This window comes from Haemaphysalis longicornis, unplaced genomic scaffold (assembly GCF_048455015.1).
Source record: "Haemaphysalis longicornis isolate Haplotype H1 unplaced genomic scaffold, Haemaphysalis longicornis Haplotype H1 scaffold_3, whole genome shotgun sequence".
Taxonomy (NCBI): Eukaryota; Metazoa; Arthropoda; class Arachnida; order Ixodida; family Ixodidae; genus Haemaphysalis; species Haemaphysalis longicornis.
Window position 1 is genome coordinate 231281485 of NW_027526335.1, and position 576716 is coordinate 231858200.

At 48.7% G+C, this 576716-nt stretch overlaps 5 protein-coding genes and 2 pseudogenes across 5 annotated transcripts; 3 read left to right on the forward strand and 4 right to left on the reverse strand.

The window, feature by feature from the left end:
• Nucleotides 1-56469: 56469 nt before the first annotated feature.
• LOC144175758 (uncharacterized) lies at nt 56470-57576 on the forward strand (annotated as a pseudogene).
• Nucleotides 57577-125015: 67439 nt separating this feature from the next.
• Nucleotides 125016-126338, reverse strand: LOC144175759 (uncharacterized; annotated as a pseudogene).
• Nucleotides 126339-129988: 3650 nt separating this feature from the next.
• On the reverse strand, nt 129989-388946 carry LOC144176045 (venom metalloproteinase antarease-like TtrivMP_A). Its single transcript, XM_077705165.1, has 14 exons — nt 388758-388946; nt 376616-376788; nt 356477-356566; nt 351937-352060; nt 310124-310180; nt 309932-310050; nt 281220-281291; nt 280820-280956; nt 280691-280737; nt 221092-221200; nt 203530-203682; nt 170955-171105; nt 151638-151757; nt 129989-130152 (listed from the first exon to the last, which is right to left on the reverse strand). The coding sequence occupies exons 1-14, from the start codon at nt 388903-388905 to the stop codon at nt 130081-130083; spliced, it is 1572 nt and encodes a 523-aa protein (XP_077561291.1). The 5' UTR covers nt 388906-388946; the 3' UTR covers nt 129989-130080.
• Nucleotides 180592-198141, reverse strand: LOC144173780 (uncharacterized). The gene is made up of 4 exons (XM_077702045.1): nt 198001-198141; nt 197174-197658; nt 180834-180970; nt 180592-180737 (listed from the first exon to the last, which is right to left on the reverse strand). The coding sequence occupies exons 1-4, from the start codon at nt 198139-198141 to the stop codon at nt 180592-180594; spliced, it is 909 nt and encodes a 302-aa protein (XP_077558171.1).
• Nucleotides 270266-273393, reverse strand: LOC144176043 (uncharacterized). Its single transcript, XM_077705164.1, has 3 exons — nt 273179-273393; nt 272790-272915; nt 270266-272006 (listed from the first exon to the last, which is right to left on the reverse strand). Exons 1-3 carry the CDS (start codon nt 273329-273331, stop codon nt 270270-270272), a joined length of 2016 nt encoding a protein of 671 aa, XP_077561290.1. The 5' UTR covers nt 273332-273393; the 3' UTR covers nt 270266-270269.
• LOC144173781 (uncharacterized) lies at nt 382248-382997 on the forward strand. The gene has a single exon (XM_077702046.1). The coding sequence runs from the start codon at nt 382248-382250 to the stop codon at nt 382995-382997; it is 750 nt and encodes a 249-aa protein (XP_077558172.1).
• Nucleotides 388947-440582: 51636 nt separating the features above from the next.
• On the forward strand, nt 440583-460483 carry LOC144175760 (uncharacterized). The gene is made up of 2 exons (XM_077704776.1): nt 440583-441265; nt 460324-460483. Exons 1-2 carry the CDS (start codon nt 440583-440585, stop codon nt 460481-460483), a joined length of 843 nt encoding a protein of 280 aa, XP_077560902.1.
• Nucleotides 460484-576716: the final 116233 nt, after the last annotated feature.

The following is a 576716-nucleotide window of genomic DNA, read 5'->3' on the forward strand; positions in this document are numbered from 1 at the left end:
CTAGAAGCCTCTGTTCTATCTCTTCTATGCGTGTACTGCTCTGTTTCAAACGATGTTGAGCGAACACTAGATATTGTTGAGCCAGCAGAAATGTAGCGCAATGGTGAATGCTCCCTATCTTTGATTGCGAAGGAGCTGGCCTCCTTGTGAGGGCGGGTGTGGCAGGGCGCGTGTTGGTGCACTGCGCAATTGTGGGTGGCCCCTTTATGTTTATGCTAGTGTGTTCCCTTTATATTTATATGAGGCGGTTTTTTTCGAAATGACTCAGATCCACCTAACGCGAATTTGTGAAAAGAGACTAAGTTTGTCACGGGACCTAAATGGAACGCCGTCAAAGCTATAAAATGATGTATTTTACATGTCAGCTAGAGGAAGTTTATGGCAACAAACAATTAAAAATTATGCCATTAATATCAGCACCATGACCTCGGATTTAGCTCATATTGAATTCATATAAAACTCAATTGAAATAATTGAATTCAATTCATATTGAATTCATACGAATTCAAGCTGATGCAGAACTTTTATAAAAACTTTGTTTAAATTGACTTTTAAGCATGGTGCGATTGAGATTTGTCGGAAAAGGCGTAAAAATTTGCAACAGAGCTTCAACAATAGTAGAAATATACATGGCGAGCCGGTGAGTCCTCTTGTCATCATTACAGCACTTTTCGTATTCTTCCCTAGGATAATTTTCTTGGGCACACCTTAACGCACTCACGAAGTCGGGAAGCCCTTCATTACTTTGTCATAAATTTCCAAAAAGCACCACAAAAAGGTTGCTCATATCTTGTTCGTCACCTTAATGAATTGGTTCGTACTCTCAAAATGGGGAGGGGAGGGATCTGTTAGGGCTAGTAAGCGGCGGCTATTTATTTAAGTACTAGAATGGTAAATATGGGAGTAAAAAAAATAAATATAACCGGAGTTACTTGTAGGGTTGGGTAAGATGAAATGAAATCATTGTATCACATCTCTCAGTTTCATCTGTTTTACTTCTTCTCTTCACCTATTGTTGACAACTGGGGACACTTATCTCCGCGTCAACGCTTATCTCCTAATTGCCATCTGAATTCATAATAAGCCAGCTCCAAAAAGCACAAGAAAAAATTCCGGAAGCACTCACGAAACAGTCTGAAGAGTCAATTCAAAAGAAAACTCCCGTTGGGCTAATGAATTTGGCTCATTTTAATCCGTGAAACAGCAGGATCTGGCTCATTTTTCGTACGAACTACGATCTGCGTACGCGTTTTCACGTCGTTATCTCAACTATTTTCTCGCCACCTCTTTTCTAGGGGAAATTTGCCGATCTTTTCTTATCACTGCAGTTTTATCCGACTTAGTTTTGGTTTCTGGGTATGGCTCATTTAGAAAAAAAATCGCCTGAATATGTCCCTTCGCGATAATAAAATTCGGTTGAGCCGGTCCTTGTTTGCCACCTCCTTCGTCTTTTTTGCGTCGCATAACAGTGATCCAAAGATAAAATTGCACTCTCACAATCCCTATTGTCGCGCCCATAACCATATACATATACCTACATCAAAATGTATATGTATAGACACGTAGATTAAAGGAGAGAGAGTGTGTGTGTATCCCTGTGTGCGTGAGTGCATGTGTGTGCGTGTGCGCGTGCGAGCGTGTTTAAACGCGCCAGTTGCAAGCATGGCACTCTTACGGTGTAAAGGCCGTCTTTATGCGCTTGCTATGTGTTATAACGATCATCGAATGATCCATTAAATGATTCATTGATTCTGTATGACCATTTTGACCCTTAAGTTGTCGCTGAGTTTTCAAGTAAAACATTTGATTTGTCATTTATGACACCTGCTACACGTAGTATGCTTGGACTAGATACTTTGCAATATAAATAGGAGAGCTGTCTATCGAGATTGCAAGTTTGGCAGAAAAGGGCGTTGTACAATAAAGCGCGCCAAACATTTGCATTAGGAGGGTTAGGTTTGGGAAGGTCAGGACAATACTGTTCTCGCGGCTAATTATTAGAACGTAACCGCTGTATTAGGGGTTTCTAATGTTCCCGAAGAAAACAGATTTATTACCAAACAAATTTTTAAGCGAGTGCTACTGCGTAAGCTTGGTCATGTCATCTGGCCATCCAAGCAGAAATAGCATGTGATGGTTGAACATAAAACAATTGCAGTTGTGGTCAGTTAGTCATTGAGCATGGACACCAGTTACTGGGATGTAGCACCAATCGAAACACCATGAAATGAAGAAGTATAGAATAATGTTTTTGCTGCTCTTACATAGGTGTGTTGCATGACATGTCCTTGGTAAGTCCGCAGCAAAAACTCTTCCCCTACAACCGAACTTTTTTCCAAGTTCAGGGTTAAGTCCTGGTTTATTTTAAGAATTTTTCCGCCGTTCTCACTGCGGCGTTCAACAATTTCCGGAAAGACAACTGTCTGCCCTGTAAAGACTACAAACAAACAAACACGTGTTTAAAAGTTTGAACAGCTGAATGTATAACAGTGTTTATTGACTTCATAGTTGGTTGGCCTCGTAAGCAGAAATTGATTTGCTTATGCGTTTTTCTTCCAGTGTGAATATCCCATTCAGGCATTTCAGCGACGTATCTTATTATCAAAGAATCTGTATTCGGTCAGTCTTGTATTTAGAGCGAATACGTGAGGATTAAGAAGCTAAAATCCGGGAACCAGCTCTAAAAACATCAAAAAGACGCCTGCAAAGCACTTTACGTCAGCCTTCGGGGAGTTCAAGTAACCGACCACTGGGTACAGCGCATCTGCTCTTGTAGTTACAAATTCAGAATCGTTCGGTGAAACCGGAGAGAGAATAAACGTTTATTTAAATCAACAGGGGGGGATTGTGCTGAAGCTTGAAAGAGGCGTCCTCAGTCGAGGATGCTTCGAGCGCGGGCAGCATCGACAGCCTTTTGAGCCAGCCGAAGCTGGTCGTCTAGGCTGGTGCTCGCCAAGGCGCTCTCCCAAAGCTCGACAGTGGAAAGTTGCAGGTTGGGAGGAATCAGTGGAGATTGGTCACATCCTCCGACCATATGGCGTAGCGTTCCGGGCTCTCCGAAAAATCGGCTAAGCGGAGAGTTCTGTCCGTCGAAAAGGTGATGCCGGATAGGCTGGGGGAATGTATTAGTCTGGAGAGCACGTAAAGGACGTTCGTGCTCTCGGGGTAGAGATTTGGGGGGGGGGGGGGGGGGGGGAGCGAGTGTCTGGCGCGACAGCCTGTAGTGCTGCGTGAATATCGGCCTAAGAGGTCAAGGGTTGCATGCGCTCGGGTTCGGCAACGCTGCTATCGGCGCCCGCTCGGTGGGCCAATTCTCGAGCGGTGGCGTCCGCCGCCTCGTTTTCAGTGATACCGTGATGTGCCGGAGCCCATGCAATCCAGATTAGCCTCTTCAGGGGCTGCTGCTGGATGATGCGTAGAGTTGTGTGAACGTCCCCTAGCGAAATTCCGACAAGCGTGCTGTGAGTCGGTGACAATGACCGCTGCATTACTTTGTACGACGGCGAGGGCGATTGCTACTTCCTCTGCTTGTATAGTATTGTCGCCGGCAAGCGAGAGGCTGCAACGGTGCTTGTTTTCGACGACTACAGTGGAAACCGCCGCGGACCTACCCGGATAAGACGCAGCGTCCGTATACGCTGTTGTTGGTTGATTGCCACAGATCTTGTATATGGCTTTTGCTCTGGCTTCCCTCCTGTCAACGTGGTACACCGGTTGCATATTACGGGGCAGGGGGTTTGCCATGATGTTTTTACGGACGTCGTGCGGTACGTTTCCCGTGAGTGCAGGTGGGTGGTCGAGTGGAGCCGAGAGCCTCAGGCGTGAGAGGATCGCCCTCCCCGTTTGCGTAACCCCCAGCCTCGCTCTTTGGTTGGTTAGATGAGCCTCAATTAGCTCCTCGGCAGTTTTGTGAATGCCGAGCCGAAGAAGTCTTTCGGTGGAGGTGGAGACCGGAAGTCCGAGTGCTTGTTTATAGGTCTTGCGGATCATCGTGTTGACCTTCTGTGTCTCGGTGATGTTGAGCAGAGTGTATGGCAACACGTATATAATCCTCGACACGACAAAAGCCTGGACGAGCCGAAGCAGGTCCACCTCTCCCATGCCACGGGTTTTCGTGGTGATCCGGCGTATCATGTGAGTCACCGATCGGTCATTGTCTTGAGTTTGGCAATGAGTTGTGAGTTGGTCTTGTTTGCTTGAAAGGTCATTCCGATAACATTTATTTATTCATTTATTTATTTATCTATTTATTTAACATAATTTCAAGGCCCGAAGGCATTACAGAAAGGATTGGGTGAACAAAAATATTTAAAAAATGTGCAAGGTACAAAGAAATCTTTCAACACGGCGTTTCATGAATGATGGTTTTGAATGTGTTGGTATCCAGGATGGCGGCGACGGTGGCGGGAAGGTGGTTCCATTCTTTGCTTGTGCTTGGGATGAATAAATTGCTACAAAGTTTAGTACGCGAAGACGGCACACCAACTTTGAAATGGTGGTCAACGCGAGATGAAATGTATGATGGTGGGTGATTGGTATTGGATGGTGGTATATTTTATGAAAAAGTGAAAGGCGGAAGTATCTACGACAGAAAGAAAGTTCTGGCAGGTTAAGTGTTGTTTTCATTGAAGTCACGCTAGCATATCGGGAGTAGTTGGATAAGATAAAACATGTTGCTCGATTTTGGATCGCTTCAAGGATGTTAACGAGGGTGATGTTAGACGGGTCCCAAATGGCGCATGCATATTCTAGTTTGGAGCGAACTAATCTTTTGTAGAGTTTTAGCTTCAGAGATGATGACGCAGATGAGAAATTCCGAAGTAGCCCAACATGCGGTTAGCATTGCTGCATATAATATCGAGATGCACGTGCCAGGATAGGTTACTGGTGATGTTTGGTCCAAGATATTTGTAAGATGAGACAACTGAGAGATGGCTATCATTGAGTAGGTATGAATTCAGAGTAGTAACATTAGTACGCTGCGATACATGCATGCATTTACATTTGTTTAAGTTTCATAGACCACATGTTACACCAGGATAGAACGTTATCCATGTCTTGTTGAAGTTTGTTAGAATCACTAAGGTCAGTAATTTTGCGATATGGAACGCAGTCATCAGCGAAAAGTCGAATAGTTGAAAATTTCCCACAGGAAGCAAGATCATTAATGCAGACAAGAAAAAGTAGAGGACCGAGAACCGACCCTTGAGGCACGCCTGAGGTTACCGCAACGGGTGCAGAAGACGAGTTGTTAGCAATTACGTATTGGGTTCTATTAGCGAGAAAGTTTTTATTCCAGCCTAGTACTAGCGGGTCAATCTTAAGAGAACTAAGTTTATGGATCAGTAAGTTACGGGAAACGGTATAAAAGGCCTTAGCGAAGTCGATAAAGATGCAATCAATGTCAAATCCTAGGTCAGTGTTAGAAAACAGGTCGTTAGTAAAGCAACCTAGTTGTGTTTCACAGGAGAAATATTTCCTAAAGCCGTGCTGACTGTTGTTAAAAAAAGAGTTGATCTCGAAAAAATATATTAGGTGGGAATATATTATATGCTCAAGAATCTTACAGGGAATGCGGGTTAGAGATATGGGACGGTAATTTTCCGGAGAATGTGTTACCTGACTTGCGAACCGGAACCACCTTCCCCACCTTCCAGTCGCTTGGCAGAAATGAGCAGTGTAATGATTGTGGAAATATCCCACAAAGAATAATTGATGGATACAGTTCAGTACATTTCAGAATTTTAGAATTGAATTTATCCGAACCCGCAGACGAGGATGTTTTCAAATTACCAATTAGTTTCCCAATGCCAACCCAGTCTATAATATTCGGATCCATTTGAGAGCGGGAACTGTCGTAGTAGGTCGAAAATGCACTGGTGCAGCGTTATGAAAAAATGAAGCGAAGACTTCATTAAAACGGTGCAACTCTGGTCACTTTGAACAGGGGTGTTAAATTGAGGCAACTCTATTGTTCCTGGTGTATTGCCTCGAACGACATTCCAAAATTTACGTGGATCAACTTGTAAGTATGATGGCAAAGTAACATTTGCTTAGCCTGTGAAATGGCGCGACAGTATTCCTTATTGATGCGGTGATAGTAGAACCAACGATTAAAATTGTTCGATTATTTTGCCGAACGATATAACCGTTTTTTCTTGTTACAAAGACGGCGCAAGGCCGCCGTAAACCAAGGTGACTGGGGATTTCATCGTACTTGTCGTTGGGGAACATAATTTTGAATTAGGAATAACAGTTTGCACTTAAAGAGAGACCAGTTTTGCTCCTGTGTTCGTTCATCAAAATCAGGCATCATTTCATCCATAAAACGTTCCATTTGTTCGGTAAGTGCCGCAAGATCAGCTTTGGAATAATCGCGAATTGTTTTAGCCTTTTTCGAGTACGAAAAGCGGGCTTTTAAATCAAACTGCAGCGAAGAATGGTCACTCATTCCAGGATGATACGTTTTGGGGAAACTAGGTCGGGGGTAGTGGACAGCACTAAGTGAAGTGTGTTAGAACACGCTGGAGTGACTCGGGTTGGTTTGTGGACAAGCTGGGTTAGGCTTAAGTCCAAGCACAAATTAAAAAATTCAGTAGTCTCGGTTGAAGTACGCTTAAAATTAACCCAGTCTGTCTGCCATATTATATCTGGGAAATCAAAGTCCCCCAAAACAAACAGTGGAGAGTTATGAAACCTTAGAATCAATTTGTTAAGGACATCATGAAGATCTGTGGGGGAAGAATTTGGTGGCCTATATCATGCGCAGAATATGAAGTGATGGTCTGAAATGGTCACACGCACACAGACGATTTCTAGGGGTGAAGAAATAGCGATAAAAAGAAAGAAATAATAGATGAATTTAGGTTAACCTAGACAGCAATCAAAACCCCACCCCCAGAACGGATATCGCGGTCATACCTATAGATGTTGTAAGCCCTTTCACAGTCAAATATTTCATTGTTTGTTATTTTTGCAGAGAGCCAAGTTTCGGTTGAGATGACGATGTCAGCGGAGCAAGAATCGATGGCTAAAGATAATAGTGTGCGCTTGTTCAAAACAGTGCGCACATTAGTGTAAAGAATAGACACGTTACTTTGACGTTGTTGCGTTAAAGATAGCTATGCATCAAGGAGAGGAAGGATTGTTAAGAACTGACGCATCGTTCCTTGGTTCAGCAGCAGAATTGGAAGAATGGAGTTCGCAGATGGCATCGGTGGCAGAAGAATATGCATGTTTTCTTGTTCAGGACCAACTCGTTAGACCGCAAAGAATACTGCTGTCCACTGCCTTTTGCAAACTCGAGACGTTTTTAACGAGATTGCCGTGTCGACCCACAAAAATCTTTGCGCAACGAAACGTTAGCGGCCTTTAGCAGGCCTTTCAGTGACAGAATCTTTTCTCTTGTTTTGAACGATGAAAATTTGATGATAATGGGCCGAGACTTGCCTACCACACATCAACCAAGTCGATGTGACCTGGCAATCGCTTTTTCGGATATGTCAAGCTTCAAATGGTTTGTAATGAAGTCAAGAACAAGGTTTTCAGTTTCTGCTCATGTTTCGAAAGCATTATCGACAACACCATAGAATAAAAGGTTGTCCCTCCTAGATCGATGCTCCAAGTCGTCCAGCCTTGACCTTAGCTCAGAATGTTCGGCACTAACTGCTGTTGCAACTATTTCCGGTATGTCTGTGGGAGACGCTGGAGATTGAAGTGTTTCGACAACTGTTTCAAGAGTTGCCAATCTAGTTGACAGGTCCGAAGCGGGGTCAGCGATTGATTCTTGGATTGCTTTCAGTTCCGAAAAGGAGCGCATTACGTCCTGATGACGGGACTGAGCTTTCGCGGACAAAGTAGCAATTGCAGACAGAAGTGCGCAGTTTTTATAATCAGACGGCCCAGAAGTCACCTCTACGTCCCCACAGACCAGCAATTTTTTTTAAACATGCACGTAGTCACAAAGAATGTCACATAACACACTTGGGCACGGCAGGAGAAGCCAGCAGACGTTATTTGAACGCTTGCAATGCAGTGACGGACTGCCACTAACCTGCACATAGACGAAGGAGACATTGAGCGGTGAAAGAATCTTTGCCGCTCCTCCGTGCCCACTGAAGGCGGCCAGGCCATGCCAGTCCTTTAAGTAGTGAACACGTTGGGACGTGCCGTGTGACGTGATGAAGAGGGATACGTAGCTGTTCTCCTGGTGGTGACAATGGCAGAAGCCACTGTTCGGCTGATACGGCAGTTCAGCTGATGCGGAAGATAGAAGCAGTCGTCCAGCCGATATCTTGTAATTAGCAGCCTGGGGTACCGGGCACATAGACGAAGGAGACATTGACCAGCGAACGCATCTTTGCCGCTCCTCCCTGCCCACATATCAGCATATATTTATATGCTGAGATGGAGTTATGGTGTGGCCATCCAACTTGAGGCAGATGGTGGGTGTGCGTGGGACATGTTTCTGGCGTGACGAAACGACTAGCAACTTTGATTTTTGCGGAGCGCAGCAGATGCCGCATGACTTCGCATATTCGCTTACCACATCCGCTGCTTCTTGCAAGCGATCCTGCATTTCCCCAATTAACCCCGTGGACGTCCAGATGATAATGTCATCCGCAAATAGGCCATGCCTGATCTTCGGGATGTTGTTGAGGAAAGGCAGAAGCCCAACGAGGGCAACGTTAAACAGCAGGGGAGAGTGCACTGCTCCCTGAGGCGTACCGTGACCTCCCAGGAGGAATGGTTATGTGGAGGTATCAGCCATTTTTATGATAGCTTTCCTGCCGGAAAGGAAGACTCTCACGTATGTTGTGAAGCAGGTTGTTTTTTCAAACGGGGAGGTGTTAATCTGACCTCGCGGAGAAGGACGAGGCCATTGGCTGCTGACAGGGACAATGTGTATTTACGGGACAAATAAGTAAAAAAATAGATAAATCAGCATTAACCTAATCAAGTCTAATGAGCTGGACGAAACAGTAAATGTCCTAAGAACAAAATTCCTCCCTCAAAAGAGTTCGCTCTCACGTGTGGGTCTCTTTCGGTGAGTGGCTCGGTGCGCTGGGCTCGGTGCGCTGTGCTCGATGCCCTTGTCGATCCCGGTGCTGCGGCCTATAAACGACACGTCGGATTGAGCCCGTGTTCTCGGCGGCCGGTCTCGGTTGAAATTTGTCTCACCGTCAACGGGGAAGGTGCGGCTCGAAGCGCAGTTTCACCGAACGTTTGCGTCCGCGTTCCTCCCACTGGGAGGAACCGCGGACGCAAACGCGGTTCCTCCCAGTGGGAGGAACGCGGAACGCGGACGCGGACGCGGAGAGTGGGAGGAACCGCGTTCCTCCCACTCTCCGTGCCAAGCCGGTTTTCTTTCTCTTCACCTCCAAATAATGACATGGCGCTGTTGCCCGTGCGCTCGCAGTTACCGGAAGAAGGTTGCTGTGAGAACAGCGCAGAGACGGCGTTGCCAGTCTACGAGGTCAGAAGGGCAATGTGGCTCTGCCTTGAGGTCTCCAGGGCGTTCGCGTCCAGCAGAGAACTCGCCGATAGCCGTGTTCTTCCTGCCTTCAGCTTGTCACCTCCGTTCCGCCTCCTCTTCTTCTTCCTTCTGCTTCATCCCGGCGTGCTCTTTTTTCCTTACGCCGCCAGCACGAGCGCTTTGTTGTCTTCACTTCTTAAACCGGCTGCTGGCTATTAAACGCGCCTGCTCACAATTTCCCCCATCAGAAGAAGTGTTTTCGGGGAAAACCACTTCCGGTGAGAAGGTTTCCGGCAGTCACACTAAAGTTTCCAGTCATTGAACACGCACTGCACCACCTATCACTAAGATCACCAACACAGGATCAATTAAGGAGCACATACCAGCAGTCTTACGAAGCACACAAGCACAAACTAAACATGCAGCTGCTTTAGAATACAAAAACTTGCTGACACGTTCAAACCGCGTCTTACACAAAAACTCATCTAAGCATTTCCAGAACCAAGATTGTGCTAAACAAACCAACCAACACACCTTTTAACTGTACCAAGCAAGAAAATGAACACTCCGTGGAAACATTCCCCACTCTAGACGATTGGCTTTGGTTCAAGGCGGCTCAGGCTGCCCGCACACATTTGACAGAGTACAAACCTTGACAATATTACACAAGAATATACCACTTTTCTTTCCTAAAATAAATTATTTTGAAATCTGTCCTTTTCCCTTAGGCTTCCGATTTTTAGCTAAGGTGATGCCGTGAGTTCATACCGGTTCGTTGATGGTCGGGTTCATTTTCACTTTTTTGCGGCGCTTCCATTCAGCACCTTTCCCTGCGTTCTCCGCATGGCTCTGAACAACGGCGGTGTTCACGCCGCATATGCGTCTGATGCACGAAAGCGGGTCAATTTGTTTCGCTCGAAACCATTCTTCACGAATTTCCAGGATACCTTGCCCTTGCGAGCGATTCTTCGGGCCCATTTGTGGGCTCGCAAGCGGCGGGACACATCAGGTAGTACTTCTCCAGCCTGCACTTTTTCCGGACGATAAGTATTGGTTCCGTCCATCTCGAACCATCTTCTGCACGTCTCTTTCTTTCGTTGTGTTACTTTCTCGAGTTGTTCATTCGGCGTGTATCCAAATTCAGGTCACTCTCACCAGTGTAAACAACACTAGGCTTTGCCCATTTGGACTCCCTTTTATTCGCAGGTTTTCTAGAGGGTGCACGCTTTCGCTCAAAATTGCCAGTTAAAAATTGGCTGCCCTGGCCAGGGAAAACTTTTTGCCTGGGAACATGAACTCCTGCAGGTCATGTCTGCCCGATTCTATTACTCGCTCTTCGTGGTAGACATAGAAGCGCTCTGTATGAGAGCGCATTCCAAACAGCTCAGACATCTCGGCACACGGCTGCACAACGCTGACCTCACTCGGTCCATTCGCAGTATGCATGCCAGCACGCGTCTCGTCTGCCTGTGCGCTAAACTCACCACGCGAAACTCTTCGCGTTTGGAACACGCGTTTCGCCTCAGCGGCAGGCCGTTCAAATTCCTTTTCTTTGTTTTCTTTACGCGTGGCCTAACGCAGGCTGCGACGCGCGTTACCTTTCCCTCATGAGCCTGGAGGTCGCTGCCCTCTCGTCTGCATACGTTTCTGCCAGACGACTATCTGTGCCTAATATTTCAAGGTCTAACTGAGCAATCGAGAGTTGCGATTCATTCTTCACAAGCTTAATCTTGCGTTCTATTGCGGCCAGTTCAAATTGAAGCCTTCGCACGTCTGCGTCTCTCGCGTGTGCCCTTCTTTCTCGAGCAGCGTTTGCCTCTCTGTCCAACCATTTCCTTAGGCCAGCGCCCGCCAGTCCTTACCCTTTTCCGATCTTCAACAAACATTCTAATTCCATGTCGGCTGCCAAATACTCTCCTCTCCGCCAAAATTACATCCACCTCAACTCCCTGTAAAATATTTAGAGAGTCCTGTCGCGGACGCCAATTTTGTGAAGCAGGTTGTTTTTTCCAACGGGGAGGTGTTAATCTGACCTTGCGGAGAAGGACGAGGCCGTTGGCTGCTGACAGGGACAACGTGTATTTACTGGACAAATAACTGACAAAATAGATAAATCAGCATTACCCTAATCAAGTCCAATGAGCTAGTCGAAAGAGTAAATGTCCTAAGAACAAAATTCCTCCCTCAAAAGAGTTCGCTCTCACGTGTGTGTCTCTTTCGGTGAGTGGCTCGGTGCGCTGGGCTCGGTGCGCCGGGCTCGATGCCCTTGCCGATCCCGGTGCTGCGGCCTATAAACGACACGTCGGATTGAGCCCGTGTTCTCGGCGGCCGATCTTGGTTGAAATTTGTCTCACCGTCAACGGGGAAGGTGCGGCTCGAAGCGCAGTTTCACCGAACGTTTGCGTCCGGCAGGTCACTCCCCGAACCGCGTTCCTCCCACTCTCCGTGCCAACCCAGTTTTCTTTCTCTTCACCTCTAGATGATGACACGGCGCTGTTGCCCGTGCGCTCGCAGTTACCGGAAGAAGGTTGCTGTGATAAGCATAAGATAAGATAAAAAGATAAGATAAAAATGCATAAGATAAGCGTCCCAGGACGGCTTGGAATCGTAGCATTCACTATCTGAGACCTACGCAGTCCATGAACGCCATCCGCGGCCCCGCAGACGCTCAAATGCATGCGCTTTTCCCCCATATTTGGAGCTTGCCTCGCTCATGCCTGTATCGTAAAAAGCGTGTTCGCGCACCTGCAGAGTTCTATCATTGATGCCGCGCCTGGCAGCTGGGGATTGCGCTCTGACTGGTGTACTGCTTCGCGAGGTCGAACTCCGACGCCTGGATCCAGACTGGATTCTGGAACTTCTCCAGCCTCTGGACAAGCTTCTCTTCCTCTCCGACGACCGTGATTGGTGGCCATCTGAGTGCTGTCCACGTGAACCGGAAAGTTGGGACGTGGCTTTCCCAGTCGAATCAGCAGTTAGTGACTGCTTGCGTCGTTTGACAGACGGCAGAAATCTCTTCGGTGCTCGCCAGCGCAGAGCGCGCAGCGTGGCGTGTATTCATGCTCTTCCGATGTTAGAGAAACGCTGCATGCCCGGCATTTGGCTGTGTCTGGAGGTTGGGGACATACACCCTCCCTGTGTCCCGTCTGGTTACACTTTCGGCAGTGTGATACGGTACGTTTTGTAGCATCGAAGAGTCTACCCGTATGCATTGACGAAGAATGGGACACGCTTGCCGCAAAAGGTGATCACCATTGCTTGTGATGCTCCAAGGCGCCTTCAAGCTAAGACTTCGTAGCCCGGTGCTTCAATTTCATTCATAACGACGTATTGAAGCGCAGCAAAGACGATGACAGGAACACAGACGACGACACACAGGGCGCTAACTTCCAACTTTAAGGACACAAATAACCCAACCACCACACATATAGTGCTCATTACCAGCCAACATGCCTTATTTGAACCAACCAGGATGTAGTCAATATCACAACAACACAAATAAAACTGCGGAGCAGTTTAACATTGTCAAAAGACGATAAAAGTATACAACGCAAGTACACCGATAAAAACCGATAAAAAAGAACGAAAGAACTTTACAAATGGGAAGTTGCCAAATTCACGCAAGGGCAACCAGAAGACGCATAGGCGAAAGAGAAACGCTTTGCACAAGCATTCACGGGTTTGACCTTAACAATTGTAACTCTTTTGCCCCGAGAGTTACCGACGGCTTCGAAATGCAATTATCCCCCAAATCAGCGATGGTTTTCGCCTCCAACGTTGGAGGAAGATCACTTTTTCCGGCTTTTCAGCATAAATCGGCACTTTGTAATATTTAGCTCCATGTTCCAAGTTGGACACCAAGATGATGAAGTGTTCAAATTTGTATGAGGTGTGCAACTTCCGAGTTCTTAAAATTATACGTAGACAACTCAGTCGTCAGCCAGTGAGTAAACATATTTTTCCGCCAAATTATATATCCGCCCGTAGAGACGATATTTATAACGCTCGTTAGATAGGTTTGAAATTTCCAGGTAAGCCAGCCAAAGCACTAACGTTAAATCGTTTTTCCCTAAAAGTATTCGCCAGTGTAACCGATTACTTACTACAGTGTTTGTACGCCCTTCCATAACACATTTTTGTCTTGCGTTCCGTCACGCGAGGAATTAAAATAGCAATAGAAAATTTCAGCATAGCGCGTACCGTCCGTTAACGCTACGGCGGCGGGTGGGGGGGCCCGACTGGGCAGGTGCACACTCGTTCTGGTAGGGTGGATTAGTTCCACGGGCCCGCCTTCGCCATGCCCGCGCATTCGCTCCGCTGAGGGGCAACCTCCTCGCCCTCTTCGCGCGTGCTTGCGCAGTCGGGTCCCGGATGCCCGCCTGCGTAGCGTGAGCCTCAGGAAGCCGCTATGCTCAAACTCTCCATTTTCATGTTGCTGCTGTAGCGCGAGTTTTCTTGTTTCTCTCAAATCCCCTGTCAAGTAATCTCAATATTGTGTCTCGTATTTGAAGACTGGAATTTTTTTTACGGACTGCCAGCGTGCACCTTTTTTATGCTACCAATGCCGTGCCTTGGCGTTGCATATGTTTCCGAGCTATTAGGAAGGTATACATGCTTTTTTGTTCGCTTTGTCATTACTTATACTTTCCATTACGGCTTGTTTATGAGTACGTCTTGTGAGTAACTCTTTTCGTTTTTCTTTCCTGTGTGTGCATCCCCCTCCCTGTAATGCCGCAAGGCGCTGTGGGTACCAAAATAAATAGATATGAGCTGTTTGTGGACAGGTCATTTACACCAACAAAAAAGAGCAGAGATCCAAAATATATTGTTCGCATACCCCTCATGAAACGAGGGCTGTGGGTTACTTCGAATCATTGATGTCGGAAAATTGTACACGTGACGGTAAAAAGTCACGAATCGATCCAAGTTTAAAGGGGTCAATATTGAAGTTGCTAACTTTATATACTAGGTGTAAATGCGTTAACTTGTCAAAGGCTTTTGCAAAACCTCCCAAAATAGAGCCAGTTACATAACTATTGTCAAAATGTTCGTGTTGGGAACGCTAAACGAAAGAAGATCTGTGTCGCGCAATAATTTTTTGAAACTCGTGCTGAGCGACCACGAAGAAGTTGTAACTCTCAACGAAATGGGTAAGTTGGGAATAAACTACTGTTCCATTATTTTTAAATGCATAGGAGAAAGTGAAATATATCTACAATTGCTCTGATCATGCGTGGCTGCGGTAGGGTGTACTAAGACAATTGTTTTGCAACCATGGGTAAGTTGAGAATAAATTACAAGTTCCATTATTTCACCATGCATAGGATTGACTGAAATAGATTTATAATTCGTATGATCATGCGCTGCTCTGCGCTTGTGTATAAAATAATTTTGTTTTGCAACCATGTGGAAGCACGCTTTGGTTATACAGTAGACTCTTGATAAACGGAACTTCAAGGGACCGAAAAATATAGTTCCGTTTAACAACAGTTCCGTTTACTGAGACAGATGTGGGAAAGTGCAAATTTATGTGCGTTCACACTCTTAATACCATTTCATGGAGCTCTAAGCACAAGAAGGTGAATGTATCTGATAGTTTTTTCAGTAAGCAAGAAGACTACAAGAGGTTTAGGCACAGCATTCACATTTGGCAACATCAGTCGCTGTGCAGTACATAATGCGTCCATTATTTTTGTTTGAGTCCTTGCAACTGCATCTTCACGGAGTCTAGAGGCTTCAACTTCGCGAGTACTTACGAGCCACCGAATGTAGAAGACGGCAACGCACCAATGAAGCGCGAATAGCACCACGATGGCACGATCGAGGTGGCAGGAGCTGAGCCCTGTAACCGCGGCGTCTTGAATCGAGATCGAACGACTGAAACAAGACATTCGTTGCGCTCGTTGCGCTAACACGGCTGACCACTAACGAGACGAGGCTTACGAGGCCAACAAGGCTAAAAAACCGCGGAAGAAAAAAAAAAAAAACAGCCGGAACCGTAAAAAGCTGATTCTCATGCAAATGGGTTTCAGAAGAAGTTCCATTTCTCGTTCCGTTTACACGGTGACGCTGAATTTTTAGTTCCAATTACCGAGAGTTTTTTTACGTTATCTGAATACACAACCGACAAATTTACGGGCTACTGTTCTGTTTAAGCGATTTCCATTTATCGAGATTTTATTGTATGAGTACAAGAATATACATTGCACGTTGCCGAATGTGCCATTACGAATAAACATGTACATGCAGGCGGGAAGTACTCGCTTATGCTTCGCGAGATCTCGAACACGTCAGCAATCACAATCAAACTGATCTCAAAATACAGCTTGTGTACACCCTGCAACTGTATCTGAAATGTCTGTTATAAAAGTCCCCCTAAAATGTCGCATTCGCACTGTTGGGCTCATCTTCCCGCCGCTTCATTTACGCCCGCGGCCTCCGTCTTCGTAAACGGCATTGGTTTTCCCTGAGGTAGCCGATCGCGTCGACGGGCCGAGTGGCTCACGTTCACCGGCTCTTACGCTTTTCTGGCACCCGATCCCTGGCCCGCGCTCTCTGAATCACACAAATTCCGCTTTGTTTGGATCACCGATTTTGGGAATGTGAACCCCACAATGTGCGTGCTTGCGACACCGGCAGTTAAGTCTTTAAAACAGGACCAGTTACAGGACCAGTTAAACTTCCACCGCTGTAGATCACTGTGTTTTTAAAGAGTACATGAGTAAGCAACACTGTGCACTGCCAATTACCAAAGGGATTGGATCTAGCGCTTAAAAGACCCCCTGCAATGAAAAAAATTAAGAGCTGTAACTTTGCCAGGAGATATGAGCCGCGAATAACGTATTTCCAAGCCGTAGAAGTAAACTAAGTCTCTTGCAGCGCAGTAGCTATCGTAGCAACTAACACACACAGCTTACGCAGCAATCTCATGTTGTGCGTGACATGTGCTTGGGGAAACTATTTTAAGAAAATAAGTCGGCGTCTCTACGCATCATTTAAGCAACGGTGTAAATGGTTGCCTGCACGGCTATACTAATTTCCTGAACAGGAAACACCTGAGAATCCGCACTGATTTTAATGCAGAATCCTTCAAATATTGTGCCACAGTGGTCTGTTGTTTTTAGTTAGATGCACGGGCTTGATTCTCTTTGTAGCCTGAAAGCCAATGGGATGACACGGCGCCTGCAGTTTTGCACTTTACTATTAATCATGGTCAAACTAGTCATGTGAGCATCAACCTAAGCCTTCAGCATGAACAGGATCCAATAAAACAAGACTCCTGAGCCCCTACTCAAACATATAAAAAACGTGCCCCTGCCGCTCCTCCCCGAAGTCTACTCTGTTGGCCAACGCTATAATAAATGCAATTCATGGCTATAAAGAAGAAAACGCACTATAGAAACCCCCGTTTGGTTTTAATTTCTTATATTAGGTTGAGCTGTAAATTTAGTAATACAAATAAAGAACATACAAAGCACTTCTACCGTAAACTTCAGCATATTCAATCGAGATGCTAGTATCGGGAATATCAAATCAAGTCAAATCAAATCAAGAAAAATAAAATCCTCACGTGCGGTGCCGCAGCCGACGCATAAAAATTGAAGAACAAGAAACAAATAGTTTGGATTATTCCTAACACCTAATGAAAATGCAAGAGACATAACTGTTTCTATGGCCAGGTGGCTATGCCTTTCATTAATAAAACACAAAAGCTCCACAAAATACTTCAAACAATAACGACCCTTATGGAAACTCTAATTGAATTTTGCTAGCTGCTACCAAGAGCAGCGTTCTGCTTTAAAATGATCTATGCAGGGTACCTTGTGCACTTCTGTCTTAAATGCAACGATTTTTATTCCTTTTTGTTCATTCTCACTTCCCCAGTGTGTTTGTGCTTAGAGCAGTGTGCCATAGAGGTTTGGCGCTCTTACATGAAGGGCACAAGTTCTAGAAATATGGAAACTGGGACTTTTGCGTAGACGTAACATTTCTGGCAGCAGTTTTTTTTCAACAGGCACTTCTGTTTTAATTTATTTACGGTCGCTAGTATTTTTATAGGTTATCTCGTCTTTTTATTTTAGTCTTTAGCTTGAAAGCCGCTTTCGCGGTTTGAGAAAGCGATGAACCGTCGGGGAGCACATGCATGTTAGTATTATAACGGCAACTTACATTTTAGAAGAACCCGGAGTTTTTTTGGGAGAACTTCTGAATAAGGAGGCCGTTGCGACAGTCCCGGCTCAATTTCCATTCCAGCATCGTGTGCTGCTAACAAAGAGGCTGGAAAGATATGTCTATTTCATGTGAATAAACCAACAATCTTCTGTAAAAGAGGGCACCTTCAAAGAAAAAATTCTGCCGCCTTAGAAAACTGTGGCTTCTCAGGCGAGAGTAAAAAGCGTCATCTCTGTGAAAAAGCCCTAAGAAGCGCAGGCACATTTGTTACATCTTTAATTTAATTTTTCTTGTATTGGTTTCAGGGTCACATTAGTAATTCCACGGGGCTGACGGGAAGATTATTTTGTTTGAACAAAAGAATATGAAAAAAAGGCCTGATCGCGCAGCCATCCACAAACACGCTCCACTTATATTGAGGGGTAGGTCGTGATTGGCGCCTGCTTGCAGCACCGTTAGTTCCGAAGAATCGACAAATGGACTAGTTGGTAGTGGTTTTTGAACATCCCGAGCTAGCGCAAACTCGCCACGGACAAACCGGCTGGTATGCGTACATCCTTTTTTCTCCGCGCCGAGTGTAAGTGGAATTTCTGAGCACAGGATCTCAATTTAGACAGATACAAGGAACACAGGGGACAATTGTTTTGCGATCCGCTCTCGTGAAGTTTACATGCCCAGGTCTTTTTTAAACCGAAGCTTTCTTGGTCTCACTGATGGCGGTGTCGTAACCAAAAATCACTGCAGTAAAGTCAACTCTACGCAATGGCAGGACACATGATGCTAAGGATGATCATGAAACAAAAGCAAGATTTGTCCCATGTTTCGAATAGAACCTGGGTGCCTCGCGTGATGAAGCGAACGTCTCTCCGATTGCGCCATTCCGTTGCAGTCGAAGCAGTTCCCATTTTCGACTGAGTATTTGCCCCAGCTACTCGAACTTCTAAATAAATCGAATTCACAGAAATTAATCGCGAACGCCCACTTACTGAATTTCGCGCTATAAAAGCTTCGCGTTTCAAGCATTTTTCTTTTTAGATGAAAGGACGTGATTTTTTTTCTCTCGAAAGCACGACTGCTAAGAAGAGGTAAAGTTTTCTCGCAGTCCTTTTTAACATGTCTACTGCGTCACTCCTACGGTGAGACATATTTTATTTGCAGTATTGATGGCGTCGCATGGCATTTTCTGTAGGTGGATGCAAGGACGACTACTAATTTCTGCTGATGCCTGTGTTCTGGCCATTCTTTTCATGCAAACATAGAGAATAATCCGTTCAACGCAAAGTAATTGTAATTTTTCCTGTCATTTGGATCCCCACTTTTGAAAATTACGGAAACTTTGGCAATTTTCAAAACATCAGGAAAATCACGACAATTTAGTATCAGGTTGCATATATGTGAAAGTGGCTGACATATATATTGCGTGACTGCTTTTATCGGCGGTATTTTAAATTCATCAACCCGACATGCCCGGCTGTTGTTTATTTTTTTATTTAAGCTCAGATTTTCTGATTCAGTAACGGGAAACAAAAATATTGAGCCTGCAGTACTACATGGAATACAATGTTTTTTACTAGGATTAGGTGTGTGTGGGACCGTAGCAGCACCCGATTGTAAAACATAATTGTTAAACTTATCGGCAAGAAAACTTCCCGTGCACTGTTCTCCGTCAATAATAATCTCGGAAATAACTCGTCTCTCGCCTTTCGCCATGAGGTTATTAATATTGTTCCAGATTTTCTTGGGGTCGTTATAAATAGCTGCAAATTTATTTTCAAAGTATGCATTACCCGCGTTTTTAATATCGGAGTTTAATTTTTTCCTCACTTTTGTAAACTTTGTTCCTCACTTTTATGATGTTTTTACATTATGATTTCTAGTCTTCATAAACGAAGCAAACAATTTATTTTTTTTCTTCTCTTAAGGAGACTACAGTCAATCCATGGTTTCCTAGATGTTTTTGTTTCTCCTTAACTGTACATTAGAAAATGCTAAATTATAATTGTAACAAATTTTGTCTGCGAACATGTAAGCATTTTCAGGATTGGTTGCAAGCATAATTGGGTCCCATTTGGTCACGGCTGAACCTCTGAAATGTCGTAATATTATTATCATTTAAAATTCTTTGTATAGTGGGGGTATTCGTTGCAGTTTGTTTGTGTAGACTTGAAAATGGTGTGAAAAAACGAAAGATTGGCTTATTATCACTAACGTCTGAAATTATGTAGCCCTTATGTAGCCTTATGTATCAAAAGTTTGTTATATCCTGTATACCAACCCCTTATGTGGTAAATGTTTTTGATACTCTGTATATCCACCCCTTATGTAATACCCCCTTGTGGGGTCTTTAAGGAAATAAAATATGATGATGATGATGATGATATTACACCTGCTTGTAAACTGTTTGTTTCGTAATTCGGGAAACATAAATCAATCAATGTCTGAGACACCGCCGTCACTCACGTCGGGATATCAATCAAGTTTTCATACCCATGGGGAAGAAAGATGTCAAGAAGATTTTGTGAAGAGGAGTCTCGGGATAATAAATCGACATTAAAATATCCAGTTACGATTACCGGTGTATGGAGAGATTCACAGTATTGCAAAACATTTTCTAAAAATTCCAAGAACACAGTCAATATACCAGAAGGGGGTCTGTACACAACCAAAAATATAGTGTTCAAACATTTGATCATCAAAGATTCGTAGTGAGGATTAACAGTAGAAAATTCTCTGACAACAGTAAAATGTACATTTTCTTTGACGTAAATCCCCTCCCCTCATATAGCTCCGACACATTGATACACATCTGCGCCCGGTAAAGTGCACAGTATCCCAGTCACCTAAAAACCAAGTCTCAGCAAAAGCTGACAAATAAAAATTATGATTAAGCTCTGGAAGGAGCATATCAACAGAATCCTTTTTATTTTTTAGGGTTTGAGCATTCAAGTGAACAAGGAAGACTGCTGTTTGTGACGTATCGCGTAACAGCGATTGCAAGAATCGGGATCAAGATAACTGTTTTGCGTCGGATAACTAGACATTAGAAAGTTTTCTCCACTGTCTGAAAACCGATACCGAATTACGTGCTCATGTTATTTTTGGAAGATCCGCCAGCTCTCTTATTCTGATTATCCAGTCCCGAGGGCCGCGACGGACAAACATTTTTCCGCTTCTGTGGCAGGCAAATTGGTATTCGTTTTCCTCAGCCTTTGCTTTCATCTTCCAAAACAGCTCCTTATCAGAACAGCTTCAGAACATCTGTTGAGAACATCTGAACATCTGTTCAGAACATCTGTCAGAACATCTTCAGAACAGCTTAATCTCCCAGAACAGCTTCAACAGGAGACAAATGTGTGGGGACCACGTCATCGACCTGGCAAATGTCAGGAATCGGTGTGAGTCCACAAAGGGTATGGGGACCCCTCCCGCTGAACGATGATAGCGGGAGATATCACGCCTGGTGAAGGCTATTGCCGCACATTTCGTAGCCGAGATTTCGAGGCCACGTCTTGACAAAAAGTCTGCTATTGAATTGAAGTCTTTTTGAAGGGGAGCTCCCAAAACACGCAGGCGTGTTGAGGCCAGAGTTCCAGATGCAGATATCATCGGCGTAGAGCGATATTTCAACAGTGTGGGGCACGTACTTCTGAATTCCTAGGACGTTGATATTAAATAGGGTTGGGATTAAAATAGCGCCCTGGGCCACACCTCCCGTGACATTGTGAGAAGCTGTTTCGCCGTCATTCTAGGACATAAAGACAGATCTGTCGGAGAGGCAATCGGATATCCATGTAAACATATGACCTCCGATGGCTACCGATTCCATTCCAGACCATATCGCCTTATGTGCCACGCAGTCAAACACTACTTTATAGTAAATAAACACTGCTATAGTGATGTGACGCTGGGCTTTCGCACTCTTTATGTCATTGAAAAGGGAAAGCACGTTGTCGATGCTGCTGTGAGACTGTTTGAGTTCAGTCATCTGTGGGGTATACACGTTCCGGTTTGTCAAGTCAAAGTGTAAGCTAACGAAGACCATTTGTTCCATCAGCTTCCCCACACAGCTCAGGAGTGCAATGGGCCGGTAAGACTCAATTTGTAGGGCTTTTGTCGGGTTTGAGTACAGGAACAAGGCGACCGCGCTTCCAGCCCGGTTCGAGGCGGCCCATTTCTCAGCTGTGGTTATGTGTGCCGAGAAGGAAGCTCTTAGCTTTGTCTCCAAGGTGCGACAAAGCTACATATCTGATACCATCTGCACCTGGGACAGAAGCATTGTTTACGGAGGACAAGGCAGCAACAAATTGAGTGGGCGCGCCAGCTGGCCTCGTGTCAGCACGATGTCAAATGCCCTGGCCTTTTTCGTGCGAATATTTTCTGCGCGGCGACGAGTGCCAGCTTACAAGATACCGCAAGACTCGACCCGGCAAGCTTCGTCACCCATGGGCCACTGCGCACATGGACCAGTGCTTTACGATGACCTCTGGGTGTCAGCGCGTCTAGCTTCGATGACGTCAGCGATACAGCGTATAAAATACCAGCCACCCTCCAGCATCTTCAGTGGGCGCGCCGACTGCCCTCGGGTCAGGGCGATGTCAAATGCCCTGGTCTTTTTCGTGCAGGTTAGTTCTAATGTTTCTAGAGTGAGAACAAGCGATCGTTGTTTCGTCCAGCTGGCGTGCCCAAAGTCTTTGTACAGCATGCATGACATTGTGGAATTGCTTGTTGTCTTTGCTGATGCTTTGTGACGACATTGAGTGCAATACAGGGCCCACCACTGAGCAGTTTCTAGCGCAATTACACGAAGGCCAAAATAAAATTCAAGAAAGGTTTGATGGTATTGAATAAAAAATTAAGACTATTGAAGCATCAGCACTGCCTCTGAAAGATGTTTGCAAAAAATGTCTGATCTTGAAAAAAGTGTGCAAAGTTTACGGGATGGTTTTGTCGACCTGGAGGATCGGAGAGGAAGGAATAGCCTTCTAGTATTTGGTACTCCTGAAAACGATAAAGAAACAGTTGACAATCTTAATTAAGGAAAGAGTAATTCAGGATGTGTTTACAAAAAAATGGGCGTAAGGGATCCAGGCGCCAGCGACGCGGAATATGTCGGACGTAGGGAGAGCGGCTGTTCCTGGAATGCGGAATGAATGGCTGTATGGCAGCCAGCTTTTTAAGAGCAAACGGCCTCTGGGTCACGACGCTAGCTTGAGGAAACATTGTCTCGGGCCGCAACCCCGTCGTCGCGTTGTTTTGGTCGGATTGCATGGCGCAGCTGTTGGAAAACATTGGCGGTACGGCGGCTTGAAGGGCACTCACGGAGCTTGGCAGTAGCTGGCTCTGGGCCCACTGCGTTTTCATTTAGCTGATTGTAAAATCATTCGGTCCGTCACGCCGCCGGAGACGGGGAAGCTTGGAGCTGTCAACTGGGGTTCGACGGCGGTCTATTATTGGGAAAGTGGTGGCTCGTGCGCGCGCGGAGTAAAGGCGTGCGAGGGTGTTCGTGTGGCGTCCCGGGATGAGAGATGCGACACCTGCGCCGTCCGCCGTGTCGGCCGACACCTACCCTCTGGGTAGGTGTAGGGCGGTGTAGGGTAGGTGTAGGACAGAGGGTAGGGCGGCCTACACCTGCGGCGGCCGCCCTACCCTCTGATTCTGGCGCACGGTCCAATTAATCTGGCATCGCCTGTCAAGTGCGGACACTCCCGGAGGCACGCCGACTTTCCTTAAGATGGACGGTTATGCGTCCCTGCTGGCGTTGGTGGCTGTCCAGTTTTGGGTGAGCATCATGGGAACAGGCGACGCGGGTCGCGTTCGTAGAAGCTTTCCCTGGCGCTTGCACGTGCTTCCGCGGGTTTCTGAATGCTTGTTGTAGTGTTTTACTTTTGATATTTTCCTTCTTTCTGTTGTTAGAGAGGGTGACCGATGTTTCAAGGTTACGGGGGGCGTTGCCCACTGCAGTTTAAACCCGGATGTGGTAACCCGAGCAATCAGATCGCAAGGGGATGTTGATTGGCCTGTGTATCGGGGTGGAGACTAAGCGACCCATTTAAGCAAGGAGACACGAGGTCTCGCGGTCGAATCCTCAGGGTTTTAATGTGCTATGCACGGCCGGCGTATTGCCTGGCTAGCCAGGTGAGGCTAGGGAGGATCTCACCACTTGGGTAGTCTTAGGTCCGGGTCAGTTGCTAACGGGGCTGCCGCGTACACAAAGTTCAGCTGACCAAGACGCCCACTTTATTTCCTACTCTGTCTACTTCAGTCTTTAAATATCCTGTATATGTCTTTCGCTTAAATATACAGTTTAAAAACCCTCATCAACTCTCATCGTCGTGTCATCAGTGCCGCAACCATCAGGCACCAAACGAAGACCATCGGAAGTCTTCTACACGCCACAATATAGACGCATCGAAGCAAGAAACAACGAACTTAGACCTTTACTGGTGCAGTCGGCAAGGATCTGCGAGGCGCGACGACAAGGAGGGCGACGACTGAAGTAAGGGGCGCATCTGTAACCGGGGGAAGACATCGTCTACCGGAAGCCCGTGCAGACAGCGGGACGGCGAGTTGTCGGCTTTCCGGAGGCCAGCGTGAAACGAAGGCATCGACAAAAAGTCGGCGTCGGAGCAACTACTGGGGAAGCAGCGCATCAGGTGTGAGACTGCGGACACTGACTGAACGCCGTGATCGTGCGGTGAGGAGCAGCAGCGAAGAGAGGCTACCGGGAAGACGGCGGCGTCTGTCACAGCGCGTCGTGGGGTGAGTCCCTTTTACCTTCACCCGTGCGCGATCACTGCCGTTAAGTCAGGGCATGTATTAGAGTAAACTATAATTCAGTTCGTATAGCTAATAGGCAAGCAAGAATCGCTCAGTCGAAGCGATGGAAGCAGAGGGCTGTTCGGGAGAATACTAGAGATTTAGAGCGGGAGCCGGAGCTAATGGAACAGCGCGAAAGAGCCCGGCAGTGGCCGCGGGGGTGTGCGGCGGAACAAAATCTGTGTGAGTCGACGCCGCATTGTCGGCCGAGCACCGATGGGGCGGCCGTTTCAGAAGCGGGGGGACGTGAGTGCGTCGCACCCGATACGGCTGCCGCGGGGGTTCAGGAGCCGTCGCCCGCTGCCACCTCGTTGTGGCCAGTTTATTCAGACCGCGAAAAGGCTAGAGAGCCCGCACGCGAGTGTCTTGTCTCACGCCGGTGCGGGAATAAGATCGCGTTAGCGGAGCCTTCAGGGCAGTCGACGAATGCTCAGGAGACTGGGCCGGCCGACGAGGCAGTAAATGAGAAGGGCGAGGCGACGCAGCATTGTCTGCAGGGTATCAACAGAGCAGCGGCTGTTTTTTTTCCCAGCGGCAGAGGTGGGATGCCAATGCGTCACAATTGGTTAAGTACCACTGCGGCTTCAGGAGCCGCTGCCCGATACTGGCTCGGAGAGTACAGTAGCTTAGATTCGGACCGCGGGCAAACAGGGGAGAACATCCCGGTAATCGAGCTGAAGCGGCAAACGAACTACGCGGTCGAAGTCTCTGAGGACGCGGGGCGTAGTGAGCGCGATCAATGCTCCCAGAGCGACGCAGTGGGCAAGCAGGGTGCTTCGGCGGCGCTCGACCCGCTAGGTGATCTCGACGACACGGATTGTCGGGAGACGCCAGCTGTCGCGGTTCCGCGAGAGAAGCAGAGCGACACCGCCGAGTAGGACGCGCTAGTATGGCTAACAGGCTCCTCGGGCATTGTTCTGGAGCAGGCAGACGAGAGACTCGCAAATGTCTCGGCGAAGCAAGGGCACACGCTGGTCGAAGTTGAGCGTCCTTTCGCGCAGGAAAGATCGCGTGAAGGGGCAAGCGAGCTCAGGTGTTCTTGCAATGAAGGAGAGACCGACATAATGTGTGTAGGCAAGTGTTTGTTCGCTTGCAAGGGACTTCCAGGCAAGGTTTCTCATTGCCAGTTCAGGAGTAGCTTCATTTGAAGGCAGCAACGAGGACCTCATTGAATCATTAAAGGACAAACGCAAAGGCAAACAGATCCCAGAGCCCTACAATGAAGTGTACAGGGGAAAACCAAACCAACTTCTGGACATCACCAAGGAGGAGGTTTACAGCGCCATTATGGCTGCCAAAAAGAACAGCGCCCCAGGATTCGATGGTATCACAAATGCTATGATCAGGAACCTCGGTGACTGACAAGTAGAAGAACGTATAGAATATATTAACAATAATCTGTGGATCAAGGGCGAAGTCCCTCCCGATTGGACCACTCAGATGTCATACAAATACCGAAACGAGAAAAAAAGCCAGGAATCGACGCACTGAGACCGTTGACATCATGTGTGGGGAAAATATTCGAAAGAGTCGTTATGAACAGACTGTCAAACTTCATCGACGACAACAACCTTGTACCACACACCATTTTGGGCTTCAGAAAGGGCATCTCCACGCAGGATGCATTTCTAAACCTCAAAGAAGAAGTGCTACCGAACATCCCAAGAGGAGGGGAGCACCTTATCTTGGCTTTAGATTTAAAGGGAGGCTTTGATCATGTGTCCCACAGGGCCATTCTACAAGCACTTAAGAATTGCATTGCGGAGTGAGGACATACAACTAGGTCAAAGCCTTCTTATCAGACCGCACAGCATCCATTGAGATTGGAGGCGTTCGCTCCGATGTCTTCAAAATGCCAAACAAAAGAACGCCACATGAATCTATTATCTCCCCCTTGCTTTTCAATATTACAATGGTTAACATAGCAAAGAAACTCCAAAACATCCCCGACATAGGTTTCATATTGTACGCCGACGACATAACCATCTCGGCCACTAAAGGCTCCCTGGCTCAAAAGGAACAGGCACTCCAAGAAGCCACGAACTGGGTGGAAAAGTTGGCAAGGGATAACGGCCTTGAGTGCGCACCAGAAAAATCTGAAGTTATCCAAGTCCACGACGCCATATATAGGAGCCCAGGGGAGATGAAAATCAAGCTTGGGGACCACGAAGTAGCGGAGACAGATAAAGTAAGAATCCTTGGGATGATTTTTCAAAGCAATGGCAGAGCAAAGTTTACAATTGCCAAAATTAAAACATCAACGCTGCAAATTGCAAAGATAGTTAGGAGGATAACCAAAAAGAGAGCAGGGCTGAAGGAAGAAGAAACCTTGCGTATCATGCAGGCCTTAGTAGTAAGCAGAGTTGCTTACAGTCTGCCTTTTCACTCTCTAAACAGGCAGGAAAAGGAACAGGCCAACATTATATTGCGTACTGCATACAAAGCGGCTCTCGGTTTTCCCAACTACACGGCAAATAAAAAACTCATGAATCTCGGCGTGTCTAACACTTTTAAAGAAATTTGTGAAGCTACTCTTGTTTCACAAAAGGACAGGCTGCAAAAGACAAGAACTGGCACGGTTAATTTGCAAAGAGTAGGCTGCAGGTTAGATGTCCAATCAATTACCGACAAAGAAGACCTAAGCAACGCCGCCAGAGAGAAATTGAAAGCGCTCCCCATTCCAAGAAACATAGCCACCCCTTACATGAAGACAGAAGGAAAGCCAGGGTCAATTTCCTACGCAGAAAGTTGGAAAAAACCCACACGTTGTATATACAGACGCTGCCTTTTACGACAAGACCAATGCTTCCCTAGTTATCGTCGACTAAGAAGGAATATACAGGGACTGCCTCACATTAACGAACACCAGCACAGAGGAGGCCGAAACTGGCGCCCTTCTATTGGCCGTAAGGTATGGAATATTCCAAGGAAAAAGCCTCCAAATAATTACGGACTCTAAGAAAGCCGTACAAAACATTAAAAATGGTCGAATCCACAAAAGGCTCACAAAAACTTTACATATCACAAGTTCCAAAATATCATTTGGACACCAGGACATGAGCTTGAGGGTAATGAGAGAGCAGACCAAGCTCCGCAAAAACTTACTAACCGCTCAGCCAGTAGTCCTAGCTTACTCACCCCTCTTCCCAATACCTTCGGTGAGCGACTCAACATTCAAAGAAAAGCCAGAGCTATCTTTCCTCCACCAGACCAAAGCTTAACAGCTGCAGAGCATCCGTCTCTCAGGCAAATACAGACGAACACCTATCCGAACATCCTCAGGCTATCAAAGATGTTCCTCGAGAGATTCTCAAACGCATGTAATAAGTGCGGTGAAATATCCACCCTATTCCACGCATCCTGGGGTTGTCGTAATATATGGCCCTCAGTAAACACCAACACCAAGTTATATATATATATTATAAGGCAGCTCTGGCCAGCTCTGACCCTGGGGTTCACAAGTATCTGATCTGTAGGGCCAAGACTGGGGCAGAGGAAACAGGAGCCCTGGAAGGAGGGAACCTACCCTAGTTCAATGAAGACCTTTTATTTCAAATGAACGTTTCATCTCTCTCTTTCATCTTCACGCACAGGCGCGGGAGTTTTCTCCGGCGCAGCTTGAACACCCAGCTACGGTTAGGCGATCATTTTGGGCGGCCTGGGGCTATTTCGGTCAGGTGTGGCTTTTCGGTGGCCAGATTGAGCTCGAGGTAGAATTGGTAGAGCTGGGCTAAGGGGCAGCTCTATTCGAGGACGGAAGGGTGTCCATTTTTCTGCGGTGTTCCTAAGGGAACGGCAATGTTCGCGTGCGGGTGCATGGCGGGGGAACTCTACTGTGAAATCGAGAACTTGGTGTCGCAACAATGACCAGTCGTGCTGCCGAAGAAGACAGTGATACTAGACGTTGCGAGCTGGCACCGAGGGTCTGTATGCGTATTGTTAGTGGAGCACAGATGACTGTGCGCTGTGTGACAGGCGTGGTGCTAAACTGGACATATTTGCCTTTGTTTGGAACTCAAATAATTTTGGGGGTGTCCTTGTTTGAACGGTTTGTGTGCATGCGAGCTCGTGTTAGCGTGTTTTCGGTACCAAAGTATGTAAATTGTTTTCACTGTCGCTTTACACGCCTGGGTTTTGTTTGTGTTATTCCCGTAGGGACCAGTGGGCCCCTACATGAATCTTGTGACGGGCGTGTAAGAATCTAGGTGCCAGCTACGCGGAATGTGTCGGACGCAGGTGGAGCGGCTGTTATGGGAATGCGGAATGAATGGCTGTATGGCAGCCAGGGGCTGAATTCTCTAAAACGACGGGTTAGCGCCATGCAAATGCATGTTATCTGGGGTCGGGGCCGTCGCTTTGAGGAGCTCCGCACGGAGTGCGAGCCTGAGAAAAGCACTGTGGCAAGCGCGAAGCGACATCGGTGAGCAATGTGGCGAGGGCACGAAGCGACCAGTGAAACGACGGGGGGCAGTGGGCAGTGGGAGCAACCTCGCCTTGCAGAGTCCACCCAAAAGCAGTGTCCACTGCCATGAGGTTAGTGGCCAGTCACCTGACCGATCCCGTGACCACTGCCCAGTAGAAGTCAGTCAACAGACCGATCTCCTCGTCGCTGTGATCACCGTGTGAAACGTCTGCGACATTCATACCTTCCTCTACCATTCGCAAAACATCTGGGGCCGATGGAGCAGGCATGAGATCTGCACATATGCAGGGCACCTCGAGAGCTTCAACCCGCACCTCTGTTCGGTCACGCTGGCTTCGAAGCCAGAGCTCCACTCGATGTGACATGGTATGCTTTGCAGCTTCCGCGCCTCCGAACGTAAAAATATCCAGCTCCTCTTCGCCTAGGACCTTCAACTGCGGATTTTCGGACAGGTCGCTTCGTATGAATGTACGTTGGCTACCACCTTCAAGGAGAAGTCTCACCAGTGTACGCTTTTGTTGGCCCTCAGCCCAAGCCTTTGCTGTCTGAAGAAACACCTGTGATTCGTGATCACGAGCACCCAGTGGCGACTGCAACACTGTCTTTGGCTCTGTCGCTGTCGTTATGGTTGTATTCTCTTTTGCCGTGTTGTCAGCGCCCGACATGTTGGGATCACACAACGTGGTGCGATGTTTCCCTCCGCAACTTGCGCACTTCAACCAGCTGGCTGTTCGGCATTCTTTAGACCTGTGTCCTTTCCTTGTGCAGGGAAAGCAACGATTGTCGCGCTTTAGAAGTTCCTGCTTTTCCGAAACCGACATCCAAGAAACGCAGCTCCCAGCGTCGTGGTTGGAAGAGTGGCAGAACACGCATCCTCTAATTTCTTTGCCCGTTACAGCGTTCAGCAAAGCAGTAGAAGGTGCATGCGATCCTTTGTAGCCACTCTTGTGTCTGTTGGGAGCACCGGGAGAGCCGCGGTGTTTGGAGTCGGCTGCTTGCATCTTTTCGCGCGTTTCTACCTCTTTTCTTAGGAACGCCAAGAATGTTTCCACCTCGCTGCCCTCTTTTGTTTCATCATGCTTTCAGTAGTATTTGAGGCAAAGTTCATCTTGCACAGCGTTCTTGAGTACAGTCAGCAATAGCCCGCCGTATGTGCCAGCACTCACTCCCAATGCGTCTAACTTCCGCCTGCACTTCGTGGACTAGGCAACGCAGTTTCTCCAGGTTTCGTGCATCCTCAACTGGCTTCACACGACGCAAAAGCGACATCTGGTCCTCGATTATCATTTCCTTTCGGCCGAATCTTTCCTGAAGGACTGTAAGGGCTACATCATATTTTGACTCTGATAGGTCAAGCCCTGCTATGGCCGCCGCTGCCTTTGCTGTCATATGGCTGTTCAAATACTTAAACTTGTCAATTTTTGACAAAGTACTGTGTGGTTGCTGTTGACAGTAAAGTTTAATTGACTCCAGATTCCCTGCCACTTTCTCAGTTCTCCTTCAAATTTAGAAATTTGCAACTTTGGGAGCCTCACGACTTGAAGGGGGGGGGGGGGCAGGAACCGGAGTTATGCTTGTTTCTGCCTACTGCCTGGTATCTGTCTGCCGCGTTGCTGCAGTAGCCGCTGCCTTTTTGTTGGCGGACTTCAGATATTTTGTTCAGCTTTTTACTTCCCTCTTGGCTACAATGATTTTCTCAGCGTAGGAATCAGAGCTTGTTACATCTTCTTCTAGCTCTTCCACTTCAATGATTTTATGGATTTCTTCATCCAGTTCTTTCAGAGATCTTTCTTTAAAAGAGAGGAGGTTGGAGTCTTTGTCGGCGATGTCGTTGATTAGCTTTGTAGTGGACCATGGCACTACTTTCCGCTTGCGTTTGAGGCGGCTGACGTCCATGTTTTTGAAGTGCCTCCGCCCGCGTTTCGGCACCAGAAAATTGGTTGTTGTTCCTTTCTTTCTTACAGGGTTGCTGATAACATGCTTAGAGGCACAATCTATTGGAAAACAAGTTACCACTCTACTGCACGTATCGTTACGGGGTGGCGAGGCCACGCGTGCAGGAGCCTAAATCAGAAGATGCGTCCACTTTAGGTTCCGTTTCCAGACTGAGTTTATTGGGGAAATCTCGTGAGAAGGAAAAAGAAGTATACAGAGAAAAGAATGGGGAGGGTTGCTGCAGGCATCCACTGCAACGCAAGCGTCCTTTTCGGAGCGGGCAGCGTGGGAACGTCGTGTTCAATTTCTAGCGTTCACTTACTGTTCGTGCGCACGCACGCACGCACGCACACACACACACACACACACACACACACACACACACACACACACACACAGACACACACACACGCACACGCACACGCACACGCACGCACGCACATGCACGCGCACACGCACACGCACATTCATCGCAGGTCACAGCACAGACATAACACTCGTGCGCCGGCGTCCTCGAGCAACAGACTCTCTTCGATGGGCCTCTCCGAAACCCGGAGGCCGTTTCGAAGGCGCCCACGGCAATTGCAATAGGTGTCAGGTGACGGGACCCAGGCTCTTTACGTGATTCACTAGAGGCAGGCAAGCTATTTAAACTTCGTCTGCGTGTGGCGCCGACGCTTCTTCTGTCTTGTCTCTCGCGTTGGCTGCAGCTCCTCACAACAAAATACAACATACGTGTTATATCTCTTCCGATTTGAAGTGGAACCAGCATTTTGCCTACATTCAAAAGAAAGCCATGCGCAGCCTTGGGTACTTGAGGGGAACTTTACGAAAATCCACCCCAAAAATAAAATTGTTAGCCTACAAAACTTACGTTAGACCCATACTTGAGTACGCGTCTAGAGTTTGGCACCCTTATACTAAGTGGAACATTACTAAATAAGAAAACATTCAGAGGAAAGCTATTCGCTTCGTGTATAATAGCCACAGTTGGCATATTTCACCTAGTTTACTTTTGGAAAATGCACAGTTAACCAAATTGGAACTAAGAAGATATTACGAGAGACGAAAATATATCTATTTGCTGTATCACGACAAGCTAGGGATTAGTAGGGATGGTTATATTTACCCAGTTACTAGGCGTTCCACTAGTTCGCTACATTCAAAGCAGCTAAATGGATTTTCATGCAAAACCGGCCAAACCGACAGCTTTAAGAATAATCCTTTCCCCGTAGCGTACGCGAGTGGAGTCGGCTTAAAGCTGACGTTGTAGAATGGGGGACGGTAGAATCATTTATGACTGCTTGGAAAAAATAACATCTTGTGTACATTTCCCTTGTCCAACAACATTCCCGTTCCATGTCTTGTAGTGTTCGCCTCGAGTGTTCGCTTGATGAGCATTCTGTGCAGTTGTGCTTTCTAGCTCTCTTGTAGGATCTCCTGGTTTCCTCCTACAGACACTCACACGTGCGTTCTTCATTTCTTTTCATTTTAGTAAATTTGTTACGTTCTTGTAGAATACACCTTTAGCTCACTTCGTCGCGTTCTGTTGGGATGAAATCGCTGCAGAAAAGATTCCTAATATCTTGTTGATTTTACTGGGTTGCTACTTCTGTGCAAAGTCATCTTTTTGCGCATGCGGGCGCTATGTCGCATTAACTCTTCTACCTTCTTTTGGGTGCTTTTTTGTGTCTTTTTATATTGTGCCTACAGTGATGCCACTACACATAAACCTTTCTCAGGGAGGCATATTGCCGCATACTTGCTGCGTTCACTTGTTCATATCGCGTCTTTTTTTGTTTGTTTTGTTCTTACCGCCCCCCTCCGGCTATGGACCTTGTACTAAAGGTCGGCAGTACCATGTAAGTAATAATAATAAAAAAGTAGTTCTGCCATTATGGCAATCAAATTTTCAGAGGGCAAAAAGACAGCTGTCAGAGTGGCAGGAAAAACTAGAGCCGACAAGGCTGCGACTTTGACGCAGAAATATTCAACGACGCCTAGATCACAGCGGTTCTGGCGCACAGCAATGTAGTAGAAAGGGCTCAGCGCAGTAGGCGGTGCCAGTAAGCTACGTACTAAGGTCCAAATCCTGATGAGAGGCTTTCGAGAGTGTAATTTTGAGCAGAACGATTGCCATTCCCGCTGGGCCAATTTCCGCATGTGTAGCTGTACGTGCCTTTGTGCGCGTCTAGCGACTGGTATATCTTCGGATGTTCGCGTTCTACGAGCGCACCTTTCAGCGCTGCAACGCACCGCATGGAGCCTTTGGTACTCCGCATGGGCCACAGAGATCCTCGAGGGTATCGGAAAACCTTCGTACACGAATCCCTCGCCCGTGTCATAACGTCGATTAGGTCGCTGTACGACGCAAAATTCCCATCGAGCTCCTCAATACGAGCACAGTATAGTGACCAATCCTGACAAAGAATTTCTCGGTTCAATGGCCCTCCCCATAGACCATCTAGCAGGATATATGCAGGCAGGTGATTGCTTCCCTGTGACTCGATGTCGACGCAGTATAAAAGACAGGAGAACTTAACCTTCTGTGTACATACACTCCAAAGGGTAACCTAATCTAAAATGAACAATTAATAAAGGAAGCAAATGCATATGAAAACATTAGGGATAACAGACACAAACTAAAAACAGATAAAAAGGTCCTAATCACAGCAAAATAATATCTCGAAGATTTATTTTCCGCCTATATTGCCGTCGACCATTCCGTCGATATTGCCGCGAAGCGTTCATTTTGATTCTTTCAGTTATCTTTTAACAGAACATGTCTGGTTAACATGTGTGTTTTAAGCAAAGCGCGGGTCTCCTCCTTTCGAATGTCGCACTGGTAATTTTGCTTGATAGATAATTGATGTTGCTTGCGGGTTATAGCGCAGGCTGTTGCTTTTATTTTAAAATGTCTAAATCTAAACAAATGCTTCCATAAATGAGAACTCGTTGGATAAATACGTAAAGAGCATGTCACATTGCTAACTGCTTCTTCGAGGTTTGCGTGTCCTTCTTGCTTCTTGGGGCACACGATTTGGCTTCCACAAACGTAAATTTCCACAAGAACCTTGGTTCGTTCGTCATTATATTACATGCTATTGTGGTGCTGGGCAAATGAGCTCTTAGTACCCGGCAAGTCTCTAAACAAACATAGCTCGTCCCAGCCAGCATTCAACCTGAGTTTTGACTACTCTGGAATAAACTTATGCGCAAAGGCGTCATTACCCGCACCATAAACGGGGCATCAAAACAGCCAGCATTTAAGACCTTCATGCTCTCTAGGCTGCTTTCCTAATTTATTGATTAAGCGCCGTGACTCTCGGCGCTGCACGTTGTGCGAAAGCACATGAATGAACTCGGGATGGTTGCGCACTTGCGATCGCGGTAGCCACGGGATTGTCCTGTCGCTGGTATTTTGCGCTCTGCGCGTTGCGCGATCAATTCTGTGGTGAACATTGAGCACAGATTGTTTACGCTCAAACAAACGCTTAGGAGGCTGATAAGTGAGGGCCGCTTGAATCTTGTGGCTGTCGCGGCGCCGATCACCAACTGGTGGCGCCACCGGGTCTTGAAGGAACAAAAGGAGTGCTCACCAAATCACGGTGGCTTGGGGTTCCGACAGGCCCATGTCCGGAGAGAAGGCCAGGGTCCCCGTTTTATGGTGGCCAGGGCACGGAGCCTAGCTGAAATGTAGAGGGACCACTCCCAACATAGAATGTCAAAATCAGCACGGCACTTGCACGTGGAGCAGGAGCCAGTTACGGGTGGTGGTGGGTCAAGCTTCTGAAAAAGGTTCAGCAAAAAAGGATAAGGAGTGTTGCGGTCTGGATTCTACGAAGCAGGGCAGACTCTCGCTGTAGGAATACCCTACCCTTTCCCTCTGCTATAACACCGTCTTCATTTCCAGCGCAGTGCCTTCGGCACATTATAATATGGAATAAACATGGTTCTATTCAATCATTCTCAAACAAACGTGCGCCGCCAACAGGGAGGCTTTTTAGGTGCATCTAAAAAGGTGCCCGGAGCGGACACAACTTTTGTAGAGCACGAGCTACGCGGAGCCTTGCCGATGTCGGCCCTTCTGGAGGAACCTCCGGGTCTTAGAAGACCGTCAGTGGTTCTGGTTTGTTGTCACTCTCGCTGCAGTGTGTGAGCCACTGTGAACAATTCCTGCCCCCTGACCAGGATACTACTACCGCAGTAGAGAAAAGCTAGTTCCCGCCGTTAAAAAACCGGTAACACTATTTCTGGTAGGACCACCCAGTCTGGAATGATCGGCTTGGTAGCGGTCTAACTCCGACCCACCTGTCCTCCACCGTGTGAGAAGCGACTCAAGCGCTGCTTCTATGAACCACTGCTCCCGCGTACGCTCTTTACCCAAAGCAGAGAGGTAAAACTGCTTCAAGGCGTACTACCTACACAGGTCACACTAATGCAGCCAGTGTAGCGTCATGTGCATTAACCCCGCCATAACTAGCCTGCACTAAGTGCAAGAAAGCAATGGAATTGTTACCATACATTGAGGAGGAGAATGACGTAACATCAGGTGTTCGCAGCGATACGAATGAGCTGCAAGACGAATTATTTCAGGGAAGGTTCAGTGTAGTATGAAACGTACGCAATCAAGGTTTACTCCAAAGAAACGTGCTCCTAAAATTCAGGCAGTTCAGTTCAGTTCAGTTCAGTTTATTCACCAAAGGTAGCTTCGGTGTATCTTGGAGAACAGCGCGAACTAACAGGGACACAAAAAGAAAGAAGTGGACAGGACTAGCGCTGACTTTCAACTCGATTTATTGGAAAAGACGTAACTACTTATACATAAACAGAATCCTCCTCCCCCACCACGCCACGTGCCCACACCAGCCAATGACATACTATCAAGACCAAAACACTCCACTGTTGACAACGCACATTTCTTAACACAGGAATACATTATCGCGACGACCGCTCCAAATAACCAAATTCTTTTTCGTGCAGGACAATTGATGTTTCACTGACACAATCTCTCCCCCACTTTCTGATGTAGTATGATTCCATCAACTCTATAGTACGCCTGTCTTTATGCTTAAACAGGATATCAGTCTCGCGGAAAAGCGGATAGCATCGGTGCTCACACGTGCGGCAATGTTCGGCCAGACGTGCGTAATCATCTTTTTTAAGCTTTTTGCGATGCTCCAATAATCGAACGTTTAAGCAGCGACCTGTTTGACCAACATACACTTTTTGGCAAGATAAAAGAATCTTGTAAACAACAGCCACAGAGCACGGTACAAAGGGTGATACATGATTTACTACACACGCACTTTTCTTCTTTCCCAGCTCATCTTCAGCACGCCTCTGAACGGCCGGACAAACGCTATTTAATATAACCGGGGAAGAAAACACCACGTCCACCCCAAACCGTGCTGCTACCTTTTTCAGCCCGTGCGACATCCTATGTACGTAGGGCAAAACAGCAAACTTTTTGCTCCTTTACCTTGAGGACCCAGCCTCTCCAGCACCTCCCTGCTTTTTTAGCAGCCTTACCAGTTTATCTGCCGTCATCCTGAGTGTGGTACCAGGAAAACCTGCCTCTTTAAGCCTAGAAACCTGACCATGAAAAGCCTCACAGACTGAATCAGAAGAGGAACGTGTCAATGACGCCCGTAAGCAGGATAAGGCTATTCCGTTCTTTATGAGCTTCGAGTGTCCTGAATTGTAATTCAACAGTGGTTTCTTTGACCTTGGCTTATACAGGAAACACACATGATCTGACTTAAAGCGAAGCCGTAAGTCAAGAAACTGGAGTTCATCATTGCTAGGTAATTCCAGGGTGAACTGTAGACCTCCTCCTTTTTCAGTGAAAACCTTTACACATCCATACCACGTTGGCTAACCATGGTCCCCGGCAGAAACACCAAATAGTCATCAACAAAACGATAGACCACTTCAACCACCCCCCGCAAGGCACTTTGCATCTATCTGTCTACAGCGGCAAGAAAAATGTTACTTAAAGTAAGCTGAAGCGCTTTCCAAAAAAATTGAGTTAGATTAACAGTTATATAGTTTCTCGCGCGCTGATTCCGAATATCACATTGAAATTTATCGTACAATAGTCCAAGTGGCACATATCTTGCAAAAAGCGCGGCCCCGTTTGAAAGACGCGCGCTTTTCGTCTTTTGACGCCCCTGATTGGTTGCGCCCGTCATGACGTCAAAGGAGGACACCCTTCGGCCGCGCGGGTTGTCGGAAGCATTGCGAACGATCGCACGATTGCCTTTGCGGCAATTTAGCTTGCAGTTTAATTTTCGCACATGACTGGAAGTTTGTTTTATATTTTCCCGTGCTGTTGGTTCAATTATCTTGCAGCTTAAATTTGCTTTACACGACAGAGAACCCCAAAGCAGTGACTGTGACGTCGACTAGTGGGTTCCATCAAAATATTTTTGAAATGGGCAACCAGCATAGGGGGATTTTATACCTTATGTTAATATTAGGTACTGCCTTAACTGTTTCTTATTATACACCAAACCACTTATGCCGAAGATTAATGGGCGTTTTATAAACAATCTACCAGTGAAAAGCACGTACGTGCACTGCGCGAAAAACTAGCTTTCATGCGCTGTAAACGTATATGCGAGACACATCTTGCCGGTAAACGCATAAACCAACAAGCAGACTCTGCTTCCGCATTTCCTTTGTTCGTTGTCGCCCACCCCAGCCCCGTTACTCATCCCCGTACACAGACCCACACGCGCGCGCCATTTGGGCAGCGGCGCTACGGCGCCTGCGCGATTGCTAGCTGCACTTCGATAAGTGGCGTCTTACTGCTTCACATGCATTTATTCTGAAAACACTGCAGCATACTAGTGGCTGCTCAGCATTATTGGCTGTAGTAGACTTGATTTTCGCTTGTGCGTTGCGCATTCTGCTACAATATTACGGCCACCTCGTTATAATTAACAGACCAGTCGGGCAAATCAGTTACGTTGTAGTTACGTTACTTAAGGCAACAAAAAAAAAGATAAGAATTTTGTTCCAGTTTAAGAGAATGCGGTAAAAGTAAAGCAGAAGTCCTTGGCCCTGCTTGACAGCCTGAATTTAGTGTCGCTAGCTCGTCAAGTGAAGAAAGAAAAAAGGTTGCAACTTGAAGCTTTTTTTTTCCGCAAAAACCCACAAAATAGGAATACCGTTCCGCACTATTGTCTCCGAGGCTGGGGCGTGGCAGGGGGCTGTTGCCTCGTTACTTCAAAAGCACTTGTCGTCGCTGTGTTTCCACGACCTCTTTTTGGTGCGCAACTCTGAGGCAATTGCCCGGTTCCTGAAGGAACGAAGGATGGAAGGTTTCAAGGCTATTAGCCTGGACGTGGTCGATCTTTATTACTCCTTACCGCAGGCTAGGTTGCTTAAAGCAGTTAAGTCATGCATACAGGATGGCAATGATGAAATTCGGTTTAGGAATGACTGCGGGGTTTCTGTGGAATCCTTTTTAGAACTCCTGTCGATGTACTTGAAGGCCACTGTTGTAGCCTGGGGAGATAAACAACTAATCCAGCGTAACGGTGTTTGTATTGGTTCCAAGATAGCTCCTGTCTTAAGTAACATTTTTCTTGCCGCTGTAGACAGAGAGGTGCAAAGTGCCTCGCGAGGGGTGGTTGAAGTGGTCTTTCGTTTTGTTGATGACTATTTGGTGTTTCTGCCGGGGACCATGGTTAGCCAACGTGGTATGGATGTGTTAAAGGTTTCCACTGAAAAAGGAGGAGGTCTACAGTTCACCCTGGAATTACCTAGCAATGATGAACTCCAGTTTCTTGACTTGCGGCTTCGCTTTAAGTCAGATCGTGTGTGTTTCCTGTATAAGCCAAGGTCAAAGAAACCGCTGTTGAATTACAATTCAGGACACTTGAAGCTCATAAAGAACGGAATAGCCTTATCCTGCTTACGGGCATCATTGACACGTTCCTGTTCTGATTCATTCTGTGAGGCTTTTCATGGTCAGGTTTCTAGGCTTAAAGAGGCAGGTTTTCCTGGTACCACACTCAGGATGACGGCAGATAAACTGGTAAGGCTGCTAAAAAAGCAGGGAGGTGCTGGAGAGGCTGGGTCCTCAAGGTAAAGGAGCAAAAAGTTTGCTGTTTTTCCCTACGTACATAGGATGTCGCACGGGCTGAAAAAGGTAGCAGCACGGTTTGGGGTGGACGTAGTGTTTTCTTCCCCGGTTAAATTAAATAGCGTTTGTCCGGCCGTCCAGAGGCGTGCTGAAGATGAGCTGGGAAAGAAGAAAAGTGCGTGTGTAGTAAATCATGTATCACCCTTTGTACCGTGCTCTGTGGCTGTTGTTTACAAGATTCCTTTATCTTGCGGAAAAGTGTATGTTGGTCAAACAGGTCGCTGCTTAAACGTTCGATTATTGGAGCATCGCAACAAGCTTAAAAAAGATGATTACGCACGTCTGGCCGAACATTGCCGCACGTGTGAGCATCTATGCTATACGCTTTTCCGCGAGACTGATATCCTGTTTAAGCATAAAGACAGGCGTACTAGAAAGTTAATGGAATCATACTACATCAGAAAGTGGGGGGAATTTGTATCAGTGAAACACCAGTTGTCCTGCACGAAAAAGAATTTGGTTATTTGGAGCGGTCGTCGCGATAAGGTGTTCCTGTGTTAAGAAATGTGCGTTGTCAACAGTGGAGTGTTTTGGTCTTGATAGTATGTCATTGGCTGGTGTGGACACGTGGTGTCGTGGGGGAGGAGGATTCTGTGTATGTATAAGTAGTTACGTCTTTTCCAATAAATCGAGTTGAAAGTCAGCGCTAGTCCTGTCCACTTTTTTCTTTTTGTGTCCCTGTTAGTTCGCGCTGTTCCCCAAGATGCCAGTACACCAACTCGCCCAACTCGCTACCCTGCTACAGCTTCGGTGTAGATTTGAGGCAGCTTCGATGGAGGGATATATGCATGGCCAGAGAAACAAACTCTACTGTTGTGGGTACGTAACGTACATACTACTTATCCGCTATACGTAGCACGGGAGGTCCAAGGTACTTGTAACCCTGTAGAGAAGGAATGCAGTTATGCAAGCTACTTGGTATGGGTTATGCTGCGGTAGTTTAGGCTTCCAGTCGGTGAGGCTTCAATTCCGTGCTTCAACATAGACAGTGCGCATGACATGAAAGCTCCACTGATAACTTTTACCTTTGATGCCAAATAGTTTACGTGGTGTAGGCGTTTGCAGTTCATGTACAAACTTGAATGAAAATAAAGCAGTAGTTTGCGAACCTGTTTTATTAGGCATCGTACGGAAATTTCACGGTGATGATGTTTATCCTGATAGAATGTATTGTGGTAGCTTTGGCCCTCGACGTTTAGAGTCCTGTAAAGGGGAGTTCGGATTTCGTCTATGTTTTCGTGCATGCGGAGACGGCTCATGTTAGAAAACCTTTCTTTTGCAAAATACGTCCTGGCTGATGCTTGAGCACGCTACGGTTGCAATAACAAACTTATTTTTGTTCACTTTCAAGCAGAATGTCAGGAACCACACGAAAATATCGGCATTTAGTTTTGAAGGTTCAAAATGCAGTTCCATGTGTGATATTTGTGTTGACACCACGACACCATAGAGGCAACATGGAAATCCGAAAGTTCGCAATGACTAAGCAAGAATATTACTTATGCCTTTTTTTATCAACAACGACGGAAGCCATAGACATTCAGGCTGTGTCTCACTTCTGCTTTTAGTTTTAATGACCCGACTTCTCGGTATCCTTATGTTGGCTTTCGGTTCTAATGCCAGAAACGACACGATAGGCCACAAGTGGGCAGGAAGCAAAGCATGGAGTACAGTTATCTTCGTCGCCTACTGCAGGTTCGCACTCTCGGTGCGAGAAATTTCAGCGAACAGGAGCGGGCAGTTGGTTTGAATCGGCAAATTTAACTATTATCCGGTATACTAAAATGGAAGAAACAGCATGAAGCGCCGCTTTTGAACTTGCGTGTAAATGAAATTCCTTGAACACAAGTACTAATGAACAAGTGCTGTGTTGCGCGAGATGGGGGTACCCATCATATTTCGTATGAAACCCTCCACATTTGCGAATTTCAGCCAAACATAGTAGGGGAAGGAGAAAACCTTTAAGCCACTTTGATATATTCTCTAAGCCCGAATCATCAACATGCCGCGTTTTTGTACCTGAGCTGCATTAAATGTACCAGCCGGCGAAAAGCAAAAATGCCCGTGTGTACGAGATTTCGGCGAGATTTCGATCCCCAGGTGCTCAAAATTATTCCGGAGCCCTCCACTATGGCGCGCCTCATTGCCTGCGTTGCGTCGGCGCGTTAAACCCCACAATCAATCAATCAATCAATCAAATGTAGCAGCCCCAGGGCCTGAAAATCGATAACATATCCGTCGGTCGTTTTAAAAAGAGGTAGGGTTTTAAGTTACTTAAACATGAAAATTTGGTCTGTCTGTCCGTTTCTCTGTCCCTCCATTCAGCCACCCGTGCGAATGTGTAAAACAAGTCTTGAACAATCAGTATATATACACAAAACGTTCCAAAACTACGAAATCGGGGAGCATATAACAGCATAGCTTTCTGGGCAGGGCTTCGTCCGTTCATTGCCCCAAAAAAGAACCTCGAAGTCCCAAGAGGTTAGGAGTGTCTAGGGAATCGAACCCGGCAACCTAACCACTGGGCCACCCCGAAGGCCCCAGGAGTGCGGGGAAAGCAGCGGTGGGGAACAACGACATGGGCAGCCAATGGGAAAGAAAAAAGACGGTTCCCGTGGTCGGAATGGAACCTGGCTCCCTAGCATTACACACTCAACTTTTTTACACCCCTTTTTGGCCGAAAAGGGTGTAAAAATCTTGTCTCATGGCTAACACCCTTAAAAGGTGCTTTGGCAAAAAAAGGCCGTGCGGATGAAAAAAAGGGTTTTGATCTCAACACCCTTAAAAGGTGTTGAGGATGCTCAACACCCTAAGAAAGGGGTGTTGAGCATCCGGCATGCGCAGTGGTAATGTGAATCGGCGAAGCGCGAGCAATCAACACAAGCAGTTAATACGCACAAGTTACAGTTGGAACACAAATGAATTCAGCAAGAAAACCAACGGGATGCAAGCGGTACAGGGAGACCATACTTAGTAATATATGTGCTGTTCCTGGTTTATATCATGGAAAAAAAAGCCCCCCAATCGAGTCGGTGGGCTTGTCGCAAAAAACTGATATTTTAGCGCTAATTTTGGAAGTACTCATTTTACTATGAGAATACACAAATCAACACGCGGATTTGCAAAAATGTTTTAATTACAACGTAGGTTTTGTGTTCCATAACTTATGGAATTTTATTAAATACCAAACAAATTTTCCCCGTGACTTCATCACCCTTCAAAAAGGGTGTTCGTTATTTCAACACCCTTTTTCCCAGAAGGGCGTAAAGCTAGCTAGAAATTAGGGTGTTCGAAACTAAGAAAAAGGGCGTAAAGGAAAAGGTTGTAGAAAACGGGTGTAAGAAAAGACCGCCAACTAAGAAAAAAGGGGAAGAAACCTCCAACTTTGGAGGCTTTTTGTACCTGTTTACATGGGTGGACAGAACATTTTCTACAAGCTGTGGGTGTTTCGTACCTCACGATGTTTAGGGCAATATGAATTGGCATAATCTATTACCAGTGGAGCTCTTTAAGCTTGAGCTATTTCCGGTGGCGTTAGCAAAAAAATACAAAGAAAAAGAACTGCAGCACCTGTAAATGTTGCACCACCGCAGATACGGTATTGTAACAGTGAAGTCGGCTTTCGAGCTTGTTCCAGGAGCGTATCCGTATGCGCACCTCTTACCCTTGAAAGGTAAGATATGCGCACCCCTTTGTATTCGCACCCCTTTAAAGGTACTAGTTCTTTCTGGATTCTAAAAGGCAAAAAAAATTGGCGCAGCTTGCAGTAGTGGCGCAAGGCTGGAGAAACAGCATAGCTGGGGGCCGACCTAGCTTGTTTCCCCCATCGATCCCCTAGCAGTGGGGGGGAGGGGGGGGCACTCTGGAACAGCCCCTTGTAAAATCCGGTTAAACTTGGTCTCACCCCTCAGCGTTCATCCTAGCTTAGCAAGAACATTCCAAAGCTTAGCAAACGTAACAAACCTTAGCAACACCGGAAGAAACTAGGTCGACCCCCCGCTCCGGTGTTCTTTTTTTGCAAATGAACACCTATTTCACACCGTTTCAACAACCTACATTAAGCCAAGCGTGTTTCCGTCGGTAAACACCCTTTTCGCCACGCGAGTATAGCCTTTTTTTAATTTTGAAGGTTGAAATCGGTGTTCCACGTGCCAAAGCATGCACCTTTGGCATGCACCTTCGGGCATGCACCTTCGGGCATGCACCTCATATGGAAACGACTGATAATTGCGTACGAGCAATTATTTTATTTTGCGTTTGAAAATTTCTTGCGAGTAGATGAGTATATGAGGAGATGTCTTGTTCTTTACAGTGCTATTATGCATCCAAGCATAGCCTTATGAAATGAACAGCTGAACACCTTTTCCACACCCTTTCAACACCCTAAGAAAAACCAAGGGTGTTGAAGTTGATCAACACCCTTTTTTTCACACAAAAAGGTGTAGAGCTAGGAAAAGTGTGTTGAGATTCAAGAAAAAGAGTGTAAAGGTCTCCCAACACCCTTTTTCCACTTATGCTACGCCCTTTTTGGCTAAAAGGGTGTAAAAACGTTTAGTGAGTCCGGCGTCTAGAAAGAAACACACACAGCGCGCAAAAAAACCGGACGAAGAACGGAGGGATGTACAACACAAGCACTGACTCTCAACTAGTTTTTAAGTGCGAATGCACTTTATAAGCGACCCCAAACCATCCACCGCCGGCGGCGGCGGCGTCCGCAGTGCTCCTCTATATTTAAAAAAAATTCCCCCGCATTTCCCCGAGGGGGAGAATGTGAAAGTGCGAATGCACGGTTGTCGGCCCGCTTGCGGCGCTTGCGCTCGGCCCCCGCAGCCCACCGCCTCGCCGCCTTCTCTTCCATCTCTTCCATCGGGTTTGTAGTATCACGTGTACACCACGCAGTTATCAAGCCGCTATAACGCCGCTGAGTCGCCAACGCACGCCGCTGACGACGTAGTTTGAATGCGTTAAAGATGTAAGGTGCGTCACTAACACTGATATCAGCGTCGCGTCCGTGGCTTGGTCGGTAGAGCGTCGCGCTGCGGCCGCAAAGTCCTCGGATCGAAACCTGGCGCCGGATGCTGTTTCTTTTTTAAATATAGAGGAGCACTGCGGACGCCGCCGCCGCCGACGCCGCCGCCGCCGCCGGCGGTGGATGGTTTGGGGTCGCTTATAAAGTGCATTCGCACTTTATAAGCGCACTTTATAAGCGAATTTACGACGGGCAGGAGGAGGCAACCCATCGTCTGTCAATCGCGGTTCAGACTTGCAACGCATGTTATGACGTTGTGTTCGTTCGAAACGCATCTCTGGATTGTTTTGAAGTGAAAAAAAATGTATCCGTCAAACCCGGGCATTCGGCTCAGGGCGTTCTCTGCGATTGCACGAAAGAAGTGCCACGGGGCTTCAACGCTTTTTTTATGGAACGTACTCCGGTAAGAGAATATCCATGTCGTGTTATGGCCGTGTTGCATTCAATACGAACGGTTAAGCGTTTGTTTCGTTTGTCGTAAAATGTTCAAGCACTCCAACACTCCCCTGGCTGATCAGCCGGCGAGTCGACGCCGAGCAGACGACTCATCTCTTTGCCGGAAGTGCGTGAAAAAGCCTCCCAATAGCAGGATGTCTAGCTCATGACGAACATCTGGGAATCGATGATGTAGACATGTGAAGATGGCGGCGTCCAAAAACACGAAGGAAAGGGTGAGAAAAAGGCGACAAACTTTGCAACAAAAGTGTGAGCTTTCCGCTGCGCGTAAAATAGTAATACTTGGCCCAGATGACCTTGACGACCCAATCTAACGATTGCGCTACTTCATTTAGTGTGCTTAAAATGCCTTTCAGGGGCCCTTTAAGATTAAAGCCATTCTTGTCAGCCCAGCCGGCAAGTTTCTTGACGCCGAGCTGGACTTGACGTTCGCAGAAGGACAGGTTACACGATTTAAAGGATATCTGCACGTCATCTACATACATGGAATAAGAGATTGTAGGTGGCAGTGCCTTTCCAAGAGAGTTCATTTTTACTATGAAGAGAGTGCAGCTCAACACTCCACCTTGCGGCACACCATTTTCTTGCACGTGAACATTTGACAGTGCACGACCAACTCTGACGCGAAAGGTTCTCTCCGACATATAACTACAAAGGATGTTCAACATGTTGCCCGCAAGACCGATTGACTTGAGGTCACTGAGGATACCGTACCGCCAAGCGGTGTCATAGGCTTTCTCTATGTCGAAAAACACCGTCAGACAAAATTGTTTATGCACAAAGGCATCCTTTATATATGTTTCAAGAGCTACGAGTTGATCGTTCGTTGATCGCCCCGCCCAGAAGCCTGCCTGGCAGCTCTCGAGAAGACCGTTGTACTCAAGGAAGTACACGAGCCTGCGATTTATCATCTTCTCGAGAAGCTTGCACAGGCAGCTGGTCAGGGCAATGGGTCGATAGCTAGCAGGAGAGGAAGGGTCCTTCCCTTCTTTCAAGAATGCTACAACTATGGCCTCCCTTCAAGACTTTGGCATGTGCCCCGAAAGAAATATCTTGTTGTAAGGGTGAAGGAGTGTTACAAGAGTGTCTGCGTGTAAGTGCTGTATCATTGTATATGTAATGTTGTCTGGGCCTGGAGCTGAGGAATTACACGTGCTTAGAGCAGCCCTAAGCTCATGTAGTGAAAACAGGGAGTTGTAAGAAGTCTGTGATTTGTTGTTGTCGCGTAGGGACTTCTTTTCACAAGAGGCTTTATGTTTCAGGAAAGTGTTTGTGTAGTGTGCAGAGCTTGACACGTGTTGAAAGTGTTGTGCAAGTGTGTTAGCCTGATCTTCTAGTGTGTCCCCCGTCGTGCTGACCAAGGGCAGGCTATGTGTATGTTGTCCTTATAGTTTACGTATTCGTGTCCATACCTTGCGTGTGTCTGTGTATAAATTTACGGATGTTATGAAGGAGCGCCAACTATCCCGTTTTGCCTCACGGCGCACGCGCTTTCCCAAGGCCTTTGCTCTTTTAAAAGAAATTAAGTTAGCCGACGTGGGGTACCTGCGAAGGACACCCCACGCCTTGTTCTGGGCCTCTCGCGCCCGCCTACAGTCCTCGTTCCACCAGGGCCTCCTTGGGTTGCGGGACGCACTGGAGGCCTGCGGCATAGACTTTTCGGCGGCGTCGAGTATGTGTGCCGTGACGAGTTGGGCTGCTTCCTCCACGTGTAGGTGTTTTATGGTTGTGTGGTGTAGTTTAGATGTTTCTGTGAATGTGCTCCAGTTTGTTTTTGATTCATTAAACATGTTATGGGAAGATGGGCTGCATGGGCCTTTACCTATGTACGTTAGGGAAGTGGGGAAATGGTCACTACCATATCGGTCTGTGCCCACACCCCACTGAAGACATGGAAAGAGAACTGTGGAACCAATCGCCAAGTCAAGATGCGAGTATGCATTGTGTCCTAAGTTATGTTATGTAGGCTGTTTTTTGTTGAAAAGGCATGCTCCGGAGGATGCAAGAAACTTCTCTATCAGGCGACCTCGGGCATCCGTTCTGGAGGAGCCCCAAAGAGAGTTGTGCGCATTAAGGTCGCCTGTTAGTATGTATGGTTCGGGCAGCTGGTCAACCAGTGCCTCGAAATCAGAGCTCAGAAGTGCAAAATCAGGAGGAATGTAAATGGAGCATACCGTTATCAACCTATTAAATATTATCGTACGGATTGCTACAGCCTCGAGGACAGTGTTCAGAGTGACAGGGTGGCAGGCTAAGGATTTCCGGGCAATTATGGCCACACCGCCAGAAGAGTGTGTGCAGCCATCCCTGTCCTTTCTGAAGACCATGTAACTATTCAAGAAATTTGTGTGCTTGGAATTGAAATGTGTTTCCTGAACACACATTACACTTGGCTGATTAGCATGCAGTAGTTCGTATACATCGTCAAGATTTTTAAGAAGGCCTCTACAGTTCCATTGAATTATGTTTTCTCTTCCCATTATTTAGTGTGAGAGCTACTGGAGTGTGTGTGTTTGTTTATGTGTCGTCTTTCGGGACTGTGACTCTCGCCTTTTTTGGCTTGTCTGGAGGCTTTGGCGTCGGGACGCGTTCCTTGCACTGCGTTGCAGGCAGGAACGGCCCGACATCCATCTCGTCGTCGGATGTCCGAGGGGTGCCCGAAGGACCGGGCCCCCCGGACTTGGCCCCCCCTCGGGAGCCCTTCGTTTGAGCCGCCACCGCCGAGGGCGTCCGGGGCGCCAGAGGTGGCACGGGCGGTGCGGTGACGGTGGGAGCCGGTGCGGGGCCCGTGGTGTCTATCACCTCGGTACCCTCCAACGCACTGGAGGATGGGGAGACAGAGGCGGAAGCGGCACCGGTCCCGACGGAAGATGTTGCCACCACAACCGCTGCTGCCTCAGCAAGCGGCGTGGTGGCGGGTTGGGCTGCCAGAGGCAACCCAGGGGTGGGGGCGGAGAAGGGACCAGGTCAGACTCGCTGAACTGGGTCCCTGTGGAAACCAGACGTCGCTCCGCCCCCCGGCGAGCTGCGTCGGCGTACCTCCCCAGAGGGAAAGAGGCGAACCTCTTCCGCGCCTCTGGGAAAGTGATGTTTTCTGTTACCTTGAGATTGATTATTTTCTTTTCTATTTCGAACTTTTCGCATTCCCTGGAGTAGGCCGCATGTGGGCCCCTGCAGTTTGCACAAGTGAGGATGTCAGAATTACAGTTGTCGGTGGGGTGGTCCTGCGCGGCGCATTTCGCACACGTTGTTTTGCCGCGGCAAGAGGTTGTGCTGTGTCCGAACCGCTGGCACTTGAAGCAGCGGCGCGGGTTCGGAGTGTAAGGACGAATGGGGCATCGAATGAAGCCTGCGTTGATATGTTCAGGAAGTAAAGAACGGTTAAAGGTCAGGATAATATGTTTCGTGGGGATTATATTATCATCCCTGCGCATCGTGATGCGGCGCACAGCTGTGACGCCCTGATCCTTTAAACCTTCAAACAAGTCGGCATCTGTTTCCGTAAGAAGATCTGCCTCAGAAATCACACCCTGGGAGCTGTTGAGGCTCCGGTGGGGTGTGACCTTGATGTCCAGATCATGGATGCGGGTTTGTTCAAGAAGAGTGCGGGCTTGTTGTTCGGCCTGGAGTTCTACAAGGATTTCTCCCGTCCTAAGCTTTTTAGCTTGATACTTTCCACCTATTGCGTTTTGCAGGAATTTCGAAACCAGGAATACAGACAGGGATGCGACAGGTCTTGCTGAGTCAACTGACTCTATCACAAGGAAACGAGCATAGTTATTTACGGGTGTTGAAAAGACAGTCGTTGGAAAGGGTGGGAATGAGACTTCGGTGCGGCCCCTTTTCAGGGACCGATCACGTTTGGGGGGGGGGGGTTTGAAAACGCCATATAGCATAGTATAAAAGCAGGGAGACGGGGGTACTTTCTTCTTTGACCTTACCCTGGTAGTCAAAGAGGTCCCGGAGCTCCCTGCCTGGTAGACAGACAGGGAGCCCATCCGCCGGAGCTTGACCTGGGCTCCGACGGCCACCGTTCGTGATTTCTAACCCTCCACCTATAAACACATCGCCACGGTTGGATCCAGCTTATGTTTGGGGGCTCGGGGTCCACGGTATCGCCAGTACCGTCACCAAGATTGCTCAAGGTGCCCCGTGCGGGGCGAAGACGCAAAGTCTATGTCCCTCAGTCTCTTGTACTCAGTGCCAGAGCGATGTGCAGGAAGCCAAACATTTGTATTCTGCGTACATGTCTGCGACTCTCTGATACGCACTGCTGTCTCCATTGCAAAAAGTGTTGCACCGACGTGGGAGCAGGCTTCACCTGCACCGGCAATGCAGGTACAGTGCGCTGAACATATGCTTCCATCACTGTCAGCCAGAATCCAAGCTTTCAGTGGAGCTTCTCGCAGCCGCTGGGAGTGGCCCACCTGAAAAATGCACATATTCATGCTTAGGAATAATGAAATGCCACCATACAGTTGCGGTGTTTCTTAAAATGTTTACACAGCCAACATACCCACGTTTGTTTATTTAATTTTAGCCCATTGTCTGAGCAGTGAAACAATTTTCCCTTCAAGGTGTCTAGCTTTTTTTTTGTCTCCTGACCCTAGTGACTGTGGTTTTCTCTATGAAAATAGCAGCGAAATTATAACGCACTCGGCTCTATTTTCAATGCCTACATTTTACCAGAGACGCAAAATGCCTACATTTTACCAGAGACGCCGCCGCCGCCGACGCCGCCGCCGCCGCCGGCGGTGGATGGTTTGGGGTCGCAAAGAAACAGCATCCGGCGCCAGGTTTCGATCCGAGGATTTTGCGGCCGCAGCGCGACGCTCTACCGACCAAGCCACGGACGCGACGCTGATATCAGTGTTAGTGACGCGCCTTATATCTTTAACGCATTCAAACTACGTCGTCAGCGGCGTGCGTTGGCGACTCAGCGGCGTTATAGCGGCTTGATAACTGCGTGGTGTACACGTGATACTACAAACCCGATGGAAGAGATGGAAGAGAAGGCGGCGAGGCGGTGGGCTGCGGGGGCCGAGCGCAAGCGCCGCAAGCGGGCCGACAACCGTGCATTCGCACTTTCACATTCTCCCCCTCGGGGAAATGCGGGGGAATTTTTTTTATTAGAAACCCAAAGAATATATTGTCACGACGCCACAGACTACGCACTTGCCTTCGAGGAAAACACGTTTATTGGAGCGAACTTGTGCTCCCCTAGCAACTCAAAGAATACAGAGGCGGCGAAGCAGCAGTCAACAAAGTGACGTACGCATGCGAGCTACGGCGAGTCGAATACCCCGGCGTCTGCTCTGCAGGCTTTATATCTTTCGTCGGGCGTGGTTCTCGCACCGTCCATTCACATCTGGAACATTGTACATCCAAGAAGATTATTCTGGGCTGTTCACGGTAGATCGGAATGCTCTCCCTATCAGAACAGATAACACATGCGGCACAGAAAGAAAGAATGGAACATCCGCTTCCCTTGGCACAGAGATAACACAGACCAGCGCAGCCGGGCGGTAAAAGCAAAACACAAATAAACACAATACATGGTTCGCGGCATTACCCCCCCTCTAAGAGTGCATCGACCCAATGCTAACATAAGCGACAGTCCGAACAAATAAAAATAAAAGTTCGCCATCGTCCGTAGAAAGGTTTTAAGCGAACCACGTGGACGACTTCGGCCGCGTGTGTCGTCGCGATGTGCCGGTGACACCAGCGGGGATCACTTCGCAGGTAAGTTGGCCAACACGTCGTAGAATCTTGTAGGGTCCGAAATACCGTCGCAGAAGTTTCTCACTCAGTCCGTGTCGTCGGATGGAAGTCCAAACCCACACACGATCTCCTGGGTGGTACTCGGCGGCTCGGCGTCGGAGGTTGTAGCGGCCGGCATCGACCAGCTTCTGGTCCGTTATGCGAACTCTAGCGAGCTGGTGGGCCTCCTCCGCACGCTGAAGGCATCCTTGGACGTCGGCGGTCAGGTCGTCGTCTTCCGGGTTCGGCAGCATGGCGTCAAGCATTGTCGTCGGCCGTCTTCCGTAGACGAGCTCGAACGGTGTCATCTGCGTGGATTCTTGGATAGCCGTGTTGTACGCAAACGTGACATACGGGAGCACTTCGATGATGATGATGATGATGGTTTGATTTTATTGGCGCAAGGCCGACATGGGCAAAGAGCGCCAAACACAAAGTGATTTGATGAGGAGAGAACACGAAATAAAATCAGTTAAAAACTATGAGCACGGCTGGTGTAGAGGGCCAGGGTGAAGAACAAGAGTGATTAAAAGATAAATAAGGTGGCTGGGGTATAGGACCAGGGGTAAAGCTATGGGTGGTATGAGATGAGTTGTAAAAAGTGAACTTCTGATAGGAACTTAAAGGTGCGCTGAACAGAAAACATGGCATCATCTCCTAAGAAGTATTTTGGGTGTGGTGGAATATGTCGTGTGTGTAGTTGAGGAAAGTGTTTGCGTCGTGTAGTGTCGAGTGCCTTACATTGTATGAGGATGTGCATCACGGATAGGGCCTCTCCGCACCTGCTGCACAGAGGTCTTGGAGATCCAGTGAGAAGGTGCGAGTGTGTTGCATGAGTGTGCCCTATACGTAATCTAGCCAAGGCGACTTCAATGTATCTATTGCGTGTGTCGGTGGTGTATGGTCCCAAGTGTGGTTTTATTACGTGTAACTTGTTGTCTGTTTGTTCGCTCCAGTGTGTTTGCCATGTTTTGCGAAGTTGTTGTCTGATGTGTGGTTTCACGTCGGTGTAGGGTAATGTGGTTATGTCTACTGTATTCAAGAGTGTAGCAGCAGCAGCCCTTCGATCCGCTGCTTCGTTCCCGGCTATACCACAGTGGCCAGGGACCCAGCAACGGACTAGTTCAAATTTGTGGACATACACAGACATAATACCCTTGACTATTAGATTTACAACGTGATTTTTTGAAGACTTTGTTGACGACAACGCCCGCACGACACTGAGGGAGTCTGTGTATATAATGGATTGTGGGATGTGACTTTGAAGGATATGATTAACAACAAGAAGTACACCATAAGCCTCTGCCGTAAAGATACTGGTATTACTATTAAGAATTCTAGTGACATTAAGGCCGGGCCCATGCGCCGCGCAGGACACAGAGGTGGCAGTTTTAGAGGCGTCCGTATAAAATTCAGAAAATTGGTACTTCTGCTGCAAATACAAGAAATGCTGCAGAATTGCACATGTGGGAGCTCGGTTTTTAACTACATTTGTGAAAGATGTGTCGCATAAGACAGGGCGGAGATGCCATGGTGCTATAAAATCTGTTTGAGAACTTTGTATGGTGTCTAAAAAGGAGACAGAAAGCTCTGACGCTTCCTCTCTAACTCTGTAAGAGAAGGGCGCAGAGAACGATGGTCGGTTTAGGAGTAGTGCAGTCATAGACGTATCATAAAAAGCTGATTTAAAAGGATGGTCTGCCTTAGATGAAATTTTAAAAGCAAAAAGAAGATCTGTGTATGCTAGCTGACGTTGTAGGTTCAACTTATTACACTCCACATAGAGGCTTTCGACCGGGCTACTCCGGAAAGCGCCATATGCCAGCCGGAGCCCCAGATGAAGCACTGGGTCCAGCATTTTGAGGGATGTCTTACTTGCTGACCCATAAACAACACTTCCATAATCTAATCGTGAACCTATCAGGCTAGTAAAAACACGTAAAAGACGTTGCTTGTCAGCACCATATGAAGAGTGGGAGAGAACCTTGAGTATATTCATGGCCTTTAAGCATTTATGTTTAAGTTGTTTTATATGTGGAATGAACGAGAGCTTTTCGTCAAGTACTACACCTAAAAACTTGTGTTCATTTCTGACTGGAATTGAGACACCATTGAGTCTGATGTCTGGATCCGGCCGAATGCCACGCCTTTTAGAAAACAAAACACAAGTACACTTCACTGGATTAAATTTAAAACCGTTGCTATCTGCCCAGCCAGCTAGCTTGTTAACACCAAGCTGGACTTGGCGCTCGCAGATAGACAGGTTACAAGACTTAAAGGATAATTGCACCTCGTCTACATAGATTGAGCAGGAAATGGTTGGTGGCAGAGCCTGCCGAAGAGAGTTCATTTTTACAATAAACAAAGTGCAACTCAAAACTCCACCTTGCGGAACACCGTTTTCCTGCACATGAACTCTAGAGAGTGCAGTTCCAACTCGCACGCGAAACGTTCTTTCAGAGAGGTAACTGGCAAGCGTGTTCCACATGTTAGCCGACATACCAAAGGACTTCAAATCGCTGAGGAGGCCGTACCGCCAAGCAGTGTCGTACGCCTTTTCAAGATGAAAGAATACTGTCATACAGTACTGCTTATGGAGGAAAGCATCTTTAATATATGACTCTAACGCAACGAGTTGATCGTTCGTAGATCGCCCCGCCCTAAAGCCCGCCTTGCAGCTCTCGAGAAGACCGTTGTACTCTAAGAAGTACACGAGTCTCCTGTTTATCATCTTCTAGAAGAGCTTACACAGGCAGCTTGTCAGGGCAATAGGGCGATAACTGGCGGGAGAGGAAGGGTCCTTCCCTTCCTTTAGGAAAGCCACTACTATGGCCTCACTCCATGAGCGTGAGAAGTGCCCCGAAAGAAATATTTTATTGTAGAGGTGAAGAAGTGTTTCAAGCGTGTCTGCATGTAAGTGTTGTATCATTGTGTATGAAATCCTGTCTGCACCTGGAGTTGAAGGTTTACAAGTACCGAGTGCGACCTTCAGCTCATGAAGTGAAAAGGGGGTGTTATAGGATGAGTTCGACTTATTAGTGTCTCGCAAGGACTTCTTCTCACATGATGCTTTGTGTTTAATGAAAGTGTTGGTGTAGTGTGCTGAGCTGGACACGTGTTCGAAGTGTTGTGCAAGCGTGTTGGCCTGGTCTTCGATTGGCCTGGTCTTTGAGGAAAACACGTTATTGGAGCGAACTTGTGCTCCCCTAGCGACTCAAAGGATACAGAGGCGGCGAAGCAGCTGTCAACAAAGTGACTTACGCATGCGAGCTACGGCGAGTCGAATACCCTGGCGTCTGCTCTGTAGGCTTTTTATCTTTCGGTGCGCGTGGTTCTCGAACCGTCCATTCACATCTAGAACATTGTACACCCAAGAAGATTGTTCTGGGCTGTTCACGTTAGATCGGAATGCTCTCCCTATCAGAACAGATGACACATGCGGGTCAGAAAGAAAGAATGAAACACGCGCTTTCCTTGGCACAGAGATAACACAGACCGGCGCAGCCGGTCGGTAAAAGCAAAACACAAATAAACACAATGCATGGTTCGCGGCAATATACACACAAGTGTGTACATGCGCTGAAGAACCACATACGATTAAAGCGACACATCACACAGTAATACGCTAAAAGATTAAATAACAAGCACACAGTCCAACTTAAAAGAGGCACGTGCCGAGTCACTGAGAGTTCACGCAAGCCTATGGCCAACTATCTTTGCTTCCTTTTCGTGGAGCGTTATGGAAGTCTGGCTAACGCAGTCATCTTGATAGAGGTTAATGTAGAAGGCCTCATCTGTCTCCCGAACCTTCTGATTTCTGTGCTCGAAGAGCACTTCAGTATCAGCGAAAACAGGTTCACATCCACGCGTTTCACGCTTTTTGCAATGTGCTGGCAGATTTGCGTACGTGCAGTTTTTCATTGTCCCTGCGTGCTCTCCTAGTCTTATATTCAGGCACCGCCCCGTCTGCCCCACATACACTCTTTTGCAGGACAGCGGAATGCCGTACACAACACCTAATTTGCAAGACACATCGGCTCGCTTGTGATTGACACCGCACGTGTTCTGGCTGGTACCAAGTGGACGTGTCTTGTTCACCATGGAACAAAGCCTGCCTAATTTGTTCTTTGCCGAGAAGATAACCTCTACACCATATCTTGACCCGACTTTTTTTTTGAGCCCGTGTGCCAACTTCTGCATGTAAGGCATGACGACTCGTTTTTCCCCTTTCTTTTTCCTTCTGTACCTCGTTTCTTCCGTGCTTAATCTCTTGGACTAAGGTCTGACACACCGAAATTATAATATGGTTTGGGAATTCTGCTGCCTGAAGGCGGCTTATCTTATCACCAAAGATTTTTCCGCAGTATGGTGGCATGACTTTTTTAATGCTGATCCGAGGGTAGACATCGCGATGCCCCTTTTTACTATTTTTGAATACCCGGACGCATAATTAAGAAGCGGCTTAGCCGACCTAGGATTGTACTTCCAGCATGTGTGGTTCTCTGCAAAATGTATGGCTAGATCTAGAAACTGCAAGCTACCTTCTGCGGGAAGTTCTTTGGTGAACTTCAGTCCCATACCGTGGTGTTCGAACACCTTACAATACCATCACATTTCATTGATGCTTCATTCCGGTGCACAAAAACCCAATAATCGTCTATGTGTCCTGCGACATGGACCACGTTGGCTCCAAGCACCTTTTCCAGGTTAAAGGAGTACTGACACCAAATTTTGACGCCTACAAATTGATATAATTGGCTTCAGTAGTTTGTACAGATGCCTCACAGAAATTTTTGCAGCGATACGAGGCCGGAATCACAACTAAAATTGATTTTGATTGTCCCGGCCGCGAGCTTCCACAAATCGGCAGCACTAGCGAAATCGCTTTCGGCGGGACGAAACATCAGCCTGCGTGTCTGGCCGGTTCAGGGTGACGTCATATAGTCGTTTTCGGAACCGGAAACGATATCCTTCACTGCTGTTGTCGGTGGTATTCGTTTGGGCAGGAGACGTGGGCGTAGCTGTGTGAGCAATGCTTGTAAACTTTGCGTGTTCGACGTCTTTGCTCTTCAGTTCGTGGCCGGCGCATGGTGTTCCCTTGCACTGGTGCCGAAAATGTTGAGAAATGGCTTGTCACTTGAATTAGTCGAATTTACACCGTTTTGTTAGTCTTTCATCTGCAGGTGGCACCACTTTCTCGACATTGAGGCTTGTGGACTTGGAGGAAAGAAGAGAAAAGTATTGTTATTCTAGGCACTGTAGTATTGTTTCCGCCATGCTTGTGGCACTTGTGGGGTGGCCATAGAGGAAAGGCGGTAGCGCTTCTTGGTCTTTGTTGTTGCACGGATTTGTCGTCGGTGGAGGGGGTGGAGACGGGGGGGGGTGCCGGGGGAGGGTTGTGTGGGGTTGTTGACTAGCGGCGTTGAAGGAGAGGAAATTTCTTGGTTGGTGGCCGCCCTCAGTGCACCTCTCCCATCCTCTTGTCATGAATCACTTTCTCGATCGGTGAAAACGGCGTTTGACGCGGCAAATAAAGTTGCTGGTGTAGCCGTTTCTCTTCGGGTCCGCGATGACGGCTTTTTCTTCCTTTTTACGTTCGTCGAGAGCCGAAAATACAGATGACGTGTGAATTTAGGTGGTAAGAATCAAATTGTAGGTAGCTTCGGTATGGGTAGGTTTACCACTTTAAGGCTGAATTGATTTGCCTGTCTCTTCATCAAAACAAGGAGGAATTGTGTTTGTCTCTCTTTCCATGGTGAACTGAATTGCTGATTCAATCGAATTGAGGTGCAATAGGAAGTTGTCCGCTGTCTTTTTTTTTTTTTGATTATACAAAAACAGTCATCTCCGCAGCGGAGAAGCACCTTGGGTCTGTCGGGAAATATATTCAAAAATGTTTCCGCGCTGGCCCGCCGGCCCATATGTAAACACCGGCCTATATGCGGCGGCCCCGTGAGGTGGAGAGAGAAGGATTGAGGGAAAATGAAACCCACGCCCCCGCAGCGGCTCCGGGCAGCTAGGATCGCCGCATTAGAAAACGAAACTAGAAAATGTCGCCTCAGAGTGTTTACGCCTAAGGTCCCTAGTATACATAGTTTTCACGTGACGTCACACCATCGTCTGCAAGCAGCCGTCGCCATATTGGAGTACTGCAAGGCGGCGCACCATAGCGGTGCGAACGTCGTAGCGCAGTCTCTGCTGTCTGCCTGTGTTGATTTCGCCATTTACGAACTACCGCGCGTTGAATCATGGCAACGGCCAGGCGGAAGGGGTTCTGCCTGTCATATTTTGCTGGGCTGGTGGGTCCGACGCGTGCTCGCTATGAAGAAAAGGTCAACATGTGCGACGGGGTTGACCCGTACACATTGTGCGCCGGGACTGACACGACGGCGGACGTCGAGCTTCTGCCGGTTACGACGCATGCGGACATTGTTAACTATTTGGTGCTATCGACAAACTACGTGTCGCTTGCCGAAATGAAAGCCTACAAGGCTCTGGAAGCTCACAATTATTTCACGAGTGGCCGAGTGAGCGGCATGACGGCGATGCGGCTTCCCTCCAAGCGCGTCATCGTGTTGAGCGAGGTAAGGTTAAATTTTAAAATTATTTCACTCCGCGCCGCCGGATATAACAGGGTCAACACGGTACCCACTTGTGTGAACCCATCCGTTCTCTGTGCATAACGGCGCGGTGCACTGCTCACTGCTGCAAATGCTCGACTCTGCCGAGCATTGTTCACGATGCAAAATACCCTTCCTTTGCTCATTTACCTAAACCAGCATTTTGCGTCTCTGGTAAAATGTAGGCATTGAAAATAGAGCCGAGTGCGTTATAATTTCGCTGCTATTTTCATAGCGAAAACCACAGTCACTAGGGTCAGGAGACAAAAAAAAAAAGCTAGACACCTTGAAGGGAAAATTGTTTCACTGCTCAGACAATGGGCTAAAATTAAATAAACAAACGTGGGTATTTTGGCTGTGTAAACATTTTAAGAAACACCGCAACTGTATGGTTGCATTTCATTATTCCTAAGCATGAATATGTGCATTTTTCAGGTTGGCCACTCCCAGCGGCTGCGAGAAGCTCCACTGAAAGCTTGAATTCTGGCTGACAGTGATGGAAGCATATGTTCAGCGCACTGTACCTGCATGGCCGGTGCAGGTGAAGCCTGCTCCCACGTCGGTGCAACACTTTTTGCAATGGAGACAGCAGTGCATATCAGAGAGTCGCAGACATGTACGCAGAAGACAAATGTTTGGCTTCCTGCACATCGCTCTGGCACCGAGTACAAGAGACTTAGGGACATAGACTTTGCGTCTTCGCCCCGCACGGGGCACCTTGAGCAATCTTGGTGATGGTACTGGCGATACCGCGGACCCCCAAACATAAGCTGGATCCAACCGTGGCGATGTGTTTATAGGTGGAGGGTTAGAAACCACGAACGGTGGCCGTCGGAGCCCAGGTGAAGCTCCGGCGGCTGGGCTCCCTGTCTGTCTACCAGGCAGGGAGCTCCGGGACCTCTTTGACTACCAGGGTAAGGTCAAAGGAGAAAGTACCCCCGACTCCCTGCTTTTATACTATGCTATATGGCATTTTCAAACCCCCCCCCCCCCCCCCAAAACGTGATCGGTCCCTGAAAAGGGGCCGCACCGAAGTCTCATTCCCACCCCTGCCAACAACTGTCTTTTCAACACCCGTAAATAACTATGCTCGTTTCCTTGTGATAGAGTCAGTTGACTCAGCAAGACCTGTCGCATCCCAGTCTGTATTCCTGGTTTCGAAATTCCTGCAAAACGCAATAGGTGGAAAGTATCAAGCTAAAAAGCTTAGGACGGGAGAAATCCTTGTAGAACTCCAGGCCGAACAACAAGCCCGCACTCTTCTTGAACAAACCCGCATCCATGATCTGGACATCAAGGTCACACCCCACCGGAGCCTCAACAGCTCCCAGGGTGTGATTTCTGAGGCAGATCTTCTTACGGAAACAGATGCCGACTTGCTTGAAGGTTTAAAGGATCAGGGCGTCACAGCTGTGCGCCGCATCACGATGCGCAGGGATGATTACATAATCCCCAAGAAACATATTATCCTGACCTTTAACCGTTCTTTACTTCCTGAACATATCAATGCAGGCTTCATTCGATGCTCCATTCGTCCTTACACTCCAAACCCGCGCCGCTGCTTCAAGTGCCAGCGGTTCGGACACAGCACAACCTCTTGCCGCGGCAAAACAACGTGTGCGAAATGCGCCGCGCAGGACCACCCCACCGACAACTGTAATTCTGACATCCTCACTTGTGCAAACTGCAGGGGCCCACATGCGGCCTACTCCAGGAAATGCGAAAAGTTCCAAATAGAAAAGAAAATAATCAATCTCAAGGTAACAGAAAACATCACTTTCCCAGAGGCGCGGAACAGGTTCGCCTCTTTCCCTCTGGGGAGGTACGCCGACGCAGCTCGCCGGGGGGCGGAGCGGCGTCTGGTTTCCACAGGGACCCAGTTCAGCGAGTCTGACCTGGTCCCTTCTCCGCCTCCACCCCTGGGTTGCCTCTGGCAGCCCAACCCGCCACCACGCCGCTTGCTGAGGCAGCAGCGGTTGTGGTGGCAACATCTTCCGTCGGGACCGGTGCCGCTCCCGCCTCTGTCTCCCCATCCTCCAGTGTGTTGGAGGGTACCGAGGTGATGGACACCACGGGCCCCGCACCGGCTCCCACCGTCACCGCACCGCCCGTGCCACCTCTGGCGCCCCGGACGCCCTCGGCGGTGGCGGCTCAAACGAAGGGCTCCCGAGGGGGGGCCAAGTCCGGGGGGCCCGGTCCTTCGGGCACCCCTCGGACATCTGACGACGAGATGGATGTCGGGCCGTTCCTGCCTGCAACGCAGCGCAAGGAACGCGTCCCGACGCCAAAGCCTCCCGACAAGCCAAAAAAGGCGAGAGTCACAGCCCCGAAAGACGACACATAAACAAACACACACACTCCAGTAGCTCTCACACTAAATAATGGGAAGAGAAAACATAATTCAATGGAACTGTAGAGGCCTTCTTAAAAATCTTGACGATGTATACGAACTACTGCATGCTAATCAGCCAAGTGTAATGTGTGTTCAGGAAACACATTTGAATTCCAAGCACACAAATTTCTTGAATAGTTACATGGTCTTCAGAAAGGACAGGGATGGCTGCACACTCTCTTCTGGCGGTGTGGCCATAATTGCCCGGAAATCCTTAGCCTGCCACCCTGTCACTCTGAACACTGTCCTCGAGGCTGTAGCAATCCGTACGATAATATTTAATAGGTTGATAACGGTATGCTCCATTTACATTCCTCCTGATTTTGCACTTCTGAGCTCTGATTTCGAGGCACTGGTTGACCAGCTGCCCAAACCATACATACTAACAGGCGACCTTAATGCGCACAACTCTCTTTGGGGCTCATCCAGAACGGATGCCCGAGGTCGCCTGATAGAGAAGTTTCTTACATCCTCCGGAGCATGCCTTTTCAACAAAAAACAGCCTACATACCATAACGTAGGACACAATACATACTCGCATCTTGACTTGGCGATTGGCTCGCAGTTCTCTTTCCATGTCTTGAGTGGGGTGTGGGCACAGACCCATATGGTAGTGACCATTTCCCCACTTCCCTAACGTACATAGGTAAAGGCCCATGCAGTCCATCTTCCCATAACAGGTTTAATGAATCAAAAACAAACTGGAGCACATTCACAGAAACATCTAAACTACACCACACAACCATAAAACACCTACACGTGGAGGAAGCAGCCCAACTCGTCACGGCACACATACTCGACGCCGCCGAAAAGTCTATGCCGCAGGCCTCCAGTGCGTCCCGCAACCCAAGGAGGCCCTGGTGGAACGAGGACTGTAGGCGGGCGTGAGAGGCCCAGAACAAGGCGTGGGGTGTCCTTCGCAGGTACCCCACGTCGGCTAACTTAATTTCTTTTAAAAGAGCAAAGGCCTTGGGAAAGCGCGTGCGCCGTGAGGCAAAACGGGATAGTTGGCGCTCCTTCATAACATCCGTAAATTCATACACAGACACACGCAAGGTATGGACACAAATACGTAAACTTAAAGGACAACATACACATAGCCTGCCCTTGGTCAGCACGACTGGGGACACACTAGAAGATCAGGCTAACACACTTGCACAGAACTTTCAACACGTGTCAAGCTCTGCACACTACACAAACACTTTCCTGAAACATAAAGCATCTTGTGAAAAGAAGTCTCTACGCGACAACAACAGATCACAGACTTCTTACAACTCCTTGTTTTCACTACATGAGCTGAGGGCTGCTCTAAGCACGTGTAAATCCTCAGCTCCAGGCCCAGACAACATTACATAAACAATGATACAGCACTTACACGCAGACACTCTTGTAAACCTCCTTTACCTTTACAACAAGATATTTCTTTCGGGGCACATGCCAAAGTCTTGGAGGGAGGCCATATTTGTAGCATTCTTGAAAGAAGGGAAGGACCCTTCCTCTCCTGCTAGCTATCGACCCATTGCCCTGACCAGCTGCCTGTGCAAGCTTCTCGAGAAGATGATCAATCGCAGGCTCGTGTACTTCCTTGAGTACAACGGTCTTCTCGAGAGCTCCCAGGCAGGTTTCAGGGCGGGGCGATCAACGAACGATCAACTCGTAGCTCTTGAAACACATATAAAGGATGCCTTTGTGCATAAACAATTTTGTCTGACGGTGTTTTTCGACATAGAGAAAGCCTATGACACCGCTTGGCGGTACGGTATCCTCAGTGACCTAAAGTCAATCGGTGTTGCGGGCAACATGTTGAACATCCTTTGTAGTTATATGTCGGAGAGAACCTTTCGCGTCAGAGTTGGTCGTGCACGGTCAAATGTTCACGTGCAAGAAAATGGTGTGCCGCAAGGTGGAGTGTTGAGCTGTACTCTCTTCATAGTAAAAATGAACTCTCTTGGAAAGGCACTGCCACCTACAATCTCTTATTCCATGTATGTAGATGACGTGCAGATATCCTTTAAATCGTGTAACCTGTCCTTCTGCGAACGTCAAGTCCAGCTCGGCGTCAAGAAACTTGCCGGCTGGGCTGACAAGAATGGCTTTAATCTTAATCCCGCAAAGAGCTCTTGTGTTCTATTCCCCAGGAGGCGTGGCGTCCACCCGGACCCAGACATCACTCTTGCGAATGTGCCAATTCCTGTGAACAAGGAGCACAAGTTTTTAGGTATTTTATTTGACGAAAAACACACATTCATCCCACATATCAGACAGCTCAAATGCAAATGCTTAAAAACAATGAATATTCTTAAGGTCCTCTCACATCAATCTTATGGGGCCGACAAACAACTCCTGCTGCGCCTGTACACAGCGTTGGTGGGGCCTCGGCTCGACTACGGCAGTGTCGTGTATGGGTCGGCTACAAAGGCAGCACTCAAAATGCTTGACCCCGTGCTGCATCTTGGCCTTCGCCTCTCATGTGGCGCATTCCGCACTAGCCCTGTTGAAAGTCTTTATGTCGAGTGCGACAAATGGTGCCTAGGGCATCAGCGGAAGTATGTTGACCTGTTGTATGCATCCAAGATCGTGTCTCTGACCAACCATCCTTTTAATCCCATCATGAACGACGCATCAAATTTACAACTCTTTTTAAACAGGCCATCTATTCCCTTACCGTTCTCTCTCAGAGTTAGGGAGGAGGCTTCTGCAATCAATGTCCTCCTTTCAGACACGCACAAGACACCCATTCATAATCTCATCGCACCATGGCATCTTCGTCCTGTATCATGCGACCTGTCATTCACCCTTGTAGAAAAAATAGGGTACCCAGGAATGCAATTCTGCAGCACTTCCTGTTCCTGCAGGACAAGTACAGGTGCGCAGAATTCTATAGCGACGCGTCCAAAACTGGTTCTACTGTCTCTTGTGCAGCGCACGGACCAAATTTTAGAGTTATTAAAACAATGAATTTTCACAGCAGTATTTACACCGCAGAAGCGTATGGCATTTTACTCGTTTCAAATCACATCCTCGAACATAAGATTCCAAAGTCCATCGTCTACACAGATTCTCTAAGCGTTGTGCAGGCATTGTCATCAGGAAGGTCATCTAAAAACTATGTTATCAATGCTCTTTTCAAGGTACTAATGACTGCATATGCCTCAAATCTTGAAATAACTATATGCTGGGTACCAGGGCATTGTGGAATCCCTGGCAATGAGGCCGCCGACCAAATGGCTGGTGATGCTTCTCTCATTACTACAGTTGACATTACAACAGTACCTTACACCGACCTAAAGGCACACATCAGACGACAGCTTCGTAACACATGGCAACTACACTGGAGTCAACAAACAGACAACAAACTACACGTAATAAAACCACAACTGGGACGCTACATAACTGACTCACACAACAGATACACTGAAGTCGCTCTGGCTAGGCAGCGGATAGGTCACACACATGGGACGCACTCCCACCTGCTCACTGGAACTTCGGGACCCATGTGCAGCAGGTGTGGAAAGGGCCTATCCGTAGTACACATACTAATCACATACAGAGCACTTGACCAAACACGACACAAACATTTCCCTGAATTATACAGACGACACATTCCTTTGCACCCATCATATTTTTTAGCCGACGAACCAATGTTTTCTAGTCAGCGTGTTTTTAAGTTTTTAGCTGAGGTGAACTTTCTGCAGCTCTTGTCATATCACGTGTAATCATCCTGGCCCTATACACCAGCCATCTCCATTGTCGTTTGTCTTGCATCACTTTTACTTTTAGTCACATGTTTTAGTATTTACCGTCTCATCACAATTCAGTAACTTCTTCTTTGGCGCTCTTTGCCCATAGTCGGCCTTGTGCCAATAAAACCCAACTATCATCATCATCTTTGCGTCTTCGAAGAAAAAGAAAAGCCGTATGAATGCCCTTCCTGAAATGCCGTTCGACGACCAACATGAAGTCCGCACAGGAGCATCAGCTTTGCCACCGCCTACGGCAGAAGAACAGCACGTTCTATTCGAGTATCGACGATGGAAGACTCCCACCAGCAATATTTATGGTGCTACTAGAATACAGTGACAGATTTGTGCCACCCAGAAGGAGTGAGCCTCCCAACCTTCGACAGTTGCTGTGCCATGAAGCTCAGTCTGAGAACCTGCCACAACTCGTCTCTCGTGCTCAAGGCACGATTCCCCAACTAGCCATCACCGAAGAAATGGTGAGTCATGCTGAAGGGCTGACCCGGCAGCAGGCCAAGTGCCCGGCATGGTTCAAGTATCGTGCTGGACGGGTCACAGCTGCGATCATGAAGAGTGTTTGTAGCACGACTACAACTCAGCCCTCAGTCAGCCTTGTGAAGAAGATTTGTTATTCATAACAGCACCGGTTCTCAACGGCAGCCACACAGTGGGGCATCGACCATGAAGAAGATGCGATTGCAGAATACGTAGCTGTAATGAAAACATGCCACACCAACTTTGGTCACAACAAGACGGGGGTTTTTTTGAGCACGAAATACCCACACCTAGCAGCCAGCCCTGATGGCACAGCAACATGCACATGTTGTGGAAAGGGACTCATCGAAGTGAAGTGTCCCTACACAGCTGCTCATACCTCAGCAGAGCAAGCAGCTGTAAATAATGCAGATTTCTGCCTTGAAGAAGTCAATGGGAAGCTGCAGTTGAAGCATGGCCACGCTTACTATTATCAAATTCAAACACAGTTGGCAGTGTGCGATTTTCCCTACTGTGATTTTGTGGTGTGGACCCCACTGTCGCTACACATTGAGAGGGTACTGCAGGACAAGGCTTTTTTTGACACCATTAATGCAGCAGCATCCAATTTTTTTGTGAAAGTAATCTTGCCTGAGCTCCTATCGGGATATTTCACCAAGAGGAGCCTGGTATCATCAGCTAGTGCAGGCACATTCTGCTATTGTCAGGGGCCCGAACAAGGACGAATGCTCGCATGTGACGGCAAAAACTGCAAGTATGGATGGTTCCATTACAGCTGCATTGGGATTAAGCGGGTACCCAAACAAAAGCAGTGGTTTTGCGATGACTGCTCCAGCTTGGACAGCAGTCAACAGTGATTCGCTGCAGCCGAAATTCCAGCTAATTACGGCTGAAGGGCCTTATCAAAACCAATAAAAGGCAACTACATTTCAATCACTGTGCCAATCATTTGTGACTTTTAACATAAACACCTCCACAGATAAAATAGAATTTGGCGAGCGATCCAAGCAGAAAGCTGAGGACAAATTCAGTAAAAATGTCAGTGATTGAGGCAGCAGGAAAATAATTAAGGGAAGCTTTCACTCTAGAGCAAGGCTTGAATGGAGAAGCTGTTGTAGGTGAGCATTGCCGGACAGTTAAGTTTTAGTATCATTGCTTATGTGCATAGTTGCAGTGCTAGCTAGTAATCGTCATATGTATCAAAGAGGTCATCTTTGCGACAAATGTCGGCATGCATTTGTACGGGTTTGAAATTGTTTTACATGTTTCGTTGCAGTTTTGCACTGTAGTCAGTCAGTAGTCATCATCATATTAATCAATATTGTTGTGATCCTCATGCAAGCATTATATGTGCGGTAGCTCTTGATGATAGCACTGCAGGGCTTTTTTTTATGCTAAAGCCACTTCCGTCATCGCTTTGCACTCTGCAAGTAGTAATCATCATATTCACCGATGTCGTTGTGTTCCTCATGCAAGCATTACACGCGTAGTAGCTCCTGATGACGGTACTGGAGGGCTTTCTTTTTTTCTTTTTTTGTTGCTAAAGCAACTGCGTGAGCCGGGAACTTGGCGGTTGCTGTGAGGCACGTGCTCACAAGTGCTTGGCATTTTCTTGCTATTTTTGCCTCCAATGGCAAACTTGCGGCCAGTAACAGCAGCTCCGCCCTTAAAAAGGCTAAAAAGATATTGTAAAGGTAAGACCAAAATCCACGCAATAAAATAAAAGACAAGGCAATATTTTTAGCAATTTTGATGATACAGTAAATGCAGCAGAGGACTTCCACTCTGAATTGTACAGTTCATAGACAAGTCATTCAACCTTGAGTGAAATCAACGGCAAACAGCATTGTAGTTCCATGTGCCGCTATCAATGAAGGCAGAAAGGCCGTACTAGACATGCATCACAGAAAAAGGGATGGCGAAGACAGCATAACAGTTGAACTGATTAAAGATGGAGGGGACATCATACCTGGGAAACTCTCAGTACTCTATACACGTCTTAAGACCGTAATGTACTAATAAGCTAGAAAAATAATCACATGAAATTGATACAAAGAATGAAGACGTAGATCACTTGAATTGTAGACCCACCGGCTTACTTTCAGTACTTTACAAGGACCATGAAGGTTATCTGAAGCAGAAAAAAAAGCCTGATTTTCCTTAACCTAAAAAACAAGCTGGCTTCAGAAAAAGTGTACTCTACAATGAACTACTGCCATGTGATCAATGAGATGAGAAATCAGCTGAGTACAACACTCGTAATCAACCAGGCTGATCAACCATTATTTAGGACAGGAAAGTGTTCACACAGGTTCTTTCTGGTTCGGTGGAACCACAGATGGACGGGTGTTAACAAGATCAGTAGGACAGGGAAGTGTTTGCACAGGCTCTTTCTGGTTTGGCGGAACCACAGATGGACAGATGTTACAAAGAGAACAACAAACTGTCACTATTTTGTCTAGGGGTGGCACTGGGTCGTCCTGCCGACATGCAACAAAATCGATCGGTTGTACAGCCTTCATAATATCATACTTGTTCCTCACAAGACCAATCAATCGTTCCACATGGATGCGGACACTAGCAAGCTTTCTGGTGTTGTGCACCTCCAAGGCCGTAAGTTGATCTTTTCCTTTCGTGAAGGCAGGTACATGCAGCTGTACACAGTAGAGGCCAAGAGTGTCCGCAATGTCAAACCCCCGGTCTGCAAACACAAGATCGCCCTGCGTCAACATGTCTAGTACACCGCAGTTCTCTGTGATGTGTTTGTCACTGCATCTTCCCCCCCACCCCTCAGAAATAAACGTTATGACACCCTGAGGGCTGATTCCAATTAAGTACTTGGCCGTGTTACTGCTCTTATATTGCGACCAGGTCTCACTACGTGGCTCCAGGGAAGAGGGCCGCTCAATTTGTACCTCAAAACAGTCAATAATTACAGCAACCTTAGAACCAAACGAGTCTAGAAATGCTTGCGGCATGGTCTTCTGAATTGCATTCCTAGATGGCCAGGAAATCAGAGGTTTTAGCCTCCAGAAGGCAGCATTCAGCCACTTTTCGAAAATTCGGCTGACAGTTGAATCAGACACGCCGAACCTGTAGCCTAGGTCTTGCAGAGGGAAATTGCACTTCAATTTCATGAGGAACACCACAAACTCCTTAAATTTGCCAAGGCCGTTTTGCTGCGTATGTTTAACCACACACTCAACCATCTGAAAAACTGCAAACAGCCTAGTAAAACTGGACAGTCCTGTGTAGAATGCAACTTTGGCAGGGTCGTCTCGCAGTGAATCCGCTGTCACTTCAAGTTTCTTTTTCGCTTCCTCAGCTTCCCGCAGCTCCAATTCAAGTCTGGTCCTGTCCTCTTCTAAAGTGCTGATGTACTCCATGGTGACAACAGTTTGCACAGCAGCTTCTGTAATAACCAAACAACAGTTAGGGACATGAACATACAGCTTATAAGAAAGTGCAGCTGCTTTTACAAGAGATAAAGAGACTGTTAGTGAGAAAACATACCTTTAACTAAGTCGGTCTCGCTGGAACCTTGAGCACACATCTCCTGCTCGGCATTCTCATTCACTTCAGACATTTCTGGCGAAGGGGGGTCGTCCTCTGCCGGCTGGGTGCCCACACACTGCTGCGCCACTGCTTTGTTAGCCCGCCGATCCTTGGCACGCTCGTACCGACCCGTAGTCTTCATACCCGGTCCGGCACCGTTTGTGTACCCCAAGTGCTGACTCGGCACCCAGTCGGGGTTGGTGTCGTCCATTAGGCTCGCTGGCTTCCCTGGAAATTATGAATCATTAGCGCATCTGCCGCAAGCGAGCCGCAGTCTTTCGGGTAACCTGGCGCGCCGCTGCGTTTAAAATTGCAGCTTTACCGCATGAACAGCCTAGCTACATGCTGATATGAACAGCGCGAAGTTGCAGAAGGCACTCGCGATCCGTATGTAGCCCCTGGTCAGATTTTTCAACTGCGATTTAGTATGGCATTATCTACAGACTAAAAAACAGTGCGCTTCGAGTTGGTTAAACTAAGTACGATAGTACAGGATCGAACGGGCTCGAAAGTGGCCCGATGTTCGGGTTGAAGTGCCGTAACACACCGACGGCTGCGTAAGCGCTGTCTAATTTTTTTTTAGAGTTCGCTTAATCTTGTGAAGCTTACCTGAAATAAAATGGCGACCGCAGACACGGACGTAATCGAGGTTTTTCATGTCTTTACGGTTGATGCGAGCGAGCCAGAGACGCCGACGCTCCTCCGACAACGCTTTCGTGTGCCCGCATTGCCGAGTTATCACTTCCGGCAAGCAGCAGAGCCCGATTCCTGGCTCCATGTTCGTCTTCTGCGCGGCGGACTTGCTTCTCGCACTGCAGCCGATCATTGCGCACATCGGCATTGCGACGCCGTTCCGTTATTACGATTCGAAGCGAGAAAATATCGGTACCGGCACACACACACACACACACACTGAAGCCCAGCGCCAAGGCAGTGGCGGCAGCGGTTCAGTTCACCGTCATGGCGGCCACCTATCCCATACGCCCCGGTTGTGACGTCCGTGCAAACTATGTATAGCTACGCCACGAAATTTTCCGACCAACGAAAGGTATACTGCTTTCATTTTTCGCTGTAAAAAGGTAAAAAAGCCGGAAATACGTCATAGGAGCCATATTTTAGTGCTGGTGAAATCTGGTGAAATTTCGGCCAGGATTTGGTGCCGAAGCCCCTTTCCGATCTGGCAACGCTGCTGTCGGGTGGTAGCAGTCCGAGGTGACTTTTTACTAGTTCCTCTTTGATTTACGGCTCCAAGTCGCAGCGGCGCGGGGCAAGCAAAACACTCCTCCTTCTCTCACTGTTTTTCCCACTCCACCTCTCGCGTCGCGACTTTAGGCGCGCATGCGCGACAGCGGGGTAACGGTCGCCGCAGCTGCCGGAGCAACAGCGGCGCCGGTGCGCGAGAGAAGCCGCGGGGCTCGCGTGCGAGTCGTAGCATAGCGGAAATATCGTGACAGCATTCTGAAGACCACAGAAGAGCGGTTATATGCCCCATGCCCAGGGAGGAAGAGCAGCAAGAAGTGATTTTGCTTCGTGTTAGCAAAAGGTGAGACACTCGTTCGTAAAGCGTGAATTTAATCTGAACGATAGCGCCGGTGTCGTGAGCTGTACAACTACGTGTATCGTGTTCGATGTCAACTTATGCTATGCCGTGTCGAACATCAGTGCTTATCACGACACGTTGCCTTTGTGCTCGGTCGTATTTTCGTAACATGAATAAAGTGTTGAAGTGCGATTTCTGCTGCCGTCTTACTGTCCCAGCTGCGTACGTACGCCTGCATGGAGGCGCGCCGGTCTCGGCGAGGCCTAGCGGGCGGCGCGGGGCTAGCGGGGCCGGCAGCGGAGCGGCGGGAAGAAGTGGGGGGAGGAAAGCATCAGCCCCCCCCCCCCCTTCCCCCCCATTTTGCGCCTCCTCGCTGTGTTGCCATGACAATTAGTACGCCTCCAAGCTCAAGATGGCGGTGACGTTGCTATGGCAATTACAACTCACTTTTGCCCGCCCAGGCTCGCCAGGGGAGGATTTGGCGCTACGACCACAATTAGGCGGGACGCTGGGTTGAAGGCTAAGATGCCGCGGACTGGTGGTAGTCAGTCCGCCGCGCCGCGCCGCCGCCGAGGGAGGACGTGTTATGGGTGAGCTCTGCCCGGGATGGGCCGTTTTTCTGACACTTTTTTCTTAAGTGATATCTTAGCTTAGCTTCAGTGTACATTAACCAAACTTGTACCGGGTGTTCCCCGAGATCACCCGACGACGTTGAGGGTTTTTTTGTGCGAATCGGATAATTAGTTTTTAATTGGCAAACAAAAAAAAGTTGAAAAAAAGTTTTCACAGAAAACTCGCGTTTAATTATGTGCCGCTAAAATCTAACAACGCTAAAGTGACCGCAATGCGCTAGCGATTCCATAGACACCATTTTTGTGTAAATCGGCCCAAAAATAACGATTTTATAGCATTCTTTCTAAAAACTCCCCCTCACCCTCCCTGCCCAGATTGAACTTTCGCGCGTAACTTACGAACCAGGAAAGGTATAACAAAATAATTGGCATGACGGTGTAACGCTAGCCCACGCGATCATTTTGATACCAACCGCGGCTTAGTTGGTGCATTTTTCAGTGAGTTAGACAGCATGTAAACCTGTGACTTTTCTAGCAAACAAAGCAGCCACCCACGTGGTCGGCTAAGTCAAAAACTAGATTAGATAGGTAAACAGGAGTAACGCCAGCGTGTCCGACATCCCGTCACAAAAAAAAAGAGATCCGCACAGTCAAAATCCGTGGAAAAATGACGTAATTAGAGATTTTTAAGCGGAATTTGAAAATCAGAAGCATCCCCCAGGACCTGGTTTCGAGTTGACTCACCCCTGTAACTCCTCGCAGCTGCTAGCTAGAGCACCCAAATTTGCACCGGGTGTTCGCTAGGAACACCCGACGACAGTAACACCTTGGTTGCAAAGATCGGGTAATTAGTTTTTAATTAGGAGGCAAAAACTTAGAAAAAAATAACTTCTCTGAAAAAACACTTTTTCCAAATTCCCCGTGAAATCCAACCGCAGCACAGTTTCCGCATTGTAAGCCCGATCACAACCACACTAGAATCGCCAAAATCGGTTGGGAATTAACGAGTTTAGAGATGGCTTTCTAGACTGAGTTACAAAAACAAAGGGGTACAGCCACATGGAACTAAGGGCTGTAACTTAGGAAGTAAGCAAGGTAGAACCAAACTAATTACACGGTCGTGAAGCGCCCACCCACGCGATCAAATTGACACTAACCGCAAACTGTTAGGACAAAGTTTTACCTGTTTTTCCGCCATGTAAACTCTTGAAATCAGATCACCAAAGCGGCCACACACCTGGTTGGTAAGTCCAGAAACAGACGCGGCAGAGTAACAGGAGTACCACCGTCGTATTCGGCTGACCAGAACTAAGAAAAAGACACCTCCAATGTGAAAATCCAACCAAAAATGGGGTAAGTATCGATTTTTAACCGTATTTTCAGTTTGGCCGACTTAAAAATTTTCACCAGAACAACCTAACTCTCAGAAGGCCGGTTCTGCCTGTAAGTGAGGCTTCCCAGGGATGTTTGCATAGACTCATCAAGGGTGTGAGCCACGGCCGCAAACAGCGCCTGCGGCCCCTCCCCCCTGTTGTCCCCCCCCCCATCGTTTTTTTTTTTGTAAGCAATTTTGTTGCGGGGAGGCTGCCGCGTCGCCACAGACGAGCTAACGTATGGCAGGGAAGAAAAGGGGTGAGGCTGGGCGACTCAAGCCAGCAGAGCAGGCGATGGGCATACCGAAACGAGGGAAGCAGCAGCACAAGTCGGAGGAGTTCGTAGCTACCTCCGACAGCGAAAGTGATCATGAGGGACCGGTCAGTGAACGGCGGGGTTGGCGCGGCCCGCTCGGACGGTGCAGGCAGCAGGAGAGAGGAGGTGGGTGGCGGAGAGTCAGACAACCGCGACACGCAGCCAGAAGAGGAAATGGAGGATGCGAGCAGCAACAGCAGTACGCCGGCAATGGGTGCGTCCAGCCATAAAGCAGGGGTAGGGGAACGCACACAGTTCCCCAACCTAGAGGAAGGTACAGAGGAGGAGCTCCTGGTCAGGACAGACTCAGAGTTCCTCAAACAGCTGTTGCAGGCTCAAAATCATGGGCTTAAGAACGAGGCAGCAGGGGTGCTCTTGTCCGCGTTCCAACAAATGAAAGAACTTGCACTCAGGCAGGCTTTAAGGGCGGCCCGCCTGGAAGGGATGCTTCGCGGGGAAAGGCAACAGCAGCCCCAAACGCAGCTTCAGACGCAGACGGATGGGAGGGCAGTGACCTACTGTCAGGCAGCATCCACGGGAGCAGGACTAACACAGCGGGATACGGTTAACGGCGGAAAAAATGAGGCATCAAGTACCGCACCGCTTTTGGTAGAGTCGACTGACTCGCAAGCCATACAGCCGGAGAAGGTGGGGGAATTTCTTCGGAAAACGTTCCAGCCGGAGAAATTTGGGTTGAAAAGAGTGGGGCTACGACAGATTTCGAAGGGGGTGGCGGTACTGTCTCATGATGAGGCAGGTCTGGAGAGGCTGGCAGAGGCCATTCAAGAATCCTCGGCTGCCGGCGCGCTGTCAGTAAGAAAGGGAGGAGACAGGAAGGCGACCTACAAACTGGTGGGGTGGACCCGGGCGTGGGCGAAACAGACATCATTCCACAACTGTTTGCACAGAACGAATTGGAAGGCCAGGCGGAGGAGTGTGCCTTCCTGAAGGACTTCGGGGGCAGGGGGGAGCGCACACGGTCATAATCTCAGTGTCACAACAAGTGGGCCGGTAGCTGAGAGCTAGGCAAAAGGTGCATGTGGGGTGGGCGGTCTGTGCGGTGTATCTGAGCCCTAATCTGCCCAGGTGCAAGCTATGGGCACTTCAGAGTGGCATGTCCGGAACGGCAACCCACATGCATGCATTGCTCGGGTGTGCACGACTCACGCGAGTGTAGGGCGGAACGCCGCAACTGCCCTGCCTGCCGGCGCCAGGGTCACCAGGCTGATCGCGAGCACTCGATGTCGTCAGCCTGGTGCCCAGTGGCTAAGGCCACCAGGTTTTGGGCTTAAGAATGGAATCGCTGAGCCTTTTCCAAGCTAACCTAGCACGATCATATAAAGCCAATGAAAATCTAAGCATTTTTCAGCAAGAAAACGCAAACGAAATCACCCTTATTCAAGAACCATATCTATTGCACAACAACCTCATTGGATTCCCAATAACACACCGAATAATTGCAGCCTCGGCTGGAGCTAAAGTGGCCACCATAATTCACGATACTAACATAGAGGCACTTCCCATTCAGGTTCGACAAACCTTTATAGCTGTAGGCATAACATGGCGGAAACAGAAAATGTTAATTATTAACTGCTATGCACCACCCCGAGAGGATATAAACGACACTATACAGGAAATCGAAGAGGTGTTGGAATCAATCAGCTACGAAAGAATAGTAGTGTTAAGTGACTAACGCAAAAAGCACGGTTTGGGGGGTAAGTAAAACAGATGACAGAGGTAAAATCCTATCAGAATTTATAATCACAAAAAACTGGTACATCCAGAATGACTGCACTTCACTCTCCACCTTTCAGACAGTCAACGGCAAGAGCTGGATAGATCTTATTATAATCTCTCCAAACCTAATACGGGAGGTCCAGGAAATGAACGTCCTGGATCATCCGACGGCTAGTGATCACAGGTACATAAAAATCAGATTATTTCAAGCCCCGGAAGAGAAATCAAGGATACTTACAATGAAAGGGGAAGAAAATGTGCTTAATAGTCTAAAGGAAGATGGGTGGTTTACCTCAGCGGTGGCAGCAGAATTAAGAACAGCAAGGGAATTGGATAAGACTGTCGACGCATTGTACGAAAAAATCCACAAGGTGCGGGAGAAATACACTAAACTGGTGCAGAATAATAATGAGCAAGCGAAACCATGGTGGAACATGGAACTCGAAATAGAAAGGAAGCGCAAGATAGCTTTGCGTAAAAGATACCAAAAATCAACGGGACCGAAACGGGAGGTGCACAAAAAGAAATACTACGAGGCCCACAAGATTTATGTGGAGAACATATCAAAAGCAAAAAAAGCTAGCTGGAAGGAAATGTCCTCAGCGATGTCCAAGGGGAACCCCTTCAACCTGCCCTACAAGAGTGCTCGAAATAAACTCAGGAAACCTCTTGCTTTGGGAACAATCCAAAAGGAAAACTCCGAACGGACGGAGACAGAGGAAACAGTGAGATACCTAATTGAAAGCATGTACCCAACCGTGTCAGAGTTCCCGGGACCAGAACAGCAGGAGCCAATAGAACAGGAGAGGGACGGGGATATTGAGCATCCATTTAACTCTGGAAGTTGATATCTGCTTTCAGAATCTATGTAATAACGTAGCTCCGGGACCCGACGGCATACGGACACCTTTTTGGAAAAAATGATACAGTTACCACCCGGTTTTTTTTTCAAAATATCTTTAATACAGCACTAAGAATAGGATATTTTCTGAAGAAATGGAAAACATCGAAAATCATACTAATCCCAAAGTCAGGTAAGACCCCTGAAGCGGATGCTACGAAATGCACGCGACCCATTGCAATCAATTCAATTCCTGGAAGAGTTAATGAAAAATCGCCTGTACTATTTCATGAATCAAAAAGGGTTCTTGCACAAGCATCAATTTGGGTTTAGGCACCTCACGTCTACAACAAACGCATTAAGGAAAGTAACGCAAAGAGTGCGGGAAATAAAAGAAAGGGGAGAGAATGCCGTAATAATAGCACTGGATATCTCAAACGCATTTCACTCCATTAGCGCAGACCACATTGAAGAACGATTGCTAAGTTACAAATGTCCCGGTGACCTGCGTGCGTTGTGTACAGATGCTGTAAGGAACAGAAGGTTAATGTATCAGTGCGGGGACAGCAAGCTGGTGTTCAAAATTGGTAAGGGTTCCCCTGAGGGTTCCCCCCTAAGTCCATTGTTATGGAACATCACGGTGTCCTCATTATTAGATCGATCCTTTCCGGAGGGGGTGCACGTACAAGCGTTTGCTGACGACATCGTAATGGTAGTGGCCGCCCACTCAGGAGAGCACTGGAGCAGAGAGCAAATTCTAGCCTACAAATTGCAGCCGAATGGGCAAGAGACACGGGAGTAAAATTCAATACGGCAAAAAGCAAAATGGTCGTGATGGATGAGAAGTATGGGACCAAGCCACCAAAAGTGGTCATGGATGGCGAAAAATATAAAAAGGAGAATTTAATGAAAATCTTAGGGGTCGTTTTTGACCCAAAACTCACATTTTTGCCCCATTTAGAGTATGTACAAAAAACAGTACGTAGTCTCAATCACTATGCGCAGTCGCAGGCATAGACTGGGGTTTTGCAGGAAATAAATTAAAAGTGGTGTACAAAAAGGCCATTGAACGGATTATCGTATATGCCGCACCAGTATGGTATTCCAATCATCCACATAAACTACGTAAGCTGCGGGCCATCCAAAGACCTTCTTTAATTAAAATTACACAAGCATATCGTACGGCCCCCAACAACTCATTGTTGTCCTGGCGGGGGTCCTGCCAGTACACCTCACCATAGAAAAAGAAATGGCACTATATGGAATGTTACAGGAAGGACAGTCATTTTATTGGGAGGGGATCGATTTCCAGAAAGACAAAATAGCCACAAAATTCGATAAGTGGAAAAAACACCCGAGTGAAGTAATCGGCATACCTTTTGATGCGCAGTCTAACAGAGACACAGACGGGTCAGAAAAGGAGGAGGGAGTGGGGGCGGATTTTGTGGTTTTTAACGCGGCAGGAAGTCAAATAGAGGCCAGGAAAATAAAGTTACCAAAATATAGCAACAACTTTGAGGCAGAAGGAGTTGCAATTGTCAAGGCAATTGAATACATACAAACCCTCACAGAGGTCTAGTGCATACAAATTCTCACTGACAGCTTGTCATCATTAATGGCTCTGGCGAACCCAGGCAATCAAAACGAACTTATCAACCTGATAAAGGAAGCATACAGGACAGTTAAAGGAAGGGTCACAGTTTATTTTACATATGTGAAGGCACATAGCGGAATATACGGAAATGAAGTTGTGGATGAATTAGCAAAAGATGCAGTCACAACGGGGACGTATCTTGAAGTACCAATTTCGAAGAAATTCATCAATAAAGAATTAACAACGACAGCTTATGAAAAATGGAACAAAAAATGTGGTTGGCAGACAACAGGGAGGCATCACTGTATAAATGGGTAAGAAATGTAAAGCAAATTCCGGAGCACTTTCCGACAAACCACTTCACATCACAGGCATTAACAGGTCATGGAAAGTTTCCCTTGTACCTTCGGCGATTTGGGATACGGGAGGATATGAATTGTAAGTGCGGGAACACTGCAGAGGACATTGATCACTATTTAAAGGAATGTACCCTCACAAAACAGCTAAGGGAGCACCTAGCGAAGCGACATCGGGGAATAGTAGTAGAGGCGAAGCCTGAAATAGCAAAAGACAAAGGATCTTTACTGATAATAGAAGAGATGATCAAAATAGTGAATGCATTTGCAATGTAGAATGACTTCTGAAGGGCGGAAGTGCTCAAATGCCTTGGGGACGTGGGGCAGGGAAGGGAGTATAATTTCATGGGCACGCTTCTGCCTGCATTCTTGAGCATTGTTTTTTTTTTTTGCCTTTGCCTCTGGGGGGCCTGATTGGAAATCAGGCCTCCCGGAGGCAGTTCCCTCTCCATCACCAGTAGCATCCCGTGCACTCGTTTTGAGGGGCAAAGGGGGTTACAAGCAATCCTTGGGAAATTGGAATTTAGGTCGGCACCGAGCAGGTAGGGCGGGAGGGGCCATGCGGTCTCCAGGGGTAAAGATGGGCTGGCTGCCGGCTCATGGGTCTCGTGAGCAGTAACATGCTTTTCTGGGCTGCCCGCTTCAGCCCGGTGGGAGAGGTCTAGAGGGCGGGCCCCCCCGATCTGGTAGCTGCTTAGAAGTAAGCTGCCATCGGCCCAACGATGGCAGCTTCGTCAGGTGGCCGCCAAGGGCGCCATCTCACCGACTACGATGGTTCAGCCGCCGCGCTACTGGCGCGCAGGGTATGTGGGCTAGCCTGAGACCCCCCCCGTGGCGGGGCATCCACGGGGGGCAGCAAGACACTCCTGGGTGCATCTCTCGAAGCTCGGGAGTGGGGCTGGAGGGGAGAGAGTGGCAAGCACCACTCCTTGCCCCCCCCCGGCCTTAGAGCATGACCTTGAATAGGTTCTGCTCTTCGCTGGGGGGGGGGGGGTAGGTTGTGGTTCTCTTCGCTTTTGTTTTCTGTTTTGTTTTTGTGTCCCGCATGGTGCTTACTTCCATAAGGGTGGCTGCCATAAGGGTGGCAGTATTTTGGTATTTTTGTGGTGTTGGGTCATCACATATTCATGGGGTGGCATCTAGTTGTCTTTTCGTTCTTTCTTTGTTGACATCTTCGGCGGGTACTGTGGTAGCCCTGGTTGGACGCCACAGGGGGTCTTCAGTAACTGGGGTTGGGGCGGGGGGCGTGTAATCCCGTTTTTTTAAGGCAAGCCGCAGGTGCAGAGACGGCGGTGGAGGCTCTAGATCTTCTTTCATCCCTCAATATTCAACAACGCCGACCAACGAGCTGAATGTTACCTTTGGAGCCCTCTCAACAATAGCCAGGATTGGAGCAAGTTTTGAAGCCATCAGTGTCCCTTTTAAATTTTGGTCAGGAGAGGACGAGACCAGTCCCATCACCGTGGGGGGTGTTTTTTGGCCCAGCCAGGACAGGGAGGCATGGTTTTTCACCCCCCAGTGATGGGCTAGTACACCCCATACACTCGAGTGCAGTTAACTTAAATGACTCTAACCGACTCTGTCGACTTGCACCTGCACACCCCTATTGGCTTTTTAATAAATGCCGCTGTTTGTCTGGTGCCTCCCGAGGCTGTGGTCTGCAGTAGTAGACTAAATTCTTCGTTTTCAGTCTTCGGAGCGGAATGCTCTCTTCTCCTTTCTGTCCTTAGCGAAAATTAGTTTTTTCTGCTGCTTTTCTTCTTGGTTTTTTTATTACATAGTTCTTTTGTGTGTTTATTCCAAAATTTTTTTTTCTTTCTTTTTTTAGACCTTTCCTAACTTTCTTCCTTCTCTCTCGTTTTTTTTTACCGGTTATACCTAGGTGGTACTGGTTGGCAACTTTGCCATTCTTACTCAATGTCGGGTGGCAGTGACTCATCCGAGTCGGACGATTCAGACATGTCGTGCGCGGGCGAGTGCGGACCATGTGGAATTGTAGCGGACGATGCGGCGAACGTCCCTGACGTCACGGGTGGTACCGTGACGTAAGGCTGGCCCGCTTGCAGGCTGACCTTCGAACAGCCATTTTCCCGCGCGGCGACCAAGTTTGAAACTGGTTGCAATAAACGTGCTATAATTAATTCTGTGTTGGCGGCTGACAGCTTTCAGTTCGATTTTCGTAATTACTGGGCCAATAGGTATTCTTTACGACATAAAAACTGAAAGCGAGAAATTTCGTGTCAGTACTCCTTTAACATCAACTTTCCCCAGAAAAATGTTGCTAAGAACTGGTGCGACCCTCGAACCAATACAGACGCCTGCATTTTGAAGGGGCACCTTTTGCTCCCATTTGATAAACGTCGATTGCAAATAAAACAACAGCTCCAAAAATCCTTCTACGGTCAGACCACAGTCATTTTGGAACTTTAACTCATCGTTGCTGTCTTATACATTCTTCTACGCACTTCATTAACTCTTGTGGACGTTTTGGAAGTTCTGTGTGAACAGCACTTTTGTAGGGAATCGTTTTATGCGTATGCCTCAGAAGGCAATTATGTGTGCAGTCAGAGAGTGCATAGATGACTTCGGGCCGGTGGCCTTCCAGAATTCTGGAGGAGTGTCAGTTGACAATTTTTTAGAATTGCTCAGTTTTTATGTTTCTTAAACTGTGGTGCACTGTGGTGATGACTGCGTTGTTCAGAGGGAAGGAATATGTATAGGTTCCTGTATTGCACCGAATTTAAGTGACTTGGTTTTAACCTATTTTGACAAGCGTATTGCCCCGATCCTTGACTCAGCAATTGTTGCCACGGTTTGTAGATATGTTGACGACTATCTGGTTATTTTAAAAGGGGTCGAGCCTCTAGTAAGTGCCCCTGTTGTCGACAGTGTTCTAGATGTTTTTAGAGCAAATGCTGACGGACTTGGGTTCACGTACAAAATGCCAGAAAACGGGTGTCTGCAGTACCTTGACATATGCATTTGCATGAACCGTGAAAACGTATGCTAGAGGTACAATCCGCGATCTAAAAAAAATTTTGAGTTATGATTCTACCCATTCAAAAATTATAAAAAGGGGTACAACAAAGAACTGCCTGCGCCTTGCTCTAGGTTGGCACTAGCGTCACGACACAGGTAAAGTGCTTAAAAAGTGCAGGCTTCCCCCAAGAAACCATTGCCAGTGTGGCTGAGAGCCTTGTCACCGAAATAAAAGATGCCAGACATAATGTTGTGGGCGTTGATCCGTCCGAAAGAATGAGACCAGTGGTGGTACCTTACATCCACCAGCTCTCGCATCGCCTCAAAAAGGTGGCGGGAAAATGCGGAGTGCCCGTTGTGTTTTCGGCTCCCCACAAGTCGGCAAAAATGTGCCACAAGGTGAACAATGAAACGAAAAGACCTCAGTGCTCGAAGAAGCACGCCACGCGCTTTGTGCCATGCAGTAGTGGTGTAATTTATCGCATTCCGCTGGACTGCCGTAAATGTTACATTGGTCAGATGGGCGATGCCTGAGTGACAGGCTTAGAGCGCATCGCTCAGCAGTATTGGCTGTAATGGGAGAGGGGCACTTGGCCGACCGTTGTCGCAGGTGCAAATCTACTCCAGAATTCGAAAAAACACAGGTCCTGCGCAGCGTACGCTCCTAAAGTGAACTTGAAATCTATGAGGCATATTCTATCCATCAGGAAGGCGACGAGTGTATCAACACCCCTTCTGTGGCATTGTCCACTAAAGAACTCAGGTTGCTTCAGGAAAGATTAACCGGGCCACGTGTTGATTAATAAGTGTCACTTTGTCTCTTCCTCTCTTTTTTTCCCCTAGGCGTGCGCCGCTGTCATGGTGTGTATGTGCATTTTCTAACAAATCCAGTGGATGTGTAGCGTTCGTCCTGTGTTTTTCCTTCTCGTGTGGTCCGTCTTTTGCGCTAGTAGTCCGTCTTTTACGCTAGCACCTATTATCGTCTAACCAACTAGCCCGACTTTCCGCCCTCAACTCCAGAGCGCCTTTGACAAAGCGCGACACTCTGCGATTCTGGCACAAGTGTCCAAGTTGAACATGGGGAAACGAACGTGCGACTACATCCGTGACTTTCTCACGGGTCGCTACACGCAGATATGCGCCGGTGATCTACAACTACACGAGAAGCAGCTCGGCAGTGTGGCCACTCTACAAGGCTCCGTGATATCCCCACTGCTTTTCAACCTAGTCATGACTGGAGTCGCCAACCGCCTCGAACACGTGGAGGGCGTCCGGCATACCATCTACGCCGACAACGTTACCCTGTGGGTTACGGGCGGTAGCGACGGCCACATCGAAGATACACTCCAGGAAGCAGGGAATGTTATCGAGGACCAACTCGACGGAACGGGCCTCATCTGTTCCCCTTCTAAATCAGAACTTGTCATCATTCCACCTAAGGGTCGGCGGAAAGCACAGTCAACGACTACCAGCACAGTGTGCACGGCGGGAGGCCAAGTGATTTCCGCGGTAACCAAGATACGTGTCTTGGGTCTTCTGTTGGAGCGTAACCGCGTCAACGGGGCAACGGTCAACAAGTTAGCGACGAAAGCTGCTTCGATTGTACATATCAGCCGTCGTATTTCCACACGTCAAGCAGGAATGAAAGAGGCAAGCCTCGCCCGCCTTATACAGTCATTTGCCATCAGCCATGTCGCATACGTGGCTGCCTTCCATAACTGGCGGCAGTGCGAGCTGGTGAAAGTGGACGCCATCATCTGCAAGACCTACAAGATGGCTTTGGCACTTCTCTAGAGCACAAGTACTGAAAAACGCCTCGCCCTGGGTGTCCACAACACCTTGAACGACATTGCTGAAGCCCAAAGAATCGCCCATATGGAACGCCTATTCGGTACACCGACAGGTCGCCATATTCTCCAACACCTGGGTCTACCACACAAGACAAGCGGGCGCCCAAGGATCACATACCGGATGGTGTTCGCAACCGTCTGGTTGTCTGTCCCCTCTCCTGGAAAATAACCCCCAGAACAACCACGAACCGAGGTTGGCTAGAGCGAAAGCTCTGATCGATCTTCATGCGATCGACACCGGTGCCCTGTACGTAGACGCGGCCGAACATCAGGACGAACCCGGTACCTTCGTGGTTGCGGCTGCGACGGGCAATACCAAGTCTGCTGCGAGCTTCCGGGCCAGCAGAGCACATCAGGCAGAAGAGGTGGTCATCGCCCTGGCTATCGCGGACCCCAAGTGCACTACGCTGTGAAGTGACTCTCGGACCGCAGTGATGAACTATGCTCGGAACAATGTGTGCAGCGTTGCGGCGCGTGTCGTTCGCGGGGCGTGTGTGTACGTGATGGTGCAGTGTCTATCAAGTGGTTCCCGGCCCATATGGGGCCCAGTATTTCGTGTAAAGGGAACGCAAACCACAACGAGACGGCCAGCGCTGTCGCGCGAGGACTGGCGAACCGCGCGGCGGCTATGAGTGCCGGGCCCTCGGAGTGGCAGCCCTACGATATTAGACCCGCCGCGGTGGCTCAGTGGCTAAGGCGTTGCGCTGCTGAGCACGAGGTCGCGGGTTCGATTCCCGGCCGCGGCGGCCGCTTTTCTGATGGAGGCGAAAAGCAAAAAAACGCCCGTGTGTACGAGATTTCGGCGCACGATAAAGATCCCCAGGTGGTCAAAATTAATCCGGAGCCCTCCACTACGGCGCGCCTCATCGCCTGCGTTGCGTCGGCGCGTTAAACCCCACAATCAATCAATCTACGATATTAGCAAGGGTCCATGACCACCTACAACGACGTTGTTAAATGGTATCGTTTTCTCTGGAGGACTATGCCGCCCCCACACCCTGGTTTCACCCGGTCGGAGGCAGTGCTCTACCGACAATTACAGACCGGTTCGTTACTGACTCCAGTGCTTGGTAAGCATATATGCCCAGACGTGTATGAGAGTGACGTGTGCAGATTATGCGCGAATGAACGGGCCACTGCGGCCCACATCCTGTGGAACTGTGAACTTAATCCGTGTGAGACCAGCGCGATGACAACGATCCCGCCGCAGTTTGTAGCTGCAGCACGGAGTGGAGACTATGACACCTAACTTCAGGCCATCCAGCAGGTCGCGGTGGCCCTCGATGGACAGCGACCGAGGAACTCACCGTGGGAGGGCGCAAACCTTGCGCAACCCGCGGATAGTACCCGGATGCAGTCTTTAAGGTGCTGACGTGACGACGTCCAGGCCGCGTCACGGTTACTCGGCACCCATGTTAGGGTAGCCCTACCGTTTGCAGGCTTTCAATAAAGTTGTTTCTCTCTTTCTCTCTCTCTCTCTCTCTCTCTCTCTCTCTCTCTCTCTCTCTCTCTCTCCTTTACTCCCTTTCTATGCTCCGTTTCCTGCAATACGACGGGGACGCTGAACAAAACCCGTTGAAATGTGTAAAGATCGCCTCTGACAATAAGCACGCGCCGTTAATTGTATTGTAGCTATGATAATGAACAGATGCAACAGGCCATCAAGCTGTCGGGGTATGCACCGTATCAGCATCAACCAAGGGAAAAAAGAAGGTAGGCTTATGTCCTATCCAGACGCGAGAATATGCGCCAAAGACGTGTCAGGGGAAGAAGATGAACCCCATGAGGTGCATACGCGAGAAACGAGCTGGGTTATCTCAACGCTCCGATCTGCGTTCCTATCGGCTTCAACCCTGCGAATAAACGATTTCAACCGGCTATCGGTTCGTAGACTGTCTTCTTGACAGTATATGTAATACGTATAAGCTGTCCTGCCAGTCGCCTTTTGATAAAAAATGCGCGTCCCGCAGCCCCTCGAGCGAGTCTCTGCCGCGATGATGATAAACAAAACGCATACTCATGCAACGCTTCGTTCGAAACTTTTGCGAGCAGACGATGACTGAAGTGCACACTCCGGCTCCAGACGGATAATGCGCGGGAGATAACTGCGGAACCCACGTCCGCCAAACCACCTAAAAGAAAGGCTAGGTCCGCGACGTCTCCACTGATCGTATTGCGCACACACCGGCTGACGGTCGATTGGTGGCGGTCGATGGTTCGGTGGCCACCAACGCTTCTGTAGAACCTGCCCGTAGCGCCAAAACCGCAGAGCACACTACACTTGCTCCTCAACGGTAATGGAGCTAAAGCCGCCCCTAAGTCGTCGCAAACGGGGGTCTGTCGCCAGCCGACTGCACAACCAATGCACAGCACTTTACGAGAGCTAAAAACCAGCTCGAAATTCCTCCTTCGTTTAAAGGACCTGTCGGAGTAGAAATATGCCTGCTACGACGCCCATAAAAATAAACCACGCTGCAGCAGCGGCCACCACGGACGTCCCGAGTTAAACTCGGCCGTAAAAAACCATGCCCGAGTTTCCTCCGAGTTCTGTCAGTCACACACACCCAGCCCATTCGTGGGCGCGGCGTAAAAACCGAAGCCACGCCCACACGTGCCGTCCACTTTGTGTGGGCGTAGCGTAGTAGGCACGAAGTCGTCATTTGATGCGCGCTAGCAGCGACAATAACTTAGCACAAAGCAAAAATGAAGACCCCAGGCCACCGTCAGCCGATGGTACCACAGTCGCGGGGTTTTCCGGTCGAAACTGGAGTTGACTATTGTAGGAGCCGTTAGGCCAAGGCGACACGATTTTACCACGGGAGCCTTCTTCATACACCGTGAAAACACAGTCGATGACAAATAACACAACTTCAACGTCTTAAACACACTCGCCAATGCTCAAACATGCTTTTGACATGCTGAATTGGGACTATTTCTGATAATCGACCGCCGTGCGCATTTAAGGAAGCCGTAAACAAAAGACATATTTGATGGTCTGGTAGCAGGGCGCGTTCCGTTCACTACAGTGAACCTCTTTGATTACTTGGTTTGTGCTTGCGCTGAGATGCACTGTGACTAGCCTCAGGCGACGTAGCAAACCTAATTCAGAGGAAGAATGGTACGCTGAGTAAAACAGACTGCTCCCGCCGGGCGTGGCCAACAGCCAGGCTGATGATTTCAAAGTAGCAGTGGGGTTACCTAGTTTATGCTAGGGAATTAGTATTGCAGATGAATTTCAGATGGTTCTGCATGCGGAAGATAGCACAGACTGATGGCCGCGTCTTTGAGGGCTCTCTGTCTGGAACTTTCCTGTCTACGCAGGTGCGCGTGAGCAACCGCACTGGCCAACCCCAACCGATGCGTGCACGAACTGCTAGGAATAGCACGTCCCTCGTTCCCGCTGCTGTACGAGGGTTCCTCTCACTGCCGGCAAGCCAGCGCAAGCCTCTGCCCCGTGGCAGAGAGGAATCCCTAAAGTTGTGTCGCTCGTATGCACGCCTCCTTCTGACAAGTGCCCCCTAGTCTCCTCCACGCCCCGCCATAAGTCTATAATATTCTCTGTGTGTCCTTGCGTGTTCTCTTCCTGCGTTTCGTGTATGTCCCTACAATCTCTCTGCTGTCACTTTTTGTCTCTGTTGTCGTCTTCTTTTCGTTTGTTTGTTTTTCTTTCCAATCCTTGTCTATTTATTCAACGCGTTTTACGCTCCCTTTACCCACTCAGTGGCGGGCTAGCAGGCGCACCTGCGTAAGGGTCTCTACCTTTCTGCCTAGCCGTGCACGCCACTGGGTGGGCACACTGACTTTGCAAATAAAATTAATATTATTATTATTATTATTATTATTATTATTGCAAGCCGTACTTTATCAACGCAAGCAGCCCCAATACAGCGCGCTGAATATGCCAGGCGTCCGGCGCGCGATTCCGGCGGTTTCGCTCGAGGTGTATCGAAGGCTCCACTATCTCTACTTTCATAACCCAAGCAGCTAGAAACTATGGACTAGGCGGAACGCGGGCCTTATGGAATAGCGCCCCAGGGTCCCAAATGGCTCATGTGAACTCTAGTTTAGGGCGTATTAGTGTAATATATGCCAACTTTTGTAAATGCGCAAGAACATGCCTGATATTACGTTTGAGGAAACCAAGAGAACGGTGAGCGTACGTGAGGATATAGTTAATGTGATTATTCCATGCCAAGTCAATGGTTAGACGCACGCCAAGGTATTCATTGGTGGACGTACCCGCCCCCCTCCGCCGCCACCGAGACTGTTTTTTAAAGGAGTACTGACACGAAATTTCTAGGAAAGAATACCTATTGGCCCAGTAATTACGAAAATCTAACCGAAAGCCGTCAGCCGCCAACACATAATTAATTATAGCGCGTTTATTGCAACCAATTTCAAAATTTGTCGCCGCGCGGGAAAATGGCTGTTCGAAGGCCAGCCTACAAGCGGGCCAGCCTTACGTCAGGGACGTTTTTCTTTCCTCCATGCGTTCGCCGCATCGTCTGCTACGATTGCACATGGTCCGCACTCACCCGCGCAGTCGACATGTCGTCTGAATCGTCAGACTCGGATGAGTCGCTGCCACACGACAGACAGAACAACTTTATTTGGCCAGGCGATTAGGCCGGCAATGTCTTCGCCGTCGTCCGTTTTTTAATAACAGTGCGGCTCGAACCGGCGCAGACCGTGATAGCAACAGCTTGTCGCCACTCTTCTAATCAATCTTATCGCGAAAAAGAAGTGCCACATGCGAGAAAGTAGATATTAGTGTGTCGAAAAATTGTGCTGGGGGTTATCAGCGCTGAATTTAAAAGTGGCGTTCAGATATTTGCCGCGAACCTACGCTGACCTGCAGCGGAGGTTCGGCGCTCCGACCCAGCACTGCCGGCACCGCGGTGCGGCGAGCGGCCGAAAGATGGCGCCACCTGCGCGCTAGAATCGAAACAGGCCGCGGGCGATGTCTTGGTCACTGATCGCTGAAATGGAAATTATTGCCAAAATAAAGCTCCATATGCGAAAAATGGGATGATAGTGTGGTGAAATGTTGTGTAAGGGATGGTCATTTGCAGATGTACAGATACCAGCGATCAAATAGTCGCCACTGTACTAAGCCTAAAGTTCCCAACACCCAAGGTGACCCGTGCAACCCCGAGCCCGCTGGCTTGGGCGACAGTTCTCGCGGCCGCCGCCGCGCACGAACCCTCTATTGCAGCATATGTGGCTGCAAAGTGCTTTTTTAAAAATGCTTCATGATAGGAAAAGGCAAAAGGCGAAAAAAGTTTGCAGGTTGGTGCCCGAGTGTGTCACCACACCTCTATCGGGTTCTCAGAAAAGGAGTTAACATTCCTGAGGCTACCGATGGTATTCACCGAAAAAATTCCCCCGCATTTCCCCGAGGGGGAGAATGTGAAAGTGCGAATGCACGGTTGTCGGCCCGCTTGCGGCGCTTGCGCTCGGCCCCCGCAGCCCACCGCCTCGCCGCCTTCTCTTCCATCTCTTCCATCGGGTTTGTAGTATCACGTGTACACCACGCAGTTATCAAGCCGCTATAACGCCGCTGAGTCGCCAACGCACGCCGCTGACGACGTAGTTTGAATGCGTTAAAGATATAAGGCGCGTCACTAACACTGATATCAGCGTCGCGTCCGTGGCTTGGTCGGTAGAGCGTCGCGCTGTGGCCGCAAAGTCCTCGGATCGAAACCTGGCGCCGGATGCTGTTTCTTTTTTAAATATAGAGGAGCACTGCGGACGCCGCCGCCGCCGCCGGCGGTGGATGGTTTGGGGTCGCTTATAAAGTGCATTCGCACTTAAAATTTACTGGGCGATTTTTTCGCTTGGCAGCATAGGAAACCACCATGCCTGTGTCTGCTGTGCCTGCGCATGCGCACTGTGCCTGCACCTTGCAGAAAAAAAAAACATCCGCGTGCGTCGTCTGCCGCGTTTTAACGGTTTCAAGAGATATATCACGAAGTGCACTCAAATTATGTGGTGGCGCTCTCCTTGCCCTCGTGAACTTTGCGTAAACGGAGAATGAAACTGCGGCTGCGAACACATCCCCATTCGACGCTCTGTCGTACGGTACGTTGATGGTACGCCGACGCTGCAGTTTCCTGCGGCCATGGATGTCGACACAAGTTCCCTGTAATGTGTGGCTGAGTACAAAGACAAAATAATGGTTTTAAATAAATTCTTTGCACGTACACCGTTAGATACGATGGTAGCGTAGCAGCTAGTGCATGCGAGACCGTCTCCTGAGGCGCGCTGTGCTCGCATACTCCCCAGTTGGCCCAAGGGCTCCCGAATCACAAGCGTCCTGTGAACAATTCACTTCACTTTGGCTTCCGCATGGCACAATTGTCGGCAACAACAATGCGATTGTTGTCCTTGAACAGGTGACGGACCTCGAAGGGGCGATCCGCTTTCACTAGCATACGCACGCGACTGGGTCCATCACGACGCACTTGCACGCATATGTAGGCTCCAAAGTTTTAAATGCAGAGCATTTTTTTTAACTAACAATGTCACCCGTTCTAGGCGTCCGTAGTAGTCCGCATCGCTTGCAGGTGCGCCCTCTCGGCGCGATCGTGGCGTGGTAAAGGCGGGTGTCGGCGAGGCTGGAACGCACTCATCGCCGCGCTCTCTCGTCAGCCCCGCTCCTCCTCGCCTACTCTCCGCTCGCATCGCGCTCTCTCTCCGCGGTCGGTTCGCGCCCAACAGGTGGGCGCGCGCGCGTCGCGGGATCAACAACATCTGTGGCGTGATCGTGACGTCAGCATCGCGCGCGGGTGGCGCGATCGTGGCGTGATAAAGGCGGGTGTCGGCGAGGCTGGAACGCACTCATCGCCGCGCTCTCTCGTCAGCAGTTGCCACAAGTGCAACAACATTAACGTAACGCAAACTACTTAACGTCGTGCGCCCCCGGAAATGCTCTGCATTTGATCTCGCCCCTCGCGAGGGGGATGTTTCTTTAAACTTTTACCGCTCTACCTACTCTTGCGACGATTTCAACCGCATCTGGCGATGGGTCCTCCACAGAACAGTAATTGGCGTTGACGTATTACTTTGCGTTTGGCGGGGCACAGTTTGTAACATCAAACGGCTCTTGTTGTTGTCACGTGCTGTGCTTCAACGGGTGTAATTAGCATGGATAAGTACCGCCCTCTGAAGGAGCCCAACGTAACACAGAGGCTATGGACACATACTTGGCATTGCGCACGCAGGGTTGCCTGCATGCGACCGACGCCAGTGAATACAACCTATGAAGTGTTCCTGCGTAAAGTATGTTGCCTTTAAATAATTTCTTTGTGTTTTTCCACCGTTCAGGGGTATATATTTACACACTCTTCCAAATAAACTTTGTTAGAAGTTTGCACTCATCGTTCTTTTTCTTTTCCTGTGCCCATGCTTTGCAATCCTACCTGCTTGCACAGCCTGGCATCATCTGCAGTACATTTTTTATTTTGCTTCAGCGTGGTTCTGTTCTATCTCATCTTTTCCCGAGAAACGTGCTGCATTAATACAAAGCATTCCGGGCATCCTTAAACTGAGCACGGGCTTCATCTGTTATAAAGTGGGGCTTGTCCTTCAGTGGCTTCATCATACACCCTTGAAATTCCGTCTCAACATTGCCCCTGCCGCTATACGAACCGCAAATGAAAGGACTTACATCACAGTTGCTCGACGTAAAAGGCAGTTCTGTGGTTTAGTCGGTTCCGGTTCTGTGGTTTGGTCGGTCCCAGTAGTCAGATCCGGTTCCCTACTTGGCCTAGAACTTGTCGAAAATGGCCCCTACTGCTCCCTAGATTAGACCTGTGGCCTGGCTGGTCGCATTGGTGCAGAACCTGCAACAGAAGCGGCGGGAGCGTCAACAGGGCACAAATAACCACATGACAGCTTCGAAGCCACATGCCAGCCGCTGCGTCGTCGTGCTGCTAGACTTCTTAGCCTAAACTTTCTACCAGTGTCCTCAAATAATTGGTTAAACGAGCCGGTGTTCAAAAGAAGAGTTATCTTCAAGTAACGTACTGACTGTTGCTTCAAAGCATAAAGCTAAGTTCAACACTGCCTTATTACAGAGGGATTACACAGGTAGCATTTGTGGGTTGGAAGAAACCCAAGAAACAGCCACTTTCTTGGTGAAAAAAAAGTTTGTAGAACCACTCACCGCAAAACGAAAATCTCTGGAGCTTCAACTGGCCTTAAAAATTTGAGGCGAGTGAGTAATCATTCGACTAATTACTTTAAAAACCCGACTAATTATACTTCCAGCAGAAAGTACAAATACGTTTTGACACGCAGCTATGTCGCCAACAAATACTATAGGTTGTGGCTATTTTTTCAGTGTGCGACGTGAATAACGGTCTCATGACATGCTACCAGCTTGGGGAAGACCTATAAGCGCACAGAAGCATTAAAATTGCACCAGTACATGATAAGTGAATGGGTGCCACGCATCACGAGACTGGTTGACGGCCGTCGTGGCATTTTCGGCAAGGTCAGCTATGTACACTCTTCATGCAACCTTCACAGAGAAATTGTTCACGCCACAGGTGTTTTCTCAAACACTTCCCGATGAAAGCAGCGAGTGGATCTACCAACACACATAGACCAGTCACAACAGCGCCGCAGCAATTGCTTTGCTGCGGCAACTAACCTCATCCGCATAACATACTAAAGCTGGACGTTGGGCTAGTTTGGTGCACAATTCGTCTACTATAAAAAACAGCGCAGAGATGCGAAGATGTATCGAGTGAAATCTTGAGTGCTCTTGTTTGACAATTCTCTGTGCTGTTCTTGATTGAGTCAAACCGTGTTCCGTGATCTTGTTCTGCTTATAATTCCTCTTCGTCTACAATAACACCAACAACCAAAAAAACACTTGAAAATCACTGGTGGATGCTTTGTTGCCCCAGGTGAAATCAGTGTTGTCATCACTGCACATAGTTTCGTCACGTACATACCTTGCGATCGTTCCTGCCCTGACCCTTTGTGTAATTGCTCAGCTTTATTGAGACCTGAGGTGAAGGGTGATTATGCAATCAACGCATCAGACCACTGTCGCCAGAGCACTTTGCCTTCTCCCATACTTTTCGAGAATCGCATGGCAGGCCTGGGTGGCACAGTAAGTAAAACAATTGCCTCGTCTCGCACACTACTACCACATAAAATATTGTCGCCGCCTTGGGTGATGAAATTTTTCTTACTCGAGCCATGGTCGTAATAAGCAACACATGAAATAAGAAAATGAGTACACGGGTATTACACCGAGACGAAAAACGCGGAGCGCGTTATTCGTGCCGCTGTCCGCACTTGTCCAACGATTGAAACAGAGTCGGTGCCGCCGGGCGGCGAAGTAGCCAGTGCATACACCTTATTGAAGGTGATGAGGATTCAGCACTGAAGCTTCCATCTAGTGCCCCGTCGCATGCTTGAAGCGTTATGTAGTGCCTGAAATGTTCACTATTTAGGCCGGCCAGTACACTTTACAGTCGAGACAAACCCAACAATGTAGCCTCCGAAGTGCTGCACATAGCATGTGGAATGAGCTGTAGTTTCCATGACATTTTTGTCCTAGGCTCCCTTTTTTGTTGTATGGCTGCTGCACCCAAAAAACAACAGTTAATCATTTCTGATTGTGCTAGAAGCCACTGAGGTCAGCACCGTGCAGTCTTTGTCCATGCCAGTGGAGATGACTGCACGAATGGCACGTGAGGCACAATGATAGTTGCCCCACCTGGGGGTAAACAGCATTGCCAACCTCCAATGATGCATAGAAAAAAAAGTACCTACACATTTTTGTCTCAATAGTGGGCCTCTCAATGTGAACCATAATTCCCTTGTCCGTCTTCCACACAAGGCGAGGTCAGTCCACTGGAATGTGAATCGAACTTTGTAGCAAATAACAGACCGCTGGGCTATCAAACACGGCTGATAAACATGAAGGGCATAGTACATAAGAAAGCTTTATGACAGTAAACACGGGAGCACGTGCCGCTCAGTGCATGCAGAGCGGCCTAGCGAATGGATGACGAACTTTCGTAGTCCGTACATTCGGCGGATACACTCCCTGAGAACGTTTGATTGCACTGTTGTCTGCTGCGGTAGCTACACTTCTGCCGATGAGGGGCTTTTTAGCCAGCGCGAAACCCAGCGAACGCATTGAAACGTTCATTTTTCGCTCCCGATTGGGTGATAAAAAATGCGATATCCTCCGTGACGTAACTAATCCAGGAGGCAGCCGCGCGATAAAGCAGTTTCAGGAAGTGCGCCCATTAAGCGAACAAACTGCGAGAGCACGTTAGCCTCCAACAAAGCCCTCTGCAAGCATTGAGCGGCACTCGCTCCCGTGTTTACTGTAATAAAGCTTTCCCCTGTACCTCCGCCAAACTAGTGGCCCGCACTCAGTTTTTTAAAAAATAGATGAAGGAAAAGGCTGTAAAACCGGGACCCACTGAGTGTGCAGGTCAACAGCTCTGAAGAAAACTAAGCACGACCACCCTTGCAACTTTTGGAAACGGATTAGCTGCAACCTAAACACGCACGCGCACAAGAAATTACCGTGTAGAAGCCCTTACGTTAATACGATTTTCTTAGACGGAAAATGGGACGGAGAGGGTGAGCTGCAAAACAGCGCTTCTATGAAAAGAAGTAGGGTTGCCGCGGCAACTTTTCGAGAGAATTCGGAAGCGTAAAGCATTGAGTGATAGAACGCATCAGATGCGCCACCCCGGTTAAGCGAGTCTCAAACCATACGCCGGTCCCACTTGTTCTAGCGTGTTTATACCGATCGAGGCTTGGCCATCAGTTGTTTTGGTACACTTGTTGTAGCCGCGAAAGCGATGCCACGGCCCAGCCGCAACTCAAACCGCTAGCACCGCTAGGCTGTCGTAGCAAGCACATGCGGTTCATCCACACGTGAGATGGCGAGAAGATAATGGGTAAGAGCTATGAACATGCCCTGTTCTCGATTCTGAACTAACAGGCAACATGGGGATGTTGGTAAAAAGTATTTGTACTGTTTTTTTTTTGTACCGCGTGGTTGACTGCTCAATTGTTGAAGTTGTTGTATGGTGCTTGCTTTATTCCTCAACTCCTCTTTGTACATTCTTTTCCCTTTTTGTCCTTTATTTTAAATTTTCTGTGTTTTTTTTTCTTTAGAGACAACAATATTTGTATTCGCTGTGTCCGTAATGGGCAGCAACTGCCGGGCACAGCCCTACAAGGCTTTCTTGGCTGGGGTGGCCCGAATATGTATTCAGTGCAGGGAAATTAAGATTATTATTAGTTTTATTATTATTATTATTATTATTGTGCAGAAGAAGTTTTTATCTATATTTAAGCACCGTCATCACAATCACAGTTTTCATCCTGATTCTGACTTACCCATAGTCCCTTCTATCCCTTCCTTGAACTGCAGACGTATGCGTGCAGACCTTACATTGCTTCACAAAATTGTTCATGGTGACCATTCTTGCGCAGACCTGCTTAACTGTTTAGAGTTTCCCCGCACGGGGCACCTTGAGCAATCTTGGTGACGGTACTGGCGATACCGCGGACCCCGAGCCCCCAAACATACGCTGGATCCAACCGTGGCAATGTGTTTATAGGTGAAGGGTTAGAAACCACGAACGGTGGCCGTCGGAGCCCAGGTCAAGCTCCGGCGGATGGGCTCCCTGTCTGTTTACCAGACAGGGAGCTCCGGGACCTCCTCAGCTATCAGGGTAAGGTTGTGGAAGAAAGTACCCCCGTCCCCTGCTTCTATACTATGATATATGGCATTTTCTAAACCCCCCCCCCAGACGTGATCGGCCCCCGAAAAGGGGCCGCACCGAAGTTTCATTCCCACCTCTGTCAGCAACTGTCTCTTCAACAAACGGGGATAACTATTCTCGTTTTCTTGTCATCGAATCAGCTGACCCAACGAGACCCGTCGCTTCACTGTCGGTATTCCTTGTCTCGAAATTTCTGCAAAGCACATTAGGTGAAAAGTATGAGGCCAAAAAGCTCAGGACAGGAGAAATCCTTGTCGAACTCAACACGGAAAAACAATCCCGCACACTTCTTGCCCAAACTCGCATCCATGATCTGGACATCAGGGTCACGCCCCACAGGAGCCTAAACAGCTGCCAGGGTGTGATTTCTGAGACAGATCTCCTGACGGAAACAGATGGTGACCTTCTTGAAGGGTTAAAGGACCAGGGCGTCACAGCCGTGCGCCGCATCACGATGCGCAGGGACGATAAGATAATCCCCACCAAGCACATTATCCTGACCTTCGACCGAACGACACTTCCGCAGTACATAAATGCAGGCTACATCCGATGCTCTATTCGCCCGTACATACCGAACCCGCGCCGCTGCTTTAAGTGCCAGCGGTTCGGGCACAGCACAACCTCTTGCCGCGGCAAAACAACCTGTGCGAAATGTGCAGCGCAGGACCACCCCACCGACAATTGCAATTCTGATAACCTCACTTGCGCAAACTGCAGGGGCCCACATGCGGCCTACTCCAGGAAGTGCGAGAAATTTCATCTTGAAAAGAAAATAATCAACGTGAAAGTGACAGAGAACATCACCTACCCAGAGGCGCGGAAGAGGGTTGCCTCTTTCCCTCTGGGGAGGTACGCCGACGCAGCTCGCCGGGGGGCGGAGCGGCGTCTGGTTTCCACAGGGACCCAGTTCAGCGAGTCTGACCTGGTCCCTCCTCCGCCCCCCCCCTGGGTTGCCTCTGGCATCCCAACCCGCCACCACGCCGCTTGCTGAGGCAGCAGCGGTTGTGGTGGCAACATCTTCCGTCGGGACCGGTGCCGCTCCCACCTCTGTCTCCCAACCCTCCAGTGCGTTGGAGGGTACTGAGGTGATGGACACCACGGGCCCCGCACCGGCTCCCACTGCCACCGCACCGCCCGTGCCACCTCTGGCGCCCCGGACGCCCTCGGCGGTGGCGGCTCAAACGAAGGGCTCCCGAGGGGGGCCAAGTCCGGGGGGCCCGGTCCGTCGGCCACCCCTCGGACATCCGACGACGAGATGGATGTCGGGGCGTTCTTGCCGGCGGTGCACCGCAAGGAACGCGTCCCGACGCCAAAGCCTCCCGACAAGCCAAAAAAGGCGAGAGTCACAGCCCCGAAAGACGACACATAAACACACACACTCCAGTAGCTCTCACACTAAATAATGGGAAGAGAAAACATAATTCAATGGAACTGTAGAGGCCTTCTTAAAAATCTTGACGATGTATACGAAATACTGCATGCTAATCAGCCAAGTGTAATGTGTGTTCAGGAAACACATTTGAATTCTAAACACACAAATTTCTTGAATAGTTACATGGTCTTCAGAAAGGACAGGGTTGGCTGCACACACTCTTCTGGCGGTGTGGCCATAATCGCCCGCAAATCCTTAGCATGCCACCCTGTCACCTTGAACACCGTCCTTGAGGCTGTAGCAATACGCTTAATAATATTTAATAGGTTGATAACGGTATGCTCCATATACATTCCTCCTGATGTTACACTTTTGAGTTCTGACTTCGAGGCGCTGGTTGACCAGCTGCCCGAACCATACATCCTGACAGGCGACCTTAATGCTCACAACACTCTTTGGGGCTCTTCTCGCACGGATGCCCGAGGTCGCCTTATAGAAAAGTTCCTTACATCTTCAGGAGCATGCCTTTTCAACAATAAACAGCCTACATACCATAACATAGGACACAACAAATACTCATGTCTTGACTTGGCGATTGGCTCCGCAGTTCTCTTTCCTCTTCTCGAGTGGGGTGTGGGCACTGACCCATACGGTAGTGACCACTTCCCCACCTCACTCACATACATAGGTAAAGGCCCATGCAGTCCATCTTCCCATAATAGGTTCAATGAAGCACGAGCTAACTGGAATACATTTACAGAGACATCCAAACTACACCACACATCCATAGGACACCTACACGTCGAAGAAGCTACCCAACTCCTCACGGCGCACATCCTCGACGCCGCCGAAAGGTCCATTCCCCACGCCTCTGGTGCCCCGCGCAACCAGCGGAGGCCGTGGTGGAATGAGGACTGTAGGCGGGCGCGAGAGGCCCAGAACAAGGCGTGGGGTATCCTTCGTCGGTACCCCACGTCGGGAAACCTCCTCTTGTTCAAACGGGCCAAGGCGTTAGGAAAACGTGTGCGCCGTGAGGCAAAACGAGAGAGTTGGCGTACATTCATAACATCAATAAACTCCTACACAGACACAAGGAAAGTATGGACACGAATACGCAAACTAAAAGGACAACAGACACACAGCCTGCCCCTGGTCAGTACAACAGGGGACAAACTGGAAGACCAGGCTAACACACTCGCACAACACTTCCAACACGTGTCCAGTTCAGCACACTACACTAGCACTTTCATGAAACACAAACAATTGGCCGAAAAGAAGTCTTTACGTGATAATGATAAGTCAACCTCCTCTTATAACTCGGAGTTTTCACTTCATGAGCTGAGGACCGCTCTGAGCACTTGTAAACCCTCAGCTCCAGGCCCAGACAACATCACATATACAATGATACAGCACCTACACTCAGACACTCTTCTAACACTCCTCCACCTATATAACAAGATTTGGCTTTCGGGGCACATTCCTCGCTCTTGGAGGGAGGCCATAGTAGCGGCTATCCTAAAGGAAGGGAAGGACCCTTCCTCTCCATCCAGTTACCGGCCCATTGCTTTGACAAGCTGCCTGTGCAAGCTCCTCGAGAAGATGATAAACCGTAGGCTCGTGTACTTTCTTGAGTACAATGGTCTTCTCGAGGGCTGCCAGGCAGGCTTCCGGGCGGGGCGATGCACAAATGATCAACTGGTTTCTCTAGAGGCCTACATAAAGGATGCATTCATTCATAAGCAATACTGTATGACAGTATTTTTTGACATTGAAAAGGCATATGATACAGCATGGCGCTACGGCATTCTTAGAGACCTAAAAGCTTTTGGTATCTCGGGTAACATGCTGAACACTCTTTGTAGTTACATGTCTTCACGAACATTTCGTGTCAGGGTCGGTTCGGCACTTTCAAATGTTCACGTGCAGGAGAATGGCGTGCCTCAAGGTGGCGTATTGAGCTGCACCTTGTTTATAGCTAAGATGAACTCTCTCCGAAAGGCACTGCCGCCAACCATATCCTGCTTGATGTATGTAGATGACGTTCAAATATCTTTCAAATCATGTAACATATCCATTTGTGAACGTCAGGTCCAGCTTGGGGTAAATAAACTTTCTCGCTGGGCAGATGAAAATGGATTTAAACTTAATCCTTCTAAAAGTACCTGCGTTGTATTCTCAAAAAGGCGGGGCATCCTGCCCGATCCCGATGTAAAACTCTTTGGTGACTCGATTCCAGTAAAAAGAGAACACAAGTTTCTGGGTGTGGTGTTTGACGAGAAACTCTCATTCATACCCCACATAAAACGACTTAAACAAAAATGCCTAAAAACAATGAATATTCTAAAAGTCCTGTCTCACCAATCGTACGGTGCAGACAAACAACTCCTGCTTCGACTTTATGCCGCGTTGGTAGGGTCACGGTTGGACTACGGAAGCGTTGTGTATGGGTCAGCCACAAAAACAGCACTTAAAATGCTCGACCCAGTGCTTCACTTAGGGCTTCGCCTGTCTTGTGGCGCATTCCGTACGAGCCCTGTACAGTCTTTACGCAGAGTGTGACAAATGGTGCTTATCACACCAGCGAACCTATGTTGACTTGTTATATGCCTCTAAAATTTCATCAATGGACAACCATCCTTTTAAACCGGTTTTTAATGATACATCCACATCAAAACTCTTTTTAAATCGCCCGTCCATTCCTGTTCCCTTCTCGCTCAGAGTAAGGGACGAGGTCACAATTCATGAGGTCTCCTTTGTAGACACATTCAAGTCATCTATCACTGATCTTGTAGCACCATGGCATCTTCGTCCTGTTGCATGTGACTTGTCTTTCTTAAAATACAATAAGAACAGGACACCGAAAAGTGGGATTCTGCAGCATTTCATGTATGTGCAGGATAAATACAAGGCTGCAGAGTTTTTCAGCGATGCATCGAAAACGTTCACTGCAGTGTCTTGTGCGGCGCATGGGCCGAATTTTGAAGCATATAGAACCATGAATGTAAAGACAAGTATTTTTACGGCAGAAGCATATGGCATTTTTCTTGTTGTAAGTCACATAGTTGAACATCATATTCCTAAATCCATCATCTATACAGATTCACTGAGTGTCGTCCGTACATTGTCATCCGGAGAGTCCTCGAAAAATCATGTAGTTAACCTTGTCTTGAAATCAATTGTGCTGGCATATTCTTCAAACCTTGAGGTGACTGTGTGTTGGGTGCCAGGCCACTCTGGCATCGGCGGAAATGAACTGGCGGATGAAATGGCCGCCAATGCTGCACTCCGAAACACAGTAGACATAATAACACTACCTTACACAGACCTCAAGCCACACATAAGACAACACTTGCGCAGAACATGGCAAACACACTGGAATGAACAGACAGACAACAAACTACATGTAATAAAGCCACACTTGGGACGGTACACATCTGACTCGCACAACAGACACACGGAAGTCGCCTTGGGTAGGCTGCGGATAGGGCACACCCATGCAACGCACTCGTATCTGCTGACGGGATCTTCTAGACCCCAGTGCGGCAGGTGCGGAGAGGCCCTATCCGTAGTGCACATACTAATCACATGCAAGGCACTTCACACAACACGTCACAAACACTTCAGAGAACTTTACAGACAACATATTCCCCTACATCCATCTTTTTTCCTAGGTGACGATGCCATTGTTTCCGTCAAACGTGTGTTTGAGTATTTGTCAGAAGTCAAGTTTTTAAACCTCATTTCCTATCACGCATCATGAAATCTGGCCCTTTACACCAGCCATCCTCACTGTCTTTTATTGATTTTACTTTTGTTTTTGCTTATTGATTTCAGTGTCTAAGTTCTCACCTCTCATATTTAACCACTGTTTTGGCGCTCTTTGCCCTAGTTGGCCTTGCGCCATTAACATCCAACCATCATCATCAACTGTTTAGAGTTTAGTGTACCACAAAGGCCCACCAGGTCGCATCGCCCGTTCTTGACCGCTGCGCGTAACTCCAATCATTCTCCTGTGCGCGGAATACAGAATTGTTACAGCCGCTTCTTTGAACCTCTTGACATCTTTCAGAAATCCTTTACAATTTACCGTACAGCGCTGTTGAATACAGTATGCTAAACATCCATGAGATGTCTGTCGTTCTTTTTTTTTGGAATTTGGTTCCTCTGCGGTTGTGTCTATCCAACTGATAGTTGCCTATTTTTGAAACTGTTTACTGTCATTTGTTCGTCTTATCATTTGTCTGTCGTTGTTTTTGTTGTATTACTTTCAAACTTTGCTGCTCTGCCTGTCGTGTGGCCTTTACGACAGGCAGAGCAACGTAGGCATCTTCTTTTTTTATTTTTTACCTGTACCCAGGCTCCGCCTGTGCTTTATTTCTGTCATTTTCACTACTTCAATTTGTGTGTGTCTTGTCGCTTGTTTGTTTCTGGCTATATGTTTCTTGTATTTTGTTTTCATGTAACTATCCGTGCGCCAGCACTGAGGCCTCTGGCTGTTCCTGGGCACGTAAATAAACATGATTTATTTGTTTATTTATTATTATATTATTATTATTATTATTATATTATTATTATTATAAGTTCCTCTTTATCTTTAAGCACCGCTTCCGTCATGTGCTAGAAGACGCTAACGGCAGTGTGCCTTTTCTGAAAAGTCTTCCTTCCCTTCGGTGTCGACGAATGCGAGCTGATATTATCTTTCTTTATAAACTTCCTCATGGGGATATTTTGTGTGACGACTTGGTTACACTTATCAATGTCAACTTGCCGAACAAACTTTTTCGAACATTTCGAACTTTTAGAACAGATGCTTTAAGTAGAAGACGCTCGTCCATCTGCAGAATACAATGTGCATATAATGAATATTCTGATCGTCTTGATATATTTCAGAGCTCTTTTTCTTTGTTCTCAAACGACTTGAAAACTGTTGTAGCTTAAGTGCCTTTAGTCATTGCAAATTTATGTGCTGTATTTATTTTAGGCAAATCATGTTCTTGTTTGTTTGTTTTTCACATTTCCTGGTTTTGCGTTGCTTGAATTGCTGTAGGTTTGAGTGCCAGTGCTTGTAATGCTGAACTTCTTTCAAAGTTGAAACTTCCGAACATTTTGTTATAAAACCTTCGTGTTATGCGTATAACTTACCTCTGTCATGTTCAGTGAGTATTTCCTGTTTGTCACGTGCCTTGAACATTTCGCTTTCCGAGTGTCATGGCTTGCAACGCTAGGTCTCCTGTTTCTTTTCTTTTTTTTTTTTTGGTGTTTTGCTTTCTGAGATCACTGTAACTATCTTTACTTTATTGTTTCTTTCATGCATACGGTTTTGTGTGTTGTGTTGTCTTGATTTTAGTTTGTTTTTATGTACGATTTGTATATGATGTACCAGTACCAAGACCCTAGGGTTGTTCCTGGGCACCGAAAATAAAGGTTGATTGATTGATTGATTGATTGATTGATTGATTGATTGATTGATTGATTGATTGATTGATTATTATTGCTCAATTCTGATCATGAACCCGTTGAGGATGTTGCCACCAGCTTTGATCAGTACTTTCACTCTGTATTTCAATTGGCAGATGCTAACGACGAATGCCTATCATTCAATAGAATTTCTAATTTTAATACACCCAGGTTTGACCAAAAACTTGTCAATGATAGGCTTAAACGGATGAAACCATCATTTTTCTGTGGTACAGATGGAATTCCTGCAGCCCTCCTGAAGGCTTACGGCAACGTTTTTGTGCCTGTTTTAACTTCCATTTATAATAACTGTTTACTTTATGGCAAATTGCCTCGTGAATGGAAGATCCCTCGAATTTTTCCTATATTCAAGTCTTGTACCAAGTCAGCCGTTACTAACTATCGCCCCATCTCACTTCTTTGTGTTGCCTCGAAACTCTTTGAGTCAGCTCTGCACAAAGTTCTTGCGGCCTGCGTCCAGAAGGTTCTGATACGTAATCAGCACTGTTTTTGCTCGGGTCGATCGACGGTTACAAATCTTGCCAGGTTTATGATTCAGGCTTCGGCTGCAGTTTGCGAAAACGGCCAGTTGGACGTCATTTACTTTGACCACAGTAAGGCGTTTGATGTGGTTAACCATCAACTATTAGTTAACAAGCTCATTGCGTCCGGTGTACAGGAAACCCTTGTTGCCTTGTCCAACTATCTCCCCGACCATTCATTTTACGTTGATGTAAACAACCCAAAGTCTGTTATTTACACTGCGGCAAGTGGTGTACCTCAACGTTCCTTGCTGGGTCCACTGTTGTTTTCTATATTTATGAACGATGTGTCAACAGTCCTAACAAAATCTTAATTTCTTCTCTATGCTGATGTCAAACTATTTAGGCGCATTAGCGGTGTTCAGGACTGCTGTATTTGGAGCCATATATGGTTTGCATATATGGCTATACGTGGAGCCATATATGAGCTGACCACGACATATATGACCCTATTTGCCAACATATATAGCAAGTGATTGCCAAATGTGAACACATATATAATTCTATGTGGCTACATATAATGTATATTGTGAGCATTCGCGACCACACTCCCGGCGGTGGAGAACTCCAGAGGACAATTCCCGCACCTCGTCTTCATCTGTAGATACTCATCAGCACCAGCCATGCGGCACTGCTCCATCATCTTCTACGGACCTGATCATCATCATCGTGTGTTCTGCGGTGCTTGCGGCTCGAACGCCTCAGTAAACGCCGTTCCTAGCCCTTGTCTCTCAATATATGGGCCATATATGGCAGCTTCAAGGGGGTCGTGGTGTGCCGGGTTTTAGAATTCGGACTGTCAGAAATTCACCTGCACCGAGTCCCGGGTCATTCTGTAGGCTCTTTTTGAGGTGCTCCGGGAAGCCCGGTCGATCCCGTTCGTGATATCACGATGGTTTGTGGCGTAGGCCCGAGCGGAGACATGGGTCCGCGTTAAGCACCCTAGGCCTGACGTGGGGCGTGTGCAACACGACGAGCGCACCAGGCCCGCACATCGTCAAGTGACCCCAGTGCAACGTGCACGGGTCAGCGGTCACTCCTCGTGGTGTAGGCCCGATGTGACACAGCAAGCACAAGCGCCCTCCGCGAGTCCATTCAGATCCCGTCACTGACATGGGGGGACAGTGAAACTGATGGACTTTGGGCGTGGAGAGATGACCCATGCTTTGACTCACCTGTATACTATATAGCCGCGAACACTATTTGAGTCTCGCGTGGCTATGTACGCTCTCAACGTATCGTGTGTACCTTATACCCCATGTGTTCAGTATGCACCTATTCTAGTTTTCTTCCCCCTTTACTAAAAGATATGTCCTTCACATTCCGCAAGCGACGTTTTTCGTCCGTACGAAGGTCTTGCGCGAGGTGCTAGTTGGGTCCATTACAATCAACATCCTATATAGGTCTAATGCAGGACAAAACCTCTTTCCCTGACCTTCACCGCTTTCGTTGTGCGCGGCCTGAGTCCATTCTTTGCCTCCCAGTGGTAGTATTGCATTCCTGCATGGAGTAAATGGCCTTTAATTTCTTCTAGACCCGTCTGTGGCTGCACATTTTGTTACTCTAGTGGAACACCGCTTGTCAGTTAGTTCCACGGTCAACATTGAGAGGTTCAGGACTGGCTTATATGCTGTCCTGATTATTGTGTTTGTTTGATTGTATTCGTTGTGGTTTCTTTGTAATACGGTAGCCTCGGCAATATGCAACTCATAATTAGTGGCTGAATGAGTGTTACCATTTCTTATTCTTTCTTTGCTCCTCTTCACTTGGTTAGGTGTTTCATAATGTGGGCAATCGGGTTAAATATTTTCGGTTTTTTACCAATTGGGAGTTCGGCTGTGCCACGTGACTCTAGAGGCACACCGAGCATTCTTACGTGACTCTTCTTTGGGAGGGTATCCGTACCTATTTTGGGGATTTTAAGTTGGCCGCGTGACGCCCACCCTACTTTGCCACACGGAGCTTGCACGGAGACAGAAGCACGGGAATATTAAAAGTACGAAAATTAGTTTGATTAGACCCTGTACACTCTGTTTTACTTTCGTTCGTTTCTGCTCATAATCACTGCCTTCCTTGATTTCTGGGAGACTGGCATTAACTGTCGTCCCTCTTAGGTGACCCGCCGTTGGGGCTGGCATCAGTTTTCGTTGGAAAGCACACGAGGCTGGCTCAGTGGGTAAGGCGTTGCACTGCAGATCCCAAGGACGCCGGTACAATTCCAGGCTGCGCAGGCCATTTTGTTGATGTAAGCAGAAAACTGATATGCTCGTGTGTCGCCATGTCGGCACATAACAATGATCCCGACGTGGCGAAATTTATTCCGGAGTCTGCTACTACGGCGCGCCTCGCAGCTAAGGTGTAGCTTCGGCGCGCGAGTTACCGGAAATTTAAACGGAATTATCTTCTGTTGGAAAGACGCTTTGGTGTAATAGAGTCAGTTGCGGGCACAGCTGGCCACTGTGTTTGTGCGTTGGACGAACTTCCTTGCGCAGGCGTGACACTTGCTGAAAATGCGTGTCCTTTCTTTCGTCTCCGCCGCGGCATCGTTGTCCTTCTGTGCACACTTCAGTTGCGCCCGCGAAATATTCCAGATTGTTGCCAGCCCTCGAATCTTGCTGTCTTAGTCGTAGCTTCCGGCTGCCAGCAATGACGTTATTTCCGCGGACGTTTGATGCGCACGGCTGATAATGGACGGCTAGCAGCCACGGGGTATAAGATCGAAGTAAGCTATCTTGTGACATCTTAAGAGCTTGCGCAACGTTTGCCTTTTGGTGAAAGGGGGGAATTATGTGATCGGTTAAGACGTTGTGACCGGATAAACCATTTAAATACGGTATTTCAGAGCATATATCTGCTTCTTTTGTCACAACCGAGTCAACAATGTTTGAACAGAGTGTGGAACGTCGGGTTGGGCTTGTAACTAATTGGGTGAGGTTGAAATCAAGATAACATTGCAGAAACGCATTAGACTCGGACTGTTGAGTAGTGCGAGCTATGTCGAGGAAATTTAGTCACCAAAACTTGTTAGATTATTATGCGGAAGCCGACGACTAATTTCGGCCGGATTACGATAGAATTCTGCAGGGAAACCATGTGCAGAGTCGGGTGGGGGGAGCGATAAAATTATTCACTCACTCACTCACTCACTCACTCACTCACTCACTCACTCACTCATTCATTCATTCATTCAATCAATCAATCAATCAATCAATCAATCAATCAATCAATCAATCAATCAATCAATCAATCAATCAATCAATGACTGAATCAATCAACCAATCAACTTTATTTGCCTTACAGATGGGTACAGGGAAAGGAACAGCCACAAAAAGCTACGTGGAGCAGCTTCACGGGGCGGCTGCCCCTATGTGGTTGACAGCGACGGGGCCGAACAGATAAAAAAAACTCCCCCCACCTCCCCGAAGGGGATCGTACGGAAATGTGAATGCATTGGGTGCACCGATGAGTGCGCTGCGGCAAGCAGTAACGGAGAGAGGCGTGCGCTCCACTGCATTTATATACATTTTCCGAGCGCAGCCAGCGGAGAGAGGGTGCGTGGAGAGGAGAGAGAGACCCGCGACACACGCCCGCCCCGCGCGCCAGCTCTCTTTCCCGCCGAGCTCCGCGATGCGAGCGCTCTCACACGCCCGAGCCCGCTCCTCCTCTCCACTCACTCTCCGCTACTCCGCCCGAGCTCCGCGATGCGAGCGCCCTCACACGCCCGAGCGCGCTCATCCTCTCCCCTTGCCCTCCGCTACTCCCGCCCGAGCTACCACCTGCTCCGGTTGCTAGGCGCGCCACAGCTGTTGCTAGGGGCGAGGAGGAGCGCGGAGAGATAACACCTGCGGGCGCACGCCGACGGAGCACGACAACCGCCGACTAAGAAATGCATTCGCATTTAAAAGCACACCAGAGAGAGAGAGAGAGAAATACGTCAAACAGGTATCAAGTAAACGTAACAAAAAGTGCTAAACAGTCATGGTTAGCAGGGTAACAGAAGTAGCAAACGGAACAACATGCGCATGTCACCGGTATTTACAACAACAAAAATACTACAGATATATAACACGCGTTTAAAAATGGTGCCGATTTAGAAAGTTTACCGATCTCAGTTGAGTTACTTGAAAAGGTATTCAACAATTTCGGTAAAGTGATTGTTAAGGATTGACGGTCGTAGTTGTGTGGTGTAGGAGAATACGATGTGTCTGGTTTGCGTGTGTTGTATGCAGTAATATTTTTCTTTCATTTCGATGAGCCCTTGTAACACCGGGAGTTATTTTTACAGCTACAAGCTGTGACTGCGCCAATCGGTATTTTTTGTAATTGCTAACTTTAATTATTTTAAACTTGCTGAAACTTGAAGAGTTGGGACATGGGGAAATTATATGGCGCATTCGCTAATATCCTTGCAACTTGTTTTCGGACTAAAAATAGGTAGTTAAAGTTCCTGTTATTGTTAACACACGCTAATAATTATAATATTTGATTTGAGTTTCAAAGAAATTATTACACATGCCATAAAAGTGCTGATGATCACTGGCACAACCAAATACTGTCTGCAAGAAGAACTCCGGCTCCACAGCGGTTTTGCCTTTCGCAACGAACAATATGGAAGTCTGTTTCACAAGTGCATATTGTCGCGAAGTCCAAGACGACGCATTTGTCTTCAAGGAAAACAAGTTTAATGGAGCGAACCTGTGCTCCCCTAACAACTCAAAGAATACAGGGGCTGCGAAGCGGCAGTCAACAAAGTGACTTGTGCAGGCGAGCTCCGGCGATTCGAATGCCACGGCGTCTGCTCTGCAGGCTTTTATCTTTCGGCGCAAGTGTTTCTGGAACCGTCGATTCTCATCCAGAACATTGTAGATCACAGAAGATTATTCTGGGCTAGCGACGTTAGGGCGAAACAGTCTCCTTATCTGAATGTGATAGCCCGTGCGGCATAAAAATAAAGAATGGAAGCCGCGTTTAGCTTGGAACGCCGATAACACAGCCGGGCGTGGCCCGGCAGTGAAAACAAACAATAAATGAATAAACCCATACATGGTGTAGAGGACGCCACCTGTTGACTGGAGTAACTGGGAGGTGGCGCCCCCACTCTGTATAAAGGCATTGGTGGGGATTAAACGGTTTTTTTTTTTGCTGTTCGTGAACTGCGCGTGGTTGCGTCATTCTTCGCGGGCTTCACGCCCACATTCAGCCCGGCTAGGGGCGTCCGCGCCACCCGGGCGCGTCTCTACATGGTGTCAGAGGTGGGATCCTGCGACAACCGTGCAACATGCAGGATAACCCAACCGCCGCCTCCGCCGTGACCGCCAGCTTCACGTTGTGGACCCCGCCGCAGTTCACTTTCGACAACCCAGCCCAATGGACCGCGTGGCTTCAACAATTCGAGGATTACTCCTTCGCCTCAGGGCTGTTCTCCGCCCCCGAAGAAACCAAGGTAGGCACGCTCCTCTACTGTATGGGTCCCCAAGGTCGCGAGGTGCTTTCGTCTCTCATGTCAGACGCTGAGGCCTATTTTTCGTACTCCGGCGTGACAACGAGTCTTTCGGGATAGTTTGTACACCCCGTCAACGAGGTATATGAATCGAGCAGGTTCCACAAGCGCACGCAAAAGGTAGGCGAGTCAGTCGACGCGTTTTTCACAGCGCTCAGAAATCTCGTGAACAAATGCAACTACGCCTCTCGGGAAATTGACGACGGGCTGGTTCGGGACAGATTTATCGTAGGGTTGCTTGACTCTCGCTTGACCGACCAGCTCTGCCGCAATCCAAAGCTTACACTGGACGAGGCGCTCATCCAAGCTCGTCAGTACGAAGACGCTGAAAGTGAGAAAAGGCGGCGTCAGGGGACAGACTTCGCACCAGACGCACTAAACGTCGACGCCGTTGCGAATAAGCAGTACCGAATGGCCACCGCCCCAGCGCGCGAAACTGCACGAAGTAACGTCTGTCGGCCTCCCGAGTACCGCGCCGCCCCGAATTCGGCATGCGATTTTTGCCGCCACGCCCCTCATCCGCGATCTGAGTGCCCAGCAGGGTGGGCCACATGTAACCACTGTCGCAAGAACGGACACTTCGCGGCGGTTTGCCGCTCGAATAGTACTAGGCGCTTAGGCCAAATCCAGCTCTGCGCCGTGGATACAGCGCAAACAGAACGCCGGCACGTTGTTGTTCATGTCAACTGACGCCCCATTCAATTCAAGGTGGATACTGGGGCGGACGTTTCGGTCGTACCTCCGAGCTTCGCGGGGTGCCCAGTAGACCTAGACAAACCCAATAATGAACAGTTGATGGGGCCGGGCCGCTGCCGCCTAAAGTTGCTCGGGACGTTTCCTGCTACCCTGTCGTGGCGAGGCCGGACGGTATGCAAAAAATTGTACGTCGTAGCAGACATTGACTCTCCTCTGCTGGGGTACTCGGCGGTAGTGTGCCTGGGAGTTGTCCAGTTTGTTAACACCGTGGAAGACGCGGAAGCTCCGAACAGGCCCCCAACGTCCGACAAGGCCGCAGCTTCGCTGTTCTCAGGCCTTGGCGAGATGCCTGAAGAATACCACATTCGCATCAAGCCTGGAGCGGTTCCATTTTCTCTCAGCGTTCTTAGGCGCATCCCTATTCCCCTCGAAGGCGTAGTCAAGAAGGACTTAGACGCGATGGAAAGGGACGGAGTCGTCCGGCGACTCACTGTGCCAACCCTGTGGTGTGCTGGTATTGTGCTGGTACCCAAAGCGGATGGAGAGTACAGAATTTGTGTTGACCTCACGAAGTTGAACCAAGTAGTTCTCCGGGAGAGACACCTTATGCCCACGGTGGACCAGCTACTTCGGCGTCTTGGCAATACCGCAGTCTTCTCGAAACTTGATGCAAAATCGGGGTTTCATCAAGTAAGGCTATCTGAAAGCTGTCAGGAACTGACTACCTTCATAACCCCGTTTGGTCGCTACTGCTACCGCCGCCTGCCCTTCGGCATCACCTCCGCTCCCGAAGTGTTTAAGCGCCAAATGTCTCGGATTCTAGAGGGTCTGGAAGGATGTGTGAACATGGTAGATGACATTCTAGTATTCGGCAGGGACCGTTCCGACCCCGCAGGGGGCATCTGCGCAAGCAGATGTTTGGTGTATGTGCGACACCACGGACCCCGAGCACCCACGTCTAGCCGTGCGTGGCAGAGCCGTGTCCGGGGAAAAAGGGAACCTGGTGGTTGAGCCAATGCCGAGTGTTTGGACTTTTAAGGCCCCTCGGCAAAGGCAACACACCACTTTGGCCCACGCTTCACGTAGACGGCACCTCCGGCCTGACCCGACCGGAGGGAATCGGCAGTCGCCTCTTCCTGTCCTCCTCTACATCTTTTACTTTCCTATCCTCTTTCTAACAACTTTCCTGTCACCTTCTCTCTTCTTGGTTCTTCTCCTTTTCTTGGCGGCTAGGGTTAACCTGGTGTGGCTAACAACCCTGTGTTACGCCATATGTGGTTATAGCCGTGGTGTAAATCTGGCGCAGGCAGGCCTTGCTTGCAAGTACCTGTCGCGTCCCCTTGTTGGGCCCCGGGGTGGGCGGATGCACCACGGCCGAATAGAATTTATTAATTCATGGCTTCTTCAAAACCCCGCTCCAAACACGATCGGTCCCTGAAAAGGGGCCGCACCGAAGTTTCCTTCCCACTACTCCCTGCAATCGCTGCCCCTGAACCGCACAACTACCCCCGCTTCCTAATAATCGAATCAACAGAAAAAGAAAACCCCATCACTTCCAAGTCTGTATTTCTGATCTCGAAATTCCTTGAAAACATTGTGGGCAAATCTTATAAGGCTAAAAAACAAAGAACTGGTGTACTCCTAGTAGAACTCAATAATCAGCAACAGGCAACAAGTCTTCTCAATCAAACCCGCATGGCCGATCTAGATGTCAGGATCACACCCCACCGCAGCCTCAACACCTCGCAGGGTGTGACCCCTGAGACGGATCTCCTAAACGAGACAGACATCGACCTCCTCGAGGGCCTCAAAGATCAAGGTGTGACGGCAGTGAGGGGGGTCACCATCCGGAGAGACAACAAAGAAATAGCCACGAAGCACATCATCCTAACATTCGACCGATCCACACTTCCAGAACACATAAATGCAGGATTCATCCGTTGCCCAGTCCGTCCATACATTCCGAACCCGCGACGCTGCTTCATGTGCCAGCGGTTCGGTCACAGCACTAACGCTTGTCGCGGAAGACTAACCTGCGCCAAATGCGCCCAGAACGATCACCCCACTGATGATTGCAACACACAGGTCTTCACCTGTGCCAACTGCCAGGGACCCCACCCAGCATACTCCCGCACCTGCGAAAAATTGCAAGTAGAAAAGAAAATCATAAACATAAAAGTAACCGAGAACATTTCCTTCCCGGAGGCGCGAAAGAGGTTTGCCTCTTTCCCCCTGGGGAGGTACGCAGACGCAGCTCGCCGGGGGGCGGAGCGGCGTTCTGCTTCGGCAGGGGCACAGTACTGCGGCGCAGACTGTGCCCGGCCCGAGCCCCCCGCTGAGTTGCTGTTGGCAGCTCAATCCGTCACCGTGCCGCAGGGGGAACCTTCAGCGGTTGCGGTGGCAACCAACACGGTTGGGAGTGGTGCCGCTCCTTCCGGTTCCACTCCTCTGGCCCCCAGTTCACCTGATGGCACGGAGGAAATGGACGCGGAGGGACCGGCAGGTGCTTCCACCTCCGCCCCACCGCCTGTGCCACCCTTGGCACCCCTGGCGGTCGTGGCTCCAGAAAAGGGCCCCCGAAAGGGTCCACAGTCCAAGGAGCCCGACAAGTCGGCAACTCCGAGGACATCTGAAGAGAAAATAGATGTCAATCCGTTCGTCGCTGCTGAGCAGCGGAGGGGACGGGATCGGACGTCACAATCCCAAGAAAGAAAGAAGCCAGCCAGAGTAACCGCCCCGAACCACACATAACCACACATTCCAGTCGCTCCTAACATAAAATAATGGGAAAAGAAAATTTAATACAATGGAACTGTAGAGGCCTGTTCAAGAACCTGGATGATGTATGCGAGTTACTGCACTCCAATCAGCCAAGTGTCATGTGTCTCCAGGAAACACACTTGAATAAAAAACACACAAATTTCTTAAATAGTTACCTGGTGTTCCGAAAGGACAGAGGCGGCTGCACATACTCTTCTGGTGGTGTGGCCATCGTTGCCCGCAAATCCTTGGCATGTCACACCATCCAGCTGAACACTGTCCTAGAGGCTGTTGCAATCCGAGTAATAAGTTTTAATAGGCTAATCACGGTGTGCTCCCTCTACATCCCACCAGACTATCACTTGTTGAGCTCCGAGTTCGAGGCTCTTGTGGATCAGTTACCTGAACCCTTCATTTTAATGGGTGACCTCAATGCACACAATCCTCTGTGGGGCTCTTCTAGAACAGATGCCCGAGGTCGCCTCATCGAAAAGTTCTTAACATCATCGGGAGCATGCCTGTTTAACAAGCAACAGCCTACATACTATAATATAGCGCACAACACCTACTCACACCTTGACCTTGCTATTGGCTCTGCAGTACTCTTTCCATTTCTTGAATGGGGAGTGGACACAAACCCCTATGGTAGTGACCACTTCCCAACATCCTTAACATATATAGGTAAAGGGCCAAACAGTTCTCTTTCCCATAGTAGGTTCAACGAAGCTAGAGCGAATTGGAACACATTCACAGAAACATCTCAACTGCACTACACAGACATTAGACACCTACACGTAGAGGAGGCAACCGAGCTGGTCACGGCGCACATCCTCGACGCCGCCGAAAAGTCCATTCCCCAGTCCTCCGGAGCCGTGCGGCACCCAAGGAGGCCCTGGTGGAATGACGACTGTCGGCGGGCGCGAGAGGCCCAGAACAAAGCTTGGGGTATCCTTCGCCGGTACCCCACATCAGAAAACATGATTTCTTTTAAACTGGCAAAGGCTTTCGGGAAGCGTGCGCGCCGTGAGGCAAAACGAGAGAGTTGGCGCGCTTTTCTTACATCAATAAACTCCTACACAGACACACGTAAAGTATGGACAAGGATACGTAAACTGAAAGGACAAAATACACATAGCCTGCCCCTGGTCAGCACAACAGGGGACACACTAGAAGACCAGGCTAATGCACTTGCACAACACTTCGAACACGTCTCCAGTTCATCACACTACACAGACACTTTCATGAAACACAAAACATCTGCCGAAAAGAACTCTCTACGTGACAAGAACAGATCAACTACGTCTTACAACTCTGAGTTCTCACTTTTTGAGCTGAGGGCCGCTCTCAACACTTGTAAGCCTTCAGCTCCAGGCGCAGACAACATCACATACACTATGATACAACACTTACACCGAGACACTTTAGAAACACTTTTACACCTATACAATAGAATATGGATTTCGGGGCGGTTACCTAGGTCTTGGAGGGAGGCCATAGTAGTGGCCTTCCTCAAGGAGGGGAAGGATCCCACCTCCCCTGCAAGTTATCGTCCCATAGCCCTGACAAGCTGCCTCTGCAAGCTTCTCGAGAAGATGATAAACAAGAGACTTGTATATTTCCTGGAATACAACGGTCCTCTCGAGAGCTGCCAGGCAGGCTTCCGGGCAGGGCGATCTACAAATGATCAACTCGTTGGCTTAGAATCATATATAAAGGATGCATTCGTTCATAAGCAGTACTGCATTACACTGTTCTTTGATCTTGAAAAAGCCTACGACACCGCTTGGCGCTACGGCATCCTCAGCGATCTGAAGTCGTTAGGTTTGTCGGGCAACATGCTAAACACACTTGGCAGTTACATGTCCAAGCGAACCTTTCGTGTGAGAGTTGGGTCTGCACTCTCTAGGGTTCATGTCCAAGAAAATGGCGTGCCTCAAGGTGGAGTTTTGAGCTGCACATTGTTTATAGTGAAGATGAACTCGCTTGGAAAGGCATTGCCACCAACAATATCCTGTTTTATGTATGTAGATGATGTTCAAATATCTTTTAAATCATGTAACATGTCTATCTGTGAACGGCAAATTCAGGTTGGTGCCAATAAACTAGCTAGTTGGGCAGACCGAAATGGGTTTAAACTTAATCCAGCTAAAAGCACCTGTGTTGTGTTTTCTAAATTGCGCGCGATCCGGCCCAATCCTGAGATCAAGCTGAACGGCCTATCAATTCCTGTTAAAAAGGAACACAAGTTTTTAGGAGTAGTGTTTGACGAAAAACTAACATTTATATCTCACATTAAACAACTTAAACATAAATGCCTAAAAACAATGAACATTTTAAAGGTCCTCTCACACCAAGCATACGGTGAAGACAAACAACTCCTGCTGCGTGTATTTACCTGCTTAATAGGTTCAAGATTGGACTACGGGAGTGTGGTGTATGGGTCAGCAACAAAAACCACATTGAAAATGCTGGACCCATTGCTGCACTTGGGGCTTCGGCTCGCGTCAGGTGCGTTTCGCACTAGCCCGGTCCAGAGCCTGTACGCTGAGTGTGATAAATGGTGCCTAGAACATCAGCGAATCTACATAGACCTATTATATGCTTTTAAAATTTCATCAATTAGTAACCATCCTTTTAAACCAGTATTTAACGATACTTCCTCATTGCAACTGTTTTTAAATCGTCCATCTGTTTCTGTACCTTTCTCCCTTAGAGCGAGGAAGGAAGCTTCTGACTTTGACTTCTCGTTTTTAGACTTATACAATTCATCGTTTACGGACCTTTTACCACCGTGGCATCTCCGCCCAGTTTCTTGTGATACATCTTTTACACAAATCCAGAAGAACCGGGTTCCACAAAGTGCGATTCTGCAGCACTTTTTGTCCCTACAGCAAAAGTATCAGTGTTTAGAATTTTATAGCGATGCCTCAAAGACTGCTTCCGCTGTGTCCTCTGCGGCACACGGACCAAACTTAAGCATCTCTAAGACTATGAATTTACTTAGTAGTATCTTCACGGCAGAGGCGTATGGCGTGCTCCTCATTCTGAATCACATCCTTCAACATAAAATACCCAAATCTATCGTTTACACAGATTCTTTGAGTGTTGTGCGCGCGCTATCATCTGGAAAGTCGTCTAAAAATTATGTGATCAATCTTCTTTTTAACACCATTATGTCCGCGTACGCCTCAAATCTCGAAGTGATTGTGTGCTGGGTTCCGGGCCACTGTGGGATACGCGGAAATGAGCTGGCGGATGAAAGTGCCGCCGCTGCTGCACTGACGAACACAGTGGACATAACAACACTACCTTACACAGACCTCAAGCCACACATCAGAGAACAACTTCGTAAAACATGGCAAACACAGTGGAGCGAACTGACAGACAACAAACTACACCTAATAAAACCACACTTGGGACGATACACAACAGACACACACAACAGATTCAATGAAGCTACACTAGCCAGATTACGGATAGGCCACACACATGCTACACACTCCCACCTGCTCACTGGATCCCCAAGACCTCTGTGTAGCAGGTGTGGAGAACACCTATCCGTAATCCACATCCTAATTCAATGTAACGCACTCACCACAACTCGACGCAAACACTTTCCACAACTATACAGACAACACATCCCACTCCACCCCTCACATTTTTTAGCCGACAATGCTACAATTCCTTTTAAGTATGTTTCGAAGTTTTTAAAAGGGATTAATTTTTTACAGCTCATTTCATACTGCGCGTAATTACAACCTGGCCCTCTACACCAGCCATCTCATTTGTTTTTAAACAGCTTCTGCTTCACTTTAGTTTACAATTGTAATTTTAATTCTCATCGCTTTTATTAAATCACAATTGTTTCTGGCGCTCTTTGCCCTCGCCGGCCTTGCGCCATAAAAAGGCAATCATCATCATCATCAGGGACCGTTCCGAGCACGACAGCAGAGTCAAAGCAGTCCTTCGCAAGCTAGAACAAGCGGGCATCACGTTGAATTCCTCGAAATGCTCCTTCGGGGTATCTTCCGTCAAGGTCCTTGGTGTAGTGGTAAGCGCCACTGGCATCTTTGCTGACCCCGACAAGGTATCTGCTATTGTGAACATGAAGCCGCCGACAGATACGCAAGGCGTCCGTCGTTTCCTGGGCATGCTGAACCACATTGGAAGGTTTTTTCCGAACCTGTCTGCCGTCACTACACCGATTCGGCTCCTTTTGAACAAGAATGCGGTCTGGACCTGGGACCAAGTGCAAGCGACCTCTTTTGAGACATTGAAGAGAATGGTGGCATGTAATGCTTGTATGGCCAGCTGCAATCCGGAGCTACCCACCCTTGTGTCGGCAGATGCCAGTTCGTTCGGGCTAGGCACGGTTCTCTTGCAGGAGCAGCAGACGGGAGAGCGACGGGCTGTCGCGTTCGCGTCAAGACCACTGACTACCGCTGAGCAGCGGTACAGTCAGATTGAGAAGGAAGCGCTTGGTGTTTCTTGGGCCATCGAGAGGTTTGAGGAATTCCTGCGCGGACTCAGCTTTGTTGTTGAAACAGACCATCAGCCGCTCGTCAGGTTGCTTGGCTCCGCCGATCTTGACCTCATGCCCCCTCGCATCCAGAGATTTCGCATAAGGAGGAGGAGGATAAACTTCATTGGGAGCATCGTAAAAGGCTCATGCGATATCAGTTCACCGTCAAGTATGTTCCAGGGAAGTACCTGGCCACTGCAGACACCCTCTCTAGGGATCCTGAATGCTCTTTTACGTCCAAAGTGGACAGCACAGAAATTTTTGTGTCTATGGTCGTGGCAGCCGTTCCTTCAACCCTGGCCGTACGTCTTGAAGACTTCAGGTCTCACCAAACTTCAGACGGCGAGTGCTCAATGCTGAAAGCATACAGCATGAAGGGGTGGCCTCGACGAGACCGGCTGCCGCTCAACATGACACGTTACTGGGAGCACCGTGGGGACTTCACCATATGCGAGGACCTGCTGTTCATGGGCGGACGTCTAGTTGTGCCCGAAGCACTACGCAGAGACATCGTGAACCTGCTGCATCATGGTCATCAAGGCGTCAATCGATGCTTGGCGGTGGCCCGAGACTCTGTGTGGTGGCCCGGTCTCAACAGCCAGGTTAAAGCAGCCGTAGAGAACTGCCCAGCATGTGCCTCTACACGTGTCCAACGCTGTGAGCCCATGATTCCGACCGAGACACCATCAGCTCCGTGGGAGAGGGTGGCCATAGACTTGTTTCATTTTGCTAATCAAGATTTCCTTGTGGTTGTAGACTACCGTTCTCGCTACCCAGAGGTCATCACACTCCAGTCCACTTCTGCGGACGCCGTTATTTCTGCAATCAAGAGCACGTTTGCCCGACACGGCATCCCGGTGACTGTAGTCAGCGACAACGGGCCACAGTTCTCCTGTGAAGCTTTCGAGGACTTTGGGAAGACCTACGGTTTCACACATGCAGAGCAGAAGCATGCAGAAGCAGAGCGCATGCAGAAGCAGAGCGCATGGTTCGCACAATCAAGGAGTTGTTTCTGAAGGCCACAGACCCATTTCGGGCTCTGCTAGCATAACGTAACACTCCCGGTGTGTCTGGCTACAGCCCGGCTCAGTGCTCATGGGACGCTCTCTGCGAACTCGTGTGCCAGCCACGGCTCAAGACCTTGTTCCAGATTGGCCACAGGTGAAAGAATTCAATGACAGGGATGCCGCCCAGAGACGAAGACAACAGAGAGACTACAATAACCGACACGCAGCGCATGAACTTCGTGCTCTCGACGATGGGGAGGAAGTATGGGTACGCGACACGCGGTCAAGGGCGACGGTCCTAAGCCCAGCTCAGAGACCATGCTCGTACATCGTCCAGGCGCCCAGTGGCATACTAGTGAGAAACCGCAGACACCTCGTCCCCTGCAGCAATCCTCAGTCAGCCCCCTCAGATGACACAGGAAGCCCCAACCCTGCGGCCCCGACATCTGCGCCGTCTCCAGGACTACAGCGGGCAGTAACCGGTGACGCATCGGACACTCCAACTCCTGCACCTGCTTCAGGATCGCCAGGCCACCGGTGCACACGATACGGCCGGCGCGTGGTGCCACCTCGCAGACTGGATTTGTGAGACTGCTGCAAGGACTGTTTCTTGGTGGTGTTCTTTTATAGCACTTTTTGTGGCAGCGGCGGCGGTGGCGAGAAGACGCCCCCTAAATTTTCCTTCTTCGTTTCCCAGGACAAGAGATGCCTCACCAGCTGCCTCTGGACTTGTGCGAGTATTGAACTGGCAACGCTGTTTTCACGTCGTTTTATCAGGCTCCTGGTGGTGGAACAACTAACGAGGCACATTGGCAGCGGCGGCGGTGGCGAGAAGACGCCCCCTAAATTTTCCTTCTTTGTTTCCCAGGTTGATTCCGCCTGCTGTATCTTCGAGTATCCTGGCTTTGCTGTGGTTACTGGCCTCTTCGTCGCGTCACCAAACAAAGCTTTCCCGATTTTGTCTTCCTGCGTCAGGACAAGAGATGCCTCACCAGCTGCCTCTGGACTTGTGCGAGTATTGAACTGGCAACGCTGTCTTCACGTCGTTTTATCGGGCTCCTGGTGGTGGAACAACTAACGAGGCACATTGGCAGCGGCGGCGGTGGCGAGAAGAAGCCCCCTAAATTTTCTTTCTTCGTTTCCCAGGTTGGTAGCAATTCTTACGTTCCACGCTGACTGTTTGTCGTACTTGCTACCACCGTTGCTGCCAGTGTCGTTCTGCCTTGCTACGGTTATTTGCTGTTTTCCCCCCGTCCACTATCATGCTTTTTGTGCTTAATTGAACGACGTGTACCTCCACGTTATGGACGAGACGTGCCACTCCTGCGACGAGAAGCTACCGTCTGACGGTCGCCAAATCAAGTGCTCCGAATGTGAGTACGCTTACCATTTGGGAAACTGTTCGGGTTGGTCAGAATCCACGTTTAAAAGCAAAGGCGAAGCGGGGAGAAAGAGTTGGAGATGCCCTGCATGCCGCAATTCTAAGGGTAAAGCTGGAGGAAAGGGCGGTATGGAACCGGAACTTGTTGCTTGCCTCGCAGAAATAACGAAGAGGCTCGATGCACTCGCTGCCTTGCCTTCTCAGGTAGCCTAGATAAAGAAGTCAATCGAAATGATGTCTAAAAAATACGACGAAATACTGAGTAAGCAAGCCCATCACGATTAGGAAATATGTAGCTTAAAGAGGCGTGTTCTTGAACTGGAGACTAAACCATGTGACTCGGACGACATACAACAAATGAAAACTTCGCTTAATGACATCGAGTGGCGCAGCAGAAAGTACAACATCGAAGTTCATGTTATCGCTGCGTCCGAAGACGAGAACTTGTTGAATAAGCTAAACTGGGTGGGTACACCTATTGGTCTACCAGAATTGGTTGCTGATGACGTGGAGGCTATTCACCGGCTTCCTTACAAGGTTGGCAAAATACCAGGAATCATTGTCCGTTTCGCAAGGATGTCACTTCGTGACAAATGGCTTGAAGCACGGAAAGCCCTCGAAACTGCGAAATCGCCAGTATCGATCACTGAAAACATAACGAAACACAACAGGGACTTGCTCCGCCTCACTTGTGAATGGGCAATGGCAAACCGGTACAGCTTTTCTTGGCATGCAAATGGCAAGGTCTTTGTCCGAAGATCGGAGGGTGACCCTGCCATTGTAATTCGTCGTCAGGATGATCTCTTCCAATTGACTGACAGCTGAAAACGTTCTATGCTCTAGTTTTCCTTCTTGTTACTCTCTTTTCCATGGATTTATTTTTGTATGTGCGAACTGTTAAGATGGCGATAGCGAATTGTAACTGTCGTGTTTCCGGTTTTTTATTTTGCTCCTTGCATTCTTTCGTGCTATTTCCCCTCTGAATTTTTATTTGTGTGAGAAAGAAACGTTTACTTTCGCTGGGGCAATATTCTACCCATCACTTGCATCTTGATTTGATCTTTGTGTTGACAGTGGTTATCTATTTGTATACCGCATACACACTTGTGCGTGTACCATGTTCTAAGTCTTTAACGGCGCTCCACACAGCATCTGATAAGGTTCCAGCGATCTGTGCTCGTCACTGGTGTTCAACGCGTGACTTCACGCTGACTCTTACTAGGATGCTTTCGCGCTATCTATGCCCTGCGCTGCGCAACTGCGTTTTCGTTGTTTTGTCTAGGCAAGGTTTTTCGAACGAGTACCCACGTCTCGCTACCTTGCGTTTCATGCTGCACAAGAGACTCAACAAGCACACCAATCCGCAGATAATTTCTGATGCGTTAATGCACCCTAAAGAACTACACTTTGCTCACTCAACCAAAAGCAAATTTCTCTTGCGTGGGCAGGTTTTCATCTTTTTGAGAACAATGTGTAATAACACAGAGATGGTTAATATTCAATGTTTCCCTTGTGCCCCAAAACTGAAGGTTCTGCAATGTTTAGTTAAAGCTCGCAATTTTCCGAATTTCCTGCATCTGTAGAAAACATGGCATCTTATGATCTGATCTCCCCGGCTGAATGTTCCCGCTTCATAGGACCTGACCATGTCAGATCAACTAATATATGTCATTTAAACTGCCAGTCAATTAGAAATAAGGGTGACGACATTGATGCGTTCTTTAGCAGTTTTGACCGTGAGTTCCATTTAATCATGTTGTCGGAGACATGGTACGATACTAACTCAGTGCCTTGGTGTCCACCAAACTATCAATGTTTCACTGCATCACGTACCAGTTGTCGAGGTGGGGGAATATCAATCCTTCTTCAGCAGAATATCTTGGCTGATCGCATTGATCAATTTTGCTGCATAACTGATGATTTCGAAGTATTAACTGTACTTTGTACCCGAACAGTATATTCCGTTTTCTACCGGCCACCAAATGGCAGCCTAGTATCTTTCTCTTCCTTCCTTGAAAACCTATTTGGTTTTATATTAGATAATCGCTACAAGGCCATTTTTGGAGGTGACTTTAACATCGACATGTTTGCAACCACTTCTGTCACAAGGAATTTCAATCTCTTAATAAGCACGCACGGCTTTTCAAATGTTATTGCGACTCCAACGCGGATAGCGAGTTATACATCGACGTGCATTGATTTACTTCTTACGAACTTAAACCCTGCCTATATAAACAGTGGCGTTTTCGCCTGCGGAATAAGTGACCACATGCCTATGTTTCTTAGTCGAAATCTGAAAATCGATAAGGTAAACACACGTACCAGGACAGGTCAATGTATCACGGAAAACCGACTTGAGAATTTTCGTAATCAGTTATGTCAACTCGACTGGAGCGAAGTTTACTGCACTATAGATAGTAACACAGCCTACGAATCATTCTTGAAGATTTTTAAAGCAGCATATGACGCTAACTTTCCTTTGCTTACCACTCAAGCTCATCCGCGTAATATACGAAAGCCGTGGATCACGAGGGAATTACTGAATAAAATCAAAACCAAGTATAAATTGTATAGAAAATTTCTGAATTCACGCGAGCTGTCTGATTTTAAAGTATTTAAGTCTTTTCGTAACCAACTTACAAAAGATATACGTAAAGCCAGAACAAATTATTATAATGTCTCGTTTGACGCCTGCATGAATGATACGAAGAAAATTTGGAATAAACTTTACTCAATTTTGAATCGTAAAACTGGAGTACCACATACTGTGCAAATCCGTAAAGATGGACTTGAAATTCCCGAGCAATTAGTCCCTGATACGTTTAATGAGCATTTCACCAGCATAGGCAGCAGTAACTGCGATCTCAATGCTTGCCGTTTTATCACGACCAACTCTGTCGACACTATCTTTTTTTATCTTACCAGTGAATCAGAGGTAATTCGTATTTTCCAGGAGATTAACAATAGCACTACCTGTGATGCTGACAGCCTGCAAATTAAACCAGCCAAGTTTGTCATTAATGTTGGTGCTCCAGTATTAGTTTATGTTTATAATCTATGCCTGTCATCAGGAACCTTTCCTCAAAAAATGCAAGTGGCGAAGGTTCTTGCATTGTTTAAAAAAGGAAATAGAGCATCGGTATCTAACTACAGGCCGATTTCAATACTTCCTATCTTTTCTAAAGCTTTGGAAAAAATTATCTTTAATCGCCTATCCAACTTTCTGGAAAAGAACTCAATGTTATCGAATTGTCAGTATGCATTCAGAAAACGAAGGTCGACACATCTAGCGTTACTTGAGCAAAAAGAATTCATTCTGAAAAACATTGAAAAACGACAACTTACATTAGGTGTTTTAATCGACTACAGCAAAGCCTTCGATAGTATAAATCATAAACTACTGCTCGAAAAAATGCGTTACTATGGTATCCGCGGCATAGCTCTAGAACTTATAACGTCATACTTAGGTCACAGACGCCAATTTGTTCAGGTAAATATTCTTCGCTCTAAAATAAGACAATTGCACTTAGGCGTACTACAAGGCAGTATTTTAGGGCCCCTTCTCTTCAACATGTACATTAATGACATCGTGAACGTTGACACTAATACAAAATACATAATTTACGCTGATGATGTTACTGTCCTTGTTTCATCTTGTGATGTCATGCAGTTGGTACAAACCGTTAATGAAGTGCTTGAAAAAATACACAGATGGTCAGCGGACAACGGCTTAAGAATTAACGTAGATAAAACGAAAGCGATGCTTTTTCAATCCAAAAACAGAAATATCCTTTTACCGGCTGATATTATGTTAAACCACTCCAAAATTGAACTGGTGATGTCTGCAAAAACGCTAGGTGTTTTTTTCGACCAAGACATGTCTTGGAATACACACATTAATTTTCTCGCAGGGCAACTTTCGCGCATAGTTGGAATGGTATATTCTGCACGTGACCTTCCGTATAAAGTCAAGTTACTGTTGTACAATTCACTATTTTTAAGTAATTTTAACTATTGTTGTCTCGTGTGGAGCACAACTTCTGCAACTAATATAAATAGGTTATTTTTGCTACAGGAAAAAATTATTCGGCTTCTATGTAATGCACGTTACGATGCTCCTACTGCCCCTTTGTTTAGTAAACTTTGTCTGCCTAAGATTCAGGACCTGCTTAAGTACCGTTTTGCCTACACATATACTCTAGAACGCAAAACCGGAACTAAGAACATTTCGTTGATAGCTAACCTTCAAATTAATCATACGCCCTATCCGACTGACTGTCTGAACGTTGGAAAGTTCCTCGCCCACGTACAAACTACACTTTGCAGATGATTGGGTATACCCTTCCGAAGTTGTTGAATGGACTTGCATTTATTGACTTTGATATTGACTCGTGTACAAAATCTATGCTGTTTAACTTGTTTGTTCGGAAAGACGTTTGGGAATACCGTTCCTTGCTGTGTTTGTGCGGTTTTTTGCGTATATTTTTTTTGTCACTATGCCTTCACGTCCTTATATCCACTTATTGATTCGCTATCTATTGTAGTTTTGAACGTATTGTATTTTCCGTGCTAGTTTTGTTTGTCACCCACAAGTGGTGTCTATGTATCGCTTTTTTTCCCCCGCCGCTGTTGTTTCTGTTGTTTCTGTTGACCATGAAGGATGTAGGGCTCCGTCAAGTTGCTGAGTGCAGCTTTTTACCCTATCTTCCGCCATAACGGTGTACGTTTATGGAAATAAATTTCAACTTTCAACTTGTGTTTGAGAGCTCCGGAAGGAGGGATGTAGAGGACGCCACCTGTTGACTGGAGTAACTGGAAGGTGGCGCCCCCACTCTGTATAAAGGCTTTGGTGGGGATTCAACGGGTTTTTTTTTGCTGTTCGTGAACTGCGCGTGGTTGCGTCATTCATCGCGGGCTTCACGCCCACATTCGGCCCGGCTAGAGGCGCCCGCGCCACCGGGGCGCGTCTTACCCCCCCCCCCCCCTCTAAGAGTGAATCGACCCGATGCTAAAATAAAAGACAGTCCGAACAAACTGGGAAAAAAATCCGTCATCTTGCATAGTAAGGTTTCAAGCGAACCACGTGGACGACTTCGGGCAGCGTGCATCGTCGTGATGTTCCGGAATCGCCATCGGGCATGACCTCGTAGGTAAGTTGGCCGACACGTCGTATAATCTGGTAGGTTTGAAATACCGTCGCAAGAAGCTTTTCCGTGAGTCCGCGTCGTCAGATGGGAGTCCAAACCCAAACAGGGTCCCCTGGGTGGTACTCGACGTCTCGGCGTCGGAGGTTGTAGCGCTAGGCATCCACCAGCTGCTGGTCCGTTGTACAAACTCGAGCGAGCTGGCGGGCCTCCTCCGCGCGGTGAGGGTATCCTTGGACGTCGGGGTTGAGGTCGTCGTCTTCTACATGCGCAAGCATGGCGTCAGGCATCGTAGCCGGCAGTCTTCCGTAGACAAGCTCGAACGGCGTCATTTGCGTAGTTTCCTGGGTAGCCGTGTTGTACGCAAACGTGACATACGGGAGCACTTCGTCCTAAGTCTTATGTTCAAAGTCTACGTACATTGACAGCATATCTGCGATCGTCTTGTTCAGACGTTCCGTTAGTCTGTTCGTTTGGGGCTTGTACGCCGTCGTTCTTCGGTGGTTCGTGTTGCTGTAGCGTAAGATTTCTTGCATAAGCTCCGAAGTGAAGGCCGTTCTGCGGTCCGTGATTTGGACTTCCGGGGCTCTATGTCGTAGAACAACTTGGGTCATGAAGGACTTCTCGACTTCTTGTGCAGTCCCCCTCTGTAGAGCGGCGGTCTCCGCGTAGCGCGTCATGTAGTCTGTCGCTGCGACAATCCACTTGTTCCCAGATCGGGATGTAGGGAACGGGCCCAGAAGGTCCATTCCAATCTGTTGGAAGGGCCTCGACGGGATGGCGATCGGCTGCATAGTTCCGGCGGGTCTCGTCAATGGCGTTTTTCGTCGCTGGCAGACACGTCAGCTCCGGATGTGGGTGACCTCGGAGGTAAGGCGGGGCCAGTAGTACCTCAGCTTGATTTTTAGATGCGATTCATCTCTTTCACCCGCCTTGTCCCTCCGGCGTCGTCCGGCGGCGTCCGCTTCCCTCCCCCATTCTCCTAGCCGCGCCAGCTGCGCGCTAGCGCCGCTCTCACCGCAGCGCCATCTGCGTGTTAGCGCCCGGCTGCACTCGCTCCGTCGCCGTGCCAGCTGTGCGTAGGTGCGGGTTATCACATGCGCATGCGCTGCTCTGCGCTGCTCTCTCTCAGTCCCCTCACCGTACAGATAAACACGGTAACTGCGCCGCTCCGCTCAGTCGTTCCGCCGGCGCTCCTCCGATGACATCCTCCGGTGACCGCCGTTGATATGAAATGGACACTAACAGACCTGATATCGCGATGGTCGGCGCAAAACCCAGCTGTGAAACTCTGACTAACTCTCTTGAACGCGTTCAAAATAATGCCGCCCGTTTCATCTACCGTAATTATAGTCGTACATCGAGTGTCACTTCCATGAAAAACTCACTTTGTTTATCAGAACTAGCAACTCGTCGCCGGTACTTCCGTCTTTGTTTCTTCCACAAAATTTTTTACCATACTCCGGTTCTCCGCACATCCTTCATTCCTTCACCATCCTATGTCTCTTCACGCATTGATCATCAGCATAAGGTAGGAGTAATGCATTGTCACACTAAGACATGTTCGCAGTCATTTATACCCAGGACATCGCAGGACTGGAACCACCTTCCCGGGCCAACAGCTGCCATCACAGAGCCTCTACAGTTCCGAAGGAACTTAGTTGACACCGTTTTTGCCGGCACTATCTGATAATGTATACCATCACTCATGCTGCTTTTGTTGTACCTTTTGTTGTTTTCACCCACTCCCCTCTGTAAAGCCCCTGGCCTTGAGGGTAAAATAAATGAAATGAAATGAAATGAAACCGTAACAACCACCGGCCATCCCGATAAATATGGACACACAACAACAATGGACACGCTAACATAACGGAAACGCAACGGAAACCCCCGATGCGTCGCATCTACCCCATGGTTCCCCTCGCGGGAAGATGGTGTAAATTTTCCAAGTGTGCGAGCTTGGCCGAGATGTCCGGTACACGGGTCGGCGTGGCACGCTTGCAAAATTTCGTCACGAAGATTTGCAGGGATGACAAGAAGGTAATTCAATCTCGTTCCGGGGCTGAAATTTTTCTCCACGAGGACGGAGTTTTTGAGGCTGAATGCTGGTAATTTTCGTTTGAAGGCTTTAGGCACGGCGACACTGCGTCCTTCCAGGTAGTCGATCACGACGCGTAACTCGGGGTCGGCACGCTGTTGAACCGCTAGATAGCTCTCTGCCACGACTCCGAAGAACGCTCTGTCGGCATCGGAGTCTTGCGGTGGTGGATCGACGGGGGCACGGGACAGACAGTCGGCGTCGGAGTGTTTCCTGCCGGATTAATGGACAATTGTAACGTCGAATTCCTGCAGGCGGAAGCTCCATCGCCCAAGGCGGCCAGAGGGGTCCTTCAAATTGGCGAGCCAACACAGCACATGGTGGTCTGTCACAACCTTGAATGCTCTACCATACACGTATGGGCGGAATTTTTAAATGGCCCATATGATAGCCAGGCACTCTTTCTTCGAGGTAGAGTAGTTTTTCTCCTCCTTCGACAGTCCACGGCTGGCATAGGGGAGTTCATTTTCGCAGCCGCTTTGCTTTTGGACCAGGACGGTACCCAAACCTATATCACTGGCGTCCGTGTGCATTTCTGTTCCGGCGTTTTTGTCGAAATGAGCGAGCACGGGCGGGTTTTGCAGGCGTTTTTGCAGCTCGCAGAATGCCTTTTCTTGGTCGTTTTCCCAGCTAAAAGGCGTGTTATCTTTCGTCAACCGTGTGAGTGGCTCTGCAATGCGTGCGAAGTTTGCGACGATCCACCGGTAGTATGCGCACAGTCCGAGAAATCTTCGCACGCCCTTCTTGCCTTTCGGTCTTGGAAAGTTCGCAATGGCTGAAGTTTTTGCCGGGTCAGGTAGGACACCCGCGGCGTTACGACATGGCCCAAGAACTTCAGTTCCTCATACGCGAAACGACCCTTTTCAGGCTTCAGCGTTAACCCCGACGTACGAATGGCCTCGAGTACAGACTCCAACCTTGCGAGGTGTTCGTCGAAAGTCCGGGCGAATACCACAACGTCGTCGAGGTATACGAGGCAAGTGTGCAACTTCAGACCAGTTAGCACAGTGTCCATGACTCTTGAAACGTTGCTGGCGCCGTGCACAGCCCAAAAGTCTGTGCACGGCTGAACTCGTATACATCGTCCGGGGTTATAAATGCAGTCTTCTCTAGGTCTCTCTCGTCCACTTCAATTTGCCAGTAGCCGGTCTTGAGATCCATCGATGAGAAGTACTTGGCATGCCAGATGTTGTCGATGGCGTCGTCGATTCGTGGCAGGGGGTACACGTCCTTTTTGGTAATTTTGTTCAGTCGTCGGTAGTCAACGCAGAAACTTAATGTGCCGTCTTTTTTCTTTACGAGTACGACCGGCGCAGCCCAGGGGCTTTTCAAAGGCTGTATAATGTCGTCGCTGAGCATGTCGTCGACTTGAGTCCGGTCAACTTGAGTCTCTGCACACGAGCTTCCCGCTCGTGTGAAGAGACGCGGTACGGTGACTGTCGGGTAGGTCGGGCTCCATCTTCAGTTATAATACAGTGCTTCGCTAGGGGTGTCTGACGTAATTTTGAACTCTACGAAAAACACTTGCTGTAGCGACGCAGTAAAGCCAATAATTTGTTCCGTTGTTCTTGCGGTAGCGCCGGATTCACGTCGAAGGGCTACGGGAGCTTGAAGGTGTCTTCGGATGTGCGTTCAAAGTCGGCGACCGCGATCATGTCACTTGCTTCTTGCGTTTCATCGAGGAACGCAATTGCCGCTCTCTTGTTTAAATGCTGGTACTCTTCGGTGAAATTTGTGACCAAAACGTGAGATTGGCGTTGCTTAAAGTGCGCAATGCCTCTTGCGACGGAGACACCGCGGTCGAGAAGCAACCTTTGATCACTTTCTACGATAGCGTCGATGTCAGGAGCAGCATTCTCACAGTAGACGGCGATCATCAAGCTTGCGCGGAGTGGCAGGGTGACGTGATCGTCGGCGATCCTTACAGCAGCACGGTGATCGGGGTTGTGCTGCGGCGTCGTGGAGGGATCGGAGAAAATGGTTATCGACTTGGTCTGCAGATCAATTATTGCGCCGTTGTCCGTCAAAAAGTCCATTCCCAGAATTACGTCGCGGGAGCAGTTAGGCAAAATAACGAACTTAGCAGGGTACGTGTAGCCGCTTATGGTGACGCGTGATGTGCACGTTCCACTTGGCGTTACGACATGGCCTCCTGCTTTGCGTATATGCGGACCGTCCCATGTTGTCGTAACTTTCTTCAGCTTCGATGCGAATGAGCCGCTCATTACTGAGTTGTCGGCTCCCATGTCGACGAGGGCGACTACGTCAAAGCCGGCGATGGACAACTGGACGTCTGACGCCGCTTTCCTCGAGTTTCGGGTGCATCTGGGCGTTGTATCTCGGCTTGTGCGTGTTGACGGTCGGGCACTACGCGTCGTCATTGTCGTCGTCTTCTCAGCGGCAGGCTGTGTCATTTCGGGTACGCGTCGCGTCGTGTCGTCATCGGGTTCGGCAGTCACGTCCGCGTTAGATGGAGTCGTTGGGCTGCGGGTACGGTGTTCCGTGCGGCCATGCGTCATTGGAGGGTTTTCGTTTTTTCGCCGTTCTGCAACTTCACCTCCAGACGTTGCTGCTTTTACTTTCACCCGCGTGGCCTGGGGGACATTCCACATGAGAAGTCAGCGGTGCTACGGCGGTTTGGCGACTGGTACGGATAGGGCGACGGCGAACGGATGAAGCGGGCTGGTCCTCGGTTCGTGTTGGACAGGTATTCGTCGATCTCAGTAGGGCACTGGCCGGGTCGGGGGCGTGGTGCGTCTACGGAGAATCCTCGCAGACCGAGCCTCTTGTAAGGGCAGCGACGGTAGATGTGGTCGGCCTCTCCGCAGTGGTAGCACAGCGGGCGATTATAGGGCATTTGCCACACGTCGGTCTTCCTCGGCGTCTGGTATTGGACTACCGGGGGTCGGGCGGGCGACAGGGGACAGCGGTATGGCGGGGCCTCTTGACGACGGATTGGAGCAGGGCGGGGTCAACGAAGAGCTGCGGAGTAGGTCATCACTTGTGGATCACGGGGTGCTTCGGATGGCGTAGAAGCCCCCAGTGCCCGTTGAACCTCTTCTCGGATGACGTCAGTCAGGGAAGCGACTTGAGGTCGCTGCGTCGTTGGAAAAAGCTTCGGAAGCTCCTCCCTCACCAGGGCTCTGATGGTCTCGCGCAATGTATCGGAGCTTGCAGTTGCGGCATCGATTGTCTCCGCGAACAGGGCGTTGACAGGTCGGTGGTACTGCCTCGTTCGAATTTCGAGGGTCTTCTCCAATGTGGCAGCCTCAGACGTGAATTCAGCCACCGTTTTAGGGGGGTTGCGGAGAAGGCAGGCAAAGAGTTCTTGCTTCATTCCTCGCATTACAAACCTGAGCTTCTTTTCTTCAGTAATTTTGGTGTCCGCGCGGCGAAATAGTTGCTTCGTCCCTTCAACTAAGATCACGACCCCTTCGTTGGGGCGCTGCGTGCGCGTTTCCAACAAAAGTGCGGCTCGTTCTTTCCGCACGACGGTGGCAAATGTTTTAAGGAACTCGCTTTTAAAGAGAGTCCAGTTGGTTAGCGAGCTTTCATTGTTCTCGAACCACGTTCGGGCTGTATCTTCCAAATACAAGAAAACATGGCGGAAAGTTTCTTCGTCGGCCCACCTGTTAAAGTTATGGACGCGCTCCACTTTCTCCAACCACTCCTCGGGGTCCTCTCCGGGTGATCCGCAGAACGATGGTGGTTCCCAAGGCTGTCGCAGGACTAAATAAGGATTAGACGCGCTGGTCATGGGGCCTGCGTTGATCATGGTGGTTTTCACGTCGTCTTCTTTCTTCACCTTGTCCGGAAGCAGTCCAAACTCCGGTTGAAGACCTTGCTGCCGGCGGCTGACACGAGTTGGGCTTGCTTGTCGGCTTGACGATGGCTTAGGGTTCATGTACACAGCACCTCCACCAGATGTCACGAAGTCCAAGACGGCGCAGTTGTCTTCATGTAAAACAAGTTTATTGGAGCGAACCTGGGCTCCCCTAACAACTAAAAGAATACAGAGGCGGGGAAGCGGCAGTACAAAGTGACTTGTGCAGGCGAGCTCCGGCGATTCGAATGCCGCGGCGTCTGCTCTTCAGGCTTTTATCTTTCGGCGCAAGTGTTTCTAGAACCGTCGATTCATATCCAGAACATTGTTGATCACAGAACATTATTCTGGGCTAGCGACGTCAGGGCGAAATAGTCTGCTTATCTGAATGTGATAGCCCGTGCGGCATAAAAATAAACAATGAAAGGCGCGCTTAGCTTGGAACGCAGATAACACAGCCGGGCGTGGCACGGCAGTCAAAAACAAACAATAAATAAATAAGCCCATACATGGTTCGCGGCAATATGCTAGGAACAGAATGATTTACCGAAGTCTCTGTTAAAGCCATAACGGTTGCTGATGGTGAGTAACACTCCTAACGTTACTGTATAAAAAGGACAACCATCCTCAAGACTAACATTGCAATATCATTTGCTTGGGGAACCTTAGGTCGAGATGAAGATGGAGGATTGAGGTCGCGTCAATTTGGAGAAACCACAAGGGAAACAAGAGTCGCACAGTTCGCTATGGTATCGCCTATGTCGACATCCTTATTAATTTTTAGCCTTGTTAAAGACAAGGTTGACGCAGTCTTTGTGTTTATTTATAGTCTTTGAGAACTGCCATAATTTTCTTCTTTTTTCGCGAACTGCCTCGGCGTTCTTGAAATTCCGTATCTTTCACAATTCCGAAATTTCGCATCGTCTAACTTGTGGCCATTAGTTAGTACTGGTTCAATTTCGTTTTCGTAGAAACATTCATGATTATGAGTCGAGTTCGCTCGTTCAAAAATCGAACTAGGCGATGCGCACGCGCAATTATTGCTGCTGTTGCTCCCAGCTGGACTTCGGAGAATGTTTTTACCATTTTCCTGGATGTTTCCGAGCCTTATGATTCACCGGTGTCTTGAATAACGTAAAAAAACTGAACATGTTCTACTCAATGTGAAAGCTGTCGAAAGTGCAGAGCAGTGATTCGCAATGATGGGCTGTGGTGCCGTTATCCGCTCACGGCTACTGCCCAATGAAAGTCAAATTTCCCGCCTTCGCATTGCTCGCGCGCCCGCTGCCTGAAACTGGGACACCGGGAATTATGTTCTTTTCCTGCTTGCTTTTCCTCCCGCACATGCCTGCGTTGCACTGCCCCTTTTTTTGCTTATTTGTACATAGGGTTATTTGTCGAGTAGTGGACAGATTTTTTTAGTTGTAAATCACTTAGGTGAGACGATAGATTGTGTAGTTTTGCATTTTTGGGAGGAGTATATTTTGAGATGTGGTACAGAGGACATTGCACAAAGACGTTCCACTAGACCCTCACGGTATACGTTTCCCTTGCAATAGATAATGAGGATGGAGTGCCTTACAATTTAGTCATGGCACTGTGTCTCCGTAGTGTATGGCGCTCACGTAAAGCAAGGTTGTACAATGATGTTGATGCGCGACGTGCAAGAGTGTACTTCAAAGAGAGCATTGGACGATTTCTTGAAGCCGTTATTCCACCATTAACTACATGATTGGCGGGAACAAATGGAGAAACTAATTGATATGACCGCATTTTATTTGACAAAGTCAGCCCTTTATGGGCTGGAAACTACGCCTCTTGTGTGTGTCATTATTTGCAATGTTGAAATGTAATTTGCTGTAAATTGTCAAACACAGGCAATAAATACTGAAAAAAGAGCGAGCTGCGACGACAAGGCGAGCGCCTAAAGTGCCCTGCATTTAAAAGAAGATTAGAGCACGTGGAGCGGTTTTATAAATCATCTATATTGTCCTGAATCATAGCGTGGGTCGGCGTCGCGGACGCCGACCCACCCGTATTTCCGTCCCCTATGTTAAAGGAACGAGTGAAACATTATCCCGCATTCTTCGCAAGGAAGGCATTGTCGTCTCCCACAAGCCAGTGTCAACTCTTGGACGGCTCATACCTCGACCTAAAGAGCGGCCGCCAAAAGAAAAATCACAAGGGGTCGTCTACAAGATTGCTTGCGCACAATGCCCCGCTAGTTATGTTGGGGAGACCATGAACTTCCCGGAACGCCTCCGCCAACACAAAAACGACGTTCGCAAGTCCGACACTCAGCGCAGTGCATTGGCCGAGCACTGCGAAAAAGCTGATCACCGGATTAACTTTGACGGCGCGCAGGTGATTGGCACCGAAACGAATTACTCACAAAGATTACTGCTTGAGTCATGGCACATGCAAGATAACCGGCAGGGCCTGAACAGATCCCTCGGAGCCCTTCCCACCATCTACGCCCACGGCCTCCGACGCGCAAGGGAAATAATCCAGTAAGAAAAAAAGAAAAAGAAGAAGACACCTATATAACCGCTGCTTCTTGTCGTACATAGTCACCCCTGATGAAGGAGCCGAGTTGGCTCCGAAACGTTGGGACCGCTTTGAATAAACGCCCTTGGTTGGTGTATTTGCCTCTTAAGTATAACCCAACCAGACAGAGTTCTGTCGAAGATGTTCACATTCAACGCTAAGGACGAGTTCGCATCCTACACTCTGCGCGAAGAAGACGACCTCTTCGATGCATATTACAAGGATTACCGTTACCGCAACTGTGAAAATAAACAATAATGCTGAAACTATGTGTCCGAAGGAGAACCCCTACAACAAGCTTCGCCATTCAAGTCTTGCGCGTTAGGGCAAACTTCCCTGAATTCCTTTGTTTTTTTTTGTAAACTGAATGTTTCGCTGGCGAGAAACCTGGAAATAATGAAAAAAGTTACACCATCTTCTCGTGGGGAACCATGAGGAGGATGCGAGGCATCATAGGGGTTCCGTGTAGGTTCCATTGTGTTACCGTTATGTTGTTTCATTTATCGGAGCATGAATGGGAACGTAGTGTGAACCCCCATGTCGAGACACCGAAATGTAGAGAGATGTAGATACAGCGAAGAGACCGACACCGGCGTTACCTGATCGAAAACCTCCTGGTTCTCGTCTTTCTTTATTGCGTGTTCGGGCTCCTACCCCGCTGCCCACCCTCTTCATCCTCTTCTCTCGTTGAGCTGCAAGGCGCGTGGAGCTTCCCGCGACAGCTTTCCCACGGGAAATTAAACAGCTGCCTGTAAAGTTTTCAGTTCGTCGTTTCCGTTGACGTTCAGCTTCGCGTGCCTCCGTTGTATCAGTAGCTTCTTGACGTCGTTTGAATGAGTCAATGACATAAGGCGCCTTCGTAGCACTTGCTCCTGTCTCGGTTTTGTAGCGCAGTGGGAAGAGTGCCACGCACCTCCCGTTGCGGCCAGAGAGTCGTGGGATCGAAATCGGGTGCCGCCAACTATTATTTCCTTTTATAGTGTAGGGGGAGAGGTGCGGATGCACGGACGACGGACGACAGAGCCGACAGCGAGAGATGTTTCACATCTAATATCGTTTCAGTGTACTAATAAATTTAGTTAAAAGTGAATGCCGAATTCACCTGCCCTTTATTTAGATGAAAAGGTAAGGCACAGTGCAGTAGGATGGCAGCAAGAAAAATGGGGGCAATCGCAATCGCATGCAACAAACTGGTTTATTCGGGAAAGAAAGACTCGGCATTTCGAGGTCAGTACATGTGTAAAGCTCGAAATAGCTGTTCCCGCAAAGAATTCATTTATTTAAGCGTAGGCTCCACAGGATACTTTGATTGTCTCACTTTGCAGTCACCGTTGATGCAGACTTTCCCCTGGAGAAAAAAGGCAAGGTAGGTTTTTGTGACAATTTTCGAAATTGGCAACTACTCTGGATCACTACGCAATAAGAGGAGCATAAAGGTCAAAGGGGTTTGCTGAAGGCTTGTTTGTACATTTTAACTCGGTGGTAAACAGCGGAGGAGATGGGAGAAAGCAGGAGAAACAGACGTGTTTGTTTGTGTTTCGCTTGCTTCATCCTGTCGACTGCACTGTTTTCTCTTGGAGAATACAGCTACGAACAAAATTCTACCGTCAAACACTATGGGCAAGGACGGGTGTTATAACAGCGAGGCAGACGGTTTTCTTAAGGTATAGCTTCACTATATGCGACAGAAATAGGGGAAATGCTTCTGAGTATTGTGTTCTTACAAAACGTATTTTGCACGTCATTATTTTAAGCCTAATTTATCGCACGATTGATACGAATAAGCTCAAATTGTGGCCATGAATTCCCTACTGATGGCGACATTCTTATGTTAGCCTTATGGCAAGCCCATCCGGTCTCGAGCTGAGTAGAATAATCACCAATACCAAGCGGTAGGCCTGCACGACATAGTCACGAGTGGGATCCAAATTCTTCAGCTTACATAATGACTGTAACTTGGGGCACATAAAACGCTGCATAATGAGCTTTTAAAGAGAATGGTATTCCTTTCGCTACATCAACGCGAAATATTTGATTTCTCGGTCACTCGATTCAACCTTCAGGAGGAAAAAAAGCAACAGGGTAAGGAATGCTTGACCCTGAAGTACATCGTCGCGAAGCACTCGATCCTCTTGCGATTTTCCCCGTTTTGCTATTTCACCAGCTTCCCACAAAGACATGAAGTGTTAGCTTAAGAGTGTCGTGGAAAGAAGAGAGGCTGTTTTATTCAAGTACCGCAGTTAATTATTAAAAAAACCCAGAAGCTCGTTTGTTTTTGTTCCTTATGGTCATCCTTGTTGCTTCTTTGTTTTCATGCTGGTTGGGCCTACGCAGCGTACAAGAGGTGCGAAGTGGAGCCGCCGGAACGCTTTTTGCCTTTGATCGTATTGTTCGTAGTCGGAGTGGTTCCGGCTGAAGTGGCCTATAGGGATGATCGCAGCGACGAAATGCTGTCAAGCGTGTGTCCCGAACCTGGGTCACTACGGCTGTTGCTCTGCTGGGAGAAGAGGCGATTATTTGTGCAAGTACTCTGAAAGTTACAAGCGGGTTACAAGTTACAAAGGGACGATGGCTGGGAGGTCATTACAGAACGGGGAAACGCGCCACGCGAGGTTGTACTGGCCAAAGCTGTAAGTCGCTGCGTTGACTTCATCGCGCGTCAGGTTGGGTCGCCGCTCTGGCGGGGATTCGTCAGTAGCCAGGTTCCTGGGACGTAGCAAAGCGATAACAGAGCAGGGTTCAAGCGTGGTTTGTTTTTTCTTGGGCGACGTAAGTTCGCGGCTTGACTGTAAATTGTGAGTTTGTCAGTTCTGTTTATTTTGTTGGTTGTCTGTTATTGTGAGTTCGAGAAAAGTACTTGAGAGAGAGTGTGTTAGATCCCACGAGAATTTCTACACGTAACTACGACTGGTTTTAGCTGGGGCCAATACGCAGCGTAATTGCAGTAAGTTGACTAGTATTTCTCACTCTCTCTGTTGTGACGTACCTGTTGGAGGTGGGACTTTTGTAATACAACTGGGGGCTTGGTGTGTATGGGTTAGAGCGACAGTCTAGCGGACGAGAGCGGAAGTGAACGGCCGGAGACGCCGGTAGACCCTCGCCTGTCAGATATGTTTCAGTATGTGCTTTTGAGTATGCTTCTGTTTTGTTGTAAAGTGTGTAACATTTTAAATCCCATCCCTTGATTGTAGCGAATGTCGTTATCCGAAAACTAAACATTACCCAGGGCATCAAGAGCCCTCGATTACTTCATTGCCGGGACCAAGTGAGCCGGGATTGGGCACGGCGAAACGGTTGGATCCATGCCGCTCGCTATGATATTCTTCTCCGCTGCACAGGTTCTCCTGTAAGAGATCGCCGGATCACGAACCGCAAGTGACAGACTTGGGCATCCTGCTGCCATCAACGCCATGTTCGACGCCTGTCCGTCTGAACAACGCCGCCTGTATAATCATTGCCTAACGCGTGAGCGAAAAATGACCAAAGAGCCACTTTTCTCTAAGCCCTTGCGCTGCTGAGTTTGAGGTCTTGGGTTCGATTCCCGGCCGCGGCGGCCGCTTTTCTGATGGAGGTGAAAAGTAAAAAAAAAAATTCCCGCGCCTTCCCGCGAGGGGAACACGAGTAAATGCAGAGCATTGGGGGTCGTTAACGCCGCGTAAAGTCGCGTCAGGGTGGAGCGAGCGTCAACCAAGGAAGGAAGGAGCAACGCAGTGACAAGCACGAGCGACCGCTAGCCGCTTTATATTTGCAGCGCGCGCAGTAGAGGGAGAGCAGTACGGGGGGGAGAGCGCGCATGCGCAAGCAGCGCGTGCCCTTCCACGCCCCACCGCGCTGCTATCACGCACCTGTTACGCCGAGACCGCGACGGAGCGAACGGGCTGACTACGACGCATGCGCGCGCCAGCTGCTGTTGAGAGAGATGAGGGAAGGAGGAGAGGCGCACCTGCTGCGGACGCGGAGCTGTGGACGCCGTCCGACGCAGGAAGAGGCGAGGCTAAGAAATGCTCTGCATTTAAAACGGCTGTGTGTACTAGAGTTCAGCGCACGTTAAATATCCCCGGGTGGTCAAAATTAATGCGGAGCCCTCCACTTCGGCGCGCCTTATCGCCTGCGATGCGTCGGAGAGTTAAACCCTACACTCAAACAGTCGAGCGTTTTTACACCCATTCGCGCTGCTGTTGATTTTCCGCAATCATCTGATAACGGCGCTACGGCCGCTGTCAGCCGACTGCGTTACTTATGAAATAGCCATCGGTGGGCGAGGGGAATAACCGTTATGATAACCGTTGTGAAAGAGATGTCGGAGGTGGAGCCCTGGAGCGGCACTGACTAAATTAGTTTCTCCGGAATGAAAACTCGAGTGGTGAGACATATATTCCTTCACAGTAAAAAGGACACCGCCTCTTTGCAGACAACTATCGCCCCATCTTTTTGATGTATAGCATATGCAAACTTTTGGAACACTGTCACAAACTGCAGGCCACGTCTTCCATTTTTCATATTCGGGGCGGCCGACATGACGGCCTCCCGGACGGGGTTCGGCCATTTTGCGCCTCGCTGAGGAATCCGGGGGTCCCCTCGGCTTGGTGCTCACGCCCTTTGTTTCGCCCCGCCTGCTAAGAGGACAAAAGCGGGCTGCGACATTCTAGCGGACGTGCAGATGCGAGGGATGACGTCATGATTGCTATCTCGGACGCGCGCGTGCGATCGTGGTGAGCGGCCGGGGGTCCCCGGGAGGGGGGCACCGGAGGAACAATGGGGAAGACCCCGGAGCAGGTCTACGGGACGGCCGGCGGCCGGCGGAGATAATTTAAGCGAGCGCAAACGGTCGCTGGGGGCAGTCGGCTGGAGATTCGTGAACGTGCTACGCGGGGAAGGGTCCGGGGGTGACGCGCTTTAGCGGAAGTACGTCCGTAGCACGGTGTAAGAATATTCTTACACCGTGGTCCGTAGGCTCGCGAAAGAACAACCACAGCCTAACGCTCGAGTTCGCCCGACGCCGCGAGTCCCATGGCGAACCAGCTTCTGAACCCCGGTGCCCCGAAACACGTAAGCGGCTGCCCGGCGAGGTCGGCTCCACCTCGTCGTGACTTTCCGTCGGTGAACCGGCGGGTTCTCCTTGCCTCGTAGAGACTTCCTATTGCCGCGCCTCCCCCTCTTAATTGTTTGTTGCATCGGATTAAGATATCCGCCTCCTTCCGGGTTTTTTTTTCTAGGGTCACTCGTAGCTAACGAGCTGAGAGTCGGTTTTTTGTGTGTTGGGTGTCGTAATTGTCGTTCTCAATGGTGACGATGTTTGAGGGAATTTCACGTGTCGGGTACAGCTTGCAGAGCTACTAGATTTTTTTGTAGTAAGTGCTGTTGTCGGGGGGGGGGGATATTGTTTGTCCCCTAGAGTGTTTGGCGTGTGGCGTACGTGTTAGTATTCTTTTTTTACACAAGTGTTTGCCTCTAGAGTGTTTCGCGTGTCGCGTATAGCTGTCTCAGTTATAAGTTCGAGGTCGGAGGTTAAGGCGTAGGGCACGGCGGATCGAGTGTCGTCATAGTGCTACTTGGTTTTTTTGGTTTTCCTTTGTTGTGTTGCTATCTAGTTAGCGCGCGCGTGCGCTTGGTGTACAGATGATTAGCGCCTGCACGCACAAGGCCGATGGCAGTGTGAAGGCTCCTTTTTTTTTGTGTCGACCGTTGCCCTGTAGTCTTTTGTTCGTGTAGTAAACTTATATAGTAAAAACGCAGTCGAGCATCTCCGTTGTGATTTCATTCGCCCCAGCAATCTCGGCACACGTGAAAACTCACGGGCCGGCCACCCTGCTAAAATATAAATAACTGTTGCTTCGCGCCCTTCTTTATTGGTTTTTGCTCGCGGACGCAATTATCCAGCGGAGGGGTTTGTGACAAACACGTAGTATCCAATTTTGTTGTTTGATTTTTAGCAGCGAACAATATTGTGGCAGACCTTGGCTAGCATCTCCAGGAGCAGACGCTAATCACATGTGCACATCCAGCTACGTCCAATCTCTGATTGATTGATTGTGGGGTTTAACGCGCCGATGCAACGTAGGCGATGAGGCGCGCCGTAGTGGAGGGCTCCGGATTAATTTCGACCACCTAGGGATCTTTAACGTGCGCCGAAATCTCGTACACACGGGCGTTTTTGCTTTTTGCCTCCATCACAAAAGCGGCCTCCGCGGCCGGGAATCGAACCCGCGACCTCGTGCTCAGCAGCGCAACGCCTTAGCCACTGAGCCACCGCGGCGGGTTACGTCCAATCTCTCTTTATCTGGGTGTGTGCTGGTGCTGACACAGCTCAAGATGTCAAAGCAGCCCCCCCCCCCCCCCCCTCCCCAACCTTGCGACACCAGAGCAGTTTATGACAAGGATTTCTCGCGACCTTTCCGCTCGGCAAGCGCAACAGCTCCGAAGTCTTCTTGCCAGCCATCGGGCCATTTTGTACTCCGACAGCCGCCCCTTATGTCCGACGTCTGTTGTAACGCACCCCATAAACAGCGGCGTTGACAGCCCCATACGTCGATGCCCATATCGCGTGTCCCTGCCCGAACGGGGCGTCATTCAGCGGGAAGTCGATGAAATGCTCAGAAGAAATGTTATCGAACCCTCCTCTAGCACATGGGCGTCTGAGTGAAAAATAAGGACGGCTCATGGCGCTTTAGCGTCGACTACAGGCATTTTAACAAAATCATGATTACCCATTTCCTCGAATTGACGATGCCCTCTACTTTCTACATGGTACTTTTCATCAATTGACCCGCGGTCTGGATACTGGCAAATAGCTGTCGACGAAAAAGATCGCGAAAAAGCCGCTTCCGTAACACCAGACGGGTCGTACCAATTCAGTAATGCCATTCGGACTTTGTAACGCGCCTGGCACATTTGAAACGATGATGGACTCTCTTCTTCACGGCTTCAAGTGGACCACCTGCCTGTGTTAACTAGACGACGTCGTTGTCTATTCCCCCATATTTGAGACTCATCTTTAACGTCTCTCGGACATTCAGGGTGTCTTTCGCCAGGCAGGTCTGCAAGTAGACTCCAAGAAATGCCGTTTCGAGTACCGTCAATGCAAGATTCTTGGTCATCTAGCCGACACCACCGGTGTTCAGCCCGATCTCGAGAAGAATAGCGCCGTCAACGAATTCCCCGTCCCACGTTCGCTGCCCGACGTACGCAGCAATATAGGTCTGTGCTGTTACTTCCGCCGTTTTGTCAGATTCCGCTGCCATCGCTCGCCCTTTCGCTGATCTTCTGAAGAAAGAAGCAAAGTTCTCTTTGGGCAAAGTGCAAGCTTCCGCTTTTTCACGCTGATCGGACATTTACCGAACCCGCCAATCCTAGCTCACTTGACAGCTCTGCTCCGACGGAAGTCCGCACAGACGCCAGCGGCCATAGAATAGGAGCGGTGCTAGCACAAAAACAAGCAGGCCTAGACAGGGTGATAGTAGAGTCTTCTAGAAGAGTTGAGTGGGACGAGCCGCCGGCTCCGCGCCTGCTTCGCCGCGAAGCGCAGTTTGTGGAAAGTTGGCGGGGCGGCGCTGCGGTCGCAGTGGATTGGGTTGTGCCGGTGCGAACTGCAAGCGGCGGCACAGGGCGACCGCAGAACGGAGGTCCCGCAGTCGTTTTCAGTCATGTGTTTTAGAACTTTGCGCAACCGCTGCTGCTGCTTATCTTTCTCTGTGAAGTTTTGTAGAGTGATGAGCCTTTCGTGTTTAATTTCACCGTCCTCGGCATGCCTATAGCCCCCGCCACTTTTGTGCGCTGGGATGCCGCGCTAGCTACAAAACTGTGCTATCACACCTTTGCGTTCCGACACATGAAGCTCGCGGATCAACCTATGAAACAAAACTGCGTGGTGTGTGAGCTGCACTTCGAGTACTGCTACATACAGCGTGACTGCACGCACGTTATCGATGGTAAAGAAGTGAGAATCGCCCGTGGTGTGCCTACGCCCGACGTAGAAGTATTGAGCGAGGATCCGCCCCTCGCAGGGGTCATGACAGATTGCAATAGTTTCCACGAGGCATAGCATCAAATTGCCATGAACAAACATTTTGACCAGCTGGCGCTTGTTCTGCTGACGCGACGTGGTTCTGTATCACGGGATGCTGCTGTTGATGATCAAAATTGTTGGTCTCGTTCTAGTGCCAATGTTTGGGGAAAAAGGGCTTGCGTTTTTCGAATCTTGACATTTTCGACATTTGCTAGCAATCTCGTGCTTTCGACCTTTAATTCTGCCGAAGCAGTCCTCACAACAATTCGTTTTATCTGCAACCCCAACTATAATTAATTACGGCAGACTGCAGGAGTTTTATATTTATTCAAAGCCCGTGAATAAGAGCGGTAATTGCTCTAATAAAATACCAGGGCTGGTCTGAATGGCATATTCGCAGTATATCTGTAAAATAGCGCGTCTATTCGCGGTGTTCTGGGGAGAGCATGTAGTCAAATACACAAAAATCTGAAGTTTCGAGGAGTATGCGAAAAGCTGCGCATCGTTCACGGCCGTACAGTCAAATCGAAGAACGCAATTGATATGCTTAATAGAAATGGCAACCCTGCACAGGCCTCTTTTTAAGGCCCGGTACCGGTCTGAACCCGACCCGGGGCCCTCACACTTATTTCAGGCATCCATAAGTGAGCACAGCCCCGGCCCGTCGTCTTAATCCTAGGCCCGCGGCCGGTAATTTATTTTTGGGCCTAAGAATGGCCCGCATGGGTGTGACCTGGCCCGGCCTTAGACGCTGAATAAAATTTATTACAGTTGGTTTAGTGTCTTCGCAGCGGCAACCAGACGGAGCATCTAGTCTGTACAACACGTCATGGATTGAAGGCGAAAATCCGGAGTGAAATAGCGCACACATGTACTTTTTCTTCCACTGTCTTCAGTTCGTGTCACATCGGGTATAGCTAATATTCTTAATTAAATCAGATCTGACACCATCACATTTGATGACCAGATTCTTGGCAACGTAACATTATGGTTGTCTCGGACACACGTTGGTATGCTGAAAGTTTTGGCGCCGCGTTTTAATCCACGAGTAAGTGCAGTGAACTGTTTTGTCTATAGCGGTTGCTCAGCGGCTTTGTTTCCCTAGCCCGCGAGTTCGATTCGCGGCCCCGGCTGCCGCATTTCATCGGGTGCGGCATGTAAAAACCGTGCACAGTAGACGTAGATCGAGTTCCAGGTTGTCCGAATTAATCCCTTCCGTGCTACATGCATTCCCTTGTAGTCGTATCTTCGGTATGTTATGCCCCAACATGTAAAATGTTGATGCAGTACATGAACAGGAACTATCAGACCTACACGTTTTTAGAACAGTGCATACAACTAACGTCAAGAGGAGCGTTGAAATAAACTCATAACATTTCTTCTAATGCGTTTTTCTACAATTCACATCGGAAATATATATAGCCAGGCCCATAAATTCAAGCCCGGCCCAGGCCTGTGGCATTAAAGGAGCCATGAAGAGAAAATGCAAGTTGGTTTTATTCGAAAGATTTCGTGTTTTATAGTGCCCCCAGCGCTTGTCCGGATACAAATGGTGCTTTATTCACTGAGAAATTAAACAATTTAGGTTAAAATTTTGATTTTCCCGCTCAATCGTGCGTTTTCGTGGTCCCAAGTGACATCACTGAAACCGACCGCTCTGCAGCCTAGAGTATCTTCATTCACGCATCCGCCGTACAGGGTAGAGACACGTATACGCTGGCGCCGCCATTTTCGGTTGCTCGCTCGCCGCCGAAGCAAGTCATTGTGTCAAAACCGCGCTAAAATTATCGCCGCAACGCGGTTTACTGAAGAAGTTTGAATCATATTGTCTGTTTCGCGTTGCTAGGTCTCGTGGGAAACAAAAAGAATAACGCGTTGAGCCCGTTGGCCCAATTGCGGCGGCACGGGACCGTTCAAAGGTTTCTCCACCCTGTACAGCGGTGTTGGTTTGTTCCCGCGTTTCTTTACGTTCCGTAACCTAGATGGCGCCACCATACCGTGGCAAGCGTTTGGTTTGTTTTTGCCCGCATTTAAACCTGGCTTGTTTTTGTTCTGGGAGAAAATATTCGTTCCCTGAAACAGTGCTCGCTCGACAAATGGGGTCACGTAAGACACCGTTGCTTGCGTCAATCGGCCAGTGTCGTCTGAGACAACCCCAAGCCCCGTAGTGCTGTGCAGCGAAACCAAGCATGCTGTGCGCAGTACGAACAGCAGAACGCATCAGTACTTCTATGTTTACATGTGCTTTCGTAACTTCCACTGTTTGTCCCATCATTCTTATTGCTTTGTAAAGAATGTGCCCTAAATTTAAGCGCAAATCGCTCGTTCGTCTAGTTTGTAAGTTCTACCTAATTTGCGTCTGCTTCTGCCAGCCTCCGCCAATCGCAGAGCTTAGCTCATGTGACGACATAGGTTCTGTTGCGGGAAATGAGCTGGTGGGTCGCATGACCATTCCCGTTTTTCCTAATTATGTAGCTTATTTGAGCGAAGTTTACGTTAAAAGTGGTGTCAGTATGATTCTAACGAGACAATCTTTTGAATGAACCAAACTTGTGTTTTCTCTTCATGGCTCCTTTAAGCCCGGGCCCGCCGATAAACCGCTTTCGGGTCAGCCCGGGCCCTTCAGTGCTCACTGCAGCATGATGCCGCATCATGATGCGGCATTCCCGTCTGAATAACTGGCATGCACACTTCAGCAACATATATGGTTTTATTGAATTGGGTTAAGACCGAGAGATTTTAAAAATTATTATTTCGTAGAGAACATGTTGCAAAGCTTGTGTAAAATTAAAATAAGACCAGATTCCTCGATTTGCTTCATTGGCGCTGCAATGAAATGCCCGGTGTCATTAAACAGATGTAGCAAAAGTTTATGTAGCGCTGCCCATGTTTCTTCTATTTATTGCAACGTCGAGAGAGTTAAGGGTGAACACGGAAAAGACGTATTGGAAACTGGTACTTCAACGCTTGTCCCTATCACCTCCGTTCGTCTGTCGTTCTATTTTCCGCGTTGGAAGTACTTCGTTGAAAAAAAAACAGGGCACGCTTCTGCCGCAAAGCCTCTAAAACTTCCTTTTAATTTATTCTAACACGTTCTTTTTTTCTACCCCGCTGTTGCTTTGGAGTTGCTGTTAACATAAAAATTGGGCGAAACACGAAAAAGCGCCGCCCGCGCGATGCCGCGCTGCTTGGCGAGCGCAGTCGGCAAGAATCCACTTCACCCGCTGCGCCCTCTATTCAATCCACAGCCGCCGCTTCAGGTGAAGCGCTCCGTTCGTCCCACTCAACTCCTTCTAGTACACTCTAGTGATAGCTTACGCAAGCCGTCTCTTGTCCCCCGTCCGAGCGCAACTAATGGTGCACCAATGAGACACACATCGACGCACCCACCATGTGCCGTCGTGACATTGCATGTTCCGTCTCGGTGAAAACAAAGGAGCAGCATGAGTCTCGAGCAAGACGTCCTCAGCTGCAACAACGTTGTGGGCAGAACTGCTGTGCCTTGTATGATGATGATGATGACAGTTATTGTTTAATGGCGCCAGGCTAACATGGGCAAAGAATGCCAAAGAACGAGTTTAGTGAGCGATGTAGCCGTGAATACTAAACATGTAGTAAAAGTAAAAGTGAAACGCAACAAAAGACAATTCAGATGACTGGTGTGTATGGCCAGGATGATTACGCGTTATTTATTACGAATTAGTTTATTATTGCGGGCGAAATCCCCGAACGGCTAACGCGGCTGTATGAGAAGAGCTGCAGGGCTAAGGCGTTGTGGTGCTGAGCACGAGGACGAGGGTTGGATTCCCGGCCGCGGTGGCCGCTTTTCTAATGGAGACGAAAAGAAACAACGCCCGTGTGTTCGAGATTTCGGCGCACGTTAAAGACCCCCAGGTGGTCAAAATTAATCCGGAGCCCTCCACTACGGCGCCCCAGACTGCCTCCGTTGCGTCGGTGCGTTAAACACTACAACCAATCAATCAAACAAGAGCTGCAGATGTGTTGCCTCAGCTAAAAACGTAAGAGCACCTGGACTAGAAAACATTGGTTCGTGTGGTAAAAAGTATGAGGGGGCAGTGAGAGTTCAGGGAAATGCTTGTAGAGTTCACGGAAATGCTTGTCATCTTGTGTCAAGTGCCTTGCATATGATTGGGAAATGTACTACGGATAGGCCCTTCCCACACCCGCTACACAGGGGTCTTCAAGACTCTGTGAGATAGTATGAGTGCGTTACTTGTGTGTGGCCTATCCGTAGCCTAGCGGAGACCACTTCTGTGTGTCTATTGTGTGCGTCAGTTGTGTAGTGGCCTAAGTGTGGTTTTAGTAGATGTAGTTTCTTGCCTGTTTGTTGACTCCAGTGTGGTTGCCATGTGTTACGAAGCTCTTGTTTCTGATTTGTCTTGAGGTCGGTGGAAGGTACTGGTGGTATATCAATTGTATTCATCACAGCGGCCGCAGCGGCTGTTTGATGTGCAGCCTCATTACCAGGGATTCCACGGCGCCCTAGTACCCAGCATATAGTCATTTCAAGATATGAGGCATATGACGTCATTAAAACCTTTGAAAGAATGGTTTCTTGGGCGAGTTGGTCATTCATCGTGTAAGCGCGAAATGAACAAGGATGAACGAAATGAACGGGACCCGGCGGAAAAAAAGCGTCGTGTCCCGTTAAATTCGTTCGTCCTTGTTCATTTCGCGCTTACTTACACTTTGAAAGAAGATTGACGACATAGTTTTTAGAAGTCTTTTTAGATGGCAGTGCCCGCACAAGGCTCAAGAAATCTGTGTACACTGGGAATCTGTGTTCACTGTGTACTATGGACATGGGAAGTTTATGTTTAGTGAGGTGATATAAAACGAGTAAAATGCCATGCGCCTCTGCCGTGTAAATACTATAATGAAAATTCGTTGTTTTACTTACGCCAAAATTTGGTCTGTGCGCTGCACAAGAGGCAGTACAAGAAGTTTACGACTCGTCGCTGAAGGATTCGTCTTACCTGTACTTCTCGTGCAGAGACAGGAATGGCTGCAAAATCGCACTCCTGGGTGCCCTATTTTTTGTATTTGCATGAATTACAGGACCCATAATATGGGACGAAGATGCCACGGGGGAATGAATTTATTGATAGAAGTCTTGTGCAACTGTGAAAGGGAGACCTGGAGTTCAGCAGCTTTTTCCCTCACACTAAAAGAAAAAGGTAAAGAAATGGATGAATGACCTGCATAAAAGGAGTTGTAATTGTGATGTGTCGTTAATGATAGGATTAAAAGGGTGGTTGGTGATAGACGCGATTTTAGACGAATACAGCAAGTCAACATACTCCCGCTGATGCTCTAGGCACCCTTTGTCACACTCTACATACAGACTCTGGACAGGGCTGTGCGGAAAACGCCACATGAAAGGCGAAGCCCGAGGTGCAGCAGTAGGTAGAGTATTCTCAGGGCCGTTTCTGTCGCCGACCCATACACTACACGGCCGTTGTCAAGCCGAGACCCTAGCAATGCAGTATAGAGACGTAGCAGGAGTTTTTTGTAGGCCCCATAAGATTTGTCTGAGAGGACCGTCAGAAGATTCATTGTTTTTAAGCATTTGCATTTAAGTTGTGTGATATTTGGAATGAACGCCCGCTTTTCATTGAATAAGATACCTAACATTTGTGCTCCTTGTTCGCAGGAATCGGCACGCTGTTAAGAGTGATGTCTGGGTCTCGGTGGACCCCATCTTCTTGGAGCGGACAGCAAAAGTGCTTTTTCCAGAATTATGTTTAAAACCATTTTGCTGGCCATTCTTGTATGCCCAGCTGGCAAGTTTGTTGACACCAATGTGTACTTAGCTTATAAAAAGATATAAAAAGTATTAGAAGGCGTCTACATACATATTAAAATGAATTGCAGGTGGCCGCGCATTCCTATGGGACTACATCTTCAATATAGAGCGTGTTCTGCTAAAAACACCCCCTTAAGACACGCCGTTTTCTTTAACGTGAACCTTGAAGAGTGCATTACCAACTCTCACACGAAAGGTTCTCTCCGACATTTAAGCCACAAGTTGGTCGTTTGCGGATCGCCCTGTCCTGAAGCCAGTGTAGCAGCTCTCGAGAAGACCATTGTATTCAAGAAAGTACACGAGCTTCCTGTTGATCATCTTCTCGAGAAGCTTGCACGGGCAGCTTGTAAGGGCTATGGGTGGATAGCTGGCTGGAGAGGAAGGGTCCGTCCCCACCTTCAGGAAAGCTACTACAATGGCCTCCCTCCAAGGCGCTGGATTATGCACGAAGCTATACTTTTTGTATAGGTGTAGGAGTGTATCAAGCGTGTCTGTATGTGGATGTTGTATCATGGTGCAAGTAATCGTATCTGCGCCTGTACCTGGAGGTTTACATGCGCCCAGGGCAGCCTTCAGCTCATACAGTGTAAATTCAGAATCTTAACCGCATTTTAACTTGTTATAGTCATGAAGGGACTTCTTTTCACAAGCAGTTTTATGCTTCAGGAAAGTTTTCGTGTAGTTTCCAGATCTGAAAACGTGTTGGAAGTGTTGCGCAAGTGTGTTAGCCTGATCTTCGAGTGTGTCCCCGGTTGTGCTGACCAGGGGCAGGCTGTGTGTATGTTGTTCTTAAGTTAGCGTACTCTTGTCCATACCCCTTGTGCGTCTGTGTGTGCGTTAATGGATCTAAGGAAGCTGCGCTAATCTCTCGCTTCGCTTCACTGCGCACACGCTTAGCAACTGCCTTCGCCCTTTTGAGCTTTTAAGTGACACAAGGCTATTGGACGCGGCGTACTGACGAAGGCATCCCACGCCTTATTCAGAGTCTCTTGCGCCAGCATACAGTTCTCATTCCACCAGGGCCTCCTTCGGTTGAACGGGCAGCACTGGAGAATGGACTTTTCGGCGGCGTCGAGGATGTGCGCCGTGAGGAGTTGGGGGGCTTTTTCAACATATAGGTGTGTTATGGGTGGGGGGTGGAGTTTGGATGTTTCTGTAAATGTACTCCAGCTCGCTCTTGCTTCATTTAACCTTTTAGGTATAGCGGAACTGTTTGGCCCTTTACCTATGTATGATAGTGACGTAGGGAAGTGTTCACTGCCATATAGGTCTGTGGCCACGTCCCAATCAAGAGATGGAAAAAGAAAGAAAAAAGATCATACGGTTATCAACCTATTAAATATTATTGTGCGAATTGCTACTGCCTAAAGGACAGTATTCAAGTTGATAGGGTGGCATGCCAACGATTTCGGGGGGATTATGGCCACCCCGCCAAAAAGTGTGTGCAGCCATCCCTGTCCTTTCTGAATACCACAGACTTAAATGCATTTCTTGGACACACATTACACTTGGCTGATTAGAATGCAGTACCTCGTACATATCGTCAAGGTTACTAAGGCCTTGCAGTTTCATTAAAGAATGTTTTCTTTTCCCACTATTATGTGTTCCGAGCTACTGGAGTGTGATTATTAATGTAAAGCCTTTCGGGGCTCGGACTCTTGGAGCGTGTTTTTTTACCTTCCTTGGAGGTTTGGATGAAAGACCCCGCTACTTCTGCTGCGGAGGAGATAGGAAGGGTGCCACATACATCTCCTCATCCGTAGTCCCGGGGGGTGTCGATCGGACCAGGCCCCCTGGGCTTTCCCCCCTTTTGAGTGCCCTTCATTTCTGCCGTCACCGCCACGGGCGTTGGGAGCGCCACAAGCGGGGCAGACGGTGGGGCGAGGATGAAATCGCCGCACGCTCCCGGTTGTCCAATTGTTCAGTGCCCTCAGGTGCACTGTGGGCTGGCGGAGTGGCAGCGTGAGGAGCTGCATCGCTGCCAACGGTGTTTGTGGCAAACGCGAGCACTGCAGGCTCTGCAGGCAGTGCGGTGCCGGATTTGGCTGGCGGAGACAACCCGGCGGTGGGCAAGCGCAGGACAAGGTCAGTCTCGCTGACCTGGGTTGCCGCCGAAACCATACCCGCTCCGCCCCCGGGTGAGCGGCGCCGGGGGAAAGAGGCGAACCTCTTTCGCGCCTCTGGGAAGGAGCTGTTTTCAGTTACTTTAACGTTAATGAATTTCTTTTCCTTGTAATTTCTCGCAGTTCCGGTAGTATGCCGCGTGCGGTCCTCGGCAGTTCGGACAACTGGAGGTGGTGGAGTTACAGTTGTCGGTGGGGTTCTTTTGTCGTACAGGTTGTTTTGCCGCGGCAAGAAGTTATACCGTGCCCGAACCGCTGGCACTTGAGGCAGCGGTGCGGGTTAAGCATGGAGGCACGTACTCCACACCTAATGAAACCAGGATTAATACGTTCAGGAAGTTTTGATCTGTTGAAGGTCAAGATTATGTGTTTCGTTTGTATTTCTATGTTGTCCTTACGTATGGCGATCTCCTGACGGCTGTCACGCCTTCATCCTTCAGGTCTTCAAGAAGGTCGGTGTCTCTTTCGCTCACTAGGTATGCCTCAGAAATCACACTATCGGTGCTGCGGTGGGGTGTGACACTGATGTCCACATCTGCCCTGCGGGTTTGTGCCAGGAGAATTGTTGCTAGCTGCAGTGAGTTTACTTCACCTAACACTTCACCGGGTCTGAGTTTTTTTGCCTCGAAAGATTTTCTGAGGATTCTTTCAAGCCACTTGGAGACGAGAAATACCGACTAAGAGACAGGTTTTTATTTATGAACTGATTCAATGACCAAAAAATTTCACCATCTTCCTGTAGGGGAACCCTGAGTAGTATGCGAAGCAGCCATGGGGTTGACTGAAGTCGACTGCGTTTAGGTAGTCCGCAGACATGATGCTCACCTCGTCTATGATCACGCATTTCACGTTCTGGAAGGCCACACGGAAGGTGTTCGACTCGCTGGCGCTGATGCCTCCGTCCTTGTTGGGCGGTGGTCTTCCCAGAGAGCTTGAAAGCCGCGTTCACCGTGGTTCCTCCCACTGCCACAGCCGCCTTTCCGGTGCTCGCGCAGAGGGCGAACGCGTTGTAGGCGGTGTTGTTGACGGTGTTGCTGTACCGCCTGTTGAGGTCCATGGCAAGCCGGAGGACGAACGCCTTGCCGCAACCGGCCGGTCCGGTTAAGAAGACCCGTAACGGAAGAGCTGACGGTGTCGTCTGCCGGTGGATGATCTCGCGCAGTAGGTTATGTTGTTCCGCGTTTGTCATCCTCATCAGGTTGCAGTATTCGTCCCGGTTCATGATGTCCTAGCGCTTGCGCATTGCCGCGCACAGACTGGCGTGTTTGATCAGGCGCACCAAGTCTTGCCTCGGGATGAGGTCGGTGTCTTCGTGTTCCGTGTGGACGGTGATGATGATGATGATGTCCTCAAAGATTTTGGCACGTACCCACAAGGGGGGATTGGCAAGGGCTACATCGGTTGTTAAATACATGGGGACTTCAAAATACCAAATTATTTCCGGAAAGAGGCTGTAAAACGAAACTTACTTATGAATAAAACCCAAATTTACCATTAATTAGCACCCTTCAGCAATTCAAACGACCTGAAGCAGAAAGAAAATTTTGAATGCAATTATAATATCCCTTTTTGCAAACCCCAAATTTGATGCGCCAATAGATAATATAAGTGGAATCGAAGAAGTCAACCCCAAACGCTCAATTGGGCCCTTCAAAAGCAGTTGTCTAGCTGTTGAGAAACGGTGGCAGTCGAGAAAAAAAATGTTCGATTGTTTCAGGGACCTGGCACCGCACACATAGTTCGTAGGTGAAAGTCCTGATCTGAAAAGATAGAAATTACGCCTTGGAATCCTGCTGCGCAGCCTGGTGAAGGTCACTTCACATTGCCGAGAACCACAAAAATGAACATTCCACCCGACCTTTAAATGTTGGTACTTTTTAAATGATAAAATTGTGTTTGAACGAGTAGCTTCTAAATGCCAATATCGTCTTAATCTTGAAGATGCAAATAGATCCATATTAAGCATTCCGAATTGAATGGGAGCTGTGACAGCGAGATTAGCTCAATTGTCCGCTAGCTCGTTGCCCCTCATGTTCGTATGGCCAGTGACCCAAGACAAGCGTACCTCCTTCACGTGCCTAGGAACAAAAAATAATAGTGTGTGGTACAATGGAGAGTCGGAAGAGGAAGTTAATGCCGAAATAACTGCCATCAAATCAGATAATATGATGATTTGTGATACATGCTGCGGTACTTTGCATAGAGCGAGAGCTATTGCTAAACATTCGGCCATAAAAATGGGTGTGTAATCCGGGATTCGTAGCGAATAACTCCAATATATACATTGTGAAAAAACACCAATTCCAGCTTTCTCGCCATTTTGAGATGGATCAGTATAAATCACCGAACACGCAGGGCACTTGCATAAATATTCATTTAAAATAGCGGCTAATAGCGAACGGGGGAGAAGTTTTGGATTATCACGGCAGGAGTAGGTGGTGCTTCTTCTTCTTCTTGTTGTTGTGCCCTCTTCTCCGCGGTGCTGTCCGCGGCGCTGACACTGGCGTTGACGCTGGCGTTGCAGGGGGCGTTACCGGTGGCGTTGCCCGTGGTACTCATCCCGGCTTTGCGGGAGGAGGTTCCCATACGGAAAGATGACGACGGTGCTTGAACGCGAAGCTATCTCGTGACGAATTCTTTGGTTTGCCAGTCCCTAGGGGCATCCTGCCACAAGCATTATCAGCGGTGCCTGGCCAGGCATGCGCAGTGGGGTTGTGGACGCCGCACAACGGCGCCCACAGAATGGCGGCGGGAACAGGCTCGACCATAAGCTGCTTCGGACGGGGATAGCTGTCAGTTTTCAGAAGACTGATGTTTGGAAGAGAGGGAAATGGAACTTCGGTGTGAACCCTTCCAGGGACCGAACATGTTGGGGAGGGGGGGGGGGGCTGGAAATACCACACGGCATAGTATAAACGCGGAGGACGGGGTTACTATATTCTACACCCTTACCCATATTGGCGGTGAGCGCGACCACGGGCGGCGCGCCTGCGTGACGTAGGCTTATGGATTTTCGCATTCGTCGTCTGCTTCACTCGGGCTCGTTCTCCGTGCTGATTCTTTGCACTCGATTGACGTCTGATGCTTGTGCGCACCAGATTTTGCGTGTGCAGAGTTTTTTTATCCTAATATCAGAATTAAAATCGCATACGCTAGCTCAATGCGTCAGTTAAAATGTATTTTCGGATACCGCTACTGAAGAAACATTGCCGGCGTCGTCCCATTCCTTGCGAAGCTGAAGCTGGTCCTGTGCAGAGCGCGATGAGTCGAAGCTAGGCATTAGATTTTGTATCGAGCAATCTGTCGAACAAAGAAAACAGCCAGCTACAAGCGAATCTACAACAGCGAAAAGACAAGGCCAAAACAAATTTCAGGCCTTGGGGGCTGTCGGCTTTGGCAGAAGACATCAGGATTCCCAGTTATCATATTTAAAGTAAAACAGTTTTTGCAACCTTGCCGAACGATCGAGAGTATTGTATCACATCTGTTTGTGTTGTTAGGGTATGAAAGTATGCTGACATGCACTATGGGCTGCAAAAACTGTAGGTTGTGTTCCCAATAACCCACTGTGTGTACAGGCGCGTGCTGGTATTATACTAGGCTTCTAAACAGTATGGAGGTTTATTGAGCAAAACGAGACACGTCTACCGTAGAGATACAGTAACACTATGCTTGCTCAGTACATTTCCCACAGCCATATCTTCCCAATAATTAGAATTGCTTTATAGAAAAATTTCACCTAAGAGAAGGAGGAGATGGAGCAGGAGAAAACTTTATTTAACCGTAAAATCGAGTTAATTAGTAAGCCGGGGCGTCAGTCGAGGACCACAGAGCAAGAGTAATTTTCTTTAATTCATAGAACGCCATTCTGGGAAGTCCAGAATTTGTTCTTTATGCTTAAACAGGTTGGAAAACAATAAGGAGCTCCCAGGGAATCGTCATAGGTTTCTATTCTTGTAATATATGCACGTATATTATTTATTGCGTTCGGTACCGAGTATATCATGCCTTGAACACCGTACTAATTTCCGAATTGTTCGGGTTGAGAGTCAGTTCGCTATGACAACGTTGGTTACGATAGAAATTCGGAACACCAAAGCCGCCTTCGAGTACTCTAGATAACGTTGTCTGGGCAGAGGTCGCGGTGACGTAGCACAAACCTCCTCAATGTATTTGCATGTGAATAAACAACGCAAGGTGCGGATATGCACCTTCTTGCAGGCAGCCATACGGAAAGCCAATTTGTGGAGAAGGGAATGTATGCAATGCAGCCAGGAGAAAAAATCCACATGATCTCCATGAGCCTGCCAGACATCCCGAAGCCTACTAAGGCGACATTTGTAACGGCGTAAAAATATTAATGCGTCACGCACAGAAAAAAAAATATTCAGTTGTTACGAGTCAACGAAAACGAAAGAAATAGAAGACAGCCGCTTTATTTCCTGCTGTGCGATGCGCGTGTACGGCGCCGCTGCTTGGTACGTAGCATTAGACTGTTAGAGCATCTCAAGAGCATCTCAAAAGTACTGTAGAAGAGCCCACTCATTTTGAGTACTTATCGATGAGCTCTTAACGCTGAACCTCGCGAATAAGCTAGAAAGAACGAGTTACGAACGATCTTCTGACCGATGCTCTTACGAAAGTTGTTCTCTCTCTCCTATAGTGTTGCAAACTTGTTGGGGACACAGCTTGAAGTTGTTCAGAGGTGTGAGAAGCTGGCAAAAATAACTGAATTTCTAGAAGTGCGCTCTCCAATGCATTAAACCATCAAAGCGGGCGATTTCTAGCACAGGCACTGCTGCCCCTCACGGCCAGAGCGTAGCAGACGACAGCGGCGCGAGTCTCTAAGCCGACGTCAGAGCCAGGGGGCGCAACTCAAACATCTCATCGCCAACAGCTCAAGATGTCCTGGAGCTTCTTGCCTGGCAAACAAACAGGGCGCCCATCTGCCAGAGCCTGACCTCCTTACCCTCCACCTATAAACGCATCGTCACGGTAGGTTATAACTTATGTTAGGGAGCTCGGGGTCCGCGATGTCGCCAATACCGTCACGAATATTACTCAAGGTGTCCCGTGCGGGGTGCCGTGCCTTGGAACGACCTGCTTGACGATCAGGGCACACGCGGGATGGTAGCCCCTGAACTTGCGAAGATGGACATTCCTGAACTACGTGTCCCCGAAATTTTGATGAGTACCGTAATTCAGAGCCTGGAAGATGCCATTCATCCTCCTCCTCCCTATCCAGCTTATGCACTTTAACCTGAGCCTTCGCCAAAAGACACCGTGCCTTCTGGTCCGAGTCAGAGCAGCTACACGCGAACACACAAACACCGTGTACCTTCCGCACGACTCGTCGCTCCTCATCAAGCCAACCCTTCCGCCACAGTGCGGACGTCACAAGCTCTGCGACGGCGACGTTTAGCCCGTCCCCATCGAAAATGATTCGTTCAAGTTTGGAGGGCATTCACCACCCTGCTACGTGACTCGTGTGCCTTCACACAATAAAAGCAGCGTCAATTTAAGCCACCACGACGGTCAATGGCCCATCAGTCACCCATCCATAGACGAACGCGGCGGTGACTTCGCCACTTCAGCAGCACAAGTAGTCGTGCTCCGCGCAACGACAAAGCTTTCTACATGGCGAAGCCACCCAACACTCGTACGCCGTGTCCACCTGGTTCCTTGGCAAGTTTTGTGGCTCCGACAGTGCACTCAAGCTTTGTTGGACATCACTCTCGCGTCTGGCCGCTTCTAGGAGCGTTTGCCCGCAGGACGCTTGTTTCCGCCTGCGCTCGTTTCCGCCTCCCAGGTAAGGCCCCCCGCGGGAAATGCACTTACCGGACGCCCTCCATGGACCGACTAGGACACCATAAAGACAATCACCGTGGACAAATCTTAGTGATCACCGGTGTTGTACACCCCTGTCCATACATTTTTTTCGCGCAACATACGTCATCCATTCCTCATCGTAACGGGCTGAGTGAGGATGAGGTTCCGATTAGATGACCCCATCGTCATCGTAATCATTACGGTCATCATCATCATCATCAACGGTACCAGGAGACGACCGCCAGTACTTGCCAAACGCCTCACGTCGATGAAACGCGACTCAGCAGCTGGGCGGTCGCTCGTGTCCGGCGCTCGTCCAAGTTCTGGCCGGGCCAACGCTCAAATAAATGTGGGAAGCCGCATCTGCTCCACGCGTGCTTCCTTCAAAAGAATAGGACACGCGCTTCCCTTAGCACACAGATAATACAGCCGGGTGCAGCAGGGTGGTAAAAAACAAAACACATACATAAACAAACCCAATGCTTCGTTCGCGGCAATACGTTTGGTAACTTTTATAAACTTCTCGGTTTCGTGGCATCCAGAACAAAGCTGGAACCACTGTTTCGCTCGTAAGAGCATTTTAAGATCCTTCGCCTGATTATAGAGGCCGCAGACTGTCAGAAGCCTGTGCGAATCTGCACCGTTCCCGAACTTGGCGCGCTCAACTTTCTAATACAACCGACCACAGAAACAAGTTGTGCTAATCTACTCCGAAGGATTTATGTGGTTCTCTTGGGCCCGATGTAAAACAATTCCCAATAATTTGGTGGACCAACTTATGGGCATCCAAAAGGTAGCGGAGCAGGCCCCAAGGTTATATTTTTTAATGCGGGACATTTGCGTCTTTCAAGAAATTAGGAAGGATCAGAAACGCAAACAATATCAACTTTACGGGCGCATAGAGACACCTTTTCCGCCGACGCATCATGCATACATGCATACATGTTAACATACATGTTTGTGCTTATAATCATTGAATAAAAAGTGAATTCAGTAGGGCAGGGAAATGCGCACGAGCTTAGCCAGACGGCAAAATATCTGCAACGTACGCTGTTGGATCCATTGCAGGGAGAATAGTCCATCATAAATGTTTGCAGATAGGTATCATGACCGTAAACCTCCTTTGGCACGGAGCAATGACCACGGCAGTTCTCAATTCCGTAATAATCCTGAAAATAAATGCCGCAGTTATCTATTAGGACTTCAAGGACAAAAATAACCCGCTACTCGTACATTCCCGTATATATATATATATATATATATATATATATATATATATATATATATATATATATATATATATGTATGTATTTATATATATATATATATAGATATATATATATATATATATAGATATATATATATATATATATAGATATATATATATATACAGATATATATAAATCTAGAGAAAGATAAACTCACAAAGCGCGCAGAAATAGTATAAGTAAAGAGTCGGATACACAGCAAGAACAATAACAAACAAGGTTTACTTACGCAGCGGCGACGGGACTTGCCTTCATCAGAGTAAAGTTACATGATTTTGCTGTCGCAAACATTTCAAACACATTTCCTATATAGGTTTGCAGAAAACTGTGAGAAGGAGCGGAAAATGTTTCGGAAATGGAGAGTGTGCATACAGTGGGGCTACGCCTATGTTACAACAACAACAAACCAAAAAAAAAGGGGGGGGGGAGCGAGAGAGAGAAAAAGGGGTCGTGTTAACAAAGCAGCGTTCAAGGTTGCACCATGACGGGTCAACGTATGCCGCGCGGGCTGCAAGTTCAGACACTGCGGGAAACTGGACAACCCCGGTTTCAAAAGAAAGGGAAGAGTATACAGTAAGGTATTCAGTGGCTGGGGAGACTGGTTGGGGCGGAAGCGAAGATGGGTGTGCCCCCCGCGGATGAAGAGAATAGATAGGGGGCACAAAAGAGCATTTCACAGAAGCTAGCAACTGAACAGGAAATAGGTGGGGTCACAAAAGGTTAAACATGAATAGATCACAAAGAGTTAAACATTCTTAAGTGGTGGTGGGAACGAGGCCTCCCTCCCCAGGACAAATGGCATTGTTGATCCGCATTAGGCTCATGAAGCTGCTGTATTAGGAGAGTTTCGGCGAATTCTGATGGGAAACTCGAGGGTAGGAATAATGAACATAGATATAAAAATTATGAAGCCGCCAATTTTAATCGAGGGAGAAGCACGTTAGTTTGCCGTAACTTTCATTAATTCCAAGTGTGGCTGACCCAAACTTATAAATGAGATAAGATTCCCGAACCTCGCGGTCGTGGTGCGTTTTGAAGGCGGATTCTAAAATCGTTGCTTTAACATGTTCAAATGCATGCCCGGGACGGTTCACATGTCTTGACAGGGGCAAATAAGGGCAGGTTTTTGCATGAGAGCGGTGAATATTGAACCGTATTCGGAAGGGCGTTTCAGTTTGGCCGATATATTGTTGCCTACAAACAGTGCACTCTAGAAGATATACGAAATTAGCGGAGTCACAGTTAAAGTTACCTTTTATATATACGTAGTAGTCTGAAGCCGTGCTGGTGGCGCGCTGTGTAGTGGTCATGTGTGGGCATACTTTACATCGGGGTTTATTGCAGGGCATGCAGTCAGTAGTTGCCAGTCGGTTGATACGAGAGTTAGTAAGAAAGTCACCTAAATTCTTATTACGCCGGTAGACAACGCGTGGTGGTTCGGGGAATATCCTTTTTAAGCGGTCACTTAGCATTAGGATATTGTGATGTTTTTTTAGCACGGTTGACACTCTTGGAGAGGAGGATGAGTGGGTTAAAACTAAGTTAGTTTGCGGGTTCCCGTTCGGGGCTTTTTTTTTTACAGATTTCGTTACGGTCTAATTGGTTGGCTCGCACAATAGCGTCGTCGATAACTTTTTCCGGGTATTTTTTATTCAGGAGGGCGGTCTTGAGTTCTCGACAGTTTGAGTCAAAGTCGGCTTGGTTTGAGCAAATTCTCCTAAATCGGTGGGCTTGGCTGTAAGGTATCGCTGTCTTGCAGTGTCTGACATGGCTACTTCGGAAGTGCAAATACTGCCGCGTGTCTGTGGGTTTTCTATACAGTTTAGTTTGAAGCCGACCTCGGAAGGTAGTAACGATGACGTCCAGAAAGTTTACACTGTGTTCCGAATAGGAATGAGCAAGGGAAATACTAGGATGGGCTAGGTTAAATGCCTCAATGAAGGTGAGGAGCTCCGCCTCACCGTGTTGCCAGATCATGAATATGTCATCAATATACCTTTTATAGTACATTGGCTTTAAATTTTGGGTGTCAAGAAAGTTTTATTCGAGGTGAGCCATACAGATATTAGCGTAGTTAAGTCCGATTCGAGTTCCCATTGACGTTCCGCTGACTTGCACGTAATGAACTCCGTCGAACTCAAAATTGTTAAGTTCAAGAATAAGCCTAAGGAATGTTTGGAGAGCAGAAGAATCGATAGGTTTGTCGCACGATGATTGCTCATACGCAAGTGATACAGCGGCGATGCCATCTTCATGGGGGATGTTAGTATACAGTGACGCAACATCAAGGGTGACCAGAAGGCAGTTATCAGGAATTTCAATTTTTGAGATGTCTGAGAGAAAGTCATTGGTATCCTTATGAAGGAGGGAAAGCTGGGCGGAATGTCCTATGGCACCAAGACTGCCAGAACAGAGGTCCTCGCTATGCATGTAGCGAATCATAATAGGAAATGAGGGGCTCGTTGAAAATAAGACAGAAATAAAGTTTGGTAGTCAAGAAAACCTCGGAAAGCAAAGGGGAGGATATGGTAGGTCATTGAAACAGTGGAGAATACCTATATATATATATATATATATATATATATATATATATATATATATATATATATATATATATATATATTGTAAGCGCTGGATAGTGCCCCGACACCAGAGGAAAGTGCGTCCTGACAATCCCCCGGTAGTTGTACACAAACGGTATGTGCGAAGTACTAGCAGAAGGGTATGCGCCAGTGGACTCGTACTCTGGAGGCCTGTCTTCCACATGCAATCATGCTTCATCATCGTCATCAGTTGTCTATCATCATCAACGCCCTATCATCAAGGCATTTCACGACGATGCTGTCGCAGGTCATCTAGCCTTCCATAAGACATTCAACCGCATAAGAAGCCGATACTTCTGGCCCGGCCTATCCGCTAGCGTGGCGAAATATGTTGCGTCGTGTGCCGCGTGTCAGTATCGCAAGTGACCCACTTCCGGCCCCACAGGGACACTCCAACCCCTGCCTTGTCCCTCATCTCCATTTGAACTTGTAGGGATTGATCTCTATGGCCCTCTGCCCGTTACCTCGGCAGGACATCGGTGGATTGTTACCGCCGTAGACCACCTCACTCGCTACGCGGAAACGGCTTCTGTTCCCACAGGTTGCGGTACCGAGGTGGCTGAATTCTTTTTGACGAATATTTTCTTACGCCACGGACCTCCCCGAGTTCTTCTTAGCGACCGAGGTCGTGTATTTCTTTCTGCCGTGCTTGGAGAGGTTCTCCGCGCAGCCGAGACTGTTCACCGCACTACGTCCAGCTACCATCCTCAAACGAACGTCCTGACCGAACGGTTCCACCGCACCCTTTCCGACATGATTTCTTCTTACATTCAACCGGACCACAAAAACTGGGACATTATTCTTCCGTTCGTCACGTACGCATACAATACCGCCGTTCAAAGTACTACAGGAGTTTCGCCATTTTTCCTTGTTTATGGCCGCCAACCAGCTTCTGTTCTTGATACGTCTTTCTTGTCCGCACCTGTACTTCCAAGAGCCAACATTCCCGATGAGTTCATTTCTCGACTGGATCATACCCGTCATCTAGCTCGTCTGAGGACAAAAGCTACACAAGAAGAGCGCAAGGCCAATTATGACGCCATGCATCGCGTTGTCTCCTTCAAAGCTGGTGATCAAGTTCTGCTTTCTACTCCCCTTCGTGCCCCAGGACTTTGTGAGAAGTTCTTGCCCATCGGACCTTACACTATTGTAGAGCAGACTTCCCCTGTGAATTACCGAGTGACCCCCAACGCTAGTGTCACCGACCGTCGTTGTCGTGGACCCGAGATCGTGCACGTTTCCCGGCTCAAGCCATTTCTCTCTCGGTATACACACTCTTAGCGCCCGAGTCGGCCGCTCCACAAAGGGGGGGATATTGTAAGCGCTGGTTAGTGCCCCGACACCAGAGGAATGTGCGTCCGGACAATCCCCCGGTAGTTGTACACAAAGGGTATGTGCGAAGTACTAGCAGAAGGGTATGCGCCAGTGGACTCGTACTCTGGAGGCCTGTCTTCCACATGCAATCATGCTTCATCATCGTCATCAGTTGTCTATCATCATCAACGCCCGTCTTGGTTGTTCTCTGGGGCTCGCTCCCTGTCATGTAGGACAAGGCTCGCCTAATAAAGACGTTCCCCAAGACTACTGGTGCGCGCCTTACAATATATATATATATATATATATATATATATATATATATATATATACATATACACATATATATATTGTGACGAAGAGAAGTCGAAGAGGACGAAGTTGTGTGCGTGGCTTTGCTTGGCGCTGTGATGGACGTCATCATGTAAATACATCACTTCGCATTCAGCCATTGTTCCTGTCATTCGTCCTGCCGCCACGTAACATTTTGGTAGAGGTAGGGGGTAGATCCCCATACCGGCACTCAAGCATTGCCCGCCTCTGTTCCTGATGCGTTTTCCTGATGGTTCCTGGATTGCTTCGGCTTGCACCAGCCCCGGAGTTTCATGGAAACGTCCACGTTCATGGAAACGTTCATAGAAACGTTCATAGAAACCATGAAATCCTTTGTCTTTTTCGTCAGGCCAACCTGCAGCTCAATTCAGCGAAGTGCCGCTTCGCGAGGCGTGAACTAACCATTTTTCCGCGTTGGTTTAACCTGTTTGGTCCCTTTCCGCAGTCTGCGGCCGCAAATCGGTGGATTGCAGTGGCCACTGATTACGCGACCCTTTACGCAATAACACGGGCCCTTCCAACCAGCTGCGCTACTGATGTCGCGGATTTCCTCCTTTACGAGGTTATCCTCCATCATGGTGCTCGTCAGTTATTGACTGACCGCGGTCGAAACTTCCTGTCGCGAGTAGTCGACGACATCCTTCGCTCCTGCGCAACCACGCACAAATTTACTACTTCCTACCATCCGCAGACCAACGGTTTTACGGAGCGACATAAGAGAACCCTAACGGATATGCTCTCCATGTACGTTTCGGATGACCATCGTGACTGGGACATTGCTTTACCTTTCATTACATTCGCATACAACTCGTCCCGTCATGATACAGCCGGATTTTCTCCTTTTTACCTCCTCTACGGTCGAGAGCCGGTCTTGCCCCTAGACACCTTAATCGAACACTTCTGACTATGCCCAACATGCCATTGCCCTGGCTGACTTTGCCCGCAGCATAGGGCGCACCAAGCTTACGTCATCCCAGGATTCGCAAGTCTCGTTACGATCGACGCCACAACATCCGCCACTTTGAGCCAGGTTCCCTCGTGCTGCTCTGGTGTCCTGCGCGCCAAGTAGGGCGTTCTGAGAAACTGCTCGCCCGTTACTACGGCCCCTATCGTGTCCTGCGCCAAGTGACTGCTCTAAACTATGAAATCACCCCTGTCGTTCCGGCTGACTGTCGTTCCGGCGCTCTCCGAAGACTGACATCGTCCATGTCGTCCGTCTAAAGCCCTGCCGATCCCAGCCTAGAGTTATGCCCTGCGCAGCACCGAGACGGTGCTCCTACGGGAGGGGGGTTCTGTTACGAGACATCACCATCAAGTCAGAATCATCATCAAGGAGGGAAGAGAAAGAAGACGCTGAGAGGAACGCGCGTGGTCTTCGGCCCCTTGCTTGGACGGCGCTTAGTCGGTCTTACTGTGCCTTCTGTAAATACCGGACTACCGCGTATCAATATTGTGTGCGTAGTGCGTGGCTTTGCTTGGTGCTGTGATGACGTCATCATGTAAATATATCGCCTCGCATTCAGCCATTGCTCCTGCCATTCGTCCTGCCACCACGCAACATTTTGGTGGAGCGCGCGGGGTACATCCCCATACCGAAACTCAAGCCTTGCCCGCCTCTGCTCCTGATGCGTTTTGCTGAGGGCTCCTGGATTGCGTCGGCTTGCCCCAGCCCCGGAGCTTCATGGATACGTCTACGTCCCCAGCCCTGTGTCTCCAGCCGGTGAGGCGCCGCGACCAGCCGAGAAGAAATCCGCCGTGACCAGAACTGACGATGATGCCGCTCCCACGCCCAGTACACCGGCGCATCTCCAAGGGCCTTCGGCATTTCAGCTGCATTGACGGGCATCACTGTTCGTTGGTCGTGGTTCATCGAGCTCATCCCCGTCATCCGTGGCGGCATGGACTTCCTCACTGTTTATAATCATCTCAATTTCATTCCACGTGTTCGCCCATCCACTCCGACCTCGACCGGGACGGTCGACGCGTCGACGAGGGGCCATGTCACGAAGAGAAGTCGAAGAGGATGAAGTTGTGTGCGTGGTGCGTGGCTTTGCTTGGTGCTGTGATGGACGTCATCATGTAAATATATCGCCTCGCATTCAGCCATTGCTCCTGCCATTCGTCCTGCCACCACGCAACATTTTGGTGGAGCGCGCGGGGTACATCCCCATACCGAAACTCAAGCCTTGCCCGCCTCTGCTCCTGATGCGTTTTGCTGAGGGCTCCTGGATTGCGTCGGCTTGCCCCAGCCCCGGAGCTTCATGGATACGTCTACGTCCCCAGCCCTGTGTCCCCAGCCGGTGAGGCGCCGCGACCAGCCGAGAAGAAATCCGCCGTGACCAGAACTGACGATGATGCCGCTCCCACGCCCAGTACACCGGCGCATCTCCAAGGGCCTTCGGCATTTCAGCTGCATTGACGGGCATCACTGTTCGTTGGTCGTGGTTCATCGAGCTCATCCCCGTCATCCGTGGCGGCATGGACTTCCTCACTGTTTATAATCATCTCAATTTCATTCCACGTGTTCGCCCATCCACTCCGACCTCGACCGGGACGGTCGACGCGTCGACGAGGGGGCCATGTCACGAAGAGAAGTCGAAGAGGATGAAGTTGTGTGCGTGGTGCGTGGCTTTGCTTGGTGCTGTGATGGACGTCATCATGTAAATACATCGCTTCGCATTCAGCCATTCAGACAGCTTACCATCCCCAGACTAACGGACTTACCGAACGCTTAAATCGTACCATGACCGATATGCTTTCCTGCTACGTTTCCTAGGATCACCGCGACTTGGCCGTCTCCCTGCCGTACGTGACGTTTGTCTATAATTCGTCGCGGCATAATACGGCTGGGCATTCGCTGTTCTACCTCCTTTATGGCCGTGAGCCTACCCTACCAGTGGACACCCTTATGCCTATGTCGGCAGACCAACCCTCAGTGCGATCGCAGTACGCTTGAGACGCTCGCGCTTACCATGCTAGGCAGATTGCCCGAAACCGGCTTTGTTCCTCTCAAGCTGATAAAAAAAATCACGCCATATCCACGGAATGAATGATGATAAGTGGGGCGAAGCTCGAGAGGGGGAGATCATCGGTAACCACTGGAAACCTACCCGCCGTATCGGCCTTTCTGAAAACTTCTGCCCGGCTACTGTGGTCCCTTTCGCATCTTGCGCCAAGTTACCGACGTAACGTACGAGATCTCCCCGGTGGCGTCGACACCGTCGAGTCCCGCTGCTTCTACAGACATTGTACATGTACGATTGAAGCCATATGTTTCGCCGGACACTGTAACCCCGTAGCGCCGCGACGGCGCTCGTTCGGCCGGGGAATAATGGCACGAGGCACCGACAGGCGACTAGCAAACTATGTGGTTATGGGGGATTTGCCACAGGTGAAACGAACGGGGATTGTGCGACGAGTTCCCGAGGAAGAAGAGGACGAGGTGGAATCGTTGTGCTTCCCTGAGTGTGTACTAGCGGCACTCAGCCTCTGGCGTTTTGAATATTCCAAATACATTTTTCCACGGCATCCTCGCCACGCAACAATATATATACCCGCACGTCGGCTCTTTCCCTCCTCGTGACTCCCTCTCCCACTTCATGACCTAGGGAAGACGACGACGAAGTGTTTCTCTAGCGGACCGCTGTTCTGTCAGTCCTGAAGGTTTTTGAGTTTATTTTAGTGTTTTTCTCGTCGGGACGCCCTCCCTTGAAGCGGAGATGATGGAAGTAGAACCTGCGGACAGTCCGCCGGGTAACCCGCCGTCGGATAGTGCCACGCTAAGGGAACGAACCTGCCTCCCGAACGAGGCGGGCTCCGAAGACATCGAGCTGTATTCTACTCCCAGCGATGACAGCACGGATGACGACTTCGAGTTGGTGCTCGGGAAGAAGGCGAAGAGGAGGCTGTGGGCCGCGGCTTCTCGGTCGACTGGAGCGTCCTCAACGTCGTGCGCATCGACTGTAGCTGCCCCGAAAAGGCCCCATGTTCATACCGTCTTGTTCGTGCGGCGTCCTCGAATGACAACCTCACAATATTAAATGGGCAAGATATTTCTGTTTCCTTGGAAGCCATTCCGTCAGTGAAAATTAAGGAGGTCAGAGTTAACCGCCGGAAGAATATTATGGCTATTGACGTCGAGCAATGAGACGCTGTTCGTGCCTACGTATCTTCGTGCCTATCTTCGTGCCTAAGGTTCGTGCCTACGTATCTCCAGGCCAGGGCTCTTCCGCGGGGTCATCTATGATGTTGACGCCCCCATACCGGACGCCGACTTACCCATACTTATTAAACCGTCAACGGACTGTGCAAGCATCAAGCGGGTTAGTCGCCTGGGAAAGTCACGTTGCGTTAAGATCGTGTTTCAAGCTATTCCAGCACATCTGAAGGTGGGCCACTTTCGGCACGCCGTGCGACCTTTCGTGCCGAAACCGCTGCAGTGTCGGAAATGAATAAAGATCGGCCATGTTAGCAGCGTTTGCGGACGAGGTACTGTGTGCTCCAAATGTGCTGGGCCGCATGATGCCAAAGACTGCAACGAAAGTGTGCTAAAATGCGCCAACTGTCAAGGCACACATTAGGCCTCGTCGAAGGCCTGCCCTCGCCTCATACAGGAACGAAAGGTTCTGCAACAGATGGTCAAGGATCACTCGTCACACAAAGACGTTTCTGCAAAAGTGCGACGCCGCCGATGATCGTGACGGCGTAGATGATCGAATGCTATCGATATCAAAGACGGCCAGGACCACTCACGTGAGAATCCTACGTCTTCACAGGCACTACCTCTACCACCACCACCTGTACTACCAGCAGAGTCAACAAGCAGCGTGACCTCAATTTCACCTGTAAAGGTCAACGAAGTCTGAAAGTCATCGCCACGAGTGGACCCGTGGCCAAAGCTGCCGTGTCTCACTGCGGTGGAGCCCCGATGGGCGGATGCCAAGCCTAAATACACCCCGACTGCTTTCTCGAAGGATGACGTACAGATCGTCGCTGTTCTCAGGGCATTGATCAACGCCATACGTACGCTACTGGATACGTTGAAAACGCCCACCGCGTTTAGCGCCCTCGAAGTCCTGGATACTCTGGGTCCACTACTGGTCAGCCTCGCGTAATATCATGCCCATGTTACCGCTTCATTCGGCCACGAAGTCCGTAAAGCGTCTATTTTCCAGTAGAATGCAAGAGGTCTCATACCTCGAATGTCTGACATTCGCCAGTTTGTATTTAATAGTCCGTTCCTGGTTCTTGTGATCTGTGAAAAAAACCTACCTACTTCAATTACACTGTCCGGCTATGAAGGCATTGAGTCATATACTTGTGGGACAAGCCGCAACGTTATAGTATTTATTCGCCGGGAACTGAGCTATACTGTTCATTCGATACGCCCGCACGACACTAACCAATACGTATGCTTAAGCGTTAAATAACGAAAGCTCCCTTTCACGCTCTTCGGTGCCTACATATCCCCATCAGCTATCATTGACCGGCAGGGACTGAAGCATATCTCCCAAACAAGACCAGGCCCTTGTATCCTCACCAGAGATTTTAATGCCCACCACCCGCTGTGGGGAAGCTCCAAGATGAACCCTAGGGGTCGAAGTCTTAAATCATTCGCAAGTGAATATGGGCTTTGTGTACCAAATTATGGCAGTCCTACATTTCCTTTCGTTTCATTTCATTTCATTGCATTTATTTCCACCTTAAGGGCCCTGAGGGCATTACATAAGGGGGGGGGGGCGTGCAGAAAGGTGTGACACAGCGCTAAAAAAAGTACAAGGCAACAGAGAAAAAAAAGAACTAGTGACAAAGGTACAGCAATATTAGCAGCAAATACAAAATTACAGTACAAAAATACAGTTGAGAAGTACAAAAGATACGGCATTAACGAAAGGAAACACATAAGGCACATTTGATAGGCAGGTATCATGAAACATGGTTAAGCAATTTTTCGCGGAATAATTTGCGGTCTGCGCACGAGGCTATTGTATCGGGCAAATGGTTCCAGAGGGGTATTGCTTGAGGGAAGAATGAGTTGAGCATTGATGAAGTACGGCTGGGTAGTCGTGCTATGGCGTTGCTGTGGCTGATACGGTACGAGGTTCGGTGTGGCGGTTTTAAGAGAGAGGTGTCTGGATTTCGGGTGATAATAAAAGGCGTGAAGAAGGCAGAGGCGTGAAATGATCCGGCGTGACTCAAGTGAATGCAGGTTCAAAGACTGCTTTAGGGTGGTTACGCTTGTGTTAGTGGAGTACTGTGAGCAGATAAAGCGGGCGGCACGATTCTGTATGGCTTCTAATTTGTGGGTGAGGTATGCCTGTGAGGGATGCCAAATCGATGATGCATATTCCAGTTTTGGTCGTACGAACGTTAGGTAGGCTAGTGTTTTTATGTCCGGAGATGCAAGTTTTAGATTCTGGCGTAGGTAGCCGAGCGTGCGCGCGGCGTCTGAGCAAATGGTTTGTATGTGGAATGTCCATGATAGGGATGGTGAGAGATGAACTCCGAGGTATTTGTAGGATGTTACAGCGGCAATCGGGAACGAGTTAATTTTGTAGGAGAACTGTGATATGGTATTTTTACGGGTGAATGATACCAGTTTACATTTTTCTGTGTTTAGTGGCATTAATGATTGATCACACCATGCTGCGATATGGTTTAGATCTTGTTGAAGAGCAATACTGTCTCCAGGGTTGCGGATGGTAGTGTAAATGACGCAGTCATCGGCGAATAGTCTTAACTGGTTAACAATATTCGGTAGGTCGTTAATGTAAATTAGGAAAAAGCAGTGGTGAGAGGCACGCACCCTGTGGGACCCCGGACGTCACATCAGTGAGGGACGAATGATGGTCATTGACAGTTGTGAATTGCTTACGATTGGTGAGGAAATTTTTAAGCCAGGAAATTATGTTAGAAGGAATTCCAAGGTTAGAAAGTTTAGCGAGCAGTCGGTTGTGGGGAACCCGGTCAAATTCCTTCGAGAAGTCTAAGAAGACGGCATCAATCTGAAGGTTGGCGTCCATATATTGGCGTCCATTTCTCCGCGGCCCGACATATGGGAGCTGCCTGGATCTGACCTTGGCTTCAAGTCACTTCGCTGGACATCTCGAATGGTTTACTGACATCGAAACCCACGGCAGTGATCACATTCCAACATATATCAAAATTAAAGAATTCCAACACTCTTTTTCGCCCAATGTGACCAAACATACTGACTGGCCGAAATTTCAATCCCTTATGGAGGACGCCTGCTGTGCGCGTCTTTCCACAAGCCTAGAAACCGCGATCGGCAGTGCAACACAGGCTCGTATGCGTACTGTCACAATGCCGCCAGAAGTAACAGAATTTGATATCGAACTTGAACGCCCCCGGGCAATTCCATGGCGTGCGTAGCGATGGTAGAGGCGTACAAAAGCCGTACACGACCTCAGGGTAGCCAGAAGCATGCAGAAAAAAATACAGCGCCGCATTTCTCAGGTTCAGGCACGACGGTTGACATTCTGCAAGTCCCTCAACCCTCGGAAGCCATTGTCTTCTATATGGAGGGTAGTGCGTGACCTTTGGCAGCTGTGCAGCAGCGCTACCCATTCAAGGCTTTGGCACTTCGTGAAAACCGTTCAGAGGTGGAGGTCGCAGAAGATTTCTGCGCGAGGGTTGCTGCTGGATTCTTGCACGGGTCCTTGCATCAGATCTGCAAGGACCCGTGAAATCCCTACCCCACGCGATGAACGCATGGAGGTGTTCTTTTCCATGGAAGAGTTGGAGGCAACTCTGGCATCCTGCAGGCGTAGCTGATCACCAGGTCCCGATGGGGTCTCCTACTCCACACTATGCCACCTTGGCCCTCAAGCACGTCAAACGCTTTCGGACATCTTTAATAAAACGTGGACGCATGGGATCATTTCACCGGAGGGGAAAATAAACCACTTGGTCCCTTTACTCAAGCCTGGCAAATCTACGCTTGACCTGCCATCATAGCGTCCTTCGCCACCATACCGGCCTTGGCAAGCTGCCTTTGCAAGGTCATGGAAAGAAGGATACTCACACGGCTGCAGGGGTACCTTGAATACAACAACATATACCCTCAAGTTATGGCCGGTTTCCGACGTGGCCGTTCCTCCATAGACTGCGTGGTGGACCTGGGAACATTTGCACAGCAAGAAAAAAGTCGGAAACGCCTGTCCGCAGCCCTCTTCCTTGACGTTAAGGGCGCCTACGACAATGTCGTCCATGAGGAGAACTACGAACTTGGTGGGCGAATTTACTAATGGGTAGAGTTTCTTACCAGGAAGACCTTTTTGTGTTATGGCAGAGGACGGCCGAACGTCACAGCACTTATTCAACGTGCTGTTCCTCAAGGTGGGGTGCTAAACCCAACGCTTTTCAATCTAACGACCATTGGACCTGTGCCCGCTCTTCCCCAAAATGTATGCGTCTCCATTTATGCCGATGACATTTGCCTCTGGTCTTTGGGTGTCCAGACCACAGCTATGGGCATGAATTCCAAAGGCGGCCAATGTCACGGGATCTTACCTGCAAAGGCAAGGTCTGTGCATCTCTGGTGACAAGTGAGCGCTTTTCGCGTGTACCCGCAAGCCCTTGTCCCGATATTGCATCAAGATCAATGGGAGCTTGCTTCCCTACTCAAGGCATCATACATTGCTCGGCATTATCATCGACAGAGACATTTCATGGAGAGCACATCTGACTGTCCCTAAGAAACTCACCGCCATTGCCCAGATATTCAGATATCTTGCTGGAAACACTTGGGGAACATCGGTAATGAGAATGATGCAGCTGTACTCCGCACATTTTTAGGAGTCTTGCGTTACCGCTTGCTCGCAATTTCCAATACCTGCTCCGCTAACCTTCGGGTAATACAGAGCATCCAAGCACAGGTTCTGCGCATGTGTCTTCGTTTGCCGGGTGGCGCATTAACAGTGGGCACCATTTGCATCGCTCAGGAATACCCAATAGCAACGTATGTGGCTACTGAAACGCTACGCCTATGCATCAGGCTTCTCAAGGGGCTGCCATCTCACCATCTGGCGCAGCTCCCTTATAATCGACCACGATCTACGTTTTCAGCCATTGTCACAATCCACAGGGCTGAAATCCCCTCGAGGTACGTTCCTGTGGTTACGTCGCCCTCCCCGTTGTGGTGTCTGGCACAGCCTGAGATACGTCTCAGCGTTCCGGGAATCGGCGAAAAGGCCGCCTTGCCATCCTTGTCCCTTCAACAGCTTACAAGGCTGTTACTGCATGAACGGTACAACTACCGGAAACATTTATACACGGATGGCTCAATAACGTCATCCAGTTCGGCAGGTGCGGTCGTTGTTCCAGCAGATTTTGCCACAACTAGATTCCGTGTGGCCCATATTACGACCTCCACAGCCACAGAACTCGCAGCCATTCATGAGGCTCTTCATAGCGTTATCGGAACTACTCCTCAACACTGGGCTGTTTTCTAAGACTCTAAGGCTGCTTTACAAAGCCTACGCGAAGCCCTGCGCAACGGCCCCTTCCACCAATTAGTGACAGAGATTAGAGAAAAATACCATCAAGTCATCACAAACGGCCATGACATAATATTCCAATGGCTTCCAGGTCACTGCGGAATCATCGGCAACGTCTTGGCGGATGAAGCTGCTCGTACAGGCCACGACAGCGAACGCACCATCCTGCTTCCGCTTTCAAGGACGGATGCCGCGTGGTCGCTTCGCTCCTTTGCTCGCAGAATCACCATGAAGCAATGGAATACACCGGACATTTTTGAATGACCGTCTCTGTCTTCAAGATCCCCTTCTTCAGCGCCGTCTTTGTATGGGTTGTCTCGACCTCAATCAACTTTACTTTGTAGACTGGTTGGGTCACTTCCGCCTGTGGGGCGGAAGAGACTATAGAGCATGTGCTGTGTCGCTGCCCAGAATACTCTTAGGTGAGGAGCGTGCTTTGCACGGCGCTCAGAAAATTGGACAATATACCACTTACAGTAGAGACTATCCTAGGTCATCGGTCTCCACAATCAAGTTCACAGAAGGCGGCGAAAGCCCTTCTACGTTTTCTGAGCGAAACGAATTTGCAGGAAAGACTATAGTGTCCAGAACGGTACTAGACAGTACGCCTTCCCACTCCTATTCCTTCCTCTTCTCCCACCCTCTTCCTCTTTTATCCCCTTAACACCACTCCCTCAGGGCAGGGTAGCAAACTGGGCTGTACACCTGGTTAACCTCCCGGCCTTTCCGTCCTTCCTTTCTCTCTCTCTATCCCTCTCTCGGCGTAGCATTTTCCTCCTCTCAATTATCCTGCGCAGAGTTTTAGGTGCCGCCAGGGAACCGCCGCGTAACAAGCCTACAGGAAATGCTGAGCGCCCCGAATTCGATGATAGCGCAATTGGATAGATGCGCATTTCATAACGCAAGGGACCCTGGTTCGATTTGGACCTCTGGATGCATTTTCTTTAATTGAGGCCCGCTCTCCCTACTCCTGCTCGTCGGCTCCTTGCCCCCTTGCCCCGTGCCCTCACAGTTCTGGTTTAGCATTTTCCTTCTCTCCACTTCTCCGCGCCAAGTTTTGAACGACCCCAGGCACGAATGGAACTCAAGCTTTCAAGCTTAAGCAGCGTCGCTGTTAAAATCTGCCCCCAATTGCCTTGCAGCTCTGAAGAATTTGAAGTGTGCTTTGGCACCAGAAGCCACTTCTATTTTAATAAATCATATAATAATAATAATAATAATCAGAAAATCATATAAATCATATAATAATAAACCTGTAGGCATGCCAGAACTAAAAAACAAAACATCTTAAAGGGGCAACGACACAAAAATTTTGCATCTTGTTTTTTTTTGTTGCGATAAGTAGCTAGAGACCTACTTATAACCTGTAGAAACCTCATTTGCTTCAGCGTGCGACGGTTGTTTAATTAGAGGCATTTTCAATGCGGCCAGTCGCAGTTTCGGTTTCAGCGCGTGCCGCGAAACGATGGATTTTGTGGATTTTGTGTGAACAAAGCTGACCACGTGACTGTCGGAGGGATATCACTGAGAAGAGCCACCGTAGCTGGCCGTAGCACTGTCGAATCGGCATCGACGGCAGTTTCTGCGAATGCCCCCACGTACTGATCTTGTGAGGCGCCTAATTAAAAAGCGACCGTGGATGTGACGCAGGCGCTGCGAGTGCAAATGCTACCGCGGCTAAAGAACGACGCGCGACGCTCGAGACGGTGGGTGGCAAGACGCGCGCTGGGAGCAGCTGGCCGGTGTGCCTACAGGTCCGCCTACAGATGTGTTCGGCTTAGCACTGCGGCGGACATTCGAGTGCCGCTCTCGTAAGCGGTGCAGATGACAATTTTTAATGCAACCCGCCATCGCATCATTAACTCCTTTCTCATAAGCTCCCACTTGGGTACAATTTCGTGCAGCGGTAACAAGCTATCACTCGAGCTACCTGCGCCGGCCTGGGCCACTTCGCGGCCGTGGCCGCAGCCTGGACAGCGACCGTGCGGCTATAGCTCAGGCTTTTCGTGCCTCCGGCGCGTTTTCGCATCCAATGGTAATAAACAGTAATAGAAACAGAGTGCCTGGAATCGCTGTAGAGCTTTGGTCGCGACCAGCTGCCCGATGAGCTGACGAAATCACGGCGCCTCCGCCGCCAACGATCGGGTCGTTCGTTCTCGAGAGCAGAAGCTCCGCCCTCCGGCCCTCCGATTGGAGCGGCGAGCTGGGCGAGCCGGCGAAAAACGCCGGCAGTGCGGTAGCGGCAAACACAAACTCGTGACGTGTTTGGATGTTGTTTATTTACACAATATCCTCGGGATGTCAATTTGGCGTGGTCCTTTGCTGGCTGCTCGGTTGCGTTTCGCACACTTTAAAATTGATTTTAAATATGCTCTAGGCTGTATTCGCTGCTGATATTTTGCAGATTATGTATATGTGTTCCCACCAATCTATCTCCGAAGTTATCTTGCCTTCAAAATTTTGTGTCAGTGCCCCTTTAAGCGACAAGTATTACGCCAGAACATATAGCCCAAATGGGCCCTACTCTTTTTGTGGCGGCGTTTTTCTGCCCTGGAGTTTTAACATATCCGTTGTGGACAAATGGTAACATAAAATGTGATTTGTTTTTTCGTGTAAGGCGCTGTGCATGTGCCTTTTTCATCTGTATAGTTAGAGAATCATAAAGACTATTCCAGAGAACCACTTAGGAGTGACAACGAAGAAACATGCGTTTTTTGCGCTTTATAAATGTGTTTAGCTTCGTAACGGCTGCTCGGTTGCCCAATTACATCATAAGGGTTGCATGGTTATCACATATGGGAGATATTAAAAACTTACGCCCTTTATATTTACGCCATTTTTAGCATTTAACCTGAAGGTGCCTTACTACGCGCGGCCCCTTACTCCTGAGGCAAACAACTTGCACATACGAGCTATATACAAGATATATGCGTGTGTGTAGTATCTTATAGCGGTTTCCGGGAAATAAAGTTGGCTAAAACAAGGATGTCGCGAAAACCGATTTAGAGGGAGTGGGCGATGATGGTGGAGCAGACAGACATGCAAGGGCTGCGTGTTTTAAGGAGAGCCACGTACAATTGGTGGGGCGTCCTTTTCTCAACAGGCAAGGCAACATTATAAACTCCTCCTCCTACGCTATATCAAAGCTTGTTTCTGAGTGAGTTGAGACCTACTTAAGAAAAAAGAGGTTTGGAGAAAAACGGACGAGGACGAAGAAGACAAGATACAACAGGTACAGGGCCCAGAATCTGTCGTATCTTGTCTTCTTCGTCCTCGTCTGTTTAGCGCCGCACCTCTTTTTAGATGCGGAGCATCTCTTGCTCGGGGGGATTTCACGTGTCCGTGCCCCGTCCGCAGCGCCTCTGATGATGATTATGGTAGAATGCCCCTAGGGATTGGACAACCAAAAAATTCAGAGCCCTTCCACACCGTGAAGAGGGATGGCCAGAAAAGCTGCAGTGCCGAGCTTCAGCGTGAGGCTTGACAAGCCAAGGGATGCACGAAGCAAAACACGTTTGTTTGTAATTTGGGATTGAGCATTGTTCCTGGCTATTAACTGAAAGCGCAGTCCTGTCCAGTCACTGCTCCTCGCGCATGCTCAGCACGGCTCTTCCCGAGCCACGTGAAACGGCTATCAAGCGGCTGCGACGCAGCGTCAGACTTGGCTACTGCGCAATTGAGGCGCACACCTGGGCACGCGCCGGCGCCAGTGCGTCTGCCGCGGCAATCCAACACAATCCACTTTATTCCAATCCAAATCCAAGCCAAGCCAAGCCAATCCAATCTATCGAATCCAATCCAATTCAATGCCCCTCGCGCTTGCTCAGAACGGCCCTTCATGGCACGCGCGAAATTGCTCAACCTCGGCCAGTGTAGCTTACGCTACAAAACACACAGAAATCGTGGGTAGAAATTTGTTATAGCGTAGGTATGGTAATCACGGCGCATGCTTTATGAAGGCCTAAGGACCTGTTTAATTTTGTATGATTTTTTTCATGCCCCCGGGGGTGCGGCGCGCAGTTTTACGATTCCGGAGATTTGAGTGGGCTCCGCAACGTGGCGCTACGCTCGCTAGCGATTCCTGTCTACATCGCTCTAAGACCGGAGACGATCTGCTGGTTCCTAGCCATTTACAGCTTGGTTGTAAAAAGCTATCACGAGATAGCTTCGCGTTCAACCACCGTCGTCATGTTCCCGTAGGGGAACCGCTGAAGAAGAAGGAGAAGAAGACAAAGCTAAGAAGAGGAGGGCGTGTACGTTGGTCTCAGCCGGTGCACCAACGTCAACAACCTTTACATCACCAACGCTTAGATGCGAAGCATCTCTTGCTCGGGGGCATGTCACTTGTCCGTGCCCCGTCCGCAGCGCCTCTGATGATGATTGTGGCAGGATGCCCCTAGGGATTTGCCAACCAAAGAATCCATCACGAGATAGCTTCGCGTTCAACCACCGTCGTCATCTTCCTGTAGGGGAACCGCTGAAGAAGAAGAAGGAGAAGACAATGCTGCGAAGGGGAGGGCGTGTACGTTGCTCTGAGCCCGTGCACCAACGTCAACAACCTTTACCTCACCAACGCTGATGGAGACTACCGATTCTACCACAGAGACGACTACATCAACAAGAACATGATGGACGAGTTTCGGCGCCTCGAGAACCACCGCCTACTGACCGTCACACAGCACTACTTGCGTGCCTTTGCCACCGGTGTGGACCCGTACACGGAATTCCCTCTGGCGCTACTAAATACCGGATCACGCATCATAACGGCTACACAATGGAACCACACGGAACCCCCATGATGCTTCGCATCCTCAACAGGGTTCCCCGTGGGAAGATGGTGTAAGTTTTTTTCCATGCTAGCATTGTGCTGGACATTGCATTGACAAGTTTCTGAACTCAGAAAACTTTCCAGCTAATAATAAATCCTGGATACTGATGCAGCCACACAGCAAAGAATTTGTTGTATCAGATAATTTGCACAATGACAAAAGAATATGCCTTGGCTTACGAAGTTCGAGCAATTCGCAAAACAAGAAACTCAACCTCCTGTGCCTCTCCACAGCACACATTGACTACGCTAGGCAAACTAAAATGTGGCGCACTCGCCACTGGCATTACCAGTGCAACCAGGGCAGCACTGAGGAAAGCTGGAGGTAAAATAAAAATTCCTCAGCTTGCGTTAGTGGGTCAAGGATACACTTATACAAGGATACACTAATAAACAGATCGCTCAACTCGTCACAGAATTCTGAAGCTAGCGTTAATACACGAACAAGTGCATCTAACGCTTCCAAAGTACTCCTGCGAACGAGGGGGCAAACAATACTCACGGGGCTGAAGTGAGTTTCCCTAAGCGTCGGGAAAGCAAGTTTGCACTGGTAATCTCGTGTATAGATCATTCCGGGAAAATACTTGGTAAATCGTCTCCTCGATATTTTTCTTCGCGTGATAACTTCCAGAAGGCAAGCTCCATGTTGTGTACTGCGTAAAAAAGAATGCATTAAGCATTGCTATGAGTTGACCCTGTAAAAGCGGAACATGATACAGGCCAGCACATGCAACGTTTGCTGCGGCATTTGCAGTGATATCGTCAAAATAGTACAAGACATACCGTTGAACACATCAAGAAAAGAAATGGCTGTACTAAAGGCTGTACTAAAAATAAGGCTATACTAAAATAAATGACAAACGTGTCAAACATCACTCGGAAAGTGCAGTAAAGTCCAGAAACAGTCACCCTCGTGGTTGTAAATAGAAACGGTTGATGAAACTGCCCGGAAGTAATACCGTCACAACGCTATTTTTCTCAGCATTTTGAAATAATTACACTAGCACAACGTATCTATGTACTAGTACTAGTACAACATGCACAACGTGTCGCGTAATTACTGCGGCGTACGTCATACGAAACCTTTATGCCCCTTGCTAAAGTATGCAACTCGGTGGACTTAAAAGCAGTATAGCACGGGTTGTTTGAGTGGGTCCCTCTCCGAACGAACTCGCAAACCTGCACAAACTCTTGACTCTATTGCGATCCCTATTGCGATCACCATGAACAGGCCCATTTTTTGCAGGTTCCATGAACTGGCCCACTTATTGACTCTACTGAGAAGGACCAGCATTTGTTTGTTTGCTCTTACCCTCCCTCCCCGTTCCTTTCGTCCATCGTGCCCAGTGGTGATCCTTTTCTCATAAAGGTTCTCCGTTTCTTCTCTCTCACGTGCTGGAGCCTTTCCGCGCCATTTTAAACGCGTCGTTTGTTTCTTCCGCGGCCACTTTTCTTTTGCTTACTATCGTAAAAAACAAGCCAACGAGCATTCCTAACTTAATCAACGTGCCAGTTAAGTACATATATTTTGCCTCAAACGTACCGGCAGTTTTCTTTTTTTATGCGGTAAATAATGCGGACGTGTATGACCACATGCATGAGCACATGAATGAGGTCACGCCAGTGTTGCCAGGGGTTCTAAAGGATCTGCCCGTATAACCCTCTCTTTGAAGTATTCTCTCAACTCTTGTCCAGAAAGTTGATTCGAGGGGCAAAGAGTTATCTTTTCGAGCCCCCGTTTGGCCGCGTAACGACGCCTGACTGCGGTGGGTGGATACGGTGACTGCAAACTAGCTACGGCGACAAGCCGGGCCCATAAAGTTCTCTGCACTTGAAAAAATATCGAGCGCACGTGAGCTTGCGCCTCGTGAGGAGCGCCCTGCGTCATCCACGCGTACGGCACATGAGAAGCTCCCGCCTTCGTCGCCGTGTAGCTACCCGCACGCCGAAGACGACGACGACGAATCTGTCAAGCCATCATCACCAGCTGACGTGTCCCTTGCTCGAACGTCTCTGCAAGGCGTTCGCTTCCTACGCGGGGTTTTGGCCAGCTTTAGGTGATTTTGTCACCTCTTTCCTTTTGTGACCTGCTTTGTTTCAGGTTGTAGTGAGGGTGGGCGCTATTGCGCCGCATGGCGACTAACTCTCCTGGCCGGGGGCCTTCCCCCTGGTCGGCCAGTCTTATACCGCAGGAGCTCCCTTTGCAGGCTTTCCTCCGCAATGGGGTTACCGACATCCCTGTGGCTCTTGTGCCCACGAATGGGGGCGCAATACGGCACAACAATCCCGGGAAAATGCAAAGCGCCCTTCGTTCTGCTACGGAGCGTTTCCAGAAAATCACCAGCGTGCGTCCCTTCGGGAAAGGAGGCGTTGTGATCCGATCGCCTGACCAAGAGTGCGTGCAGGACTTGCTGCAGTGTTCAACCTTTGCCTCTTTCCCGGTGAGCCCATTTGTGCCTGCCCATCTTGCATGTTCGAAGGGCATCATTCGCGGAGTTGACCCAGAAATGTCAGTGTCAGATATGCTGGAGGAATTCGCTTCGGCTGGTGTCATTGCTGTGCATCGCTGTAGCCGAGTAGAGAACGATGTCCGCTATCCGACCGAGTCAGTCATCGCCACCTTCGCTGGTGTGTCTGTCCCTGGGGAGTTAAAAGCGTGGCCCGTAATCTTCAAGGTTGAGCCGCTTTCCCCTCGTCCACTACAGTGCCGAAAGTGTTGGCGATTCGGCCACAGTGTCGGGGGTTGTAAGTCGTCTGCTCGTTGTTGCACTTGTGGAGGCGATCACCCTCCTGCTCCATGCCAGACAGATGAAGAAACTTGCTGCCTATGTGGAAACTCACACCGTGCGGACTACTCCAACTGTCCAGTTCGAGCACAAGAGGTGAAGATCCTTGAGGTCATTGAAAAGCGCCGGTGCTCACGGAGTGAGGCGATGGCTGTAGTCAAAGATAGATCGTCAGGCTATGCCTCAGTTGTGGCACGTGGCTCCGCTACTGTGGACGCATCTCTTGTTGATGTGATCGCGTCAGCAATCGAAAAAAGTCAGTCAAAGATGATGGATCGCTACCTGCATGCTATGGCAGAACTCCTAACAGCTCACACGGCACACATCACAGAGTCTGTGTCCGCGTTGCGTGGCGTAGCTGTGCAAACAGATTCCGCTTGTGGTTTTAATACTAAGGCTGTTGGGTCACTCAATCAACTACCTTTGGATGAGACTGACCCCGCTCACTCTTCAAGCCGTTTCAGCCAACCGTCACCATCCACTTCTGCTTCTTCCAACCCTTCGTCTCAGTCCCAATGCGAAGGTACTTCTCTTCCCTCCAAAATGGTAGCTGGCCTGCCCCCCGGTCGTCCGGCCTCGATGGTTCGTCATGCATCCAAAGCCGCAACTAGCCCGCCTGTTCCTCGCATGGCATCGAACATTCGTCCTGCTAACGAGAATAACGTCGAGTCTGAGAACCACCCAGAAGACATGGAGTATCAATCAATTGTGTATAAAAGAACAGGATCGCCGATTTTGGGTTCACCTGAATCGTGCCCGAAACAAAAGTCTAAGAAAGGTCAAGCGAGTCAAAAAACAGGTTGTATTTTGGAGGCGGCTGTGGCGGCCATCACTTCCCCATAATGTCTCTACGGATACTTCAATGGAATTGTCGTTCAGTCTTTTCAGCGCTAACAGACCTTCACAATATTGTTTCTAAAACCCGACCAGATGTTATTGTACTGGAGGAAACTTGGCTGGCTCCTGGTCGGCCATTTAGATTCCACAACTACCGAACGTTCCGTTTAGACCGTCCAACTAAAGGAGGAGGATTGCTAACTTTAGTATCCCCTCGATTTTGCCATAAAGCCCATCTCTCATTTCAATTTATGTCTGTGGAATCGGAAATTCTGGCAGTGACATTCAATCTTCCAGGTTGCGTTGCATTTTCTATAGTGAATGCGTACTTTCCGAGTGGAGTAACTTCCACCTCTTCACTCGATGCTGCCGTGTCGGCGTGTGAAAAACGAGTTGTTCTTTGTGGGGATTTCAATTCGCACCACGTATCGTGGGGTTTCCGCACAGATTCCTGTGGCAGGCGTCTTTGCGACTGGATGCGGGACAACAATTTGTATTGTTTTAACTCTGGAACTGCGACATTTTTTCGATGGCAGACCAGTTCTGTTCTTGATTTGACATTCTCCACCCCGGGAAATATATCTTCATGGTCTACTTGGGACCAGGCTACAAGTAGTGACCACATCCCAATTGTATATGAGTTTTTATGCCTTCCTACGTCACCGCGAGCACATATAGTTCGGCATATAAATTTTCATCGCGTTCAAAAAGAACTAAAGACAGCACTTAGCTCTATTCCATCGAGAGACGAGGAACTCCGGGCAGCTCAAGTGTTATCAATCCTTTCTGAATCTGTTAAAAAATCCTGCTTTATTGTTTGTTCTCAAAAAGATGGCGGCTCCAGTCCATGGTGGAAGGAGGAATGTGCTCGTGCGTATAGTCAGAGAGAAGCGGCTTGGAAGAACGTTCTTAAAAACCAATGCCCATCCAATTGGACCAGTTACAAGTTTGCAGCTGCAATATTCAAGCGGGTTGTTTCTAAAGCAAAAGGAAATTATAACACCCAAAAGTTCGCCTCTCTATCAAAGTCCAAAAATAGACGCATGTTGCATAGATTCCTCCGTTCAAGAAAGGTTGTACAAGATCAGGATAACGGCAAGTCAATTGTTCAGTCGACGAGTGAGTCTATGGAAACTTTGGAACGTATTGCGCAGGAACTGGAATCTCGTTTTTCTTCTGGGTTGGCCTCTCCTTTTGTGTGCCAGGTTTCGAATGAGGGTTTCACTCCAGTGACAAGGGCGGAATTAGCTGATATTGTTTTGCAGCTGTCTGAGTGTGCTCCAGGATCAGACGGCATTACGGTGGCAACGTTAAAATTTCTGCTTGAGGTGTCTCCTGATGATTTACTAAACATTGTCAACATGTCGTTAAAAAACAGCTGGATACCTTCTGAATGGAAAATCGCTAAGGTAGCACCATTGTTGAAAAACGAAAGTTTGGGTTTCGTCAAAGACAATATTAGGCCGATTTCGTTGACTAGCAACGTGGTAAAGTTGGTTGAAAGGGTATTGCATGGCCGGCTTATGCGGTTTCTGAACAGTAATCGTATTCTAAGCACCGCCCAGATTGGCTTCAGACCTGGAAATTCTATTTGGAAGGACACGTCGACATCGAGAGCCGCATTAAATTAGCTCGCCGACTAAAACATGTAAGTGCGCTGGTAACCCTAGATATAGCAAAGGCTTACGACAGCGTAGAGTACAGCACGTTGATGTCACGCCTTGCATCTAGCGAGATTCCAGGGTACATCCGCTCCTGGATTGGTGAGTTTTTAAAGGGAAGGAAATTCTTTTGTTCCAAGGGCGGCTTATCGACATCCCAGTATCACCAATTTCGTGGAGTTCCTCAGGGATCAGTTCTTTCTCCAGTTATTTTTAACTTACTCCTTAGTTCTATCCCAATACAGAACGGCATATCTACCTATGTGTATGCCGATGATATCGCTTTTTTCTCGGCTGATAGGGACATCCAAGCGTTATATCAGCGACTGCAGGACTATGTGGTTGTCCTGGATATTTGGCTTAGCACGTTACACCTCTCGCTAAATGTCAGTAAATGTGCCGTTATGGTATTTCCCAGCAATAACCCTATATCATTACGTCTAACATACCGGTTGCAATCCATCCCTCAGGTCACGGAAATTAAATATTTGGGTATAATTTATGACGACCACCTCACATGGCGTCCGCATATTTCGCACATTGCTGCCAAAGGTGAAAAAGCTGCGGGAGTGCTGCGTAGGCTATGCAATCATAAATTCGGTATGCGTAGAGACGCCCTGCTAATGATTTATCGTTGCTATGTTCGCCCAGTATTGGAATTTGGTTGCGTGTTATTTTCTGGCTGCGCGACGTACAAACTCCATCCCCTATTTCTTATTGAGAGATTGGCGTTGCGTTTATGTTTAGGGTTGCCAAAGTATGTAGCTAACTCTGTATTGTACCTTGAGGCACGGTTGCCTTCACTTCTGGATCGATTTAAATTGTTAACTGTTGTAACATTTCTAAAACTGTTTGAATCTCCATTATACGAAGCTCAACCCATCTTCCTCTTGAGGCCTGACCTTTTTCGAGGATTTACGTGGCCCCGATTTCAGCGTCCTCAATTGGATTGCGTTCAGGCATGGCTGCAGCCTCTTCGTGCAGATCTTTTTCTACTCCAGTCCTATTCTGATAATTTGTCGCCTGTCGACATAAGCTTGGACAACATTTTTCCTTCGCATGCGAAATTATTGCCGGCCCGATTACTCAATCATTTACTTGAAGATCACTTGGCCACTCTTCATACTGATGTCGTAATTGCCACAGATGCCTCGCAAAGTGATGAGAAGGCTGGGGTAGGAATATATTCTCAGTCTCTAGATTGGTCCTTCTCAATCAGGCTGCCAGACTATACCCCGATCTTTCAGGCAGAATTATTGGCGATAATCTTAGCCCTTAATAAACTACAGCACAGATTTGCGGGGGTGGTTATCCTTTCGGATTCTCTCTCCGTGTGCACTGCTCTAACAAATGATAAAGATTCTTCCATTTTCAGGTCATTCCGTTCATTCATTCCTTACCAGCTGCGCGAGATCCGGTTAGTGTGGGTCCCTGGTCACGCAGGGATAATCTTCAATGAAATGGCAGACCAATTAGCCAATTTGGCTCTTGGGGGTCCTGCCGTCGTGAATTGCCCAATTGACAGTTTTCTTTTGGTGGCGAGGTTCAGGCGCCTTCAAGTTTTACAAAGTAATCGGCAAGATGCCCTTCGTTCATGCTCTGACTATATTCACCTCTCTCACTTATGGAAGCCTAAATTCTGCGAATCTCGTAAATGTGAGGTCGCAATCACAAAATTTCGTTGCAGAATCCCCCCTTTAAATTTTTATCTATACAAAGCTGGTCAGGCGTTATCTCCTCAATGCCCTTTCTGCAATGCCCCTGAAACAATAGAACACTTTCTTTTAAATTGCCGCAGCTTTTCCTCGATGCGACGCACGCACCTTGAATACACGTTTAATCGGCTGAATCTCCCTTTATCTTTAACCGTTATTCTTTCCCTGGGTGCTTCCGTCATAGGATATTGCCACAGAGATGTCGTGATCGCCTTTCATTCCTTTGTTGCGGCGACAGGCCGGATGCCCTGCTAGATAGCTATGCCTTCATTCGCAAGATTTTTTTTTCCTGACAATCCTGTTGAATCCAAAGATTTTTTTTTTCTACTCTCAATGTTTTTTCTCTTACTTCTTTTTTTTTCTCTAAAATAAACCGGGTCACAGCCTAATTATTACTGGCAGCTTCTTGGCCAATCCCCCGCGTGGGTACGCGCCATAACATAAGGAACCAACCAACCAACCAACCTTCCCAAAGCACACGTGGAGACGGCCACCGGGTCAGCTTACTATGACATGGCAGTCTATTTAGGCGAGGACACGCTGCAAGAGGATTGACCCTACCCGGCTGTGCCCTCGGATGACGACGACGAAAGGGATAAAGACGTTTTCTCTCTGTACATACTTTACACTTCCGACTTCCGCGCCGACTAGAAACTTTGTATCACCGATTACGACTCAATGCAGCGCTTACAAAAACTTACCTGTTTCGACTTGGCGCCACCTCGAATCCTTACTGCGATAACTGCGGATCGCCAGAAACCGTGGAACACGTACTGTTAGAGTGCCCCGCTTACATGCTCGCAAGGTGCCGTTTGGAGCAGAAGATCGAACACCTACGCCCAGGACCAATCAGCCTACAAGTGCTCCTTGGCCCCTGGCACACTCCTTCAGCACAACGCAAAGCACTAAAGGCGTTGTTTGAATACCTGGACGAGATCGGCGTCACTGAACTGATTTAAAATACTGAGAACATAACGTTCGTCGAACTGTTCACACAAACTACATGATGCCCTTTTTTTTTTACTTGTTCTCTTCTCTTTCTTCTGCCCTGTATCTATAGGGCCTTTTCTACCCTCCCCTACCCATTCCCCCGCCGAGTAGCATGTCGGTGGTACGATTCCGGCAAAACTCTCGGCTTTCTCCTCTAATAAAGAGCTCTCTCTCTCTCTCTCTTGATGGTCATTGTTTTACAGTGCCGTCATAAACGGCTTTGCACTGCTGGGGTCCGGCTGCTCCTCTCCTGGGAACCGCTGTCAGTTTGGGCAGAAGCTAGGTCGACCCTGTGGGCGCACAAACGGGGTGCGCACGCGCGTTGCCGGCACGCGCGTTCTCGGGGACGATGGCGGTCGCTATCAGCGACTCCCATATCTTTTAAATGCGAATGCATTTCTTAGTCGGGGGTTGTCGTGCGTTGGCCGGCGTGCGCCTAGCAACAGCTGTGGCGCGCCTAGCAACCGGAGCACATGGTAGCTCGGGCTGGAGTAGTGGAGGGCAAGGGGGGAGGAGGAGCGCGCTCGGCGTGTGAGGGCGCTCGCATCGCGGAGCTCGGGTGGAGTAGCGGAGAGTGAGTGGAGAGGAGGAGCGCGCTCGGGCGTGTGAGGGCGCTCGCATCGCGGAGCTCGGCGGAGAGAGCTAGCGCGCGGGGCGGGCGTGTCGATCTGGTCTTTAAGGCACATTCCCACTGGCGATTCACCTCGTCGTGCGACGAAAAGCGACCTCGCAAAGCGACGAGCCGGCCGTCGCTTTTCGTCGCTTTGCGACGGCGGAGCAGATCGCTCTCGGTCCGAATTCCCTCGTCGCGCGACGGCCCCGCAAAACCGGTAAGCCAATCATCAACGAAGCCAAACAAGTCGGGAAGCAGCTGCGCTGAACGTAGTCACATCATTGCTGATCGCAAGTGCGAACACCGCCTCATTGCCTCATCGCGCAATGCGCGTCGTCGCGCGACGAGGCGAATCGCCAGTGGGAATGTGCCTTTACGCGAAACTGTGCCGCGCGTATGCTTCTCAAAGACCCTTTGACCGTGCACTTCAGCGACCACAAGGCGGTGATTGTGGCCGTCAGGTACAACGATAACACAAACACGTGCTGATGAATGAATAAATGGTTACGTTCACACTCTCGTCTCTCTTCATTAAGTACGCCATTAATAATAATTACTCGCAGCGCACTCATCGCTGCACCCAATGCATTCGCATTTCCGCACGATCCCCTTCGGGGAGGTGAGGAGATTTTTTTTGTTCCTTGCCCTTTCGGGTGTCGTCTTGTGCACTGCCATGCATGCCAGCAAGGCACGAATTCCCATAGTGGCGCCCAGCGTGCTTTTGGCATGCATTGTGACAGTATCTGCACTTGATTCTCTTGAATTTTTGACGCCTTCCTTTTTTCTTTGTGTTTTTGTGCCCAGGAATGAAGCCTACTACAGACGGCAAGGAACTTCGGTTTGGAGCAGTCGTTGGTGCCACGACCCCCGAACGCGCCTTCAGTGAAGCTCTCGAACGTATGGCTGCCTTATGCGAGACTTTTATGCAACGAATGGGCACTCCACGAGACTCAGCGCTCCGGTTGCAACCTGACGCCCCAACCTCCGCGGCTATGATGACCTTCAATCCGTTACGGATTTTCTTGATAAGCTTGATGTCTACAGGGTCGACGTCGGAGCATCCGACGCGTACATGCTGCGTTGGGTACTGCCTTTGGCTTTCCAAGGGTCTGCAGCCTGCTGGTCGTGCCTGCAGTTGCCGTTTGAGTCGTGGGACACATCTAGGGTAAGAATTAAGGCCGAATTTCTTCCACCTGGATACGAGACTCGCGTTCTGCGAGAACTGGATCTCGGGAAGCAACACCCCAACGAAAGCCTGCTAGAGTACTTACGCGCTATGCAGGAATTATACGGGAGAGTAATCCTGAGACTACTGCAGCCGAACAAGTTGCCCGTGTCTTGCGACAGTGCCGACCTCGTTTTCAACCATATTTGTATGCCCAAACGTATGCGGATCTTAATGCGGTGGCGTCGAACGCGTGCGTAATTCGGGAGAGCCTGCTTGCCAAATGGCAGTATGCCCCCCCCCTCCCCCCCGCCAACACCGAGCCAGTCCTTGGAGCCCAGCTGCGCCTGGCATGGGCAGGGTGCCTTCCAGTCATGGTCGCCGCAGCCATAGATACACCGGGCTCTGGATCCGGGCGCGTATGCAGCAAGGATGTGGCCGCCGAATCCCTACCGAGGCCGCACCTCCGACAATGCTGGCTACGGGGCCATAGGCCACGCGGTCCCAGCCGACGCTGGCTACGGGGCCAGGGGCCACGCGGTCCCACACGAATATGAGTTATCGGGCAGACAAAACCGCTATGGACGCAACCAGGCCCGTCTGCAGAGGCTTGCCTGTGAGGACCAATTTCCGCGGCCGGGAAACTTCACGGGCCAGCACGCTGAAGCCAGACAGCGAGTCGCAGCCGGCCAAGACACCTGGCAAACCTGTTCTTGTCCCGTCCATTGATCGCATGCAGTATCCGCGAAAGCTGGGTTCACCAACAATTCGTGTCAAAGTGCTTGGCAAGATTGTAACTGCCCTACTAGATACCGGGTGTAGAGTTTCCCTGATCGGCGATATACTTTACGCGCACTGCAAAACAAAGCGGATAAAATTACGTCAGGCCAACGTTACGCTTAAGAGGGCATCAAGCGCTGCCGCGGAGAGCACTAACGCTGTCAGGTTACGCATAACTGTCAACTAACGAGAAAAGAGGCAAAGATTTTGTCAAAGACTTGTCGGTGGACATGATTTTGGGAACAGATTATATTGCAGATGTGGGAATGCGGCTTGACATCGCGGCTGGGGGTTATTACCTCATGGTAGATTCACGTTTTTCCCGTTTGAGGCCCGACGGAGCAGCTGCAGCCCCTCGAGTCGGCCGGTGCGCCGTCGCCAGACAACCTGCCCGGAGAATTCCTAGTCCAGCTGCATAATTTCAAGGGAACGATGGGGCAGCGCCAACAGCTCGAAAAGATTCTGTTCCAGTATGCGGATATGTTCACAAAAACACCGGGGAAAACCGACGTTTTGCAGCACCGCATCGACACTGGCGATGCCAAACCTTGGCGGTGCAACCCACGACCAACGAACGCCCCCAAGAAATCCCTTTTTGGCGATGCCCTGGATGAGATGCTCGACACTGGCGTAATTCGACCATCAAAGAGCCCATGGGCGTTCCACTTCGTTCCAGTCGGTAAGAAGGATGGTTCTATACGCATCTGCGTAGACTACCGAAAGTTAAATGCCGTGGCAGAAAGAGATGCCTATCCGTTCCCGTCGGTAAACGAAATAACGTATTCCGTAGCAAGTGCGAAGTATTTCACGGCCTTGGATTGGTCGCGGGGCTATTTGCAGGTTGAAATGCACCCAGAAGATGTACCAAAGAACGCATTTACCTGTTACAGAGGGTTATTTGAATTTGTGCGTATCCCATTCGGCTTGAGCAATAGCCCTAGTTCATATCAACGAATGATGAATATTGTGCTGGGAGATGCGAAACACAAATTCGCTTTGTGCTATCTCGACGACGTCACAGTCTTTTTAGGCTCGTTCGAGGAACATGTAGAACATTTGTAAGTAGTATTACAGCTGATGAAATCGGCCTGGTTGACCATCCGTCCCGGTAAAGTACACCTCTCCGAAGAAACAATAAATTTGCTCGGATTCGGTGAAGACAATGGCATTCTACGACCCAATCTCGCGAAACTGCAGGCAATTCTTCACTACCCGCCACCTCACGACGTCAAGAGCTTGCAAAGGTTTCTCGGCATGATCGCATTTTATCGGCAGTTCGTGCCTCACTGCACCACCACCTCGCAACCGCAACCTTCGTAAAGGCAGCAAGTGGTGTTGGGCGACGGAACAGCAGAACGTATTCCGAGCCTTGTTAACAGTATTATCAAAAAACGCGTCTCTACAGCTCCCTGAGCTAAAGAAGCCCTTAGTTGTACAAACAGATACCAGCGAATTTGGTTTGGGGGTGGTACTTCTCCAAGAGTGCGATCAAGTGCTTCAACCCCATACAAAAATATTGTATGGTCGGCTATAGAAAATCCTTTTTATGGTCGTTTAGCTACTTGGCCCAATAATCTTTAGACTTTTCTATTTTGAAATATTGAAATCATTTAGCCTGTAAAAAGGTTATTTAACCAGCCTTTGCAATATGTCTGTGCCCTATACATAGAGGCTGTTTCACATCACTGGCTAGGAGCTCGTAAAGCACATACTATTCAAGTTTCGCTCCGTCTTCTTATTAACTCAGAGGCAGTTTGGTCAAAACTAGGTTGGTCAAAAATGTGGCCCCGATGGCTCCCAAAAGTGCAAACGGATAGTGCCCAAAATAGGCAGTGGGCGGCTCACAAAACGGCCGGTTGCTCAGAGGATAATGAAGGGGAAGGGACGTTCGTAATGATGTCACATTTCCCAGGGAAGCGAATACAGACAAAGTAACTGGTTTATTTCAAACTAAACCATTTAAACTTTCGAACTAGGGTCATCCGCAATGCGAGAGCAGCCCAGTACCCGTGGACCACCACAACCCAATCTTTCTAGATGACGAAAGGTGTACTCAGGAAACGCGTTGGGACCATCGACTTTGAAAGGTGCGTTAGATACATGTACTCAGTAAGGTATAAACAATCCCCGCGTCATAATTAAACAAGTAGGAATAAATTGAAGAGCAGAGCACGTTCCTATTAATAGCGTATGCGTAGAGCCAACAAGGGAAAATGACCAAGTAATAAATGAAAGGGCGAGAAAATATTGCGGACGGAAAAACATGATAATTTTAGGACACCTGCACACCACATGAGATGCGCCGCTGTAGGCGTGTCTAGTGCTGCACATATGTCCTAACATGATCACTACCATCATCTTTTTTTTCCTTTGCGGTCGTTTTTTTTCTGATTGTAGGCGTCATGTCGTTACCTTTTAAAGAATAAACGCCATGCCTTCCACGCGCAAATTCTACATATCTCACCGGTTTCATTCATGTGTGTATGAACTCTGAACTATCTCGTACACCGCAGTTGTGAAAAACACAGACGCACACTCTACATGCATGCGCTTTCTCCAATTGAACACTAATGCTTTCGCACTCCCTACATTATAAGGAGTGCGCACATTGACTGCCCTTACTACTGAGGGGTGAGTACGTGCATATACAATATAAAAATTTAGAACTACGGGTCGAATAGTTACAAAGCTGCAGAAGCCAGGATATTGCAATGCCTATAAAGAGGGTAGATTTTTGGAGGACGCAGGGTCTATGAATGAAGGTAATACTTTAACGTCTGTTAGGCCGTGCGGAATTAGAGTAATTTTTACGAAATTTTAAGTCGTAAAGAGATCGCACCGAAGGGAAAAAAGGGTAAACAGATGAAGAGCTGACTTCAGGTTGCCTTCTCTTGTCTATATCGTTTAAAACATTTTCGGAGGCGATATTTACCTATTTCTACCTGTAGTTCTACTTTGGCTATTGTTCATTACTATTATAGAGTTTTGTGCTATACAGCTATACCTACTTGAAGAGCTGCTTTTACAACTACTTCATGGACTATTTTAGTTTATACCCCGGTCACAAAGGCACTTTCAATCCGGATGGAAGCGCAGCGGTACTGCCGGTACTGACTTTTCGAGAGTGCTACGCGCATCGCCTCAGCTGCACGGCACGTTTTAATCCTCACTTAAGAATTGAACTTTCTGTCAGGTGAAAAAAAATCCCCCCACCTCCCCGAAGGGGATCGTGCGGAAATGCGAATGCATTTAGTGCACCGATGAGTGCGCTGCGAATAATTATTATTAATGGCGTACTTAATGAAGAGAGACGAGAGTGTGAACGTAACCATTTATTCATTCATCAGCACGTGTTTGTGTTATCGTTGTACCTGACGGCCACAATCACCGCCTTGTGGTCGCTGAAGTGCACGGTCAAAGGGTCTTTGAGAAGCATACGCGCGGCACAGTTTCGCGTAAAGGCACATTCCCACTGGCGATTCGCCTCGTCGCGCGACGACGCGCATCGCGCGATGAGGCAATGAGGCGGTGTTCGCACTTGCGATCAGCAATGATGTGACTACGTTCAGCGGAGCTGCTTCCCGACTTGTTTGGCTTCGCTGATGATTGGCTTACCGGTTTTGCGGGGCCGTCGTGCGACGAGGGAATTCGGACCGAGAGCGATCTGCTCCGCCGTCGCAAAGCGACGAAAAGCGACGGCCGGCTCGTCGCTTTGCGAGGTCGCTTTTCGTCGCACGACGAGGCGAATCACCAGTGGGAATGTGCCTTAAAGACTAGATCAACACGCCCGCCCCGCGCGCTAGCTCTCTCCACCGAGCTCCGCGATGGGAGCGCCCTCACACACCTGAGCGCGCTCCTTTTAATTCCTTTTAAGATTCCGTGTTCCCCCCCTCCCCCCAAGAATAAAGAAAAATAAAGTGGGGAACAATACCCGCTCCAGCAAGGCTATGGCAGGTTTAAAGCCAATATAAAATAAATGAATGGGGCTAAAAGCCAAACTTTATCTTTTTTTAATGAAAGCCAATTTGCAGGGTTAAAAAAAAAAAAAAAAAAAAAAACTACTTTTTACGTTCCATATGCTCGGGCAGCAGGTACATAGAACGTGAGAAGAGAGTCGGCAATCAAGGATGTGAATGAAAGTAAACAAAGAAAACAGGTAGCAAAATGTCCTAATTGTGAAGTGCAGTTGAAAAATGTAGTAGCTAGCAGCGTGAAAAACAAAACCCGGAGAGGCAGCAGAGGAGAAAAAAAAATACAAATACATATGGTGTTTCACTTATAAAGTTCGCCACAAATGTCCGTCTAGAGGTAGCTGTTTTAAAATGAAAGTCCAGTTGGGGTATTCCCGTTCACGAGAATATCTAACTGCGACGCCCTGCTGAAACAGCGAACACATTATGCACAGTATCCAGAAAATACAAAACGAAGCACCGCCGAGGCACTGTAAAGGTAATAAATAGAAAGTCACTGGGTCCAGCGTAAACACTGCTGCCACTCACTGTCACATGGTACACGCGATAAAAAAAAACGATACCACGCTGAAGAAAGGCACGAATTGTCCCAGGGAACAGGACTCCAGAGAGAACACGTGTTTCCTGTCATGTGCACACAAAACACAACTTGAGGGAAAAAAAAAACACACGCACTAGAGAGCCGCACAGATCACACGTGACATGTTGGGCCGCAGGAATGCCCAGGCTTGTGGATGGTACGTCGCCGATGAAGGACCATTGGAGACACACCGGCATCACACGTCGGGTAAGGAACGGGAAATGAAGTCGACGAGCTCGATTAGGATCTGGATGGCTTCAGAATTATCCAATAGATGCCGAAGGTTTGGCGGTTCAAGTGGTGGCCGCACGATGCGAAGCAGTCGTTGAATGTATGATGACGTTTTTGAACACTGCGTCAGATAGTGAGAGACGGAAGTGGCGGCCGCACCGCAAAAGCACAGGCAGTCCGGCGTAAGTTCGAGACGGAAGAAATAGTGAGGGAATCGGCCATGTCCAGTTATAAGGTGAGTAAGTTTTTTAGACGGCGGAAAAGAAGCAGGCAGATTGAGAACACTCGGAGTCCAGCGGAATAATTCTGTGTCACTGTTGTTCGATGACCACGCCTCCTGCCACAATAGGCGACCTGCTTTCAATAGCGACGAGCGGACCATATGTTTGGATATTTTCCCGCACACATCCTGTCCTCGCGTAGCAGCACTTCGCGCGACTGCGTCGGCGATTTCGTTTCCCCACACGTTAGAGTGCGCTGGCACATGGTACAAGGCCAAGGAGACCGAGTTCGAGAGCAAGAGAATGTCCTGTTTCAATTGATGGATTGTGGAGGACTTATTGAAAGGATTGTTGAGTGCCAGAAGTACAGAAAGACTGTCAGAGTATATATTGACAGGAGAGGAAGGCCTATTGTCCAGGAGGAACTCGATGAGTTTTTGCAGGGCTATCACTTCAGCGTCAAAGGATGTAGTGGGAGAAACTAAACGGAACCTTCTTACGGCGTGCACGCGGTCAGGCCCGTTCAGAATGACAAAGGCTGCTCCAGCCGCAGTGGGTGTGTGGGAACCGTCTGTGAAAGCGTGGAGAGCGGAGAGATGAAGTCGCTGGTTCGCCTCCGCGCTCGTCAGGCGGCCACTTCGGACACGAAGACGTCGCGCAGGGTGAGTGGCGAGACCGATGGGAAGGTCTACGTCGGCAGGTCTGAAGGAAACCGAGTGGAATGTGATTGATTGTCGATGATGAAACAGTAAAAAGATGCGCACAGCGATGTCAAGGTGAATGTGTAACGGGAGCGCATTGGCGATAACCTCAAGGGCTGCTGTCCTCGTCGTGGTGTAAGCTCCCGTGATCGCGAACAATGATGACCTAAGCAATGAGTGAACTCGAGCTTTTAAACTATGGTGTTGATTTAAGTGCCACCAAGCGGGAGCGGCGTAGGAAATTGCAGGAAGGACGACCAGATGATGCAGTTGACGCAGATGAGAACGGTTGACGAGGGTGTGCATGCGTGCAAATCTAGTGAGTGAACCAGCCATTTTCTCAACAATTGATTTTAAATGATTGGTGTGGGCCACAAAGGTCAAGTGGTTGTCAAATACAACTCCTAGCAGTTTCATTTCGGTGACTTGCTTGAGGGTTACACCAAGAAGTCTGATGGTAGGCTTCCGTATCGCACCTCGGTCACCTCTTGAAACGAGGAGGCAAGAACATTTGGAAGGGTTTAGCCTTAGCTTCGCCTTCTCTGCCCAAGTAGTAATCTTGGAAAGCGTTTCATGGGCAGTGGCTTCTAGTTGACGGCGCGTGCGCGCGTGAATGACGATAACCGTGTCATCTGCGTAGGCCTGTAAATACGTGTCTTCCGGCATGGGAATGCAGAGCATGTCAAAAATATAGGCATTCCACAAAAGCGGGCTAATGGGAGAACCTTGAGGAGACCCCTTTGTTGTGAAGTGGGTAATGTTTCCTGAGAACGCCTCGTAACGAACAGTGCGCCCTTCAAGGAAAGATTTTAGCAGCTCATAGATGTTTCTAGGGCAATTGTGTGTGCGAAAAAAGTACAAAAGTCGGGGGTGCCAAATAGTGTCAAATGCCCCAGCGAAATCAAGGGATATAACAAGAGACAGACCACCATGGTCTCGATGGTGTTGCAGACGGCTACGCAAATCAAACAAAGCGGTTGTTGTGTTGTGTCCCAAGGTAAAGCCATACTGATGTGGATGAAGGAGCCCTGAACGGTGTAGAAAATAGTAAAATCGTGAATTTAGCATTCGTTCTAGCAGCTTCCCAATCATCGACGTAATGCATATTGTCCTGTATGAAGAAGGCTCCGTTGGCGGACGTCCAGGTTTCAATAAAAATTTAACGTGGGCTTGCTTCCAGTGAGGAGGAAAATAGCCAAGAAGAAGGCAAGAGTTGAACACGTGAAGCAGGAACGAAGAGATGTGGTGAACAAGAAGATGAACCATGGGAGTGGTGATGTTATCAGGTCCCGGAGCAGAACCCAAATTCAGTTTTCTGGAGGCCAATCGCAACTCATCCAGAGTAAAAAGCTCGTCGTGGACTTCCGCGTGGTATCTAGTTGTGGCAATGACGACCCTCAGTGCTTTGTGGGCCAGAGTGTCGTCTTCATGGCAATCAGAAGGGAAGTGAGTTTTCAGGAGGAGACCTGCCGACTCTAATGTGCTTGTTGTCGACGTATCATCCGGTAAGTGCAGAGGGGATAAAACAGAAGGTACTCGGTGCTTCCGAAACGCGGCTTTGAATGGTTGCCCGAACAAGCTCTTGCGGGACGCATCTGCACATGCCTGTCTTAGGGCCTTGTCCTTGGCGATCTGTATGTGCTCTCTGTAGGCGGCGAGACTCCTGTAATAAACAATACGATGATTTGCCCGCAAGAGTGGATCCCGGCACTTTTGGTGCCGCCTCCGCAATACTCGCACCGCCGATCTTTCCCTCGCCAGAGCGTCGCTCCACCACGCGTTTCCCCTGTGGTCCTTCAGGGGTCGTTCAAACTTATTTTTTAATCTGGCTAATTTGGAATAGAAAACGTCCAGAACTGTGTTGAGGGCGGACTTCGTACAGACATCTTGCGGGTTAAACTTTTTAATCCAATCATCCGCTGCCAATTCCTCAACCAAATATTGTAATGATGCCTTGGTAAGTCGTCTTTTCAAGGGCAGTGGAAACCGTTGCAGGCCGAATACTACGTACTTGTGATCTGATAAAGTTGGCGTGTCATGTACATTCCACAAACAATCACCTTCCCAAATGGGACCGGAAACAAGGGTAAGGTCGATCCAAGACTCCGAGTAGGCATTTTGAAAGGTTGCTACCGAATTTGGGTCATTCAGTATTTTGAGTCGGGTTGAGTGGATGAAGTGGGCGAGCTGGGCGCCGCGGGAGTTCAAAACATCGCCTCCCCAAATGGGATTCCGGGCGTTGAAATCTCCTGCCAATATCACATTCGTAGCACAGTATCGTTCGAGGACGTCATTAATCCGAGACAAAATAAAGTCCATCGGCACTGATGGCGCAGCATAAGTAGCGATCAGAAGCATGGTGGACTGCTGATTTTGAAGTCGCAGAGCTACAATATAAGGAGACACGGTGAGGGGAAAGACATCAAATTTACGCCGGGGTATGAGGACCATGCATCGGGGAGTGTCTTGATGCAGAAAACGAAGCCAATTGGGTGGCACTCCAAGCACGGTTGATCCGCTGGCATATGGATCACAAACAACAGCCACATCAATGTGCTCTGCCTCAACGAAATCAACAAGATGTGGAGTTGCCGCACGAGTGTGGTCTAGGTTTGTCTGAAGAAATTTTAAAGAATCCATGTGGAATTTTGAGCGGTCGGTTGGTTGGAGCTGGAGCTGTTGTGCTAGGCGGAAACGGTAGAGGGCGAGGTAGATGTCGGAGTGGTGTCATAAATAGTTTTTTGACGCATGCGGGCAACTCTCCATTCGATCGTAAAACAGCCCTGTGCGTTGAAGGTGTGGTTGAAACGTCGCCCTGCGGCGCGACACTCCCTGCACACAACGTTCTCTTTGTCGGCATGGGTGCAGTCTTCTGCGAGGTGATCACCCGCACAGTACAAGCAGCAGACACTCTCCGAGTTGCATCGTAGAGCGACGTGGCCGTATGTGCAACAACGACTGCACGCCGCCACGTAGAAATTTTCTTTAATGGGACAGGACGTCCATCCGATCAATAAGCGATCTTTCGCTTTCAGGATGTGGTAGACGGACGGCGAAACCTCCACAATATGGACGTTATTACCAGTACGGTCTTTAAAGTAGGTCCTGTGTTTAAACTCTTCATCGCGGATATTCAACCCATTGCGAGCATTGATGTTCGTGCGCAATATACCTGGAACGATGCTGGGGTCTACACCACTAATTTTAAACTGTGGCAAACGGCGTGGAGGACGGATGACTTTGATGGCTGTTCTAAGCTGAGTGTTTCCTTCGATGGCTTTTTCGAGGTTCTCAATCGAAGCTCGGTCCGCAGACACTACCGTCAGCCCGGTGCGGTTGGGAATGAGTTTAACTTGTTTCACTCCGATTCCGGATGGATCGTTGCCAAAAGTTGATTTGAGCAGGGTAATAGTTTCGGGGCCAGGATGAGCAGATGGAAGAAGAGGCCTAATGTGCAAAACGTGGTTTGGGTCAATTGCAAGAGGCCTAACTTCTTTGTCTGGGTGGTGCTGCACAGGCTGAAGGGGAGGATAGAGTGACGGTTCGGGGACGCGTGCATTGCACGCAGAGTCCCTGGGATTACGCAGAGCATTCGCGAAGGACTGCCGCGGGACAGGTGGTGGATTATGTGGGATGACTTCTTCATGGCGGCACTCAGCTAACTGCGATCGTAGCTCGTCGATCGTGCCTTCGGCGCGGGATAACTTCGTACGTAGGGACATGAACATTGTCTGCAAGTCGAAGAAGATGTCCATAATCCTTTCGCGCACTGGGTGCAATACTTTGTTTCTTCCATCACTGAGAACATTTAGGAGCTGCTTCCCTTTGTCGCAGAGGAGGGAGGTATCTTCTTCTCTTTCGACAGGCGATCCCTCAAAAGGGTGCGTCGGACGCGCCACAGGGCTGGAAGCACGGACACTGTCAGTGTGAGCATGATCCCGAGGGGGATTGCACCCCTCTGCATGATGATGACTACCTTGGGGATTGCCAGCTAGTAATGGCTCTTCATCTTGAATCTCTCGTTGAACATCACCGTTCGGACCGTTAGCGCCGTCTGCAAGTGACCCACGAGATGCTTGGCGGAGCACGACGGGTGGTTGATGTTCCATTGCGTCCCTGAAGTGAGATCGCCTTGGGCGCTTCAATGCAGGTTTCCCTGCGGCCTATACACGATGGCTTGCAACCCACACTAAGCCTAACCGGCAAACCGGGCTCCTACAGTCAAACCCATTGCCTTGGGAAAAACATGCAGGCTCACCGGCACCACCGGAGACGCTCAGACGAAGGAACGTGCCGCTGATTAATCACCTCGAGGTTCGTGGACTGGAAAATCACGCTGCGAACACAGAGCAGAAAAAATCGTGGCTTCGTCTTCCTCTGCCTCGGAAAAAAATCCGAGGCAGAGGAAGACGAAGCAGAGAGTGCTACGCGCATCGCCTCAGCTGCACGGCACGTTTTAATCCTCACTTAAGAATTGAACTTTCTGTCAGGTGAAAAAAAATCCCCCCACCTCCCCGAAGGGGATCGTGCGGAAATGCGAATGCATTTAGTGCACCGATGAGTGCGCTGCGAATAATTATTATTAATGGCGTACTTAATGAAGAGAGACGAGAGTGTGAACGTAACCATTTATTCATTCATCAGCACGTGTTTGTGTTATCGTTGTACCTGACGGCCACAATCACCGCCTTGTGGTCGCTGAAGTGCACGGTCAAAGGGTCTTTGAGAAGCATACGCGCGGCACAGTTTCGCGTAAAGGCACATTCCCACTGGCGATTCGCCTCGTCGCGCGACGACGCGCATCGCGCGATGAGGCAATGAGGCGGTGTTCGCACTTGCGATCAGCAATGATGTGACTACGTTCAGCGGAGCTGCTTCCCGACTTGTTTGGCTTCGCTGATGATTGGCTTACCGGTTTTGCGGGGCCGTCGTGCGACGAGGGAATTCGGACGGAGAGCGATCTGCTCCGCCCCTCACACACCTGAGCGCGCTCCTCCTCTCCACTCACTCTCCGCTACTCCGCCCAAGCTCCGCGATGCGAGCGCCCTCACACGCCGAACGCGCTCCTCCTCTCCCCTTGCCCTCCGCTACTCCCGCCCGAGCTACGACGTGCTCCGGTTGCTAGGCGCGGCACAGCTGTTGCTACGCGCACGCCGGCCAACGCACGACAACCCCCGACTAAGCAATGCATTCGCATTTAAAACTCGTTGCGACGATGACGACGACGACAGCGTGCCCGAAACTTGCCCACAGCCCCTTCACGTGCAGCAAGGGTCCGCCCTCAGCGCAAGCGTTTTCCACGCCACGTCAAGTTTCTGGCCAGGTTCTGGGCAGCTTAACCGAGAGTTCTTTCTTTTGAGAGTTGTTTCTTTGGTAACAAGAGATACGATCAGCCCGTGGTGGAACGAGGAGTGTACATGTGCACACCGACGTAGAAACGCTGCGTGGAAGAGACTGCTCCGCAATCAGTGCCCCGCGGACTGGAGTAGCTTCAAATTCATCCGCGCTATATTTAAGCGGACTATCAATAAGGCAACAGAGGAGTATAAGTCGCGCTGCTTTGGTTTACTCTCGGACCTACGGAAAAAGAGAACCTTGTTTTGATTTTTTCGCAGTTGGAATGTGGCTCCTCCCGAGCAAAACATTGACTCAATTATTAGCTCCACGGATGAAACCCAGGATTTTATTAATTAGATTGCGCAGCTAGGGCTTACATGCACGTTTCACTTCGGCATTACCGCCATTCCTTACGAGGTTCTGTCAAGACAACTTTGAGGAGGTGACCCTGCAGGAGATCGGTGAGGAACTGAGCCATGTTCCTGATGCGGCTCCTGGACCTGATGGTATTACAGCCCACATGCTAAAACTCTTTTTCAACGAGCCCCCCGACTCACTGCCGCAAGTGGTTAACCACTTCCTACAGCATTCTGAGTGGCGGCTGGCAAAGATTGTCCTCCTCATTAAAAACCAAGTTCGTGGATATGCGTTACATAATATCAGAGCCATAGCCCTCGCATCAAATTTCGTAAAACTAGTAGAAAGAATTTTGCTACATTGAATTGAAAAGGTATTAGAACGCGAGAACGTCTTGAACCCTAAACAGATAGGATTGAGGCCTGGCTGCTCAGTTTGGTTGGCCCACATAGATTTGGAGAGCCGCATTCAGCTGGCACGCCAACGTAAAGAAGTTGGCGTGTTCGTTACCCTGGATATTGCAAAAAAAGCTTATCATAGCGTTATATAGCAAATTCTTTTTGACACAATCCAGCGTTATTCTTTTCCAGTATCGTTTCGTAGATCGGTACTTTTTTTCGGATAGAAATTTTTTTCTGCCCTGTCCTCTCCTATGTACAGTCAAACTCGAGGTGTTCCCCAGGGCTCTGTTCTCTCTCCCGTGCTGTTTAATATCTTAACAAGTTCGGTTCTGGTGAATCCAGACATCCAGGTTATATTTACGCGGATGATATTGTTTTTTTCACTTCAGACAGAGATATACACTTGTTGTATCGGTGTATGCAGTCGTATTTAAGCGCCTTAGAGGCTTGGCTGGATGGCTTCCGCTTGAATTTAAATTTGAACAAATGTGCTCTGCTTTCATTGCAAGTGAACGGTCCAGTCTTCATCTCTCTTAGTTGCCGGGTACAGGACATTCCTCAGGTCAATTACTTAAAATATCAGGGAATTTTATACGAATATATCCTCAATTGGCGTCAACACATAGATTACATTACTACTAAAGGGGCTCGGCCCATGTCATTCTTGAGAGGGCTAAGTCACAAAAGATAGGGCATGCGTCGTGACACCCTTCTTATGATTTACCGAATGTACGTCTGGCCAATTATAGAATTTGGATGTGTGCTATTCTCCGGAAGTCCCCACTACAAACTTCGCCCGTTGATAATGCTCGAAAGACAAGCTCTACGGTTATGTCTGGATCTTCCCCGTTATGTACCACTTAAAATTTTATACATGGAAGCCCGTACTTCTCAATTAGTCTTACGCATGCATGCCTTCAGCGTAGATGCATTTTTACAAGTCATGGAATCGTCCATAGCCAGGCCCAAACAGCCTTCGTTACATGGCCTCCATTGTTTTTCGGTAGTCCATGGCCGCGGTTCAAACAACCACAGGCGGTCTTTGTTCAATCTATGCTGTGCCCATCAAATGTGGCCCTCTTGTTCGGCCCAAGTGCTTGACAGAGTGTCGCCCTTAGATATTTTTTTATAAGTTTTTTCCCTCTAACGCGACATTACTCCCCCTGAACCTTGTAACAGGCCTCCTACAGGATCATCTGAACGGTTTCCCTTTCCACGCCATTGTTGCAACCGATGCTTCTGTCCTGAAAGTGAAGGCAGGTGTGGGTATTTTTTCTCCCAGTCTAGATTGGGACTTTTTCCTCCGGCTGCCTAAATTGACTATGTCTTTCCAGACAGAATTTCTCGCAATAGTATCGGCTCTTCGTAAACTTGGTTCCTGGAAACGACAGGCAGTAATTCTCACGGAATCATTTTCTGTTTGTTCTGCCCTTACTTCTTCAACTTCATCACCCCTACGTCACGTCCTTGCTTCTTTATCGCCTTCCCCCCTTCGTGAACTTCGGTGTGGGTATTAGGACATTCAGGTATCGGGCTTAATGAATCGGTGGATGTTCTGGAGGGAATGGCATTGAGCGGTCCACTAGTGGAGGTACTGCCGCCCATTTTCCTCATAACTTCAGCTCGCTTCCGTAGGCTGTGCTTACTTCAAAGTATGCCTGATTCTGCTTATTTTTATTTACAAATACTGCAGGCAGCACTGCTGCCCTAGCAGGAGAGGGGTTATAGTAACTGTGTTAGAAGCAATTTTTCAAAACAGTTAACATTAGTACACTGGACAATACATTCAGGTAGCGCGTTCCATTGTTCAGTTGTGCGGGGGAAATACGACATTTGAAAGCACTTACTTCGGCTAAAGTAGGGGCGTACAACTTTAGAGTGATTTAATCTGGTTGATATTCGGGGTGCTGGATGTACATACATATCTCTGCATAAACCAGTTTTACTGTTATACAGCAGAAAAAAAATTTCAGCCTTGCAACCTGTCGACGCAGTTGAAGTGGTTCCAATTCCAGCTGCTGCAACATGTTTGTAACAGATGACGAGGATCGGTAGTCATGCATTATAAATCTTGCCGCCAATCGTTGTATCCTCTCGACCCTGGCAATATCTTTGGAATGGAAAGGGTCCCATACAATGGAGGCGTACTCTAGGACTGGTCTGATGAGAGTGCGATAGGCTTCAAGTTTTGCCTTTTTTGATGATGTTCTCAATTTCCGTTTCAAGAAGTATAGTTTCCTGAACGCTTTAGCGCAGATATTGTCGATGTGGGCATCCCATTTGAGATTGTTGCTAATCGTTAAACCTAAGTACTTCGTAGATGAGACATTCTGAATAATTTGTTCACCAATTTTGTACACATACGGTAGGGGATTTCGCTTTGTTGTTATTGTCATGCATACTGTTTTTGTAAAGTTGATCAGCATTTTGCTTCGATCGCACCAGTCCGCAAGTTTACAAATGCTCTCATTTAACACCATCTGGCCTGAGGTATCATTAACAACCGAATAAACAACACAGTCATCAGCGAACAGTTTCACAGTAACGGTATCAGCAATACCAGCAGCAATGTCATTTATAAATATCAAGAATAATCATGGTCCGAGCACAGATCCTTGAGGAACTCCGGACATGACACTGATATGGTTAGATCGAGCAGATTTACATTGAACAAACTGAGTACGATTCAGTAAACATGCTTCAATCCAGTAGACCAGCCTATCTGGAAGCCCAATTTCTTTTAATTTGTCAAGAAGCAACTTATGTGGCACACGGTCAAATGCTTTTGATAAGTCCAAGAACACTGCATCAATTTGAAGGTGGTTATCTACAGCTGATGTGAAGTCATGAATTACAGACACCAGTTGAGTTATAGTAGAAACATTCTTACGAAAACCGTGCTGATATTGAACAAAAAAATTTTTTGACTCGAGGTGCTAGATTATGTGGCTGGCTACTATGTGTTCGAATATTTTGCAACATGTACTTATTAGTGAGATTGGTCTGTAATTATTAAGATCTAATTTATCCCCGGATTTGAATACTGGTACAACCTTGGCTATTAGCCAGTCGCTGGGTAGCATACACTGATGAAGAGAGGCGTTAAAGAGTACACAGAGGTACTCGGAGACTAGTTCGGAGTACCGTTGCAGAAATGCCGTGGGTATATTGTCAGCCCCACTCCATTTTCTAACATTAATTTTTAATAGCAAGGAAAATATGCCTTCCTTGGTTATAGTAACATCATCCATCGGTGATATACCGAGAAAAGAAGCGGGTATCGAGTCTTGTGAGCTGTGTAAATCGGGCTCCGTAAAGGAAGTTTGAAAACATTTGTTTAATGCATTCGCTATACTCTGAAGATTATTGGTAACAGTACCATCAATTCTTAGTTGATCAACGGTATGTTTAGAATTAGAAAGAAAACGCCAAAACTTCTCAGCGGATTCTTTCAGGAAAGAAGGAAGTGTTTGTTCGTAAAATGTTGAGCGTGCGTTTTGTAACTTCAACGTCAGTTCATCCTTTAAACAGCGTAGTTCATGGCAATTCTCATTCTGAGTTGGTCGTTTTCGTCTCCAACGAATGCTCCGTTTTAAATGAATAATTTATCGCGTAATCCATGGGTTCTGGCGTTGTGTTTTCTTTCGGCGGATCGGTACATATCCATTTATGCAGTGCGTGACAATCTTTTTTAAATTAAGCAAAGTCGACTATCGATTGTGTGTTGTCAGCAACACGTGTAGGCGCCATGACTAGCTGTTTTAAGTTATGAAAGAAAATAATTTCCAGAAGAATTTGCGCGCTCGCACTATCCTGTGACGCAGATACAGATAGTGTATTCCAGTCTATTGTGGGAAGGTTGAAATCCCCTGTTAGAATAAATTAGAATAATAAAAACATAGCCAGAGAGCAATTCTATATACTAGACTGAGCTTTTTGGTGGCCTATACACGACACCGAACAGAAAAGAAACACTGCGGTAGCTAAGCTGACAAAAGACGCTTTCATGGTTGGGTATATCTTCGAGTAAGAAGCAATTAATGTCGTTTTTCAGTATCAGAGCCACACCTCCTCCCCGTCCTTCTCTATCCCGCCTGATTATTTTGTGAGAGGGGGAACAACTTTAGAATCACTGATCTGGCAATTCAGCCACGTTTCTGTAACAGCCAAAATGTGTGGATCGTAAAGAAGTAGCGTTTCCTCCAGTTTAGCCGATTTATTGACAAGACTTCGTGCGTTCATTAGAGTTATCCGCAGTTGCTTCCGCTCGGATCAACTGGTTGTTCTTACAGAAGTAGTAGCTGCAGTTTTCATGGCCTGCGATGTACCTGCACCCAAACTAGACGTTATCTCCTGGTTCTTTTCGTAGACGCACCTGGGTTGGCACAGGGTTTCATCCCACACGTATACATTGTCATCTACTCGCAGTCTGTCATAATCAAGCGCCACCTTGTGGCCTTGCTCCTTGAACTGTTTTCCATATTGCCACAACTTGGAACGTTTCGTTATTGTAGCCTTTGAGAAGTCGTGATTGACAGAAATCTTTGTGCCCTTTAGTTTCGAACAATTTTTGAGAACCTCCATTTTTTTATTATAGTCAAAAAAGTTCAATATAACTGGTCTAGGTTTACTGGCAGATTTTTTACCTATCCGATGAATTCTTTCAACAGTAGTAGCGGTTACGTTCAGTTTTTCTTGAAACACTTCGTGAAGAATTCTTTGTTTTAACGATCCAGTGTTTTCGTCATCCCTTTCAGAAATGCCAAAAATTATAAGATTACGTCGACGACTTCTATCTTCCAAGTCAATCAGCTTAGTTTGTTGTTCCGCAACCACCTTCTTCAGGGAAGCAATCTCAGTCTTTAGTTGAACTATTTCTTTTGTGTGTTGCGTTAAGGTTCTGAGTGTACTATTTTATTCAAGAAACCGATCGTTCATTGACGCTTCCAACTGTGGCTGGGATGTTGAAATGTTATCAATTGAAGATTGCAAGCTTATTTTTATGTCGTTCAAAAGTTCACGGAACTTATAAAAGTCAGTATCTTTGTCAAGAGGACCAGGGTTTGTTTCGACATCCCCAGCCAGTAGTATCAAGAGAACATGGCATGCTTCATCTAATAAAGAATAGCACACGGCCGGGCACGGCAGGACAACAATACATCTTTCATCACTGCGGAAACACTTTGCATATCTTGCACGAACCTGTACGAAGAAGAGCAGTACGTTCATGGGTCCATCCGATGTGGTCCCGCCGTGCCCTCTGAGCCTTCCTTCGATGTAGCTGGCTTTATGTTCCAGAGATGGTGGCGCCGCTATCGCACTCCAGTCCGGCTGTGTCCCCATGCCACGTGGCACAAGATTAGCCACGGGGCCACGCGCAGATCCAGGTACTACGGTTGTTGCGCCTGATGCATTGCCGGGCGGCTCACGATCGACGATAGTCAGCAGCGTGACCTGTACGAAGAAGAGCGTACGTTCATGGGTCCGTCCGATGTGGTCCCGCCGTGCCCTCTGAGCCTTCCTTCGATGTAGCTGGTTTTATTTTCTAGAGACGGTGGCGCCGCTATCGCACTCCAGTCCGGCTGTGTCCCCATGCCACGTGGCACAAGATTAGCCACGGGGCCACGCGCAGATCCAGGTACTACGGTTGTTGCGCCTGATGCATTGCCGGGCGGCTCACGATCGACGATAGTCAGCAGCGTGACCTGTACGAAGAAGAGCGTACGTTCATGGGTCCATACGATGTGGTCCCGCCGTGCCCTCTGAGCCTTCCTTCGATGTAGCTGGCTTTATGTTCCAGAGATGGTGGCGCCGCTATCGCACTCCAGTCCGGCTGTGTCCCCATGCCACGTGGCACAAGATTAGCCACGGGGCCACGCGCAGATCCAGGTACTACGGTTGTTGCGCCTGATGCATTGCCGGGCGGCTCACGATCGACGATAGTCAGCAGCGTGACCTGTACGAAGAAGAGCGTACGTTCATGGGTCCATCCGATGTGGTCCCGCCGTGCCCTCTGAGCCTTCCTTCGATGTAGCTGGCTTTATGTTCCAGAGATGGTGGCGCCGCTATCGCACTCCAGTCCGGCTGTGTCCCCATGCCACGTGGCACAAGATTAGCCACGGGGCCACGCGCAGATCCAGGTACTACGGTTGTTGCGCCTGATGCATTGCCGGGCGGCTCACGATCGACGATAGTCAGCAGCGTGACCTGTACGAAGAAGAGCGTACGTTCATGGGTCCGTCCGATGTGGTCCCGCCGTGCCCTCTGAGCCTTCCTTCGATGTAGCTGGTTTTATTTTCCAGAGACGGTGGCGCCGCTATCGCACTCCAGTCCGGCTGTGTCCCCATGCCACGTGGCACAAGATTAGCCACGGGGCCACGCGCAGATCCAGGTACTACGGTTGTTGCGCCTGATGCATTGCCGGGCGGCTCACGATCGACGATAGTCAGCAGCGTGACCTGTACGAAGAAGAGCGTACGTTCATGGGTCCGTCCGATGTGGTCCCGCCGTGCCCTCTGAGCCTTCCTTCGATGTAGCTGGTTTTATTTTCCAGAGACGGTGGCGCCGCTATCGCACTCCAGTCCGGCTGTGTCCCCATGCCACGTGGCACAAGATTAGCCACGGGGCCACGCGCAGATCCAGGTACTACGGTTGTTGCGCCTGATGCATTGCCGGGCGGCTCACGATCGACGATAGTCAGCAGCGTGACCTGTACGAAGAAGAGCGTACGTTCATGGGTCCGTCCGATGTGGTCCCGCCGTGCCCTCTGAGCCTTCCTTCGATGTAGCTGGTTTTATTTTCCAGAGACGGTGGCGCCGCTATCGCACTCCAGTCCGGCTGTGTCCCCATGCCACGTGGCACAAGATTAGCCACGGGGCCACGCGCAGATCCAGGTACTACGGTTGTTGCGCCTGATGCATTGCCGGGCGGCTCACGATCGACGATAGTCAGCAGCGTGACCTGTACGAAGAAGAGCGTACGTTCATGGGTCCGTCCGATGTGGTCCCGCCGTGCCCTCTGAGCCTTCCTTCGATGTAGCTGGTTTTATTTTCCAGAGACGGTGGCGCCGCTATCGCACTCCAGTCCGGCTGTGTCCCCATGCCACGTGGCACAAGATTAGCCACGGGGCCACGCGCAGATCCAGGTACTACGGTTGTTGCGCCTGATGCATTGCCGGGCGGCTCACGATCGACGATAGTCAGCAGCGTGACCTGTACGAAGAAGAGCGTACGTTCATGGGTCCGTCCGATGTGGTCCCGCCGTGCCCTCTGAGCCTTCCTTCGATGTAGCTGGTTTTATTTTCCAGAGACGGTGGCGCCGCTATCGCACTCCAGTCCGGCTGTGTCCCCATGCCACGTGGCACAAGATTAGCCACGGGGCCACGCGCAGATCCAGGTACTACGGTTGTTGCGCCTGATGCATTGCCGGGCGGCTCACGATCGACGATAGTCAGCAGCGTGACCTGTACGAAGAAGAGCGTACGTTCATGGGTCCATACGATGTGGTCCCGCCGTGCCCTCTGAGCCTTCCTTCGATGTAGCTGGCTTTATGTTCCAGAGATGGTGGCGCCGCTATCGCACTCCAGTCCGGCTGTGTCCCCATGCCACGTGGCACAAGATTAGCCACGGGGCCACGCGCAGATCCAGGTACTACGGTTGTTGCGCCTGATGCATTGCCGGGCGGCTCACGATCGACGATAGTCAGCAGCGTGACCTGTACGAAGAAGAGCGTACGTTCATGGGTCCATCCGATGTGGTCCCGCCGTGCCCTACGAAGACTAGGAGCTCGAGCACCTCCGGTACTCATGGAAGTGCAGCATAAGCCAGTGGCGAGCTTGCGAAATCACCCTCACTAGCTTTCGCTGTCGCGTGCCAAATTTAAATTATTACTTGCACCGCTCTAATCTGGCCTCGTCGCCGTTATGCGCTTTCTGCAAAGAACCAGAAACAATCGACCATTTCTTCTTCTCCTGCCGACGGTTCTCCTCTATAAGACGAACGTAGGTAGAAAGCACATGCAGCCAGCTAAACCTCCAGCTGTCTGCTACACATATTTTGTCATTCGGGGCGAAGGAACTGTGGTTCTGCCACGGGGATCTTTGCCGTGCGTTGCACTCATTCATCCTGGAATGATACCGTTTTCTGTTTTAGACATCATTTGGCACTGCTGGATTCCCCTGTCAAGTATATGCGCGCCTAGCTCACTCCTTCGTCTGTACCACTTTCTTTCTTCGTGTTTCTTACTCCACTTTTTATTAAATGGTGTTTGTTTTAACCTTTTTTTATTTATTTCTCTAATCGCCTTACATTTATTTCTCTAGTGGTCTACTGCTAACCCATTCTAATATTCAAATATTTTTCTGTCCCTACAAAAATTACATAAATTCTTTCGGTAAGGCGGCCATTTCCCGGTCAATTCCCCTGAGTGGGTACGCGTCATTTCACTGGAGCAACAACCACCACCACCCCCCATCCCATTGTGTTCTTGGCGCGAATGCAAGCTGCGAGGATTGCCCTTAGTGTGGGTGCGCCGAGAAAAAAGAAGTGGCAAACTACACAAGGGGCTGACGTGATCCAATGGGAAGTGGCCCCAAGCAAGAAGCTGGGGAAGCCTGGCTGGAACGGGAGGAGAACGCCGGGAAGGAGCGGACAAAGCAGGTTCGAGGAGCGCGGCGTCCAGGAAGAAGGCTCAAAGCTGCTGGGGTTTTCGGGACCCGAGCTCGAGAGGGGTCTACGCGGCGCCTTGGCATCGTGCGGCCGAGGCGCAAATCCTGAATCGAGGAGGCGTGCAACGTGGGCGTGCTCCGCCCTTGGACGACCCGCTGCCTGCTGCCCGTCGTCAGCTGACAGTGGTCTTAGGAGCACCGACAAGTGGGCAAGTTGGTAGGGAGACATGTTAAATAAAGCGCAAAAAAACGCGGGACAAAGAGAAGTTCCTCTCTTGTCGCGCGTTTTCCTGCGCTTTTAGTTAGCATGGCAGTGGTCGGTGGCCTCTAGCCGCTTATACACGGCGCCCGATCGTGAGCGGGTGCCGCGTAGACCACCGTTGTGTACGAGGACAACGGTGCGCGTTCCTCGTCGACGTTCCGGTGTGCGAGACGCCGTCATCGTAGCCCCGCGATGCCTCACCTCGCATCGTCGCCAGCAGCAACGACGTTCTGCGGACAACGCCTACTCGCCCTGAATCTTTGGTGGAGGCTCCTCTTTGCAGTTTCTTTATGTTTGGTGTGCTGGAAGGTTATGTATGTGTCAGTTAACTTTGAGATGTGATTTGCTTTCGGTTGTGATCGTTTGTATTCGGTGCGGAGTAACTTAGCGCCGCGCAATGTCCGTTCGCGTCCGTGGGCATAACATTTACAATCCCAAAAAATCACACAGGCACCGGCAGGAGTCAAGCCTCAGTCTGGTAGACCAGACAGAGTTAGTGTCACTCGTCTTACCCATTGGGCTGCGACCATGAGTACCCGAGAGTCAAACGGCTTACTCCCTCGCCAATAGTGGTGCGGAGTACCTTAGGACCTCCCAATGTCCGGCAGCGTCCATCCGTGCGCACACCACCATCAAGCGAAAATTAAGCGAAATTTGATTTGAGCCGTGAGTTGCAGTTACATTTAGGGAATAATCAAGGTGCAACTCACGGCTCAAATCGAATGACGGTCGGGGCGCAAATCGGAGATCACTCGCAGCACAACTTGGATGTCATTTCGAGTCTCCGTACTCCGCACCCTTGCCATCATTAACGTAATGGAGATGCTGCCATTTTTTTGTCTGCGCCGTGTTTTCTTAAGAATATGTCTGTTCCCTCCACAAGCACCCTCGTCTAGAGATCGGCGCTATGGCTTGTCTCAGTCACCCCTGAATACCTGAAAATGGAAACTGCAGGGGTGCGTCCCTCACACTCTCGTACGTCATAGAGCACCAAAACAAAGTATTTTGCTCCTGGTACCGGGTAACACTGCGGAGCCCTAGCCTGTAGCAGCCGAATCCGCAGCCGTACCGAGGCCAACCGCGGTTGTTTGTAGCATCGGGAGCGGCTCTTTGTATTGCTGTCTATGTATGTTCCTTTTGCGACGGCGGCTGTCTACCACCGTGCTTTTCTTCAGACTTGTCACAATGGCGAGAATACTGCAAGATGAACTTGCAGAAAATGCTGTACTCGATAAAGCCACCAGTAGTAGCCGGGGCGACGCCAATTTTTGTTTTCAGTTTTGATTGACCCTTGGTGTAAAAGTACAAATTCAGTTTTGTAAAAGTAGGTATACTTAACTACATTAATATTACCGCATGCTTGTTCGACCCAAGTTTTTGCATACAATTTGTGGCGTTATTTGAGGTTGTCCGCTTCTTCAGCATTACTCGGCAAGGATGAAGTATCAACGCGTCCGACCGCGCCTGGAAATATGAATCGCGCATGTTGAACCACGATTGAGTTTGTGCGGGATAGGGCTCGATTGCTATTGAAATTATCAGGGTACCAGCACCCGATTCCGATAGAGCTCGATCCGGATCGACTCATTCGCGACTGAATGTGCCCGTGTGACCGGGGCACATTTCTGCATTACGCAAAGAAAATGTCCCCAGCTGACTGGCCCAAAAAAATTCATGCGACGAGGGCACTAATAATTCGAAGGAAGGATTCATTGCCCTTCTTCTCACACAAACTCTAACTATAGTTCCAAACTTATGACAGTCGAGTTGAGTTCCACCTAACTATGGAGTGAAATCTACTCACCGCACAAACGCGGTCATTTCGCGATTGCAGCACCTGGAGAACTTCATGCTCTTGCTGTCCGCTTCTGTGTAGCTCATGATGTAGCCTGCAGTCCAGGGGCAGTCCATAGATGACCTGTATAAGGTGGACGTTCCATCGTGCGGGCAACCAAGTCTGCGTGGTAAGAATACAGTCGTCACCAGCAGATGTCGATAATTTTCTGCCGTATGGAACCCTTGATCAGGACTTACAAAATGTTGCGTTGTGCTACCAAACATTTTTGATATTTCTGCACAGTTATTATACCTATTACCGCAATTACGGCTGGGAAAATGAGCGACAAAAGACGTAACCAGAAAGGGTAGACAAAACGATACGCACGGTGGACTAGTACTTGACATTAAGGTTCAAAAAAGAAACCCAATTTGAAAACAACCCTTGCCAACGCAGTGCATCAAGAACTACACATGTTTCTGTAAAATGCTATCATGATGCTTACTTTCGTTTTTACATCTACTGAGAAATATTATAAGCCTAAACCCCCAGTTTTTATTCCAGTGAAGCCGTTTTACTCGCCGCCGCTCCAGGGATCTTCGGCGCCGCCTCCGGCCTCTATTTCAAAACTGTTATTTCACTCGCCAGGACAATGTCACAATATCAAAGAAACCAAAAATTATGGCGACGCAGGATAGACGGTACACAGAACGACGCGTATTAGCCACTGGAAAATTGAATACGAAAATGAAGTATATTGTCACCTAGCCAAGACGACACGAGTTTCTTTAAAGAACAAGGTTTATTGGAGCGAAGTTCGGCTCCGCTAAAATTCAGAGAAAATACAAGCGACGTAGAAACAGTCCACGAAGTGACCATCGCTGTGTCCCAGCGGCCAATCGAATGACGCGGCGTTTGGCCTGCGACATTTATCTTTCGGCATGATTGCTTCCCGAACCATGGAATTACATCGAGAACACTGGAGATCAAATAATATTGTTCCAGACCAATGACCTCAAGGTGAAGCACACTCGCTATCAAATGAGACATCCCGTGCGGCATACAGAAGAACGGAAAGCATACGCGCACTTCGCTTGAAACACAGGTAACACAACCAGCGTCGGCGGACAGTAAAAACAAAAGACATGCGTAAACAAACACAATTAATGGTTGGTGGCATTACCCCCCTGTAAGAGTGCATCGGCTCGATGCTAAAGCAAAACGGCTGCCGAAGCAAAAATAGGACTGCGATCTAGCATAGTAAGCTTGTGGCGAAGCACGTGGGCAACGCCGGGCCACGTGCGTCATCGTGATGGGCCGAAATGTTGACCACCGCGTCGTTGAACTGGGTAGGGTCCGAAATAACGTCGCATACGCTTTTCGCTAAATCCGCGACGCCGAATTGGAGTCCAAACCAACACAAGATCGCCTGTGCGATACTCGGCGTCTCGGCGTCGGAAGGGGTAGCGTGCGGCATCCACCAGCTGCTGGTTTGCAGTACGTACGCGAGCAGGCTGGCGCGAGCCTACTCCGCACGTTGTGGCATCCTTGGACGTCGCCGCTAAGCTCGTCGTCTACGTATGGCAGCATGGCGTCGAGCACTCTGGTCGGTTGCCGGCCGTAGACAACCTGGAATGGAGTCATCTGCCTAGTTTCCTGGATATCTGTATGGTACACAAACGTGACATGAGGGAGTATTTCATTCAATGTTTCGTGTTCAACGTTGACGTACACAGATAGTATATCGGTCATTGTCTCGCTCTGGCGTTCGCTTAGTCTGTTCGTCTACGGGTGTTACACCGTGGTCATACGGTGATCCGTGTCGCTGCGCTGTAGTGCAGGACACCTAGCATCAGCTCCGCAGCAATTGCCGTTCCACAGTCCGTAATCAGGAATTAAGGGGCTACATGTCACAGCGCAGTTGGAGGATGAAGAATTAGCGATTTCTTCAGCAGTCCCTTGGTAAGAGCGGCGGTCTCTGCGTCGCGCGTCATGTAGTCTGTGGCTACAGCAATTTACGTGTTCGTGGATTGTGACGAGGGAATAAGGCCCAATCCGATCTGCTTGAAAGGACACGATGACACGGCGATAGGTAGCAGAAGTCTGGTAGGTCTCGTCACTGGCGTTTTCAGCAGCTGGCATTCACGGCAGCTCCGAAACTAGCGGGTGTCGTCGGTCGTAAGGCGGGGCCAGTAGCATTTCGTTTCGATCTTCCCGAGAGTGCGCAGCGAGCAAAGGTGCCCTTATGATGGTTCGTAGGGGTACGCTTTCAAAGTTTTGTCCCGGAGGACAGCGGAGACAACGAGAAGATACATCGTTTTTGTTGTAGGGTCGACGTTTTCTTTGTCTAGCACCGAATTTTCCAGGGAGAACGCAGAGTAGTTGCGCTTATTAGTCGATTAGTCGAACGACGATGTTACATTATTCCAAGTAGTCGATCATGACTCGTAACTCGGAGTTGGCACGACGGTGGGCGGCTACGTCACTTTCCTTCACACTGCTGAGAAACGCGGTGTCTGGGGTGTCCTGTGCTGCGGGATGACAGGGGCGCGCGACAGGCAATCGCTGTCCGACTTCTTAGTGCCCGATTTGTAAACGACGGTCATGTCTACGTCGTGTAAGCGCAGGCTTTATGATTCTAAGCGGCCCGAGGTATCCTTCCAATTCACGGGCAAACACAGCGCATGGTGGGCTGCCGTTGACATACGGGAACAACATAAAAATGGCCCATATGATGACGAGGCAATTCTTTTTCAGAGGCGAAATAGCCCTTTCTTCTTTTGATAGACCACTACTGGTGTAACCTACTACTTTGTTGCGGCGGTTCTACTTTTGGACAACGACAGCACCCAAGCCTATGTCATTGGCGTCTGTGTGCATTTCTATTTCGGCGAACACGTGAAAACTTTCAAGCACAGGCGGAGGCTGTAGGTGATTTCACAGCTCGCAGGAAGCGTTATGATGCGCTTCCTCCAAGCAGAACTGAACACTGTCTTAAGTTGAGCTGGTAAGTGGTTTGGATAATTTTGCGAAGTTTCCCCAAAAAAGCGCCGGTAGTACGCGCTCAGTCTGAGGAATCCTCGCAGGTTTTTATTGTTCTTCGGCCTCGGAAAGTTGGTTATGGCTGATAATTTGGCCTGGTAAGGCAGGACTCTCTTGGCGTTGAGCGACGTGACCTAAAAAAATTCAGTTCCTTGTACGCTAGGCGGTTCTTTTTTGGTTTTAGCTATAATGCCGATGTTAGGATACGCCGTAAATACCACTTCCAACCTTATACAGGACTCGTCGAAGATCAGTGAATACGACAATGTCGTCGAGGGAGACGAGGCAGGTGTGCCACTTTAGGCCAGATAACACAGTGTCCATGACTCTTAGGAACGTTGCTGGTTCCGTGCACACACCAAACTGCAAAGCTTCAATTCGTACAGTCCACCCGGTTCCTCACGGACCCTCTCGTTCACTTCAATTTGTGAGTATAGTGTTTCCAGGTTCATCGAAAAGAAGTACTTCGTATGGCAAGGTCCAGGGCGTCATCGATTCGTGGGGGCGGGTATACGTTTTTTTCGTGATTTCATTCAGTCTTCGGTAGTCAACGAAGAACCTCCGTACACCGTCTTTTTTCTCCACGAGCACGGCTTAAGCCTCCGGGAAGATTCTGGATGGTTGTATTATGTTGTCGCCCAGCATGTCTTCAGCTTCCGTTCGCACTCATGTAAACACACGCGATACGGTGAACGCCGCGTCCGTCAGGCTCTATCTCCGCTGAAGTTTCGATGCTTTGCCAGGGGCGTCTGTCGTGTCTGGGAGATCGACGAAACTTCGCGCTCGTGTGAACACACGCCGCATACGTTGACCTCTGTTTCCGGTGATAATTTGGTACTTGCCAGGGGCGCCTGTCGTATCTAGGGGTTCGACGAAAGACAAACGCTATAGCGCTGCAGGGAGGCCCTCAATTTTTTTATTTTGCTGCGGTAGAGGTTCTGGACACCCCGTTCTTTGAATCTGAGATCTTGGGAGGTCTTCCTCGAGTTTAACGGACGCTGTGCCCCAGGGCCGGACGGTATCTCCAACAAGCTTTTGCGTAACCTGGATGGCATGTCCATCGGTAAGCTCACCGAGGAGATCAACAAAATCTCGAAAACGGTACTCATCCCCTAATCCTGGAACACCGCCTCGGTTGTGCTCATCGCAAAACCGACCAAGCTCCTTGCGCCAGAGAATTTGAGGCCGATTTCGCTGACGTCTTGCGTGGGCAACGTGGCCAAGCACGCTATTCACAATCGGGTGTCGCGGTACATCGACGGAAAATAACTGTTTCCCCACAACATGGTGGGCTTTAGGCCTGCATTGTGCACGCAGGATGTAATGCTCTAATCAAACATCAAATCATAGATGACTATACCAGGGACATTAGGGGTGTCCTAGCCCTGGATCTCGCAAAAGCGTTTCACAACATTTTACCCAAGTTCGCACTCTAGGCGAGCTCGGATGTGGGTCTTCCTTCCTGAAGGATTCTTCAGGAAGTGGGTCACCGATCCTTCATGAAGTGGGCTCCTTCCTGCAGGATTGCTGAGCTACAATTAAACTTGGTCAGATTAAATGGGGACACTTCACCTTGGACGCGAGGGGCACCCCACAAGGGGCTGTTATCTCTCCTCTCCTGTTTAATGTCGCCATGAAGGGCCTCTCGGAGCGTCTTGCCACAGTGCGGGGCACCAACCATGCGCTATACGCGGACTACATTACCGTGTGGTGTATGGGCGGGTCTGACGCCGGGGTGGAGCAGGCGCTCCAGAGCGCCTTGGACATCAGGGAAGACTGGATCGGGCCTCAGCCTTTCACCGGCCAAGTCTGAGCTTTCGCTTTACAGGCCAATTCGGAGGGGAGTTAGGGGCCTTACTCCTCTGGAGTGGGTCCCTATCACCTTGCACACACGGGACGGTCGAACAACACCTCGGGTCGATTCCACCAGGGTCCTCTGACTTCTGTTTGAATCCAAAGGTCGTAATACGCAGAATATAGCCCGCATCACCTCCAAGACGGAGAGCATGATCAGACTTATTCTCAGGGTCTCGAACCGCAAAGGACGGTTAAGCGAGAGCAATCTCATTCGGCTCTATCATGCGTTTCTCGTCAGCCACATCATTTATGTCGCCTCGGCGCTGCAGTGTCCAAATCTGAGGAGTCCAAATTCAACACACTCATGCGTAGGAGCATTAACCATGTGCTAGGTTTGCCTGTCAGCACCAGCACGGAAAAGCGGATGCAACTGGGCATTCACAACACCCTTTCGGAGGTAATAGAGGCTCAACAGACGGCCCAGGTGGTGCGCCTCTCATGGTCACGGGGCGCCAGGGACATCCTGGAATCAATTGGCTGTGGCCCAATGGCGGCAAATAAACGTAAAGTGTCGATTTCATCGTCCATAAGGGATACATGTAGGGTAGACCCCTTTCCAAAAATGTACATTCACAATAAAATGTAGGGCGCCGCAAGGCTCGGGCTCGATCTCTATTGAACTCTCTCGCGGGTAGTCCTGAGCTCGTGATTTTTGTAAACGCGGCTCAGTACGGCCGCCCGGATTGCTTTGTGGTGGTCGCTGTAGACCACCGGGGCGGGATGTTCAACTCTGCCTCCGTCAGGAAGGTCTCCGTGGCGGTGGCCGTGCAGGTCGCCATCGCCTTGGCCATGAAGGACCCATTGCATCCGAATATCTTTACGCACTCGCGGGCTGTGGTTAGAGCATTTGCCTCGGGGTCGACCTCGCGCGACGCTGCGGCAATCCTTAGTAGTGAGGGGGCCGCTGGACATCACACAATCAAATGGTTCCCGGCCCATATGGGGATTAACGTCCATCCCGACGTTCCCAACGCCAACGAGTTGGCCCATGACTGTGCGCGAGGATTATCTGACCGCGGCGGTCCCGGCAGATTTGCGAGGGGGGGGGGGGGGGTCGCCAAGAGGTTCAGGGATCCCCTTCTAACATTTGACGAGATCGTAACTCACTATCTTTTCTCTCGGAGGATATACCCATCCCCTCATCCAACGCTTAGTCGGTCTGAGTCGTCGGCCTTGAGAATGCTCTGGACGGGGTCCTTCAGTTCGCGGGGCAGGTTAAGTCATTTTGTGCCCAACATTGACCAGCACTGTCCGGACTGTGGAGAGGCGTATTGCTCATTAGATCACATGCTCTTGCAATGCCCTGCAATACGCTGCATGTGTTTACGTAGAAATAGGATTTCGAGGAAGCCCTCAAAAGCGGCGACCTCTCTGTCAACTCCTGGCCGTCCATAGGGCCTGCGAAAGGGCGGAGGGCCACGGCCTTCCTGTCCCTATGTGGGAGCGGCCCGCAAATACAACCCCAACGTAGTTTGTGTGTTTTATTTATTTATTTATTTATTTATTTATTTATTTATTTATTTATTTATTTATTTATTTATTTTTTTATTTATTTATTTATTTATTTATTCTTCTACAGCACCGACATGGCATTATTGTAGGGAGGTTCAAATCTTGATGCATAAAGCAAACACAAAAGTGCAACGACACTTAGAAATACAACGGCGGAGCATAATACACAACTGTTACATGTTACATCACAAAGTCATCGGTGACAGTGTGAAAATCAGATGCGGCAACTACTTCACTGGGAAGAGCATTCCAATCTTCAATCGTTGTAGGAAAAAAATGAGTATTTAAAGACATCAATGCGGCACTGATACGGTCTAATTTTTCTTGGGTCATCTCGTGTAGCAGTGATGTAATAAGTTTCCTTTATATAAATGTTTTTGTTGATTCCTGTCTTTTCACTGAATGTTAAATAAAAATTTCAACCTCAATACTTTTCTACGTGCTGCCAAACGTTTCCATCCAAGTCCGTCAACAATACTCGGCAGTGAAATCGTAATTGGCTGTGACAAAGCGTGCTGCTCGTTTTTGGACGTGCTCTAACTTATCATTATTCTTATTAGTAAATCTATCCCATGATTGGCAAGCGTATTCTAGCACAGGCCTAATGTTAGTGACGTACAGTGTTTCCACAGGTCCAAAAATAAAAGTTTTTTGTCTGTCTGTCTGTTTGTCTGTCTGTCTGTCTGCCTGTCTGTCTGTCTGTCTGTCTGTCTGTCTGTCTGTCTGTTTCTTGCAGTAGTGCCGGGTTCACGACGAGGAGACGAGCAAACGTGAAGGCGTCGTCCTGATATTCGGTGATGGTAATCACGTCACTTTCCCCCAGAAGAGCATCAATCAAGGAATTCAATAGTAGCAATCGTAGCGGTGAAATTATCAGAACGTGGGATATCCCTTGCTTCAAGCGCACAATACCTGCGATGAAGACACCACGCTTCAGAAGGCAGATCTCGTCGCTTTCTGCGATAACAGCAGTGTCAGGAGCAGCATCTTGAGAGTATACGATATCATCAGGCTTGCACGGGTAGCTAGGGTCGGCAAGCCTGAGAGCAGTTTGTTGTTTGGGGATTAGTAAAATTCCAATTAACCGCTATCAAAGCTCGGATATGATTGGACAAAGTTCTAAATTTTAATACAAACGCGATTGCTTGGGCCTACGTAAGTGGTGCGCTGGCGAGTAGTTGCGATGTATTAGTGTACCTGGTGCAGAAGTACTGGGACACTTAGCCGCCACCACAACACTCTAAATAAGTAATAAAAGCGCGCAAACTACGAGATCAGTTAGGATAGGACGAAAATCGCTGCTATATAAAAATATTGTTTCGTTCCCAAGAAGATTTTGTAGAATTAGGCAGAGAGTACCACTGCTAATGACCTTCAGGGCCAACGTTCAGCGCTATTGACGCACCACGTGGAGCAAAACAAAATGTGGATAGATGGCGCACATCTGTTTTCAGCTGCGAAATTACAACCGTTGTGCAATATGTTTGGTTTATCGATGCATACTTCAGTCAAAATCTGCATTCTTTAGAATCTAGAAGTTTTTCGACGCAAGATACCATTGGAGCAACTTTCGATACAGTGTAACCGAGGTCCGGCTAGGTTCTCCGCAAAAGTGAAACGACAACTACGATATGAGGTAATTGCAGACATTTTTTACAATACTTCACCTGGGAACTGCTTTAAGAAAGCGAAAAAATTGTTTTGATGGCGAAGCTTCATAGGTTGCTTGCAAACATGCGGCAGCGCTGGCTACAAAAACCCGTCGTACAAAGACAGACACCCATGGTTATAATTGTTTTTGTGTGCTGTAAAATAAATTACAGTAAAACCCCGCTGTTACGTTCCTCACTGTTGCGTTTTCCTGGCTGTTATGTTGTTGCCATCGATCCGGCATAGTTCCCATAGGATATAATGTATTGCGAATCCCGCTGTAACGTCACAACTGTGGGCCCGTTCTCGTATAATGCGTTGTAACCTGACACACCGAAGCGGCTTGAGCACCGCCATTTTAGCTTTTGATGAGTCTTGGCCTGGCTTTTTTTCTGAACTGGCTACAAGTAGCCGCAAGCGAATTGGAGACGCCGTCACTACACGGCCATTCGTTGAAGTGCTATCACGCTCATCACTGAGCTTACAACAGAAGTCTCACTTCAGAACGCCGCAAGTGCGCGATGTTAGCGCCGCACTGCATGGTTGTAATGGTGCCATGCAGCGTTTTTAGATTAGTTCAGTTATATTCTAGGCACTATAGTTCAGTTGGCCTTCCAGTACCGCAGCACGGACCGGTGCTGCCACCGACCAGGCGGTGGCGCTGCGGTAGCGTTGAGATTAAAGCCCGTTGAGGTCGGTCTCGGCGCGTCGTCTGCTGCTCCTTCCTTGCTACTCTCGGCGCTTTCTACACCATCATTCCGTCACTTGCGCCAGTCCGTCTACACCACCCTTATACACACTGCGCTTTCTACACCACCCATACAGACGCCCGATTTGGTTGGCCTTCACGAGTAGGGTGACGGCGAGCAAGTAGTACAGTGATTTTACGACGACTAACATGACTTGACGCCCGTCTTAACCGCTCTTGGCAACACTACATTAACACATAAAAATGCAAAAAATACCGCTACATTTGGCGGAACGGGCAGAAAACAAGTTGGCAACAATGAAGCTCTAGATTGGGGGTGATTTAATGACGCCAGTTAGACGCCAGCCCATTTCCGTGGCTTTCCTCACTGTTAAGTTTTCCCGGCTGTTACGATTTCTGTTCCCGGTCCGGTGAAAAACGTATTAACGGGGTTCCACTGTATATCCACTGTATACTTCTTACAAGTGATAGTATTCCTGATTTGGCATGTATTTTTCAATGCGGCCTATGCTCTTGCTGTAGAAAAAGCTGTAGACAAAACTATGCTCTTACCTGTAGACAAAAGCGCCGTTTCTATAACTCACGTCATTTGGCAACAACGAGGAAATGTCTGGTTTGTTCCGTCAATTCTTCTGCCATAATAATGCACAGCTAAAAAGGACTCTGCAACACTTTTTCCAACTTTTTCGAAAACCTAAATGCTACAACACACCCATTACCTAAATCAGCGAGTCGCAAAGTACCTCAGCCCCGAATTACTGCTCCATGCTCATCAGATAACCTGGAAACTCGCTCAAAATATTTTTCTTTCTTTCCCTCTCTTCGCCTTATTCGACAGCCCGAATGACGTCACTGAGGCCATGTAGCGGCTGTTGGCCGGTTTTCCTTCACTTGCAGCAATGAACACTTTTCCATAGCAACTTCTAAAATAAAGCCACAAAAACAAAGCAGAAACAGAAGGCGTATCTGGTGCGACGGGCAAATGACGCAGTGCGCCCCGTGCTGGCGATAACTTAGACGGGAAGGAAAGAGTGACAGCGTTTATCGAAAGTGTTGCAGGGTCTCTGTAATAAATTCCTTCGGCGATAAAGTGTGCATGCCTGTTACTACGACGAGGAAGTCCTTACAAATAAATTGGTCCTTGATTTTATGATTTGAAGGAAAAGAAGACTACAGTTTTAATGATTCATTATTAGTTTTGTCATGTGCGATTACATAGGAAACCGATAAACAGCTGTTTTCCGCAACTATACTCTTAATAACGAAAATCGGCATCTTTAATTGACTCCGAAATAAATTGGCTACAATCCACGCTGTGAAAGTGGTTGGAAAGCAAAGCTTCAAACTACATCCACAACAGTTGCCCATTCGACGTCACTTAAATTCACACACGTGGCTCTACAAGGAGTGAAACGAGAGATCCTGTCAACCGTTACTTGGAATTCTCGGGTGCGGATTCCAGAACGCAGCAGCGTCTGCTACGGCCGGGCTAGAGTGGTGGACGCCGCCGCCGTAGCCAGGCCGTGCGTCGGCAGAAAGAAAACGGAGAGGGGCGTCTTCCGAAGGGTGAGACAGCGGAACCTAGCCATCCTGATGTGCTGGCTCGGGGCACACCACCGCACAACGCAAGCGTAGACACCGAAACAATTCGGCATGTAAGCTTAGTGATTACCATTCACACCGATTTAAAATAGTGTAGTAAGCTTGAGAGTTGCGAGAAAGGTGAGGAAACTTTTATAATCGCTATTCATCAGTACCAGCTGCTCCTTCCGCCTTTTGTATTACCTCTTAAAAAATAACCGAATTGGTATTCATCAATTCAGAAAACGGAGTGCCATTCGTGGCAAGCAGTGCGCAAAAGCTCTAGCGGCCAGATATCTGTATGTGGTCTCTGCATTTTGTTTTGCTGCCCTTTAAACCAATCCCCAATCCTCCTAAGGAAACATATGTAGTGCTTGACCAGTTTACGAAATGGTATTTCTTTTTTACTTTTCAGTGACAGAGGTCTCAACGAGCATGTGAATGCACTACAACATTTGTGCTGGGCACCTCTGATATCTGTTATCTTCTTTGGCTGTGAAACTTGAAAATTTTAACCCTTACGTGGTTTCCTCGGTTGTTGATACGGGCGTCCACATAATCGTTTCTCAATTAAGATTTAACTGGTATGGGAAGTAACGTCAAGACCTCAATAGCTGTTGCGCTCATGCCCCTGGTGGTACGACCCATGCGACGTCCGCACAGTCTTCAACGGGACACCGCCAATAACAACAACTTTTGCATAGCTTCAGGGCGTTGTTTCCAGTTCTTTCTCCCATTAGGCACTGAAACTGTCACGCGGAAACGTTTCACAGGTACAAGTGTTTTGCCGCTGCGGCCGCTGCGCCATACACTAGGGAAGTGGCATCTCCAAATTTTGAGCAGTTTCGCTCAACATTAAATCGAGTTCAACACAACCATGGACTCTTTGTTTTTAATCCACCAACGCAGCGTTAACCTTCAGGTAGTATTTTACGCGCGGAGGGATGACTATATTGCCGCGAACCATACATTGGGTTTGTTTATTTGTGTTTTCTTTTACCGCCCGGCTGCGCCGGTGTGTGTTATCTCTGCGCCAAGGGAAGCGCGTGTTCCATTCTTTCTTTTTGTGCCGCATGTGTTATCTGTTGTGATAGGGAGAGCATTCCGATCTAACGTGAACAGCCCAGAATAATCTTCTTGGATCTACTATGTTCTCGATGCGAATCGACGTTTCGAGAACCACGCGCGCCAAAAGATAAAAAGCCTGCAGTGCGGACGCCGGGGCATTCGATTCGACGACACTCGCCTGTGCAAGTCACTTTGTTGACCACTGCTTCGCCGCCTCTGTATTCTTTTGAGTTGTTAGGGGAGCACAAGTTCGCTCCAATAAACGTGTTTCTCATTCAACACAACTGCATCGTCCTTGTCTTCGTTACATCTGGTGGAGGTGCTGGGTACGCACCCTTCATGCCCACTACAACCTCGAAAAGCCGCCAAGCCAGTCCAACAAGAGCCAGCCCCCGCCTGCAAGATTTACCGCCCGAGCTCGGTTTGATGCCAGAAGGGCCCAAGAAAAGGAACGCTGCAACCAACACCATGGTTCAAGAAACAACGTCGCCAATCGTCCTGCAGCAGCCCCGGGAACCGCCATCGTTCCGAGGAGCCCCCGCAGAAGACCCAGAAGAATGGTTGGAGAAACTGGAGCGCGTCCGGAAATTCAACAGGTGGGACGACGCAGAAACGTTCCGGCACGTTTTCTTTTACTTGGAAGATTCGGCTCGCACTTGGTTCGAGAACCACGAGAGGTCCTTGACAAACTGGGCTCAGTTCAAAAGCGAGTTTACTAAGACCTTCACTACCGTCGTGCGGAAAGAAAGAGCCGCCCTTTTGTTGGAACCGCGCACGCAAAACCCCAACGAAGGTGTCGTGATCGTCGTTGACGAGATGAAGCAGCTATTTCGCCGCGCGGACCCCGAAATGACGGAAGAAAAGAAGTTGCGCTTCTTAATGCGGGGAGTGAAGGAGGAACTGTTTGCTGGACTTGTCCGAAATCCGCCCAAAACCGTCGCCGAATTCGTGACCGAAGCCAGCACCATTGAGAAAGCCCTCGAAATGCGTGCTAAGCACTATGACCGCAACTTTGTTGGCGCGGCCAATGCGAACGACTTTGGCAGCACGCGGATCCCGGCCGAGAGCCTACGCGAGACTATCCGCGCAATAGTGAGAGAGGAGCTGCGGAAACTTCTCCCAACGCCGCCGCAGCCCCAAGTCGCTTCCCTCACCGACGTGATTAGAGAAGAAGTGCAACAAGCGTTGGGAACTTCTACGCCATCCGAGGTACCCCGAGAGCCACAAGCTATGACATACTCCGCGGCTGTTCGTCGACCCCGCCCTGCTCCAACACGCCGTCAAGAGGCCCCGCCGTACCGCCGCCCACTGTCACCCGCCCGACCCCCGGTAGCCCGAAAGCAGACGCCGAGGAAGACGGACGTATGGCGAACTCCCGATAACCGTCCTCTGTGCTACCACTGCGGAGAGGCCGACCACATTTACCGTCGCTGCCCATACAAGAGACTCGGACTGCGTGGCTTCTCCGTCGACGCACCTCGCCCTCTGCCTGGCCAACGACCACGTGAGATCAACGAGTATCTATCTGAAACCAGCCGTGGCCCAGCGCGTTTCAACCGTTCGCCGTCGCCCTACCCCTACCAATCGCCGAACCGCCGTAGCAACGCTGACTTCGCCCGTGGAAGGTCCCCCAGCCCACGCGGGGGAAACTAAAGGCGGCAACTTCTGAAGGTGAAGTTGCTCTACGGCGAAAAACTAGAAACCCTCCAACGACGCAAGGACGCGCTGAAGACAGTGATTCACGACATGCCCTCATCCCGACGACCCGACCAAACCCTGACGAGACTCCCGAACACGACGACAGCTACACGGCGCGACGCGTACCCGACCTGACCGAGACGTCCGTTGAGAAGACGACGACAACGACGATGCACAGTGCCCGACCATCAACACGTACAAGCAGAGATACGACGACCCGACGAACCCGGAACTCGAGGACGACTGCATCTGACGTCAAGGTGTCCATCGACGGCTTTGACGTAGTCGCCCTCGTAGACACGGGAGCTGACTATTCGGTAATGAGCGGACCATTTGCGTCTAAACTGAAGAAAGTTATGACCAGATGGGACGGTCCGCACATACGCACAGCAGGAGGCCATCTCGTGACGCCAAGTGGAACGTGCACATCGCGCGTCACCATAGACGGCACAACGTACCCTGCGGCGTTCGTCGTTCTGCCTAACCGCTCCCGCGACGTGATTCTCGGAATGGACTTTTTGACGGACAACGGCGCAATAATTGATCTGCAGACCAAGTCGATAACATTTTCCTCCAATCACTCCACGACGCCGCAGCCGAACCCCGATCACCGTGCTGCTGTCAGGATCGCCGACGATCACATCACCCTGCCACCCCGCGCAAGCTTGATGATCGCCGTCTACTGTGAGGATGCTGCTTCTGACATCGACGCTATCGTAGAGAGTGATCGAAGGTTGCTTCTGGACCGCGGTGTCTCCGTCGCAAGACGCATTGCGCACTTTAAGCAACGCCAATCTCACGTTTTGGTCACTAATTTCACCGAAGAGTACCAGCATTTAAACAAGGGAGCTGCAATTGCGTTCCTCGAAGAAACGCAAGAAGCAAGTGATGTGATCTCAGTCGCCGACTTTGAACGCACACCCGTAGAAACATTCAAGCTCCCGCAGCCATTCGACGTGAATCCGGCGCTACCGCAAGAACAACGGAAAAAATTATTGGCTTTGCTGCGTCGCTATAGCGAATGTTTTTCGTCGAGCGCAAAACTACGTCAGACCCCTCTAGCGAAGCACCGAATAATAACCGAAGATGGAGCCCGACCTACCCGACAGTCACCGTACCGCGTCTCTTCACACGAACGGGACACCATCCGGACTCAAGTCGACGACATGCTGAGCGATGACATTATACAGCCATCCAAAAGCCCCTGGGCTGCGCCCGTCGTACTCGTAAAGAAAAAAGACGGCACATTAAGGTTTTGCGTTGACTACCGGCGACTGAACAAAATCACGAAAAAGGACGTGTACCCCCTCCCCCGAATCGACGACGCCCTCGACCACGTCTGCCACGCGAAGTACTTCTCATCGATGGACCTGAAGACCGGCTACTGGCAAATTGAAGTGGACGAGAGAGACCGAGAGAAGACTGCATTTATAACCCCAGACGGCCTATACGAGTTCAAGGTGATGCCGTTTGGGCTGTGCACAGCACCAGCGACGTTTCAAAGAGTCATGGACACTGTGCTAGCTGGCCTTAAGTGGCACACCTGCCTCGTATACCTCGACGACGTAGTGGTATTTGCCCGGACTTTCGACGAACACCTTGCAAGGTTGGAGTCCGTACTCGAAGCCATTCGTACGTTGGGGTTGACGCTGAAGCCTGAAAAGTGCCGTTTCGCATATGGGGAACTCAAGTTCTTGGGCCACGTCGTCAACGCCGCGGGAGTCCTACCTGACCCGGCAAAAACTTCAGCCATTGCGAACTTCCCAAAGCCGAAAGACAAGAAGGGCGTGCGGAGATTTCTCGGGCTGTGCGCATACTACCGGCGCTTCGTCGCAAACTTCGCACGCATTGCAGAGCCACTCACGCGCTTGACGAAAGATAGCACCCCTTTCAGCTGGGAAAACGACAAAAGAAAAAGCATTCGGCGAGCTGCAAAAACGCCTGCAAAGCCCGCCCGTGCTCGCACATTTCGACGGAAATGCCGAAACGGAAATGCATACGGACGCCAGTGATATAGGCTTGGGTGCCGTCCTTGTCCAAAAGCAAAGCGGCTGCGAAAGGGTAATCGCCTATGCTAGCCGTGGTCTGTCGAAGGAGGAGAAAAACTATTCTGCCTCTGAGAAAGAGTGCCTGGCTATTACATGGGCGATTTCAAAATTTCGCCCATACGTGTATGGAAGGCCATTCAAGGTTGTAACAGACCACCATGCGCTGTGCTGGCTCGCCAATTTGAAGGACCCCTCTGGCCGTCTTGGGCGGTGGAGCTTGCGCCTGCAGGAGTTCGACGTTACAGTCGTTTATAAATCCGGCAGGAAACACTCCGACGCCGACTGCCTGTCCCGCGGCCCCGTCGACCCACCACCACAAGACTCTGATGAAGACAGCGTGTTCTTCGGGATCGTGACGGGGAGCGACCTAGCCGCCCAGCAGCGTGCCGACCCCGACTTACGCGTCATAATCGAGTACCTCGAGGGATGCAACGTTGCCGTTCCTAGGACCTTCAAACGCAGCTTACCAGCATTCAGCCTGAGAAACTCCGTCCTTGTGAAGAAGAATTTCAGCCCCGGAACAAGAGCGAATTACCTTCTCGTCATCCCCGCGGACCTTCGTGACGAAATTTTGGAAGCGTGCCACGACGACCCGTCTTCCGGACATCTGGGCACAGCCCGCACTATTGGAAAAATCAAGGCGAGGTACTACTGGCCCGGCCTTACCTCTGACGTCACCCACTACGTCCGGAGCTGCCGTGACTGCCAGCGACGAAAAACGCCGCCAACAAGACCCGCCGGACCTCTGCAACCGATCGCCGTCCCATCGAGACCATTTCAACAGATTGGAATGGACCTTTTAGGCCCGTTCCCTACGTCACGATCACAGAACAAGTGGATTGTCGTAGCGACAGACTACATGACGCGCTACGCAGAGACCGCCGCTCTTCCGAGGGGGACTGCACAAGAAGTGGCGAAGTTCTTTATAAGCCAAGTTGTGCTGAGACATGGAGCCCCGGAAGTCCTAATCACAGACCGCGGAACGGCATTTACTGCGGAGCTGATGCAAGGAGTATTACGCTACAGCAACACGGATCACCGAAGAGCGACGGCGTACCACCCCCAAACGAACGGACTAACAGAACGTCTGAACAAGACAATCGCAGATATGCTGTCGATGTACATTGACGTTGAACATAAGACTTGGGACGAAGTGCTCCCGTATGTCACGTTTGCGTACAACACGGCTATCCAGGAGACGACACAGCTGACGCCGTTCGAGCTTGTCTACGGTAGAAGGCCGACTACGATGCTCGACGCCATGCTTCCGCACGTAGAAGACGACGACCTCAACGCCGACGTCCACGGATGTCTTCAACGTGCGGAGGAGGCCCGCCAGCTCGCTCGAGTTCGTATAACGGACCAGCAGCTGGTGGATGCGGGCCGCTACAACCTCCGACGCCGAGACGCCGAGTACCAACCAGGGGATCGTGTGTGGGTTTGGACTCCCATCCGACGACGCGGACTTAGTGAGAAGCTCCAGCGACGGTATTTCGGACCCTACAAGATTCTACGACGTGTTGGCCAACTTACCTACGAAGTGATCCCCGATGGTGACTCCGGCACATCACGACGACGCACGCGGCCTGAAGTCGTCCACGTGGTTCGCTTAAAACCTTTCTACGGACGATGACAAACTTTTATTTTCATTTGTTCGGACTGTCCCTTATGTTAGCATCGGGTCGATGCACTCTTAGAGGGGGGGGGTAATGCCGCGAACCATACATTGGGTTTGTTTATTTGTGTTTTGCTTTTACCGCCCGGCTGCGCCGGTCTGTGTTATCTCTGCGCCAAGGAAGGCGCGTGTTCCATTCTTTCTTTTTGTGCCGCATGTGTTATCTGTTGTGATAGGGAGAGCATTCCGATCTAACGTGAACAGCCCAGAATAATCTTCGTGGATCTACTATGTTCTCGATGCGAATCGACGTTTCGAGAACCACGCGCGCCAAAAGATAAAAAGCCTGCAGTGCGGACGCCGGGGCATTCGATTCGACGACACTCGCCTGTGCAAGTCACTTTGTTGACCGCTGCTTCGCCGCCTCTGTATTCTTTTGAGTTGTTAGAGGAGCACAAGTTCGCTCCAATAAACGTGTTTCTCATTCAACACAACTGCATCGTCCTTGTCTTCGTGACAATATTTCTCATGAACACCGCACGTGATCGACTGCTCAAATCCGATACGTGAAACATGCTTAAGTAGCGCGGTATTGGCGGGACAAAAATAGGAGACCACACAGGACTTGCAGTAGTCCTTTGAGGGGTCTTCTATATTTGGTCCCTCTATATCACGCTACCTAATCATGTTTCACAGTTCTAACCAACTATGCCGCGGTTATGCGTTGATAACTCCGACAGTTTGTGTATTTACAGCTTTAAGATTGTTGTTTTGTAGGATGAAGCAAAAGTTCACCGAAGGGGTCTTACAAATGTCCAATTTCATGGGCCAAGATCCGCACCCCCTTGAATGTCCCGACGGCATCCTCACCGTATCCAACCTTCAGTGGGCCGCAGGCACCTCCCACGTATGCAAGACCTGACAATGGAAAACAAATGCACTAATGAGCGGCGGATAATGCCCTTGCGAACTTTTTCTATTTGTTAGGGTATTTAATGACAAAGACAGAGAGATACAGAGAGCGAGAAAGAGAGAGAGAGAGAGAGAGAACAAATATATTGTCAGAAAATTAAGCTCCGGGCCCGAGCTGTGGTGTTCAGTCTACCGGGTATGCGTTGTGTTCATATTTGCACGGATTCGGGGCATGGTTCGTATTGCGCTTCCTGGGCATACAGGGCGTTCACTGTCGTGAGGGGGGCAACCAGAGCCTTCAAGATGGGATCTAGGGAAGCAATAGGGCGAAAGAGCATAGGGTACATTTCCAATAGTAATGCGAGATGAGTGGGTGGGAAGAACATAAATGTTGTGCATAAATGGTCGCCAGGGCAGCGATGGATGCGGTGAAGAATCCGATGGCACGGAAGTGTAGATGTTTCTTTGCACCTGTCAAATTAGGCACGACATCTCACGACAGAGATAGGAACCAAAGGATGAGTACAGGTTTGTTAAATGCACTGTACGTGTAAGTAAGGGTAGTACAAAGCGCCGTGCTGACCGTGCTGAACTGGCGCGTGGTAAAGTTTGCCACGACATAGGCGGAACCGGGAAAGGCGCTAGCATCAGCCCGTTTGCGCAGGCATTAAGGCCCATGTTAGCGTAGCCGAGATTTCCTGCCAGTGTGAAATAGCAACTAGTCTTGCAAGCTAGTACAGAAGTAATCAAGTCAGTGGTAAACCACCACCTACTTCATTACTTGTTCTGTTGAGATTTTCTTTTCAAAGGGAACCAGCTGGCTTCACTTCAAATGTGAAGCCGGTGGTGTATGCGTGGATCGCATCGAGAACAAAGTGACGGTGTTGTTAGAGAGAGAGACAGAGAGAGAGAGAGGCAGAGAGAAGCTCTTTATAAAAAAAAACAGTGTTTAGCCGGCGCACAAAATTGTCTTCATGCTACTGTGTTAGGGAAAGGCAAAAAGAAGAAAGACCCAAATGAGAGGCGGGCAGAAAACAGACACAAAGTGAAAGAGGAATTAACGAAATTAGGTATAAAAAGGCAACAGCATAACTCTTAGACTAAAAATATCTCACTTTTTTTAAATTAAACCGATGTCGCTGAGGTATGAGAACGTTAGCACTAGGCGCTGCTGAGAACAAGGAGGCCAGAGGCCTAAAATGGTTTTTAAAGTCACTGGTCCTGGTCCGTGGACATAACCTACACGTGCAATGTTGCCGAGCAAGATTGACCTGAAGTCCTTGTAAGCAGGTCAGATGAGCAAACCTTGATCGATACTGTCTTCGACCGCACAGTTGTTGCACCTCGCATCTGAAGACAGTCTAATGTGGAAACGGTAACTGTTGGTGGCGGCGCTGCATCAGGTCGGAGCCGATGAAATATTGTTTCTAGGTGATGGGGGATCTGGTGAGGACGTTGACAGCTGAGGCTGAAGTGCGTAGAGAAAGGTGTGGTGGTGAGTATAGGATGTATCCAGTTCCTGTTTCTCTTCTGTATGGAGCACAGCGTGTGGCCAAGGGTCGTGTTTGATAAGAAATATCTCTTAAAAATGGGCAGGTGTGGTCTGCCGAGGCAGCGTCGTCAGCTTACTTGTTTCGTGTTATCATACATTGGCGAAGCACCCAGTGAAACACAATATTATGCCCAGCACCTACTGCAAGGTGGTCGAGGTAGTGTGTGTCTTTCTTGTGCGCCAAGTTCATATGTAGGCCCCTTGCCGCTGCTAAGCCGGCACTGAAGGGCAGGTTTGGAAAGATTCTATTGGTACATATGGTGAATATGGGAAATATGACTTAACAACGTGAGGGATCGAGCTAGTTGGTACGCCATAGTGCAAATTTAAAGCGCAACAAATTTAGACAAAAGACGATGACACAAGGACAAGCGCTACTTTCAAGTGGAAATTTTATTTCGAAACAACCTATATATACGAAAAGGTGAAAAAACACAAAAAAACCAGTGCAGAGCTTATATATAAGCGCCAAAATCAGTACGCTGATTGCACTGCGGGAGTGGTGTATAAGCTCCCATTGTCTAGCCATAGGGCCTACATTGGACAAAAAGGACGGTGCCTTAATCAACGCCTCCGTGAGCATGCCAATCGAGCGGAAAAAGGCACGGACGGGAACCTCGCCAGTCATTGCCAGAACTGCAAGTGTTCGCCTTGATTTGATGAATGTACAGTTGTCTTTCGCGATCCCGATGAGCGCACACGGGAGATTGTGGAGGCGGCTAAGCTACATCGTGGTGGCAAAGATTGTGTGAGCATGACCTCGGTATCGTTATCAGCAAAAGAACTGGCCTTCCTGGGTACGCCCATGGCATGAGGAGCGTGTGCGTGCCTGTACAGTGCGCACATACTCTAGTTTAGGACGATGTGCACATGCACTGGGTTTTTTGTATTTTTTCACCTTTTCGTATATATATATGTTTTTCGTAAATAAAATTTCCAGTTGAAAGTAGCGCTTGTCCTTGCGTCATCGTCTTTTGTCTAAATTTGTCGTGCTTTAAATTTGCACTGGGGAATATGGTGTATTAATTAGCTTATTGACGGAGAATGTAGCGGATTGCCTCTGAGTGCATGTAGCTCAGCTGATGTCGACGAAGTTGGTCTTCCTAAATGGTAGGGCTACAGTTTTCTCGTGGATGGGACATAGAACCCAGAGGACAACCACTGAGGCATCGAAGAATCGTTGGCGAAAATATGAGCCGTGGTGGAATGCGTTCTGTGCATGCAGTTCAGCGTTACTTGGAGCAGTTCAAGTTGGGGCGCTATCTTTATAGTTGTTATGCCAGAAATGATTAAACCTATACGAGTAGATGAAAGGGTCCAGGGCGCAAACTGAAATGACATTGCTCGCGCTGGTTGAGTTGTTTTGGAAAGGGCCGAAGTGCTGATAGCACCTCCAAGCCCAGAACTGCGGGCCGCGGTGATCCTGCTCAGACAGTAGGGCTTAGGTCGAAGGAGGCGCCTGTATTCGACACATAGCCACTCCTGTAGCTAGCGTCAGTACGTCCGGAGGCAAGCATCGAGCTTCAGCGATGGTGCCGGCACCCGAGTAACCTCTGGGTTGACTAAGATGAATGCGGGGGCTGTTCTGCCGCGCCGCTTCTAGCTTCATCTTGTTACTAGACGACGCACTATGCAGTACGGCAAAGTTATAGCGTATGAAGCCGTCGACGTAAGCTTTGTGAAGCTGTAGCATTGAGCCGCAATTACTGCCCCATCGTGAACCAGCAATGTTAACGAGAACCGGAGACGTCGCAGATATGAGGGCACATAGCCTTTTTATCTCAGGCAACCAGTAGGGATTTCGATATATGACCACGCCAAGGTACCTGTGAGTCCGGGCGTACGGGACCGCACAACCACCCAGCAGAATCGGGGAACCGATTCATGAGCTTCATTGTGAACGCCATTTGTACGCTTTTGTCGTGTGATAGGCAATGTCCACGAGCAGCAAACAATGCTGAAATAAAGAAAAGGGCCTTCCTAAGACGTTGCTGAGTAGTGCGTCGAGAAGGTGATGCATAACAGACGCAAATATCGTCTGTGTAAATTGCGACGTTGACTCCTCGCGGAAAACACCGCTTTAGGTGTGTAAGAGCCAAATTACACAGCAATTGACTTAATACGGCTCCTTGTGAAACGCCTTTTTCTAGGGGAAACGTGATGTGTCAGCGTCCTGAGCACGCATGGAAATCTGACGTCAAGGAATGTAATCCTGGGTCCACGCAGAACATTTTCCTCGAAAGCCATGTACTCGAACAGCAGTAAAACTGGTGTGTATGTGGCAGAGCCGTAGGCAGCTTTTATGTCTAAGGAAACTACGATTGGGAGGTGGCCAGAATCCACTTCCTCCTCAATTGACGACATAAGGGTAATTTAATTGTCAATGAACGAGTTGAGTATACGGAAGCCATTCACCTTTTTCAGGTAAATCCGTCTGCTTTCGAGAAACCAGGACATTCTTTTGTCTACCATCTTCTCTGACAATTTTCCCTGTTCAGCAAAACTACAGGCCGGAAAGAGTAGTAGCAAGTGGGGGGCCGGGTAGGCTTCAGAATGGGGTTAATTTCCCAAGCTTCCAGTCATGCGGGGGGGGGGGAATCAGCTTACCATTCAGCCAAGAAGAGGAATTGCAGATTCATCTTCACTAGGCGCCAAAAGACGCGGACAAAGGACTGAGGAAAACACAAACAGGGCGCCGCTCACAACTGAAGTTTATTTTGAAAAGAAAGAACATATGTACACACTCCGGCGCATGTTACACAATGATGCTATGGATTGCATCACATGTTATCTGCTAGATATGCTACTTCTCGCAGCGATATTCCTAGCAATGGCTTGCGGACATATTCGTCGCCTAGGTTTTTGATTACATAGGCTTCGTGCATCTCCCTGGTTGTTTGTACAAGAATCTGGTAGCGCCAAACTTTCCCGTGCATCCACCCGCATCACAATGGGTGGCCAACTGTGAGAGTTTGTCTTTGTTGTTTGGCGTCTTTGTGATTTTGGCCCCATATTTGGGCGATTTTTAAGAATTTTTCAATCTCTGGAATTTTGAATTGAAAATTCGCTGTGCTCACTAAACACGAATGCATTAAATCATTTGGGAGTATGCAATGCTTTTACATAAAAATATCTAGGAAAATAGCGGCAGCAGTTTTTATATTACAGTGTTAGAAGTTTCGAAAAAAAATCCTGCATTTTTTCAGCCGTCCCGTTCCGTAGGGACGATTTCCCGTACAAGCCGCATGAACTTCTCAAACGTTGCATGTAGTCCCACACAAGGGCCGAGCGCCAGGCGGTGGAGTCACTTGTACCTATTTCACCGGTAGGTACCCAGCGCCACCAAGGCAGATAAATGCACATGGTGACTTCCGCAGCCACGGTGGACGCTCAACTCGGAAACCGCCTGTGGCAGGACATGGCGCCAGACTCTTTCCCCCCAAGCAATGCGGGTACGCAGCATGACGGCTGGGAGACCCACTACTTGGGCAAGGGTCAGGGGATCCCTCACAAGGGTAAAGGCGGCTTTCCAGACGGCAATTCGCCTTTCAAGGGCTCGCGCTCGACCAGAGACACCTTTATTTATTAAAGAACCGGGTTGGTGCCCGTCAGTGCGCGGATCGGAACCTGGTACATCCCGCATTCTAGGCGAGTGCTGTACCTGAGCCATCATTGACCGCGGTTACGTCCCTGTCTTTCTCAGAAGCGAAATAAAGACTGGATTTGATTTGAAATCTTCGGTGAGCCACTCAACGCACCAGTATCCCAGGCCAACTTCGGGAGTTTTTTTATTAAATAAAATGTTTTCTTCACAAAGGAAATAGAGATTTTTCGCGTCGGCCCAGGGAGCGATATATAACATTTTTGTTAAAATTGGAGGCATCGACCGCAAAAGCATGTCCCATCTCTCCTTAAAACACCCAGCAGCAACTTGTGGAGGTGAAGTTGCAGTACGGCGAAAATTCGAAAGCTCTCCAACGACGTGATGACGCACCGAATGCCAAGACTTACGACACGACCACACCTTGACGCCCAGAACTAACTATGATGTCAACCTGCAACACGATGACAATCAAACGGAGCGACGCATACGTGAAGTCTCATTAGCAAGACCACAACAACGGCGAAGTGTACCCATCGAAAATCAACGCGAACCATTCGTGAGGTGACGCCCCGACGAACCACGAACTAGGAGACGACTACTTCTGACCTACAGCTATTCATCGACGGCCTAGATGTAGTCGCACTAATAGACACTATTCAGTGATGAGGGAATCACTCCTTTCGAAACTAAAAAACAATTGACGACCAGATGGTACGGTCCGCACATACGCATTGTAAGAGGGCATTTCTTCACGCCTAGTGGAACCTGTGCTTCAAGCGTCACCATAAACGGCGCTATGAACCATGCTACGTTCATAATGCTCCCTAATTGTCCCGGTGACTTGACTCTCGGAAGGGATTTTTACCGACAGCGGTGCGATTACTGACTTACATGCAAAATCCATAATTTTCTCCACCGATCACGCCATGACACTATCCCCCGAACGCCGTGCTGCTGTAAGAATCGCCGATGATCGCGTCACCCTGCAACACCACGAAAGATTGATTATCACCGTTTACTGCGAAGATGCTGTCCCTGAAGTCGATGCTAGCGTAGGGAGTGGCCAAAGTCTGCTTCTTGATGGCGGTATCTCGGTCGCTAAAGGCACTGTGCGCCAGGAGCGAAAAATACCACGTTCTGGTAATTGATTTCACTAAAAAATATTGCCATTTAAGTAATGGCGCTGCAATTGCGTTCCTCGAAGAAAAGAACAAAGCAAGTGACATGCTGGCCATCGCCGACTTAGAATGCGCACCAGAAGATGCCTTCAAGCTCCTGCATCTCCTCGACGTTAATCAGGCGCTACGGCATGAAGAACTGAATAAATAATTGTTTTCGCTGCGCCGATACAGCGATTGTTTTGCGCCAAACTCAAAAGTACGTCAGACGCTTCTACGGAAGAACCGAATATAACCGGGTATGGAGCCCGTCCTACCCGGCAGTAACCGTACCGGAAGCCATTCGGATCCCAGTCGAAGACATGCTAGGCGACATTATTCAGCCATCGAAAAGCCCCTCATCTGCCTCCGTCGCACTCAGGAAGAAAAAACACAGCAAATTAAGGTTCTGCGTTGACTACAGGTGACGGAACAATATCACCAAAGAGGACCTGTAGCCCCTGCCACGAATCGACGACTTCCTTGACGACTTCCGCAACGCGAAGTAGTTTCTCTTCGATGGATCTGAAGACCGGCCACTGGTAAATTGAAGTGTACTGCATTTGTATCTGAGGACAGTTTATAGGAGGTCCACGTGGGGACGGTTAGGCTGTGCACGGCACCATAAATGTTCGTGGAAGATCCTGGGGATTCTTCGGGGGCGACCTAGACAGTACTCCGACGTAGGCCACCACGCTAGCTTCAGGTGTGTCAACCACGGTAGCTCCCGCACCTACGGCAGCACAGCGATGTTCGCTGATACGAGAACACAGCCGTTTATTTGTCAAATCTCAGAGTATGCGACCACAATGCTCGACAGCGTTCACGAATCATGCGATCCTGGTCGTGAGTGGGAACGGGAGGCAGGCACTCACGGCGCGCGACAAACAACACTTCCCACCTGGATACATGGTCGCCGCTACCGACGCGAAATGCCCCAGTTACGTTGTGCCGCCGATGTCGCACAGTGTTGCCAACCAATTTTGACCGGATCGCCCCTCACCGCACCCAAAAAAGCCTTACATCGCCCTACACAATATTCGCGATAGCCCTACGCTCCGCCCTACGCCGAAAACTTGCAATTTTTTATCGTAGACGGTTTTATTTGTTCTGTTCTGACTTTTAAAATTTTTGTTTGTACTACTTTTAGTTATGTAGCTTTGGCTACCGAATCAATGCATATATATATATATATATATATATATATATATTGTAATGAAGATATCACGGCCACTTCCTTAAATGGGCATGTGCCGTGCACGCCTCGCGTCAGACGATGTATGTACTTGGATATGGGACAATCCACCACAAGTGGGTATGTGGTGGATTGTCCACCACATACCCAATCCACCACAATCTGGGCTAGACAGCCCCATCGAGAGCGCTGTGCGCGAGACTGGTGCCCCGACCCGAGAGCTCGCTTGGACGCGTTTGGACTCCGCGATAGTCAGGCCTTGCTATACCTTCCTGCCAATAAACCCCACTATATTTTGGTGGAGGTCGTACACCTTATAAGGTCGCCAACCTGGAATTACGCAGCAAGCAAGTGCTTACACCCGCAGCTGGAGGAATCGACCAGGAAATGGCGTCGCCGCAGCCCTCGCCCATCATGTGCTCCGGTGTTCTGCCCCAACGCGAACCTCCCCACTTCAGCGGCAAGGATGATACCGACGCAGAGGACTGGTTGTCCTCCTACGAAAGGGTGAGCGTTCATAATAAATGGGATGACACCATGAAGCTCAACCACGTCGACTTGTATCTGGACGAATTAACCCGAATGTGGTTCCGTAACCATACAACCGATGCGCGAACTTGGTGGGATTTCAAGGCCCGATTCTTGGCGGCGTTCGCTCGACCCGCTGTCCGCAAGCTTCACGCTGAGCAACGCCTACGCACGCAAACCCAGCACGAAAACGAGACATACACAAGCTATATAGAAGACGTCGTGGACCTGTGCAGGCGAGTGAATCTTGAGATGCCCGAGTGCGGTAAAATCAAGCACATTTTAAAGGGCATTGAGGACTATGCCTTCCAGATGCTGCTGGGAAAGAACCCGCAGACTGTGAGCGAGGTTACAAATTTGTGCCTCAGCTACGACGAACTGCAAAAGCAGCGCGTTTTCACACGCCAGCGTCCGTCGCCGAATGAGACTTATCTCGAGGGTCGCTATCGTCTTTAACCTTACCTCCTGACCTTTCGTGCCTTTTGCCCCACATTGAGCAGTTCGTCCGCGAAGAAGTTACGCGGCAGCTGTCCCTGCTCCCCAGTGCTTCTGAGCTTGTGTGTCCTTTGCCTGCGAATGTGCGCCGCCTAGTCCGAAAGCAGGCTGCCGAGACGCTTCCTTCAATCGGCCAACCCACGCCTGTGCCTGCACCTGTGACTTCCGCCGCAGCAGCCCCGTTTGCTTCGCCTTCCACGGTGTCCTTTGCGCCATCCGTAGCGGCATCTCTCGAACCCCAAGTGGCAGTGCCCCTTGCGCCACCGGTGGCCTCACCTCGTGCCTCTCTTGGGACGATACCGTTAAGTTATGCTGCAATCGTCCGACAGCTGCAACCAGGCGTTTTCCAGCCTTATACCACACGACAGATCTGCGGACGATGGCGTATAACCGACTGCCACCTCAAACACCGAACCCCTGGCGCACTCCCGACAACCGCCCCATTTGCTACGCCAGTTGCACTCCAGGACACGTGGCCCGGTTGTGCCGCCGGCGGCCATCGTTTTCTAACGACGTCCCACATCGAGCGCCCAACTATGGACCCCAGCAGTACTTCGCTTGAGTTTACACGGACGCGACACCGAGTTCATACCCTGCAGACCAACCGCCCTTTTCACGCCGCCGCTCCTCGTCCCCGCGTACCCGTTCCCTTTCCCCCATGCGCCCTCTCCAGAATCCATCCGCCGAGCGACACTGACGGCTGCAGTTTCCGAGGCAAGAACTGCAACGACGTCTAAATGCCGAAGTCCTCGTTCCTCACCCGCCAATGTTATTGAACTGACTGTTGAATGTGTAGCCGCATTAGCGCTTGTCGATACTGGTGCCGCTGTGTCCGTCTTAAGTGAACACCTCTGCCGCTCATTGCGAAAAGCGACGACGCCACTCTCCGACCTTACTCTCGGAACCGCAAGCGCGCAAGAGGTGAAACCATTAGCCATGTTTCACGACATCATCCTCGGATGGGACTTCTTATCACGTCATCACGCCATCATTGATTGTGCTCGTGCTCAGGTCGAACTATTTCCGTCATGCGAACCGCCATCAAATGACCTGTCCGTCAGGTTAATCGTGACGGACCACACGTCCCTTCCGCCCAATTCCTCCGTGCTTGTGCCTGTTTCTTGTGACGTCAAGCCTGATTCAACTGTTGTTTTCACGCCATCGAGTGTATTTTCGCCTCGGAAATGCCTGCCTTTACCCGCTGCTGTCCTCTACGTCCAATGTGGGTCCAGTGTGATGCTTGTCGGCAACCCGTCGTCGTGCCCTTCAACATTATATCGTGGGGAATGTCTCGGGTACGTGGAAGCTCTCGACCCCATTCTGGTCATGGCCGTCCCGGAGGAATCATCCGCGTTTTCGGTGAATTTCCTGAGCCCTCATCCCAGCAAGGGAACTCCCGATGTTTTTCAAAAATTCATCGATGGAGATCTCACCCCAGCACAACGCGACCAACTTCTTGCCGTTCTCGATCACTTCCGTGAATCTTTCGACAGTCATCAGACCGCCTTGGGCCGCACGTCGACTGTTGCCCACGAAATAGATACCGGATCCCACGCCCCTCTGCGGCAGCGACCTTATCGAGTGTCACCTTCCGAACGACGCGTGATTGACGAACACGTCGCTGACATGCTCACGCGCAACGTAATTAGGCCCTCTTGAAGACCCATGGCTTCGCCCGTTGTGCTTGTCACAAAGAAAGATGGGTCCATCCGGTTCTGCGTCGATTACAGGCGTCTGAACAAACTCACCCGCAAAGACGTCTACCCACTACCTCGTATCGACGACGCTCTTGATTGCTTGCAAGGCGCTGAATTTTTCTCGTCTCTCGATTTACGCTCAGGTTACTGGCAAGTCCCCATTGCCGAATCTGATCGCTCAAAAACTGCCTTCGTGACACCTGATGGACTTTACGAATTTAACGTGATGCGTTTCGGACTTTGCAACGCGCCCGCAACATTTGAGAGAATGATGGACGGTGTTCTACGAGGCCTCAAGTGGAAAACATGCCTTTATTACTTACACGACATTGTCGTGTTTTCGCCCAATTTGACCACTCACCTGGAGCGCCTAGAACAGGTCTTGACATGCCTCACGTCTGCTGGGTTACAGCTCAACTTGAAAAAGTGCCGCTTTGCTGCTCGCAAACTGACTATTTTGGGTCATGTCGTATCAAAAGATGGCATCCTTCCCGATTCGGAGAAGCTTCGCGCAGTCGCCCAATTTCCGAAACCAACCACGATTAAAGACCTCCGAAGTTTCGTCGGATTATGTTCCTATTTCCGGCGTTTCGTACGGAACTTTGCCACCATCATCGAAGCTTTGACGAAACTCCTCAGTGGATCCAGTAAAGAACCTGTCGACTGGTCGCCTGCCTGTGAAGAAGCTTTCGTATCTTTACGGCGTTTGCTTACGTCGCCCCCAATAATGTGACATTTCGACCCCCTCCTGCACACTGAGGTCCACACTGATGCCAGTGGTGTCGGTCTCGGCGCTGTGCTCGCACAACGCAGAGAAGGCGCCAGGAGTACGTAATTGCTTATGCCAGCCGTACTCTCACAAAGGAGGAGAGAAATTACTCAGTGACGGAAAAAGAATGTTTGGCGATCATTTGGGCGATTCACAAATTCCGCCCCTACCTTTATGGACGCCCGTTTAACATTGTCACGGACCATCACGCGCTGTGTTGGCTTTCGTCACTGAAAGACCCGTCTGGAAGACTTGGTCGTTGGGCTCTTCGCATCGAAGAGTACGACATTCGCGTTGTGTATCGGTCCGGCCGCAGAGACACGGACGCTGATGCCCTTTCTCGATGTCCCGTAGAGTCGGAAAATGACTGCATTTCCTCGACGGACTGCGCCTTGGCGTCACGTGACATACATGACATGGCCGCAGAGCAGCGAAAAGACCCCTGGATCGCGTCCATACTGCACTACCTGTCGAGTCCGTCCACCGTTTCGGCGTCCAGTGCATTGCATCGCCAGCCCTCACACTGTTGTTCGTGACGACCTCCTGTATCGCGCAACTATATCGCCAAGGGCCTCAAATGGCTGCTAGTTATTCCCCGTCATTTGCGTTCTGCCATCTGTTCGTCCTACCACGCTGATGCGCAATGCGCCCATGCTGGCGTCCTGAAAACATATCAGCGGCTGCGCATCCGTTACTATTGGCGCGAGTTGTACACGTTTGTTACGAAGTACATCCGCTCGTGTCCCAAACGCCAGCGCCGCAAGTCTCCGCCGCAACATCCTACAGGACCTCTGCAGCCACTACCAAGCCCCGAGCGCCCTTTCGATCGCGTTGGAATCAACATCTACGGGCCCCTCCCCACCACAACTGCAGGCAACCGTTGGATTATCGTTGCAGTGGATCACCTGACTAGGTATGCGGAAACAGCCGCACTCCCCACCGTTACAGCCCATGACGTGTCATAATTCCTCCTTCAGAGGTTTGTTTTACGCCACGGAGCGCCCAGGGAGCTTTTCAGCGACAGAGGACGCGTCTTTTGTCGAAAGTAATACAAGCCCTGGTGACACAGTGCCAAGTCGTTCGCAGAAAAACTGCAGCGTATCACCCGCAAACCAATGGGTTGACCGAAAGATTTAACCGCACGCTTGGCGACATGCTTTCAATGTATGTTTCTTCGGATCATTCAAAGTGAGACTTAGTTCTGCCATTTGTCACGTATGCGTATAATACGGCGACACAGACGACGACGGGCTTCTCGCCCTTCTTTCAACTTTATGGGCGTGAGACTTCCGGCACCCTAGACCCCATACTGCCCTACCGACCCGACGCTTCCGAGTGCAGGCCCATTTCCGATATAGCTAAGCATGCCGAAAAGTGCCGTCAACTGGCTCGTCCTTTACCGCTGCGGATCAAGCGCGCCAAAAATCTCGTCATGACCCTTCAGCCACCTCGCCTACCTATGCTACCGGATCTCTCGTGTGGCTGTGGATACCGTCCAAGACGCCCGGTCTTTCGCCGAAACTCCAAGCTAACTACCATGGACCCTACAGAGTTCTTGAGAAAACGTCCCCCGTCAATTACGTTGTTGAGCCGATCGGTGCCACGACCGATCTTCGTCGCCGAGGGCGCGAAACAGTGCACGTCCAGTGTATGAAGCCCTACTATGACCCCCTCGTCGTCGCATCGCCTTGAGTCGCCAGGATGGCTCCTCTCTTTGCCCGGGGGTGATTGTAATGAAGATATCACGGCCACTTCCTTAAATGGGTGTGTGCCGTGCACGTCTCGCGTCAGACGATGTATGTACTTGGATGTGGGACAATCCACCACAAGTGGGTATCTGCTTGAATCTGGGATAGACAGCCCCATCGAGAGCGCCGTGCGCGAGACTGGTGCCCCGACCCGAGAGCTCGCTTGGACGCGTTTGGCCACCGCGATAGTCAGGCCTTGCTATACCTTCCTGCCAATAAACCCCACTATAATATATATATATATATATATATATATATATATATATATATATATATGAGAAGAAAAACTTCGAACAAGGTAAAAGCACGATTGTGGCCTACGTTTCAGCAAAGAGAACTTGGTTTCCTCAGGGCCCTGAGGAGAGCAAGTTCTCTTTGCTGAAACGTAGGCCACAATCGTGCTTTTACCTTGTTCGAAGTTTTTCTTCTCTTGTGTTCTCTACCATCTTCAAAGTTCTACTACTCCCTATATATATATATGCATATATATATATATGTATATATATATATATATATATATATATATATATATATATATATATATATATATATATATATATATATATATATATATTAGAGGGTTTTCAGGCTTTATTCTTCAGCCGCACCAGAAGCAGCGGTAGCACCAAAGCACCAAGTCGCGCTGACCAGCAAGTCGAGACGGAGAGCCCACGAGACGAGACTTCTTCTTCGTCCCAGCGATGGCGATGGGACATCCACGAGTTGGTGCCTCTTCCATGTGTGGCTTCTGTGTCACATACCCACGTATTGCGACTGACCAGTGCTGTCCACGCTCCTACATTATTTAAACGAGCATGGTGTTGGCGATGGTCTTCCTTACAATTGCCCCCGGGAACGAAAGAGCCATCCTGGCGACTCAGGGAGATGAAACTACGACGGGGTCAATGTAAGGCTTGAGGCGCTGAACATGGACTATATCTTTGCCGCGGCAACGCTGATCGGGCGACGGAGTGAGAGGCTCAACCACATAATTTACTGGAGACGTCCGCTTGACGATGCGGTAGGGACCCTGGTAGCGCGAAAGCAGTTTACTGCTCAAGCCTGGCGTAGACACTGGAACCCACAGCCAGACAAGCGACCCTGGTGAGTAGGTAGGAGCGGGAGTCGTTTCGTCGTGGTGCGACTTCTGACGCTGCTGATCTTCCGTAGTTAACGATCGGGCCAACTGACGACACTCTTCGGCCTGCTTGGCAACGTCGGAGATGGGTGTGCACTCTGACTCATCGGGCCGATAGTGAAGTATGGTGTCCAGTGTGCATGAAGGCTCAAGGCCATACAAAAGAAAAAACGGAGAGAAGCCGGTCGTGGCCTGCGTGGCGGTGTTGTATGCGTAGGTCAGGAATGGTAGTACTGCGTCCCAGTCGGAATGGTCCGCCGCGACGTACATAGCAAGCATGTCACTCAGAGTGCGGTTGAAACGTTCGGTCAATCCATTGGTCTGAGGGTGATACGCCGTGGTGGTGCGATGGATCGTGCGGCAGGATTTAAGAAGGGCCTCTATAACTTCAGACAGAAAAACCCTTCCTCGATCACTGAGGAGTTCACGCGGCGCCCCATGCCGTAAAATGAAGTGCCGAAGTAGGAAGGAGGCTACTTCGCGTGCGGTAGCAGCAGGCAGGGCGGCAGTCTCGGCGTACCGGGTCAAGTAGTCGACAGCAACAACGACCCATCGGTTGCCATCTGCAGTGCAAGGAAGAGGTCCATAAAGGTCGATTCCTACACGGTCGAATGGTCTTGCTGGACACGGTAAGGGCTGCAAAGGCCCAGTTCCTTGGCGGGGAGGATATTTTCGGCGTTGGCATCGAACACACGAACGGACGTATTGACGAACGAAGCGGTACATGCCTCGCCAGTAGTACCGCAAGCGCAAACGCTGGTATGTTTTGGGGACACCAGCATGGGCGCAATGTGGCTCTTCGTGAAAATAGGCACACATTTCAGAGCGTAGGTGGCGCGAAATTACTAAGAGCCACTTGCGACCTTCGGGTTGGTAGTTGCGACGGAAAAGCAGTCCGTCGCGAAGGGCAAAGTGCGACGCTTGCCGGCGTAGTGTCCGAGAAGCAGCGTTCGTTGATGAGCCAGACAGAAAGTCCAACATGGAGGAAATCCAAGGGTCTTTCTTTTGCTCGGACGACATAGAGTGGATCTCCAATGGCGACACGTAGCAGTCGGAGCTCGAGACCCGGTCGCTGTCATGAGGGAGCGGGGAGCGCGAAAGGGCATCAGCATCATTGTGCCGCCGGCCTGAGCGATACGTGACGCGAATGTCATACTCCTGTAACCGCAAAGCCCAGCGCGCTAGCCGCCCAGAAGGATCTTTGAGCGAGGACAACCTACAAAGCGCGTGGTGATCTGTGACAACATGGACAGGGCGCCCGTAGAGGTACGGGCGGAACTTCGCAAGTGCCCAAATAACGGCCAGGCATTCTCTCTCGGTCACAGAATAATTTGTCTCGGCCTTTGTTAGCGTGCGACTTGCATAAGCAACGACATACTCGTCATATCCTGCCTTGCGCTGAGCGAGAACTGCCCCCAAACCAACTCCGCTCGCGTCCGTGTGAATTTCGGTAGGGGCCTCAGGATCGAAATGGCGCAGGATTGGCGGAGATGTGAGGAGATGGCGCAGTTTAATAAATGCGTCGTCGCAGGCCGTGGACCACTCACAGATGCCGCCTTCTTTGCTGAGGAGCTTTGTCAAAGGCGCGATTAGAGATGCGAAGTTGCGAACGAATCGGCGAAAGTATGAACACAGCCCAATGAAGCTGCGGAGGGCCTTCACAGTCGTCGGCTTGGGAAATTCCGCCACAGCACGTAACTTGGCAGGATCAGGCAGGACACCAGCTTTAGAGACAACGTGGCCAAGGATAGTAAGCTCTCGGGCGGCAAAACGGCACTTCTTCAGGTTGAGCTGAAGGCCTGCGGTCGTCAAGCACGTCAAAATCTGCTCAAGTCGAATCAGATGCGTCGAAAAATCGGGAGAGAAGATCACAATATCATCGAGGTAACAAAGGCACGTCTGCCATTTGAGTCCACGGGGAATATTATCCATCATCCGCTCGAAGGTTGCAGGCGCATTGCAGAGGCCAAACGGCATAACGTTAAACTCGTACAGGCCGTCAGGAGTAATAAAGGCCGTTTTTGCACGATCAGCCTCTGCCATGGGAACCTGCCAATAACCCGAGCGTAAATCAATGGAGGAAAAGAACTCTGCGCCTTGTAGACAGTCAAGGGCGTCATCAATTCGCGGCAACGGATATACGTCTTTGCAAGTTATCTTGTTGAGCCGGCGGTAATCGACGCAAAACCGAATAGAGCCGTCCTTCTTCTTGACACGTACTACCGGCGATGCCCATGGACTGGTGGAGGGTCGAATCACACCGCGTTGGAGCATGTCCTCGACTTGTTCATCGATTACGCGGCGTTCAGTGGGGGAGACACGGTAGGGACGTTGCCGTAAGGGTGCGTGACCACCGGTATCGATGGTGTGTTCGACTGTGGTGGTACGTCCCAGACCAGTCTGGACAGAATCAAAAGACGTCCGAAATCGGTTCAGCAGTGCGAGAAGCTGGTCTCGTTGGGACGGTGAAAGGTCGGCATCAATGGCGCGAAGGAAGACATCTGCAGATGGGGAGGATTTTGCTCCTGAAGGAGCACACAGCCCACTGATTTCAAGCGGGGTTGAATCGTCGGGCACAGCCACAGCGACAACAGAATGAACGGTCTCGACATGGCCGACGCACTCTCCGCGTTGCAAGGTGCACGGACACGACCCGTAGTTGGAAAGGAGAAGTGTAGTTTGGCAGTTACGAATGGGAAGCAGGGAGAAAGGAAGCCGAAGACAACGTCGCTGGTGAAACAGGTCAGAAGGCGTAAAGAGTACTGTCGCATTGGACAGAAGTGGGCAGGATAAAGAAGCTAGCACGGCAGAATGAGGAGGAATGGTAACTTCTTCCGTGAGGACCAGTTTGATGGCAGACGGAGCGGGCGGTTCACCGGTGGTATGATCCATGAACGGGAAGAGCTCTACTTCGGCACGGCCACAGTCGATGACAGCTCTATGTTCAGAAAGGAAGTCCCACCCCAGTATGACATCGTGGGAACAGGAAGGCAGGACAACGAACTGAACAGCATACATGACGTCCCGAATAACGACACGGGCAGTGCACACGCCAGTTGGATCAATGGGATGAGCCGTAGCAGTCCGTAATGAGAATCCAAGATGCGGCGTCCTAACCTTCTTCAAGCGGCGGCAAAGTTTGGCGTCCATGACAGAAACGGCGGCTCCAGTATCGACAAGGGCTAAGACTTCAGCGCCATCTATGGTAATACGAATGACGTTTGCGGGAGAGGGAGGAGGCCTTGGGCAGATCGACGACGGCGCAGTTCTTGCCTCCGGAACTGCGGCGCCTAGTTTTCCGCTTCCGTTGGAACAGGACGACGACGCATGGGAGATAGTGAGCGGCGTCGCGGAGATGAAGACCGACGGCTACCGAAGTCACGACTATCGGGCGGCATAGACGTCATCGGCGAATACTCCTGCATGAGTGGGGAATGGGCGTAAGAAGAAGCTGCGGCAGGGTTGCGTCCTGTCACCGTGGCGCGGCGGCAATAGCGGGCCACGTGTCCAGGAGCCCTACAGGCAAAGCAAATTGGGCGATTGTCCAGCGTCCTCCATGGGTTGGTGAGCGAGGGACCAGACAACACCGGCGGACGTAAAGGCCGGGTGGTGGGGAAAACGACGGGGCTCCGAGGCATGTACCTGGCAGCGACTTCAGCGTAAGGTCGTTGAGGGATAGAGTCAGCAAAGTGTATTGAACGGCCATCGTCATGGGGGGCATAGAGTCTGCATAAGGCAGGGTTGAAGTCGCTGGAGCTTGGGGTATGGTGGCGGCATAGGGCACAGGGGCAACAACGGGGCTTGACGGCAGTGCAGCTGGGAGGGAGTCAGCGACTTGCTGCTGGATAACGGTCCTGAGTTCAGGGCTGAGAGAAGATTTTTGCTCGGGCACATAGTTGATGATGGACAACTGCCGAGCCACTTCCTCTCGCACAAACTGCTGGATCCGTTGAAACAAGGTACCGTCGCCGTCATCAGCGGCCAAGCTGGAGACAAACTGATTTTCTGCGAGGGGTCGCCGAGTGAGAGCCCTTTGCTTCCGCAACTCGTCGTAACTCTGACAAATAGTAACGACCTCGGCCACAGTTTGGGGGTTTTTCGCCAACAGCATATGGAAGGCATCGTCATCTATGCCTTTCAGAATGTGTTTTATCCGTTCTGGTTCGGGCATGGCACTGTCAATCTTACGGCACAGGGCGACAACATCCTCAATGTAAGAAGTGAAGTTTTCACCCCTTTTCTGTGCCCGCTCACGCAAACGCTGCTCTGAGAGGAGTTTTCGAGCAGCGGGGCGACCGAATGATTTTATGAAGTCGTCTTTAAACTCAGGCCACGTGTTAAGACGTGCCGCGTTGTTCCAGAACCATTGCTCTGCGAGCCCAGTCAAGGAAAATTCGACATTATTCAGCTTGAGGCGGTCGTCCCAGTGGTTATGGGTACTCACTCTTTCAAAAGTAGCAAGCCAGTCCTCTGCGTCTTTCTCGTCGGTGCCGTTGAATGAGGGAGGGTCCCGCTCACGAATTGCACCCGCGCAGACGATGGGTGTTGGGGCAGGCCGGTTATCGTTGCGAGACATGCTGGGAGGGTCGAGTGTCCGGTTGCGGAGCTCCAGCGTAAGAGAACGAAGATCGTTGCACCTCCACCAAAACTATAAGAGGGTTTTCAGGCTTTATTCTTCAGCCGCACCAGCAGCAGCGGTAGCACCGAAGCACCAAGTCGCGCTGACCAGCAAGTCGAGACGGAGAGCCCATGAGACGAGACTTCTTCTTCGTCCCAGCGATGGCGATGGGACATCCACGAGTTGGTGCCTCTTCCATGTGTGGCTTCTGTGTCACATGCCCACGTATTGCGACTGACCAGTGCTGTCCACGCTCCTACATTATTTAAACGAGCATGGTGTTGGCGATGGTCTTCCTTACAATATATATATATATATACACGAGAGAGTAGACACAGGTATGAAAACGATGAGTGAGCTAACGTTTCGACTGGGGCCCGGTCTTCGTTCCACTTTTTTGTACTCCGACGAAGACCGTACCCCGGTCGAAACGTTAGTTCAATCATCGTTTTCATACGTGTGTCTACTCTCTCGTGTATTATTGAAACCAAACATATATATATATATATATATATATATATATATATATATATATATATATATATATATATATATATATATGTATATATATATATATATATATATATATATATATATATATATATATATAAATATATATATATATATGTATATATATACAGAAAGAAAGAAATGCCGGCAGTCTACAACGCCAAAGAAGGCATAGGGGTGTGGTTAGGCTCTTTTTTTTCACTACGGTTAATTAAGTAAATATTTTTTTAATATACAGAAGAAAGAAAGAAAGAAAAACACGCGCCCAGAGTGGGGACCGAACCCACGCCTTTCGATTATATGTCGAATGCCTTACCAATTCGGTAAGGCATTCGATAAGGCCGAATTGGTAAGGCATTCGATATGTAATCGATAAGACCGAATTGGTAAGGCATTCGACATGTAATCGAAAGGCGTCGGTTCGGTCCCCACTCTGAGCGCGTGTTTTTCTTTCTTTCTTTCTTCTGTATATTAAAAAAAATGTTTACTTCATTAACCGTAGTGAAAAAGAAAAGAGCCTAACCACACCCCTATGCCTCCTTTGGCGTTGTAGACTGCTGCCCTATCTTTCTGTATTTCCTCAACGAGCCCCTCATTTCCTTACTATATATATATATATATATATATATATATATACATATCAAGGTTGCAGTCGTCATTGCCAGTGCTATTCGGCTTTTTTTCGAAATATATAATAGGGCCGAATGACGTGTGCTTGTCACGTTTCTTTGATTCATTGATAAATAAGCGAAAATATAAGTCGAGAAAAAATCCGCCGTTTTCCGGGAGCGGGACTCGAACCCACATCTCCGCATAACCGGTGCGGTGCGTTAACCAATTACGCTATCCCCACAGCGGCTTCTCTCTCGACTTTAAAGCGGAGTTTATATTTACAAGAGCTCTGAGGCCGGTCAACTAGCGCCGCCCCTCGACTACCGCGGGAGACGTAGAACGTCTTCTTTCTATATATATTCTTTCTTTCTATATATATATATATATATATATATATATATATATATATAGTAAAAATGGGAATAGCTTCTAACAAAACTGTGTATTGGTCGACGTTTCGATCGGATGCCGATCTTTCTCAAGACAACATTTCGCATTTCTGTGCACGTATTTATAAGCTCGTCGTCCAACGACGCCGAAAAAATAGAGAGGGGGGATTTGGGGAGAAAGGTAGCAACAAACCCGCTCTCGGCGAGGTGAGGTGAAGGTTTGCAAAAAAGAGAGAGAGAGAAAAAAAAAGGAAAAGAAAGAAAACGCAAAACAAAGACAAACCTAAACATGCATAAAAGAGAGAGGAGTACACAACTCTTTCACAAACACTGTCCTCCGTCGTTCGTCAGCTTGTAGAACGAGTGACAGGTAGCGCCCGCTTCAAGGGTGGCCGCTCTGCTTAAGAAACGAAAGCGCAAAGCAGTAACAGGGACGCTCTCACACCATCACTGGGAGGCAAAGAATTCTAATGGTCACTGACCTTACGGGAAGAGTTTACAGGAAGCGGGCGCAGCCGCACACATATCTCAGTGACGCCAACCCCACAAAACAAACAGGCAGGCTCGTTAAGAGTGTAGGTACGATCTCCGCACTGTGGCTCAAAGCATGCACGATTCCGCCTACCGGCAGGACGGGCGAGCGCCATTCATCATTCTTAGCTCTATTCTTCTGCCCTGCCCGGGCAGCCGACAGGGTCTTCCCTGACCATGAACCAGGGAGAAGGAGCTTAACTAATCCTCTAACCGCACGCGGGAGTCGCGCGGGTCCTTTGTTGGAGTAAACGGCGGCGGGCGCCTCGATGTTGTTTGTGGCATATGCCGCCTGTGCAGACACCCCAGGAAGGGAATAAATAAAATAAGAATAGCTTGATTATTTGTTTAAACGACACAGAGACTTACAATTTAGATAGGGGATTATTCTGCAGCCAGATTATCAACAGCATGTATAGACGACATAATGCCCAGGCTAACATTCATTCCTGCCTTTACGGTGTTGAATTTGTAAATAATGTAAGATTCACGTAGTTCGCGTTCTCTTGTAGTAGAAAATCCACTCTGTAAAAGTGTGACCCTGATGGAGTCGAAAGGGTGGTTTTCGGAGTTAATATGGCGGGATAAGGGTAGATCCGGGAGTGAACGAACATGTGCGCGATGGTTGTTGAAGCGCATGCGGAATGCCGTGTCCGTCTGGCCAATGTATTGGATGCCACAAACACCGCACTCCAGAAGGTACACCACATTAGAAGAGTCGCAGTCGAGTGTCGCGTGAATTAGATGCTTGAAATTTGAGTTGGTGCTTTCTGCCACCGTGGTTGTCTGCATGTGTTTACATACGCGGCACCGTGCCTTTCCGCATGGTCGACACCCACCCTTGGGTGCCCTCTCAGTTTTGGCGTGTACAAGGTAATCTTTAATATTTTTGGGGCGCCTGTATACGACCCGAGGAGGGGTGGGGAAGATTTTCGAAAGCCGTTCACTCTGTTGTAGCATGTTGAAGTGCTTTTTCAAGATTTTGTTTATGTTTGGGGAGTTGCCCCCGAACGTCAAAACTAGGTTGCCTCTCCCCTTCTGGTTTAGTTCCTTTTCATGGTGCAGCAACTCTTGGCGATCAAGGTTGACCGCTTTGCAAAAAGCGTCGTTGACTATGGGTGGTGGGTATTGTTGCTTCGCGAGTACATTGCGCAAGTTTTCTGCGTTGGCCTCGAAGTTCTTGGTGCGGGAACAAATTCTCCTAAATCGGTGGGCTTGCGAGTATGGGATACTCGTTTTGCAGTGGCGCGGATGACAACTGTCGAAGTGCAGATACTGCTGCCTATCGGTAGGTTTTTTGTACACGGTAGTGATCAGTTCTCCTCTGTCTGTATTTATATGCACGTCAAGGAAATTGATTTCCGTGGCTGAATAGGTATAAGTGAATGTGATGCTTGGATGGGCCTTGTTGAAACACTCGATGAAGTCGATTAAGTCATCCTCCGTACCGGTCCAAACAAGGAATACATCGTCCAGAAAGCGTTTGTAAAAGAATGGCTTAATTTCACGGGTTGATAGAAATTTTCTTTCGAGATCGTTCATGAATATATTAGCGTAGTTGGGTGCCATTCGAGTACCCATCGCAGTGCCGTTTATTTGTAGGTAATACTGATTGTGGAATTCAAAGCTATTTAATTCCAGCACTAGCTTGGTCAAAGTTTCAATGACTTGTGGGCTTGGCGACTCATGGTCCCGATGTATGCTATAGGATTCAACCAGGGCTTCAATCCCATCTCGGTGAAGTATATTTGTGTACAGAGAAGTTACATCTAGAGTTACAAGGAAGGCGCCATCAGGTATTTTTATGTTGTCGATTTCCCGTAGGAAGTGGTTAGTGTCACGAAGATACGACGAATGGGTAGCGGGTATTTGCTTAATCAGGGAGTCTATGTAGCTTGATATTGGTTCGGTGAGAGTGCCTCTTCCCGATATTATTGGCCTACCAGGGTTCCCTACTTTATGAACTTTAGGCAGCATGTAAAACCTTCCTGGCGTTGCGTGTGCTGCTGTAAGTGCTTTACAGAGGCGTGGCTCTATTTCCCCAATTTTGACAAGATTATTTAGTGTTGTTGTTATTATTTCCTGATGTTCAACAGTTGGATCCGCGTCAAGTTTTTGGTAGAAAAATTCGTTATTTAACTGACGGTGGCCTTCTTGAATGTAGTCTGGTTTACTAAGTATTACAATACCTCCACCTTTATCGGCCGGTTTTATGACAATGTCTGTTCGATCACCCAGTGCCTTAAGTGCCTCGCGCTCATCTTTAGAAAGGTTCTGGGCCCCTGGTTCGCGAGCGTTATAAGCCCGCAGGACATCTCTTTGAACGGCCTCAATGTACGAGTCCAAGTGTTTTTCCCGCTCTGATTTCGGTGTCCACTGCCGCCCTACATTGACAGAGGTTGGGGCAGTGCGCTCTTTGTCCGGCTTATCGAAAAAATATTCTTCTAGGCGTAAATTTCGTGAAACATTGTCCAGATCTTTCAGCAAGCTAAACTCATTGTATCGGCCGGTACCTTGGCAAAATGTCAACCCGCGTGAGATTAACGACCGCTCATGAATAGTAAGCTGTACCCCGGAGAGGTTAATTATGTTTTCATCTATGTTCTTTTGAGTTTTTGACATTTCTTTCGACTTGCAGGGTGGAATTGGGGGCGTAATTTTGGAATTTCCAATGTCTGTGTGGTGCGGAGCTGAATTGATTTGAGAAAACTCGTTTGAGTACGGAACAGAAAATTCGTTTGATTATGGAACTTTATCCCTTGACAATTTTTTAATTTTGATTCTCATTATTTCATCTGTCTTCTTTTTCTCGAAAAGTTCCAGTTCGCTGGCCTCCAGCGCAGAAAGGACAATATTATTCCTAGCACGAAGCTCCTCCGCCCTCAGAGACGCGAGTGTATTATCACAATGACCCACTGCGATTTTAGTTAGCTGAAGTGATGCGGATTTAGGAGTTTCGTTCCAATTTTGTGTTTCACGTTTGTTAAACGTATGCATCGATGGTGTTAATGATAGAAGAAGGCCCCGAGGGGCGATCCCAGCCTTTAGGTATATTTTGAGTGTACGCACATGTAGATCATGGCGCACCCGCTTGTCAATTGTTTTCTTTATCTTAAAAAAATTAGGCGTCAGCAGCTGATCACGCGTGTCATCTGAGGGAGAGGAGGTCGGAACATTTGCGCGGCCAGGATGTCAATTCATGCAAATGCGACGTGCAGAGCCACAGTGTTTTCGGAGATCGTACCTTTTGATGGCGGGGGTGGCAGGGCTTTTCTCGTTTTCTGGACTGAATTCCAGAATCTCGCAGTCTCTCGCGCTCGGCTGGGGGTCAGAAGGTTGTGGGCTCGTTGAAGTCCGTGGGTTGAGTTCTGATTTCCCGGGATTGGGCTCGATCGTCTGCAGGTTTTCCGACGGAAATGCGCTTGTGGCTGAGAGCCCTGGGTCAGGGCCTTGGGGTTGTTCAGGTGGTGCGCTGTTTGATCTGGCGATGGGTTTGGCTCGCCCGTCCTGCCGGTAGGCGGGATCGTGCATGCTGTGAGCCACAGTGCGGAGATCGTACCTACACTCTTAACGAGCCTGCCTGTTTGTTTTGTGGGGTTGGCGTCACTGAGATATGTGTGCGGCTGAGCCCGCTTGCTGTAAACTCTTCCCGTAAGGTCAGTGACCATTAGAATTCTTTGCCTCCCAGTGATGGTGTGAGAGCGTCCCTGTTACTGCTTTGCGCTTTCGTTTCTTAAGCAGAGCGGCCACCCTTGAAGCGGGCGCTACCTGTCACTCGTTCTACAAGCTGACGAACGACGGAGGACAGTGTTTGTGAAAGAGTTGTGTACTCCTCTCTCTTTTCTGCATGTTTAGGTTTGTCTTTGTTTTGCGTTTTCTTTCTTTTCCTTTTTTTTCTCTCTCTCTTTTTTGCAAACTTTCACCTCACCTCGCCGAGAGCGGGTTTGTTGCTACCTTTCGCCCCAAATCCCCCCTCTCTCTTTTTTCGGCGTCGTTGGACGACGAGCTTATAAATACGTGCACAGAAATGCGAAATGTTGTCTTGAGAAAGATCGGCATCCGATCGAAACGTCGACCAATAAACAGTTTTGTTAGAAGCTTACTATTTGCTACGGCAACCAAAGACAGCCCTTCTCGCAATCAATCTATATATATATATATATATATATATATATATAGACTGAAAAGATAAAAACTCACACAGAGCGCGAAAAAAAATAAGGTTAGTAGAGACAGAGACAAACGAGAAAGACTTAGAAAATGAAAATAAGTGTACTGACGTTTCAGGGAGAAGACTCCCTTTCTCCCTTTCTTCTCTGAAGAAAGGGAGTCCTCTCCCTGAAACGTCAGTAAACTTATTTTTATTTTCTAAGTCTTTCCCGTTTGTCTCTGTTTCTACTAACCTTATATATAATATATATATATATATATATATATATATATATATATATATATATATATATATAGAGAGAGAGAGAGAGAGAGAGAGAGAGAGAGAGAGAGGGAACAAGAGGGGTTTGAAGATGGTCACCAGATAGAAATAATACTTTGGAGAAGGTAGCGGTCTCAGACCTCAGCCACGTTTCGAAGAGGACACTTGTATTTTTCAAGGCATCAGGGCAGGGTTCATCTCTGGCACACTGTTTTATAGATACAGATTGAGTTGGAGAGAAAGGAGGGAGGTGGTTAAAAGCGGGGCCGGAAGGAGGACAGCAGAGTGGGTCAACGGTCGGTTGAGAGGAGGGAAATTGTGAGAGAGAAAGGGAGGTGTGGTTCTTGAGACAGGACCCTGCAGTGTAGAAAGAGGGAAGACTACGCGAGAGTCGGAGAAAACAGGGGGGAACGGCTTAAGCTGGGCTGCGGTGGGGCCGAGCGACCTCAAAGGAGGCTTCCTTGAAGATCGGGGACGAGAGGGGCGTCTTGGGGGTACAATTACAAGGTTACTGAACTGCGTGCAAGAGAGAAAACTCGTAAACAGCAACAGCCCGTAAAGTTTGAAGAATTCCGACTGCGGAGGTCAATGTTCACAGAAGAATAGAAGGGGTATGCGCGGGTGCAACTCACGCGGAGGTTTGCGGTACATTCAAGGACTTCTTTTCTGTTTTCTTTCTTTTTTCTTTTTTTCGTTTTTCCTTTTTGCGTGTGTTTAAAGCAGATAGTAAGACGAAATGCCGAAGGTCGAGGGAGGCGCGTGCGCGTGGTATGTCGAAATTGACTTGGAGCAACACAGAAGAAAAAAAAGGGGGGTGACGGAGGAGAAAAGCACAGAAATTGTATTCAAGTATCAGCATTGAGGATGGGCAGGCCGTAATATTGCGAATGGAGATGCCCACTTTTTGTAAGAGCATTATTTTTCTGTTCGATTCAGATACCGTAAGGTTTCTAAGCTGCCTTTCGAAGCATTGATTCCAGCCGGCTCCAAGAAGTTGAATTATGGATTAAGTATGATTATCTGTATTTCCGGTCCCTTGGAGACTTAAAGTTTGACTGCAGAAATATAGAGCTTGAGATCATCGAAATTGTGGTTCGGCTGGTTGAAGTGTTGCGCGGCTGCTATGGAGGCACTGTTATGAGTGTCGGCCCGATGTCCATTCAGGCGTAAGTTCATAGCTTGACTCGTTTCTTCGATGTACTGCTTTTGACAGAATGAGCATTCTAGCATATACCCAATGCTAGAAGAATTGCAAGTGAAGCTTGAATTAATCTTGTGAACGTATTGGCTGGCAGTGTTATTGACAAAGCAATCCGTCTGCAGATGTTTGCAGGTCTTGCATCTAGGGCGGAGGCAAGGGCTGATGAGTGGTTCCTGGGAAGCGCTAAATTTGGCATGTACTAAAATGTCTTTAAGGTTCTTGTTTCTTCTGTAGGTAACACTTGGGGCTTCGGGAAACGTCTTTTTAAGTCGGTCATTACTGGCTAGAATGGGGTAGTATTTCCGCAGGATGTTGTTTATGTTAGGGAGCGCGTTTGAGAATTTGGTTATTAAGGCTGGTGGTCGGGCGCTTTCGTTTCTACGTTGTTGCTTGAGCACTTCGTCCCTTTCTAATTTAGATGCTCTGTCGTAAGCCATATCCAGCGAGCTGACCGGGTGATTCCTGCTTGCCAGGGTGGACTTTAGTTCATTAAGGTGTTTTATATAGTCTGTGTTATCACTGCATACTCTTCTTAGTCTGGTAGCCTGCCCTACAAAGATACCTTGTTTGTATATATATATATATATATATATATATATATATATATATATATATATATATATATATATATATATATATATATATATAACACACAAATAAGGGTTGGCAGCCTAGAAAACATCGGAAAGCAAAGGGGAGGTTGTGGTAGGTCATTGAAACAGACAAAGAAATTCGAAAGAAAGAAAGAAAGCGGAGAAAAAATGCCCGGCAGGTGGGATCCGAACCCACGACCTCCAGAATACCGGTCTGGTGCGATAAACACTACGCTACCGGCGGGGCGATTTTCCCCCCCGCTTTCTGGGGTATTTATGTCAATGTAATTTTTTTTTCCTGTGCTTGAGGGTGGTAGCCAGCGCCAATATGACTTCTCGGGGTGAAGGGGACCTTCTTATATATATATATACAGTGTGTTGCGACGATAACTGGAACACTTTAAAAATTTTTCCTGAGCGATCCGCCGCTCCGTTCACGCTCAAACTTCACACAAAAGTGAAAACGATTTTCGCCTATGGGAAAATGGCGGCGATTTGGACGTGCGAGCCCGAAAACCGGGTTTTCTGATCGTCTGTTAGCTCATTTCTAGGTGCATTTTCTGATCGTCTGCTGCACCATTTGGCTCCGTACGTGAATCCCACACATGCGTTTCACTCTGCAGGTGGTTCCGTCGTTCCAACATCAACTTGCGCTGGCTCGCACGTCCAAATCAGCGGCCATTTTCCCATTAGCGAAAATCGTTTTTATTTATTTTCAGAATAAAGAGGTAAGTACCGTTGTTGTTCCCGGTGTCAAACAAAATAGACCACAAAATGCGACCTTTGTGTGAAGTTTGAGCGCAAACAGAGCGGCGGATCGCTCAGGAAAAATTTTTAAACTGTTCCAGTTATCGTCGCAACACCCTGTATATATATATATATATATATATATATATATATATATATATATATATATATATATATATATATATATATATATATATATATATATATATATATATATTATGGGGAGGTTTATTGGCAGGACGGCAGCAAGGCGTTGAAACGCAGAGAGGCTCAGCTGAGTCCGAAGGGGTTCTGCCGTGCGCGCTCAGCTCTCGAGACAACAAACTGGTGATGATGATCTTGAGTCTTGCCATGATTATAATGCAGGTAGCATGAGGTAATACGCTCCGCTGGCTGTTCTTCCAACTTCACGGCTGTGTAGCTGCGCTGATAGCGTTACGTCGATTGTGGCAAGTCTTCCTCGTTACAATCACCCCCCGCGGCGAAAAGAGCCAACCTGGCGACTTAGGGACACGACAAAATAAGAGTATCGTAGTATGGCTTGAGGCGCTGAACGTGGACAATTTCGCGTCCACGGCGGCGAAGATCCGTCGAAGGCGTCAGTGGCTCCACGACATAGTTGACGGGAGAGGTACGCTCGACTACACGGTATGGGCCGTGGTACTTCGAAAGAAGCTTGCTGGATAGGCCGGCAGTAGTAGACGGTATATAAAGCAAGACAAGAGAGCCGGGAGGAAATTCAGCTGATGGCTTGGAGTCATCACGACGGTGTTTTTGTTGTGACTGCTCTTCCGTAGTGAATGCGCGGGCAAGCTGTCGGCACTCCTCGGCGTACGAAGTAGTCTCAGAAATTAGCCCGTATTCTGAGGCGTCTGGTCGATACGGAAGGATGGTATCCAGGAGACACGATGGTTCGCGTCCGTAAAGAAGAAAGAATGGGGAAAAGCCGGTAGTGGCCTGCTGAGCGGTGTTGTAGGCGTATGTTATAAATGGGAGGACCTGGTCCCAATTCGTGTGGTCCGAAGAGACATACATTGCTAGCATATCGCCCAAGGTACGGTTGAAACGCTCCGTAAGGCCATTGGTATGTGGGTGGTAGGCTGTAGCGGTCCTGTGGGTAACGCGGCATGCTGCGAGTAGGGCTTCAATGATCTCGGAGAGGAATACACGGCCCCTGTCGCTGAGCAGTTCACGAGGCGCACCGTGTCGGAGCACGAAACGATGTAAAAGGAACTTTGCGACGTCGCGTGCAGTGCCGGCTGGTAATGCGGCTGTTTCAGCGTATCGGGTGAGGTGGTCGACGGCGACTATAATCCAGCGGTTGCCAGTACCCGTTAACGGTAAAGGCCCGTACAAGTCAATACCAACGCGATCAAAAGGTCGGGCTGGGCATGGCAACGGCTGCAAAGCACCTGCCTGTGGGTCCGGTCGTAACTTTCGGCGCTGGCAGTCGGCACAAGAGCGAACGAACTTGCGGACAAACGTGTACATTCCGCGCCAGTAGAAGCGCAGCCGGAGGCGCTGGTATGTCTTGAGCACTCCGGAGTGGGCACACTGCGCATCTGCGTGGAAGGAGTTGCAGATTGTAGAGCGCAAGTGGCAAGGGATGACAAGCAGCCATTTTCGGCCTTCGGAGAGGTAGCTACGGCGGTAGAGAAGCTCATCACGAACGGCGAAGTGGCGTGCTTGACGGCGGAGGGCTCGGGGTGCTGATGTCGTCGCCGGGTGTGAAAGGACAGCCAAAATTGAAGAAATCCACGGGTCTTTGCGCTGCTCGGCTGGCATGTCAGCAAAAGGAAGGGGCTCGCCAACACCGTCTGCAGCGTCGAGAGATGCAGAAGCGAAAGTGACAGGTGAGCGAGATAGCGCATCGGCATCGGCATGCTTGCGGCCAGAGCGGTATATCACGCGGATATCGTATTCCTGGAGCCAAAGAGCCCAACGCCCAAGTCGTCCGGATGGGTCTTTCAACGAAGACAGCCAACAAAGAGCATGATGGTCCGTCACGACATCGAATTGGCGACCGTATAAGTAGGGGCGAAATTTGTCGATGGCCCATACGATGGCTAGGCACTCTTTCTTCGTGACGGAGTAGTTGGATTCCGGCTTAGTAAGAGTACGGCTTGCGTAAGCGACGACATACTCGTCAAATCCTGCTTTTCGCTGCGCAAGCACACCACCCAAGCCGACACCACTGGCATCGGTATGAATTTCCGTCGGCGCACGAGGGTCGAAGTGCCGGAGAATGGGTGGAGAGGTCAAGAGGCAGCGTAACGTGGAAAACGCCTCATCGCATGTCGATGACCAAGCAGAAATGTCTTTGACTCCGCTAAGAAGCTTGGTTAATGGTGATATGACGGCGGCAAAGTTAGGGACAAATCGACGAAAATAAGAACACAGTCCAATAAAACTTCGTAGTTCTTTCATGCTGGTCGGTTTGGGAAACGCAGCAACAGCTTGAAGTTTAGCTGGATCAGGGAGAACGCCATCCTTTGAGACTACATGACCCAAAATAGTGAGCTTCCGGGCAGCAAAATGACATTTCTTAAGATTGAGTTGAAGGCCGGCATCGGTCAGGCATTTCAATACTTGTTCGAGGCGCTCGAGGTGTGTGTCAAAGTCGGGGGAAAACACAACGATGTCGTCTAAGTAGCATAGACATATTTTCCATTTGAGTCCTCGCAGTATAGTGTCCATCATTCGCTCAAAGGTAGCGGGAGCATTGCAGAGTCCAAACGGCATCACGTTGAATTCGTACAACCCGTCAGGGGTGACGAAGGCGGTCTTGGGACGATCAGCGTCTGCCATAGGGACCTGCCAATACCCAGATCGCAAATCCAAAGAAGACAAAAACTCAGCACCTTGCAGGTAGTCGAGAGCGTCATCGATGCGGGCCAGAGGGTATACGTCTTTGCGAGTGATCTTGTTCAAACGACGGTAATCGACACAGAATCGGATGGAGCCATCTTTCTTCTTAACGAGGATAACGGGTGACGCCTATGGGCTGTTTGAAGGGCGTATAACACCTCGATGAAGCATGTCGTCGACTTGTTCTTCTATAACCCGACGTTCAGCGGCCGACACGCGGTATGGTCGTTGCCGTAACGGCGAGTGGGACCCCGTTTCAATGTTGTGGCTGACGGTGGAAGAGCGGCCCAAAGAAGTTTGCTCACAGTCGAAGGAGTTGCGGAACCGGTTAAGTAGACAAAGGAGGCGATCACGCTGCGGAGCTGAAAGTTCAGAGTCGACAGAAGAAAATAGAACGTGGGAACTGGACGCCGATGCGGAAGGTGTGAGGGCACTAACTGGTAGCGATGATGGATCGTCGGGGACTTTGGCTAGGAGGTTGGTGTCGAGGGGCTCGACACAACCAATGCACTCCCCACGAAGCACAGTGAACGCCGACGTGGATGGGTTAGGGATGTACATAGCAGAAAAGCCATTTTCAAGGGAGAGGACGGAGAAAGGCAGAGGGATGTTCTTGCGTCGGGAAAACAGTTGTGATGGGTTGAAGATTACGGTCGAATTGATGAGGGAAGCACAGGACACTGGTACTAAAACTGCGGAGTTTGGAGGAATCTCGGTATCTTCCTTAACAGCGAGCTTGTGCGAGGGTAAAGGCAAATCGTTGAACTGGGCATCACACACGGGCAGCAACGCAACCTCAGCGCGGGCGCAATCTATAATGGCTTGATGGCGTGACAGAAAGTCCCATCCTAAAATGATATCATGAGAGCATGAAGTAAGCACCAGGAATTCAATGATGTAAAGGGCGTCCTGTACAACGACCCGGGCTGTGCATGCTGCGAGAGGTTCAACTTGTTCGGCGTTAGCTGTGCGAAGGCGAAAACCGGAAACAGGGGTCGTCACTTTTCGAATCTTCCGGCATAGTTTTGCGTCCATGACTGAAACTGCGGCACCAGTGTCAACAAGCGCAAGGGTGGCGACTCCTTCAACAAAAACGTCAATCACATTCGTAGGATAAACATGAGGGCTTGCGTGTGTCGTGGTCGTCGCAGTTCTTGCCTCGGGAACTGCGCCGACTAGTTTTCCTGGGGAGTGGCGGGGCGACGTCGCATGGGGGACACTGAACGACGACGCGGGGACGGTGAACGGCGGTTGTTAACTGTCGGTGCCTCCGATGGAAGAGAGTAACGCGACGGCTCCATTGGTACGTGGTCGTTCGACAGATTCGGCGTGTAGACAGGGTGCGCAGGAGCTCGGTAGGCGTCAGTGAAGGGGGAAACTCGGCGGCGGCAGAAACGCGCAACGTGACCGGGAATACGACAGGCGAAGCAGATGGGCCGGTTGTCGGGCGTGCGCCATTGGTTGCTGTGGAGCGGTGCCAAGGAAGCCTGAGGAAGATAGGTCGGCGGCTGCGGGCGGCGTAAAGGCACGTAAGCGGTAGGAGTAGCCTGCCGTGTCGCAACCTCAGCGTATAGTGGCGACGCTACAGGCAACGGCTGGGGAGCAGCCGGTGTGGTCGGCAAGACTTCGGCGACTTCTTCCCTAATTATTCGACGTAGCGGCGACGACAAGCAAGGATCTGGTACCGATGACGATGGCAGGGATGTACAAGGCAGGAGAGAGATCTGCCGCGCCACCTCTTCCCGAACAAGCTCCTTGATGCGGTTCAGTAGCAAGGGGTTGTCGTCGACTGCCAGGCCGCAGAGCGGCTCCTCACGCTCCACAGGGCGGCGACGAGTGAGGCGACGTTGCCTCCGCAGCTCGTCATAGCTTTGTAGCAAGCTGATCACGTCTCTGACGCTTTGAGGGTTTTTTGCCAGCAGCATCTGGAACGCATCCTCATCTATTCCCTTCAGTATATGTTTGATGGTGTCTTGCTCAGGCATGGAGGGATCCACGCGCCTGCAAAGGTCGACCACATCCTCGATGTAGCTGGTAAAGTTCTCTCCGGCCTTTTGAGCTCGCTCTCTCAAACCCTGCTCCGCGCGAAGCTTGCGAACCGCTGGCCGGTCAAATACGGCCGAAAAGTTCGTTTTGAATTCGGTACAGGTTGCGCGATCCTCTGGGTGGCTGTGATACCATTTTTCGGCAAGTCCCCTCAAAGAAAAACTCACGTTATTTAGCTTCATAGCATCGTCCCACTTATTGTGCGCGCGTACCCTCTCGTAAGTCGAAAGCCAATCTTCAACGTCCAGGTCGTCTGCGCCTGTGAACATCGCCGGGTCACGCTCGCGGATCACCCCGGAGCAGATGACAGCCGATGGTGAAGGCGATGTCGTGTTTCGGGCGTCGCTAGGCATGGCTGACTCAGCGGTAGAAGGCAAGGTGCGACTCCGGAGTTCCAGGCTTGCGGGTACACGGGGTGCAGCTGAGGAGCGGGACGAGGATGGAATCCGCACACTCCACCAAAATTATGGGGAGGTTTATTGGCAGGACGGCAGCAAGGCGTTGAAACGCAGAGAGGCTCAGCTTAGTCCGAAGGGGTTCTGCCGTGCGCGCTCAGCTCTCGAGACAACAAACTGGTGATGATGATCTTGAGTCTTGCCATGATGATGATGCAGGTAGCATGAGGTAATACGCTCCGCTGGCTGTTCTTCCAACTTCACGGCTGTGTAGCTGCGCTGATAGCGTTACGTCGATGGTGGCAAGTCTTCCTCGTAACAATATATATATATATATAAATATATATATATATATATATATCCCACCTACCCGGCGGACATTTGTTCACCATTTTCTTTCTGACTCGAAAAATTATTCATCTGTTTCTGTGACCTACCGCATTCCCCCCTTTGCTTTCCGAGGTTTTCTTGACTGCCAACCCTGTATTATATATATATATATAGTATATATTTATACTAACACGTGACATGAGCGCCGCCATAGGAACTGGGAGCATTCCTCTCTCGTACTTGTCTTGGCTTGCCACATAAACTAACAAAAAAGCAACCCTTTCTAAAAACAGGCATTGCAAAAAGTAACAGTTACATTCTCGTTCGTCCTGCAAGAAGCTTCTAAAAATCTTTGCGAATTAAAAAATTTAATATAAAAATAAATAGGCAACACAACTGACAAGCCAAACGTCAAAGACTGTAATGCAGAAAAGAAACATCAGACACACGAAGGTAGATCACTACTACACAGAAATGGTGCTTTGCTAGGCAACAGTGCAGGAAAAACCGTAGACTGATTTGCTACACTAACCAAAATTTCAACTAACAAATGCATCGGCAGAACTACTAGTCTCCATGTGAAAGAGATGTTAAAGAAAATCACAGGAAGTAGATCAAGTGCAGTCCCTTTTAAATGAGCAAAAAATGCCTAGCTCTGCTTGCTGTGGAGCTTCAAGTGCCCGTGTTCCACGGTGATGTTAACACAAGTACATCCACTAGCTGCGAATGCCCACTTGAGGACCAGCATGGAATTGAGATTCTCATTGCCGAGCCCATTGTCCTGGCTGATCGCCGCCGGTGGGCGAGGAGTCCGGACGCATGCACACGTCGCTCCGACTTTGGACTGCGAATTCGGCGCTACTTTGAGCTAACGTGACAAGAATTCATCATCACAAGATTCGGGAAGGTCACCCGACCATGTGGAACTAAAAATACAAGACGGATGACCATTTTTAGAGTTTTTGTAAAGCTTTTTCGAAAATCTACGGGAGCCGCCACGCTAACCCTACCCTCGATTTCGGCCACGCCGAAGCGGGGACGGGCGCGGCACGACATCGGCGGGTCCCCTTATCGGAGCGGCGCTAGGACAACGCCCGCTCAGAAAGATGGCCACGGCCATGCATGTGGATGTAGACGGCGTGGAGATTGATCCACAGACATGGATCGAATGGATGGAGGACGGCAGGAGAAGGAATGAAGAAGACGGGCGGCATGCGTGGTAGGCCAACTGGCGGCGCGCGGCAACAGCAGCGAGCGCTCCAAGGGCAGGCCTTGCCGCCCGCCAATTAACAAAGGCAAGCTGTTGAAGAGAGCACGGATGCCGGATCTCCCGCGCGGCCATATGAGGATAATCGTGCGGCCACGTGGACGACTCAGGGTCAGCGACGTGGCTCGAGTAGAGCTCTGCAGGGCTGTGACGGCGGCGGCGCAGATCGCAGCAGAAGATTCAAGAGAAGACGTGGTGTGTCCGAACAGCCACCAGGACATCCTTGTAATCAGAACAAACAAATACGGGAGAATGCAGACCGCTACACATCGGTGGAGCGAATTGACGTCTGCGGAACCACGCACGAAGTCTGCGCCTACAAAGCCGCCCCCACGGCACAGTGAAGGGGATCATTCGGAACATACCACTAGAGGATAACACCCAACATATCCAAGAACAGGTTGTTCACGACTACAAACCGACGGCACTCCAGCCCAACCGCATCGGTAGATCTCGGTCTGTGGTTATCGCTTTTGCGGGGTGAAAGGTGCCAAGATACGTACGATATGGCAACCTCCTGGTGGAGTGCACAATATAACGCAAACAAATCGAGGCCGGCCATGCGTGCGGCAGACTGGGGCACCGGATGTGTAACCCAACCTCAACCACAAGATCTGTAGGGGATGTAGAGTAGCCGGGCCGCCGAAAGACCACACCTGCGAGCCCAAGTGCGGACTGTGCGGCGGAAACCATCTCAAAGCCGACCGAGTGTGTAAAGCTAAATACAAGACTTTGTACATCGTTCGCCAGAGAAGATGGCAACGAAGACATCATTACCAGTAGCAACCAGGACGCAGCCGGTACAGTAGAGGTCCTGCAGGCTGACCCCAACGCAGCGGAAGATCAAGATCCAAGACCCCCACTAGGAGCGCTGACGGTCGCCAGCGTAGCCGCTCCCGGTCAAAGTATCGGCTGCGGGCGGCGCAGGTGGCCGTCAAGGACACTCCCGGTGCAAGTCGACCAAGGGCGGCGGCCGCCGATGGGAGACGGCGGAACGAGCGGCGCCAACCACGGGGAGTGGCTCGAGTCGGCGAATCGGGCCCGGGAACGAGGAGATGCGGAGCAGGACGCAGCGGTCGAGATCCCGAAAAGGACCCGGAGACCAACGCGGACCAGCAGACACGAAGGTGGGCTAGACTAGCGGGTCTCCCAAAACTCGCACGCTCGATAATGAGTTTCCCCCCTCACTTCCCTACCATCCCTACCCAAACAAGCACCAGGAAAATGCAGAAATCGTAGAACTAAAGCAAATTATTACGCGCCAAAATTCCCAAATACAAGACCAGAACGCTCAAATCAGAACTCTTATGTACAAGATAGAGCAGCTGGTCGCCAAGTCAGGGCAGGCTGTAACAAATGGTCAGGAAGGGACAGCAGCTGCAGCTGAAGGACCGCGCAAAATACCGCGCAGGAGGTCTCCCCCTCCGACTAAGGACAAGACGCCAGAGCAGCCAGAACAGAAGCAGGAGGCAATGGAGGCCGAATAATCCCCAGCCAACAAGAAAATCGTACAACCGTCAAAAGTCGAAGCACAAAGTCAACTCACCCAAGGGGAGTCTGCGATCCTGATGGCGTTAGGACGGATAGAAGCTCGCCTTAACACATTAGAAGCGAAACAGCATCGCAAGTTTCCGCGATGGAAGTTAGGGTGAAATCCACTTCGCTGAAACGCTACCGGACGGAAAGGATTAAAGAGGCCATAGCAAAACGACGTGGCCGGCTCGATATGATCAACAAGGATGAAGCAGAAACAAACAACAGGAACGGTAATCGAGGGGGCACCAGGAAGCCCACAGCGATATTTCAGTGGAATTGCAGAGGCATCCGAAACCAAGATACGGAGATTATGTTATTCGTGAAAGCAGTAAAAGATCGACCTCCCATCTTAGCACTACAGGAAACAAAGGGAAGACCGAGAATTCCGAGGTATGTTACTACACCGAACGCACGGGAATAGGCACTGCAATACTCGTAGAGAATCACATGATGGAAATCCAACACATCACGGCTCAAGGAGTGGGCTGACAAACAGAAACAGGCACTCCAGAAGTTCACGCAAACACTCACGACGACAACGCAGACGCCTTTTGTCGACACCAGACTCATTCGCATGTGGGCAGCCCGACACTCATTAACCAAAAGTTGGACGCGGCAGAAGCGAAACAGAAAGCTAGCCCACCGCATAGCCCTACTAAACACGAAAATATCCTAGTATGCTGCCAAGCTTAGCGAGGAAGATTGGCTGAAACTATGGGAAAGTCTTGAAAGCCAACTATCAGTTGGGAAGACATGGAGGCTGTTACGATACCTCATCGACCCTACAGGTAGTAAAACAGCAACCAACCGCACGTTGACGAAGGTGCTAAACACGTACGACGGGGATGGCAGCAAACTACTCAAGGCATTAGCAGACAAATATCTCCAAACGGAAAAAGGACAGTACCCAACCCCGGAGGGATATGAAGGACCAGAAAATGAAGACCTGTACAGACCATTCCCCATCTCGGAGCCCTGGCTAGCTATCGACGAGAGCAATAAGAACAGCGCCCCAGGAAAGGATGCTATAACATGCAAACTCCTGACCAACATGAGTGGTAAGGTGCCGCAGACTCTCCTAGAACTGCTAGAGCATATTAACAACGCATGGGAGAGCTCGCAGCTACCGCCGGAATGGAAGGAGGCGGAAGTCCGCTTTATCCCCAAGCCCGGCAAGGCCCCTGCCATAGAAAACATGCGCCCCATCTCGCTAACCTCTTGCGTTGGAGACGTGTTGGAGAGGATAGTCCTGCGCAGACTACAAGCCCACTTGGAGGAAACGGGACAAACGCCTGGAATCATGTTCGGCTCTCAGAAGCACTTTTCCACGCAAGATACCATGCTCCAACTACGCGAATTGGTCATCAAGAATGCTACCCGAAACAGCCCAAGGGCTATCCTAGCCCTCGACATAAAGGAGGCATTCTACAACGTCACCCACGCCAGCATACTTACAAACCTGAACAAGACGAGGTGCGGACAACGGGCTTGCGGTTATATCAAGAACTTTCTCGCCGCAAGAACGGCTAGCATCGCGGTTGGCAGCGAAAGGTCGGACCCTATTAGGTTGGGGGGAGCGGGACACACCTCAGGGGGCAGTTCTACCACCCCTGCTTTGGCACTTCTACCCTTGACCCGCCTGCTCGAGCAGATAGAAGGCATATGACATAACGTTCATCTTAAGCGCAGAAAAAAAGAGGGACACAGTAGACAAGGGCAAGCACTTGTCCTTGTCTGTGTCCCTGTTTTTTTTCTGCGCTCAAGATGAACGTTACGAAATACCAACTAGCCAGAACGCAAGCCCTTCTGCATAGGACGTGCCTTCTACGCAGACAATATCACGATATTGACTGAGCAAGCAGGATCCGATGGGTGGATTGAAGAAACCCTCCAGCTGGCAGCGTCCACAGTCCACGAGTATGCCACGTCATGCGAACTGAGCTGTGCAACACAGAAGTCTGAGCTCCTGGTGGTCCTGCCAGGAAGACCCAAAAAGACCCTGCCACCAACGATTTCAATCAGAATAGATGGTATGGAGATCAATCCAACAGAGCAATGCCGGATCCTCAGCCTCCTCCTGCAAAGTAACGGCAAGGCGCATACTGCAGTAAGCAAAATCAAGAACAGCGCAGACAAGATTCTATCCATGCTCCGTCGGGTGGCTAACAAGAACAGAGGCCTGAAGGAGGACGACGCCATCCGACTGGTACAAGCCTTCATAATCTGAAGAATTACATATTCGGTCCCCTATCTCAGCCTCAACAGAACGCAGAAGAATACTATAGACACGATTATCCGCAAGCTAGCCAAACAGGCACTTGGCATGCCTATTTATTCGTCAACCAACCGGTTGCAAGCCATGGGCTTACATATCACCGTCGATGAGTTGACAGAAGCCCATCTCTCCAGTCAGCGCGTCAGACTAAGCCTAACGGCCCACGCACGCGTAATACTCACCAAAATAGGATGGCGCATACAGCCAATACCAACAATAACGCCCCTGACCGAGAAATGGAAAGAGGTCATGCACACAAAGCTCCTTACCCCGTAACATGACTCCGGGGAAGGATTATGGCAGGATAGAAGCAAGATCATTAACCATTTCCAAGCAACTACAGTCAAACCCGGCTATAACGAACCCGGATAGAGCGAATTATGCTATATATCGAACAAAAAAAATTCAGTTACGGAAATACATGGGAAACATATTCCTTACAACGAAGTTCACATCCGATATATCGAATTCCGCGCGCCTGGAACGGCCACCGAAATGCATGGTCTCGGCGCAGCGATTGAGACGTGGATGGGCAGCGACCACGGAGCAGTAGCCGCGACTGGGACATTGCACCTTGCACGGAGCGACGGGACGGCCGACACTTTCCGTAACTATTTCCGACTTGTGGGACTTACTACGGAACTCGCTCAGTCAGCGAGTCCGGACCAAGACAGCAGCATCGGTGAACTGTGGGAAGAGCTCCCCAACGTTGCCGATGATGTCGCGAGTGAAAGCCGTTCGATGCTTATAGTGAAGCGCTTTCGGCAGTCGATGTGCTCTGCCAATGCATCTTTGATTTTTGAGAACGCAGACACGTACCGCTACAAACAATGTTTCGTGTAGAGAATCCTATGCTAGTTGTAGCCGACAAAACGAAAGTGAAAACAAAAATCACCGCTTTTGTTTGCAAAGTAGGCAGTTAAGGCGGAAAGAAGCTTTATTAATTGCAATAAATGGATTATTTAGGGTATGGTTAATGGCTACTTTACTGTGTTCGTTTCCGCATGCGGGGATGGTGGAGTTGAGGAGGGGGGAGGGCTACCGCGCAATGCGAACTGGTTACAATAAGCTCGTTATAGGCGGGTTCGGCTATATCGAACTATTGGATATATCGAACAAATCGCGGTGCATATTGCAGTTCACTATAAACGGGTTTGACTGTAGACGGACACCCAGGAGTCCTCTATGTTACGCTAGGATCGTGCAGAACTCAGTGAGAGGACTGCCGGACGCACACACAGGAAGAAGTGTATTTACAACATATTCAGACACTGTAAGAAAATGGCGGTAACTCAAAATGAATGTTCAGAAAGCGGGTTCAGTTAGCTTTCCGCGGCACTGGCTTGCACTAGGCCCGCAAAACAGTTACGTGTAGCACGGCTCACAGGTATGTCTTGTTGGAGCGCAGTGGAAGTCGAGGGTGAGGGTCGCAGAACTTGGCCGACCGCTTCACGGGCAGGTCACCAGCGAGCTGGTGTGACACGCTCCGGAACCCTCCACGACCAAGCAGACCAGGCCCGGAAGTTGTGGCCAGGACTCAGCCAACCGGCGGTCCGAGCAGGAGCATGGGGCCGCTGACGCACCACGAACGTCGGTCTCACAGCAGCAGGAACCCTGGCTCGAGCCGGAATGGGACGACGCGGCAGTGCCTTGTGATCACTCGTGACCGAGCCACACCCAGACGGCAGCTCGCATTGGTGACCGATGGCGACGGTCTCGTAACGGACGGCACGTCGACCGGACGTCTGACGTGGGAATGCCCAATGCAACGGTGCCCTGTCTTGGTCGCCCTGCGCTCCCGGGTTCGCAGCTCTTGCTGTTGTTGTTGTTGTTCCTTGATACTATTGGCACATACCCAATCTGGGGATCGGCCAAACATCAGTCGTTAATTCGAATGAGATTCAAAGAGAATTAGAAAATTAGAATGATTCAAAGAAAATTAGAAAAATTTGGAAGCTTTTTTTTTAGTTGGAGGAATTGAGTTTGGAATTTGGTCAATATTGAAACAAAAAAGGGAAATAAATAAATACATAATTAAATAAAGAAAAATAAGAAGAGGAAGAAGAAGAAGAAGAAGAAGGAGGAGGAGGAGGAGGAGGAAGCAGAGGAGGAGGAGAATAATTAAAAAATATTGCTCGCACCACGTCTCGTCTTCTTCTCGGTGGTGTCTTTTTCCCAGCGGCCGCTTGGTGTCGCGCGCGAAGTGAATCTTCTTTAACTATCGTCACCATGCCCCCTCCAAGCCACTCATCACACCACCCCCACCTTAAGAAAGTTGTTGGGGAACAACTATTCTACCACAGTGAAGTGCGGAACCCGATGCGCTTGATATTGCAGTTCACTGTACATACATACAAAATGATAGGGTGTGGAAAAACAGTCCGGTAACCCTATAGTTTCAAAGGTAGTCGTACATTAGAAATCGCTGCCACATTAGAACAATTAAACTCTACTCATGTAGTCCGCTCCTACGTTGTCGGTTCTCTTGATGTACTCGACAGTGAAACTATATTTTTGTAGCGCCAAGCTCCAGCGCAGGACTCGGTTGTTTACGTGTTTAGCCGTCTGAAGGTAGCGCAAGGGCTGGGGGTCCGACTGGATTATGAATGGCTTGCCATACAAGTAAATGTGGAATTTTTGTAGTGCCCAGAGCAATGCGAGACACTCACGCTCGATTGTCGAATACCGTGTTTCTCGCGGCAACAGGTTGCGGCTGGCATAAGCTACCGGGTGCAGTACCTCATCACCACTTTGCAAATGCACGGCCCCGAGGCTCGTGTTCGAGGCATCAGTACGGAGGACAAAGGGTTTAGTGAGGTCAGGTGCGTGAAGTATGGGAGCGGAAGCGAGCCAGTGCTTCAAGGTGTTGAACGCTTCTTCTTGCATCGTACCCCAGGTGACGATGTTGCGTTGTCCCTTTCTCGTAAGATCCGTTAGGGGCTTAGCAATGGCAGCGTAATTAGGTATAAACTTCCGATAGTAATTAGCCAAACCAAGGGAGGACTGCACAGCTTTCTTGGTAGAAGGTCTCTTGGAACCAAGCATCTTCTCCGGGGTCTGGAGCATTGGCTTAACTTGGAAGCCACCAATCTGATGTCCCAGGAATGTTACGCTGTGTTCACGGATTTCGTACTTGCTAGGTTTGATGGTCAGGTTTGACTTCTGAATTCGCTCGAAGACTTGCCTGAGCGCATCAAGGTGCTCTGTTCATGTATCCGTGGTGATCACTACATCGTCAAAATAATGGTAGACATTCGCCAAGTCGCCCAGAACAACTCTCATGAGACGAGCAAAGACAGCCGGTGCAATCTTAATACCAAACGGCATATACCGGAAATGGTAGAGACCTGACGTACAGGAAAACGCGGTTTTTTGACGGCTGTACTTAGCCATTGGCGCTTGCAAATATCCTTCTGTTAGGTCAAACTTCTAAAAGAACCTTTGCACCCAACAAGCGCCAGAACAACGTCAATTCGGGGAATTGGTTCACAGTCCGGGAGGAGAACCTTGTTGAGCTCTCTGAAGTCAATGCACAGCCTGATGGTGCCGTTAGGCTTCCGAACAACCACAATGAGTGCATGATAAGATGAGTGCGACTTCTCGATGATGCCCATTCGCAGCATCTCCTGAACTTCACGTTCAATTGCTTCGAGTAAGGCCAGAGGTAGGGGGTATTGGGGAATGTGTCCGGTTTGTCTGACGTCAGACTCAACGAACATGTGACCAGGTTTAGTCTTGCCCGGCAAATCTGAAAATATCGTTGCGTACTCTTGGATCAAAGTTCGAACTTGAGTGATCTGGCTCTCGCCAAGAGAAGAAGAGAGCTTGACGTTTGCAGCTGTCTGGGTACTGTGGATTGGTACGGACAGAAGAACATTTTCTGTTTCGCAGTCATCCCCGTTCTCTGTATCAGATGAGACATCGTTGGCTGTGATTGCAGCTGATGCCTGGGGTAGAGGCGAAGGTTCTCGGTCTTCGTATAGGTTCAGCATATTCACGGGAATACCTTGCGCTTTCCACCCACATCGATCAAGTAGTCAACGTCGTTCTTGAGTTCGAGCACTTTGAACGGCCCTTTCAATTGCATCAATAGTTTGTTGAGATCGGTGGGTAGCAGAATAAGAACTTATCGCCGGGATGGAGCTTCCTGGAGCGACACTTGCGGTCGTAGTATCTTTTCTGCTTGATGCGCGCCTTCTGCAGCTCCTCATGCGCGAGTCGGCACGTCTCCTCTAGCCGGTCACGGAGGTCGACGTGGTAGCCATAGGTAGTGTGCACTTCGCCGTCAATGTTCTCGTTAGTCCAAACTTCTTTTAGAACAGTCAATGAACCACGCACGTGGCGTCCGTAGATTATTTCAAAAGGAGAAAAGCCCGTGCTGGCTTGCGGCACCTCACGGTACGCAAAGCGTAGTGGTGCAAGGTAGCGATACCATGTTCGTGGCTTTTATTGGCACATTTTCTTGACCATCGATTTAAGTGTGCCATTGAATTTTTCTACGAGGCCGTTAGCCATAGCATGGTAAGGAGTCGTGCGAAGAAGCTTGACGGACAGTAAGCGTCCTAGTTCTTTCATGAGGTCGGAAGCAAAATTGCCACCTTGGTCTGTGATCATCTCTTGAGGTATTCCAACTCTGGAAAAAAATTCCACGAGAGCTTCAGCGACATACACAGCGTCCATCGCAGGTAGTGCTACTGCGTCTGAATATCGGGTAGCGAAATCAATCAGGGTTAAGATGTAACGATTCCCTCGTTCCGACTTAGGGGACAGTGGTCCTATCAGGTCGACTGCGACGCGCTGAAACGGCGTCCGGATCAGGGGTGCCTTGACTAAAGGTGCTACGCCGACTTTCCCTTTGGGCGTGGTCCGCTGGCAGATGTCGCATGATCGCACAAAACGTTTGACATCCCCTTGTAAGTCCGGCCAGTAAAAGTCTTCCAAAATCCGATCGGCTGTTCTGTGTACACCCTGATGACCTGCCATGACGCTCTCGTGTGCGGTGAAAAGGATAGAATTTCTTAACGCTTTCGGCACTACGAGTTGCATGAATGTACTTCAAGTTGCGAGGTGGTATTTCCGGTATAAGAGGTCTTCATCTTCGAGGAAGGTATAGTAGTGTCCTCTACCGGAGCGAAACTCCTTCCCAACTTTCCGGTAACAACATTTCAAAGTTTGGTCTTTGCGTTGTTCCTGCCCGAATTTATCTCTGTGGATGTTGGCGTGCGCGCTCGGAGACACCTTTAAAGGCGATGCTTTCACCTCCTGAGTCCTCGCGACGGCAGAAATTAGGTTGAGAGGTTCAGAAGACAATGTTGGTCCCATGCCGTTCGTTTCCATTGCCTCGTCGCCAGGGCATTCATACGCCCAATCGGGGTCCGGTTGGTGAGGCTCCCTGACGCCTGGTATATTACCGAGCACCAGTTCATAAATGGGATGACTCATGCAGGCAGCAATCACCTCTCCCACAAAATATGGCGTGTGGACCTGGATTTTTGCCTCCGGTAGTTCTTTTATGCATCCATCAAGAAGAACAACTCGACATGTCTTCCCGGTCAAGCAATGATCGTCGACCATGTCACGGCGGACGATGGCGGTGTTGCTCGCGGTGTCTCTGAGGACTCTAGCGGCCTTACCTAGCACTTGTCCTGCAACAACTGGCATCCCCTCCACTAGAAAAGGTGAATTCCTGTCGGTTTTTTTGCAGTTGGGATCATCAGCAAATGTTGGACGGCTTGGCAATGCTGGACTTTACTTACGCGGCTTTTCTCGGGAGTTTGTTAAGTGCACACGCAGCGACTTGATCATTGCCTCCCGGTCTGCTCCGGCAATTATCTGCCCTGTGGCTGTGTCTGCCACATTTAGAGCAGGCTATATTGTATTTGGGCACATTCCGACAGACCTGCGCGCGGTGTCCGGAACGATGGCACAAGAAGCACTTCTGTGCCGGCGTTCTCGGTGCGTCGGCCGCACCCTTCGGACCTTCCGGCGCGTCACTTGGAAGCTTCCCTAGGTTTGAGAGGTTCTGTGCCTCCAGGAAGCGGTTCGCAACATCCGCTAACCCATCCAACCTGTTGCACTCGCGTTCTTTTAAAAACACCACGAGCTTTGAATGGCAACAACGATAAAATTGCTCCGAGATCGTTAGGTCGCGGGGGCCTTCAAAAAATTTAGAAATATTGGCCATCTCAACCCAATGATCAAAGTAGCTCGACAGCCTGGCTGCAAACTGCCGTCCCGTTTCGCCGTCTTCTGCCCGGGCTTTGCGGAACTTTTCCTGATACCCTTGGACAGTGAATTTGAATCGTTGGAGTAATGCTTTCCTGATTTTGCTGTCGTCCAGCGATTCCTCCGCAGTCATCCTCCCAATCACGGTGAGCGCTTCTCCGGACAAGAACATACTGAGTGCAACGGCCCATTTGTCCTGGGACCACCCCTGTCCAGCTGCCACGCGCTCGAAACGTTGAAGGTACGCGTAAAGATCATCGCGCCTTTCGTCAAATAGAGGTAGGAGCCTTTGAGGATTCACTACGGATACAGTGGCGCTAGTTTCACTTTCGGCAGTAACATTTGCGGCGTTTCGCGATCCTTCTTGAAGACGGATCTTCAGCTCGAGGATTCGCATTTCATTCTCAGCAGCCTCTTTTGCCCTCTCGGCGGCTTCCCTAGCTCTTTCCCCTTTTTCTCGTTCCGCAGCTTCCTTAAGCCTCTCTCTCTCAGCCGCCCTTTCAGCACGCTGCTCCGCACGTTGCGTGTCGATCCACTTCCAAAGTTCCGGCCCCATGAGTCCTAGCTGCGTCCCTATCTCCGATAACTTCTCCACATCCATGTTGTTAGTACACTCACGTCACGAACATGCGCTCGCCATCATACTCAGTTGTGCGGATGTTAATGGGCGGGTCTTGGCAGGCTCACCCCTTTTGTTACGCTAGGATCGTGGAGAACTCAGTGAGAGGAATGCCGGATGCACACACAGGACGAAGTGTCATCATCATAATCAGCCTATCTACGCCCACTGCAGGGTAAAGGCCTCTCCCATTATTCTCCAATTACCTCGGTCCTGTGCCAACTGTGACCAATTTATCCCCGCAACCTTCTTGATCTCATATGCCCATCTAACGTTCTGCCGCCCCCTGCAACGCTTGCCTTCTTTAGGTATCCACTCTGTTACCCTTAATGACCAGCAGTTATCTTGCCTTCGCATTACATGCCCTGCCCACTTCCATTTCTTCTTCCTAATCTCTACTAATATGTCCTTAACACGTGTTTGTTCCCTGACCCACTCCGCTCTATTCTTGTCCCTTAATGTTACACGTATCATTTTACGCTCCATTGCCCGCTGAGTCGTTCTCAATTTAAGTTGAACCCTCTTAGTGAGCCTCCAAGTTTTTGCCCCGTAGGTGAGTACCGGTAAGATGCAGCTGTCATACACTTTCTTCTTCAGCGACAATGGTAGGCTGCTATTCATTATCTGAGAATGCCTGCCATATGCACCCCACCCCATTCTGATCCTTCTAATTATCTCTGCCTCATGGTTGGGATCTGGGGTCACAACTTGGCATAAGTAGATATATTCGCTTACCACTTCCACTACCACTTCCCCGCCACGTATCTGTACCCTGTAACATTACATTAGTGTAACACTACTTTAGTTTTCTGCATATTGATTTTGTGGCCCAAGATTTTACTGTGCTTGTCCAGTGCGGCAATCATGCTTTGCCATTCGTCCCCAGAGTTACTTAGCAAGGCAACGACATCCGCAAATCTGAGGTCACTGAGGTATTCTCCATTAACCCTTAATCCCACCTGTTCCCAATCCAACGTTCTGAATACTTCTTGTAAACATGCTGTGAGTAACATGGGAGAGATTGTGTCTCCTTGTCTGACACCCTTCCTTATAGGTATTTTACTGCTCTCCTTATGGAGGATGATGGTAGCTGTGGACCCATTGTAGATATTCTCTAGTATTCTTACATAATGCTCATCTACCCCCTGGTCCCGTAATGCCTGAATGACTGCCAGGGTTTCGACCGAGTCAAATGCTTTCTCATAATCTATGAAGGCTATATATAGGGGTTCAGTAAACTCACCGCACTTCTCTATCACCTGATTGATCGTGTGAATATGGTTCATTGTTGAATAACCTTTACGGAACCCTGCTTGTTCTTTAGGTTGACTGAAATCTAAGGTTGCAGAAATTATGTTAGCGATTACCTTGGTAAGCACCTTGTAGACGACTGACAGTAAGCTCATCGGCCTGTAATTTTACATGTCCTTCATGTCACCTTTCTTATGGGTTAAGATGATGTTCGCGTTCTTCCAAGATTCCGGTACCATTGCGGTCATTAGACATTGCGTATACAAGTTTGCCAGTTTTTCAAGTACAATTTCTCCGCCATCCTTCAAGAGGTCTGCTGTTATCTGATCCTCAGGTGCTTTGCCCCCTTTCATTTCTTTCAAAGCCTTCTTTACTTCTTCGGTCGTTACTGGTGGGATGTCTATCTCCTCTGAGCTACTGTCTCGTTCGGCATTAACCTGGATGTCCCGGCTACTGCACAGATTCCTGTAGAACTCCTCGGGCACTGTGACTATTTTATCCCTATTTGTGATGACATTGCCTTGCTTATCTTTAAGCACATACATCTGATTTTTCCCCACGCCAAGACGCCTCTTCACAGCTTTCAGGTAACCTCCGTTCTTTACAGCGTATTCGACCCTCCCCGTATTATACTTCCGTATGTCAGCTGTCTTACTCTTATTGACGAAGTGTATTTACAACATATTCAGCCACTCAAACAAAATGGCGGTAACTCAAAATGAATGTTCAGAAAGCGGGTTCAGTTAGCTTTCCGCGGCACTGGCTGGCACTAGGCCCGCAAAACAGTTATGTATAGCACGGCTCACAGATATGTCTTGTTGGAGCGCAGTGGTCGTAGAGGGTGAGGGTCGCCGAACTTGGCCGACCGCTTCACGGGCAGGTCACCAGCGAGCTGGTGTGACACGCTCCGGAATCCTCTGCGACCAAGCAGACCAGGGCCGGGAGTTGTGGCCAGGACTCAGCCAACCAGCGGTCCGGGCAGGAGCATGGGGCCGCTGACGCACCACGAACGTTGGTCTCACAGCAGCAGGAACCCTGGCTCGAGCCGGAACGGGACGACGCGGCAGTGCCTAGTGATCACTCGTGCCCGAGCCGCAACCAGACGGCAGCTCGCCTTGGTGACCGATGGCGACGGTCTCGTAACGAACGGCACGTCGACCGGACGTCTGACGTGGGAATGCCCAATGCAACCATGCCCTGTCTCGGTCGCCCTGCGCTTCCCGGGTTCGCAGCTATTTGCTCGCACCACGTCTCGTCGTCTTCTTCTCGGTGGTGTCTTTTTCCGAGCGGCCGCTTGGTGTCTCGCGTGATGTGAATCTTCTTTAACTATCTTCACCATGCCCCCTCCGAGCCACTCATCACATTCTACACCGACGCCTCGCTACAGAAAGGCAGCGACCGCGCGGCAGCAGTCGTGACCGACAGGGACGGGCTTGTTACCAGCGCCGCAATTAAGACCAAAGACCCAACGACAGCGGAGGAAGTGGCCATAGCCCTAGCCCTCGTTCAACCGGGAGCAGAGGTAGTGGTCACCGACTCCAAAAGAGCATACGGCAACTACCGGAGCGGAACGATCTCCTCAGTGGTGGCTGCTATCATCTCCAAGAAACGAGAGCCGGGGAGAGCCATAGAGCTCACGTGGGTGCCCACCCACTCAAAGGTAGCCGGCACCACCATCGCCGACTACCACGCCCGAGCAATGACCCTCCGGGCAGGGCATGACGCAGACACCCCAACCCCAGTGCTCACGTACAGAGATATAACAAGATCATACCGTGAAGAGCGGTGCACCCTCCCTGAGCCACACCGCTCCCTGACTAGGGACCAGGAGACTACAGGCGGGGTCGCTCACGCATCCCGTCCTGTTACATAGAATGTACCCGGAGAAAGAAGAGGACACGTGTCCATCCTGCAAAAACAACACTGGCACTCTTGCACACATAATCGCAGAGTGCACTAAAACCTAGGCACCTCTACCGCCCACCCTCCGCCCCAACCCAACACCCTCTGGACTAGGCAAGGCCTCTCCGCTCCTCCGTGACGTCATCACACTACGACGGGGCGCCTGAGTTCGGGTTCTTCATGTAGGAAGGCTGCTGCGCGCTCGTTCGTTCTCGTGTATGTGCAGCGCCACGTGAAATCACTCTCTGAAGATTTTGGCCACGTGATTTAACGTTGACGTGAATGTATAATTCCGCCACACAGTCCGCGTTCGATAGGTTTTGAAAACTGAAAATTAGAGGTTTTCGGATCATGAATATATGTCGGCTATTCAGTATTTACTATCGACTAATATTGCCCGAAAGTCCGCACGGTAATTTTTTTTTGGTGGAAGTGGGTGGGGGGGGGGGTATTGATTCTACGCTTGTGCCTTCACATAAGTCTTTATTTTTAGTAATAACTCATTGCCTGGTGCGGACTCAGTAATTATTGCCAGGCAAAAATTTAACCCTGTGGTGTATCAGCGACCGGGGACTCGTTACCAGGAATCTGGCTAGTACTTGTATGCTCTTTCAACCAGGCTCTTACACTACCTCCACACAAGAAAAATCATTCCAGAAGTTATGGCTCTTATAATAGCTTACAGCTATTAATAGCGTAGCATCTAAATTGAGCAGTTGCCTTTCGATTTGATAATAATTAAGCAGGCTGTGTTACTTACAAAGAATGTTTATTACAGAGTACAAGTATTCAGAAAACATTTACAGGTGTTGCACACAAAAAGTCAAAACAATCAAGACAAAACATCACGATTTCAAAGTGCTAAGCTTCCGCTTTTGAGCAACTTTTACTTGTACAAGACTATCGTTCCTATTTTTGCAATAGTTTTTCAGGAGAATGTTTGCTGCTGTGCTAACAATGTGATGCATAACCAAATGAGGGCTATGGCCACTTTCACATTCTTCAAAACCGTCACCGTCTTTTATTAGGTTGGTGGCCAGTGTGAAAAGGGCTTGCCTTTGGTTTGGTAGAGAATGGAACTGCACAGCATACTTTTCACTTCGCAACTTGTCCAGGACAATTTCAGCAGTCATTACAGCATTCACAACTGGAGGCTGGGGGAACTTGAGCCCTCCGCGATTCATGTTTGCTATAATCTCTGCATTTTCAATTGTGATCTCTTCATCTTCCACCAAATTTGCTCGACACGCAGTGCATGCAAGTTTTTTAAGTGCCGCGTGGGCACAGTATCCGGCCACATATGTTATAGCTGGAAGATTCTCTGCTTTCATTTCAAAGTCCTTGTCATTTACTTCAATGCTGAAGTTCTGCAGGATGGCCTCATCGAAGCGGACTGCAGGTGCCCCTGAATCCATGTCCGGAAGCTCCAGGGCTCTTTGCAGCCGCAGCTTGCGTTCGGATTCAAACACTTGCCTGATAGAGACATGGTACTGCGACCCGGAAAGCTGCCTATACTTCCCAAATCTTTCCTCCAAGCAGTCCGTTTGGAATTTCCCAAGGAGAACGTAGTCGAATCTAAGGTCTTCAAGGCAATAGCTGATGATCTTGACCAATGCTTCTGTAGTGAGGCGCAAGGCACTGTGAGTCTCCCGAGTGAAAATGCAATTGTCAAACTTCAAACCTTCCCAGAGGTCAAGCCACTGCATGATGGTTTGAAGGAAATGAACTTGCGGACACAATTTTTCAGCGATGGGAGTCTGCAGATCATCACGAAGCCGGCGTCCTTTGCTGGGTGACTTCACATTATCGATCCTCCACCAGGTTTCGACAATCTTTAAAAATTCCGCTGTTCCAGCTGCATGCTGCAGTGCATATCGTTGACCGCATGTTTCTAGGGCAGCGATGGTTGATAGGTTGAACACCTTCAGCGCAAGCTTAACGTTCTGCCTCTCCATGTTGGATGGGTTGAGGGCCTTTACTGACAGTGTTGGAGCAGCCTTGATAAGTTGATTTTCTTCCTTTGAGTGGAGTTCACGGAGGGTCTTGAATGAAGCAGTGATAATTTTCGGGTCAGAGTTCCAATCCTTGAGTGAAGGAAAAAACATGCAGGTTCCATAGTTCTTTTGGTTGATCCAATTGTTCCGAATACATTTCAACAGGTGAACAGGGTCAATAACGAAAAAAAGCGGACGAGTGGGATCTGATGGGTGAGGATAGGAGCTGCTTAGTTTTGATGACGATCCAAACAGAGACATTGTTTTGCGGTTGATTGAGTTGTTATCTGTGATGACTGCAATGATGCGAAGTCCAGCCTTTTCAAGCTCATTTATGATGCTGCGGAGCACAGTGTTCAGCTGGTGGGCATTGATTTGTTCAACTGGCAAAATGTGAACAACACTTTTTTGCGATGAAAGGAGACTTTGAATCATAAAGACATGAGCTGTCTTTGCTGCATTAGAAGTGTTGCTGGCAGTGCCGACAATCGTGCCACCCTTATAATCAGAATATGCCTGTAGATGGATTTCATCCATCATGAGAACCACACACTTCTCATGGTCCTTCAGTGCACCCACGAGCTTCTTCGCATAGAGCAGGAAAGAAGCATCGTGCTGCTCAGCTGCTGGATTAACAACATGTGAATTGCAGACACGTCTGATCGTGGACTCATGCGGCAATGTGAGACCTCCATAGTTCCGCAAGTACCTATAGGCATGAGGAGAGATTGTAAATAAGAGGCTTGAAAAAACCAACAGCTCTGAAGAGTAGCGGGGTGACTTGCTCAAAAGGAGAAATACTTGTTCCTTTAAAAAGGTCAAGTTATCTTGCCGCTCCTCGTCTTGCACTTCTGGATTTGTTGCATCTTCGAGAAGAGATAGCACGAGTTTCAATATGCCACCTGCCTTGTCTTCGGGTTTGCGGAAGGCAAGAATCTTATCAAAGCTCTCAACAGCATCCAGGAAACGTGTCAGGCACCGAACGTCATTCACAGTTTTTGGAATGGCCATGCCATCCAGCTTGGTGACCTCGACATCTTGAAAATACAGCTTGAGAGAGAGGTCTTCGGTGACTTTAACTGACTTCCTGATTGCTGGGGCACCATCGACAGTTAGACTGAGGAAGAGTATACAGTCATGCCGTGAGATAACCGTCCAGAATGCGGAAACCTTGATACAGGGTAGGCACTGTAACAATGCTTGAAAGTTATCAATTTTGTTTTTGTCTTCTTCCGCCTGGTGTGTCTCAATAGACTTGCTGATGGCATCTTGTAACGCAGCTGCCTCTCGGCGCGTCCTCTTCTCATCTGGGGCCTCCCGAGACGTGTTTGCATTTGGGGCAGAAAGATACGCCGGGCAGTCGGGAAGTATGCTTAGAACTGCATCAGGCCGTAGCCGTACGAGCTTCAGTGGTACTTCAATTACTTTGCCCGTCGTTGTATCCGTGTAACTTGTTGTATTTACCATGTCGGATGGTTTAAAGTGGCGCTCGCAGACCTGCGATAAAAAAAACAAAGACAATAAAAGCTCAGGAACCTGTATTTTAAAAACGCGACATCAGCCGCGCGGCAGTACGAGGAGAATTTCGTATAAATTTCGCGCGAACTGAACGTCAGTAACAGCAAGACTATTTCGCTACGACTTAACATATGTAGGCGGTCCAAACGAGGCAGCATTTATCTCGCAACATGATGCCCGCAGCGTTTTCTATGCAAATGAGGAAGGCGTAACAACGACAGTTAAAGGAATGTTTTTCTTACCACCGACCGCTTTCCTGGAGTGAAGTCCGCACGGTGGATAGCTTTAATCCACTGAGCCCTTCTTGCTGGGTCCGAAGGGAAGGTGAATACACGTACACGTTCACCACCATCATAGTTCCCGCGACACCGCGGTACGCAACAATGACCAGGCATTATAACAGCCTGCAAACTTCACACGCACCTCCAGGCACCGGCGCACTCACGTTGTCATTACTGTACTGGCGCTCACTTCTGACACAGCGTTGACAGTTTTGCGACTCACGCTGCACGAAAAAGACACAGAGAACGGTGAAAACGTGCGACCGCACGCGATTTCAAAAAACGAAGGAACAACTGATGTTTATTGCGGTGCGAACGCATTTTCCAGGCGAGCACTGGGTAGGAAGATGAGAAGTGGAAAACAAAATCACGTACAAAAAGCAATATACCTTAAAAAACACGCTGTTCAACAAAAAGCATAAATTTTTACAAAATAATATTTTTCTTTTTGCTGTAAAAAAAGTGACAAAAATGTCAAAATATATTCCTAAATTCGATACTTCGGCTTGTACCTAACCGCGCATGCGCACAAGCGCCAAGGTCACAGAGATTCGTTGGAGCGGGTGCGGGCACGACGGCCGCTCCTCGAAAGCGCCGACAGCCGGTCCGTCGTAGTGTGATGACGTAGCTACGAAGGAGAGGAGGATGTGGAGAGGCCTTAGCTAGTCCAGAGGGTGTTGCCCAACCCCCCACCCCCACTCCACGAGTGATGGGAGACCTTGCTGGCCAGCCCCGCCCTGCAGACTCAACTTGTGCTAGCGGCCAGGTGCGAGGAGCTGCTGGCCACATACGGGTCCCGTGAACAGGGAACCGCCCCTTCAGGCACTTAGAGGTGCCGCCGTTTTTTCGGGCTCCAATAAAGTTTACTACTACTACTACTTCTACTACTACTAGTACTACTACTACTACTACTACTACTACTACCCATTGTTCTTTTTTGTTTTCACGTCGACCATGTGCGAAAATTTTTCTCAATAGCGGCATTAAAGTGGGGCAAAGGTAATACCAGCTGAGTCAATGTTTCGATGTTGAAGACTCTTGCTTGCCTCCGAACGTCCTCATTTGTTGGAGAGAGAGGGAGAGAGAGTAAACTTTATTTTGCGAAAAAAACGGTGGGGAGCACGTGGTCGTATTCCTCATTTCAGGATCCAGTTGGAGCTTGCTGCCTTCTCCGCACGTTCCACCAGCCGAAGCTGAGTTTCGCTGCTGGAGCTAGCCAGTTCTCTCTCCCACTGCTCATGGGAAGGGCTGGGGATTTGGCGGACATTCGGGTTTTTCTGGCAGGCCTACACCATGTGGTACAGGGTACAGATCTCACCGCAGTGTGAGCAGGTGGCGCTGTAGATAGTGGGTTGATTGATTGATTGTGGGGTTTAACGCGCCAACGCAACGCAGGCGATGAGGCGCGCCGTAGTGGAGGGCTCCGGAATAAGTTTGACCACTTGGGGATCTTTATCGTGCGTCTGTAGATAGTGGGGTTGATGGCGTAAAGTTTAGATAGGTAGGTGTGGGAACGTGCTTGTGTGCAAAAGCCTGAGTTGATTCTCCTGTTCCTTGGTGAGTGACGGGTGGGCAGGAGGATACTCTTGCTTACTGAGCTTGTACTGCTGTGTGATACCTTGGTATGTTACTAGGGGATGAGTCGCTTGAAGCCAGTCGTCTCGCGGTGCCCGGTAGGCTAATTCTCGGGCTGTCGTGTGGGCCTATGACACTCCCGCGAAGAGACGAGTGGGCAGGGGCTCAAACCAGACGTATCTTGCGTTGAGGGGGTCGCTGGAGATGGATCCTTGCAACTGGTCTTGATATTCTTCCGCGTAGGTAGCTTCGGCATGCTGCTTGAGAGTAAGTAATGATTTGGCGGCTGAGGTGTGGGCAATTGCAAGAGCGATGGCTGCTTCTGCTTGGGTAGTGTTGATACCAGTAAGCATGACACTGTCGACATGCAGAGATCGGCCCAGAGCAAAGCAGCTGGGATGCCATTCCAGAAGGCCCGAGATAGCTCGGTCCCGAGTTTCCAGCTGCTCGAGTTAACAAAGTAGTGATAGTGCAGCATCCGATAAACCTCAAGCGATGCCGGCGCAATCGCGCGGACCACGCTTAGCATTATCAGCGCGCCCAGTTGAGGCCGGTCACGTTGAAAACGCACAGCTTGTACGAACATCCGCGTGAAGCGCCGTCTAGAATGAAGTTGCAATATGCACTCCGTTACGCAAAGTACATAACCCAGCTATTCCTTTTAAAACTCCGGCCTGGCCCCAGCCTTCTTTTAAAACTCCGCCCCGTAAAGCGGCGCGGGGTGGCTCAAATTTTCTCGGTGTTCTGTTGTTCCACCGAAATCTGTTTGCTCAGTGTAGCTCAGCGCAAGCCCAAAACAAGTAAGCGAGGAAGTTCACTCTAGCGAAAGGAACGCACCCTTCTCCCGACTCAGACTGACCGGCTCTGTTTACGAGCGGACGGCGGGCGTAGTATCACACATCGCCCCTATTCAGCGTGTCATGAGTGTGTTTCACCATTTTACGAGTGCGTTTTAGACGTTGACGGTGTGTCATCAGTCGTCGATTGTGTTTTTGCTGTGTATGAATACGGCTGCCGTGGGAAAATCTTGTCGTCTTGGCCGCTCCTATTATCCGGACTAGACCGAGCACTTCGCTCGGACCGAACCCTTCCACCCCCCCCCCCCCCCCACCCCGCCCGCTTGTGACTGTGGCAGCATTTGACTGACGGTGGCCTGGGGCCGTCATTCGTTCATTGTTTTCTGCTATGCTTTGCTACCGCAGCATCTAATGCAAGCGACATCGTGGCTGCGACGCTACCCCATCGGCGATGTGGACGCCATGCATGGCAGCCATAGTTGGGTGGTGCTTCGGACGCTACGCCGCACCCACGAATGGGGTGGGTGTGTGTGATTGACACGAGAACTCGGAAGAAACTCGGGAGAGATATTGCGCGGCCGAGTTGAACACGTGACGCTCGTTTTGGCGGCTGCTGCGGCGTGGATTATTGTTCACGGTCGCCGAAGCAGGCATATATCTAGGCCGACGGAGTTTTTACTTTAGCGGAGGAGGAATTTCAAGCCATTTTTCGTGTCTCTCAAAAGTACTGTGCATTGGCTGTGCAGCCATCTGACACCCTACCGCCTTTGCGACGACTTTGAAGCGCTTTCGCTTCATAACTGCCGAGGAGCAAGTGTTGCGCGCGCTGCGGTTTTAAGGCTTAAGCGCTGGATACATGTACGATTGGTACACGCTATTCGCATGCGACTGATCATTACGACTGTCGCCACGAATAGCCGTACGCGTGAATTTCATACACATGGCCCGATGCGCGCATGCGATGCGTCGTCGGCGTCGCTCCGCCCACTGTTTTTGCTCCATGGTCAACTACGACAATCGCTGAGCTGAATTTGTAGATACCGCGCCTTTGTTCGCAAGAAACAGATAAAGCAGGCAATCGTGAAGCGTTTTCTGCCTTCAGAAACAGTGCGCGCACACACCGGCTGCGCCTGCCAGCTTGGTAAACTCAGCGGCTCGAACTATTGCAGGCCACGGTAGCAACCGCGCTTGTCGCTGCTCTTATGAATCAATCTGATCGCTAAAAAGAAGTTCCACATGCGAGAAAGTAGTTCTTAGTGTGGTGAAAAATTGTGCTAGGGATTGTTGTAAGGGCTTATTTTAAAAGCGGCGATGAGATATCTGCCGCGATGCAAGCCTACGCTGACCGGTCGCCGCTGCGCGCGGTGCGCCGAGCGGCTGAGAGATGGCAATACCTGCGCGGAAGCATCGAACCAGGCTACGCAAATGTGTTGGTCACCGATCGCTCAAACGGCAGTTATAGCTTAAATAAAGTTCCACATGCGAGAAAGGGGATGAGAGTGCGGTGAAAAGTTTTGTTACGGATGGTCATTCGCAGTACACAGATAGCGGCGATCAAATATCCGCTAGGATGCTAAGCCTAAAGTTCGCAACACCCAAGCCGACCTGAGCAACGCATGGCGGTTGCGGGCGGTTGGGGCTCAGCGGGCTCTCATTGGCTTTGGCCTCACGACGATCGCAACGATGTCACAACTACATCTGGCTTGCCAGTCAGACGTCGTAAGCCTCCTTCGACCAGCGAACAACGCCAAAACAAGTCCTAACGATCAATCGTAACGATCAGTCACATGCGAATCGCGTGTACCAGTCGTACAGTCGTACAAGCGTGGAAGACCAGTCCTGTAGACCTGTTTACTTATTAAAAGAATCCAACGCTTCTTCAGTTAGGTGCTGTACGCAAATGCTCTGACATTAACTATTACGGCGCCTCCCTCCCGAATAAAAAAAAATAAAAACATGGTGGTGGACGCTTATGTCTGACGTTATTGTACCAGCATCCGAAAGGACAGTGTCAACATTAGTAATGCATAAACAAAGATTAGAAGATACCAAAAGCGGTTGTGTAGTTGCAGTTTCTATGACATTTCTAAAACCAGAGGATTCAAGCATCGTAATGAAATTTCCAACGGTGGAGTTATATTCACCATTGTTAGTGTTGTAGTCCCCTCCGCAAACAAGGTGAAGCTCGTTCGGGGAAACATATTCTAGAAACCGCTCGAAAAAAGTAAGAAAGTGGGAAACATTACCGTTTCGGACCAACTGCAGCTACATCCTGCTTATTCCGTATTGCTAAAATTACGTAATCCCATGTAGTTTTCCAAAATTCTGGGATACGTTCACTTGAGCGTCTGGGCGAGTTGTTACTCCATTGAATGAATGCTTACTGCACGAACAATTAAACGAAGGACGAAAAAGAGAGGCTACACGAACAAGGGCGCTCCGTGTAGCCAATCTCTTACGTACTTCGTCTAATTGTTCGCGCTGTAAGCATTAAACCAGCTCACATTTTCGGCCTAGATTAGCGTAAATAGTGACACCGCCTCCCTTTTCTTCTGGGCGATTTATATAGAAACTATTGTAGCCATTAATATCGAGCATATTGTAATTGTAATGGTACTCCGTTTCTGTCAGCATTATTATGTCGAAGTTAAAGAAAAAATTCACCACATCTTTCCGCGGGGGGAAACCGTGGGGTGATGCGACGCATCTGGGCGGTGCTTGTTACGGTTGCGCCGACCATTGCGGTAGCAGACCTGTTAGTCTCCATTCAAATCATCGGCGGTCATCGGATGTCATCGGAGCGGCGGTGGTGGAGCGACTGAGCGGAGCGGCACAGTTACCGCGTTTATATGTACCGCGCGTTAACGATGAGGGTAATGAGATAGAGTAGCGCATGCGCATGTGTTAACCGAACGCTAACGCGCGCTGACGCATAGCTTGCATGCAAGGGGAGCGAGCGCTAACGCAAGATGGCGCTGTGGTGACAGCGGCGTTACCGCGCAGCTGGCGTGGCGAGGAGAATGAAGGAGAGGCGTGCGGATGGACGCCGGATGCATGCATGGAGGGACAAGGCAAGTTAAACAGATGCGTCGCATCTAAAAATTGATCGAGAAAGTTAGTAATAGACCCTTCTTTGTTTGTGCTGACCGTGCATTGATGTGCAATACTGTGTTTTGGAAGTGCTGTTTAGGTTTTTGTTCTGCGGAAAAGCGAATTCATGGTTGCGAGGTTTCGATAGATTTGGTGAGTCCAATTGGCTCTGACCGCCCTTGGGAGATTCTGACGAGATCGTTTTGATGACTTATGTGTACAGCGTCCATGCCCTCTGGCCGTATCGCGAAAATCTTGCCATTGTTGGACCACACAGACTTTCACTCATATTCCAGTTTTAGTTTGATGGCCATGCTGAGAAGACTTTTTTTCGGTGTGGGACAAAGGTGCTCGTTCACACATATATATAAGGTCTTTGTTATCGATTCCTGCATCTTTGTTGGTGAGCCGTAACTTTTTTTGCATTGTAAAGCGCCGCGTGTCGTTTTGCACGGTAGTTAAACGGCAGATTATGCTTGTCTTATCAGGAGGTCGGGCAGGTACACGATGGCATTTCTCAATGTCAGCTTCGGCAATTGGTTCTTCAATAACCCTCCAATGATGCCCAAAACATTTCCTTTCTCCTTCTGTGCAATGCCTTGAATCTCCACGTTCGTGTCGCGCGAGTACTGCTCCATATTTACCACGTGCTTCTCTAGTTCTAGCGACGTACTCTCCAAGGCTGTACACTTGGAACGGAGGAAGTCATTTTCTTGCGACAGCTTAGTGCTCTTAGCAGTTCCGTTGTCTAGACTGCATTTCAACTCCTTGATTGCCTTATTTGCAGACCCGTTTTAGATGCGAAGCGTCTTATGGTCGAGCCTTGTCCCGCGTTGTTGCGCCAGCGTCCACACCTCCACTGCGCATGCGCGCCTCTCCTCCGTTCTGAAGGCCGCACAGAGGAGGGCACGATCCACTGCCGCGAAACGGCCGCAGCGAGCAGCGCATCCCGAACGCCGCACACCTCCACTGCGTATGCGCGTTTCTCTTCCATTCTCAAGGCCGCACAGAGGAGGGCACGAGCGCATCGCGAAGAACTCCGTGCACGTGAAGAGGAACGTAAACGTCAGCGCAGAGAAGCGGTGTTGCGCCGGCGTCCACACCTCCACTGCGCATGCGCGTCTCTCCTCCATTCTCCTCCTCACAGCCATGTGAACAAGGTGTGCACACTACCACCCTACCCACACGTCTACTTACTCTAAAGCCATCCATCAACACTACTTACACCACCCTCCATGGCTGCTTCGCATTGTACTCATGGTTCCCCCGAGGGAACATGGTGTAAAGTTTTTTGGACTTCTGTGTTTGTTCGTTTCACACTTCACGGATTTCATTTCTGAGGGCTCCGCTCAATTGACACTTTCGATGACTTCATTTCATTCTCAGTTCATCTCTGAATTTCACAAGGTGAGCACGTATGTCCTCTTCTGTTTTTCCGAGGTCCTCAGCCATTTTTTTACAGAAACTGCCCCAAGGGAAATTTGCATACAACAGCAAACAATCCCAGCTTGGCGGTGGAGACGGCGCTGTGCAACACGCAAGGCAAACCGAAAATACTGTCCGTGCACTAAACTGAGCAAAGCCAGGGAGCGTAGTCAGGCGTTGCAGTTGAGAGTGGTTGCCCCCGCCAAGCTCCTTATTCTTCACCTACAGATGCCAGGTCTTCTCCCTTTACATAGGATGTTTTTTTATGTTTGAGGCTGATTTCTGCAGTGAAACGTGCCCCAGGTACGCGGTATTTTTTTCTGCCAAGTGTTCCTTTGAATATCTAGTTGGCATACGAGCACAAAACTTATTACTAAAATAGACCCCTTAGACTTGTGTTTAAAAGCCTCGGGAGACATACCCATGAGTAAAAGGAGGTAATCAGAAACATTGCCGCACAGGAATATATGGGGATCACGGATGATAAATGTCGTGGTATGTATTTTGGATACCTTTTGTTCGACCGTGGACGTAAATAAGAGCATACGAGATTGACAAATACGATAAGAAGTGTGCTGGTACTTACCTGCCAAGCTGAAGTCCCAATAGCCGAGGTACTGGATCATGTCGCGGCTGTAAATATAGAGGAACACTGCCATCAGGCAACAGGGCAGGTGGTAAGGAGAAAATGTAAGCGTGTAGCGCCAGGCCTCACCCTGTAATTAAGTATACGATGTCGTACTCCCCGTATTTACTTTTGTGGTCATACACGTGCATCTTGAAAGCTGTCAGTGATTCACTCCCGTAAATTAACCGACCACCAGCGACTTTTATAAACGGTTCGTGGGCCACCTGAAAGCGACAGAGAAGGCAGAACCTGATATCAGAAACTGAAACGCTAACAATGTGAAAACAGCTGCGGTAAGCCCTGCCAGTGCGTACTAGCTGGTGGCGGTGAATAGGCACGTGCGCGACACTTGTATGGTTAAAACATCAATAGAAGGTTAGGAAGGGTCGCTTATGCTTTGGCATAGTTAACATTCATGCAGATCTCAATTTTATGCCCTAAAGCATAAATAGTTTGAACTATGCAAAGAATAAACCCAAACACTTACACTGAGGATTTCCAAGGCCCGTACCTTGAGCTTGACAGCCGGGTTCGAAACGGTCAAGTACCTCAAGTTTGCCTGCCAAAAAAAGTGTTATTGGAAAAGTGTACTCATGGTAAATGGGGCCCTGAATTTTACGATTGTGTAAGGTTTGTGTCACTGTTATAAAAACTGCCGCTGAACAAGGGGTACTGTGTAATTATTTGCAACAGCAACCTGCGTAGTTTAACATGTGTGGTTTTTTCGGCCCTGTAAGTGGTGAAGTTTCACATATGAATGATTAATAAAAAAATAGTTTTAGTGTTTATTGAAAACAGGATCTATTGGTTTGCTGGATATGATGCGTTACAAAAAATCATGGAAAATGCAGCTGACACGTCTCCTACTTTATATATAATTTCGTCTAAATTCATGGAAATCCTTAGCTTCCCTAAGAATGCTCTTTTGAGCGAAAGCGATGCGCCGTAATTTTGTTGGCAAGTTTTTTTATTTGTTTGTCGGAACTCCAAGGTAAGATTTCTGGACTGGTTTTGCATTTTAGCTAAAACTTGCAATCGCTGTGAACCTAATTAGCAAGGCATTCAATGCACTCAAGCCCTTCTAAATTTGCCTTTATAAAAAGCAATCACTGACTTTGAGCGCTTCATAGCCTATGCGCTCACTTTGCTGTGAGCCACATCTTCAGCCACATCTGTGAGCCACATATTGGCCAAAGGTCCTTTGGCCAATAACCTATGCTTGATAAGCAGTAACTGAAGACAAAATACCCCTCGTAACCGAACGTGCAATGAATCTTCGACGTCTTAATACTTTCAAAGAAAAAACTTCTTAATTACAGTTCCTCTCATTCGAAGAATAATTCGGCTCTTTCACAACCGAGCTAGTGTTTTTATAGTTGTGCTTAAAAGGTATGTTGCCACCTTTGAAAATACGTTTTTTTTAAAGCAAAGCTTTTTACCTCTACCCCCCAGAGGTTCTTTCGCGACCGTTGGTGTCACCAGAAAACTCCAGCAAACAAATAAAAGAATTTGCTCGCGCCGCTGGGAATCGAACCTGGAACTAATGGACTAACAAAGCGAGAGCCCGTTGTCTTACTGATTTAGCTACGAGCCCACGCGAAGACTCGGAAGACAGGTGGTGTACTCACCAAGCACATCTGCGAGTTTACCCCCTACGTTCTCGCTGAATGCCACGTGAAAGCGTCACGCGACCACTCACGCCCGACTAGCGGCCCTCTCCGCACCTTGCTGATGTGCTAAGAGTTACAAAAATTAAAGGAAGCTCACACCAATGCATGGCATCTCACTTCTAGTACGCCAATGTGCTAAAGCCTGTGGCCTCCAGTGTTCACGTAATCAATCACAGCTCCTTGTCGTCCGCCCTTACGTCAAACCAAGGAATACAGACTCCTTGATGGCCAGGCCATCACTCCAAGGCCCAGCATCAAGATCCTGGGCCTACATCTCGAGGCTAACACCAAGAGTGAGGTCTCCTTGCAGCACCTCAAAAACAGCATTAATCAATCATACACATGATCAGGCGAGTTGCCACCAAGAAGCGAGGCCTAAAGGAATCCGGTACCTTTCGAATAATTGAAGCTTTTGTCCTCTCGAGAGTTACTTACGTCAACCCCCTGTCGTCTTCTCGACAAGGAAGACATAGAGATGCTTTATATATTGATTAGAAAGGCGGTCGAGCAGGCCATTGGTCTTCTCATGAGTGCGTCCACACACAGGCTGCTTAGCACGGGGCTCCACAACACGGTGGAATAGCTGATAGAAGGCCGCCTTTCTAACCAGAAGGTCCAACTCAGAACCGCGATGGGTAACCGCATGCTTCACCAAATTGGCTGGGCAGCCAGAATGTCACTCCGCTTGACGTCTCCCAGACTCTTGGCTACTAAAACTAAAGATGCTCCCTTTGCTTAGAAATATGAACCCCTCATATGACGACGGTCACCGAAAAGCACGGGCTCAAGCGCTAAACACCACCCTCAGTGGGGATCATGCAGTTATCTACACAGAAGCCTCCAAACATCGAGGGCAGCAATACACCATCATCGTGGCTACCTCCAGAACGAACCTCCTTGCGTGTACCTCGCTTAGGACCCAAGAAATGACGGCAGCAGAAGAGGCAGCCATCACCTTGGCTCTCGCTCAACCAGGGGTTCAGAGGGTAGTCATCGATTCCCAGCAAGCCTACTGGAATTACCAGTAGGGTTGGGTGTATTGACCTGCACTGCGAGTGCTAAAAAACCACTAGCTCATCTGGTCACCCCCTCACGCTTCAATGGAGGGCAACAAATACGTCCACCCAACAATCGTGCGCTTTTACCTCCCGTGCTATGGAGCTGCACGAGGACAGTCACCCTCTTGTCACGTTCAGGGAGGTAACCCAGCATCATCGCCTTCTGAGACAGACCGTACCTTCGCCTTACCCCGACCTTTCCGGAGAACAACAAACTACCGTACGGCTTATACAATCCGGGCTCCATCCCATAGCCTATGTGTCTTCACTTAATGCATCCGAATCGCTACGACGCTGAATGTGTATTTTGCTCAGAAGTAGGAACACTGCGCCCCGTAATCGGGGTGTGCGACTTTAGCCCTGAGCACCCTCCTCTCTTTCCGTCAACCACCCAACAAGAACAATGGGAGATGCTGCTGTCCAGGCCCTCTCTACCTACCCAACTTCAGCGGGTGGACAGAACACAGGCCGCGCGGACTGCATATGGGCCCCAAAGAAGAAGGAATAACTCCCCAGGGCTGCACTCTGGGCCGTTCAGAAATTTGAACTGAAGTATTTCTTCCTCCTCCTGCTCCTTCTCTGCCGCAAATCTCGTCGCCTCCGTCCGCGGCGCAGAGACGGAGAAGTCAGATCCTCTAACACCGGGTTGGAGCTTACTTTAATTATGTAAAAAAAGTTTCCACTCTTGTGCTACACCAATACAACTCAACCAAACACCGTTCATGCATCATGCATTGATTTACCCTTACCAAGAATATCTCTTTGAAGTATTAAATGGTGTGGTTATGTGCCTTTCACTTCTCTCTCGTTTTACTATTTGTAGAGCGCTGAGAGTGAATTTAGGTGACGTCGCACGGGTAATCGTTATGGGTGCCGTTTAGAGCTTTGCTTTCCAACCACATTCACATGGGTCGATTGGCGCGATTTTTTTATTTGTTTGCTGGAGTTTTCTGGTGACACCAACGGTCGCGAAAGAACCCTTGGGGGGTAGAGGTAAGAAGCTTTGCTTTAAAAGGCGTAGTCAAGTTGAGGCCAAGAAGGCGACAGAAGCGAAAGTTTCGTGAGAATCTGTACACAATGAATGCTCCAACCGAAGATCATGTAGAAGTGAAGGTATCGGAGGGGGCTTCTTGGGAAGTTGAAGAACAATTGTGAGGTGCAATTTCGAGAACCTTCGCTGCAAGTTAATATGATTATAGTTATGCGGATCCTATCGTCTGTTTTTGCACAAGTGACCTGAGTTGCCCAATACGTCCACACGAGCCTTCCCATCCTACGTTTGTAGCGTGAGCTATACTGGCCGAGGTTGAGCAGTTTCGCATGGCTCCTGGAGAGCCGTGCTGCACAAGCGCGGCATGTGGCGGCCCGGTCGATTTGATGATCATGCGAGGGGTGGCCGGGTGTGGAACCGATGGCTCGTGCGTCGCAGCACCACAGTGCTGCGCAAGCGCGGCATGTCGCGGCCGGGTCCGCTTGATGATCATGCCCGGTTCACTTGATGATCATGTTGATAGTGTGGGGACCTGGGTTCCGGCCGCAGGCTTGCTCGGCGTAACTCCGACACGGACCGCCGACCGGCGTAGCGGCAGAGAACAGCAAGGAACACACAAGACGCAACTAAACGGCCAAACTCGCGTTTATTGGCGCTCCACCAATAATGTAGTCGACTCCTCGCTCGTCCTGACCCAGCCGTCCGGCTAGGATAAGGAGGCAGGCGCAAAGGGGGCAGACAAAGGAAGGGGAAAGCCGGATCTCAGGTACTCACGTCTGTCTTCGTCGCTGGCTCGAACCCAAAAGACCACTCCTCCGTTCCGCGCACCAAAACCGGCCCACCCGGGGCCCCGAAGAGCCTGTCACGTGACGAGCGACAACCGCGCCCCCGTCGCGACGCGCCAGGACTTTGGGTTTCCCACAATAGTCAGCGCTCGGCCTGTATAGAGTTTTGCTCGTTATTTCGTCCTCCCGCGCTGTTTTTGTCGACGTACCAACTCGCCCAACTTTCCACCCTGCTGATAATGCGAGGTATTGCCGGGTGTGCAACCGATTGATCGTGCGTTGCAGCAACATCGGCGTGCGCCTGTAGAACCAGCTTAGCTCTGGGGTGATTGGTGACGCTGCGCCGGAGCCGCTTGATATATATACATGCGTCACATAATGCGTATACCATGTGTGCGTCATTTAGGCAGCAGTAAACATGATAGTCAAGCTAATCCTAGACAAACAAGAAAGCTGAGAATAACCAGCTGAACCTTAACTCACGCTACGTATATCCCCGAGCTAAGCCACTGCTAATGTTTTGTTATATACTATGATGTTTCACGCTTCAACGATACCAACAGAAGTACAACAGATATTTTGAAGGAAGCAGGCATCGAACCTGTCCATCACACTCCCGTAGCAGCTTATACCAGGGACCAACATCGAGTGAAGAAGGATAAGCGCCAATCAATGGATGACACACAAGTTCGCAAGAAAATACGGGCAGCACCAAAAGCCAAAAAGGTCTTGTGGCGGCTAAGAAGGGCCATAGCTTCGAACTTGGTGAATTTTAACTTTCCAGGGCAAGATTATTTGGTTATCTTGACGCCACGATGAGCCCACCATGCCGAAGGCGAAGTATGAGAATCCTAAAAAACATCCTCCGCCTTGATGAAGCTCGTACAAGCGCAACTTAGCCTAGCCACTCCGTTGCGGGTGAGAGATGCGCTGTCACACGAGAAGCAGTTCACCTTCCTTCGGCGGGCCCACATCCTTAATGTCGCTGGCGTCTCAGCTGAAGGCGAGACAGGCCCCACTGGCCCGCATTTCCTGGAATATGGAAACCCACCATCGGGCGGTGTTGGTTCCGGGAGCACATGGTCACGCCGTGGGTTTTGACAGACGGCCACTGCTCGTAACGGTGGCGAGGCATGCAGCAACACAGAGTTGACGTGAAGTACCCACCACTTCAGATGCATCCATAAGGTGTTCTAAAGCTTCGTCATCTGTAGTTGTAACCGTGCGCAGTCATACTCGCTTCCGTGTATCTTGTCATACGCCCCCTATCCGGCCGTGTATATATAAGCGCCCGTCTCTGTAAATAAACACCGCTTGCCAAACCAGCTTTCGTGCGCGCTACATGATGGTAGTGGCGGCCGATAACAGCGATGACGGCCGATAGCAAGAGCGGCAGCGGCGGCCGAGAGCAGCGGAGCTACGAGATAGCAAGCCAGGCGGCTTCCAGCTTCGCTTCAACTTCGCCATGACCGACCCACCACACCAGCAAGCAGCGCCGGTCACCACCCCCGAGAGCCCTGGATACCTCCGCGGACGTCTGGCAGAGCTGGACAACGTGGAAGCAAGAGTTCGAGCTGAGCCAGCAGTCTAAAGAGGTATAGGCCGCCACCTTTCTCATGATTACTGGAGAGGATTCTCGTAAAACCTACAGCACGTTTGTGTTTGAAGAAGGCGAAGAAAAGTCGGACATAGCAGTCCTGACGAAGTTTGAAGCATTTTACAAGCCGTTACTTAACCTAGCGTACCACGAGTATCGTTTTGGAATACGCGACCAGCGTGACGGAGAAAGCTTTAATCACTGGCTCGCCGAACTGAGAGTATTGGTACCCGCCGCGGTGGCTCAGTGGCTAAGGCGTTGCGCTGCTGAGCACGAGATCGCGGGTTCGATTCCCGACCGCGGCGGCCGCTTTTCTGATGGAGGCGAAAAGCAAAAACGCGTGTGTGTACGAGATTTCGGCGCACGTTAAAAGGGCCCTAAATAGGTTTCTGAAGGTCGCCATTTCAATCGCGCAATCGCTAGAGTGCCCCTTCACGACAATGTATACCAAATATTACACCTCTGCGTAAAGCAGGGGCAGCACAAACACGCAACAAAGATGCTTTCTTTCTTCCTTGCTCACCTACCGCTTCCTTGCCGCCACACTTGCGCGCTGTGACGTGCGACAGAGCGGTTGTGACGCACTCGTGTGACGCATGAAGCTCTCAACAGTACGGCTGCGCTATTGGTGGGCCCCGTTAAGTGCTGTAGCCAGTCAGCGTTCCCGGCTCTCGGAGAAACGCGGTTGTGCGCAGCGCTCCTGCACCGGCGGCACGGTGTATTCGTCCTGCACGGGTGGCACGGAAGAATGTTTATCGTCGCCATCCGTTACACGAGCGTAGCTGAGTTTGTTGTCGTTTACAAGGTATTAATACCGCTGAAAAACACGGAAAATCTCTGGGGGCACAAACGGCCGCTACACACGCGACCGCGTCAAGCATCTGCCTGCTCGGTCGGCAAACAGCCCACTGTGCGGTGTACGCACGATAACGAATACACCGCAGAAGCTAAAACTTGTCACCGCCCGCCAGTGCGGGACTATTGCTGAAAATCAGTTTGCAAATACAGTAATACCTCGTTAACTCGAAGTAGTAAAAACCACGAAAAATTTCGAGATAAGCGAATTTTCGAGATAAGAAAATTTTTGCGAATTCCATGAAATATCGAGTTTTTTGGAAAAATTGCCCTACTGCTTACAAGCTCTTCAACAGCAGCTTCCAATCTTGCTTTTTCAGAAAGGTTTGACACAGAAAAAAAAACATACAAGAGGCGTCCACCGACTGGGCTTTGGGGCACTGAAATTTTACTTAGCAGAAAAAAAACTGCGTAACACTGGTCTGCTTTGCGGTCACAGTCGTGCCTAAGGAGTCCTCTATCTGCTTGACGCATTGCATGAGCCGATCTTCACAACCTCTGCATTCAACCTTATTTCGCCTGCGCTCCACGCAATTTTTTTCATCGCAAAAGGGACCCGCACTCTTCATTGGGTTTTCCCCCGCACGACACACCTCTGTGTTCTAGTGCACTGTACCTAGTGCACTGTACTGTTCTAGTGCACTGTTCTAGTGCACTGAATGTTTATACCGTCACAAAACATGCCACAGGGTTGCTTGACGATGTTGATATGCCTCTAGGCTGAGACTTCAAGTTCGGGGAAAACATCGGTTTTGTAAAAGGCGCGGCTAAACGAGAAAAAAATTCAGGGACTTTGGTGGGGCAGCACCACGCAAATCTTGGGAAACGGTGCGCGGCGGCGAAATTTTCGTTCTACTCTCAGTCAAGATTTCGAGATATCCGCAGTTTAGCCCAAACATACTTTGAAATAAAGGGCAACAAATACATGGGACGTATAGGAAACGGTTCGGTGCCGCGGAAAATTTTGACTTAGCCGATTTTTCGAGATATGCGAGTTCGAGTTAACGAGGTATTACTGTACGCGAAAGGGGGTGATGGTGCAGTGAAAGATTGCGCGGGGGGTCGTCGTCGTCGCGGCCTCGCAAAGCAGTGTCTGGATAACTGCGGCGATGCTAAGCCTTTTCACCAACCTCGGTGGGACGAGTCACCGCGAAACGCTAACGCTAGCGAGCCGCTATACGCCTCGAGCGCGGCCTGTAGGGGCGCCACTGAAATCCCGCTAGCGGCCCGTTTCGAAAGCAGCCGCGGGAGCCCGCGCCCCGCTCCCCAGTGCCGCCGCTGCTTTTGCGGCACGTTCACGACTGAGATTTACCGTTTGCGGGCGTTTGAAATCCATGTTTATATCGAGCAGTCACTCTGTTCGCAAATGGGGTGTGTTTAGGAGAGTGTAAATGTTTCTGACGCGATCTTAGTGTGGTATATTCGGTCTGTATAAGCGCCAGGTGTGTGCCACAGGCCAGTGTCGCGGAACCGGCGTATGATGGAGCCGATTGTAGTTACACTGACCTGAATTTACTAGCCGTGTCTACGTAACCACCGGTTCCTCAGATGTTCATGCTACGGCGGTACACTACGATTTAAATCGGTTTTGTGCGCTTACATAATCAGCGCCCGGCACTCATACCTGACAGCACGCCAGTTACGTTTGCCAATATTATACCTCAGATATTGCTCACCACCATTTACAAGCCAGCCTGTGTTAATTTCGGGAATATTCAACAAAAGTACGATGGACAATGCATAATTATACTCAGGGATCAGCACACGAGAGAGTCGTCTTGTCGTGAGTAGTAGTAGTAGTAGTAACTTTATTTGAGCTCGAGGCGTTTTCAGACGCCAGACGGAGCGGTTCCCAGGTCGCGGGAACCGTATTGGGCCAGCAGCTCCTGGCCCCTGGCCGTCAGCGCGAGCTGGGTCGGCAGGGCGGGGCTGGACCGCAAGGTCTCCCATCGCTCGTGGAGTGGGGTAGGGGGGGTGGAGGGAGGGTTGGGGGGTATAGGGGCTTTGAGTTTAGTGCACTCCGCCAGTATGTGTGCGAGCGTGCCGCTGTTTGTTTTACAGAATGGGCAGCGGTCCCCCTCGTGTTCAGGGTAAAATGTATGCAACAGGACGGGGTGGGCTAGTGACCCCGCCTGGATGCGCCTGAGTATTGTCTGTTGCTCCCTGCTCAAGGTGCGGTGTGGCTCGGGGAGGGTACGCCGCTCGTCTTTGTATTCGTTCGTAATTTCTTTATATGTGAGTGCCGGAGTTGGGGTGTCCGTGTCCTGCCCTGCCCGGAGGGTCATTGCTCGGGCGTGGTAGTCAGCGATGACGTTGCCGGCTACCTTTGTATGGGCAGGCACCCATGTGAGCTCTATGGCTCGGCCCGGTGCCCTCTTTTTCGATAGTATTGTGGCTGCCTCTGAGGAGATCACCCCCTTTCTGAAACCGCTGTAGGCTCTCTTTGAGTCAGTGACCACCACCCCGACGCCCGGTTGAACGAGCGCCAGGGCTATGGCCACTTCCTCCGCTGTCGTGGGCTCCTTAGTCTTTACCGCCGCGCTGTTGATGAGTCGTTCTGCATCGGTGACCACCACCGCGGCGCGATTGCTTCCTTTCACAAGAGAGGCGTCTACGTAGAGCACTCCATTTTCTTGTTGTAGTTGCTGGGACACTGCTTTGGCTCGAGCCTGCCTCCTACCGTCGTCCTTGCCCGGGGCCATGTTCCGGGGTAGGGGCTTGGTCTTTAAGGTCCTAGTCCATTCTGTTGGTATGGTGGTCTTGATTGTCGCCTGTTCTTTGCGCCATCCTATCTTGTCCAGCACCGCGCGGCCGGGAATTGTCTGGCTCAGGCGGAGACGCTGGCTGGATAGGTGGGCCTCGATGAGCTCATCAACCGTGTTATGTACGCCCATGGCTTGTAAGCGCTGGGTTGACGAGTATATCGGTAAGCCGAGGGCCTGCTTAGTGGCCTTTCGGATGATGGTGTCGAGTGTAGTCTTCTGGGTCTTGTTGAGATTGAGATACGGTGCCGAATATGTAATTCTTGATATTATGAACGCTTGTACTAGCCTGAGGGCGTCGTCCTCCTTCAGGCCTCTGTTCCGGGTGGTGACTCTTCGCAGCATCGCAAGGATCTTCTCAGCACTGCTCTTAATTTTATCGACGGCAGCGTGTGCCTTTCCGTTATCTTGTAGGGTAAGCCCGAGGATTCGGCATTTGTCCGTCGGCGTGATCTTGATGCCTTCGATTTGGATAGCGATGTCAGGCGGGAGCTGTTGGCGGGGTTTGCCGGGTTGGACCACGAGGAGCTCCGATTTCTGTGGCGCGCAGCTGAGTCCGCAGGTCCTCGCGTACTCGTGCACGGTCAGTGCCGCCGCTTGGAGGGTCTCCTCTATCCAACCATCGGAACCCGCTTGTTTCGTCCATATTGTAATATCGTCAGCGTAGAGCGCGTGACCGATCCCTTCAATTTGATCCAACAGGCGTGGGAGGGGTAGCAGAGCCAGGTTGAAAAGGAGTGGCGACAGGACTGCTCCCTGAGGGGTGCCTCGTTCCCCAAGTTCGATGGGTTCCGATCGCTCGTTGCCCACCGAGATTTGCGCCGTACGGGAGGATAGGAAATTCTTGATATATCCGAAAGTGCGTGTGCCGCATCTCGTACCGTTGAGGTTCGTCAGAATGCTTGCGTGTGTAACGTTGTCGAAAGCCCCCTTTAGGTCTAGGGCCAGAATTGCCCTGGGGCTGTTTCTGGTAGCTTGCTTGATGACTAACTCGTGAAGTTGGAGCATCACATCTTGGGTGGATAGTTGTTTCCTAAATCCAAACATTGTCTTTGGCAGTTGATCGGTGTTTTCAAGGTGCACTTGGAGTCGACGGAGCACCATCCTCTCCATCACCTTTCCCACGCATGAGGTTAGCGAGATAGGCCTCATGTTCTCTATGGCTGGGGCTTTTCCGGGTTTAGGAATGAATCGCACTTCGGCTTCTGTCCATTCTGGGGGGAGCTGCGAGCTCTCCCAAGCCCTATTTATATGTTCGAGGAGGGACTGCGCTGCCCTGCTGCTCATGTTTGTAAGTAGTCTGTATGTAATAGCATCTTTGCCAGGGGCACTCTTCTTATTACTATCGTCAATTGCTGACCAGAGCTCCGAAAGCGAGAAGGGCCTGTCTAGGTCCTCGTTATGGGGACCTGTGTATTCTTGTGGGGCCGGGTGTTGCCCCCGCTCCGTTTGTAGATAGTGCTCTTTCAGTGCCTTGATCGTGAGGTGAGCGCCCGCAAACATTCATCTGCTATCCTCTGCGAGCAGCTCGGAGACGGGCTTAGAATATAATCCACGTCCGCTACTAAACACTTTTTCTAAATATCGTCATATGGCACAGGGAGCCTGCAGAATAAAGCAGAAACTGAAATCAGAGGGCCTTATCGCATACCACACTCTTCCAGAGACACCTTTCATCGCTTAATTATTGAACAGCCTATCCTGTATACTTCCAAAAATGCGTCCGCCGTACGATCAGCTCTTCGTTGAAGTAGAAAAACAAAAGGAAAGTGAACACGGGATTTGTGTGTGGGATTACTAAACCGTTCATTGCTTGATTCCGCTTCGCAATTGTACACAGCGTCCCCCTGCCCTCCCCCCCACCGATGTCTCGCGAAAAAGCAGTGCATTTCGCGTATAGTTCGTCTAGTGAACCCTACCTAGCTTAAGTTTCGACAAACCTCTTTAGCATGTCAGAAGCTGCACTGTTTTTTTTTACATTTCTGTTTCTTAATTCCGCACTTGCACCGCATTTCTTTTCCCGTGGGTTCAGTAACTTGCCTTGGTTCTTCCTATATGGCGTGTGTGGGCACATATTTAACGACGCAAATTTACTTAACAATTTCGCATGGTTTATATTCTTATAACAGGCAGTAGTTATTGTCCGGGATTGGGTAATCACATCCCCGAAACACATTTATCTGCCACGTATATATTCGAAACGAAGCCGCATTCGTTGTCCACGCTGCAAAATGAAGCCAACCTCTCATTGTGCCAGTATCAGGTCTAAACGAGTCAATTCATTCAATTCAGGTCAAACGAGTCAATTCATTTGTGCCCGATGTTTTGGAGGTGACATGGGTGATATGCTGCTGCCGTCGCCGACGCCTGGAAGAGCGGCGGCGAAGTGCGCAGAACCGCGTCCCCGGGTAGCTCTTGCAGGCGATCGCGTGCTCTTCGAATACGCAGCTGCTTTTCAAGTGACCTAAACGAACTCTTTGCCTACAGACGTCACCATAACAAGTTTTTTTAGGGCGCGCAAAGGCGAAAAGAAGCGAAACAGAACCCGAACACTCGCGAGCCCCTACCAGCCACGCAGCGCAAATCCCGTCAACGCCGCGGAGAAGCGGCGGCAGGCGGCGCAGCGATCGCGAAGCTTGAGGCGTATAGGGACCGGGCGGCCGTTGTATGGCACCACCGTCGTTTCAGCGAACAGCGCCGCCGGTGGCGAACCGCTCGTCAGTGGAATGCCGGTGGCGGTCAGCGCAACGTAGTTGTGCATGGCTTTCTGTCGTTTTTCTGCGGTGCGGCTTGCAAAGCGAACGTAACCCCAAGTGCATTTTTCAGATCGGTAAATCTTGAGTGTGCATGTGACGTTTACAAGGTATGCCATGTGTGTTATTTACGCCCATACTCGGTGTTTACAAATAGCAAACGACGCTCAATGCGCCAAGCTGGAAGTCAAGCTGGAAGTGAAAGTTCATTGCTTCATGCAATTTTTTCATGCCTGCATGCAGTTTTGCGAATCGAGGAGTATATTCCCGCTAAATGCTCCCACAAAGCCGGTGTGTGCAACCGATCTAGGAATGCTGCGGCGAAGGCCTTTGGCAGTTGATGACGAAACGGCGCCGACGTCGTGCACAAGCGAAAGACAAAGTTGGAGGGTGTCTTGGAAGATTTACCTCAAAACAGAAATTGTGACGGATGACGCTTCCGTATCTTCATTACCTACTGCTGAAACGTGTTTAATTTCACAGAAATGCTCTTACTACAGTCATCGGGAATCCTTGATAGAATAAATACCGCATGATAGTACGCATGATAGTAAAATGTTATTGCTTGTCGTGGAGAAGCATTGCTTTACAAGAACTGCAATGGTTTCTGGCTAGTTGGTAAACGGTTTTTCAAAAACCAATTCCTGCGTGACTGAAGGACGAAAGACAGGAGGGTGCCCGAAACCTGTACTCAGCTTCCCAACTGAATACTGCGGTCGGTTTACAAGCTGCCACCTACGCTTAAAAAATCATGCACACCTCCGTCTAACGACGATAATGGTTTATCGCAAAGCTCTTTCGTATGGGTTTCCTTGGTTGCCTTCTGGATTTAAACTTTGACTTGTTAAGCGTCGAATGTGACCAGCACGCAGTTTGGTCTTTTGGTCGCAGCGTCTTTGACTTTGACCATTTCCCATTCGATTTCTCACGAAGAAAGCTTTGTGTTCAACCATCATAATCATTAGATGATTTTGCTGTTTAATTTTGAACTTCCATGCCCCCTCTCCAAATCTAAACTTTTTCCAATGTGTCGGAAATGTGTCTGTGGTGGAGGACTCGGGCTCATGCATCCATATTTGAGGCAACTAATCGCGCGTTTTTGGTGTCTTCACCAGGCATTACACGATTTTTTAGGTACTCTGTAAAGAATACTTAAGCATTAAAAAACACCGGCTGACGTTAACACTGCCACATTTTTTAACTATCGGTGCCAGCCTTTATTCTACGCAGGGGGTAAAACGGGAAGGGGAGGAGGGATGGTTTTTAGCTTGGGCTGTTGAGTTGGTGAACAACTTTGGCTCTTGATAAAATGACCACCAGAAACGTGGGTTTTCCACTTCGGCTTTCAGGCTTTCATGCTGTCACAGTGTCGCTCACCAAAACCGAAGGTACAAAGCTCACGGTTACAGAAAGTGTAAACTATCGCAACATTTCTACGGCTACACGGTAATCCATCTCGTATGCAGGTGCCTTTCTATTTAAAGCACACGTATCGAGGTATCCCAGCGCTAAGGCTGGCGTGGAAACCGTAGCCATCGAAACCAGTGAAGATAATTTAAAGTGGTAGAAATGAATTCTAATATTGCTAATAGTTTGATTCCTACTCCGATCGCGCGGAGCCAGGCGCAGAGCGCTGCAAAAGCGCTCGTGTCAATGAGCCCTTCCCCAACCTTACAAGCATCCAATAAGCTTGCGTAGCCGTGAGTGCATTTAAGAAGAAAATAATACTAATAATAGTAGTTTTATTCGTAGTCAGAACGGGTGGAGCCAAGCGCAGATCGCTGCAAAAAGCGCTTATGCCATTGCAGCCGATACCCAACTTTAGACGCGTCCGACAAGTTTACGTAGTCATTACTGCATCTAAGAACCCAACACATCTGTTTAGACTTCGTTTAATCTCGCATGTCTGCTCACAACGCCACCAAAACATACACAGCACCGAAGCAAACACGACAAAAATAACGGGAGGCTGTGTAGTCCAATGCACCGGCTCATTCCACTGACGAGGGGAGCGCCGAGTGGTGGCGCCACCCATCCAGCTGCCCGGTCCCTATAGTCGTCGGTGGCAATCTTCAATTATTGTCGTTAGCGAGCATGTTGAGTTAGGAAGCCCCCTATCTTGCCTTAAAACGCTCGTTTGCGCTCGTTTCCGCCGACGCGAGCACGGCCGGCGCGAGGAGCCGTTCGATGCGGGCCGGCCACCGACCGACCCCGCTGAGCGGTAGTAGGCGGAGCTTGGCCGTCGTCTGCTACAAGCATGACGTACCGCCGAGCGGAGCCAATGGCTGCGCGCTTCTCGACGCAACCCTGTATCTCTTGGTGTCACCGATCAGGTCTTACGCCTGGTCGGTGGCGTCTCCGCTTCCACAGTGCTTTGGAGGAGCGGGTAAAGAGGGAATGCGCCAGGCCTTGTTGCGGGCCCTTTTTAATGAACGATAGCTCGGCTAATACTGGACGCTTTTAAATCATTTTTGCGACAGGGTGTTCTTTGGATAGTACTCCAATGATTGCGCACGTAAAATCTCAACATTTGAAACCCTGTTTAGGGCCCCTTTAAAGATCCCCAGGTGGTCAAAATTAATCCAGGCCCTCCACTACGGCGCGCCTCATCGCCTGCGTTGCGTCGGCGCGTTAAACCCTACAATCAATGAGAGTATTGGTCAAGAGTTGCGAATTTGGCGAAATGGAAGAACGCATGCTGCAGAGCAGAATTATCCTTCAGGCTTCAGGAAAGGCTTCAGGAAAGGCTTATTTCGGAGAAGGCGAATTTTCCCAGAACAGCGGAAATATGCCGCACCCGAAAACAGGGCAAAGCGCAGTGCGAGGCAATTCAAGCAGGCACGCATGGCAAATAGAACATCAATGCTGTCTCCGAGAGAGAAATGAGGCGTTGCGGCAGGTGTGCCAGAAAGCACGAGGCCAATTGCAGATGCGCGGCTAAAGGACGCACATGCAAAAAGTGCGGCCAAATCACTTCCCTGTCGCATGTAGAACGAAGAGTGATACGGCGCGCGTAAGCACAGACAGGCTTGCAGCAGTTGAAGACCAAGAACATTTATGCGTCCTCCCGGATCGTCCGCGGACTGCCAGAGACGCGATGCGGCGCTCGATTTTTTATGTATTCTTATGGGACTTCCGGTCCGAACGAAATTTTCAGACTGCCCGCGGACCGTCCACGACTGGTAAATCGAGGAGGCCCATGGATTGAAGCGTTATCACGAAACGCCAGGAAAGGCGATCGCTGGTCAGCGATAGTGAAAATAGAAGGAACGCTTGTCTTGTGCAAACTTGAAACGGGCGCCAATTGTTCGGTGATAGCGAAAAAGAAACTGCATGAAATAACCAAAAAAGAGACGAAACTTGCGACGTCGTGCTGAACGCGTATTTTTCGCCACCAGAAAAAGGCAACACGACGCGTACGCTTGGTTGTCGCCGGAACTGAGGCTAGCCTCGAAACTAACTTCGTCGTCGAAGACGACGTTTCCGTAACACTCGGTGGTTCTGTCGCAGAACAGCTTGGTTTACTGAGCAGAGTCGCGGCGGTGGAGCAACCTCAGCTTTACGTAGTGGCGAAACCTTACGAGGACGTATTCAACGGCCTAGGCATCCTCACAGGCGTTATTAAACCGGCAAGAGGGATCCAATAGCGCTACAGGAAAAAACAAAAGCAGCACTCGACCGCATGGATGAGGCGCAGGTGATCGAAGTAACAAAGCCAACGGAGTGGTCTAGCCCCATGGTGGTAGTCGAAAAGAACGACAAGACGCGAATTGGCGAGGACCCTACAGAACTAAACAAAGCTCTACTGAGGGAACACTACCCATGCCGACTTTGGAAGATATTGCGCCCTCCCTTGTGGGTGCTCGGTATTTTTCTACACTAGACGCTACGTCAGTGTTCTGGGAAATAAAGCTCGATGACGAGAGCTCTGGAATTTGCACCATGAGTACTCCTTACGGCCGTTACCGGTTTCTACGCGTGCCTTTCGGGATCTCATCTGCTCCGGATGTTTAACAGCGAGCAATGCACAAGGTCATGGAAGGCTTCGAAGGTGTCGCCGTCCTAATAGACGACATACTTGTTTGGGGCCGTACGAAAGAGGAACATGACCGAGAACACAGAACATGTGGGGCCATACCAAGAGGAACCTGGAAAAGGTCCTGCAGCGATTCCGACAGCACAACGTGAAGCTAAATCGCTCACAACAAGTGCCGCTTTTTGCAGGACACTGTCAGATACCTAGGGCACGTTCTGACACATGATGGACTGACCTTGGATGCGGACAGGCTGCACGACATCCTTCGAGTTCAAGCGCCAAGCAACAAGAAAGAGCTGCAGACCTTCTAGGGTATGGTCACTTTCGTCTCCCTGTTCGTTCCAAACATATCGCCGGTTACAGCTCCATTACGAGAGCTTCTGAAAAAGGATGTCGCATGGGTGTGGGAGGAACACCACCAACAGAGCTTCATGGATCTCCGAGATGCGCTTTGAAAGCCTCCAGGGGCGGTATTCTCGAGTTTTGTCCCTTTCAAAAGTGTCCCTTTCGGCGCGCCCTGATTGGCTAAAAGCAAACAACCGGAAGTGACGTAACGCAATCGCGGCAAACCTACTGCCAACTTTACTTCATGCAGCCAACGTCCATTCCTTAACCGGAAGTACGTCACGATGAAAGGGACGCAAAAGGGACGTTTTCAAAAGGGACAGTTACGAGAATACCGCCCCAGTTCTCACGTACTTCACAAAGGGCCAACCTATAACACTGTCAGTCGACGCAAGTCATAGCGGAGTTGGCACAGTGATAATTCAGAATGGCCACCACCTAGCGTATTCGTCTCGTTCTCTAATGGAAACTCAGCAGAGCTATGTTTGGGCAGTGACAGTTTGTAGTGGAATCGGATCACAAACCGCTAGAAGCGCTTTTTCACAAACTTGTATCAGTGCCCACTCTGACTGCAGCGCATGAGCCTGAACCTGCAAAAGTAGGCGATAGTTGTCAAGTAGACGCCGGGGAAAGATCTTTTTATTGCTGACGCGTTATCGCGCTTTCCAAATGCATCCGTTCTAAAGGAGCAGGTCGAATACTTTCACGTCAATGTCATCGCTAACCAGCTCATTTCAGACAGGCGCCTGATGCAAGTACGGGAAGATGCGGCAAAGTACCCAATAATGCTCCACCTTCACCACTACGCAAGCACAAATTGGCCAGACAACAAAAATGGCGCCATCCCGCAACTACGCACCTACTGGGCCTTCCGAGAGAAACTTCACGCGCAAGAAGATTTGGTTCCACGGAGTAACCGCCTTATCATCGCTCCTAAGATGCATGGTGAGATTATTTGTTGTTTGCGCGCTGCACACAATGGATCATAAAAGATGAAGGCACGCGCGCGAACTGCACTCTATTGGCCAAACATAAGCAGTGACATTGACAAAGCAGCGCGGCGTTGCCCGGTATGCCGGAAGCAGAGGCCTAGAAATGCTCAAATGCCTTTAATGAGCCACGAAATTCCACGTTTACCGTGGCAGGCCGTTGGCGCCGATTTTGTGTACCATAAGGGAAACGAGCACTTGGTTTTCGTTGATTTCTATCCTTGAACAGAGTAAGGCCAAGCCAAGGCTGCGAACGCACCCGTTTTGCATCGCTCTGCCTTGACGCCGTATGTTATATCATAGCAGGCATCCTGCCTGTTATGCGCTATTGCAAACAGTCAAGAACCACCCCTGGCGCCGACTCATAAGGTTCGTCGTCCCCTGCATCCTCCTGCTTCGTCGCCCGGCCGATCGTCTTCTTCGATCCAGCAAGTAAGCCTAGCCCGCCGGCAAGAACGGCGGCGGCAGCGCGTTGCCGCTGCGCTTCTACCCCGCACGTGGAGCCAGCGGAGCAGTCAAGGCAGCTCCATCGTCGCGCCGAGCGTCCCTTTACCACCGCGTCGCGAGCCCCGCCATGGCAACGACGTGAAAATGGACACATCTCAACGGCAAGTGAGTACTCCGATACCGCCGTTAAGTGCGGTTAAGAGTCCGTTCAGTCTACAGGCCCGGAACGAAACGCAACGCAGGACGAGTCAAAACGATCCCGCCCGTCTGCTATGTCAACATCAGCTTCGCTAGCACCTCAGGCCGCCTCGTATAAGGTTTTCATCAAACCCCGAACTAGCTTCGACATGTCCACAGTACCCAATCGGCTGATTCAAGAGGCAGTGGCCACCTGTCTCAACATCCCAGGCTTTCGTTGTTTTGCCGTGCACAAACCTACCAATACCGTATCGGTATGGGTGCCCTCTTTGGATCAAGCCACTGTGCTCCAGTCGTTAAACAGCATACAGGTCTCGCAGTCTGACTACATACAGGTTCAAGCATACCTGGCAGCTGGAACGGACTTGAGACGCTATGTGGTGTCTGGCGTAGTCTCCGGTGAGGCACCTGAACAGCTTCGCCAGGAGCTCTACTGCAGTACTCACGAAGTGGTCGCGGTCCGATACATGGGGAAAAGCCGCACCTGTCTCGTGACCCTGCGGGGCCCGCCTACTCCTCCGGACCGTATCATCTACTATGGGTGCATCTTGGCGCCCTGGGCCGTTTAAGCCATCAGTTGTGTACTGCTACGCATGTTACATATAAGGGCACATGAAATCTTTCTGCCCTTACCCGCCGAAGGAAGACCCTATGGAAGCCACGGCTCCACAGGTTTTCCGATGCGGCCTCTGTAAGTCAGATGACCATGATATTACTTCCCGGAAGTGCCCTACGAAGTTGGAGGCAAACAAGAAAGTTCGCGAGCGGCGTTCAAAGCGAAACTAAATTTGCCGTGAATCTCCACTGCCAGATTAGGTGCCGACATCTAATCGATACGCTGTTTTGGCTCCCTTAGAGGAAGACGCGGCCGCAGCTGAACCTCCAGCTACAGAGACGATAACCTATAGCGCAGCGGTTAAAACGCCCCGTGCAGGCCGTCGACGTTCATCACCCGCACAAGAATCACCTGCTTATGATATGGAGGAAGAATGAGCAATTGATAACACACTGGCTACGTTACAAAAGGAAATTCAGCATCTTGAGCAACGCCGTGCAATTCTTCAGCGCCAGCGCGTGAACAACCGCTCCACTGAAACCCAATCGGCGACCCTGCCACTGCCTCCAGTTATCGAGGGTTCCACGTCGACAACCATGTCACCTCAAGAACTGCTGTGTTTCGTGGCGAAACAACTCCAGACTCTCACCTCGGTATTGTTGGCTATCCTCCACCTGTTATGGTTCCTGTATCTGTGGGCTCGTCGCAAGGCGTTCTACAATGGAACTGCCGGGGTATATCGGGCAAGGTTGGAGAACTTAGGCAACGCATTCTGTACGGGAAGCTACATGTATGGGCACTACTACTCCCGGAAACAAATGGCCTCCCTTCCATTCCTGGATATGTGGCTTATTCATCTCCGTCCATTCTGGATCGCCGAACCACAATGCCTGATGTCCCTTCAGGAAAGGTAGCTGTGTATGCCCGGTCAATTTTTCCTCAAACCCGCATAGACTTGGGGCGATGATGCACACTGTGGCAGGAAGTCACCGTTGGGCTGATTCGCCTCCCCCGTGTGGACGTCATCATAGTGTCATACTATGCACTCCCCTACAGCGGCCGTACAGCTGAACTATGCCTCGGCTGGCTTTCCCATCTGCGTCGACGGCATCCCGACTGTCCAATTTTTGTGGCGGGGGATTTCAACGCTCCACACACTACGTGGGGCTACGTCACTTCCAGTGTGCGTGGTGTGTGTGTGTACGACACGTTTACGGACGCTCAGTTTGTTCTCCTAAATGACGTGTCAGTGTCTACATGACGCCGTGAACATCCACGTGCTTCTCCAAGCTCACCTGACTTATCGTGGTGGTTACGAAGTGCTTCAGTGTCCTGGATGTGTGAGCCAGACTGCTGTGGGAGTGACCACCATCCGATTTATCTCAACCTTTCTCCCGGCCGGGCGAATCGTCTTCGAAGACAGTGTCGGGTGGTAGACTGGGACGTCTTTCGATCGACAGCAGCTACGATCGTCTCCAGCAGCACCTTACCTGACCCGTGCCAGAGTCTCCGCGTGGCTTTGGAAGCAGCGACTCGTACGACGTGGGTTGAGGAATCGCGGCCTGCCCCTGACCTACACACACACACAGTCCTCCTGACCTACAACTTTGTCGTCTGTGGGCCGCGCGCCGTCAAGCTGAGCTAATGTCAATCCGGAATCCCGCATCAATTGAGGCACGTCTGAACCTTAACCGCCTCACAGCAGCAGCCCGACGACATGAACGACGACTGTCACGGGGCCGCTGGCTAGACTGGTGCGCCTCGCTTGGCCCTTCGTCGTCTAATGCCTCGGTTCGGCGAACATTCCAAGCAATGGAGCGTGGTCACCGCCCTCCCGATCCAGCAGCTAGTGCCCTTGTAGCATCTGGCCAGACATCATCCGCTTTTGCCTCTCTCGCTGCAAGTACCTTCTTTCCCGCCTTTGACACTCCACCAGCTGTCTTTACGATTCCAAACTGCCTACCGGCATTCGCCGGTTCATTGCCCACATGCAGTGACATTGAAGGGATTCAGGCCCCCTTTGCAATGGCAGAATGTTTGGCAACCATCGACCATGCCAGGCCCCGCACTGCACCGGGACCTGATGGCATCCCTTAGGAACTATTTAAGAACACGGAAGGCACTACACTTGACGTCATACTTGAAGCCACAAATGCAGCGTGGACTTCAGCCGCGATTCCTGATTCCTGGCCTTACGCGGAAATCGTTGCTATCCCGAAGCCCGGCAAAACACCAGACCGGATTTCTCACCTTCGGCCAATAGCTCTGACATCAACGATTTGTAAGCTGATGGAGCGCATGCTAGCTACACGTCTTACTTGGTGGCTTGAGCGATATTCCTGGTACCATCCCGCCCAAATTGGATTCCGACCCCAGTTGGGCGTCGAAGACTGACTGCAGCACTTTTCTGATATGATCCTGATCGGAGGATGCTCTCGCCGGATTCGAACCGTCCTTGCAATGGATGTTAAGAAGGCCTACGACAATGTCAGCCGCGAAGTCATTGTTCGGGTACTAGAGTGGATTACACTGCCCCGCCGTGTCTGCACATTTGTGAACGCCCTTCTTCTGGACCGCACCTTGACCCTTCGCATGGCCGGGAAGGCTACAGGATACTTCATATCGCACCGTGGTGTTCCACAGGGCTCTGTGTTGGCGCCGGTATTGTTCAATATCGCCTTCTTTCCCCTAGCTTGGCGGTTGGCGGAGATACCTGACGCGTATTACATCATGTATGCTGACGACATTACTGTGTGGTCCGTGCATCCTGACATCTCTGTCCAAAAAACGCGCTACAAACAAACGGCGTTAAATATGATTGATTCCTGGTGCGCCCAAGTAGGACTTGAACTATCGGAAGAAAAAACGTCATACATGTCAGTGACTAACAAACATGGGCGACGCCGAATTGAGAAACGGCCTGTCAAGTTGGTTATTCATCAACAACCTCTACGGGAGGTCCAAACTATTCGTGTGCTGGGCCTTGATGTTGCCTCGTCTCGGTCCGCGGCTTCATGGGTGAAGAGTGCGAAGGATCGTGCCGCACGGACAATACACTTGATACGTCGAACGGTGACGAAGGCTGGCGAGTCGCGCACCAGCGTTGCTCGCCTCCTTGTGCGGTCAGTGTTGCAACCCAGACTCGTGTACCAGGCTCAATTCCACCATCTCACTATGAGGGACTGGGATCGCGTCGAAGCCATCAACCGGGATGACATGCGGGCCATTACTCGACTACCCCGAATGACCCCAATACCGACTCTGCAGGGGGAGGCCCAACTCAATACGATTGATGAGCTGGTGCACCAACGCCGCTCTGCCCGGGCCTGTAAAATCTCGATGACCGCTGCCGCCGCTGCGCTAGCCAAGTACCAAGTACCAAGTACCACTCTGAAAAGTTCAAACATTCCTCCGTGGCAGCGAGTACAGTTAAAAGACAACAAATCAATCGGTCGCCTCCGTCACCCGGTACCTCGCCAGGCCACGGCCCAAGTCTCTCGCCTACATAGCCCAGACGCGGAAACGGCAATTGCATATGTAGACGCCAGCGTCAAAAACGCCATGGTGCACACTGCAATCATCTGCCCCCAGCTACCAGAGGTGGACCAATGTTGCTCTAATGAAGCTAACCCGATGCCACCAGCGTATCTTGCTGAACTCGCAGCGCTACACGATGGGATGGCCGCAATACTTCCTATTGTCCAGGCAGGGCCATACTGTGGACTAATAATACGCACAGACTCTACGCAAGCCATCCAGGACATACGCCGCATAACACAAGCTACAGCGTTCGCAGATGCCATTCATCACTTAGCACGAAGAACTCTACTGCAGATGCGCATAGAATGGGTACCCCGTTCAGCTGTACCCGGCAGTAGATAGATTGATTGATTTGTAGGGTTTACGCGCCGACGCAACGCAGACGATGAGGCGCGCCGTAGTGGAGGGCTCCGGATTAATTTTGACCACCTGGGGATCTTTATCGTGCGCCGAAATCTCGTGCACACGGGCGTTTTTGCTTTTCGCCTCCATCAGAAAAGCGGCCGCCGCGGCCGGGAATCGAAGCAGCGACCTCGTCCTCAGCAGCGCAACGCCTTAGCCACTGAGCCACCGCAGCGGGTATTAGATAGATAGATAGATAGATAGATAGTTTATTGCACATCATAGGGGTACAAGGGATTTCTTGCCTTCCTAAGCACGCAGTGCTTGTGGGAAGGCAGGCAGAACAGCAGCACCCGACCAGACGGGCAGTAGAGGTACTTTTTGTGGAAAGAGAACAGAGAAAAAAAAAGCGTAAAAAAGAAAGGATCGCGATGACAAGCAGCCATTGACGTATAAAAAGAGGTAAAGAACGTGAAAAAAAAGGACAAGCGGTATCATGAAGATAAGTAGGGAGGCAGACACGGCTAGTCGCCCGCATACCTTGATGCGACCACTGCCACTTTTCCCCGAAGATCCAAGTGGAAACCTGGCACAACAGTTCAGTGCTTGCAGTTCAGTTTTAGATCTGATATTTATCAATCGTGCGTTTAGCGAATATACCGTGTCTGTCGAGGCGGGATTATCTGATCACTATCTTTTGGGCCTTTCCGTCCCACTGCTGAAACGTGGTGATAACAAACGCTGTCAAGCGCGGTCTTTCAAAGACTACTCCCGTGCAGACGACGCGTCCATAATTGATTATCTGGAGACCGGTCTTGTTGATTTTTACAATCATTATGTATGCGCTCTCTGGGCACGGTTTAAGAAAAGGTGTGAATACTGTTTAGCTATATTTGCCCCAAGCGAAAATTTGTCCCAAAAGAAGACTCACAAACAGACCCCCTGGATAACGCGTAGTATTATTCACTTCGAGACTTCGAGACAGTGACGGAATCCCGTCTGGCCGGGAGAAAAAAAAATATTATTCACTGGAAACGTAAAATTAAACTTCTAAAAAAGACGCCTGTGGATTCGATTAAAATCGGACCATTGGAGGCTAGCCTCGCAAAAGCTGTGCGTTCTTTTAAGGATTATTATTTCGAAACAACTCTCCCAAATTTCATGAAAAATTACCCAGATAAATTTTGGTACCACTTGACTGATAAAACGCCTGTATCCGTAATGTTTGTAAATGACTCTATTGTTACGGTCAAAAATATTATAGCTGAGCATTTTAACATATACTTCCATTACGTGTTTTCTAGCCCAAGTGTATATCCATCTGATGTTACATTGTTTCACACAGAAGAGGCCAACTTTGTTTCATACCCTGGTGTTTTTCTATGCTCTTAAAACTGCAAACTAGGAAATCAAGTGGTCCTGATCATATTTCAAACACCTTTCTTTGCCGATATGCTGAAGTGATCGCGAAATATCCTGTGATTATATTCTGTGTATCTTTGATGTCTTCAAAGCTCCCTTGTGACTGGAAGGGTGGCCGAGTTGCACCGGTATTTAAAAAAGGTAACCGCTTGCTTTTTGAAAATTATCGTCCTCAACATCACCATGCTCTAAATTAATTGAGCATATAATCGGGAATCATATCACCGAATATCTTGAAAATAATGCTGTCCTGATTCTCAACATGGTTTCAGAAAGGGTTTTTCTACTGTGACTCAACTGCTCACTATAACTCATTCCTTTGCATCAAATCTAGATAAAAACGGTCAAATTGATGTGATATTCTTTGATTATAGCAAAGCGTTTGACAGGGTTCCTCATGACAGACTAATACTAAAATTAAACAATATTGGTCTTAATCGCATCTGGATTTCTGGGTTATTCATTACTTAAAAAAAAAACCAAATTCAGTACGTTGAAATCGGGGATCAACGATCGGGCTGCCTTCCTGTCGCCTCCGGAGTACCACAAGGGAGTGACTTGGGTCTTAAACAACAGCGCAAAAGACAAGGACTAACAAAGAAGCACAGACAAGCGCTGCACAGCGTTTGCAGCGCTTGTCTGCGCTCCTTTCTTAGTACTTGTCTTTGGCGCTGTTGTTCAAGATCAGAATGAACCAACTGGCCCCAGTCGTGACGCTAATTCAGTGTCTTGGGACCCCTGCTGTTCCTGCTGTGTATAAATGATATTGTAAGTGTGGTATGTTCATCTGTGCCAATTCGCCTGTTCGCAGACGATTGTGTTTTGTATAATGAAATTACTTGCCCTGAAACTCAATATGACCTTAATGACAGTTTGTTTAATGCTTTTCAATTATGCAATCGCTGGGGAATGGCTTTGAACTTCGATAAAACTGTATATATGCTGCAAGGAGGATTTATTCCAAGTCCGAAGGACTGTGAGACCGCAAAGTCAGCTCACGGAGTCAGGAGCACGAAGTCCGCTTTGTCGTGTTGACCGAGAGCAAAAACGAGAAGCAGCTTCTTCTTCCTTCCAAGCGTTCGCGATGCGGCTGCCGTGCCGCTTGACTGCGATGATGATGCTCTACTGTTTCCGCACGTACACTCTCATGGCGAGTGGACAGTGCTGCCTATACTCCGGTTGCTCCTTTGTGAATTGCGCTGGCGACGGAGATCCTTACATTGCGTATAGCCCGGAAGAAAAATCCACTTCAGTATACTTATACACTAAGTGAGAAACCTGTACATTAAGTTTCTGAGTTCAAATATTTAGGAGTAACACTCACAAGTAATTCATCTTGGAATCAACATATTGACAATATTTCCGTTTCCACCTTCCGTAAACTGTCTTTCTTACGAGACAAATTAAGAAACGAGACAAATTGAGGTTAAAGCGGAGAGTTGGGCGAGTTGGTTACTGACTAATGAACTCATACTTCTAGCGAACTTTAACTCAGGACAAAGAAAGCAAAGACGGAACACACGCTAGACTTCAACTTGGTTTATGCAAAAGGGGAACTGGAAAACAAGCATGTCTCGAAAAAACAAAAAGTATGACTAGAAAAAAAAACAAGCATGATTCCGCGGAAATGAAACGGCACAATGTTTGCTCCTTCAGATGTCAAACTCCTGGCCTACCGATCAATAATCCGACCAAAGTTAGAATATGCATGCGTAATACCGGACCCGTTCACACAGAAAAACGTCAATAAACTAGAACAAATCCAAAGAAAAGCTGTAAGATATATATATATATACTACGTGTCGTCACACCGATTCACCTTCTGATTTAATTAGAGCTAATAGCATTGAACTCCTTGAGTCACGACGGAAGACAGTTAGGCTTGATTTTCTTTCCCTCCCCTGTCGGAAAACCCCGCGTTTTCCATCATTAGGAGAGCGATGGAATACGCCGGAAAGAACGGAATACACTGGAAAACGCCGAGCCGGACGACAGTAACGCGGGGACCGCATTTTCCAGCGTAAGGATAGTGATGAACTACGCCGGAAAGAACGGAAAGCACCGGAAAACTTCGCGCTGGAAGACATCAACGCGGAGAGGTTGCTGGAAAGCGTCGAATAACACGGGAACGTTGCCTTTGGAGACTGGGATTCAGATAGGGCGAACGGGTCAGTACGTTCTCACGGCGCCGGTGGTTGGCTGGACACAGCAATACCTCGCGCCGGTTACGTAGTCGAATGGTTGTAATCCAGCGCCGCGATGGACGCAGATGCGCCGAAACTTGGCGTTTGCGGCCTTTGCGGTGCCACAAAATCCCACTTTTTTAGCCTGCGCTTCGCGGAAACAATGCTCCGTACGAGCGACGATCATGTCGTTCAATTGCATTGCAAGCGTCTGTCATAAAGAAAGTTTGTTGTATTGCTGCCATTAGGATTCCGTTCGTGTTTGAAAAGACCTTCGCTACAAATTTGCAGTTAACAACGCAACTTATCGTAGATAACGGTAAAGTTGAAACATCTAAGCGTAGCCCGCTAAACAAAATAATGGAGAAATAAAGCCCTTCGCAAATTCCTGGGGTTGTTTGAGTGAATTGCAATTGCATATATTGTACCGTGGACAACCTTTGATGAAAGAATCAGGCAATAAGGGTAGCCCGTTGGCAAAACGGACGCATAAAGGGCAAGCAAGACTTGCTTTTTGAGGACGTGGTGTAATTATTGCAGTTCACATTGTGACATGTATCTCTGGGCCTTTGAGAGCCCCATTGTCTCAATCTGCGTGCCGCTCTAATGTTTTTTTAGCGAGCAACCTGTTTATTTTAACGCGAACCATGTGTCCAATCAAGCTTAGTGAAAATAAGATTTTAAAACCAGCTAACCAGTTGCCGCTACCGGTGTTAAAAGAAAAAGAAATGGCTCCAGTGAACCCATTACAATACCAATATGTGATTAAAAAGAATAAATGTAGAAAGAAAGAAAATGCCCGCCTTCGCTCCAGCAGGGCCGCTCGGGAGAAAGCCCGGGGATGCACCGTCACTAACGAAAACCTGTCGCGCGACAGCACTCGCGGGGCGGGGGAGCCCAGAATACGCAGAATCGAGATGGGTGCGGAGGGGTCGCGGCGCAGAACAAGCTCTCGTGATCGACCTGGGAGCACTTCGTTCCTCCCTGCTTTTCGCCTTTCGGTCAAAATTCGTAGGTGGCTGCATGGCTGAGTGGCCCGTCCCCATTTCACATCGGCGCTGTGCCTAGTTGAAGTTACGCGTAACTTTTTTGTAAAAACGTGCATCTTATGTCACCGGGAAGTGTCAGCAGCAACATGTCAAGCTACGAAAGCTGTGGTAGAAGCAAGAACAGTGGTCCGGATTGCAAGCATCTCGAAGTGGCGACTCCACTAGCGACGACACACCGTGGTGCTTGGGATTATTGGCACTTTGATGCGAGTGGATACGACGACTCTCGGAGGCAGTGTGATTTGGAATACGTGCGATGTGCTTCCACGATCGACTGAAATTGCAAAGACCCCTGCATGACTTGGCCAGGTATCGTGCGCGTATACTCTTCGTGATAGTGCTGCACCACGGAGACGTGCGCTTTTCGTCACAAGATACCCTTCCAGGCCTTGCTGTACGAATGCATTGTCAACGGATCAAGGTTCACCAAGGCAAGGAATCCAGCTAAGAATTGACTTTCTATTTTAATTCTCACGCTTTGCTGTGAAAATAAAAGAGGTTCAAGAAATATGTGTTTACGTGTGTTTTAATGGCCCTGAATATATAAGGAACGAATTTTTGAACGGTTACTGTTGATGCTCGTTTAATATTTTTTTTATCCGGGAGAATAAATTTGCTTTTATGAACAGATTGAGCGCTACTGACGGAACGCGATGATTAAACAATGCATCTAGCAGAGCGAAATCAGCTGAAAAGTGGCCAAATGAGTCTAGCTAAGTTTTGTAGCGCTACTTAGATTTCCCCGTAGGAAGGAATTCTGCATTTCTTGTTAACAGCCATGCGGGTTTGTAATTACACGGCTATTAAAGGAAAAAGGCCTAGCGCGAGCTCCGGCCACGCTATACGCTGGAGACGGCGTGGTCTCCGGCGTGTTCCTGCGTCACGTTCCAGCGCGCCGGATCTACGCGTTTCCGCGTCCGGCGTGTTCCAGGGTCCGGTGCGCTCCAGCGTTTCCGCGTCCGGCGTATTTCAGCGTTAAGTAGTCCCATAATCAGGCATTCGCTGGAAGCGGAGCTTCGGCGCCGCTAGGTTTTCCGACAGGGACCTTCTTCAGAGAGAAACAGCTCTAGACTCGACACATTACCTGACACCCATATCGACAAGCCATACGAGACACCATCACCCCGGAACCCTAACACCTTATTTTGCACGGACAGATACATTTAAATTTTCTTTTTTTTCACGAACAGTGGAAGAATGGAAGTTCCTAAAAGACTCTGTATAAAGATTCACTTTGGCTGTTTTGCTACCTGTGTATTGTTTGGGTCTGTAACCCTGTACTTGTGTGTCGAATTCTTTCCTTTTTCCTTTTTCATTTCTACTTGACTTCAGTGCCTGTATATGTAATGTTTACTTGTACCGTGCCCACCTGCTTGGATATGCGAAGGTCTCCAGTATGAAATAAATAAAGTGAAATGAGATGAAAAATGCAAGTAATACATGATACGTCTAAGTGAGGTGGACGTACGAAGTGCAATATGAATGAATGCATGGTACGACAGTGATAATATTTTGAATATACTTTCTTCGTGCGTCTACACCTGTCTTTTCAAGTTGTATTGATAAACCCCCCAAAAAAAGCTGAATCCACAAGACAACGACAATGAGGGTACAAACTTACAGCATTCACGGTGACAAGGACGTATTTGAGCAACTTTTTTGATGAGGAGAATTGTGATCTGAAAGCGCTGTCAACCACAATCATCAGCTCTGGATATATTTTTTCTGGTACATAGGAACCTAAAAGGAAAGAAATGTGGGCACTTAAAAATATGTCGACATCAAACGTTTTTAAAAACGAATGACAACGTACCCTGTTCGGTGTACAGGCGTTCAGAAACATTTTGTGTCCTTGGGTCGATGGCCATTTCTGAAAATAAAAAAGGCATTGAAGGAAAAAACATTTGGTTTTTCCGTGTCCAAAGTTCAAATTACCAAGAAATTGCCAAGCATGCACACGTGAGCATGGGCCTCGCGGCGACAACCCGGCAGTTTAAAAAACAAGGAAATGCCTAACGTGCCTGAAGACGAGTGCCCAGCGTCCTCTGCGCACGTTTCTCAAGCCAAGCGTACCGAAGACTGCGGCGACCTTCGGGCAGTTAACAAAAAGTTGCACAGAAATCCCCGTGAGAATCCTAAGATGTAAGGCGCGATGGCGATACTTCGACTCCTACGGAGCGTTTTTGTACGCAGTTGCTGCATTACCGATCTATGCTTGCCCTGCACTAAAGGTCATCGAAAAGAGAAAGACTGGCAACCAGGGTTTTAAATAGACTTGGCTCAGGAGAGACAAAAGCTCTGGGCGCTCCTTCTGTGGCTTAAGATGTGAGGGGGAAAAATTGCAGATGCGAGGTGTTCTTAAGTTTCAGTGAGGAGACGTCAGTGTCAGTGTATCAATATGTTTATTCGATGATGCTAGGCCCGGCTGAACAATTTTGATTTTTTCGTAGAGAGAGAAAAAGAAAGAGAGAGATAAATTTTTGTTCAGTAAGAGAGAGAGAGAGATAAATAGAGAGAGATGAGAGAGGGAGAGAAAGAGAGATGAGAGAGGGAGAGAGAGAAATAAATAGTTGTAGGATATTGGGATAACAGGTGGCAGGGAGCTCAAAGATGGCACCTGAGTCTACGGCACCCGATGCAGCCCTCTCAATCAGTTCGCGCTGATTTCGTGTTAACGAGCTGGTCAAAGCTGCCTCCCATGTCTCGAAGAAGCGAAATATCTTGTTTGAGTTGTTCTCCCCTAATCATACCCTTGGACATGGCTAGGTTGCGTGCAAGAGGTGGATGTTTGCCTGATTTAGCACAGTTTTAAGATAATTTCTGCTGTTCCCTCGGAACAGCTTATCGCACATTGATTTTCACATTCTTCTGTTGGCTTTTCGTCCACAAAGATTGCGATTCTTCGGCATTGAGACCTCGTTGTTGCAAAGGGAAATATCGTGTTCCTAAGCATAGGATGAGGATTCATTCCTAAAGTTTTTCGAGGAGGGCAGAGTGGTAGTCGTGGTCGCAAGTAGCAACGTGTGTGAATTCATCTGCCTTTGGGGTCAGTGCGTCCTTCTCTTCCACGTCTGGGTGCCCAGGTGACGTTACCTTTTTCTCTTGTGAATGGGAATGTGTTACCGAAGGGCTTAGGCATTCTGCCGCCAGAAAACAGTATAATGTCCTTTGAGAGTCTGTATTGTTACGCTGCTATTTGTTACGCTGCTATTGTTACGCTGCTATTGTTACGCAGCTATTCGGATTGCCACGGTGATGGCTCCAACTTCAACTGGTTTGTTCGTGTATGTTCCAGGGTCATACAGTCAAAAAGATCGCCAGAGTAGTCAACTATAACAATTGGGGCCTCGTGGTTTGCTACATGCCACAGTCGGCGTATAGTGTGGTGTCATGATATTAGAACTTTCCCCAAACGAACATGATTTTGCCATATCGCCTCTTCATGTGTAGGATTGGATCATGTTTTTGGCAGCGGGTAGTTTTTATGCGCGGTCGCTGTATCGGTGCCATGTCTATCATCACCTGCAGTAGTTTCTTTTCAGAGGGGTGGGCGGTGCCGGTCTACTGTTCGGTGGCTCCTCTCGATTTTGTTTTTCCATCCACTTACGTGGTGCTAGGAGGGTGACCTTTCTTGGTTTTTTGAAATGCGTTAGAAAGACACAAGCTGAGGACGTATTCATCGTCATAATAACCAACATCCTTTTTAGGACGACTGCAGGGCGAATGACTCTCCCATTAACATTCACCCGCTCTTACTCTGCGCTTCCCGGGTCCATTCTTATTTTGTCCCTGCATCAACAGTATGGCCATCCCCTTATCCTAGACCCGTCTATACCTGTCATTCTGTTACCCCGGAGGTACACCCTTTTTAGTTCGTCTCACGGTCAAACGTGCGAGGTTGAGGGCTTCCTTACATGGTGTCCTGATGATGGTGTTCCTTGCATTTTCTTTGGTGCGGGTAAATTTGTTGTATGGTAGGTGGTGGTGGTAAAAAACAGTTTTTTTATTGAGCAGCCAAGGGAGCTGGAAAGGGACGTGGTCAGCCTCCTACGTCCAGGAGGCCGCGAGCCTGCGCCGAATCCAGGGCTCGTTGCACCAGCTATTTGATGCTCCGGCGCCGAGCTGGTCAGCGCAGACTCCCACTGCTCAAGGGAGGGGGAGTGAATGGGGTGGGGGTGGTGGGGACATGAATACACAAGGTGGTAGGTTGTGAGAAGAACGTCACATTGTGGGCAGTTGTGGGGGAAAATGGACGGAGATATGTGGGAGAGTATAGTGTGGTTGTAAAAGGTTTCTGTTTGTAGACGCCGATATATGTGAGCTTGGTGGTTGGAGAGACTGTGGTGTGGAGGAGGGTATCTTCTTCTGATGTGTGTGTAGTGCGCGAGGAGGGAGCTGTAGGTAGAGTCCAGCGGAGTTAGAATTTCATGATCAGATATGAGGCGCCCGGGTGTGTCGGTCCTTGCGGTTGGAAGTGCCCGGGTAAGGAGATCACGGGCTGCGGCATGAGCCGCCTCCTTGCCGGTAAAGCCAGCATGGCCTGGGGTCCAGACGATAGAAATTTCAATGTCCTCGGGAAGGTGTTGGAGCGCAGGGAGGGCCTCGGGTGGTAGCGCTGCAATATTTGCGTGATCATCAGTGGTTCGATGAGTCTTATCATTTTTTTCGGTTTTTCTTGCTCTGCCCTCGGTTGGGTGTTTTGTTTGTGGGCCATTGATTCTTGTTTTGTTTTTGGCGATTGTGAGTTTGTCACTACCGCTTGTCTCTAGAGCAATTCCGAGCCTTCTTACGCGACTGTTCTCTAGGAGGACATCCATACCTATTTTAGGGTGATTTTTAGCTTGGCAGCGAGGCACCATCTGTCGTTTGCCAAACCGAGCTGAAAAGTGTTTTGAAAAGTATTTTGATAATTATGTCATTATACGCTGTATAGTAGGCTTTATTTTAGTTCTTTTCTGCTTATAATCTATGCCATCCTTCATTTCTGAGAGACCGGCGTTAATCCTTTGCCCGACCCTATCGGAAAACCCAGCGGCGCTAGAGCTCCGCTTCTAGCGAATGCCTCATTATGGGACTACCTAACGCTGAAATACGCCGGACGCGGAAAACGCTGGAGCGCGCCGGACCCTGGGCGCTGGAACACGCCGGACGCGGAAATGCGTGGAACCGGCGCGCGCTGGCACGTGACGCAGGAACACGCCGGAGACCACGCCGTCTCCAGCGTATTGGCCTCGAGGACATACCGTGGCGCCACCTACGAGTGACGTCACTTGTAGGACGCCGAATCGTGTTGTCGTCTGCTACAGCAGATTTCCCGTGCGTATGCGGAAGCGTGTTTTTTTCTAGTGGCCACCGTCTCGCCCGCTCCTTGTGGGTTTGATGTAAATTACCAAAAAAAGTTGTCTGTCAACCAAATAATTCGGGCAAGAAATCAGCGACTCGCTTGTTCCCGGCGACACCGCCGCGTTTAAGTAGTTGCTACAATCGCGACCCACAGCTCTTACATACGCAGCCAGCTAACGCCAAGGACGATGGAACTGATGCCGAGAAAAGTACGCTGTAAATTCATTATAAAATACTTGTGACGGGACATGTGTGTGCAAGCAAACACCTTGTAACAGCGACGGAAACGCGTCGCTCACTTATGATCTCACCGCGCGAACTGCTCGTATTGCCTGGTAAATGAATGACGCGAGAACGCTGATCAGATTGCTTCGCCGCACATGCTTAAAAGTATTTTTATGGTCTGCAGTTTGGCTTGGTCAGAGCCTATTTCCCCTACGATGTTTTTATAGTCATGCCCGGATTTGATTAACGATCACTGCCGTAGCCTGTACTCTGCACTGCTGATGTTTACTTTTCGCGACTTGTCCGCAATGTATGAACGGTATGAACGCGAGTTTTTAACGCCTTCGAGCGGGTTCGGACAAGGCTATATTTAGTTTTCATTAGGTGCTCGGCGTGGTAATTTATAATTGCAGCGTGTTTTGTATGTTTACAGTAAGCCGGCACTTCTCAAGCATCAATTTCGAAACTCACGACTGCTCACAGAAGGCGAGGCTGCGTACGAGGAGAAACACGTCGTTAATGATTTCGGGTAATGGGGATATTTAGAATAGGAGAACCGAGCGTTGGGGGCCCCCAAGAAGTTAGAGGAACCCAAACGCAACACGCGCGTGCGCGACGGGAGGGCCTTCGCCAACAGCTCGCAGCCGGCTTCGGATGCACGTAATCGGATGTTGGGAACTTTAGGCTTGGCGTCGCAGCATGTATTTCATCGCCGTTAGAGTTGCGAATGACAGTCCGTAACAGAACGTTTCAACGCGCTGGGAACTCTGTAAGCGCGGTGATTTCCGTTGAAGCGATCGACGATCAAGATACCTGCACGGCCTCGGCCGATTCTTGCGCGCAAGCATAGCCATCCTTCGGCCGCTCGCCGCACCGTGCGTGAACGGGCCGGCGCTGCCGGGACCGACCTCCGCGGCCGGTCGGCGTAAATCGCGGCAGATATTTGAGCATCGCTTTGAAAACCACAGCTGATGACACTACCTATCAGAATTTTTCATTACACTAACATCCACTTTCACCAATCTGGAACTTCTTTTCCACGACTTGTGTGATTTTAAAAAGCGGCGACAAGTTGTTGCTGCCGCGACCTGCGTCGGTTCGAGCCGCACCGTCGGCTGTGCGGGCAGGCACGGCGGGTGCGTATGCTTCTGCGAGCAGTTAACGCTTCACGATTTCCTGCTTTATACATTTCTTGCAAACGAGGGAAATCTAGAAACTTCACTCAGCGATCGCCGTAGTCCGCATTGTTGATCGGGGAAACAAGCCGCTGCTTACGCTTCGGTCGCATGCGTAATACACCACCACGCTCATGGTGTTTGCGGATAATCTACCACAGTTTATACGGTTATACAGTCACCATTAGGTCGAACTGCGCTTGACTCACTGAGAATTAACTTCAAACGAAGGAAATTAACACGAAAATACTTTTAGAACACGCTTCCTAAGCCAAGTGTCACGCGCTGCAAGCCAACTACGCAGCAAGATAGGAACGGTGATCGTAGGAGTGACTACAAAACGATCGCAGCGCCGGCCTCTCCAGTGGTGGGCCTCGCGGCCAATAGCGTGGCTAGCCACTTTACCGGTGCTCGCGCTAGGCCTTTTTGTCAATAATAGCCGTGTAATTACAAACCCGCATGGCTGTTAACAAGAAATACAGAATTCCTTCCATCGGGGAAACCTAAGTAGCGCTACAAAATTTTGCTAGACTCATTTCGGCACTTGTCAGCTGATTTCGCACTGCTGAATGCATTGTTTCATCATCGCGTTCCGTCAGTAGCGCTCAATCTGTTCATAAAAGCAAATTTATTCTCCCGGATAAAAAAAAATATTAAGCGAGCATCGACAGTAACCGTTCGAAAATTCGTTCCTTATATTTTTATGGCCATTAAAACTCAAGTAAACACATATTTCGTGAACCTCTTTTATTTTAACAGAAAAACGTTAGAATTAAAATAGAAAGTGAATCCTTAGCTGGATTCCTTGTCTTGATCAACCTTGATCAGTTGACAATGCATTCGTACACCAAGGCCTGGTAGGGTATCCTGTGACGAAAAGCGCACGTCTCCGTGGTGCAGCACTATCACGAAGAGTACGCGCGCACGATACCTGCCCAAGTCATGCAGGGGTCTTTGCAATTTCAGTCGATCGTCGAAGCACATCGCACGTATACCAAATCACGCTGCCTCCGAGAGTCGCCGTATCCACTCGCATCAAAGTGCCAATAATCCCAAGCACCACGGTGTGTCGTCGCTAGTGGAGTCGTCACTTCGAGATGCTTGGAATCCGGACCACTGTTCTTGCTTCTACCACAGCTTTCGTAGCTTGACATGTTGCTGCTGACACTCCCCGGAGACATAAGATGCACGTTTTTACAAAAACGTTACGCATAACTTCAACTAGGCACATCGACGATGTGAAATGTGGACGGGCCACTCAGCCACGCAGCCACCTACGAATTTTGACCGAAAGACGAAAAGCAGGGAGGAACGAAGTGCTCCCCGGCCGATCACGAGAGCTGGTTTCGCGCCGTGACCCCTCCGCACCCCTCTCGATTCTCCGTATTGTGGGCTCCCCCGCCCCGCGAGTGCTGTCGCGTGACAGGTTTTCGTCAGTGACGGTGCATCCCCGGACTTTCTTCCGAGCGGCCCTGCTGGAGTGAAGGCGGGCGTTTTCTTTCTTTCTACATTTCTTCTTTTTTAACACATCTTGATATTGTAATGGGTTCACTGGCGCCATTTCTTTTTTTTAACACCGGTAGCGGCGACTGGTTAGCTGGTTTTAAAATCTTGTTTTCACTATTTAAGCTTGATTGGACACATGGTTCGCGTTAAAATAAACAGTTTGCGCGCTAAAACAAATAATACAACAGCACGCTGATCGAGACAATGGGGCTCTAAAAGGCCCAAAAATACAGGTCACAATGTGAACTGCAATAATTGCACCACGTCCTCAAAAAGCAAGTCTTGCTTGCGCTTTAGGCGTCCGTTTTGCCAACGGGCTAGCCTTATTGCCTGATTCTTTGATCAAAGGTTGTCCAAGGTACAATATATGCAATTGCGATTCACTCAAACAACCCCAGGAATTTGCGAAGGGCTTTATTTCTCCATTATTTTGGTTAGCGGGCTACGCTTAGATGTTTCAACTTTACCGTTATCTACGATAAGTTGCGTTGTTAACTGCAAATTTGTAGCGAAGGTCTTTTCAAACACGAACGGAATCCTAATGGCAGCAATACAACAATCTTTCTTTATGACAGACGCTTGCAATGCAATTGAACGACATGATCGTCGCTCGTACGGAGCATTGTTTCCGCGAAGCGCAGGCTAAAAAAGTGGGATTTTGTGTCACCGCACGGGCCGCAAACTTTACGTTTCGGAGCACCTGCGTCGATCGCGGCGCTGGATTACAACCAGTCGACCACGTAACCGGCGCGAGGCATTGCTGTGTCCAGCCAAGCAGCGGCGCCGTGAAACGTACTAACCCGTTCGCCCTATCTGAACCCTAGTCTCCAAATGCAACGTCAACGCGTTATTCGATGCTTTCCAGCATCCTCCCCGCTTTGATGAGTTCCAGCGCAGCGTTTTCCAGTGCTTTCCGTTCTTTCCGGCGTATTACATCGCTCTCCTAACGCTGGAAAATGCGGTCCCCGCGTTACTGTCGTCCGGCTCGACGTTTTCCAGTGTATTCCGTTCTTTCCGGCGTATTTCATCGCTCTCCTAATGCTGGAAAATGCGGGGTTTTCTGACAGGGGAGGCTTTAGTTAGGCTACGCTATGTTGCTGCAGGCATAAGTCTCGCTGGAAAACACACCGAGGTAGCTCAGTGGGTAAGGCGCTGAGCTACTAATCCCAAGGACGCAGGTCCAATTCCCGGCCACGGAGGCCGTTTTCCCGATGGAAGAAGAAAAAAAAACGCCAGTGTGTCGAGATTTCGCAACACGTTAAAGATCTTGAAGTGGTCCTAATTTGCCCTGAGATATCCGCTACGGCGTGCCTCGTAGCCCAAGTGTAGCTTGGGGGCATGAATTACCGGAAATTCATATTTTTTGATCTTATGGTGGAAACAGGCTTTAGCGTGATGGTGTAAGTGTAGGGCACGGCTGGCGACGGTGCCTGCCGGGCATGCTACCACCGACTGAGCATAGAACGAACTTTACCGAGCAGGCGCGGCACCTGCTAAAACCGCGTCTTTTCTTTCGTATACGACGTTGTATCATTGTCCTCCTATCCAAACTTCTGTTACCGTTGCGCCACATTACACATTCAGCGATGCCCTTGAATCTTGCTGCCTCAGTAGTAGCTTCCGGGCGGCAACAGTGACGTGTTTCCGCGGACGCCTGATGAGTACGGCTGATAGCGGACGTCTAGGAGCCACGGAGAAATCGAAAAATAAGCCTCATAACGCTATCGCGTTAAAATCCACGCCAATGTCGAGCGCTCGTGATGCGTGCCTCGCAGCTACCGCTCAGCGTCCCTGACGCACTTTTGTCAAGCCAAACATCTCCCCTTAGAAAGATAGGCCAAGATCGGCAAAAAAAAAAAACTCAAGCGTTCGCCGTAATCGTGGAACTACTTGCTCGAAACGAGAAAGCCGCGTCATAGCATGCGCCCCTCCAAGGTGATGTCCAAGGATTATCACTGAAAAAAATTAAGGAAACTTACACTTATGGCAAAAAAGATGTCGTTCTGGCAGTGAACAAGAAGCAAATCGGCTGCAATCGTGGACGCAACCTTCGTGATGGTCGCGAAGATTGCGTTCAGCTTCGCTACCTTCAGGTCTAACGCGTTAGTGGAGCTCCCTTCATTTTTACACTTCTCGCGGAGAAGCAGACAGCAAACCCTAGGAGATTGGAATGATCAGGGCGATGGTCATATTGGGCATTGATACAAGGTGTTTACCCAAAGTAACGCGACTGGGTGTACACTGGACAGTATGATAATGCTTGTAGTATTCTCGTAATATTGCCGGAGACTATAACCTCCGGTTTGTTAATTACTGTTATTTTTTTCAGCGTCTGGCCGCGTCCAACTATCCTATTTGCGTTAGTAGTGAAGCGCGCTTTTCCCTCTTTCTCTTCTCACGCGGCGCAGGCTGTCTGATTTCACAGGAAGGCTGTACCGCCTGACGTCGCTAGAATTTAACGTTCGTCTTCAATCGCCAACGTTCTAGATCTGATTGGATAGTTCTCGAAGGGTTAATGCTGAAGGCTAAATGCTCGCAAGGCAAACACCGCGGAATTCGATTCGCCTACGCCAATCTGCGCACGTGACTTCGTTGGCGGCTTTTACGCCGCTTGTATTTTAAGTTTTTGTGGAGCAGAGGCTCTCTTCAATAAGTATGTTCATTCAAGAACCCTGCATCGTACTTGGCTGCGTGACACCGGGTAGAGGTTCGGGGTACGCCCCCTAATGCTGTATATGCCCTCTGGAAGCCAATGAGCCAGCCCAAGTCGAGGAAGCCACCGAGTGCAAGGTTTACCGCCGGAGTTTTGTCTTGTGCCTGACAGGACAAAAAAGACCACAGAAACCGACAGCGTGGCGCAATACTCCACCCATCCCATCGGCCTGCAAGAGTCCCGGGAACCTCCATTGTTCCGCGGATCACCCGGTGAAGACTCTGACTCTTTATAACACCTAAGGCTAACCGCAGGCTTCGATACTTAAGGCGAAATTTTTCCTTAGCACCTTCTTCTCTCAAAAAACAGTTATATGTTACATATGTGCGCCCCATACTTGAGTATGCTTCGTAAACCTGGGATCCTGGATATACTAATCTCACTAACCAACTTGAAGCTGTACAAAACCGTTCTGCGAGATTCGTACTTTGTAACTATCATCGTACGGCCAGTGTAACTTTTGTGAAATCCAGCCTGAACCTAACTCCTCTCGCTACACGTAGAAAACTGTCCCGTCTGTGCATATTTCAGGAAGTGTATCATAACAACCATGTACTCAAATCACGCTGGATACAACCCGCACGTCTCATATCTGAACGTCTTGACCATCGTCACACAGTTCATATCCCGCACCAAAACACTGTCACCTACTCCCATTCTTTTTTACCGAAAACGTGCCGTGAGTGGAATCACCTGCCTGCTTCATTAGTAGAGACCGGAACTTTAGGCAAAATGCCTATTTTTTATTCCAGTCCGTATCGAGCCTATTTAACATATAAGCATGAACTAAAGGAAGGGGAACATTTTAAGCAATAGTTGATTGTGCCTATACGTGCCTATTTTGAGGTTCGTGCCTATACAAGCTTTTAAGCGCCTATAAATGCCTTTTTTGTGCTGTCGAGTACAGACTTTGCCTCAATCAGTCGTATATCTCGATGGAAAAAAAGGAAATCTATTGTTGGACTGATGGGAATGCATGAGCATCTTGTCTCTCTCCATTGCTAACTTGAGGCCTCGCCCGATGCTCATTCCTTTCTCTTCAGACATCCGCCACGCAGAGTTTCTTTCACCCCACTCAGTAAAGCGTATAACCACAAAAATATCATCATCTTCTTCCTACACTATGCCAACCATGCTTAGCGTTCTAATAATCTCAGCGGTCTCGTTTTCTCGCTCTAGCAGCGGCTTTGGCTGCCTGTCTTTCCTTTTGTAGTCTGCCAGTATCGCCATTAGCCGCAGTATTTTTCATTTCTTCCTCGTTTGCCACCCTAAACTGGCTGCGTGCTCGATAATTATACAACGCGGGCAATCAGTGGCAGGAGTCACAGAGACCCGCCGAGACTCCCCGTGACTGACGGGCACGTCTGCAGAGGCAGCTGCCGCTCAGTCGCACTCCTGTTAAAGTATTCTTAGCACCGTCGCTCTCGTCACTCACGCAGCCGGCGATCTCTAAGCGCTATCTCACTTTACCGTTTTTGGGTTTATGTCGCTGGCTGTTTGACAGAGTGACGCGTAGCGACGGAAATATTACCCGAAATGCCCTATATATTGTTCGCGCAATAATACAGTGCTAACAGTGGCATAAATTGTTTTGTCACAGACAGGAGAACACGTGTTTTGAGGAATGGTCTCGTCGAATTTAGTCTGCAAGGCATGCAAGGTGAAAATAAAGAGTACGCGTTGTCCCCCAACCAGTCGGCGTGCAGCGAGTATAGAAAACAGTATGTTTGTGAATGGGGGTATGAAGTAATGAAAATGACGAGGCGCGCTGGCGTTGGAAATGGGTTCGCACTGGCTTGTTTGGAAGAAAACAAGAGAGCAATTGAAAACGTTGTATTTAGCATTTTTAAGGGTTTTTATTGAATGCTAGCGGCATAAAAAGATTCTTGCGGGTTCCGTCGGCGCGTCGTCTGCTAGCGCCCCCAACGATAGTGCGCAAGCGCCAGCCTGCGAGGGAGCCGGCCAATGGAAGCCCTACCTCTCAAGGCCAGGACGGTACTGCGGGAAAGCACAGCTACTCTCTCGGCAAGATGCGCAACATTGACTTTCACGCCTTTCCTTCTGCTTAAAAAATTGCAAATAAATCTGAACCCTTTCCCACTTATTTACCTCGGACGGGATTTCGAAAAGCCTTTCTAAACAATGCAAAACAATTACAAATTGCTCGCGAATCCCTCCCCCCCCCCCAAAAAAAAGGTCGGATTTGTTTGGTGTCGAGAATATTGCAGCGCAGATTGCACGCGGGCGAGGCTAGAGCGTGCCCTAGAGAGGCAGCGCGAGGCTAGCTTGTGGCAAGATTAAGAGAAAACCTATTGACCCTATCACTACAGCCAGCACGTCAGCGTAGTTGGCGTTTCTGCTCTCTCCGTAATCCGTCCGAAGCCTGCCGACGAATGCCGAAGATTAAGACGCCGAAAAGTGTCCTTATCCGGCAATGGACCAGTGGATCGCAGTGCTACACCGTCGACGGAGAAACAGTATTCTGCCAACCCTGCGGAAAGCAGGAGAGAATACAATACTTTCCACTTGATCTTAATTAACGATATCATGCACTTGACGTGAACACTGGACCAACCGTAAACGTGACGCCTCCAACAGTGCTTACGCTAAATTTATTCTGAATGCTCAGAACTTGCCAATAATGTGCGTTTTAAGAACTTTTTACGGTAACTGCTATTCATTGTTGTGCAATGTTTGCAACCTAATTCGGGAACTGGCTTCCTTATTGAAAATTTCCGGCACAGTGTTGGTCGGATTGTTGTATAAGCATCATGATTTTAAAAACGGTTACCTGCTATTGCGCAGCTGGCCAACTTCGCCATTCCTTGAGCTATTGTCAGGTTTACAACTCTACATGACTAAAAGCAAAAGTACACTAGCAACGTTTCACGTGCCTTACGCAATATCTTAGTTTTCGTTACTGTTTTCTTCGCTCAGGTACCCTGTGAAAAAAAGTTCCACTTGCAGCAGCATGAAAGAACAGCACTGCATCAAGCCAATGCTCTGCGCAACCAGCCGTCGACATCAAGACAATCGTTCCTGGCTGAAAGTATTGCTCAAGGAAAAAAAAGTGAATTCAGCGCTGACCTGTGCGAAGCATTAGTCGCTGCTAACATCCCTTGGGCGAAAATCGAAAACAAGACTTTCAAGAATTTCTTGCAAAAGTACTGCAAACAAAAGGTACCATCAGAGTCGACTCTTCGCAAGGAGTACCTGCGACCACTGTACGAGAAGACGCTACAAGAAATTAGAAGAGAAATCGGTGAATTCCACATTTGGATTTCTGTGGACGAGACGACAGATGTCACCGGACGAGTACTCGGTCACTTTGTAGTCGGAAAGCTTGACGCAGAAGAGAAAACAACACCCTTCCTGGTTTGCTCAAAAGAGCTAGAAAAAACTAGCGGAGAGACCATCGCCCGCTTCGTGAACTCGTCATTGAAGCTTCTGTACCCCTCCGGAGCCCACGACGACCGAGTACTGCTGCTCTACACAGATGCAGCAGCTTATATGCTTAAGGCTGGTGCACTTCTCAAGGTTTTTTACCCAGAACTATTGCACGTCACTTGTCTTGCTCACGGGATTCATCGGGTGTGTGAAGAGCTACGAAAGTCGTTCAGTTCGGTCAACGAACTGATAGCTGTAGGGAAGGCGGTGTTCCTCAAGGCTCCTTCCCGCGTTCGTGCTTTCAGGGAGCAGCTGCCGGGTGTACCTCTTCCACCGGAGCCTGTTGTTACCCGCTGGGGAACTTGGCTGACGGCAGTGGAATACTACAACCAACACTTAAACGGTGTCAAGGCTGTTGTAAGCAGCTTTGCTGAAGATGAGAGTGTCGCCGTGAGAAGGGCCCAGAAGGTTCTACATGATGTTACACTTGCATGTGACTTGGCCTATTTGTGTGCCCATTTCACGTTCTTGGCAACAACAATACAGAAACTTGAAAGTTCGGGCACAACGCTGACTGAAAATATTCAGCTGATTTTGGACGCACAGGAAAGGTTCGCTAGTGCTCCCAGGGGACCGGTTGCTGACAGAGCTATAGAGAAGCTTAAGTCTGTGTTGGACAGAAATCCCGGATTTTCGACGCTGACGGAACTGTCTGAGGTTTTGAGAGGCGGACATACCGCGATTCCAGATGGAATCAAAACATCCAACGTGCCAAAGTACAAGTACGCTCCGCTAACCTCAGTGGATGTGGAGCGTTCTTTCTCTGCGTACAAGACGATATTGACTGACAGAAGGCACAACTTCAAGCCCGAAAACCTGGAGATGGTGCTTGTTTGCCACTGCTTCCACAGCCTTTCGCACAGTGTTGCGTCACCCTAGATATCTTGAAATCGTCACCCTTGAGTGTTTTATGAAGAAAATAAAATTGCATTTTCAAAATACCGATGTTTGTAGCCTGTGTTTACTCTAAACCGAAAAATTGCACTGAAATACGCCGCCTGAGTAAATATTATTCGAGCCTATATATGCCTATATGGTAGTACTTAGTGCCTATATATGCCTAAATTTCAATTTTGAGCGCCTTCAATAGGCGCCTAAAACCCGTTTTTTTAGTGCCTAAACTTCCGGTCTCTATTCATTAGCTTGCATTACTAACCCTGACCATTTCCGGGAAGCATTGTCAAATTCGAATTTGTTGTAAGTTTTTTTGTTTTTTTTTGTCATCTACTTCCTAGTAAGGAGTGCTTTTTCGTTTTCGTTGTGTATTGTTTCTTTCTTTATTATTTTATCGTATGCTTGTGTCGATCGGCCGTTTCTGTGTTCTCTTACGGCGAATGATGTACGTTTACCATTTGCTTTTGTTTTGCTCCAAAAGTGATTGCGTGCACGGCTGCGTTTAGTGCATTTGCTCTACTTTCTTTACTGTATTTTGTTGTGTGTACAATGGTTAAACACTTGGCACGTGCTTCTGACATCATTTTTGCTCTTTTATGTGAGCCCCTCCCCTCTACAATGCTTGTATGCCCTGAGGATAAAATAAATAAATAAATAAATAAAAGACTGGCTGGAGAAAGTGGGGCACGTCCGGATTTTCAGCAAGTGGTATGACGAAGAAACTCTCCGGCATGTATTCTTCTATATAGATAATGCGGCTCGTATCTGGTTCGAGAACCACGAAAGCTGTCTGACGACCTGGACTCTGTTGAAAGATGAGATTTTGCTCCAAGCGCGCAGCTAACACCCCGACGAAGGGGTTGAAGTCTTTGTAGAAGAGATGAAGGGATTGTTACCTCGCACTGACTGAGAGATAGCAAAGACAAGATACTACGGGTTCAGATTCACGGGTTTAAGCAAGAAAGTTTTGCTGGCCTCGTTTGCCAACCACCAAAGACTGTCGCCCAATTTGTGTCCGCGGCCACCACTGTGACAACGACTCTTGACATGCGCTCAGGACACTATAATCTTAACATGATTTTATTCTGAAACTCGGAACAACGGCTATACAAGTTTTTCCTGTGATAAAGAGCCTCAGTATACGTTTTGAAGACCACATGTCTCGGACTAATTATTCCGAGGCTGTTTCAAGTATGCTTGCTAAAATAGCGAGGATTTACCTCCACCACGCTTCTTGCTCCCACAAAACATAGAGCAGCTAATTTCAAAATCTCTTTTCTTGTAGAAACTTAGTTATTGTTACCTGTTGTGGGGAACAACAAAAACAAATGTAAACAAATTGCACATGGTGCAAAACAAAGCAGTGCGCATGATCACAAACGTTCCCTATCACGCCCACACAGCGCCAATTTTCTGGTTTTTAGACTTCCATCCTTCACATGAATTATATAACATCACCCTTTTAAAACGGTATCAGAAAGGTTTGAAATACAATGACGCATTTTCGGCCCAATCGTCTTAGCTTACAGCGAAGAAAGCGTGTGTGACTTACGAGTAAAGGAACAACGTAAAATTTGACGAACGACAACAAACATGGGTCGCCAGATGCCCTCACATCGGTTGCCTCGTCTACGGAACACTGTGGCGATTTGTAAATGCTCAAAGATGAGTTATGCATTTAGATGCTTAAAATGTGGCGTTTATGTTGTTTGGTACCTTACGCGTTTTTAGCGTCTCCACTGCCACTCAGATATCTGTACAGATCTGCGTGTTTTGCTGTACTGTGTTTATTTTTTGGAGAACGATTCATACAGCGGTATATTCCTGAATATTTTTGCGCGTGTACATTACACAATAATTGTGGCCGCGCTACTTACATTGATCTTATTAGATCAATGCAACATTGCTTGCAGACAGGTTCTTCATGCTGCAGAACTTGATCTTTTTACACATGTGGATATTCTTTCGAACGCAATGGCTGTATGCCACGTAACGGGGAAACAGTCCTTGACCTCAACAGTCCTCCAGCTATGACCTTCGCCGGAGCCATATGCGTACTGGTCCTGCCGTTCGTCCCCCGGAAATGCTGAAGGTTACCTCCCTCAACGCAGTTGAAATCGCCACTCGCAGGAAGACTGCCGTGTGGCGAACTCCACATTGTCGCCCGCTGTGTTATCACTGCGGAGAAGCCGGCCACATCTACTAGGGCTGCCCAATAAAAGCAATTCGGCTGCGGCGTCTTCGTCGATGCTCCGCGCTTTTTGTCCAGCCAGCGCCCGACTGAGATCTACGACAGCTTCTGGACGTGGCGATGCACTACGGCGAAAAATCGAAAAACCTTCAATGGCGCAACGACGCACGGAATACCAAGATTTGCGAAGCGAGCAAAACTTGACCTCTGACATAACCCTCACGTTACTGCGAAGCACGATGACCGCCACATGGCGCGGCACCTACCCGACGTGACCAAGCCCGTTATATAGCAAGGCAACGACAACGACGACGCGTAGAAATCTACAATCAACGCACACCAGATATCATACGACACCTCGACCAACCAGGAACTCGAAGACGACTACTTCTGCCATGCTGCTGTTCCAGCCGATGGCCTTAATGTAGTCGCACTAATAGACGTGGGAGCCGATAATTCTGTGATAAGCGGATAATTTGCATCGAAACAAAAAAAAAACTGTTAAAGGGTTCATTGGTGCTCAGGAACACCGAGGAAGCAGTCAGAAGACAAGGGGTGATGCCGAGCCAGCTGAACCTCTTCTTCACAAGCTCCTTCTGATGATGATAAATGAGGTGTGCCAAAAGCACGGCAGTGATGATGATCCACGATAATGCACGGCAATGGCGCTGCCAGAGAATGTCCCGTAGTCTTCGCTACAATTTCCCCCCGTGGAAGAAGACGCCATCCTGGCGGCGAATCACGGAGCAGACGAAACCAGATGCTGGTGATAGGGTTTTAGGCGCTGCACGTGGACAGTCTCACGCCCACGGCGGCGGAGGTCCGTAGAGAGGGTCACCTTTCGAAACGGAGTTTGACCATACCTTCTGTTTTGGGAATCAAAATCGTGTGGGAAGCCGGAAACGTTTCGATGGCGGAAGCGTTTCTAACATATAAGCTTCTTCGTGTTGGGTTTGGAAATGATGGGAGCACGACGAATCGGCAGCAATGGCTTACTGCTTTGTTCGACGCGGGGACTGGCGTCAGCACAAAGTACAAGTCAAGAAGAAGCACACACAGATACGGCTTCCGGCTTATGAAGCCGGCGCACACTACGTCACCGTCGCGCTCTGATCTCAAGAAGAGATAGCAAGAGCGCGCGCGCTACGCCGAGTTGTCAATAGCTTCCTTAACTTCCTCGACGATGATAGGGGATTCAATTAGTGTCTTTGCTTCATCATCAATGTTTGGCAGAAATGACACAAATTCACTTTCGAACTTTCCCAGTTCAATAGGGCTTTGAGAAAACAAGGTCCTATAGTGTTTAAAAAGCACGTTCAATATCTACTTTTTCACTGCTAATTGTGCCATTATATTCAATCTCCGTTATATCGTCACGACGAGCGCATCTTTTTTCCGTCCCCAGCGCTCTCTTGGTGGGCGTTACGCCCGGTATAATTTTTTCCGCTCTCGCTCTGACAAGCGCTGCGTGATAACGCTCCGCATCTATCGGCTCAAGTTTTGTTATGTAGCCCGTATCTGTTCTTAAACCCCCCCCCCCCTCCCCCCCCCCGGTGCTCGCCTGTCTTCAGCAATTATCGTCTGCAACATAGTGCGCAACAGGCTTTCTTGCTTTTGTTAATCCTTTTTAATGGCACATGCCCTTTCGATTGCTGCCATTTCTATTTCTTGTTTGAAGTGATCCCATTGAACGCCGTAGTTTTCACTGCTGCAATTTTCTATTTTTTCCAAAGAGTTTCTTACTTGTTCTATAAAAATATCATCTTCTAAGAATTTGTCATTTAATTACCACAAATCCAAAGTAAATTTCTTGGTACTTTCCTTTTTACTACCGAGGCAAAAGCAATTGACTAAGCAGTGGTCGGAGAAAGAAACAGGGGATATGCTATAGTCACAACACGAAGGCAGCTATTTGGTTGAAATGTATGCCCTATCCAAGCGGGTGTGGCTAGCCCCTTGGAAATGTGTAAACTGGACATCTCTTCCGCTGCCAAAACAATCTCCCATGTCTTCCATACAGAAATCATTGACAATTTCGCATAATAAAGCAGTGCTTACATCACGATAAGACGTATTGCTGGTTTTGACCCATTCCGAGCAAACACAATAAAGTCACCCAATAACACAGTATATCGTTCATCGCTGCAGTATTTTCCCATTTCTTCGAAAAAATTGCGCCTTTCTTGCACTCTACTTGGTGCATATACACAAATCACTCGCCACTGCTGTGATGATAATGAGAAATCACAAAATGCCAAGCGGCCGTTTTGGCATGCTGTTACGTTTTCTATCACCACATCGAACGACTTGCGTATCAGAAGAACACAGCCTGTCGACAGTCCAACGGCGTGGTTAACACATACATAGTAGTGCGTTGTAAAAGGCCGCACCATAACGTCGGTATGGACCTCACTTTCGACTTTCGTTTCCCAAATGGCGACGACGTCAAGGTCTTTCTCCGTTACAATGCGGTAAAGTTTATTTTGTCTCCTCTTAGTTGAGAGTCCCCGTACATATAGGGTAGCTAATCGAAATGGCTTATGCAGGGGCAACATTTAGAGGAACCAGACCGAGCGCATGGTGCTTACCTTAATCTCACGCCGTATGATGCGCGTTGGCCTAGACGTGGTCACGCAAACTTAGTGCCGCCTCTTCCAGGTGACAACCCTCCTGGCTTGGCTTCTGCTCGATTTTTCTTTTTTCCCCGTCCGGCCCTTTTTCTCGCTTGCGCTGGTTGGGTTCCTCCCCAGCCTCCGGGCCATCCTCATGACGGTGCCCGGGTCCTTTCCCAAAGCGGCCTTGCCCGTTGCCTTCTCAAGGTTAGAGTTCGAGGGTTCAGGCGTTGCGGAGCCGCTGCACCTTCTGCTTCTTCTTCGGGTTCGGGTCGCGCAGCATTTCCTTTGGGTTCGTAGCGCGGTGTTGGCTTTGAACCTTGGATGAGTTGAAGGGGACTTTGGCTTCAGACTTTGGTAGTTTAGATTTTGCACTTTAAGAGGGTGGATTGTGGACTTCGCTTTAACGTAGGATTTGATTTAACGTGGAGAAAGCTTCGTTTCTTAGGAACGGGAGTCCTAATTAAAGCCAAGTTAAAGCAAGTGGATACCAGCATTTGCGTGGTTTTCTGAGTCTTCTCGTCTAAATTGCGAAAGTGGATATTTTTGTTTGCTTTTCTTTGCCTTTCTGAGCATCTGCAAGATGCGCTCCAAGGAATAAAGAGTTGAGTTTGCGTCTCCCCGTTCGTGTTGTCTTTCCTCGTCCCCGCCTGTGCTTCGTACGGCCTTTGAAACGCTACTATTCTAGCTTGGCCCCGATCTTTTGCAACAGTAGTAACCATGTCGCTCGCTGCGCTGAGATCTGTTGGTCTGTCAAAAGCAAATAACTACCGCTGACCTCTTCGTGAAGGGGTTAAATGCTTTGTCTCACCCTAAAAATCGCTGCTTATGATGCCGCAGGTTGTTATAATACGTCTGCTTGCTCATGATAACCATGCTCTCGTTAGTTACATCCGCACCATGCTGCAGAGTACACACTGAATAACGATATCACGCCCTCTTCTTTTCCAAATGGAATTAGAACCAACGATGGTTTAGCCAAGACTCCCCTGGCACTTTAGCACTCTCCCATGGTGCCCGGTGGCAGCAACAAGCATCAGCACTGTTTGAGAAAAAAATATTTGCAGATTCTGGGGCGTTCAAAATTTTCAACAGTCATCTTCAACGCGAAACTGAACGTGTGAAGTGCAAATACGCTTTTATAAAAGCAGGTAAGCATGATTTGGCGTTTTACAACAGTCCTCTTATAAGGGCAGCATGAGCACTGGCCTTTAGCACCAATATATCATCATTTGTGAACGCCAACATTATCACTGAGGCATGGCCCCAAGATTGAGCCGATCCCCGTGCCAGACATTAAACATGACCGACTGTTTACGCAGTTATACGTAGTCGGCACTTCCATTTTCATCTCGACCTACACATATTTAATAAATATAGTTTGCTACACCAAACCTAAACTGCCAGTTCCACTATTTATCCCAACAATTGCCACAACGATATGGTTAGCTCGTCCCCACCGATTCCATATTTCTTGCCACGCTATCTCAAAGTAGGTCTCCTCCACCTGAGAGCGTCTGTTAGTTCCATACCGCCACAATACAGGCTTGCGTGCTCTCCATCCTTCTGGGAGATGCTCTCGCTTAAAGCTCCGCTGTGCCCTCGTCACGCCACCATGCAGCCCAACCACACCCCCCCCCCCCCCCCCCTGCACAACGTATGCAGTGTCTAGGTCGCGAAATAGAGGTTCAGAGACGGCCCTCTCCGCTTGCATCGCGGAAGCTCTCTACTCACACGTTTCGCCGCCTCACATGGATACCTATCGCTGCGCCATCAAACACGGTGTCGTTCCTGCCACATACGTCTATCACCTGTCCTCCATCTCTGGCCTATTAACCACAACTCCACCGACATATTTTGAAGTCGACCTTCTTCTGGAAGCCAACGGGCTACAAGCCGCTTCACCCACGGCTATCACCCCGTGAGATGGTTTCGGTGAGCAACTTTGCTCAGTGAATGCGACATCCTTTTTAGCCTAGTCGCCCGCTACCCCACTATCACACCTTTGCACCACAACGCTGACACAATGCTCTGCTTCACGGCCGCCGCTTCGTAACTTGCGCAACATTCACATCATGGCACCTTACGCCAACTGTGACACACTCTCATCTCGAATCCTGCTTCTACAGCTAACACCGCACCCGCATGCTCGAGGGTGGGAAATCCCCAACCAATTCGACTACACCCCAGCCTTCCAAATACTTCAGCAATACCACAAATCTGCGCTCAAGAGATCGTTGACAACTCACCCAAGGCTACTTCCCTGTCTTAAACACCACGAGAGCACTCTCTCGCCCGCAACTCGGGTACGCTTTCAACGCCCCTCACGCCACCTGCACACATCAGCTTTCTTAACGGCTCAATGTCGCAACCAGTTTAGCGCGCTTTTGGAATTTGGTGCCGATTTGGTGCCATTGACGTGGTAGGCACCCATCACAAAAGCGAGTATCATCGCTGGTTCTTCTTCTGCGGAGTACACCTACGCGCTGCCATTGCTGTCTCGCCTAACACCCACGGCCAGCACGCTGGCTACGGTTGTCGTTTGGTGCTCATACTCGCCGGCGTTGAAAGACGAGCATCTCGCTGGTGCCGCGGTCATCATATGCGCCGTACCGCCAGTACCGGTCAAACATGCGAAACGAGCCGCCTCGCGAAACCATGTTCACCGCGGCAGCAATTATTGTATAAGCCTTTTCGAATCAGCCGATCAGCACAACTATGCGATGCAGTTATACCGGTGTGGCCGGCCCGTCGTCTCCCGAACTTCTGCTTAAACAGAGCTCTTACGCTGTTCTGTACGATATTATCGCCCTGGCATGATGGACTCTACCGAAATCGTGTTTGCTGGTACATATGTGCCTGTAGACGTCGACTGCGATGGCAGCCCACGTAAGAGGGAGAGAGACAAAGAGTGATTGTAGTAATGAGGAGGCGGGTGTTCTTAGGGCCTCCACTCAATGAGAGGCATCCTTATTCCATAATGCCTTGGAGCTTGTCCTTAGGATTTCCACCCACTGAGAGGCATCCTTATTCCAAGACACCTGGGAGCTGGCTGGCCGTCCGGGCCCGTTCCACCAGTCGGCGCTGGTCCGAGAGCTCGGAGCTGGTCAACTGTAAGCGTACACCACAAAAACCACGCGCCCAATACGGCACTCAGTGCCTTAAGCTCATGCATTGAGAGGGCGTCTACATAATTTTTTTGTCCTGTTTGAGCTAAATGCGGATCAACAACGAAAGATAAAAAACATGAATGCATCCCCAAGTGCGCCTTTGCGGCGGCCCGCACCCACCTTAAGACAAAGATTACAAGGTCCGACGGTGACAAGACGCCTTCACAAGGCTCCAAGCCTAGCAAAAGAAACTTTCCGCCCGGAAGATGACGGAATCACCGAAGGGCTCGTGTCCAATCGGGAACCCCACCCAAGATTGTACGCATCAAAAAAGCCTGCGTCGCACCACAAGCACGGTTCTCATGCAAGTGCCGAAGCCTTTGCAAGACCACCGAGCTGGTCAGGTGAGTCAGCCACTCCGTGCTGTGAAAAATTGCAGAGAAACGAACACTACGTACGCAAAGTTCGCAGATGCACTAAAAGGCAAACACACTCCGAACAGGCACCGTACAAGGCGCCAGAACATACCCCAATAAATCTCGCGAGGAGGGGGGAGGGGGGCTCAGGAACACCCGCCCTCAGAATTGTGCCAGACGGACGCGGACTCGGAGAGCGGGATCACTGTGTGTGACACCGAACGAGCGCCTCTCGCCAAAAGAAGCAGATTTTTTACTCGAGCACATGAACCTCGCAAAACATAAAAGCTCTCAAATAGGAAATCGCAAAAAATGAGAAACAAAAATAGATCCTGCTATACAACAACACACAAACATGTGCGAGCAGGCTAACTCCATACACGTCGCCTAGAGCAATATGGATATCATCAACCTGCACTGGAAACAGCCGTAGTTTTTTTTTTTTTTTAATGGGCAGAAGTCTGGCACTGGATCGCATCCTTACCCTACACTCATGACATAATCCTACTATAATAAGCAGTCAAGAACCCGAAAATTCGGGGCTTCATGGCGTATCAAACGCGACATAACATCGCCACTCTGGTCAGCAAACGTATACACGCTAGTATTGCACATAACACAGACGCAAGCCTCAAAATATCCCCACCTACGCAGGAAGGCCATCTTCACGTTGCCAATGGTAGGGCCCTCCAATAGACAAGCTACAGGAAATAAAAGAGCTCTTCAGAACCAACGACTCACACACTGGACATGAACACCTTATGGCAGGCGACTTGAACACCACGCACACGGCTTGGGGCGACCACAGGAACACAAAGAAGGACCGCATATTGCTTAGACGACTGCATGAAGCCGAATACACGATACAAAATGATTTCAGTGATGTGCGAGATTGGGAAATTCTGTCAAAAGAAAGATCAACTCGTACCTCCCTATCCCCACAAGACAGCTTAACCATTAATAGTCACACTCTCGAGAATACTTCGGCAGTGACCATGCTGTCATACAAGTGACCGTTCAGGATACACCGAAGCGTCTAAAGTGGAAGAAGCTGCAGAACAGAGATTGGGACGAATACAGGCTAGGCAGACAAAGCTGCGACCCACCTACCATGAACGCCTGTACTAAAAAAAGTAAACAAGCAAAGAAGTAGCACACTGAAACATACTTGCCAACAGAGGACAAACTAGCAGTGGATACAGATCTCTCGCTTTGCTTGGAAGCGAGAAAAGCGCGTCTAAAACACCAGAAAAAGAACAAGACTAACCGGAAACTTAGGAAGCGGGTCACTCAGCTGATTGTGCACACACAGAATTGCTGAACGCAACGTGTGGAGGCAACTCAAAGTGCTCATCAAGCCTGATCGCGACAAAATCCATCACGCAGCAGAAGCTAGAAACACTGATCAAAGAGCATGAATACGATCTGGGCAAGCTCATCAAATCCGTCAAGGACATAAACATTCCAGCGCCTAAAACCCACCATGCACTGAGTATTCGAGCACTCCAAATGAGAATATCTATGAAAAATTCGACATAACATTACTTAAATGCGCCTTCAGCCACTGGAAAGAAAACAAGGCATCGGGCGCAAATTCCATTACCATGGCGCATTTGTAGAAACCACGCAAAGGAATATTTGCCGGCACTCTGAGAGAAATTAACTGTATGTGGCTTCGACAACTGCTGGTGAAGCAGTGGAAGTTTGGCAATACGATTTTAACTGAAATAACGTATGGAGTGGAGCCACTTGATTCATTCTGAACCCCTAACAGCGCAAAAAACGAGGACTAGCAGTTAAGGAAGCACACACAATCGCTGAAAAAACAACTTAGCATATTTACTGCGGCTCGCAAATAAATACGTTTTCGCACACGAAACACGACAGTAACAGGGATTACAGCCTAAAAGACCAAACACAGACGCAATCACATCGCGCCGTTTCCACATTCTTATATGCTATCCCCTACTTCACCCTTTTAAGCAATTCCTCGTTAATCGAATAGATTTAGTTGGAGGTCAAACTTTCCTTCGCAGAATTTCTCGTTCTCCGTCAGGGCCACCATCGGTGTACTGACGAACTTGTCGTCCCTCGCAGCGATCTCCAACGCTTCGCATATTTCCCGCATGCCGGAGGAGGAGCAGGGGCATCCTTGTACGTCTTCATTATGCCGTAGTCTTCTAGACGAGGCAAGCATCCGTACGATGCGCAATGAACCACAAGATTACTTCCCGTGTGTGTCTTTAGTGTGCTCACGTGTTAACGCAGCCGGTCGTTCACGCACCTCCCGGTTTGCCCAATACATGAGGGACCGCATCGAAGTGGAATGCGTACACAACTGCAGTGTTGCACTCCGCGCCAGCATGAAAAGTACAAGGATGCTGGAACGGAGGCAATATACGTAACGTTTCAGATTGCCTTGAGAGATGACAAATGCGTCAGTAAGCCGCCGGTGGCCTTAACAGAAAAAGACATAAACTACGCGAAAGGATGAAGTAGGCCACAGCATTTAAGAGTGTAGAAGTGGCACGATGTGATTGTGTCTTTTTTATATCTTTTCGGTGGTTACCGCTGCGTTTTTGTTCAGTTATGTGCGTGAAAAACGTATTTATTTGCGAGCCGCAATAAATATGCTCAGTTCAGGGCTTTTTTGTGCATCCTTCATACTTAGTCCTCGTTTTTCGCGCTATTGGTATAATTTTAACAGCGAAGCTATTTAAGCTTGAGTTTTGTCTGTGGCTGTTAGCAAAAATTACCAATACAAATGCCGGGCCATCGCCACTAACGTGAAACCTGAAGAGGGACGAAGCATGCAGTGTATGACTGCATTTTTGACGCCTTGACATTTTTGCCAACAGAGATGAAACCGTTTGGTCTAGAGCTATACAGCTTTGCTGTAAAAGTCTCTTTTCTTTGAAGCACGAAGCTCTCTGGAGCGAGGCGTCAACAAGTGTCCCGGTGATTTTTAGTACGCGTTACGTTCTAGCTCGAGGGGTAAACGAGTTTCCTAATATTTAGTACCGTGACTACATGGGATGACGATCACGATGACGACGACGACGACGGCGGCGGCGACGACGATGCCGACAGAAGATGCCGACAGCCACAGCCTTAAAGCCTAACTGCACTCAAATTTTTCTTTGTCCAAATAAGTAGTCTATGCTCTTAAAATCACCATGGCGAAATCCTTAGGTTCCTAATCACAGAGCGCGCTAGGTACCGCCTTTCAAAGTACCTCCGAGCAGACGACGTTTGCACCTGCCGGAGAGTCGCCGAAACAAGTTCCGAGCGGTATGTGGCGCAGCTTGGGGAACCTGTCCCGTGAAGCTCGAGCTTCTCCGGCGACTTTCAGGGTGCTGCGCCGGGCGCCGGGCGCCGCGGAGAAACCCCGTCCGCCCGGGGTTTCTCCGCTACACCAGCGCGCTGTACAACCGTCGCCATCACATGTTTAAACTAAACGCATATACGCCATTTTTTTTCATGCAAAAAAAGATTAGAGGCCTACAAACGATTCACACGCTTGCGAACGTCTAGGAGTTGGCAAAAGTCTTTTTACTTGAAAATAATATTTTTACTCAAAGAAAAAAAAATAGCGCAAAACGAGCACTTCCCTTACATTTGTCATTCCTATTGCATATATACCACAGAAAAAAGGATATTTTATAAATTCTTGACCACTTGCACTTCCGCGTACAATATTGGTCATATTTGGGCTGGCCCAACACCGCCTCCATCCTTTAGACACTTCCGAAAGTTTGCGACCTAAATAGAGCGGTTGTACACGCGGCTATAAACAATTGCGCGACTTTTGCCTCACTCGTTAAGTGAACCAAAATCAGCCTTTCTCGTAGTAACAAATACATCCGCACAGATATCGGCCGTCTTCGCGAAGTGCGAAAACTAACTCAAACTGCTCCTCTCTTAAATAATAGACTAGATTTCTGTCCAATTACCAAGTGAAGTATTTATATTGAGCGTTAAATTTAGTTTATTTGAAAGTAATGATTTCAACGGCACCTGTATCTGGTTAAAGAAGAAAACAGCGGTAGATAGGAAATGTTTCGTTCCCCAGGAGCGTCTCTGGCTTGGTTATGCAAGCAACGGAACAACACGAGAAGACACAACCGCATCGCCGGCAAGTGTGAAGACACTTCCACAGTGAACCTCTACCAGGTTTTTGGTTGCGACAAATATACATGATTACCTAACTGCACTAGTTATAATTTTGCCAGCACTTCTTTAGCCAGGCGCACGAATGCGAAAGGGTGACATTTCCTCAAGCACTAGACATCATTTCCTCAGATCGGTGGGAGACCGTGCAGCTCAGCACAGACCTGGACGTTCAACTCCGGGCCGTCCGGATGGCCGAAGGAGCCGCCAGGTCGCAAGGACACCTGGCTGCCGTGTGAGGGGGTAAGAATGAAGGGGACACCAATCTCATTTATTCCCTTACCCCCGTCTCGGGCTGAATAAAGTTATGCTCTCTCTCTCTCTCGCTCTCTCCTCGTTCCTTGCCTTTTCACGAACGCCTTCGCCAGCGAACATCGAAACGCATTTTCTATGTTTTTGGCTTCCGCTAATCGGTTACAACAACAAGCTCACCCGATATTACAAACTGTCTTACAAACTACCTGTGTCTTACAAACTACCTTCCTTTCTAAATTTATTAAACCATGAAGATTTTGATCCGTCATATATTCGAAATTATCTCATCAAACGCTTCGCCCAGCTCATTTCATCCTCGGAATAGTACAAGCCTTGAACTTTATTCCCTTTTCTTTTAAATCGCTGCTTTTAGTGTTCACGTCACTTCATGACTATGCCTATGAACTTTTCTGTACTGTTGTTGCGTTATGTCACAAAAGTTTTGTATTACGCGATGTTATGTAACATTTGTCAATTTATTTGCATTCATTGTTCCTGATTGATCATCATGCTGCTGTTTTGCTGACTTGTAATGGGGTCGGGACCCGTCAAGCTGCTCCAGCTTTTAGTCCCGTACTCCTCCTTTTCAAAGGAAATAAAGCTGTTTGATTGATTGAGTGATATTGGTGTGTCGTCGGGAGCATCAGCTGGGTCACGAGGTGCTCTTATACACCTCGTAACTTCGTACAGTACCTATGTCGTCGTCATTCGCCTATTTAGCAACACCTTCAGTTGCCTACACATTCAGTAACGACTCCACCATATCCAAGCTGCCTGGTCTGAAAAGATGGCACAGCCGCCATTGTCACCGAAAACTCAACGAGCGCCGCTAACCCCTGATCGAGGTAGGGCACTTGAGCTGGTGCAGGACGGCATAGGCTCGCTTAGTAGCGGGGTTGTCATTACTCCCAAATGAATCGTGAAAACCGTTCGGTGCCTCGACTGCAGGCTCTGTCACAACGTCGCTCGATTCTTAACTGCCATCCGAAGAAACACGCTTGTTTCAGCGGGCTCGTTCTGTCGTTCGGTAGCCTCCACGTTCAAGCACTACTGCGAAGCGGCGCTACATCGCGAAATGGTCATGTTCAGACGAGGACTCGTTCCCAAGCCTCCCGCGAATTTCAACCCTTTCATGTCTCCGAAACCAACACCGGCACATTTTCGCGCTCAGTGGACATGTACTGCCCTCTCTCGACAGCCTGAGCTAACACGTCTTGGTTATCTCCCTTAGCCACCTAGTCGCGCTGCTGGGCTGCAACGGTTAGAGTTCGTGTATACGCCTCGAGCGCGGCCTGTAGGGGCGCCACTGAAATCCCCCTAGCGGCCCGTTTCGAAAGCAGGCGCGGGAGTCCCCGGCCCGCTCCCCCACGTCGCCGTTGCTTTTGGGGCTCGTTCAAGACAGCGATTTACCGTTTGTCCGCGTTCGAAATACCGAATAACGTGGAGCAGGCACTCCGTTTGCAAGTGTGGTATGTTCACGAGAGTATAAACGTTTATGACGCGATCTTAGTGAGATCTATATGAGCGCCGCGCGTGTGTCACAGGCCGGCGTCCCGAAGCCAGCATTTGCATGCAGCTGATTGCAATTCCGCTGCCCTGAAATTTAGTGACTGTGTCTCCGTAAGCAGTGTTTCTTCCGATGGTCATGTTGCGGCCATACACACTATGATGTAAATCGACTTTGTGCACTTACAAAATCTAGCGGAGCACTCATACCTGACAGCACGCAAGTTACGCCTGCCAATATCACATATCAGATATTGTTCAGTACCATGAACAAGTCAATGGGGCATAAATTTGACAAACATTGTACCAAAGAAGTACGATGGATAATGCAAAATTACACTCCATAGTCAGCACACGACGACAAATTTAATGCTGGGTCGTCTTGTCCCGAGGTGAGCGCTCGCAAAGATTCATCTGTTACATTTATCCTCCACGAGAAGAGCGAAGATGGGCTTATAGAGTAATCCGCGTCCGTGACCAAACTCTTCTTCGAAACACCGTCATATGAGTCATGACACAGGGAGACTGCAGAATGTAGCATAAACCGAAATCAGAGACCCTTATCAGATACGACACTCTTCCAACGAGCCCGTGTGTACGAGATTTCGGCGCGCGTTAAGGCTCTAGGTGGTCAAAATTAATCCGGAGCCCTCCACTACGGCGTGCCTCATCGTCTCCGTTGCGTCGGCGCCTTAAACCCTGCAATCAATCAATCAACTCTTCCAACGACACCTCGTATCGCTTGTGAACTGCCTACCCTGTATTCTTCAAAAAATGAGTCCGCCGAGTGATAAGCCGTTTTTCAAGGCGAAAAACAAACGAAAAGTGAACACGCAGCTTGTGTGTGTGATTAACAGAACGTTCATTCGTTGATTTCGCTCCGCATTTGTAAACAACGATAGTTGAGCGTCCTCCTCCTCATCGCCACCCCCCCCCCCCCCCCCCCCCATGTCTAGCGAAATATCAGTGCATTTCGCATCTAGTTGGTCTGGTGAATACTACCTTGCTCAAACAAACGTCTTTAGCATTCCAGAAGCTGCACTCGTTTTTTTTTATTATTCCCGAACGACTATTCTATTTATTCCTTACTTGCAGACCATTCATTTTCCCGTGATTTCATTACATATACCTTGGTTCTTACTATAAGGCATGAGTGGGCACATATCTGACTTAACATTTTCTTTTCTGTACTTAACATTTTCGCGTGGCTTATATTCACATAAAAGGCACAAGTGTTTGTCAGCTATTGGGTTATCACGTCCCCGAAACATATTTTTCTACGACGTACATATTCGAAGCAAAGCCGCATTTGTTGTCTGCGCTGCAAAACGAACCAACCTCTTACAGTGCCAATATCAGGTCTAAACGAGGCGACAATAAATAGAATTCACTTGTGCTGACGTGTTCGAAGGTGACAGTGGTGATATGCTGCTGCCATCGCCGACGCCCGCAAGAGCGGCCAAGAAGCGCGCAGAACCGCCTCCCCGGGTAGCTCTTATTGGCGTTAGAGCGCTCTACCAAGACGCAGCTGTTTTTTTTTAAGTGCCCTAAACGTGCAGTTAGCTTACAGACGTCACCATAACAAGTTGTTTAGAGCGCGGAAAGGCAAAGAGAAGCGAAAGAAAACCAAAACACTGCATGACCACCTATCAGCCACGCAGCGCTAATCCCGCAAACGCCGCGGAGAAGCGGCGGCAGGCGGCGCAGCGATCGCGAATCTCGAGGCGTATATAGCTCCCATACAGGAACTCTAGCAACGGTCGCCTCTGACTCGCGCTCCTGAGCGTCTCCTACTGACAGGGCTGGCACAGTGCTTTCCTCGAAAATGGGGCTATTTTGAGCAACGGTTCTAGGCAGGCTTTTTAGCCTGCCTTAGAAACAACGCCCTGCATTCTGAGAAAAAGGCAGATTTGTCGGAAGTTCCACCTGTAATTGTTATAGAGTTAAACCTGGATATAACGAAGTTGGCAAAACTGGCCAATTTTTTGTTAAATACAGGTTTTCGTTACATGCAGGTTTCGCGTTCAGGTTACCCCGCACGAGGCACATTGAGCAACCTTGGTGACGGTATTGGCGACACTGCGGACCCCGAGCCCACACTTTCATGCTGTAATCTACCTTGGCTAGGAGTTGTAAGCTGAAGGGCAGAAACCACAAACGGTGGCCGTCGGAGCCCAGATCAAGCTCCGGCGGATGGGTTTCCTGTCTGTTTACCAGGCAGGGAGCTCCGGTACCTCTCTCGGTATCAGGGTAACCCGAGCGAAAAAAGTACTCCCGTCCCCTGCTTTGATACATGCTGTATGGCTTTTTCTAAATTCCCCAAACCCAATGATCGTCCGTCTAAAAGGGACCGCACCGAAGTATCGAAGTACCCTTCCGACGATGGCAATCCCAAAACCTGATAACTACCCCCCCTCTTGGTAATTTAATCTCTTGAACAAGCCAGGCCTTTTGCTTCACAGGCCGTGTTTTTTATTTCAACGTTTTTAGAAAGTATTATATCGTAATCCTGTAATGCTAAGAAGCAAAGAACCGGCGAGATCTTGGTCGCGGTACATAGTAAACAGCAGGCCACAAAACTCCTGAAGCAGACCCGCATTGCCGACCTTGACATCAAGGTCACGCCCCACCGCAGCCTCAACAGCTCGCAGGGCGTGATCTCGGAGCCAGATTTTAGCAAACGAGTCAGAAGCCGATCTTCCTGAAGGCCTGAGAAGTCAAAGTGTGACTTCTGTCAGGCGCATAACCATAAGAAGAGACGATAAGGTAGTACCCACTAAAAATATCAATCTGACATTTGACCTTTCCGTCCTTCCAGACCACAGCAATGCTGGTTTCATCCGGTGCTCCACCCGATCATACATTCCGAACCCGCGGCGCTGCTTCAAGTGCCAGCGGTTCGGGCATGGTACTAACTCGTGCCGGGGTCAAATAACCTCTGCCAAGTGCGCCCAACACGACCATCCCACAGATAATTGTAGTTCACAACTCCTTTCATTAGCTGTCAGGGCCCACACGCGGCCTACTCCGGGAAATGTGTAAAGTACAAGCTTGAAAAGAAAACAATAAACATCAGGGTCACAGAAAACTTCACCTTCCCAGAGGCGCGAAAGAGCTCGCCTCTTTCCTCTGGGGAGGTACGCCGACGTAGCTCGCCGGGTCGCAGAGCTGCGTCTGGTGTCCACAGGGACCCAGTTCAGCGAGTCTGACCTGGTCTCACCCCCGCCCCCCGCTGGGTTGCCTCAGGCAGCCCAACCCGTCACCATAGGGCTTGCTGAGGCAGCAGCGGTTGTTGTGCCAACCACCTCAGTCGGGACCGCTGCTGCTCCCGCCCCTGCTCCCCGTCCCCCAGTGCGTTGGAGGGTTTCGAGGGGATAGGCGCCGGGGGCCCCGTATCGGCTCCCACCCCGCCGCACCGCCCGTGCCACGTATGGCGCCCCCGACGCCCTCGGCGGTGGCGGGTCAAAGGAAGGGCCCCCGAAGGGGAATAAGTCCAGGGGGCCCGGCCCGTCGGGCACCTCTCTGACATCTGACGAGGAGATGGATGTCGGGCCGTTCCTGCCTGCTACGCAGCGCAAGGAGCGGCCTCCGACTTCCAAGCCTACAGAAGGGTCCAAAAACCCGAACCCCAGAGGAACAGCCCCGAAAGACAACACATGAACACACACAGACACTCCAGTCATTCCTAAATGTAAATAATGAGAACAGAAAGTATCATAAAACTGCAAAGGCCTCCTTCAAAATCTTGATGATGTGTATGAGATGATGCATGCTAATCAGCCAAGTGTCATGTGTCTCCGAGAAACACACCTCAACTCCAAACAAACAAATTTCTTAAATAGGTACATGGTGTTCAGAAAGGAATGGGTGGGCTGCGTACACTCTTCGGATGATGTGGCCATTGTCGCCCGGAAATCCTTAGCATGCCTCCCTGTCACTTTGAATACTGCCCTTGAGTCTGTAGCCATCCGCACGATATTTAATAGGTTGATAATGTAATGGTCTGCTCCATTTAAATTCCTCCTAATCTTGCACTTTCGAGCTTCGACTTCCAGGTGCTGGTTGACCAGCTACCCGAACCATACATCCTCACAGGTGACCTGAATGCGCACAATTCTCTTTGGGGCTCATCTCCCACGGATTCATAGGGTCGCCAGAAAAGTTTTAAATGCAGAGCATTTCAATAACTCACGATGTCACCCACGTTGACGTCCGTAGTCGTAGTCCGCACCCCTCCCCCTACACTGTATAAAAAAATATTATCCGGCGCCCGGTTTCGATTCCTCGACCCTGCGGGCGGAACGCTATGTACATGGTGCTCTACCCACTGCGCCACAAAGCCGACACAGAATGGGAGGCTACGAACGCGCCTTGTGTCCTTGACTCATTCAAACTACGTCAAGAAGCTGCTGATACAACGCATTCACTACCACCAACTCCCCAAACACTAAACGTTAACTCAATACACCCACCTCCTATGCGACGCATTTACTCGAGTCCCCCTCGCGGGGAGATGGGCCCAATTTTTTTAACATATTCTGGAGCATGCCTTTTCAGCAAGAAACAGCCTACATATCATAACATAGGACGCAACACATACATATATCTTGACTTGGCTATTGGCGGTGAGATGTTTGAGTGGCTCCCCCTGGCTCTGACGTCGGCTTAGGGACTCGCGCCGCTGTCATCTGCTACACTCCGCTTGTGACGGGCAGCAGTGTCTGCGCTAGAAATCGCCAATTTGGTGCTTTAGTACATTAAAAAGCGTATTTCTGGTAATTCACTTCTTTTCGCCTGTTTATGACATATCTGAATTATACCAAGCTATATCCACTACAAGTTTGCAGCCCACGAGGAGAGAGAGATCAACTTTCTTCAAAGCATCGGTCAGAAGACCGTGCGTAACTCGTCCTTTCTAGCTTATTCGAGAGGTTCAGCGCTCAGAGCTCATCGATAAGTATTCAAAATGCGTAGGCCTCCCTACAGTACTTTTGAGATGCTCTTATGAAGACTCACCAGTTTAAAGCTACGTACCAAGCAGCGGCCCCTACACGCGCATCGCACAGCAGGAAAAAAAGCGGCTGACCTCTATTTCGTTGTTGTTGACTTGCTCCAGATGAATGTTTCTGCGCCCAACCCTTCAATTTTTTTTGCCGTCACGAACGTTTTGTTAGGAGACTTGGAAATGTTTGGGAGGCTCACAAATTTTCTGTGGACAATTTCTTCAGGTTGTGTGGCAGACATCCCCTGCTTCAAAAATCAGCTTTCGTTATGGTTGTGAGCAAGAAGGCGCATATACACAGCGTGCGTTGTTTACTCACATGCAAATACAATGAGAAGGTTAGGGCTACGCCATCGCGACCGCACCCCAGACAACGTTGCACAGAGTATTAAAGACGACTTTCGTGCTCCAAATGTTTATCGTAACCACCGTTATCCTACCGAACTGATGCTCAACCCGAACAATTATGACATGATTACGGTGTTGAAGGCTAGATATACCCGCTAATGGACCCAATAGATAGTATACGTGCATATATTACAAGAATCAAAATCGATGGATATTTCCAAGCTGCTCTTTATTGTTTTGCAACCCTTGCAGGCGTAAAGAACAAATCCTGGTCTTCTCTATGGCGTCCTATGTATTGAAGAAAACTACTTTTACTCTCTTGCCCTGGACTGAGGAACCCGCCCACTAATCAGCTAGGTTTTACTGTTAAAGTTGTATCCTCCTGCTACTCCTGCTCCTCCTAGTTTTGAGTGCAGTTTTCCTTTAACGCATATCTTCAAAATATTCAGAACCATATCTTCAAAATATTCAGATATGGTTGTGGAAAATGCACCAAAATATTCCTCCAGATCGGAGAGAACCGTGTTTCCGCATGTTTACCGTAGACGTGACTCGTCTTGCTTAATACGAACTTATAGCCATACTGGTTATAAGCCTAGTATAAGCCCAGCAGGCCCCTATACACACAGTTGGTTATTTGGAACTCAACTTACAGTTTTTGCAGCCCATATTGCAAGTAGGCATACTTTCATACCATGACAACGTAAAGTGATGTGATACAATTCTTTCGAGCGTTCGAGAAGGTTGCAAAAACTCTTTCACCTTGCATATGATTACGGGGAATCATAATGCCTTCTCCCAAAGCGGACAGCCCCGAAGTCTTTGAATTTGTTTTGGCCTTGCATTTTCGCTGTTGTAGGTAACTAGCAGCTGGCTGTTCCCTTTGTTCGAAAGATTGCTCACTACAGATGCTGACGCCTAGCTCAGACTCTTCACGCTCCGCACAGTACCGGCTTTCCAAGGAATGGGGGCGACGCCGGCAATGTGTCTTTCGTAGCAGTATCCAAAACTATGCTTGAACTCACGCCTTGGTCTAGTGGATGCGATTTTAAGTCTATTGATTGATTGATTGATTGATTGTAGGGTTTAACGCGCCGACGCAACGCAGGCGATGAGGCGCGCCGTAGTGGAGGGCTCCGGATTAATTTTGACCACCTGGGGATCTTTAACGTGCGCCGAAATCTCGAACACACGGGCGTTTTTGCTTTTCGCCTCCATCAGAAAAGCGGCCGCCGCGGCCGGGAATCGAACCCGCGACCTCGTGCTCAGCAGCGCAACGCCTTAGCCACTGAGCCACCGCGGCGGGTCATTTTAAGTCTATTATTATCATAAAAGGTTACGAACACGCAACATCTGGTGCACACATGCATCAGACGTCAACAGAGCGCAAAGAAACACCAGCGAGAGCAAGCCCGAGGGAAGCAGACGACAAATACACGAATCCCTAGGCCGATGTCACGGAGGCGCGCTTCGCAGCGCCGCCCGTGGTTGTGCTCACCGCCAATTGGTTCAGCAGTTCTCTTTCCTTGTCTTGAGTGGGGCGTGGGCACGGACTCATATGGTAGTGACCACTTCCCCACTCCATTAATATATATAGGTAAAGGCCCATGCAGTCCATCTTCCCATAACAGGTGTAACGAATCAAAAGCAAACTAGAGTAAATTCAGATACATCTATACTACCGCACACAGCCATAGCATACTTACATGTATACGAAGCCGCCAAACTCCTCACAGCCCCCATCCTCGATGCTGCCAGAACGCCCCCGCTTCCGGTTCCCTGGTGGAACGGCCCTGGTGGAACGAGGACTGCAGGGCAGCGCGAGAGGCCCAGAACAAGGCGTGGGGTGTATGTTTCAAACGGGCAAAAGCGCTTGGGAAACGTATGCGCCGTGAGGCGAAAATGGACAGCTGGCGCACCTTCGTCCAATCCATTAACTCATACACCGACACTCACAAATTCTGGACACGTATACGAAAACTCAAAAGACAGCAAACAAGCAGCCTGCCCCTGGTTGTGCAACAGGGGACAAATCGCAAGACCAGGATAACACACTCGCACAACACTTCCAACATGTGTCCAGTTCAGCATACTACACAAACACTTACATAAAACACAAAACATCCTGCGAGAAGTCCTTGCGAGATAGTAATAAGTCGACTTCATCTTACAACACCCCCTGCAACACCTGAATATCGCACTCAGTACTTGTAAACCTTCAGCTTCAGGCGCAGACAACATTACACACGCTATGATACAACACTTACACGCAGACGCACTTATAACAGTCCTTCACCTCTACAACAAAATATTTCTTTGGGGGTGCCTTCCAGGGTATTGGAGGGAGGCAATCATAGTGGCCTTCCTGAAGGAGGGGAAGGACCCTTCCTCTCCCGCTAGCTATCGGCCCATCGCCCTTACAAGCTGCCTGTGCAAGCTCCTCGAGAAGGTGATAAACAGGAGACTGGTGCACTTTCTTGAGTACAATGGTCTTCTCGAGGGCTGCCAGGCAGGCTTCAGGGCGGGGCGATCCACGAATGACCAACTTGCCGCCCTTGAATCATACATCAAGCACGCTTTCATTCACAAACAGATTTGCGCAACGGTGTTTTGTGACCTTGAGAAGCTTTATGACACCGCTTGGCGTTACCGGATCCTCAGTGGCCTGAACTGTTTCGGTGTTTCTGGCCATATGCTAAACACCCTTGATAGTTGCATGTCTGATAGAACGTTTCGCGTAAGAGTTGGTAATGCCTTGTCAAGGATTCATTTGCAAGAAACCGGCGGCTGCAAGGTGCAGTTCTAAGCTGTACTCTGTTTAAAATTAAAATGAACTCTCTTGGTATGGCATTGCCACCTACCATTTTTTACTCTATGTATGTAGACGACGTGCAGATGTCTTTTAAATCATGTAATATGTCAATCTGTGAACTTTAGGTCCAGCTTGGTGTTAAACATCTTGCCAGCTGGACAGACAAGAATGGAAAAAAATTCTTGCGTTGTTTTCTCCAGGAAGCGCGGGATCCATCCGGAGCAAAATACTACTCCTAATGGTGTTTCAATTCCTGTTAACAAGCACCACAAATTTTAGGTGCAATATTTTATAACAAACCAACATTTGTTCCACACATGAAACATCTTCAGCAAAAATGCATAAAACTACAAATATTCTTAAAGATCTCTCTCACCAGTCGTATGGTGCAGACAAGCAACTTCTGTGTGTTTATATCGCCCTAGTGGGGTCTCCCTTGGACTACGGCAGTGTCGTATATAGGTGTGCAACAAAAACGGCACTAAAAAATGCTGGACCTGGTGCTGCATTTGGGGCTACGCCTTGCATGTGGCGCCTTTCGCGCTAGTCCTGTCCAAGTATGTATGTAGAATGCAATAAATGGTCACTAGATCAACAGAGGGTGTACGTGGACGTTTTATATGCGTAAAAAATGACAAATAATTCTTCTACTCCGACCATTTGTGATGCATCTTCACAGCACCTCTTTTTAAATCGTACATCAATCTACATGCCGTTTCCTCTCTAAATGCGTGAAGAAACTTCTGAGCTAGCAGTATCGCTTTCAGGCATCCACAAGACACCCATTATTGGTTCCATTCCACCATGTCATCTCTGCCCTGTGTCATGTGACTCGTCTTTTATGCAATTTAACAAGAACTGGTCACCAAGAATTGCGATTCTGCAACATTTCTTGTTAGCGCAGGATAAGTACCGTTGTGCAGAGTTTTACAGTGACGCGTCCAAGACTGCAACTGCTGTGGCTTGTGCCGCGCATGGGCCAAACTTTCATGTCAGTAAAACAATGAACCGTTGTAGCAGTATATTCACAGCGGAAGCATACGGTATTTTAATGCTATTAAACCACATGGACCAACTTCAAGTTTTAAAATATATCGTGTACAGGGAGTGTCTTAACGTTGTACGTGCACTTGCATCCGGAAAGCGTTCTAAAACATTTTTTCATCACTCATGTTTTTAAGAATATCCTGTATGCATATGCATCAAACCTTCAAATAACTTTCTTTTGGGTTCCAGGGCACTCTGGAAGTGCCGGGAACGACACCGCAGATCAAATGCCCACTGCTGCTACACTCTTGAATACAGTGGACATAGCAACAGTGCCGTACACATACATGAAGCCACACATCAGACACTAACTTCGCAACAGATGGCAAACACACTGGAGAGAACAGACGGATAACAAGTTACACGCTATAAAACCACGCTTGGGACCCTACACCTGTGACACACGCAACAGATACACGGAAGTTGCCCTTGCTATGTTACGGATAGGGCACATGCCACAGACTCGTATCTGCTCACGGGGTCTTCAAGACCTCTGTGTAGCAGGTGTGGAGAGGCCCCATCCGTTGTTCACATACTGATTCAATGCAAAGCGCTTCACACAACACAAAGCAAACACTTCCCACTACTATACAGACTACACGTCCCACTACACCCAGCGTTCTTCCCGTCTGATGATCCCATGTTTTTCATCAAGTGCGTTTTTAAATATTTAAAAGTTAAATTTTTAGACTTAATTTCATACTGCGCATGATCCTCCCTGGCCCTATACACCAGCCATGCTCATTGTCGTTTTGCTGACTTATCTTAGTGTTTACGGTTTCACCTCTCATATATAACCATTGTTCTGGCGCTATTTGCCCCAGTAGGCCTTGCGCCATTAACATCCAACCATCATCATCTGGTTCAGGTTCACTCGAATGAAGAAGAAACGAAACCATAGTGCTAGTAGACATTGGTGATGGGGAACTCACCCATTAAGGATTTATTTCATACTGGAAAACTGCGTGATTTCCGCCTAGTACTTCTTTCCCACGAGATTAGTCACAACACTGCACTCCAGAGGAGCAGCGTCACTTATAAGTCACTTGTACGCAAGGTCACTTCCTCGTAATGACAAACGGAACGTATAAGTCACTTTTGCCTTCGACACTTTTCGGTTCCTTAACGCGTTTTGAGGACGAAACTGATGCTCAAAGGACGCCTTTTCGCGAACTCTATTCTCTTTTAAGCACTCAAAATTGGGCAGGGTGCTAGCTTGGATACTGTACCGGGCGGCTATGTTGTTCTTTGTCACCTGCAGAGGCGGCATATGAATCTAGGAGCTTGCACCTTACAAAGACAAAATGTTTCGCTTTCTTGCAGCAGAACTCATCACCGACGAACCGACACCCCAGAATGCAGTGAAAACGCGCGACTACACGTCGCCAAGCAGGCCTATCACCTACCGACTGCTAAATTGGTGCATTTCTCTGGCGTATTTTTTAAAAAGTGCAAAAAACAATGGCTCATCAGCATAGCGAATTCGTTATATCAAGGTTAACCTGACAATGCGTTCGTTACTCAGAAGTCGCAAAAACACGGGTTCTAATGGGGTTGGGAACGGGGAATGGAAAAAAAAATTGCTAAATCCAGGAGTTTCCTTACACAGAGGTTCGTTACATCCAGGTTTAGCTGAAATAGCGTCAATGGAGACAATTGGTGGAACAGAATTTAGAAAAACCAAACAATTGGGCTGTAAAAAAGTTACACTCTAGACATGTGCCATAAGAATGCCACGCATTAGTAGAGAATCATCTGAATTTTTGCGGATATTTTAGTCTCGCCGTGCAGGTGTGCACGCATTCAGTGGGCGCTCTAGAAAAAACTGAACAGTTGCATCTACTATTCCACTCCGGACGCAAAACCGTTTTTATAAATTGCACATATTCATGCCTAAGAGAAAAACAATTTGGTCCTACGTTTTACCTACATTTTGTGTGCGTATATGTCGTGTCCTAAGAAGCTCGGCTCGTCATCCACTTTCAAAGAGGAAAACGGCTCGAATTTTGTTCCTTTCCGCCAGAGCCCAAGGACGCTTCACCATACCTAGAAACTCCAATTGGCAACTCAATGAACTATTCGCTCTCCCCTTTTTGGAAGCAGCACAAGACTGAAGGTCGCGCCACTTTGGACACTGTGGTTTCACTGTTTTAGTTATTTGAAGGGTGGTTCTATTCGCCGTATTCTTCGCAGCTGTTTTCGCCCCAGGCGGGCTGAATTGCCAGGGCCATAGTTTAGAAAATCGAAGCGCCATCAAAGCGTTCAAAGATATGGACACATTCAACAGCCGGAGCACTCTTTTCTTCGGCAAGTTTGCCGGTGGTCGACAGTGCCAATAAAACACGTGAAGTATTGATTAATTGGTAATTTTAATTGTATCCAACAAGCACCAATTGCTCCCTGGTCCCGCATTCCTGCAATGATAGCTGCCTGTGTAACATGAATTTTTTTTTTACCAAATGACTAGAAGGGTATTTAGGGTGCGATGCGGCATGGCGGTAACAACAGGTTTGGCGAGTTCTGCTTGTGGGAGGAGGTGTCCGATTTGGGTTTTCACCACAAGCTCTACAGGTATATGTCCAAAGCGTGTCGTTTTCGCCCTTTAGCATTTGTGATAACGTTATGGGTGGATTTCGCGATAAGTAACACTCATTCTTTGAAAAATCGCCATAATAGGGCGTAGCCCTTTGCGGCCGTCTCTGCGCTTAGCCGCGTTGGCGGCGGAACCGAGTGAACGATGGCAGAAAAAGAGAGTGAAAGAAAAAGTGAACGACGAAAGAAAGCAAAGGAGGAGACCGTCGCGAAACTGCAAGGGGAGGGCGCTTTGATGTGGGGGCGCGAGCCACCGCTCTCCGAAAGTGTGCGGGAGGGGAGTGGAGGGTGCACTATGCTGTGCCCGCACGAGGCGCTCAACGGCGCGACGCTTGGTGAAAACGTGAGGGGGCCGTGAGCGTGACTATGATGTGCGTATGCTTAAGACGCAGTTCGCGGTCCCTTCCTAGGACGCATTTCGCACCGCCGACGCAGAGGCTCACCATAGCTGCCGTCGAGAGAACCCACAAGTGAGTGCTGCCTCAGCGCACTGCTGCTCCGCCCAAATATCGCATTAGGGAGTATCGTCATCGCCAGTCAATTTGTATCAGAAGAAAGTAGACATTTTTTGTACCGCAAGCTACACTACGTTACCTCGGGCAGTCTTCGTGGGTGACCAATTTTGCGAGCGCTAGAGGTCAAACTACACCCCCTTCCGCAAGCACCCGGCACGGAGCAGCGGCCCGATAACAGGGACAGATAGACGGCAGGGGAGAGAAAAATTGAAAGAAACATTTTAACTCGGGGCGCATGAAGAAAAATATGCGAGGCCTTCATATCTTATCAGCGACTGTATTATATGAAAATGGCGAAGCAGGCAATAAACGCGGCATTTTCCGTGACTGAAATATCAGTTCTTATATTTCCTTTCTGGTGATGCCTTGGTTTGCACACACACACAGGGCACGACCAGTGACCCGAATGATTTCCCCCCGAGGGAGATACGGTTATCGCTTAGCTAAACGTGTTTCTCCTGCTCACGCTCCGGTGGGGCTGAGCGGACCGCTGGCAGCGAGCGCACTGTCAAAAACATGCAGCTAAAACAGCGTTCTTTTGTTAAAGCCCAGTTTGTATTTCGCGCGTTCGGTTTTCTGACTGTCTTGATGGTAGTTCGCGTCGCAGCTGACAGATGGCGCCACCGGTCCACGGAGCGCGCGCCGCTCGTGGGACCTTGTTCTCGGTGGTTGCACTCCGTCTTGCAAGAGGTAGCGTCAAACATCCCCCTCGCGAGGGGCACGATCAAATGCAGAGCATTTCCGGGGGCGCACGACGTTAAGTAGTTTGCGTTACTTTAATGTTGTTGCACTTGTGGCAACTGCTGACGAGAGAGCGCTCGTCAGCAGTAATTTGAATGAGTCAACGATAAAAGGCGCGTTCATAGCGTCCCATTCTGTGTCGGCTCTGTGGCGCAGTGGGTAGAGCACCATGTACTTTGCGTTCCGCCCGCAGGGTCGAGGGATCGAAACCTGGCGCCGAATAGTATTTTCTTTTATATAGTGTAGGGGGAGGGGTGCGGACAACGACGGTGCGGACTACGACGGGACAACGCGGGTGACACCGTGAGTTACTGAAATACTCTGCATTTAATAGGCGAGGATGGGAAGGAGACGTGCGAGGGACACCTGCGGGGGACGTGGCGTAAATACGCGAGGATGCTGCAGCCGCAGCCGCAGAAACAAGCGCGCGCCACGTAGGAAGGCCACGAGGCCGCTGGCGGCGCAGAACTGTGGACGATAAAGGAAGACGACCATCCAGCTGTGGTCCCTCGTACAGCGGCGAGGCGAAATAGACCTAAAACGCTACAGTTGCGTGCAGCTTCGCTACCTTAGTGCGAGCTTCCTTCATTTTCTCGAAGGATTCTCGAGAAAGGGAGCCTTTGTGAAGTCTTGTAGCATCGATGTATAGGTGTGGGAGAATTTATAGATATCAATACCATGAGGAATAAAGGCTTTTCTTTAACGGTCAATCTAGTTTAATCGTCGACCTATGCAAAGACCGCAACTACCTGCCTGGTAACCAGGGGGGAAGCACATCCTCCGGCGCTTTACCAAGGCTCGGTTGGCCAGCGTTCGAGGTTCTTGCTCTTGTTTCGCAAACTTCTTGCCGTAGTTCTGGTTCTAAGTGGTGTTGGTCGCACCTACCCTGTGTCGGTGTAGAGAACGCTGCGGACTGGAGAAGCATGGGGGCCGAGTAGCATGCACTCAGAAATGCCCTTGACACAGGTCAGCTGGGTGTCACATCACTCTACTTCTTAAGCCTCACCTTTCCCGTCACGAAGTACGCTGCTATCATCGTACTCGTAGAGGACATGTTTGATCTGGCCTTCACTCGTTCGTTCTTGGCCAACCAATGGCTTGATTCGCAGATTTGGACCTAGTATGCCTTCCTAAAGGACGAAAATTGAGGTCATTGCTGCGGGTTTTGAAAATTATGATGCATAAAGATCGCAGTACAACGAATTTGAATTTGCGGCAAAACAACAAAATGGTGATTTACATATGAATTACTGTGTGTGTAACACGCAGTTGATAAACATTTATTTGAAAGCAAACGGGGGCTAGGATTTCGTAAATGGTTTGCCGTTGGCCACTTATACCATCTATTTTAAGAATTTTGTTTAATCTTTTTATCATCGCATGTGTAGGTGCTTGTAACGGTAAAACCAGCTTCCTTGTAAAACATTACACAAAATATGGGCCCGGATGTATACATACTGTCGAGGATGTATAGGACACACACCTCATCGACCCTGAAATCTCTAGTGGAGAAACAAAACGTCTAAAGAAATACTGGAGTTTTAGAAGGCCAACCACACGTGCTGACCAAATCAGACCATCACAGGTGATACCCCCCCTCACCCTCCCGCTTAGGGCCAATAAATTGGTATACTACTTTTGTAGAAATCGGGTCTACGTTCCATCATTCAAGTCAAGAAAACCCCACATTTGTTTTAATGCAAGCACATTCGTTGTTCCGTGTACCTTTCATTCTCCCTCTATTGCGAAGCCACACATCGGCAGTTTGTAGGCAGGCAGAGCGCATAGGTTTGGTAAAAAGCTTGCGAACTATCTCTCCTGAATTTTTGGGGCACACTTTGGAGAAACAGACTGGCTAACACTTGCGCGAAGAGTACGAGCTACAAGCAGGGTCCTGCCCCCATTTATTTTTTCGGAGGACCTCATGGACTTAGAACGACCGCCAAGGCCCTTATCTACGCTCACATGGCCTGAACTGATGCAAGCCAGGAATGCCAGGCGCTTTGTGGAAACCTTGCTTCAGCATATGCTCCTTTACAGCTCTGAAATCAGAACTTCAGAACTGCAACAAGCTGCACGCTCGGACGCCACACGTGGGCTATGAGAGCTATGTTTTGAAAGGTCGGTGGTCGGTGTTTTAATGCGAAAATCAAGCATCAAAAAGTTCTTCTGTCGCTTTAAAATTTTACTTTCAAATTGACAATGAATCGAATTGACAATGAATGAAATTTACAATGAATGGATTAGGACGAAACTGCCGCAAAACAAAACAAATATTTGCGAAGCAAAGTGATTTTCTTTACCCCAATGTAGGGCAAAAAATTGCGATATTATTTCCCCTCCTGGTGTTGCGGTAAAAAATGAAACATTGCTTAGTGTGCGTAAATATCAAAGCTGAAATATACGAAGTTCGCTGATATTCAACCCATGTAGAGAAAATAGTAACGCTTCTATTACTAGGCAGCTGTCGCGCCCTCTAGAGTCCATGCTGTGAATGAAAACGGAGCATAGACTAGTTTTCTTCACAGACGTATACTGCGTACAAGTCACTGCCCCTTTTTGGGCTCCTTGGTGTGCTGGCATTCGCAACATTCCAGCTTTCGGAGTTTGGAATGAGTGCAGCCGTCCTTCGAAACGTATGTCATCATTTAAGAAATAGGTATGCGGGCGTACTTTCAAACACCCCTTAGGCCGCCTGTACCCAGACAGGCACCCGGCTTTCCTTCCCACTCGTCGATCTCTCGGCGCCAACGCCGTTCTTCTAGAGACCAGAAGACACCTGCATTGAGGACCAAGTTATGGTGCTTGCGGTATAGAATGTAACTCTACGAGCTTTACCAAACGCCAAACCTGCATATTTAGTTATTCACAGTTCGCCACCTGGCATTATAAACACACACCGTGAACAAACATTCCAGCAGGTCACTCTTCAGCACCAGCTGCTTTAGCCCTTCGTCATTGTATGGGTACGGCGTATACGCCACCTTAGCCCACACTGCAAGAGTGGACGTGGCGTTTTCCAGACTTTGTTCACTCCTGCAAAGCATATATACCACCTTCGCCTCTAATCCGTCCACCCTCTATTTCATCTTACGGGCGGAACGTATACTTTTCCGCAAAATATTCAATCACCATGAAGCCGGTCATCTCCATCGTAAAATATTGGCCGCGAGGCCAAACGAGAAAATAGGAGTGAAAGAACGAGCGTTGGTTTTACTTCCAACGGCATGCTTTCGAGCACCCATTACATACATAGAGCGAATAACAATTGTTATATAACAATTGTTATATTATAACAATTGTTATGTTATATATATATTAAAACAATTGTTGTATAACACCATAGAAAACCTGAAGCGTGTGCTGCTATTGCGCCTACACAAAAATTCATAGTTCAGTTCTCCCCGCAGCAAGAAACCATTACTAAGGGGAGAAACTAATGACACAACCAGAATATAAAAAAGATCTTGTTGGAATATCAAATATATCCAGTGGTAAAAGCAAAGTTACAACCATTGATTTCATACAAGTAAAACAATAACAGAAGCAGTAGGAGGTGGAATAAAAAATGGGATAAAACTATCAGCTTCACTAACCAAAGGTCGCGGACGCTGATGCTAACAGCGAAGCTGCCTGGTGTTCCCTAATCGCAGGGCTCAGCTTCATAGAACTCCTCAAAGCCAGCAGATAGGTTCCCGGTCACACCAAATTATTTTTGCCGCGTTCCGCTTCTCGCGCCATCAACCTTTTGTTACTTTTGAACTCATGAGGGGGCACATGGAGCACTTTTTTATGGCATACTTTTTTATTTGCCGTCACGAAAATGAATGGATGTAATTTCAATTAAAAAAACAATGCAGATGTCACTTATGTATTGAAGTCGTGCTTTAAATATGCTTAGTGTTCTTGTATTTGTTGCTAAACAATATTGACAAGTATAACGTTGCCACCAAATTTATAAGTTCAGAAAAGGTATGCCGATATAAACGTCTCCTCGAGCATTCCTTCAACATGCTGCATATGTGCTTTGCACTTGTTCTCCTTCTCGCTACGCTAGGCCCTCTCCACATCGTTGCAACCACGTTACCTTTTTTCGTCCCATCAAAGCCCCGGCCAACAATAGCTTCATTGTTAATAAAAACAAAATAAACGCCGCGGTGTACAATATACACAGGGAACGAAAAACACCGGCTAAGAACAGTGAACAGAGCAAACAGCTTCGTCTACAAAAATGTAAAGTTACAAAACGCAAACATAATGTAACCTCGTCTCAATAGGCATATTCTGTAATTAATGACATACCATATGGCGCGCTCGTACCATCCTTGATGTTTACTCGGATCCTAAAATATTTGATCACTCCTCCATCAGTATTTCTTTTCCACGTTGCAGGAATTTCTACAAGCATGCTTCAGTTTTGCCACCCATTGAAGACGCTCTGATGCATTGTGTTTCTCTGGAAGGTTGTGTTCTTCCAACCTTGCTTTCGACCACAGGACGAATCCGCATAGTTATAGTTTTCCACATGGACAAGGAGCAATAAACGTTTAATAGAGCCACGGCCTCCGCGATCGGCTGCCGGCGGTGCACCGTAGCAACGGTGCGCCGCCGGCAGCCGATCGCGGAGGCCGTGATAGAGCAGGCAAAGTTGTTTGGTTGACCGCCAGGTGCGGCACGCACCTCCTTAGTCCACGACGACCTCGGTCTTGGCGGCCTGTCTCGCCCGGTCTACCAGATGTTGTTTATGATCGGGGTGGGAGCTGGTCAGCGAAATGAGGGATTTGGATATGGGGCAACGCATGGTGTGTGGCGGCCCTCCCACACCATGTGGTAGAGATTGCATGGTTACATGCAGAGTTTACTATTTATGTGTATAATATCGGATGTATTCAGCGTAGTATATACCATGTTGTAATGTGTTTGTCTGGAGCTGTCGATAGATGAACAAGTCTCCCTGAGACATGCTGATACGTGGAGGCGGTAAGGTTATTAGTTTAAAGCGGTAATGTGCCAAGATGTTGTACCTTCTCGGAATAATTTCAGTGAACGTTTACAGAGAATACTTCACACAGTCAGCATGTAAAGTCTCCGGAATGGCTTTGACGTTTTGGTTTTTGATTGCTGCATTAACGGGCATAGGATACTTATATATGATTTCTTATTTCACTTTTCAACGTTTCTGTTTACATCCTAGTATGCTTGTGACTTGACCGTCTTTAAGCTTTCTAAAATTTCTTTAATTCTGCCGAAAGAAATCTTCGCAATAAATCCCCCGCTATAACATTTCGAATATACACATTCATTTGCTTACCAAATTGATCAAGCATTTATATCTTTTCATTATTTTTATTAACAGAATTGTCTTCGTTGTTACTCGCCTTATCGCTCGTCTTGTCCTCGTTATATTTTAATTCCCAATGAATTCCACACTTACTAGTCACGAAACATTTAAATTTACTATTAGAGGAATGCATCGAACTCCCTAGCCAGGGCTCCATATTATACTGATTATAAAAATATCTGCTAGGCGCAAGATCATGCCTTACCACTTCAAGACCGTTTTTTTCGGAAATTATGACGGAAGCTAGAGCTCTGGAGTCATGATAAAGGCCTTCTTCCAGTGCTTCGCCATCAAGCTACGGAGGGAAATGCAAATGGGAGCATTCGGTTAGACATGCCGTGCAATTCGCCAAACAAAACCAGTTACTTTTTTGCTGGCAACGAAAAAAGTCACTTCAACAAATGTTGCTCCAAATAAAAACTTTGTTCTAGCTGCTGAATACAAACAGCACACTATGTTACTTTCTGAAAGCTTGGAATATTATAAGCGAACCGCGTAAAACCGCCTCTCCATGATATTTCCACGACATATATTCGCCACGACCCATGCTATTTCTGTATTATCAAGCACCATGCACTGTATTATTGTTATCGGTTACAATAAACTGAGCTGAACTGAACGTAAGCTTCACCCCAGCTTTGGCGGCAAGCGCCTGGAAGGCACCAGCCATTAGTAGCACGTACGCAACTTGGGGATAGTGCATGGCAGAAGTTTGGCATGGCAGAAACCGGCTGATTGGAAAATAGGTAAAGTAGTTCCCTTATTTAAAAGTGGCAATAGATATTCACCAGAAAATTATCGCCCCATATCACTAACATGCATTTGCTTCAAGATGCTTGAGCATATAATTTCTTCGCACATTTATTGTCATTTAGAAACCAATAACTTCTTTTTTGAGAATCAGCATGGATTTAGGCGAGGTTTTTCATGCGACACCCAGTTACTCGAGTTTACCAGTGATCTTCACTTCAATATGGATAATAATTTACAAACTGACTGCATTTTCCTGGACTTTTCGTAAGCATTCGACCGCGTACCTCATTTCCGTCTGATTTCAAAATTGACAGAACTTCGTTTAGATTCGCTAACCTTATCGTGGATCCGTAACTTTTTGTCTTTTCGACAGCAGTTCACTCTGGTTAATAACTCTTCCTCTCCAATTGCCGATGTCACCTCCGGAGTGCCTCAGGGTAGCATCTTGGGGCCACTCCTTTTTCTAATCTACATTAATGATCTTCCATCTAATATTTCTTCGTCAATACGGCTTTTTGCTGATGATTGTATTATATACCGTTCTATAATTAGTACCAATGACCACCCTTCTCTCCAGAAAGACCTTAATCTCATTAACAACTGGTGTGGTGCGTGGCAAATGACTTTAAATTTATCTAAAGGTAAAGTAATATCCTTTAGTCGAAAAACATTAACTGTTGCATTTGATTACTACATAAATAATTCCAACGTATCACGTTCATCTTCGTATAAATACCTCGGCGTCCATCTCACTTCTAATCTTACTTGGGCGGCACATGTAAGTTACATATCTGCAAACGCATCAAGAACACTAGGATACTTACGTCGAAACCTACGGAACGCGCTAAATAACGTCCGCAAACAAGCTTACTTAACCTTTGTTCGCCCACAGCTGGAATTCGCATCACCCATATGGTTCCCCTCCCAAGCCTATCTCATTAACCAGCTAGAAGCTGTGCAAAAGAGAGCGTCACGGTTCATTTCACGCATTTACAGTCGCCCCTCGAGCGTCACACAAATAAAACATGACCTTTCATTACAGCATCTAGAAATACGGCGCACAGTTGCCCTCCTGTCTTTGCTTCATAAATATATTCACGCGTCCAGGCCACCACCCTTCCCACTACCATTGCGCATGTCTAAACGACTACACAATCAGCGAAGCATCTCACGCATCGTTGGAAAAACAAATTCATTCAATTCATCTGCTTTGCCTCGTGCCATAGCACTCTGGAATGACCTACCCGACGTCATTGTCAATTTAAGTAATCATGAAAATTTTCCCGAGAAATTAATGATACATCTATCTCAATAGCACTGTATAACCTCCTTCAATTCTGTTTTTGTTCTTTGTGCTTTTTTGCGACTATGAAATTCTTGTTGTTGTTGAAACCCCTCTTTTTCTTTGGGCAACCACTGTTATTAGTTCCAATGTATTGATTTGTATTGTGGCATAAGTGTCACCCACTAGCATTCTTTCCGATGTACCCGCCTTACTCTATGCTCCGTAATAGAGCCTGTAAGGTATTTTCAAAAAAAAAATAAATAAGTAATGACGAAGGTGAGCAGGGCGAGCAGTGGGAAGAAGAGAGAAAAGAAGAAGGGGAGAGATTTGCTCGAGCTCATGCACCATCTTGCTTGTGAGCACAGGTTCTCCCGCGTGAATAAACAGTTTGCTTGCAACTATACGCCTTCTGCGAAATCTACTGCCCTCTCGTGCAATGGTTGAGCCGGAAAGCGGAGAAGGCAACTCCAGAGAGTGTGGGGGGATCTGGCTTGTGGTTTTGTCCAGGATTCGCGCATATTTTTGTGTGTCATGCTGTGCGAACAAGGACACTCAAGTAGGAATGGAAAGTACTTTAGAAGCCAAAGCAACAATCAGTGTGTGGTCGCGATGCCACAACGATCGTGGCGTGGACGTTGCAATAGTGGCGCGTGCGCTGCGAATCCTACCGGTTTTACCTTCGTTCATGCAACAATCATAAGAAGCAATACGAAAGGTGTTACCAACGAAAGGTGTGATACGAGAGGTGTGATACGAAAGGTGTTACCAAAAAACTGCCTGCTTATCCGAAATCTGCCAGTTACTTTGCGCTAAGGCAGCGGCGATTGCGGGCTACTACTGCCGTGATGGGCGCGAACTAGATCGAGCTCTAAAACGATTGATTGATTGTAGGGTTTAACGCGCCGACGCAACGACGCAACGCAGGCGACGAGGCGCGCCGGAGTGGAGGGCTCCGGATTAACTTTGACCACTTGGGGATCTTTAACGTGCGCCGAAATCTCGGACACACGGGCGTTTTTGCTTTTCGTGAGGCTCTAAAACGATTTAAAGGGAAGGAACAGCTACGTTCGTTTGTCTAAAAGTGGTATGTTAGCGGTGGTTGTTCGGCGTGTAAAATCATTGCACTTTTCGGAAGGCAAAAATGTGAGCTGACGCTTGAACGGAGAGATTGCAACCGCTATGTTGACATATATGATCTTTGAGATCAGGGCAAACATAGCTCATACGATTCATGGCATCGTGTGTACTGTTCCCAAGAATTAGTTCTTTATGCGCCCACGACAAAGAGACATTGCCGCAGTAGGTTTCGTGCGTGATGTAAGCACACACGGTTCGCATTAATAACGAGCTCGAGTGGTCGCATAAATCCCCAACCACTTCTTCATGTGTGATAGTTATTGCCATGGATGGTGATTACCTGGTGCAGTTAGACATCAAGAGGGCAGGAAATACGCCACGCGCAAAAAAAAACGCTCCCTCGAAAATGAAAAGAGGGAAAAATACTCGGCTTGGGTACATTTATACGCGCCTAAGTTTGGATGCTTTAGCTATGCGATCAGTTCTATTATAATTTTTGAACAACGCTTTCAGCGCTGGGTTGAGCAGATAGGAGGTAGCACAAGAAGGTGAATGCCAGAGTGTGGGGAAGGGGCTGTTTCTTTGACCAAGTTATTCTCTGCGGGGACCACAGTCATATTCGTTTCGTTTTAGGAAAGATTCCTTTTTAAGAGCTTCAAAAGATCAACCTATCATATTGTATTTCCTATTATAAGCTGGCACAAATTTACAGTGAAGGAAACATGTTAAAAAGACTAGTTTTTTTTGTCATTCAATCTTCACATCATTTTATTTTCTCAGGTGTCATTCCTCTGCATTCCTGATGGGGAAGAAGCACGCTAGGCATGGCTGGTTGCCATAAAGAGGGTCCCCACATTTGACATTATGACGGCCCGAACGAGTTCGTTCAGTTCAGTTCAGTGAAGTGTCAGTTCATTAATCGTAACAAAATATACAGTATGTGAAAAAATATTATACAAAAAGGGGTCCCTGAGTTTAGTACTGTCATGGGACCCCTTGTAATATAACGAGTAGAAACAAATACTCAGCAGTATCGAAAGCTATGATCAGTGTTATTCTGAAAACGGAGGGAATACAAGAGTAATTATAAAAAATAACAAAGAAAATCACAGTAAATATTTTACAATAGTTAGCGGTAAAGTCATATTTAATTCACATAAAAACGGCAAAACACTGGGAATAAGGTGAGAAAACATTTCAATACAAAACATACTGCATACACCGATGTAAATGGATGTCTACGACTCTAACACTTCAAAATGTACAGACAGGAAGTTAAATGGCTTGTGATTGTTCAGATATGTATGGTCGCAGTAATATTTTAAAACGTCGAAGCGATAGTGCAGTTTTACAGTGGGGGTGAAAGTGTGCCAAAATTTTATGATACTGAATCGCGCAGTCTGTAAGCCGTAATTTGTGCGCACTTTTGGTACCATGAAATTATTCTGTAGTTAAAACCGCTTTACATTTTGGTTGGGTAAATAATCAACGTGAATCACATATAAGAGACTAGGAGCTTTAATTAAAAGATATGCGGTGATTCCCAAGTTATATTTGATGAGCTGGTCTATGCGTAAATGATTTAGCTGCAAGAAAAGTGGTGTAACGTGAGCATTTTAGGAACTGCGTGTGATGATTCAGGAAGCTTGATTTTGGAAATTCTGCAGAGGAGTTACACGAGAGCGGTAAGTTAATCCCCAAGACACCATACTGCAATTGAAGTGACTGTGGATGAAGGCATGATGAGAGTTTGTGTGATGAGAGTTAGTGTGATCAGAGTTTGTGGCCAAAAGTAATGGCGGACTTTTATTGGGACCCTGATACCATGTGCAGTCTTGTTTTTAGCGAGTTAATGTGAAAAGTGAATTTGAGGCATGGGTCTAATTGAACAGCTAAAAAGCTGCAGTGTTGTGATGGGCACATGGCATGTGTGTTAGGGTAAACCGGAGAAATGGTACACCGCACTCTGTTAGGGGAGCTGAATACCATATAATGTGATTTCTGTGGATTAATGCATAATTTGTTTTCTTCGCACCACTCGATGATATTTTTGAGGTCATTATTGACCTGTGACGTTAGTATACATCGTTAGTATGACATTAGTATGGTTTACATCAGAAGCGAGAACAGTCGTGTCATCAGCACATAAGAGGCCATTATTGATGGGTGATAAACAGTTGGGAAGATCAGTAATATAAAGAAGAAATAAAATTGGCCCTACAATAGATCCTTGCGGAACGCCTATGTTATTAACTGTTGTAGGTGAAAGCACGCCCGGTATACTAACTTTCTGCTCCCGATCAACTATGTAACTGTAACTCTAATGGAGGTACAGTAATTCCAGAAAATGTTAATTTCTTTAAAAGTGTGTTGTGGTCAATGGTATCAAATCCTTTAGTGAATTATATAAAAGCCGATGCAACAAATTTCCCCTCGTCGATTTTAGATTTTATCATATCTGTTAAAGCATCTAAAGCAATGTTAGTTGAATATCCAGGTCGGAAACGAAACTGTCGCGGGGATAGTAGGTTACATTTTTGAAGATAACTGGAAAGACGCTTTTCTAATAATTTTTCTACGACTTTACCGAAAAAAGGCATAATTGAGATCGGTCGGTAGCTGGTTATTATAGTCTTATTGCCCTTTTTTAAAACCAGGACAATTTTACTTCTCTTTAATTCTTTTGGAAAGGCTCCGGTCTTGAAAAGAAAGTTTATAATGTGCGCAAAGAAATGGACTATGTAGTAAAAAAAATTGATGTGAAACGGCAAAATAATATCCAAACCGGGACTAGTATTTTTGATATTAAGTATTGTGCTGCGCCCTTCGTTGGTGACGTGGGGAAGATAAACAGAGACTGCGAATTGTGTGGTTTTTTATCAAGGCGAAGGGTTGAATGAATGAATGGATTTATTGTTGACAAGAAAAGGAACGACCACCAGCAGGCGTAGTTTGTCTCACCTAAGGGTGGACACCGGAACGCCTGCTGGTGTGGGGGGTGTAGGGAATGGGGCAAACAGTTGTACAGGAAAGGGAGGATAGAGAGAAGGAGAGGTTACATATAAACAAATATACAGGTCTAACAGGACATATATGTATAATATATACAAGGTAAACACTAAAACACGACGACAATAAAAAAAAAAAAAACCACCCACACACACACAATGTTTAGTTTATGTGGGGAGAAAGCGGAGAGCCGGGAGGAGTCCTGAGGCATCCAGGTAGGAACCCAGCGCCTCATGGACTCCGTCCCGCTCTCTGGCACTGCCTGGTGGCCGCAGAAATTTTTCGAGGGACCGAGCCCCTCCCCCGACGGCGGCCAACAGTTCGGTCCTCCCTGCCACAAACTGGGGGCACTCCAGGACCAGATGTGGCAGGGTCTGGACAGCCGCCCGGTAGTGCTGGCACGACGGGTCATCGATGAGTGCTAGGCGGTGTTTTCGCTCGGCTGTCCACACACACCCCATGTTGAATTTATTGCGTCGCGTAGCAAAGTAATCGAGAGGAAGAAGAGAACATGGCCCGAGGACGCTAGGGAAAAAAGAATATGAGAAAGAGGAAATTTCGGACACCATGAAAGTAGTGACAAGCAAGTCAATGTGATTGAAATACAGTTATTCTGTCGTTGCGGTGGCTTCGGACTCCATTCTTCCGCAACACCCCACGCGTAGGCCCAGGACAGCCGAGCGTTGATGTCTGGGCATCCGTGTGGCCCGGACGGGTAGTGGGGCCTCTCCAGCGGCCAACCTCGGGTCCGGGTGCTGGGCCCGTACATGTCGCTGTATCAGCAGGCGGGCGCCATCCGCAGCTGCGTGGGCTGCAGTGTGCGAAGGGGGCAGCTCGTGGGCGTCGGCGGCCAGTTCATCTGCCCTCTCGTTGCCCTCCTGCCCAATGTGGCCTGTCACCCACTGCAGCCGCGTGCGAGTCCCACGCTGGGCCAGCCGTGCCACCTTGTCCCGCACGGCCCGCACCAGGAGGGAGCGCGGGTCGCCCTCCTGGATCCGAAGTAGGGCCACTCGAAAATCACACATCAGGGCGCAGCGCTCGGGGGGGGGGGGGGGGCTCCAGCTTCAGTAAAAGGTCCAAGCCAAGGCTTACGCCCACCATTTCGGCCGTGGCGGATGATGAGGCGCATTGCAGCCGGGCCTGCCTGGTGTTCTCCCCCAGCACTGCCGCCGCCGTGGCCGAACCCTGCTCCTGCCGCACGGAACCATCCGTGTATATCAGGGTGTGGTCATCCAGGTCGCCCCACACGATGCCCCGAGCAAGCTGCAGCTGCCCGCAGTGCGACGTCCGCCGCTTGCTACGCAGGCCCGGGATTTCCGTGTGCACTTCGGCTTCCAATGCAAGGGGGGCGGCTGGAGGGAGGGCCTGCTTCCACGGGGGCTACCACCTCCTCGTACAGAGCCAACATGCACCCCATGCGCGAGTGGCGGTGTGTGCACAGCCGCTGCCGCAGGGGGCTGCCTCCATCAGCCCGCCGCAGCCGGTCAATGTGGCCCTGGGCGCGCTGGTACGCCGTCATTTGGAGCGTCCATGCCCCCGCCTCAGCCAGCATCTGTGCACACTGGGAGTCTGTAGGCAGGCCAAGGCAGGTGCAGACGCCCCTGCAGTGGTCGCCCTCCAGCTGCTGCCAGCTGGGCCTGCGCAGGGTGACCAATGGTAGCCCATACATGAGCAGACGCATAGCCGCAGCATTGTAGAGCCGCAGGGCCGTTCGCTGCGAGCAGCCGCGGTCCCGGGCCGCCATCTAAAGCACGGCCGTGGTGGCCGTCTGTGCCCTGGCTCGGAGCTCCCTGGTGGCCTGCCGGAAGTTGACGCAGTGCTGCAATGTGAGCCCCCGGTAGCGCACACTGGACTTCCAGCTGAGCTCCTCGCCATCGATATGCAGGCACCTTGGCCCTGCGACGGGACTGGGCATCCGGGTGGACCAGCATCACCGCTGTCTTGCTTGCTGACAGCTGCAGGCCAACATTGACCAGCTTGGCCAGCACCGCATCCAGGGCCGCCTGCAGCTGCAGCACGATGCTTCGGCAGCTCCGCTTGGGCCCACCACCCACATTGCCACGTCGTCAGCACACACAGACATCAACACCCTGTGTGCCCCTCCTCCCGGCAGGCAGTCTGGTAGTGCCGCCATGACCAGGTTGAAGAGGAAGGGGCTGACGACTGAGCCCTGCGGGGTGCCCACGTCCACTGGCCGGGGCGCCGACAGGGCGCTGCCCACCTGCCCCCGCGCCGTGCGGCCCGTCAAGAACGCCTCGACGAAACCCCGCAGATTGCCCGCGATACCTGCCTCCTCCATGGCCAGGCCTCCTCCATCGCCTCCACGGCCTCCTCCATCGACAACCTGCAGGGCGCTGCAGGTTGTCGCTGTCAAGGGCGCTGTCAAGGCAGGTCGCTGTCAAGGCTGTCGCTGTCAAGATAGGTTGTCAAGGGCGCTGCAGGCACCCTTGACGTCTAGTAGCACCAGGGCAGCCACCTGCCTGGTGGCCCCGGCATGCTCCAGTGCTGCCACCACGTCGGCAATGGAGTCCGTTGCAGCCCTATGCCTCCGGAAGCCTGTGATCTGCTCCGGGATGAACTCCTCCTCCGACGTGATGGCCTCTATCCTGCGCAGGCCACCCGCTCTAGCAGCTTGCAGCCACAGGAGGTGACGGCAACGGGGCGGTAGGCCGTAACTGCCCCACAACCACGGCCTGGCTTGGGGAGGGGCCACAGGATGGCCAGCAGCCAATCGGGAGGCAGCCGCCCTGTCGCCCAGATGCGGTTGTAGGCTGCCAGAAGCCTCACGAACCCCACCTCGTCCAGGTTGCGCAGCATCTGGTACGTGAGGCCGTCGGCCCCTGGTGCTGACTTCCGCTTGCAGGAGCGCAGCGCCCCACGGAGTTCGGCCTCCGTGATGGGGGCGTCATTGAGGGGATGTCGTCCCTCTGACTCCTCCTGCGCTGCAACCACCTGCCCAGCCGCTACCTGGTGTGGCGGCAGGAAGTGCTCCGCGAAGAGCTCGGCCAGCTCCTCGTAGCTGGCCTTCCTCCTGATGGCCAGGGCTGCCAGGGTGTTGCGGTTACCACGGGGCTTGAGGACTGACTAGAAAATGCCCCAGAGGCGGCGGCAGCGTGGGTCGGCTTCCGAGCTAACGCATAGCTCATCCCAAGGCTGCCTGCTGAGGTGGTTGGAGTGCCGTCGACAGGCCGCGTCCACACGGCGGTATGCCGTCCAGTCAGTCCTGGCTCCGGTGCGCTGCGCCTTCCTCTCAGCCCGGTTCCGCTCCGCTCGCAGCTGCAGCAGCTTTAGGTCTGGCGTGGTGGCATCCTTGGCAATGGAGCAGCTCCGCGTGGCTCGCTTGGCGCAGCGAACCAGGCCCGCGAACAGCTCCTCTCCTTCCCCCAGGTCCTCCTCAGCAAAGCAGCGCCGGAACTGGTCCCTGTGGGTGACGTGATGCTGTGTGGGTCGCCTGTCCGGCTTGCCGGTTGGTGCAATGTGCAGCGGGTAGTGGTGTGAGCCCCAGGTGCTGGGCTCCCGCCTCCAGGTGGCATCGACCCCGGCTGACACCAGGCTGAGGTCAATGACCATGGCAGTGGTATTGCCTCGCCTAAAGGTGCACTCACCGGTGTTCAGCACAGTCAGGTTGAGGCGCAGCATGGTGTCCCACAGGTGTTCTCCGCGTGTGTCAGTCCGGCCATCACCCCACATAGTGTATGTGCGTTGAAGTCACCACAGAGGAGATGCCGGGCTGCGCAGAGGGACACCAGCCGATCCAGGAGGCTCTAGTCCCAGTGTTGGTTGGGGCGCACATACACACCGCACACAGTCAACTCACCACCCGGCACGAGCCGTAGCGTCACTGCCACACACTCCTGCACAGTCATGGTCACCGCACTGGTGTCCAGCACCGCGTGCCGGACACCATTATTGCCAGTTTATGACCATTATGGCCAATATTATGGCCAGTTTGCGCTGTCTGTTTTTCGTAGTATTTACGGTTGGCTTTTTTTAACAGTACGCCAAGCACGTACGAGAATTTTTTGTAGCGAGCCTTAAGGGTAAAAGTAAGCGGCTGTTTCTTCGTTTTTCCATACAGGTTATCCTTGCTGCGCATCTCTTTAGCAGAGATTGGGTTAACCAAGGGTTTCGTGATGAGGAATATTTCTTTCGGCTTAATACAGCTGATGTAGAGGAGGATAAACATGTGGTAATAATGGATGAAAACATGGGGTACGCTACTTCGGCGTACTTAATTGACTATATAGGCGACCATTCAGAGTTAGCTATTACGTCCGAAAATTTCGCTTTGTTGAAGACAGTTTTGGTGAATTACAGCATTTCAGCAATGATGATTTCTTCGATTTGTTGGCAAACTTGTTACTTCGCTGTTGGTGCCACTGAGATTTTGGTGGCCCCAACCCGGCTGTTGCTGCCACGCATAATACGTCTCCGCGAAGTCGTACGGGAACCGTGGCCGCGCAGTCAAGTCCGCACACCGTTCATCAGCCATTATGTGCGATCAAGCAGCACGACGAGGACAGCGATACAGAACGACACGAACAAACGAACGTGTAGCACACGTACAAGGTGACCGGCGCCACCCTTTAACATGGAGTCGAAAAGAGGCCTACATATCGCTCCGAAAGAGGGCAGCACATGTGCACAAGGCCTATTGCTTCGACCGTTACAACATTCAGCGCACAGAATAGTTTGAAGAACTACTAAGGAAGTCCCACTGCGTGGAAAGTGTAAACACATGATATCGGTCAAGAGGAATTTTCGTGTACAGGGTCCGCGGTAAAATTTTGTGTCTGCTGTTTTGCTCTGCTGACCATGATAAATTCGGAATGACTAAGTCAGCAAGGGCTACTAACGTGCACGCTTGAGTGGTTTTATTTTTGTTGTGGAGGTGTGTTCAGGATTTTTAAAACAGCATTGCTCAGGACAGTTTCCAAACTCAGTGCATGCGACCCGGTTCTAGCGTTAAAAATGGACGAAGAAAACAAAGAGGACAGGACAGGCACTGTCCTGTCCTCTTTCTTGTATTCGTCTATTTTTAGCACTAAACCCATGTCGCACAGTTCACGCCAGCTCACCCTGCAGCAAGTTCTTCTTCAGTCCGTGCTTTTTCATACCTCCAAATTTTACTTTAGTACCCTGTTTATTTTACGTTTCCAGAGGTGCTAATCGTTGGCATGAATTCTTAATTATACATTTCCACATTAACACATGTTTTCAGTCATTTATATCGAGGACATCGCAGAACTGGAACCCCATTTCAGGACTAGATCCACTCTTGCGGGCAGATCATCGTATTGTTTATTACAGGAGTCTCGCCGCCTACAGAGAGCACATACAGATCGCCAAGGACAAGGCCCTAAGACAGGCATGTGCAGATGCGTCCCGCAAGAGCTTGTTCGGGCAACCATTCAAAGCCGCGTTTCGGAAGCACCGAGTACCTTCTGTTTTATCCCCTCTGCACTTACCGGATGATACGTCGACAACAAGCACATTAGAGTCGGCAGGTCTCCTCCTGAAAACTCACTTCCCTTCTGATTGCCATGAAGACGACACTCTGGCCCACAAAGCACTGAGGGTCGTCATTGCCACAACTAGATACCACGCGGAAGTCCACGACGAGCTTTTTACTCTGGATGAGTTGCGATTGGCCTCCAGAAAACTGAATTTGGGTTCTGCTCCGGGACCTGATAACATCACCACTCCCATGGTTCATCTTCTTGTTCACCACATCTCTTCGTTCCTGCTTCACGTGTTCAACTCTTGCCTTCTTCTTGGCTATTTTCCTCCTCACTGGAAGCAAGCCCACGTTAAATTTTTATTGAAACCTGGACTTCCGCCAACGGAGCCTTCTTCATACAGGACAATATGCATTACGTCGATGATTGGGAAGCTGCTAGAACGAATGCTAAATTCACGATTTTACTATTTTCTACACCGTTCAGGGCTCCTTCATCCACATCAGTATGGCTTTACCTTGGGACACAACACAACAACCGCTTTGTTTGATTTGCGTAGCCGTCTGCAACACCATCGAGACCATGGTGGTCTGTCTCTTGTTATATCCCTTGATTTCGCTGGGGCATTTGACACTATTTGGCACCCCCGACTTTTGTACTTTTTTCGCACACACAATTGCCCTAGAAACATCTATGAGCTGCTAAAATCTTTCCTTGATGGGCGCACTGTTCGTTACGAGGCGTTCTCAGGAAACATTACCCACTTCACAACAAAGGGGTCTCCTCAAGGTTCTCCCATTAGCCCGCTTTTGTGGAATGCCTATATTTTTGACATGCTCTGCATTCCCATGCTGGAAGACACGTATTTACAGGCCTACGCAGATGACACGGTTATCGTCATTCACGCGCGCACGCGCCGTCAACTAGAAGCCACTGCCCATGAAACGCTTTCCAAGATTACTACTTGGGCAGAGAAGGCGAAGCTAAGGCTAAACCCTTCCAAATGTTCTTGCCTCCTCGTTTCAAGAGGTGACCGAGGTGCGATACGGAAGCCTACCATCAGACTTCTTGGTGTAACCCTCAAGCAAGTCACCGAAATGAAACTGCTAGGAGTCGTATTTGACAACCACTTGACCTTTGTGGCCCACACCAATCATTTAAAATCAATTGTTGAGAAAATGGCTGGTTCACTCACTAGATTTGCACGCATGCACACCCTCGTCAACCGTTCTCATCTGCGTCAACTGCATCATCTGGTCGTCCTTCCTGCAATTTCCTACGCCGCTCCCGCTTGGTGGCACTTAAATCAACACCATAGTTTAAAAGCTCGAGCTCACTCATTGCTTAGGTCATCATTGTTCGCGATCACGGGAGCTTACACCACGACGAGGACAGCAGCCCTTGAGGTTATCGCCAATGCGCTCCCGTTACACATTCACCTTGACATCGCTGTGCGCATCTTTTTACTGTTTCATCATCGACAATCAATCACATTCCACTCGGTTTCCTTCAGACCTGCCGACGTAGACCTTCCCATCGGTCTCGCCACTCACCCTGCGCGACGTCTTCGTGTCCGAAGTGGCCGCCTGACGAGCGCGGAGGCGAACCAGCGACTTCATCTCTCCGCTCTCCACGCTTTCACAGACGGTTCCCACACACCCACTGCGGCTGGAGCAGCCTTTGTCATTCTGAACGGGCCTGACCGCGTGCACGCCGTAAGAAGGTTCCGTTTAGTTTCTCCCACTACATCCTTTGACGCTGAAGTGATAGCCCTGCAAAAACTCATCGAGTTCCTCCTGGACAATAGGCCTTCCTCTCCTGTCAATATATACTCTGACAGTCTTTCTGTACTTCTGGCACTCAACAATCCTTTCAATAAGTCCTCCACAATCCATCAATTGAAACAGGACATTCTCTTGCTCTCGAACTCGGTCTCCTTGGCCTTGTACCATGTGCCAGCGCACTCTAACGTGTGGGGAAACGAAATCGCCGACGCAGTCGCGCGAAGTGCTGCTACGCGAGGACAGGATGTGTGCGGGAAAATATCCAAACATATGGTCCGCTCGTCGCTATTGAAAGCAGGTCGCCTATTGTGGCAGGAGGCGTGGTCATCGAACAACAGTGACACAGAATTATTCCGCTGGACTCCGAGTGTTCTCAATCTGCCTGTTGCTTTTCCGCCGTCTAAAAAACTTACTCACCTTATAACTGGACATGGCCGATTCCCTCACTATTTCTTCCGTCTCGAACTTACGCCGGACTGCCTGTGCTTTTGCGGTGCGGCCGCCACTTCCGTCTCTCACTATCTGACGCAGTGTTCAAAAACGTCATCATACATTCAACGACTGCTTCGCATCGTGCGGCCACCACTTGAACCGCCAAACCTTCGGCATCTATTGGATAATTCTGAAGCCATCCAGATCCTAATCGAGCTCGTCGACTTCATTTCCCGTTCCTTACCCGACGTGTGATGCCGGTGTGTCTCCAATGGTCCTTCATCGGCGACGTACCATCCACAAGCCTGGGCATTCCTGCGGCCCAACATGTCACGTGTGATCTGTGCGGCTCTCCAGTGCGTGTGTTTTTTTTTTTTTTCCCTCAAGTTGTGTTTTGTGTGCACATGACAGGAAACACGTGTTCTCTCTGGAGTCCTGTTCCCTGGGACAATTCGTGCGTTTCTTCAGCGTGGTATCGTTTTTTTTTATCGCGTGTACCATGTGACAGTGAGTGGCAGCAGTGTTTACGCTGGACCCAGTGACTTTCTATTTATTACCTTTACAGTGCCTCGGCGGTGCTTCGTTTTGTATTTTCTGGATACTGTGCATAATGTGTTCGCTGTTTCAGCAGGGCGTCGCAGTTAGATATTCTCGTGAACGGGAATACCCCAACTGGACTTTCATTTTAAAACAGCTACTTCTAGACGGACATTTGTGGCGAACTTTATAAGTGAAACACCATATGTATTTGTATTTTTTTTTTCTCCTCTGCTGCCTCTCCGGGTTTTGTTTTTCACGCTGCTAGCTACTACATTTTTCAACTGCACTTCACAATTAGGACATTTTGCTACCTGTTTTCTTTGTTTACTTTCATTCACATCCTTGATTGCCGACTCTCTTCTCACGTTCTATGTACCTGCTGCCCGAGCATATGAAACGTGAAAAGTAGTTTTTTTTTTTAACCCTGCAAATTGGCTTTCATTGAAAAAAGAGAAAGTTTGGCTTTTAGCCCCATTCATTTATTTTATATTGGCTTTAAACCTGCCATAGCCTTGCTGGAGCGGGTATTGTTCCCCACTTTATTTTTCTTTATTCTTGGGGGGAGGGGGGGAACACGGAATCTTAAAAGGAATTAAAAGGACTAACCGTGCCATTGAAGAACCCTCACAGTTCGAAAAACTTCTGTTGACACTGTTTAAGAGGGCATTATCTATTCATGTAACATCAACCTTGCTGCATTTGTTTTATTTCTTGTGTAACTTGACCCCGCTCCCCTCTGTAAAGCCTCCGACCTTGAGCGTAAAATAAGTAAAATGAAATGAAATAAACGAAAATCCTTTATTGCCAAGGTTTTCCGTCCGAAGTACGCACCTCATACCTTTCTGATAGTTCATGAAAAAGGCAGTTTTAAAGCAAAGCGTTCTACCTCTACCAGCCAACGGTTCTTTCGTGGCGTGCGGGACAAGAAACTTCTAGCGCGGCTGCGGAGGCGAAGGGCGGTTATCACGCGCGGAGCAAAGTGTAGATGGCATGGAGAATTTACGTAGCATCCCCCGCGCGCTCACGGCGGCGACCACACCGGCGCGACCCTCCTTTGTTGATTGCCTTAGCGACGGTTGCTTTGGGCCTGTTTAGGCGCAGCTTCGCGTCCATTGCGCGCTTCCTTCGCACTGCTTGATTAAATTGTTCGACAGCACCTCCTGGGTAACCCGGACACGACGGAATGAAGTGGTCGTACGGCAAAGATACGTTAAAGATTAGTTTGCAGGGCGGGAAGGCAAAATGTAGAGACCGCATACATATATCTCGCCACGGACGGGACTCCGTTTTTAAATTCGTGAAGACCAATTCGGCTGTGTTTAACAGGTGTTAAAAAAGGCGAAAGGAGCAACTGGTTCTGATAAATAGCGATTATAAGAATTCCCTCAGCTTTCTCGCAATTTCCAAACTTACTAAAGTACCTAGTTTAAATCGGCATAAATGGGAATCACTCAGTTCCCATGCCGAATCGTTTCGGCGTCTGCGCTTGTGTCGCGCGGTGGTGTAGCCCCGAGCTAGCACATCAGGATGGCTATAGGTTCCGCTGTCTCACCCTTCCAATGACCCTGCTCGCGGTTTTCTTTCTGCCGACGCACGTCCGGGTTACAGCGGCGGCGTCCACCGCTCTAGCCCGGCCGTGGCCGACGCTTCTGCGTTCGGGACACCGCCCCTGCGAATTCTAGGTAACGGTAGGTAAAATCCCTTGTTTCACTCTTTGTAGAGCCTCGTGTATTGCGCTGTTCTGTCTACTTCTCGTTCCTTTGTTTTTGTGCTGTATTTCTTTGCTCACTGATTTTTAATCATGAACGTTCACCAACTCGCCCAAACACAGTCCTCTTGAATAACGGTGTTTTTTCAGGAAATCGAAGCGTAGCACTGTTGGCGTAGCTGAGCAGCCGCTGCTCCTTTTACGTAGACCGGAGCTCTTAAACCGACGGATTCAACGCTGCTTCTGGGTCCAAAACGCTTTGTTCGCAAGCAGGTCTTATCATTCAAAGAGGTTTGCTTTGTTCATTTGCTCTTCCGTTCCGAAGCATTTTTTTTTATCTCAAAGGTGTCATTTCTCTTTGTCTTCTCATTTTCTTTGAGCTCTTCGCGACTCAGTCCATCCACTCCTCGGTCCATCCTGAACATCCGCGTCAAATGGTACGAGTTGCGTCTTGAATCTGTTCCTTTGCGTGGCAAAACTGGCTTGTGTTTACTTTTTTTACGTGTAATTCTCTTAAAAGGACCGCTAGCGTTCGTTGCTTCGGATAGCCGATGACCAGTGGTCAACTCGTCCAGGTTATTTTCTAGCCGCAAATGTCTCATTTCAGTCACAATCACTTCTGTTTCATCTGAGCAGTCAATGTACGCCGGATGGCGCTTGGTTGCATATTGGCGGTGTATCTTTCCAATTCATTTCTGGTCGACACTGGCCGTCTTGGTGTGTTCTGCTACGATGTAATTGTTTCCGTTGCCACTTTCCGTATTTTCTGTAATATTCTCTTCCTTGTTTTGGCGCTGTGTAAGATCTCATCTAATTCGAGTTTTAGTGGATGTAAGCAGAGCTTTCCGATTAGTTCCGACATTAGTTCGCATGACTCGTTTGAATTTTGTCGATATCTCTGTGCTATCCAAGTCAAATGCTGTAATAATCTTGGATTCCAGGTGCTCAATAGCCACTGTATTTTCCAAATCTATGTTAATCTGGGTGAAGGAATCGTTTTGTTCAGTCAGAGTTTTTAGAAGATCAGTTTGCTCACGCATAGGTGGTTGCTCAACGAAGACAAAGTCTTCAACCTTGCCGATCATTTGCTTTAGTTGCTCCCTGACGATCCGCCGTCTTTCATGCAGGGCCTCTGTGGTCCAGTGCGGCGCCACAGACGTCAATCGGGATGGCGATCGGACGCACGGGGCAAACATCGGTGTGATCATTCCGGCAGGTATGCAGCCGCGAAGCTGCACCTAATATGTGTCGGGATGTTCCCAAGCTCTCTCAATGGGTTCGCTGGAACGGCGTCCTCTTTCTTGTTCCCCATAGGTGAGGAGAAGGCAGTCCAAGACAGTAAGACAAATACGCTCGGAGTCGCTCACCTCTGGAGGTTCTTTGGCGCTGCGTTTCGGCACCAAAAATGCGGAAAAATGTACGCACCACCGATACCCGTTGCAATTTGTCTGTTTATGGACCAAGCCAAACTCATGATGATGATGGGTACAAGCGAGGCTAGGCGCCATTCTTTTACACACAGATCTCATTTGCCCAGATCAAAAGGTTATAATTAATAAAATTGAGCCGGCACAAAATTTATAAGTTCCAGTTTAGCAGCCAGTACAAATTTAGCAGTTGCAGATTAGTCGAGGCATTCCAGTGTTAGTGCTTTGTGTAATAAAATCGAACTGTATTGTCTCGCTTAAGGAAGAGTAAATTGTAAACTGGAAATTTCCTACCTTCTTTATCCCGGAAATTATAAAATATACCGTGTTTTTGAACAGACCGACTTTTGGAAGTTTTGAACTTTCCCGCGAAAACAACTTAAAACATGAGAATACAGTGTCACAAAAGTTTCCACAATGTTCACGAAACTTTTTTCTTAATCGATTGCATACAGAACTCCATTACAACCAGTTGTAGTGTACTGAGTCCACTGTGAAACAAGAGCACATTTTGTTGAGAACATCAAACTAATTGAGTTTTTGTGTTTATACTTATAGAAATAAGCAATGCACAGCCTATAAAATCTTTTCAGTTTAGGCTACCATTGACATAAATTTGCTTTTTCCGCTCTCTTGGATTCCTTTTGCGCCTTTTTGTTTTTGTTCGCAGTGAATTTAAGAAACCCTTTTATAGAAATTTAAAACGCACCCTTCCTTGTAGTCAGAGCAAATGCACGCGGTCTAACCGGCAATTTAAAACGCACCCTTCCTTGTAGTCAGAGCAAATGCACGCGGTCTAACCGGTGTTAGGACTAAAAACTTTGTGTAACACAATGTCAGAGAAAGGTCCCGTAAACGTACATCGGTGGGTTTTTGCCCCAAATGGTGAATAACGACTTTAAAATGAACAGCGCAGCACACGATGCACCTGAACCCTACACCTGGGCGACAAGCTTAAGCCAAACTCGTAGCAATTTTTCTGAGTCTTCAAGCGGTCTCCGTTACGTTGTACTCCCACTCGAGATACAACTTTGTTAAGTGAATTCTTGGGCGCAAACACCGTGCCTGCGGTTGAAATTTTTTTCACCTAATACATTTTGTCCAACTTTGTAATGGCGCTTTCCCCCCTCAATATTTTCTTAAGTCAATATTAAGTCACAATGTGCCCAGCTGCCGCCCTTAGCCGCGCCTAAACGTACAACACCGTACAAAATAATTGTTTAAGGCTTATCCTGAACTTCTACACAACACAACACGCCTCAGCGCTCTATCATGCCTTTACCGCTCATCACAAATTTAGAGATTGCCCTTATTGTGGCAGTTTCTTTGTGGATGTTTCAAGTTTTTCTGCTTAGCCCTAATGTGTAAAATATGTGGTGCCTACAGTCAAGCGCACGTATAACAAAGTCGGCCTTACCGCTGAATTCGTTCGTATTATCCGAAGTTCGTTATTTTCTGCGTGTGAAAACGCGGCACACATACGGCCGGCGGAATGACGCGGCCGCAGACATCGCCTGGACTTCTATGGGATATGGTTTGGGAATACGCCGCGTGCGTGGCGCGCGGCGATACAGCCATGAAGCGAAGCTTGCCGCTAGCTCGGCCCAAAAAGAAGTTTCACAAGGGGAAAAATAGGTCATAATATATGCTTTATTGTCATATGAAAACAAGAGAGAGAGAAAGCTCTTTTTTAGAGAAGAAAGCCAAGACGTTTGCCGAATCTCAACACCGACATGCTACTCGGCGAAGGAAGGGGTAGGGGAGAATAGAAAAGGCCCTATAGGTAAGAGAGCAGAGAAAGAGGAGAAAAGAAGTAAAAAAGAAGCAGAACAGGCATCACGCAGTTTCTGTGAACAGTTCGATGAACATCACGATCACAGTGGTATTTTACATCATTTCAGTGACGCCGATCCAGTCCAGGAATTCATATAATTCCACTAGGGCTTCGCGTTGAGCTGATGGGTACTGTTAGAGTGCCCAGTAAATGTCGTATGAATTGTCATTGGTGCCGTTGTGCTTCGCGGTCAACGGGTCGCCATTGGTATTGGTTTTCTCCGACTCCCTAACACTAAGATTACTGTTACAATTGCTGCGTCGTGCAGTGCGCAAAATGTGCTGAATTTGTGCTAAACCACTCGCCTCCGGTTATTTCCTTTTCTTTTACTGCGCATTACGAATCCTCTGGTCTTCCATAGAAGAAGAAACATGATGAAGCAAGCCTGAGACAAGCTGCCAACAAGATAAAAGACCCTTGCTTAAGTGACAGTGACGAAGACGATTAAAAACGCAACTCTCCCGTGCTATGCACTTGTAGGGTGCCTTCAGCATATGCTAGCAGGGCTAACGATACCCATGACTACGGCGCAGTGGCTGCTCCCATCACAGCAAAAAGTAAAGCAAAGCGGACATGGACCCACGAAATAGATTCATAATTGTAACACTTTCACCATTTGTCACAAGTACTGCAGCGTTATTTGTGATCGAAAGGTTATTGTTTTCTTTTCCGGGTGTCATACTTCAGCTTGCATATCAACACCATCAGCCTTTCTACTCCCGCGGCGTCTTCAGCGAGGTATAAGTTCCTCTGGGCGACCGTACCCGCAAATTTTGCAAAAAGCTTTTTTTTTCTTGCACAGGACAGTATTCTTTAAATTAAAGACGAAAATAAACCCCTAGTGCCGAAAGGGCACCCTCTATGATGGTAAAAAAGTTATTTAATAATGGGAGACCTTTAAAAAGCTATGAGTAGTTTTAATCAGGAAATTTACAACCCTGACCAGTTTTTCAACTTCTTAGTAATGTTTACATTCACCTTCAACCTGTACACAACATGAATTAGTGGAATAAAGGCGTTGTTTTTGTTCTCTTACGTATTGATGCTGCATGACGGGACCCTGGTAAGTCCGAAGCAAAAACTCTTCACCGGCAACGGAACTTTTTTCCAAGTTCAGCATTAGATCCTCGGTTATTTTAAGCAGTTTGCCGCCACTATCACTCCGATGCTGAATAATCTTCGGGATAACAACTGTTTGGCCAGTACCCACTGAAACAATAGCAAAAAAATTCAATATGCATCTAAATATTACTGATCTTACTGAACGTTCTCTCGTCCTGAAAATAAAAGTTAACATGGCTTATGAGAATATTAGGGCAAACAAGCGCACGTATAAACCAGACGTTTCTGGCTCTTTCAGAGTGCAGCCCTTTTCTTGCAGTTTTAGCGGAGGCATGCGGACATTTCCTGGGGAACTGTGGGACCGGGAGGCTGTTTGGGTGTCTAACTTGCTTTGACAATAACTAAGTAGTCTTTATTATTTAATGTGTAAAAAGCCATACTTTATTAGTGTACTTTCGGGAGCGTTCAAGGTGTCTCACTACTTAATACTACGCAGGGTTTGGCTATGCTGCACACCGAGCGCCGTCCCGTACATGCTCTGTTTTCGCCGAAATACTGTACTGTGAGACTAAGTTTTACCGTGCCGCTCTTTTGGCGGCCGATTGCTGTACCCGACTTTGCCATCTTAAAAGTTTTGCGGCGGTAGGTACTTTTTATTTCCGTACAGGTTGACGTGTCCTAAAATTACCGACGTAACTCGCGCAGGCATCACCGTGCCGTTGGCGACAGCTTTAACAACGAATGCAGCCACAAGGCCTTCCTTCAATAGATCAGTGGAGGGCGTAACGGCAACACGAGCGTCTGCATCAGTGCGGTCTATTCATGCAGATATTCTGCTGATGATTGATTGTAGGGTTGAACGCGCCAAGCAACACAAGCGATGAGGCGCGCCGTAGTGGACGGCTCGGGATTAATTTTGTCCATCTGAGGATCTTTAACTTGCGCCGAAATGTTGTACACACGGGCGTTTTTCCTTTTCGCCTCCATAAGAAAAACGGCCGCCACGACCGGAAATCGAACCCGCGTCCTCGTGCTCAACAGTCACAGAACCACCGCGGCGGGTATGCAGATATTTCTTGCAGGCCCGACGTGTCGCCTCAACCCGCCGCGATGGCTCAGTCGCTACGGCGCTGTGCTGCTGAGCCGAAGGATGCAGCGGCCAAATGGGGGCGAAAAACAAAAACGCCCGTATATAGGGATTTCGGCGCACATTTAAGATCGCCAGGTTGTGGACGTGAATCCGCAGACCTCAACTGTAAGGCGCGTTTCATACCCTGGTGTGGCTTTGGCCCGTAATTCCACCATTTTTTTTGCATCTGAGTGCAGCCCCGAATGTGTCGTGTGGTCGACCGGCGCACTATCAGGGAACATTTGACTCAGTTTTAGGTTTCGCCTTTTTCTCAACTTTCTTTAGCAAGCAGCTGTAAATTTTCGTGGCCGATAATACTTGACTTTTCCCACTAAGCCTTGTGGCCTGTTGCGTCCTCGTGCTTACCGAAAGCATTCGACGCTGTTGGTTTCTTTTCCACATCGCTCTGATGCTGCCTCAGTCTTTGTTCGAAGTTGCCCGATTCACGTATGTATGCGAAGTCCCAATTTCCGCCGGAAATCTTGTTGACTACGCCAGGGAAGAATTCTCTCACAAGCCTGTCCTTACCCCTCTCCCCCCCTTCTCCCGAGTGTGTGCGTCTGCTTACACACAGGCACGTGCATCACCTCAACGCCATAACCGCGCAGCACGTGAGGGAAGGCTTCGCTTATCCAAGGGACGTACGATATTGCAGCAGAACAGATTTTATAGTTATAATTGCGTAAATGTGGACAATTGGTTGAATGGAATTTCTAAAAAACAAAAAATTAGAATTAAAGAAATTTAGCTAAACTGAAAATGTGCTCAGAAATAAAATATGCGTCTTGCTCATCTCCTCCGACCGAAAAAGATTAAACTAAACATGACTGGTAAAGAATACTGGAAGTACAAATGAAAAAAAATAGCCACAATGAGCACCGGGTTACTCACGGAATTGCCACAACAATGCACAATTGCCGGAAGTAACATACTTGTAGTTATAGAAGCGTAAATGAAGATATTTGGCGGAACAGAATTTGAAAAGCAAAAAAATAAAAACAATGCAAAAAAACTTACAAAATGAAGTGACGATATAAAAAATTCGCATGTACACGTAAAAAAATGAAGGTTCAACTACGAATGCCCGGGGAACGCTGGAAATTCGAATGAAAAGATTAAGGAAAAGGGGAACAACCTACACCTTGCATTCCATCTACGGAAAACTATAACTAAACTAAAACTAAACTATAACTATACCATACTATACTAAACTATACTATATTATTCTGCACTATAATATAACTATAACTAAACTATATAACTAAAGCCCTTGAAACGCAATAACAGTGTAGACTTTAATCATTGAAGAGAAGAAACAAAAGGAAACTTCGAAACAATAAATTATCCTACCGTATATGGCGACTCATAGCGAAATCTGGGTATAAAAAGCTCACAATTCGTAGAAGTGGCGTAAAAATGCTACAAATTAGTAGATAATTCTCGGAATTGCCGCAGTTTTATTTTTGCCTTGGCGAAAGACTAAGGATACGCAAACGACACCGTGTAGTCTGCAGGGAATGGCTACACGCTAAACTTCCCATATTTTTCGGCATCGGCTACAAAGCCAGCGTGTCTGCTTGCCTTCATGATGTAGAGGTAACGCCTCTAATTTATGCACACGTGTTCCGGGTGCTGAATGCGAGCTGCTTGCGGCCCCACCAAACAGCTACCCTGTTCGAGCGTGCTACCCGGTTCGAGCGTGCTGCAAGTTTTGTGTAAAGCCCTGGTGCTGTGTAAGAAAGCTTTCCTTCCTCAGACAGGGTACAACATCAAGGAGAACGGCCGCCCGTGGGCGCTTGCTGTCGCTGACTCAACCTCGGCGGCTGCAAAATACGAAACAAATAGTTCTACGTGTTGAGACGTGCACCTGCGAAGTGGGCGTGGCAGCCCCATCTCTCAGAGTATACGAGCGCCGCTGCTGCTGCTCCCACGATTTCTGAAAAGAGTGTTTGCGTGTGTCTGTACTGGGTTCGGGCCGCATGCAAAAGCGCTAGGAGAACTGTTTGACCATTATCCCTTCGGGGATAAATACGCGGTTCCTCCGGACGCAGACTGCATTCTTTTGACAGCATCGAACCACGCTGTCGCTCTGTTCGAGCCATGCTCTAAAGCCCACCCGCATCGTCGCCGGTCCCCTCTCGCTATGCAGTAAACCAGTTAAATTTGTCTTTGGCGTCTTGTCGTCATCACCGAGGCCGCAACTATTGCTGGCTGCTCGACCACCAGGCTGCCACACACGACGGAGCCCGTTACGAGGATGCCTTCGCGAATGCAACATAGCTCAAACATAGACCGATGACGTCCTGTCAAAATGACGTCAAAATAACCGATAACTGCCAGGTAACTGTGGACGGATAACTGCCAGATCAAAGCCTGCAAGACTGGCGACAGCAAGGTTTATCGAATCGCGTCAGAATCCGACCTGCGCGTTTTCTTGTAATCACCACGTCTGGCACTATCATCGTCACACGCGACTGCGCTCTTGTACTTACACGTCGTTATTGTCCCTTGATCAATTCAAATCCTCGCTGAATGACGACCATCGTTCCTTGATACATTTTAATGCCCGCAGCTTGCGGAAAAATTACGATTCCAATTTTAATTTTATAACATTGCTTGACAATTTCGGAAACTGAGCTTTGCAGTGCCGATAGAGATTTGTATAATTTTCCTACCTACGCTGCAGAATATTGTCACTGTTCACCCAGTTGCCATGGCGGTGCGGCAATTTTTATTTCCCCTGACATAACGTACACGCATAGGCACGACTTAGCGATAACGACTGCGAACTGTGAGTCAGTATGGATTTAGGCCCGGCGGCCATTTTTTGCACAGAACAACAAGAACCTTATTGTTGGCTCTGTCTATCCCTCGCCGTCATCATCTGTTGCAGAATTTATAACCGCCTTTAGTAACATTCTAGATACCATATCTTCTGAAAACAAGAATGTGTTGCTTGTAGGTGATCTCAATATCAATTTCCTCGATACCAACTCCAGTTCATATCTTGCTTACACTGACTGTATTTCGGGATACGGCCTAGAATCACTTGCTACTTCTTGTATGCTACTTCTTGTATGAGCATTTGCTCATACAAGAAGCAGCAATTTCGGAAATTCACTATTGGATCATGCTCTAACTAACGTGGATGCATCACCTGCCTCTGGCGTTATCAGTGTGGATATCACAGATCACTACCCAATCTTTGTCACTTTAAATGCTATTACACGTCATGACACTTATGTGACCACACGCTTTGAACAAGATAAATTTATTAATGCCATTTTTTCTACTAATTGGTCAATGATCAATTCGATACCTGATCCTGGAGCAGCGTTGGATACATTCAACACACTGTTTTTGAAGGTGGTCTCGGATAGTACTGAAACCGTTCAGTGTAAAAAGAAACACAAACATCCGTGTATCCCCTGGATGTCTAGTGCATTACATGGGAGTCTAAGAAAAAAGGATAATCTTTAAAACAGACAAAAAGACTACCATTCAATGCCACCTTACAACGTCGTTATAAAACTTACTGCAATGTCTTGACGAGCCTACTGAAGGAAGCCAAGTTAATATTATAAAGTATTTACCATTATTCAGAATAATCTTAAGAAGCAATTGCAACTCATAAATAATTTCCTAAATAAACCATCGTCATCTACTCCATTTTCAAGAATTAATATTAAAGGCATCACCTATGAAGAGCCTTCCTAAATTGCCAACGCTTTCAGCAATCACTTCTCCTTCTCCTCAAACAACCTAACATGCGCGTTTACCCTACTCTTTTTTTCTCGGTCCTGTCGCTCCACATGAAGTTTATTTGACGATCGGGAACCTGAAAAACTGCAGCTCTGGTTTTGATGGAAGAAGTGCCCGTCATCAAAAACTGGTTGCTAATTTCATTTCTGAAAGTATCAGCAATATAACCAACCTTATCTTCAGAACTGGCTTTTTGCCAACGTTCTTAAAAGGAGCAAAAATTGTTCCAGTTTTTAAAAAGGAAACAAGCTTTTAATTATCAACTATCATCTGATATCAATTCTTTCCTCGATAAGCAAGATTATTGAGAGGCTTTTGGTAAAGCTACGGAACGGCTACTGCGCAGTCAATCTACGCATCACCAGCCCACTCGACAACCTCCACGCCCCCTGCCTCCAACATAAATAGCCGGCTCGGCTTCTGGAACTTCAGTGGGCACGGGAGCAGTGCTTACGGCATGGCTCCAAAACAACCCGTTTTTCTGCTGCAGGTGTGTAATCAATATTCCCTACATACTAAAAAAAGTGATGACATATGTTTGCTAGTGTTCCGGTGCCCACGAACATTGCGTAGCATTGTGTGCGACTCTATTTCTATGTCTTTTTTATTATTGCGCTCTGGAGACGTCGAGAGCAACCCTGGCCCTACCACTCGGTCGAAAACGCTTTTGCAAACTGAATCATTACCAGATAATCCCGGTGAACAAACGAAAGTTATGTTTGAATTTTTGAAAGACCTGCATGCACGTGCTGTGCAAAGTTCGAAGTGTCAGGAGGATCTTGCTGCCGACGTAAAGGAAATTAAAACCTGTCAGAAAAGCATTGAAGGTGAAATGGCCAGTATAAACAGCAGACTTGATGCACTGGAAAAGAAATCGGGAACATTTGAACACTTCGGGCAGGAGCTTTCACGTATGGAAGCCTCTGTCGAACAACTTGCAACTGCGAACACCACTTTAACATCCCGCTTGGACGAGCTCGAGGACAGATCGCGGCGCGATAATTTAATCTTCCATGGTATCGCTGATTCCAAAGAAAGTTGGGAGCAGACTGAAATAAAACTACTGACAGCACTAACACAAGTTATTGATTCGTTTCCTACAGGTTCGATTGAACGCGCTCACCGTCTAGGTACATACTCACCAGGAAAATGCCGTCCAATTATAGCTAAATTTTCTAACTACAAAGTTAAGGAGAAAACGCTGTCCTTTCGTACCGAGCTAAAAACTAACAATATTACTGTGAGCGAAGATTTTTCTCTTGCTACCCGTAATGCCCGCAAAAAATTACTAAACTTCGGTAAAAGTTGGCCTGGGTCACCTAAATTTCAACTACGTCACAACAAACTATTCGTCAACAAAAAATGTTTTATCTACGACGCAACCACCGATAGCGTGCAACAGATTGAGCAGCGTGATGAACCCGTGAGCCAGAGCTCAGAGCCTCCGCAGCCCATGACTAGCTAGGAAAGCGCGAGGGGAAGTGGCAAAATATCGCAGTCAACCTCTGCACCCAAAGTATCTGTCCTTTTTTCCAATGTACGAGGCGTGCTCAACAAACATCACCAGTTATCATGTGCTGTCGACTCTTGTTCAGCTGATATCGTGGCATTAACTGAAACCTGGCTTCTCGATCACGTCCGCGACCAAGAAATTTTTGACACCTCAACTCAGTTTAACATATACCGTTGCGACAGGACTGCGCGTCGCGGTGGCGGAGTCCTGTTAGCCATTTCAAAAAATATTTCGTCCTCATCAATACACATTCGCAGTGATCTGGAAATTACCTGGGTTTCACTAACTCTCAGTCATCATACAATAATTCTTGGCGTCTTCTACCGGCCTCCGTCTTCCTCGCACGATTTTGTTAATGAATTGCACGACGCACTTAACCTGGTTTACGCTCGTTTTCCTACCTCCAAAGTAATCTTAATGGGTGATTTCAATTTTCCTAATATCATGTGGAACACCCAGCCACCATCCTTGTCACCATTCTCAACGCTAGCAAAAGACTTCATCGACTTGTGCTCGCTGTTTTCATTATCCCAATTAGTAGCACAGCCTACCAGACGCACATCTAACGTAGCGAATATTCTAGACTTAGTTTTAACAAGCAGACCCGATTTCATTTCCTCCATTTCACATCTCCCTCGTGTAAGCGATCATTCCTTACTTACGTTTTCTCTAAATGTAACCAGGCCGAAAGCGAGCATAACCAGGAAAACAATTCACGACTACGGAAAAGCTAACTTTGCCGCCATAAATAACGAATTATCGACATTCATTGACCCCTTTTTTCAAGACTTTGACAATAGATCAGTGGAATCTAACTGGAACATTTTTGCCTGTAAAATAAATGAGCTAATTGACAAGTTCATCCCAAGCCGCACCATCACCTCCAACGCTCATGCGCCATGGTATAACGCTCATATTAAACGCCTATCTAATTAAAAGAAACGTATGTATCGTCGTGCGAAACTTGCCCCTAGTGAAGCACGCTGGACAGCTTACAAGTTGGCCTCAGAAACCTACGTTTCGGCACTGAAGGATGCAAAAAAAATAAATTCTTAACTAGTGTGCTACCTTCTATGCTGACAACTAATACACGAAAATTTTGGCGTGTTATTAACCCACCAACCAGCAGTTCCATTACGCTTTTTGACTCATTTAAGAACCCTATTCCTGCCAGCGATTGTGCGTCTACCCTTAATGACACCTTCATTAAACATTTTTCGGCAACTTCTGACTTGGATCTCCCTATCACGCATCATTACGATTAAGTTATTATGCCTCCCGTGGTCATTGATGTACCTGGTATTACTAAACTAATTGAAAATCTGCCTAATCACTCCTCGCCTGGTCATGATGGCATCAATGCGAAATTCCTAAAAAATACTAGCGCGTTAAGTTCAATAATATTAACAAGAATTTTTCAGCAATCAATAGACTCGTCATCACTACCGTGTATGTGGAAAATTGGTAAGATAGTCCCAGTTTATAAATCAGGTGACAATACTAACCCCATGAATTACAGACCTATCTCCCTCACAAGTGTGTGTTGTAAATTACTAGAACATGTCAATTTTACAAACCTAGTAAATTTTCTTGAAAGTAACAGTTTCTTCACACCAGCTCAACATGGTTTTCGGAAATCATATTCCTGCGAGACCCAGCTCATATCATTCACACACAAACTGCATTGCATTTTAGATCGTTCTTCGTGTGTTGATTGTATTTTTTTAGATTTTTCGAAAGCCTTCGACAAAGTGTCTCACAAATTACTACTTCATAAGCTTCAGCAACTAAATATTGACTCAAACTTATTGAAGTGGATTGAATGCTTTCTAACTAACCGATTGCAGTTTGTTTCAGCCAACGGTCATAACTCTCTACCCGGCCAGGTTCATTCAGGTGTACCACAGGGATCGGTTCTTGGTCCCCTCTTATTTCTAATATACATTAATGACCTTCATTCTCTTGTAAATTCTAACGTACACCTTTTTGCCGATGACTGCGTAATATTTCGTGAAGTACTCTCTGATTATGACACTACCACTCTTCAATCTGACCTCAATATTGTCGCTAACTGGTGTAATTCGTGGCGTATGGAACTAAATATTAACAAATGCAAAGCTATGCGAATATCCCGCTCTAATACCACTACATCTTCTTACTATCTAAACGACACTCCGTTAGAAGCTGTAGAGTCCTATAAGTATTTAGGTGTCCACATAACAAGTAACCTAACCTGGTCCCTTCATATTCAATATATAATAAACTCCGCTAACCGCATGTTAGGTTACTTACGACGAAACTTCTATAACGCACCGCTAGAGCTTAAATTACTACTGTTTAAAACACTAATTCTACCGAAATTGGAATACGCTACGAGTGTTTGGGACCCTCACCACGCTAATCTAATTAACGCACTTGAATTGGTACAGAACAACTATGTTCGTTTTATACTATCTAATTATAACCGACGTGCAAGTATAAGTGCCATGAAGTCAAACATTGGGCTTCCATCCTTATCATCTCGCCGAAAGATTTCTCGATTAACCTTGTTTCATAAGCTTTATCATCATGTTGCTCTTCGCGATGAACTAATCCCCCGGCCTCTGTACCTTTCTTCTCGCATCGAACATCTTCACAAAGTGGGTTTTCAGCCAAGCAACACGAAATCATTAATAACAGATGTATAGCGCAAAAAAGACGAAGGACAAAGAATGCACGAGGACGAAGCGCTTCGTCCTCGTGCATTCTTTGTCCTTCGTCTTAGCGCTTCGTCCTCGTGCATTCTTTGTCCTTCGTCTTTTTTGCACTATACATCTGTTAATAATGATCGACCAACTAGCCCAACAACGTACTTTACTAAACACGAAATCGTTTTATCAGTCTTTTTTGCCGCTTACATCTCGTGAATGAAACCACCTTCCCGAAGATATTGTTACCATTGCCGATAACCATTTGTTTCGCGCATGCGTAGCAAAGATTGTATAATTAGGAGCAACGTCATGTATCTTCTTGTTAACAATTACACTGTATTTGTATTCTGTATTTCTTTGACTTGTAACCACTCCCCTCTGTAATGCCTCTGGCCCTGAGGGTAAAATAAATAAAATAAAATAAATAAAAAATAAATAAAGCTGTTATCTAGCTACATTACAAAATTTAACATTCTTAAGCCTTGTCAGTTTGGTGTCCATACTGGCCGTTCCACCACTTTGGCCCTACATTCATTAACTGATTTTGTTAAGCATCCAATCAATCAGGTCGTATTGTTGGTTCAGTGTCTTTGGACTTTACTAAAGCATTGGATAATATTAACCACATCATTTTATTTAACAAACTGGAATCTTATGTTGTAACTGGCGCAGCCTTAACTTTCGTGAATAATTATTTGCTGAATAGAACTTATATAGCTTCTACTAACAGCTTTCTTTCAGAAACTAAAACAGTCAACCAAGGTGTGCCTCAGGGCTCAATTTTTGGACCACCACTTTTATACTATACGTTAACGATCTTCCCAACATTCTGCCTTCCAATCACTGTGTCTTATATACCGATGACACTACCATATCATGTTCGGGCGAATCCTTAGTCTCGGTCACATCAAAATTAAACGACTCACTAGCTAGTGTAATGAACTGGTGTAATGACAACTGCCTTATAATTAGTCCTCATTATATGCTTTTTCATTCAAGCCATAAACATCTGCCTAATCCTCCGAGTCTGACAATTGGTCCTCATCAAATTATTGTGTGCGAAGGCGTTACATTTTTGGGTGTAATAATTGATAGTAACCTCAAATTCGCTTCCTAGATCAACTGCTTAAAAAAAAAGTGCATTCGGTATTCGCGCTCGCATAATCTCATAAAAATCACGACCATTTTTTTTATTTAATGCACTGATGTCTCTATATTTTTCTTTTATTCACAGTCACATTAGTTGTGGAATCGCCGCATAGAGCAACACCTACCAATGTTACCTGTCATCCATTCCACATCTTCAAAATCAAGCTATATGTATTATCACCTCTAGTCCTTTTCATACAAATGCGTCGGTTCTGCTATACGAACATAACATCTTATGCGTAGTGAAAATGTTTCATTATAGTTTATCACTTCTGTTTTTCAGGTTGCTTAGTGCTCATTTACCGATTAGTTTTATCGATTCACCCTTTTTGCTTAACCCCAACTCCACCAGATTTGCCTTTAACCGAAATCTTCTATTGGCCCTTGTTAACTCTAACTGTGGAAAGCAAACGTCAAACTTTGCTGTTGTTTCATTCTGGAATTCTTCATTCTGGAACTGTCACATCCGCTACGCACTTGCCTTCTCTTAAAAGATCTGTTAAAAAGTTCCCTTTAACGTAGCAACAATATTCAGCACACAATTGTGTTGCTCGGTACTGTACGTCCTGTTATTATCATTACTGTTACTATGATTTGCATTGTTCAGATTATTTGCTCAAACCGTGTTAACTGTGTGGTTCACCCCACCCCCCCTTTTTTTTTCCTTCCTTTCATTTTTGTTGTTTTGCTGTTTTTTTTGCTGTCAATTAGCCGACTGTTGACTTTTTTTGTGTTCATGCTTTGTATCATTTTTTATCGTTCATCCCGGCTGATGAACTTTGTTTATTTGTTTGTTTATCTAACATTCACTGAACGTCTGTACCCTTGCAACGTTTTTTTTGTATATTTTATTGGCGTTTTCTTGTGAATTTTTGTATAAATTACATTTAAAGAGTGTTTTATTTTCTGCATTCACCTCTGCTACTACGCTGCATATTGACTGCTTTCGTTGCATTTACTTATCGAGGGTCCAGTCGCAGTCCTTGGACTTTGGGACCCTTGTCTGCAACATATAACCCCCTGTATGCTTTTTTTGAAATAATAAACTTCATTTGATTTGATTTGATTTGACGTCCTGTCATAGAATGTAACATAGGCCGATGGCGTCCTGTCAAAAAACTAATGTATTTAGGCGCAGACCGGTTGGTCGGTAGAAAACCTGACATAATAGAGTTTTAGCACTCCATCTGTCCCGTGTTCCGTGCTTTCCGTCAGTACCGGGACCCGGCTGCGTCTGCGCGCGCGGGCAGGGCGAGGAGGACACACCCCATCGTAGCGAATGCTCGGACATGGCGAGGGCCGTCCCATAGAACTAATCCACCGTAGCGGAACGAATTCGCAAGTGTCCAGTCGGGTCCCGGTCAACGTGGTGCGAAGAACGGACGGAACAGATGGAATGCCAGAACTCTCTGAGATTTCCGGACGCACGGCGCATGCGTGAAACCGGGCTCCCATCCTGTCAAAGCGGTTACTTGAAAACCGCGAAAGAGAGACGCTTCTAGATAAGAGATACGCGCGTCGATCATAAAGGAGTACAATGCTTTTGTTCTCGATTTGGGTCTTTCAAGCTTTGATGATCAATTAGACGCACTGTCAGCGGCGCAGTTTTGATGTCAGAAAGTTTTTGGGCTTCTCTCAACTTTCTTTAGGGAGGAATGGTAAAATTTTAATCGTAAACTCACTAAGCAGGCAAAACCTTTCGTAGCCGTAAAGGGGAGAAAAAGTGACGATGACAGAGATACGTGTCTCCTTGTCTTCTTGCCTCGCTCAGTATTTCCCGCTATACAAATCAACTCATGCAAAAGATATTGCTTCAAAAATATTATAAATAATTTTTGTGCTTGTCGCTGTTGGCTGAGAAAATAATACTCACGTTGTGTGGCACTGACGGGGTTTAAAATATTTAAAACTAAAAAAAGCCAATAACAATGTTTCACCCGCTCTTGTAAGGAAGACGAATACATGACTGCCGCGGCTAACATCCGCGTCACCGCTGCATTCAACCGGTAAAAGCACTCCATGAAAGCGCCGTTAAAACAGACAATTCTTGGCCAGCATTCAACTTCCCCTGCAAGCCCTGTGTGTCCCGAATATCATCAACCTATACACAGATTGTGCATTTAGGACTCGAGAAATGTCTTTTCTTCAGATTTACAGGTCGCGAGAAGGCATTTAGTTGCTTCCTATCCTGGGTCGAGAAGTTAAATGATTTTTTGTGATGTGTTACACTAACGGCGAGAATGCCAGTCACAGAATCTCTAAACAAGCAAGAAACATTCGCAGCCAGCCCTCCTGATACATATTCAAACCGACATTTCCTTTTTCAGGGCATGCTAAGCAGCGAGCATTTACAAAGTTCAAATGCTGCCTCGACTTGAATAAAGAAATGCGACCGCGAAAACATGATATCGACAATCACAACTTGTGTACTGTCTGTAACTTTGGTTTGTAGACTATGGCTTTACGTCGAGAAGCTTTCTTTCGACATGAAGCTCGTCTGTTCGCGCGGGAAAGTTCGCAGGGAAGGCTCGAATTTGTATCGACCCGCTTAATAGGGCCATTCTGTGTGAGGAAGCACCGTGGTTCGCACGGGAAAACTAGTTTTTACAGCAAAGGGAGCGCTATCGACAGCAACCGTTTAAGCGGCTGTGGCGTTTTCACCATAACGGAGCGCCGCGTTTGTCAGAGCTCCGTTGGGGTGGCGTCCGAGCCCAACGAATGGCAAAGTTGGGTATGGCAGCCATACCCGGTAAATGTTTGCGGTGAGAACCACAGTCATATTCTGGATGTATTTTTGAGCCACTGCCGTAGTACCGAAGCGATCGGAACCTGGTGAATGCAAATTGCATTTATCTGGCGCCTGTGAGCTTGCTCACTTGTACGCAACAAATACCCATCAATACGATGCAAAATACGATGCACAAATATTGCAGGATATTTCAGTCATACGTCGGCGAAGTCGAAGGACCTCACTCAAAATCAATCACATTTATTTCCATTTTAAGCTGTACTCACTCGAATTCAGACTCAATAGGCTCACCTCTACTCAAAATAACTCTTTCTCAATCACTGCAAACTCATTTTTAATTCTACTCACCTGCACTCAAACTCATTTGTGCTAACTTGTGCTCGAACTCTGTCTGTACTCAGGAGTAGTTCTCGTAGTCAATCTGTACTCACTCGTACTAACACTGAATCGGTACTCACGAGATTTTCTACTCTATCTGCACTCACAATTACTCGTACTCATAAGTGTCTCTACTAATTAACACAACTGCAAAGACTACAGATTGTGTCCTTGCTGCGCTAAAATCTGGGTTAATATAAAAGGTTGAGACCACTGCGGTGCGTGTTTCATGTATTTGCAAACGAGCAATATCAACTTAAAATGCACTATTTTAGCATTTTATCATTAAAACGGCTTTCTTATCCTGATGGCGTTGCTTTAGCGCTTGGCATGTTTCATTGCGAGACGAGGGGGTGGCATTACCGTTATGCACCGCGCTTTGCGCGCTGGACAAGCGCGAAATTTTCCCAGCGTCTGGCTGGCATCGCGCCTGCTTTCTCTCTCTCCGCATTGGTGCCAGTGGTGCTAGCACGGGGCTAGGAAAGGACAAAGACAATTATTTATTGAGACCGACGATGTCAACCCTGCATAATGCTGGTCTTGTTACTTCAGATGGTTGGTGCACAATTAATGAGTGTTAAATGCAAAATGAATGGTACAAATAATGAAAGGAAAAACGAAAAAAATTCATCAGACGGACTCACGCACACACACACACGCAAAAATTAAAATAAAAAAATTAAAAAAGAATAAAAAGCATAAAATAGCGAAAGAGGAAGTCACGAGCTGGAGCCGAGGTGACGGCAAACAGCAATAGGCGTACGTCAGTCGAGGCAACAAGAAAAAACGACATATTTGGCGCCTTGCCCCGGCGGTTGTAGTAGAGAGAGAGAGAGAAAATTTTAATGAGCTCAAATGTGAGAATGGAACCCTAGTCTGGGAATCCATGCATTGCCCTAGTCGTCTTGGCCCGTGTCACCAGGAGAGTCTGGTCCTCCGGACGACAGCGGGTCAGCAGTGTCTCCCACAGCTCAGGAAGAAAACGCGAAAAGAGGGGGGGTAGGGCTGGGTTGTGAGCGCATTCCAGAATTATATGCTGGTGGGTACCTAGCTGTGGACAAAATTTTCATAGAGCGGTGTACTGTGTGGGAAACAATAAATTCATTCGAGCCGGATGTACGTACGCCCCTGCTTTTAAATGTCGGGGTGTTATTTCATGAGTTTTGCTGAGGGATAGGTGAGGGCACGGGAATTTTTGTCTGGTGGTCCGGTAAAATTGAGTAATTTCCTGATAGGTGAGAAGTTTCGTCGGAGCTGTGGTGACCTCGGTGGCGCGGTGGGCCAGTTCACGAGCCTGTTTGCGGGTGAAGTTTTTGCCCGTTACAGAGACATGGGCAGGTGTCCCAACGATCGCCACTCCGTGACATTGATGGTAGCGCTGAAGTACCCGTAGGGTCGTCGTTGGTGCCACCCTCCCTGAAAAGAAACTACGGCTGGCTGCTTGAGAGTCAGTTATGATGACTCTGCTGGAGCACTGGATGAGGGCTAAGGCAATGGCGAGTTCTTCGGCGTCTCGAGGGGTTGCCTTACGGATGGAAGCGCATGCAATTAAAAGGTTTTTGGATGTTGTACAAGAGAAATGTAACTGGCAGCGAAACTTCCATAGAAGCTCATACGTTCAGAAGATGACGGCTCTTAAGCTGTTAATGGGGCTTTGCGCCATCTGTGCGAAAGGGTGCACTTCCGCTGCAACAAAAAATAACCGGATATAACACAAAATCCGGTCAAAATGTGACGTGATCTTGGTGGCACTAGCGCAAAAATTTGGCTTTATAATAGCTTTAGCAGGCCCCTGATCACTGAGGGCTCATGTCATTGCCATCCGACGCAGGTTGGCGAGCCCTTGGCAAGTGGGCTTCAAGTCGACGTCAAGTCCACGTCGACACTCGTCACTAGAGAAACGTACTTAAGCGTCCCCTCACTGTTGATAAAACATCTTGCATTTTCTCTTAAACTTTATTCTGTATTCATGCCTTCTACTGCTGTATAAAAGCAAGCAGTTGTTTACCTTGATTGCAGGGGGTGGCAAACCGGGAACCAGGCACGTAGCCCAAGCGCGAGAAATTTTTTTTTTTTGCCATGGGGCACAGAGAACGAAATGACACTCCACCACACTTGTCTGCTGCCCGCCCCCCCTCCCCCTTCATATTAAAAATGCGCCCCCCTTCCCCCGGAACACATTTTTGCCTACGGCACTGCTTGGTTTTTTAATTTCGTCGCACATACGCAGGTTGCTTGAGCGCCTTAGGTAGAGATCAAAGATATATAATGCTTGCTCGGTCTCTGTGCTTCCGTTCTAGGAGGAGAAATAACCATGCTCATTCCATAATCACGACATTTCAATTTAATTACAGGATAAATATAAAACATTTGTTTTACACGGTAGAAAATAAGCACGTATGAAAATAAGTACAAAATGTTAGTAGACACTACATGCATTAGGATTTTCTTTACGAGCCCGAAAAAAAAACCATAACAGGAACTATGGTAAGCACTGAATCTTGACGCAGGAAACCTGGCCTCGGGAATGACGACTCACGAAAGTCTAGTAAGCACACCACTGTGAACCGCAGCTGTCCTGGCGTCTTATCAAGTAAACATAGGTTTCTACAGAACTTAACCCAGGATTCACGCCTGCAATTTCGGGGTAGCATTGTTTAGGCAAGTTTCGGAACTGATAAGTAAAAAAAATGGATCAGTGCAAAAGAAAGCGACGGCAGTAAGTAAATACACATAGCAGGAAATGTGTGGCAGCAGCGCAGCACAGAGCAGCACAACACAGTACTGCAATGGAAAGATTGCGTGTGCATGCAAGCGCAGGAAGCAACGATCACTACAAGCGTTTTAACGCAACAGAAAAGGCACTGAGATAGACAATTAAAGCGAATCGTTTCAATCTGAGTGGCGCACAATACTTGTACTATTTTAATATGCTGAGAAATCTTAGTGTATTTGACACCACTTGCTCGGGGCAAATCTCAGGTGAAGTCAAGCGACAACTGTGACATAAAATAAAGCGTTAAAGCATTTTTTTTTATTGTACCACGACGTCCCCTTACACTACCCCCGTTCGCGTACTAACAGTAATATAGGTTTGCCTTACCTTGTGGAAACGAGCTGAAAACGGTGCAGTGAAACTCCAGGCGTACGGGAATTGTTGTTGCAACCTTGTATGTATACAGCACATCGTTTCCGTGGGTACCGAGGAGAGCGCTCCGCGCCAACCGTCGGCAGCATCGGCTCGTAGGACACGGGCACGGCCCTAAACAAGTTCACCCGCGATACAAAGCGCCTCGCAACTCCATGCACTGCAAAAACTAAGTTCACACCAAATTGGTAAGGAAAACCGAATGCAAAGGTGGAACACCAAAACACGCGAGGGGCGTTTCGTAGCAGACGAACTTTACGTGCACCTTTCCGAACACTACAAGGACTGCATCACAGAGCAATGGCATGTGCCATTCTTCGGAGAGCGCTACAAAAAGGTTTTTGAGAATGAATGACATTTTCGTAAATTATTCGCACACTGTGCCTAAATAAATGTGATTCAGAAATAAATACCGTTCCAAAAATATAAATATTGTTTTATTGTTTAATAGAACTTGGTTTTTTGTTATTAGTGTTTGCTCCCTCCACACCTAGTCGCGCTTCAATCGCCACTCCCATAACTCCCGTGTTGATGCCGCTGGTAATAGGTTCTGAACCACTTTTCGCACGAAGCTTCGCTACCAGTTTTCGTCTCTGCAAACAGGGTTTTGTTGTCAGCGTAGCTCGCCGCATCGGTGTAGGACACGTCAGAGCGATTGCCATATAAGGGTTCGTGGGCTTGGCTGCGGGCGGTCCTGCTCTCGGGACCGAGGTCGGGGTTCATATTTGTTAGGGGTCGTACCGAAATATGTTTACTCCAGTCGTCTCACAAAGGGGCCAGATGGGTTTGCTCTGCACAGGGCCAGTTGATGCATTGCGGAACAAACCGGCCTTCTGGAGTGTGTGTCAGACGGAGGCGCTGGCTTGCGAGATGACCTTCAATAAGTTCCTCAGTGGTGTTATGAAGACCCATTTGAAGAAGCTTGGTTGTCGATGTACTCATGGGGAGCGCGAGTGCTTGTTTAAACACCTTCCGAATGGCCCTGTTTAGTGCTTCAGTGTCAGATTTGGTTAGGGCCATGTATGGGGCGACATAGGTCGAGGTATGACAAAAGCTTGAACTTGTCTCATTGTGTCCTTTTCTTTTATTCCTCGATGCCGGTTAGTGACCCGCCTAATCATATGCATGACTTGATAAGACTTATTATGCAGTTTTGACCAGGCAAAGTCGTTTTGGGTATTGGCTTGCATGGTAAGGCCTAATATATTGAGTGACTGGCTAAGTTTTATAGAATGGCCGTCAAGAGATATTTCGATGGGCTCGACGTGGTCTCGTGCCAGCCCCGCGAGAGCGAGTGTGAAACCAAAAATAATGTCTACGACAAGGTAGATATTATTTTTGGTTTCGTGCTCACTCAGGCGGAGCCGGCGGGGCAACAAGGCGGCGCAGCGAAGAGAAAGACGAGCGAAGCGCCTGTTCGAGGCGTCGCTCGGTCATTTGAATGCGTAGCATTCTTTGCCGAGTACCCCGACAGCCAGGACCGCGTAACGCACTGTATTTCCACAATAAGGCAGATTTCGCAAAAGTTCCACCTGTAATCGTTATAATAGCCTAAATGGGCATAATTGGTCCAATGAAATTTTGAAAAACTTAGAAAATAGAAAAAATTAAGAAAATTACGGAAAATGGTGAACCCCGCCCTGCATTTCCACAATATTGCAGCTTTTGCGGAAGTTCCAACTGTAATCGCTATTAGAGGAAATGGAGAAAGCTGATTCAACGATATTTTCAAACACTAACAAATCAGAAAAAAATGAAGAAAGCACGGAAAATGAAGACCGCACAACGCCCTGCGTTTCACCAGTAATGCAGACTTCGCAAAATTTCCAAATGTAATTGTTGTTCTAGTGTAAATGGACATAATTGGTTTTACAAAATCTAAAAGACTAAAAAATAAGGAAGCTATAAACAAGTACGAAAAAAGCAAACCATAGAACGCCCTGCATTTGCACTATAATGCGTATTTTTCGGAAGTTACACATGTACTCGTTATATTAGCGTAAATAGAGATAATTGGTGGAACAAAATTTTCAAACACTAAAAAATTAAGAATTTGAGAAATTACGGAAAATGCTGGACCCTGTAACACCCTGCATTTCCACATTGTGCAGATTTCGAGAGAGTTCTGAATGTAATCGTTATAATAGTGTTAATGGAGACAATTGGTTGAACGAAATTTGGAAAAACTAACAAATAAGAAAAATATAAAAAATACGGAAAATGGCTAACCGTATCACGCCCTGCATTTCCCCAATATTTCACATTTCGCACAAAGGTCCACATGTAATCGTTACAATAGCGTAAATAGAAATAATTGGTCGGACAGTATTCAGAAAAACCAACAAAATTGGCTGTAAAGAACGTGCACTCAATACAAGCGGCATAATAATGCTGGGCATTAGTAGATAATTCTCTAAATTTCCGCAGATATTTTGTTATGTTTTACTTTCATGACATGCGCTCACCGTGCCTGCTCAAAAGTTCGGCTACATTGTAATTCTTTTGCGCTCCTTTGCACAAATTGGTAATGCACTGTCGACGCGGGTAACTTGACAACGCGCACGGTTTTAGGCGAAGCATATATGGCTACGGTTCCGTGGATGTATCACGTGCGAGAATAGAAGCTCGAGGAATCCACATGTATTCGAAGTTCGAGGCTTTCTACATCGCAAGACATTGGAAACGAAGCTTTGAGTGTGCGTGCTACACTAACACCATCGAAATCGGACCATCACCACATGGTCACCATCGAAATCGCACGCCGTTCAAAACATGATTTGGACCTGAATATCCTCGGTATTCAATGGCGTGGAATGCATGCAGGCAACCAAGTGTGCGCCGCCATATCTGTGGCCAAGCGTCTGTTGCTAGGCGTCATTGTGCGCACGGCCCGCAGATCAGGCACCCCTCCATGCAATCGCGTGAGTGCGCCCATGGCCTCCGCGATTTGCTGCCGGCGGCGCGCCGCCGGTAGCCGATCGCGGAAGCCACGGTGCGCCGTCACTCGTTACGTCGGGCTCCGCGGGATGGCGGCACTTGACCGTGCTAAGCACGACTGTGAAACACATGACTGTGTTTCACGTTACGATTTCTTCGCCGAACATAAATTATTACGTCGAGTTCACTTTGAGTGCGATTAATAACATCTCTGTTGCGCCACAGTTTAGAATTGGATTGGAATGGAGCAGATGACGCACGCCGGTGTCTTTTTTTTTCTTCAGCGTGCGGCCGCAGTGGCCCAGGCTGCGCCGTGTCCGTGGCGCATCGGCCATGTCTGTGGCCGTTTTCAGTGTTGCCAAGCGAAAAAACTGACCGCTAAACTTTTCAACGAATACTGTCTATACACCTCAGTACTTGGGTACGCTTCTTGAGTATAGTGGTCTACGATAGGTACTGTTTGCAAGATCGAAACATGGCTTATCCCAGGCTCTAAAGATTATATGTCTCATCACTAGGATGTGCATTTAGAGCACATTAGTTGTGATTAGGCACGATGTGAGAGATCTGTAACGTTAAATGTAATTGTGCGCGTTTGTGTATGAGGATGACGGGAGGCAACGCTCAAGAAAATGAAGATTTGCATATACCTTTCACCATAATTTTGTGTCACCTTTGTCGAATGTTAAAAAGTTTCGTTGGTCATCCACCTTGACAAAGTGAAATGGCTCAATAATTTTTGCACAGCAGCGTCTATTATATTACACAATCTCGACCTTACTTCCGTCACAATTCAAGCTGCCTTTTTAGCCCAAACAATATCCAAAAACCTTTTACGGTATTTTTTTTTAATGAGTGTGCAACCAATATAAAGGTAATTGTCAATATGATAATGGGGTTTAACGGCTACCTGCCCATTTTCCAGGTAGCAAAAGTCTCCGCTTTGCTAGCCAGAGAATGTAGTATGGTATGAGTAACGACGCTCAGAGAAACGGGTGCGCCAGAACGTTTCTGAATTAAGCGAACCTTAGGCGCATCACCAGAATTTTCTGGGCCATTGATAAGGCCCCCAAAATGGTTATTCATGCTCATTAAAGATGGCTTCATTCTGTGGAGAAGTTTTAGTGGCACAAAAGACATACACCACCTTCGTCGACAGCAGGTTAAGGGGCATTTAATTTCCAATAGATTGGGTTATGTCGCGTGCTCTCTCGCTTACTTCTCTGTCACTGTTACGTCACTCTACACCCGCAGCGACGTAATTTTATTCCCAGCTCAGGTGCGGAGGGCCACCACATTCCCCAGCTGCGCATACCAACCCGGCTAGATTAAACGGGACGCGGGACATTCGCAGCGATAATCATCCTTTTATACTTTAGCGCCTACACACAGCCCCCTGTACCATATGTGCAAGACGCCTGATGAGAGGTGTAAACGTCAAATCATTGAGTCCACGGGCTCGATAGATGTCAGACCTGGCTATCTGGACCAAAAAGTAAGAGCAGCGGGTTGAGGGGTGGCGTGGGTATTCGCCAGTTATGCCAGATGGTAACTACGTTCGTTACACGAAGACTGCGTTCCTTGCGCTGCAAACGGACTCCACCAATGCTTATTTAAACGTTTGCATTGAACAGAGAAGCAGAGTTGTCAAATATTTTAGCACTATTAAGGCCCATCGTGTTGTCCATATCTCGTCAACGTGGGTTTCTTTCCCCGATTGTAATTGGGTTGGAGTAGATTTTAATGTCCGGGAGAAATTTCGCTTATTCGCGGCAATAAGAAGTTTCTTCTGTTTTACGAGGTCACACCAAGTGTGAGGGGACGCTGTCTGAAAGTAGTGGTGTGTTACCGCTGCAGCCAAGGATATCGAAAGTTTTTGCGGCGGAGGGGTGTTGGGGGGCATTCATTGTTGCAGCGCTACTAAAACGGCCGCCTTGGATACTGCGCATCACCCCCTCCCCCTCCCTCTATTTCCTCCCCATCGCTTACATTCCCAGAGATGGCGAATACAGTAGGTCTACAGACATATTTTCTGCGTCAAATAGGAGAAAACAGAGTGTTACCCTGATAAGCGCATTTGCACATCTGCGGTTAGCCTGTGAAGGTTAGTAACCAATACACATGCGGCCAAATAAAAACTATGGTTCACCAGGAATATAGATATTAGAAAAGTAGTACTTAGTAATTTTGAAGGCAATATATATTTGCAAAACGAAACCCAGCCTCTGATAGCTTGTCCAACAAGCGCGTCACAAAAACTTCCTTTGGACAATCAATTCTGCTTACGTGCTTTGACGGGGAGAGCGTGGCGATAGTTATTACCGCTTGCTAACTGCCTCATCGAATTTCCTTCCCTTCGATTTTGTTTTTGTTGCCTTCTGGCGCGAGTTAAATCGACCAGCTTATTTTCGGCTACAGCATGTATGTGTCTCTTTTATCGATTTTTTTTCTTCGTCCTACGGCGCAGACTAGAACCTGACACAGAAGAGTTCGACGCGGCTGCTGTGCACTTGTACTCACGTACCATCACGCTCAGGTGTCACGCAGACGTACAGAAGGACTGAGTCACAAACAGCGCAGGAACGAGTCACACAAACACGGCGCTATCTTCCTATCGTCTCGTTCCTGCGCTATTTGTGACTCAGTTATGTACCAACTGGCCCGCCTACAATTTCTGGTACAGAAGGACCCAAGAGCCACATCGCCAGACTGGTTAACAACGCCGGCTCCGATAGTGAGCGCATCGTACATAAAACGTTTTCCTACGGCGAATAGTTTAGCGACGACATAGCGAACTGAATTTTTCAGCCAGCACATTCTTGCAGTTATTATGTCAGCCGTACGAAAACCTAGGCCGACAATTCTGTGGCGCCACGCATCGAGTACAGATGGTACATAAGCTGAAGCTGCTGGTTACCATGTAGCGTTTTTGCCATTTATGCCGAGTAAAGCCAGCGGGGAAGAGCGAGGGGGGGGGGGTGTTGTCCATAGCTACGACAACACCTCCCCACACCGCCCAACTGGCACCTTGCACCCGAGGGCACGCCATACCCTCCATCTTTCCCGTATACGCCACTAATGACACCCTTTTTAAATTAGCCGTGTGTGATATAGTCACTTCAAAGTGACCAATACAGGATAACGCAATGTTGCATCATGCGACCTGGGAGAGAAGGGTGTGTACATGTTGCAGGAATTCCAAGTAATACTCATCAGTCGAACGGCGTAATCCATTCTCACCATCATCATCCCGCAATGATTTTATTGAAGAGTGCCGGGCACAATCTCGCTGCGATGATAATAAAACTTTTTACATTCTTGGCAGCCTCTGATCGCGGTGGTCGAGAGCGCACCGAACTTATAGTGTGTCACGCTACAACCAATTATTTTGATTTGCAAAATAAATGGGTATTTATTTTTGAGGGGGTTTGGTGCGCAGGGGCATTCCCAGACTAGGTGGTCAGTGGTGCTCGGAACGTCGAAGTGGTGTAAGCGTAACTGGAGGTGTTTTTTTTTTATTTTGATTTTTGAAGTTGCGCGTTTTTAGAAAACCCACAGCAGTCAATATTTTTTTGCGTGTATTTACATTTTTTATAGACAAGCTATATTTTATAGATATGACTACAAATACCTTGTCGACATTGGTAACAACTGCAGATCGTAACAACTGCAGATGAGGAGTTAGGTGGCGTCAAAGCAAGCGACAATTTAGCATCTGGCCCGAATTCACAACTCTTTTTCAATTTTTTTTGCTAACCAGAGAACGCAAAATTTGCCTTTACCTGTTTGTAATTTTGGTACAGTTTTTGTTTTAAAACAAATTTTAGTGAGAGCAATAAAACTTTCCTTGCGCGAAGTCCCAAAGTTGAAAAATACTGCTGCCGCCGAAACTCGCGCGTCACCGGCACCATCTCTGCAAGCTTTCGCAAAGTACGCAAGCTAGAAGAAACGAATTGCAGTTTTAAGCTATTCTCTGGTTTGCGCACAACTGAGAAAATGTGAAGACAAACAAAAATGATGATGATGATATTTGTTTGTTTCTGGCGCAATGGCAACGAAGGCCAAGGAGCGCCAATGCAATGGTTGTGTCGTTTCTGGTGTAAAATGTTAGGTAAAATATAAATGTGATAGGTTACTGCGGGGTGTATAGAGCCCCATTTTTAAAAACCAACTCTGGAGTGAGCCAGATGATTATGACGTTAGAGTAAAGAGTGAATGTTCAATCAAAGCTACCCCACTGAACGGGCTTCGTTATCATATGTGGTATGAGATGCCTTTTAAAAATCCAATGTCTCCAATGGTAAGCAAAGATACGTTTACTAGGAATGATTGGTTTATCGCCTAAAAACATTGATGGAAGATGGGAATCAGTGGCATATGTATGACCTATACGTATAGTCTGCACATGTACACTTCTGATTTTCTGTGATGTTTTTCTGTGTAGTAGCTGCCAATTTGGGGTTTCATAGTGTGGAGTTTGTTTTCTGTCCGTGTGTCCCAATGTTGCTGCCAGCGTTTTCGTAGTGCTTTACGAATGAGCGGTTTTATGTCAAGATAGGACAGCTGAGGGACATCGATTTCACAGCGGAGTGCTGCTGCGGCGGCACTCTGGTCAGCGAGCACATTGCAGGAATTCTGCAGTGTCCAGTCACCCAGCACACTATTATGGTCTTTTTTATAGCATACGCTGATATTATTTCTACAATGACCTTGTTCAATATCGCATTTCTACTTTTTTTGCCTGAGCGTAACGCTGTTAAAACACTTAAGGAGTCTGTTAATATAGTGAATTGTTTTGTTTTCGTTTGTGTGATGTGTTCCAGATTTATTAAAATAGCATGTGCTCTGCCGTAAATATCCTTGTGTTCCTGTTTAGCGTTCTTGTGCTGGAAAAGCGGGGACCATGTGCCGGACATGCCACTGCAGTGGAAGACTTTGAGGCATCCGTATAAAAAGTAGTGTGTGGGTACTTGTATTGAAAGTGTAGAAAGTGTTGCAAAATGAGTTCCTTGGGTGCGTGTCTTTTGTCAATTTCCTTGAAAGACACGTCACCGATGAGAGGGAGCAGATTCCAAGGTGCAATAAACTCGTTGATGTTTGTTTTGTAGGTGTCGGTCAGGGTGACACCAAAGTCCTCTGCCTCTGCTCTCGGATAGAAAGAGGCAGAGAGGGTGACGGAGGGTTCAAAAACAACCTTTCAGATGATGTGTTTTGAATGATAGCGTTGAAGGGATGATTCCTCATCGACGTCGCTCTCACGCAGTACAAAAGCGCCATGTATGTGCGATGGTGCTCTAAGCACCACTGGTCAGTTTCAGCATACAGGCTTTCTATAGGGCTTCTCCGGAAAGCCCCAGACGCAAGGCGGAGCCCTAAATGCAACACTGAGTCGAGCGTTTTTAGAGCTGCTTTCGAAGCAGAACCATACACCACGCTGCCGTAGTCTATGCGCGATCGGACTAGACTATTAAAAAGACAGAGCAAGGATGTCTTATCTGCACCATATGATTGGTTGGACAGTGTTTTCATAATGTTGATAGTTTTAGTGCACTTAATTTTGAGTTGTTTAATCTGGGAGATCAATGCAAGCCTTTTGTCCAGCAGAATACCCAGAAACTTGTGTTTATTTTTCACAGGAATCACTCAGGCCAGACTCCACGCTCCCGAGAAAACAGTGCACATGTGCTCTTTTCAGGATTAATCTTAAAACCAGTTTCAACGGCCCACTTTTCAAGTTTAGTAGCACTAAGTTGTAACAGCCGCTCACAGATTGAGGGATTACAAGACTTATAGCTGATTTGAATATCATCAACGTACACTGAGTAGAAAATTGCGGGTGGTATCGGGTTTGAATGTTGCAACCGTCCCGCTTAGAAAATACAAGCTGACACAGCTCTTAGTTTTTTACAAATTTGCGTAATTTGTTTGTCCCACTTTATATGATCATCAATGTAAATACCTGGGTACTTTATATGCTTAACATACATTAACGGTGAGCAAGAACAGTTTTTGCAGTCTCTTGTGTGTAGACAAATATCGCGGTTTGGACAGAGTAATTTCTAAGGGCGTCTGATACACACGATTGTCGCTTTTGTTTGGTTTACGAATATATAGTTTGTCGACATCCAAGTTAACAGCTTGCTTATATCATCTTGCATGACTTCAACGGCATGTTCGTACGAAGAGTGCACATAAATTAACGCAGTGTCGTCTGCATAATGATACAGATCGGACGAAAAAGAGAGTGAATTTAAGTCATTTGTATAAATGTTGAAAAGTAGAGGACCGATAGTAGAGCCTTGAGGAACTCCATACCTTACAGTCATCTTGTTACCGATAGTGTTACAAATTTTCAACGCTGTTATCTGTCATTAAAATAATTTTCAGCGATATTGGCAAACTTCCCCCTAAAGCTCATTAGTTTCAGCTTATTAATAAGTATTGCATGATCAACTGAGTCAAATGCTTTAGTCATATCAAGAAATAAAACTAACGCTATTTGATTACTTTCCAAAGCTGCAGTAACTACATCATATATTTCTTCAAAGAGGGAAATGGTACTTTTGTTCTAAGTACATCCGAACTGAGTCTTTGAAAGAGTTGAATATTTTGTGCAAAACTTCACCATAATTTCCGAAATATGTTTTCCATTATGTGTGATAGGACAGATAAAATTGAAATTGGTCTGTAATTAGCTGTATCGCTTTTAGAACCTTGTTTATGTATTGGACGTACTACAGCAATTTTCATGAGATCTGGAACTTGCCCAGATGTGCAAATTGCATTAGGATGAAACTAATTATAGAATTCAGTTTATCAATGTTTTCCTTACTATCGCGTGGCCTTAAGGCATCAAAACCTGGGGGATTATGTGGAGATATACTCGCCACAATATTTAATAGACCGTTTGGTGTTACTTCTGGTAATATAGCTGTGTTTATAATACTTGGAAGCTTAGATGTGTCGAGCTGTGATGTATTATTTGTGCCCTTAACTTCGTTGTAGCTTCCACAAATCCGGAATTGAACGTATCACAGAGAGTTGTTGAGTCCTCCATATTGCCAAATCCTTGTTGTATTATTGTGTCCGCTTTCTTAGTCACATTCCTCCCCATAAGGTCATTAAGATAATTCCATTGTTTTTTGCGGTTCCCTTTCGCCTGCTTAAACTTTTGTTCAAAATACCTCCGTCTCGCTAATCTAATTTTCGCTGTCACCTGATTACGAAGAGTAGGAAACTCTGTTTTTAGGAGCGAATTGTCGGGTTTTTGTCTCGTTTTTTTCCAGGCTTTTTCCTTTAAGTGACACAGTACCAAGATTTCATCATCGATCCATTTATTCTCAGCTTTCCTCTGCTTAATCTTTACAGTCTTTGTCGAATTTGCATAAATTGTTTTAAATTTGTTCACTAGAAGATCATACGTTTTTATATGATCAGATGTTATCAGTTTCGTCCAGTCGTATTTTTGTACATATTTTTTTACTAATTTATTATCAATTATTTTTATGCACTGTGTGTCACTTCTAACGGCTTCTGTAGCGCAGTCTTCTAGTAAATCTACCGTAATATAGAAATGATCCGCCAATTTTTTTGCTATGATGCCAGATACCGGCGTTAGATTATTTGTCCTACAAATAATATCATCAATACAGGACCTTCTTAGCGCATTTTTCAAGTGCTCTTCTCTAGTCACTCCCGAAATTACGTTATCTAATGAGAGCGGCGATAGGATATCAATATACTCCCCTGTAATAGGCCTTTTACGGTGTCAATGTTGATCTCTGAAGTAATTATAAGGTTTGTTGCGTAATCCAACTTTTTCAGTAATGATTCCAGCTCATTTAGAAATTTGCGAGCTTCACATGAAGGTGGTCGATATATAGCGCACAGTACAAACATATTGTCTTTCGACAATATTTTGATTGCTACAATTTCTGCTTCTGTTAGTTGAATGCTAAGTTGGTCAGAATTTAGTTCTCTGTTCACAAATATAATATTCCACCACCCCTTGTACTTTCGCAGCAATACTGGTATGAGTCATAACCAGGTATTTTATATGTTTTACACCACGTTTCGTCCATGTTAGTCTCAGTTATTACAGGTACGTCAACCTGCTTTTGCTGTTTTTCGGCTAGATCAACGATTAGTTCGTTACAGTTTTTTCTAAGGCCTCTAATGTTTACATGAAGTAATTCAAGATGCTTGCAACGATTTTCTTGTACCATCACACCCTTCAGTAAAGCAGTGCCATTCATGTAAATTTTGGAATGTTCGTGTAGCCATTACAGCTGCATTAGGTCTTCCTCAGATTTTATTCGAATGGCAGGCTTTCCTTCCTTCTCCTTCAGGAAGACCTTGCCCTTTCATGTCCATGCAAACTTGTAAGATATTTCACGTGCTTTCAGTCTCGTAGCCCACATCAACTGTCTAACGTACTGCGTTAAGTTTTCATTCACAAAAATGCCTTCTTCCATGAGTTTTGTTCTCTTCGCTGCCCAAGTGTCGCAAACTGTCCTGTCCCGAAATCTGACAAGGATTGCCGGTACCTTACCCTCTCTACACCTCATCCTGTGCACAGCTTCAACGCTATCGACAGTGGGTGTGGGTATCTCTAGTTTTTCAGCAATTTCCCCTAGAACACTCATAAGGTCTTTCTTGTTGGTGACCGCGACTCTATGCACCGCAATGTTTTTCCGTCTGGAGTACTGCTCCATGTCGCTGAGAGCTGTCCTAAACTGTTTGATCTCTTTGTCCTTAATTTTCATCTGTGCCTGAAGACAGCACACTTCTGAACTTAGTTCGGTGACTGCCTTTCCTTGTGCAGCGAGTGTGATTGAGACCGCATCAAATTTTTCTGACAAAAATTTGACAGACGCTTCAAAGCCTCTAAGAGTTTTGTTTTGCTCTTCCAGAGTTTGCTGGATATTTTCCTGCTTGGTACTTTGAGCGCTGAGTTGCGTTTCAATCACTACTATTCTCTCCAGCATCTGTGTTATTCTCGCAAGAGATTCCGCCCTCTGTTGGACGAGCAACTTCAGCGTGTCGTTCGCATCCATCTGAGTGGCCTGAGGTTTCCAGCTATAATCATTCTCTTCGCGCGACTGTCGCCCCGCGGACGCATGACACGTTGTACATCTCCATGCTTCACACTCCTCAGCACTCATAGCCTTTAGCTTACTATTCGTAACGCCGGAACACTTGCCACAATGCTAAACATTGCCACATTTCCTACATTTCATCGCAATTAGTTCCTTCCACAACATTCTTATGACACGCAAGGCAAAACACGTTCTCATCATCAGACATTTTAAATTAAGGCAGTGCAGACCAGCGGGGCAAAACAGAGACAGCGAAAACAGCTAAGTAGCTGCAATGAATCGGCCACGAAGCAGTTAACCAAACAGCCACCCACCTACGAAAGGCGAAAGTGAAGAGCCGAATTAACGGCGCCCGTTCAGTCGGCTTGCCCCGCCGGTCCGCGAAGCCTGACGCTCGTAGAGTTGCTTACATAGCCTTCGCCGTGCCGGTACTCGCCCCGCTGGTCAGCAGATCAGCCGGTCATCGGAGCTTGCGCAGTATCCACGTCGCTGGTCTCAGGTGGAGATGAGCCCAGGATAGCGCTGTCATCCGGTGGTAGGCGGTTCCTGGCTTGGCATATTTCTACGGAAGGCGAAAGTGAAGAGCCGAATTAACGGAGCCCGTTCGGTCGGCTTGCCCCGCCGGTCTGACCATCTTCTCGAACAGTTTACCTAAACAGCTGGTAAGCGCTATTGGCCGATAGCTAGAAGGAGAAGAGGCATCTTTCCCTTGTTTAAGCAATGGCACCACAATTGCTTCTTTCCAAACCCGTGGAAGATGTCCTGCTCTCCATATCTTGTTAAACAAATAAATGAGTATTTCGAGGGTGTCTGCGTGATGGTGTTGAATCATTGTGTATTTGATTTGGTCTGAGCCTGGTGCTGATGTCTGACAAGTCGCCAAGGCAACTTTACGCTTGTGGATAGAAAACGGACAGTTGTTTCAAGTTTCAAGTTTATTTAGCACCACACACTTACAAGAGAAGCAGTGACGCGAGGGCGCAAGCAAAAAGCCTTTTTCCAGACTTGACCATGGCCCACACCCCTGATACATTGGCAGAGCGAAGAACAGCACGCGGTAGCTTATTACATCCTATGTTGAACCAGAGAAACAAATATTAAAACAATGAGAACGGTTTAGGCCCCACACATTCTGTGGGAAAGAAAATAAACGACAACACATACACAAAAAAGATGTATAAAAATGATCGAAGATGACAAACAGATGTACATAAAATGAGTGAAGGTGACATATGCTGCATTGAAAAATACAATTGTCCTAACGAGTCCAGCGTGCTTGGAAGAATGTGCATTAATATTTGGAAACCGTAGTTGGTACGTGTGCGAGGTATTTTCCAGGTATCTTTTTCTCGTGTGGTGTTTGTTTTATTTAGGGGTATAAGGGTCGCCAATTCCTGTAGGTACCAATCATTTCTTTTTATACCAGCGTGATAACGTCAGATGAGTATTGTTTGTAAAGTTTGTGTACAGGCAACAGTCCAAGTTCGTCAAAAATAGGCCCAGTGTGGGCGTCATAAGGCGAAGCTGAAACTTTGAGAATAGCCTTTTTTTGTAGTCGATGAAGTTTTGTTAGGTTTACGGCAGTAGTGTTTCCTCATACCAAAAATGCGTAGGGGAGAGTGGAGTGAAAGAGGGAATTATAAATGAGCAATTTAATGTTTAATTTAATGTAAGAGTAGTGTTACGATTTCTTGGTGTCCCTAATGTATTTGCGCTCCGCAGATGTTTTGTACCTCATAAACCTGTCTATGTAATGTGAAGAGCTTGTTCAAAGTGTTTAGCTAGTGTGCTTGCTTGGTCTTCTAATGTGTTACCAGTGGTGCTAACAAGGGGTAAGGTTGTTTTGTGCCCTTTGAACTTTCTTATTCGGTTCCACACCTTGCTTGTGTCGATGTAAGAGAACCCACAAAAGCTCTCCAGCGGTTGGTTTTGGCTTCTCGGCGAATACGCCTTCCAACTGCCTTGGCACGCTTGAACGCAATAAGATTCTGTGCCGTTGGGTACCTTCGGAGGTTACCCCAGGACTTGTTTTGTGCTTTGCGCGCGTTTCGACACTTCTCATTCCACCAGGGCCTTCTGGGATTTTGAGGAGTACCGGATGTTTGAGGGATTTAACTCTTGGCAGCCTTGGGCAGTAACGATTCCAGGAATGTGTAGGAGAGCTGTGACCTTTCCTTAAAAGCCACCCAGTCTGCACGAGTTTCTTTAAACCTTTTATGGTAAATGGAACTGTCAGAGAGTGTATCTAGACATTTAAGAGTGACAGGGAAGTGGTAACTTCCATAAGGGTTGGAGTCCACGTTTCACTCGAACGAAGGAAAGAGGATGAATGAACCTATTGCTAATCGATGTGTGAGTAGGTGTTATGGGTTGTGCTGTAGTATGTTGGTTTCTTTTATTAAATATACAGGCACCAGATGACAATTAAAAATCTTTCAATTAAACGGCCCCGGCCATATTCACGGTCAGATACCCACAGTTTACTGTGGGCATTAATGTCGCCCACCAGTAGGAATGTGTCGGGTAGCTGGTTAATTAGGGATTCAAATTCTGGAATACAAAGGCTAAAGTCAGGAGTAATATATATTGAAGCTATCGTTAAAGCTGTTTATGGTTATTACACGTACAGCCACCACTTCGAGGGTTATGGTCAAAGGAACAAATTGACAGGCAACAGAATGTAGTATAAATATAGCTACACCACCAGAGGAGTGAGAACAGTCGTCCTTATCTTTCCTAAACACAGAATAGCGCTTCAGAAAGTTTGTTTGTTTCAATTGTAAGTGTGTTTCCTGTAGACATAAGATGGTTGATTGGTTTTTATCAAGAATTTCGTATCTGTCATCCAAGTTTTTCATTATGCCCCTGCAGTTCCATTGTGCAATGCATTGTACTACCATAGGTGTTTAAAGAGAGAGTGCAGCGTGTATCGGTGTGTTGCAGACGGGTGGTGTTATCTAACTTTAACAAAACAGCGCGAAGCACGGGACAAAGGCAAGATGAAGACAAAACAAGCGCTGACTATCAACTGTTTATTTGAAAGCAAAGAACGAAATATATAGGCGAAATGTTATCAAAGAGTAGCCGCGCGCATGATCAGGGAATGAATTAGGCTATTTGCTAACAGAGGGAAAGTCACAATCAATGGAAGACGCTATCTTGACAAGTATGATTTTTCTTTTTCCAGGAGAGCTACTGAAGGGGTGCTTACACACAAGGTTCCTCTTTTGTGTATCGCAAACGCTTCACAAATTTCGCGCGTGCGCTGACCCTTGTATCTTCGTAAGATACTACATTTGTCGAACTGTGGTGTACATCGGCAGGCCTTGACGTTTTTGGCAAGCATGCTGCCCGTGCCGGTCTTCAGTGTGTTGGCATGCTCCCTTAACATGTCCTTGATGCACCGCCCGGTTTGTCCCACGTACGACTTGCCACAAGGCACCAAGGGGATCTCGTAGACCACCGCTTCCTGGCATTCGACAAAGGGCTTGGTGTGATTTACCTGGCATCCTTTCTCCGCTGCTTGATCTACATTCACTCTCCTGCAGAGCCCGCCCAATTTGTTGGGGGCAGAAAACAGCAGCTGTACACCCGACCGTCCTACTATCTTTTTGAGTTTGTGGCTGACACCATGAATGTACGGAATTACTGCTATTTTCTTGCGGCTTTCTTGTGGCGTTTCCGGTGCGGCATTCTTCCTCGTGTCGCTCAAAAGTTTGCTGGCTATGCTGCTAAGAAGGTGATCTGGGGATCCGGCGGCAGAAAGACGCTGGACTTGCACGGTGAAACTCGTCTTAACGGTGTGTCCGCAGGACCGAACCAGTGCATTCTTCATAACGGACGTGGCGACCCCCCGCTTCACAACCTTAGAATGAGCTGACGAGTACGGGAGCAGGTTCTTCTTGGAACGCGGGGAATATGTCCAACACAGGTGTTCAGGGCTCAGTTGAAAACAAAGGTCGAGGAATTGTAGCTTCTCACCCTCGGGCTCCTCCTTAGTGAGGTCGAAGTCGCAGTACACTGTTGAAAAAATGTCGAACAGTCTTTCAACTTCTTGTGGATTGTGCCTTTGGGGTGCCTGGAAGATTATTAAGAAATCATCAACGAACCGGAACACCCTCACAACTGCGGTGTCCTGCAGAGCTTCAAGCAGTTTTCTATCCAGGTGTGCTAGAAGCAGGTCACTAAGGACCGGAGCTAGACAGGAGCCCATGCATACTCCTTTCTTCTGTATGTGCAGGTCGCCTTCAAAAAGAACATACGTAGACCGCAGATAAAAGGCCAGCAACTGAAGGAAGCCATCAACGCTCACCCCGCAGGAATTTTGAAACCTGGTTGGACCGAAAGAATCTATTGCTTCTTGCACCACTTCGAAAATTGGTTCGTGTGGTGGAGAGTAGTAAGGATCTCTTACGTCTACCGAGAACGCACTGACCTTGTTTAGGTCCTCAGACTTCAAGAAGTCCGACACATCTTGCGGTCTGCGAACGAGAAAAGGATCCTCTACAGCCAGCACTGAAAGGGACTTCTGTAGATAACTGCCAAGGCAACGTTGCCAGGTTCCTTGCTCCGACACAATGGCCATAAAGGGACATTCGGCCTTGCGAGTTTTCGCGCTGAAGAACACATTCAGACTGAGGGAACAGCTGTTCTTCACAGCGCCTGCCAACTTAAGGAGCCCCATGTCCTCACAAAGTTTCATTGCCTCTTTCTTCACTTCACGTGGCCGAACCTCAAGGGCAGCCTTGAAGTTGCCCTGGATAGCAACCCTTGCCTTCTGGCTGTAGAGAGCGGCAGGTACCACCACACAACTTCCCTCTTTGTCAGACTGCACCAACTTTTGATCGGCTTCCCGCAAGGCTTTTACCACACGTTTAGAGCGAACTGCTTCGTTGCTCCTCACAGTCTCTGGGAGGATGTCGACGCCTTCGCTGACGCACCTATTGACGTCTTGTTCTTTGCCCTTGAGGCCGTGCTTCTAACCAAAGAAAGCAGTTCATTCTTGTCCAGGCTCGGATGGACGCAAAACTTGGGGCCACGCTGCAAGACTTTCGCAACAAAATCTGGAACGTCGGCATTCCCCATCACGTTGAGCGAATACGGAGGGGCAGAGGGGCGTGGCGTGTCTTCCGTGGGAGGAAACACAGCAGCTGTTGGCCAAGCGAACTACATGACCTGTGACGCCGTCCGTAGCTCTCTGACGAAGCGTGCAACACCTCCCCCAGGAGGGGCATCCTTGAAGCAGGCAAGACGCAGGCACTCTCGGAAGTATCTTGCTTGGTAGCCGCACTCAGCCCGAAGAACCCGGCACAAGCGTAGGCCATGTCCTTGTGATGGAGCCAAGGGTCCTACCAGGAGGGCGACGTCGGGGGGAACGAGCGAATTCCTGATACTGTAGCTGTACATGCGCGCACGGCACGAAGATGAAGCTATAAGCCTGATGCACATATTGATGTCTTGAAAACACACTGAAGAAATAGGGCCCGATGTACCAGAAAGAAACTGCAGCAGGGTTTGTAGTTGGGCAAGTTGGTACATAACTTTACATAACCATAGATGGTACATAACCATCTAAGTTACTCAGCCTGCGTTAGGGCCAGTTATGCACGGAGCTGGTTTTTTTCCCGCGGCCGATGCTGCCACGCTGCTCGTTTGGCTGGAGAACAGCTGACGGAGCTGGCGTTGGTGTTATATCCATCTCTTCATCCGACGGCAAAGGAGTAAATGCAGGACCTCCCTCCTTTTGCCGTGGACCTCGGGGAGCGCCACTCGTGTTTGCTGCGCGGGCCAATGGCGGCTGTAGCAGTGTTGTGCGCGTAGATGTGGATGCAAGGCTCCCCACCTCGCTGTCCACTTTGCCCAAGGGCGACAGCGCAGCAGAAGCGGAAAGCAGGCCGTCTCCACCTACGGTGTTCGTTGCCACCTCAGCCACAGTGAAATCCAAAGACTCTGGTACAACATTTTGGGCAGCAGAAGCTAGCCCAGTGGGGGGCGGGGGTGGGGTCAGGTCAGCGTTGCTGCACTGGGTCGCCACCGAACCCTGATGCAACCCAACCCCCCGGTGAGCAGCGTCAGCTTAACTTCCAGAGGGAAGCATCGAATGTCTTTTCCCAGCTTCTGATAACACATGTTGTGGGTCACTTTGAGGTTTATGATTTCTTTCTCATTTTTCAGTTTTTTGCATGAACGGGAGTACGCGGCGTGGGGTCCTTCACAGTTAACACAGTGAAATTGTGTTGCATTACACTCATCTGTCTGGTGGTCGTGCATTTTGCACATGTGTTTGGCCCTCGACAGGTGTTGCTACTGTGCCCGTACCTTTGACATTTGAAGCAACGTCGCGGATTTGGTATGTACGCCCTTATTTGACAGTGGAGAAACCCGGCTTTGACAGATTCGGGCAGCGTACTACGATCAAAAGTCAAGATGATATGTTTGGTTTTGATCTCATTTCCGTCGCGCCTCATTGTGATACGTCTAACATGAGTGACTCCTTGCTCACACAAGCCCTCAAGAATATCTGCCTCAGTTTCATTTATGAGTTCAGTTTCGGAGAGCACATTTTGACAGCTGTTGAGGGTTCGGTGAGGTGTTAAAGTGATCTGTAAGCCACCTTTGCTTGTCTGTTTTGGAAGGTTAGCAGATTTTTCCTTTGTTCGGACCTCAGTAAGCATGTCACCAGCTGCAAGTTTCTTTGGGTCATAGTCCTTTTCGGAGCCCAATTATTTGGAAGAAGGGTATTAGATAATACCATGCGCCTTAGCATAAAGCAGGGGATGGGGGGACTTTCTTATTTGACTTTACCCTGATGGTCAAAAAGGTTCCAGAGCTCCCTGCCTGGTAAACAGACGGGGTGCCCATCCGCCGAAGCTTGACCACGACTCCGACGGCCACCATTCATTGTTTCTCACCCTCCACCTATAAACACATCGCCACGGTTGACTACAGCTTATGTTTCGGGGCTCGGGGTCCGCGGTGTCGCCAACACCGTCACCAAGATTACTCAAGGTGCCCCGTGCGAGGAACAAAAATGCGTTTTTGCACGCACGTTTGTTTTCTCGTGGAATCACACTGCAGTCGCAGCGAGGGAAGGGCTAAGGCAATGTTTCATATTGCCGGCCGGCTGCTGCGAAATCATAATTGTGCGCAAAACTTTCCTCTTTTACCGACCGAGTGAGCCTTGATAGTGTTGGGATTGGTCTCAAGGAAAACGCACGTGAAGGAGAAAAGCCCGGAATGGCGTTGACCGCTTATTATCAAAAGCCTATGGTCGAATCGTTTTGTCGTGAACCGATAACCGTTATTTTCTTTTCGGTTCAGTTCCGGTTCGCGTGTAGCGGGCTCAAAAAATAACGGTTCGGATTCGGTACCGCAAAAATCCCGGGCGTGCGTGTGTCTGTGTTATTTGGGTTATCAATGGTACCGATAAGTGCGTCCATACCCAAGCAATACATTCCGGCTCTTTTTAAAGGCGAATTTTGCCAACAATTGTGTTTCTTTACAAACTTTTGAAATACCAAACAGTGCACGTCCCTCACTGTGTTATTTATACTAAATAAACACTTTCAAGTCTCTGCTATCGGGCTCTCTTTAATTGACTGATTGTAGGGTTTAACGCGCCGACACAACGCAGGTGATGAGGCGTGCCGTGGGCTCCGTATTAATTCAGACCACCTGGGGATTTTTAAGGTGCTCCGAAATGTCGTACACACGGGCATTTTTGGTTTTCGCCTCCACCTGAAAAGCGGCCGCCGCGGCCGGGAATCGAACCCGCGTTCTCGTGCTCAGCAGCACTACGGCTCAGCCACTGAGATACCGCGGCGGGTATGGGATCTATTTAGTATGCTGTTGTATATGTGCGCTCTGCGGCTTTTTAGCGGTTAAGCAACGTTACCACACAGTCCGGGCCACACGCTGACGTTTGTTTTGGAGGTACTATTATGAGCAATATGAAAGGGAACACAGGAACGCGTGGCAAACAGCCTCGAAACAGACTCGGAGCGATACGCGGATGGCGCTGCGAAAACCAAAGAGGGAAAGAAGGGCGCTCTTCCACTAACTGTTTACACTCCCACCAGGCTGGCATTTCTACAAAGCAGCAGCTTACGTCATTTCGCCGATAATATGGTATCGTCCGATAGCTGATAAGACAAACGGCGGGAATGGGAAAAGTTGTTAGAACAGCATCCCCCTTACCACTTTGTTTCCGACGGCGGCCGCTGCGTATCACTCACAGCTGGGTCTGAGGGTGTTTTCTGTGCGTTCCTGTGTTCCCTTTCATATTGCTCGTAATAGTACATTTAGAATTCTATATCGTTAGAGAATAAAATAACATGGCAGTCAGAGTTTTGTGACCCGTTCTTGTCGGTATATTCGTATGTGATACATGTATTTCCCTAGCTTTTCCCTACGTTTAGAACCACAAACCTTTGGTTCACGGTCATTGTCGTACAGCATTGTCACGTTTGCGTTTTCCCTCGCTTTCCCAAGGCGTCAACAGCATTGTTGGTCGAGCGGTTTAATTTGAGTGGTTTAATGTGACCCTGAAACACCTTTTTCAGCTTTTTCTAAATCTAAATGCTTTCAGAACTTAGCCAACAAGTACAGGAGGAGGAGGAACAACTTTATTGAACATGTAGCGCTTAAGCGCTAGATGGGGTGGTTCCCTCTTCTCGGGTACCATATGCTTCCAGTGCCTCCTGGCTACTGGTGATCAGTGTTTGCTGGTCTTCCAAGGCGGGCAAATAACAAGCACACACAGCAAGTAGAATAGGGTACCCCGTCTACTTGTACCCCATCCAGAAATTACTGATAAATTCCCATCATATAGCTTAGAAACTTACTCCAGAAATATTTCTCTCTTTCCCGGTGGTGGATTTTTCCGAGCGCTCGAATTACGTCATAACAGTGGTCTAGCGGCTATAGGCGGGCTTTCGTTCAGTAGCAGCAATTAACGCATTTGATAGCCACTTAAAAAATGCCACAAAAGCAAAGCAGAGACGGAAGGCGGGTCTGCTATGACGCGCAAATCATGGAGTGCCGCTCAGTACTGGTGATTACTATAGCTTTCTCAGTGCTTCGAGACATGAGCGAAAGAGTGACAAGGTTTATCGAAACTGCTGTAAAGTCGCTTTAGGAGTGCATCAGTCCAACAGGTAACATTTTAAATACAGTTTGGGTGTGCTTCTCGCAGACGGTCTGCATGCAAAATTTTAGTAGAGAACATTTTCGCCCTCCTGTGATCACTTCCTCTCCAAACCTTCTATTAGCACATTGCCTTCTCATAGATAAAATGGAAGAAACGGACCCCCTGGAAGCTTTTTTTAAAATAAGTAACACGGAATACTGCAGCCTTAAATATCTGATATTTGCCTCACAAATTTCGTTCTTTTAAGTGTTCCAAAGATCAACCAAAGTCAACGCCACACGTCACACTTCGCCTTTAAAGTCACGAACGAAAAAAACCTTAGAAACGAAGATGAATATTCTTATGGTTTCCGTTATTTCTATTTACAAGGTCTCTTTCTATGACTTTTATTGCTGTGAGTTTGACCTGGGGTACTTCTCTTTGTAGATTTCGAAATCATAACGAACACCTGCCTAGCATTTTTAGACCTTTGGTGTTCCTCTCGAGTGTATAGCAGATATTTTATAAAAGACGTGTTTTGCATACAGCAAATGGCAACCTTAATTAGCGCTTTACCAGATAGCTGTGTAAATCTGTTTAAGAACTTTAACCTTTAATGCTCAAACTCTGCAAATAAAAGAGCTGCGATGAATTACCTTAACCTCGCAAAGAGCACTGTTAAACATCACACTACAATCGAAGCTTAGGGATACGGCGGCATTTACAACATCAGGAGAGCCCGTGTTCCCCACAAAACAATAAGTTCTTGCAATCTGTGTGAAGAGTGTTTCAAAGGCAACCTCATCTCAATAAGTCCGGGCTCCCATTCCGACAGACGACGTCAGGTGTCACCGAGATTGCTGAGTTCTGAGAGCAAATCATGCGACTTGTCGAACGTGCTGTGGTGCATCAAGAACTCTGCTGAGTGAATTTAGGATTGTTTGTCTGTGGAGTGTCCTTCTAAGTTCCGATTTCAAGCAGGGTGATACCGCTAGGCTGTTTATGTAGGTAAAATCATCACCGATCTCTATCTGAAAATATCGAGGTTGAATATCTTGCTGGTGTGATTCTTTCGTGAAGTGATTCTTTCGTGCAACCAGTTTGACCCCGTTTAACAGAGTAATGTTATCGACATTTCCTCCACAACAATACCAGTAACAAGTAGAAGAACTGCCAATTAAGAAGTGGGAACTGGTTGTTTTGGTTCAATAAGCGACAATACTATGGACGCACCAGAAACAAAATTAAAGCAAGCTCTTGTTTTTCAATGGCAGTTTGTATTGCCTGACTTGCGCTGCCGGTTTTGGCGTATGCCGAAAAGCCTTGCGGCAAAGCCAACTTTATTCATGTCCTCTAATGACGGCGACGGCAGCGACGATGATGATGATGATGAAACTGTCTTTGAAATGTGTGGCACTTACCCAACCAGGGATATTTGTCCAGGGATGAAGTGTAGACTAAAGCTCCAATCCTGTTGGAGCTTTAGACAGAATGTTGGAGCTCGCCATTCCAAGCAGGCGCGGGTGCGCTCGCACAAGTGTCGCGCCCCAATGGGAGCCACTGAGTGTCGTCACTGGCATGATGCCACATCGCATGGGTGTGGTCTCTCGCTCTCGTAGGGAGGTTCACATTCCAGCGTGGCATGGGTGCACCGCGCGGGGTTCACTCCGTGCAAAAGCGGGCAGTCATTGAACAACGTAACGTTCCTGTCAATCGCAGAACATTGGCGGTCGGGTAAAGCTCAGCGAATTGGAAGTGTTTCTTCTTGGTCAATCGATTGTTTTGCGTTTTCATTTCGGTCATTGTGCTTTTATTTGGTTCGTTTTCGTTTTCACCGAGGTCAACCTTCATGTGCATCCCTGTTTCCGAAGGGAAGGGGGTATACAGTGTAGCCCATTTATAACGAACCCACTTACAGCGAAATAGCGGTTATAACGAAGTGATCTTGATTTCCCGTCCCAATTTCCGCATTTTTAATGCCTTCGAAGTCCACTTTTAACGAAGCAAAAAATGTGACTCAGCGGATATAGCGAAGTTTTTTGTCGAGAACAACAACAAAAAATCCATCAAACCACCTTTTGAGCTTTCGCGTGAATCAACTAGGCCGAAAAACCGCCAATTCTTAGCTCCCGGCAGCCGCTTCGCCCCACTCGGCTCCCTGCGAAAGCTTGCTTCACCGCACCACACGGTCGCCCGGTAGCCGTCTCACGAACGCTTCCCATTCTATGAAATGCGAATGCATTTATTAGCCGGGGGTTGTCTTGCTCCGTTGGCCGGCGTGCGCCTGCATTCCTCCAGCGCGAGCGCACGTGAGCGCGCGCACGTGCGCTCGCGCCTCGTAGTTCTGCCTTCGTCGTCGTCGTCGTCGTAAATGCGAATGCATTTCTTTCGCCGTCGTCGTCGTCGTCGCACGTGCGCTCGCGCCTCGTAGTTCTGCCTTCGTCGTCGTCGTCGTCGTCGTAAATGCGAATGCATTTCTGGACGCGGCTATGGAAAGTGTGCGCGCGCGCTCCAAACCCTCTGACCCCATAGTCTTGGTTGGCGACTTCAACGTTGACGTGCGCAAGAAGAGTGGCGAGTGGCTGGTCGAGTACATGCAGACCAGGCACTCTATGCATTGTCTCTCTGCCGGCTTCGACACGTGCCCCACTACCATTCACGGGAGTTGCATTGATCTGGTCTTTACGCGAAACTGTGACGCGCGTATGCTTCTCAAAGACCCTTTGACCGTGCACTTTAGCGATCACAAGGCAGTGATTGTGGCCGTCAGGTACAACGATAACACAAACAGGTGCTGATGAATAAATGATTACGTTCACACTCTCGTCATTAATTACGCCATTACTCGCAACACACTCATCGGTGCACCCACGATTCCCTTCACACAAGTGAAGCGAGCACACTGCAGCTGTCCCGGCGTCTTATCAAGTAGACAAGGGTTTCTACAGAAGTTCACTCAGCATTCACGCCTGCAATTTCCTGGTTGCGGTTGCATTATTAGGCAAGTGTCGCAACAGATAATTGTAAAAAGAGGAAAAATGGATCAATGCAAACGAAAGCGACGGCAGTATGTAAAAGCACATAGCAGGAAAGATCTGGCAGCAGCGCCGCACGGAGCAGCACAACACAGTACTGCGATGGAAATAATGCTCGCGCATACAAGTGCGGAAAGCAACGAGCACTACAAGCGTTGTAATGCAATATGGAATTAACTGAGATAGACAATTACAGCGACTCGTTTAAATTCGAGTGGTACTACGCTGAGAAGTCCTAGAGTAATTGACACCACTTGCTCCGAGCCAGCCTGAGGTGAAATCAAGAGATAACTATGACATAACAAATTAGACCCATTTTTTTTCGAAGCACCACCACGTCCCCTTACACAACCCCCCGTGCACATATTAACAGTACAATAGTTTCGCGTTACCTGTGGAAATGAGAGGAAAATGGTGTAGTAAAACGCCATGTGTACGGGAGTTGTTGTTGCAACCTTGTACAGCACATCGTTTCTGTAGGTACCGACGAAAGCGCTCCGCTCCAACCGTTGGCAGCATCGTCCCGTAGTTCACCGTGCCCGCCGGGCACGGTACTACACGTGTTCACCGACGATACAACGCACCTCGCAACTCCACGCACAGCAAAAATTAAGTTCACACCAAATTAACAAGGAAAAACAAATGCAAATGCGCACCACCAAAACACGCGAGGGGCGTTTCCTAGCAGACGAACTATAGGAGCGCCTTTCCGATCACTACAAGGACTGCATCACAGAGCAATGACATGTGCCATTCTTCAGAGGGCGCTACAAAAAAGGTTTTTGAGAATGAACAGCATTTTCATAAATTATTTATATACTGTGCCTAAATAAATGTGATTGAGAAATAGGTATAGTTTGTAAAATATAAATGTTGTTTTATTGTTGAACAAAACTTGGTTTTTTGTTACTAGTGTTTGTTCCCTCCTCACCTAGTCGCGCTTCAATCGCCACTCCCATAAGCCCCTATGCTGATGTTGCTGGCAATAGGTTCTGAACCGCTTTTTGCCCGAACCTTCGCTACCATTTATATTTACCTTGTTTCTGCTTCGCACCGCTGAAAAGGGGCGTTTCTTGTCGCGCCCATACGTATGCTACTATCCACGGTGTTCCGAGCGCCGTTTTTACCACCGTAAAGTCTGTTTCATCGAAACAGACACATGAATGGATTCGCGCCGTCATCACAGATTGTGCTGTACTGAGTGGCGTCAAAATTCTTCACGCCAGGCCGGCATAAACTTCTTTTGGATCCCGGCGGACGAAAGGTACGGTCTGCGCGCGCTGCTTGTTTTGCTTTTCTACGCTTGCACGAGATAGCGGGATGCGGTTGCAGCAGTAGCTGTATAATTTATGTGAGCATGCACGTGCACTGTCTATTTATTACATTCTGATTGTCTTCTTTGACTCTTTACTGAAGCGTGAAATGCGCGGCAGAGCATCTGGTAATTAATCCGACCACTACATTAGCTACACACGTTTGTTTATACGTGCGTTATTGATTTAATGCGTTTAGATCGTGTGTTTTGCAATTTAGCGCCACTGAATGCGCGGTATGCAGCAAAGTGTATATGAGGCAAATATACAATAACTAATGGAACAGTGTGAGCTTATCTGCACTATTTTTATTATCTTTTGATTGCCTGCGTTTAGTTTGTTTTCGTAGCATGCGTTGCTGTTATTATTTTTAATATTATTGTTATTATTATAATTATTACCAATATTATTATTATTATTATTATTCGGAAAAGCCGAAGACACCGCTGCAGTCGGTGTCTTCGGCTTTTCCGACACTGCCTCCCACTCCGTCCCCACTTTCCCCGGTGCAATCTGTGTCTGTGCTCGACCGTAACCCTCCTACTATTGAGAAGAAGCGCCGAAGCCGGGCATGTGTAGGTGCATCGGACACATGTGGACTCGTCGTCGTTCCGCAGCCGAAGCGCCCCAAAGCTATGTTCGTCTCAAAGCTTTCCCCATCCACCACCTCTGCTAGCCTTAATGCCCATCTGTCAACCTTAGGTGTCTCGTCCTTGAGCTGCCGACGACTGAAGACTAAGTTTGACACGTACGCATCCTTTTATATATCCGTCAGTGAAGAGTTTTTCGAGCGCTTGAATGACCCCGCTGTTTGGCCGAAAGACTGCCTCTTTAAGGAGTTTCGAGGCATGTTTCGCGAAGGCATGCTTCACAGCTCTGAGCGCATCACATCAGAGAAGCAATGATGACTAGTACTTTGGATGTGTTTTATCAGAATGTGCGCGGTCTTCGCACCAAGGCAACTGACTTCTTTGGTAATGTTCTGGCTTCTTGTTTTCCGTTAATAGCTATCTCTGAAACTTGGTTGTGCCCTGATATCCTGTCCAGTGATTATTTCCCTCAAAATTACCATGTATATCGTAGTGATCGTACCTTGACGGGAAGCAAACAAAAAGGGGGTGGGGTCCTTCTTGCCGTCGACAAATCTCTCCCGAGTGTGCTTTGTAGTGATATTCAGAATGCAGATGAGTCTGTATGGGTTGAAATTCTTATCTCTAAAACTGAAAAACTTCTTGTTGGGGTTTTTTACATTACCCCTGATGTAGCTCCTGACGCATTGAATCAGTTAGTCTCCTCCGTTGAACAGGAGCTTATTACTCATTGCAATCGCAAAGTCCTCCTTCTTGGAGACTTTAACGCTCCTGGCGTTCAGTGGAGCCATCTATCCTGTTCCCAACATAACCACTACATTGAACAGAAGGGTAATAGATTACTAGATTTTTCGTCTTTCACTTCCATGGCACAGCATAACCACATAGAAAACTGCAGTGGAAACATTTTGGACCTGTGTTTTTCGAATTTTGATGATGTTAGTGTGTCACACTCTACTTGTCCTTTAGTTAGACCTGACAGATTTCATCCTCCTCTTTCTATTTCCTGTTCCCTTCCCACAATGCTCCACCATTCCGTAAGTTCCTGCAACACGCAACCTCGCTACGCTTTCGCCCGGGGAGATTACGTTGGGCTGTATGATTACTTTTCTGCTGTCCCTTGGTCGACAGTCATTGACGAAACTGATGTCAATGAACAAGTTGACCGTTTTACTGAGATTGTACTTTTGGTTATGAAGAAATACATCCCGCAATATTTACCAAAGAAGTTCCAATTCCCACACTGGTTTTCTTCTGAATTGCGGGATGCCCTTAAACTCAAAGAACGTGCGCACAGAAAGATGAAGCGCTCTGGTGCGAACCCGTTTGCTCAGGAGTTTCGGCACCTACGTGCCTTATGCAAAATATTGCACAAGCGTGATCATGCTTCGTACCTGGCGTCAGTAGAAGCTAAAGCAACCCATCAACCGGGAGCCTTCTGGAAGTACATTCATTCAAGATCTAGTAAAACTAAAGAATCTATTCGTTTACTGGACTCCAACGGCAATGAGGTTGCGGAGGTGGCCGACTGCTTTGCTCGTCAGTTTTCTTCTTTTTTTGGAATTAGCGGTGGCAGTGATAACAGTAGCGCCCCTTGTCACCAGGGTGGTAACTCTGGTTGTTTCCAACTAGATGAGAACATCGTGCGGACCAGTATCAAGCGGCTAAAGCCCTCGCTTTCTTGTGGACCAGATGGTATTCCTGCCGCCATTCTAAAAACATATGCAAACATATTCGTTCCTGTGTTGACTTCAATGTTTAATAACTGTTTCCGGTCTGGCACGTTCCCTCGCTCATGGAAAATCTCTCGAGTATTCCCTGTATTCAAGTCAGGCCCAAAAACTGACGCCATAAACTATAGGCCAGTCTCGCTCCTTTGTTCTTCCTCTAAAATATTCGAGTTATCTCTTCATATGGTCTTGTCTTTCTCACTTAAACACGTCCTCATTCCTAATCAACATGGCTTTATGCGTGGTCGTTCAACTTCCACAAACCTCGCATGCTTCATGGAGCAGGCCGTCCCAGCAATCGTTGGTAGAAGCCAGCTTGATGTGGTCTACTGTGACATGAGCAAGGCCTTTGATGTAGTCAACCACTCGTTATTGCTTGCCAAGCTCATTCTGTTAGATGTCCACGCTTCTTTGGTGGGTCTTATACGTTGCTATCTCCAGCAGCGATATTGCTATGTAAGTGTTAACGGTCAAACTTCATTTAGGTACAAAGCAACCAGTGGTGTACCCCAGGGATCTGTTCTGGGTCCCCTTCTTTTCTCCATTTTCATTAACGATGTTGCTTCTGTGATTCACAATTCTTCTTTTTTGTTGTATGCTGATGATATGAAAATCTTTAGAGAAGTGCGTAATATTCATGACTGTAATTATCTTCAGGCTGACATTGCGTCATTCCATCGTTGGTGCACCAAAAAGGACCTAATTTTGAACCCCTCAAAAACGAAAGTTGTCTCCTATAGTAGAAAAACTCAACAGCTGCAATACTCTTATAAAATTGCAAGCACTGCATTGCCGAGGGTGACTGAAATTCGAGACTTGGGAGTACTATTTGATTCTTCTCTGACTTTCTCTTCCCATGTTACACAAATTACCCGTCGCTCTCTTCGATGTCTGGGTGCTGTTTGCAGATATTCTAGAGAGTTTAAAGGTCCTCTTCCTTTCTTCAAGTTGTATTCAGCTCTCTGCTTACCTCTTCTCGAATACGGCTCTGTTGTTTGGAATGGAACTTGCAGGTCCAATAGTGACCGTATCGAAAGAGTTCAAAATAAGTTCCTTTCTATCTTTAGGCACCGTTTCCGTCATGTACAAGAAGACGCTAACGGCAGCGTGCCTTTTCTGAAAAGTCTTCCTTCCCTTCGGTGTCGACGAATGCGAGCTGATATTATCTTTCTTTATAGACTTCTTCATGGGGATATTTTGTGTGACGAATTGGTTACACTTATCAATGTCAACTTGCCGAACAAACTTTTCCGAACATTTCGAACTTTTAGAACAGATGCTTTAAGTAGAAGACGCTCGTCCATCTGCAGAATACAATGTGCATATAATGAATATTCTGATCGTCTTGATCAGAGCTCTTTTTCTTTGTTCTCAAACGACTTGAAAACTGTTGTAGCTTAAGTGCCTTTATGTCATTGCAAATTTATGTGCCGTATTTATTTTAGGCAAATCATGTTCTTGTTTGTTTGTTTTTCACATTTCCTGCTTTTGCGTTGCTTGAATTTCTGTAGGCTTGAGTGCCAGTGCTTGTAATGCTGAGCTTCTTTCAAAGTTGAAACTTCCGAACATTTTGTTATGAAACCTTCGTTTTATGCGTATAACTTATCTCTGTCATGTTCAGTGAGTATTTTCTGTTTTTCACGTGCCGTGAACATTTCGCTGTCCGAATGTCATGGCTTGCAACGCTAGGTCTCCTGTTTCTTTTCTTTTCTTTTTTTTTTGCTGTTTTGCTTTCTGAGATTACTGTAACTATCTTTACTTTATTATTTCTTTCATGCATACGGTTTTGGGTGTTGTGTTGTCTTGATTTTAGTTTGTTTTTATGTATGTTTTGTATATGGTGTACCAGTACCAAGGCCCTAGGGTTGTTCCTGGGCACCGAAAATAAAGGTTGATTGATTGATTGATTGATTGATTATTATTATTATTATTATCGGCCTGTTTATGTCCACAGCTGGAGGAAGGCATCTCCCATACACTTATGGCTCAAAGGCTGGGTCCGCAGGTTTATATCGTGTTGCTAGCACTATGGTGACTAAGTAGTGACTACATCAGTTATTTTATTGCGTTTCAATTGTGTGTTCTGTGTGTTCTGCATTTTGTCGTCACGTGAATCAATGGGACATAGCAGAATAAATTTCTAGCAATAACTATACAAAGTAAGCAATTACTTTATATGTTTATAATACAATCATAACTATAATTCCGCCACTTATAATTTATAATTTAACCTTCAGTTCCGTGCTTGCAGTTTGAGCTTTAGCACAAGAACAATCGATGTATTCACAAGAACGCAGTTACAGCTATAAGCCGATAAATAATTAGAAAGTGCAGGCTTAACCTTTGCTAGGAATTTATTAGAAGTTTTGAAATAAGGTTTTTATAACCGGTTTATTGCAGCGTTAGAGAAATACCTGATGAATACATAGGGCGCCAAAGTATATATGCATGAATAATTGCTTACCGATTCTGGTGTGGGATGGCTGTTTTTGTCTGCAGAAGTGTATTTTGGATTAGATGGAAAGTTGGGTCGTTGCCACCGAACATTATCATCGAACAAATAGAGAAACGTATCTGCGTCTAATAATAAAAGCTGATTTTAATTTAAAATTTGCCTTTACAATTGGTCACAAGCCGTCTTTGTAGCCAAAATCAATTTAAGAAAGAAATATTCCTAATATATCAGATAACGTTTATTCCGAATACAGATGCTAGTTGAAAGCAGCAGTAAAGCTAGTATTCATTCTAACCCAAATATACACACGTGCTTGTTGGTGTTCCAGCTCTCGCGTTTGGCTCCAGTGTGCGAGAAGGCAGAACCTGGCTGATTTACCACCTCGACAGATCTACAGCAGCTGCCGGCTGTGTCCGGCCCATTTCACCACCAGAGACTACGAGGACCTTGGACAGACAAGGCACTGGACAGATATGCACTGGCTAGATACCTAATTAGCGTGCGGCCATGTGCCATACACTTTTGTTTGCGACTAAAAGTGTAAAATATCCAAGTTGTGTTTTTACTGTATGAATGGTACATTTAGCAATAAAAATGAAAATACCTGTACTCTTTATCCTTGTCTAGATTGTGTGTACTAATAAACCAAAACAACGTCGTACTTAGAATAAGTGGTGCAAAAAGAAGTGGACGCGTAAAACTTCATCAATCAGAACCTTCATCAATTGCCCTTTCGATAATGTGGCGGGTTGCACAACGGGAAAAAGGTCATGCGCTGGCCATCTGAGTATCTTCCACTCGCTCAATTTACCTTCCATGTGCATCCCAATTGAATTTGGCGATAATTTGCCCCCCCCCCCCCCCTCCCCGCTCGGCTTTTCAGTCCTCATCAAGATGGCGTTTCCCAGTGCGTGTCTGCAACACGCCGCCATGTTTTTAGCACAGCCCCCAAACACCAGGGGCTTGTCCGGCACTTCGATCGAATATCGCGTCCCATGCAAGGTATAGGAAGTTTCACTCCCCTGGGGTTACTGTACCAGTAACTCTAGGCCTGCCTAAGCCAGGCTGCGGCACTCCGCCAGCGGCTCCGCGCAAACCTGTCGCACACATAGCCGTTCTTTCTTTCGTGGTGTTAAGTCAGTTCAGGTGACGACATTGGTGGGCCTCAGCCTGGGACCGCCGGAGCAGCTCTCGCAGCTGTCGACACGCTGCGTATGTACTTGTGCTCCGAACCGGGCAGTTGCGATCTGTTGGACAACGTTGAGCACCGTGTTCTGATACGCGCGCTCGCGAAACGCGTGCAAGGGACCCTTGATCGCTTAATTTTTTTTTTCTTGGTCTGCATAATGTTTGATTATTTAAGAGTCCAGATATAGCGAAAAAGCGGTTATAGCGAAGTAATTTTAGATTCCCGCCAACTTCGTTATAACCGGGCTACACTGTATTAACTTTTCCTTGCCATAAAGGTAGGCCGGGCCCGATGTTGAACGTTGCGCCTCTAATTTGTGCCTGGTCTGGCCCGACGCCGCCACGAAATGCGTGCGCGTGTGTGGCATGATCTTCTTGTCCAATACAACCTCTCCTGCAGCATTACGTGTCATTAAGTCTTTCATTTAAACTCTGATAACAACGTAATGTGCCGTTCGTAAGTATTCGTGGCTGCTTCACTGCTTCTCCTGACCGGTCACAGTAGCTTGAAACCTCGCTATGTCCAGAGCAGCGGTGTGGTCGCTGACTTCCACAGAACACATGGTGTTGCTGACTTCACAGAAAATACTCTGGGGGCAGCGCAGGTGATAATGTTGCAATATTGTTTTGTGTGCCTTCCTCTGTTTATTGCGTAGAACGGTTCTCTGAAGTTCATTCCTCTCATCTGAAATGTCAGAGCGTGCGTGACCCGGTCCGCGGTAATATACAGCTCGGTTTGCTTAATGAATAGTCTTCAATTAGGTCTTTAGCAAATTATGCCTTTGTTTGTTCGCCATTTCACAAACTTCCGGCCTTGCAAGACCGTGAATCGTGTTCATAAATTCACAAATGTTGCCGGAACGCCACGAGGCATCATAAGGCGGCGAACATTGTTCACGAAGAAGTCTTTGAAATGGCATTCTTCCGTGCTACGATGACGTGCTTGTTTATTTCGTTGCTGTATTGCCCACGTCCTTTCTGCCGACCTATAGTCGCAAGGTATTCGGCCATAACTCGGTCGCTTTCCCTATTCCCAGAACGACCAACACCTCAACTGTTTCCGTAGTCCTGCAGCAGTCCCGGCAATAGCCATCCTTCAGGAAATCCCACTGTGAAGTCTCGCAAGATTGGTTCACCGAGGAGGAGCGAGTCAAGATTTTCAAAAGGTAGCACTATGACTAAACCTCACACAGATATTCTTCCACACGGACGTATTGGACAGAATTTGGTCCCAGAACCGTGGGAGCTCCCACACATCCCTCCCGTGATTAAAAAAGCAATTGATGATGACTTTCGCCACAGTAGTGCAAACGCACGAGCCACGATTTTGCGGGAGACGAGCACGGAGCGGCTAAGCCGTTTCATTGGATTCGTTCAAGGGTTTAAAGGGACACTGAAGTGATTTTTAAACATTACGGGATTACCACCATAAACTGAAGTCCGGAGTGCATACGCCATGTTTCGACCACTCTGAGTGCGTTTACGCGAATTTATTTTGTAGAAAAATCAATCCGAACATGCTGCCCTCCTCTCTGCATGCTCGCCGATTTTCTGTGACATTTTCGTGTGACGTCAGGAGGAAATGACTTGGCTTGATTGCGCTACTGCACAGCTCACCGACCTTCCGACAGAGTCAGTCGGTCCAGCGTTTCGTCCGCCGGCCACCGACGGGTCGTAGCAATTCGTTCGCTCAGTTGAAACAAAGCCGCGACACGTTTGTGGATAGAAGAATGTGCCTTTCTTTACTTTGTGAGTTTGTAGACTGTATCATGCTCCACGTCCAGGTCGCTCCACACAAGCGCTGCACAAGCGCACATGCGACACTTCGCTGACTCGAACGCCAGTAGGAAAATCTAAGGCCACTTCAAATCTAAGGCGGGACAAGAGTCAGCGAAGTCAATATAGGTCCCAAGTAAATAAAATCAACTTAAACGTTTACAGTACAGCGTGAAACTAGAGAGCAGGAGCACTTTTTTTGCGATGGGTGAAAAAGCACAGCTGTCAGCTGTACGACTACGAATCTGCGAACGCTTTTCTGTCTAAGAAATGCCATTTTTACACGTGAGATATTGTGGAAATTTGGGGGACGCTTACTGCACGAGCACGATACAACAAATAGTCACCTAAGCTGCGTGAAATGCTAAAACTAAATGAAAGTGCAAACATCATTATATGCATCATATTTCCAACGGCGGCAGCACTCTTCCGTGGCGTAGAGTTCTGGAGCGCTAGGAATGTTATTTTGCAATTGGGAAGTTCCGATTCCCTAGGTTACATCCCCCCCCCTTTTTTTGTAGGTTTATTTTTTCGTTTTTGGTCGATATTTTCTATAGTACTTAGTTCAACGTTGTTGGGTCTTAACGTTCACTGCTCCATGAACGAGTTCGCAGAACGCGCGGAGACTGACACTGCCGCGCTAGCGAGTTCTCCTTGGCGTTCTGTTGCTATAGGTACCAAGTCGGCACCTTGGCCTGGTGCAAACACGCTTTTTACGATACAGGCGTGAGTGAGGCAAGCTCCAAATACGGGGGAAAAGCGCATGAAATTTGAGCGTCTGCGGTGACGCGGAGGGCGTTGATCCACTGCCTAGACCTCGGCTAGTGATTGCTACGATTCCAAGCCGTCCTGGGAGGCTCACATGATCTTAGGCATTTTACAGCCAACAACATGGCAGAAGAGCGGTATGACGATTATTGAGATATCGAGAGTGCACATCCAAAGATGTCAAGCATTTTGTTTACAGAACCGGAACCGAAACTTGTTTGAATGCTAATCTTGGACATTTTCCAATCACGGTGCACCTCCTTCCGACGTCACAGCGTTTAGTTGGCGCGGGCGCCGCAGACCGCGCATGGTAGTCTTTCTTCTTTCTTACTTTATAAAATATTTACCGACTTATCAACCGGATAAACGATTAAAAGTGGGTAAATTTGAGCCAGTCTACGCAGTGCAAGCAAAAACTGGAGCTTCACAAACTCACTTAAGTGTCTCTTTGAAAAGCCCCTCCGGGAAGCAGACTTCATACTGTGGTACTAGCGGAACCGAAGCCATGTTACTCAATTAGGGGCGTGAAACAGCAACTCTTTACTCGACTCTTCGGGAATCCACAACAACCGTGCCCGAGGTCTTGGTAGAGACTGTACAGGTACCGCACGGCATGCGAGCGACGCTGTTGAATTACCAAACTAGTACAACTACAATCAACCACGTGGAAAGCTGACAAACTCTGCCGATGTGTCAAACAATTTACGTAGCAGTTAGTCAAGAGCCCAGGGCACTCTTCCGCGCCCCGCTGTAATCCTAAGTTGTAATCTAACCTGACTTCTTTTGGGGCAGGAAGTGCACATGCGCTCAGGCTAAGGCCTACACCCCTGCCGATTGTTTTTCCAGCTTTCTGCGAGCCGTCGTTCGCAGCCAGGGTAGTACCGCCGTCCATCGTCCGTCGCCAGTTTGCATGACTGCTTGCTTACACTCCGACCGTCCGACATTGCAGTCCATCTGACTGGTCGTTTCTTTTTTGTGCTCCGACAACAGGGTTCGCCACTAGGGGCCTGACGCAGCTAGACGAGCTCCGCTTCGGCTCCTGCTGGACGACTCCCAATCAGCGGATCTACGTTAGCATTGCTAAAAGACCACAATTATCTGCGCGACAAACTTGATATGCTTCATCTGACACCTGGGTGAGAGAAATAGGACCTCGACAGCCCGAAGTATCGGCCACGGGAAATAGCCACCTCGCCGCGCCCACTAGGCCTTCTTTGTAGGCCCAGCTCTCTGGAACAACAACCAAGACACCGCCGAGCGACCATGTGTGACGAGCTACCGCAGACAGTATCCCAGGTCGCCGACATGGAATTCAACCCGCTCAGTGGACGTACCATTCCCCCGGGCAACCCGTGGATCCAGAACATAAAAAACGCAAGCCAAACAACGTCTCCTGGCGCTGCAAACACACATACAGCCTCTGCATTCCGACCGCCTGCCACGTCGCCCTGTAAGACGGGGGCCCGTGATCCCCTAAGAAGACTCCCCGAAACCAGCTACACGATCACCTATCGACCGCGCGCGGGGTTCAACCTCGCTAGGGTGACCAGCACAGCTATGATCAAAGCCTTTGCAGGCAAATGTGAGCTCTAGCTGCCGTCCTTCTACAGAAAACTCACCCTCCTTGTGCAACCGATTCAGAATGTCATCGTCGCAAGTACGCCCGACCCCGACATTGCTATCACTCTCAGCAATATCCAAACGATTCAAATACTTCAAAACGCGAATTTGCCGCGTACAGGAAGCCTCCATCCAGCTTCTGCCGGGGGGCCATTCGCGGCCCCGCAACCGACCGTATACGGTCGCCAACCTCGACAACTCTCCCCAAGGAAACCAGCCGATCCTCACACACATCCGAATCATGGGTCCCACCAGATCATGGCTTCCGGCTTTCCAAGCACCCCACGTGCCGTTCTATGTAAAAGTGGGCAGCGTCCTCCCCGACTGCCTACCATTTCGCCCATCTGTGCAAGTTTGCCGCGTGTGTATCAACTTGGCCATCGCATGTACTTGTATCCCCAACATGAGAACTTCAACTGTCCAGACAGTGGCCGATCCTCTCCATCTACTGGCCATGCGTGCCAACCCAAGTCCAAACTGTGCTCACAACCATACACCAGAGCGGGTAAGGACTCCCCGCGCCGCTTCCTGCCAACCGTGCCGACCAACAAGAAACCCCCTTTTGCAGTCAACCAGGTAAACTGGTCAAATTTAGCTGCGCTCTCCCACCACTCATTCCTCCACTCAATGCTACACGCACAATTTTCCCCCTTTCCCTGCCTCTTCTCTTGTCCCGCAAAGCCTCCCCGACGTCATCAAACAACTCCAGGAGAAAAACTCTCAACTTCGCAGCCCTGGAAACCGAACCGGCTATCCCACCCCCTCTTCTCAACGCAGGCTACTGTGGCTCCCACCCAAGTAGAAGACATTGTCAACACGCAATCAACACCCCGCATCATCCCCTATGCCGAGCACTATATCGGAAAAACTATGATATCCCTCACTACAATTATCACGGAGGTGGCCGACGCCACCCTCCGTCTCCTCACGGAACGATTTTCAGCTCTTGATCGCACTCTGCTCCTCAAATACCCACCCCAAGCCAATATTCCGAAATGAGAGAGACTCTTAGACACCCAATACAGCCCCCTGTAGCTATAATGTTACCATTATCAATTTTACTTGCCATCTCGCCCTCTACGCCGGTCAAGTGGTAGCTCGTTCACCAGTGATCGTAATCAGATCTCGTCCTCGGTGTTCGAAAACGAGGAAGTTCACGAAGCGCGATCGGTGATCACTACAGCCATTCTTCGCTTGACTTCAGTTTTAGGGGCGAAGCTCCTTAGGGCGTGGGTCTGTCCATCCTCGACGTATGTATGTAGCCACCTCTAGTTTAGTTCTTGGATTGTTTACTAGATGGCGTGGCTACTTCTAGTTTAGTTCTTGGATTGTTTACTAGATGGCGGTACTTGTATATGATGAAAAGATGCGCTTGGATTGTTTACTAGATGGCGTGGCTACCTCTAGTTTAGTTCTTGGATTGTTTACTAGATGGCGGGGAGCGTTGTAATAAAATCCGTTCGCTGTTGGCGCGCGCTCGGAGTCGCCCGATGGATAAGGCTGCAGATGTGCGAGCCCGCGAGGCAGAAGCGCTCCGTGAAGCTGCGCGACGCCGCCGCCAAGATCCTGCCGTACGGGAGCGGGAGGCCGAAGCGCGTCGTCTGGCTGCGCGACGACGCCGCCAAGATCCCAGCGTTCGAGAACGAGAGGCCCAAGCGTCACGGCAACGGCGCGAGGACCCTGCCGTACGCGAAGCGGCACGGCTGCGGCGCGAAGAGGATCTTCAAAACGTCAGAGAACGGGAAGCGGCGAAAAAGCGCGCGTATCGGCAGGCAGACCCCGATGCAGTGAGAGCTCGTGAGGCGTCTGCAAAACGCATCAGGCGAGCTCAGCCCCAAGGTGCCGACGCGCGGTTTAAGTGAGACTTTCTAGACGTTACGTTCGGACACAGATGTAGTGGGCGAACTTTCACTGAAGAGTCACGGTTTTACCAATGATTTCCCCTCAGGAGCTTCGCCCACTCATCATCATTCACCCCGTTCATATGCTGTGAATTTTTGATTAACTAAACGTCCGGTTGCAACTCATCCGTTGAGATCGAAGTGTTGTCCGTGACAATATACCAGTTGAACTGCCGATTATTTAAAAGCAAGAAAGCCGCCCTTGAACTGTACACGGCCATCAACAACCCGGACATACTAGTACTACAAGAAACAGACACCCATCACCCACGTTGCGCGAGTACAACACCTTGTGGAAATTACGGAGGTCCGCCATCTTCCCTATCTCTCACGGCTCGCCGCGGAGGCGAGAGGGGGAGGTCCCTCTCGCTTCCTGCGGCCGTACACACAAAACAAATAAGCTGGAATGGGAGTAAATAGCTTGTTGCATAACTCAGTACAGATTCGGAGTTTTCAAAACTCCTTCCAATGGGAGTTTCGCCTTACTCCCATTATTTCCGCAGCATATGGCAGTTTATTATTACTGCCACTGCAATGGGAGTTTTCAGGGATACCATTGGGAGTATATTGTTTCCTCCAACTGGAAGTATTCAGGGGGCGCGTTGGGAGCAATGTTGACCTGCATTCGAGGTTTTTTTGTTGTTTTTGTGCGCTTGATATAAGCGCTGCAGAGGAATTTATTGCTCTTCACATCCTCCAGGCTAAACTCGCTCGCTGTGCGAAAGCGAGTGAATATCTCAATGCCTTCCAAACAAGAGACCAGCATGACCTCTCCATCATCCAAGAACCTTACCATCATTTAAACACATTAACCGGCTTCTCTCTGAAACATAAAATCATAGCGGCCCCACACAAACCTAAAACCGCCATTGTGGTCCATAACAGCGAAATAGGAGTGTTTCCCATAATTATAACTGACACCTTAATAGCAATCAATATATCATGGCACACACATTCGGTTTTAGTAATTAACTGCTACGCCCACCTAAGGAGGACCTAAATACGACCCTCGATGCTATCGGGGAAATCACCCGGAAAGAACGGCCATGTCCTTGTGGCAGGTGATTTTAAGGCCAAAAATCCCCTTTGGGGAGGCAACACCCTCGACCAAAGAGGAGAAATCCTAGCCGAATTCATCAATTCTATCAGCTACAGCATTAAAAATGATCCAAATAGCCCGCCTACATTTGAAACTAAAACGGCCGGAGTTAGATAGATCTCACAGGGGTCTCTCCATCCCTATCACCACACGCACTCCAATGGACCGTCAGCGAGGAAAAAAGAGCCAGCGATCACAAATACATACTAACCGCCCTCTTCTCCGACCGACCCGAGCAATCCAAGCGCCTAACGCAAAACGGTACCCATAGAATTCTTGAATCACTAAAAAACGACAGATGGCTACAGGAAACCACGGAGTGCCCTATTAATACCATAACCCGTCTAGAGCACGTCGTCAACCACCTCTACGTCAAAATTAATAACCTTAAAACAAAGTATTCCAAGCCTATTAACAATAAGCACGAACGTGTAAATCCCTGGTGGACCACTGAATTAGAAATAGAAAGGAAAAAAGTCAGAGCACACCAACGAAGATATCAAAAAGCACAAGGAGACACCAGGGCACAATACAAATCAACGTACCTTCAGGCATTAAAAAGCTATCAGAATAATCTTACCACTACACGCAAAAAATCTTGGCGGGATTTCTGCAGCGAAATCCATAAAGGAAACCCGTTTACGCTCCCCTACAAAATTGCTGCAGGGAAGGTAAAGAAAGCAAGTACAATACCAGCTATAAGAAAGGACGATGGCATTATCACCACCAGAACTGAAGAATCAGTTCTCCACATTCTCTTCACCCTCTTCAACACCAATCCCACAAACACCCCTCTTACCGGTTATCTCAACAGCACACCAATGCAAGCAAAGGACGATGATTCTTTCACACAAACAGAGGTGGACAGTGGTCCACAACCTCAAAAAACTCATCGCCCCAGGCCCTGACGACCTAAGCACTACTTTTATACAAGCGCTATATTGCCACCATCCTCTCCTTTTTCTTAAGATCTTCAACGCAGCACTTTCTCTGGGGCACTTTCCCTCGAAATGGAAAAACTCTAAAGTCGTATTAATTCCGAAGAAAGAGTTGGACAACAACCATCCTAAACCTGATCAATTCCGCCCAATCGCCTTGAATTCTATACTCGGCAAGATTCTAGAAACCCTTTTAAAAAACCGTATCTACCACTATTTACACACGAATCAACTTCTCCCATCCAACCAATTTGGCTTCACGCACAACACCTCAACCAGGAAGGCACTCGAGGCTGTCCTAGAGAAAGTTGAAATTGGGAATTCCAACGACGACATTACGGTCATCATCTCCCTTGACATCAAAAATGCGTTCAACCACATCAGACATGAAAAAATAACTAAGTACCTCAAGGACAACCACTGCCCACCAAATCTAATCAGCCTCACGAGCAATTCCTTACAAAACCGAGTAGTAACGTTTAGCAACTCAAACTCCAATGTTAAGATTAATCTCACTCAAGGATCCCCCCAAGGCTCTCCACGTAGCCCATTACTATGGAAATTAACAATTACAGACATCCTCAACACCGAATTACCAGACAAGGCACATATACAAGCCTTTGCGGATGACATCACACTCATTATTCACGACTGTACTAGGAAAGGCATAGAACAGAAAGCAACATTGGCCCTGCACGAGGTCCAAAAATGGGCCGACAACAATCAGATATCATTTTCCAAAGGAAAATGCAAATTCCTAACCTTGGGCACTAAATACCAGGCTCGGCCACCGCACTCCAAACTCGGCCCCGACGCACTCCAGCACGCAAAACAACTAAAAATCTTAGGAGTCATCTTTGACAGATCTCTCTCCTTTCTCCCGCACCTCCAGGAAATTCACAAAAAAACTGCTCTCTTAACTTCTAACCTATCGCGCTTCTCAGGAAAACAATGGGGTATGTCTGCAAGCCAACTCAGGGACATATACATCAGGGGCACACAGCGCTTAATACTATATGCCTCCCCAGTCTGGTACCACCCAAAGTCACACATTCTCCGCAAACTTAAAACTATTCAACGGGCACCACTGCTGCAAATAACTAAGGCATTCCGCACTACCCCCAACAGCGCATTACTAATTCTTGCCAACATCCCACCCATCCACCTAACCATAGAGAGGGAAAATATGTTCCACAACATCCTCCACCACAATGCCCCCTTCACACACAACAACATTACATTCCAAACACCGAACATAGCACATAAGGTAGACACATGGCTCACCCATCCGGCACGGAAAATTACAATTCAACTCGATTCCCACCAAACCGAAAGAACGGATTTTAGCGTCTACACGGACGGATCTCAGACGGAACGCGGCTGTGGAGCAGCCTTTGTAGTACTGGACCAATCACAAAGAACAGTACTCAGCCGACAGTTTAAACTCCAAGACCATAGCAACAATTTCGAGGCTGAAGCAATAGCTATTATCACAGCATTAGAGCACATTAACACCACCCCCTAAAACTCCTCGTACCGCATCTACACCGACAGCCTCTCCTGTCTGAATGGCTTACGCAACCCAGAAAATTCAAACCCCTTCATTAACTCCATCAAAACCATATTCAGCAAAGCCAGCCAAACACACGACATTACATTCAAACACGTAAAAGCACATACCGGGATTAGGGGTAACGAACTAGCGGACCAGCTAGCCAAAGAAGCCACCATTGAGGGCACACCCACATCAACTCCTGTCAGAACACATTTCATAAAGTCACAGCTGCGAAAAAGGATGCACCAAAAATGGGCAGAGAGCTGGACAGCCAACTCTCAAACTTCAAACACATACCAGTGGATCAGACATCCCAAGCTGATCCCCCCCCACTTCCCCACGAACTATTATACAAGCCAGGCCATCACAGGACATGGACGTCTTCCTGATTACCTCCACCGATTCCAGAAAACAAACCACCAGAAATGCAAATGTGGAGGACAGGCTAACAACATAGACCACTACCTCACCACCTGTTCACTCACCCAATCAAAAAGACACCCACTAGAAGACAAATTCCCTAAGGACATCTTGGCCCACAAACCAGAAATTCTAAAACATAAAACAACGTACACTGCATTGGAAAGCCTCCTTATAAGGATCAACGAACTAATTGACTAAACATAAAATATACAGTGTCTACCCCGATACCGCATTTTTCTTTCAGACACACACCGCTGCCACCAGTCTCCTCCAGATGGCAATCCCCCATCTACAGACCAACAACCTGCCTACAACAGCCTGGAATCTGGACGAAGCCACCATGAAGCAACCTTCCCCTAATAACACTGATCAGGAGATGCTGAGACCAGACCTGTCGCCGCGGGGGTGTTTTTTAGACCAGCCAGGAGTGGGAGGCACGGTTTTTCACCCCACCCCCGGGTCAGGCTAGTATTCCCCCAAAATTCGGTACTCAACCAATAAACGCAACTGATTCGGGTCCCCCCTTGGCTGTGGGCTAGCTAGCCGGTAGACTAACTTCCCCTTGAATTCCCAACCCCCCCCCCCCTTTTTTTCTTTTCTTTTTCTTCTCTTTCTATCTCTTTTTTTCCCTTACCTATTGCTTACTCTCTTTAACATATTGGATTAACTGAGGTAAGGGAGTACTGCAACAAAATCAAGCCTGCTATACTTTGTGGTGCGGGCAGAGGCTCTTTATTTTTCAATCTTTTTGTAAGCCTCATCATAACATATAACATAAGTTAATAATGAGCGCGCAGGTAGCATTTGCATTTTTTGTTTAGGATTACGTAATTTCTAGTCTTTTCTCGCTTCAAACGTTTAATGGCGAAACGTGAAAACTTTGTTTTCTGCACAGTCCATTTATTGCAAAAAAATACAGCAATACGGTATACCTGCGAACAAGTTAATAACACAATAAAGACACTGAATCACCAAAACACCTACATCGAGAACACAAGGTATCTTGGTAGGAACATTAACTACTACAAAACTCCTACACGAAAAAAATGTAAGCCATTTGCAAACAATGAGGTCAGCCTGTCGTCGGTGCGCTGTTTGCTTGCACCTGCATCCCAAACGCTTACGTTGCCGCACCTCCTGGCACGTTCCCTAGGAAGCAACAGAGCACATGCATTAGAGGGATAGCAAAATGCTCTAAATCTGCGGCAACAAATACAGAAGCATATTGGGCATCTGACCTGAAAAAAAAAATCACGCCATATCCACGGAATGAATGATGATAAGTGGGGCGAAGCTCGAGAGGGGGACATCATCGGTAACCGTAACTCTACCGTGAAAGTTCGCCCATTACATCATTAAGAAAGACGTAAGACTGTGTGCGTACATTGTACAAATCAACTTTTATTTTGTTCTTTTATTTTGTTCTTGTTCGTTTGTTGTTGTTGTTGTAGGGTTCGTGAGGCTGCAAGCAAGCGCTCGTATCGGCAGGCAAACCCCGATGCAGTGAGAGCTCGCGAGGCCGCTGCAAAACGCATCAAGCGAGCTCAGCCCGAAGCTGCCGACGCGCGGTTTAAGCGCGACTTTCTAGACAAGATGCTTCGGCCTCTCTTTCGCGCACGGCGGGATCCTGTCGGCGAGCGCGCGCTGCCACCGCCCTGCGCGCCCTCCGCTCCGCAGCCTTGTCCACAACTACCTCCTCCATCCGGTGACTCGTTGCGAAAGAGGAAGCGCGTCAACAGCGATTGCCTTTTATAGTGTCAGTCACGTGCGAGTGACGTCATCATGACGTCACTCACACCAGCGTTACCTGCGAGTGAGTCATCGAACTAGGCGGTCACGTAGCGCCACCTGCGAGTGAATCATCGAACTAGGCGGTCCCGTAGCGTCACCTGCGAGTGAGTCATCGAACTAGGCGGTCACGTACCACGCGACACAAGGGATGGACAGACCCACGGCTTTAGGAGCTTCGCCCCTAAAAGAAACAGCATTGTAAAGACGCTCAACATGTCACTCTTGTGTCCAACTTTCCGTAATGTCTGAATGTTTATTTAAAGCTACGCACAATTGCACTTCCGTCCGAGACACCTGCGGAACTAGTTAGTCAAAACGAAGTGCTCTGTTGTTCAAAAGGGAGCGCGACCCTTGTGGCGACCAACTACTCAAAATGCTTCCTTTCCCTCTTTTCCTTGCGTGTAGTGTTCTGGGAGCGAGCTTCAGGTTTTACCACCCGCACTGCCCCTCTTTCCCTTCACTCAAAGTTAAGGAAAAATTTCGGTCGATGTGACGCCTGCGCCTGCCCCCCCCCCCTCCCCCCTTCAAAAAAAAGACATCCCCCTCGCGAGGGGCACGATCAAATGCACAGCATTTCCGAGGGGGTGCGCCGGCAAGTCGTATCTCTCGATCGCGGGACCCGTGTCGCCATCTTTTGGAGGCGCGGGGCGGCGGGACAACTTGTGGCGCTTTCGTAACAAACGAGAAATGAGTGAAGGATGTAAGGCGCGTTCGGTGCATCGAAATCTGTGTCGGTTTCGTGGCTCACAGTCTCTCCCCAGCCGTCGTCGGGGAAGGTCATGTCCAGCGAGAGCTCCCCACAGGCTCACCTCGACTGCTTTTATCTCGGTCCCTCTGGGTTCCTTGACCCGCTTTCTCCCTGGCCGGTGTTGTTTCCAGCCCTGCCGCGTGCCTTTCGGCGCGTCACAATTGGGCTTTCAGGTTCTTTGCTGTCTTCCTGGGAGTCCACGGCGCCGGGGCCCTCCGGTGGAGGGGGCGTTGGTTGGATTGTGTCCACGCACGCCGAGGGGTCCTCCGGCGGTGGCTGCTCCTCCTTTCCCTCTCGCTCCTCTCCCGTGGCCTCCTTGACCTCCCCACATGAGCCTCCCCCAAACCTTTTTAAAACTAGCCACGCTTAACGTAGTCAGCCTTGTCTCCGCATAACGGAGACTTTGGCTATTAGAACTTCTGAATCAGGAAAAAATTGATGTAGCCTTTCTTCAGGAAACAAAAATCGGAAACCCAGACGATGCAAAAAATTTTGTACGCCTGTTCGGCAATCAGTTCTGGTGCTTTCACACCCTGACCGAGACCCGAGCAGGCGGCGCAGCCATTCTCGTTAGGAAAAATGATTCGGTCAAAATCGTCGACTGCGAATTGGGCAAAGATGGCCGATTCAGCCTAGCGGACGCATTTGTGGGAAGGGAACTCACCCGTTTCCTGTGCATGTACGCTCCCAATGATCCACCATCACGAAGTGAGCTTTTCACCGCCACCCGCCCTCTTTTGAATGTCCCATGCACCGTAATATTCGGCGGTGACTTTAATTGTGTGACGGAAAAAAGTGACAGAGCGGGTGGGTGCAGCAGCACCGATGCCTCGTCGCGAATTTTAAAGTCCGTAGTTCGCGACTGTGACCTGACCGACGCGGCCTCGGGACGGAGGTGGGCCACCCCACGATACACCAGATGGAGTGGTGCGTCTCAGGCCCGGCTGGACCGGTTTTATGTCTCAGGAGACTTACTCTCACGAATACAAGACTACGCTGTGACACCCGTCCCACTGTCGGACCACGGCTTAGTGACATGTGAAATTAGGTACGATATAAACCAAAAGCATGGCAAACTAAATCCCCGATGGATAATGAACGCATCGATCATGCAAAACCCAGAATTCGTAGAACGCGTGCGGGAAGAAATAAAATGCTTGGGATCCCGCACGATAGGGTCTAGCGAGTGGGAATCTTTCAAAACCAAAATCAAAGAAGTTGCAACCAGCATAGGCAGGCGAGAGGCCGCGCGTTGTAGAGCTACCCAAAACCGCCTCATGTCAACGCTCCGAGACCTCATCGAGGCGGATGAAGAGAGGCCTGGGGAATTTCGCGAGGATATCCGCGTAACTAAAAAAGAGCTTTTCAATGAACTGGAACATCGCTACTGGGGTGCCTTGGTCCGCAGCAGGGAGCAGAGAGTTGAGCAGGAGGCACAGCCCTCGAAAATCTTCCGCACGCTCGAGAGAGAGAACGCTACCCGGAAAAACATCACCGAGGTTCAACACCAAGGGCAGCTCGCACGGGGATCGCGTGAAGTCAAATCAAATCAAATCAAATCATATTTATTCAACATCTTTCACCAAGATGTTGGGAGCACGGACAAAAAGCCTTTGCAGGATCGGCTTGACTGGGTCCGCACCCCCTCAGGAAGCTGACAGTCCTATAAAGTCAACCAAAGTTGACTGTGCAGCAGCGGAGACAGCGATACATCATTACACAGTGGAAACAATTACACAATGGAAACAACATTACACAATGGAAACAAACATTACACAATGGAAAACATTAAACAATGGAAACAAATATTACACAAACATTACACAATGGAAAAAAAAAAAAAAAAAAAACGAGAACAGAAGCAAAAAAGAGAATCCAAAATTTATACAGTAAATAACCGGCACAACCTTTCATCCGATTTACATTCTTGCATGTTGTTGCAATAGATACCCTATAAAAAAGTTATTTACATGTTACTTAGGGCAAAAGTCAGACACATGAGTACAAATACACACACCCACAAAAGAAGCCCGATCTGAAGTTACAGATCTAATGAATTTAGTAAGGATGGCAATGCATGCGCGAGCATTTGAACACCATAATTTGTGCGAGCGCGAGGTATTTTCCAGTGGCAAGCGCCTTTGAGGACTTTTACTCCAGCTTGTTTAATTTGCAGATCGGATTGGACCCCGTCCCCGAGGACGTTCTTTGCGAGCTCCCAAAGGTATCGGATGATTTGAGAGAATTAATTAACTCTCCAATAACTGCAGCGGAGGTAGAATCCGTAATTAAACAGCTACCCAAAAACAAGTCCCCAGGTCCAGACGGGATTGTCTCAGAATTTTATCAGGCTTTTCAAAACATTTTAAGTCCGGTACTCGCTTCAGTTTTCGAGGACACAATGCACAAGAAGCTACTTCCTCCTTCCATGCGAAATAGCCACCTGGTCCTCCTGCCGAAAACACCACAATCCGATCCAATTCCAAGCACATCCGATTTCCGCCCGATTTCCCTTTTGTCGTCGGACTACAAAATCCTGGCTCGGATACTGGCTCATCGACTCGAAACGGCCCTTAGTCCGGTGGTGGGCCCACACCAGACTTGCGGTTTTAAAGGGCGAACAATAAATTCCAACCTTCACTGGATGAGGACCGCTTGTGAGGCGGGAGAGCTAGGGTTGGCACCACTGGCTGTGCTACAGCTCGACCTCAGGAAGGCATTCGACAGGGTACAACGGCCTTTCCTGTTCACACTCCTCAGGCACTGCGGAGTTAGAGATGCCATGATGGAGTGGATCCAGATATGCTACACCCAAATCACGACGAGCATAATCCTTAATGGGCAAGTAGGAAACCCCATCATGGTACAAAACTCTGTCCGCCAAGGCTGTCCAATGTCTCCACTACTTTTTGCTCTTTACCTGGAGCCGCTGTGTCGCATGGTTGCTGCGTCCAACAAAATCGAAGGACTCGTTATGGGTGGACGGGAACTCCGAGTGTTGGCATATGCCGACGACGTTGCTCTTATCTGCACAACAGCTGCCCAAGCCGGAGAAGTACTCCGACTGGCACATCAATTCTGCGGTTTCTCCGGTGCAGAGCTGAACCTTGAAAAATCCGAGGGAGCCTGGTTGGGGTGCTGGGAAAGAAAGCCGCGCAAGTGCTTCAACATGCGGTGGTCGGACCGCGTTGAGACATATCTAGGGGTAAAGATCGGAGTGGGCAAGGCGGTGGCGCCTCGGTGGAAAGCAAAAGTTGACGCGGCCGAATGGAAGCTTCACCTCTGGAGGAACCGTAACATATCCATTTACGCAAGGTCCCTCTTGTGCAACATGGTAGCATACCCCGCGATTCTGTACGCAGCGCGCATCACCACCATCGATGTCGGCTCGATACAGAGGCTACACCGGTCGTGGGCGGTGTTTGTTTGGCGGTCACAATACGAGCCCATGCGCCGAACGAATCTCTTCTGGAGCGCGGAGGGGGGAGGCATAGGACTGATAAACGTAGAACTCAAGCTCGTAGTCCAGCGCTTCATTTTCTTCCGCGACCAGGTTGACCCGTTCCTTCAAGCGGCCATCCAATGCCTAGGCTCCTTTCACTTGCGGCCGTGGCTTGCCACGTCAGCGTCTGTCGATCACGGCTCTCGCATCACCGGGTTCTACGGGGAGATAGCGAACGCGGTGGCATCACTGCAGACCTATTTTTCTTGGGAATACCTGCTCACTGTGAACCCAAGAAAGTTATACTGGGACTTAGTAGCGCAGACTTTGCCACCACCTCTGTACCGTCAGCCTCCGGTCTCTCAGGGTGGAGGCGATGTGCTCAAGCGAGTCAGGCAATCGCCCATCCCAGTCGGCACAAAAGATTTTTTTTTCCGTTTCCACGCGGCAGTGTTGCCAGTCATGGCGCGTCAGCAGGAGCGGGGCTTCTTCCTTCCCTGGGGCGCCGGATGCCTCCTGTGTGGCAAACCTGAAACCGCAGAACAAGCTTTCCTTGACTGCAACACAGCGATGTATTTCTGGCACGAAATACAATCGTGCTTCAGAACATCGTGGAACGTCACTTGGACGGGCCTCAAGTTCCTGTGCGTGGACACAGAGCACCCCGCTTTCCGTGATTGTGTCCTAGCCATTGGACTCCACTCCCTCTGGAAAGAGAGGGTAGACGCAGTGGAGTGCGCCCTCCACCCACAACCCGCATGGCGACACTTTCTGCGGGAGGTCCAATGGACGGTTAGTGCATTGGGCACATCTGACTGTGACCTGGAACTGCGAAGGAAGCTCGCCCGAGGCAGCCATGCGCTGAAGCGCTACAAAACCAATGAGGAAAGACGCAGGAAGGGACACGTCTAATCCATTAATAAAATAAAAAATGTGATTGGACCGTTTAACGAGCCAGCGCATCTACGTTGACCAGCCCCTCTTTTGAGATACAAGAGAGATTAGCGCCAGCTAATAGAACACTCACAATTCCTTCAGCCCTTGTTTTTTTGTATAGTCTGTGTTGCTGTTCTCTTTGTCCTTCTTTATTGTTTGGTTTCTCTTTGCCTTTGTGCCTTTTTTCTTCTCCTGGATTTACGTTTGCTGTCATCTTACCACTCAAACATGTAACGGACACATCCGCTGTCAGAGCTGCTCCTGAACCATGTGTAACACTCGGCATAACGTGTATATTTATGTGTAAATAAAGTTATTGTTTCAAAAAAAAAAAAAAAGTCGGTTTCGTGGCTAGGTCGGTAGTGCGCCGGGCACCTTGCGTTCCGCCCGCGGCGTCATGGGTTCGAAACCGGGCGCCGGAAACTGTTATTTCTTTTATAGTGTAGTGGCCTGGCTGCGGACTACGACAAGGCGCGCATGCGGACTACCGCCGCGTGACATTGTGAGTTACTAAAATGCTATGCATTTAAAAATAAAATAAGCCGTCGTCCGTCGACTCTACAGAATGCTCCCTCGAATTGGCGTTTGCTGGTTATTGGCCTCGAGGACATACCGTGGCGCCACCTACGAGTGGCGTCACTTGTAGGACGCCGAATGGTGTTGTCGTCTGCTACAGCAGATTTCCCGTGCGTATGCGGAAGCGTGTTTTTTTCTTGTGGCCACCGCCTCGCCCGCTCCTTGTGGATTTGATGCAAATTACCATAAAAGTTGTCTGTAAACCAAATAATTCGGGCAAGCATTCAGCGACTCGCTTGTTCGCGGCGACACCGCCGCGTTTCGGTAGTTGCTACCATCGCGACCCACAGCTCTTACATATGCAGCCAGCCAACGCCAAGGACGATGCAACTGATGCCGAGAAAAGTACGCTGCAAATTCATTATGAAATACTTGTGACGGGGCATGTGCGTGCAAGCAAACACCTTGTAACAGCGACGGAAACGCGTCGCTCACTTATGATCTTACCGCGCGAACTGCTCGTATTGCCTGGTAAATGAATGACGCGAGAACGCTGCTTCGCCGCACATGCTTAAAAGTATTGTCATGGTCTGCAGTTTGGCTTGATCAGTGCCTATTTCCCCTACGATGTTTTTATAGTCATGCCCGGATTTGATTAACGATCACTGCAGTAGCCTGTACTCTGCACGGCTGATGTTTACTTTTCGCGACTTGTCCGCAAGGTATGAACGGTATGAACGCGAGTTTTTAACGGCTTCGAGCGGGTTCGGACAAGGCTATATTTAGTTTTCATTAGGTGCTTGTCGTGGTAATTTCTAATTTCAGCGCGGTTTGTATGTTTACAGTAAGCCGGCATTTCTCAAGCATCAATTTCGAAACTCACGACTGCTCATAGAAGGCGAGGCTGCGTACGAGGAGAAACACGTCGTTAATGATTTCGGGTAATGGGGATATCTAGAATAGGAGAACAGAGCGTTGGGGGCCCCCAAGAAGTTAGAGGAATCCAAACGCAACACGCGCGTGCGCGACGGGAGGGCCTTCGCCATCAGCTCGCAGCCGGCTTCGGATGCACGTAATCGGATGTTGGGAACTTTAGGCTTGGCGTCGCAGCAGATGTTTCATCGCCGTTAGAGTTTCGAGTGACAGACCCTAACAGAACGTTTCACCGCGCTGGGAACTCTGTGCGCGGTGATTTCCGTTGAAGCGATCCACGATCAAGATACCTGCACGGCCTCGGCCGATTCTTGCGCGCAAGCATAGCCACCCTTCGGCCGCTCGCCGCACCGTGCGTGAACGGGCCGGCGCTGCCGGGACCGACCTCCGCGGCCGTCGGCTTAAATCGCGGCAGATATTTGAGCATCGCTTTGAAAACCACAGCTGATGACACTACCTATCAGAATTTTTTATCGCACTAACATCCACTTTCACCAATCTGGAACTTCTTTTTCACGATTTGTGTGATTTTAAAAAGCGGCGACAAGTTGTTGCTGCCGCGACCTGCGTCTGTTCGAGCCGCACCGGCGGTGTGCGGGCAGGCACGGCGGGTGCGTGTGCTTCTGCGAGCAGTTAACGCTTCACGATTTCTTGCTTTATACGTTTCTTGCAAACAAGGGAAATCTAGAAACTTCACTCGGCGATCGTCGTAGTCCACATTGTTGATCGGGGAAACAAGCCGCTGCTTATGCTTCGGTCGCATGCGTAATACACCACCACGCTCATGGTGTTTGCGGATAACCTACCACAGTTGATACGGTTATACAGTCACCATTAGGTCGAACTGCGCTTGACGCACTGAGAATTAACTTCAAACGAAGGAAATTTACACGCAAATACTTTTAGAATGCGCTTCCTAAGCGAAGTGTCACGCGTTGCAAGCCAACTACGCACCAAGATAGGAACGGTGATCCTACAAGTGACGTCAAAACGATCGCAGCGCCGGCCTCTCCAGTGGTGGGCCTCGCGGCCAATAGTTACACGCGCCTAAGGTACGGAGAGCTCCCACTGGGCCCCGACCTTCTCTCTTTCCAAGGAAAGCAATTAATCGCCGCCGGCACGCGGCAGTCACCCTCCTCGTAACAGGCGCGGCTGGCACCACAGGTACTTCTCCAGAAAAGCGGCCGCCCGTCGACGTTTGACGGCCAGCTTCACCTTCGCCTGCCAATAAGCCACAGACAGCCTAAGAAAAACACCTAACAGCCGTTCACAATTCGGACAGTTTTCATTCTGCTCGAGACCGGCACACAGACGCATTGCTTTCACACCGTTCGGCCTCCCCAATGACGTTCCGGGCATCGCGCCCTCACTCACGCACAACGCTCACCTCCAGTGGCGGAGAATCGCCCGTGCAGTGACGCGGGAAACACGCTGAGTTTATTTGACACTAGAAGAGGCACAAGTCTCCCAAAATGTTGGGTACAATAAAAAACGTGAAAATCTTAGCTTCAACCACCTCGCAGATGCACAACCGCGTTGTTTTTAACGAGCCACTTTCAGCGATCACTGCATTTAGGGCTCGCGTCGGCTCGCTGGCGTATTCCGTCGGCTCGAAGGTCGGTGGCATGGAGGCGACGTTGCAATGTGTCGCACGTCAGTGCAGGCTGGTTCCAAAATGTTCGCAACGAGCTTCGATTGTCGGGAAGCACTTCACATCCATTCGTGCGGCCGCAAGTTCACATCGACAATACATTTTCGGGGACGCTGGAGCTCACATGACACACGACCAAAGGTTGGCGAACTCACTCATGAGTCCACTCACTCAGACTCATTTGGACTCAAACTCACGCGTGAGTTTGAGTTTGAGTGAGCGCGACGCTAGCGTCGCATGGTGAGTTTCAGCTTGAGTGAGTTTCAGCCGAGTGATCCCGACTGAGTTTGAGTCCGATTGAGTTTGAGTACGCCTGAGACCTAGTGAATTCTGAGTCTATTTTGAGTTCTGAGTACATTTTGAGTTTGAGTCCATTTTGAGTTCTGAGTACATTTTGACTTTGAGTGCATTTTGAGTTCTGAGTACATTTTGAGTTTGAGTCGACTTTAAGTTCTGAGTACATTTTGAGTTTGAGTACATATTGAGTTTTGAGTACATTTTGAGTTCTGAGTACATATGAGTTTGGAGTCCATTTTGAGTTTGAGTACATATGAGTAGCCTAGCAGGCAGCTATGGTTGGCTGTTAAGTTTCAACGTCACTGTGGGCTCGGAATTCAGGTTACCTGCGGGTACGGCACTAATCGCGATCTGCATGATCGGTTGGGAGGACGGGGGTGTCTGATTTTTTTTTTTTTAGTTTCTTAGTGAATTTTCATGGCCATAAGCACTTACTGTATACCTAATTTTCGGGGCTGGGCGCGTGAGTGATAATTGACTGGTGAGGTCATAAAAAAGGGTTGTCTTAACTTTTCCTCCTGACGGATCCACTATAAGCGTGGGAAAGGGTGGTGTGAAAGCACACTTCGGCGCTGGCGGGCTGGTTGTTCGCCTGCTACTGTTTACGGCTTGATATACTAGGGGTCACAAAGGAAGAGGTGAGAGCCGGGGGGAAATGGGGGCGGGGGCTGTCCTTTCTGCTGTTTCAAATGAATTAGCTGAATTGACTGGGCAGCGCCCTTTAAGACAGAATAATGACCACATTAAATTGGGTGAAAAGTGAAACTGATGAGGCTAAGGCGTGTAAGGTATCAAATGAAAGGTCCGGAATAACGGAATCACACGGGGTAAATAAAAAAATGCTTCCTGATTGTAGTCGTCAGGCAGTCATAATGAGTCATAGATTGGGTTAAAATTCAAAATGACGCTTCGAGGGCATGTGGGGAATCAAATTCAAGGTTTCGATGTGGGGAATCATTCGGGACGAAAATGAGTTATGGATATATCATGACATAGTTATGGTAAGTCATAGATTCGGTTGAAATTCAAGTTCATGACGCTAGGGCGTATGGCATATCAAATTAAAGGTCTCGATGAGGGTAATCACGTGCTTCCTGATTATTATCATGGCATAGTCAAAATGAGTCATAAATTAGGTTAAAATTCACAATGATGCCACTGGTTGTCCGGTGCATCAAATTGAAGGTTCCGATAAGGGAAATCACGTGAGACAAAAATGTGGTAGGGTTATATCATGAGATAGTCATGGTTAGTCATTGATTGGTTTAACAATCAAATTGATTCCTCGAGGATGTGATGGGTATCAAATTAATGGTCTTGATGAGCGGAATCACGTGGGAGAAATACAAAAATGCTTCCTGGTTATAACCATGAGATTGTCATGGCGAGTCTTATATTGGGGCAAAATTCGAAGTGACCCCGCTAGGGCGTGTAGGGTATCAAATTTACGGTCTTGACGAGGGGAATCACGTGGTACAAATAAAAAAAGGCTTCGTAGTTCGAATCATGAGATAGCATTATGAGTCATAGATTGGGTTAAATTCAAGGTGAGGCCGCTGAAGCGTGTCGGGAGTCAAATTGAAGGTTCCAGTTCGGGGAATCACGTCGGACACTTAAATAATGCGTCCTGGTTACAGTCATGAGTCATGGTTAGTTTGACTGGTATGAATTCCATATGACCCTGCTAGGGTGTGTGGGGTATCAAATTAAAGGTCTCGTCCAGGGGGATCACGTGGGACAAATATAAAAATGCTTTCTGGTTATAATTATGAGGATATAGCAAAAGGTATATAGCAAAAGGTACACATTCACACTCTCACACTCTCACACACTCACTCACACTCACTCTCACTCCACTCACACTCACACTCACACTCGCACTCATACTCTCATTCTCACCCTCACTCTCACTCTCACTCACACTCACACTCACACTTACACTCAACTCACACTCACGCTCACACTCTCACTCTCACTCACACTCTCACTCTCACTCACACTTACACTCACACTCACACTCTCACTCTCACTCTCACTCACACTCTCACTCTCACTCACACTCACACTCTCAATCTCACTCTCACTCACTCAAACTCACACTCTCACTCTCACTCACACTCACACTAACACTCACTCACATGCACACTCTCACTCTCACTCACACTCTCACCCACACTAATACTGTCACTCACACTCACACTCTCATTCTCACCCTCACTCTCACTCTCACTCACACTCTCACTCGCACTCTCACTCACTCACTCTCACTCACTCACACTCTCACTCTCACTCTCACTCTCACTCACACTCTCTCTCACTCACACTCACACTCTCACACTCCCTCTCACTCACAGACTCACACTCTCACTCTCACTCTCAGTCTCTCACTCTCAATCTCACACTCTCACACTCTCTCACTCTCTCACACTCTCACTCTCACACTCTCACTCTCACACTCTCTCACACACACTCTCTCTCTCACTCTCACTCTCACTATCACTCTCTCACTCGCTTTCAGTCTCTCACTCACTCACACACTCTCTCTCTCACTCTCTCTCACTCACACTCTCTCACTCTCACACTCTCACTCGCACACTCTCTCACTCTCACACTCTCTCTCTCACTTTCACACTCTCTCTCACAGTCTCTCTCACTCTCTCACACTCTCTCACTCTCACACTCTCACTCTGTCTCACTCTCTCTCACTCACTCTCTCTCACTGTCTCTCGCTCACTCTCTCTCTCACACACTCTCTCACTCTCTCACTCACACACTCTCTCACTCAAACACTCTCTCCAACACACGCACACACACACGCTCACACACGCGTGCATGCTGGAAGTTAACAGCTGGGTACGGTGGTAGTCATTGCTTCAACGACAGCGTGGTGTTTTTCCGAGCTACGAGAGCTCATCCCACCTAGCAAATGCTAATAAAAACTAATACAAGTGGCTCAGCAAACAACGAGGCACTTTTTTGTTTGTACCACGTGATCTCCCTCCTCGAGACCCTCAATTTGACACCCCACAATCTTTAGCGCCACACCTTTCTGCATTTTCACCCAATCTGAGACGATCTATGACTCCCGTGTTACGCGGTTCGCCATTTTCGATATTTTTCTGATTTCTTTTTTAGATTTTTAACATTTAGTTTTATCAATTCTCTACATTTACGCTTTTATAATGATTACAGGTTGAACTTCCGTGATATCTGCATTTTTGTGTATATGCCGGGCGTTACAAGATCATGGCGGGGATAGGGGGTGGGGTGTACTCGGCAAAGAATGCTACGCAATAAAACAGCAAAGGTATATTCATGAACGCCTCGCGCTTCAGAGATTCGCGGGGACAATTCGCTTTGACAGAGGGCGTTTTTTCAGGATTCAGAGCAAGAATGCACGGAACCGTAACCCTAAACAGCTTCGACATAAATGAACGGAGCAGTGAGCGCACGTCCCCTCACCCAATCTTGCTTGTATCGACCTGGGGACCCAGCACACCATCGAGCCTGGACCGCGTCTGTCATGAACACGAACCCGGAGCCTACATCAAGAGTTTGGTATCCAATATATACGTACAATTGCTTCCAACTAGCTCTACTCTTCATGGGAAGGAGGTATAGCTGTATTAAATCTGCAACGAAAATTGTTTCCAACCTCAGAGGAGCTACGGTGTAATGTCGTGGCGAATGCAAGAGTTTTACTCACGAATTTGCAACCGTAATATTTTTACCACGCGTGAATTTGAAAACACTGACTGCTAATGAAATCAGAGTCCATCTGACCCCGAATAAATTCCTAGCATGACAGAGTTGTGAGGCCATTTGAGTTCTGAATTCATTTTGAGTTCTCAGCCCATTTTGACTTCAGAGTTCATTTTGATATTTGAGTACATTTTGAGTTTTGAGTCCATTTTGAGTTTGAGTACATTTTGAGCTTTGAGTACAATTTGAGTTTTGAGTACATTTTGAGTTTTGAGTTCAATTTGAGTTTGAGTACATTTTGAGTTTTGAGTCCATTTTGAGTTTGAGTACCCTTTGAGTTCTGATTACATTTTGAGTTTGAGTACATTTTGAGTTTTGAGTCCGAGTGAATTCTGAGTTTTGCGCTCAATGTGAGTTTGAGTTTGAGTGAGCGCAGATGTGCTGCTCAGCATTGAGACTGAGTTTGAGTGAGTGGTGATTCGAAAAAAAATTGTGAGTGAGTTTGAGTGAGCCGCGCCAACTTTGCCGAGGTATGCACACGACACCAACTGGCAGCCATTTTGTAAGGAGGCGTAGAGGAGGAAGGGGTGAAGGCGGAGCAGAAGGAGATCGAGGAGGCGTGGGAGTTTTTAATACTCCCATTAGGACAAACGCAGTATTCACAGCTAGATACTGCAAGTAAAGATGGTTGTGGTTCGTTTCCCCGAAGTCCGGCGTCGATCAGGAACACAATCGCCCGGGCTCCGGTTGATTTGGCAGGAGGCTGGCAGGGCGATGGTGTTGAACTTCTTGGAGATGGCGGTAGAATTGACGAACTTGAGGCGTTGGGGTTGATTAAGTGAAACGAAGAGTTTATATACGGCTATTAACAGTAGGAAAATTGGGTACATGAGTAATGAAAAGAAAAACTTCAAACTTCAGCTAGACGCTAGCTCCGAGTGCGCACAAATCGCTCGAGCTCCTTAACTTCGTCTAACTATCCTATTCTCGGAGCGTATACAAACCGCTCGAGAAACGACGGCCGAGACCCTGTCTCGCCGCTGGATCCGTCTAGTTGCCCGGTATGGCGCTGCACCCTGAACTTCCGATGTGATCCTAACCTCTAGCCTAGGGGGCTCACAAATCCCAACCTAGCTTTAACGGTCGAGACTCCTTGTCCCGCCGGGAACTGCCCAGCTCGGCGCTCAGACAAGAACGATTTCTAACGGCCAAGTTCGGCCTTATAACACCTCGAGATCACACTATCTCGGGAACGTCCCTGTAACGTTCGTACACGCGTAGGGAGTACCCAAATTCACGTAGACAGCTGTCAGTCAGCACGCTACGGAATATTCAATGAGGCGCCGCCATCTTCGGGTCAACGGCACGCTCGCAGACGAGCAGCTCCGCACGACCCCGCGGGGTGAGAGCGAAATGCGGCTACGGTGAACTGTGCCGGCCGGGGCGCATTAACAATGGTGTCTCGCGCGGCGCGCGCTTCGACGCCGGTAATCCCACAGCCTCTGCGCGTAACGTCAACGGTTCCCGGAATCCGGCGGCGCCGTCTGCTTTCTCAATGGGGGATTATCCCTGGGAGACAATCCGTCTCCCGTGCGCGCCGTAACAAATTGGCGTCGACTGCTCTGCAGTGTTGGCAGTGCTACGTCGTCAGACAGAGTGGCGGGTTCTCACGCGCCGCCCAGGCGCTTGGCCGCTGATCTCATAAGTGGACCTCACAACTCCCCGCTTTAAGAGGGTTACTGGACCTCTTGGTTCAGTCAATCAGAAAAGAATTTAAAAGGGCCACTCGTTTCATCTCTCCTTCAGCAATAGCAGCGTGACAAACAAACAGAAAAAAAACACGTGGAAGGAGCTAGGTATAGCCACAAATGAGCCCCCTTCCATTTCTGCAGCTGATCCGAACCCTCTCTCACCTAAACTACAAACACAACCTATTCACTATCCGTCAAAAGGGACGGAATACTCTAGCAAACCGGAAACACACCAAAAAAATGCTTACAACACTAATCGCGAGTAAAAAGAAATCGGGTCTTGTCTCTGGAGCGCGTAAACGGCACGAACAACGAGACAACTCAACCTATAACACTGATGCGCGCTATCATTGCAAACACACGCACACATTCCGGCCCTCGACAAGAAGAACAAAAGTAACAAGGATTGGCTAAGAACACGGTCAATTCTGCAGTCAACGAAACTAAAACGTTAAGAAAGTTTGAGTTGTCAGTATGCGCACGCGCGCAAATGTCCTCCTTGATGGCGTAGCCTGATAACGTTCCCTCAAGAAGGTTCGGTTGTGCTTTCGCTCACTTGCGGTGCACAGAAAGTTCGGTTCGGAGCGCGGATCTATCAGTTCGGTGCACGGATCCAGCACCCAAGGCATCTCATCGCGCACAACCACGACACACACACACACACACCACCAACGGAAAAGGACGGGTGAACGGTAACGTTCACGTCCGTCGTGGCGGTGTTAAGGCTGGGAGGAAATTCAATAGTGGCCTTCCCAAACAACTTTCTGAAAACAGGGTAGTGCATTCGCGTATTTCTAAACCCTTTGCAACTGGGCCCGACCGTGGAGCGTTGCAATGTCAACGCAAGTCTCGACAGTTCAGCCCCATGAGGCGAACACAACTTCGGGGAAGCCGGAGTGGTATCGCAAAATGCGACTTCGCTTCCTGTCCCATAGGCCAAGTGGCCATGCCTCTCCAATGCCCCAACGTAAGGCAATGCTGCGCGCTGGCAGCGTGAGCGCAGGCTTGATGCTGGAGCGGAATGGCGGCCCGCGAACGCGACGACCTTCTCGGGATCATTCTTTCCCCTACGCACAGACTGCCCCGAAACAACAATTTCACAAGCACCTGTCATTACCAAAATCCGCTTGTGCAGGCTAGGGGCATTCTGAGCAGTGGCCTGACAAAGACAGTTTTTCGGCTGTCCCAGCACGCACTCATCCTGGCACAACTCCGAACTAGGGCCTGCGACACACTGCCAGGTCGCAGAACTTAGTGCGTCAACCCATCCAGCGCGGCTCCCGACTAAATCTCGGTAATAGGAGCAACCAACACTCAAGCTACGAAGCTCTATCTCAGCCGCCGGTTTCGCGAGATCGCCGGTTGCGACTCGTTCCTCTGTTTCAACTGTAGCTGCCTCCTCACATGGTTTTCCCCTCCTTCGCAACCTCCTCGGGAGCTCTCATTCTTGCTTTCGCAGTCTCCACGCATGCGTTTTCGTGTTCTCCATCGGCCTCCTCGGTTACACTCTCACCGTCAGGACTACCAAACCCATCACCTCCGTATCGTTCCTACCCTCTTAAAACGTTCTGAGCTCCTCATTCTCCGTCTTCTCGCGGTCTTTCTCACTTCCTCTTCCATTGTCTACATGTTCAACCCAGTCTACATTCTCAGCTCCGTTATCCGCCTTTAACTCCTGGTTTTCCTCAGCCTGATCGTCAACTCCGTCTCTTGTTGGCTCCGTCTCGTCACATGCTTTCTCGTCTTCTATCTCCTTTCTCATCTGAGCGAGCTCCTCAGCGCCCGACACGGAGTTCGCTTTCTCGTGCAACTTTACAGCCTAATTGGGAGCGCGGCGGGCCCCAAGACTTTTCTGCGTCAGTCCAGTCTCCTCCGCTCCACCGATTAGAATTTGGGTACTGCCCGGGCCAGCAAGTTCAGCATGCATTAGCGCAGTGTCCGGTGCAAAAGCAGCTGGCGGCTCTACACCCGCGACAACGGGGCCCTTGACTCTGCTCCTATACGCCTCGAGCCCGGCCTGTAGGGGCGCCACTGAAATCCCCCTAGCGGCCCGTTTCGAAAGCAGGAGCGAGAGTGGGAGTCCACGGCCCGTTCCGCCCTGTCGCCGTTGCTTTTAAATGCAGAGCATTTCAGTAACTCATGATGTCACCCGCGTTGACGTCCGTAGTCCGCACCGTCGTTGTCCCTCCTATATAAAATAGTGATCTCCATGGGATTGCCAGTGAAACTGCAACGCAAACTTGGGCACTCTCAAGTGTGGTAGCCGCACGGCGTTCGCCCACTGTTTGCGGCGTTCTCCATCGCTTGGGAACCGATAAACGGCGGTGATTGCACACAAAGGATGAATGCACACCAATGTACAGCAATACTAGTCAGCGGAATGATGCATTCACCGGTGGAAAGTGACGCCCAATTCCTTGGGTACCGATCGCGACTTGCAGCCTGGCACCGAGCATTGCGGCATTGTTACAGCGAGCCGCTTCACAAAACTGCTGCGGCCACACTGAAGGCCGTGTAACCGCGCGTTTAGGTTCACGGTCACGCGCTGCAAAACGGCCTTCTACCTGCCTATCAGCTGATTTCCGCCGGCTCGGCGCTGGCAGATGCAGACGACAAGAGAGGCGATACAGGACGGAGGAGGCGGAGAAGGTGCACCGAGAGAGAGGAAAAAACATCCCCCTCGCGAGGGGCACGATCAAATGCAGAGCATTTCTGCGGGGGGGCGCGCCTGCAAGTCGTATGGATTACGTATTGGTTGTTGTTGTTGTAATTGTTGTCTTCCAGCGTAGACATTGGGCCTCCTCGATTATCAGTCCCGGATCGTCCGCGGACTGCCCGAGACGCGATCCGGCGCTCGATTTTCCCATGTATTCCTACGGGGCTCCCGGTCCGAACACAGTCCTCGGACTGCCCGCGGACCGTCCAGGACTGGTAAATCGAGGATGCCCATTGTCGATGAAGTCGATGGTGAAACGTGCCGTGAACCCCCTGCCGCGGCTATGACGCAACGTGGAGCGGCTATGACGCAACGTGGCGCGGCTATGACGCAACACAATCCAACACAATCCACTTTAATCCAATCCAATCGAATCCAATCCAATGCCCCTCGCGAGAGAGTGTAATAGCGCCGAAATCGCCACCACGCGAACGCGTGATGCTGACGTCACGATCACGCCACAGATGTTAGCGACCGCAGCGCGCGCGAACGACATATGTGGTTTAAGCGCGAACCGACCGCGGCGAGAGAGCGCGATGCGAGCGCCCCAGCTGTTCTTGCGCGCGAACCTAACGCGGCGAGAGAGGGTGTTGCGCACGTCCCCACCTGTTGTGCGCCCGAACCGAACGCGGCGAGAGAGGGCGTTGCGAGTGGAGAGAAGGCGAGGAGGACGCGGGGGAGAGGGCGCACCTCTGGCCGACAGTTGAATGAGTCAAGGATATAAGGCACGTTCGTAACCTTCCGTTCTGTGTCGGCTTTGTGGCTCAGTTGGTAGAGTACCGTGCCCCTCGCGTTCCGCCCGCAGAGTCGTAGGATCGAAACCTGGCGCCGGCAAGTATTATTTCTTTATATAGTGTAGGGGGAGCGATGCGGACGCGGACTACGGACGCCAACGCGGGTGACATCGTGAGTTACTGAAATGCTCTGCATTTAAAAGAAAATACTATCCGGCGCCAGGTTTCGATCCCTCAACACTGCGGGCGGAACTCAATTTACATGCTGCTCTACCCATTGCGCCACAAAGCCGACACCGAATGGGACGCTACTAACGCGCCTTATATCGTTGACTCAATCAAATTACTGCTGACGAGCGCTCTCTCGTCAGCAGTTGCCACACGTGCAACAACATTAACGTAACGCAAACTACTTAACGTCGTGCGCCCCCGGAAATGCTCTGCATTTGATCGTGCCCCTCGCGAGGGAAATGTTTATACAGGAACTCCTACTTCTAGAGGACTCCTGGCGCCCTCTTTATGCCGTTGTTGAGACTATGAGGAGGTCTTCCAAGGGCGCCAAATTTGTATTCTACAAAATCGATTTTCGTGTTTCTCATCGCTGTAACGCGTTGGTGGCAAGTGCACGTATCGAAAACGCGGAATTTCAGCTAAATGATCGCAAATCTTTTTAAATTTCCCTTTAGGTTGATCTGTTTTTTTTGGCTCGTTCAAGACAGTGATTTACCGTTTGTCCGCGTTCGAAATATGGAATAACATGGAGCAAGCACTCTGTTTGCAAGCGTGGTGTGTTCACGAGAGTATAAACGTTTATGACGCGATCTTAGTGAGATCTATATGAGCGCCAGGCGTGTGTCACAGGCCGGCGTCCCGAAGCCAGCATTTGCATGCAGCTGATTGCAATTCCGCTGCCCTGAAATTTAGTGGCAGTGTCTCCGTATGCGGCCATACACACTATGATGTAAATCGACTTTGTGCACTTACAAAATACAGCGGAGCACTCATACCTGACAGCACGTAAGTTACGCCTGCCAATATCACATATCAGATATTGATCAGTACCATGAACCAGCCAATGCAGCATAAATTTCACAAACATTGTACCAAAGAAGTACGATGGATAATGCAAAATTACACTCCGGAGTCAGCACACGACGACAAATTTAATGATGGGTCGTCTTGTCCCGAGGTGAGCGCTCGCAAAGATTCATCTGTTACATTAATCCTCCACGAGAAGCGCGAAGATGGGCTTATAGAGTAACCCGCGTCCGTGACCAAACTCTTCTTCGAAACTTCGTCATATGACACAGGGAGACTGCAGAATCTAGGATAAACCGAAATCAGAGACCCTTATCAGATGCGACACTCTTCCAACGAGCCCGTGTGTACGAGATTTCGGCGCACGTTAAGGATCTCCAGGTGGTCAAAATTAATCCGGAGCCCTCCACTACGGCGTGCCTCATCGTCTCCGTTGCGTCAACACATTAAACCCTGCAATCAATCAATCAACTCTTCCAACGACACCTCGTATCGCTTGTTAACTGCCTACCCTGTGTTCTACAAAAAATGCGTTCGCCGAGTGATCAGGCGTTTGTTGAAGGTGAAAAACAAACTAAAAGTGAACACGCAGCTTGTGTGTGTGATTACTAAGACGTTCAGTCGTTGATTTCACTCCGCATTTGTAAACAAGGATAGTTGAGCGTCCTCCTCCTCACCCTACCCCGCCCCCCCCCCCCCCCCATGTCTAGCGAAATATCAGTGCATTTCGAATCTAGTTGGTCTGGTGAATACTACCTTGCTCAAACAAACGCCTTTAGCATTTCAGAAGCTGCACTCGGTTGTTTTTTTCATTCCCGTACGACTATTCTATTTATTCCTGACTTGCAGACCATTCATTTTCCCGTGGTTTCATTAACATATACCTCGGTTCTTACTATAAGGCATGAGTGGGCACATATCTGACAATGCACAGCCTTTGAGTGTACTTAACATTTTCGCGTGGCTTATATTCCCATAAAAGGCACAAGTTTTAAATGCAGAGCATTTCAGTCTCTCGCGATGTCACCCGCGTTGACGTCCGTAGTCGTAGTCCGCACCCCTCCCCCTACACTATATAAAAAAATACTATCCGGCGCCTGGTTTCGATCCCTCGACCCTGCGGGCGGAACGCAATGTACATGGTACTCTACCCACTGCGCCACAAAGCCGACACAGAATGGGGGGCTACGAACGCGCCTTATATCCTTGACTCATTCAAACTACGTCAAGAAGCTGCTGATACAACGCATTCACTACCACCAACTCCCCAAACACTAAACGTTAACGCAATACACCCACCCCCTATGCAACGCATTTACTCGAGTCCCCCTCGCGGGGAGATGGGCCCAATTACGATGGCAGTGCAACGCCGGCACGTGCGGAGAGAAAAGAACAAAGAGAACAGAACTCCCACTGGCGCAGTTTCAGGCAGAGGGCGCGCGAGCACTCCGAAGGCGGGAAATTTGAATTGCATGGGGTGGTAGCAGTAAGCGGATAACGGCGGTACAGGCCACTATGGCGAATCACTGCTCTGCATTTCCGACAGCTTTCACATTGAGTGGAACGGCTTCTAATTTTTTGTCAGCTGTTGGGGTACCACATCCCCGAAACATATTTTCTACGACGTACATATTCGAATCAAAGCCGCATTTGTTGTTTGCGCTGCAAAACGAACCAACCTCTTACAGTGCCAATATCAGGACTAAACGAGGCGACAATAAATAGAATTCACTTGTGCTGACGTGTTCCAAGGTGACAGCGGTGATATGCTGCTGCCGTCGCCGACGCCCGCAAGAGCGGCCAAGACGCGCGCAGAACCGCCTCCCCGGGTAGCTCTTGTTGGCGTTAGAGCGCTCTACCAAGACGCAGCTGTTTTTTTTAAGTGCCCTAAACATGCAGTTAGCTTACAGACGTCACAATAACAAGTTGTTTAGTGTGCGGAAAGGCAAATAGAAGCGAAAGAGAACCAAAACACTGCATGACCACCTATCAGCCACGCAGCGCTAATCCCGCTAACGCCACGGAGAAGCGGCGGCAGGCGGCGCAGCGATCGCGAATCTCGATACCGGACGCGCTCGCTGGGATGCTCCGCCTGCTCGTTTCCCTTTCTATGCAGATGTTCCCGGCTGAGCCACTCGCTCCCCGTGCGCAGCCACGGCCGCTTATCTCGTTCTCGCGCGGCTTCAAATTGAAAAACGGGCTGCCCCCATTCAACTTCGCTGTTAGTGCATAACTGGGCCTGCTCGAAGGGTTCTGCCTTATGCGCTGCAGCTCCACCCCCAAACTTTGCCTGCGAGGCTGCTCGTCATGTTCAAGCATCGCCTCATTACACTGCTCTACGGTATCACCGGATGCGCTTACATCGTCACTCCTCATCCCAATGTCCATCTCCACGCGTTCGACACCGGCGGAAATGCTAGCTTCGTGTAGGGAGTCACGCCTGCTTACTTTTTAATCGCAATATTCAACTTCCAAACACTGTCCGGAACCATTCAACTTCGCTGTCGCTATACAACTAGCTGGGTCTGTGCCCCATTGTTTCTGCTCGCGGGTGTCTGAGCGCAAGGGCGTCTGCCTCCTCCGCTCCAGCTCCAACTCATACCTTCGCAACCGCTCTTCAGATTCGAGCCGAAGTTTTTGTACACGCTCCTTTGATTCCCGCACCTCTCTTCTCTCTCGCTCCGCCGCCTCTCGCGCTTTTTCCTCCGCTTCGCGCGCTTCTTTTCTCTCTCGCTCCGTCGCCTCACGCGGTCTTTCCTCCGCGTCGCGCGCATCTTTTTCTCTCGCTCCGCCGCCTATCGGGCTCTTTCCTCCCCTTCGCACGCTGCTTTTCTCTCCCGTTCCTGAAACTCCAATTCCATTCGTCTAATAATTATTGTTTCGGAATCCGCTTGGACCACCCCTCCTGCCGCTGCTCCCCTTTGAGGTGGCGCCTCATGCGTCTTACCATTTCCGTCTCCTTCCGCCATGTTCGCCAGCATGCTCCGCGTGACTACCATGCAACACCAGACTCAGCCTACACCGCCACAACGAAGCGCAAGAAATCCCACTCACCCGCACCTTCGGTGGTCGGCCGCCGCGTTGTTGGCCCCGTGCGATGGCTTGGCTCTGCCGCTCCACTCCGCGCGGGGCTCGGCTACTGCCGATGAGGGCGGGCTTGCGCCCGCTTGCTGCCCCTGGCTGTGGCTTGGTGTTCTCTTCTGCCAAATCCTGTTGGCTGCGCCAGTAAAGATTGTTGTGGTTCGTTTCCCCGAAGTCCGGCGTCGATCAGGAACACAATCGCCCGGGCTCCGGTTGATTTGGCAGGAGGCTGGCAGGGCGATGGTGTTGAAGTTCTTGGAGATGGCGGTCGAATTGACGAACTCGAGGCGTTGGGGTTAATTAAGTGAAACGAACAGTTTATATACAGCTATTTACAGTAGGAAAACTGGGTACATGACTAATGAAAAGAAAAACTTCAAACTTCAGCTAGACGCTAGCCCCGAGTGCGCACAAATCACTCCAGCTCCTTAACTTCGTCTTACTCTCCTATTCTCGGAGCGTGCACAAACCGCTCGAGAAACGACGGCCGAGACCCTGTCTCGCCGCTGGATCCGTCAAGTTCCCGGTACGGCGCTGCACCCTGAACTTCCGACGCGGTCTTAACCTCTAGCCTAGGGGGCTAACAAATCATAACCTAGGTCGAGACTCCTTGTCTCGCCGGGAACTGCCCACCTCGGCGCTCAGACAAGAACGATTTCTAACGGCCAAGTTCGGCCTCATAACACCTCGAGATCACACTCTCTCGGGGACGCCCCTGTAGCGTTTGTACACGCGTAAGGGAGTGCCCAAATTCACGTAGACAGCTGTCACTCAGCACGCTACGGAATATTAAATGAGGCGCCGCCATCTTCGGGTCAACGGCACGCTCGCAGACGAGCAGGTGCGCGCGACCCCGCGGGGTGAGAGCGAAAGGCGGCGACGGTGCACTGTGCCGGCCGGGGCGCGTTAACAATGGTGTCTTGCGCGGCGCGCGCTTCGACGCCGGTAATCCCACCACCTCCGCTCGTCACGTCAACGGTCCCGGAATCCGGCGGCGCCGTCTGCTTTCTCAATAGGGGATTATCCCTGTGGTATGCGGTGGGCCAGACAATCCGTCTCCCGTGCGCGCCGTGACAAATTGGCGTCGACTGCACTGCAGTTTTGGCAGTGCTACGTCGTCAGACAGAGTGGCGGGTTCTCACGCGCCCCCCAGGCTCCTGGCCGCTGATCTCATAAGTGGATCTTACACTGCGTTTTGTGAAGCGGTACAATCGTCGTAAATGCGCCTATTTACGACGGCTTGTGGCCTCCGGTGTAAAGTAGCAGTATTTCCACCATCATACTACCACACGTGCGAGCAGGCCGCCTGCCGTGAGGAGTTTAAAAGACGTATTCCAGCCAAAAACCTCCCATTCAGGATAACTTGTGTTTTGTGTGTACGTTTCCCCGCCGCTGGGGGATGACGGCAGGGGCGCGGCCCACTCCCTCATGTGACCGGTTTGTCCGGGAGCTCTGGGCGGGCTAGTCTGATTCGGACGACGGAGGACGGCCCTCTATGGATACCTGCCATCATCGGTGTCGGACGTAGGTACATTTTGCCCCTCTTGGCTTTCTTTTGTCCGCCCTCACTGCTGTTTCTCCCACCCTGACAAGGGTCGTCTTGGCGGTGGTAGAACGACGCGCCCGACGTTTTTTATTGTGGTGGTAATAAACATCGGCGTTGGCGATTTCTTTATCTTGTGTGTTCCTAGCTGTTCGCAGCCGCTACGCCAGTTGGTGGTCTGTGGCGGAGTTTAATGAAGCTAGCTTTGCGGCCGAGTGTCGAGTGCGAACTATACGTCGCCGTGAGAACCCTGGTCCTCACATTTTTTGGCGCCCGAACGTGGGACTCGTCTTCAGTAGAATTCGAGGCTCGCTAGCTCCGAGAAGGAACATGGAACACGACTACGTGTTGGCGGATTTGACGATGTTGGTCGACCTTTGTGGTCATGCCCTGGAGGTCCCGCGAGGATGTACAACAGCGTGCTACGCAGACCAAGAAGCGGCTCGGGTACCCCCTGTCCACGGCCCCTACGCAACCGCGGATGCGGCTTCCGCGGCAACGAGAATTTCGGACGACTCCGGATTACGCAGGCGCTCTAGGTCAGGTGACGCCGCGTGTTCGAACCAGGGCCTACATGGATTCTGAAGCCCCATACAGAGCGCTTCGCGTGCAAACTCGGCACGCGGGCCCCTGTAAGTAAGGGAATGTCTGCGGATGCAGCTTCCATCGCGAACGCTCTCGCAAGCACCATGCAGCAGGTGTTGCAGGCGAAGCGCTCTCCCACTCCCACAGTGCAGCTACCGGTGCGACATACAGCGGTTACGGTGATAAGATGAGCGTCAGCGCTTTCATTCTGGGTCTGAGCCTCTGCGAGCAGGCGACCGACACCAGCGAGAGCGAGGTGCTGCGCAGAGTTCTGCCCGCAGCCCTAGTAGACCATGTTGCCCGGTAGTATCGGATGATAGGCCATACGGCGCGCACGGTCGACGACTTCCGAGCGATGTTCCGGGAAGAATTCCTTTCCGTCAACTACCTCCCGCGGATAAGTAGAAAGTTGGAAATGCGCCCCCAAGTCCTGGACTTGGGGGCGCATTGTCTAGTATGTCCGTGCGATACAGGAGCTTTACGAGTACGCCAACCCATATGCCCCAAGCTCGGAGTGGGTTGATCGAGTCGTCATGCAATGCCAGCCCACCTTTGCCTTGTACTTGAGGAACCGCAGTTACAGGGATCTCAACGAGCTGGCGGCGGAATCTCGCCGTGTGCAAGCAGCAGTCGCGGCTGCACGCGCGTATCGGCCACTGCCGCCCCCGGTGGAAACACTGGAACCAAGCTGTGCTTCGTGCGGGGTCACGGGCAGCTCGCCATGTGCAACCAGCAGTTGCTGGAACCAGTTGCTGAAAGACTGGAACCAAGCTGCAAGTGGGGCGGTGTTATGGACAACGGGCGAGCAGAGGACGGCTCTACGTTGAGACACAGCCAGCGAGACACGCTTGTCCTCAGGACCGAGCACTGGACCCGTCCCCGTATGGGTGGCGCTATCCGGAGGCGATACGGCCCGAGCCCCAGCCATTCCCCCGCGCAGTGCAGAGAACAAACCGGTTGGATGATCGGTCGGCGAATGCGCCCCCAGTCTTGCTTCCCTGCAGGGAATCGCCGCTGCCGTGATTGTCCTGCACCCGCTCACAACTCGCTCACGGAGAGCCGTATGCGGCCAGCTGCAGCCATGGAGCGCCCGAGCGGCCGGGGCCCTAGCCCGAACGACGCACCAAGCAGTGCGGAGTTCCCAACGCTGTTGCAAGTGCGGCCAGGTTGATGGGGATCTGCCCAGTTGGGCACGGAAACGTAGCGGTCCCGCGGTGAGTGCGCCGGCGGCTGATCCACGCACCCAAGAGGCAAATGTCACCGCGCCCATCGCATTCGGAGTTCGAGTTCCGACCAGTGCGCCAGCTCCTTTTTCCGACCTCGCAGTTGCGGGAAGGGGGGGGGGTTAAAGAGGCACAACTGAACACCGGGGAAGCACTTCGCAGAAAGGGGACGAGGTCGTTTCCCGTCTCTAGCGCAAAGCCGTTCGGCCGCGCGCCGAAGTTGCCTCTACACCTTGCCTGTAGTGATTTTACGCGAGGCGGTGACGTACGCCTCGTCGCGCGTTGGAATCAGCGTGTGCGGGGAATGCGCTTGGTCCACGTTCCAGGTCCCACGCTTCCAGTTATTCTGGGTAGAAGGTTGGACTGGTCGTGGACATCGGCAACGGAGGCTATCGGGGAGGACCGTTTACGCCACTAAAGCCGTTCGCCGATCCACGACCCGCAGCTAGATCTGTGTGTGGGCGTACCGCCAAAACGCCCCTCTGCCTAGAGAAGCAGAAGCTTCTGGCGCAGCCGGTAACCGGCGCGTGCCGCAGCTTCCGAACTCGACAGTTGCTCCCGCCGGGGCCGATTTCTCCTGCGCCGCATGCTCTCCCCTCCCCCCTTTCCCTCTCTCTCCCCCCCCACCCCCCCCCCCACCGCGGTAGGGCTCCTGTGCTGGCCAGGTGGCGCTGGACGGCAGGAGGCCAAATCAACTCCCGGCAGCACTTCCGGGTAGTACAAAGCTGCCACTCGCAGGTTCGCCAACGGACCTATGAAGTGGAACTTTAAGTGAGAGCTTCTTTTTTAAAGTAATACACATGATGACAAGAACCTTGTGAACACCCCCCCCCCCCCCCAAAGAAACGAAAAGGGAAGGACATAGGCGACTATGGTACGGCAAAGTCAGCGAACCGGCCGGCTCGTCTCCTCCCGTGCGCCGCGCTGCCGCGCACTTTCATTAAACACTGCCGGTTTGCATGGCCGTTTCCAATACTTGATGCAGTGCTAGCTTGCCTTTTTTATTGTACCGTGTCTCGAGCAGCCCTCATCGGCAAAACGCAGCGAGCGCCAGCAGCGTGAAATCTGTTCTGTGATTCCGAAAGTAAAGGCAGTACAACAAAGCGGTCCAGCGAACTGAGCGGCCATTCCATTTTCTTTGCTCTCACTTTAATTAAGGCTTTTGCTCCATGTACTGGCAGTTCGCACTTAATAGAATAAAAGAAAAAACACAGTGGCCATCATATTGTCACGAAGCTAAAGACGACGCAGTTGTCTTCAAGGAAAACAAGTTTATTAGAGCAAAATTGTGCTCCCCTAAGAACTCAAAGAATACACAGGGGGGCGAAGACAGTCAGTAAAGTGACCTGCGCAGGCGAGCGTCGGTTAGTCGAATACCGCGGCGTCAGCTCTAGAGGCTTTTATCTATCGGCGCGAGTGTTTCTCGAACCGTCGATTTACATTCATTGTGGATCAAAGAAGTTTATTCTGGGCTCTGGGTGTTAGGGCGAAGCGCTCTCCTTATCAGAATGAGATAACCCGTGCGGAATAAAAATAAAGAATCGAACACGCGCTTCACTTGGGACACAGATAACACAGCCAGGCGCGGCCGGGCAGTAAAAAAAAAACATAAACAAACAAACCCAATGCATGTTCACGGCATTACTCCCCCTCTAAGAGTGCTTCGACCTGATGCTAGAATAAAACGAGAGCCCGAACAAACAACAGCAACAAAAAGTCCGCCATTTTGCCCTGGGAGGTTTGCGGCGAACCACGTGGACGACTTCGGGTAGCCTGCGTCGTCATGATGGGCCGGAATTACCATCGGGCATCACTTCTTAGGTAAGTTGGCCAACACGCCGTAGAATCTGGTAGGGTCCGAAATACCGTCGCAGGAGCTTCTGAGTCTGCGTCGTCAGATGGGAGTCCAAACCCACACACGATCCCCAGCGTGGTACTCGGCGTCTCGGCGTAGGAGGTTGTAGCGTCCCGTATCCACCTGCTGCTGGTCTGTTGTACGAACTGGAGTGACCTGGCGGGCCTCCTCCGCACGCTGACGGTATCCTTGGACGTCGGCGTTGAGTTCGTCGTCTTCTACATGCGGAAGCATGGCAGTTAAGCATCGCAGTCGGCCGTCTTCCGTGGACAAGCTCCAATGGTGTCATCTGTGTAGTTTCCTGGATCGCTGTGTTTTACGCAAACGAGACATACGGGAACATATTCGCCCCAAGCCTTATGTTTAAATTCGACGTACATAGATAACATATCCGCGATCGTCGTGTTGAGACGCTCCGTAAGTCTGTTCGTTTGGAGGTAGTACGCTGTCGTTCTTCGGTGATCTGTGTTGCTGTAGCGTAAGATTCCTTGCATAAGCTCCGCAGTAAAGGCTGTTAGCGGTCCGTGATTAGGACTTCAGGGGCTCCATGTCGCAGCAAAACTTGGTTTATGAAGTACTGCGCGACTTCTTGTGCAGTCCGCCTCGGAAGTGCGGTCCTGTCTGCGTAAAGTGCCATGTAGTCTGTTGCTACGACAATACACATGTTTTCGGTTCAGGACAAAGGGAACGGACTCAGGAGATACGTTGCAATCTTTTGAAAGGGTCTCGATGGGACGCTGATCGGCTGCAGAAATCCTGCGGGTCTCGTCGGCGGCGTTTTTCGTCGCTGGCAGTCACGGCAGCTGCGGCCGTAGTGGCACACATCGGGTGGAAGGCGGAGACAGTAGTACTTCGCCTTGATTTTTCCCATAGTGCGTGCTGTACCGAGATGTCGGGAAGACGGGTCGTCGTGGCACGCTTCCAAAATTATGTCACGAAGGTCTGCGCGGATGACAAGAAGATAACTTGTTCTCAGGGTTGAAATTTTTCTTCAGGAGGACGAAGTTTTTGAGGCTGAATGCAGGTGAGTTGCGTTTGAAGGCTCTTGGCAGGTGACGTTGCGTCCTTCGAGATAGTCGATCATGACGCGTAACTCGGGGTCGGCACGCTGCTTTGCGGCCAAATTGCTTTCCGTTACTACTCCGAAGAATGCGCCGTCTTCGTTAGAATCTTGTGGTGGTGGGTCGACGGGGGCGTGCGAAAGGAACACGGCGTTGGAGGGTTTCCTGGCAGATTTATAGACTATTGTAACGTTGAATTCTTCCAGGCGCAAGCTCCACCTACCGAGACGGTAAGAGGTGTCCTTCAAATGGCGAGCCAACACAGCGCATGGTGGCCCCCACAACATTGAACGGTCTTCCATACCAGTATTGGCGAAATTTTGAAATGGCCCATATAATAGCCAGGCACTCTTTCTCAGAGGCTGAGCAGTTTTTTCTTCCTTTGTCAGACCACGGCATGAATAGGCGATTACTTTTTCGCCACCACTTTGCTTTTGGACGAGGGCACCCCTAACCCTATCGCACTGGCGTCCTCCGTACGCATTTCGGTTTCGGCGTTTTCATCGAAATGAGCGAGCACAGGCAGGCTTTGCAGGCGTTGTTGCAGCTGGCAGAATGCTTCCTGTTGGGCGCTTTCCCAGCTGAAAAGGGTGCTATCTTTCGTCAAGCGCATGAGTGGCTGTGCAATGTGTGCGAAGTGTGCGACGAAGCGATGGTAGTACGCCCATAGTCTAAGAAATCTTCGAGCGCCATTCTTGTGTTTTGGGTCGTGGGAAATTTGCTAAGGCTGAAGTTTTCGCCGGGTCAGGCAGGACTCGCGCTGCGTTAAAAAGGTGGCCGAAAAACGTGAGCTCCTCGTAAGAAAGCGGCGCTTTTCGGGCTTCAGCGTTAACCCCGACGTACGAATGGCCTCGAATAGACCCCAACCTTGCAAGGTGATCGTCGAACGCCCGGGAGAATACTATAAAGTTGGCGAGGTATACGAGGCAGATGTGTCATCACTTCAGGCCAGCTAGCACAGTGTCCATGACTCTTTTGAAACGTTGCTGGTGCCGTACACAGCCCAAGCGACATCACCTTGAACTCTTATAGGCCATCTGACGTTATGAATGCAGTCTTCTCTCGGTCTCTCTCGTCCGCTTCAATTTGCCAGTAGCCCATCTTAAAATCTATTGAAGAGAAGTACTTTGCATGGCAGAGGTGGTCGAGGGCGTCGTCGATTCGTGGCAGGGGGTACACCTTCTTTTGGGTGACTCTGTTTAGTCGCTGATAGTCAAAGCAGCACCTGAATGTTCCATCTTTTTTCGTCAGGACTACGAGCGGCGCAGCCCAGGGGCTTTTTGACGGCTGTATAATGTCGTCACTGAGCAAGTCCTCGACTTGTGTTCGGATAACTTCCCGCTCGTGTGAAGACACGTGGTACGGCGACTGTCGGGTTGGTCGGGCTGCATCTTCGGTTATAAATCGGTGCTTCGCTAGCAGTGTCTGACGTATTTTTGTGTTTTACGAGAAACACTCGCTGTAGGGACGCAGCAAAGTCAATATTTTTCTTCCGTTTTTCTTGCGGGAGCGCCGGGCTCACGTCTGTATCGTGCAAGCTGCGCATGCTCGTACAAACCGGCCGTGGCTATCAATGCGAGCGATTACAGCCCCACGTGGCTGTGTTCGGCATAGCTCTAAAAGCACGAAGCTACAACTAATAAAGGCTTTTCCCCCCGTTCTGTCTTGACTGATACATGGTGTCAGAAGGGGATTCAGTCAGCCCGGGCCCTTGCTTGAAAGGGCGTCACCGAAGGATGGAACTGATCAAGCCACCGGATCAGCTGCTGCTTTCTGGTTGCATTGCAAAGAACTGGGATCTCTTCAAGCAGAAGTTTGAGCTGTTCCTGCAGGCGACAGCGGACCCGAAAGAGCCAAGGTCGGAGGCGACGAAGACTGCACTGCTGCTGAGTGTCGCTGGAAAGGACGCCCTCGAGGTATTTAACAACTTCACTTTTGTGGAGGGCGAAAGCAAGGAGGACTACCCTACGGTAGTGCAAAAGTTTGAAGCCTATTGCAAGGAACAACTAAATGAAGTCTATGAACGCTACATGTTTCGGTCAAGAACGCAAGCTGAGGAGGAGCCGTTCGAGCATTTTTTGCGGGACTTGCGAAAGTTGGCACGAAGCTGCAACTTCGCGGACCTGACCGACTCTATGATCCGTGACCAGGTTGTGTTCGGCACAAACAATGTGAAGCTGCGAGAAAAGATGCTAAAGGTGAAAGATCTGACACTGCTCAAAGCTGAACAAATCTGCAAAGCTTCGGAAGCATCAGCGCAACAGAATGAAACCTGGGGACAATCGGAAAGGGCAGTAGCAGCGGTGAAGAGACGGCAGCAATTCCGGTGCTCGAATTGTAACAGGTCGCACGAGCGCGGCAGATGCCCTGCGTTCGGGAAAGCTTGTTTTCTGTGTGGCGGCCAGAACCACTTTGCGGCATGTTGCAAGTCAGGGCCTCGAGTCGGTGAAGTAGTGGAGCAGCGAGACACCTTCGACATTCTCGACGTAAGAGTCTGCACCGTGGGAAGTAACGCCGGCTGGATTGTGAACGCCAAGTCGCAGACCAAAACACAGTGTTTAAGGTGGACACTGGATCTCAGGCCAACCTGCTCCCTTATTCGGTGTACCGACGGTGCCGCAATGTGACCGGCCTGCATCCAAGCGGCTCCATTCTTCGCTCGTACAGTGGGGACGTCATAAAACACATCGGTGTTGCCACTCTAGCAGTCGTGGCGAACAAGTCTGCAAGCTTCACTTTCTTTATTTTGAAGAAAGTACGTCAGCCCATACTCGGACTACAGGCGAGCGAAGCACTGGGACTAGTTTGCCGTCCAGTAGATGCGGTGACCGCCAGCAGCAGTGAAAAAAATACTGCAAGAATTCTCGCACCTATTTCAAGGCACCGGCCGCGTGGCCCGTGAGTACCGTATGGTGATGCGAGAGTATGCGGTTCCGGTGGTTTTACCAGCCCGACGTGTGCCTGTGGCACTGCAAGAACCTTTTCGACAGGAGTTGGAGCGCCTGGAACGAGGCGGCATCATCGTAAAAGTGGACGAGCCAGCTGATTGGGTGAGTCAATTCGTCATTGCGCGAAAAAAGGACGGCACGCTGCGGGTCTGCATTGATCCTTGGCGCATAAACGAATGTCTGAAGCGCGAGCACTACCAGATGCCAAAGCGGGAAGAAATCGAAGCAGAGCTCGCGGGGGCAAAGTATTTTTCGCGGCTGGATGCGAACTCCGGATTTCACAAAATTCCCCTCGACGAAGCCACGTCAAAAATCTGCACATTCGGTACACCCTTTGGGCGCTACCGCTTTTTGAGGCTACCATTTGGCATATCGTCAGCACCCGAGGTGTTTCAAAAGACTTTGAGTGAAATTTTTGATCGGGCTCCGGGTGTGCGCGTATATGTTGACGATGTCCTAATCTGGGGAGCCACTAAAGCAGAACACGACGCACGCCTTCGAAATGCCCTGCAGCTAGCAAGCCAAGCTGGCCTGAACTTTAACCCACACAAGTGCAAGTTCGCGCTTCAAGAAGTAGACTTTCTAGGCGATGTTATCAGCCACAACGGTATAAGACCAAATACCGCACTTAGCGCATCACTGGCCGAGATGCCAATCCCGGAGGACAAGGCAGCCGTACATCGGATGCTGGGTGTAGCGAGTTATTTTGGAAAATACATTCCCAATCTGGCAGATAAGACCAAGCTACTGCACAGCCTTGTCAAGAAGGACACAGTTTTAGAATGGAGTGATAATCACAAAGCGGAGTGGAAAGGCATATGCTAGACACTCAGCAGTGCACCGTTGTTGGCACTCTTTGATGCGGCCAAGGAAACAAAAATTAGCTCAGATGCGTAAAAAGATGGCCTTGGAGCCGCATTTTTGCAACTTCACGGTGATAACTGGCGTCCGGTCGCCTACGCGTCACGCGTTATGACGGACAGTGAACAAAGATACTCTCAGATCGAGAAAGAAACAATGAGCATAACGTTTGGTTGTGAAAAGTTTCATCATTTTGTCTACGGCCGACAGATCACTATCGAGACCGACCACCGACCACTTATAGCGATCGCGTCCAAAGGAATTGGGGATATGCCACCACGCCTTCAACGTTTCTTTCTGCGCTTGCTGAAATATGATTATGTGCTTCAGTTTGTCCCAGGGAAGGAGTTGCTGCTAGCCGACATGCTGTCGAGGTCACCCCCCCGCAACGCAGGCGACACTTCAGGATCGACAGAAGACGTAGAAATTCATGCAATCGCCACGGTCTCGGACATGGTAAGCAAGAAAACATTTAGTCGTCTGGTTGATGCTACTGCGAACGATGCTGATCTGCAGAAAGCAATGGCCTACTTGAGAGGAAATGGTGATCTCGGTGGCAGTTGGAAGCCATTCGCTGCAGAACTGTCGACCATTCAAGGCATTTTGCTGAAGGGCACCAAAGTAGTTGTCCCTAAGCCGATGCGAGCAGAAATACTGCAACGCATACATGAGGGTCATTTGGGCATGAACAAGTGCAAATCGAAGGCCCGACTGTTGGTGTTCTGGCCTGGGCTCAACGGCGATATCGAGACAATGTTGAAGGAATGCGCTGTATGCCGCAAGTACGCGTACAAGCAGCAAAGTGAGCCATATATTCTTAGACCAATACCGAACTACGCTTGGTACGGAGTCGGCGTCGATATCTTCCAACACGGCGGGAACTCTTATCTGTGCGTGTTTGATGCGCTCTCCAATTTCCCAGAAGTTGAACGACTAAGTGACACAACAGCAAACAGTGTGATTGACAGGTTGAGTTGCATCTTTGCGAGATACGGGATTCCGGTCGAAGTATGCAGCGACAACGGCCCTGAGTTTTCTTCTCATGAATTTGCTCTTTTCGCATCCAAGTACGATTTCAAGCACGTGACGTCGAGCCCTGGATTTCCGCAGTCAAACGGACTTGCGGAGAAAGGTGTCCAAGTGGTAAAAAGAATACTAAAAAAACGCAGGAAACCCATGACGACTTTTGGCTTGGCCTTCTTGGTTACCGTTCGACTCCGCTGGAAGATGGTCGATCATCGGGTGAACTTTTACAAGGGAGGAGGCTGCGCACCCAACTACCAGACTTCAGACGGCAGCCCAGATGCCGGGTTTTCAAGCGCAAGCAACGTGATCCCAGTAAGAGGAACCTGACAGACCTTAAGGAAGGGGAGGTTGTGAGGTCCTATCGTTTTGTTACCGAAGATAACCAAGTGCTCCGACGTAACCGCAAGCACCTGATGCCTACGCTCGAGCCGTTTCAGCAGATTCCGGTCGAAAGCGACGAGTCCGACAGCGTGGAGGGCCCGGACGTACAACCGCCACCGATGCCGCAGTCAACGGTCCTTCAACCGGCACCGCTGGAGCAAAGACGGTCCGGTCGAACAACTCGCCAACCAAGACGCCTTGGCTACGACCAAAACTTCAACCAAGTGGATTCCATATATGCAACTAACCCTTGAAAAACAAGAGATGTATCGTGCAAGCTGCGCATGCTCGTACAAACCGGCCGTGGCTATCAATGCAAGCGATTACAGCCCCACGTGACTGTGTTCGGCATAGCTCTAAAACCACGAAGCTACAACTAATAAAGGCTTTTCCCCCCATTCTGTATTGACTGATACAACGTCGAAGGGTTGCGGAAGCTTGAAAGCATCTTCGGGAGCGCGTTCAAAGTCGGTGACCGCGATCACGTAACTTGCTTCTTGCATTTCTTCGAGGAATGCTATTGCAATGCACTTGTTTGAATGCTGGTAGTCCTCGGTGAAGTTAGTGAGCAAAACGTGGGACTTGCGTTGCTGAAAGCGCGCAATGCCTCTTACGATGGAGACACTACGGTCGAGAAGCAAACTTTGGTCACTCTCTACGATAGCGTCGATGTCATCCTCACAGCATCCTCACAGTAAAGCGTGACCTTCAAGCTTGTGTGGGGTGCCAGGGTGACATGATCGTCGGCGATCCTTACAGCAGCACGGCGTTCGGGGTTCTGTTCCGGCTTCATGGAGTCTGTAGATTAGTTATTGCACCGTTGTCCGTCACAAAGTCTATTCCTAGAGTTACGTCGGGGGAGCAGTTAGGCAAAATGATGAACGCAGCAGGGTACGTGGTACCACCTATGGTGACGCGCGATGTGCACGTTACACTTGGTGTTACGAGATGACCTCCTGCTGTGCGTATGTGCGGACCATCCCATCTGGTCATAGCTTTCTTTAGATTAGACGCGAATAATCCGCTCATTACTGAGTAGTCGGTTCCAGTGTCTATGAAGGCGACTACATCAAAGCTGTCGATGGATACCTAGAAATCGGATGCCGCCTTCCTCGAGTTCAGGGTGCATCGCGGCGTCGCATCTCGCCTTGTGCGTGTTAATGGTCGGGCACTGTGCGTCGTCGTTGTCGTGGTCTTCTTAGCGGTAGTGCCGGTCATGTGGCGGCCGCGTCGCACCGTGTAGCTGTTTTCGTGTTCGGTAGTGTCGTCAGGGTTAGGTCGGGTCGTCTGGCTGAGGGCTTGTCGTTAATCACGGTCTTGGGCGCGTCCTTGCATCGTTGGAGGCTTTCCGGTTTTTAGACGTAGAGCAACTTCACCTGCAGAAGTTGCTGTTTTTAGTTTCCCCTACGTGGACCGGGGGATCTCCCACTCGAGAAGTCAGCAGTGCTACGGCGGTTCGGCGACTGGCACGGGTAGGGCGACGGCTAACGGTTGAAAAGCGATGGACCTCGGTTGCTGTTGGACAGGTATTGTTCGATCTCAGTAGGGCGCTGAACTGGTAGGGGGCGGGTTGCATCGATGGAGAATCCTCGCAATCGGAGCCTCTTGTAAAGGTAGCGATGGTAGATGAGGTCGGCCTCTCCGAAGTGGTAGCACAGCGGGCGATTATCAGGCGTTCGCAAAACGCGGTCTTCCTCGGCGTCTGGTATCGGACTACATGGAGTTGGGCGGGCGATAGTGAACGGCGGTATGGCTGGGCTTCTTGATGTTGGGTTGGAGCAGGGCGGGGTCGACGAAGAGCTGTGGCGTAAGTCATCGCTTGTGGTTCGCGGGGTGCTTCGGATGGTGTAGAAGTCCCCACTGCCTGCTGACCCCTTCACGGATTACGTCACTCAGGGAAGGCACTTTAGGTTGCAGCGTCATGGGAAACAGCTTCCAAAGCTCCTCCCGGACCACTGCTTGAACGGACTCCCGCAGTGTGTCGGAGCTAACATCCCCAGCACCGATCATCTCAGAAACCAGCGCTTTGACCGGGTGATCGTACTGCCTCGTTCGAACTTCCAGCGTCTTTTCCCTCGCGGGCGCCTAAGACGCGAATTCGGCCACCATTTTAGGAGGGTTGCAGACAAGGCAAGGAAAAAGCTCTTGCTTTACCCCTCGCATGAGAAATCTTTATTCCTTTTCTGCCATTTCCGGATCCGCACATCGAAACAATCTCTCCATCTCCTCAACAAAGATCACTACCCCATCGTTGGGGTGTTGGATGAGCGTTTCTAGCAGAAGTGGGGCTCGTTCCTTCCGCACACTGGTAGCGAACGTTTTAAGCGACTCGCTCTTGAAGAGAGTCGAGTCAGTCAGAGAGCTTTCATGGTTCTCGAACAAAGTTCCAGCTGCATCCTCCAAATAGAAGAACACATGCCGAAACGTTTCTTCGTCATCCCACCTGTAAAAATACGAACACGCTCCACTTTCTCCAACCAGTCCTCAGGGTCTTCAGCGGGAGATCCGTGGAATAAAGGTGGTCCCTGGGCTGTTACAGGACGATCGAGGGAGTGGCTTCATGCACCATGTTTTCGGTTGCGGTGGTCGTACTCTTCGTTCTTTCTGGTAGGAGAACAAACTCGACCGGTAAACATTGAAGTCGGGGGCTTGCATGGCTTGGGTTCGGTTGCCTGTTTCCAGAGGGTGTAGAGAGCATAAAGGGAGCGAACCTCGCACCTGCACCAGATTCCACCAAGCCAAAGACGATGCAGTTGTGTTCAAGGAAAACAAGTTTTTTTGAGCGAACTTGTGCTCCCCTAACAACTCAAAGAATACACAGGCGGCGAAGACAGTCAACAAAGTGACGTGCGCAGGCGAGCGTCGGCTAGTCGAATACCGTGACGTCTGCTCTACAGGCTTTTATCTTTCGGCGCAAGTGTTTCTCGCACCATTGATTTACATCCACAATATTGTAAATTACAGAAGATTTGTCTGGGCTGGTGACGTTAGGGCGAAACGCTGTCATTATCAGAAAGATATAACCCGTTAGGCATAAAAATAAAGAAAGGAACACGTGCTTCGCTTGTCACACAGATAACAAAGCCAGGCGCGGCCGGGCAGTAGAAACAAAACATAAAGAAGCAAACCCAATGCATGTTTCGTGGCAATATGTAAATATTTGGGCTAGATCCAGCTACGTTACGTAAATACAGAAGTAAGCACCTAAGCACGGAGTGAGCGTGAGATTTGGTGCTTGTTTCGCGTCCTTTAATTGCTCTTAATTGATTTTTTTACGCTTTTTCCTGCCTCCTGTCCGCTAGTATACGTCTAACCGGACGTTTGCGAGTTCTTCGGGGTGAAATGTGACGTGAGAAATCATTTACTCTGCGAAACAATACCACAAAACTTTAATTCGTTTTGGTTCGTCATATTTGCCATCATATCAAGGCTCATCGGTTCCTTTTGCACAGTCAGATATCTTGCCTATTTTCATCGTTTCTATAGCTTTATCTTTCCACCAAATAAAAAAATGTTTTATTTGCAGCATCTGGAGCATTAGGCAAATGGGCTGGCCTGAATTGATTCGGCCATTGAAGATTCAACCTTTAAAGCGAGTAAGTTTCTGTACTTCTGCAAGTTTCTGCACACAAACTTACTCCACCTTGGGGATTTCCTCTAAATCTGGTCGACTAATACATGTCCTTCACTTCGAGTTGTTGATCAATTCGCTTTCGCGCTACTAACCACTAGCCTCCTGGTTGGCTGAGTTGGTAGAGCGACTGCTCCGGTTAAGCAGTGGTCCCGGGTTCGAATCCTGGACCAGGACAAAATTTTCTTCAACTGCGAAGTTTCCGTGAAAGCTGTATAGCTTTCTTTTGTAGCCGTATGGCTGCATTTAGGTGGATGTCAAACTTTCCTTTACAGAAACTTACTCCACCTTGGGGATTTCCCCTAATTCTGGTCGACTAATACCTGTCCGTCACTTCGAGTTGTTGATCAATTCGCTTTTGTGGTATTAACGACAAGCCTCCTGGTTAGCTCAGTTGGTAGAGCGACTGCTCCGGTTAAGCAGTGGTCCCGGGTTCGAATCCTGGACCAGGACGAAATTTTCTTCAACTGCGAAGTTTCCATGAAAGCTGTATAGCTTTCCTTTGTAGCCGTGTGGCTGCATTTAGGTGGATGTCTAACTTTCCTTTACATATTCAAAGTGTACATGGAGGGCAGGGTGCCTTGAAAATTGCAAGCACACTGCTGCTGTTCTTGTCTGGGTAAATGAAATCCAGCCGACATCATGCACAGAGCATCCACAGTCATGGGGACGCCCTGCCCAGAAGCCAGATGTAGGTGCAAGGATCCTCGATGCAATAGCATCGAGGAGCTGTTCGGCTGCAAATATCGTCTCTATTTTATCTCGAACCTTCAGTTTATTGTTTATTTGGTACAAAAAACAGTATCTGGCCGTGAAACCGCAAATAAAACTGGACCTTCTTTAATGAATTGAAACCACTAATTTTGTTATCTCCCCAGGCCTTTTCACTGGATTATCTCTTATTTCTTAATATCTGAACTGCACAGCTTGCAGAGAAAAAAACACCCATATTTAAACCCACAGTGATTCGTCTCATTAGCGTCATAATAAGTAATGAACCTGTGGGCACATGCAGGCAAACAGGAGGTGTTTATCGGTGGGTCACGCCCTAGTGAAGGTGCACCATCGTACACAGCAGCACTTCAGCAAATTGTGTGTCATCACAATGCCATACAGAGGATCGGGGCTCTGAACACTGCTGATAAACAGGAGCGGAGCGGTGTTTCCAACGCCATCCGCATGGCTCAACAAAAAGTTGAGCTTGCACGCCAGCAGACAGTGGCATTTTAGGAGTACGCGATCCCCGTGTAACCTGTGAAAAAGTGCCAGCTCACATCCCATACTCCCTTGCGGATAATGAAGTGTGAGCTGCCCCCCAGATGACCGTTTTTACAAAAAGGCAACGTTTTTCCAAACCGCAGTACCAGTGAGCAGTCAGAGTGCATTGTCCTGGAAACTGTTTTGGAAGCTGGGTCGAAAACGTAAATTTACTCACTTTGATTGTTAAGGGACCAAACCACCTTATTGTTAGCTTGGGTCTGTGTGGCTCATGGCTCGCTCGCTTGCAGTAGCTTAAATGCTTGCGCTTGTGACGAGATTGCACAGTGAAAACATGGTTCGGGTGTCAAGCTCCATCGCCAACCGTGGGGTACCCAGAACGTTGTCACTGGAGGCTTTCGGACGGCTACTTATGACACCAACAACACACACCAGACAGCCTGTCACGCATTGTAACCAGCCTAATTGCATGCGCAAACATTTTAAGTCTTGTTTCTCCACTTTACAATGTCTCAGGACGAAGAACTGAAGCTGAAGTAAGGGAAGAGTTCGGACACGAGGTCGGCGTAGCAGTTGTTCGTATAGGTGAAAGTTGCTTCGCTAGTCACTTTGAAGACGACACCACGTGGAATTGAAGATGACACCACGTGGAAGACGACCAGTGGAATTATTTAACGTTTGCTTAGAACTAACCTGCCTGAAAAAAATATCTATCTATGCATTTATTGTTCCTTATGAAAAGAGGACGGTCCCCCAGCAGTGTAAATTGTCTTGCCTAGGGGAGGGCACTGGAATGCCTGCTGGTGTGGGGGAGGTGGGATGGAGAGGAAAGAGTACATAGTGTTGGAAATAGGGGGCTAGAAGGTAATGTTTAAAGGGAACATATAAACACACAGGGGAGGGAAAAAAAGAGGACTTAGACAATTGTGCTAAGTAAGAATACATTTAGATCAACACAAAACGTATACACGCAATGCGAAGGTACAGAACACAATGGTGTAAAAGACATGTAACGAAAAAACCGAAAAAGGAGGAACGCACACACACACACACACACACACACACTCGAACATACACACGAACACAAACGCATACACACACACGCACTCACACACCTACTCACACATGCACAAACACGCACACAAATCCGCGCACACACACACACACACACACACACACACACACCAACAAATAGACACACACCCGCACACACACACACGCACGCACGCACGCATACACACACACACACACACAAACACACGCACGAACACGCGCACACAAACGCATCCACACACGCACACGCACACAAAGACAACACATGCACACACACGCACACACATACGTGCGCACACACACAGAGACAATCACACACACACGAACAGACAGAAACACCCCCCCCACACACGCACTCACACACACACAAACACAGGCACGAAATCACGCACACATACGCACACATGCACTCACACGAACACACAGAAACACGCACACACACAAACACACACACACACCCACAACACCCACAAGCACACACGCACGCACGCACACAAACACACACGCACATACACACATAGACACACGCGAACACACGCACAAACACGCACACGCATACACACAAACACACGCGCACACGCGCACATGCACACACCCGCACATACACAAACTCACACACGCACACACAAACACACATACGCACACGCACAAAGACACACACACACGCACACGCGCACATGCGCGCACACACACGCACATACACACACGCACACGCACACAGACACACACACTCACGAATACACACGCACGCACACGCTCCCACGAACTCACGCACACAAAAACACATACGCACACCCACACACACACACACACACCCGAACATACACACACAAACGCTTACACGCACGCACATGCGCGCGCACTCACAGAGACAAGGACACCCACACGCACACACAGACGCACGCACGCACACACATGCACACGCGCACACACACACGGACACAAGCACCCTCACACACGAACACACAGAAACACACGCACACCCAAAACACCCAAACGCACACGCACGCGCGCATACACACACGCACATAGACACACGCACAAACACGCTCGCACGAACTCACGCACACAAAAACACATACGCACACCCCCACACACAAACAGACACTCGAACATACACACACAAACGCTTACACCCACGCACATGCGCGCGCACACACAGAGAGACAAGCGCACCCACACGCACACACAGACACAAGCACGCACACACATGCACAAATGCACACACACGGACACAAGCAGCCTCACACACGAACACACCGAAATACACAAACACCATAAAACACACCCAAACACACGCACGACCGCAGACACACACGCACATACACACACTAACAGACACACACGCACGCACACAAACGCACACGCACACACACGCACACGCGCACATCACACACACGCACATACACACACTTACACACGCTCACACACACAGGAACACACACACACGCGCGCACACACGCTCATACAAAATCAAGCACACACACATACGCACACACAGACACACAAGCATACACACATACATACACGCGCAGGCACTGAAATACACACAAACACGCACGGCGAAAACACACGCACTCACACACGAACACACCGAAACACACACACGCACACACACCAACACACACACACCCAAACATACGTACGCACGCACGCACGCACACGCATAAATACACACAAACACACACACAGGCACACACACTGCTCACCCGAACTCACGCACACCCGAACGCACACACGCACACATGCACGCACACACAACTACACACACGCACAGGCACGTACACATACACTTACACATACACAAAAAAACACACAATGCACACACACATGCACACACGCAAACACACATGCGGAAACAGAAACGCACACAAAAGGACACAAGCACGCAAACACACACGCACAGACACGCAAACACACATGAACTCCCGCACACTTGCACACACCCATACAAACAGGCAAACACACACAAACGCACACACGCACACACACACGCACATACGCACATACACACGTACACACACATGTACACACACACGCACATGAACACGCACACAAACACACGCGCACACGCATAGAAACACACACACACGCACACACATGCACACCCACCCACACAAGCACACACACGCACACACACATAGAAACATGCACACACATATACGCACACACACATGCACACACACGCACACACACAAAGATACACACGCACACACTCGAAAACACACAGAGAGACACGCACACACACACACCACAAACACACAAACACGCGTGCGAGCACATACACAAACGCACACGCACGTACACACAAACACACACGCACACACGCGCATACACACGCACAAACCCACACGAGCACACACACACGCACACATACACATAAAAACACACAAAAACACACGCACACGCATGCACACACACATACACACGCACACACACGTACAAACACCCACACACTCAACAGACACACGCAAGCAGCACACAAACACAGGAACACACCTGCAAATACCACCCACGCACACACACATGCCCAAACATATGCCCACATGTAAACACGCACACACATGCGCACATACAGACGCACACACGCACAAATGAGCACACGCAAAAATACCCATACGTTCACAAACACACATGCACAGACACGCACACACCCATGCACACGCGCGCACACGCAAACACACTCACACACACACACACGCCCACACGCACACAGACACGCACGAACACACCCACAGACACATCCACACAGGCACATACGCACACAGGCACAAACACACGCTCACCCGAACGCACACACGCACACGTGCACGCACACACAACTACACACACGCACAGGCACGCACACATACACTTACACATACACAAAAACACACACAATGCACACACACATGCACACACGCAAACACACATGCGGAAACAGAAACGCACACAAAAGGACACAAGCACGCAAACACACACGCACAGACACGCAAACACACATGAACACCCGCACACATGCACACACCCATACAAACAGGCAAACACACACAAACGCACACACACACGCACATACGCACATACACACGTACACAGACATGTACACACACACGCACATGAACACGCACACAAACACACGCGCACACGCATAGAAACACACACACACACGTACACACATGCACACCCACCCACACACGCACACACACAAAGATACACACGCACACACTCGAAAACACAGAGAGACACGCACACACACACCACAAACACACAAACACGCGCGCGAGCACATACACAAACGCACACGCACGTACACACAAACACACACGCACACACGCGCATACACACGCACACACGCACAAACCCACACGAGCACACACACGCACACATACACATAAAAACACACAAAAACACACGCACACGCATGCACACACACATACACACGCACACACACGTACAAACACCCACACACTCAACAGACACACGCAAGCAGCGCACAAACACGCGAACACACCTGCTAATACCACCCACGCACACACACATGCGCAAACATATGCACACATGTAAACACGCACACACATGCGCACATACAGACGCACACACGCACACACGCACAAATGAGCACACGCAAAAATACCCATACGTTCACAAACACACATGCACAGACACGCACACACCCATGCACACGCGCGCACACGCAAACACACCCACACACACACACACGCCCACACGCACACAGACACACACGAACACACCCACAGACACATCCACACAGGCACATACGCACACAGACACACACATACGCACACAAACCGTCACAAACGCACACACACACATGCACGCACGCACACACGGAATACGCACACGCCCAGACACACACGCACACACACGCACTCACGCGCACAGGAACACACGCAAACATGCACACGCACACAAACACACACACATGCGCACAGGGCCACACGTGCACACGCACACATCCACACGTACACATGCACACACACAGACGCACACACGCACGCGCACACTCACACGCGTACACACACGCACACATACATACACGCACACACACTAACTAGCACACACAAACACACATGCATATACACACTCAAACGCACACCAATACACACCAACATGCACGCCCGAAGATCGCACACACAAATATACACAAGCACTCTTGAAGACACACGAAAACACGCACACACACGCGCGCACACGCATACATGTGCACACATATATTCACACAGGTATACACACGCACACACGCACTTACACATGCACACGCGCTTATGCACACACGCACATACACACCCACTCACACACGCACACATGCACACACACGCACACACATGCGCACGCACGCACACACGCACACAAACACACCCGCACACATACACTCATACACGCACACACACGAACACACTGTTGCGGATCTGGTAGCGTGACCGGTGATGGTGTTCGTGGATCCGCAGTTGGCGCAAACATGGGGGTCGATTAGGGCGAAGAAAGAAACTTTATTGACAGCTATTGACATGGCGTTTAACTGAGTGAACAGACTTCTGCACTCCTGCGCGCACGTAATAAAATAACCAGGTTGGGTTCTTCCCCTTTCACCCTTTTTCTCGCCTTAAATCAGGACGCACCAATCACGAAAATCCGTGGCACTGAAATTGACATACACACACTTACAAAGAGAAGGCACTTTTCCTCTCCCGCAGGCCAGTCACTTGGCTTCGGTGGTGCAACAATCCTTAAACAGCGGAGCCTCGGACCCAAAACAAAGCGGCCCCACGATGCTCGTCTCGCCGCTGAAGATTGCCGCCGGAAGAGCAACGCAGCAAGCCTTTGTTCATCCCTCCCTGCACCATTCTCGGTCATTGTGACCTGCCTTGCCAACGGGCGCTTGCGTTACCGTGAAGCCGCGGAAAGCGGCCTGTGTCCAGTAGCAGAATTAGTCACCCCCGCGTCCTTGCGCACAAAGTTTTGTCGCTCCCCGTCAATGAGAGGGGGGGAGAAAAGAACAGGTAAAAACCAGACGGCAGGATGGTTTAGTGATCGAACCCGATAATATTGCAGACAGTCGTCGCAGTGCCAATACGCCGATCGTAACAGCATCTCCGGCCAGCGGCAAGCTTCCGACGACATTGACAGCCCGTGTAAGAGGGAGTCTTGTCCCAGGTAGAGACTTCCGGCCAGCACACAAACACCTCAATCAGTCCTTCCAGAGAGAGTAACTCATTGTTTTATCACGACGAAGCAGTCAGAATCACGGCCAAGACACTTGCGGGAACACTCCTTCCCTTCCATGTCGCCGAAGGCTTCATGGCTCTCTCACGTGCACTCGCAAGTCGCAAAAAACACAAAAAACACAACTGCAAAGCAAGCGGGTGCAAGGACAGTACCCTGAAAAACCACCAGGCTGCCTCTAAAGTCAAACAAACATACTGACTAAAACCCATCTAATGTGCTAACACTCAACGCGAGAACATGAACTGAATAAAAATAAATCTTGCATGCAAAACGCAGCAACATAGAAACTCACAATAATACCAAACGCAGAACTTAATATTGGCAATAAAAATAGTTCAGGAAAAAAATGAAACCATATTCGTCGAGGCCATCTCTAAACTAAGGGCAGCGGCTTAGGCCACCAGCGTTGCCATTGAGCTTCCTCTTTTTGTTACGGACCTAAATTAGTTAGCTGCAAAGCGAGCCTCCAGCGCAGGAGGCAGCTGTTCTTAGAGGACATTGTCTGCAACCATGTCAGGGGGCAGTGGTCAGTTTCAATAACGAAATGCGAGCCAGCGATGTAGCAAGCTAGCTTTTGAACTGCCCACACGAGGCACGCGCATTCCTTTTTGGAGGCATTGTACGCTTCCTCGCGCACAGTCAGCTTCCGACTGGCGTAAAGCAAGGGGTGCTCGTCCACCTTCCTCGTTCGTTCGCAGATTATTGGCGCCTCCGCAGACAGCTTCCAGCCCGGTGGCTATAGCGACATGGGTGTCAGCCTTGGCAGCCCCCGTGCTACGTGTTTCTTCGCCGGCATCACCGCTATCCGCCTATCGCACTCTTTGACCGACGCCGTTCGAGCCCGATCGTCCTGCCGCGCTTCCAACACATGCGGACATCGTTGCGAGCTATCCAGCTGGATCGACATCGAAAGGTTCTACAGTGGCTCCGCCGCGCCCTACAAATCTAGGGCGCACGCTACTCTTCATAAGTGGGCATGAAGGCACCAAAGCAGCAATGCTCTTACCGTGGTTCCTCGTTTGTTCGCACGTTAGTTACCCAACCCAACCCAACCCACCCTAACCTAACCTAACCTGACCTGACCTAACCCAACCCAACCTACCGATCTGATGATCGATTTCGAGTGGTGCTTCCATGCCCAGAAGCATTGCTGGAACCGCTCCGTGCCTTAGCTTTGCTAATGTGTGGCGATGTGGAGCGGAACCCTGGATTTGACGTTGATTCGCTGGAAGAAATTACCAAACTGCTTAAGGACATGAACGCACGATCTATTAGAATTGAGGCAACACAAACCGCTATGTTCAATGACATAATCATCATCATCACCAGCCTATCTACGCCCACTGCAGGGCAAACGCCTCTCCCATTATTCTCCAACTACCTCGGTCCTGTGCCAACTGTGACCAATTTATCCCCGCAAACTTCTTGATCTCATCTGCCCATCTAACTTTCTGCCGCCCCCTGCGACGCTTGCCTTCTCTAGGGATCCACTCGGTTACCCTTAATGACCAGCGGTTATCTTGCCTTCGCATTACATGCCCTTCACATATCTTCAACGACATATCTGAACTTAAAAAACAACAGATAGCAGCTACAAGCCAGATCGCTGACATCGGCAAGCGCTTAAGTTTCGTTGAAATCCATTTAGCTTGCCTTGACAGCTGGAGGGACGACCTCCATGCGACACGTGCTGTAGTCGAACGCGTTGAAACTGAAACGAACTTGCTCCGAACACGTCTTGATGATATCGAGGACCGCTCGCGTAGGGACAACCTTTTGTTCTTTGGGATTACAGATGACGTCTCTGAAACTCCGGAAATATCTGGAAAAATGTTCTCACGCTTTTTTCTAGTTAGCTTACGCTGACCATATCGTCCGATTGCATCGCTCGTGCTCATAGAATTGGCAAATTCACCAGCGGCCGGAACCGTGCTCTTGTGCTACAATTTGCGGCCTACTAAGCAAAAGAAACTGACTTTGATAAACGCTTCTTACTAAAAGGCAGCGATATTAGTATGAGCGAGGCCTTTTGCACAACTACGCGGGACGCGAGAAAAATTTTGTACGAGTATGGTAAGGCATTACAAGTTCCGTTCAATCTTACTCACACGAAAATCTTTACCAATGGAAAATGCTACGGATACGATAAAACCACTAAAGCAGTGGATATTATCGGTAATGCTACAGGTAAACGTTCCTCGCCAAGTAATAACATAGATAATAGCACAGGTGCTCCTGACCTCACAAGTAACGCTCCCGCAGTAGCTCCAGTAGTGCCACAAGTGACACCGCATATGTTTCCCTGGCTGCATCCCCTCGTAGACTTCGGTCAGGCCGTACGCCGTCCAGTACTGTAAGTTAGGTGAACGCAGGGGGCGTTGCTAGCTCAACCACCAACACTGAGTTAGTGGTACTAAGCACTAACATACCCAGCCTTTTTTCAAAAAAGAATAACTTGTGTGCCTTGATGACTGTGACGCTCATTTGGTCGCTCTAACTGAAACGCGGTTGTCCAGCTCAGTCTCGGATGATGAAATATTTCAATGCGAAAAACAGTACAAGGTGTTTCGCTGTGACAGATTTGAGTGTCGAGGTGGGGGTGTTCTACTCGCGGTCCAAGATGCAATTGAATGCTTCTCTGTCCCTGTTCTTACTGACATTGAATCGACATGGTGTTGTATTTGTACCGGATTTAAAAACCTAATATTAGGAGTCTGTTATCGACCACCATCCAGCCCGCCAAATTTTTGTGAATCGTTGCGTGGCTTCTTGAACCAGATCCCTGTACGTTTCCCTGGCGCAACTCTTATTCTTTTAGGCGATTTCAACTTCTCCGACATTCAATGGTCAGACGCGTATAAGTGCTCTATCCCAACGTCAAACGAATCTCTTCATTTTTCTTCAATTTGTAGTGATTTTGGACTATCACAACTTGTGCAGTATCCGGCGCGTGTCACTTAGACTTCATCATCACTCCTAGATCTTGTGTTCACGTCATCTTCAGATCTTGTGTCCCCGATAACAATGATGCCTGGTTTCAGCGATGATGACATAATTTACTTTTCGGTATCGCCTCCACCCCTGCGCTCGCCCAATCGTTTCAAAAAGAGCCGACTTTAACGCAATAAATAACGATTTATATTCTTTTTTAGACTCGTTTTTTCCTGCAAGCTTTGAACGCACTGGCAAAGAAAACTGGAATTTCTTTTAAAATAAAATCTCGGAATTAACAAATAAATAAATTTCACTAAGAAAGGTGTACTGCAATGCTAATTTCCCTTGGTACAGTCGACACAGACTCTCTAACCGCAAGAAAAGACTGTTTACAGCTGCAAGATTGTCCCCGTCTTCGGCTCGATGGTCAGCATACAAAGTTGCAGCTGCTACGTACCTAATCGAGCTCAAAGTTGCTAAACTTACCTTTTTTAAATGTACTTTGCCCTCTATACTGCAAAATAATCCTAAACGATTTTGAAACATTGTGAGGTGTAATAAGAAGCATAACAAACTGTCTTTAATGTTTAAAGGCAATGTAGTCCCGGATATGGAATGTGCATCTTTTACTTAACCCTACCTTCGCTAAAACCTCTGAACCAGCAAGTACTAATGAAACAATTCCCTCAGAGCCATGAAAGTTTCCCTTGATGGATATCATAGTTGTTAGCTCAGCAGGAATACGGTCTATCATCGACAAACTGAAGACTTCATCTGCTTGCGGCTCTGATGGCATCACCACAAAATTCTTGAAAAATATGGTCGAGTATTCTGCTATTATTCTTGAACGAATATTTACGCAGTCATTTCTTACGCCTGAGCTTCCTAACGACTGGTGAATAAACAAGGTGGTCCCAGTGCATAAGGCGGGGGCAATGCATGATCCACTTAACTTTCCCATCTCGCTTACAGCTGTGCCATGCAAACGTTTGGAACATATCATCGCCACTCACCTTATCAAGTTTTTTCAAGAACAAAATTTTTTTACACCTGCTCAACATGGCTTCCGGAAACAATTCTCTTACGAAACCGTGCTACTAATATTCACCAATAATTTGCACATATCTCTCGACTCCGGAATAATAACTGACTTCGACTTCCTTGACTTCAGCAAAGCCTTTGATAAAGTAGCTCACTCCCTGCTCTTACACAAACTCAGCATAATAAACATTGACTCATATGTGCTTGCTTGGATTCGTGGCTTTCTACTAACCGTTCGCAATTTCTATCGGCCAATAATTTCGATTGTTCTACTACACCAGTACTTTCCGGTGTCCCCCAAGGGTCTGTCCTGGGGCATTTACTGTTCCTAATTTACATTAAGGACTTACCTAATAGTATCTAATCAAAAATATGCCTATTCGCGGATGATTGTGTAATTTCTCGCCCAATAAACAATGATGATGATGTCGCTATTCTCCAAGAAGATCTAAACAAAGTACTTCACTGGTGTAAATTACGGCAAATGGAATTAAATGTCTCCAAGTGTAAGTCTATGCGCGTATCTTGTAACAACGCCGCATGTCCAAGTTACATCCTTAACACAACCACGCTCGCTTCCGTCCCTTCCTACAAGTACCTTGGTGTCCAATATCTAACAACCTATCTTGGAAACATCACATCACGTCTGCTACATGTAAAGCAAACAGAGTCCTAGGATTCCTGAGAATAAACTTTTTCACAGCCGCTGTGGATCTAAAAAAGCTGATTTATACTACCTACGTTCGTCTAGAGTTGGAATATGCTTCATCTATATGGGACCCTGGCAATACCACCCTAGTTGGCGAACTCAAGAGAATCCAAAATCGTGCCGTAAGGTTTACACTATCTGATTATCGTCGAGCCGTAACGTTACAAACAAGAAATCGTTTCTTGTCATTCCACTGCTCGCTACTCGCCGTAAGATATCGCGTCTGGTACTTTTCCAAAACATTTATCATAACAACTCCCTTCTTCGTTCACTTTTGATAACCCCACCATCTTATGTGTCAAATCGTACTGACCATGCGCAGAAAGTTGCCGTACCTCGCTGCCGGACGTCAACGTATTTTCATTCATTCTTGCCTAACACGGGGCAGGAATGGAATCACCTCCAACAATCACTTTCATCCATAGCCGATCCCTGCAGCTTCAAAAGAGCGCTTGATAAGTTATTTTGCATTGACAGTATAACAAGCTTAATATTGTTACTTGCTTTTTATTGAATTATGATACTGTGAACAGTTGCATTTTGATGTTAATTGCCTCTTGTTTGAAAATGTTGCTGTGCCTTATTCATTTGTTTTTGTATCTTGTACAGTGTTCGTCAGTGCCCGCTCCCCTCTGCAATGCTGTAAAGCCCTGAGGGTACAATAAATGAAATGAAATAAAAAATAAAAAAACTACCACCCCCATGCCTCGATCACTAGTGTCGCACTGAATGACGAAAGGTTTGTTGTAGTCAGGGGATGCAAGCACAGGCTGGCTCTTCAGGGCTCTTTTCAAATCATTGAAAGCCTGCTCTTTTTTCTCATCCCATTTTATCGTAAGAGTCTCAGTTTTCTCAGTGAGGGGGCTGGCTAACTCAGAATACCTGTGAATTTATCGCTGGTCCCTATTGAAATTGTGGAGTTGATAGAATCCATCAAACATCAACATGGTGGATTATGGTAATGGAATTAATGATGGCATGGCGGCAGATGACTGCATGCTGGCAGGGTGATGGATGTCGGCATGCTGGTAGACGTCGGTAGCTGATGGCATGCTGGTAGCTGACGGTAGCTGACGGCAATGGTTACGTCGATGCTGGCAGGTTGGGTGACGGTATGACGGAAGATACGCGAAATTGCACAAAAATGATGACGACATGAAAAGGAAAGGTGCTATGCAATGCTAATTAAAAACTGGCTTCACTTCTTGCAAATAAATTTATAAAACAAGATTTGCAACAAAAAAGTAAGCTTGCGTAACTTGCGTTTTGCTCTGTCCATTCATGTCGTGATCATTTTTCTGCTATCCTGCTACAATGCTCTGGAAACTTATCAAGAATTTTATGAGAGCTTAGAGGTGTGTGCTGGGGTGCTTAAAAATACTGCACAAAACGAACTTGGTTTTAACGTTGAATATATCATCATAAATATCAAATATGGTGACTATCTTCGAACAGGTGGGCAGCTGAAAAGAAAAAAAACTGAGTTACACACTGCAGCTTATACAATCCAGATTCACTCAAAACAAATGTAGACGCACATTTAACATGCCTCCGTAAACATTCTGAGATTGTCACTCCGATGTGGTCCCTTGCTTCTGCCATTCCTCTTCGGCATAAAATTCGAAAATCTGCAGAAAGAGAACATTTTCACCAATTTAAGTGGAAATCATTCTGCTAGGACTCCCTTCAGGTCATGGAAAGGTGCTCTGGACCTGCACGGCTCTAACAGGCATCGCATAGTGGTAATGCCTTTCCCTGGAAAGGATTGTAGTGAGACGCAAGCGCACATGCATGCAAGCAAGAATTTCAAGAGAACATGCGTTAGCAGCAGGTAGGGAAACAAGTAAAACACCCTCGTCTAGAAGAATTCTGCGCTCAAAGCGCAGCCAGTGAATACCAGACGCAAGAAAATGTAGCTTCAGGTGAGTGTGTTTAAGGTTAGGAACAAGGTAAATTCAAAGGTGAAGAATGCCAGATGACATTTAACCTGGTTGGATGCATTGAAGCGACGAAAAAAACGCACACCGTCTTGAGGTGAAAGTGCTGACTAAACAAACGCTTGCAAAAACTTCAGCAAACCTGTGATGAATTTAGAGAAAGTTCAACACTATGAGGACAACCGAGCTGTGCAAGCACTAAAGACCCTTTCAGAAGCCGCACAAAAAGGATACAGGTGTGCCAAATTTGTCATGGAACAGATTATAAATAGTGATAAGGCGCGCTGACTAGGCAGGAACCCACGTTGCGGGAAAATGCGATGGAAGGCGACTTCTTGTAAAGGGTACGAGCATGTGAGGGGCAGAAAACTGCTGGAGCTGCCGTGTCAAAGCACACTAAAAATCTCGTCGGACCTTTTGCAGGAGGCTTGAGTAACAAACCTAATAAAGGAACGGCTTCAAGTGGAGGGACAAAGCTTGCGATCACTAAAATAGCCATACTGCAGCCTGATTACTGACGGAATGTCAATGCAGCAAAAAGCAATTTATGGCTGTCAAGTCGACAAAATTTTCGGCCATGAATCGGCTGTGAACCTCGAACCGGCAATGCCACTGAAATAGCCTGCAGGCTCCTTTGGTTTGTCCTGCGGGGGCTTTCCACAGCTGATGTTATCCCCTTAGGGTATTTTTTTACCGGGAACCTCAAGCATGACCGGCTCCGTAACCTGAATTTTAGTGGGCTCAACTCTGTGGAAGAGGCGGGGTTCCTCATTATCCGTATTGCCACAGACATCCACCAGACAAGCAACGCCATGTTTCTAGGCATGTGGGTTGACAACACACTACAGCATGTTGTGCTACATCCAGTGCGGGAAAACGACCCACCGTTCCTGTTAGTTAACCAAAACACCTCATTAAGAACCTCAGAACAAATCTTCTAGAGAGAGAGGGATGTTTACTGGAATGCAGAAAGTTAGGGAATGTTTTGTTCTCAAGGCCCCCTTAAGATCCAACAAAAGTTGTGAATTGTGAACCCAGTTCGACTCTTAAGCTGATCGCACATTGAGCTGAACGTGGAAAAAATGAAGCTGACCCGCGCCACCTTGATATTTTCGCATGTCATCATCAGCAGCCCGAAGTTCCTTCAGAAAAAGCCCAACGCTCACGAACAGGCTTCAGAATCCAAATTCCAGTAAAAAAAGCAGAATAGTGCAATCGCATATAAAGGACCATGCATCTACTCCACGTAAATATGTGACTGCAGCCTGTTCAGCAAGCTGTCTCAAGTGAAGCATGACAAAGCGCAGTAATACTGCCGAACCCAGAACTGCTAGCGCGGATGGCTGATTGTGTGGCCACTTTCCGAATTGACGCCGCCGCATTACTGATAATAGCGCGCGCCACAGGCAACGCGGCGGAGGGAAAGAGAACTATCGTTCTCACAGGTGGAAAGAGCATTCGGCGGGCTGCACCAAAAGAGGGACATCAAGCGGCCGTGTCAATTCTAAATGTCACATCTTGAGCATAGTAGTTTTCTCTTTTTTACTAAGAAATCCCACCTTCGTGAATTTGTTTCAGCAGTCCAATGAACAATGGCGGCAAAGGTTCAGGTTAAACATTACATAAAGACGTTAAATACAATACATCCAAATTCACTGATTCCAAACTCAGAGAGCAATGAATTGCTGCAATGAAGAAGCCGACATGCACACAGGAAGACCAAAGCACCTCACTCTCTGTCAAATTTTGCAAGTTCTGGTAAAGGCCGATCCACAAGACGGACCAGGTCCACAGTCCAATCAGTCACGTGACGCGACGTCAAGGTCCGCTGCGGTCCGACCCAGAGCAAGGCGCATCCACACGGCGGCCCGGCTGAGCGGACCAGGAATAGCCGACCGTCTGAACTCGCAAGCGAGAAGGTTTAACACAGGCGGCGTTTGGCCGCGATAACATGTAACGCACAAGCCTGCACGAACCATTTAATCCCCACAATAACAGCCAGCCACATGCATGCGGGGCGGGCGCACTCACGCAGCCGCCGGCGTCGTTTTGGCTACACGACGAGCGGCGACGGCGGGGCGCCCGGGTTGCATACGGCTCGTCACCACTCGCTGGAACCAAATCCTTCCTTTATAATGAGGTCCACATGCGTGAAACAATATGATAATGATGGCTAGCATCGCACTAGTAAGAGACATAGGGGTATCTAGTGATAGCGCGCATTAAGTATGCGCCGCGATTGTAAGCGTAGCCCGCTAGCTATCCCACCGGGGGTGATTGACAGGCTCCTTCGAGCGCTTCGAAACAGCCGCGCTCCCGCGACGTTCTGTATTGGCGCAACTGGACCCAGCTCCGCCCACGCGACGCGGCCGCTGTCAGACCACGCTGATTGATGTCGCGGTCCGCCGTCGAGACTGCGGACCGAAAAGCCTCGGCGAATATTTGGACCGCGAAGGCTGCGGTCCTGCGTGGTCCAACGGTGGTCCGCGCGAACTGGTGACGCTCATCAAGTGATGTGCGGACCGCGGTCCAAATAATCGTTTTGGTCTGCAGTGTGGATTGGCCTTAACTGAATTTCCAAGTGCACATCATAGCATTGCACTGTAATTGTATATAACTAGGTGCTCACCTATTATAACCAACCTGAAAAACAGCCAGTGACATCTGATGAGAGGTCCATCCAGATTATCAAAGTAGGGCATGCCAGCTGATCTCCACAGCAAGGTGTAACAGTCAGCAGCCTGCAAGACGGAAGTGAGTGGCAAACAGCAAGAAAGTTGCATTAGCCTTAATCCTTCAAAGTTCTAAATGCGACATTAAGGTGTTGAGCAAGGGGTTCTTCACACTCCAAGTGAGAATATGAGAACGTTAAAATACCACATTACCTGGATGTAAGGATGGCAGAAGTGACTATCACAGCATATTGACAATGTCAACGATCAAGTTTCTAACTCAATTCTCTCTGCAAGTAGATACCGTTCATTATGACCAGTTAATGTATGCGTAAAAAGGTGCCGAGATTGGCGCTCTCATTGCTACTACGGCAAATTGCCTCCACGATTCTGTGACAAAGCGCAGACTTAAATGATGATAACGTTGCCTTAACATTTAGGCAGTGTCTAGCGTTCCCTCCAGACGGAACGCTAAAAACTGCTAAAGTTCTATCCAGACTGAACGCCAAATCAAAACCAGCTGATTAGCCGCCATTTCTAGTTCTGGAATTTGGTGTAGTGGTTCCGCGGCTGACTACGAACGTTTAGTCCCTGGTTTGATTCTCGCACCGTTTGTTTTGTGTGTGACCGTGGTTAGCGTTTTCTAATAGCAAAACTTCACGCCCGCTTTACAATTCACGCGATGAGAGCAGTCGGTCTTGGGTTTTTTACTCAAGCGGCCGAACCGCTCCCGCTCGCTGGAGCCAAGGCCGACGTAGCCACCGCCAGTTACGCCCGATATCATCTAATTATTACCAGTGATTAATAATTAACAGTGACTCTGGCTAGTCAGTGAGCGGAAGCGGTTTGGCCGGTTAGGTAAAAATCAAGAGAGGCAGCTCTCAACGTGAGTTGTGTTTCCTCTGGACGGAACTTTAGTGACTGTTGCCGTTCCGTCTGGACGGAACGCTAGACACAGCCTAACAATTATACTGAAGGAGGCTGGAAAGGCTATGTGATGAACTCCTGAACAAAAATACAAGTGAAGCAATTTTTTTGTTTCTGAAGTCTCTTTTAGGTGATTGCAGCTAAAACCAGGTTCAATTCTCCTTCCCACGCAGTGCTTGAAGCCCACATGATGTGTCGGTGCATGTTTTCAACTGGAACCGTCAATATCATGGCAACAATCTTTTTACTTCAAAACATGCATCTAATTAGGCCTTAATACTGGCCGCGATGTCTTAGGGAAGCATAGCGAACCAGATTTAAGGTTGTGCTCACGTTGACATCAAACCCATTCAAACGATTTTCAAACATGACAATACTGCATTACTGCCAATAATGAAAATAGCCAGGGCTTAAAAAATTATTGCGACGAGAAAGAGGTTATCCTCTTCGGAAAAATTTAAAAAAAAACTTTCAGTGTGATATAACCATCAAGAAAAGGCTGTACTCCAACCTATTCTCTAGCGGTATATTTTCTAGAACTATATTTATTTGCATCAAGTCGTGTTTTTACAAAGAGTGTATTCTTTGCTGTGCAATGATGTACACAAGCTACTAGAAAGAGACCTTCGGCCTTAACCAGTCCAGAGGAGACGCACTTTTTTTTAAGCATTTGCTCTTGTGCGGGGTGCACTCATCTACAAAATGAGAGCCCAATACAAAATTTAACTGAACAAAAGGCATGGCCGCGAATTATTCGGAGGCGGTAGTGAATGTTGCAGTGCTTAAACGCTCTCAATGCGCGGCCAGCATTGCTTATGCCTCTGCACCAGACGCACGATACGCATGTAGTTTCGACGTGGTAGCAAATTCGGGTTGAATGTACGTTTTTGGTGCTACTGATACACATGCACAAACATATATGCGATTATCGAACGATTGGAACACTCAAACATTCACTGCACATGCGGGGCTTGCGAGTGCGACGCCAATTTCAGCCATCGTACCCTCAATCTGAACGCAGAGAGCCTTGTTTGTACCAGTGCACTTTACTGAGTGACCGCTTGGAAAACTGACAATCCCTGCAGTGTAGTGCAGACTTTTATGCACTTCGGCTACAAGTTACCTAAAGCGTACCACTCCAGTCCAGGTACGACAAATGATGCGAAGAAGTACAATATCGCAATTCCTTAAAAACTACCCACACAAAAAAAAACACAACTGTTGCGAACTGAACCTGGAGCGGACGACCACGCCTATTGGCGATCGGTTGTTGCGAGCAACAAACCGTTTAGCCAACGTAGCAGTATGATCCTACTTCGCTCAACAAAAAGCCTACAAACGGCCGAAACACTAGGGCTCTTCGATTTACAGACTCGAATTCAACCCGGATATGCCGCCGGAGTCCGAGCATTCTCCGACGCCATAAGGATACACAAGAAAATCGAATGACTGACTGCTTTCAGGGAATCTGCGGTGAGTACGTGACTGTAAACCCAACAGATCTACTGTTCCTACTCCCGTGTCGAAAGGCTGATCTACGTAACCCTCAAAATCAGTCGTTGTCAAAAAGCATTAGGGCTAAGGCGATGCAAACGTCTAACACGAAACGAAACAGCCCTGCCCTGTTAAATACACAAGTAAAGTGCGAAAAGTAGTACTAGCCTGCTACTCCCAAAAAGGAGCCGATGTTGCCTTAGTACGGGGCTGCGGAAAATCGCGAATTCCAGCTACATTGGCGTCGGAAGGCCGTCGGTGCCAGTGACCAATCACGCGGCCTAGGTAGGTCCCCTCTGCCTGGTCTAATTGGCCCTTCGAAACCTTGACCGTGAGGCCTGCCTCCCTCAGCCTATTTAGCCTACGTGTTCAGTTCACGTCCGAGAGAATATCGCTACGTCGTCTAGACAGGGGAGCGCAAAGCTCTCTATTCCCTTAATTAAGCACCTTGTCCATGAGGCCAGAAAAAATTACACCATCTTCCCGTGGGGAACCCTGAGGAGGATGCGAAGCATTATGGGGATTCCGTGTAGGATCCATTGTGTTGCCGTTATGTTGTTTCAGTCGATGATTGGACTTGGCAGCAGCAGTAGCGGCGTGAACACGTCGCTAACCACGGAACTGCCCCTGTTGCAGGCTGCCGTGACTCGAGTGTCCCACCGCCCGGAAAGCGAAGACCACTGCCTGCCGCTACGCCCATCCTGGAACATCCAAAGAAACAACCAACATCAAGCAAGCAAGGGAGGGCTCGACGCTCTACAAGCATCGTCTGCGCAGGCGCCATCCGGGAGTCCTGCCAAGATAAACCAGCGCACACCCCAGCAGCTTTCACTTGGCAGCAGCGGCAGCGGCGTGAACACGTCGGTAACAACAAAACTGCCCCTGTTGCAGGTTAGTACAGCAATTTGCAAAACTTTCTCTCAAACTGTCACTGCCTCTGCCGCTGCTGTCTGCTGCTATTGATTTCTTGTAAGAATGTCACAATGGTTTGTCGAATGTTACTCGCCTGACTGCCTGCGCTCCTAGGAAAAATGTCTCTCGTGTGTGCGTCTTGTAAGGCAACCATTCGTGATGACGTGGCAAACGTGAAGTGCTCTGAGTGTTCAAACACTTACGACTTTGGAAAATGTGCTGGCGTAACCGAGAAATCCTTTAGGTCAAAAAGCAAATCCGCAAAAAAGGACTGGTGCTGCCTCACGTGCCATGACATTGAGTCTCCAACGAGCAGTCGGGAAGGTGCTGACTCTGAGCTTGACATAAAGGTAGCTCTCGCCTCTATCCTCAAAAAGCTTGATAGCTTGCCTGAATTGGCCAAAAAAGTTGAGGAAATGGAACAGGCTGTCAAAAATCTGTGTATAAAATTCGACGAGTTTGAAAAACAGGCTTCGCGTCAAGACAGTGAAACAAACGCACTAAAGAAGAGAGTAGCTCAACTGGAACGCAAGGACGACATGAACCAAGTCGTACAAGCGCAACTTCAACAGGATGTTAATAAGCTTGAGTACCGGAGCAGAAAGCTCAACCTAGAGATTCATGGTCTATCGGTTGCGCCTGACGAAAATCTACTTTCCATTCTAAATGGAATCGCCAGGAAGCTTGAAGTACCAGCCCTGACGGAAGCCGACATTCAGACGATACACACACTACCGGCCCGCCCCGATAAGACGCCAGGAATAATCGCTTTTTTCGCGAGACAGACAACAAGAGACTCGTGGCTGAAATCTAAAAACAAATTAAAGAATGAACAACCGCCTATCTTCATCCAGGAGAGCATGACCCGACAGAATAGGGACTTGCTTCGTGTGGTGAAAGAGTGAACGAAAGATAGCGGCTATCACTTTGCTTGGCACACGGATGGAAAAATTCTGATCCGCAAAGATGAAGGTACGCGTATACTTCGCGTCAAAAGTGCCAATGATTTGGACCGCTTCAAATAATTACGCGCTCTGTAAGGTCTAGAGATGCAACATATCTAAAAAATGCAATGCCCTTATCTCTTGCCAACTGACCTTCCCTGTATCGCTTCCTCGTTCTCGGCTGCTTCGTGAAAGCTATACATGTGAACGCGCGATCAGTAAAAAATAAAAAAGAATCCCTGGATGAATTTTTTAGTGAATTTCAGTTCAGGTTCTACGCGATTATGTTGAGTGAAACATGGAGCACAAGCGCGAATAACGTCTTCAAATTGGCAAACTATACTACACATTACCTCAATAGATCTGTGGGCCGTGGTGGAGGAGTAGCACTGTTGCTCGATATGAGTGTAAATGGTGAAATACTAGCCCCGTACAGTGTCATTACACCTGATTACGAAATATTATCGCTATGTCTGGGCAAACTAATTTTTACTCTGTTTGCTACCGCCCACCCAGTAGGAATGTGACAATATTTCTGAAGTTTTACGAAGAGTTCTTATCGTTTGTTCCTCATGGAAAGTACACGCTTATTGCTTCTGGAGACTTCAATATTGATATGAGCTGTAATATCTATTATGCCAGAGAATTTAATACTGTCTTGCCTTCAAACGGTTTTATTAATGTGATTGAAGTTCCTACTCGAATGACAACTGAAAGCCAATTCACTTTAGATCTTTTTATTACAAATATTTCCCATCCAAAACTTCAGGCAGGTGTCCTATCATGCCCTATTAGCGATCACCTTCCAGTATTTTTGTGCATGGATACGCTAGCCCAACCACTGAAGCATCAAGTAGGCATTAGATTTCAGAGCATAAATGAGGCTTCGCTTTTCGTATTGCACTTATTCAGGTAAACTGGACACCCATTCTCACGCTTAATATTTCAAATGAGGCTTATAATAATTTTCTGCGAATTTTCAAGCAACTTTATCATTTTTATTTTCCTTTTACAACACGAAAACCACCTAGAAAGTCCCGGAAACCGTGGATTACATTCGAGCTGCGACATGAAATTAAAGTGAAGGACAAGCTCTATAAAACGTTTTTAACAACGCACACAGTCGATGATTGCAAGTTTTTCAAGCAGTTTAGAAATAGATCGACGAAGAAACTGAGAGCAGCCCAAACGGAATGCTATTCCGCATTTTTAGATATAAAGAAAGGTCGTCATGATGTTATTAGGAGTCGGTAAAACTTATTACTTCACCGTAATAAGCCACAGAATCAAGTGTTAAATTTGAAAATTGATGACAAAGAACTAATTGTAACTGAGCTGGCCAATGAGTTTAGCCATTTTTTCACAAATATGAAAGCAGACGGCTCATTGAGGGACGCATGCGAATATATGCGTGTTCCGAACGTACATACAGTATTCTTAGAACCTGTGACAACACATGAAGTGATATCGGTTATAGACAACTTAAACAATAACAAATGTCTAGATATTGACGATATTCAAATAAGGCCTCTGAAACATGTTGCAGATATAATAGCACCAGTAGTTGCACATATATTTAACACTTGATTGATTGATTGATTGATTGATTGTGGGGGTTTAACGCGCCGACGCAACGCAGGCCATGAGGCGCGCCGTAGTGGAGGGCTCCGGATTAATTTTGACCACCTGGGGATCTTTAACGTGCGCCGAAATCTCGTACACACGGGCGTTTTTGCTTTTCGCCTCCATCAGAAAAGCGGCCGCCGCGGCCGGGAATCGAACCCGCGACCTCGTGCTCAGCAGCGCAACGCCTTAGCCACTGAGCCACCGCGGCGGGTTATATTTAACCCTTGCTTAACGACATCAGTATTTCTAGAGAAAATGCAGATAGCCAAAATAACAGTCCTGTTCAAAAGTGGAGATCGCGAAAACTTCAGCAATTATAGACCCGTATTTATACTCCCTATATTCTCAAAAGCCTCGGAAAAGGTTTTGCATATCAGACTAATTAAATTCATGGATAAAGACAGCGTGACTACACCATGCCAATTTGGATTTCAGAAAAACAAATCTACAGAGCTCACCCGCCTGGAGATAGAGCCTTTGTAGTGGAAATCTTCATAGATTTCTCCAAGGCATTTGATTTGGGGAACCACGAGTTACTTCTAAAGAAGCTAGAGTACTAGGGAATTAGGGGCCAAGCTGCATTACTCATAAAGTCCTATTGGTCTAAAAGAAAACAAACCGTCATTATAAACGATACATAATGAAACCGGTTTCTTCTGGCGTCCACAAGGAAGTGTGCTTGGTCCATTGCTGTTTAATATTTACCTTAATGACATTATAAATACCAACCAGGATGCAAAATTTATGCCGATGATGTGAGCGTTTTCTTGTCTGGTGGAGATGTCCATGGTCTCATACAGGCCTGTAACATATTGATCGCCGCGCTGAAAAGATGGTCGAACATGCGTGTAAATGAAAATAAGACAAAAGCACTAATATTTCATCCGAAAAACAAACCAGTTCCCTCCCACGATCCCATTATCTTTAGCTGTCGACAAATAGAAGTGGTGGGTCAGTTTAAGTGCTTTGGTGTAGTATTTTTGTCCACTATGTCATGGGGAAATCATGTAAATCATGTTGTCTCGTGCTTGGGAAGGATAACCGGTACCGTTGGGTGTATCAGATATATTCTCCCAAAAGCGGCTACTATTGTATAACTCTTTATTTTACTCTCATATGAACTACTGTCAGCTTGTATGGGGAACTGCCACACACTCACTTCTAAAGAAAATTCATCTTTTGCAAAAAACGTTCCTTCGTTATGTTTTCAATGTGAAGTACTGTGCGCAAGCAAATGTCTCTTTCTTGAAGCAGGTGTAATTACAATATATGACTTGTACAAATACCTGGCTGAGTGTTTGAATTAAAATAGAAACCAGAAGGAATATAGACTATATACGAAATCTGGCCCATCTTCAACAAAAAAAAAACAAGTTACCCGTTCAGAATGCAAGAAAGCTGGTTTGTGCCAATGGTGCGCCTAAATACCCGTTGGGAATGCTTGAAATATGCTTGCCTTCTCTTTTGAACATGTATAACTGTGACGGTTTTGATTTGTTCAGATGTACGGACCGGGAACTGCGTTGCAGGTATAAATAATGTATTTCAGCTGAATTGTTTCTGTACATCATTATGCTTCAAATATGTATGTTTGTTTTTATTTATTTTTTGAGGAACCTGTTATTTCTTAGCCCATTTATAATGTAAGGCATGAAGCTTGTACGCGTGCGTGATTTTGTTTCTAGCTGTAATTAACCGCTTCGCTGTTCAATGCTACTGCTGGTGCTTCTCTGAACGGGGGCTGCGGCCTAGAGAAGCTGCAATGACGGCTTTTTCTGCAGCTCCTCTGTCTCTCTTTGTATGTTTTTGAGGCAGAAATAAACATTATTATTATTATTGTTATTATTATTTACCGGAGCACGAATGGGAACGTAGTGTGAACCCCCATTTAGAGAAAGAGAAATGTAGAGAAATGTAGAGGCAGCGAGGAGACCAACACCCGCGTTACCTGATCGAATCCCTCCTGGTTCTCGTCATTCTTTATTGCGTGCTCGCGCTCCTACCCCGCTGCCCGCCTTCTTCGTCCTCTTCTCTGGTTGAGCTGCAAGGCACGTGGCACTTCCCGCCACAGCTTTCCCGCGGGAAATTCCACATCCTCCTCTAAAGCTTTCCGTTCGTCGTTTCTGTTGACGTTCAGCTTCGCGTGCCTTCGTTGTATCAGTAGCTTTGTGATGTAGTTAGAATGAGTAAAGGACAGAAGGCGCGTTCGTAGCACATGCTCCCGTCTCGGTTTGTAGCGCACTAGGAAGAGCGCCACGTACCTCCCGTTGCAGCCAGAGAGTCGTGGGATCGAAATCTGGCGTCAGCTAACTATTTCTCTTAATAGTGGACTGCGCTGACGTCAGCCCAAATGCTGACGTGGCTGACGAGACGCGCGTCCGCAGTAGAGTACGGACGGCGGACAACAACAAGGGAGGGAGGGACACAGCCCCGAGCAGGAGATGTTTTGCACCTAAAACAGTAGGGTGCATTCTTCAACCCGAAGCTCGAGACTTTCGGTCGGAACGTTCCAAGAGGACATATGAATGCGGCATACCTGCTAGTCTGCTCTGTCAAAAGCCAATAGCCCCTAACTAAGTCTAAGGTTGAAATGAACCGGAACAATAGCCCCTAACTGCCAATTCTGCCAATAGCCCTTAACTAAGTCTAAGGTTGAAATGAACCGGGCCCCACCACTCTCTCGATCCGTTCCTCAATGTGAGGTATCGGGTACGTTTGATCCCTGGTGATTAGGTTGAGTTTCCGGTAATCTATACAAGCTCGGGGGTCCTTGCCGGGAACTTCCACCAAGATCAACGGTAAAGTGTAATCACTCTCACATGCCTCGATTCCATTCCATGGAATCGAGGCATTCCATGATCGCATTCTATGATCCTCTGCTGAAGCGGCGACACACGGTAAGGCTTAGAGCGAACGGCGGGTTGGGCCGAGGCCAGCTCTATATCTTGAACCGCGAATGAGGTTCTACCGGGTCGGAAAACCGGTCCTCAAATTCCGGAAGAAGTTCTCTCAAGTCACACTTCTGGTTAGGCTCTAGGTGTGCCTTTTCGACCACTTCTTTGATGACCCAGGAGGGGTCCTGTTCGCTCGACACGGGCCCTAGTTCGAGAAAATCCAGGGGCATTTCCTTTGCAACTCCTTCGCTTCCGCCCAACTTAAAGGAGCCGTGAAGACAAAACACAAGTTGCGTTTATTAGAAAGACTGCTTAGTCCAGATAACAATGATACCAATATCATCGCAATCTTCGAACAAGTAACGGAGATATGAAAGAAAACGTGTGAAGCAGTCGCGACCCCCTAGCCAATTTCCCGAAACTTTTCTATGACGTCACGGAACCTTGTTTGTGTGATTGGCGGCCGCCTAACTGACCTGTCGTTCAAAACATGAGTGGACGTCTGTAATGGGGCGTCTAGGTCCATTTGACCGCATCACTTGAATGCTAACGTGCAGTTAACGCACGGAAAATTATGTTTTATTGTTGGCCCGTATGACGTCATTCTTGCTCATAACACGTCACTGTGGCGCAAAATTTGAAAGTTTTTAAATACTTCTTGCTTTTTTTCATTAAAAACACCTTTTGTGGTTGTAATGAAGCTGAGTGAGATACTTAATCTTAGTTCTTTCAAATTAAACGAAGTTGTATTTTCTCTTCATGGCTCCTTTAATGTTTGTGAAGTGTTGCGTCACGTTTTGTTCAGCTGTCAGGGCATCTCTGTTTACTCCTAACAACTCTTGCAAACTCTGGGAAGTGGGTGGGACAAACACCTCACCTAAGAGTTCGGAAAATTCATCGTCGTTTCCAGGTTGTTCCGTGAGGTTAGAGCCTTGTGATGTCACCTCAACTACCATGGTCGGCAGGGGCGCCTCTACGCGCCCCTGCCCTCTCCCATGCTGCCCTCACCCATTCTGTTCTCACCGTGCTGCTCACACCCATGCACTGACTGCTGGGTGCCATCTCGTTTGAACTGGGCGCTATCACTGGCAACTCCCGTGCTCTTGAGCGCGTCAGCGCTTAGACGACTACCCCAAAGTTCAAACCCTTTTGTCTCAACAATTCATCAGACCAGTTGGAAAACAGGTACGGATTTTCGGGCGGCAAACTAGGCGACACCGTGGCCTCGGTGTCAAGTACCCGAAGGGGCCCTCGATACAAATTCGCGCGAACGGAAGACACACGCTGTTTGCACCAACAGCCTGCTTGAACCTCTGGGGTTACATAAGTTGAATGTACTAGATCCACCGTCGCCGCGGAATCTCGGAGTACCCGGCAGCATTTCCCGTTCACCGTCATCTCCCGAATGTACGGTTCCAGCAGCTTCACCTGCCGACAGAAAAGCTACCCTGGGATTCCTACACCCGGCATCTACGTGGCACGGCTGGCGACAGTTGAAGCAAATCAGTGGTTGTCTCTTTTCGAAAACCTTTTTCTGATGCTTTGCCTGATCCTCTTTCGTCTCCGCTTTCTCACCGTCACGGTGCTTCATATCTTTGTCGCTAGGGCCTCGGCATCTCGGGAGACGCTGTCTTTTTTCCATTTGGGTTTGAACTGCCGCTTCGGACCCTCCCTCGTTTCACTAGCATGAAGCGACAAGAACTCGTCAGCGAGCTCGCAAGCTTGTGTCACCGTTGTGACATCGAATTTTGTTCATTACCGAGCTACGCATGCTTGCGCAGAGCCGGCGGTAGAACTGCTCCAAACCTAGGCGTTACACGACTTTATCGTGGTCGCCAAACGCGCCCTCCTTTATCCACTCCTGGAAATTCGCCATCAATTTATACGCGACCTTGTACGCAATTTATGGCAGTAGCGGCAGTGGCATCAGTTCGTCAAAGCTAACCCGCTCACTTCGTGTGTCGCAGGTCCCTGCAAGAAGCACCGCTGCGTCACGGAACTATCCGACGGCTGCTGATAGTTTTCCGTCAGACACACGGCGGTGTCTGTTCAACACTCAGCGGCGCCACTGCAAGTCATCGACATCGTTCATTGGACCGGGCGGTCAACGACATTTCAAGCACCGCTATACAGCCTGCGCACCAGGAAAGGACCATCACTGGCAGTAGCGGCAGTGGCAGCAGTTCGTCAAAGCTAACCCGCTCACTTCGTGTGTCGCAGGTCAGTAACGAATTCCCGCAAATGGCCTCTGCAGTTGTTTTGTGAGCTGCTTCTGTAGCTACTGCCTTTTATCGCATTTTTTCGTATCTTGTGGGTGTGGCTAGCTGATTGAGCCATTCACTGTGACGTTGGCCAAACCAGACTCAGGCTATGACGAAAACAATCATTACCGATGTTAAGCGTGAGCTGGAAGTTGAGATAAAAAATTGTAGGAAGGCCCAAATTAAAGAACTTAGAAACACTGTGAAATTCATCAGTGATAAGTTCGACAAAAACAAAGCTGAACTCGGCGCTGTAAAAGCAGAAAATAAGAAACTGCGGGACGAGAACCAATCCCTTAAGTCTAAGTGTGAAGTTCTTACCGCTCAGTTGACAGGTACCGAGCACCGCGTAAGAGAATTTGAGCAGTACTCTCGTAACGCCAACGTGGAAATCAAAGGTGTGCCGATTTGTTAGGAAGAAAGCCTTCCAGAGCTGATGGCTAAAATCAATGACAAGGTCGGAGAGCCAATTTCCACGTCGGACTTTGAAATGTGCCATCGCGTGCCTGTCCCTAAAACAGCGAGCCAGCAGGACATCGTTGTCCAGTTTGCTCGTCGCACAAAGCGCGACGCAATCCTCGATAAGGCCCACAAGGCAAAAATTCTCGGCACTGGTCTTGGTATTACCGGAGCTAATCCGGTGTTCATTAATGAACACCTATGCCCGGAACTAAAGAGGCTTCTCCGGCAGGCAACAACTCCGAAACGCGAAGTTGGGTGGCGGTTTGTGTGGGTGCGCAACGGCCATATACTCGCACGACGAGCTGAGAACGCGCCTGTGCTCAGAATCACTCATGCGTCAGATGTTGCGAAGATGACATAAGGGTCATATACGCAAGTTAACTACAGTCTCAAGGGTTTTTTTTCAGTATGTTTGGTTGTAGTGTTAGTTTGGTTGAACGCTTCCACATAGAAATTGCACTACCACTCAGGGTTAATAATTTTATGTTGATGAAAGCAGGAAAAATGTTAATGAGAACGTGCAAGTGTACAACAATAAGCTATTTGTCAGTTATAACGATGTTCCATCAACATAGATATAGTATGTTGGTTTGTCGACTTCGGCATCGTGTAATATCTGATCTTCAATGCAGGCGTCTGCCTATTGAACAGGCTGAGTGTGCGCAGTGTGTTACGTATTTCAATGCTTCACTTCGCCTTGTAGTTGTTTGTTTCTTCTTTTGTATCGCTGCTCCACTTGAACGGCTCTATCGGAAGTGATAGCCCCACACGACCTTGCCTGCCCTAAAGACGGCAGACACCTCAGCTTTTTTCATTGCAACGTGCTATCCGCCAGGAACAAACATGAATGTATAACTGCGCGTCTCAATGATTTTTCGTTTAACTTTCACGTCAGCATGATAACCGAAACGTGGTATACTTGTGACGATGAAGTTCTTGTACTACCGGGTAACAGATCTTTTTTCTTAAGTGGGCAAGGAAAACGACGTGGAGGAGTGCTTCAGCTAATAAAAAGTGAACTTTCTGTGAATTTGCTGCCTACCTTTACAGTATCTTCAGTAAACTACGAAGTGCTATCTGTAACGTGCGGTGACTACATGTTTACTGTTATATATAGGCCACCATCTGGTAATTTGACTGGCTTTTTTTTCTTTTTTGGAAACGTTGTTGTGTTTTGCGAACGATAATAAACTAAGAATGGTCATTGGTGGTGACCTCAACTGTAACATGTTAGAAGTGAACACAACGACTAATGAACTTTTATTACTGCTAGAATCAAATAATCTTTAGAATGTAATTTCTGAACCTACGCGCATTACGCTGGAAGCTGAAACTCTTTTACATCTCTTTTTTACACAAGCTAAGGTACAAAATATAAAAGCCGGAGTTATCGAAAATACCGTGAGTGACCATCTTCCTATTTATATGTCCCTAAAGGCTAATCCCCAATGCAAGAATATTTATTCACCCTCTACAGTTCTGATTGAGGACATCACTGATACTACCCTGAATACTTTCAGGGAACGAATTTCTTCATTGAACTGGCATGATGACATATTAACCTTGCACAATTCAAATGAAGCCTACAATATTTTTATCGACAAATTTACTTGTGTCTATAAAGAGTGCTTTAAATTACAAAAACATGTGAAATCTAAGAAGATACGTAAACCTTGTATCACCGCAGAATGCCTCCAGATGATTCGCAAGGAGAACTTCTTGTACGCACAATTTATAAAACTCTGGAAGCCAGAATATTTTAAATGTTTTAAAAAATACAGAAACATTGTGACTAAAGCGTTGCGAAATGCAAAGCGGGACTACATCACGAACCTACTGAATGAGGCCTCTGCTAGACATCCCGATAACACATGGCGTTCACTAAACACACTTTTAAACCGGTCGCGAACGTGCAATGAGATAACCCAAATTGAACACAACGGCGCTGTTCTTAGTGGCGTACACCTAGCAGAAGAGTTTAACTCTGATTTTACTAACCTAGTTAGAAGCAACCACGACGAATCTATATGGCAGTTTCTGACAACGCCTAATGAAAATAGCGTATTTTTGAGCCCAACGACGCAACAGAACATTTTTGCAGTTTTTATCAAGTCCAATAAAAGTAAAGACCAATAAAGTATGTTCTCGACTGTATTTTACCAGCATTGGAGCATATTTATAACCTATGCTTGCAATCTGGAGTGCTTCCAGACAAAATAAATTGGCTAAAGTGGTAGTTTGATAGAAATCTGGTGATAAAAACAATTTTTTAAACTACCGTCCAATTTCTATAGATCCCGCATTTTCAAAAGCTCTAGAAAAGATTATATCAATACGAGTCAATTCTTTCTGTGACAAGAATATTATACTATGAACTCAGCAGTTTGGCTTTAGGAAGAGTAGATCGACAGAGCTAGCACTACTAACTCAACAAGACATTATCCTACAATCATTGGAAGATAAGAAACTAACCATGGGCATTTTTGTTGATTTCTCAAAAGGATTGGATTCTCTTAATCACCATTCACTATTATTGAAACGTGAACACTATGGTTTCCGCGGTGTTGCCTTAGCATTATTGAGATCATACCTTGACAATAGGGACAAGTGTGTTCTGATCAATGAATGTGTGTCTAAATTTATGAAACTAGTAACCACTGGCGTTCCTCAGGGTAGTACACTCCGGCCACTACTTATTAATCTATTTGTCAATGATGCCGTAAACATAACTACTGAAGCTACATCTATTATCTATGCCGATGATACCAGCATCTTTATACAATCTAGAGATCCGCATGAACTTTGCCAAATGGCGAACGCTACATCGCACAATCTAAATATATGGAGTGCGGCTAATTCACTTAAAATAAGCAAATTCGAAAGCCGGGCTAGTTGAAAATGGTTCATGACTTGAACTGCGCACAAAAAAACCGGACCAAGGGAAGAGAACACACACAACGCAGTTTTCAACTAAATTTATTATCAGAAAAAACACATGTATATAGGCTATGTCACGTGATTTCTTGAGGGCACACATGCGCACGGGGACTCCGAATTCACGTTACACGTGCGTTGCTAACAGGTTAATCTCTTTATATAGTAAGACCAGCGATCGGTTACTTACACAGTCATCTTTGTGAGAAGTAATGTGGAAGGCTTCTGCCAACTCTCTTGCCACCTGTTTCTTGTGGAAAAATAAAATATCTGTGTTATCGAAACATGGTGTGCAACCACATTCTGCGCAGTGGAGGTCTATGTCAGTGAAGGGCCACCCCTGCAGGCTCGACGAATGCTCTCTTAATCTGATATTCACACAGCGTCTAGTTTGCCCTACATACACATGACCGCACGCCATCGGGATGCGGTATACTACGTTTTTCTTGCATTCAACAAAAACGCCGCGAATGACACACTGTACATTCTTGTGTGCCTTGGGGCTGTTCGAACTTTTTTCAAACCAGAGAACACACACTACTCAGCTTATTCTTCCCCGAAGACGCCACCTTCACACAAAATTCCCTCTTCCTCCTTCTGAAGGGCACGGAAGAAGAATAACGAAGACGCTTCGGTCGGAATGCTGGAACCAAAAGAGGCACTTAAGGACTGTCTACGTGTGGCTTGTGCGCGGAACAGCAGTGGAGACAAGTCCTACAAAGTGTTCCGTGAGTGGAGGCGCATGCTGACTGTATCACGAAAGAACTGTGGAACTATGTTCGTACATTCTTACCCCGCAAAGATAAGAAACTGGCGGCGGAAGGAGAGCTGTTGATTCTGGCTGACACTCCTGTCCAGGAACGACATGAAAATGTCCTAAATTTGGGACCCAAGTACTGTGTGGAGCCTTCCCTGAGCGCTGTGGAGCAGCTAGCCTTGACCAGAGATATCGCAAGGTGTGTACCTGAGAAAGAAAAAGAGAGATGTGTAGTTGAATGTGTGGACGCTGTATGTAATTTGAAGAAAAGCCATAGAGTTAAACCCAAAGTGCGAGGTCTTGCATGCCACTTGTTCGCCAACGGCCTGCGTGTCGTACAATCGGACAAAGAAGGTCATTTCGTGGTGCTTCCTGATGATATTGCCGCGAACCATACATTGGGTTTGTTTATTTGTGTTTTGCTTTTACCCCCCCCGGCTGTGCCGGTCTGTGTTATCTCTGCGCCAAGGGAAGCGCGTGTTCCATTCTTTCTTTCTGTGCCGCATAGGTTATCTGTTGTGATAGGGAGAGCATTCCGATCTAACGTGAACAGCCCAGAATAATCTTCTTGGATCTACTATGTTCTCGATGTGAATCGACGTTTCGAGAACCACGCACGCCGAAAGATAAAAAGCCTGCAGTGCCATCGCCGGGGCATTCGATTCGACGACACTCGTCTGTGCAAGTCACTTTGTTGACCGCTGCTTCGCCGCCTCTGTATTCTTTTGAGTTGTTAGGGGAGCACAAGTTCGCTCCAATAACCGTGTTTCTGATTCAAGACAACTGCATCGTCCTTGTCTTCGTGACATCTGGTGGAGGTGCGGGGTACGCACCCTTCATGCCCACTACAACCTCTGGGAGCCTCCAAGCCAGTCCAACAAGAGCCAGCCTCCCCCTGCAAGATTTACCACCCGAGTTCGGTCTACTACCGGAGAAGACGAAAAAGAAAGACGTCGCAACCAGCACCATGCTCAACGGAGCCAATCCTCCTGTCGTTCTGCAGCAGCCACGGGAACCGCCATCATTCCGAGGAGCCCCCGCAGAAGACCCAGAAGAATGGTTGGAGAAACTCGAGCGCGTCCGGAAATTCAACAGGTGGGACGACGCAGAAACGTTCCGGCACGTTTTCTTTTACTTGGAAGACTCGGCTCGCACTTGGTTCGAGAACCACGAGAGCTCCTTGACAAACTGGGCTCAGTTCAAAAGCCAGTTCACTAAGACCTTCACTACCGTGGTAAGAAACGAACGCGCAGCGCTTTTACTTGAAACTCGAACGCAGCACCCCAACGAAGGGGTAGTCATCTTTGTTGAGGAGATGAAGAGGTTGTTTCGACGTGCGGATCCGGAGATGACAGAAGAAATGAAAGTAAGGTTTCTCATGCGAGGGGTAAAGCAGGAGCTTTCTGCTTGCCTTGTCCGTAATCCTCCCAAAACGGTGGCCGAATTCGCGTCTGAGGCGGCCGCGATGGAGAAGACGCTGGAAGTTCGAACGAGGCAGTACGATCGCCCGGTCAACGTGCTGGTTTCCGAGACGATCGGTGCCGGGGCTACAAGCTCCGACACACTGCGTGAGACCATCCGAGCAGTGGTCAGGGAGGAGCTTCGGAAGCTTTTTCCGACGACGCCGCAACCTCAAGTGGCTTCCCTGACTGACGTCAGCCGCGAAGAGGTTCAACACGCTTTGGGCACTTCTATGCCATCCGAGGCACCCCGCGAGCCACAGGCGATGACCTACTCCGCGGCTGTTCGTCGACCCTGCCCTGCTCCAACCCGTCTACAAGAAGCTCCATCGTACCGCCGTCCACTCTCGCCGCCGTCCCCACTGTCGCCGCCGTCGACCGTACCGCCGTACACAGCCCAAACCCAGACGCCGAGGAAGACGGACGTTTGGTGAACGCCAGATCACCGTCCGCTGTGCTGCCAGTACGGAGAAGCCGATCACATCTATCGTCGCTGCCCGTACAGGAGACTCGGACTGCGTGGTTTCTCCGTCGACGCCCCACGCCCCCGACCCGGCCAGCGCCCTACTGAGATCGACGAATACCTGTCCAACACCAACTGAGGACCAGCCCGCTCACCCCGACCGCCGTCGCCCTACCCATACCAGTCGCCTAACCGCCGTAGCAATGCTGATTTCGAGAACCCTCCAACGACGCAAGGACGCGCCGAAGACAGTGATCCACGACATGCCCTCATCCCGACGACCCGACCTAGCCCTGACGAGACTCCTGAACACGACGACAGCTACACGGCGCGACGCGTACCCGACCTGACCGAGACGTCCGTTGAGAAGACGACGACAACGACGATGCACAGTGCCCGACCATCAACACGTACAAGCAGAGATACGACGCCCCGACGAACCCGGAACTCGAGGAAGACTGCATCTGACGTCAAGGTGTCCATCGACGGCTTCGCCCTCGTAGACACGGGAGCTGACTATTCGGTAATGAGCGGACCATTTGCGTCTAAACTGAAGAAAGTTATGACCAGATGGGACGGTCCGCACATACGCAAAGCAGGAGGCCACATCGTGACGCCAAGTGGAACGTGCACATCGCGCGTCACCATAGACGGCACAACGTACCCTTCGGCGTTCGTCATTCTGCCTAACTGCTCCCGCGACGTAATTCTTGGAATGAACTTTTTGATGGACAACGTTGCAATAATCGATCTGCAGACCAAGTCAATACCTTTTTCCCCAAATCACTCCATGACGCCGGAACCGAACCCCGAACGACGTGCTACTGTAAGGATTGCCGATGATCATGTCACCCTGCCACCCCGCGCAAGCTTGATGGTCGCAGTCTGTTGTGAATATGCTGCTCCTGACGTCGACGCTATCGTAGACACTGATCAAAGGGTGCTTCTCGACCGTGGTGTGTCGGTCGCAAGAGGCATTGCGCGCTTCAAGGAACACCAATCCCACATTTTGGTTACTAATTTCACCGAGGAGTACCAGCATTTAAACAAGGGCGCGGCAATTGCATTCCTCGAAGAAACGCAAGAAGCAAGTGACGTGATCGCGGTCGCCGACTTTGATCGCACACCCGTAGAAACCTTCAAGCTCCCGCAGCCCTTCGACGTGAATCCGGCGCTACCGCGAGAACAACGGAACAAATCATTGGCTTCGCTGAGTCGCTATAGCGAATCTTTTTCGTCGAGCGCAAAACTACGTCAAAACCCTTTAGCGAAGCACCGAATAATAACCGAAGATGGAGCCCGACCTACCCGACAGTCACCGTACCGCGTCTCTTCACGAACGGGAAGCCATCGGGACTCAAGTCACGACATGCTCAGCGACGACATTATACAGCCATCGAAAAGCCCCTGGGCTGCGCCCGTCGTACTAGTAAAGAAAAAAGACGGCACATTAAGGTTTTGTGTTGACTACCGGCGACTGAACAAAATCATGAAAAAGGACGTGTACCCCCTCCCCCGAATCGACGACGCCCTCGACCACCTCTGTCACGCGAAGTACTTCTCATCGATGGACCTGAAGGCCGGCTGCTGGCAAATTGAAGTGGACGAGAGAGACCGAGAGAAGACTGCATTTATAACCCCAGACGGCCCATACGAGTTCAAGGTGATGCCGTTTGGGCTGTGCACAGCAGCAGCGACGTTTCAAAGAGTCATGGACACTGTGCTAGCTGGCCTTAAGTGGCACACCTGCCTCGTATACCTCGACGACGTAGTGGTATTCGCCCGGACTTTTGACGAACACCTTGCAAGTTTGGAGTCTGTACTCGAGGCCACTCGTACGTCCGGGTTGACGGTGAAGCCTGAAAAGTGCCGTTTCGCATACGGGGAACTCACGTTCTTGGGACACGTCGTCGACCCGGCAAAAACTTCAGCCATTGCGAACTTCCCAAGGCCGAAAGACAAGAAGGGCGTGCGAAAATTTTTCGGGCTGTGCGCATACTACCGGCGGTTCGTCGCAAACTTCGCACGCATTGCAGAGCCACTCACGCGCTTGACGAAAGATAGCACCCCTTTCAGCTGGGAAAACGACTAAGAAAAAGCATTCTGCGAGCTGCAAAAACGCCTGCAAAGCCCGCCCGTGTTCGCTCATTTCAACGAAAATGCCGAAACAGAAATGCACACGGACGCCAGTGATATAGGCTTGGGTGCTGTCCTTGTCCAAAAGCAAAGCGGCTGCGAAAGGGTAATCGCCTATGCCAGCCATGGTCTGTCTAAGGAGGAGAAAAACTATTCTGCCTCTGAGAAAGAGTGTCTGGCTATTATATGGGCGATTTCAAAATTTCGCCCATACGTGTATGGGAGGCCATTCAAGGTTGTAACAGACCACCATTCGCTGTGTTGGCTCGCCAATCTGAAGGACCCCTCTGGCCGTCTTGGGCGGTGGAGCTTGCGCCTGCAGGAGTTCGACGTTACAGTCGTTTATAAATCCGGCAGGAAACACTCCGACGCCGACTGCCTGTACCGCGCCCCCGTCGACCCACAACCACAAGACTCTGATGATGACAGCGCGTTCTTCGGGATCGTGACGGAGAGCGACCTAGCCGCTAAGCAGCGTGCCGACCCCGACTTACGCGTCATAATCGAGTACCTCGAGGGATGCAACGTTGCCGTTCCTAGGACCTTCAAACGCAGCTTACCAGCATTCAGCCTGAGAAACTCCGTCCTCGTGAAGAAGAATTTCAGCCCCGGAACAAGAGCGAATTACCTTCTCGTCATCCCCGCGGACCTGCGTGACGAAATTTTGGAAGCGTGCCACGACGACCCGTCTTCCGGACATCTCGGCACATCCCGCCCTATTGGAAAAATCAAGGCGAGGTACTACTGGCGCGGCCTTACTTCTGACGTCACCCACTACGTCCGGAGCTGCCATGACTGCCAGCGACGAAAAACGCCGCCGACAAGACCCGCCGGACTTCTGCAACCGATCGCCGTCCCATCGAGACCATTTCAACAGATTGGAATGGACCTTTTAGGCCCGTTCTCTACGTCACGATCATAGAACAAGTGGATTGTCGTAGCGACAGACTACATGACGCGCTACGCAGAGACCGCCGCTCTTCCGAGGGGGACTGCATAAGAAGTGGCAAAGTTCTTTTTGTGCTGCGACATGGAGCCCCGGAAGTCCTAATCACAGACCGCGGAACGGAATTTACTGCGGAGCTGATGCAAGGAGTATTACGCTACAGCAACACGGATCACCGAAGAACGACGGCGTACCACCCCCAAACGAACGGACTAACAGAACGTCTGAACAAGAAAATCGCAGATATGCTGTCAATGTACGTTGACGTTGAACATAAGACTTGGGACGAAGTGCTCCCGTACGTCACGTTTGCGTAAAACACGGCTAACCAAGAGACGACGCAGCTGACGCCGTTCGAGCTTGTCTACGGTAGAAGGCCGACTACGATGCTCGACGCCATGCTTCCGCACGTAGAAGACGATGACCTCAACGCCGACGTCCACGGATATCTTCAACGTGCGGAGGAGGCCCGCCAGCTTCCTCGAGTTCGTATAACGGACCAGCACCTGGTGGATGCGGCCCGCTACAACCTCCGACGCCGAGACGCCGAGTACCAACCAGGGGATCGTGTGTGGGTTTCGACTCCCATCCGACGACGCGGACTCAGTGAGAAGCTCCTGCGACGGTCTTTCGGGCCCTACCAGATTCTACGACGTGTTGGCCAACTTACCTACGAAGTGATCCCCGATGGTGACTCCGGCACATCACGACAACGCACGCGGCCTGAAGTCGTCCACGTGGTTCGCTTAAAACCTTTCTACGGACGATAACGAATTTCATTTTTATTTTCGGACTGTCGCTTATGTTAGCATCGGGTCGATGCACTCTTAGAGGAGGGGTAATGCCGCGAACCATACATTGGGTTTGTTTATTTGTGTTTTGCTTTTACCGCCCGGCTGTGCCGGTCTGTGTTATCTCTGCGCCAAGGGAAGCGCGTGTTCCAGTCTTTCTTTCTGTGCCGCATGGGTTATCTGTCGTGATAGGGAGAGCATTCCGATCTAACGTGAACAGCCCAGAATAATCTTCTTGGATCTACTATGTTCTCGATGTGAATCGATGTTTCGAGAACCACGCGCGCCCAAAGATAAAAAGCCTGCAGTGCGGACGCCGGGGCATTCGATTCGACGACACTCGCCTGTGCAAGTCACTTTGTTGACCGCTGCTTCGCCGCCTCTGTATTCTTTTGAGTTGTTGGGGGACCACAAGTTCGCTCCAATAAACGTGTTTCTCATTCAAGACAACTGCATCGTCCTTGTCTTCGTGACAATATGTTTCAAGCGAAAGCTTTGCTAGCACTAGACAAATGCTTCAAGGAAGATAAGGTTACTCCTGAAAAAACAAAAAAGCGAGCGTTAGTGCTCCTTAAGAAATGGAACTTGCAGAAGTTGGCATGTGAAGTCAAGAAGGCGAAGAGAGTGGTGCTGGATGTGTTCTTCTCCAGGAAAACACACAAGCAAGGTATTCCCTTCCGAGCAATTGTATCAGAGGGTCATACGTGGCAGCTCGTGGTAGCAGGGTTGAATTCTTTGAGTGTAGACGACCCTTTTTTGGTAACAAAATCTGAGGGAGTTGTTTCTTATTTGTCATCCCTGAACACCAAAAATTGTTTGGGGTTCAGCATTGAACTAGAGAAATTCTACTATTCAATGCCCCAAGACGAGCTGATGAAGTGTGTTCAAAAGTGTATCACAGCAGAGAATGACGACGTGGCCTTCCGTAACACATCCGGTATGTCGACGGAGAGCTTCCTAGAACTTGGAGCTTTTACTTAAGCAGCACTGTGATCTGCTTTGGTGGAAAGACGTACTTCCAAAAAAGTGGGGTTTGCATTGGCTCGAGAGTGCACCTGCATTGAGCGCTATTTTTCTTGTTTTCTGGATAGGGAACTGTTCGGGGACATCCCAGATTTTGTGATCAAAGTTTTCAGGTACGCAGACGATTATTTGGTGTTGAAAACTGGTCCCAACTTAACCATGTAACCATTTAACCATCCCAATTTAACCATTGCTAATGGTTAACGAAAAAGTATTGGATGCATTCCGTACTCGAGGGAAGGGGTTAAAGTTCTCCTGCGAGGCTCTGAGTGGGAACAGCTTGCAATACCTGGACTTGAAACTCGCTTTTGAAAAGGATTATGTCTGTTGGCTGTTTTCGCACAGTTCAGAGAAACCACTTCTTAGCTTTTCTTCAGACCACTCCAAAATAGTGAAGCAGACCACTCCAAAATAGGCCTGTTTGAAGTCGGCAGTGATGAAATCTTGCCCACACAGTGTGGGGCAGTCCTTCAATCAGCAAGTAGCGCGGCTCAGGAAGGCAGGCGTCCTTGATGCGGTGCTATTTGTGCTGAGCAAGAAAGTGAAAAAAGGCATCCTGTCAGCGGGAAGCGGTTTCAAAGAAAAAGGACGGGATCCTAATGAGCGAGGCCTGTTTAGGCAATTCCGTACGTGCACGGCTTATCACACCGAATAAAGAACGTGGCAGCGCGATTTGGTGTGAAGGTGGCGTTTTCGGCGAAGAATAAGCTGAGTAGTGTGGGCTCTCTGGTTCGAAAAAAGCTCGAACAGTCCCAATGCACACAAGAATGTACAGTGCGTCATTCGCGGCGTTTTGTTGAATGCAAGAAAAACGTCGTATACCGCATCCCGATGACGTGCGGTCATGTGTATGTAGGGCAAACTAGACGCTGTGTCAATATCAGATTAAGAGAGCATTCGTCGAGCCCCCAGGGGCGGCCCTTCAGTCACATAGCCCTCCACTGCGCAGAATGTGGTTGCACACCGTGTTTCGATAACACAGGTATCTTATTTTCCCACAAGAAACAGGTGGCAAGAGAGTTGACAGAAGCCTTCCACACTACTTCTTACAAAGATGACTGTGTGAGTCACCCATCGTTGCTCTGACTAGATAAAGAGATTAACCTGTTAGAAACGCACGTGTAACGTGTATTCGGAGTCCCTGTGCGCATGCGTGCCCTCAAGAAATCGGAGGTGGAGGTAGCCTTTATTGTGTCAGGAAGACTCTACGTCAAGTGGGGGAAGGGGAAGTAGAAGGTGGGGGGTTTGTAAATTGGGACATCTTAAATTCGTACAGTGCGACCCAAAACAGATGGGCTCCTTAAGAATGCTGAAGAGGCCGCGTGGGGTGAGGAGAGCAGGCTCACGACTCTAAGACTGCTCGCGCTAGACCGTTTTTAGGGAAAAGTGTGCAATTAAAGCCAGCATGGAGGGCTCCAGTGTACGATGGTCGATGTAAAGAGCGGTTGTATTTGGAGGAGGTTTGAAGGTTCTGTAGCGCGCGAACTTCGGGGCAGTGCCAAATTAGGTGGTGGCGATGGACGGGAGTGGGGGAGGCACAAAAGGGACATCGAGGCGGTAGAGACGGGGTGTACCATTTACGGATCGTCTCAGAGGTAAGGCTAGCATTAGGAAAATATTTGTTTATAAAAATTTCGCCTGATCTTGGGAGCAAGGGCAGGGCGGAGTTGGAGTCAGGGCCTTGAGACGTTCTTTTTTTCCTTTTTGTAACGTAGAAGCTGTATCGCTGGTGGTAATGCCTCAGTAGGTGGAGGAGCCAAGTCGGGTAGCAGCGGAGGACTAGAGGTTATATATACACTCCCGTGCAGCCGAGTGGGCTGCCTGGTTCCCCGGTGATGACACCTCGTGTCCAGGTGACCAGTCGATGCGAACATGAATGCCGCTAGATTTCAGGATGGAGATCTGATGAATGATTTTGTTGGCGATAGTATTGGTCGACGTGGGACATTTTAAATTCTGTAGGGCTTCGAAAGACTCTGTCAGGATGCGTATCTGGGAAGGCACGGAGGAGTGAAAGTCAAACATAAGGTAGTCTATGGCTTGAACTACCTTATGTAGTTCATGGAGTTCCGCTTCGAGGATGGTAGAACATCGAATATTAAGGGATCGTTTGCCTTGGATGGAAGGGTGGTCAGGTGAAGCCCATGCGGTGTCAACTAGCGGAGGAGAAATGCTCGCGTCGGTGTAAATGTCGATTTCATGGGGGAGTTTACTGTTTCGAAGACCGTTCATGCGGGCAGCGCGGACGGGGCGGGCGTTGCGCCGGACTGGATGGGTGGCCGTAGAGTCCGTGACAAAAGGGCGGCTCAACGGAGCGAGAGGCGATGAGATGTCGGGGGGTTCAGGCGGCTTGAGATTATCCCAGGCCATGATAGGGACACCTTGATGAGTTAATGTTCACTTATGAAGGAATTGATTCACTTGCTCTTTAATTATATTTTCCGTAGGGGGAAGAGCAACTGCAGCTTGCAAGTTGTCCAGACGAGTATGTTTTGGTAGTCCGCTGATGGTGCGAAGGGTTGCTCGGTGCAGGTGTTGAAGCGTTCTCATGGCCGTTTTGTTGACGTCGTAGGTTTGGGCTGCGTAAGTTATGGTACCAATTGCGACAGCGTGGGCTAAAGTTTGGGTTGCCTTCTGGCTTGCTCCACCAAGTTTGTTCGAGAGGCGATGTATGGCATTTTGAATCGTTTTCCATTTAGCTTTCAGTTGCTCTAACCATATTGACGGGCTGGTTTTTTGTCCGATTGGAATTCGGAGTAGTCGTATGGGTTGAAAACTGGCTGTTATAGGAGTACCGGCGAGAAGAAAAGTTGGAAGGTTATAGTAAGGAGGGGCTTTGTGGCCAAATACAAGTAAGAATTCGGTTTTTTCGGGGGCTAATTCCAGACCAAGAGAGGCCAAGGAGCATTCAAGGCTATTTAAGGCGGCTTGGAGTTCGGTTTGCATGTCTTCGGAGCATGAAAAGTCGGCGATTCAGTCCATATGGTTACATCGTCTGTATATATCGTGAACCGTGCAGCAGAGTCACGTTCGAGATTTCGAGCGACCCTCACCATGGCGAGATTAAATAGTATCGGGGAAAGTATGGATCCCTGAGGTACCCCGCGGTCAAGGTAGTAAGTGCGAGGAGTCCAGCCTGGGTGAGATCCTTAAAGTCGTATTGGCCGAGCGTTCAGAAAATTGCGGATCCAGATTTGTGCCCGGGTGCTTGGGCAGGCGTGCGCCAGTTCCTCTAGTCGGGTGGATTGGTTAACGCGACCAAAAGCCTTGCGTAGGTCAACTGCTAGGATCAATTCGGGAGGAGAGTGGTTGTGATAGGAGCGATTGATCACCCGACGTAATAGCCAAAGGCTATCGTGAGTGCGCAGGTTTGGGCGGAAGCCAGTCTGTGCAGTGTGAAAGTATGGTTTGACATATTCCAGGTGATGGGTGATACGGTTATTGATTAGCCTTTCTATGAGTTATGAGTTTGCAGAAAACAGGAGTAAGAGAGATGGGTCGGAGGTTGGTGAGGTAAGTTGGGCCGGTACCAGGCTTCTTGGGTTTCGGAATAGGGAAGATGAGAGTGAGCTTAAGATTCTCAGTAACATCACCATTTTCCCAGCAGTGGTTACATGGCCAAGTAAAGCAACAAGGGCAGGTTTTGGCAAGTTGCGGAGGTGTTTCCAGGTCACACCGTCATGTCCAGGGGTAGATTTGGGTTTATCTTGGTGAATGGCCGTGTAAAGTTCATTGAAGGTGAAGAGACGGTCGGGGTCATCCTGTGGCGATGAAATGAGTATGTGTGGAAGAGGAGGAGGAGGATGGAGTGGGGCGTGGGGGAAGAAAGCCATAATGATATCATGTTCAACGCTGACTCTGTCTTTTGTGAGCGTGAGGGTAGCAAATAGTGGAAGTCACTGTTTTTTCTGAGGTGCAAGACTTTGGTGAATTTTCCAAAGAGCCCGAAGACCTTTTTCGTGCCCGAGTGTGGCACAGAGATCATTCCAGTAATTATTAAAAAGGCAACGTTTATATGACGTGATGGGTTTATACTGGCGGCGGATGCGGACAAGGATTGTATGACGTTTGCCGGTAGAGCGGTACAGTTGTGTGAGACAGCGCACTTTTTTTCAGAGGTTTGTGAGGTAGGCATCGAGAGCTGGTGTGTCGGAACAGCACTCGATTTCTTCGGTGGCTGCTTGGGTACAAGTTCGAATGAGATTCACAAAATCATCGCAGGAGCCAGGGGGGTCTTCTTGGCCGATATATTCGCGGAAGGTGTCCCAGTCTAGTCCTGATGGTGTTTGCTTGGTGCGCGTCTCCTTGCCACGAATCGTTATAAGGAGGGGGAAGTGGTCACTACCCCAGGTTGTAGAGTAGGAGGACCAACTTTTGATGAGATGGGGTGTTGCCCAAGTGAGATCCGGTGTGGTGTCTTGCTAAGCTTTATGAAGGCCAATTCTTGTATTTTGGAAAGGTTCATTGATAAGAATGAAATTGTGGAGATCCATGGTGTCGGCGAGAGAGCTTCCTCGAGCAGATGTGCGGCTGTAACACCATTGGGGGTGAGGGGCATTGAAGTCACCACAAATGAGTATTGGAATATCTGGGTGACGGGTGACAAGAGCCGGGATTCAGGCAAACTCGGAGGAACGTGAGGAACTGTCGATAGGTTTGTAGTAGGCTGAGACGAGAATAATTGCAACGACTCGTGATTACAGGATGAGAATTCAGGGAGGATGACGGGAGAGGTAGCGAAGTGGGACTGCACAGGAACGGTGGCATATCCTAGAGTGAGAGTTGATTTTACTTTGGACCTACCGCGCGTCACTTGCGTGATAGATGGGTTCGTATGTGCAACATAACCGGGGATACTCGGAGTTCCATGTGTTTCTTGGAGGAGAATAAGGGAAGGTTGGGACAGTTTAACCTTCATCACTATAGTAGTGGGCTGGTGCTGAAAGCTGTGGCAGTTCCACTGTAGTGCCGTTACTGGGGCAGTCATAACACAATCTGCGGGCGTGGGGGTGGGATCTTTCTCGGGGGCTTTTTGGTTGGGTCAATGGGTGGAAGGCGTGTAATGACTTGTTGTAGAAGTGGTCGTAGTTGATTCACCTGCGAGTCGATATAGGAATGCGTGTTTTTGCAATCTTCCTGTTGAGAGACGCGTTCTTAATGTATGTCAGTATGTATAGTTTGCAGTACTTGAGTAAGGTCCAGTTTGGATTTGGAGGTAGGAGTGCGTTTAGTACTAGGGCTTCGAGTGCGCCTTGTGGATGAAGGGGTCGTGGATGTGGACGGCTGGGAGGAGGAGGGTGGGAGTCTGGGTTGTTGGGCTCGTTTAAGTTCCATGATTTCGGCCTTGAGTTGCTGATTTTCTGCACGAAGGGCATTCAGTTGAGCAAGAATATGTGCCATATTGTTGTCAGAGTTTTTCGATTGAGAATTACTTTTGGGCTCGTTTGTAATGGTTTCCGTAGTAGGAAGACGAGGGAATGAAATATCTTTTTGCTGCACAAGACCCGCCCAAGAGATGCCATTGGTGCGGTCCTTGGCAGGGGGCTTGTTGGGTGGCTAGGGAACTCTTCCAGGACGGGTAGGTGCAATGTGGCCCAACTCATCGCAAACGACGCAGTAGATGGTGGGTCACAGTCTGTTGTGTCGGGATGCATTTTTCCACAGTTGCGACAAACGGTTGGAGAAGGACAATGTCCAAACATATGCCTGATGTTATGGCGGTTGTAACATACCATTCGACGCGCTTGGTATGGCGACACTTTGATGATGGCCATATAGTATGTTACCACTTTTGGGAGATTGGGAGAGTCGAACAGTACGACTGCTCTATTGGAGTGGCAAAGCAGGTGGCATGCTGTGATTTTGGCTTGTTCGCAGCGGATCCATTTCAGATTTTCTTCATTTGTTTCATTGGGCTCAACTTCAACCTCTGGGCTCAACCTCTGGACGTACTGGGCCGATACGGGTGACAGCTTGATTTCAATTGGAATGGTGACTGACGATCCGCTCTGGACGAAATGTAGCTGAGTGGCTGATAAGAGACGTTGCGTGTGGGAATCGTCGTACACTGTGACGTAAAGGCAGTTGCCGAATGTGTCGTACCGGTGGGAAGCTAGTTCGGCAAGGTAAGGGTTTGCTGCAGTTGTGCCAATTAGATGGGCCAGGGTATGTTTGGGAATCTCATTGACGCTGATTTTAGCGAGCGGTCTGAGCACGAGCAGAGAGCGTGGCCTACTCACCCGATCAGTTTTGTTCACGGTTCTGCTGGTGGAAGAGCTAGGCCGACTCCACGAAGCACGGTCATTCAGAGGTCCGAGTTGAGAGTGTGTTTCTGGGTAGTTCAGGGGTGCAACAACTGAGCTGGGAACACTCGGCGGGTGTTGCACGTCGTCTTCCCTATAGACGTCCTCACATGCCACAGTTGGGTCACTATGGGCGCTGTCCCATTGGTGGTCGATCAACTTCTGGGTGGTGTAGAACTGCGGGGCACCGTTGGAGGAGCAGTCACATAGATGGCCGGTGGCGGCGTAGCGGCGGTCAGTGGGGGCAGCGTAGTAATGACTGGCGTTGTGGACGCAGGAGGTAGAAGCGATGCCGTCGGCAAGTCCAGCACATGGGGCCGCAGCAGCGCCGGCGGTGCCGACATGATTGCGCCGAGGCCTAATGTGGCAGTGGCGGTTGTGGGGCTGCAAAAAGCCCCGTGGTTCGAAGAAACTGAGAACACTGCGTATCAAAATGAAGCGGGGCGCTTCGTTATCAACGGGGAATCACTGAGAAGAAGGTAGATGGTAGCGAACAGGGTTTAGAAGCCGTTGAAGCAGGCCCCGGTGCGTAACCATACCAGCAGGCTCTTCGTCGTCGTCCCAAGAAATCATGTGACATACCCTATATATATATATATATATATATATATGTGTGTGTGTGTTTTTTCTGATAATTACTTTAGTTGAAAACTGCGTTGTGTGTGTTCTCTTCCCTTGGCCCGGTTTTTTTTGTGTGCGCAGTTCCAGTCATGAATCACTTAAAATAAATACCACCAAAATCAAAGCAGTTCGTTTACTCCCTGCCAGAAGCTTTTATATTATCAGTTTTGCGTTTGAATTGGCTTAAACAATATCGAAGTAGTGTCAGAAATTAAAACACTTGGGGTAATCTTTCATCAGAATATGTCTGAGACTTCACATGTGAACCGAGTACTCAGTTCTCTGGCTAAGATGTCAGGCGCTCTTTGCAGAGTCCGTTATGTTTTACCTGAGAAATATAGGTTATTATTTTCAAAGCTCTTTTTTGCTCCCAGATAAATTATTGTACTTTGGTATGGGGAGCTACCTCAAAACAAAATATAAATAGAATTTACTCAGCCCAAAGAAATTCCCTCCGACACATAGCAAACCTAAGCTATCATTCACCCGTTGACCAACTTTTCCATTGCTATAAGGTTTTGCCGTTTACTTCTTTATGCAATTTCACTTTACTCATCCGGTACAAAAACAGCCTCAAACATAATAACACAACATTTTCATCTCTATCCAGTTTGCAGAGTGTTCCTAAAACTGGGTATAGTTTTCGAAATAGGGATAATTGGGTGATTCCGTTTTGTAGGACCAACCACGGCCTTGATATGGTTACAAACTGTGTACCGCGAATTCTAAATGAATTCGCCTACAAAGGAATTAGTTTACTTAGCATTACACCAACTCAACTGAAACTTTATTACCTTCACAATCATTTGTAACCTTCGCTTTTTTTCTTCCTTTCTTTGAATTACTGTGCATTGTTACATTTGTATTTGCCATTGTGCGTTTGTAACGTGATCCCGATGTGTTGCAGTTCTTTTTCCTATATTCTTTGTGCTGTAGAAACCTGCACTATTTTTTTCCTCCGAAGCTAAATCCTACAGAGTTGTAACTATGTACTAGATGATAGTCTTTCTTTTTTCTTTTATCCTTGTTTACATTGCACTCCAAGTGTCCAGTGTCATGATTTTGTTTGTGAACGTAAAAACCATGATAAAAAGAACTTTTTTTCCAATCCAATTTTTTTTGCCTGATGTTGCATTTTTACCGGCAAATAAGGAATTCCAGAATTGTTCGCTATGTGCCCCACTGCTTTGTAAAGGGAGTTGGGTCCCTCTCAAGCCGGCTGCGTCCAGCTTTTTGCCCTCCTTCCTGCATTTTCTGTTGTTGTTACGAAAATGCAAAATAAATTAATGAATGAATGAACTCTGAGTATGACTCATTTCTCCCTCTTTCACCTTCCCGAAACCACTGCCTGTAGGCCTCCACTCACAACCTGCACTTCTTTAAAAGACACGCTTTTATTTCGTTGTAATCTTCTGCCTCTTGTCTAGTCGATTGGGCTACCACATCGGCGGCTTCACACGGTAAGTAGGCGTTGCTGCCAAGCGTCTCTAGGGAAATCCACTTTTTCTCAAATGCGCGTTAAAAATTAACCAAAAATAAACCAATGTCCTCTCCCACCTTAAAAGGTTGCATGAGGTCTTTCATTTTGAATGAACCCGCCGCGGTGGCTCAGCGGCTAAGGCGTTGCGCTGCTGAGCACAAGGTCGCGGGTTCGATTCCCGGCCGCGGCGGCCGCTTTTCTGATGGAGGCGAAAAGCAAAAACGCCCGTGTGTACGAGATTTCGGCGCACGATAAAGATCCCCAGGTGGTCAAAATTAACCCGGAGCCCTCCACTACGGCGCGCCTCATCGCCTGCGTGGCGTCGGCGTGTTAAACCCTACAAACAAAAACAACATTTTGAACGACAGCTTTACTCCTCCTCCACTAGAGGCCTCGCCAACACCACTATCACCTCGGGCTTTCAGTATTTCAAGTTCTAGCCACTTTATCTCTCTCATCTGTACCACGTTGTACTTCTGCTTTATTTCTCTCTAGCTCATCTGCATGGCGTTGAGCTTCCGCTTTCTTTCTCTTTAGCTCATCGGCACGACGTTGTCCTTCCGCTTCCGCTTTCTTTCTCTCTAGCTCCTCTGCTTCCTTTTTCTCATCTTGCTCTCGTTCTTTCATAAGCTCCGGGCACTCTGAGACCTCCTCGTCGTCTGCCCCCCCTGCTTCGATAGCCTCGATGATTTCTGGCTTTCTTTTCCCCTCGCCTAAGCTAAACCCCAACATTTTTGCCAACTCTAGGAGTTGCGGTTTTCCCCCGCACGGGGCACCTTGAGCAATCTTGGTGACGGTACTGGCGATACCGCGGACCCCGAGCCCCCAAACATACGCTGGATCCAACCGTGGCAATGTGTTTATAGGTGGAGGGTTAGAAACCACGAACGGTGGCCGTCGGAGCCTTGGTCAAGCTCCGGCCGATGGGCTCCCTGCCTGTCTACCAGGCAGGGAGCTCCGGGACCTCTTTGACTACCAGGGTAAGGTCAAAGGAGAAAGTACCCCAGTCTCCCTGCTTTCCAATGTATCATATGGCATCTTCAAAACCCCCCCCCCCCAGACGTGATCGGCCCCCGAAAAGGGGCCGCACCGAAGTTTCTTTTCCTCCTTTGCAATCGATCTCTTCTCCAAAGCCCGATAATTTTTCGCGCTTTCTGATAATGGAATCTGTTGACAAGGCAAAACCAATCACTTCCCAGTCTGTGTTTCTAATCTCCAAGTTTCTTGAAAGCCTTGTCGGAAAGTCCTACAAGGCTAAGAAACTCACAACGGGAGAAGTTCTGATAGAAGTTGAAAACAAACAGCAATCCTCTAACCTCCTCAAGCAAACGCGCATGGTAGATGTTGACATCAAGATCACGCCCCATCGCAGCCTCAATAGCTGCCAGGGCGTGATCTCTGATCGGGATCTAATGAATGAGACTGAAGCAGATCTGCTCGAGGGCCTCCGAGATCAGGGCGTGACAGCAGTGAGGCGAATCACCATACGCCGGAATGATGAAATAATTCCAACTAAGCACATAATCTTGACACTTGACCGCTCTAGCCTTCCTGAGTCGGTCAACGCAGGCTTCTTGAGATGTCCAATCCGACCCTACGTGCCGAACCCGCGCCGCTGTTTCAAGTGTCAGCGGTTTGGGCACGGCACAACGTCTTGTCGTGGTAAATTGACGTGCGCAAAATGTGCAGCACATGATCATCAAACTGACAATTGTAAATCCGAGAACTTCACCTGTGCCAACTGCCAGGGACCACACGCTGCCTATTCTAGGAGCTGTGAAAAGTTCAAACAAGAGAAACAAATCATTGCCTTGAAAGTCAACGAAAACATCACCTTCCCAGAGGCACGGAAGAGGTTCGCCTCCTTCCCTCTGGGCAGGTACGCCGACGCAGCTCGCCGGGGGGCGGAGCGGCGTCTGGTTTCGGCGGGGACCCAGTACCGCGAGTCGGACTTGGTCCCGCCCTCGCCCCCCCCTGGGTTGCCTCTGGCGGCCCAACCCGCCACCACGCCGCTTGCTCAGGCAGCAGCGGTTGTGGTGGCAACCTCTTCTGTCGGGACCGGTGCCGCTCCCGTCCGTGCCTCCCCATCGTCCAGTGCGTTGGAGTGTGCCATGGACACCACGAGCCCCGCACCGGCTCCCACCGCCACCGCACCGCCCGTGCCACTTCTGGTGCCTCCGACACCACCGGTGGTGGCGGGTCAAACGAAGGGCCCCCGAAGGGGGGCCAAGTCCGGGGGGCCCGGTTCCACGGGCACACCCAGGACATCGGACGACGAGATGGACGTCGTGCCGTTCTTGCCTGCAACGCAGCGCAAGGAGCGGCCTCCGACGTCCAAGCCTACAGATAGGCCGCCCAAAAAGCCCAATCCAAGAGTCACAGCCCCGAAAGACGACACATAAACATACACACTCCAGTAGCTCTCACACTAAAACATGGGAAGAGAAAATATTGTTCAATGGAACTGCAGAGGCCTTCTGAATAATCTTGACGACGTGTATGAGATTCTGCATACCAATCAGCCAAGTGTAATTTGTGTTCAGGAAACACATTTGAATTCTAAACAATCAAATTTCTTGAATAGTTACCTGGTATACAGGAAAGACAGGGATGGCTGCACACACTCTTCTGGCGGTGTGGCCATAATCGTCCGGAAATCCTTAGCATGCCACCCTGTCACCTTGAACACTATCCTTGAGGCTGTAGCAATACGCTTAATAATATTTAATAGGTTGATAACGGTATGCTCCATATACATTCCTCCTGATGTTACACTTTCGAGTTCTGACTTCGAGGCGCTGGTTGACCAGCTGCCCGAACCATACATTCTAACAGGCGACCTTAATGCTCACAATCCTCTTTGGGGCTCTTCTCGTACGGATGCCCGAGGTCGCCTGATAGAGAGGTTTCTTACATCCTCTGGAGCATGCCTTTTCAACAATAAACAGCCTACATACCATAACATAGGTCACAACACATACTCATGTCTTGACTTGGCTATTGGCTCCGCAGTTCTCTTTCCTCTTCTCGAGTGGGGTGTGGGCACGGACCCATATGGCAGTGACCATTTCCCCACTTCATTAACGTATATAGGTAAAGGCCCGAGCAGTCCATCTTCCCATAATAGGTTCAATGAAGCACGAGCTAACTGGAACACATTTACAGAGACATCCAAACTACACCACACATCCATAGGACACCTACACGTTGAAGAAGCTACCCAACTCCTCACGGCGCACATCCTCGACGCCGCCGAAAAGTCCATTCCCCACGCCTCTGTTGCCCCGCGCAACCAGCGGAGGCCGTGGTGGAATGAGGACTGTAGGCGGGCGCGAGAGGCCCAGAACAAGGCGTGGGGTATCCTTCGCCGGTACCCCACGTCGAGTAACCTCCTCTTGTTCAAACGGGCCAAGGCGTTAGGAAAACGTGTGCGCCGTGAGGCAAAACGAGAGAGTTGGCGTACATTCATAACATCAATTAACTCCTACACAGACACACGGAAAGTATGGACACGAATACGCAAACTCAAGGGACACCAAACACGCAGCCTGCCTCTGGTCAGTACAACAGGGGACACACTCGAAGACCAGGCTGACACACTCGCCCAACACTTCCAACACGTTTCTAGCTCAGCACACTACACAAACACCTTCATGAAACACAAACTCGTGGCCGAAAAGAAACCTTTACACGACAATGACAGGTCAGCCACCTCTTATAACTCCGAGTTCACGCTTCATGAGCTGAGGGGTGCTCTGAGCACGTGTAAACCCTCAGCTCCAGGCCCAGACAACATTACATATACAATGATACAGAACTTACACACAGACACTCTTGTAACACTTCTTCAACTTTTCAACAAGATATGGCTTTCGGGGCACATTCCAAAGTCTTGGAGGGATGCCATAGTTGTAGCATTCTTGAAAGAAGGGAAGGACCCTTCTTCTCCCGCTAGCTATCGACCCATTGCCCTGACCAGCTGCCTGTGCAAGCTTCTCGAGAAGATGATAAACCGGAGGCTCGTGTACTTTTTGGAGTATAACGGCCTTCTCGAGAGCTGCCAGGCAGGCTTCAGGGCGGGGCGATCCACGAATGATCAACTTGTGGCACTAGAGTCATATATTAAGGATGCCTTCATTCATAAACAGTTCTGTTTAACTGTGTTTTTCGACCTAGAAAAGGCCTATGACACCGCTTGGCGTTATGGGATCCTTACTGACCTGAAGTCATTCGGTGTTTCTGGTAATATGTTTAACACCCTTGCTAGCTATTTGTCTGAGAGAACCTTTCGCGTCAGAGTTGGTTCTGCAGTGTCAAAGGTACACGTGCAAGAAAATGGCGTGCCGCAAGGCGGAGTTCTAAGCTGCACTCTCTTCATAGTAAAAATGAACTCCCTTGGGAAAGCACTGCCGCCTACAATTTCTTACTCCATGTATGTAGATGACGTGCAGATATCTTTTAAATCATGTAATATGTCCATCTGCGAACGTCAAGTCCAGCTCGGCGTCAAGAAGCTTGCCGGCTGGGCAGACAAGAATGGGTTTAAATTGAATCCTGTAAAAAGCTCCTGCGTTGTGTTCTCCAGGAAGCGCGGGGTCCATCCGGACCCAGACATTACTCTTAATGGCATGTCGCTTCCTGTGAACAAGGAGCACAAGTTCTTAGGTGTGGTGTTTGATCACAAACTCACATTCATTCCACACATCAAGGAACTTAAACATAAATGTCTGAAAACAATGAATATACTTAAGGTTCTCTCCCATCAATCTTATGGTTCCGACAAAGAACTCCTACTACGGCTCTATACTGCTTTGGTTGGGTCTCGTTTAGACTATGGCAGTGTGGTATATGGGTCGGCGACTAAAACAGCGTTGCGAATGCTTGACCCAGTGCTACACTTGGGGCTTCGTCTCGCCTCGGGTGCTTTTCGCACTAGCCCTGTCGAGAGTCTGTATGTCGAGTGTGATAAGTGGAGCCTTGAGAACCAACGAACGTACATGGACTTGCTATATGCTTTTAAAATTTCATCACTGAATAGTCATCCTTTTTATCCTGTCTTTAACGATACATCAACATCTCTGCTCTTTGCAAATCGCCCATCCGTTCCTCTGCCCTTTTCACTTAGAGTGAGAGAGCGAGCCTCGGATCTCAGTGCTTCGTTTTTAGATGTGTACAGGTCATCCTTTTCTAACAGTTTACCGCCTTGGCAAGTTCGCCCTGTGTCGTGCGACCTTTCTTTTATGAGACTTGACAAAAATCGTGTACCACGAGCTGCAATACTGCAGCACTTTCTGTCTTTGCAGTTTAAATACACATGTGCAGAATTTTATAGTGACGCTTCTAAAACCTCCAGTATGGTGTCGTGCGCTGCTCATGGTCCTAATTTCAATGCAGCCAGAACCATGAGCGTGCACACATCAATTTTTTCAGCAGAAGCGTATGGAATTTTACTGATTGTACGACACATCCTTGAAAATCACATTCCCAATTCCATCATATATACAGATTCTTTGAGTGTTGTTCGCGCACTGTCATCGCACAAGCCCCCCAGAAACCACATAGTTAATCTTGTATTCTGTACTATCATGTCCGTGTATGCACAAAAGCATGAGCTGGTCCTCTGCTGGGTCCCAGGACACGCAGGGATCTCTGGGAACGAGTTGGCAGACGAGAGGGCCGGTGCGGCTGCACTCAGGAACACTGTGGACATTACAACGGTACCCTACACAGACCTCAAGCCACACATAAGACAACACCTGCGCAGAACATGGCAAACACACTGGGACGAACAGACAGACAACAAACTACATGTAATAAAGCCACACTTGGGACGGTACACAACTGACTCACACAACAGACACACGGAAGTCGCCTTGGGTAGGCTGCGGATGGGGCACACCCATGCGACGCACTCGTATCTGCTGACGGGATCTTCTAGACCCCAGTGCAGCAGGTGCGGAGAGGCCCTATCCGTAGTGCACATACTAATCACATGCAAGGCACTTCACACAACACGACACAAACACTTCAGAGAACTCTACAGACAACATATTTCCCTACATCCATCGTTTTTCCTAGGTGATGATGCCATTGTTTCCGTGAAACGTGTGTTTGAGTATTTGTCCGACGTCAAGTTTTTAAACCTCATTTCCTATCACGCATCATGAAATCTGGCCCTATACACCAGCCATGCTCATTGTCGTGTTGTGATTTTACTTTTGTTTTTGCTGATTTTACTTAGTGTTTAAGGTTCCACCCCTATCATCGACTATTGTTTTGGCGCTCTTTGCCCCAGTTGGCCTTGCGCCATAAACATCCAACGATCATCATCATCAGTTGCGGTTTTCGTAGGGACTGCAGATTCACGTCTGTCTCGAGTGCTGCCAACTGTTACCACAAAAAAATCATTTACCCCGACGCACCAAAGTAACCTCGCGTAAAAAGAGCAATACACTTTACCTCACTCGCTACGCTTTGTAAGCAGAGCCTGGTAATCCCTCAAACAGAATGGCCTCGCACTCACCAACCTTGCAGTCATGCCTCCGTGAAGTGGGTTCCAATACTCTGAAGTCGACCCATTCCTCATGCAGACGACCCCGTCCGCAGTGGCGAAGATCTCGCCGTGGTGGAGACGATCCCACTTGCTGCCAGTGTTGCGGATATTGTAGGGTGACCGGTGCAAGGTGTTCGTGGATCCGGAGTTGGGTCAAGCATTGGGGCCGAGTTGGGCGAAGCAAGAAACTTTATGTATAGATATTTACATGGCGTTTTACTGAGTGAACAGGGTTCTGCGCTCTGCGCGCACGAGATTAAATAACCAGGTTGGGTCCACCCCTTGCACCCTTTTTCAGGCTGACGTCACGACGCACCAATCACGAAAATCCGTGGCACTGAAATTGACGTCCACACACTTACAAAGAGAAGGCACTTTTCCTCTCACACAGGTCAGTCGGTTGTCTTCGGTGGTGCAAGCGTTCTTGAACAGCGGCGCCACGATGCTCGGCTCGCAGCTGAAGATTGGCGCCGGTAGAGCAACGCAGCACGGCTTTGTTCATGCATACCTGCACCATTCTCGGCCATTGTAACCTGCTTTGCCGGCGGGCGCTTGGGTTACCGTGAATCCGCGGAAAGCGACTTGTGTCTGGTAGCTGAACTAGTCGCCCCCGCGTCATTGCGCACAAAGGCTTGTCGCTCCCCGTCGATGGGGGGGGGGGGGAAAGGAACCGGCGAAAATCAGACGACCTGAGGGCTGGGTGATTAAACCCGATAATATTGCAGATGATCGTCGCAGTGGCAATACGCCGATCGTAATACGCAATCACGTGCAGGCACACACACTCCGACACAAGCACACACATGCACACCTACACACACGCCCAATGGACACACATACACGCACACAAACACACTTGCACACAGGCATATACGCAAACACACGCACGCACACGTACCCGCAGACACGCACACGCACACACGCACACACACGCTACCACACGCACACACGCGCATACGCACGTACGCACACACACATGCGCACACACAAAATGAGATGCACAAACACATGCCCACATGCACAGATGCACACACGCACACACACATGCACACATAATCACATACACGCAAACACACACGCACGCCCACACACATTCCCACAACACACATGCACACACACTCACGCGCACACGCACACACATACACGCACAAACACACACGCACACAAGCACACACGCACATACACGCACACACGGAGGCACACCTGCGCATGCAGACGCACACACCCACATGAACACACGCACACACACGCACACACGCACACACGCAAACATACGCACGCGCACACACACGCACGCACACTGATTTGCACACACGCGCATACACCCACACATATGCATACACATACAAAACACACGCACGAACACAAATTCACACAAACACACGCACACGCACACCGCACACACAAACGCACACGCACACACACACTAACATACACACGCGCACATAAGCCCATTCACACATACGCACACACTCGCACGCACACACAAAAACACACACGCACACACCCACACAAACATGCACACATGCACACACACACACTTGGCCACAAACACACGCACACACACACGCACACAAACAAACAAAAGCACACAAGCAAACACGCACACACGAACACACGCGGGCTCGCACACATGCACACGGACACACACAGAAACCCGCACACACGTGCACAGACACACACATGCGCACACGGACACGCACACACGCGCACGCACACACGCACAGGCACACGCGAATATGAAAACATGCACACACACACAACCACACACACAGACACGCACGCACACACGGACACATGCACACACAAAAACAGACACACATGGACAGACGCACAAACACGCACACATACACGCTCACACACACACACACAAACTTACACACAAAAGCAGACACGTCCGCCGTGCTCCGAAAGTTTATTTATTTATTTGGTCAATACTGCCAGCAGCCCTTTGGCTGCTAAGGCAGGAGTGCACAAAGCGTACAAACACACACGCACACGCGTACACACGTACGTACATACAAATTCCACTGCACTCCACTGCATTCTGGGCACTTAGCTGGTATTGTAGTGGTGTGCCCTGTCTAGCTTTCCTAAGTGCTTAGGTGCAACAATGCAAATAACCACAATTGTAGTTTTGGTTGATTTAGTTTGTAATGCGATGTAAAACAAGTGTTAGCCTCCACAGGAAGAAAGGAGGTACACAAATTCTGAGAACGGTCGTGTAGTGGGTAAGCATTAGTGAGCATGCTTCTTTGTTTCGTTAACCTAACTTTTTCTGGGGCAACAGAAGAATATGTCTCGCCACATTTTTCTTGGCTTTCTCTCTCTTTTTTGCTTTCAAATAATATTTATGTGATGGTGCTGCTGAAAATGCATCTTTGCAACCTGGTTAGTTTATTTTCAGCATTTTGATTGTTATTATTAGTTTAGGTCGTTCACATGAGGATGCTTGAATAAATTTTGGCTTCATAATATTTTTACATACTTTTTTACGACAGACAGCAGATTCCAAATTTAGCTCTGCATAGTCATATGCGGCGACGTCGCATTTAGCTTCATTGTACTTTTGCTTTTGCTTGTTACAATGATCTAAAGTGACACTGTTCTAATGATCACATTGTTTCATTTTCCTAATCACACGTTTTTCTGCAATGACAGGCGCGGACACTGTTTTCTGTTCGGTTCTGTTATACTGTTTTCGTAGGGTACTTGGCAAATACTTTTTGTGCAATAAAATAAATGCTGATTTTCTTTTTCCTCTGTTGCTGTATTTAACCTTATGTTGTCAGTGTGATACGTTCCAGTGATTCTGCCCCTCCTGTTCGGGCCCCTTGTGGGTTCTGCACTATGTCATGAATAAATAAATAAATAAAAATTGCATGAAGTGCGGTTTTAGCTAATAGTGCGTATAATTGGTGCAAGGGGCCAGATTGTTTTTCCATCAAATGCAACTTTATGTTTCAGTCAGGAGGACAGGTACCACACAAAATGTAGCATGAACAGAAAGAGGCGACCAAGTTTTGGGTGAAAAACTGAAGTGAATGCATAGATAGGTAAAGCATGGGTAAGGTACGCACTAACTGGTGCAGTTCTGAAATGCAATTTTCTTCGCCTTCCCGACTTCTATGAAAAGTGCAGGTGCCCTCAACACCTGACAGTAGCTTCTGCCCAACAGTTACACTGAAATGGTCACCGCTAATGCTGAACCTTGGGAACTGAAAATGGTTATTGCATGGCATCAAGTTTTTTGAAGGACGTCTCCCTGCACAAATTTTATGTGCCTGTAATGTTCAACCTATAAAAGGTAGTATATGTGAATTAAATTATTCAGGGTTCACTTTTAGAGAAAATAATCTTTTTCCTTGAATTCCTCATCATGACTGGAGGCAGAATAGAGTACTGTGTGTTAAAGTCAATTTACCAACATTATGTTGCTTGAATTTTGAGTCCTAACATGTTGCTGCCCATGGTTTAGTAACTAATACGGCCTCTCCTTTTTGCTGTGAACCTTTTCATACAAAGACAGGTAAATAAACTTTATATCTTTTTTAGAAATTTCGTTGTCAATGATAAGTTTTAAAATTACAAAAGCACATTTATTAATGAAATTATTTATTGCGATTGATGGAACCAGAGGTTTCAGCTTATAAAATAAAGCTTGTATGCAGTTCTAAATTATATGGTAGTGCCGGAGTGTCATCTGCAGAAGGGATAATCAAACAGCGTGGGCACTTGGACGGTAACGGTGATGATGCCTGTATGACTTGGAAAGAAAGAAAGCTCTCGTTCAGGTGCTTTCCCCCTGGCTGCGTCGCCATCACCCAGTAGAGAGTTTCCAGTGGAATTTAGATTCAAAAGCCATTTATACCCGTGCCACACGTACACAAAAAATGACATGATGTGTTTAAGGGCTTAAGACTGCGAATGACATTATCCGGGCGGGCAGCGCTATACGCGAAAGCGCAAATGCTTTAAATGTGTTAGGCATGATGGTGATGTGAGCCCTTTTGGTGTGAGCCCTTTTGCAAAAGTGGTTTCACCAGCTACCGTCGCCTGCCAACGGTTGCCAAATCGGAAAAATTCAAAACGACGAGGAACAGAATGTTTTGCCTTCTGCCGCTGTTTTAGTGAACTTCGTCTTCTTCAGAACTTCGCCGCCAAGAGTGCACACTAAATTGTCTTATTTCGAGGTTCAGCTACGTTTCCGCGTCAAAACTCTGGTGCTAAGAGTTTCGTTGGTTTGATTAGGTGCTCATCTCGTGCAAGAATAGGCAGATTTAAGGCGGTCGTGAGGGCGAATGAGTTGTGCAGAACACCTTAAACCAAAAAGGACATTAAGCCAATGACATTAGATCTTTGCGTGTAGCAGCGCATAATGGCATTAAAACTTAAGGCATTAGGCACCTAACGTCATTTTTCGTGTACGACTGGCACGAGTGAACTTCAACTAGTGAACTTCAACAACATCCTACATTTCTTATATTGTCCGGGCTTCGCATGCAGACACAATGGATGCACTGATGTGTAGCAGTCAATTAAGATGCATCTACCTGGGTTTTTATTATAGCAACGACATATTACACTCTTAGTTTTGGAATGGTTTCGGCCTTGTCGTTTTGATTTTGGCCTTGCTCCCGTCGCGCCGTCTTCGGCCCGAGCTTTCCGAAACTTCTCCTGGTGTCCTTGTGCCGAGAATCTGAACCGCTGGAGTAACGCTTTCTTGAACTTAGTGTAGGCAAGCGAGTCCTCCGCAGTTATGCTGCCAATCACGGTCAGCGCTTGCCTGGACAAGTACATACTTATGCCGATGGCGCATTTGTCCTGCGGCTACCCCGGACCAGTCGCCACGCATTCGAAAAGTTGCAAGTATTCGTGTAGATCGTCCCGTCTTTCATAAAACAGGGCTAAAAGCTTCCGGGGATTTACGACGGATACATTTGAGTTGGTTTCGCTCTCGACAGTACCGGTTGTGTTGTTTGGCGACCCTTGAAGACGAATCTCGAATTCTAGGATTCGCATTTCTCTCTCGGCAGCTTCCTTGGCTCTTTCAGCTTCTTCCCTAGCCCTTTGGGCGCCTTCCCGCCGCCCCTATTTTTCACGTTCTGCGGCTTCTCGGACTGCTTCTCTCTCCGCTTCCCGCTCTGCACGCTGCTCCGCCCGCTGGGTATCGATCCACTGATGAGGTTGCACAGTCCACTGGTGAAGGTGCACAGTCCACTGATGAAGTTGCCCAGTATTTGTTACTTTTTTGCGCAATTGAAGTACAGCATGGATTACCAACTTGCCCAAACCTACAGCCTACTAAGCGTCCTGATCGCCACTAGCTTATCGACATCCATGATAGAGTCTTCAATGGCATGTTCTCACAGCATTCAACTTTTCTGCAGATGTTACGTGTGGTATCCTGGCATCTTCTAATCCTGGCACGGATCCTGGCAGGCTCGCCAATTGTGTTAAGAAGGGGCCAGGGAGCACGCAGGCAGAAAGACGAACGCTGATTAACACGCTGGCGACTATACTACCAGGATGAACTCTAAAAAAAGGTATTCAAAAGGGATTCGTTGCTGCGATGAATCTCTTTGGCTCTACTAAGACTCTCTTTTATACTCTGACTCTCTTGGGGACAGGGGGGTCACAGGAACTCTTGCACTTTGCAATGGGAGTCACGTGTCAACAGCATTTTTAGCATATATGTATTGGGTAACTTTATTTCCACAATGCTAGTTAGGCTTGTTGGTTCAGTGTTGCAAAATTTAGTGGCGCTGATAGAAAAACCTGCAAAGTAAGGGCACACAGGTGTGTGTACCCTGAATTTGTTCGCTTCTGCGTAAGCGGTACAAAAAGTGATTTTCTATGAATGCCAAGCATAAAACATTTAACGCCCGTTCATGCAAAAAATAATGGTTTAAATACCAAGCTTTCTCTGGTACATATGCTAAGTCCACAATGCACAGTGCTAAGCTAAACGAATGTGGTGTTTTTATATTTAGTGCGTTATTCTGTCATCTGAATATGCTGCTTCGGTTAGCTCAACGTTGTCGTTGATTTGGACTTTGGCGCATTCGATTGTGGAGTTTGCATTTGTATCGAAAAAAGCTTCGCGTTCCTCCCCGTGCTCGTTTTCCTCTTCTTACTTGTCTTTTCATCATGTGCCCTCCAAATGTGTAAAGTTGGCTTTCCTACTTCGTGTTTCCTCAACATAATCACAATTCGCCCTCCCATTCTTTAAAGTTGGCTTTCCTGCTCCAAGCTTTATCATCATCATTACCATAAGCCCTCCCATTAGATAAAGTTGGCTTTCCTGCAGTGCGTTCTGATATAAAACCGCCATCAGTGAGGCATAGAGAGTGTCACTTCAATCAATTTTTTGAATATATCGTGTCACAAAGCAGTCATCAGCAATATCATACCTATGGTAGCCGAAAGTTTTTAAAGACGAGTCTTTATTGGGCTACTTAAACGAGAAAATTTTGGTCTGTCTTTATGTCTGTCTGTCTGTCTGTCTGTCTGTCTGTCTGTCTGTCGGTCTGTCGGTCTGTCTGTCTGTCTGTCTGTCTGTCTGTCTGTCTGCCTGTCTGTCTGTCTGTCTGTCTGTCTGTCTGTCTGTCTGTCTGTCTGTCTGTCTGTCTGTCTGTCTGTCTGTCTGTCTGTTACTCGATTCAGCCGGCCGGCCAAAGCAACGCACATGGTGCGCAACATACCCACAGCCAAATCTAAACGTCTAACTCTGGTGTTAATGTTCCTACCTGTCAACATTGTTGAACAAAAAAATTTCACCATCTTCCCGTATGGGAACCCTGAGCAGTATGCGAAGCAACCATGGGTCGACTCTAGTTCCTATTAGTTTGAAGTTCGATCGCGGCGTTGCGGGAGTAGAATGAGGGGAGCGGAGCGGGCGCGCGCGTCATTTATACCGCGGAGCTACAGTGGCGGCCCAGCGGAGCCTACAGCGGCTACCGTCGCGTCTAAGCAGCTTCTTATTATAGGGCGCAGAGCTGCAGGTGTTGCCATTCGTTGCGCAATCGCGGAGAGGAGAAAAGCTTCGGAGAGGAGTGGAGGAATGCCTCGCATACTACTGACGGTTCCCCTACGGGAAGAGGACAACGGTGGTTGAACGCGAAGCTATCTCGTGAATTCTTGGGTTCGCCAATCCCTAGGGGCATCCTGCCACAATCATCATCAGCGGTGCCTGGCCAGGCATGCGCAGTGGGGTTGTGGACGCCGCACAACGCGCCCGCACAACGGCGGAGGGAACAGGATCGACCATAAGGTGCTTCGCATCTAAAACAAGAGATCACGCAAATGTGAGGCAGAAAATCAATACATGAGTGATATTTGCAGTCTTCCTTTATTAAAAAATTTACGGATCCATGCTGTTTGCGATAGCAACTAAGATACTACATCAACTGCAAAAAAACTCGCCGTCTGATGCCCGCGTGGCAAAGGCAATCACATGGCAACAGCAATGAAAGATTCCACTAGATAGGTTTCGCATTCCTGTTGGAACGCTCGTGGAGTAAGGCGACGTGGTTCTATAAACGTTGTAGTCGGGTGCCTCGATTCAGGCGCGTCTCCGCCGTATACGGCACCCATGGCATCGAGGCACCCGACTTGGAGCAGTGGAACGCGGTAAATTTAAATTGACTTGAGCAAACCTGCAGCGTGTTATCTTGGAAGGAACGATACTGGAGAGGAACAGCATGAGAAGTGAGCGGGAAAGAGAAGGGAGAGAATTTAATTGCCAGAAGCGCCAATCGAATATCGTCTTGCGTGGACATTTGCAACGAAAGGAGCAGATACGTGGCCAATTTTTTTTATTGTTACAATGTTTGCTAACTATGGATGAATGTAAATGGTAAAGCGCTCAAAAACTGGCAAATATTATAACATCGCCTAGAAACCACATGTAACAGTAACACAATATACTGAATGGGAAGTGAAGTCTTCACTGTAAGCCATTCCAAGTTGATGAAATAAGCATCAATTACGATTGACATTGCTTCTGCACATGATTTAAATGGGTTATGTATTGTTTTCTACCTTTAAATACCAATAACTGGTGCAGCGGTTAGTGCTTTGGAAGTAAGAACAACAACAATAAAACTATCCTTCGGAATATATATTGCCGCGAACCATGTATGGCTTTGTTTATTTATTTGTTTGTTTTACTGCCCGGCCACGCCTGGGTCTGTTATCTGTGTCCCCAGCGAAGCGCGTCTTCCATTCTTTATTTTTATGCCGCACAGACAATCTCATTCAGATAAGCAGGCTGTTTCGCCCTAACGTCACTAGCCAAGAATAATCTTCTTAGATCTACAATATTCTGGATGTAAATCGACGGTTCCAGAACACTCGCGCCGAAAGATAAAATCCTGCAGAGGAGACGCCGCGGCATTCGAGTCGTCGACGGTCGCCTTCGCACGTCCCTTTGTTGATTGCTGCTTCGCCGCCTGTGTATTCTTTGATTTGTTAGGGAAGCACAAGTTCGCTCCAATAAACGAGTTTTTCTTGAAGACAACTGCGTCGTCTCTCGCTTCGTGACATCTGGTAGAGGTGCTGGGTACGCACCCTTTATGCTCCATAACGCCCCTGGAAGCCGCCAAGCCAGTCCAACAAGAGCCAGCTGCCGCCTGCAACGTCCACCACCCGAGCTCTCTCTACTACCGGAAAAATTGAAGAAGGAATACGTCGAAACCAGCACCATGGTCAACCAAGCCGACCTTCCCGTCATCCTGCAGCAACCACTGGAGCCCCATCATTCCGAGGGCCCCTGGTGGAGACCCGGAAGGGGGGCTGGAGAAGCTGGAGTGCGTCCGAAGTTTCAACCGATGGGATGATGAAGAAACCCCGAGGCAAGTGTTTTTCTACCTCGGAGACTCGGCCCAAGTCTGGTTTGAAAATAACGAGAGCTCGCTAACATCATGGAACATGTTCAAAGCGGAATTTTCGAAAACATTCAGAACTGTCGTATCGGAAGAATGAGCTGAGCTGTTGTTGCAGACGCGAATCCAACACCCTAACAAAGGGGTTGTAGTGTTTGGTGAGGAGATGAAGATGCTGTTCCGCCGAGCTGACCCCAAACTGACCCTGCGCTGACCCAGACGGTTTCATATGCGGGGAGTTAAACAAGAGCTCTTCGCTGGACTCATTCGCAACCCCCCAAAAACCGTCGCCGAGATTGTGACCGAAGCTTCAATGATCGAGAGGACCCTGGACATGCGTTCGAGGCAATACAACCGACCACTCAACGCGTTATTGGCGAACCCCGCCAACGCCCCTGGATTCGCGACGAATGACTTACGGGAAACGACCCTAGCCGTCGTTAGCTAAGAACTGTGGAACTTTTTTCCTAACCTGACCGACGTAATCCGAGAAGTCCAACTCGAACTGGTGACTTCTACGCCATCGGAAGCACCCCGCGAACCACAAGCGATGAGCTACTCCGCAGCTGTTCATCGACCCCGACCTACTCCAACCTGTCGTCAAGAAACCCCGCCGTACCGCCGACGACTCTCGCCCACACGACCCCCTGCAGCACAAAACCAGACGCCGAGGAAGACAGACATATGGCGAACCCCCGATAATCGACCGCTGTGCTACCACTGCGGAAAGGCCAACCACATCTACCGTCGCTGTTCCTACAATATGCTCGGTTTGCGAGGGTTCTCCTCCGACACCCCCCGCCAACGACCCGGCCAGCACCCTACTGAGATCGAAGAATACCTCTCCAACACCAACCGAGGACCAGCACACTTGAGTCGTTAGCCGTCGCCCTACCCATTCCAATCGCCGAGCCGCCGTAGCAATGCTGACTTCTCACGTGGAAGGTCCCCCAGCCCACGCAGGGGAGACTAAAAGCAGCAACTTCGGGAGGTAAAGTTGCACAACGGCGGGAAAATGAAAACCCTTCAACGACGCAACCACGCGCCGAAGACAGCGATTCACGACATGCCCACATCACGACGACCCGTCCTAACCCTGACGAGACTCCCGCACACGACGACAGCCACACGGCGCGACGCGTACCCAACATGACCGAGACTGCCGCTGAGAACGACGACACACAGTGCCCGACCATCAACACGCGCAAGCTGAGAGTGACGCCGCGACGCACCCCGAACTCGAGGAAGGCGGCATCCGACGTCAAGGTGTCCATCGACTGCTTTGATGTAGTCGCCCTCATAGACACGGGAGCAGACTACTCAGTCATGAGCGGACCATTTGCGTCTAAGCGGAAGACAGTCATGACCAGATGAGATGGTCCGCACATACGCACAGCAGGAGGCCATCTCGTGACGCCAAGTGGAACGTGCACATCACGCGTCACCATAGAGCATATAACATACCCTGCGGCCTTCGTCATTCTGCCTAACTGCTCCCGCAACGTAATTCTTCGAATGGACTTTTTGACGGACAACGGTGCAATAATTGGTCTACAGACCAAGTCTATCACTTTTTTCTCCCATCACTTCATGACGCCGGAACCGAACCCCGAACACCGTGCTGCTGTGATGATCGCCGATGATCATGCCACCCTGCCACCCCCCACAAGCTTGCTGATCACCGTCTGCTGTGAAGAAGCTGTTCCTGACGTCGACGCTATCATAGAGAGTGACCAAAGGTTGCTTCTCTGCCGTGGTGTCTCCCTCGCAAGAGACATCACGTGCTTTAAGCAACGTCAATACCGCGTTTTGGTCACTAATTTCACCGAGGAGTACCAGCATTTAACCAATGGCGCTACACTTGTGTTCTTGTCAGAAGCAAGTGACGTGATCGCGGTTGCCGACTTTGAACGCGCACCCGATGATACCTTCATGCTTCCGAATCACTTCGAAGTGAATACGGCATTACTGCATGCAGAACGAATCAAATTACTGGCGTTGCTGCGTTGCTACATGGAGTGTTTTTCGTCGAATTCAAAACTAAGTCAGACACCTCTAGCGAAGCACCGAATAAAAACCGAAGATGGAGCCCGACCTACCTGAGAGTCACCGTACCACGACTCTTCACACGAGCGGGAAGCCACCCGGACTCCGGATGGACTCCGGAAGCCATCCACAGGAAGAATTTCAGCCCCGGAACGAGAACGAATCATCTTTTCGTCATCCCCGCAGACCTTTGGGACGAAATTTCGGAAGCGCACCCGGACGACCCGTCTTCAGACATCTCGGCATAGCCCGCACAATTGGAAACATCAAGGCGAAGTACTACTGGCCCCGCCTTACATCCAACGTGACTGCCAGCTGCCGTGACTGGCAGTCACGGCAGCTGCCAGTCACGGCAGCTGGCAGTCGCTGGCAGTCACGGCAGCTGCCAGCTGCCGTGACTGCCAGCGACGAAAAACGCCAGTGACGAGACCCGCCAGACTTCTGCAGACGATCGCCGTCCAATCGAGGCCCTACCTACAGATTGGAATGGACCTTCTGGGCCCGTACCCTACATCCCGATCTGAGAACAAGTGGATTGTCGTAACGACAGACTACATGACGCGCTGCGCAGAGACCGCCGCTCTTCCGAAAGGGACTGCACATAAGCCAAGTTGTGCTGCGACATGGACCCCGGAAGTCCTAATCACGGACCGTGAAACGGACTTTACTGCAGAGCTGATTCTAGGTATCTTACGCTACAGCACCACGGATCACCGAAGAACGACGGCGTACCACGCGCAAACGAACGGACTAACAGAACGTCTGCACAACACAATCGCGGATATGCTGTCAATGTACGTCGATATTGAACAAGACTTGGGACGAAGTGCTCCCATATGTCAAGTTTGCGTACAACACGGCTATCCAGGAAACTACGCAGATGACGCCGTTCGAGCTTGTCTACGCAATACGGCCGACTACGATGCTTGAAGCCATGCTTCCGCATGTAGAAGACGAGGACCTCAACCTCGACGTCCAAGGATACCTTGTGGGGATCGCGACTTTCACGCGAACCCCTTTCTGGCTAGTGTCCCATCGCGGCCGGCGTGCAAAACGCGCCTCGCTCACGCGACGGGAACCATACGGGAGGGCGCCAGCGACCGGACGGTTTGTTGTCGCCCTGGTGGAGGCGTTGACCCTTTTCCCCTCTGCCTTACCTGAGAACCAGTTCTTCCTCGATACTAGCGCCACCAAAAAAAGGCGAGGTGTGGTGGGTTGTCGGATGACGTGAGGACGGGCTCTTGTCTTCGGGATCCGGTAGCGCGCGGACGTTTCGGCGCGCTGGTCCTGACCTGGGGAACGCGCCACAAAGGACGCGTCCGGACGAGCTGGGAGGCTGCAACCGCGCTCGCAATCAGCAGCGCTCCGCTACTCCGGTATGCCATGGGTGAGTCGAACCATCTCGATCTCTAGCGTTGTTTAATGCCTCGCTCCCAATGTTACCGTTATGGCCTACGATTAGTCTGTATGCAGTGTATTTGATTTGCACTTTGCAATAAATTCTGCCATTGATGTTTTGCCCTCGCCGCCTCCTGCCTTTGTCTGTCTCCGCAAACAACGGACCCGTCCGCAGCCGGCGCTCGCAAGGCATGTTTGCTGAGCGCGGATGGCTGCGGGTTGGGAAATCACTAGTGTGTGAAATGTAGAATCCCACATCTGGCGCCCCAACGTGAGGCCTTGTTGGCGGAGACGAGCAGGAGGCACGGCAGCATCCTTTGTTCTGGCGTCGGACGATCCGAGCACAGACAACAGACTTCAGGCCTAACTGATTGGAGAGAGTTATTAGCAGAGGCGAACTTTCCTGAGAGTGAGGCGAATGATTTATTGCTGCAGCGTTTTTAATTTGTTAAGCGCCGAGTTTGCAGCAATCGTGTATATGGCAGGAGATCGCTGCCAATTAACACGTGGTCTCCGAATTTTTGTCGGGACGTTGTTGTTTATGGAAACGAGGGTTTCCGAGTTTGCATCCGCGCGAGGCCGGGATCCCGCGCCGTTGTGTCAGCCCGAAGTGAGTGTGTACGGAAGCTGCAATTTGGGTCCGAGTTTTTCTTTTTGTTTTGTCGACTCCGGGAGTCGAGGCTCTGGGAGCCGTGTGGCTGGGCCACGTGTGCCGCAAAAGGCTAGCTGGTATTGCAGCCTGGCATGGGCGCTCCGATACCGCGGAATGCGGTAGGCGCCGCTCGCTCATAAGCTGCTTGTGTTGCAGCGAGCGTGTAGGACCCTAAAAAGCAGATGTCTCCTCACGGCTGCACGTACGGGCACGTTCAGGGTTTCTTTCGTTTGGTCCGTTTTATTTTGTTGTGTTTTTGGATGCGGGTGGTTTGCCGAAGTGAGTGACCCGAAGGCTTTCACAGCCGGTCCTCCCGACGAAGGCACGACCTTGGGAACAATGCGAGGGCGCATGGAGCGCTCCCCCTCTTTTGTTGATCGCCTCGCGCGAGAGAAAGGAATCTCTCCCGCCTCAGGAAAGACTGGCTTTGACCCCTCGCTGCTTGAAAAACTGCTTTCCGCAGCGTACTTGTTTTTGTTGTCGCGCCACGCGTGCGACGGGACTGAAGGGGGGCCTCATCCCTCTTCCACTGACGGGGAGAATTACGCGAGGCAAACTTTGCGCCCGCTGATTGTAACGTCGCAGGAGCCCTCTTGTTCGGCTCGAGAGACCAAGCTCTGTTCACGTAAACTAAGCGCCAGTGTGTTGAAACGTATTTCAGCATTTTTACGCAAGCGGTGTTCATGTGTGTGAACATAGGGCTGTCGTTGGGAGCAAATACTGTTTCCGCGTTCATGTTTATGAATGAAGTGTTACTGATGCGAGCAAATACTGCTTTCGCATTTGTGTGGTTAAGCATCGCGCCGGGCGGTCGATGCGACCGTGTGTGTTCTTTGTGCCCTGTATCATATAGGGTTAGAACAGGTTCTAGCTCTGTGGACATTTCCAGAGCGACTGCATTGCTGACAAACTTAGCAGTTGAACCGTCAGATTGTGTCACGTTGTTGATGCAATCGAGTTGATATGTTCCCTACCCTGCACGCTGCAGCGTTAGGACACTTTGGCGTGCTTTGTTGACGTTAACAAGCAGGTAGTTATGCCGATGCCATGGCAATTGTGATATTCGACATCGAACCACGTGATGAATGGGATTAAAGGGCTACTGCAGCCTGTTTGTCCTGCCCTATGCATTGTAGGGTTTGGACTATTTATTGGGCTTTGTTGACATTAACAGAGTGATGGCAATGCTGACAACTCGGCAGTTGTCGTTAGGATCGCGCCACAAAGGCGGTGCGATCGGAGAGTTATTTTTTCGGCCGTACACTGAAGGTGCGGGGAGTTTCTTTGTGCAGCGAAGCCACCCCGGCTTGGACCACATGACGGAGCGTGTTTATGCTGCTGTCTACTGTTCCGGGCGAGCTGCCGAGCCTGCTGAAGCGGTGCGGTGCGGCATGCCGCCACCAGCTTGGCTGAGAGAGTCGGCAGTCTCTGGTCGCCCGGCGGCCACGGGCCATCACGGATGTGCCGCCACTTGAGCAACGCTTGCTTGGGTTGGCTGGTGCGATTCTTCCCGGAGCTACCTGCCTGCAGACATCAGCGGGCGACGACCGGGCCTGCTGGTACACTACCAGCGGTGGCGTTGGACGAGTGGAAGCCGGCGTAGGCAACACGATGCAGTGACTAACGATTTAATCGACGAACGAACTTTTCGTCGCCTCTAGTCCTGTAGTCAGCTCTCACCGGCGTACGCAAGGAATTTAGGAGGGAGGGATGTGGGGATCGCGACTTTCACGCGAACCCCTTTCTGGCTAGTGTCCCATCGCGGCCGGCGTGCAAAACGCGCCTCGCTCACGCGACGGGAACCATACGGGAGGGCGCCAGCGACCGGACGGTTTGTTGTCGCCCTGGTGGAGGCGTTGACCCTTTTCCCCTCTGCCTTACCTGAGAACCAGTTCTTCCTCGATACTAGCGCCACCAAAAAAAGGCGAGGTGTGGTGGGTTGTCGGATGACGTGAGGACGGGCTCTTGTCTTCGGGATCCGGTAGCGCGCGGACGTTTCGGCGCGCTGGTCCTGACCTGGGGAACGCGCCACAAAGGACGCGTCCGGACGAGCTGGGAGGCTGCAACCGCGCTCGCAATCAGCAGCGCTCCGCTACTCCGGTATGCCATGGGTGAGTCGAACCATCTCGATCTCTAGCGTTGTTTAATGCCTCGCTCCCAATGTTACCGTTATGGCCTACGATTAGTCTGTATGCAGTGTATTTGATTTGCACTTTGCAATAAATTCTGCCATTGATGTTTTGCCCTCGCCGCCTCCTGCCTTTGTCTGTCTCCGCAAACAACGGACCCGTCCGCAGCCGGCGCTCGCAAGGCATGTTTGCTGAGCGCGGATGGCTGCGGGGTGGGAAATCACTAGTGTGTGAAATGTAGAATCCCACAACCTTCAGCGTGCGAAGGAGACCCACCAGCTCGCTCGAGTTTGTACCACGAACCAGCAGCTGGCGGATGCCGGGCGCTACAACCTCCAACGACGAAACGCCGAGTACCACCCAGGGGACCGCGTTTGGGTTTGGACTTTTATCCGACGACGGGGACTCAGTGAGAAGCTTCTGCGACGGTATTTCAGACCATACCAGATTCTACGACGGGTCGGCCAACTGACCTACGAGGTGACCCCCGATGGTGATTCGGGAACATCACGACGACGCACGCGGCCCGAAGTCGTCCAAGTGGTTCGCTTAAAACCTTACTATGCAAAATGACGGATTTTTTGCTGTTTCTTTTGATGGTGCCGTGACTTCATTGTTATGTCCAATGATGTTATAGGTGGGTTGTACTTTATATATAATATTCCTGTGGGTTGTTTTCATGGCTTCGAAATAGTATTTGGCTGCTAAAACTCCCTTATTTTTTCTCTTCAAAACAGACTTATTGCTGCTCCCAAACAGTCAAAAATGACTGGGGCCAACCACATCACTTCCAGTGGGTTCCAGTTGTTTTTGAGGCCCCTGGACAGCATGGAAGGTACCCCAGAGCTTGCGACGTGTGGGTAAACCTCCGAGAAAATGTGCGATCCAGCTCATCCCTGCCTGTCAGCCAGTTGGCATGGCATCTGCAGGCAGCGCGGTGTGCTGGTAGGCCATTCATTCAGCAATGGGAATCGGAGCCCTTTTCTCTACTTTCTCCACTGCTGCCTTCACCTGCAGCACCCTTTGGTCCACCTTGACATTCGTGACGTGGCACAGTGGGCCAGATCCTGGAATAGCCCTACCACCTTCACCAGCTCCACCATGACAACACACTTGCAGAACTGGGCACCGTAGGCGATATGGTGCTGTCTGGACCGCAGGGCTGGCTTTCTGAATGGTGTAATGTCGAGTGGTTAATAAAGTTCTCATAAACGCAAAGTCTCAGCTGCAGAAACTGACGGCCCACTGTGGATGAATTCTCAGAGGCGCTGCTTTGTAACCAACATGGGCTGGGCCTCTTGCGATTTGCCCACAGTGAGGGAGCACATGTGACCTAACCCTTGTTGTAGCTATCTTGCAGTTGTCACTAGAAGCATTACTAAGAAATAACTTTTAAAGAAGTCATGAAAGTTAATTGCGAGCGTCACTCGTTGCGGCCAGTGCTGTGCTTCTCGGCGCCAAAGGTGATTTTACGGTCAGTAATGAGTTCTAGTACCAAGGGCCCTTCATAACTTTGGTAAAAAACCTCTTTAGCAGCGGCGACGCTTGGAGTCACGTGGCTAATCGCTGTCCCACTACTTGTGCAGGCTCGGCTCAGCTGCCCATCTGCGCCGTCGGCAACCGCCGTTACGTGCTCAGCGCACCATCTTCGTCGGCGAAGTTTGAAGATTGCCTGCCGCGAAGCAAGAAAGGTCTGCGCTTGCGCCGACCAGCCGGCACCGCTAGGGGACTGTGACGTCAACGGTGGAAACTGCTTATAACCGCGGCTTCTTCTGGGACCGATCCTCTGCAGCAGCGGCGACGCTTGGAGTCACGTTGCTAATCGCTGTCCCACTACTTGTGCAGGTTAGTGGCAGAGGAGGGTTTTTGAGCTGTCTTGGTCGTAGCGTCGTTGCTGCTGCAGAGTGAAGTGCTATTTGCTTTGATTGTCTTGTTTCCTGTAATCGAGTTCTTGTCAGATTAGTAAACGATGTCTTCTGACAGGGACTCTAGGAAGGATAAGCGTGAACTGCGTGTGGAGGTGCAGGAAATGAAGGATAGCATCACATTGATCAATGAGCACTTTGAGAAGTTCAAGAGTGAGTTGGAACATGTGCTCAACGATAACAAAGAACTCAAAAAGGAAAATGAACGCCTTCACAAGCAGTGCTTAGAAAATGAGACGCGCACAAAGGAACTTGAAAACAGGCTGACACAGTGTGAACAGTACTCTCGCAGGTACAACTTGGAAATAAAAGGTGTAGAGGAAAGGGAACACGAAAACATTGCTGCGTTAATGGAAAAGGTCGGTGAAGTGCTCGAGGAACCCATTCTGGTCTCGGAGATTGAGGTATGCCACCGTGTTCCTTCACGGAATGAAGGAATGAGCAACATTGTGGTGCAGTTTAAGAGTCGCCAAAAGCGGGACCTAGTTCTCGAGAAGGCGCGTAAGAAGCGCATCACGAACCATTCGCTGGGTGTCACTACTGAACCTGATGAAAGTGCTCCCGTGTTCGTGAATGAGCACCTTTGTCCGACTCTGAAACGACTGCTGGCATCCACTATCGCCCGAAAGCGCCAATTTTCTTGGCGCTTTGTCTGGACGCGCAATGGTCGAATTCTCGCACGAAAAACCGAAGGCAGTCGTACACCATGTTTCTTCTGAAAACGACCTTTTGAAAATGACCTAAATGCCTATATTAGTAGTCGGTTGGTGATGCCCGATACGCGCATGTTGTACCAGCAACTTGTCGAACCTACGCACGTAGAACTATCCCGTGAAAAGCGAAATACTGTCTCTGTTATTCACTTAAACGCCCGTTCCCTAATTAACAAAATCGATCAGCTTACTTCCTTCCCGGATGAATTTTGTTTTAACTTCAGCATTGTGATGATTACTGAAACTTGCTTTACTCCAAATGATATCATACCTGGAATTCCAGGATATAAAAATTTTTCCGTTTGCCGAACGCAAAAACGAGGGGGCGGTGTTGCGATGTATGTTTCCGATGCTCTATCTCCCAAGCTATTGCCACAGTTTACAGCTGTGACGCCTAATTACGAAGCGCCAAGTGTACTAGTCAACAACACAATTTTCGCAGTCTTGTACCGACCACCCTCTGGAGATACCAATCACTTCATTGACTTTGTCGATTCTTTGCTCGAGTACGCATCCTATGGAAGATATCGTCTGGTTCTTGGTGGTGATTTTAATATTAACCTTTTCTCCGACACTTCAATGTCTAAATGATTAATAAACCGGGTAAAGTCTTGTGGTTTCAAAAATGTAATTAGTTCTTTTACGCGCATTACGGCAACTAGTTCGTCAATACTTGACATTTTCATCACTAACGCTGATACACCTGTTACAGCCTCGGGAACAATAAGTTCTGATATCAGTGACCACTGCCCAATATTTCTAGCATATTCCGTTTCTGCGAAGGCAGCACAAGCGAGTGGTACTACGTTAAAATGTCAACCTATAACACCATTTAATCTTGATGCGTTCAGAGAAAAAATACAAAACAGTAACTGGTCCCAAGTCCTTGCTCAGTGCTCGGCAAATAGTGCATATGATTCATTTATGGAAATTTTCCAAAAACACTACAGTGAGTCCTTCCCAGTGAAAGAATTTAGGCACCGGCGACAAATACGAAAACCCTAGATTGGTCCAGAGCAGTTTCAATTAATCAATGAAAAGAATAAATTATATCGTCATTTCCTAAGCACGCGAAATTTATCGGTTCTTGCAGCGTTCAAAAAACTCAGAAATCGCTTAACATCTGAGCTGCGAAAAGCGAAGGCTCACTACTATCAACAATTGTTTTCTGACGCGTCACACCGACCGGATTACACATGGAAAATTATAAATGACGCTCTTGGCATGCGCAGAAACCCAACCGACATGCGCGAGATTACTGTAGACAGCGCGGTCCTTTCACGCACTTCGCTCTCTGAACATTTCAATAGGCATTTTATCAGTTCAATTGCAGATACCACGCTTCCTTCAGCTGAACCGTGTACTCTCGGCTTAACCACCTTGGAAACTCTGTTTTTATTGCCAACTGACTACAGTGAAGTTCATCGCACATTTCTTTCCCTGAAAAACAGTAAAGCCACTGATACCGACAACATTCATAGTTAGGCCAGTCAAATATGTCCTCGATTGCATATGCCCGTCCCTTGTACACATTTTCAATCTCTGTTTAGAATCTGGTTGCTTCCCCTCAAAAATGAAACGAGCAAGAGTTTCCGCAATATACAAGGCAGGAGATAAAAATGACCCCACCAATTACAGGCCGATTTCTGTTCTCCCGGTATTTTCGAAAGGCCTGGAAAAAATCATTCTTTCATGTCTAGAATCATTCTTTTGAAAACACAAAATGTTATCACCTCGCCAACATGGCTTCCGCAAGGGATGTTCTACGGAATCCGCACTGCTTATGCAAAAAGAAATAGTTTTGAAAAATCTAGAATTGGATAACCCAACTCTGGGCGTTTTCGTCGATTACAGCAAGGCTTTCGACTCTATTAGTCATGAAACACTTGCAAAAAAACTATATCGGTATGGCGTGCGTGGAGTGCCACACCTTTTGCTGAAGTCTTATCTGACCGATCGCATGCAATCTGTTGTTATGAATGGTTATCCATCTTCGTTTCAAAATATACTGTTTGGAGTTCCACAGGGCAGTGTTCTATGCCCCTTTTTATTCAATGTGTATGTGAACGATATTGTAAATATTGATGAAAAAACTGAATTTGTTTTGTACGCTGATGATACCAGCCTCTTTATTACTAGTGACAGTACTATGAACCTTTTTTCGCGCGCAAATTTTGTTCTGTCCAAATTGCTCGACTGGTGTAACCAAAATAGTTTTAAAATCAACGTTAAGAAATCAAAGGTTATAATATTTACAGCAAAGAACAAACGCATACATATTAGTAATGAACTATACCTGGGTTCATCACGCATCGATATAGTAAAAGAGCATAAGATCTTGGGGGTGGTATTCGTGCAACGCATGACATGGAACTCTCATATTGAATTCTTAGCCAAAAATTTATCCTCTGCTGTTGGTGCGCTATATCGTTGTCGTGACATTTTTCCAGTAAGTGTTAAACTCCAAATTTACAACGCCCTTTTCAGATCTCACTTGAATTATTGCACTTTAGTTTGGGGCACGACCACTAAAAAGAACATTAATACCCTCCTACTACTTGAAAAAAAAAGCAATCCGATGCATTAGCAATGTTCCGTATCTGCATCCCACCAAACAGTTATTCGAACAACACAACATAATCAACATTCAGAATCTGTACAAGTACCGCCTCTTGTATTATCTTCATTTTTCGAGCACTGCCCACCATGCTTTTCTTGTTGAATTATCAGGTTTATCATTGCGAACTGAAACAAGTCGAACTCGTGAACGAGATAAATATGTGGTTCCTCGGCGTCGCACCGATTACTACTTACAGTCACTTAGTCACAACATTCCTGTGATGCTAAACCGCTTGCACCCACATACTGCTGAATGTGATAGGTTTAGTCGCAAAGAATTGCACTCTCTAATTTTTAACGATAAATTGTAGTGATGTTCTTATTAACAATGTTTTTTGTTCTTTTTTTTTGCTCTTCTTAGTAATGTTTTCCGCAATATGTTTTATATTTCCCAAAGATGGTTTTCTATGATTGTTCAGTGTATAGTAATGTTGTTTCTATTTAATGTGTTGTTTCCTACCAAAGTTGCCGCAGCTGCACCGCCACTCTGGTCCCGTCAAGCTGTCTCTACAGCTTCTTGCCAGAGTGACTGTAAACATTGTCCACTGTACCAATGTTGAAAAATAAAAGTTGATTTGATTTGATTTGATTTGATTTGGCTAATTTTAAAAAAATGGTGTCAAACATGAGGAATAATGGTGGTGGCATTGTCTCTAGAAAAAAAGCAGCTTTTTGCAATGCAGCAACGTCTGGTTACACCTCCAATTTGTCTTCGAGAGTAAGTCCGACTTTCTCTGTGACTTCACAATGGCTTCAGACAATGACAAGAACGACAATGATGATGATGATGCACTGGGTAATGCTTGTGAGTAACTATGCATAAGTAATGAAAACCTACTGCTCCCTTTTTGTTTGGTGTCTGGCAGGCATTCAGGCAGAGCTGCCCTTCATAGCAGTTTTTTCTTAACATTTTTTAAGGTAATTCCAAGCTGAAACCCATCTTTTCAAATCATAATGCAAAATATTTACGATTAGAGAAAAGTTTGAGAATTGAATGTTTTTGTTATAAACAGTGTGGAGGTTCAAGGTGCCAACTTGGGAATGGGGAATAGAAAAGTAATTGAGCTACATACCTAAAAGCGTGTAACGATAGAAAGGTAAACCCTGTGAGATTTGGGTACACCCATTGTGGTGAAGAAGAAGGTAAGGCTTGGAAGAGTTCGGGCGATGCAGTTGTCCTTAGTTGACAAGGTAGTGACAGTGCAGTACAGCTGGTCAACGTAGTCAAGGAAGAATCATCATGAATATGAAGCTTCAGCAAGCGCTAAATCTTCACTGCTTTGATAGACACGTGGTAATTGGGTCAACCGCTAATGACAGGTGTAGACATTGGGTAGGACACCGCAATAAGATCTGGCTGCTGGTACCCTATGCCACTGCCCTTCCATGGTGTCGTCTAGAAGACACATGGAAGGTTGTGCTACCGGCAGCATCAGGTACAACACTGGAGCCTAACGTCGTAACTACACTGGATTTGTTACAGCACACAAATGTGCATGTAGCACACAAAATGCGCTGTAGTGCAGTATTGCATCAAAATTCTGCGCCAGGCACTTACAATACATTAACATTATGTAAGAACACTAGAGAAACCAAACTTAACTGTGCGCCTGCCCCTCTCAATTTCCAACATTTAAACAAAGACGGAAAAAGAAAATGCACGTGGCGAACCTGTTTGCTCTCTACTGCTAAAGACAATATACCATTTATTGTTCGCGTAGTTAATACTCGTTAGTCTATAATGTGTGCAGGTCCGCTCCCCCTTGCTTGTTTACAAGTTCCCCTATCCCTCTGTAGATATCCACAAATCTAATGGTCCTGTGCATAAAGTATTAGCTGTGCATAAATACATTAGCTCCAGTTGGTTCTACCATATTGAACGCAATGAGACGACAGCGGTGCTTCCCTGAGGAAAACAACCTACCAAATTCTAACCTCTATTACTAAAAATATTTCCTATCAACACAATACATATTTGGATTCGGCAAGCTGACACCAAAACCACAAAATTTTGATAAATCTTTCACATTCCAAAGTTTCTTCTATTTAATCTTACCTAACTGTAGCTCTAAACGTTGAGAAGTTCATGTTCTGCAAAAATTTCCGCCCCGCATTTCGTGTCTCTAAAAGACATATGGCAAACAAAACACTCACAGAATGTAAAATCAATATGTACCACTGCTTTTACTCACCACAGTATCTTGCACGTGCCTGCTCTACTCACATAAAATATCAAGCGCTCTATTTCTAGATATATGCATATTTGAATGAGCAACACTGAAGCGTTGAACACGATGGTTCTCCGTGAACTATTCATCGGCCGCATACGATAGAGCCCAGAAAAACTACAGGGGTAGTTCCCCACGGGAAGATGGTGTAATTTTATTGGGGGGGGAAGGGCGGTGTTAGAGTGCAGAGGCAGTAAAGAGACAGAGAGAGAGAGATAGAGCGAGAGAGAGAGAGATTGTACGTGGTATGAGTTTGTCTTCATTTGTTGTTGGGGACAACCAAATGACGATTAAGCAAATGACCGGGTACACCAAGTTTATTCTACTGTAAAGAGCGACATTCAATGTACGTAATTTAGCCTTTACACTCAACTACTACTCCAGATAAGAGTAGTTGCTATTCTTGACTACATTTGAAGTGACCTGTTTATCATGACGCATTCTCACTGACATGGTTACCCTCGTATTCGCCCAGTAGCATTAAGAAATATCTGAAACCTTTATGTGTCCAGCTACGATTGCGCCCGAGGCTTGTACACAATTTGTGCTTTTCTAGAGCTACCCCAGAGGCATGTCATTCGGCATTTGTGGCGGACTCGTTTGAGCATAAAGATCGCAGAAGCTATGAATATACTACTTTATCATCAGTGTTAGATATTTGGTTTCTTATTCTGCAACACTATTAAATAAACTAGGTTACCACGTCAAGAGCCGAGAAAATCCAGATCGACGTTTGCGTGCCTTCCGTTATACACAACCATGGCCCCTCGATGAAAGATCCAGTGCTGGTGTTACAATGAACATTCTCACCCGTTTGTGACTGCTCATCTCTGAACGGTCTTGCATGAGGGATTTCTCTCCTCAGTGATGCAGCCTAGAGCTAAGTTTTGACCCTGGAGGCCACGCACTGTACAACCAGCTAGAAGTACTTTGTCCAGTACTCGCACTCTGTGCCACGATAGTTGTGGACTTCTGTGTAGTTCCCAGGTGCCAGTACAACCGATACTTGATTGTGTTCGCTGTACTTCGGCCACGTATTATTCCCTGGAAGCTTAGGGTATCTCAAAGAAAGAGTAGACGAGTTATACCTTATTCAACAGCTCTTTTGAAAGGAAAAAGTCAGTGCAGGTGCGGCTTCTTTTTGTAAATTTGGACACGCTCTATGATTCCCGCCTGTTATTCTTAAAGCATGGCTGGTGCACCTAAGGAGCAGAAATATTCGCGTCATTGGAGGAAACTATTCGCTTCATTCGAGGAAAAGCAAGATAAAAGTCATGAGCCCCTCAGTTTATCGATGGCGATGACTAAATGGGAAGCTTTCGCCGGGCAGTGCCTATTCTGTGGAGCAGTAGATGACCATGATAATGAACACAGGATAATGTGCAACATTATTCATGTGCAAAAGGGTAATCTTCGGGTTTATTCAGAGGACCGTAGCACGGTACTTTATTCTAATACGTCAAAAAGCAAAGCAACTAGCCTAAACTTTTTACATAAATTATGCGTGTAATTGATTTAAGAAAACAAGTTACAGCAAAAAAGAAAAAAAAAGACATTATAACTGCTGGGACTCGAGCCCAGAGTGTTAGCGCCATGCACGGTAGCCGTCGAGCGGCGGTATTTAGGGGTAGCTCAAAAACAAACACAACACTTTCGTCTCTACAACATAATAAATGTTCTCTACAACATAATAAAGGTGAACGTTACTCTGTCGTCTGGTCCACAGAATAAGCAGTGCGGTTTCGCAGCATGGATTCCTTGATTGGCCAATCTCACACTGCGACTATGTCCTGCTCTGTAGGTTTGCACCACGTTTCTACTACAGCCGCAGCAACTATCGGGTGTACACTTAGTAAGGGGATCAGGAGCAAAACATCACTCAGCAGAGAAAAGACCACAGTGGCAAGGTAAAATCAGATAAAAGCAATCTTAAACACCTATTGCGAACGCATTGGAAGGCATCTCAAATTGTTGGCTGAAAATTGCTGGCTCCAGTGCAGTCTTGTGAGGGGGCGCATTTACAGATGAGGACATGAGGTCAGAAGCGGAGAACCTATCGCTGCCAGTGATGACGGCGAGGAGTAGGACGAAACACCAATGCGGTCGTCTGCGCAAAAGATATGACCAGAGTGAATGCTGCCCGTTACTTCGTTTTTGGAGAAAGCGAAGAGAAGCCTTCCGCTACATTGGCTTGTTAGAGCCAACAGTGCTCGCTGTCGTATTTATGTCCTGTTTGAAAAACAGAGGTAAAACAACAAACGTGTATTTGGCACAGTATTCCTGATAAATATTTCAAATGTTCCTTTGTAATGTTGGTGAGAATCCTCAAAAAAAAATTCACAGCATATCCACGGGGTGAATGATGATGAGTGGGCGAAGCTCCTGAGGGGAAATCATCAGTAAAACCGTGACTCTTCAGTGAAAGTTCGCCCACTACATCTGTGTCCGAACGTAACGTCTAGAAAGTCTCGCTTAAACCGCGCGTCGGCACCTTGGGGCTGAGCTCGCCTGATGCGTTTTGCCGACGCCTCACGAGCTCTCACTGCATCGGGGTCTGCCTGCCGATACGCGCGCTTTCTCGCCGCTTCCCGTTCTCCGACGTTTTGGAGATCCTCTTCGCGCCGCAGCCGTGCCGCTTCGCGTACGGCAGTGTCCTCGCGCCGTTGCCGTGATGCTTGGGCCTCTCGTTCTCGAACGCTGGGATCTCGGCGGCGTCGTCGCGCAGCCAGACGACACGCTTCGGCCTCCCGCTCTCGTACGGCAGGATCTTGGCGGCGGCGTCGCGCAGCTTCACGGAGCGCTTCTGCCTCGCGGGCTCGCTCATCTGCAGCCTTATCCATCGGGCGACTCTGAGCGCGCGCCAACAGCGAACGGATTTTATTACAACGCTCCCCGCCATCAAGTAAACAATCCAAGAACTAAACTAGAGGTAGCCACGCCATCTAGTAAACAATCCAAGCGCATCTTTTCATCATATACAAGTACCGCCATCTAGTGAACAATCCAAGAACTAAACTAGAGGTAGCCACGCCATCTAGTAAACAATCCAAGAACTAAACTAGAGGTAACTACATACATACGTCGAGGATGGACAGACCCACGCCCTAAGGAGCTTCGCCCCTAAAAGGTCAGTCGACCAGCTAGCCTATTACTCAGCAAGAAAATATTCTTGTTAGTGCTTTACTCTCCTATTTATCATATCGCTATATTGACAATATCATCATGAACGGCAGCTTTATATTCCCCCAAATGTTGACCTTCCTCTTGGCTTATACCTTAATCTTAGCCATTCTCCGGTGTCCACAATCTATGTACTTTGTTCACACTAGGTGCGGTAACTAGTCACATCTTGCTCTACACTCTGTATGCCAAATGAACCAACACACGACACGGGCCTCGGGAATAATTCAGTCGTTTACCTTCCCGAAGAAAGTGCATTTAGACGGGGGTAATCAGGCTAAAGTGTTTCTCTTTTAAGGTGTTCGTTCCAGCCCAAGAAAAGAACACGTAACAATGACTTCAGTTCTGTTGCAGTGGCCAACTTTTAATCCACCGTTTCCTTTGGCTTACGTACATGTTTGTGAGGATGCTATTTCCAACAGCACGCTTTGTAGGCAATTGATAACAGTTTTAAATACTGAGCTGCTTCGGCTGCTTCCGGCGAATATGACCTAGAAAACATATCCCACTATTTGTCGCGAAACCTGAAAACCCGGCATCTTATTGTTGACGCATTACTACTTTTCCCAGTTCTGTACTACAGTCTAGTCCACTTATAACAATATCCAAGCGCCGCGAAAACCCCATCGTTATAACCGATAATTGCTATAAGCGGGTTGCGAAATAAAAAGACGGAGCAGAGCTCAAAACATTTTATTCGCATGCCAGCAAGGTCGTACTACTATTAATTTGCAGAAAAGAAGCCACAGTCGGTCACTTTTTTTTGCCGCGTGTGGAGATAGCGCACATCTTTTCCAAGAGCATCTATAGGTGCTTCACTTAGCTGACGTAATGTCCTTGGCGGAAACAAACACACATTGGGCCCCCTACGAAGACACTACCTGAGTAGGCTGCGCAACTGCGTCATTAGAGTCGTCACTGTTGCACTTTTGGTGCACAATATAACCGGATTCAATCATTTTATCCGACATCGTGGCACTGGAGCATTGTAATGAGCGGGTTACTTTACCATAAAAAGAATTCAAAAGTGCACGGTGCCATATCTGTTCATCGTTATATCCCATATATGGTTATAAACGGTATCGTTATGACTGGACTCGACTGTATTAGCATTTGGCAGAATTGGCTAGAATGGAAGCTATACTGAAGAAGTTCGAGTGCTGAAAATGTGCGCAGTGCATTTGACTTGATATTCGAAATGCAAAAAGACAGTTTTGCGACCTAAAACTAACCCACAAACGCCGTAAAGGAAAATCGCTAGGTTGTTATTACAGATTTTTTCGTTCTCTGTACCTCCACACGCTGAAGAAAATAAAATGAATGTAATAATTACTACATTTAGTTTGGCACCAAGCCATACAAATGTCCAACAGCACATAGAATAGCGAAATAAAATAGCCTAATATTCCCGTGACTGTCCAGAGAAAGCTTGAAATTTGGAATAAAAATCTATCAAATTTCGCAGTACGCAGTATTTCAGCCCTTTCCCGCGTAGAACGGCGGCTTCACGAGAACGCGGCGTCAGGCAGGAAGGCAGCATGGCAAAGCACACTCACCTGAGAATTACGACGAAATCCTGCTTAGTTGAACAGCGTTGGCGATTCTCGCTGCCCGGTGCACCACAAACCTTTGAATAGCGTCAGCTATACCGTCGCCACTCCTTCAAGTCAGACACCACTCAACGCTGCAGTATAATTGCTAAACAGATCACAAAGCCTAACGGAGACCATGTAGATGTAGAGGAAAGAAGCTTGCGATATATAATGCGAGTTTCGAAAGTTGCTGAAGTGAACTTGCAGGGACGGTTGCTGCATAAGAAACTGCCGTCGCTGTTTCGCCTGACGACACTTAGGCGAGTCGACTGGACGATGCCTCAAGCTCGTGGTCCTTGGGTGCGAGCGCTTCACCTTTCGCTGCGATGGCCAAACAAAAAATTGGCCGCGTGTCTGCTCCTTTTGTTGCAGATGTCGCCAAAAGACGATCGTCTTTGTAGACATTTGCCGAGGAAAAGCCCCCTTTGCTTTCCCGCTCGCCTCTCATGCTGTCCTTGTTTTGTCGCGCTCATCCCAAGGTAAACACACTAAAGGTTTGCTCAAGGCGATTTGAATTTACCGCGTTCCACTGCTACAGGCCGGTTTCCTCGATGCCAGCGCTGCAGTACGGCGGAGACGCGCGGGAGTCGAGGCGGCCGACTTCAAGGTTTAGAGAACCGCGTTGCCGTGCTCCACTCGCGTTCAAGCAGAACGTGAAACCTAGCTAGTGGAACCTTTCGTTGCTGTGCCGCGTGATATCTCATATGCCGCCAGGAGGTGGCGCGGGCAGCAGCAGGCGGCGGTTTTCTGCAGTAGATGTAGATTATCATTTGCTATCGAACCACCATGCATCCATGATTTTTTTAAATAAAGGAACACTGTATATATCCCTTGTGTATTATTGTCGGTCCTATATTTGCGTAATGTCTTGTTCTAGTTCAGCAAAGTTGACAAGTATGAACATATAAACCGGGCATAGACGCTCACATTTGGCTGTGAGTATATAAGACTATTGCGCAGTATGCATTTTACTTTGGCCGGGTGGCCGAATCGAGTCACAGACAGACAGACGGACAGGCAGACAGACATGCAGACAGACCAAATTTTCTGGGTTTAAGTAACCCAAGAAAGAGTATCGCCTTTAAAATAAAAAATAGCACCACTACTGAGGCCGGCGCTCCCTCGTATGCCCGTCACCGCTAACGGCGTTGAGAAAAACATTTTACGAAGGGAGTCCCGTGACAATCTTGAATCGCACGCAGCCGTATCAAAAAAAAAAGAAAAAAGAATATTTGTCGAGGGAAATGCGCCGGTCACGTGACAGGCAAGGTTGTTGTTGTTGTAGTCCTTTATTAGGCGATGGAAGGCCATGCGGCCAAAATAGGGGTAGGGGAAAGAAGGAGTAGCCCAGGTAAAAAAATGATGCGTCCCTAAGGGGTCAGGCTAAGGTGTAGATCAACGATTAGGGGATTTTCACGACCAGAGTAGTCCCGATTCTACACTAATCTTGAAAGACCACTCTCTACGCCGAACAGCCCAAGGGCTCTGGTAAAATTCGGATCTTCAAATGGAGGATCATCTTCTGAGGCATCGGGAGGCATAGCATTGGTTGGGATAGGCCGGTACAGCAAAAACGCCGACCAGCGCCAGATTAGGTGGTCAAGGGTGGCGAATACGGTCATTCGGCAGTGGGGACAGTAAGGATGTGGAGACCCCGTTGGGTAAATCCATTTTCTAGTGATGTGCGGTGTGAGAGCTGCGTTGGTCCTAGCTTTGTTGACGAATACTTCCTCAGAGCGAGGCATCGGGGGAGCCAGAGCCAGGTAGCCAGGACGGGTAACGGAAGAAAGACGGCACTTTCGGGTCTCGCGTGCGTCATCAAGTTGAAGGAGAGGGCAGACGCGTTGTCAACCAGGAAAGGTGTACTATCAAGGCGCTCCCGTGCTGCCCCATCCGGACCTCTGTGACCCGGAAAGGAGAACTTTTTGCGCTACACTCGGTCGCCCGACCACGCTCCACGTGGTGTTTAGTGGAAGCGCCCGTCTGGTTATTCTCGTCAGCAGGAAATGCTGCTGGGCCTGTTAACAGGAGGCGCGCCGCCGATGAAGTGTTGAGCACGGTGAGGCTAGGGTGACAACCCGTCCCGCAGCTCACGGGAGAGCCCCGCAGTCAAGGTGGTTACCCTAGGTGAGACGATGTGGTTGAAGTTTTGCTCATTACCCCAAATTGTGGTGCGTGTAACTAACACAAGACGAAGTCCGGCCTTTGAGCTGATTTTAAAGCGCAGAGCAATTCAGTGGCTCGCCTTGTCGCCTTGTATACCTCACTCGCTGTACCCAAGTAGAGCCCCACCTCGCACCGTCGCAGCAGCGTCGCACAGCAGCTTCGGAAACCAAGCGGTTCATAAGTCATAACCTTTCGAAATTCGTGAACCGCTGCCGCTTGCCATACATCTCCCCGCTGTTTAGCGCAAACAAACTGCAGGTACATTTGAGGCAAAATATACGTAATTAACTGGCACCGCCCGCGTTCGTTTAGTTAGGAGCGCTCGCTGGGTTGTTAAACGGAAAAAACTCCCACCTCCCCTCGCGGGAACCCCTGTGTAGATGCGACGCATAGGCGGAGCGGCGAAGGGACCGCGTTTTATAGCGCGCATAACGTTGAGGGGACTGCCTAAGCCGGTCCCAGTCGATGACGACGTTGGCGTACTTGCAAAACGGCGTGGACTGTAGGTGTTTGAGCCAAGCGTGGATGTTGCTTCGCCGGAGAACGGCACACCGGTTATATGCGCAGCGGCCCGAAGGAGAGGAAACCGCGGAAAAGAGAGTACTGCACACGCGCCGGCCCCAGCGCGTCTGCCGCGGCTATGACGCAACGTGCCGCGGCTATGACGCAACACAATCCAACACAATCCACTTTAATCCAATCCAATCCAATCCAAGCCAATCCAAGCCAATCCAATCCAAGCCAATCCAATCGAATCCAATCCAATGCCCCTCGCGAGAGAGTGTTCGCTATCGGAGAGGAGAGGGGGTGAGCGGCGGAGAGCGCAGTTGGCGCGGCAAGGAGAATGGGGGAGCGGTGGACAACGCCGCCGCCGGCGACGACGACGACGACGCCGGAGGGACAAGGCGAGTGAATCAGATGCTCCGCATCTAAAAAAGTGGCAATGCAAGAAACAACTGGCATGACCCAAACTGCGCAGTAAGTTGGCGGCGGCGACAGCACGTGCGGGAAGAAAAGCAAGCACAAAAAAAAACGAAAACTCCCACCTCCCCTCACGGGAACCCCTGTGTAGATGCGACGCATAGGGGGTTCACGTTGCAGCGTTGGACAGCGGAGCAACGGCGCTGGAACGATGGAGCGGAGCGGCGCAGGCACCGCGTTTTATAGCGCGCATAACGGTGAGGGGAAGCGCCGGCGCCAGTGCGTCTTCCGCGGCTATGACGCAACACAATCCAACACAATCCACTTTAATGCAATCCAATCCAAATCCAATCCAATCCAATCCAAGGCAAGCCAAGCCAATCGATCCAATCCAATCGAATGCCCCTCGCGAGAGAGCGTTCGCTATCGGAGAGGAGAGAGGGTGAGCGGCGGAGAGCGCAGCTGGCGCGGCGAGGGGAATGGGGGAGGGGAAGACGCCGACGACGACAACGCCGGATGCAGGGACAAGGCGGGTGAATGAGATGCGTTGCATCTAAAAAGAACAGAAATCCCGTTGGTGCTATTCTAGGCAGGGGCGCGCGAGCAGTGCGAAGGCGGGAAATTGACAAACCTAATTAGACAAACCGCCGTTCCCTTCGTGAAGAGAGGAGTGAGTGAGTGAGTGAGTGAGTGAGTGAGTGAGTGAGTGAGTGAGTGAGTGAAGACTTAATTGAAATCGCATGCAAGCGGCCTCCGCTACCGAAGCGCCGTGACGCGGCCCTACGTCTTCCCGGATGGTCTCTTTACTGGGCCGCTCCCTCGAAACTTACGCACGCAACCATTGTTTGTAAAACACTCCATATTAAAAGCCGACCAAGTGTATTATCTGCTGCTTCTTCAATACATTCACCAGAATCGCTTGTACTCTGTTCCTCATAGCATCATATGTTACAATCGTCGCGTAGTAAAACTAAAAGTTCCGCGAACGCGAACAAATTACGGTGAACAAGAACTGAGTTGTCAAGTACCCAATGCGCTAAATAAATTCCCCTTTCCTGATGAGTTTTTTCTATCTGGAAACATGTTCAAAAAAAAGACCAAACAGCATCTGATTGAAGGTGTAATTCTAATGTAAAAATGCAGCTTACCGTCTTTTATATATATGCGTATGTGTATGTATGGGTGTACATGGATATAAGTGTATATATCTGTTGCTCTATCTTTTTCACACAAGTACCTAAGTCGAATGATTTACTTTATTTCATCCGTGAGTACGAAATTGAACTCGTACAAGTATCAATTTGTATTTGCCCATGATTGTGCGCACGTTTTGTATTCTAGTAAGTGTTACTGCTTATATATTACTTTTGTATTTTGATTGCTGCCCATTCTATGTATTAAGTGTTTTTGCGTTTGCATCTGTACTACTTACAGGCTTTGGGTACCGAGGCCTCGTCAGGCTTAACCGCCTTTTGCCCTCTTTTCTATGAAAAGGAAATAAACTTCCCTTCACTACTCGTCTCGAGGTTGTCCGGCGGTGGGCGGCCGCAAGCCCTCTCGGCGTTCGCTCGGCCGCCGCTGTTCAAGTGCCGCCAGGATCTGCTGCTGGAAATGCCTCCATTGCGAGCTCGGGCACTGCTCGTCGTAGATTTTTAAGTCACGACAAACACCTGTCCAGCATTTTTAGGGGATTGGTGTTCCTCTCAAGTATATAAAGGAATATTTTATAAAGGACATGCTTTGCGTGCAAGGACATGCTTAGTGCGCGCTTTGCCAGAGCTCCGTTTTTCTGTTCAGGAACCTTTAACAATTGATACTCAAACGTTGCAAACAAAATAGTTACGATGAATGACCTGAACACCTCTCTGAGCCGTGTTTACCATCACACCACACTCGAAGCTTAGAATTACGGCGACATTCACGACATCAACCAGAGTTCGCGCTCACCCGAAAGCAATATGCTCTTTTCAATTTGTTTGGCGTCTGTTATGTACTTTTGAAATGCAAGCTCTTCTCAGTATGGCCGGGCTTCCTTCCCGACAGACAACGTCTCCATTACTGAGTTAACCGAGTTCAGAAAGCGCGGCTTGCAATTTGTCAAATGTGCTGTGGTTCATAAAGAACTCCCATCAGTACATTTATGAATGTTTGTATGTACAGTGGCCTTCTAAGTCGCGATTTCAAGCAGAGTAGATGCCGCAGAGGAGGATTCATGTGGGGAACATAACCCCCGATCTCCTTCTGAAAATATGGAGGATACATACCTTCCTGGTGTAATTATTACGTAAAGTGCGCCGGTGCAACCAGTGTGATGCAGTTTGACGGAGTAATATTAGCGCCACAGTAATACCAGTAACAACTAAAAAAGCTGTCAATTGAGCAAGGGGGAACTGGTTGTTTCTTCTTAATAAGTGACAATACGATGGACGAAGAAGTAATAAATTTCAATTATTGTCGTGTTTTTCAAGCGAATTTTGCAATGGTTGACTTTCGCCGTTGCCGGTGGTGCAGGGAGGGATCGCCTGGTCATGTATCCGAGCATAACGCAGTATTATCGCACTAGCCAACCGCACTTTCCCGGCCCTTCTCTTACCTTAAATCGCAGAAACGTCCGTTCAGTGGCGTCGACAGCGGAGCGACACGTTCCCACATCCTGCATTGGGTCACCTCCACTTCCCCGCGGCCACACGAGCGCGTGGCTTTCGCTTCCCTCCACCGCATAGTGGGTGCTTGCCCTGCCAACCCGCCCCTCCATCCGACTCTGTCCCTGCCCCTTACCACGCCAAAACAGTGGGAGGCTACGCTGCTCAGCTCCCACTCACAAGTGCAAGATTGTGTGATCTAGCTTGCCGAACTCGCCGCTACACTCTAAGAAAAAAGGTTAGAAAAAAAATTCCCCCGCATTTCCCCGAGGGGGAGAATGTGAAAGTGCGAATGCACGGTTGTCGGCCCGCTTGCGGCGCTTGCGCTCGGCCCCCGCAGCCCACCGCCTCGCCGCCTTCTCTTCCATCTCTTCCATCGGGTTTGTAGTATCACGTGTACACCACGCAGTTATCAAGCCGCTATAACGCCGCTGACTCGCCAACGCACGCCGCTGACGACGTAGTTTGAATGCGTTAAAGATATAAGGCGCGTCAACACTGATATCACCGTCGCGTCCGTGGCTTGATCGGTAGAGCGTCGCGCTGCGGCCGCAAAGTCCGCGGATCGAAACCTGGCGCCGGATGCTTTTTCTTTATAGAGGAGCACTGCGGACGCCGGCGCCGCCGCCGGCGGTGGATGGTTTGGGGTAGCTTATAAAGTGTATTCACACTTAAAAGGGAGGAAATCGAGGGTTTTCTCCCCCGGACCAGCGAGCTTCTCCCTTTAGCTAATTATACGAAGCGCCCTCTGTACGGCCTCTACGAAACACCGAAACGGGGGAGGAAATATTCTCCCCTGTCGTCTGCAATCTGCTGTCGGCGCCGACGCCGAAAACGAAACCGTTCATCGTTGCACTGTGGCTTTCGCCGATCGGGCGCATACGACGACTATGAACAACACCTCCCCTGCGCGGTGCTGCTTTCTCGCTGCCTTTTTTTTATTATTACCATGTGCCCGCCACGCTAACGCACGGCTTGCCAGCCGTGTGTTTGAAGCACATTCTTTGGGCACCGCTGCATGTTGCTGTGGGCGACTCGCCTGCGCCCTGTTCAACGTTACCACTGCATTTGTGGACGTTTTATACTGTCGCCCAAGGGTAAAAGAGGTCAGCGATGATAGCAAACTTCCCCCTTTTTTTGTCAACGAGCACGGACCGCAGCATATTGACGCATCAGTTACCAACAACAAAAAGCCCCCATTCGATAACATCTTGGCTGAATGGTTGCCAGACCAGCGGTGCGCTCTACGCTAAAAGAGCGAAAGCGAGGCACTGAGTGTCATATACCCAAACATACCTGCCATCCTGTTTCGTGAAACGTTTTTTCTTCTTTGAGCAATTTTACTGCTTCTTACAAAACGACAAATTAATAAAAGTTTAGAATTGGACGGGTTACATTTGATGAAATAACAAAACCCACCTAAGGCTCAGGCACTGCCGTAGGTTATCGAAACAAGCAACAAGCTCATTGTTTCCTACCTGCATTTTCGGCGATGAGGGTTATATATACTTTGTGGCCGTTTCAATGTTTAGTTGTGGCTTGTGATCATGCGGACATGACAAAAGTGTACTATATGTGGTGGTGTATACGTATATTATGCTTGCGATGTTGTGTGTTGCGTGTATTGTGCGTTGGCAGTGCATTTAATGAAGTGTATGTCGCTGTGTTGTGCTATGTTTCTTCGCAATATGTGCCCACCCACATACAACTGCAAGAATTCGACCCAGAAACACGCGCAAACATACGGGTGAGCCTCATACCGACGAATGTACACCCAGAATACAACCGAGAAAGGAGAAGGGCGAGTACATCGTCGAGCAACACGGCAACGACCCGAGAACGAGATACGTCAACGCGGCGGACTACGGCAAAGGCAGATACGTCGCGGTCACGATCAATGCAAGAACAGGAAGAATACCACGGCAGCGAGCGCAAGGTGCGAGAACGCTACGGAGGCCGAGGAAATCGCCATAGCCCTGGCAATAACCGAAGCCGACTGCGACACAATATTGAGTGACACCCAAGAAGCCGTCCGAAACCTGGCAAACGGACGCGTACGCAGCAAAGCAATCAAGATCATCAAGACGTCGGGTACCCGAGAAGACCGGAGAGTGGAAGTCAGGTGGATTCCGGCGCACGCGGGCGAATGCTCGTCGCACGCACCGAACCACAACGAGACGGCCCACGGGGAGGCGCGCGCACTAACACACCGCGCCCCCAGAGTGGAAAGCCGCCCCGAGTGGAAATGCTGGACAGAGACCAAAGATAGGGCCCGAGGTTTCGGTGAAGCACTAAAAAACGCGCGACTGTCCAGAAGAGAATACCCCCCGCCCCATCAGGCCCTGAGCCGCGAAGAGGCGACGATTCTCAGACAACTACAGACGGCGTCGGTCACGTCGCCGGCGGCACTACACCGCATGTACCCAGAGGAGTACACAAGCAGCCTATGCGAGGTATGCAAAAAGGGGCCGGCCAACCGGTGGCACATCATGTGGGACTGCGCCACCGACCAAGAAGGCGCCAGCTTCGAAGACTACCCGGCACAACTACAGGAAACCATCGAATCAAGAGACAAGACGAAGCAAGAGTGGGCCATTCAGCAGGTCTTCACTGCACTCGAAAAGCACGGACTCCGTAAAGGGGTCTGCGCCTATTAGGGTAGCGAAGAATATGCGACGACCGGCCGCGGTGGCTCAGTGGCTAAGGCGTTGCGCTGCTGAGCACGAGGTCGCGGGTTCGATTCCCGGCCGCGGCGGCCGCTTTTCTGATGGAGGCGAAAAGCAAAAACGCCCGTGTGTACGAGATTTCGGCGCACGATAAAGATCCCCAGGTGGTCAAAATTAATCCGGAGCCCTCCACTACGGCGCGCCTCATCGCCTGCGTTGCGTCGGCGCGTTAAACCCTACAATCGATCGATCGATCGCGTCGGGACGGGGGTCATAACAAACCCCCGCCCACTGCAGGATCGATGTGAATGAAGTCCTATCCAGTCCAGTCCAGTCCAGTCCACATCCGGCCTCCGTGATGTTGGCTAATATGCCCCTCCCCACCCCTACTTTTTTAAGTGCGAATGCACTTTATAAGCGACCCCAAACCATCCACCGCCGGCGGCGGCGTCCGCAGTGCTCCTCTATATTTAAAAAAGAAACAGCATGCGGCGCCAGGTTTCGATCCGAGGACTTTGCGGCCGCAGCGCGACGCTCTACCGACCAAGCCACGGACGCGACGCTGATATGAGTGTTAGTGACGCGCCTTATATTTTTAACGCATTCAAACTACGTCGTCAGCGGCGTGCGTTGGCGCCTCAGCGGCGTTATAGCGGCTTGATAACTGCGTGGTGTACACGTGATACTACAAACCCGATGGAAGAGATGGAAGAGAAGGCGGCGAGGCGGTGGGCTGCGGGGGCCGAGCGCAAGCGCCGCAAGCGGGCCGACAACCGTGCATTCGCACTTTCACATTCTCCCCCTCGGGGAAATGCGGGGGAATTTTTTTGCGTCATCTATCGGTCATTTTAAAACGTTTAGGATTGCTTTTCTTCGAGCACGCTAGAGGGCGAGCATTGTCATCTCCTCGCTCCATAGAGATAATATACTGACTCTAGAGGTCAAGCGCGCCGCTGAGCCAATGCATTGGAACCGTACGACACACAGTGGCAGACATGATACAACGATTTGAAGGTTGCCAGCTGGGCTTTTGCTTACTACAAACGGCAAAAGGGATTGGTTGTAATGTGGCAACGTGCTACTGTGGCGTTTCCGCGTCCGGCTAGCGAGTCAGTAGTATTAACTCTATAGGCTAGCGAAGCATGCCGGGATTAATTGTGACATGGCGGACCGCTGGCCAGGCGGATTTTGTGTAGGCGGCGTTATTCGCACTTTCCAGCAATGGTAGCGCCGCCGCGCGCCTTTTTTTCGAAGCTGCTTTGGAGATGATCGGCGTCCCGGGCGAAGGCAGCCGGAGCGTTTGGAAACGTGGGGATTGAGCACGTAAAATCAAAAAGCAACCTGATGTGCTGTGTACCGCAGTATAGAAATCGCTCAGTGCCGGGAAGAGCCAGTGTTTATACCTTTTCTAGAGATAAAAAAGCCAGAAAGATTCGGATAAGTATGCTCCGCATTGGAAAAGGTGTCAGCAACACAATGGGGTTTGCAGTAATCACTTCACGAAAGCTGACTTCTTCTGGAGCAATATCCGTAAGTTTAGTTCGCTCTCTCGTTATTGATGGTGTGTTTTTCGTGCAAGTTGAGTGTGTCGTTTATTAATAGATGGTCTCCAGCCACTAAAACCACAGTTGAAAAAATGCGCCGTGCCTCCACATGGCATTCCTATGCGCACGCACGAGAAGAAGGTGAAGCCAGGAACCAACAAGGAACATCATTGTTCTTTTATTAACGTGCTGAGTTCTTTTAATAAATGCTGCATAGCAGTTGCATTTTGTGCTTTGTTGGGTTGTTTGTGCTTCGTTCTGTTTTTAGCATTATGTGGGATTACAGTTTTGAACTTGCTGCTTTTTTTTTTCTTTCTCAAACCCCCACAGGAATGGGCGATGTAGGTAGTTGTAATAAAAAAATAAACTTGTTACTGCGGCATCGTCGTTTCCGGCAACGCACTGAATGCACAGCACAGCTGTTGTAACAGGCCCTGCCGTATAGGCGTCAGCGTTTGATATTTAGTTTCGGTATTTTTATTATTACCTGTAACCTGTAATCTTTCCTTGTAAAAACAGCCCACAAAATTATAATTTACTCGCATTATTCGAACTTGACCCGACACAATTGCGCAAGTGGCAATAACAAAACGTTGTGGTCGGTTGCGTCTGCCGAGCTCTGCTTGGCGCCTTATAAATATTCGTGAAGTGTGCTTGAACAATTTTACGAGCATGGATGGAAGTGTAACATTCTTTACAGAACTTCAGTGCCAACAAAGGTTTTCGCGGTGCGGTTGGCTGGCGACGCCATTCGGCTGCAGGAACAATCCCTCGATGCTCAGCATGTCATGTATGGCCTCCCTTATGCCGCAAAACACTGTGTGGCTGGCGTTATAAACTGTTTCGCCTTCGACAAAGCCCCTCCGTGTCTCATCGGCAAGGAAAAAGATGGTCTGAAGAGGCAATAATGGGCCCGAATCGGCTTTTTCCTCCAGACGCGCGCGCTTAGGCGACGTCCCGATCATCGTCCCGTCCTCCATTTTGGATACCCCGTCACGCCACCTATATTTGCTGGAAAGTGCGAATAGTGCCTAGCTCCTGTGGGTAGGTAACCGACGTGTTTTGCGTTTTGCGTACGTGTGACTTATATGTACTGAGACTATTTTAGCAAGATGTGGCAACGCTCCCACAACACTTGCGCGCAAGCTCGAATGCGACTGATCGCATGCGTGAGGACGCGAAGGAGTCAGCTGATCCGTACTGGGCGCACAGCAAAATGAATCTCCGTATGATTTCCGTGCATTTTTGCGCTGTGCCGCTTTATTTGCCATTCTGTGACATTTTGCGAGTCGCTCAATGCTTTTCAAACGAAGTGAAGTGAAGTGTGGCTTAGGTCAATGTAAAACCTTTATTGACACACACACACACACACACACACACACACACACACACACACACAAAAACATCGCACGGGCCAACGCTGATATTGCCGGTGAGTCGCGGCGCTTTGAAGCACAGGAACGAAACAGCGCGGTCGATCGCAGGCAAATGGTGTGGAAGAATGCATGCCAAGGGAGTACGCGAAATACAGTCCTAGCTGCTTTCTATCACTTCAAAGCGAAAGCTTGAGCGACTAAATGCGCAGTATTGAATGGGCAGTAATTTACCGCATAGAGCGCGCGAGGAGAGAACATTGACTTATTGATTTATTGTGACTGATTAAAAAAGAAACCGCATTTAGTTACCTATTTTTTCGTTCTACCTTTCCGAGCGTTTGCGCGAAAGTTCGAAGCACGAAGACCTGTAAGAAGTTTCATGAATAAAACAACTGGAACCGAACGGTTATAAAAGCTCCTTTTATTTCTCTTCCAACGGGAGCGATCGCTGGCTGCCACTGTCCTTCAGTGCTTTACTGGTCACGAAACTGCTCCGTAACTCAATGGGAGAGCTTCATATGCTGCGTTTGGCCGCCGCGCGGTGTCGCCACCCTCTCACTGAGGTCACTCCTCGGGAGGCGTTGCGCTGGCTCGAACGGCGGAGACGCGGCGATTTGTGTTTGTTTTGTGCGGGAAAAAAAATGTAACGTGCATCTCGCGCTGCTGTGATGCGACTTAAGTAGTGCAACGACGATGCGGAACGCGCGTTGCGTCCCGGGATGTTGTTCCTTGTACAACCATGCAACAGAAAATGTTTCCTTGTTCTGTTTACCGAGCGACGGGGAGCTGCGTGGGAAATGGAGGCGCGCCATTCCAAGGCAAGAAAAGGGAGATTTCGGCTTCGATTATACGTGTGTGACAGTGTGTGGGACTGGGAATGCACTGTGTGTGAGAACAAAAAAAAGCAATGTACCCTTTTAAGAGCATCCTGGACCTAGAAATGTGCTAGGCTAACTTAAAGCCGGATTTTTGTCAGATCAGTCAGGCGGTAGCGGTGCTTTATTACCTGTTTGCAAACTTGTATTACCTTGCGCTCAGGCTCGCGTGTAAAAAAGCTTTGGGACATCATTGTGCTTTTACTTTTCATATTTCCCCGAAATATCCCTTGGGCTTCGTTTTGTTTGTTTTGTAACTGCGCGTCGCCGATTCCCGTTTTCTTATCTGGCGTTTCAACCGCAGCGCCCGTTTGCCCTTTTTTTCGTACGTCCCGTGGGGCAATATTGTTTGATATTGAAAGGGTGTCACCTTGTCGCTAACTTAATTTTTGTTTCTTCGACAATGTTCTCGATCCTATTTCCATGGATCTCAAATTATTAATGTTTCGAGAGTAATGCATGCATAGCAAACGCCGCGCAACTCACTTTATCGACGTTCATCTGTGCACGTCACACTGCGGACTGCTTCTTCGACGTTTGTGTTTCATTCTAGTCTTTTGTAGAGCAGGAGGTCGCTTTAATAAACGTCGTTCAGGAAAGCTTCGCGTCGTTCTTGGATACGTGGCAATATTTCTGTTTCCTCCGTGTGCTGCACATCGCAGCGCGAAAAAATAAATTTTTGTACGCTGGACCACGCTCTTTTGTCTCCCTTCGTAATATTGAAATTGTTTTGTTGCGTGTGAAAAAATCAGTTTTATTGTTCTTATTTCGCTTCCTTTTTTGCAAGACACACGGTGCACCATAGATACCTCTTCGTGTTTTGATCCTTCGCGTTTCTGCAGCGTTTTTAGATGTTCGCAAGTATGTACCCACTCATCGAAACGACAATACTATCGGGCAATCTCTTTTAGCGTCCTGTGCATTCCAGAGCAATCAACGAATTCATTAAGCGTAGTCTGAACGACGCGTACTTGGTTTCTTTCAGTTTTTTTATTGTATTATCGATAGGCCCGCACCTGTCCGTGAGTACGGAGCTACCGTATGTGTGGTATTTACAATTCTGGCTTTAAGAAAATAAACAATACAGTTTTAAAAATCCGTAAACACGACGGCGCACCGCTTGTGCCAGAGGACGCAGAAGACGTAGTCTACGGTAATTCACTTTGAAAAATAAAACCCCATTGAAGGCAGGTGATATACACAATGACTGGACTATTCATTGCTAACTACTACGAAAAAAATTACAGTTAATCAGCACGCAGACACCAAAAGCAGCGAGGGTTTGCACGCCAAGAGCTGGCCAATATGCCGCACCCGCGGCGGCTGGATGCCCTTCGTGTGGCGGTGGCACCTCTAGTGGCGCCCGCGGTCCCTATATGAAACGAGCGCCGAAGTTTCGTGACCAGTAAAGCATTGAAGGACTCTTCCTGTAGTGAACTTGCGGTAGCAAGGTCAGATCGGAATCGGTGTTCCGACGTCAGTTCAGGGGCTATAGATAGGGTGCTTAACGTGAAGAAAGAATGACAGCCTCGCAAGCGCCCGGGGAGGCACTTGCTCAGCGCGTGCATCCGAGTTGTAAAAGTTGTACACATTTTGTGCGCACACAGATCTGAGCTGGAGACTGCACACACACACTGCGGAAGTAAGACGCAAGGGCCTCGCCACCTGCTAGCACACTTAAAGAAAATCGAAACCAAAACTGAACTACGCACTTAATCTTTCTCCGCTAATTAGAGCTTAATTTCACTAAAAGTTTTTTATAAAGCTAGTTTTAATTACTGAGGCAATGATTTGTAACTATTTTGCTTCAGTTCTTTGTTTTAGTTAAATCATTAGGGAACAACATTTTAGAAGGCTGAATACAATTGATCTGGCAACCATGGGAATTGTATCATGTCAGCGCCAACGATTCGTACCAACGTTCCTAGACTAAGTAGTCTAAGGACGTTGATTCATACGGTCTAGGAGCTCGCTTTACCCCCCTGCCTCGCTTGGACGGATGTGACAGCGACAGATACGTTTTTCGTGTTGCCTGCATTGCGTTTGCGCTGAGATTTACGATTGCAGACGATCCGCGTTTTGATGCATCGGTTGAAGCAAGGTAAGGCGACTGGTTGTTCTCAAACGGCCGCATTGGATGCTTGTGATCTCGTGTGCGGTGAACGGCGGGGTTACGAGCCTTTCGGAAATAAAGGCGGCATTTTGAAAGCAATCGATTATGTTTACGGCCGCGCGTTCGCTCTGAAAGCGTAGGCGGGGCCCGCAGCGAGACGAATGCCAGAAGTCGCGCATATACGATTAGCGACATCGCTTGCTAACCGCAGTTCTGGTGCTCGGTAGGTAATTTCTTGGTTATTTTAGCACATTTTAATCACACACAGCTACGGTAACCTACGTATTTTTACTTCCTCGATCCTCAAACCGATCAGCTCGCTAGGCCTTTCTCGCATCACAAGCCTTGCTCGGGTGACGCTGCCAGGGGAGGAACGCTCCTCCATTAGCTCACGAAAGGGGGAAATCTTCCTCCACTCCTAGGGGGAGAAACACGCTCCTCCCTCTTAAAAGAAGAATCTTTCTACCTCTTAGGGAGCAATATATAATGTGACTTAGGGGACTGAAGTGTGCCGGCGCTCCCCGCCTGTGCCTCTTTTTATGGAGCTTTAGAAAGTTTTCAAGACGATAGTCTTTCTTGGGTTACTTAAACGAAGAAATTTTGGCCTGTCTGTCCGTCCGTCCGTCTGTCTGTCTGTCTGTCTGTGACTCGATTCAGCCACACGGCCAAAGTGAAACAAGATGCGCAATAGTCTTCTATACCCACAGCTAAATGTAAACGTCTATGTTCGGTGTCAATTTCCATACTTGTCAACATTGTTGAACAAGAACAAGAAATTACGCAAATATACGGCAGAAAATCACTACATAAGTGGTATTTGCAGTGTTCCTTCATTAAAAATTCATGGATGCTTGGTTTTTGCGATAGAAAATGAAATACGACCTCAACGGCAGAAAACCATCGCCCCTGTTGCCCGCGCTACCTCCTGGCGGAATTTAAGAAATCAAACCGGAATAGCAACGAAAGGTTCCACTAGATATGATCCATGTTCCGCTTGGACCGTTCACGGAGTAAGGCAACGTGGCTCCATGGAATTTGTAGTGGGGTGCCTCAATTCACGCGCGTCTCCACCGTACGGCAGCGCTGGAATCGAGACACCCGACTTGGAGCAGTGGAACGCGATAAGCTTGAATTGACTTGAGCAAGCCCCTAGCGTGTTCTCTTTGGAGGAACGAAACGGGAGAGGAACAGCATGAAAGGTGAGGGGGAAACAGAAAAGAGGTATTTACTTCGCAGGGGTGCCAGTAGACTATCATCTTTCATCGACATTTGCAACCAAAGGAGCAGATACGCGGTGTCGGGCGCTTCGACGCAATAACTGGCGCGGACCCTGGGAAGAGCAGCGCGGAAATGGAAAGAACGTGTTCCGCGGCGCTTTCAAACGCCGCGCATTCCGACAAAGGCCGCGCCTGCTCCCACCGGATGTCCTAACGGCCACCACATGGGGATGGACCCCGACGAAGACGACTCCCCTTTCCCCCTTTCCCCGGTCCTCGGTGGCAGGAGGAGGGGAAGATGAAGACAGCAGACGCGGTCCGGGTGCCGAAGAGCTCGGCCCGTCGTCTTCGGGCTCCGCCCGAGCACTGTTTCTTAGCCGCCCGTTGGGCTGTAAATAAATGTACAGTTTTTTGTATCGGAAGCAGAGTTTGTCGGTTGAGGATACCCGGGGTCAGATCCTCAGCGCTACTGCGGCTTGGAGGAGAAGCCCCGGGGAAAAGAACATCACGAAGATAACTCGCGGCCAGGAAGGTTTCTATGGCAATACGAGAGGCAATACTGCTCTTCAAAGCCTGCGAACCCGGGTACACTCTTAATCTGGTTCCACGTAAGATCCACTTAGTAACTGGAACTTTTTTGCAAAAAAGTTCCAGTTATATATTTGGAACCGTGTTCCACATATCCTGAAAATTAAGTGGAACAGTGCACCATATATTTTTGCAACTAAATTATGTGGATCGGTGTTCCAAATAAAAGTATGCGGATCACTGTTCCAAATAAAAGGGTAGTTTAAGTTACTGGAACATTGATCCATGTAAAATGATTATGGAATTTATCCGGTGCGCCGTTCCAGGTACCTTCAGCCCAGCTGTTTATACAAAACGGTGTTCCTATAGACATTGGGAAGCTGTCTATGGGACTCCACTTTTCCGATATTTCTGCTTTCCTGTCGGTATACACTGAGGTCATATGCCAGGATGGCGGATGCATTGGTATCAGCAGGAAACCGCAAGCACCATTTTAACACTGCCTTGATATATGACCCGCAGTGATACCAACAATTGGAAAGCAGAAACCACCGCAGCAGTGTGGTCCCTGACAGTTCCCAACAGTTGCCTATCGGAGCACAGTTCTATATAAAAGTTGGTATGAGGCACCTAGAGCGGCCCAGTCTTTGGCTTCACCCGCAGAATCCTGTTCTGGGTTTCAGCTGCATGTAAAAGAAACAATATACTTGCATTAAAATACGCACGAAACCAACTAATATGACTTATACACTGCTTTTCAACATACTATACAACTTTATTGGGTGTTAGTATGATACATATCAGATTTGAATAGCTGTCTATTTTAAATTGCACAGAAAATGACCAACGTACAAGGAATAAATACCATAACGATACCACTAGGCTCCAAGGGGCATTTTCACATATTCACCTTTACCAAAAAACATGGTTAATAAAGACGGTATTAGGGGCAACTGCTTCACAAATAAATAGACGTGTGCGTCTACCGCGGCACTGACACAGACATTATACAACAGTGAGCATCAAATATGCTGTCTTATCAGATAAACCAAGGTAATTCAAAGGCGGAATTACTCATTGCGCTTGCCATACTATGTTTACGCAAAACTGTTTGGGAAAATGCAGTTTGCTATTAAATTGTAGGGAAAGGCCTAAAAACAAGCCATACATGGTTGTGTTATCACAAACCTACAACAGTGCAGTGCAAGAGTTTAGGAAAACAACGCTCGAGCCAAGATTAACGATAAAACATTTTGACACGAGCGGTACCATGTGGTAGTATGCCACCATTAAAACATGATTATTAAAGATAGTAGTTTCCTGACACCAAACGTAAGTGTAACATCAAGCTATTTGTAGGCAAAATAGACTTTATGAGCGTCCTGAAAAGGCCTGACTTAAGGCACGTTACTTGCCCAAACAATTTGTAGTTGTTTAAAATAATTCATCCCAAGAAATCTCACAAAAGCCAGCGTGAATCTTATATAATTTTGCAAACCAGGTAGCTGGAAGCATGTTACACATATTAAAATTTAACAAGCAGACAAATTATATACGTCATCAATTCAAGCGGGAACAAGTCAGACATCCTTAAGAAGCAAACAAGCCAGCGTTGAATCATACAGGGGACCAGTTTTACAAAGCAGACTTGAAAGCATTTTTTCCAGCCTCAACGTTTTACCTTAGGTGAAATTCACAGTTGCGTGCTATAAAAACCCTCCCGTCTAGCTATCAGTGTAATTGTGACCAAAGCCCTGCTTCTGCCAAGCAAGAAATGCAGCTTTGTTCAAAGAAGAAAACTTGTTCAAGCCAAATAGTACGCAAATTTTCAATTCTTCTAGGTCATGGGTGTCAGCTCACATCCGGTACTAAAATTTATCAATGAAGGCGGAAGCCATCTGCGTAAATAATTACTGTCACTTTTGCATCAGCAGCAGTACTGCCACGAAAAAAATCTCATGAGCTACACTTGAGTAATAAGGACGTTACAATGCGGTACCAAGAACTACATTAACACCCACTATAGATTCAAAGGCAGCCTGCGCATTGTGCCAATGATGAAAAATAAGGCCCGACTTCAGTTTTCAGTTGACATGAAACTTGCATAAGCCAATAACTAAACCTCTTCATCTGATTTCACCCCCTTCATGCCTTTCATCTGACCTCCTTCATGCCTTTCAAGAGATACTTTAACCTCTACCAATAATTTAAAATCCCAAGTAGAGCTGAACACTTCAAGTATTTCAACAGAGACTCCAACTTAAATGACACCAGGGCACTGTCAAATTTCTCATGCTTTCCAAGAACTCGCTGCAAAAGTCCCAAGAACTGTCCAAAGGCACACAACCATATGAACATGATGACACGATGAAAAAGATGACATATGCGGTGAAGAGGATGACCACATCCTGAAGTGACAATGCAGGCGGCGAATCCGTGATGTGTTTCTTGCGGGCAATATTGATGCTGCCAGTCCCTTCTCTCAGAATAACCGGGCCTCGAGAAGACTTACTGCTCACCTCATGTACCTTCAAGGAAACAAGAAAATTTTGTTACATGGTTGCTTTAAATGAGTGAGTTGCTTAGTCCCTTTCATAACACAGTAATTGATTTAAAATCAGTGATTTCTTGGGTTTTTTCTGGGAGTGGTGCTAAAAGTGAAAGTGCGCTAAACAATATCACCACAGACAATCAATGAAATTGCCCTGATTCTGGAAAGTATCCAACTTTGCTGCCTCGGTATCCTGAATATAAGGTTTTTTTATCCTTGAGAGGTTTCGTTTATTAATCACATAATAATTACTATAATCACCTTTTGGCATTGTATTTTATACACCTCTCTGCAAAAAATGTTCTTTGCACTGTATAATGTGCTCCCTAGAATGCTGTAGTGAGGCTGGCTTATAACTTACAGCTAAACGGTGTTTCTACCACAAAGAAATAAATGGCCAGTCATAGGAAATCATAAATATCGCGCTGTGGCAGAAATGTTTTGTGGAATTAGTTCCACCTAAAATATTTCCCTCTCGATATGTATTACCTCCATGGTTCGTAGTGGTATGAGGAAGAAGTTGAGCTGACTAATGCTGAACTAGGCTGTTGCACAATTTTCTCATAAATCACAACTATAGCACATTTTCTTGCAGACGCCACTTTCTGTGCTCTAAACAATTCCCTTAAAAAAAAAATTACCCCTTATTTAACCACCTGTCAAAATCCAATGCAAGCATTACTCATGCTACGCCTGTATTTGGGAGTATTATTGGTGCTACGGGCGTATTAAAAGCTGGAAATTTAAATCGTCAGTTGCCACCGTATAGTTGTAGCAGCAACCACGTTGGGCGTGTCCGTGGTGCTGGCAAATCACAGCAACAACTCTCAAGGTGTAAAAGCTAAATATTTACAAAACTAAAATACAAAATAGTGGTTTTTTTGGCCACTGTTGGAGCATCCGTAATAGGCGGAATGTGAACACAATGGCCAATATTGGCGTTCACAATAACTTCTTAACAGTGAGATTTTATTCGGACGAACAGACCCAGAAATTGAGTCTCGCAAAAACAAAATGCCAGCTTACCCAACCAAAATTAAGACCCCTGTGTTTCTGCCAGGGCCGTCTCAAAGTGCCCTTCCAGGAAAGTTTCGCTAGCGTGTTCCGAAAAGCTCCTACTGTCACCTCAAGCCACAGGCCAAGCTGTCACTGAAAAGAAGTTTCAAACCATTAGTTATAAAGAAACTACCTAAAAACGCGCCATGAAAGACCCAAAAATGGCAGTGCGTACTTACTTGTAGAATGCAATGATTTCATCCCGTGCAAGAGCTTTAATGTGTTGTCTTCTGATGATACACTTCCAAGAAGGGGTCCAAATACAATTAAAATGGTCATATGCATTCCTTGTACCATTGTTTTAGGTCTATCTTCGCCCTATTGCCTAGAAAATAAACAGTACAAAAATATCAGAGAATAACTTTATGCCTTGCTTTACCCAGGGAGCACGAGAAAATATTGAACAATGTCTGATTCGTTCCGCAAAATTAGAATGTCTTTTTTACAGCGGAAGCCCTGGTAATCTTTTCTTGCTAAACAATTTGAGATATGAAAATATTTGAACATAGTTTAAGCTCACCTGTCCTTGGTCTGTGAGAACTGGTGAATATCTGCACAATATGCACGACTCAAAAAGTACTCTTTTGTGGCTTACGAGCTCCACAGGGCATTCATAATCCGCCACACTCTCCCCGACGACCCTTCAGCATGCCAAAGATGTCTTCAGCCAGTGAATGCCACAGCCATGACTTCGCAGGAGCATGTAAAGAAAGGAAATAATTTGTTTTAATTTTTTTGCAGAGGAACAAAAACAGTTGTCGCAACCTATCAGTGGAGGGCCAAATGTCTCCACAGTCAGCCATATACTCTTTCTGAACAGGTCATAGAGTATGAATACAGAATGTAGCAATCTGCTTTTGCAGTATAATTTTTACGTTCAAAGGAGAACAGAAATGGATTAATGTTTGGTGCACATCATGATGCAACAACTTTGCACCCGAGCGTTTTGAAAATTATTCCAACTCTCGAGCTGCCACTGACATTGATAGCATAAAATGGAAGGAATGGATTATTTTTAGACTTACTTTGTGACGTTAAAACTTCTAATAGTCCACACGTGAGTTTTATGGGTAATTATTCTGAGGTCTCAGGTTACCACTGACATTAACAGCATAGAAACGGCACCACACTTTCTGCGTGTTTCCACCTGCCTTCCCCTCCACAAAAGGAACGTTTTGTTACTACGCTACTGCTCAGACAACCACTTTCCCTTGCATTTCACTACACGTCAGGGAGCCAACTAACGTTTACTAGTCTAAATAGACCATCTGAATTCATCGAAGGCATTGGAAGAAACCAGGAACAACTACACACACAGCACAGATAAACGTAAGCAGTGCTGCCGCCAACGCCTTGAACGCACATCAACATTAGGCGGAATAGCGTGATTAGCACAGTAAATTTATGGCTCTCAGAAGACCAACACAACGCAATTAACACGGAAGTTTGAAAATACCGATAAGTCTAAAGACAGACGCTCCGACAAACGTGTTGTGCAGTGTGTGCGCGTGAGACAATAGCGTGCGACTAACCCGAGAAGATTCAGTACCGCTGACAGGTACAGCAACCGTCAATATACAACTAAGCAACACCACACCATAAGGGGACATGCAGACTGGAGAAATGCGCGCACCAGCCACTTTCTAAATAGCACTAGCTAACGTGCGCAGTCAGAAATGTCAAGCCGACTCCGACCCACAAACACACAAGCTTAAGTGAATAACGGCCGCAAACGTTTCTCGCATCGAACAGGCAGCGGAGCGGCACGTTTATCGGACGCAGTGATGAACAAGTCAAAGAACAACAACCGTTACCAGAACATAAATAAGCAGCACTGACCTTTTTTGCGCCTCCCGGCAAAACTTCACTTCGTCGAACAGTAAATACAGCTCGAGGACATGAAGAAATCCGCAGTTTCACGCCACAACCAAACTGGTAACCGTTCCCGCCAGTCTGACCGACAGTTCATTTAGTACATCAGGCGCATAACGCGAGCAATCGAGAAAACCGCTATAGAAGGCCACTGGTGGCGCTGCATACGGACGAACAAAAACTAGCTCGCGCAAGCGTTGAGACGTAGGGGCGCTGCTGTCGTTACAAGTGTTCACGCAGTCCCGTTTTTCTTTCATCGTCGTTGTACCCGTTGCCGTCCCACTATACTATGCATCAACGCAAGCGGCGCTGCCTTGTATTCTTTTTTCCATGCTGTCAACGCATGCGCGCGGCATGCCGCACCGAAGTGGCGGTCGTTTCGTAATCGTTTCGGCCAACATATTCTTCCTCCGTGCCTTTGGCGATGCACGCCGTGGCCAGTGACCAGTCCGCGGAAGAGATCACAAGTTTGGCACCCTTGATCGCTTATATTTGCTTCGGAAAATGGGAGTAGGCCTCTAAGCGGACGTCTACGTGGCTCTGAGGCTGGAACAAAGAGCTCAGATATTAGCCAATTTAACACGTTAGTTGGGCTAACGTTGTTTCTCTCCGCGGGCCGTGAGCGCGTGCGGTATGTGTGCATAAACTTTCATGACAGCTTTATCTCGTTCTTTGCAGTGAAAACAAAACGACGCTTCTTTATTGACTGCGTTCTCTTGACAAGTCTTTCCAATACCAATAATATATACTGCGACACTCTTTGATACCCACGTTATAGAAAACTACTTCCGCATAGTGAATCCAGTGTGATTACTCGCTAAATAGCGAACATCTGCCCGTTTTCCAGCAGTTTTTCTTCATGAACACCAATAGTGCAGGAAAAG

Coding starts and splice junctions, on each gene's coding strand:
- LOC144173780 (XM_077702045.1), bottom strand. CDS start 198,141: ATGGGGACACAGCCGGACTGGAGTGCGATAGCGGCGCCACCATCTCTG. Junction 180,971..197,173: donor GAAACCCTGTGCCAACCCAG/GTGCGTCTACGA, acceptor TGGTGAACCCAG/CTTTCGCGGATACTGCATGC. Junction 180,738..180,833: donor GCGGAAATTGGTCCTCACAG/GCAAGCCTCTGC, acceptor CTGGCCCCGTAG/CCAGCGTCGGCTGGGACCGC.
- LOC144176043 (XM_077705164.1), bottom strand. CDS start 273,331: ATGCCTGGTCATTGTTGCGTACCGCGGTGTCGCGGGAACTATGATGGT. Junction 272,916..273,178: donor CTCCAGGAAAGCGGTCGGTG/GTAAGAAAAACA, acceptor TTTTTATCGCAG/GTCTGCGAGCGCCACTTTAA. Junction 272,007..272,789: donor GGCCTGATGCAGTTCTAAGC/ATACTTCCCGAC, acceptor CTGCTCTATGCG/AAGAAGCTCGTGGGTGCACT.
- LOC144173781 (XM_077702046.1), top strand. CDS start 382,248: ATGTTTGAATTTTTGAAAGACCTGCATGCACGTGCTGTGCAAAGTTCG.
- LOC144176045 (XM_077705165.1), bottom strand. CDS start 388,905: ATGGAGTGCTTTTACCGGTTGAATGCAGCGGTGACGCGGATGTTAGCC. Junction 280,957..281,219: donor GGGCCTTGGAAATCCTCAGT/GTAAGTGTTTGG, acceptor TGTCGCTTTCAG/GTGGCCCACGAACCGTTTAT. Junction 171,106..203,529: donor GAAATGACCGCGTTTGTGCG/GTGAGTAGATTT, acceptor TTTTTTACGCAG/TACACAACATGGAGCTTGCC.
- LOC144175760 (XM_077704776.1), top strand. CDS start 440,583: ATGGTAGCATACCCCGCGATTCTGTACGCAGCGCGCATCACCACCATC. Junction 441,266..460,323: donor CTTGACTGCAACACAGCGAT/GTATTTCTGGCA, acceptor CCACTCCCACAG/TGCAGCTACCGGTGCGACAT.